This window comes from Python bivittatus, unplaced genomic scaffold (genome assembly GCF_059951505.1).
Source record: "Python bivittatus isolate LINGU-HERP-01145 unplaced genomic scaffold, Pbiv_v1 ctg000030_np1212, whole genome shotgun sequence".
Lineage (NCBI taxonomy): Eukaryota > Metazoa > Chordata > Lepidosauria > Squamata > Pythonidae > Python > Python bivittatus.
Window position 1 is genome coordinate 1,159,059 of NW_028277031.1, and position 428,931 is coordinate 1,587,989.

The 428,931-nt window shown below is 47.2% G+C and overlaps 5 protein-coding genes across 13 annotated transcripts; all 5 read right to left on the bottom strand.

Moving 5' to 3' along the window:
• Nucleotides 1–10,921: 10,921 nt before the first annotated feature.
• RBBP6 (RB binding protein 6, ubiquitin ligase) lies at nucleotides 10,922–46,316 on the bottom strand. Of its 8 annotated transcripts, XM_088152111.1 has the most exons (18): nucleotides 45,693–46,316; nucleotides 41,628–41,727; nucleotides 39,430–39,468; nucleotides 39,071–39,107; nucleotides 33,698–33,742; nucleotides 31,320–31,408; nucleotides 31,099–31,195; nucleotides 30,458–30,597; nucleotides 29,092–29,264; nucleotides 26,300–26,403; nucleotides 25,392–25,711; nucleotides 19,793–19,892; nucleotides 19,634–19,712; nucleotides 19,493–19,550; nucleotides 18,430–18,795; nucleotides 17,998–18,099; nucleotides 13,930–15,669; nucleotides 10,922–12,872 (listed from the first exon to the last, which is right to left on the bottom strand). In XM_088152111.1, the coding sequence occupies exons 1-18, from the start codon at nucleotides 45,856–45,858 to the stop codon at nucleotides 11,330–11,332; spliced, it is 5,298 nt and encodes a 1,765-aa protein (XP_088008237.1). In that variant the 5' UTR covers nucleotides 45,859–46,316; the 3' UTR covers nucleotides 10,922–11,329. The 8 variants fall into 8 exon arrangements, with proteins under 8 accessions (XP_088008237.1, XP_088008243.1, XP_088008257.1 ...); XM_088152117.1 differs by lacking the exon at nucleotides 39,430–39,468; XM_088152131.1 differs by lacking the exon at nucleotides 18,430–18,795.
• A 58,995-nt stretch (nucleotides 46,317–105,311) lies between these two features.
• Nucleotides 105,312–157,431, bottom strand: CACNG3 (calcium voltage-gated channel auxiliary subunit gamma 3). Its single transcript, XM_088153255.1, has 4 exons — nucleotides 156,384–157,431; nucleotides 109,161–109,244; nucleotides 108,391–108,531; nucleotides 105,312–106,796 (listed from the first exon to the last, which is right to left on the bottom strand). Exons 1-4 carry the CDS (start codon nucleotides 156,592–156,594, stop codon nucleotides 106,282–106,284), a joined length of 951 nt encoding a protein of 316 aa, XP_088009381.1. The 5' UTR covers nucleotides 156,595–157,431; the 3' UTR covers nucleotides 105,312–106,281.
• Nucleotides 157,432–172,752: 15,321 nt separating this feature from the next.
• Nucleotides 172,753–361,903, bottom strand: PRKCB (protein kinase C beta). Of its 2 annotated transcripts, none has more exons than XM_088152166.1 (17): nucleotides 361,578–361,903; nucleotides 359,282–359,313; nucleotides 310,102–310,184; nucleotides 291,487–291,598; nucleotides 289,703–289,831; nucleotides 264,894–265,050; nucleotides 263,691–263,825; nucleotides 246,490–246,586; nucleotides 237,600–237,746; nucleotides 224,199–224,372; nucleotides 220,066–220,157; nucleotides 219,856–219,918; nucleotides 216,579–216,717; nucleotides 208,028–208,108; nucleotides 207,804–207,911; nucleotides 199,470–199,610; nucleotides 172,753–175,380 (listed from the first exon to the last, which is right to left on the bottom strand). In XM_088152166.1, exons 1-17 carry the CDS (start codon nucleotides 361,769–361,771, stop codon nucleotides 175,228–175,230), a joined length of 2,037 nt encoding a protein of 678 aa, XP_088008292.1. In that variant the 5' UTR covers nucleotides 361,772–361,903; the 3' UTR covers nucleotides 172,753–175,227. The 2 variants fall into 2 exon arrangements, with proteins under 2 accessions (XP_088008292.1, XP_088008287.1); XM_088152161.1 differs by lacking the exon at nucleotides 172,753–175,380 and adding an exon at nucleotides 181,300–184,623 and having other exon boundaries at nucleotides 361,578–361,901.
• A 42,341-nt stretch (nucleotides 361,904–404,244) lies between these two features.
• On the bottom strand, nucleotides 404,245–406,569 carry LOC148216951 (uncharacterized; the record flags this gene model as incomplete). The annotated part of the gene is made up of 1 exon (XM_088151732.1): nucleotides 404,245–406,569. A coding segment is annotated over one exon (1,473 nt), but the record flags the coding sequence as incomplete, so codon positions are not given.
• On the bottom strand, nucleotides 406,535–418,101 carry AQP8 (aquaporin 8). Its single transcript, XM_007437845.4, has 6 exons — nucleotides 417,952–418,101; nucleotides 415,360–415,622; nucleotides 412,950–413,076; nucleotides 411,901–412,115; nucleotides 409,806–409,940; nucleotides 406,535–406,910 (listed from the first exon to the last, which is right to left on the bottom strand). The coding sequence occupies exons 2-6, from the start codon at nucleotides 415,608–415,610 to the stop codon at nucleotides 406,868–406,870; spliced, it is 771 nt and encodes a 256-aa protein (XP_007437907.2). The 5' UTR covers nucleotides 415,611–415,622; nucleotides 417,952–418,101; the 3' UTR covers nucleotides 406,535–406,867.
• Between the last annotated feature and the right edge of the window lie 10,830 nt (nucleotides 418,102–428,931).

The following is a 428,931-nucleotide window of genomic DNA, read 5'->3' on the forward strand; positions in this document are numbered from 1 at the left end:
CATGGTTCCCCAACCGGGACCCACGGGGAACCCTTGGTAAACATCACGGTGGGTCCCACCGGCGAGGAACGGCAGTTCCTCGTGGATACCGGAGCCTCTCGAACATCGCTGTGCCAACCGGGACCCACGGGATTGCGAAATCCCGGGGCGCGTCGGTATCGGTGATGGGGGTGGGAGGCTCTCCGGTCAAGGCAAACATACTGGAGGAAGTGAGACTGGAGTGGAATGGGAAGGAGGTAACTGCAGATGTGTTACTGATCCCACAGGCAGGAGTGAACTTGCTGGGAAGGGATCTAATGGGTAGTCTAGGAGTGGAGTTGTGGAATGTGGAACAGGCAGAAAGGATGTGTTTGTTGCAGGAGGCGGACGTGGAGGTTGTGAACCCTGAGGTATGGGCAGGAGAAGGGGGGGCGGGTCGGTTTCGCATAGCCCCAATTAGCATCCCCTTGAAACCAGGGGTGACGGGTTTGCGGCAAGCCCAATACCCGCTGTCCCGGGATGGGAGGCGCGGGCTGAAGCAACAACTGAGATGGACAGTGCTGCCCCAGGGGTACACCGAGAGCTCCCTCTTGTTTGGACAGGCATTGGAAGAGAAACTCCAGGGGTTCCGGGCCCTGGGGGGTTCTCAGGTGCTGCAGTATGTGGATGATTTGTTGGTGTCTGGAGAGAAGGAAGTAAAGGTGAGAGAAGACTCAGTGGCTTTATTGAACTGGTTGGCTGAAGAAGGATTGAAGGTGTCAAAAGGGAAGGTCCAATTTGTGGAAAGGGAGGTCAAGTATTTAGGACATGTACTCCGGAAGGGCGAGAAGTTGATTGATCCTTCTCGGATACAGGGGATAATGCAGTTGAAGCCCCCTCATACTAAAACGGAGGTGCAGCGGTTTCTGGGTCTAGTAGGATATTGCAGGCTATGGATAGATGAGTACATGAGCAAGGCTCAGTTTCTGTATGCGAAGTTGAAAGGATCATCTGACAGGGTAGAATGGACAGACAGGGACACAGAGAAGTGGGGGGAATTACGAAGGAGCCTGGTGACGGCCCCGGCTCTGGCTCTACCGAACTTGGCCCTCCCCTTTCACCTATACGTTACAGCCCATGGGGGAACCGCCATTGGAGTGCTGACTCAGAGACGGGCTGGGAAATATCAACCAGTGGCCTTCCTGAGCAAAGCCCTAGAACCAGTGGTGAGTGGCTGCCTCTGCTGTGCTAGTAACAGAAGGAAAAAAACTCACTTTTGGGAGCCCCGTGATTGTCCATTCACCCCATCAGATCTTAAGTGTGCTTAGTCAGCAGGCGGCTGCTTGGATGACAGAAGGGAGGATGTTGAAATATGAGACAGTTCTCCGGATAAGTCCTGATGTGGTGGTAGGAACAGACAGGAATTTGAACCCAGCGGAGTTTCTTGCGGGGGAGCGGAAAGAATGGGAGCCGGCGGAGCACGAGTGCTCCACCCTGTTGCAGCTGCAAACAAAGACCCGGGAGGACCTGCAGGAGGTCCCGCTGGAGGAGGGTGAGGTCTGGTTCGTGGATGGGTCTAGTCGAGTAGAGCAGGGACAAAGGAAGTCAGGGTACGCGATAGTGACTGCGGAGGGAGAGACAATAGAGAAGGGGGCACTACCAGCGGACTGGTCGGCTCAGCTGTGTGAAGTGCACGCTTTGAAACGGGCACTAGAGTTGGGAAAGGGAGTGTCCCTCACCGTCTACACAGACTCGCGATACGCCTGGGGAGTAGTGCACACTTTCAGGAAAATTTGGCTGGAACGGGGTTTACTCACAGCTGCTGGAAAGGGAAGGTTGCAGGGAGGAAGCAGGTCATTGGGTTACAATTGAGGGGACCCCAGTAGTGAGCCGTGCTGACATGAGGGGGATGGTGGAGAAACTGCATGAAGGGTCTCACTGGGGGGTGCAGGCTTTGGTAGACACTGTAAAGCCGTGGTACTGGAGCCTGGGGGTTCGATGGGAACTCCACACCCCTTGGCATCCTGACTCCAGTGGGAAAGTGGAAAGGGCCAACGGGGTGTTGAAGCAACATCTCACCAAACTGGGATTGGAAACAGGGCTATCTTGGACAAAGACACTTCCGGTTGCCCTGCTTCGAATGCGGACAGCCCCTCGCAAGGATGTGGGGGTCTCCCCGTTCGAGTTGATGATGGGAAGACCTTTCCTGGCTCCAATGGGAGAGCCTATCCCCGAGCTAAAGGATGCCTTCCTAAGAAAGTATCTCTTGGTACTGTCACAATCTCTCTTGTCTCTAAGAAAACAGGGACTCCTCGCTCAACGGCCCCCTTGCTGAAAGACCAACACCCCCACAAGCCAGAGGATTGGGTCCTGATAAAGACGTGGAAGGATGAGAAGCTGAAACCATCTTGGGAGGGACCATACCAAGTTCTCCTGACAACTGAATCAGCGGTTCGGACCTGACAGGGGGGTTGGACCCACTACCATCGGGTTAAGCAAGCTCCCGACCCCCGACCATGGACTGCCCAACCGGGAGACGGACTCAAAGTAAAACTTAAAAGGAACTGAACTAAGGCAGGGGAGGAGATGACCAACATAAAGGCGTAGAATTGGCACAGACAGCTTTGATCACTGGGGATGATCCCCGTGGGGGGATGTTCTATCATTTTGGGTCTTCTCCCATACCAAGACCCTGGACTAATCAAAGGCAAATGGCTCTAAATCTCTTGGGGATAACCAATGCAACTCAATGTGTATATTTCAACAATACCCAGAACTGTACCCCCCGTTGCCCTCAAAAGGTCCTGCTTTCACTTGTGGAGGGGTCTATAATATCCCTTACGCCTCAACCCCTCTATACCTACCTAAAGGTTTCTTTTTGTTATGTGGACATGAAGCTTACACCTATGTTCCAGCCTATAGTTCAGGGGGCCCTTGTGCCATAGGGCGCCTGACCTCTCTATATGCCCTGCCTCCAATGCAAGCGCACCCATCAAAAGAAAAAGAAAAAGGGAGCTGCCATCTGATTGTGAGAGTGATGTGACACTCTTGTCCGAAACAGAAGCCATGGCTCTGGCCCTCTCCTTAGTAGGGGTCCCTGCACTAAGCGGAAGAGCTTACCTGGACCTAAGGAAGGTGGCCTGCCTCCTGGCTAAAAGTGTCAACCTTACATCCTCTCTCATTGCAGCCCTCACTGAAGAAGTCACTGAGATCAGGAGGGCGGTCATTCAAAATCGGATAGCTATAGACTATCTCCTATTAAGGGCAGGACAAGGCTGTGAATCTTTTCAAGGTCTTTGTTGCTTTAACCTAACCAACAATGAGAATTATATTGAAGCAAAACTAGCCAAGTTGAAGACCTTAGCCTCTCGCATATCCGAGGATCCAGAGGGATGGAATTGGTCGTGGCTCACTAGTTGGTTACCTAACTTTGCTTGGTTAAAACAAACTTTCTGTACTAGCTATTGGCTTCATTGCCTTACTGATCCTAGTATGTTGCTTAATGCAATGCCTCCCTGCTTGTGGGAATTACCTGTCCCAGTGTGTGAAGCCCCGGGTCCGGGACGAGGGAGCAATCCTGTTAGCCAGGTTTGAGGCCCAACAGAGGCGTGAAAAGAAAAAGGGGGGATTGTGAGAAGGCAGGGAGAAGTGAGGGCCTCAAACGAACCATGTTTGCTAAGGGAGAGCGCTGTGCACCATGGGGCAGCCTTGGGGGGGTGGCAGGAGGGAGGATGGGCAGAAGGCACACTCGCACCAGAGTGGAGAGGGACGGCAGGAGGGAGGAAAGACTGCAGGCAAGAGGCACGTTCGCACCAGAGTGGAGAGAAACGGCAGGGGCGGCTGTCGGGTCAAGTGGGGATTGCAATGTGTATTGCGCTGATTGGATTCGGAAAGTGGAATGTCTGCGGTTTTGCGGTTAATTAGCGGCGCTCCGGGGCGGTAAAAAAGGTGAGATTGTGAGCCAAGCCCTCGTAGGAGGGGGAGGACAGATAGGGGGTATAAAAACCTGTCAGACCTTGCTTCGGGGTTCCTCCATTGCTGCGGGAGGGACCCACCTTTGCAAACGTGCCCAATAAAAACTTCTGTCTACTGGACAACCGAACCCGTGTCTGTCGTTTTCTGACAGTTGGCAGTGCTAATTACGCCAGCAGAGAAACCTACTTTGTCATCAGTTATAGTGGGCTACACCTATACATCTATGGGGGTGAAGTGCCTCCACTGGGCTATCACTGATTCCCATTCCCATGAGATGTCTCCGAACTGCTCCTACCCCCCACCTACTCCCCAGGGAGAAGTAGTTAAGTTCTGCTCTGATCAGCTCCTTCCCTCCAGAGAAACCCTCTTGGCCACTGGTTTCCCAGGAGGACCCTTTCCTTCGGCAGCCTGAGCAGAAGAAGCATCACTGGTTCACCAAACCCTTCTTGCATTGTTACACACGCTGCTCCCAGGTTCCGCTTATGGTCACTCACTCACTCACAGCCTGTTGAGACACGTGGATCTTGTCAGCCCCCCTTGTTTCTACCTGGGTTTTCCAGATAGGTGCGGCTGGAGCAGACAGACACACAGCCCTGGTCAACAGCCGGGAAAGAATTGGGGATACACACAAATCACTTCCAACCGAACACTGAGGCACAAGAGGTTCTTTGTAATACATGAAGACCCAGTGAATTTAAAGTAACAGCAAAACTTTACTGGTTGCAAGGTACATTTACTCTTTCTCATACACACACACACACACACGCTCATCCACACTTACCCACATCCTTCCCAACTAGGCTGCCAGGCACTAGCTAAAGGGACGGAAGCCGCCAAGTCTGGATCCAAAGGTGACTCAGATGACTCAGAGTGGGTGGGCTTTGGGACCCCTTTTATCCCCAAAAGTCCTTGCTTTGTTGATTTACAAGTTGATGGGATTGGGGTGAGGGTTTCCATGTGCTCCGGCCCAACTTCCTTTTTCTGGTTCAGGTCCTTTGTTTTTTCCTTACCGACTTGCTTCCTTCTTATCTACCTCCCTGAAGGGATCTCATAAATGAGTTTCCTGGCTTTTGTCCTCTCTGCTTACCTGCCTGCTTCATCTTTAGGTTATGGCAGCTTCAGCCTAGTCTCACAGCATCTCACAAGATTGGGGATCCCAATGAAAGGGGAAAGGAAAGGAAAAGAAAAGGAAGGGGTGACAGAAGGAACTGGCTCAGCCACTGGCTGCTTGTATCTCTCCCTCTCGCACACACAAGGTCACACAAGCAAGATTCGGTCCATCGAATAAAACTGAGTCCACCCCATGCCTCAGGCTTCATTGACCTGAGCTTCCCGCCCACCTTCCCTTGTGTCCAGCCCAGGGGTTTGCCCTCCCCCCACTTTCAGCCAGCCTTGGAGGAGAAAACCCAAACCCTGAAAGATGAGGGCCCTCCCCTTCCTAAAAGCCTCCCTGAGAGGGAGACCCCCTCACCCCTGTTGGACTCCTGGACACTGGAGTCTTCTGGGTTTCTGTCGTCTCCAGCTGTTGCCTGAGAGAACCAGTTGGCCCACCTTTTCAGCATCCACATCTCTTGAAGTAGAATTTCCTCTCGCTCCCTACGCATGCAAATAAAATCACGTGAACACATTTTGTTCTCTTCCTCCATCATATAGAGAAGGCCCTTCCCTTCCCTTCCCTTCCCTTCCCTTCCCTTCCCTTCCCTTCCCTTCCCTTCCCTTCCCTTCCCTTCCCTTCCCTTCCCGACTGGGAATTGGACTGTGTTTGGGAGGAGGGAAGCTCAGGACCGCCACCTCTGCGGGTTCAGCTGACCCAACCTCTCCACCAGCCCTGGTTCTTCCTGCAGAGGAAGAGAAAATGAGCCCAGAAACAGAAGGAAATCAATCCCCCAAAGAGTATTTTCTAAGAGGAAATTGGCCCACTTTATTAGCAACTTGGAGCATGCCAAGCAAATCACTGACAATTATGGAGGCTTTTCGAAAATAAGGCAAGGAGATAGAGATATTGCAGCCTTGCCCTCCACGAACTAACCTGAGTGTTGGAAAACTTCATAGGCATGTGCTTGGTTGGTAGCAGAGTAACAGCCCAGTAAACAAATAAACAGCACAGTCAGTGGGAGTTGGTCTGATCAGGCTCATCAGGAGGGCATTAAAATAGCCCTGAACCAAACGTGGAACCAAGGACTGGGCCCAAGGAAGCAGAGCCCAAAGGGAGAATCAAGTGGCCAGGGTGGGCACTCCGCAGTTCACCCAACACGACCACAGATAGGCCAGTAGGTGGTGCCCCTCAAACCTGAAATGTTTCTACACTGATGCACAGAACATGTAAGGAAATCAGCAGGGAGTGTTAGAGAGCCTAACTCAAGAAGTGAAGTAAGACAGAGTAGGTGTTGCTGAAACTGGGTGGTATGAATGGCAGACAGTGCTGGAAGGCTTCTATACTGTTCAGCCCTTCTAAAAATTACTTGGATGAGGGAATTAAGGGGACACTTACAAAGTTTGCAGATAATGCAAAACCACAAGGAATGGCTATTAGTTTAGATGAAAGAGAGGATTCAGAAGGATCTTGACTGGCCTGAGCAGTGGGCTGAAATGAATGGGTAGGATGGAATTTAACCGGGAGAAAAGTGAAGTTCCACATTTGCATCGGAAAAATGTAAGGCACACATAGGATGGGAGAGAACTGGCTTGGCCATAGTCCAAGAGAAAGGGGTCTGGGCCTCCCTGACCACACAAGCCAGGAGTGCAGTGCGGCTGCTAAAAAGGAAAATGCCACCTCAGGATGTATTGAGGGGGCATCTGTCAGAAATGCTTTAGTGGCTCCCACTGAGCAGGGCACTGGACTAGATGACCCCCGTGGTCTCTGTGTGATTCAGTGAACACACCTGGAGGATACTCTCTTTCCCACCCTGGCATTCACATCTGGGGTTTTCACAAGGAGAATTTACAACCTCCTGGACATCTACTTATCTACTGTATGCTTTATTCATGTTGAACCAGTTGATGTGGGTAGTTGCACAAAGGCATCATATCCTGTGAATAAATGGCCGTCTCACTTAAGCAACACTCAGCACATGTCCCATTCTGTCCTATGTTCTCCCCAGTTTATTTCGGACAGGTCGTTCAGGCATCCACAGCTTCCAGATGCAGACACCGAGGAAGAAGTACCTTCAGAGCAGGTTGGAGCACAATCAATTTTAGCTGCTTGGGAATTATCTGCTTCCCCTTCTCTAATAGGGAAATGAAGCCAGGAGATTCTCTTTGGCTTTGTAAATCTGACAGGCAAAGCACCCAGGAGCCTGGGGGAAAGTCAGTCAGCACCACTGGGGGTAAAAAGAGAATTCTTTACATCAGAAGTGTTACATCTACATCAAATACTTATGTAGAAGTGAAGCACTGAAAATTGGAACCTGCACATTTTTGTGGACAGAAAAGTCAACTAAAAACAAATTTTCATGGCAGCAATTTCTAGAGCCTGCAACTGCTGGGCTCTTGGTCCCCAAAGAAGATGGCCTTTCTAGCACCTCCTCCTTTTCCTCAGTGAAGTATGTCCTGCCACTGATCCACATTCCAAGTACGCCAGCTGGATTTGCCCTGTGGTCGCGTACCCACTTAGCAGCAGTTGTGCCCTGGACAATGGAAAGTACTTCACACAGGAGCTCCAATAAAGATCCTGCCAAGGGAAGTGGAGTCACTGCTCAGAGCCTTCCCTTGTTTCTATTGTCCTCCTTGGCTGCGAGTCAAAGCTTCAGGTCTATTTTCACTGTAATAGCTGCAGGACAGCTGCAGCATTTGAGCCCCCAAGTCCTTGTTTAGTTCTGAGATTCTTTCATTTAAGAAAAATAATTGGTAAAATTAAACCTGTTGGAGTTTGACTCTAAACATGCCCTAGAAAGCACTAAAATGAAAGAAGGCTCTCCTTTCCAAGGGGAAGATGAGGAAAACTCAAGCAGAGTTGGCCAATGAGACACTGCTATACAATCATTTTTCAGGCCACAGGTGGCATTTGGACCTCTTCTTGGTGATGTTTCTTGAGGCCCATTTCAGAGCAACTTGCTATGAAATGTCATTCAGCCTGTACCCACAGACAGGCATCTTGACTTGTCTACATAAAACACAATGGAAATGTATCTTCTGTAGAGGTTAATGTGTAGCACAGGTGCGTTCCCTCCTGTAGTGTCCCGTGTCTGATCCTTGTATCTTCAGCCAGAGATGCCCATTGGAGATGTTTCATGGGATGGTATGTTCAGACCTGACAGTCCAGTTCTGGACACCTGGACATTCACTTATGAGGTAAAAGAACAGCCTCCTTGCCAACTCACACAGAAGCTGGGCTTTAGAGGCTGAGGATGTAGGAGCCTGGAAGATAAAATGGCTTCTGAAAGTTCAAATGCAGTTGTTGAGATTTCTGCAGAAGAATCTCTTTTCTCCTTCAACAAGTTTGATAAAGAAGGCTCTGCAAGAAACTTGTTTGTGGGTGATTGGCTGTCAAGCGCTTGACACTTTGATATTACCTGGAAAGCTAGGATCCCAAGCTAGTGAGGCTGGAAGGCTGCTGCTCTGCGCCTCCCTAGAACCAGCTTCAAGCGCAACAGACCGTTTGCTGACATCCTCATGCTTTCCTTCAGACGTGGCCACTTTACAGTGGGGCAAAAAAGTATTTAGTCAGCCACCAATTGTGCAAGTTCTCCCACTTAAAAAGATGAGAGAGGCCTGTAATTTTCATCATAGGTATACCTCAACTATGAGAAACAAAATGGGGGAAAAAATCCAGAAAATCACATTGTCTGATTTTTAAAGAATTTATTTGCAAATCATGGTGGAAAATAAGTATTTGGCCACCTACAAACAAGCAAGATGTCTGGCTCTCACAGACCTGTAACTACTTCTTTAAGAGGCTCCTCTGTCCTCCACTCGTTACCTGTAGTAATGGCACCTGTTTGACCTTGTTATCAGTATAAAAGACCCCTGTCCACAACCTCAAACATTCACACTCCAGACTCCACTATGGCCAAGACCAAAGAGCTGTCGAAGGACACCAGAAACAAAATTGTAGACCTGCACCAGGCTGGGAAGACTGAACCTGCAATAGGCAAGCAGCTTGGGGTGAAGAAATCAACTCTGGGAGCAATAATTAGAAAATGGAAGACATACAAGACCACGGATAATCTCCCTTGATCTGGGGCTCCATGCAAGATCTCACCCCGTGGGGTCAAAATGATCACAAGAACGGTGAGCAAAAATCCCAGAACCACATGGGGGGACCTAGTGAATGACCTGCAGAGAGCTGGGACCAAAGTAAGAAAGGCTACCATCAGTAACACACTACGCCTCCAGGGACTCAAATCCTGCAGTGCCAGATGTGTCCCCCTGCTTAAGCCAGTACATGTCCGGGCCCGTCTGAAGTTTGCAAGAGAGCATTTGGATGATCCAGAAGAGGATTGGGAGAATGTCATATGGTCAGATGAAACCAAAGTAGAACGTTTTGGTCTAAACTCAACTCGTTGTGTTTGGAGGAGAGAGAATGCTGAGTTGCATCCAAAGAACACTATACCTACTGTGAAGCATGGGGGTGGAAACATCATGCTTTGGGGCTGTTTGTCTGCAAAGGGACCAGGACGACTGATCCGTGTAAAGGAAAGAATGTATGGGGCCGTGTATTGTGAGATTTTGAGTGAACACCTCCTTCCATCAGCAAGGGCATTGAAGATGAAACGTGGCTGGGTCTTTCAGCATGACAATGATCCCAAACACACCGCCCGGGCAACGAAGGAATGGCTTCGTAAGAAGCATTTCAAGGTCCTGGAGTGGCCTAGCCAGTCTCCAGATCTCAACCCCATGGAAAACCTTTGGAGGGAGTTGAAAGTCCGTGTTGCCCAGCGACAGCCCCAAAACATCACTGCTCTAGAGGAGATCTGCATGGAGGAATGGGCCAAAATACCAGCAAGAGTGTGTGAAAACCTTGTGAAGACTTACAGAAAACGTTTGACCTCTGTCATTGCCAACGAAGGATATATAACAAAGTATTGAGATGAACTTTTGATATTGACCAAATACTTATTTTCCACCATGATTTGCAAATAAATTCTTTAAAAATCAGACAATGTGATTTTCTGGATTTTTTTTCTCATTGTGTCTCTCGTAGTTGAGGTATACCTATGATGAAAATTACAGGCCTCTCTCATCTTTTTAAGTGGGAGAACTTGCACAATTGGTGGCTGACTAAATACTTTTTTGCCCCACTGTATGTCTATATGCTGTGGCAGGATGCAGGAAGTCCCAAGGTGATTGTAGTGAGCAGTATCAGTATTTATGGTTAAGACTACTTTGGTGGAGACAACCCAACTCTTCAGGAAAATTAGCTTAGTGTATCCCAAGCCTTACTCTGCGGTTTGCTACTGAACAGGAACGAGATGGAGCAATGTCATTTCCCTGTAACCATTCTAACTTCCAGTATTTGGCCAGTGGACTCCTCAAAGTGAGAAGAGTCTATCGCTAGATCTAGATGTCAGAGCTCAAAAACCTGCTACAACAGGATGCTTTGCGCTCCTCTGAAGGTATCTACAGCAGGGTGGCATCTATGACTTTGTTCAATCAATTGTTGCAATCTGAGGATTTTATGTCCTGCAGCCTGAGGATGTTTGCCTTTATTGAAACTCTGGAAGGCCACCTAGCTTTCCATCATCCCTTTTGGCATGTAACTGCACCATCCTGTTTAATGTGGAATACACTACACTAATGCTTCCCTGTAATTCTACTGGGAGAAAACCACCCTCTTGTATTGTGGAAAAAACCCAAACTCCCTGGTGGATGGTGACAAGGACACACACTGGAGCTGCTTCCCTTCTAGCTTTCCTGTGTTGAGCTACCAGCTTTCGGTATAACAAAGCTTGTTAATCTCCCATTGTGCAGAATTTATGCCATGTTCCTTATCCATTTCCTTTCTTGCCACTGGAGCTGTAAAACTACCACATTGATTAAGATTCAATGAATTTTTTTTATTTATCATCCAAAAGTAACAGAACAGGGCTGTAACGAATCCTGCAAGCTGATATTTTGAACCGATACCAGCCCTTTTATTTATCCTGACAGGCAATTAAAAAAAAGTGTGAAATTTTTCACAGTACAGTAAACTCCACCCAAACTAACGTAATGGTGGATAAAAATAAAATGCCCCCCAAATAAAAAGAAAACTTACCCACCCTCCTTCTCTCATATTACATGGTCACAACTCACAAGTCTGTACAAAATGTTCACTTTATAAAGCTCTGATGTAAAAATCAAATCAAGCAGCAATTCGGTAAGTGCAGCACGGGGCCCGTCGTAGCATTATGTACAAGGCTCTCGCATCTTTACATTAGGACAGAATGTCGTCCCGGTGACTCAGTCCGTCTGCCCCCTAGACCGGGACAGGTTTTGCTTTGGGGTTCTCCTTCTCCTTCTCCTTGCTCTTCTTCGACTTCTTTTTCTTGTGTTTATGTTTCTGGCTCTTCTCGGCTTCTGACTCGGTGCCGGGGTGTTTCTTGTGCTTCTTGTGCTTCTTGTGCTTCTTGTGCTTCTTCTTGTCCTTCTTCTTCCTCTTCTTCTTGCTGTCCTGGCTGTCTGCAGAGCTGGCGCTGCTGCTGCGGCTCCGGCCCTGGCTCTCCGAGGGGCTGGGGCTGGGGCTGCTGGGGCTCTGGCTCCGGCTGCGGCCCGGCTGGGGGGCCAGTGCGGCTACCACGGCCTCTTTCGGTTTGTCCTTCCCCTCTCTGGGTTTTTTCCCTGGGGAGCTGTCCTGTTTTGCTGAACCGTTGCTGTCACTGTCACTTTCGTTGTAGTCTGGGACAAAAGCTGCCTCGTCCGTTTCTCTTGCTGGGTCAGAAGAGAGCCGGGAGGTGTGGCTCAGCTGAGGCTTTGGCTTGATGGCATTCTTGTCGTTCTGCGGAGCCCCTTGTTCCTTTGCTTCTGGAGAGCACCGCCTGAATGCAGATTTGTTTCCACATGTCACCCTCTCTTTGCTGCTCCAGGCCTCAGATGATGGGCGCTTCTCTCTCTCTCTGCCTGAGCCCCTCTCTTGGGACTTTGGCTGTTCTGCTGAACGCCTGGAATCGTAGGCGTTTTTTTGGTCGTTCTGCCTTCGGTCCCTTGGAGGGCTGTAACTGCTCCGCTTGGAGTCCCAGCCTTCTTTCTTGGGCTGCTCTGCTCGCTCATCCCTGGTCTTACTCTTCGATGCAGAGGTGGCTGGTTCCCGGGTACGTGAAGGTGACACTTTCTTTCGTGCGAGCCCACTCCTTTCATCTCTTCGTTTGGAACTGGAATAGTCCCTGCTGTTGTCACAGTCTGACTTTTTGTCTCGGTTAGGAGTAAAGTCCTTTGCACAGGACCCATGGGCAGAATCATGTTTGTCTGAAGATCTGCTATCCCTGGAGGAGTGAGAAGATCCACTCTTTACGTTTCCTTGCTCTGCCACACGCTCAGAACGCTCCTTCTCTGGTTGAACCCCACTCTTCCTTTTCTCAGAAGACTCTCTGTCAGATGCAGCATGGTCCCTGTCTTTGGCCTTCCCTTTCTCATTTGATGTCACAGTTTTGGAGGTTTTGGGGTCAGGCTGGGAAGTTTCACGGGCAGGTTCTTTTGTGGCTCTCAGATTTCTCTCCAATGGCTCAGGATCCTTCTCACTGTGTTTGATGGGATTGGGTAGCTTTGTACTGACACTCTTTATGACGCTAGTTGGCTTCCCAATGGCAGAAGGAACTTGTGCAGATTTAACACTCTCTTCTTCTTCTTCAGAATCAAAATCATCCTTATCCCACTTTGACTGGGGAACCTGGATCATGATGATGACATCTTCAGCGGGGGCAGTAATGTCATTGTTGTACTCTTCCATAGTCTTGATGACGGTGCGCTTCGTGTCTAGCTTATCTTCTGGCTTTCTCACTGGACTGCCTCCAGCAGAGCTTGTACTGAGGATGCAAGAACCAAGAAATGTTTGTTATGGGGGATATCAAAGTGGCAGAATTTTAATTCCTAATTTTGCAGTGCCAATATGATTTTCACTGTCTCACCAGAAAGGCATTTGCCTAATGGCCCTGACATAAGGAAATGTCCTGGTAACTACCACAGATTCTTTAATTTGTTTCATAGAATAAGCTTTAGAAAGAATGGCCTGATTTCATCTTCAAGTGTTCCAACTCTAGATAAGCAGAATGCGACTTGCTAAATTAACCTTAAAAGCCTGCATCTTAAGATTCTCTCTGAGCAAAACAATGTCAGTTAGAATTCCAGGCTCCAGAGTAAGTCGGATCATCCAATACAATTCACATTCCTTTTTTTTGGTCAGGAATACAAGAGAAAGATACCTCCAGAACAAACATGCTGACAAGAAAAAAAAAAAAAAAAAGAAGGCAGAGAGTTGTTAAGGAAAAGGCCACGATCATCTTTGGAGTACAAGTAGTCCTCGACTTATGACCATTTGTTTAATGACCGTTCAAAGTTATGACAGCACTGAAAAAAAGGACTTATGACTGGTCCTTGCACTTATGACCATTGCAGCGTTCGTATAGTCACGTGATCAAAATTCAGGTGCTTGGCAACCGGCACGTATTTATGATGGTTGCAGTGTCCTGGGATCATGTCACTGCTATTTGCGACCTTCTCAGGGGGCTTTTGACAAGCAAAGTCAATGGGGGAAGCCAGATTCGCTTAATGACTGTGTGATTCACTTAATGACTGTGGCAAAAAAGGAAGTAAAATCAGGCATGACTCACATAACCACATCACTTAGCAACAGAGGTTCCACTCCCAATTGTGGCCGTAAGTCGAGGACTACCTAGATTGTGAGGAAAGGGCAACTAATTGGTATCAGAGTTAAATGGGTCTGCCAGAGAAGGGATTCAGCCCCATCAGAAGAATTCAGAACTAATAGCAAAATGATTTAAGAGAGCTTAACACAAAGGTTGGTGACGGGTTCAAAAGGTCATGGGCAGGAACTGCAATTGCCTTCTTCATAAATCACAGTACCTGGTATAATCAACCAGTGTTGAGCCAGATCCGTCAGCTGCTGCCACTTTTCTCCTCAGTTTCCCTTTGGCTTTCTCTTGCTTCACTTTGCTCCCCGCTGGCTCAGGCTTCTCAGCTGATGGTTCTTTCACCGGAGGGACATTGTCAGCACTTGCAATCTTTTTGCCAGTTTCTCGGTTCAGCTTAATCTTCTTTGCAGGAACAACTGGTAAATTGGTTTTGTCTTTCTCAGGGGTCTTCTCTGTTTTCTCTGTTTCTGGCTCATTTTTCCCCTTTGGCAATGGTTTCAATTCTGTGACTTCTTGCTTGGAAGCTTTTAGCAATGTAGTTTCGGGCTCCTTATCAACTTTGTCCTCCACTTTTCTCTTCCTTTTTTCAGGTTTGGCATCTGCTGGTTTGGTTTTGTCAATGGGCTTCTTGGATTTTTCCTCCTTGCTGGACGGCTTCTCCTGTTTGATTTCCTTGGGATGTTCCTTCTTGGCCTTCTCCTCTTTGGCGGACCTGGCCTCCAGATGCTCTTTTGCACCTCGGGGATGGACTTTACGGGGTACACTCGGAGGTTTTTCATCCTTCTGAGAGGATGGTTTGGGGCCATCAACCTTTGGCAATTCTTCCTTCACTTTTTTGGCAGGAGGGTCAGCCCGTGGGGATTTTTCACGATCAGCTTCTGCCTTCTCCTGAGGTGCTACTTTAGCTGGTTTGACTTGCATCTCTTTCTTGGTGATAGCAGCCCCTTCTGCTGTTTTTTGCTTTGTCTTTTCCACTCTTCCCTTCGGCTTCTCTTTCCTCTCCTTGTCAGAGACGGGTTTAAAGGCAACCGAATCAGCTTCCATCGGTTCGTCCCGGACAGGAGTGGCATCATCCCTGCTCGGGGGTACAAAGAGGGGGTCAGGTCTGCCCTCTTCGCCAGCAGCAGGCTTTCGTGAGCCTTCCAACAAGTCAGTGCTAGGAAAACCTTCACCTTCTTCTCCCTTCCTTCTCTTCCGGTGTTTTTTATGTCTATTCCCTTTTGCATCCCCTGGAGGATTGTCAATTTCTTTGTCCTTCAGTTTTGTCATGTCTTTTATACTGTGGCCTTCTCTACTTGGCAGCTTTTCAGAGTAGCCACCCCCTAGATTTCGGTTTCGATGCCCTAGCCCTCCAGGATAATCATCTCTGCGACCCCGAATGTATGGGGAATTCTCTCTTCTCGGTCCAGGAGGGCCAAATCGTTCTGGGGAGAAGTTTTCTCTGTTAAGCAAAGGTCTGGGTTGGGCTCCAACTGGAAAGCCCTTCACATATTTTTCATACCATTCTCTGTAAGTCTCTCCCCAATCACGGTATCTCTCTTTCTCAAAGGGGTCTCTCATATCCACAGATCTCCCATAATATGCTTTCATGTCATAAACTGGGATTTCTCGGTATCGACCAAAATACTCCCGTTCCCCTTCTCCCTGAGGAATAGGGCGCTTATTTGGGGACTGGCCTCTATATGCTGGAGATCTTGACCGAGAATGATACCTTCTGTAGGGGGGTGACCTAGACCTTGATCTATGATATCCATGCGATCTTGACCTGGAGCGGTAATTACGGCTCTTGCCTCTGCCCCTCCGGGCGTACGGGGGTGACCTTGAGTAGGAACGAGAATGGGAGCGGCTGAATGACCGAGAGTAAGATCGAGAGCGGGATGAGCCAGATCTTGACTTTGAATATGTGTAAGAACTTCTTGAATAGGAAGATGCACTATATGGTGATTTGGACCTGGAACACAATGAAAAGAAATGGTTTAATTGTAGTGTCTGGACTTCTGTAAAATTTACCTTGCATTGCAGAGTCAAGAGAATTCCTGTAATATTTTTAAAAAATACTCTGGCAGTCACTGTATACAATTAAAAAAATCAGGTTAATAATACCTTGAGGAGACCAGTAGGACTTTTCCGGCTTTTAGAAAGGATTTTAAAATTTTCAGAAAGAGTTCATCAAATGTCTACTCCAGCAGTTCCCCAGATTGTGGTTGGGTATCAGTTAGGTAATTAACAAATGTTTTGCTTGCAATCTTGAAGTGTGTCCAGGATTGTTCTTTGAGAGGTCACCTGTGCAATTGTACAAACTGGTTTCCTACTCTCTGTACTGAACCTTTATGGAACATTCTAGAGCTGTGTTGCCTGCAAGGCTGGAATTTCAAGCCGCCTCATTGCATGTCGGGAAGACAGACAACGGCTGCTTCAGTTCCTTAGGCCAATGCAAGCAGGCCAGAGAAATGGTCAAAAATGTTTGACAGGACCAAAGGCAGTTTGGTCATGTGACCACTCAAATGAGCGGTACTTCTTAAGAAATGATATTGGTACTTTGCTTTAAAGGAAAAAAATACATTGTCTTAAATTTAGCAAGGGTCATCCTCTGATAAGAGGTTATGATCCCTGCAAATTGAGCTCTATTTCAGATTACTTTTAATAGAAAGCAGGCTAAAATTTGATTACATATATACTTTCTGTCCCATGGAAAATAAGCCATCACCATTTGGTGTTTCCCTGCATTGGAATTTGGGGGTTAAGCCAAGCCTCACCTACCTCCAAGGGCTGTGCTAGAAAGGGGCCTGCTTGGGGGAGAAAGCAGGAACAGCCTTGGGGATTCCTGGTTGGTGGAGATGGCCAGAGCCAGGGAAGGGGGCAGGCCAGCGTTGTGCTAGATGCAACCCCCGGGCATGGCGAGGAGAACCCTGGAGGGAGAGTTGGCCAGAGAATGGAGCAGCGCTTTTGCCTGGCCACAAGCGGCAGCAAGCAGAGGCCCCGCCAGGAGCTCATCCTTGTTCTTGGGACAAGAACAGCACCCTGCTTCTTCGGCTTGCTTCCCCACCACTGCTTCCTGCCTCCTCTCCCAAGGCAGCTGCTCCCAAAGAAATGGCTGTGGAGCACACAGAGGCCTGAGTGACACTGGCCTTGCCTCGTCTGCCCAGTTGTCCGCTGGAGAAGGCGGAAGGGCTAGGAAGACGGGGAGGTGGGCATATGGTGATGCCTGTCCCCCCCCACCAGCAGAGTGACTGTTCCTCATTACCAGCAGAGATGCCCCAGCCCAAGCACCCAAGTCAATGCAGCCACTCCTTGGCCTGTCCACCTGGGTGTGGAGCCCGTTTCCCCAGCCTGAGGGAGGATCCGTAGCACCTGGCAGAGATCAGCAAGCTGTTGATGCTGTGCTGTGCAAAAATGATCTACAGGGTGGCACGTGGTCCATTTTGAGCCCCCTGATCCACATGGTGACTCTGAAAAGGCAAGAGCTAGAGATACCAATGACCAGGGATGGGCAACCCCAGCTCTATGGTCACATGTACCCCCCGAGCATCTCACTCTGGGCAGGGCAGAAATGTTCAGACCATTTTAGCAGGGCACTTAAGGAATTAAATGGATGCCTTACGCCCTGCAAAGATTGAAAGCATCCATTACACCCCTTAAAGAGCTGTTTTTAATGCAAATCTTTCATGTTCACAAGGGAATGGAGGTACAAGATACAAAACGGCTCCTTAAGCCTTTGAAGGTCTTGGTGCTTGCTTCATTCAGCCACTTCTGATCCCCCCACAGTAAAAACAGTCAGCCCTACCCAAAGCCTAACCCTCCACAGCTTCCAGTCAGGAGACCAGCTGGAAAAGGCTGCCCACCCCTCTTCTTAATGCAAAGCAGGTGCTCTGCTGCTCCTTTCAGCTGGTCTTTCAGTCCCCTTGCCCTCCTGTGGCATGCAAGGGGAGGGGGCTCGGAAGCAGCAGCAGCAGCAGCAGCAGCTGGAGTTCCTTTCTGAGGAATTGGCTCCTGCAAAGAATAAGATCTCTGCTCACCGGGTTAATGTTGTAGAAGAAAACGTGACATTTGGGGATTGAGATGGGATGGGGAGGATATTTGTATCTAGGATGTAGGGGAGTGCTGCTAATGATGTCACTGTAATTTATATTATGATGTTAATAATATTATGTGTATTATATGGTTTATTATAAGCTACTTCCATAACCTGCTTTGTTTTTGTTCGTTTTTTTAAGTTGAAGTGGCATAAAAGCAGTTGCACTAAATAAACAAATTTTGATAGACACGTTTAAAAAATTACCGGGAATAAGAACGCCTGCGTTCCTTCTGAATTTTTTTATATTCCATCAGTTCTTTAGCAAAATCATTTGTAAACTCATCAAGCTTTGACTTTTTCTTTTCCCTGTTAAAATAAGAAAAACATTGTGCTGCAATGCAATTCTGTACTGATAAAGCAGGCACTAAGAGTACTAACTCAAACAAGGACTGCATGCCACATATTACTAAAATGCGAATCATAGTCTTTTGAGAGAAGTTTCATAGTATTTTATTAGAATTACAAGTTTCTGGGTTTTAGATCTGAAGGCTGGTAGTGAAAACCAACATCTGAAATCTCACGTTATATGTCATGTTTGCTTACGGCATGCGCATTTTTAGCGCAGCTGCAGCCAAACAGTCTACTGAAACAGAAGAATGAAATATAACGGAACTTCATCCAGAGCCAAATACTTACTCCTCTTTAAGTCTCCGTTGTTCTCTGTAAAACTCCTCCCTAGATAAAGGAGGAGCTTGTGTCGTTGGGATGGCATTTGAATGAGCCGTTGGTACTGGTGTTGGTACCCATGGTGTTGATATGTTTGCTGGAGCCGGGGGGTATCCCGGAGGGGGGACAGTGTACCCAGCTGGTGGAGGCTGACCAGGTGGAAACTGAGGAGGAAACTGTGGTGGAGGTACCCCCGGTGGAAGAGGAAGTGCGTGGGGAGGAGGAGGATACAGGGGAGGTGGAGGCACGGGCACAAAGACTGGTGTTGAGGCTGGCAGTGTTGGGGCCTGAGTCCTTTGTGTACGGTCACTATGCGGGCGTCCTCGGTTTGAACTTCTAAAGAAACCCAAAAACATGTTGTCACTGAGTGTCATACTTGTCTCTTGTTCGCAAGAGAGGAGGAACGTGAAACGGAGAGAGCACTCTTCTGCAGTCACGGCCTACTCTGTCTTACAGCTCAAACACAGACTAGCCTGTTCTGCTCTCCCTCTGTCAGTGCTCTCTAGACTTAGACATAGAGCCCTCCCCATCATGCGCAAGCTGAACGCAGTTCTCTTCTTCCATGCTCATAAACATTAGCTAATGTTATGCTTCTTATTTCCCAGACCATTAGTATGCAGTTAGCACTCTCTGCGCCTCAACTGCCTTTCCAGAACTTCATTTGAGTTTTTAAAGACTAAAACACTAGAATTAACGTTTAGGAGTCTGAGTTTTCTAGCTTTGCCTATAGCTGATAAATTAGCATTTTGCCTCCAGAAATGTTAAATTCTAATGTTTATATCATTGAGATACTTTTCTAGCCTTAAACCCAGCTGCATTCTATGAATAAATGGATCAACTTCTTGCTCATTTTATGCCAGAGACAGATTTAAAGTGTTACTCACTACCACAACATTAGAGCCCTTTTAGTAGCAACTGATGCTTCCTATGCATATACAAACAGCTATTTAATATGATTATGCTCTACACTTACTGCCTAAGAATACACACACACACACACACACACACACACACATTCTAAAAGGATACTTACGGCTCCCAGCCTGACCTACTGGCTGCAGAGCGGACAGGATTTGTTCTCATTGGCTGACCTATGTGGAAAAGAAGTTGCTTTCAATGTGGATGGCAGATACTGTTGCATATGATAAGAATGATCAAAGTTGTTCAAACTTACCCATAGTGGGTATTGAATGCCCATGAGAACTCAGCTGCCCAGGCAAGGCTGGTTGTCCAAGCACAGGAACCTGATAGCCCTTTGGGAAGGAAATGGAAGAGGATTAATTGCTGCTTCTGTAAAATACACCAGCAAGTTCCATTCTGAAACAAAGCTTACCTTCTCTTCCAGCACAGTGTTAATTGATAAAGAGGAAGGTGGTTTTGTGTGATCTGAGGCTGATACAATGGCAGCAGCTGATCCAATACCATCACCCTCCCTGGAGAAAAACAGATAATTTCAAGGTTAAGAATTACAGGGTATTTAGAGACAAAACTGGGAAGCAGGAACATTATGTTCATTACTACAAGCACTTAGAGGAAAAATGGGAAATGTATTGAATGAGTACATAAATAAATGTATTTATTTATTTTCACCTTTATATACACCACCTAGAATCACTTGTATGAGATGGGTGGCATACATAAACTTGATAACTAACTAACTAACTAACTAACTAACTAGGAAAGCATCTGACAGCAGAAAAGGTACACTAACCGTATAATTACAAAGGTCACCAATAAAGACCAGGAAAAGTGACAGAAAAAGCAACTATCATCGTTAAGAGACTGAAATGTTTTCTATATGAAGGAAAAGGTTTGAAGTTAAACAGATCAGAAAATTGTACTGGAAGAGTTCTGCGCTATCATTAACTTGTCATTTTCTAGCAGCTGTTAATTTAATGAGTCATGGACAGGTCTTATAGTATCACAGAGCACTAAAACACATCCTGTCTTGCAATAGTGAGTTACAAGTCCCGTGAGGAAGAACAGAAAGTAGCTATATTAGTTGTATCGCAAGATATGCTTAACTATCATTTACTCAATCCAATTTTCTAGGTTCATATGACACAATGAACCAATGAATAACCACAAGAGAGGGCTCACACACATATCTGATTAAAATGTGGTTGGCTAATATGTCTTGAAAACCTAGCCACTGATCAAGTCAGTTTATAAATATACTTTATTTTTTTAAAATATAATTTTTATTAAAAAATTAAGAGAATAAAAACAATACAAATTTGAAAGAAAAAGTTACAAAGAAGCAGTTTCCAATCTTCTTAGCTGTGATGGAATGGAATTATGAAGGCCAGGCTCAGGGAGATAAGCATTTTCTTAGTTCACTGAAAGAGTGTGGGAACTACAAGAGGATGAGGCTGGCACCTCCCTGAGGAATTCACAGTGTTGTGGCTGGCTGGGTCGGGAGCTGGGGTTTCAGTCTGGGTAGATTCTTGCTAGAGGTTGTAGCTAATAAACATAGCTGAACTGATTTTGCATTGTCTCTTGGAGTTCCTTGGGCTAAACCTGACATCAATGATCTACCCAGACTGAAACTCCAGCCCGTGAATTCCTCAGGGAGGTGCCAGCCTCATCCTCTTGTAGTTCCCACGCTCTTTCGGTGAACTAAGAAAACGCTTATCTCCCTGAGCCTGGCCTTCATAATTCCATTCCATCACATCAGCAGCAGTTACAAGTAGATTTATATTTTACCCTCTCTCTCTAAGGTTACAACATAATTTCCTTCTTTCCATAGTCTACCTTTTCTAATCATCAAATCCATAAATCACAAGTTCATTTTTTTTCTTTTTTCAGCAAAAAGCCCACAAGGGGTTTCCAGTCACTAATAAATGTAGTTATTGTCCTTTCTCTAATCAGACAAGTCAATTGTTCCACTTCTGCTAGTTCTGTCATCTTCACCAACCATTCCTCCATTCTGGGTATTTCAACGTCTTTCCATTTTTGTGCATATAATAATTTCGCAGCAGTTATCATATATAAAAACAATCTTCCACAGCTCTATTCTAATTGTCTATCTGTTAGTCCCAGCAAGAAAAGTTCTGGTTTCAACTGAATATTAATCTTTAAAATTCTTTGTATCACTGCATGTATTTGAACCCAAAAATGATCATGTCTACCAGTCATGATAAAATGACCCTTCATGTTTTCCACATTTCCAGCACAGATTTGAAGTATCTTTATACATTCTAGATAATTTTTCTGGAGTCATGTACCAACGGTACATCATCCCATAAAATTTTTAATTTATTTATTTATTTGACTTGTCCCCGCCCATCTCCCCACAACAGGGGACTCTGGGCGGCTTACAACAAACTAAAATCAGAAATACATACTTAAAAGTTATAAAAACCAGACATTACAAAGATAAAAAGGCTAAAAAATCCAAGAGGCCGATAGGGGCCACACCAGGCCGCTAAGGGGCCAGCCAACCCCATTTCTGATATCCTCCCCCCCCGCCCCAGGCCAGATGGCAGAGCCAGGTCTTCAAATCCCTCTGAAAGGCCTGGAGTGAGGGGGCCTGTCTCACCTCCGGGGGCAAGATGTTCCAAAGGGCGGGGGCTACAGCAGAGAAGGCCCGCCTTCTGGACCCCGCTAATCGAAGTTCTTTTACCGCGGGGATCTGGAGCATGCCCTGTGAGATCGGGTGGGACGGGTTGAAATCGTGGGGGCGGGGCAGGCCATGTAGGGCTTTAAAGGTGATAACCAACACCTTGAATTGGACCCGGAAGCAAACCGGTACCCAATGCAGCTCACGGAGCAGAGGTGTTATATGGGCCCTTCTTCGGGCCCCAAAAATTGCTTGCGCGGCCGCATTCTGGACCAGCTGAAGCTTCCGGATACTCTTCAAGGGTAGCCCCATGTAGAGCGCATTGCAGTAGTCTATCTGGGAGATAACAAGGGCATGAGTGACTGTTCGCAGGGCATCCCGATCCAGGAAAGGGCATAACTGGTGCACAACCCGAAGCTGTGCAAAAGCCCTCCTGGTGTGATGGACTGGAATGGAGGAAGGGGGGTGAAAACGGTGCTCTCGTCTCCAGAGCAACGCTCTGGAGCTAAGCAGAGAAAGCTGGCGCATCCCTAAACATTCCAGAAGATAGTAGAGAGTTGTGCCTGGGAACTACTGGTCAGTCTGAAAAGATTCTGTAAATAAGCGCTAGCTAATAAACCTTGTTGATTGAACCTACACGGTCTCCAGGAGTTCCTTGGGCTAGGCCTGACACCTGGCCACGGCTGCCAGCTGCTCTTCGAGCAGGAGCCGTAAGTCCAGGAGGACCCCCAAATTACGCACTGGGTCTATCTGAGGCAGTGCTACCCCATCCAGGACCAACGATGACAACATCCCGGATACAGAGGAGCCATTAACCCACAGCCACTCCATCTTGCCAGGGTTCAGCTGGAGCCTGTTGTTCCCCATCCAGACCCTCACAGCCTCCAGGCACTGCGAGAGGGCGGTCACAGCATCACTTACCTCACCAGGGATGGAGATATATAGTTAAGTATCATCAGCATACTGATGATACCTCATCCCATGATGACGGATGATCTCACCCAGCGGTTTCATATAGATGTTGAAAAGGAGTGGGGAGAGAACCGAACCCTGCGGCACCCCACAGAGAAGGGGCCGAGGATGGGACCTCTCGCTCCCTATCACCACCGATTGGGATCGGCCCCGGAGAAAGGAGGCAAACCAGCACAAGACCGTGCCGCCCACCCCCATATCCCTGAGCCATCCCAATAGGATACCGCGGTCGATGGTATCGAACGCCACTGAGAGATCAAGGAGAGCAAGGATGGTCGCACTTCCACCATCCCGCTCCCGCCAGAGATCATCCATAAGTGCGACCAATGCCGTTTAATAATTTGCTTTAAGTTATAATATAATGTAAATGTCAGTCCTTTCAGCCACATATTTTCCTTTTTTAAAAACAGTAATTTTATTAAAGATTACAATTACAACCCTTCTCACAAAATTCTTGAAAACTTTAACAAGCCTCTTTTGTAAATCCAGTATAGGAAAATTATCCAAGTCTCTCTTGGTTTGTTATTTGTAAACCCCTTTTAATTATTAAGATTTCAGCAAGTTTCTTTTGTATGTCCAGTGAAACATCTTTTTCCACGTCATTCTTGTAGACTGTCATTTTTAAATCCACTTTCAAATCAGTCTCGATCTTGTCATGTAAAACTTGCTCCCATAAAATCTTTTAAATACAATCTATCTATAGAGACAGACACTCATAAAATTAACTTCTGAGTCCATTGTTCAAAAATATCCCTCAATATGTCCAATGTTAAAATATTTTGCTTCATTCTGTAATTGTAAGTTGCATTTGAGTGTTCTTCTCCTTTCATTACAATCTCTAATTCCCTCTAGTGTCCAATTTTTAAAGGCTTATCTTATATATTTTTTTTAAAGAATTCAAAACAAAAGCATTTTCCTATGGGAAGGATTCTTTATAATTCATTCCAAATCCTTTATTTCAAATTCATCTGGACCCCAGTCCATTTGTAACTTTCTAAAATTATGTTAACCATCTCTCTTTGCCTGCTGTTTCTTTTTTATAAAATGCTTCTTGTGCTGAGACCCATAAAGGCATTTTCAGGCAGAATCTGGGTTTATAACTATTCCATATTCTCAATATGGCACTTCTAATAATAGTGATTTTTAAAATCTACATTAACCTTAACTTTATCATGCCATAGAAAACTATTCCATTCAAACCTTAGGTCATGCCCTCCTAGTTCTAAAATTCTCTTATTTCTCAGCAGCACCCACTCTTTCACCCAAATCAAGTGCAGGCTGCAAAATACAATTTCAAATCAAGCAATCCCAATCCTCCTCATTCCTTTGCATCTTGGAGGATTTTATATTTATCCCTTGGCTTTTTCCCTTGCCATACAAACCTAGAAATATATTTTTTGCCATTGCTTAAATGGTACATCAGTTGTCAAAATAGGTATTGTTTGAAACAAAAACATCATTCTAGGCAATACATTCATTTTTATCACAGAAATTCTCCCCAGCAATGACAACTGTAATTTCTCCCATCTTAGCAGGTCTTTCTTAATTTCTTTCCATGTCTTAACATAATTGTTTTGAAATAATATACAAAGTTTATAAATATGGTTTAATCAATGTAGCTGGCAAAATATAGAGGGCCCTCAAAACCAACTTACTGCACATTTGTTTAACTGGTTCCTATGACTCAGTATTTTTCAACCTTTCACTTACAGATGTGTTGGCATTGTAATTTTTAAAATTCTAGCCAGCTTGCTGGCTTAAATTCTGGACTGATAGTCAAAATGTATTTGGAGGAGATTAGATTGGGGACTTCAAATCATAGTTTCAATTACCATCAATTTAATGGTAGCTAGTTTACCACAGATTTTAAGGGTCTACTGAATGTAGGCAACATCTGATAAAAGTATTTTACTTGCAGACAACATTGATTCAAGAACTAATTAAGCACAGTTTAAGTTCACATGATTTTGTGTGCTGAAGTCTTTGAAAGGTAGAGCAGGATCCAAATATAGCGACTGAATCAATTCCCAGAGATTGCATAATTCGGTTCCTTCCAGCATTCTTTGCAATTCAAAAACACAATAATTCATGGAAGCATTTGTGCAATATTATTATAAGAAAATTTAATGAAAACAGGTTAAAAGTTGAAGACAGGCTACTCTTGATCAGAGATGTAAGAATCCTACCCAATTTGAAATCTCATTTCTAGTGGTAGAAATGTTAAAATAGTTTGCATGTTCTGCAAGGATCATGAGACCAATGAAAGTTCTCACACTGGATGAGGGACCTCACAAGAAAGACCTTGAAGGATGCAGCTGTAACTTTAGCTACACGTGGTATCAGAGATTCTGGAGATAAACGCAGAAAGGAATGCTACCTCCCACTCTAGCTGACTTACCGGAAAGGTCCTTCAGGCTTGTCAGCATGAATTGCCATGGATATTGCTGCAGGCACATCACTGACTGAGGTGGTGGCAGACTGGCTCACGACCAACGTGCTTGTTGTAGGGGGTGCTTGGCCAGGCGTCAAAGACAAGGGGGGAGACGCAGTGCCATGAACAGGAGCAGAAGTGACTGGAAGGATGAGGGGATCCTGCTGCCTAGAGCCTGTTGGCCTCGGCACAGAAGGCACGTTCCGCTGAATTGCCGGTCTTGGTGGCGGGGCCTGCTTGCGGAGCCTTTTAGTGTAGCCTGTTTCATTTTTGAAGTTATTTACAGCCTAAAGAGAGAAAAATGAATGAACTGATGAGTCAAAACTTTCTGAAATAACAGCATGGCTTCACTTCCACAGGGGTCATTTGCTGCATTGTACAGGGTGGATGTTAGAAACAAGGGCTGTATCTGCATTACATATTTCACTTGGTGACTTAATGAATATGTTTTCTGGGTTCATAGAATACCTTAAATTTAAACTGTTCAACCAGACTGAATTTCTACAAAATGCTAAGCAAAAGACTAAAAGACAAAACACTGTCCACCAAGATTAACACTAATCAAGAGTAATGTGTGATGCAAATAGATAGACTATGTCTTCACCTATTTACTTACACATGATGTAAACAGAGTAAGCAGCAGAACAGATTTCCCATCTTTGTACAGAAACTTAACATTCATCTGGTCTTGATACAGGAGGAAGAGAGACACTTGGATAATTCTGTCAAATCACAGACCAATCAACCAGCTTAATCTGATCATCTTTCCCTCTAAATGTTCAGCAGAACCTCTCCCACTCAGAACAGTATAAAGTGATTAAAAAAACAGCAGGGGAAGTGCACTCAGAGATTAATATAGGTAGATTTGCAGTTACCTGGCGTAAAAATTTGTTGGCAATTAAAGCATCAGGAGAAACATCTGTCTGATGACAAGTTGGACAGGTATGTTCCTCTGATTCTAGCAAGGATGTTCGGATACCTGTAAATAATTTGAAAATTCCATTTTGAATGCACAGAACATTATAACCAGAGTATGTCAGGGTATGCATGGATGGACAAGTATAGCACAGTTAAGAACTTTTAACAGTCACCAATGTCTAAAGGACACTAAATTTTAAGTGCTGCAGCTAAGTGTGAACTAGGAACCCTACATTCAGTTCTGGGCACCACAATTTAACAGGGATATGGAGAATTTACAACCGATTTGGGGAAGATCTACCAGGATGATAAGGAATCTGGAAGGCAAGCATCATGAGGAATGGCTAAAGAAGCTGAGCAAGAGAAAACTAAGGGGGGATATAACAGCGGTATCTAAAAGCTTGTCACCTGGAAAAGAGGGCAGATCTGTTTTCCACTCAGACCAATGGGTTGAAATTAAAGAAAGGAGATTCAGGATGACTATTAGAGGGAATTTCTTGGTGATGGCCATCTGCTGGGGATGGTTTGGCAGACTCCTGCACTGAGCAAGTAGGTTGGAATAGCTCCTGTCTATCTGACACATATACCGCATGCCTTCACAACTCAGATATGTAGAACACACCAATTCTACGTGGAGCAGGCAGTCCTGAAGATAGCCAGGTCCTAAGCCATGAAAGGTTTTATATACCAGCACTTTGAATTGTTCCTGGAAATCTATAGGAAACCAGTGTGGAGGCTGAAGAAGCGCAACTCTGATCAATAGATTTTACCGGGCAGCACATAGGCTGCTGTATTTTCTACCAACTGAAGCTTCTGAACAGGTAGGCTGCCTTGTGGTAGTCCAGATACAAGGTGACAAAAGTATGAACATCTGGCCCTAAGAAAGGCCAAATCTAGTCTAAGCTGGGAGAAGATTTTCTAGGCCTTAACTTCCACATATTCCAGCAGGAGATGGGTGTCCAAAAGAACACTCCAGATCAGAAACCTGCTGTTTTGGAGGCGTGCAGGCTCATTATAAAGTTGGTGCTTTTATGGAGCCAGATGATTTCTGGCTACTCTGTCTTGCTGGGATTCAATCTGAGCCTGGTTTGACATGTCCAGTTGCTGATGGCTTCCAAGTGACCTATAAGATCCCTTCCAATTCACATATTGATAACTGAATGATGCAATGCAGAAAACAAAACAAAAAAAGCAAAATAACTGACCAGTAAGAAATCTAACACGAAGGAACATGTTCTAAGGCTTTTCCTCTAACCTCAGGAGGACTGGTTGGAGGAAAAGCCTGTTGCATCTTCCAGGGCAAGAAGGGGCCATTCTGCTACCTTGCATTTCATCCTAGAATACCTGCACTGAACAGCTTAGGGAAAAAAAACAGCCTTTTAGCCCAGAACACGTTTGGTATTCCAGTGGCCATCTGAGTACTGATGGATCTGTATCTAGCTGCATCTGCACATAGCAATGTCTTGGGACATTTCCTGGTTGAGCTGAGTTGGCAGGATTCCAGCCCTCAACTATCTCTACAGTGTCAGGCTGCCCAAATCTCTATCAGCGTGTCCCTTCTATTCTATACAGCAATGAATAAAAAACCTATGACAGAGAAGGATGGAAGATTGTTTAAATGCACAGGTGACCACAGAAATTACAGGTTATTTGCTTTGTTGTTCATGGTCTCCACATATCACGCTGATGGGAGAATAGTGAACTTATTTATAGATGTTGGCGAAGGTGGTCCTACGAGGGAAAAGGACAAAGTTCAACTTTATCAAAGGAAGCTGCTTCTATGGCTGTTACTTCTGTTATGCTGCAGCCTTATGAATATCATGAAGGGGAACACCCTGAGAAAAGGCGGGAGAGGAAGCAGTAGCACTGGCGGACCATTCTTTATCGCCACCAGGACAGGGATGTAAAAGAGAGGAATATCATCCATGACACACATGTGCAAATTGCAGGGAAGAAACAAGAATGCCATGAATAAAAATCTCACAGAACAAGAAAGGTCACAAAAGAGGGAAAGAGGTGGCACAGCACTGGGGTGGATATGAGGACCACAAAGAATCAGAATCACTATGGCCCTGAGAAAAGCAGAATAATTTTTAGTAAGAGTCATACCAATTGCCAGTGTGACACCGGTCAGAAATGGCTCTCCCCTTGTGCTGCGTCCCCTTATATTGTGTATGAATGTGCACAAGGAAGCACCAGATGAGAGGGGGCTTAGAATGGAACAGGTGTATTCTTTTTTTTGAATTTAATTAATAATAAAAAAATTAAGTAGAATGGAATATTCAGCAACATTCTGAGCCAGTGTCTCCCCTACACGAGTTATTCTTTCTTTTAATCTTTCTTTTCCTCAGCAGCCTCCAGTATGATTCAGCCATTTTTAAACTCCATCTTTCTTTTGCCAGCTTGTTCCTCCAAACCAAATTTGCTCCATTTCCATCCAATTTTTGGAGAGTTATCCTGCTGCCGGACAGAATCCCCACCATCTTTAAATAACTTATTTCCAACATTCTATTGGATTGGAAAGAATTAAAAAGCCCAGTAATGCATAACCCATAAGGAAAACAGTCTACTTGAAGTTATCAAGGTAACTGAGGGCATCCAACAGGTACATGGATGGGCCTCCTGCTAGCTCAGCTCAAGAACATGCCAGAACATTGGTCTGCACAAACACAGATCCCTCCATGTGACACAAAGAGAATCACTGCTCTTTTCCCTTGCCTTTGGCTACTGAGCAGGCTACAAAACTCACATTCATCACAGTAGCTATTTCCACAACAGGGAATCACCACAGCATCAGTCATGATATCCTTGCAGATCAGACACAACAATTCATCTGGAATAGGATCATCTTCCTCTGAGGAAGATGATGGCTCCTCTGGCAAGAAAGGGGGCTTCTCTTTCTTCCCAATAGCATAAGCCTCGCTGGAAAAAATAAACATCAGTGAAATCTTTTGTTACCTTTGTAGGAGAAAAGTAGCATTAAGCATGTTATAATTTTGAGGACACGTCTTAAAATTTTTCTTCCACATTCCTGAACACAGATCTGGCCAAATTAATAGAAGCATTAACTCTAAAGCTGCATTTTAATTAGATAAAGATCATTTTATATTCAGTGAACTTGGCAGAGCCAAGATGGTGGGGAGACAGCAGCTTTTTTATTTATTCAGTGGACTAAAAGCAACTTATCAAACATTAGAAAGTTCAAAATTACTGAAACAGCAAACCAACAGCAGTAGAAAGTAACAGTACTTAAAATAGAGATTAACCCCTAAAGAGGCCACAGAGTAGTAGGAAAGAGCTTTCTGGGCAGTGACATGATTATTACTGACCATCATTTATCAATCCCAAATAAGTGATTAACTTATTAACTGATTAGGTGCTGGTCACGTCACTGCCCAGAAAGTTCTTTCACTGATTAAGTTCCAACACTTTAAACAGGCAAATGGAAATGAATTGACCATCACTGCCACAGAGTAAACCAAAGCAGGGACCTTGGCAACATTTTTTAGTTACTCGCTGTACATACTACTTTCTGTAATAAGCAAAAATGCATGCCCCCAAAGCCTGGGCTAAGGATAGAATTGCAAATCAAAGATCTAAGGTGGAAACAATCCTTTTCCTTAGGACCAAGATTCCCGAGAAGCCTTGGCTTTGCTGTTTTTCCTAAGCTGAAACCCGTTCCTCCTCTAGCAACAAGGACACTTTGAGGGCCCAGATCATTTCCCACCCTGCATGCAAAGTGAGTGTGAGTTTTCATGCAAGAAAAAGTTACATTTATGACCTGTCTGGCATGGAGATACATTTCTAATTAATTATCTTTTAGCAGCCCTTAGCTATCACAGCTGTAGAGTTTGATAGGCTCCTTAAACAATTCAGGTAAGGGGAGAGAGATGAAACGTGAATTCTGATATGGAACTCTAGAATCTATAACCACGGATGTGCAATTCATAAGTATTATTAAATCAATAAACAGAAACAGCATATTATTAAGGTATCATAAGAAAGAATTCCGTAACAAATCAATTTATTGTTAACCATCTACCTATCTAGATTCCAGCTTTAGTTTTTCAGGCAGGTTTAAGAGATGATGTTTTGCAAAGATCTCTATTACTTACGCATCAATAGTTGGAATAGCGTATTTCCCCGTGTTGGTAAGCATGGCACCCTTTGTATTAGGGTCCTGCACTTCCATCATGAAACTTCGTGGAATTCCAGTACTCTTCTTAATCCTGGGAACAGACTCAAAGTTCTTGTCCTATTAAGGAAAAACAGAAACACTGTTTAAAATATACTTCCTGCAACTTGTCAACTTTATCTTCATATACTTGTTTTGATCAAAGGATAAATTTTGTAGCTTCAAAAAGAATTGTATTCAGTCAGTCAGTTCTCATTGGAAGACAACAAATAATCCTACTGCCCTTTTGAGTGCAGATAGAGACTGACAGGGAGCTCAACTACCTTTAAACTTCAATCAGTAGCACCCTCCATTAATACTCCAACACACAGTAGTTCTTCGTCACCTTCCTCTCCTTTGCTCCCAGGACTGGAGGCACACAGAAAGCAGATACTGCCTTGCTCACCCATCCCCCCATCCGCCATACCTCTAAACCAGACCAGAAATATCCACAGAAGATACCCTAGTTAGCTTAGCGTGAGGGAATCTTCCCTCCCCAATGAATTAAGAAAAGTATTACCAAGCTGTCGTAAGGAAACTAGAGACAAGCTACTTCAATAATCAAAGCAAGACCAGTCTTACCCCATTGGTTGGGCAGATCTTTATATAATGACCAGGTTTTCCACAACGAAAGCAAGTGTATGATGGCGGTGGTGGACCCAGGGGCTTCTTCATGTAACTAAAAAGGTGTAAGAAAAGAAGTGTGCATCTTTGCAGATTGTTTTTAAAAAATGTAACTATGTAAATTGTTCCAAAGTTAGCTTTTTTGCTTCGTTTTGGTGTGTGACATGGTGAAGACTTACTTGATTGGATCATATTCGTGGCCAGACTGTGACATCATAGCTTTAATTTTATCTTCTTCAGAAGCATTGGCTTCAGCCAGATTGGCGGTCTGTTCAATAGGTAATCATTTGACAACACACATTAGAAAACACATGTAAGGCCATCCAGTCAAAGAAAACACCACTCATCCAATCCTGTAAAGAGCAGCACAATGCTAACTGAAGTTGTCTCAAAAACAGCTCAGATTATCCTGAAGATGTTCCAGGGAGTCCTTACGCCATTACATGATGTTTATGTGCCTGACGCCCTGATTAAAACAAACACAAACAAACCAACCAACAAACAAAACTGCCTTCCTTGTTGGGACACTCTACGCATGAGGCTGCTTGTACCTGACACAAAGGCTTGTGTAAGTGCACCTGTTTCCTGGGATAAATTCAAGTGGCCTGAAGTTAAATCTTTTGAAAGGTGCCTTCTGCAATTCTTAGAGACAAAAAGCCATGAATTTTAAGATGGTTACTCTGGAAAGATAGGGTGCAATTCATGGCCTCCATTTTGCAGCACAGCATTATTGTTTTACACTTAGAAATATTAAAAAGGCAGTGTCATCCTGAAAACTGAAGTTTCGGACACTTATCTGGACTATTTTTTAAAAGTTAGGAAATTACTTGTAAGTTCCCTTCTGGTATCTATGAAAGCAAAATGAAGAAATTCATCTAACATATCCAGAAAGGTATAAACATAGATTAAACAACTAACTTTTTGTCAACTGGAATCTGATGCAACGCAAAATGCTTTGGGCACACAACTTTCAGGATGACAGCCCTTTTAGGGTGCAAGCCATAGTTGTGATGTAAAGCTAACAATTCTAGAAACTTGTTAAGATGGGTCACTTGCACACTAAATATAGATATCAGCAAGGTTGAAGGGATTGGTTATTAATTGCTCAGATATCCAATCACCTAACATTCAGATCCTCCATGCACACTTTTTAATACATTCATCCACAAAAGCAAACAGCTAGTTTCAACATTTTATTAAACAGTTGATTAAAATACATAACGTTTCTTAACAATGCAGATTAACAACTATGAAATTGTTCACATTTACAGAAAACTATTTTACAAATACGTAGCTAATTTGTTTGAACCCAAACAGGTTTACAGAACATATCCAATAGCACAGAACATTAGTAGGAATAGACCAAAATTCAAATATGGCATTTAATACACAGTAGGAATAAAACAAAACTGTTAAATGCATTTCCTCTATGCAAGAACTATGAGCACCAAAGAGGTTAAAAGTAAGTAACAGTTTTGAACTGCTTTATATTATATAAAAATATTCTGCATTTGACAGAAATACTCTCTGAAGTTCTACCTGAAACTTAAATTGTACAGCTCTTGGACATTTTTTCACATCTCAGAAAAATAAACTTGACATGAGGTTACAAAACCAAGGACAAATTTAAGGACAGCACTAATGGAAACCAGACTTGCTTGATTTAAATTAAATATTTGCAAACGCATGTCAAAATTTCCAAACTAGAAAACGTAGTTTATTTTTGAAAAAATACAACTCCAGCCTTTATTCACAAAAAGACATATGAAATATAAGGCAATACTGCTTCTAACTCAAAATTTTAAAGAGCAGTCATTTATTTGGATGTGTTATCACTAGTGCTTTCCCAGACAAAATTACACATTGCTGAGCAGAAATGCAAGCAGTTTCATTGCAAACAAAGTTGATACAACAGTTTAAGAAGGTCACATTTGCCAGTATGCCACACATACACATTGGTATATTCCTATAAATACATTTACACAGTCTGTGTTCAAACAAATTAGTTGCATAGCTATTGCCCGCTATATATACTACAAGTGTACAACTGATCAAATTGTTTGATGCAAATTATTGCTCTATCTCTGGCTTTGAGTGCAGATTCCCAAAATAATCATGTAAAGTGTCCATGTGATAGGGAAATACTTCTCTGTTGACTGTTGCACAGAGAAATCCTAGAAGTCCATAAATAGTATTAAAATTCTTCTTTAAAATTGTGCTATTTTTCCAATGCAAAATTAATGTAACATATCAAAGAAATGATAAAACAGCTTCAGAAGTGCTTCTTCTTTGTGTCTTGAAGATGAATAAAACTGCAACATTATGTTGAGGCTGATAAGGTACTCCCCTTCTATCTTCCCATACTGGGAACTACTCTTTACAGGATAGTGATTAATAAATACACACAATTCCAATGTTTAGACTCAGTAGTTTTTACTAAAAACGTTTTGCATCTATGACAGAAATTAACTGTAGAAATATCACAGCATAAAACATTCAAAATACCAAGCAAGCAACAATTTATTTTGTTATATTTGACAAATATATATGTATATACCTTTGTAAGCTGGGCCAGAGAAATAGATGCAGAAGAGTCATCAATCTGTTCATAAAAAATTAAACACACATTCAAGTTCCACAGTCAACATGTAGCCAACATATTTAGCCTCAGCTGTGGTATTAAGGTTTAGCCTGAAACTATGTTCTACAGAGAGGAATTTTCAAAGAAAACTTTGGTTGAGAGGTATCATTTGCTTCTATGGACTGTGCAGTCAAATACAAAATATTCAGTTCTGCAGAAAATAAGCTAGGATCCCCAATTCACCTAATAGCTTCAACTTTGGCTATGTTGTATAACCAATATAAACAAGCTTACATTTTCCAAAGTCAAAAAATGCTACATTTAAATATTAAAGTAGGTTAAGGTTAAAAACCTTCAATTTTTATGTAATGTATGCTGTGGGAGAAGTAGATGTAAAAAATGTTCAAACAAGTTGTGGGAAAGAGCATATTTATAGACTTTTTCATTTAGATGTGTTAAAAATTTGGGTGATTCTAAGCTTTAGAAGATGATAGATGCCGCGCTTAAAGAAAAACCATTAGGATGCTGATAACAATGAGGGATCCCTTAGATGTTCTGTGAGAAGTATTGAATATAAGATGCTGAAATTAAGTGTGCAAAATAAATATTTATGCATTTTAATGAATAATTTTAAAAATACATAGATATTTCATGATTTTTTTATTAACACACTCCTAAACTTGGTATTATATAAACTAGGAGTGACAAGGTTTTTTTTCCAGTTCTAGAAAACCAGGGATATAAGACATATTTTCCAGTCCTAACTTAAACCTAATGAAATCTCTATTTAGCATACAGAGGCAGTCCTAGAACTAAATCAGGCAAACTGCAATTATGTGATAAATTTCAGAATTCCAGTCATAAAATTAACCTACTCTTAAAGCAGTTATGTCCATGATGACTACCATGTTATGCCCCATAAACAGGCATGCATGATCCGATGCCAACCACCACGAAGGGATAAGCACCTCTCGTGTACAGACAGGGCATAAAGTACGAGAACTCTAGCTCTTTCTTCTAAGGGAAGAAATCTATGTTTCTTCTAACATAGATCAAGTATATCAAGACTGGGCTTTAGCAATCATCTTGTCAATAAAGCCACAGTCTGCAAAGACAATCTCACCAAAAAAAAAATTAAAATTACATTTTTAAGTTACAGTTCTAATTAATGCTTGGCAAAAGTAATCAAAATGGTATTTTGCACAGGCAAACATTCTTCAGGTGTCTTGCAACAAGGCCAATGAAGAAAAATGGATTATGTTTCGGTTATGAAACATTCAATTTCCTATACTGTTAATGCATAATTGAATTACATATTCTCCTTCTAGCTTCTGATTGCTATTTACAGTAGTGGAAGCTTCATATCTATCTCTCCTGGGACTCAGCATGTGTCCCCAGAATGAACCCCGAGGTCAGGGGGATCTTACAGGGGAAGAACCTGTTGTGTATACCAAAGTGACCAGCTCTGAAGTTGCCCGAAGGCATCCCTTTGGTTTTATGTATGCAAATTGACAGCTGCCGTTCAGATCCAGCACAAAAAGCCAATACTATAGTGGAACAGTGGTGCACTAGCAGCACATGCACGTACACCTGGCTCTAACATCTACTGAGAACCAGCCGGGGATATCAGAAGGTTCTGCAACCAACTCCTTCAGACATATCCCATCAATCCCAATTGTTTTTCTATTAAAATTACTGTCTCGTTTATACAATATTGAACACACATTCCTCATTATTTCATACATGGAAGAAATCCAGGAGGTGACTGCATGGATCAGGAAGAAATAATGCGATTATGGACTACATGTTCAATATATAAATTTGCCAGATGAATTCCAACTGCAGATATTTGTGCAGTTTTAGGTTTCCTGTTCATTTTGAAGCATTTTACTGGGCTACCAAGTAGCCACGCAGTAGCTTGATAAAAAGTATTGCTTTTTTAAACAGTACTTAAAATCTTTATTTTAAAATGGAGTTTGAAATAACATGTGGGATGCCAAAACACTTTTTACAAGGCAAGAACGTAAAATAGATAAACTGAACACAAACAGATGGTTGGACCACCAGAGGAAAAAAATGACTGAATATAGCAACAGCTACTATTATCTAGCTCTCTTTGAAACAGGTTAGTACAGACAAATTTGCATCTCTTATGAAATAAATCAGTACTGTATTGGCCATTAGAATAACAGAAATATGTGAATCTGTGTCTGCTAGCAGCTGGTAGCCCTGTACCACCTTCTTTAATGCTGGTTTCTTACCCTTCAAACATTTTAATTTTAACTGAGATGTCATTCATCCAAATCTGAGCCCATTTGAGTTTCATTACAGATGTGAGAATCTGTCACTGCAGTCACCAATTACTGATTCAAATTTTGCACCTAATGTCAGAGCATACTTTAAGTGAATACTAAAGAATCAGAGAAATAATTTGCTGCCAGTCTTATCAACTCTGAGAAATTCCTAGGCACAATCACCAGATTTCTAGCTGTCTGGATGGCCATGTATTTTTATTTTTCTCAGCATTAGTTCAACTATGTGAATGACACACATTTTTAGCAAAGTCATACAGGTATGTGTATAGTACCTAAAAACGGCTGTATGTACAGTAGCCCTATATATGACGTCTAAAAACCTCTTAGGATTCAGTGACCATTATGGAAACTGTTAAGTAAAGGGAACAGACTGAGGAAAGAAGGCAAGGAAAGAGAATCAAAACAGACTAGGAGTCAAACACTGGCCAAAACTACACAAACTAAATGACTCAAAATGTTTCTTCAAAATGGCTAAGACTCTCATTTTAGTCACTAAACTATCTTTAATTTCAAGTATGGTAAGGAAGGTTTTGAAATGTAATGCCATACAAAAAGATGATAATAGTTGTATTTAAGGATGTCAGACAAAAGATATCATACAGGAAGAAAATAGCAGCAGGCACCACAAAACAAGGGATTCCTAGATGAGCAGCCATCATGGTGCTCTTTCACTTCCCCACAGAAACAGGGCACATGAGACATGATCTTTGCACACTGTTACACTGAATTTGTGCCATTTGTGGAGAACCGAGGAAGATATATGTATACCAGATATTCTGTCTTCCTAAGAAACAAGGGGCATTTACTCATCACAAAAGGATCTGGGGGGTCCCGGCAAAGAACATGACTTGTATACATAAGGCCACAATAGATGGGAGCACCTAGCCAACCTAGCTGATAAAAAAAAAGATGAAAGGTCTCAGAGCTACTTAGTAGTTGGATGGTGAATTCTAGTGCAGCAGGCCACAGTGAGAAGTTAAAAACAAAGCAAAACAGCCTCAGAAAGTGGCAACAGCAAGCCACTCTATTGTTTCCAAGAACTACACGAGGTCCTTGTATATAGTGACCAGGATTCGAGGCTGACTGAAAGGAATCTTTACTTTTTAATGGACCATACATTACTCTGTTATCAAGCACAGTAGGGAACGACTAATCCTCCATTTATACCCTAACAACTCAAAATCTAACACTTGCACCCCCACTCTGAATTAAGCTAATTCTAAGCTCTGGCTATGGAATGGCTAATTACATGTAGGTACTGAAGTCTCCTCTCCAAACCCGAAAAAAAAACCCCACTAGGTGACAAGACTTCACGCAGACCTAAAAAAGAAACACACACCTGCCCCCAATATTTCCTTTTCTAGATTTCATCAATATAGCATTTTTGTGTGTTAGCATAGCAGCTAGAAAGTTTTTACTTGATTCAATGAACATCATCTTCGTGTACCCTAGTTTCAAATAGGCTTGAAACAGCTGAACTGCAAAACCTGACAACCTCCAAATGGAACCTTGCTCTTTCCTTTAGTGCAGTTAACAGAAATGTTTGTAGGCAGTCTCTGAATTAGTGGATTTTCTAGAGCTGTTTGCAAGCCTGCTTAAAACCATATACTTTTAAACAGAGCTATAAGATGTATAATAGACATGCCAGGGAACACACAATTCTAAATGAAAGTTGAACTTTATTTGTGAACATAACTTTTTATACATGCTAGCAAAAAGGACTAGTTATAAAATAAGAATGAGAGTAGCTTATACAAATCTGCTACATTATTTAGTTTTGGGCCACTTGTAAACAGAAATGGTTTCCAGACATGTATTGTATAACTAATAGTCAAGCAATAACTATGATTTTATTTACCACAGGAATGCTAAATATTTTTAAATAAGCACAATTTCATAAATATCCTAACCGATCACCCAGACTGCTCTTTTATTTTCTAGCATTAGAAAATGGAATGTTATTTTCTAACATTGCTCCATTCTCATTCTGATAAAGTTAACACTAACAGCACTTAATGATGACATGCCAAATTGTAACTTTAAACCCTAAGTAAAACAACTTCATAGTACTTTAAGCAAATTTTAAGCAGAACAGAGATAGATGTGTTTAATGAGTTGAAATGGGAAAAAATCCCACTGATCAATAATCGTATCTAAACAAGGGCTTACCAAAGGAAGCAACTGAATAGGCTATCAAATGGCAAAATAAAATTTAAGAATTTGTGGTGACCCAAGGGGCAAATAAGGGCAGCTCTTCTTAACTGAATAGGTCTTTGGGGAGGCCTGACAAGTGTGTCACTGTACTAAAATATCTCTTCTGTATGATGAATACTAAGTTTAACTAATTATGTCTTGCTCAGAGATAATTGCCAGGAAGTACAGGATCTCAGGATAGCAGTCACATTCTACGTTGTCTGCTCATGCAAATCATGTGAATGGGTGTGTTTTTCAGTATAAATTTAATTGCACAAATGGTCCTTCATCTTTCAATAAATGATTGAATCTGAGGAAAAAAGTAAGTTCAATATAATGCAGTTTTTGAAAATATCTTCAAAAACAATTAATGGAAATATTAAGAACAAAAGCTGATACAATGTGAGAGTGGCAAAAAAAGATACACTCCAAATATTTTTATTTCAAGGAAACAAAAAGCACACAACAACCTATACAAACAAACAGCTACCAACTAGAGACACACAAAATGTAGAACAAAATAATTACGTTCAGCAGTGCAAACCTTAACTTACATGATCCATAAGTGATCATACATTATCTGTACAACACAAAGTCATACAGGAAATAATCTAGCATTCCAATATGCAATACAGAGTGTCACTTTGCACAAGTGTTTATGATCACATTAAAATGATCTGCATTGCTCAGTTTACTATACTGAATCAAAATACAATGTAAATTACAGTATCAATGGTTCTCTGTGGGAAATAAATATTTAGAAAAATACTTTATTGCTACAATATTGTAAATTAAGCAGATTGTGTAGAAGAAAAAAGTGTGAGATTGTGTTTTTACATACTGCTTTTGAAGGTCCACTCACTGGATCAGTTCGACTTCTAAAAAAGGGAAAACATACTGTCAGAAACAGCAATGGGTATCTCACAAAACAGAAATTCACCACCAGAAACCAACAGTGCATATTAAAACTGTATGCAAAGAAAAAACAGTCCTCAAAAACTTACTTGATAAAGGCTCTGATCCTAAAGGAACGTTAACATTAAGCTTCTACAAGTACCTGCTTTCTAAGACTGACATGCAAAGTTTATGGAAAAAGGCCAAATCCCCACACCATGAACAAGGCAGTCGATTTGACTAGACAGACCGAAGCAGGATAGGATATGTTGACTAAAAGTGGTAGTAGTGGTCAAAAAACATCACCTGAGAGGAGTGTCTACGATTCTGTGTAACTTATGAGTTCTGTGATAAAGAAAAAAGGTCTTATTTAAAAAAGGCTTTAAATAAGTCTTGAATATTTTACATTTAGAAAATTATATTATCTACAATACTGACGGACTACTCAATCCCACAATATAACTTGGGACATGTGTGATATTTGCAAATAATAAAAAGAATACAATTGAAAGAAGGGATAAAATAAACAACTACTCTTTGTAGTTCAGAAGGTGTTCAGTATGTACTTTCAATGCATTTGCATTTCTATATACATTTCATATGCATACAATATTCTCAGCCTAATTACTCTGTTGGTTCCTATATCAAAATAAAAGGCTTATAAAAATATCTGCCTTGCGAAAGTGGAAGTTTTTGTTGCATCTATGGCTTGTCTCTTTAAAAAGATGTCTTACATGGTATACAACATAATACCCTAGTTCAAATGTAATGGGAAACCACTGTTGCTTGCCATATAAATGATTCATATGGACTCACAACTTCTCTTCTTTCATAGCCTCCCTCCTGATTTTATATGAAGCTTAGATCCTCATGACATCTAAATTCAGGAAACTGTATTTTAAGCCTAAATTAATGAAAACAAGGCAATATTCAAAATGATGATTTGGCAGAGTAAAGCAAATCAGTTTTAAATCTGGATGGCTATAAAAGATGAATCTAATTTAAAATTGGAAGCAAAAGCTGCCTCTCCCTTGTTGCCATAAAAGATAAGGAGACCTCCATAAAGAATCACAGTTCCTGTGATTTAAGTAGAAACTAGCTTTTCCGCTTTATGTTCTAGACTAGGTCAAATACATATGTCCCCAGGATTCAAAACCTCTTCAACAGATACTTCCCCTAATTATGTCATAATAAGCAGCAAGATAAAGTAACTTTTTTAAAATTTAAAAATCCCTCTGAATTTCTGATTCTTAATATTTTATTTTAAATTTCCCTGTAGGGCTTGACATCCAAGGCATATTATAGAACTTGCAGCCTGCCAAATTCAAACGGCTCTAGGGGTCCATATCTCACTGAAGAAGAGCCAGAAGCTGAACTCTAACGCTACAAAACAAAGCAAAGCCTACAGGTACGCACAACTGGAGGAGCACAAGCCTGGTTCTACTTTGGGCAGCAAAAAGTCACAAGCTAACAGTGTTCTGGGATATATTTAAAGCCCTACCCCACATATTTACACCTTCAAAGCTCAAGGTAGCACAAATATGAATAATTTGTATTCTGCCTTAGTTAAAGGAACAAGGCAATATTCACCATTAATCATTTGTTGAATATTAACATAGTATCTCTGCATCTCAGTAACTAAATGCTGAATTATCAAATCTTGCACCACTCTTTACTTAGATGTGCTATTCGTATATTAAACTACTGGTTAAGATGTTATTGGGTACAACTTACTATTATACTATGTACATAGGTTCCCAGAGCAGTACTCTTTTAAAATAAGGATAGAGGACAAAGAATAATCCTCCAAGACAATATCCACCTGAATCATGTCCTAGCTGAGCTCCACTGCTCTTGCCAATACACCTTCATTTCAATAGTAGAAGACAAAGGAGCTCAAAACCCAAGAATTCCTGGTCAGTTGAACAGCTTTTCCTATTCTAGACAATCAGGCCCAAGAAACTTTCCTGCATATTCTACCTTTTTATATTTAAACATAGCAATATCTGATGATAATGAACTAGTTCATGTTTCTAGAGTGACTAATTCCACAGAGCCTGAAATGGGCAACAATTTACAATTAGCAGATATATGTTAAATATTACACAAAATTATTTTTATAGTTTGAACTATGGCCACTAAAAACAGTCAAAATATAAAGTAATTCTATCCTATCTGGAAGATATTCAAGATAAGATGCAATGATCACATGACAACAGAAATCAATACTGCATCTTTCCTGACAGTCACCAAGTTTGCATAATAGTCCAAATCCTGTTTTATTTTAATGAGTATCTACAAGGTAGGGGTAAGCAAAATGTGTTATTTCAAAAGTTTTGAGAATGGAATTTCACAAAATGTTCACAATTAAAAAAAAACATTTTGAGACAAACATACCCATACTAGAAGGTATACATTTCTTTTTTAATTACCAAGAGAACTTGTAAAAGAAATATCAAATAAGAACCCAAGCTTATTTCTTAAAAATCAAGATAGACACTTACATGACATATGTTTTGCTTGTACATTTTACTCCTCCAATAGGAATTCTTCTGACAATAACAGACGAGTTCTTGGGAATCAGGGCATTATCATCAGTATACTCTAAGAGAAGAAGGAAAAACACAAACACACTTGGCAGGAGTTCCTGTTTGAAATGCAGAGTTTCTCCCAATGAGCCACCAAATTGCATGAATTCTTGGCATAATCAGGCAGGGTAATTAACACCCTCTATTCTTAAGCAGCATGTAGTGGACAACTTAGCTATTTTTCATAATATTAACTAAATTTATGCATGCCAATAAAAAATTCAGTACTTTGTGGTTATTCAAAATTTGAAATTTACATTAGGAGCAGAATGTATAGTAAATGTTAACATCTATGGACTGTCTACTAAATGTGTTACCAGATGTAAGATTTTATTTAAAGTATTCGTGCATCCAGTAATTCCAAATAAACATTGAATAAGATATTATTTTAAAATAGTATCTGTGCAATCATGGTGTGATGTTTATAAAAATTAGGTAGTCCTCTTTGAGTTGAATTAAACTACTGGCGACTTCATTGCTACAATATATTCTTGTAGCTAAGAGTGCATGAAAGTCTGCGTTGCATAGTTCATCAAGGCAATCCTAAACAAATCTACTAAATAGCAGATCTGGCATTGTTAGCATGATGCACTGCCAAGTAGCCTTAGCCTAAATGGGTCTATAGATACTTTGCCAATTTTGTCCCAGGAAAGTAACTGTATAGACAGTGCATCACAGTAATCTAGGGAGTGGTGAGCAACAAGCAAGAGAGATGCACACAGCTCCCAAATTACATAATGCCAAGAAATCAAAATAGAGAAATGTAACAATGATTTTAATGTTAGAATAGCATTAAAATCAGCCCCCCAATCATGGCCTCATCCATCACAGCCCTCAAAAGTAAGGAAAAAAATATGTATTTATCAACAAAAGGCTGCTCACACTAAAACTAAAATAACTTCATCAGCCTTCCATACGTAACTATTCCATCTTTTGATTTATACCTTTACACACACACCAGCTGTATTTCTATTATGATCTACTTGAACCAACACCAATGAATTAGAACTACTGAAACCTTTCACAAAGCATATCTAATTACAACATAGGATGAATTAAACCCAATTTTTAAAATTTAAGCTGGATGTTTAAAATACTTAAGTATTCTGAAAAAACAAATTAACTGAAGTCAAATTCATCACTGTGTTCTAATTATATTCCATATGTTTGCTGACCACTGCATATGACAATGAGAAGTAACAGGCCAGATCAGCCTTGCAAATGCATCCTATAGTCAGAGCTCACCTCTCTTCAAAGGGGCAAAGATAAGTTAACTGCATTTGGGGGATGGGGATGGAGTGGATCTGGGTGAAGAGGAGAAGCCTGGATTTAAAAGCAGAGGTGAGAAGAACAGAAACAGCGTGTAAGCAGAACATGTTTCTGCACCCACCCCATGCACTTCTGGTTCTGAGTTCTAATGATTTGATTACGAACTAGCACAACTAAAAAGCATTAATTAAAAAAAAAAAAACTAGCATAGCATGGCAAAGAACCCCTTACTATATAGTAAATTCATGACTTACTAAACAGAAACCAATTCACTTAATGATTCTGAAAAACAGAATATACAACTGAGGTAATATATAGTGTGTACCGACCTTTTGTTACTAAAACTTAAATCTATTTCCAAGTTCTGATCATATGCATTACAATTATTTTAAACAATACTTCTTCTAGAAAATAATTAAAAAAAATCTTTTCTGACAAGTGATTTAAATAATTCAATTTTCATGAGAAGCGATTCAAATTGCATTGATTTAAATTATGACAAATTAACCTTTGTCATAAAACGATATGCTCAGGATAGGTGCTTAATATTAATCTCTATACTCTAAATTATGAAATCAGGAAGCTGAAATAAATTTTTTAAACAGTGGTTTAACTCTCACCACTAATCCATGTTTACAGTTAATGATTTTATGTTTATGAAGATTCTCAGTCATCCAGGTGGAATTGTCTGGAGGTTGAGTCATGGCAACTGGACTTTTCTTTTGGTTTTTGGACCCTTCGCTACTTGTCCAAGCAGCTTCTTCAGTCTAAAAAAGTTGGTTAGGGGGACCGACCCCATAAAAGACTTCCAGGGTGGCTGTATTTCTTACTAGCATGATAGGCTCGTTGAAGGGATAACAGGAAATGTGATTAGTAGAGTCTTGGAGATGTAGATGTCTTACTCCTAGTCCCTCACTCATTTGTGTCTGAGACAACTTGTCTCCCATTTTCCAGGCTGCCCTTTCAACAGTCCCCAGTTAAGAACAGTTCAAAAGTTCACCAGGAAGGCAACACTTAACATCACCCTGGGGACGAGTGAGGGACTAAGAGTAAGACATCTACATCTCAAAGACTCTACTAATCACATCTCCTATTGTCCCTTCAAGGAGCCTATCATGCTAGTAAGAAACACAGCCACCCTGGAAGACTTTTATGGGGTCCCCCTAACCAACTTTTTTAGACTGAAGAAGCTGCTTGGGCAAGTAGTGAAAGGTCTCTAACCAAAAGAAAAGTCCAGTTGCCATGACTCAACCTCCAGTTAATGATTCCAGTTGTTCTATTCTTGCAAGCAGGCCTGCTTTACATCTCTTTGTGGCAATATTTGTGGCAACAATATCTCCCCATCTGGGGGAGATGGGCGGCATATAAATTTAATAAATAAATATTTGCAAATGCTAGTTTTTTTAATCAACACAGAGAACTCCTTTATTAGAATTCTAGTCTTATAATCAGAAGCCAGGATAATTGGTGAAGATACATAGGGGAGTATCAGAAACTGTTTAATGGACAGATTTTACTTTTTAAATATTATTCCTGTTTTCACTGCATGAACTAAATAGCTTGTTTAGATAATGGGAAACTGAAAGGCATACATTGCATAGGCAAAGTGTAAATAGTGAAATCTGAGAAATGATTTAATTGGTTCTTCTATACAGCAAATTCTTCAATTCACAAATCTGGTAGCTCTAGCTTACAAACTGACAGCTTGGCTAACATGTTTATACTCAGATTTAACATTAGTCAGTTTATTCTTCAAGAGAGAGAATATTAAAACTTATTATTAATGGAAATCCTTATTTAAAATCAAATCTGATTTTTTTCAATCCACTGTAAATACTGTTAATCTTTGTCTCACCAAAAAAAAAAAAAATGACAATATCTGATAGGAATATAAACAGGATATATCTGGCAATGTATTTGCCCCATGCAGCTGAGCAAAATGAGCCTGTCTAAAAATGATGACACCATTCTGAATCCTTATATATCTGAAAAATTCAACTCAAGAAAGCTATTGGAGTGAACTATTCCTGCCAAACTTCAAATGCTCTACAGAAAGTCTGGTGTGAGGTGCCTGGCTTTTATAATTCTTTTCCCAGCTGCTTTAGATTTCACGTGTTTTTTTTTTAATCACTTTCAATATCGTTAGCTGCCTGGAATCATGTACTGTATTTGAGATGGGTGGCCATACAACTAAATAATAAAGCGAGCATGTCAATTTCCATCCGTTGAAACAAAGGCTGGTCTCGCGGTGAAGGCTCCAGGCCCAGAAAGCAGGAGGCGGCGAGTTCTAGTCCCGCCTGAGGCAGCAAAGCCGGCTGGGTGACTCTGGGCCGGTCCCTCTCCCTCAGCCCAGCCCACCTCGCAGGGTTGTTGTGCGGAAGAGAGGAGGAGGGGAGGATTAGGGACGTTCGCCGCCTTGAGTTATTCACAAGCATATTAATAAAGGCGGGGCTGATAAAATCTAAAAAAAAGTCCTGGTGTGTCATCAGCGGGAACAACGGACACGGATCGCGGGGAAGAGCAGGCGAGGATCCCGAGCAGCGCCGAGCCAGATCCTCCCACCGTCCCCGACGGGGCCTCCGCCGAACTGGCGGGACAAAGGCTCCGGCCCGGCGCCTGCCCGCCCGCCTGCCGTTGGGGAGGCGCCCGCGGTCGCCGGGCCGGGCCAGGCCGCGCCACGTGCCCGCCGCCCCCGCCGGCCGGCCGGCCTACCTTCTTTGGTCTGGGCGTTGGTGATCTGGAGGTCGCAGTCGGCCGCCTTGAGCTTCTCGCGGCCCATGATCTGGCGCTTGAGGTCGCAGAGCGAGATGTGCAGCCCGTCGAAGGTGACCGTGTCATAGTTGAGCTTCGACGAGAACTTGTAGTGCACGCAGGACATGGCTGGCGGGCGGGCGGGCGGGCGGGCGGCGGGCTCGGCTTGGCTCCTCTCCTCTCCTCTCCTCAGAGGCCGCTTCGCCCGGCCATAGCCCTCGCGGCGGGTCCTGTCAGGCGCGGCGCTGGGCCGGCTAGGCCTCCAACATGGCGGCGGCGGCGGGTCCTTCCTCCTTCGCTCTCGACGGGCCTCGCTTTCCTCCCGGCGGCGGCGGCAGCGGCTCGCCTCGCCTCGCTGCCGCCCTCCCCTCCTCCTCCCCCTCCTCCCTCCCGGATCGCGGCCTCGGCGGCCTCCTCACGGCGGCGGCGGCGGCGCTCCTTCGCTGCTGCTCCGGCGGCGGTGGCGGCTCCTCCTCCGCTCCGGGGTCTCCCGGCCGGCAGCCGCAGGGCCGCAGAGGGAGGCAGGACGTGAGGGGAACAGCCGCCTCCCTGGCCGCACAACGCACGCCGAAGGGCGAGCCAGGCGCCGGACTGCGCAGGCGTCACAGCGCGCCTCCTGCGGTCTCACGTGACCCAGCGCATTATGACAAAGGAAGAAAAGCCGCTCTTCCGCTTTTTCCCCCTCACCCGCCCCGAGAGGGGGCCACGTGACCGGCCGCCGTTCGGCCCCCTTAAAGGGGCCGCAGCGGAGGCGCCTCTCCGGGCGCGCCCCTCTTCGCCCGGTCCTTCCGCGGAGGCGCTTCTGGGGGCGCCGGCCAAGCCTCTCGAGGCCTCGGGCGGGCTCTGGACGCGGCGCGCCGGGCCGGGGAGCCTCCGCGGGCGAGGCGAGGCGAGGCGAGGCGGGGGGCGCCCCTGCCGTGTCCGGGAAGCGGCCTCCCGCGGTGCGACGCGCAGCGCGGGGGAAGGCGAGCGCCGTCGGCGGGCCGGGGCCGCCCGCGGCCCCTTCGCTCCCGGCCTCTGCTCGGTTTCTTTCCGCGAACGCCGTCCCGGCCCCCCCGCCGCGCTCGGGGGACGTCCTCCTCCGACCGCCGGTGCCCCCGGGCCGGCGAGCGGGGCGGGAGGCGGCGCTGAGGCGTCTGTCCGGCTTGGCGTCTGTGAAATGGGCCGAATGAACGAACGAACGAATGAATGAATGGGGGGGGGCTTCCCTTCCTCTGCAGCCAGCACGAAGGGCCGGGAGGATCGTCCGGCTCCTGTTACTGGCTAAGACGCGCTGATGCCTTACGAAGCGGGCGAGCGAAAGCCGCCCCGGCGCATCCCGCTCTTCCCGCCAGAGCCCCGGGGCTCCCTCGCCCCGTTCTTCCCCATGGCCGCCGCCCGAGAAAGGGGCTGGGCCGAGATGCCCCCGCGCTTCCGCGGCCGAGCGTGGACCAGGACCCGGGTCCAAAGACGGAGTCGCGGCACCTGCCCCGCTCTCCCCGAGCGGCGCTCTGCCGGGAGGCCGAGTCCCTCGGCTGCGGCCCCCGGTAGTTGGGAAGGAGCGGGAGGGCTGAATGGGGTGAGGCCAGAACCGGCGGTCTGCCGCCGCCACGAGGCACCGATTTCAGCTGCGCCTCCAGCCGGAAAAGGGCTCTGGCCCACTACGATGCGAGTCACCTTTTAGCCCTTGCACCCTGGTCTCACGCGCACACGCGCGGCTAGCTTGCAGTTGCCGGTCCTGACGAAGGCTTCCTTGTAAACACCTGGCTCTGCCAGCTTGTAGGGGGCGATGGGCGCCCTAATCGTCCCTGGGGGTGGTTGGCCCTCTGGGCGCTCCCTGAGTTATTCGCCAGTTCTCGTAAATCATTCGTGGGATTTATCTATTATTAATATTGTTTTTATATTGTATTTTAATAGATTTTATCTCTGCTGTAAACTGCCCAGAGTCATTTCAACGATATGGGTGGTGACACATTTGATATATAAATAAAAAAATAAAGGAATATCATCAAGAGCGGTGTCCTGGCCTCTCTGCCTGTGAGCCTTTTAATTCCAGTTTCAGTCTGTACAGAGAGAGGACCAGCAACTCCAGCTCCCGCACAATGGGAGGAGACTGAGTTTTCCCAGACCCGGGCCAGGACTACCAGGCTTCTTGCAACTCTGTTGACCTTGGAACAAATTGTCAGTGCCCTGTTCCCGAGCTGAATCACGGGCCACTACCTTAGAACCAGGTAGAGGCCAGATGGAGCAGTTGAGCCCAGCTCTGCAGGTGGGCTGGCATTCACCACTGCCTGATGCTCCCAGGCTTTCCTCTGTGGGTCCTACAGCAAGGGCAAGGGGAATTATAGCAACAGCCGCTGTACTCCAGCAGCAGTGCGTTGTCTCTTTGCCTGACAGTTACAATGGAGATCCCAGAACATATATGACTTTTTATTCAGTGTGAATTATACTATTCTTTAAGGTGGGTAGAATTTTCCATTGATTGCTCCCATGTAGGATTTCTAAATGGCCTGTTAACTGGAGGAGCTGCAAAATGATTGATTCCTTTTCTGTAACAGAACATCCTGGATACTGACAATTATATGAAAGCATTTAATAATCCCACAAAATGGGTGACAGCCAACTCTGGCACGTATGACAAGGTAAATGTTGAGTGTGAGCATACATGGCTGATTTTCAGTTGTTAGCTCAGGAAGTGGGCGGGAGTGAATTAGTCTTAGTCAACCAGTTCAAAGAAGGTCTATCTGCTGAAATACAGGATAATCTCATTTGAATGACATGAATCTTAAATAAATAATGATTGAGCACCCGGAGTCATTGAAAGCATTAATCCAATTCTCCCTGGGCATAAGTGAAAGATTTGAAGAAGCAGAGCAGTGCACGGATGGAAGGGAGCAATGCCACTACTATCTTTCACTCCCCCCACCCCCATTGGAGGGTTCAAATCCTAAACCCATGCATTGGAAACTAATAGGGGTTTATTTTCAGGTAGAAAAAAGCACTGACTATGAATGCGCAGTCTATATCTTCCTTGTGCTAGATCTGGCCATTCTGCACAAGAATGCCTTGCTAAGGAGCAGTGACTAAATATCATACTTGTGCAGTGGGGGTGGAGGGCACTCTGCAAAGAGATGCTTAAAATGCTATAAAGCTGGCTTTTTGGAAAATGAGGGCTTCTTAAGAGGGCTCAGAGGTGGGGACATCCAGAAAGTAACTGGAACTCAGTCAATTCACAACTTATGCTTCAGACTTAGCGTGGCCCAACAATAGAACAACAGCCTTTGGCACTTAGAGCAACTTCATAGACCCTGTAATTACATCTGCTTTGTCCCCCCATCCATTCTGTCCTGGGAGGATAGAAACTTTAGATGGCAGATTCCTTTGATGGGGGCCAATTTACGAATACACGGATCTCTCTCAGTCACCATCTACAATGATCAAGAATTTGCAACATTACTTAATCTCACAACACATGGACAGACTCAACCATAGTTTTAACTCGGAAACTGTCACCATTTTAGACCAAGCTAAATCCAACTACACAAGAGAATTCTTGGAAGCCTGGTATTCAGACAAGGTAGCAATCAACAGACACATAGAGATTAACAGCATCTACATACTATGCAAAAGAGACAAAAGACCAGAAGATCGCCTTACCAGCAATCAATCTCCAGCAATCATCACCCAGATAAGCAAAGGTCACCACCAGGCACACAATCAAGCAGCAAACACATGCCAATTGAAGAACTACCAGAAGAGCAAAACAGAACCCCCACCCCCACCAGCACTGGCAAGGCAGGACACAGCACATAAACAGAGAGCAAACCCCACTCCATTCTAGCACTGAAGATGTCACCTAGCCGGGCAATGAAACGTTTGCAAGGAAAGAACCAAGGTCAGAGAACCCCAAGGACTCCACAGTTCAACCTGAGCTACACATATTCACTTCTATTGGTACTTAGAATGGAATTGGGCTCAAATTTCCAGTTCATATATTCACTGAGATCAGTAACCATTACATTTGACTCTTAGACACAAGAAACTCATCACGTGCAAGGCTTAAAATCCCCTCCCACTACCAGGACATTTCCCCATCTTACTAAATACTCTGCTTATGCTGATCTTTCTGGGTAGGAGAAAGCATGGACCTTCTGCTTCTCCATCTATTCTGTGGCTGTGCTATAAATCTTATTTCTGGGGCTCAAATTCCTATCTGTGTCTGAATTGGCCTTACAGAAAGCACACATCTTCACTAAATGAGATTTCAGAGGAGCCCACCAGAACTTAATTTGTGTAAAAGAGCAGTACGACCCTTATTATGGAACCTTTGAATACTCCGTAATTATTTATGCTCCATCAAACTTCATGAGATTTATGAATCATATTTTCTCATTGGACAAAGTTTGGACAGTTAATTTGGATGATTTACTGATTTATTGTGAAGATCCAACTACCCACACTAAACAGGTTTCAATTACATTACAATAGCATCATCAGCACAATTTATATGTTAAGCTGGATAAATGTTTCTTTGATGTGCCTTGGATTATGTGGGCTACCATATTTCTACAGAAGGCAATCAGATGAATTCTGATGAAATGGAATCCATTCCGTCATGGCACCCCAAGGACTCTCAAGAACTGTGATTGTTTGAGGGGTTTTTGCCAATTTCTACTGTCAATTTCTCTCTGGTTTTTAAGTATGTGCCAAGTCTCTTACCTTACTCAGAGCATCCTAAAGACTAAGTTCCATCTATATTAATTACTGGTGTCTCTTTTTGTATTTGTCTATTTGTTACTGTTTTTCTTTCACTGGCTTTTGGCTACAACATTTTGGATTTGATCTGATCTCATCTTACTCAGAGAGTCCCCTTCGAGTGGATTCTGGAGTTAACAGCTGTTTTTTGCTTCACAGCCCTTCCTGCTTCACACATGCCACAAGCCCTTGGTTGTTGAAATGGATCCATCTGACCTGTACCGTTTTACAGGTAGGAAACAGATCTGGGAGAAAACATGCCTCCCTATGCCTTTTACTCTGGACCAAAAGGAGCGGTGATGGTTTTAACAAGAATCTATCTGCAATCAGTAAAATACGGTAATGCATCTATACACCGGTCCCATTTTTAAGTCGTGTTGTGTTTCAAATGCAACCTTATGTTGCAGGGCTGGGGTTAAAAAGACTGAATCCAGTGCCCGTATAGGTATTTTCACATATTGGACCAAACTGCTCTTCTCTCTGGTAGGTCCGACTCCTTGGGTCCTTCCTGATAATTTTGTCTCCTCTTGGGCAAAGGCGATACATAAAAAACTGGAACTTTTGGGTTTCTCCTTTACTCAAGTGCACATACTAGGGCAAGAACATATGGTGGAGGCAATTAAGAGGCAATTAAACAATGCCTTATGGACATTGATATTCAAATAGATGGATTTACTGAATCAATACGTATATATATTTCTAAGTACATAATACATATTTCTAAGTAGCCCTCGTACCCCTTTTAGATCTACCAGGTATCTAAACCAAATTACTGTCCCCAAAGAATGGCCTTAACCTTGGCACAGTTTAATGTGCATCTGTCAGTGGTTTTAGAGGGGAGATACAAGCACATCCCATTCAGTTCCAGACTTTACCCATGTGGTGAAGGAGCCATTGAAACCATCAAACCTGTTTTATTATACTGTTCATTTTATACCAACACTCATTGTGAGCTGTTAATCCCACACCTAATTAAATATCCTGGTTACTTTGGTCAGTTTTATTTAAAACTTTTACTTTTGGATTCAAAAGATTTTATTTCCTTAATTATGGCCAAATTTTGTTGTGTAATATGTAAGATGTGCATCAGTCTGATTAATCTATTTACCTAACTGGCTAATTAATATTAGCTACATGCATGCATTGTGTTTTATGGACTGGTCACTGACCACAATAAAGATTTTTGTCTTGTCACTGGTCCCAAGCCAGTGGGAGGGGTGGAAAAAGACCTGGTGATCTACTCCAGTATTAACACCAAAGGCTATATGGACAGTTCATGAAGAAAAGTTCCAAGATGGTACTAGAAAGTGGGTTCCCCCAGGCTAGAAGGTATCAAATATGGGAAGAGCAATGATGTGCTACAAGGAATCTAGGGAATAATGATGAGAAGGAGAAACTCCCTTGGGGAGCCTGAACATTGATGAAGCCTGTGATGAAAAGGCTTGTGTTGGAGGAAGATGAACAAGAATGAGATGTGGAGACGTGGAGCATTAAAAGCATGAACCAGGGGAAGCTGCATTATCATTGGGGGGGGGGGGGGGGACAGGGCAAAGGCCAAAATTGGCATTCCTGGCATTTGTAAGATCAACTGGACTGGAAATGACTACTTTCAATCAGATGAGTTTACAAAGTACTATTCCAGAAATAACTACATCAGAAGGAATGTAGGAGTATCAAGAACAAACAAGGAAATCACCAAATGAGTTGAAAGCTTCTGAGCAGTAATTGACAGAATAATGGCTATTTGAATCTACATAAACCTCTGAATGTCCCAGTTTTCCAAATGTATGCACTACCAACAGAGGTATCTGAAGAAGAAATGTAGCTGTTCTATGCTGACATTCAAGAAATGCTACAACAGATGTACAAAAGAGACATAATATACATCATGGGAGATTTCAGTGCCAAAATTGGAGGCAAAGAAGAAGCAGAAAGAATTGGCGGTTTGGACAAGGAGACAGGAATGAAGCAGGTGACTGCTTGATGAAGGTCTTTCAAGAACATTGGCTGAGGATCACCAATGCATGGTTTATTCAGCCAAAACATCACTTGTACACCGTACTGCAGCCATTTGGATTACGTGTTATCCAACCAGCAATTAAACAGTTTATCAGTTATTTCTGATAAAAATTCACCGGGGGCAGATTGCAGCTCGGATCATCAACAACTTGTAGCCAAAGTCCATTTCAAATTCAAATTCTGCAACACCAAAAGGAAGACAGAACCCAGGAATTATATTGACAGAATTTCATCTCTATGTGCAGTCAAAGTAAAGAACAGATTTGACTTACTCCATGGAAAAACAACCAGATGAACCATGGAAAGAAATGAAAAAGAAAAAACAACAACCCGTGATCGATGAAACAACCAAGAAACATGTCCCATACAAAAAGCAATGAAGACAAGTAGATGATTGTCAGTGGAAACCATCCAAATTGCTGAACAGAGAAGGAAAGCTAAAAGCCACAGGTAACAGATGAAGCAAGGCAATAAATGTGGAATTTCAGTGTAAAGCTAAAAAAATGTGGAATGAACAAAGAAATGGAGGTAAGAAGCAAAAAGGATACAGCATAGATCTTTTTGCCGTAATAAGAGAAAACTTGGACCGCACGCAAAGGAATGGTAAGGGGGAGAAACTGGAACGAACTGAATGATCAGAAGCAGACCAAAAATAGATGGAAGGAATACACTGAGGAATTGTGTACAACTGGCAATATTCTTCAACCATGTCACAAACAGAAATCCGAAGCAGAAGAAGATATATTGCAAGATGAGGTAGCAGACACTGGAACAGCTGCCAAACAGAAAAGTCCCTGGAACCGAGGGCATACCATCAGAATTGCATAAATCCGCACCAACGGCAGCCATTAAAAAGTTATATTAAAAAATATGGGACACCAATGAGTGGCTGAAGGAAGGAAAGTAGACTCTTGAATTATGGCTCTGGAGATGGCTGCACGCACACCTTGGACAGCAAAAATAACAGACAAGGAGAGTTTAGACTGCATCAAGCAGAAATATCACCAGAAGCTAAAATTACCAAGCTAAGGCTGTCTAATCTGGTTGTGTCGTACAAATTCCTTAGAAAAATCAGTTATGCTAGGAAGGACTGGAGATACTAGAAAATAAGGCTGGCAAAGATACTGTCAAGCAAAATTCTAGCTTCAACCTAGAAATGTTAAATTAAGTGGTCAAACATTGGAAAGAATGGAGAAAAATAATTCAGAAAGTCTTTGAAAATTGGATGCAACTGAACAGATAAAGAGGGACAGATTAGCAGTCAGAGACACTGGTGCCCATTTCCTTGAAGGAACTTCATGCCCTGCAGGTCCAAAGTGCCCACCAGAATCTTCTTTATTAAAAATAGACTGGTGTCAGACTATTTATGTTAAATAATAAATATTTTAGATATAACTCAAGATAGACCGGATTCAGCCTTGTTGACACCTTTGGATGTTGAAAAAGCCTTTGACATGGTTCAGATTAATTTTCTAAAGGAAGTTATTTCTAAGAATGGCTTCCTATTTTTTTTATTAAATGGATTGTAATTTATTAGTTGCAACCAGTAGGTAATAACAAATCATTTGATTTCTAGATCAATTGAGTTACAGTGTGCCCTTATTGCAGCTGTCCACTTTCTCTGTTGCTGTTTGATTTAATTAATTTAAATCATTGTTAAGCAATCTCGCGATATAACTGGTATTACATTGGTGGATTCAGAGTATACATTATTTTTATATGCTGATGATATCCTGGCAATTCTGGATAACTATTCTACATCATCGCCTAACTTGATTTGAGTGGTTCAACAATTTGGAAAATATTCAGGCTTTAAGATTAATTGGGAAAAATCTAATTTACTTCCTTTGGGATCTATATATCAATAAATCAATGTTAAGATGTACCCTAAAATATCCTAAGTAAACCAAAATACCCAGTAGCCCAAGAAGAAAAAACAGGAGTCATCTACAACATACAGCGTAAGGACTGTAACAAACACCACATAGGACAGAGAGGCAGAAGACTAGCAGAGCGCATCCACGAGCACCAACTAGCAGTCAGAAGACATGATGAAATTTCCTTAATCTCACAACACATGGACAGACTCAACCATAGTTTTAACTGGGAAACTGTCACCATTTTAGACCAAGCCAAATCCAAATACGCAAGAGAATTTTTGGAAGCCTGGTATTCAGACAAGGTAGCAATCAACAGACACATAGAGATTAACAGCATCTACATACTATGCAAAAGAGACAAAAGACCAGAAGATCGCCTTACCAGCAATCAATCTCCAGCAATCATCACCCAGATAAGCAAAGGTCACCACCAGGCACACAATCAAGCAGCAAACACATGCCAATGTGGTAGCAGAACTACCAGAGGAGCAAAACAGAACCCCCACCCCCACCAGCACTGGCAAGGCAGGACACAGCACATAAACAGAGAGCAAACCCCACTCCATTCTAGCACTGAAGATGTCACCTAGCCGGGCAATGAAACGTTTGCAAGGAAAGAACCAAGCTCAGAGAACCCCAAGGACTCCACAGTTCAACCCTGAGCTACACATATTCACCTCTGTTGGTGTGTTCCTTCTCCCAATGCTAGTCTTGCTGTGCTAACCATCTCCCAGGCCTCTTCCATGCGGCTGGGGCTGGGGTCTGCTGGCTGCTCGAAGCTGCTGCGGGCATGTCACGTGGGAATGCCCTCTGTGGCCGGTTTGGTTTTTGTTGAGGAGAGAAGCCTCCTTGAAAGGGCTCCTCTATAAATGGATGAGGAAGTCCTGTTGGCTTGGTTTACTCCAGACAAGGCATGCATAGGATTACATGGTTCACATGGCAACATTGCAATCCTCTTTCTGCCACAGAGTTTGAAGGGGCTTACTCTCAAGTAGGCACTTCTCTGGATGGCAAAAAGTTAAGCACTCTGTGGCGCAGGTAGAACCAAATGGGTTGGTTATGATTGGCTATAACTACTTTTGTTGTCCCTCCCTTTCCCCCATAATTACGTCCATGCCCATTGGGAGTGAGCAAGGGGTCTGTTTCAGGGGCAAGGTGCTTTTTAGAAGACTTCTGTCCTTCTCAGCAGTCTGGATGATTGAAATCGTTAGGACTTAATTTAAAGTAATGTTCCAAGGAGGCAGAGAGTGGCCGTGATCCTCTGCTTGCCATCATTTTGGAAAGTGACTCACCTGCATGGAGCAAAGGGCACTACTCTTAATCCTGCTGTAGGTAGAAACCGAGCTTAAACAAAACGTTAGTGAAATGAAAAGGACAAGGTTAGGGTGCTTTGCATGGCTGCGTTCAGGGGAAGGTCAGGCTCCCCTGTGCAAAATCAGAGCCAGGATTGTGAGTTGGCGAAACATGTTTCTCCAGCCATCTCTCCACACTTACCTCCTCCCCACCAGCAGCCCACTCCATGTTTTTCCTGCTGGCTGGGGAGGGCCAACAAAGCTGGAGTCATCTTCCAATCATGTTCCTTGAGTTGTCCTGCGTTAAAATGGGAAGGACAGCCCACTCTCTGGCCCAGGGTTTCTCAACCAGGGTTCCGTGGAACCTTGGGTTTCCACAAGAGGTCATTAGGGGTTCCTGGGAGATCATGATTTATTTAAAAAATTATTTCAAATTTGGGCAATGCGCCCTTGCAGTGATGAACAGAGACCAAACAAAAATCTAGTTACAACTCTTTCTGAGCTCTCTGGTAGCGTGCTGTAGGACTGTGTTTATTTGGTTGAATCCATTCTTTATTTTTGACGTGAGATAGGGGAGACCGTTGATAACAGGTTAATGCTATATTGCAGGAAAGGAGGAATATATTGAAGTCTGTGACGTCAGTCTGCCCCTCCTGCATATTTTCCCTGTGGTTTTTCTGTAGTTATTTTTTCCCATTATTTTAAATACATTTCATTCATGTTTATCCAATCATGTCTGAGGGTCCATTGTGGTGATTTTTGAAGAGGAAATGTGAGAGAGAAGAGGAGGATTCTGGAATGAACAATACCGATAAGTTTAATGATGATACCGATAATGAAGAATTTAAATCTTCTCAGGCATTTCTCTGCACTGGTACATCAACGGACTCAAAAAAAAAAGTCAGTCTTTACAATGAAAGCTATTTATCAGTGAGTCTTACATGGACTAGTGATCCAAGTTGTCCTGTTCTGTTGTGTCTCATCTGTGGCAAACAACTTACAAATGCAGCAATGACTCCAGCCAAATTAAAAAGACACTTACAGACTAAGTTGGACAAGTCCATTTATTTCTTGAAAAATGCACTTCTCCGTCCCCTTCCTTCAATATATTCCTCCTTTCCTGTAATACATTCCTCCCTTCCTGCAATATAGCATTCACCTGTCATCAATGGTCTCCCCTTTCTCATGTCAAAAATAAAGAATGGATTCAGCCAAATCACAGTACAAATCACAGTATGACAAGTAGAAGTTCTGATTATTTTAAATGGTTATTGGAATCACAGAACAAACAGAGTAAAGCTTTTGTTAATAAAATGACAATCAATAAAAAAGCCCAAGAAGCAAGTTATTTAGTAGCAGAAACTTATTACACAGCAAAAGAAAAGTCATGCTTTGGGTGAGAAAGTAATCATGGCAGCATGTAAAATAATAGTGGGGAAAATTTTAAGACCAGATGCAGTACAAGAAATTGAAAAGTTTCCACTGTCAAATAGTACAATAAGTTGGCATATTAATGACATGTCACATAATGCTGAAGAGGCTTTGTGTGATAAACTGAAGAACAGCAGCTTTTCTTTCCAAGTTGATGAATCAACAGATTTTACCAATAAATGTCATGTTATGGCATTTGTAAGATTTGTAAATGATGGTGAAATTCAAGAAGATGTTTTCTGCTGCAAAGAACTACAAGAAATGTGCAAAGACCAAGATGTATTTAATGTTTTGTCTGTATATCTAAAAACAAAAAGTCTGTCTTGGAGGAACTGTGTTGGCATCTGTACTGATGGTGCTCCATCAATAGTTGGCTCCATGAAAGGTTTCATTTCTCATGTAAGAAAAGAAAATCCTGATGTCACGACACACTGCTTTGTTCACAGAGAGGTGTTGGTGTCAAAAACTCTTGGAGATGAAAAAAGTTCTGAATGATGCTACAAAAATGGTTAACTTTATTAAATAAAGACCAGTTCACTCAAGAATGTTTAAAAAGCTGTGTGAAAACAAAGAGCACATAAGTCTCCTGTTACACACAGAAATATGGTGGCTCAGCAGAGGAAGAGTTCTCAACACGGTGTTTGAGCTGAAGGCAGAATTGCAGGAGTATTTTTGAGAAAATAGTATTCCACATAGTGCTTTGGAGATGGAGAATGGTTGCAGAAACCAGGATACTTAGTGGACATCTTTCATCACATGAACCAGCTGAACGAGTCTCTGCAAGGCACTGGAGAAAATGTTTTGACTTCAAGTGACAAGATTCTTGTATTTAAAATAAAACTGAATGTTTGGAAACATCAGGTTGCAAAAGGAAATATTGAAATGTTTCCATTGCTGCTTGGGCTTGAGAGTGAGGAAGGATACCAGAAAGTCTCAAGTCTAATTGAAAACCACCTGGAAGTACTGCAGAACAAAATCGATCAGTACTTTCCCTCCCTTTCGACACAGAGGTATGACTGGGTGAGGGATCCTTTCTCTGCATCTTCTGCTCAGCCTGAGACCTTCACTTTGAAGGAAGAGGAAGAACGTTGTGAGCTGTAGTCTAATAGTACACTCAAGATGATCTGCCCATGGACAAATTCTGGATTTCTGTGGAAAAAGAGTATCCTGCCATTCATAGGAAGGCATTGAACATTTTGCTGCAGTTTTCAACTTCTTACACGTGTGAGCAAGCTTTTTCTTATTTAACAAGCATCAAAAGCAGACAGAAATTGTCTTATTTCAGTTGAAGATATGAAATATCTTTGTGCGCTTATCTCAAGTTTGGCCCTGAATTGAGTATTTGTGCAGCAAGCACAAGCACAGGCTTCACGTTAAAGAGGTAAGTTTCATTCTTTATTTTTAATTTAGGAACATTGTTAATGCACGTACACAAGCCTACCCATGAAACAAATATAAGAAATTTGTAACTTCCGGCCTATGTTTGTGCCTGAACGTGCAGGGGTTTCCCGAGACCTGAAAAATATTTCAACGGTTCCTCTGGGGACAAAACGTTGAGAAAGGCTGCCCTACCTGATAACTGAGGCAGGGGAAAGCTGAGCAATTAGGGCAGTGCCAAGTGTGCCAGGATATTTCTGCCACCTCAAGGACTGGAGGAAAACACTTAAGCAAAATTCTGAGGAAGAGACTGCAGACTCCAACATGCACTCCTGGGTCTGGGCTGCAAAGCTGCACATGACCACTGGAGGGCAGCAAAGTGGTACCAAAAACAGGACATAGATGAGACGAGCTGTAAGTCTTTGCTGCCACCTAGTGGCCCTGTGGAGGTTTGCAGGTCAGGTCTCTGAATATCCTTCCAACTTTCTTGGTTCTCTTCGCCCACTTCCATTTCCTATCCTAGCCGCAGTGCAAGCCTTTCTTACAATGAAAGATCAGCTATACTCCAAATGATAATATATATGAAATAAAATAAATAAAATAGATTCAAAGTTGTTGCCTCATTTTCACCACAGCCACACAATATTTGTGTACAGTGATTATATGGTTGGAATCTGGAAGGAGATTGATTGATTAATTATGTGCCATCTAGTTGTTTTTGACTGCTAGTGACCGCATCAATAGATTTTCTCCATGACAGTCTATCCCTAACCTGATCTTCCAACGGTGCACTCATCACTGCTTTAACTGAGTCCATCCACCTTGCTACTGGTCATCCTCTTCTCTTTCCTTCCACCTTTCCCAGCATTAGGACCTTCTCCAGAGAGCTGGATCTTCACACAAAGTGTCTGAAGTAGGATAGTTTGAGCCTCATCATTTGTGCCTTGAGTGACAACTCTGGGTTGATTTATTCAGTGATCTATCACTTTGTTTTCTTGGCTGCCCACGGTACTCTCAAGAGTCTTCTCCAACACCAAAGTTCAAAGGCCTCAATACTCTTCCTAACTTGCTTCTTCAAAGTCCAACTTACAGTTCCATAGAGTGTCACAGGGACTACCATGGTTTGCACAATTTTGATCTTTGTAGGTATAGAAACATCACGGCATTAGAATATCTTTTCCAAATACTTCATGGCTGCTCTACCAAGAGCTGGTCTGCAGCGTATTTCTTGACTGCTGGTTCCTTTACTGTTGATGGTTGATCCTAAAAGCAGAAGCTATAAACCACTTTGATATCTTCATTGCCAATTCTACCTGTTGTCATTAGTTTGGTCTTTATTTTTAGTTTTAGTCCCATTTTTTAACTTCACTAAGTTATGGCATGTTGATAACTGGAGGGTTCCCAGATGCTCTTTACTATCAAAGTTCTGCTACTCTGAGAAGAAAGGCTAACTGAATTTTGGCATTCAATGTCATGTAGCCTTTGGAGCCTGTCTTTTTAGCCTGAAGATAATCAGAGGGTAGAAGAGGCTTTGCAGGAAGCCCGGGTAACCTTCATTTCTGTTCCACTACTATATCCATCGTGAAAAATAACTATCTGCCAGAAATGAAGGTGTGAATTCTGTGGGGAAGAATTCCATCTTCAGCCAGGATGTTGTGAATTGCCTCCATGCCCTTACATCTAGTTGGGCATCCTTGTCTCCAGCCTGAATACTGAAGCACAGCAAGTACGAACTTGTACAAGAATCTAAGCTTGAACCTCAGGAATCTAATCTGTATCGGCTTGAGGGCATTTTCTTGGTGTGAAGCCTAACCTGGCTTCCAGATAGGATTTGAGCAAGGCTTTTAACCTCAAAGCCCCAGGCTGCTAAGTGCTGAAGCGCAGGAGTGGTCAGGCGAGGTGGCTGTGGTTGATGCTGAGGTGAGGATGAGAAGCGATTGTGTGTGTTCCAAGGTCTGGGAGAAGGGTGAGAGGGGTGGGGAGGAGCCACAGGCAGTTCCATTAAGATTGTGACACGCAGAGGAAGATATGGCAGGAAGCTAAGGGCAGGCCGCTCATGAGAATGACAGCACTGTGGCTGAGACCTGTCCTCCTTTCAACATTTACTCTCAAGGCCAGGTCACAGATTCTTGATGGCTCTGGATTCTGACTGCTGCTTCTAAACATCAAGTTCTGAGCTCCAGGTTCTGAACCCCCAGACCATCCTCATCCATGATCCAATGTAGATGAGGCAGCCAAAACTTGAGTGGGTCTAAAGGGGGAGAGTTCCCCTCTTGGACGTATGCCTGCCTAGATTTCTAGGCTGGCACTAGCTGTGAATTAAGGGCAGGAGGGGTGTGATGGCTGCTGTTATCCAGGAAGCCTGGATGGCTTTCAGGAGCTCTGCTCTCAGATAACTAGATGTGGGGCCTTTTGCAGTTGGGCTCCAGATACTGTACCAGCCTTGCTGCTGTGTAGGGACATTGCTGCCTGAGCTGTTAGATTCCATTGCCAGATTGCCGATGGAGTCCTCAAGAGTCATAATCCCTGGTGACTTCAATCTTGCCCCATGTAGTGTTGAGTCTGGAAAAGCTCAAGAGTTCGTGGCCACCATGGCAACCATAGACCTGGCCCAGGTGATTGAGAGCCCAACACACAATGGTCACACACTAGAGCTGACTTTTGTCATGGAGGAGTTGAGATATGATCTGAAAGTGGAGGACAGTTCCATAGACAGATCACACTCTGATTGTTTTTTGTCTTGCTGATGACCCCCCTCTGCAGGGAGATATGGCCTATTAAATGATTGTGCCTCAGATAACTAATGGACCCTGCAGGGCTCCACAGGGAATATGGAGATAACCTTGACAAGGGAATGCAGGAGCCATTAAGGGAAAATAAATGACAACTCAGTCCTGAGAAAGGGATAGGTGTGAAAAAGACTTGATTCTGTTTGGTATATGAGGTGGTAGAGGGAAGCTCTGACAGATTTTCAAGATTCTATTTTTATACCCTAAAGTAATAAAGTAGCATTCGTGTAATCCTTGTAATGTCTGTCTCCTGAACTGGCCCAGCTGAAAGGGCTGACAAAGGAAGATGAAGCGTGAAGCACAATAAAGGCCGATATTATGAATTACATTGTGGTGATAGGGGTGGCAACACATACAGTACCTGTTTTCCCTCTCTTACACAGATATAAATAACCATCCAGTGACCTTTTTTAAGAGTGACTTGTTCCTTCCTAGGGAGAGATGAGTCACAGGATGACCTGCAAGGCCACTGTGAGCAAATATTCTAGGCATCTGGCAGATAAAGTGGATTCACTTGGAGTTGGACTCTGGGAAATTCCTGCCAAGGTGTTGGAAGCAAGGTCTCGTGTGGTTAGCTGGGATGAGTCTGAGCCTGTAACTCCTGAGGAGGTGGACAGGATCCTCAGGTTTGCCAGTCCGGCCATCTGTCTGTGAGACCCATGCCCTTCCTAATTGGTGAAAGCTGCCAGGGAGATGAAGTGCAGTTGGGTTCATGCAGTAGAATCTGCTTCGTTGAGGGAGGGGTGGCTCTGTCTGCAGTGAAAGAGGCAGTGGTACCCTTCCTCAAGGTGGCATTACTGGACCCAACGGTTCTGAACAATTTTCATCCAGTTTCCAACCTTTCCTTTTTAGGCATTTGTCACACTTGTGGATGTTTAGATGCCCCCTCCTGTTTAACATCTACCTGAAGGGAGGACTTCCATCAGTTTGGGATCAAGGTACCATCATTATGCTGATAATACCTATTTGTATATTTTGCCCCCAGGCCAACAAAGTGATACTGTCAAGGTCTTGGCCCAGTGTCTGTAGACTGTGGGGGCCTGGATGGAGAGGAATAGACTCAAGCTTAACCCTGAGCCTCTACCAAATGGTGGTTGAGTTAAGCAAGATTAATCTTCTGCATCACACTCTTGTGTAGGTGTCTTGTAATTAGCCTGCCAATCAACATTTGAAAAACCTGATGTCCTGGAGTATGCAGAAGAAGGCCCCTTCAGGCCAACATGCTCTTTGGAGGACGGATCCAGAACTGACCTTCACTAATTGTGCGGTTTTGCCTCCTCTAGGTCTCCATTTTGCCTCCCCTTGGTGATTCTGTTGTCCCAGGAACTCTGGAGGGTTCTAGCCTGGCATGCAATTTTGCCCGATAAACACACCAGGGTGGAGATAATAAAGTATTTATTCTGCGCAAAGTAAGGTGCCCAGGAATAATTTCCAGAGCAGGCACACCTATCTGTCAACTGACACAACTTTTATACATTCTTGAAACAAAGAACTACATGACCATTGGCAGACAGTAATTATTCACACCCTTGGGTGGGCAAAACATTCCCAAAAGGTGGGCGCTCTGTTGTTGCTAAGGGAAGTACGAGCCAGGTGGTTTCCTATCTCTCTGCCTGTTGGCGCAGGTGAGTGCAGCTGGTTCTTCCTCTGGGGAGGTGTCACTGTACTGGCCCTTCTCAGCTCTAACTGATAAGCAGTGCTGTGTTCAAAGAGAAAAGCATCTGGATGGGTTTGCAACTTAATTAGCTGCTCTGTGTCCCATCAGCTAGTGAAGGTCTGGGAAGGTCAGTTCTGGGCCACCCACGTTTATGCTGCCTTCTTCAAATTAGCCCGTAAATCACCGTTCCATCAATTCCTCAGTGTCCTGTGCCCATAATGCCATTCATTCCGAGGAATTATCAGAGCTATTGTCCACTCTGAGGGTGCAGGGACGGCCACAGGAGAAGTTCTACAGTCTTGGGCCATTTTAGCATGCCAGAAACATAACAGCCTTTTAATGGTTTTCCAAGCTCCTTGGTTGAGGCGGGGGTTTAATAATGCCATTCAAGCTTTGTAGACTGGCTGCTGCGCCTCCCTTCCCCATCTGATCAGAAGTGCTATCCAATAAAATGATTTCTCAGCGTCTTACTTGGCTGTAGAGGCCCCTTCTCTATATCTTCAGTGACCATAGTCCTCCTGTTATCTCTCTTGGCTAATTAAGTTTATCTTCAGAATGAGACATGCTCTGCTCCATGTTTTTATACTCACTGCCAGCTCTTTCTTGTTACAGCAGTCAAGAATCCACAAAACCCATACTGAAGCTACTTGAAATTTATTTAGCAAGGATCTCATCCTAAGTAACATGCTAGATATACTGTACTGTACTGTAATTGGCTGACAGCCGAAAGTGGGGCTGGGAAGCTGTTCTGCTGTTCTCAAGTCTATAGGTAGAGCCGAACATAGTAAGAGTCTGCTTAACGACTTAATTATACCGTATTTATCTGACCATCTGCTTTTGTCAGTAAAATTCATTTGAATTTGCAAGAAAAGTTGCTTAGGCTGAAACACCCTGCTGGGTGCCGCTGAGGGATTTGTGGTTGAAACGTGGCTCTGAATCTCAGAGTCTGCGTGTGCAGCACGCGTAATGCACTGTTTAGTTTCAGCCGCTTGAAGCTGTTGGCAGCTCACTTCGGAGCAGGCGAATTTCGGCGGCGGTTCTATGGCCTCGCCCCACGGCTCCTCCCGGCTTCCTCTCTCTTATGGTCCAAAATTAGAAGCCGGCTATTTCAGAGACGGCTATTGCTCTTGGGGCTGTGAGCAGCCAGAGCGCACATCTTGGATCCCTTTTAGAGTGAGAGGGGGGCCGGGGACATTCAGCCCACCCCCTCCCCCTCCCCACCGTCTTCCAGAGTGGGAGGCTCACAATTGACGGAAGAGAGGACCCCGCCTTCCAGGAGCTCCGTTCTGCCTCTTGTCCTCGTAGCCCTTAATGCAACTCGCAAAGGGGTCAGTTCTGAGGCGTTTCTGCTCTCCCCGTTGACTGTTAGGGCTGGCGCTTCTTCCTCTGAGCCGTGCGGATGAAAGACAGCTGTTTCCCGCCTGTCCTCCCAAGCCCGTGGGGATTCGCCTGCAGCTGGGGATTTCTACAATCCCCAGCTGAGTTGCCAGGCCTTCGCACACCCTGCAGCCCCTGACCTCCCTTCAGGGCAATGGGCAAAAAAGGCTAGCAGAGTTGAACCCCTCCAGGTAGTCCTTGGAGGGGGTGGGAATCGGGGGAAAATGCTACCTGGAAACCCATAGAGCTGCAGCCTCTCTCGTGCCTGGGGGAGTGTTGCAGGGCCTGCCTGGGCCATGGTGAGGGGCAAACCGAACAAGCAGGGCAGACACCCTGCATTGCCCCCTCCCCTCCCCTCCCCTCCCCTCCCCAGTCTGTGGGTTTTTTGTTTTTGTTTTGTTTTTTTGCAGCCTTGGAGGCTTTGCTGACTGTGGCTGCTGGAAGAGGACAGCACTGCCCATTGCCATTTGGGAGTGGAAAATACAAGAACACAGAAGGGGGGTACTTCGTGAAAAATAAGACACCAATTCAGAATTCCACCCCCAAGCCAGAGTCCCCCAACTTGGTAGTCCTGGGATAAAGCCTACTAATTACTAATTAGAACTAATCAGGTAGTTAGCAGGATTTTGCCTGCAGCTGTTCTTGTCCAGAATAACTTTGTATCTTAAAAGGAAATCTGATACAGAACTGAATTCAAATTGGAAATCATTTCTGGACTATAACTTTGTTATGGATTCGTACTACATCCAAAATTTGGACTTATGCATCAAGTCTCCATTTCAATGTTATGGTGTTTCTGAATTAGAACATACTTTTAACAATATGGATAGATGCTTTGTTCAGAGTTTAATAGCGACTTTCAGGTTTTTAAAGTAATAAAATATATTCAGTTACCCACAAACAGTTTATGATATCCTGGAAAATTAGAGCCTCTACGACATTTGTAAATCCCTCGTTTATTCATTTGTATTTTACTTCTTTCCTTTCTTCCCTTCATTTGCCGTGTGAAATCACTCCGGTTGGTATGGAAATGCTACGTTGCAGTTCCACAGGCGGCCAGCAGAGGGCACTGGAAGGTAATACAAAAGGCCGTCGTCTTGTCGCAGGCGCAGAACAACCTTTGCTGGGTCCCATCTTCTCAGACGAGCAGGGAGAGCAGGAGCGGGTCCCATAAACTATGTCTCTAGCAACCATGCAGGGTCAGACCCCACACTGTCTTGCACTCAACAGTTTGACCTACACTAGGAGCTGCCTCCACCCTTGAGAAGGCCACCATTTGTGGCTTGAAAGTCAGAAGACACAGAGGTGGAGGGCTCACCGATCCAAGGAACAGCTGAACCAGGCAAGGCTACTCAGGAGTAAGCTGCCAAAGAAGGCCGGGTTTGACTAGGGCCCACTGTGCTTCCCAAGGTCAACTTCTGTTATTTAAGGAACAGTTTAGCCTGTTGGTCCACAAAGGCCTCTGTGATTCCCTGTTTGTTGGACTCATGGCCGCAAGAACTTCCTTGCTTTTGGACCAGCTTGTTTACTCCTTCAGCGTGCTTGATTTTGTGTCCTGAACTTTGACTGGATGATACGAATAGCTTGTTGGCTTTATTAGGACCATAACCCTGATACTGAGTTCCTCCCTCCCTCCCTCAGGGCAGCCTAGGCCTGGCTCAGTGGTCGGTAGCACCAAGCTCTTCTTTCCATCCTGCCTCTCTCGGAGATACTGAGGTGAATAAGGATGGGGTGGGCTTGGGAACTCATGCAGGCAGATTCTTCAAGCAGGGCAAGTGGTTGAGACACAGTCCTAAGTGCTGGGTCAAGATCAAGAACGCACAAGTAAAACCATGTGGACCCTACTTAGTGAGACCCCCCTCAGCCATGGAAGCCTCCTTTGGGCCAGTCATGCACTCTCAGCCCAATCTGCCCCATAGGCTTGTGGGAGGAGGGAGTACTACTGTAGGTCTGCCACCTTGAACTTCTGGCGGAAAAGCAAGGTAAAAATTAGCCGTCCAGCATTCCTGAAGCACAGTTCATCAACCAATGGACAGGAACTGGGAGTGGTTTTCTCCCAGGCCCAGCCTGTTGTGGCATAGAAGAATGCAGATATGTTCCACAAAGAGGTCTGAGCCTCTTGCTGGTACATCTCAAGCCAAGGGACATTTTGAAGGACCCTTGAAAATGGCTACAATAGGAGTGTGGTGCAATAATCTGGCCTAGGCTATGGCCACATCTTCCTTAGGAAAGGCTGGTATACCAGTTATATCAGCCCAGGGTGGCAAAGGCACTTATCTCCACATGGCCAGCCAAACTCAGGGGCAACCCAAAAATAGGATCCTGGTTTTCCAAGAGGGAAATGCCTCATGGCATCCTTATCCAAATCTGTTTCCTCCATGCCCACCAGAAGGTCTTTCTTCAATAACAAAAGCAGGTCCCCATCAGTGTATTGCAGGCCCCAGACAGTTCTTCGTAGGGGCTCCATGTAGAAGGCAAGCGAAGTGGGAAAGGGGCAGCAGTAGCTTGTCCTGTGATTTGGAAGCCTGGCCAGGGGGTGAACTCTGTATTGGCTACCCCTCAACACAAAGCCAGCAGCCTTTGTTCTGGGCCAGGCATCTCACTGCTGCATAAGTTTTGGAGCTTAAAACCACTAGATCCCAGGGACCCCAGACTGCTATAAATGCAAATCCCCCCTTCCCCAGCCTCCACTTCTTCTCCTTTCCCTCTTTGTCCATTACTTGTAGGGATCTTGGGCAAGGACCTAACCACTCAATCTTCTGATGGCACAACAGAATTAACAAAATCAATGTATCTGAGCCCAGTTAAAGATAAGTATGTATGTGCTTATGTTTGTTAGTCATCCATCAAAGAAGTCTGCCAGGCATCCACAAAGCCACTTAAAAACAAAATAAAACCCATTGTGGTCCAACTCCCACTATGTAATTTTACCTTTTCCTCTGCAGCCCTTGGCTGCCTCCAACCCAAAGCTTATGGATCCTTGGTCACCCCCAGAGCTGCTCTTGCAGCTAACACAGTGCGATGGGGAGAAGCACTCTTGCAGATTTAAAGAAAGAATCAGATTGGGCCTGGGAATGAATTGGTGGAGAAGGACAACTGTCATCTATGCAGGGCTTCTGGTCTCAGTCAAAAGCCTTCCTCCCATAATCAGCCTGAGTTTCTGGGTGATCTTCACGACAGCCCCATGTCTTCTGAGGTGTTATGATAATCTGGGTGGGGGGTTCTCAGAGTCGGGATTCCAGAAGCCAGGCAGGGGGCTGGGCTAGAAGACCTCCAAGGGTCTTGTAACTCATGGTTCTGTAACTCTGTGAATTCCAAAATGGAGATGGGAGCTGGAAACCACCTGCAACGTGGGAAAGCAAATGAAAAATAACCATTCTGAACATGCATTTTTCCTTTACTTCCACCTGCTACTTGAGCATTGAGATGGGATTGGTCATGGCTATTTTCTTCATAAGGGAAGATACTTCACTTCCCAACCCCCTACCCCCAAAGTAGAACAGCAAAGGTTTGCCTTTAGCTCTCATCAATTTGTGTTTCAAGTAGGATGTTTAAAAATTACTGACAGATTCATTTCTGCAAAGCAAAACGTCCCACAATCATCCCTGCTGGAACTTCACAGATGATGCAAGAATTTTCTGAAAAGAATGTTGATAGGATGGAAAGAAACCATTTTCATTATTTGTACATTTAATATAGGTGCTGCTGCATCAGCTGCAGGGACCAGAACTCATTAAAAATAATTGTCAAAGCAGAAAGAAGGCAACAGAGGTCGGCCTGCTTTCCTCACCCCCCCACTCCCCGCCACTAAGACCTTGGCTTCTGCTACAGGAGTAATTTCGTGGGTCTGTCCTGTCTTAGGACTTTCGTATTTCTCTGGCCTTTGATAAAAGTTTTATCAACAAACCATTTTCCTTGAACAGTCACAATAGATGGATTTAGTCAGGAGGAGGAATTCAGATCTACTACAACAAGGTGGTCTGCCGAGTATGGTAAAAAAATCAAGATGGTGGCCATGATGGTCAATTGAAGCTGCATCCATTTTTTATGTGTTGTACCTATCTGTGTGTGTGTGTGTCTGTGTGTGTGTGTGACTAGAATTCACCGTCTCTGGTTTCTAGCCTGGTGCCTTCACCACGACACCAAGCTGGCTCCCTATCATGTATAGCTCTCATGTAACCTATCATGTATAACTTGCAAAAAGCCATCACCCACCCCCATTCTATTGAACCCCAAAGGCTGTCTGAAAAGGCCAGGTCTTAGCAGAGTTTGCAAACGCCAACATGTTGGCGTTGACTGGAGCTCGGGTGGAGCCCTGTTCCAAAGGAGGGCAGCAGTGGAAGAGGCACGCTCTCCTGGTCTCTGACGGTTACGTTCCCTCAAGAATGGGCTCAAATGGTGCCCTCCCTCCTAGGTCCTACTGAAACCATGGGGAGAATATACCGTATTTTTCCATGTATAAGACAATACTTTTTTCTAAAATCGTTACACAAAAAATTGAAGGTCCTCTTATACAAGGAAGTAAGCCGAGGAGAGAACCGCGCAGTTGCAAAACTGCCCATACTTTGTCTCTGCAAACAGACTTCCTCCAATCACGAGCCTTATGTAACTGACGTCAGCTGATGCTGAACAAACCAATTGGAACACATCCCATTGGAGTGGAGAGCGTGTCAGCAGTGCGCAGATGCGACAGGGACCGGTAATGTCAGAGCATTCTGAGCCCATAAAGATGTCAAAAAATAAAAAAATAAATAAGCAAATGTCTTACTCTGCAAAATTCAAACTGAATGTAATCAGTTATGCAAAAGAGCATGGAAATAGAGTTGCAGAGAGACAGTTTGGACCTCCTCCCACTGAGTGTATCATGTAAATGTTACCTAATTACTAAATAAAAATGTGTTCTGCTTTATCCTTAAAATATTGATTTCTTAATTTTGGGTTGGAAAAGTGGGGGTTGTCTTATACTGTACATGGGGGCGTCTTATTAATGGAAAAATACGGTAATCAGAGATATCCAGGTCCTGAGCCTTGAAGGGCTTGAAAGGTGACCATCAGCACCTTGAATTTCTCCTGGGAAACATCTGGCAACCTAGGCAGCTCATGCAGTCATGCTGTTACTCAGGCATACTGAGAGGCACCCTTAACTAGTGAGGCTGTTGCGTTCTGGACCAGCTGTAGCTTTCACCATGTGCAGCAAGTTTATAAATCCAGCTGGGAGATGACTAAGGCATAGGTTGCTGTGAGCAAAGCCTCCTGATCCAGAAATGGTTGTAACTGATGGAACAGCACAAAGACTCTCCTAGTTAGAACAGGAACCGGGAGTCAGAAAGATACCCAGATGATGACCCAGTTCAGCCCAGGGGAGTGTGACCCTATTTGGAACCAAGGATGGAACATTACTAGTCTCCTCTTTCAAATCCACATCCACTCCATGTTGAGGGGACAGAACTTGAATCTCCTCTTCTCCACCCAGACCTTCAAAGATTCCAGGCACCGAGACAGCACCTTGGACACATCTCCAGTTAGGTTGGGAGACACGTAACAGTAGAGCACTGATACCTGACCCAGTGCCAGGAGGGGCATCATGTAGATGTTAAGTAGGGGGGGTGAGGCAGCACCCCACACCCTAGAGCTTTAGGATTCAACCTCTCCTTCCGCCTGGAACTGCCCCTTGGAGGACGGAGAAGCACTGCAACATAGTACCAACCCACCCCATACTCCCAGCTCAAGAAGTCAGTCCCAGAGGAAACCATTATTGAAGGCGGCTGAGAAACCAAGTATGACCAAAAGGGCCACACTCCCCTATCCGGGTCCTGTCACAGGTCACCCACAACAGCAGTCAGTATGGTCCTGGTACCATTTCCTGGCCTGATTCTGGACTGAAACAGGTCCAGATAACCCTTCTCCTCCAGGTCCCTCGAAAATGACATGCACTTTCTCAGCAACCTTCCTGAAAAAGGGAAGGTTGGAGACAGGCTGCTAATTCTCCAAAACACTTGTTTCAAGCATTGGCTTCTTGAGAAAGGGGCACCCCACTGTCTCAGGGCTGACATACTATCTCTCCCCCAAAAGATTCATTTACCACCATTCTGACCCAATCCCTTGCCAGCTCCCTTGAGGCTTTCACCAACTGGAGGGGCAGAGACCTGAGCCACAGGGGACAGAGCTGATGACACAAAGGATTATCTCGGCTTCCTCAGGACTAACAGGTTCAGACTCCTCCTAGACGACAGCACAAAAGGCCTCCATTAGCAATACTCAATCTGCCCAGCGGGTGACCAACTCTGAACAAATCCAACTGATTTTATCCCTGGACTGCACTGCACAGCGATCCCACCAAACGTTCTTGTAGCCCATCCTTCCCCAAAAGGCTCTGGGTCACTCTACAAAGGGATGTTGGGCAGCCATCTGAGGATGCAATAAAGCATTGCCATTTTGTTGCTCTTACCGCCATGGTCTAGGCTCAAACCCACACTTTTTCCCTTCATCTTTGTCTCTTGAACCATTCCCCCAGGTTGCTCCTTTGCTGCTTCCCCTGGACTGGCGAGCAAGCAGAGGCTACTCAGTCCTCAGTCAAGGCTACAGCTATCCTGTCCAAGGCTGCAGCTGCCTCCAAGGTCCGGCAATCAATCAGAGTCTTGATGGAGTTGTCCACCAAGGTTTAGGGAAAACCTCAAGTACCTTCTGGAAATCAGGTGGATCTGTTGGGCATCTGGGGTGGAGATAGGAGACCCTGGTCAGCTCCATATCAATCAGAGAGAGATCTGATGAAGAAGAGCACTCAGTCACATCAAATCTGCTCTGAGACAAAATCCAGGTCTCCAGGTGCTGGGCCCTGGATGATCTGGGACAAGCCTGTGGTTGTCATGCTGGCCATGAAATCCAACTTCCCATCAAACCCTCCACAGGGAGGGTATGTTGGCTACCCAGGCCCATAAGCACGGGAAACTCCAACACTACCCAGGGATGAGGTCCGAGAGCTCAGAGAGGGATACTGCTGTGCAGCAGAGGCAGTGATATAAAGGCAGCAATCCCAAATTGTCCCTCAGGGCCTCAAAGCCAGCAGGGTAGTTGTCTGGTCACCAGTAAAGCTTCCTGCATCAGAATTTCTGTTCCTCCACTCCGTCTTGGTTTTTGGCTGGTGCCAAACCTGAACCCTGTGTGGACACCTAACTGAGAGAGGAACAGCACTCTCCTTTCCAATCCAGGTCTTGGGCCTGCTCACTCATCCAGAATGAAATAATGGAAGAGGGGAGATGTATTGCAGCCAGACCAGCCATAAACACGAGTTAGAGAGGGCAGGGAGCCAGAAGAGGGAAATAGTCTCAAACGGTCAATCCCCACCCTGCCTCCTACCATGTTTCCTCTGCTTGTCACTATCCCAGTCTTCATCCTGTCCACAGAGTCCAGCTTCCCCAACCCCTGGCCATATCTGTAGGGGATATCATCCACTTTTCATTGTAATCTTATTCCCACAGCTCTTATAACTTATCACTTCTATACAGTTATTTCTGGGGTGTACTTGCCAAAGTCACTCCATGCTCCTTCTGGTAATTGATTTCAGTGGTCACCTCAATCACATTCCCCCAGTTCCCTCCTTTCCTTCCCAAAGAGCCACCCTATCATCCCGGACTGGTGGGCAGGATTGCTCCTGGCCTGTCACCCCAAGAGCCCAGTTCCAGCAGCCCTCTCTGGCTCTCATCAAGAGAGCTGTCCCTCCCCCCGCAAATGCCCCATGTCCAGCATTCCTTTTCTTCTCCTTTCCTTCCAACTCCTCCTTTCCTTCCTCAATCAGACCCTTCTTCTTATCGTGCTCCACCTTCCCAAAGTCTCCCAAACCCTCAACCAGTCATGAGGCCAGGTCTCCCTCCACACCTAGGTAGACTCATGCACTGATGCCGAAGGCAGCCATTTTGATGATTCTTCCTCAGGAGGGAAGCACAGGCAGACCTGGTGGCTGAGGCAGATACGCCTATGCGGCTCGGGGAGGTGGCAACAAGCCAACTCAAATACCTGACCTTTCTCTTCTGCTCCTCGTCTTCCACTGCACCGTGATGCCACCCAAATCTGCTCATCCCCTCTCCTCTGAAAACCAGTCTCCCGACTCCACCAGGCGTGCTCGCCATATGTGATCCACTGGCCACCCAGTTCCAAGCTTCACCACCATTTCTAGCCAGCTGTTCTTTTACTGAACAAGCTGATGTTTGGCTCTGTCTTTCCTGTGCTTCCACAGCTTCTGACCACACTCTGCCTTCATGCGCAGCCTCTCATTACTTTTTACTACACTCGCTTCTCCAGCTCAGCTGACTTTCACCCAGGCAAGCACATTCAATCACTTTCACTCACTGCCTGTTACACGAAGTTCCCTCCCCTCAAGGAATCAGGCTTGTCCTGGCTCTGGAAGGATTTGGCCCCGGGGGAAAGAGGCTGCTGGCACAGATGAAGGGCTACCACGTTTGGGCTGCCAAAATCCATGCTATTCCTAGGACTCTGGTTCTCATGAAGAACTTTCCATTGCTCTTGATTACATTTCATTCCTAAGTCATTTTCAGCCTACTTTTTACCAGGACGACTTTTCTTTGTTTCTATCTTCAAGAGCATCCAGTAATTCACACAATTCCGAATCATCTGCATTGATAAATGTACCCGCCATCTCTTCATACCGGCCATTAATAAATATATTGAAGAGTCTGAGGGCCAGGACTAAAGCATGTGGCATGTAATCAATATCTCATTCCAGTTTTGATAATGACCCATTGATAACCTCTCTGCACTGAGACAGCCTGTTTTCCGATTAAACCATATTCTGGGTTTGCACAATACACTGTTAGCTAGCTAGCCCCCAAGAAAGAATCCCACCGTTTAAATAACCAAGATTTGCACACTAATCATATGCAACTACAAGGTCTTTAACTGACCTGTTGTGTGAACGTGCGAATACAGCTTTTGAGGCAGCTGTTTATCCATCTCTAATTAACCTGCTGCAACGAAGAGGTGAAAAAAAGAAAACCTTAAAAATCAAGCAATTTCCACAGGAGGAATAAAATGTATTCTCAAACACTTTGTGTGAAAAACAACAGGCGTAACCTGATTACTAAATAGATCTATTTTCTGGATTAATTCCAAAAGTTTTTAAAGAATGCTTTAGAGTGACTTAAATGAAAGGAGACAAGTAGGTTTTCCAGTCCAAAAGTTGAAAAGGTTCCTGAGGAAAAAAAGTACTTCCTGTTTCCATTTCATTTATTACCCTCTAGTAGATCTGTCCGAGTACCCGTATACCCGTCTCTTGGTCTTTATAAATAGAAAAGTACAATTAACTCAGGAAACCGAAATTTGAGGTTAAATATTTCTGGTGATCCTCTTAAACCATGTAGTCCTGAAATTGGAGGTTATTTTTTTCATGTCATTTTAGCATCTCTGGAGAAAAAAAATCACACCCTACCAAGGTTCAGAACAAGGCAGAAGGGCGATGTTCTCCAACCGCCAGATATGGGACTTCCTCCACCCGCCGGGATTCAGCCAGTGAGGTCACGGCTGGGAAATCGGAAAGGCGGTGGGTCCGGCGGTTGCAGGTGTCTTCTCCTGGCTTCGTAGATGAGCTGTTCACTTGTAAGGCTGGCATGTCCTTTTCCAGTCAGGCGAGAGCCTTTGCTGACTTGCATGCTCTCTCAGCTAAGGAAACAGCGGGAAAGGCAGCTGAGAGAGGTCGGCTCCCGTACCTCAAGTCAGTGTTTCTCGACCTTGGCGACCTGAAGACGTGTGGACTTCAACTCCCAGAATGGCACGGCTGGCTGGGGAATTCTGGGAGTTGAAGTCCACACGTCTTCAAGTCGCCAAGGTCGAGAAACACGGCCCCAAGTCAAGGGAGGAGCAACTGGGCCATTTCCCCCTTCAAATGGCTTGAGACGATTAATCAGGCAGTTAAGCAAAGCGCTGCATCATTTTCCCGTGAAGTGAAGCATTCTCAGAATTGTATCTGAAGAAAATCAATCTATTTTTCCCTGACATTGCTTGCAGTTTTGGGCAACTTTCCTCAGGATACGTATACAGTATATTGATTTTGAACCATTTGGATTTATCTACTTCATTCCTTTTTTATTTATTGAAAAACATTTTAAGTGGATTTTCAGAGTATCTCAAAACTGCAACATAAAGAACAAAGAAACAGCAACAGGTAATTTAGTGCAGCATTAAAAATAAAGCATATTCACCTTTTGTCTTTCTTTAAAAGTGGGCTAAGCATGGACAACAGGCAGTTCAAAATGGGTGCGAGGCCTTGACCATCGCGGCTGCATGAGAGTTGGGTGGCATACAAGTTTAAATAATAATAATAATAATAATAATAATAATAATAATAATAATAATTTTTAAAAATGAGCCTTCCTGCGGTCACCCCTGTAGACAGCTTTATTCACTATGGGTCATATAGGAGTGAGTGTCCAATTTGAGGCTTTGTTATTTAAAAACATGTCTTAAAGGTAGACATAAAAATCTTGTGTACTGTAGAAACCATCAGATAACCAGTTTCAAAACTGCTGTGAGGGACCCCAGAAAGCCACGTCCATTGGCTCCCACAGAGGGTGATCCAGGCACCGGTTGAGCCTTTGCAAGAACAGGGGAGGCCCAGAGCCCCCCTCTGCTCCTCTCCCGGCCCCGGGAGACCCAATTCAGAGAAACTGGAAGTGTTCGGGGCCAGGCGGCGAGCGGGGCAGGGGGCCAGGAACAAAGGCCCAGGAAAGGTCGGAGTGCCTAGCCTTGAGGAAAGACGGCTGGGTGGGATCTGGAAGGACACCGTGCAGAAGAAGGGTCGGTCCTTGGTCAGTCCAGAGTGCTGGGCACAGAGTCTTGGTGTCCGTGTCAGCCCCGCAAGCTGTGGGGGGGGGCTGTATCAGGTGGGGGCATCTTCTAGAAATGGTCAGTGGGGCATCTTTGCACCAGGGCTAGGGGCTGTGTGGATGTGGCCCTGGGGCAGGGTAGGGCTGGGGGTTTATGCCACCCAAGGAGTCATAAAGCAAAGAAACAAATGCAGCACATACAGAGAAACACATAATAACCAAATGTAAGCCAAATGCAGCTGTTCTTTGTTTAACTGACCCAGGTAAGCTTGTTGTGTAAACACACCTTACAAATCACACTGGATCAACAACCTGGCCTTTTTTGCACCACAGGCTGCAGTCGTCATTCCCCCTGGAGCACAGAACATTCAGGGCCAAATGTTGATAAAGACAATTACTAAGCGCTGAGATAGCTTTGCAGGGAATTTCCTTTAAATCTAAACCAACAAAATCCTTAAACAACATTCCCAAGGATTATTTTCCAATATTTTCAGGCTAAGATTCTTCACTTAAGGAGAAACTTTTTTAGCGCCCAAGTCTCCACATCACATCTGTCTTTTTTTCCCATTCTCCAGCGTGATCTTTAGTGTTTTTTCCCCCATTAGCTCCTGAGTACATGAGTCTGAGGCCATGGATATCAATGCCTATAGCTGCAGGATTTGTTCTGCAATCAACCAAGTTCACTTATGGATCCAAAGAATATTCTCCATTCAAAAGTACTATATATAAAAAGAGCAACGCATCAAAAGAGTGTCCCATGGTATAGTTTGGCTTTAATATTACTCCCCCCCCCCCGCAAAAAAGAACATCAATCCCAAACCACCAGAGGCGGCAGGTTTATCAGGGGGACAAATAGCAGGAAATCAGAGATCTATACCCAACTGGACAGTTTGGGAGCAGACCTGTCAAAGACTGGTTTTCAAAGGAAATTCACCAAGAATAAGGTTTTTATTACAGTGGCCTTGTCTGCTGGCCTGGTGGCTGCCTGAGCCACCGGGTTTGTGAAAAGACTAGGGCCAAAAGGTGCCCAATTCTTTTGGCTCAGCGGCTGTTCAGAAGCAGCCATGACATCTAGAAGTGTAGCTGGGTTCCATTTTTTTCTAGCCAGCTTCCCCCTGTTCTAAGACCTTCCCTTTGATCAACATTTATTCCTTCTTAAGTCAGCCTCCCCCTGAGCCAGCTCCCTTCTCACACCTCAGGAAGCTTCGCAAATCCCGCTGGCTGGGTTTGTGCATCCTTCCACTGAGCCAAGGCCAAGCGACCCAATTATTGGCTCAGCCTAAAGCCTGAATCTGGCCAGGGAGCTTCATGGCTGAGCGTAGATTTTTATTTTTTCCTGCTCTCACAGGCAGCCTCCAAGTGTTCAAGAGAAGTCGGCAGTTTTCCTTTTTAAAAATATCCTTCTCTGAAAGCCTCTTCCCAAATACTTGAGAAGAAATGCTAAATACTTCTCAGACTGATCCCCAGGATCACTCACAGGACTCAGGGTGCAACTATGGGGGAATGGGGTTGGAGAAAGCTGAGTGGCTGTAGCAGATCACAGAGGACCAGGTGCTGTGGATGCTTCAGCCAGTCGGTGAAGGTGTGATGGTAGCTGTGGGATGGTGCAGTTATCACAGATGGTGAGTGATCTCTGGAGTGGTGCCAAGGATCATGTCGCAGGGGCAGTGGGGGTGATAAAGCAGGGGAACACTGGGAGCCAGGGGCCAGTCTGGGAGTGGTGGTCCTTGATGATGGGGAGCCAGGTCCTTGGGGGTGGATTGTTGGTGACATTGCTGAAGAGGTCTGATAGGCATCTTGTGATCCTGGTAGATGTGACCAGCCAGATGGATCAATCAGCTGAGCACAGGGGCAGACAAGGTTCATCTGGCCTCTGGATGACATTGACAGCAGCCTGGGGGTGAGGAATATCAGCAGAGGGAGTGGGGTTAGAACTGGAGGAAAGAGGAGTCCAAGGTCGTGGACATAAGAGGCTGTCGAGGGATTCCGATCTGGACCAAGGGGGAAGGCAGCTGGCCTCCCTCTGGGCGAGAGGCAGAAAGGTGGTGGCGGCAGTTCTCCCAGGTTGTCCTGGGTTGTGGTTTGGGATTGGATTGAATTTATTTCTGTGCTACTGGTACCAGTGAAAGTGGGCACCACATCGGTGATGGTGTCTGAGGTGGGATCGATGGTGGCTGCAGTGCAGAAGGTTGCCTTATTACTCAGTGGATCAGAGCAGCTGGCTCTGCTGGGGATGTGTGGGGCTTCAGGGCCTGGGGGGGGCAGGAGGGCAGGGGTTGGACTGTCAGCGGGGAAATGTCTTGATACTGATTGCCAGAGGGAGATATGGCAGTAGCTGGGGGTGAGCTGTTCTCAGGGAAGATGTTCTCCCGTTGGGTGCTGGTTCCATCTGCCAGTCCTAATGCCTGGTCGTCAGAGCCACAGTAGCCTTGGCCCCCTCTGCTGCTGCTGAATACCAGGTCAGCCTGCATCAGGGCTCCCTCATCCGTGACCTTATTTGGATGAGAGGGCCGGCTCAGCATGTGTAAGCGAGATTAGGATCGGCTCTGAGGGGGCGTTGCCCTCTCAGAGTTGTGCCATCTGGGTTTTGAGTTTGGCCCCAATCATGATCCTAAAGCAGGGGGTGTGGAGTGTCTGTTGTCATTTGGGAGGCTCTGGGAGCAGCACAGTGACCCGGATGGGAGACTCTGTTTGTGAAGCTGGGCTCTGGGGAACATTTGGAATTGCTGCTGCTGGGTGGGTCTCCTGCTGTGCAGAGCTCTTGATTCCACTGCTGGGTTGGTGTTGGTGTTTCCTAGACTTATGGGGCTGGGGGATGTCCACCTACCTTCCCTTGATGCAGAGTCTGAAGTGGCTTGGGATTTTGTGACCATCATGAACCTGACCTGATCATCAAGGGCTTAACGCACATATGTGGTCATGTGTTGGATGTGGGTTTTGTCTTGAGGGATCTTAACTCACGTCCCTTTTCATGGTCAAGCCACAGACTACAGCAGAGCACCACTGATTGCTTTTAGGATTTCTGGTGCTGTTCCCCACCACTGGGAAATCGGACCTACTGATCAGTTTCCTGACACCTGATGGACCCAACTGGGTTTCCAAGGGAGCTTGGGGAGTATTCTGAGGCTCCAATGGGCAGAATTGCTACAAGTCACTACTTGGCCCTAGTCACCACTTGGAACAAGAGTGTGACGATGGCTTTGGACTGGATTGTAATGCTACATGGGAATGACCTTGGAGACAGGAGAAAGAGCCACAGCCTAGACAATGGTCTGATAAATGAAATCTGAGCCTGAAGTGTGGGTGGAGAAAGAGTCTCAGAAGGGACCCTCCTGTGATGGACTGGAAGATTCTGTAAATAAGCGCTAGCTCATAAACCTTGCTGATTGAACCTGCACGGTCTCCAGGAGTTCCTTGGGCTAGGCCTGACACCTCCCTAGTTTTGGGGAGAGTAAAAGTAAGGGAAGGGAAAGGTACTTACGGACTTGCAAGATTCTGCTTTGTAATCTTACAGTAAAGGTAGTGTTAGTACTCATGGTTGGTCTTCTTGTCCTCAAAGGGCTGACAGAGAGCCCTTTCTCATATGTGGATCTTGGGGACCTGCCTGATTTTTGAAAGATTTCTGGGAAATAAAATAACAGAAGAGATGGTTAGAGCACCAATGGAGAAAGTTAAGGAGTGAGTTTGAGGAAACGTGTAGGAGCCTACGATAGGGTCTAAATTGTGGTGATAAGTGTGACAAAACATAATTATTTTCCATTTTTATTGCATCCTCAGATTGCTGGTTGGTGGCCCTGCTTAAGGTAACCTGGTTCCTGCTAGGAAGGGAAGGGTCAGAGGAACATCTGAAGAGCCGCTGAAAGCATTATTTGAGGTATCTGATGCATAAAATCACTCAAATCTTCTCTGAGTTGCTTGGAAGATCCTTCTGCGTTGGCTGAAATAGGCTCTTGTCCTGTTATCTGGGAGGAGTTTGAGCTTGCAGATATGGAGAAAGTGGACAGGGTTGGATCTATCAGGGTGGCCATCTGTGTTATATCCATGACCCTCATGGCAGGTCAGAGCTACCGAGGAGACAACATGTGGTGGGGGTCCAAGCAATGGTGGATTCATCCTTGGGTGAGGAGTTGGTCTGCCTTCCTTGAAGGAATTAGCGGTCTATTCCTTCCTAAGAAGCCACTGGTGGATCAAACAGTATCCAATGTCCAGCCAGTCTCCAACCTTCTGTTTTTGAGGAAAATTATGGAGAAGGTGGTTGGTCAGCAGCTTCAGAGGGCCCATGAGGAAGCTGAGTATCTAGACCCATTTCTGTTGGGTTTCAGTCTGGGCATAGTACTGAAATGGCATTGACTGCATTTCTGCTTGACCTCTGGCAGGATTGGGATGGGGATGGCACAACTATCCTGGCCCTTCTTAATCTCTTGGTAGCTTTTATTGCCATTGATTATGGCATCTTTCTGGACTGACTTTGGGGATTGGGAACGGGGAGGGGAGTGCAATGTTGCAATGGTTGTCCTTTTTTCTGGGGACAGTTCCAGTAGGTGTTGGTGATAGTGGGGAGAGATCTAGCCCAAGGCACTTACTTTGTGGTGTTCTGACCCTATGTGACACCTCTACTTTGTGAGTTGTACTGATTGCCATTTGGCTTCCAAATGAATTCAAGCTGCTGGTTGTCATCTATAAAGCCTTTGAGGGCCTGGATATCTGGAGTATCACCTATTTCCAATTATTTCTGCCTGTCCTATAAGACTTGACAGGGTTGGCATGCTCCAGGTCCCTTCAAGTCAATGTCATCTCACAGGACCCATCCCTGTGGCCCCAACCCTGCTGTCTTAAGGAAGACCTTTAAAAAGTGGCTGTTCTTGCAGGCACTCTGCTGGGTGATCTGTGAACCTGCTGTGATTTTTTATCTTCCCTTGGCATGGTTGTTATTTTACTATTTTAATATTGCTTTGTCACTTTATATTTTTCATTCTCTTTGTAAGTGTCTTTGAGTTCCCAAATAAATAAAGTGGAATGATTCCTTCCTGTGATTTGGAAAATACTGTAGAGGCAACCTAACGTTTCTTTGTTTTGAAGCCTCATCACATTTTGGCTCATATTCAGTTTGGAACCAACTCCTATTCCAAGATCTTTTATGTAAGTACCATTTCCAAGCCAGGAATCCCCCATCATTCGTCTCTGTTATATTTCATTGTCTTACCTTCACCCCAGTTCTCCAAACTGTCAAGATCCTTTTGAATTTTACTTCTGCTCTCCCACCAAATTATGAGTCATCTGCAAATTTCATAAGCATTCACCCTACCTCTTCATCCAGGTGGAAGCGTGGAAGATCTAAGACTGAACTTCATGTCACTGCAGTCGGTATGTGTCTTCAGCTGAATAAGGAGCCACTGTTGAGCTATTTTTTGCATACAGTTTTTGAGCCAGCTGTGTGTTCATTTAATTGTCATGTCATCCAGCCCACACAAATAGTTCGCTAATTAGAAATTGTGGTGGTCATGTGTTTCATTGTTAAATGCTTTGCTGGATCAAGCTATATCTCTACAGCATTCTCACAATATATTAAGGAAGTTAGCCCATAGAGCAATAACATAATAGAAGCCTGAGAAGATGTTCATTACAAATCCATGCTGGCCTGATAACTATCACATTGTTTTCAAAGTACTCACAGAACAAGCTCTGTATAATCTAATCTAGAATCTTCCCAGGTGTCCTTCTGCCTGACTACACTGTAACTTGCTAAATCCTTTTTTTCTGCCTTTTGAATATAGGAGGAATATCTATCCTCCTCCAGTTATTTGGCACCCCAGCTAGTTCTTTTAACAAATCAAACCTGATCTCTTTTTTCTAACAGTGACCTGATTAGTTGACTACGGGAATGCAGTGGACATAGTATACCTTGACTTCGGCAAATCATGAAGCAAAATCTTTCATAAAATCCTGGGATTTGTTTTTGTAAGGCATCATCCTCAGCCCTTGTGGTGGTTGATCATATCTCCCAACAATCTATAATTCCAATCTCTGAAAGCTGTTTGTAGTTGGCTGATAATTTCAAAGAGGAAAGTTCATGTCCACTTTACTGAAGCTCTTGATTCAAGAGTTCAGATCTTCTGTGATAATCTCGGTGACGACCAGGTCTATAATGAGAAAGGTGATCTGATAGACAATTTGGTTCAAAGTTGCTTAGGACCTAATCTTGTTAAGATTGTGTTAGTTTATTGATTCTTATCCACTCCATCTGTTCATCCAGACACTGGTTCATGATGCACAGGTCCTGAATCACCCTCTGATTCAGATGCTATAGAGAAAGAGAGCTGAGGGTCATCTGCATATTAGTGACTTTCAGCTCCTAAACCCTTTAGGATTACCAATTTAATTTAGATGTTAAGTGCCACTGGAGACAGAATAGTCCCCAGGGGCTCTTCTAAGCAGAGATACCAGGAAGTAAAGGTGCAGACATTTGAAACTGAGTCCCTGAATCTCTGTAGCCCCCAGGGGAGAATACCATTGTCAATAGTATCAACTGTCACAGAGGGCTCAAGCAAGATCAGCAGAGCCACACTCCCTGTGTCTTTCCCATAGGAGGTACTGAAAGCAGGCCTGAACCCAGCTGAAAAGGGTCAAGAGAATCTGTGTCCTCCAAGAATGTCAACTGCAGACAACCCCCTTTCAAGCACCTTGCAAATGAAGGTGCTAGGTGTGGCTAGCAAAATCCTTTGTATCCAGGGAGAATTTAATCTCTCTCTTGTTTTGAGAACTTGCTACTACAATCAGGGGAAATTCATAGGAATGTGTTTAGATCCCAAGCAAGGGTGTCCCCAGATTTGGTTAATTCATTATTGTTTCTATCCTTTTGTACTAGTACTGGTGATTTGCAGTGGGGCTGTGCAAAGTATTGAAGACAACGGTTTGATTGAGTCTCCCACCTTGGCTGGACTGCAAATCAAAGTCAGGGCCCATTTCATTACAGCAAAGAGACAGGGGCTGCAGAGGGCTTCTAGATTCCACCTTTGCTACTGGGGTGGCTTGCAAATAATATACCCTGTTAAAACTTCACTTCCATATAGGGAGGAGGAGGCGGGAGGGAGCTGAGTGGCCTGTGGGTTGCCTGACACTGACACAAGCAGTTTTAAAGTCTGTTCCTGCCAGAGCCCCTTCGCTGTCATTCATTTTCGGGGCTCCCTCCCTCACCTTCAGCTTCCATGCGACCGAGCGTCAGGCTCAGCTTGGCTACTCCACTTCTGGGCTGGTCCCACCAACCCACAACCGTGTCCAGCTCAGCTCTTGGCGCGCTCAGCAGAGGCTGGGAGACTACCCGGCCGATTCACGCCCCGGGGCAGGGCTTGCTTTTAGATTCTGTGTGGCTGGGGAAGACATTGAGCAAATGGGTGCTTACAACCACCCGCCTAAACGATTGCTGCTTTTGAAGAAAAGTGGGGTGGGGTGGCTAACAGTGCCACTTTCTCTGGGGCACGCCTTTCTCACTGTGCCAGCTTGCTTCTGCCGCCTTTACTAACATACAGTATTACCAATAATCCGTGCCTAGAAAAGCCCAAGTCACCCCTGTGAAATGACCAGTGAGGGGCACCAAGCTTGCCAAAAAGCTGCGTCAAACCTCCTGGCATGGCAGACCATCTTGGTGATCAGCGGAAGAGAAACTGCCCCCTTCATAAGGGCTCGCAGTGAACCGTCTCCTGCCAGGCCTGGTGCCCCAGCAATGTGAGTGGAAAAGCAAAAGCCCTTTCTTCGTTCTTGACAATGAAGTTGGGGCAGATTACTCTGTGCCCCGGGTCCCTGAGCGGTGGGGGTGGGTGGGGGCGGCTGGGCTGTCCTTTCCTTGCCTTTGCGATTTTGCGGGGCCCGACCTTGGGAGCCGCCTGGGGGGCCCCAACCCTGTCGGCCTTTGGCGGTTAAAGAGCTGTTTTTTCTCTCAGGCGCTGGGCCCAGGATGTGTGTTTTCTTTTGTGCCGTGAGATATTTTGTTCCTGAGGATATTTCCATTATTTATTTATTTATATTGTATTTATTTATTTTTTAGATTTGATTAACCCTGCCTTTATTAATATGCTTGTGAATAACTCAAGGCGGCGAACGTCCCTAATCCTCCCCCTCCTCCTCTTTTCCGCACAACAACAGCCCTGCGAGGTGGGCTGGGCTGAGGGAGAGGGACCGGCCCAAAGTCACCCAGCCGGCTTTGCTGCCTCAGGCGGGACTAGAACTCGCCGCCTCCCGCTTTCTGGGCTGGAGCCTTCACCACGAGGCCAGACTGACTCCCTTCATGATGTGTTGCCTGGTGTTGCCAGGTGTTGCCAGGCTTGACCAGGACCATTCTGTTTTCGTCTCGTTCTTCCGAACCTGGACGAGCTTGATCCGAACCTCTTCGGCCAGGCGCCCTCCTGCTGAAGGGCTTTCCCCAGGCCTGGAAGGCAGAAGTGCTGTGGAAGCACAAAGAGGGGGGCGTGAAGGGCCCCCCAGGCACCGTCTTCTTCTGAAGTGGGAGAGAAAGCCAAGGAGATGCAAACCTTCCTAAAAATACTGCTAAAATGACAAATTAATTTTCATCCTGATGGGAACATAACAGCGACTGCTAAAACTGGCGAGGACAAAGCTGGTGATTAAAAGATAATAAGGGCTTTCGTGTTTACGTGCTGGGCGCTGTGTCCTAAAGAGGAGTATTTCTAGGCTGAACAGGATGCAGCGGTGGTGGGACTTGGCAGGACTTGCGACCCGGCAAGTCGGACGCTTTGTTTAGTGGCAGCTCAGAAGGGTTTATGGAGCTCCGGGGGCTCCAGATCTTCCCACCCTTGGGCCAAAGAAAGGGAGCCCTCCCCAGGGGTGCAGCGAGGCTAAGAGGGGATCCCCAAGCCAGGAGGCAGCTGGGGGAAGCCCCTGAGATCAGAAATGGCCGGCATCCGAGGGCCCGACAGTGGCAGAAGAGGCATCGCCTGGACCTGCTTGTGCCAAGGGCGCACGCGGAGTTGCTCCCAAAGAAACGATTTTGAGAGTAAAGTTGTAGAGCCATTTTTGTAGCTCCTGTTGGATCCTCCACATGCCAGTAAGGTTCACATACATGTTCATTTAAAACCACTTCCATGACTGCCACCTACCCTGTTTTTATCTACTCATTCCTTCCCATCTGCTTGCCCTTCCAAGCCCCTTAAAATTACATTATACGATGACAACAATCGTATGCCACATTTCTTCCCCACAGAACAATTTGTATCAAATCCCACGTTTACATAACATGAACTTCAGTCCAAACTGGCAAAGTGATCCCATTTCAGCTTCAGCTCCTAACTGGTTCCACTCCTCACCAGTCAGCCCTTCAAGGCAGACCAGACTTGGACATCAAAGTCATGAATACTAGAGCTACTATTATAATCGGGTTACAGCAACAGAATCTTGCAGTCTGAATGGGCCTCCTCCCTCCCTCCCTGCCTTCACCCTAAAGAGAACGAGGGAGGGTCAAGCCTGAGAAGTTTTCTCACGTTCCGTTCCTGCTTTGGACTCCGGTTTCTCTTACCTGGTGGCTGCCTTGGCTGCGGCTCTTCCTCCTGTTCTTCAAGGTTATTCTCACATAAGCCCCTTGAACCTTGTAGTCCCAAGGCCAACCCGATGTCATCAAATACTGGCTGTGCAGTATCTTCCTCCACAAATATCGCAGCAAGGGGGGAGTATGCCACACCCATCCATGCAACCATTTATGATTATAATGTCCCTTCCAAGAAATTTGTGAGGAAATGTAACATCCCTCTTTTACTCCAGTCCTTTAGCGTCATCTGCAGGTCTGGACAATTTTGAAATTCCTCTTGTTTCTTTTCCATATTGTCTTCATGTCTGGTCTTCACCGTACTACTCCAGCCACATTTAATTTTTATTTATTTATTTGTTTATTTATGTATTTATTTGAATTTATTAGCCACCCAACTCCAATATATTTTACTTCCATGCCACACTTTTGCTGGTGATGTCTCTGTCATTGCACGATGTGTAGCTCTATAAACCTGCAGAGGCTCAGTAATAAATGTCTTCAACCATTTTCCTTCTCTGCTGTCTGCAAGTGATCTCTTAGAGTCCTACTGAACCTCTCAAACTCTTCACTTGCTTGTGGAGAATACCCTAATGTCTTCCCATGTATAACATTACCTTTCGCTAGAAAACATTTACATTCCAATCAAGTAAACCAAGCCCCATGATCAGAGGCTAACTTAAGGAATACCTTCCTATTAAAAACAAGAGAAAGAAATATAATAGCTGTGGTCAAAGAGTCTCGTGATGTGAAAAACACTTTTGACCACCAACTGCATGGTGTAATGACAGTCCACCCATTGTCAAAAGAACTTACAATATCAACAGCTACTGGAAGAGGCACACCGTGTAATGGTGTAACTCACTGACTGCTGGCTCATGATTTTACGGCCACATCTGCTTGGGCGTCTATCCCTGTTCAAAGACTGCACCATCTTTACTTTGTTCTCACATCCCTTGATGAGTATCATGCGCCGACTGTACAAAGGCTTGCTGTAATTCTTCTGGCATGAGCAACTGCAACACATATTCTCCTTGTAATGAAAGTTCCTCCTGAGTCCTCTAATAAGGCAGTTACACGGGCTCAACTCTCCTCTTACTCTTAAGCCATTTCCTGCACATCTTCCTGAAACTTCACTGGATTGGACCTGTCACACGTGCAGCACACGATCCCTCTTCAGACACAGCCGCAGGTGCTCTGGAAGGAAACGCTGCTACCTTCTGAATTTCCTCATCTGCTAACGCCTCCATGGACGGCAATTGGGATAAACAGTCAGCAGCTACATTTTATGTGCCTGGCCTAGGCTCCGTGTCACATGTAAAGGATGCAATTCTGCTCACCATCTAGCAGTATGAGTCGTCCTATTCCTTTGCTAGCCAATAATGCTGTCACTGTTTATGATGGGTACATAATTTAAACGTGAGAACTCGTAAATAAGTCTCCATTGTTTCAATAGCCCCAGTGCTTCTTTTTCAACAGCGGAGTATTTTCTATAGCATCCGTAAGTGGTCTAGATGTGGATGCTGCCATTTTCTCTACATTCCCCTCATGTAATTGTGTAAGCACATCTCCTAATCCGTAATCAGAAGTATCTGTGGTTACCAATGCAGGCAACCCAAACAATGTCTTTAACAAGCAGGGAGAACCCTCCCGTTCTCAAAATGTGTCTCTGCAACCACTGTCCATTCCAGATTCTAAGTCCCATAATAGCTCGTGGAGGGACCCCAACATGTGCATAATTTGGAATCCATTTTCCATACCAGAGGAAAGATACCCTACCCCACCCTGCAAAATGTTGTGTCTATACACCCTTGGAGGAGGTGCCTTTAAAATTGCTACCATGTGTTCAGGTTCGGTTTCAATCCCTGTTTTGAAATTGTTTGTCCCAAAAAGGAAAGTTCTGTTTGCTTCCACCTACATTTTTCCAAATTAAGCCTTGAGCCTGCTGTCTTAATACAATCCAATGCTGACCTCAAATTATGTTCATGTTCTTCTACTGTTTTCCCAAACATCTTGCAGAATCTAAATAGCAGTGCCCCTCCTTCTGATGTTCAGAATAATAGACATCATACCCTGAAAAGCACTCGCTTTCCAGGCTCAGCTGAAAGTGCTGCCTTTCCCACAAGGCTCTTTTTGGCATAGCTTGGGCTATATCAAACCGCATCTTGCCGAGACTGAATCCGCCTGCCTGGTCTGGACACCTCCAGAGGCCTTCTGAGAGTCCCCATCAGCTGAAAAGTATGTGGGGTGTGAACGAGACAGGCGGCTTTGTTTCTGATGGCCCCCGTGCCTTGAAATTTGCTTGCTCAGGAGATGCATTTTGCCACCTCCCTCCTAACGTTTTGTAGAGCATGTACATAAATACACACACTCATGCACACACACACTAGCTTATTCTACTGAACTTTTGGCCCTGATTAATGTTGCTGTTCATCTGGCGTGGGTTGATTTGTTTTATATTTTTATTCTTATGTATACTTTGTGGTATATGCCACCCTGCACTGGGGCAAGATAGATAGATAGATAGATAGATAGATAGATCTCCTATATATTTAAAAAAGATCCCCTCTCACCCCTATGGTTGGTACGTGTCTTCCTTAATCTCAGGCCCTCTACCAGTGCTGTACTTTTCTGGACAGAGAGCTGTTCCTGGGTTCTGTGGGAGCCCCTCGCCCAGCAGCCCCGAGGGCTCCTACCACCACTGGGACCCCTTTGGCCTTGACTTTCCACATCCTCTCGAGTTCCTCCTTCAGGTCCTGGTATGGGAGGCCCTCCACACCCTGGTCACCTCCCGGTAGGACTACTGCAATGCACTCTACATGGGGCTACCCTTGAAGAGTATCCGGAAGCTACAGCTGGCACAGAATGCAGCGGCACGGACAGTTCTGAATGCCCCCAGGGGGCCCATATAACACCGCTGTTACACGAGTTGCATTGGTTGCCAGTTTGCTTCCGGGTCCAATTCAAGGTGTTGGTCATCACCTTTAAAGCCCTTCATGGCACAGGACCAGGTTATCTGAGGAGCCGTCTCGCCCCAGTTATATCAGCCCGCCTCACCCGGTCTGGCAGAAGGGGCATGTTGCAGACCCCACCAGTCAAGGAATTTCGATGGGTGGCATCTAGGCAGAGGGCCTTTTCTGCCTTGGCCCCCGCTCTGTGGAACAATCTGCCTCCTGAGGTCCGGTGTGCCCCCACTCTCATGGCCTTCAGGAAAGGCGGGAAATGCTGGCTGTGCCAGATGGCCTGGGGGCCGGATGGGGTCTCACATCAGTGGAAGTGGTTGTGGGGTAATTGATTTTGCCCCCCCCCGTCATCTTGAATGTTTTTAGTTTTTATGTATAGGGTTTGCTTTATAGCTTGACTTTTTAATTGATTAATTAATTTTAATTAATTATGTAGTATTTATTTTTAATTGTTTCTGGGGGTTTTGCTTTAATTGTGAGCCACCCAGAGTCACCTGTTGGGGGAGATGGGCGGCATACAAATTGAATAAATAAATAAATAAATAAATAAATAAATAAATAAATACTTCTCCAGCTTCTCATACTCCTTCTTCCTGATGTTGCTGTCACTTGGCACTGCTACATCTATCACTACTGCTGTCTTCTGGTCCTTGTCTACTACCCCGATGTCTGGTTGATTGGCCAGTACCTGCCTGTCCGTCTGGATCTCGAAATCCCACAGGATCTTAGCCCTGTTATTCTCCACAACCTTCTGTGGAATCTCCTATCTGGACTTGGGAGGGCCTAGCCCATACACTATGCAGATGTTCCTGTACACAATGCCAGCTATCTGGTTGTGCTGTTCATTGTATGCTGTTCCTGCCTGCATCTTACACCCTGGCACTATGTGTTGGACTGTCTCTGAGGCCTCTCTGCCCCTTGGGTCCTGTCTAGTGTGGTAGACCCCTGCTTCTGTGGATCTGGTGCTTAGTGCCTGTTCTTGTGCTGCTGTGATCAGTGCTTCAGTGCTGTCTTTTAGTCCAGCCCTTTCCAGCCACTGGTAGGATTTCCCAATGTCAGCCACCTCAGCTATCTGTTGATGGTACATCCCATGCAGGGTCTTATCTTGCCATGGCACTTCCTCTGCTTGAACTTCCTCCCACGTCTGCTGCTGCTTCAGGCTTTCTTTCAGCAGCTCATCTTTGGGTGCCATCTTACTGATGTACTCCTGGATGCTCTGGGTTTTGTCCAGGATGGTGGCTTTGACACTCACCAGACCCTGCCCACCCTGTCTGCAGCTGGTGCACTGTCTCTGGGTGTTGGACTTGGGTGGAAACCTCCGTACATTGTGAGGAGCTTCTGGGTTTTCACATCGGGAGCCTCCATGTCCTCCTTTGGCCAGCTCACTCTACTGGCAGGGTATCTGATGGGCAGGGCATATGTGTTGATGACGTGGATCTTGTTCTTCCCATTGAGCTGGCTCTTCAGGACCTGTCTTATCCTTTGGTGGTATTTGGATGTTGCTGTCTTCCTTGCCTCCTCCTCATGGTTCCCATGTGACTGTGAGATACCAAGGTACTTGTAGCTGATTTGTATGCCTGCTATGTGGCCCCTGGTAGTTCCACCCCATCAAGTCTTAACTACCTTCCCTCTTTTTACTACCATCCGGCCACACTTCTTCAGTTCGAATAACATTCAAATGTCCTCACTGTGGATCTGTGCCAGGTGGATCAGTGAGTCAATGTCTTGTTCACTCTTAGCGTACAGCTTGATGTCATCCATATAGAGGAGGTGGCTGATGGTAGTTCCACTCTTGAACTTATCCGTATCCAGTCCTTGTGATTATCTGGCTGAGGGGGTTCAAGTCTATGCAGAATGGCAGTGGATCACCTTGGTATATGCCGCACTTGATGGCCACTTGCGTGAGCTGTCTTGAGTTGACTTCCAGTGTTGTCTTCCACAATCCCACTGAGTTCTTGAGGAAGGTCCTTAATGTCCTGTTGACTTTGTATAGTGCCAGGCATTCACAGATCCATGTGATGGATTGAGTTGTAGGCTTTCCTGTAGTCAATCCAGTCTGTGCTCAGATTGGTCTGTCTAGACCTTGAGTCTTGGGCGACTGCTCTATCTATGAGCAACTGGTGTTTGGAGCCTCTGGTGTTGTTCCATATATATATATATATATATATATATATATATATATATACATACACACACACACACATACATACATACATACACATACATACACATATATATATATATATATATATATATATATATATACACACATACATATACATACACACATACATACATACATACACATACACATACACATACACATACATACATACATACATACACACACACACACACACACACAGAATCAGTGCTGATACAAGCTCATAGGAGACAAATTTAAATCCATCATATGTAATGCATGTGGTAAGACTTCTGTTGTTTTCAGTCACAACCTGATCGTTTGCACTTAGCAAATCAAAGCTTCAAATGTCTATATGAGAAAGTGGATATTTATTTGGCTTCCTCAAGTCCGCACAAAGAAGAATCCCCACAATTCGCTCCCTCATCCTCGCTCTATGTGACACCCATTCTGACGACTCTCCCTCTTTAGTCACAGCCCCTTCAGTTTCTCTTTTCTCCTCTCCTCTCCTCTCCTCTCTTCCCTTCGACTTTCGTTGACACATTCTGCTCTGTTATAACTTTAGGGACGGCGTTCCTGGGTGATTCTCCCCTTCCTATTGCAACTGGGTTTTTAACTGAGGGGGAAATATCTATCCATCTACTTCCCTAAGTTGAATGCAGCAAATCTCTCTCTCCCAAGAACAGGGATAGCACGAAGGTATTTTTACAGGTAAGCCTCCCTTCAGTAGAAGGTGACTCTTCAAACAACACACTCACCGTCCCTGTATTCTGTAAGCGATGCCTTCCTCAGATTTTGCACACAAACTGACTCTGGCAATAGAGAAAGCGTTGGTCCAACAGCAACTCTGCCTCTTTTGATATCCACAGTGCTATAAAACAATGATACCGAACATAATTTTCTCTGCATGGGGAATAACACCAGTATTGCCCACTTCAAAATAATCACAACCGGAACTATAGCTACCTGTGCCTGGTGGTTAAACTCATCACTACGACATGCTTCGGCAAACTGTCTGACTTTTTTATATTGTTTGCATTGGGCCATCCCAGTAGGGCACCCTTTTAATATGCCGGGTTCTGAAAGGAGCCACTGCGAAAACAAGCCCTTCCCTTTTCTGGACTTCGTTGGACCAATAATTTCTTCTCCTCCTCCTTCCAGTTCCTCCTAAGATGCCCGTGAAGAAGCCTCAGCCTGTCTTTCCTGCCTCCTGCTCAGCTTGCAGCCGATCCCGCCTCTCGCAAAGGGAGGTCTGTCTCCAGCCCCCACTCCCCAAATATGAGGCAGACCCGTTTTCTCAGCCTGCTGCTCTTGAATCATTTTGTCTGCCCCGACTGCACAATGACACAGGGCTGTCACAGCCCTCAAAGCAATACAATATTAGAGAATAGATTCTCCACTGTTCTGTTCCTGCTGGCAAAATTTGCAATGATTAGCTACCACAATCACTTTTGGCACAAAAAATATTCTTGAAAGCTTCCAGCACAGTCTTCTATTTATTACCCACAAGAGGCAAAGTAGGAAATAGACATTATCTTTCTGTTCCCAGACAGGGAAGGAATAGTGTGACTTTTTCTTGCTTCTGAAATCTCCTGATCGTTAATTGCCAATAGACAGCTCTCAAAATCCAAATAGGAAATGCAGCTGGTGGCTTCTCTGGAGGGTTCCTTGAAAAATAACCCAGCCCACTGTCGTTGCTAATATGTGATGCTCCGCAAACCGTCACACCGTTGGTGGAATTGATGATTTCCGTGGCACGCCTTCCATCTGCTTTAGCACAAGGGACATTGAGAGTGAACCGGCCCCTTTCTTTTTCCTTGCTCCTCCCGGCTGGCTCACCCTCAGCCCCTGAAAGGTCCGGCACACAAGAGCAGAATGCACCGCGACGCTCCTCCCCCGACCCCCAATATCCCAACGGGCTTAACTTGGTGCCCGAACAAACCCCTTGTCTGCATTGGCACCACACATTGAGCCCAAAGCTTAGCACAGCAGTTAACTAGCAACCGGCTCTTCAGGTGCATCAGCCTATCTTCAAAATGTATCCAGTCATCTCTTTGTAAAAATAAAGCTCTTCTTAGGTACAGGGAGCCCCCAGGTCAAGAACGCCGGTTTAAGGACGACCCATAGTTAAGAACAGAGCCTATTGTAGCAAAATGCGAGTTAAATACACAATGATTTGAGTTCATTACACAATACCACTTAGACAGTATTATACAATAATTTATTTATTTTATTTATTTATTGGATTTCTCCACTGCCCGTCTCCCCCACAATAGGATACTGTTTCGGCTTACGTACAAATTCAATTTAAGGGCAGACCTTGGGAATGGACCTCGTTCTTCAACTTGGGACCACCTGTCTATGGAGAAGCACTGCAAGGAGACCGCTGTGTTCATGCCACACGCAATTTACTTCCTTGCATCTTAGAGTTGGGATTACCGTAGTTTGTTGTATGAACCCAGGCATTTTTATAAACTGTGATTTATGATTGAGCTGCAAACCTGGCAATCTGTCACTTAAGCTCAATGAAATGGGTTAAGGAAGCAATCGGGTTGTTTTGTGCCTTGTGTGAAACAGGCCAACCTGGGTCTGTAGCGTATCTATTAGATTTAATGGATGAAGTAACACTAAACATTGTAGATGAGAACAACATGCAGCAATTTGCTCTTGACGAGATCTTGAGTGCTCAAAGCAGGTTGTCTTTGAAAGAAAGACTAATTTTCCAAATGTCTGTTTTATTTTTGCTTCTCAGTCCTCACTTTGAAAGAGAAAACTTCCTGTTGTTGGAATGGACAATCATTCTTCCCGAGCAGCTGCAGCTTGAAGTGAGGTGTCTTTTGGCAGCCAGATCAAAATTAAGAAACTCTCTTTGAGGCAAAATTGTGCATTCATCTCTTTGCTTTTGAAAGTGAGTGACAGAAGGGGTGGGGGGTGGGGAATATGATTTGCAATTTAACTTTTCTGTAATGAGCTCCTGCTATTATACGGATTTCATAATGGCTGGTTTGCCTGGAACAGATTGTCGGTGCAACTGGTTTACAAAACAGTTTTCAGTGCAAGGCTTGCTTTTTTCTTGTTTTAAATAGCAACAGCTGCTAAGGCTGATAATTATTGTATTTCATCAAAATAAACTTACCAACTCACTCCTCTTAGAGTTTTCCTCTGCAGTTTTCCAATAGATCTAGCTGGGTTTTGTTTGCTTTTAAAAAAGCCACACACATATTTTGTGCTTTGGAAGAAAAGAAGCTTCAAACCGAGCTGTGAGCATCTTTGAAAGCTTCTTGGAAAGGTTGGATAGAAAGATGAGACAGAAGGAAGCTGTTATCGGCATCTGGGACTGTCTTCCTGTCGGGATAAAAAGGTTGAGCTCAAATGCTCCAAAATGGGGGAGGAGGGCTCTGTGGGTGCTGGCTGGGCAAGGCCGAGATGCCACACGGACGCTCAATCTCTTCGGGAATGTCTGCTTCAGCCTTGCATCCTTCCCCCACTGCACAAAGAGGCCACTCAACATTTTGGTAGGACGTGATGCAGCCTTCCAGAGGTGGCTGCAGAGGGGGTCAAAAAAGTCAAGATGGCAGACATGGCAGCATGATCATAGCCCTGCCCCCTTTTTTTACATGCATTGCATATGTGACCTGTGCAAAAAAGGGACAGGTCTTTGACTGCATAGTTGCAGCTCTCATCCTGACTCTTTTGACCTCCCCTGCAGATGCAACAGCAGCCTTTGTCCATTCCCAGCCCACCAGGGGGGCAGCTTACGTGTGTCTTTCACAGCTGTGGCTCTAAAGTGCCGTTTTGTCTTTTTGTCCTCTTTTCCCATCACTATTTGCAATACGAACGTTCTGCATGAGTAGCGGCTGATTCTGCTTGGCTCCCATTGGCCACCTCTGGCTGTTGCAGGCGTGCTGGAAACTCTCCTCCCGAGCCATTTCAGCCTGGTCTGCAGGAGAGGTCAGGCGCCCAGCTTCTGCAGATGCCTCCTCCTGGGTCAGGCTGGACTGATGCTTTTCAAAGGGCCGTTCAAGCGTTATGTGTTCAGTGGTCTTTTCAAGCAGGGATTGTTCGAAGAACTGTCTTCATGGACAGCTGATTCAACCAGGAAGCAAACTAGGTCTGGCCAGCTGTATCTCATTGGTTTCGACTCAAATGAGTGAATTACATGTTTTCTGCTGCTTAGGCCAATAGCGTTTTCTTGTTGCTGTGCTTTCTACTGTTTGTGTTCCTTTTTCTGTAGTGTGTGTGTCTGTGTGTGAGCGATTTTGCTTATTCAAATGTCATTTTCTTGGTCCATTGGATACTTCTGGATGCTACGGGCTGCAGCATCAGCCAGTGTCAGCCCCTGTGGCGTTCATTTCTGGAGGATATTTGGGAACTGGGGCGAATGACTGTGGTTTGGCCAGTTCAGGTGATAGGAAGATAGTAAACCTCTGTAGCCTGGCTGACAGTTGGTAGGGCAAGGACAGGACTGGGATAAGGCGCGAGGGAGCTCTCTCGGTATTGTGGTGGGTTCACAGACTGATAAGGATTCAGGAGACAGTTTTGTAAGCAGCCAACTACCAGCTCCTCCATTATTGGTAAAAGAATTTCCTTCTTGCCAGTTGCTGCTAAAACTTATAAAAAAAAGCTAAGAAAGTTTCCACCCAAGTGTGTCGGGGACAAATTAGCTCTAAATACAAAATAGTCCAGTTGCTGAAATTCTTGTAACCCTATCTCTTTCATTGCAATAAATCTTGTTAAAGAAGACTTTGTAAGGCTCTTGATGGGAAAGAGTTACTTTTAGTTTACTTTTATTAGAGTGAGCTGCCAAACCACCTGGCGCTCAGTGAGCTGGGTGAGCTCTCTCCTGCTTCCCTTGTCATCTTATTTCCACCTCAGGGACCTAACCAAGCTCTTTGGGGACATGGGTTCACCAGTGTTGCAGAACAGCAGCAGGCCCATGTTTCAGATTCACTGGAGTGACAGGTCACCTGAGTGGGGCACCTCTGCATGAGTTATCTCTCATTTGTCCCAGAAGACACCTGCTCACTTCACCTACGTCTGCTTTGCTACATGTTAAGGAGAGAGATGGGTGGTAGTTTTTCCCACTGGTAGGTGATGCTTGGTGGAGAGGAAGCAAAGTGAGGGGTGAGGTGAGTAAGCTTGTCAGGGCAGGACCACTTGAAAGCCTTCTTATTGGGGCAGATTAGAATTTGGCCATCAGGGCAATGCGAATTATGCCAGAATACTTTTCTACCAAATCAAGGAACAGAGGAATGCCTAGTAACATGACCACCAGGGAGAGTCCCCATAGGTTGTTGGCAACCAGACCTAGTATTTCCAGAATGCAGCAGTGGGCAAGGCGCTTGGATCCTTGTGTTGCCTCAGCCACAGTGGCCAATTTTTCTTTTTCCTTTTTTGACAGCTTAAAAAGCTTAAAGGTTTGTTTTGCTTCAAACAAACACCCTGGCTATCAAATATACCATTACAATTTATCTTGCTCAGACATATGAGACAATGCTTGACCAAAGTGGAAAGGTCACCACAGAAACACATTGGGAGTGTGCTACCACTGGCAGGTAGGACTTGCCTTTCCGTGAACCAATCTCCCATGGCCGAACTGCTGTGGGGTCAGGGCATGGGTTTCTAAATCCCTGGCTCTGCCCATTTGCTTGGGTTTCCCCTGTGCCACTTGCCTAGCGCTGCTCACATTGGCCTGAAACTTACTTTTCCTGTCAGGTGCGGTGCCCTCGGCTCCATAAGAAAGCTCTGGCCAACATAGGTAGTGATCCAGCAGAAGCAGCACCTCCTAATTTGCTACAGCGGAGGCCATGAATGTCCCCCACATCTTTCCTTGCCAACTTCTGAACCCCAGAGGCTGCATCTGGGAGACTGTGGCTCATCTCATTCCAAGGCAACTGCTTTCTTCTTTGTGGGATTGTTCTTAGGGCAAGAAGTCCTACAAAATAACCATATGTAGATATATCTGAGGAAACCAATTTAGGCAATTTCTTGCATCAGCAGGATTTCCTGGACCCAACACGTGGATTTTGCCAATGCTACACTTCATATTATGATAATAGCAATGGACCTATTTTACAGGGCTGTCACAGGTTATATTCAAAATAGCTGTGTTCATCCTTAGTAGCATTAGCATTATTACCCATGTTGGGTTATCTAGACCATTATCAAACATATGCACAGTTCATCTCGCACAGCTCCATTGTTCACTGTGATGGCCCCCTTCCCACCACCCTGAAATAGGTCATCTATTAATTCCACAATTTTTTGGAAGCATGATTTGCCCCAAAATCTGATTTCTAATAGAGGCCTGCAATTAATGATATCTTTTTGGAAAGCTCTTATTTCTTCTATTGGATATAAAGTTCCACTTATCCCTTGTCTACCATCCACAGTCTGATGTCTCTTGCAGCAATACCTTCTTGTTATGAAACCACCAGCTAGACAACTGGCCTGGCCTTTTACCTATAGTTCAGCTTGCTTATAATAAATCATGTCATGTCTCCATTGAATTGTCATCATTTCAGGGCATCTATGGCTACATCACTTTCATCCTAATACTTGAAGATAGGAAGGATTCAAGACATCTCACCTTCTCTGGACATCTGAAGATTAAAATTCATTCCTTTGGAGAGGACAAGAACTTCACCAAATATTTGGCCTGACCAGTTTAATTGTAGGATTTTTTGGTGTTTTTATGTATCTTTGTGTGATGAGATCAAACAATTGCATTTTGATAAAGAAAAATTGATTAGACTGGAGTTGAAATTTGATTTCAACTCCAGTCTAAAGTCTCTGACTTGGCAGTGGGCATTTTCAGCCTTGGCAAGGCCCAAACTCTGACAAAGTTGATGAATATGTATATAATAGCATATAATATATTTTATACAGTACATATGTGTATATTATGTGTTATATATATATATATATATATATATATATGTTATAATACAATATATGCTATATGTTTTAGTCATTTCAGTCATAATGTATAATTATGACTGAAATGGCTAAAACATATATCAGAAAGTATAAATTGGTGCCATCTCAGTTGTTGTGGATCTGTGTGAAATTTGTATGAGTTTCCATATACATTCATGATGATAATTACATGATATGCTCAGTGAAGGGTGATAATGGAAGAGATTACTCTTGGGGGGAAATGGTACAACTTTCTGAATTAATGTGATCCAGAGGAAAAAAGGCATTCTGTTAGGTGACATGAATGATTGGGTAGGACTGATACAGAAAAAAATGATTAGGCCATATGGAGTCCTGAGAATGAACAAGACCAGTGACTGGTGTTGATCTGTCTAGAAAAATGTCTGTTTTGACTATGTGGTTTAAGGATATTGGTCCACATGTGTACATGGAAAAAGAATGAATTGAAAAGCATGTGATTATTTGTGATGAAACGCTGGGAGGATTAGTGGAGGATACAATGAGAGATTCTTAATGTGGGAGATACAGTATATTTTTGTAGTGTTGAGTAGATTTTGGGAAAGAAAAACACGTAGGAAAGAAAAGAGGAGGTGGAACCTGCTTGGAACAGGGAAAAGAGACTCCTGGAGTTGGAAAGGACCTTAACAGACATCTCATCCAAGACCCCGCTCAGGGTAGGATCTCATACGGTACCTCTGACAAATGACCCTCTAGCCTTGGAACACCTATAGCAAACTGTGTGGGAAATATGAAAAAAGATGCTTAGTGGAATTATGAAGTGAAAGGGACTGCGATAAGAAAAACCTGCATATCAGACAATGATTGCAGTAAAAATGAGGAAAGAAAGATACTGTGAAATGTATAGAGACAAAGATAGTTGCAAAAGACATAGTCAAAGTGATCGTTGATTTAAAAAAGGCAGAGAAAATGCAAAGCAATGTTGATGATGATAAATGTTGTTTTGGAAAAAGGCAGGAAGGACTAAGCAACTACACTAAGAACACTGGCCTAGGAGACATCCCAGAGCGCTGAAGGAGAGCGAAGGTCTCAACTGGCAAGAAGGAAGAAAAGGAACCTCAGGCAAACCGCAGCTTGTTGGGTAATAATTCTGCGAGTGATGCCTGGGAAGAATCTGGTGCACATTTTGAAGCTTCCCACTTGGGCTCAGCAGAAAATCACTGGCTTGACTCTTCACCCTTTGCTCAGGTTCCCAACAGCTCAGCAGAAGACTTGCAGACGGTGCTTGGCTAGACTGAAATCTTTACTGCACACAGAAATGGCTAAGAACCCACTGCAGTGTGAAAATATTGGGGACTTTTCTGTTTTCTCAAGGATTTACAATCTAAGCTCCTTCCCTTCTGAATTAGTGTATTTGGCGTCCCTGAAGTCAGATGACTAAAATATGTTTACATGATGTTCAGTTGCCTCCACCCAGGAGCATGGCACGTCCCTTCCCTCCTTCCAGGGAACCTCATATTCTAGGCTGCCTCTCTTGTGCTGAGCCCCATATGAAAGAGGAAGTCCACATCACAGAATCTCAGGGTTGGAAGGGACTGAGTCCAGCTCCCTGCCCCTAAGGCAGACCACCTCAGACCACCCCAGGCAAATAGTGGTCTAATATTTGTTTGAAAAATCTCCAGTGAAGGAGCCCCAATAACTCCAGGAGGCAGGTTGTTCGGCTGCTTCATAGCCGTATGGGCAGGAAAACCCTTCCTATTTTGAGTTTGGATCTCTCTTGTAAATCTTTGATCCACCGATTCTTGTCCAACCTTGGGCAATATGGAGAATAAATCCACGCCCTTTCCTGTGACAGCCCTTTGAGTATTGGAAGACTGCTATCATAACAGTCTCTCTTTGTGGCTAAACATATCCAATTCCAGTTCCTTTAACTCTTCTTCATAGGAATTCGCCTCCAAGCCCCTCATCATCCTTGTTGTTCTTCTCTGCACTCTTTCAGCTCCTCAATGTCCTTCTGGTATGGTGACAACCAAAACTGGACCCAGTATTCCAGGTGCAGTCTGACCAGGGTGGCATAGAACAAAACTGTCACTTCCCACAATCTCAACACAAAGATTGCACTGCTCTTTTGGCAGCTACAGCACACTGCTGGCTTATATTTAATCTGTGGTTTGCTAGGACATTCAGATCCTTCTCACAAATACTACTACTAAGCCAGGTATCACTTATCTTGCACATCTGATTTTTCCTACCTTACTGCAGTACCTCTCTTTTTTGCCATTGAACTGGATTTTGCTAGAAAAGACCCAGTGTTTAAGTCGATCAAGATCCTTTTGAACCTTACACCTGACTTTTGAGGTGTTAGCAATTCCACACACACACACACACACACATTCATATATATTAACATTCCTTCCAGTGTATTACAAATGACATATGCTGCATTGCTGCTTTAATTTGAAGGACTGAGTATCCAGATGAACAGAGATACAAGGTATGGGGGTGGTTTTATCTTTATTCAGAATTTGCATATGAACTGCATTGGTCATATGAATTAGCAACTGAAAATAATCAATGAACTTCTGTATCATGAGATTTTCACAGTACACTACATGCATCTAAATTTGTTCTCCTGATAAAGTTCTGTCTTCTCTAGTTATTTTTATCAAACTACTTTTTTGACACTGAGACTGTACTCACACAACGCAGAACCCACTTTCTGAACTAACCCATTTTCTGGGTCTGCATAATACACTGAACCATAAGCTAAGCAAATGAGCTGGGTTCACCTGAAACAGCAACTCAAGCTTACCTAACCAGGCTTACCATCTTGCAGAAACACAGCACACAACCTTTACTTCAGGGAAAACAGAATGATCAGGGGCCTAGAAATAAATCCTGTGCAGAGAGATGAATGGAAATGGGAATGGGTATCTTGGAGAAAACGGGAGGGGGGAGGGGGATGTCACTTTCCAAATGGCTGAAGGGATGCCACTGTTCCAAAGAGCAGGACATGGAATAATGGCTTTAAGTTATGGGGTGGCAGACTCCTCTGACTGGTTAAGAAGATTTCCTCCCACCTCAAGAGAGGAACCAATGATCCAGAGCAGGAGCTCTCCCCTTTGGTGCAGGTGTCCAAGCCAAGGAGCCGCCTGTGCAGGGATTGGACTGGATGGCCCTTCCAACTGACCTAGTGGTGCTGCCAACACCGCCCTGAGCAAAAGGCTTCCCAAATGCTGCAGGGCTGCTAACTACACGTTGAAAGCAGGAGAGCTTCAAACTCGGATCGTTCCCCAACTGTGCCTTTGTCCAGCCCTGCCAGTCCCTTCCTTCCTTCCTTCCTTCCTTCCTTCCTTCCTTCCTTCCTTCCTTCCTTCCTTCCTTCCTTCCTTCCTTCCTTCCTTCCTTCCTTCCTTCCTTCCTTCCTTCCTTCCTTCCTTCCTTCCTTCCTTCCTTCCTTCCTTCCTTCCTGAGACTGTGGATGGTGAATCCGCTGCTTCTTTCCAAAGAGACTACAGTAGTCCCACCAAGATTCCCAACAAGAAAAGCACCAAGAGGGCCACAAAGCTATCTTCTTCTGGCCCTGTTGCTTTCTCAAGCTAAGGAAAATTTGCTCGTGCTGCCAGCCTGAAACTTCCTATTGAGGCTGGGGAACCCACCCAGCCCTCCTCCTATGGGGAGATCCTCCCACCTCATGTTCCTTTGGAGAAAGAACTGGATTCAGATCACTCCAGGCCATGACTCTGTCCCCATGTGGGTTCCCTTCTGTCAGAACCTCCAGCAATCAAGTCTATCAGCTCATTAGTTGCTTGCTTCGTTTCTGCCATTTTTCATTGGGGGAGGGGAGCAAGGAAAGTGAAACTTTCGTACCAACATGAGAACTGGCCAAGGAAAGCGGGGTGAGAAGTGTGGGTAAAAGTAGACTAGGAATGCACGGGCTTTTTAGTTTCAGCAATGCTTTGAAGCTGCATGTACATCTCAATAAATGAATTTCTTTTTGAACTTGATTCGAGTTTCAAGAGATTTTTCTTCATTGGGATTTGAACATCGTAGGTCTGATACCTTCCTTGTTCAGCTTCAAATGCTTATCCAAACAAGCAGGAAGGAAGCAAAGGCCATAGCTGGGAAGCGCTGCCCTCAGCTCCTCCAACACCACTGCTGCTTTGCACCAACATCACACATTTGCAGTCAGCTTTTTCTTCCTGGGGGATAGAGCAGAAATGCAGACACGGCCAGAAAGGCTGGGTGCAGGGTATGCCTCTGTCACCCACTTGAACCTAGATGCGTACCTGGAGCCGTAGCGGCTTAGAGCCATCTCTCAATGTCACCAGGAGACGTTCCCTTACCAGACCCTCTGGTTCAGTTTAGACAGGTATTAGGAAATGGTCTTTTTCTTAGTTAAAAGTAAAATATGGAGCTGAACATTGGCAAGCAAAGTGAAATTCTCTAGCCAACTTGTTTGCCTCCTCTGTGTGATCTGAGTGCCATCTTCCTGCTGCCTCCATGCTGTAGCTCCCGATCGAGCTGTCCGTCTCCTGCTCAGAGTTGCCAGCGCCGGGAAGCTCCCTGTATGACACCAGGAAAGAAGCAGCTCCAAAGTGTTCTGCTTCAGGCTGACACCCACCCCCTCTTGTGCCCCAGAGCCCCAGTTTTTCCACAAAGCGTCTGGTTCTCTCTTGGGAGGGAATGCCAGCATCCTCCTCGCTCGGGTGGCCAGCCAACACCCTCTCCCGTGTTCTTGCTTCTAATCGGGAGATTTCAGAACCAGGAACGGAGCCCCACAGAACCCACCATCCTTTTCTAGCAGCCCCATTTTCAGCTGCAGCTTCCAAAGGGGCCAAGGAAAGCCAGGGAGCCCCTTACTCTAAAGCAGAGCACCCTCGGGGGCGTAATGATAATGGCTCCATGGGTTCAGTAAGATGGCGCTGAGGACTTGCGTTTCACTCTCTGGTGGTCACTGGGGTCACTTAGGGGGCCCTCCTGTTTGGCCTCCGCAGCAGAGGCCACCTCTCCCCCACCCAAGGCCCTTCCCACAGGCCTGCACAGGAGGGCAGCTCTTCCTGACTGGATGCTTCACCGTCAGCGACCCGAACTTGTGGCTGGCAAAAATATGGCCTTTAATATTAATAGGCTTTGCATGTTAAGTATTTCTCAAGGACGTACAAGGCTCTACGATGGGTGCTGTCTGAAGGAAAAGGACCAACAATGTCTGGCAGCTTTGCCCATCCTATCCTGGGCAAGGCTCCCTGGAGAAAGCGGGCAGGGGGCTCTTCACCCCAAAGGGTTGATTTGGCCAAGTTAGTGGCTGACTGGGTAAGGGTGTGGGTGGGAAGTCTCTGGGGTGGTGCTCTCTCTGCCCCCTCCCCCGGTTGACTTGGCAGGAAATTGGGAGGCTGGCATGAAAGGGGCTGCCCCTGCCCTCTCCCTGCCTCCCATCTTCCAGGCGCCCGCAGTCCTGGCTCCTCTGCAGCCCCCGACTCCGAAAAGACGTGGCACCCCCAAGCTGCCCTTGGGCAGGGTCAGAAGAGGAGGGAAAGGGCTACCCGAAGAGCAGCCCAGCTATGGACAGCTTGCTCCTTGTCTGGCATCGGGAAGATGGCAATGCAGCAGAGACCCAGTGGGAAGAAGAGGTGGCCAGGGCAGTTTGTGCCGATGCAAAAGAGAAAAAGCCTGCGGTCGATTTCCCGGTCCCTTTTGGGCTGCTGATCTGAATGCAAGTGCAACCGCAGCGGCTCGACACCAGCTTGCTGCTCTTGCCCAAGGTGACCCGGGCGCATTTCCTAAAGCAGGCAGGGAGGGGTAGAGCCCAGCTCCAGCATCAATGGTTCTTGGGGGAGGGGATGATTGAGCAGGGCAGGATTCAGGCCGGGCTGCTCCTTGGTCAGAGGGAGGGGCAGGAGCATCTCTGCGAGGCCTCAAACCCAAAGGGACGTTTGCAACCGCCCTTGCTCCTCCAGCCGATTCCCACCCCTTTCCTCTGAGCTGCTGCTGAGTTTGGCAAGGCCTGGGGGGGGGCAGGGGGGGGCTCTGATTCGAGATTCTTTCCCAGCGTGGCCTGAGGAGGCCTTTCTGCTGAGCGGTGGCTTACGCCTTCCCGGTGACATGGGCCTTAGAAAGTGCTAAGGCTCTTGATCCAAAAAACTCTTGGTACGAAATGATGCAGCCTCTCAGAGGGCTCCCCTGAGTTCTTTCAGCTGCTAAAGGCAAACCCACGGCACCGGTATGCTGCTCCCGGGAGTGGGGAGGAGCCGTGTCAACCGCTGACAGTCCACGCGTGGCACCTGCCGTGTCCCTGCCACTCCAGCTGTTGAGATCTTATTTAGCAGCAACTGCCCCCAAGCCCAGAGAGGCGTGACATAGTGGGGGTCCCAGTTCAGATCCAAGGCCCGCTGGGTCCCTGAAGTTCATCCCTCCTTTGAACGCTTGTGGGGAAGAGAGAGAAGACATTTCCTGCTTTCTACTTCTGGGCGTGAAGGGTGGCGAGGACAGAGCATGGATTCCTGCCCCTCCCCTCCCCTCCCCTCCCCACCCCCCGCCTCGGCCCTCACACGCAGAAAAGCGATGCATCACTGTTGGATGAACCCCATTTCAGCCTGGGTTTGGACACAGAAGACCCTCGGTTGCCCCCAAGACATCTGATTCCACACGCTCTGAACAATCTGGATGAAGCTGGTGGTCGAGGACACTAGACAATCTGGAGGAGGTGGCAGCTGATGACACACAGCGCTGTTGTTCTGTCACGATTCATGTGAAGACGCCTGGGCTCAGCCGGGGCTGGACGAGCGCCAGCGAACAGAAGGTGCATCCTGGCAGGGAGAACTGGGGAGGGCAGGTAATTCCTAGGAAGATGGTGGGAGGCTTCCTCTGGGCTGGGTTGGGCACCTCTCGATGGTGCAGGTGTGCAGTTTGGGGGCTGCTTTTGCTTCCAGCATGTCTACTTCATCATTCTGATATCGTTTGCTGGAGGAAGGTGCATTTTACATTTTTTTAAAAATAAAATATTAACATATAGAATGAATATATGGCTATCAGGTAGACATTGTAGGAGGAGAGTCGTGTTACTGTCCGGTAGCCAAAACTCAGGAGGAGTCTGGTAGCTCCTTTGCAGACTAATATGCTTTATTAAAAGGCAGAAGCTTTCGTAGCTCACGAAAGCTTCTGCCTTGTCATTGACTTTCTTAGTCCTGATTCCTCCTGACTGATGCCTATCAAAGGAAAACTGAGCTTCTCGTAAAATGCTGGATAAAATTCCGTATGGGATTCAACTCAGGATACACACACTCCTTATTCATAATTTGCTTGTAGTGTGTAGTAGAAAGGAGTGTATTTCCTCAGAAAAGCCAAATGGGATTTACTCATTTGCTTCCAGCCTAAAACATCTGTTTGGGGCGAATCAACAAACCAACCACCCGAAACTCAGCTCCAGGCGTCTTTGGCTTCTTCACCCAGGCGCCCACTCCATTGTCTTCCTGGTCGGGGGCCGGGGGGGCAGATGAAGAGGACGCACCGAGCAGGGAAGCTCTCTGCCTTGTCTACAGAAAGGGTCGCTTAGGTTAGAAAAAGGAGACCATGATGCTGTGAGGCGTCCATGTCCTGTCAGATTTGAGCTGTCCTTTGTATTGGCTAAAAGAGGATTGCAAGAACGGTGTGATGGGCCTCCCCGCCACCGAAAATTAGCTCTTCAAAGACGCCATGTTGCCTCCATCACGGTTTCCCTCAGAGAAGATCAGTCATTGACGCCCAGGACTTCTGCGTTCACAGGAATCAGAGGGGAGCATTTAGAATGTCACCCATACTAAGGAAAGCGGTTCTAACTAGAGATGAGACTCCATGGCTGATCTCCTACAAGGCGGCGAGGAAACAAGGAGGGATAAGCCTCGCTTCACTTTGCTTCACTTGCAGCTTCCAAATCATTGCAGGCCACTAAACACACAGCAGATATGCAGAAAAATATGTGCCTTTTTTTTGGTCTCTTTCCCCAGTTCAGTGTGCCTTTGCGTACTTCAACAAATTTGCATTTTTGCGCACATCTTAGTACAAAGTGTACTTTTTGTCTTCTCACTTCAGGAAAGTATGGATTTCAGTGCACAGGTGCATTTGATTTCCCTTCTAAAAATTTAAAGGTGTGAACTGGGCAATTCTATTAAAATTCAGATTGAACTAATTTCCCTTCTATCCTTTCCTGCTTCTGAGAAGACTCAGAGAGTGAAATGGCAACCCACTTTTTAGTGCAAGTTAGGAGGTTTCAGGGGTTGTCTAGGATCAAAAGAAGGATGCAGATGGAAAAATGCAGAACTAATCCAAACACCCTTTTGGAACCCGCCATTCCTTCATCCTCACCCTCAGAAGGCTGTTACCCAGAATGCTGAGGAACATCGAGGACAAAAGGCGTCCCTCAGTTGCTCCTCGGCACGAAAGCCCCGCTGCTATTCTTGGCCACTCTCGCCATGGGGTTAGATACAGCCACGGCTGGAGAAAAAAACACCGCCTGCCAATTCCACATCCCCAACGGACTGCAATGGAACTCGCGTTTGTGATCTGGGACCTCTTGAAATGGTCTTCTTCCACTTCTCTTCCCTGACTTCACATGCACTCCCCCTGCCCCATCAAGGCCTTCTTTCCTCACAAAGAGCCACTCAAACACAATGGCTGATTCAATGGTGTTTTATTGGTATACTGGTTTCCCTTTAACATCTCAAGGGCTTCAGATCATCCCATGGCTTAGGCTGTACACTAATGCTAAATCTGAAAAAGCAGATGTGTGGTGAAACATCTACCTAGATACAGAATCATCTTTTCAGATTCTTGAACCAATGGTAACATTAAACGCTTACCCGCCAGTGGCGGTTAATACCAGAACTTTGGCAGGGACGGAGGAGAGGGCGTTCTGCCCCTGACACCTTGACAAAGAGTGTTGAATATGCAAGAAAATACAGAGCCCTTCCAAAGCCCATCAACGTGGCAAAGAGCCAGGTCTCTTCCAACGATGTGGGAGGAATTGGATTCCAGGCTGTTTAATGCATGCACACAATAACAGACAGCCCCACCCCCAGAGCCCTGCCTCTGTCAGGACATCCACAAAGGAAGGAGGGAGGATTGCCCAAGTCTTTCGGAAGCACTCGGCTTCACGTTTCCATGCTTGGATGTTTTCCCAGGTGCTATTTCTGGATTAAGACCACAGTCAAAGGGGGTTTTCATGGTGGCGGAGGGGAGGGAGGGAGGAAGAGCCGTGGGGGCCCAGCACCACTTTCCACCTTCTTGATGGGACCTCCAAGCAGTCACTGACACAATAGTCCCCTGGGTCCTCTTTTCACCAGGCACAAGGCCGAGCCCAACGTTCAGTCTTGGCGAGAGAATGAAAAATGCGGTTCTTCAGGGCCCAAATGCATTCAAACCCAGGCCGAACAACTGGCAGTTTAGGATTTGAAACCAAAACAAAATCCTATTCCAGATCTAGGCTGCCTGTGGACAGGGAGCACAGCTAGGGTTACTTTTTAAAAACAACGTTTCGCCGGTTACACCATCAAAGGGGAGGGTGGGTTGCATCATGCAGTCTCAATGAAATACCTCTGTACATGGCAGCCCCAACGGCCTGATCCAAGGCCAACCAGGGACGGGCTCGGCTCAGACGGGAGTGGTTCGTCTGTTGGCTGGATTGTTATGCAAAGATTCTTTGAACTCTTTGGGGAGGGAGTTGTGAATCTGTAAAAAACCGTGATCTCTCTCTGAGTTCAGCAAAGTCCCAATAGTCACCTTTGAAGGATCCCTGGAAAGGGTGAACATGGAGATATCGGTGGAAGGGATGGTATTAAAGCCTTTGCCAATGGGAGACAGATCCCTTGACCGGGGTTCTGTGGAGCGGGAACTGGATCGCCTTCGAAACCGGTACCGATAGGTAGGGAGGCGGGCAAAGGTGGACTTCTTCAGGAGGGCCACGGAGTGAGACTTGGCTCGGATTTGGCGGTGCTTCTCAATGTACATATGGACAGCAATGACCCCAACCATCTCGGCAATGATGAAGGATAGGGCTCCGAAGTAGAAAGACCACCCGTAGGAATAGCTCTTCTTGGAATCGCTCTGCCCAGGGTCCCCTGCGTTTGCCGAGATGTAAACTATGATCCCGATGATGTTGCTTAGCCCTAAAAAGAAGAAGCAGAGAGCAGGGACAAAATAACTATGCTTGAGTCAGGCATGAAATATGGGTCTCTGGAAGGTGAAAAATGATGCACCCGGGCTCATCATGTGTTGTACCTTTGGCCACAGTGTTTCTGACACTATAGATAAACCACAGACACATTTCTAGTCTCAGTAACTAGGTGTGCAGGGTTTCCTGTGAATTTACAAATTTACATTATGAAAGTAATCTGCTTCACCACTTGGACCTGAGTGGCTGTGTGCAATCATAACTAGCAATGTGTTCAAGCTTGAAACCAGCGTGCATGGTATTTCTGGACACTGGGTGTCCCAAGGCCATGCCTGGATCTATTTAGGATCATCTTCCTTTGTCCAGATTTTCTGAGCAATGGAGGAGAACACACACAGGGCCTCTGTTCTGATGCCAGAACCCATGAGAACTGTATTTCCTGGCCATTTTTGAGACTGGCAGATTGGGACAGGAATGACTGGGTAGCAAGGTGGGAGGGGAGTCAACATATGATAGGTGTGGGCTTGATCTGTCTTGTGCAAACCTCTTAAGGACGGCAATGTATCCCTCATGAAGGAAGTCCATCCATCATGAGCTATGATGAATTTCCATGGAACCAATGGAGCAAGTGAATATCTTTATCCTTTTGCTTTCAGTGTGGCGTTAGCAATGACCTGTGTCAGGATTCAGGTGACAGCAGTGCCTGACATCAAGAGGAACAAGAACAAGCAAAGGTTGAGAAACTCTGCTCCAGGCCAGGGTGGGCCAGCGTCTACTGGATCTGATTTTTAAAAGATTGTATCTGATCTTTCCTTTAAAAGGGCAGCAAAGACTCCTACCTGGAATGGGAGGAGCAATAGGAAGAAAGCAGCAAGATGGATTTTAGTTACGGAGACAAAGCGGTGTTCCATGGATGCGATCTTGAGTTCATGGGGGCGTGGGGTGTGGAAGGGCACAATTAAAAATGGGACATGCATAGAAGGGCTGCATGAAAATGATGTCATTCTCTGTCTGGCTCTTTCCATAGCATCTGCGCAGATCCATATTTGGCTCTGGGAAATTACCCTTTTATTAGTCTTGCAATTCAAGACTTGAGTTTATTCTTACTTTTGCAGTTCCTTAATCATAGAGCCCAGAAAACTGGCCTCCCCTACAGCTTGATAGGGCTTCCCTTCCACCTACAGATTGTCTAGCTTCGCACAGGGCAATGTCAAAATGTGATTTCTTTAGCTTATTAGATAAACCCCGTCATTTTGTCTGCAGGCTGTTTTTAGGGCTTAGTGCTAAGAACAGCTAACTATGGCTTAGACAATAAACCATGGCTGGAACAAACTATGACTTACTCTAAAGCATGAAACAGTCATTGTGACTTGTTAAAACAAACCATAGCTTATGTGTGATCCTTGTTTTCTCCCTCCTTCTGTATCTTATCTTTGTATTTTTTGTAACCTGCTACAATCCACTTCAATGACATTTATATGGAAAATGTTCCAACATTAATTCATAGTACTTTAATGCTGCCAGTTTATTTAATGGCCCAGCTTCAGGTTGATGTCAAACATGGCGAACTGCTGAGAAGGGGAACTCACCTGCGGAAACAAAGAAGATGCCTGCGCTCAGGATGACATTGAGTTTGTTCTTGTAGAACTCACTGGCAGCCACACAGAGTCCTCCAAAGAACAGGAGACCGACGCTCAGGAGGGGAAAGATGCTGGAGGCCCTCACAGCACCTGGAGGAGGAGCAGGAGACAAGGAGCTGAGTAGGGCTTGGGAGAGGGGGGCTGCTGCTGGCTGGGGGATCGGGACCTCTGCGGGCCAAAGACTGCCCCATGGTGACAGGAGCATCTGCGGAGGGGGCCAAAAAGTCAAGATGGCAGCCGTGACTGTGCAATCAAAGCCCTTACTCATTCTGCATGTGTCACGTGCACATGGAGGCTTCGATCGTGGCTACTGTCTTGACTGTTTTGGCCACTGCCCCTGCAGGTACCCCTGCAGGGCGAGGTCAGTCTGTTTGCTACTTCTTTCAGCAGGCCAAGCTAGCCACCTGAAAGGCTTGAGGCTCAGCACGTCCCATGCGCTAGATCCGAAAAAAAGGGTGTAGAAGACCCTCTATTTCGATCATCTGCTCTGTCAGAAATGTAGGAACTAAGGCAAACTTAAATAGTTATTTCATTGCCTTAAAATGAATATAGTGCCCAGAAAATATAGGGCCCCCATTTCAAAACAGGATTTGGGCACACCCCAAAGTGGCTATCTTTTCTCCCTAGATGGGGCCCTCTGTGTGGTTGCCCCACGTGTGGGTGAGACAGCCTTCCCTCAGTGGGGAGCCTCTGCAACTTCCCGGAAGCCCCGGACTTACGCAAGAGATATTCAGCGGCATCCTGTTCATAGTCAGCATCTTCTGGAAAATGGTTGATTTGCTTACAGATTCCTCGGAAGGTCCCTGGGGAAAAAGGGGAGGAAACGTGAGACTCTCAGAAGCACCAGGTTGCTGGCCCAGGCCATGCACGGCCATCCACCCCAGGCCTGTGAAGGGATGCGCATCTCAGGACCACACAGCCCCTCGGCATGGCTTCCACAGAAGGAGAATGCCGAGCCACCTTCCTTCCTTCTCGCCGTTCTACCACCTCTGCTTAGAGTTGAAGTCACGTTCTCGGTCATTCCTGCTTTTTAACCAAGACGGTGGAGCTCCCGGCCACGGCCAGCCCAGCACCTTCACGGTGAGCTCTCTGTACAAGGAGCACCACCTTGATGTTATCTTGCCTCATCGGCAGCCCCTGGGAGTTGTGGAGATTCACAATTCGCACCACCAGCAACTCCAGAAACAGAAAATGGGCCCACATCCACCCCTGACTGTGGGCAATCCTCAAGAACCCTTGTCCAGAATTCATTCAGATGTTGATTCCCCATTCTGATTTCTCAACTCTTCTCCTGAAGCATCAATAATAGTTATTTTAAAAGAGTTCGACAAAATTAAACAGAAAGCCCCACTATGTGCTGCTTTGGGATAGTCACCACCCCTTCAATGGTTTTGAGAGAAGGCGGCGGAGGGGAGCGAAAAGGTCCTTCGTTTATTTATGCTACTTATAAGCTGCCCTCCTAATGAGCTTGAACTGCTTTAGCAGGCCATCACCATCAGGGGTGTCTGCAGGGTTGGTCAAAAAAGTCAAGATGGCAGCCACGACGGGGCAACACACACAAACCACAGACGGAGCGCTGATTGCACCATTGTGGCTGCCATCTTCTGCAGACACGCCTGATTTCCATCATCCTTGGTGTCATCTTCTACAAGGACTGTCGTCCGCACTTCCATCACCAGAACAATCATAAAGGCGCGTCTCTGCTATAAAAAATAAATAATAATCACCCAATAACAAGCCGCGCTGCTCCAACGGCAGTGCCAAATCCAGCTGAAAAGGCACATTTTTGGCCGTTTCTACAGAGGGAAATGAAGCATGAAGTAGGCCAAGCCGATGATTCAGAGGCTGTCAGCCCCAGAGGATCCCTGGGGGTGGGGCGGGGCAGGGGGGGGCAGCCATGGTGGGCTCAGGCTTGTTTGCAGTCAGAGCACCTTGCAGCCCCCACCTGCTGACTGGGGGCAACCTTTGCTCCCCCCAATATGTTTCAAGACATGCAAAGCGGGTCCAGCATGGCACCTACACTTAGATCATAGGTCAAGCTTTGGTGAAAACAGCACCATAATTTCCGTTTCCTTTTTCATCTCAGTGAAGGCTGCCGAGTCGTCTGGACCCGGATGGCAGGGCTATTCTGTGGCCGCCTCTCCCTTCAGGCTCCAGGGTGCCAGGGCAGCTGGCACGGTCACGAACAGGCAGCCTGTTAGGTTTTTACTGTATATCCTGTAACTTATTCACTTATTTCAAATATTTATATGGCTGCCCATCTTAAAACCAAACGTACATGGACATAGAGGGTGGGGTGGGGAACAGTCTGTATGACTCTGATCTTGAACAGACCTTGTCTGTTGCTAGCCTTGGTCTGCGGCCTCATCTGCTTAACCAGACCTGGGCTTGGTGCCCGGGTCTAGAAGAAGGGGCCTTGGGGGAGATGTGTGGGGCCCTGTGCAAGTGCCCAAGTTATTTCCCCGGGAGCCTGATGGAGCTCTGCCCAGAATCACATTTCAGACTGGGCTGCTCCCTTGCAAGGTCCAGATTTATTGGCACAAGGGATGAGAGAAGTGTGCAAAGGAACAAATGAGGGCTCATTGTTTGTGCATGTGGGGGGGGGCTTGTGTGTCAAGCTTGTTCACTCTCTCTGCAGCTGGGGTTCCCGAGAGTGGGCTGAACAGGTCTCCTAATGTCTGGCGCCCGCTCGCTCCTTCCCGAGATGCTGGTCTGGCTTCTTGGCTGCTTCTTGACCACTTTCAGCCCAGTGGCTGGGAAGGCAGGGAGCCCCTGGACGGACTCGCACAGGTTCCCAAGGCCTGTAGTGGCCCTTGGTTGAAGACAGCAGGTTCCCCAAGATGGACCCGGAGCTGTAAATCACCCAGGAGTGCCAAAGTCCTGCGGATGTATTGGAGCACATTGGCCATAATTCCCAATCACCCGGCCACTGAACTCACGCAATTCCCAGCCGACGGCCGTGCGGGGTTGGCGTTCCAGGGCTGCCTGGGGAGGGCAGTTTAACATACCACTCCCACTGCCTTTAGAGCACCATCTCAGTCTTCCCGCTTCTGGCTGGCCATCCCCACCACATCTTCCTCTCTGCTCCTCTGTTTACTATTGATTTCTTTATTTAAATTGATATTGTTTTTGTAACAGGATTAATCCCTTGAGGAGACAGCAAAGTTTGGCAGTCGCTCTAAAATTCAATGGAAATTCAGTTAAGGTACCCGAAAGCCGAGCGAGGCTTGGCTCGCCCCCGCTTCCCCAGAGCTGGCCCAGTGCAGTTGGACTGGCCCCCCGCTTAGTAAAGACAGCCAGGTTTGGTTTCTGTGACATGGCCAGAGACTTTCCAGTAAGCAACTGACACTTACATTATTTTTACGAACCTAAATTCATAAGCTGCTTGCAAACCTCAGCTTGCCTCCCTCCCCAACTATCTTCTCCCCTTCTATAGTCCCCCTTGCTGTAGAAGGAATTGGCTTACATCTGTCTACTCGGAGTCATAATCCACAAAAACGAAGACAAGCACAGAGCAGACAAACATGAATGTTCTCAGTTTCCTAAGTCTGAAGTGACCTCTCTGTGGCCTTTAGGAGCACCTGGGGATGATCCTTGCTGTTGCGGCTCCCACCTGCACAGGGTCTCCTCAGTCACCTGCTTAAAGACAAGGAACGTGCGTCTGAGGCTGGTGGCTGAACGTCCTCTTTGGTGGGATTAACTTCCCCAAATACTGAACAGCTTTGGGCTGTTGAGGAGCTCGTCTTGCTTGATTCGGTTTCTGGAAGGGGGCGCAAAGGTCTTCTGCTCCTCCTAAGTGTGCCTCTTTGGTCTTGGCTGTGTAGGGCACAGTTCCTTAATGGTCTTGGCTCTGACCACCCTTTCTGGCCATCTAATCTAACTTGCACCTGGGATGCAGGAGACAATTTTGCTCAACAGGTGTTCCACAAGGGCTATAAAAATGGAGTGTACGGGCACATTTGCCTCCCATTCGCAAACGTCCCTGAAAGCAGGCCAGTGAACGTACAAGTTTGCTCCCAAGGTTGGAACTAGAGATTGTAGCAGTCAGCCTGCGACTGCATCAGTAGGACTTAGAGGCATGCACGGGAATTGCTCTATAATTTAATAAAGCAAAAAACAAATAAAAAGCTCTTCCTGTGCTTGAATTCACCTATCAGTTTGAATTTTTTTTCTGCTACCCAACTGGCTTTTGCATAATGAGGGCTGATTTGTAATATGAGTAATACTGACTTATAAGCATTTCAAACTTTTTTTTCCTGTAAATTGTGTGGTAATATCTGTTAGGACTTCCTAATGACATTACTATCTAGCCATAATGGTTTTTAAGCAATTACAAGGTTTAATGACCACTCATTCAGTGACCATTCAAAGTTGCGAAGACACTGAACGAGTGGTACTTACGACCAGTCCTTGAAGTTGTGGCCATTACAGCATCCCCACAGTCACGTGATCATGATTTGGGTGCTTGGCAACAAGCTTGCACTTATGATGGTTGCAGTGCTCTGTGGTCACAGGTTCACCATTTGCGACCTTCCCTGCCAGCTTCCCACAAGCAAAGCCAGCAGGGAAGGTTGTAAGTCACTCTGATAAGTTGCTTGCACTCTCCCCCTCCCAGCAGCAGCCACGTACGGCCCTGCTGCACCTGCGCTGTGCCTCAGGGACACCTGTGCACCCTTCCCTGCCCGACAGCAGCCACTTACCTGCCTGCCAGCCTACTTGCAACCCAGCTGAGACTTGCTTAATGACCCACAATCCTCATTTAGCAATGGCAACTGGGGTTGCCGGGATTGCCGTCACTAAGCAATGAGGTCACGACATCACGTTTTATGACCGCATCACTTAGTGACGGCAATCCTGGCAATCCCAGTTGCCGTTGTTAACTGAGGATTACCTGTAATGGCAGTGGATTGGCCATGGTTACAGTTCGGGCTACCTAGAAAAAAAGTCTGACCACAAAACGACCTCCAAATCCACTTCTAATGTTCAGGTCCACCAAGATTAGCTCCAGTTCTCTTCCAAACTCTATGCAGAATTGGTGTGGTTTTTGATTCTTAAGGCAAAACTCCCAGCCTGCTACATTCTTAAAAAAGTTTTGACTTGGTCATGGCCCCCAGAGAGATAGTCTTCAGTTCTCTGCATTTAGTGATGCTGGGCTATGCATCAAGTTTTCTCAGTGTGTCTTTTTTTATCTTAACAGAAATAACAGTTCTATCACCCTCCTTCTGCCTACACCACAGTCTTTGCATCCATTGACATTTTAGAATGCCAGCACTGAGGTTTTGGTTAAGTTTCACATACTTGACAACTTCATCTTTTGTGAGTCCCCGTTGTGGAACGGCACCTTCTTTAAGCAGTTAACATAAAGGGTGGGACCGTTATCAGTTGTGGCAGAACCCTTCCAAGGTATTGCATCACGCCCAAAGGATCCCGTGTAACAGCTTCTGGGCTGTGTCAGTGAGCGGGCGGTTATGGTATTTCCAAGGACAGAAGGGTCCCCGTGTCACCTCACCCGCTTTAGAGCAATGGAGCAGCTCATGCCAAGGACCCCCGAACCATGAACTAGGGGGGAGCTTCCCAGAGATATTGTGTTAGCCACACAGCTAGACGTGGCACTTTTACTGTATCCAGAAATGGTGGCCACTACAAAGAGTGGGCATGGAGCCAAATGCAGAGCTCCTGGTTCAATGCAGTGCCATCTCGTCCTGCATCTCCCCATGTAAGAGTGCTTCACTTTCCGTTTTTCACACTCACGCTCTGCATTTCTGCTTTGAGAATCTCATGCCGCTTATGGAATCCCGACAGCTCAGGGTTGAAGTCCAAGTGAGCTGAGCAGGCCAAAAGCCATGCCAGGGAGAGGAATGGGATGAAGGCAGCAGAAACGGGATCCACACAAATTCCCAGGTGGGACAGAAGAACAGGACATAAAGGGATGCTGGGAATAAGACATTAGAAAATAAGGATAAGGGCCCCAAAGAAGTGAGGCTTTGCATTTTACAGTCACAGACACTCAGCTTATTATTTCTTATTTAAAATATTTGCATTGTTTTCTAGTTTGTTCCATTTTAAAGTCTCCCATAAAAGAGCTAAGCTGTGCCACTCCTTTTCTAATGACCCACTTGATGGGCAGGGCATCCATGCCATGCTTGGTACAAATCAGTCGTAATTTTTAACCAACCTTAGGCAAGGTCTACAGTGACACTTTGGGGGAGGGGGAGCTATAGAAATGCTTGGAGACTTAGAGTACCCTTCTGCTCCTAAATGCCCAGAGCAAGTGGATGTCTCCTTCAAGTGCACCTCTTTTATGCTTGGCATAATCACCAGATTTGTAGAGATTCTTCCAGACTTTGACCTGTCACAGTAACACCATCAGTTCTGGGTTCTCAGGATACTTTGCTTTTCATGAGAGCATTGAAAGGTCATGTGAAGAAGACTGAGAGGCGAAGAGAAGAGTTAAGGCCTTCTCATTCAGCTCTGGCCCCAGTCGCAGAAGGGAAGATCAGCTTAAGCAAAGGCTCCATCTGGAACCAGGGCTCTCTTGAGAGCAGATGAAGAGCAGGACAGCCATTCTCAGCCATGACCCTGAACCCAGCTTGGATTGGTACCAATGATGTGGCACTCAGAGGCGTCTGTAGGGGAGATCAACAGCACCCAAACTGTGCACTTGGCTGGAGCAACTGAAGCCCCACCCTTTTTCAGTGCATGCTGAAAAGGAGTGGGGCTTTGCTCACCCAGTTGTGGCCACCGCTTCGATGCTCTTGATACACACGCACACCCCCCATGGACATCCCCGGTTGCTGCCAACCAAGCTTCTTTGGGATGGGATGCTCACATCGTGAGAGGAAACTGTCAGCCTCAGAATGCAACTGCTGGTGGTGGTTGAGTGAGCCAAGCAAGAAGCTACTCTACAGCAGTAGCCGAGGATCAGGACAAGCTGGGCTAGAGCGCAGGATTACGGGAGGCACTGGGCGTGGAGGGAAACCCCAAACCAAAGCATCTCTGTGCACGTGGCTATACATGTATGTATATGTTTTATACATTTAATTTTGGGCCAAAAAGGGAATGTCTAAGCTGCAGGTTTCTTGAGGGACTGGAAACTATAGAGCAAACATCTCAGGCAGCCTCCTTCCTTCCTTCCTTTGCTTGGAGCGATGGGCTCCCAATCTCCTTCTGCAGCTCATAGGTGTGACCCCCTTCAGCTCTTGCATTCGTCAACCTTGTAACTGGCTGTGCCAATGGGACGGCATGAAGGATCTGAGGAGTTTGGGAGCCTAACTGCATGCCCTCCCCAAACACACTGGCCTCCTACACTGAGGAGAGAAGCAAGTGGGATCCATCAAGTCATGCCCACCCACACAGGAGCTCCTGAAGAAGACTCCCCTCCACAATGTGAGTTGCTTAGGAACCCGGTGAGAAAGTGCCAGGGAAGGGACATGCTGCAGAACGAAACTCGTGTATAATTTTTAATGGCACCTTTTCAACTGCACATCGTCTGGCTTTCCAAAGACTACAAATTGCTGGCACAGCCCACGCAGTGCCTCGCCCAAGCCCTGCGCAGTTCAGGCTAACCAGGGAAGCTCTACAGTTCAACTCCTGAACTGGCTTCTCTCTTGCCAGACCATCTGAGCTCACAGCGGGCAATACTGTCAGTGCTGAGGACCGTGCTGTTTGCAAGGCAGGTTGTTCTGGGGTGGGGGTGGGGGGTGGATGGAGGCACCGTTATGCATACATCCTCCCTTCCCACACATTTCCTCTACTGTCTACCACCCTCTCAATGAACTTTGTCAGAGTAGTTGGGAGGGAGGAAAAAGCCGTGATGCACCTGCTCCTCTCTAACCTGCTACAGATCACTGATTTTCCAAGGGGGGTGGGTGGGAACCAGTGAATCACTGGGGGATGGGATGGGATGGGATGGGATGGGCAGGATGTGGGGAAACTGCTCCCTGAAGCTTGTCAGACAGCTCACCAGCACCCAGGCCCTCCTCAGGGACATCCTGCACTGCTCGGTTTTGCTCCCCAGGTCCTCAGAAATAGTCCCAAGCAAACTTCTGGCTACCATCACAGCCACCGGCCTCAAAGCACAATGAGTGTCACTTGAAACAGTCAGTTCGCTCTCCAGCTAACCAATAGGAGGGCACCAAAAATGGCACCCAGCCCGTCTGGCTTTGTAAAACACCCAACTATTTGCAGCTAGGGCGGCACCAAGTCCCCAGAGCATCATTCCTCTGGCCTGCTTTTAAAGCAACAGAGGCAGCATTGCTTGAGCCTGCAGCATCAGAATTTCTGCACCACGCAGGAGAATCAGGTGCTGGGACGCAGGACAAGGCAAGAGTGGGAACACAGTTCTTCTTCCGCCGCTCATCAGAGCTCCAGAGCATTTATTGGGAAACCAGATCAGTTTGGCTTCCTGTTGAATTGCAGGTGTGCTGGAAAGAAATGGCTTTAGTTTAGATCCCACAGCTCTTTACAGTCTGTCAGGATCTACGCAAACCAGAATCTTCAATTATTTTAATGTGCTATTATTACTAACCATTCTTTTGCATTTATTGCTAACCATAGATCAATAGTGAAATGTTGGGAATGTTATTCTAACCGTTTGCTTGACCTGCCATAAAAAGGGGGGGAAAGAGGAGGCCAGGTGCCGTTATCTCTATCTTGAACCAGACATCCAAGGCCAGGAGGTGTGAGAACCGGAGCAAGGCACGAAGAGCTGCAAGCGGGAATAGAAACCTAGAAGGGGGGGAAGTTGGGCTTAAAAAGACAAGGCTTTGCTATGTTGAATCAGACTCAACAAACTATGATGCTGTGTGGCGACCTAGTCTGGCTTTCTACAAAAAATTTAAAATCTTCCCAACCATCTAAAAAACTTGCTCCAAAATATGTGGGACCTTTCCCAATTGAGAAAGTTATAAACCCTGTGGCATTTAAATTATCATTGCCAAAACATTATAGAAACATTCATCCTGTTTTCCATGCAAATTTACTGAAAGCATTCAAGCCCTCTGAAACTTGGCATCCCGATCCATCTCCACCAACACCTATCATGATTGAAGGACAAAGTCACTTCGAAGTAAAAGACATTTTGGACTCTAGAAAACATAAAGGCAAACTCCAGTACTTGATTCAATGGAAACATTTTCCCAAAACCCATCACGAATGGGTGGACAGTGTTAATGTTAAATCCCCTAAACTACTTGCTCGTTTTCACTCACAATACCCTGACAAGCCTAAGTAACCATATTAATGATCATTGTAATATTTCTATCTTCTTTTTCAGATTTTCTTCCGAATGTAGGAACATTCGTTCTGTTGGAGGGCGGCATGTCAGGATCTACGCAAACCAGAATCTTCAATTATTTTAATGTGCTTTTATTACTAACCATAATTTTGCTTTTATTGCTAACCATAGATCAATAGTGAAATGCTGGGAATGTTATTCTAACCATTTGCTTGACCTGCCATAAAAAGGGGGGGAAAGAGGAGGCCAGGTGCCGTTATCTCTATCTTGAACCAGACATCCAAGGCCAGGAGGTGTGAGAACCGGAGCAAGGCACGAAGAGCTGCAAGCGGGAATAGAAACCTAGAAGGGGGGGAAGTTGGGCTTAAAAAGACAAGGCTTTGCTATGTTGAGTCAGACTCAACAAACTATGATGCTGTGTGCTTCTCCTAAATAAAGAAATCTCTGATGGAACCTTTTGTCTCCAGAGGATTTACTGAACTTTGGGATTGAGTGTGCAGACTCTGACACAGTCACAATCCTGACTCTGTCAACCCAGGGCTGACACACACTTTGCATGCCCCTCACACGTTGGCTTGGCTTGTTCCGCTCTTGGTGCAGCCCTGGGTCCGTCTCAGAGTCAAGCAACATCACACCGCCAGTGGTTTATCCTCCAGATGGGGAGGGAAACACTGTTCAGAAGGGCAGAGCATGCACTTTGCATGTGGAAGGCCTCAACCTCCAGTTCTGGCATCTCTTGCTTGTTTCCTAAGAATCTGGGCCATGGGTTGAGAGGGCCCTTGATGACCTTTCTGAAACTGCTGCCAGTCTCAGCAGATATGCTCTCAGGCAGTCTCTCCCAGTCTGCTGGCCTCCAGTTATGGTGTAGTAGACATGAAGGAAGGTAGCAAAGGGCTCCCAAAAACTCCCTTGGTCATCTAATGGTCATCTGGGGTATTGCAGTCCAGATGTGGGAGCTTTCTCCTCCAGGATCCATACAGAGGCACCATCCTTGCCCTTGGGCACTTGGCCAATTGCTCTGATGGTTAAAAACGATGATCGCTCTTCGGTCAGGAAATTCTTCCTCATTCCGAGGGGAAGCCAAACTGGAAATAAGGAGGAATTTCCTGACCCCGAAAGCCACAAAGCAGCAGAACAGCCACCTGCCTCCAGGAGTCATGGGGGCTCCATTCCTGCAGAGTCTTCAAGCAAAGATTAGGAGGCCACTGGTCTGGGATGGTCTGAGGACAGAAGACGGCATCCAGGGTGCCTGCCACCCTATGATTCTGTGACATTTTCATATCCCTGTGCTATAAATGGCCCTCCAAGACAATGCTCTCAGACCGGGCTGAACCGAGGAACCCTCCTCTGCACCACCGCCCGAGGGCACCAGGCTGGGATGGAGGGGCAGGACTGTGGCTGGTAGGGAGAGACCACAAGAGAATCCCCTGTGGGGGACTCCATGGCTGCCCATCACATGGTCTCCTGCTAGCACCAGTCCGTTTCATCCCTGACACTTATCTTGGACTGTTAAGGAAGTGCCACTCCCCACTATTCATTAAAACCATACAATGGTTCCCATAGCAACGGCTTAGTCATGTAGCATCCAGAAATATTCTCAGACTTTGTAGGAAACACTGTAGGATGACACTTAAGCAAAGAGAAGATTGTTTCCCGACTTGCGCCAGACTGCGGATCTGGGGCGCAAAGATCCACACAGCCGCAAGATTTAGGCCTGTCCTCTTGCTCACCAGGGATTTTTGCAGCCCACGTTGGAGGGGTCTTCCCCCTGCCTGGGCACCAGAGACCACAGCTCGTCACTGCTGGCTGGGTTCACGCCACATGCCAACCCTGAACCAGGTGAACAAAACATGATTGCTGCGTTTCTATAACATGGCATACCAGGAGCCACGTGATACACTGAATCACTGTAGCCAGCCTACTTTAGCCTGGTCTAGCATCAGGGGGTTCGCAGGGTCTGGTCAAAAAGTCAAAGCGGAGGCCATGATGGTGCGAAGGATGTAAAAATGGATGTGGCTAACTACTTGCCTATGGATATCCCATGTTGTGTGAACCCAGCCAGAATTATTCTTAGGCAGAATGGGACAAAATAACAGTAAATAAGCCAAGATTATCAGTTTTACATTCAGAAGTGCACAGCCCGCCATCTGAGGGGACCAGGCCAATCTGTGGCAATTCATCATACGTTTTTTCAGGTGCCACAAGAAAGCTAACCCTGTCCCTGACCCTGACCCTTTCCCCACAGTTTCAGAATCATTTTTTACAGCCTTAAAAAAAAAAAAAATCTCAAATTCAATGTGTGTGCATGTGTATTTGGGCAGAAAATGATTTTTGGTTTGGTGTAAGAACTGCTAGAAAATACCTTCAAGGAAAGGGAGAATGTATCTTAGGACAAGCAATCGGTGCAGTTTCCTGCTTTTTAAATGTTAGGGTTCGGGTTAAGGCTGTTTTTCTAACATCCAAGATGGTTCAAAGAATGAATGAATGTCCCAATAAATGAAGTGGAGCCCCGGTGGGAGGAGGCCACGGTTGAGCAGGGGCTCCTGCTTTCCCCTGGATCTCATGGGGGGGGGGAGGCCTGGAGGGAAGGAAGAACGTCCCGTTTTCCCTCCGCAGCTTCTGCCTCCCGCCAGACAATGAAAGAGCCCTTAAAGCCAGAGCTGAACAGAAGGGCTAATGGAGCCCTGGGATCAATATAGGAACTTACAGGATGGTTAGACGGTCTTAAAGGTTATTATTTTCATATAATGTCTATGTTCCTGATACCTTCAGTGTAGTTTTTTTGTACCCCACTATCTGTTTTGGAAATTCAGCAGAGAGAGAGAGAGAGAGAGAGAGAGAGAGAGAGAGAAAGCCAGCAAGGGAGACGTGGGGGTGCCTTTCTCCTGGTCCGACCTGTTCCGGGGCTTTCCGTTGCCCTGAGGGGAGGGAGCTGGAGGGCCATCCCTCCCGGGGTCCCTTGGAAGGCCATCCCAGCCAGGGGAGCCAACCTGGCTGCTGAGGCTCCCGGGGATGATGGGTGGCAAGAACTCCCTGCCCCAGCTGCCTGTCGCCAAGTGGGGAGGGGAAACGCTCCTCCCGGCCAGCAGATGGTCAAAGGGCCTGGTGGGCCCCATCCTTGTGTCGGCACAGAGCAGGGCCCACGCAGCAGCCTGGAATCTCCCCCCACCGGGCCATTTCAGCCACCGCTTTTCTGAAAGTACAAAATCACCGGTCCTGATCCATTACGGAAAGCAATCAAGGATGGGAATGGGGGAAATGGCCATCTGCTTCTGAGTTAAAGGAGTTAAAGCTGGAAGAGTGAGACGCTGAAGAAAGACAGAAGATGAGACTCCAGGGCAGGAATAGCTCCGGGGGGGTGGGGGAGGCTGACCCTGCCGGATGAGGCCGCTTCCTGGTTCCCCTCAAGCAGGAGAACCGAAATGTCCAGCCGCGGTACTTGGCAGCCACCTCTCTTGCTTCAGGGAGGGGGTGGGGAAGTGGTTGAAACTGACCAGTACCGGGAGCCGGGCAAAGAAGCTGCAAAGGCCTGGCGCTGCTTCCTCATTCTTTTCTGAATGTGGCAAGAAGGGAAAAAGGCACCACCGATGCAGCTAAAGGAAAAACACATTTAGAATCCCGTTAAAGGAGAGCAGTGCAAAAACGCCCACTCCTTTCCCCCAGAGTTGCAAGGGCGATCAATTCCAAGCACCCACGGCGAACACCCTGGCTCTCTTCGCCGGCTGGAACAGGGGAGCGGGGTTCGCCTTCCCCCCACCTCCTCGGAAGCCTGGAGGGAGGCTGCTGTTAAAAATAGGCGTAGGGTGGGGGCGAGGAGGCAACAAATATGAAAGAATTCCGGAAACAAAGCGCTAATGGAAGAGGCAAGCCCGGGGAGAGAGGGGCTGAGGCGCCGGCTTGCCGGTGACCGAGGGCGGGGGCCGCCAGCCCCGGCTCAGGCAGGCCGTCTGCAGGCCCGGCTCAGGCGAGCGTGAGAAACGGGCAGCGCGGCAAGCGCCCCTGCCACGAAGGGCAGGACGAGCTCGCCCGGGGGAGGGGCGGGGGCTTCTCAGCGGCTTGTCTCTGGCGGGGGTCGCTCAGTTACACGGAAACAGACCGGAGGGGGGCCGCGTCTCCCTTCCGGAGCCTGCTACGAGCCGAGGACGAGGCAGGAAGGCGGCGTTGCTCTGCCGAATCCCCCGCGGGAAATGGCCCCTGGAGGCAGCGCCTGGGGGGCGGGGGTGCCCCCCGGAGGCTGCAACCGTCCGCGCGGGGCAGAGGCACTGGGGAAGAGCAAGCGAAGCCCGGCGGGGCGCCGGGGGAGGACCCCGGCCGGCGGCGCGGAGCAAGGGGCCCTTCCCAGCAGCCCTCCTCCCTTCCCTCCTGCGCTGGGGCAAGCGGGCGGCGGAGCGCGCGGGGGTCCCCCGCCCCGCCTGCGCTGCTGGCGTCGGCGGCGAGGCGGGCTCCTCTCGGGCCGCCGCCTCCCCGCAGCTCCCCTCCCTCCGCGGTCCCGGAGGAGAACCGGCTGCCGCTCCCGCCCCAGAGGCCCCCCCCGCCACAAGGCAGCTGACCTCGCCCAGGAGCGGGGCGACGCCCTGCCTTTAGGGGCGCTCAGGGGGTCGGTGGTGATCCCGCAAGGCAGCAGACGTCGGACTAGAAGCAGAACGCTGCAGTGTGAAGCTGAAGCCAGTAACGGAAGGGCAGATGGAGAGTGAAGGGTCTGGGGGAAGAGAAGGCCTTTTGCCATTTCCCCCACTCCTGGGGCTGAACGTCTTCTCCCGCATCCCGGACAAAGAACGGTGGCTCGGGCCTCTTAGAAAGGCTGGCAGGGCAAGGGGGGAAATCGCATTTCAAGGGTTCAAACACAAAGAATTCAGGAAAAGCCGCTGACCTGCCCATCCAAGCGGTGGAAATCAAATTGAGGGGAGGGAAATCTCCATTTTCTGGCTTTTATCCTTTTTCTTCATGGGAGGAGGGGGAGCATCAATGAAGCTGGATGTGGGATTGAATGTTTTTTGCTGGATTTTGAGGACAGCGATAGTGTTCTAACATTTGTGTGTGTGTGTGTGTGTGTGTGTGTGTGAGAGAGAGAGAGAGAGAGAGATCCTGCAGCTGAAAAAAGAGTTCAGATCAGCCTCCTTTGACACAATTGTTTCCTTTCCCCTTTAGTGCCTTTTTGATTCACTTCTAGTTCTTTAATCTTGATTTACGTAATAAGGATTTACGTATCAGTGATGCTCATTCTGGGAAAAGCCTGTAGCCACATTTTCCCTCTCTGGTTAAGTTATTGATGGCAGGAGATTGTTGCTTGTCTCCTCCCGAGTAAACCAGGGGCTTCTCTGGAATAAAGTGGCTGGTGGCTGCTCTTCCCGGGAGTTGTAGGGAGGACTCAGTAGGACGTGGGTGGTGAAGGTCCTCATGTGGGAGCCCCTGTCCCTGCATTCATTACAGGGCCTCACCTGTTGATCTAATGACTGAGCAGGTTCACAGCAGGAGAAGCGCCTCAGATAGTCAGGCCCTTATCGGGAGTTGTTAGAAAGTGGGGCTGTTGTGGCACCATCTGGTCTTCACTAGTGACTGTAGAGCATTGTTTTTGTCGCCACCAGGCATCATAGTCTGTTTTCATAAATTACTCTTTCGATCAGTTAAATTAAATGATGTGAAACTGCTTTCCATTTACACAACGTCAACCTGCAATGGCATTGCTCCAAACTCTTGCAACCCCTCCCGGTGTCTTTCTTCCCACAACCACAGATCAAAAGTCTCTCTTATCACCTTCTCTCAGCGCACATTTGCATGAGGAGGAATTTGCATCTCCTGTGGTTTTGCCATTCAGCTCTTTGGGTTGATTACATCTTCTTTTACATATAGGTTAATGCTTTTCTCTTCCTGGTTTCTACTTTTGCTTTCCTGAAGCAGAGATTTCCCTCAGGCTGCGCCTCCCAAGGCCACGGGGCTAGAAAGACTGATAACTTGGAGGAATATTGAGCAAGATTTAGTGAAACGGGAGGTCAGGGCGGGAGCAGCTCCAGTCACTGGAGTACTTCAACAAAGCCGCACCCCTAATGATAGGTTGCAGTGACACAGTTTGATGATATTTATGGGATTGTAGGTAGCAGTTGAGATTCTCTCAGTTGATTTTTAATTTATTGCACACGGCCAGCCATGTGTCGCAATATTTATTTATTTATTTATTTATTTATTATAAATTTATTGCACACGGCCAGCTTTCCCTTCGCCTCTCTGCCAGGGAACATCCCTTCATTCCCAGTTCAGCACAAACCAGTTTGGAACTACCTGCAGCCGCCTTTCCTCCTGCTTGAACAGAGGGAGCCAGTCCCTGCTCCCCTCGGCTGACCAATATGTGTGCCAAGAACCTAATTCCACGGCCTCCTACCTGTAGTTCTGGAGCAACAAAACTCCCCTCATGCCCACTCCATGCATCGCTCCCCCCATCCCCCCCAATAGGGAAGTGAAATTAATCCTTCCTTCCTCCCATTGACTTGTTAAGTTTATTGGTCTTGTTTCAAAAAGAAAATCTGAGCGCTTGCCTGCTGCCAGTGCACTATTTAAAAGCTTTCTGCAGGGTGGGACAGACCGTGAAAAGACATCAGGATGGCGTTTTTGCCACCAGAGCCTTTCCCCGGTCACATAGCCGGGGCTGAATGTTGCTGCGGGGTGGCTGGAGTGAAGGAGTGGGGAAGGATAAACCGCAGCGAGCAAGAAGGAAAGGGTTTAGCTCCCCAAACCCGTTGACCTTGTTTCAGTCAGAATAGTCTTGCTGGCCCAGGACTGATGCAGGGCTCTTTCTTGGGTGGCCCACCCCTCTTTTTCTCCCTTCTTCCCCTTCCTGGTAGAGTGGGAATGACAAAGCAATTCGCATTATGTCATATTTGTGCATCCCATCGACCCCTGGGCTGCCTGACCTCAAAATTATGCCCCTTAACCACGCCAGTTCTAGGCTCTGGAATACTGGATTCTGTGGCTTATTGTACGTCAGTGTCAGGATCACTGCTTATTTCCTATTTATTGTTGCAGCCTGTCTGATTTGTGGATGTCGGAAAATCATGCTCTTCAGCTAGACCTGTATTATTCTCCTCCTCTCCCTACCGCAACTTCTGCTTTCCTCCTCTATTTGTAATTTTTCCCTGAGAGTTTAGAGCTAAATAGATCCAGTGGCAATTAGATCTCCTGAACTGGGGGTTTGTGCAGCTGGGCCGGAGGAGGACCATCTGGCGGGCTCCCCACTACTTTCTCGTCTGCCAGCTAATTGGCGAAGCAAAGTCACACCTCTCCAATTCACCCAAAGGAGAGGAAGTGCTGGTGTCTCATTTCTGGGAAGGCCCCTCTTGGCCTAAGTCCTTCTCTCTTTCTGCAGTACCAACATGGAAGCCCTCAGCTCCAACCTCTTCTCTGCTCTCCCAGCGGTCCTTCATTTCCAGATTTTCCAAAATGGGAAGATAATTGTGAGACTCGTGGTCCGCCTGTGCCTTGCTTGCACAGGAAAGCCCCCCTGATGTGAATTTGATGGCTCTGATTCTTTGGCACCTCGTGACCTATTAAGTATTGGGGGTAGAACAAAATAACCTTCACCGTTTTGCCATCACCTTTCTCCAAGAAATGGCCCTAAGATGTGATAACAATGGCCTGGCCTGGCTTGGACCAGGGGGAAGAGGCCATCATGGCCAGACTGGCTGGGTGGCTGGAGTATCTCAGTTTTAAGAGCAGCAAACTGACCATCCTCACAATGGGAAATGAAACAGAATCGTTTTATATGCATTTATATTTACTGAAAACCTTATCTAAGTGTTTTGTTTGGAAGCTGAATGACTTGCAAATGGCTTTACACATTTCTATATTTACTGACATCGATTCCAGGCGCTATGTAACAAGCTGGATGATGTTCTTGGGTCAAATCTGGTTCTGAGGGTTGGTGACATCCTTTGTGGGCTTCTAAATACCATTCTGTGCAATAAAACATACACATATGGTACATCTTGTAGTGCCTCTGCAAGGACAGTAGAGCAAGAAAGATCTCGGCTGGCAAATGCCCAAATGGGCATTCCAGCCCCTTTTGCAATGACCCTTTGAGCTCGGGCTGGTGCTGCTTCCCACTTGGCCTTGAGAGTAACAAATGGGGCCAAGGGGAGAGTGAGGAGAGCACATGGATTGGCCGGGAGGGGGGAGTGAAAAAGCAGAAGGGGATGAAACCCGGCAGGTTGGGTGTGTCCATTTGTGTGCATAAATGAAGGAAGAATATGGAATCGGGCAGATGAATGATGTGCGTGTGTATGGATGGGTGGAGTGATGGATGGAAATGCAGGGCTTGTGGAGAACGAGCGGATCAACAGATGAACACTAGAAATGGGGGGGGGGGAGAAAGAAGCCTCCCACTCAGTTGCTGGCCAATCCAGCTCCCTGACCACTTCACCAGGACCAGGTGGAGCCTTGACATTCAAAAGTTGCCAGTCCTACTAAGGGCTAGAGAGATGCTCCAACCAACTCCCCAGATTAGCCTGCCAGAAAATAGGCTATTGTGATAATTTAACTAGAGATGATTGGAATAAGAGGAAAGCAGGAATCCCAGCCCCTGGGGAAGCACAGAAGGTGGTCTGCTCCCTCTTTATGGAAGCAGGAAAGACCAGGGGTAGAAAATGAAGGCTGAGACCCAAAGCAGGAGGTGGCACATCGGCTGGGAATGCGCAGGTTCAGCTCAGTTGGATTAGTCTGTCTGGTGTCCGTCTGACAATATGATTCTCCTCAATGGTCATCGACTGCACGGTGTCCCGCCTCACGCTGGCTTCCTGCCCATTCCAGCCTTCCTCAGAGCCGCCTCCTCCTCACACACAGAGTCCTCCCTGGCCTCTCCTTGCTTGCATTTGTGCTCTTTCCCCCATATATCTGAGGCTTCCTTGCCTTCAGCTCCCTGCCTTCAACTATGCAAACACCTGCTTTTCCAGAATTTGACTTGTGGCCTCCCTCCCGAGCCCAGAGCCCCCTTCCAGAGGGCCTGTGGGGTCCAGCTTCTCTTCTTCCCCAGCCCTTTGGTGCAACTCCTCGCTTCCTCTGCCACTGTGCCAGGACTGCAGCCCCACAGCCGTTCCTGATTTGGTTCTGCCTCCCCTTCGTCGTCTTTTTCCTCCTGCGCTAAGCCTCAAGCCCCTTAGGGCAGGACCCCTTGCTTTGGATTCGATCGGGTGAATTACTGACATCTTTTTTGGAATAATATTTCAGTGTGCATAAGTAGACTCGGGAGGACATTTTTTAATGTTAAAGATGTTATACTAAGTTATGTTCCAAAACTTTGGAATCTGACGATTTTTGGGTGTTATGGTTATATCAGACCTGGGATGTTACTAAGAGAATTATTTTGAGAAATTGGAAAAGTTGTAGTATGCTGGATTTAAAAGATGTATAACTTATCTGTTTTTTGAAGAGGCAGTTTTATCTACTAAACAAAAAAATGGCTCAACATGTTTTTCTTTGGCATAGATTTTATGACACTTTGCAGTGTTAGAGAGACATCTTTTCAGATGCAGATTAGAAACTGCTTTAACATTTAACGACTATGTATATATTTAGTTTTCCCCTTTTTATTGGTTTTTATTTTTTATTTTTTTGTTAAGTTGGTTGCTTTTTTCCTTCTTTTTTCTCATATCTTCTCTTTTTGTTTTTGTTTTGTTTTTTGGTATTTCTTCCTCTAAAACTTGCTAAGACAAATAAATGCCCCCTCCCAATGCAGATGCCAAGCATTTAATGGTACTCTAATACTCTCTCTCTCTCTCTCTCTCTCTCTCTCTCAACTCGAGGCACAATTGGCCCCTCCTAACATGGTTGAGCTGCCAAGGTAGGGGGATGACTGCTGGGTTTCTGAAGTGGCTGTGGAGGACAGGAGACCTTTGGAGGTCTGCAATCAAAGGTTAGTTTTGCAGGCATAATGGGTGTTCCCTTCAGGACAATCAAAACGAGAGGGAACCACCACGTGTTCCGACACAGGTCCTGAACCGAGAGTCTTCATCTTCTGTCGTCCACAGGGAATAGCAGCCAACAGCTGAGGGAGAGGGTGGGACAGGATGAAGTATTATGCAATCTTCTTAGGAGGCTCCACGTGCACAAAGCCCTAAGAAGGAACATGAGTAACCCTAAAATGGAGAAACTAAGCAAAACCTATGATATTGTGGACAGGATACTCATGGAAGAAACTGGTGCCCAGTTAAAATACCCCACTGTTCATTAGAAACAGTGGTTTATCCCAACGTCAACTCTACAGGGATCAGAGTTGGTCACAAAAGTCAAGATGGCGGCTGTGACTGTGGCCGAAGCTCTGCCTGGTTTTAATTGTGTTGTGACAAGCAGAACTTTGATCCCACGGCTGCCACCTTGACTTTTTTGACCACACCCTGCAGATACCCCTTAGAGAGATCCTTATAAAAGAGATAAATTTAAAAAATTGATTGCTGCACTAAGCCACTATAAATGACAAACATAGCTCCTACTAAATAAACAACTGAAGGCAATTTCAGAGAAGGATCTGGGGTTCAAAACTGCTTCCAAGATTGGACTTAGCTCCTTCAGATTCTTTAAGGCTAAGATTACAAAGTCCTACAAAGTGAGCTTCTACCATAACAGTTAATAAGCGTCAAAGACAAACGCTAAATATCCAATTCAGTTATCTTTGTGGAATATCAAATCGTGTGAACATTTAAAAACACCCTTTTGTCAAATAGCCACAAGAGCCACATTTTCTGGGAAAAAAGGAATGTTCAGATTAATCCTTCCAGGAAGGTCTGATTACTTGATGTACAAATTAAAGCAATACGTTCAGAATAAGAGTAGCCTAAAATGTTTACCCTTTCTAGGAAACATCGCACAGCCGTCCACTGCACAAGCACTCCTACTTGTGGGGCTCAAAATCCTCACCACCGCACACTTCACTTGTGCAAAACCCACCAAAGGTCTCTCTTGGACGACTCAGGAGATTTCAGGGCTGGGGTCATCTACTTACTTGATGGTTTCCCCTATTTTATCTTGGTAACAACACTTGTTGAGCTCAGGGTGAGGGTCTGGCATCAAATCACTGCAGGAACCTGAGCGGTCAGTGGGTCTTCCCACTCCAAGTCAGACCCCCTTGTTTCTACACTACACTGGCTTATGACTTCCAGGAGTAGAGTGGGGAGATTTGGGGGAACAGGCCCCCTCCCCTGGCCTTCCTGTGCCCACGTTCAATCCTGGCACCTGAATCAATACATTTAACTTTGGTTGCCTGGTGCTTTCCGTCATGTTCAACCGCAGATCCGTCTAGTTTGATGTGGAGTGTGTGTGTAGTAGGCCATGTTCGAAATTTTGAAAATGGGTGATGGATGTTCTCACAAAATGGCTGCCCTCATAGTCACAAAACAACCATTTATAGGGCTCGGAGGCAACCTGGCAGCCTGTTCTCTGTCACCTGGATTATGCCTCTCCCCACCCCCTTTAATGCTCTCTGCTTCCTCCGGTTTTGGGGGCAAGTGGGAACATCTTCTGACCAAGCTGAGTTGAAGCCATCTACCATTTTTATTTTCTAAGAATGGTTATGAATCCCAGAGGAAACTTAGAATTAAAGATGATTGTAGAGGCTGGCACTCTGCTGTCTGCTTCCTGAGTGATTTAAAGTCTCTTTAAAAAATAAAATGTCAAGTGGGGCTGCGGTTATGGTGGGCACCAAGGGACGCATTTATAGCCCCACAGGTACTGCAGAGAATAAATTCAATGGCCGATTCCTTTAAGTCTTCGTGGATCCTCATATGTGATGGTTAAAGACATTTCTGCAAAGCCAGGCAGGCCAGGGAGCTCACGAGCACCACGTGAGATTTCTGTGGACATGTCGGTGGCGGGTTGCTCTACTGACTGGAGGTGTTGCCGAAGAGTTTCAGGCCTGGGATCTTTGCTCTGAAGCTGCCTGCCTGTGCGTGAGGGCCACGCTGCCTCAGCTGGCTTCTGAAGCTGCTGCTGCGGCCAGCGCAGGGGGATGTTGCCGAGGATCTGGATCTCTGGTTCTTCCCTTCTGAGCAAGCACTTGTCTGGTTTTCAGCAGCGTTGACACCCATGAATTCCAGGCAACGGCAGGAGAGTCGAAAGCAAGAATATCTGAGGAAAAACATCTTGAAGCATTCATGCGCCGTGTTGCTCCTGCAGCGGGTACGAGCCCTGGGACGCTTGTTGGAATGCCACATGCCTGGGCCCCTGGGGCAGAGACCCCGTTCCCCGAGAGGGAAGGGGAACAGGCTGCAGAGCGGGGAGGGGGTCCCTCCCTTTGAGGGAGGTTGCAGCCCTTTGCTTAAACCGTGTTGGGGTTTGTTCCTCCTGGGACAAAGAGAACGGGATGGCGCTCTCCCAGCTACAAAGACGGGAAGGCCATTTGCTCCCAGTCTGGTTCTCAGCACTTGTGAAGTTGACAGGCTTGGCAGAGGAGAAGGAAGATGTGCTGCATCTGTGTGTGTGTGTGTAAGAGAGAGAGGAGGGAGGTGTGGTTTTGTGGCCAGGATCTGCAACTGCAATAAATGAAGTCAAGAGCCCTTTGTTGGCGAGTTAACTGCAAAGGATTTGCTGTGGTGGGTTTCTGCCGACTGTGAAGGAATGGCAATGTGGCAACTGCGGGGCCCCGGAGAGCATGAGGAGAATGGGCATAACTGCCATTCCCCGACAGATGCAAGATGGGTCCTTCTGGCCACTGAAAGGAACCATCTGGAGAAGAGAAGGGCTGCGCCAAGCGGAGAATACCGGAGTGGTAACTTGGAGAACCTTTGAACTGTGAAGTTGTTCGGGCAGCTAAAGATGGCATGGCAAGAGAGATTAACACATTCTCTGAAATAATCCAGTAAGCTTCCTTGGATCGATCGATCGATCGATCGATTTTCTATGTTTTTATGCCCCCATGTTCCACAAGGACTTCCACAGCTTGGGCAATTCTGCCTTTATTGTCTTTCTAATTTTGCTGATCCAAAGCTCAGCTTGGTGTCAGTTTACAGATTCTACCCAAAACCCTTGCACTGAGATATACTCACCTTTTCGTAGGCGTTTTCCTAGATTATGCAAATGTGCGTTTTGAATATACACACGACTCTGCATTCTTTTCCAGTAATCAGTTTCCATGGCTATTTTTTTAGTTCCATTATGTATGATAAACCAGGTAATTCCTCAAGGCTTTTGTGGGACAGCAGCTCTTCTTCCGGTCTTGGTCGAGTGCCCACAGTGCGTTCTGCCAGCAAGCCACTGACAAGGGCAGTCTGTCTCTGCCACTAGTGACTTTGGGGGCCGAGCTAAGCAGGGCTGCTTGCTTCAATCGCGTTTGGCCGGTCTGGAGGAGGAGGACAGGGGCTCCAGGTGGCTGGTCTGGCCAAGGCTGGCTGAGAAGGCGCTCCCTCCTCTCTTTGTCAGGCAAGAGGTTTGCCGCTGCTAAGCGGGAAGGGAGCAGCCCAGAGAAGGGAGGTTCTCTTGCTCGGGAAGGGCGCGTGACCGGGGTGGGGGCAGGCCGGGCAGATGCCTCCCGGAGGGGCTTGGGGGAGCGGGGTTGCAAAGGGAAGAGGCTCTCTGAAGTTCGGGGTGAGTCCTATCAGGAGGCGCTCTTCCCACCCGGCATGTGGGAGTCTTTGCTGCAGCAATGAATCATGTTCCCATCCTGGAATCTGTGGGATAATTACAACCTACTCAGGGTCGTTTAGAAAGTTGAAAACAATCTGGAATAAGAAGGCACCAAACCAGAGGCAGAAAAGGATGCGTAATTTCCAGCATTTGCGAGAGCGGCACTTTCAGTTCAGAAGCAGCAACTCCGGCCTTGGGGCGGGGAGGCTGCTCCTTCCTGTCCTCCCCAGGAGGGGCTCTCATGGGATGTCCTGTAGCACCCCCCTGCCAGTACGGGTCTGCAGAACGGGCTCGCCACGGAAGAGTCTCACGGCTTTCAGCTCCCAGCCTTTTTAAACTTCTTAATCTCCTTTTTCATTCCCTATTCTTACACCTTTCTTTTGCCCGAAAGAAAGGTCTTGCACGTTTATGGCTCTCTTCATCTCAACCTTTACCCCAACTTCTGGACGTTTATCTGAGCCAAGGAAAGGAAAAGCTGTTTCTGGAAAAGGCAGTTGGGTCACAACCTATTAATAAACCTTTGGATAACATTGCCTGAGGATTTTTGACTCCCAACCGGTGTTCATTCGATCAAAACAAATTTTATAATTCTACAGGAGGCTTCATAAAATAAAAATAAATTAGATCCTGTAAAAAGGAGCAGCCTCCCCGCCCCAAGGCCGGAGTTGCTGCTTCTGAACTGAAAGTGCCGCTCTCGCAAATGCTGGAAATTACGCATCCTTTTCTGCCTCTGGTTTGGTGCCTTCTTATTCCAGATTGTTTTCAACTTTCTAAACGACCCTGCGTAGGTTGTAATTATCCCACAAAAGTCTGACCTCCACCAGGTCTGCACGAGCACTTCTTATGCCTGATAAGAATCCCCCACCAGCTCTCCTTGGGCTGAACCAAGGGCAGAGGTGAGATTTTATCTAAGCCCACCGAATTCCCTGGCTGCTTCTGGCCTCTTTTCTGCATATTTCTGGAGGGAAGATTTCAGCTGGAGGTGTTGCTACCTGAAAATGAGCCCCTGCCCTATGGAGCACCCTCACCCTGGAGATCCGACAGGCCCCTACCCATTTATCCTTCTGGAGAGCGCTTAAGACCTGCCATCTCCAGGATAGGCGGGATAGGCGAGGTCAGAGTGAGATGAGCCCGTGGGTTGCATCGGAGAAGTGCGGTTGTGGTGTGTGGTTTTGTTTGCTTTATGATTGTATATGTTGATTCATCATGGGTTGTAAGCTGCCTGCCCAGCAGTTCCCCTTTTCTTCCCCCAGGCACCAATAACAGTTCGCAAGGGTCCCAGGCCACTTGAAACCTCCTCCTGGTGAGGGATCATTAAGAATCACTTTGTCTGGGCTGATATAAAAGACTAAACCCTAAATATGCGTAACAAACAATTGCTGCATTCCTGTGACCTGCTATGCTCAGATAAAGAAACCAGTTAGAAACGAATGCAATGGCCTGATTAACATATCTAAGTCAATGATGGGTTCCAAGAAGACACTAAGCCACAATAGCCCAACCCCATTACAGCCTAGCCTAACATTTATGCAAATCCAGGCCTTACCTGGAATTTCAAAACAAGTACAAATCCAGCTCAAGAAAAACATCAAGTCCTTGCTGAAATCAAGATAAATTATGTACATTGCATTCCCATGTCCTATTAATAATACTAACACTACTACAACAACTACTACTACTACTAATAATGATAATTTGGGGGACCTCTTGGACTCACAGCTCCTCATCACTCATGCCTTGATCACCTTTTGACTGGATTTCTGTAATGTACTCTACATGGGGCTGCCCTTGAAGACCACTTGGAAGCTACAGGTGGTCCAGAATGCAGTGGCTTGAGCAATGATAGGCATGTCATGGTACATGTGCATGTCCTCAATGCTTCATGAGCTGTACTGGTTGTCAGTCGGCTTCCAGGTGGAACTCAAGGTACTGTTTTACACCTATAAAGCCCTGCATGGCATAAGGCCTGGTTACTTGAGGGACCACCTGTCTCCGTTTCTGCCTGTCTGGTGAGTTCAGCTAGAGTGGGCACACTCCAGGTCCCATCAGTTATGCAGGACCTAGGAGGCGTGCCTCCTTGGTGATAACGCCTGCCTTGTGGAACAATATCCCCCAGGAGATTCGTACCATTTGGTCTCCTTTTCCTTGATATATGTTGTTTGCTTTTAATTATTTTACCTGTAAGCTGCCCAGAATCATTGTAGATTTGGGCAGCTTCAAAATGGAATAAATAAATAAGCAGTAAAATGAACCTTGCAGAAATATCTCCTACTAGTTAATGTGCTGTGCTTTCTGTAATCATTCTACTGCCCTCCTGGGGTCAAGACCAAACTGGCCACTTTACACTTCCTGAATCACCTAATGATGGCTAGTTTTTAACCCTTTGTTGATGTTCTTATAATATGGAAATGTTGCAGATGTAATATAGCTTGATTTTAGTCAAACATTTGAAAAAGTAGCCTATGGCATTCTGCTTAGCAAGCAATTTATCAGGGCACAACAGTGAAGTGGATCCATAGATGGCTTGAACATCATAATCAGAGGGTGCTCATTTAAGATTTCTCACCCAATGGCAATCACTAATCAATAGGGCTGCCACAAGGATCACTCCTAGGCCTTCGACCCTCAGTGCTTCTATGAAAGGTTTGGAAGGAGGGGCACAAGGAATGGGTATCAGCATTGCAGATGACACAAAATTAGGTGGGATAGCTAATACCTTAAAAACACAAATTGAATTCAAAACAATATAATTGCGGTAGATGGGCTCAGAGTAATAGAGTGAAAGTTAATACAGATAAGTGCAAAGTTATTCACTTAGGAAGAAGAATCAAATGTAAGGTATAAAATGGGGTATTGGCATGGCAATAGTACTTGTGAAAAAATATTGAAATAGTTTATCATACAATGAGCATCAGTAATGTGATCTGGCTGCAAAATAGGATCTCAATTTTTAGATCAGCAGGAGTATCATTTCTAGATATATGCCGATATTGTACATTAACAATAATGATGCAGATGTGTTTGAAGGGGCATTTTGCAACTTGTATTGGTGCCACCAAAGAACCCTTCCTTGAAATATGAGGCAGCTGTGTCCTCTGGAAGTCCTGCTGCTGCTACTCTGCGAGCATTCTCAGATCTTCTCTGTGTGCAGATACATCTACTCCTCTTTATCAGAAGTCCCAGTGGTAGTGTTTGGGCATGTGCATACACGTGCATGTGCGCACATGCACACACACAGGAATAACCTGGAAAGACCCTTGAAGAAGCTGCACTGAGTCTTCAGGAGCAGTTGGCTACTTCAGGATTCAAGATGATTGTGAGGCTAGATGTATAAAGTTCTACAAGAGAGAAGATCTTTCTCTCTTGAGGGGAAGGGAGGGGAGGGGATCTTGAACAAAAGGACTGTGGGTGGGGGGTGGAGAAGAACTTTGAAGGGATCCCACCCAAGATATAACTTATAATCTCTTATTCCATGGTATATGATATGGAATAATGGATTTATGTTAGAGGCAGATTTTGACTGAATGTAGACCAAAAATGCTCATTACAGCAAGAGGAGTTCAAGAGCGGACCTCCTGAGCCCAGGAGACAATGGACTCCCCTTCCCTGGATAAGTTTATCCTGGGCTGTTGTCAATAGGATTCCTACACGCAGCATGGAGTTGGACTCAGTGGCCTCCAGGTCTCTCTGATTCTGAGAGTGGAAGTCCTGTGGGAGCCCACCTGTCTTCCAGGATCCCCAAGATTAAAGAAAAATTGCAGAAGATGTCAGAAGATTCCTTGAATACCCAAAAATACCATTCCTCTACAGACCTGCACTCCTATCTGTCAGCAAGGCATTTCCTGCTCTTATCATACTGAATGATTATAGAGATCCTTGGGGGAAAACCAAAGCAAATAGGAATTGAATAGTTTTGCCATTTCTTGGTAGTAGCCCTACAGTTTGTTTTGAAAACATACTAAAATACATAAGGTTATATATGCAAAAAAGAAATCTATTTTTCTTTGATGCAGTTCAAATCAATAACAAAGACTGGATAACATCCTGAATCTGAGCACTTCATGGAGTTCTTTCTCACATATTTACTTCTCGCCATTACATAAATAATTTTGATTAAACTAATAACACCCCAAATCTTGAAAACAATTGCAAGAGCCCTGCCAGGAAGAAAGGGGCAACATTCTTTTACATTAGGAAGTAACTGTAATTCAATAAACATTTTCTGATCAGCCACTTCAATTACTGAGAAGCACACTATGAAGTTCTATTGGTAAATTATGTCCATGATTTGTTTCCTATATAGAACTGAATTCTGTTGGTTCAGTCTTTCACACTGCAAGAGTGTATGCATACATACATTCTCTTTGAAGCTATCAAGACCACATCATACCTACTTTTAATTAAATTTGCTGTATACAATATTCTCCCCCCTCAAGTCCAGCTATGCTGCCTCACTGTGGCATGGAGGTGTTCCTGGAGTGATGAGCAAAGAATGCAAGGAGTAGCCAAGGTATATACCCCCAGCAGGATCACCCGAGCAGTGAAGGTCATCCCAGCCGCCCAGCTAAAGCTGGCACCTGCATTGGGCAGCAGTGATGTAGGAAGATGCTGGAGGCAGAGGATCACTTTAGTGGCAACAGCAAAGGCACCAATTCATACTGCGCGGGAGAAGGCAATGGTAGAACACTCCTGTGTTTTTACCAAGAAAACTACAGATAGAACAGACAAAGTGATTAACTATGTAGTGCTGGAGGATGGGCCCCTCAAGTCAGGTGGCATTCAACACGCTACTCAGGAAGATGAGGATCGTTTGGAGTACTGATGGTGTTTATGATGTGGCTGCAAAGGCAGAATTACACTGGGAACACGGAATGAATGTGAGAAGCATGAACACGGGAAAGCTCAAAACAGTGAAAGGTGAAATGGATCGACTACACAGTGACACGCATCAGCGAACTGAAACGGACCGGAATTCGACACTTTCAGTTAGAAGAGCATTCTGGTTACTACTCAGGACACAAACGCTAGGAAAGAATAGCCCTGCTTTCATAGGAAGGATAGAGCAGAGACGATGCAATCAGTGACCGAATAACATCAGTTAGACTTCATGGACAACCCGACAATATGACGACTATCCAAGTTTATGCTCCAACCACTGAGGCAGAAGAGGAGAGGTTGATGAGTTTTATGGTCAAGTCCAGTCTAAAATCAACGGAACCTACAAGTAAGATGTGCTGCTTTTGATTGGAGACCGAAATGGCACAGTTGGAAATAGAAAAGAGGAAAACGTGGTTGGACTGTGTGGCCCAAGAAACAGGAATGAAGCAGGGGAATGACTTATCAGTTTCTGCCAAGCCAGTAATGTCTTCATTGCTGATGCATTCTTTAAACAACCAGGACAATGCCTTCACACGTGGTTATCGCCAGGCTGAGCGCACAGAGATCGTGCTGACTACATTGGAGGTGGAGAAGTTGTAACGGCAAAGTCATGGCCGAGGGCTGACCGTGGAACAAGCTGCTCCGGTGCAAGTTCCAAGCCGAGCCAAAGCAGAAGAACGAAGCCACCAGTTTCCACGATAGGATCTTGAACCCACCATTTTTAGACCATCAGGGATTGCTTTAAAGCCCTGAACCTTGTGGCTAGAGAACCGGAGGAACTCTGGAATGCGGTGAAAGAGTTGTCGAGGATGAATGTGAAAAGCGACTGCCAAAGACCAGGAAACAGAAGAAAGCAAACGGGGTGTCAGAACAAAGGGGAGAAATTGCCAGGAAGCGAAGAGAAGCCAAAGCCAAGAAAGGCAAAGATCTCAGGAAATAACTTAAAAAAGAATTTCAGAGAGTTATAATGCAAGAGAATTTCAGAGAAGCAGTATTGCAACATCTGCAAAGGCATCAAAGATGGAAACAGATATGGAACAACAAATCTTCAAAAAGATCTCCAAACTCAGAAGGAGGTTCCAGTCTTGTATTGGCATGCTAAAGGATGGTAATGGATAGGTAATAACTGATTCAAAGAAGATCAAGCAAGACGGAAGGAGCGTACTGAAATTCTGTACAGCTGAGGGGTCAATAACCAAGATACCTTATAAGATATTCCTTACAGGTAGTCCTCGCCTAACAAGCACAATTGGAACTGGAATCTTGATTGTTGAGTGAAGTGGTCATTAAGTGAGACACCCATGCGACTGCTTCATTCCGTGTGGAGCTGAAATCCTGCCAGCAGGCAACTCTTTGAGAGCGGAAGGGCTGCCTGTCGGATGGTTTTAGCTCCGCATGGAGCTGAAATCCTCCTGGGAGGCAGCCCTTTGGCTCTCAAATGTTCCTAAAGCCTGCCAAAGGGTTTGTCCTCTCCTTCACGGACGGAGGGGAAATCCTTTGTGGGGCTGGAGAAACAAAGCTCAGATCTTCAGGATTTGAGCTCTGTCCCTGCTCACCGCTGAGAGAGGGGAGGGGAAACCTCTCAGCGGTGTGCAGGAATGGAGCTCATATTTTGAAGATTTGAACTCTGTTCCTGCACACCGCTAAAAGATCCCCTCCACTTGCTACCTTCCCTGCATTGACTTTCTGGGGAAGCCGGCAGAGAAGTTTGCAAATGGCAATCAGATGATCATGGGGTGCTTGGCAACCGGTTGTAAATGCGAGCAGGTTCCCAAGTACTTGAAATGTGGCCATGTGACCATGGGGTGTTTGGGCGGCACAACATTTTATGACAGCTAGAAGTGCTTTCTGGGCTGTAAAACACCCTTTCCAAAGCCATCGTAATTTCGAGCCATCGTTAAACAAATGGTCATTAAGTGAGGACTACCTGTATTTACAACAACCTCTAGTATTAGAAAATGAAATTATATCAGCACTCTGGTCATTACCAAGTTGGAAGGCTATAGGAATTGATGAAATATCTGTAGAAATATGGCACACAGCATAAGAATAAGTAAAGGCTCTAATCAAATTATGCCAGCAAATCTGGAGAATGACACAGTGGCCAACAGGTTGGAAAAGATAAGTCTACATACCAATATCAAAGAAAGGAGGCTTAACAGAGTATGCAAACTATTGTACAATATCCTTAATTTCACATGCTGGCAAAATAGACATAAGATCATCCAATGAAGATTAGAGTCCTACACAGAAAGGAAGATGCCAGATGTTCAAGCTGGGTTTAGAAAAGGCCAAGGAACAGGAAATATTATTGCTGATGCATGCTGAACCATTGAGAAAGCCAAAGAATACCCAGATGAAATCAGCATGTGCCTTACTGATTATAGAAATGCCTTGGATATGTTGACTTCCTATGCAATATGGAATATGGGAATCCAGAACATCTCTTATTTATTTTATTTTATTTTATTTTATTTTATTTTATTTTATTTATCAAATTTGTCACCACTCATCTCATTGAAACAACTCTGGGTAGTTTACAGCAGAAATAAAATTCATTAAAATGCAGTATAAAAACAGTCCTAATAATAAATAGCTTCCAAGGAGGATGGAGAGTTCACAAATAATTCAAGGGAGCGTCATCAGGGCGCTAACCACCCCCATATCTACCCCATGCAGACTCAGCTCTTTAATCCATTCCAGAAAGCCAGAGAGTAGGGGCCTGCCCCACCTCCAGGGGGAGAATATTCCAAAGGGTGGGGGCAACGGCGGAGAAGGCTCTCCTCCTGGGCCCCACCAGCCAACTATGCACATGGCAAAACAGGTTGACTCCAAGTTGGCAAAGGAATGAGACAAATCTGTGTACTCTGTCCTTATTTATTCAACCTATATGCAGTATATAGTATATAGTGTGTGTGTGTATATATATATATATATATATATATATATATATATATATTCAACCTATATGCAGTATATATTGAAGGAAGCTGAGATTATGAGCATGTTTTAAATCTGAAGGCAGAAACATCAATGACCTGGACAATGTTGATGACACTATTCTGACAGCTGAAAATGCCAATGATCTGCAAGCTCTTGTAATGAAAGTCAAGGAGTACTAGTATTAAATATAAAAAAGACCTAACTTAATGACAGTAGGAACAGCATCCAGTGTTGGGATTGGCAGTGAAGATCTTGAAAAGGTGGAGAGCTTCTGCCTTTCAGGATTGACTAACAACAGTCAAAGAACCAGCAGCCAAGAAATAAGTTGCAAAGCACCACTTAGTAGGATAGTAAATAAACCTTGGAAAAGATACAGGGAGCCCCTGAATTAAGGACAACCCGTAGTTAAGAATGGAGCCTATTGTAGCAAAATTCGAGTTAAATACATAATGATTCGAGTTCATTACCCAATACTGAATTAATACAGTATTATACAATCATACTGTGCTGGCTTACAACAAATTTGACTTAAGGACAGACCTTGGGAGCGGAACTCGTTCTTAAGCTGGGGACTATCTGTATTTGGATGCTATGATCTGTCTATAAAGATCAGAATTGCACAGGCAATTATTTTCCCTGTGACACTCTATGGAAAGAAAAAATTGGACTCTGAAGAACCAGGATAGAAAGAGTGTTGATACTTTTAAACTTCGCAGTTAGAGAAGACACCTGAGAAGGCCGTAGATAGTCAAAACAACCAAAGAAGTGGATGATTGAACAAATCAGCCTAGAGTTTTCACTCGAGGCACAAATGACCAGGCTCAAATTATCATATTTTGGACACCCAATGCTAAGACCTAGCTCTTTTAAGAAGTCTATAATGCTGGGAAAGTGGAAGGAAGTAGAAAAAGAGGACAACCAGAAGGAAGATGGATGGTCTCAGTTACTCCGTGGTGATGGGTGCACTGTTGGAAGGTCTAAAGGACCAGATTTGGGACAGATCATCCTGGAGAAAATCTATCTGTGTGGTTGCTAAGAGCTGACACCAGCTTGATGGCATGTAATATAAAATATTCTGATTAACTGCCTTACTGTATCCCATGATACAATGGGAGAGAAATTCAATAAAAATAATAAAAACATTAATAATTAGCACACTGAGAATGAGATACAACATATATAATATTCAAACTATAGATCTTCCTAATTGTATACTGCTATTAATTTCTTTCCAACATTTTTACTGAACTACTGCCTGCTCCCTAAAATATCTGTAAACATAAATTTTCATCAGGAAAAGTTGTCATTTGTTAATTCTTCAAATACTTTAGAAATAACATTTTTTCGATTTGTGAAAGAGCCCCAGGGCCACTTCATAGGATTCTTGGGATTGGATTTGGGATTTTCCAGCATCGCAGATGGTCCTGTAAGGAAGAGCGTCGAATCCATGGAGGAACACGAGGCTACCACAGGCTGTGCGCTATCCAGAGAGACCGAGGAACTTTTTTAGTCAGTTGTGTTTTGAAGGCAAACATATTTCACTGTTTCACTTCTTTGTAAAGCAATGATTACTACACTTTAACCAAAATTTATCAGAAATAAATGTCAGACTTTCCTTCATGGCTGCCATGCCTAGGTATGATCTTGAAAAATCAGCAAGGAAACCAAATATTGGTGTTCTGTTTCACAAAAACACTCTTACCTGTAGCTCTGTTTTGTGCTACGGTATTTTTCTTTGAATACATCTATGCTTCCTAGCAGCTTGTGATACTCTTATTCAGTGCCCTAGAGTAGAATTTGGTATCAAGGAGAGGGGGGAAGGCTTCTGGCCCTCCTGTGGGGAGGGGGGAAAGGGCCAACATGGGATGCGACTACCAGTTTTTAGCTATTCATACAGTTGTTCCCCAAATTCCTACACTGCCAGAGCTAGTTAGAAAGTGTCCCCGGTGAAAGCATCACAAGACTGACATTGTTTCCAGGGAAAAATGGAAGGTGGACCCTCAGGCAAAATAGCGGGAGGTTTTGAGGGAAGCAGAAGGGACTTTGATGAACGTTTCTGAAGGACGCTCAGAATCCCCAGGGACAGAGAGGCCTCCAGAGTCAAAGCTGAGCTGCCCATCCCCCTTGTCCTCTTTTCTCCATGGGACCCCAAGTTAAGATCTGAACGTGAAAGATCTGACAGCATCCTCCCGTTCTTCCAGCAGCACGGCAAGCCTCCTTCGCATTTTATAACGGAAGCTTTTGCACGTGAAGAGAAATCATGCTTCAAGATCGGGGGAGTCTCAGTGGAAAGCAGGCAGAGCTGCGCCCAGGATTGAGGGGGGTTCTGGGGAGCGGAGAACAAGTGGGCCTGAAGGCATGCACTGGACCGCACTTGTCTCTGTTGCTATTCAAAGCCTTTGCCCACCAGAAAGCAGAAGGAAACAAACAGGCGTGCTCTCCCTTGGAAGCAAATGGAGCTGATACAGATTTCCCAGAGGGCGTGCAAGCTATTTTTCCATATTTGCACTTCCCCCAATTTTCAGATGCAGTTTTTAAATCCCAAAATATAACAATACTTATAAGAGTGTGCTTTAAGGCAAAATGTGCACAAAAACATAATTTTGCCCCAAATATATTGAAAATAATCATTGTTTTGGTATGTCTTTCTTTTTTAAAAAATGCAGATTGATACAGAAATTGGGGAAAGAGAGATGTGTGAATATTGTGAAACCAACCTTGAAATGGACTGATCTTTGTAAAGATGGCTCACAGACTATTCATTTCAAAATAAAATAACTAATTAGAAATGCTAAAACCAAACAAAGAGATAAAGAGATAATGCAGTGAAATGCTGTTTGTCTTGAGCAAATTAAATGATACTGGGAGAGATCAACCTTGGCATCAGGTAAAGCTATACCTGAGGTCTAAATTCCATGCTATGTTTCATGTGCACATTTGAGGTATGTCTGTTTTAGGAAGAGTGTCAGAGAAGCAAAATCTGGATGAGCTCATATGTGTGCAGAGAGTGTGTGGTGGGCCCCATTAAAAACCCACAGATGCCTTAAAGTTGGTCTTGGGGCCAGCAATAGCTTTCCTTCCATCACCAAACACCAAGTCCAGGGAGGAGAGTCAATCTGGATCATGGTGGAGGAAATCGGAGTTAGTTCTCTGCCCCCCTCCCCGCCTTGGTTGAGATTCTCATCACTCTCTCCCCCCTGTAAATCCTCTGTCTTAATGGATAGCCATTGCCCTAGAAAACAGAAATCACTTTCAAAATGATCTTGGCAGATTAGGTAAAAAGTGAAAAAAATATGGAACGAAATTGAACAGAGACAAACGCCAAGTATATCCATAAACTGTATAGGTAAAATGGGAGATTCCTTTGTTAGCAAGAATACTTGAATAAAGAACTTGGAATAGTGGTTGATTGCAAACTGAATATGAGCCAACAATGTCTTATGGTTGCATAAAATTATTATAATTATAGTTCCACTTTATTTTGCATTGGTCAGACTGAACTGAATATTGTTGAATTCTGCTCACGCACTTAAGAAAGCTTCAAACAAATCGGACAGGGATGAGCAGTGAGGATGATCAGAGAAGAGAGAATCAGGGCATTGGGCATGTTTGGAGAAGAGAAGAGAAGAGAAGAGAAGAGAAGAGAAGAGAAGAGAAGAGAAGAGAAGAGAAGAGAAGAGAAGAGAAGAGAAGAGAAGAGAAGAGAAGAGAAGAGATCAAGATGAGTTATGAGAGCAAAAATGTCCCACAAAAGAAGATCAAGACCTGCCCTCTCATGGTTCCAGACTGCAGGACGTGAAATAATGGATTTAAGCTACAGGAAAGCTGAATGTTGGGAAAACTTTCTGATCAGTAAGAGCAGCTTGATGGTCACTGAACCCATTATCCACAGGAGTTGTGGTCTCAAGCACTTCTTCCAACTTTGGATCCTAAAAGGCAGAGCAGCTGCTGGGTCGACCAGCCTGCCAGTCTTTGGAAGGGTGACATATCAGCGCCATAAACACGGAAAATGTTAAATTGAAAAAGATACAGAGATGTTTAATTTTGTTCTGGAAATCCTAGAAGATAGAGATGAAGGATGTGGCTCTGTGCTGGTCAGCAAAGGATCGTGGGAGCTATTTTTTTTTCAGGTTACTTCCATAGCCCTCCGGTCTGCCTTCTGCTGCATTCGACGAGAGGCAATTGAAGGGCTTTGCTGCAAATCTGGACAGAACAGCCTTGAGGGGGAAGGGGCTAGCTTCCCACTCCATACAGCTTCTGAGCTGAATTGGGACCACGGTAATTATTCCAAAATGGCAGCCTCCTTGAAGGCCAGGGGTGAGGCTGGGTCACAGCACACAGGGTGGTGGGGCAAGTGCTGTGGCCCGTGGCAATCCCAAAGAGCGGACGGAAACCGTCCCATCCCTCTCCCTTCCTCTCAGCTGCGCTCTGTCAAGCCAAGAAGAGGCAATATCAGAGCTTCTACGCAGCTGGTGGATGGGAAGCGAAGCCCCACTGCTGTGCTCCCCCCCGCTGGCTTTGCTGAGCCTCTGCCCCTCGCTGCCTCACCGCTGCCGGCTTGGCCTGCTGGAGGTGCCAGGGTGGGTCAGCCGAGAGCCCGCAGGTGTTGCGGTCCTCCTTGTCCTGGTGCGGATGGGGGAGGCGTGCCGCCACTCTGGTCCTCACTCCTTTGGTCCTTCTGCTGTGGCCTGATGGCAGCAGCCAAACTCTCGCTGAAGAGCTTTGGGCAGCCCTGCCAAGATGGCTGGGGCTGGGAAAGAATGTGGAATTGTCTGATTTGGCATTTTCTGGTATCTTCCCCCCCGCCCCTCCTCCAGCCGGTCAGACGGACAAGTGAAGATCAGATTAAATTATCCATCCATCTTCAGAGTCAGTTCAAGGCCAGCTCTTGCCTCATTCCCTTCTAAAGAGCCTTGATGTATGTGAGGCACGTGGGGACCTGCTCGAGCACAGGCCTGCTCTTCTGCGGCTGCAGATATTGCTGCTGCCCACCTGGCACGCACCGCCGGCTCCCTCTGAGCCCTTGTGCCCCCCCAGCTTGCTTGGGAGCAGCGTCCTCACCGGCAGCTTCCCAGCCAGAAGAGGTGCCCCACCTTGGACTGGGGCCACGGGTGGCCTGGACTGCTAAGCGCAGCAGCAGAATGGAGGTGGAGGGTTGTGGTTGTGGTAGTAGGAGCAACGCAGCTATTCCTTGCCCTCCAATCCCTTGGCCTTCTCAGCAAAGGGGAGAAGGAGTAGGGCCAATCAGGCTACAGCAAAGCTGTGCCCGGCAGCAGGGAAAGCCACACTGGACCAGCAGTAACTGCCTGGCTGGTCCTTTCCAAACTACAAGGACAACCTGCCCAGGGATGCTTTTGCAATCTCAGGATCCCCACTTCTCTGCAAACAGGTGCGCTTAGGAGGGGCCAGGGGGGAGAAGCAGCACCCAGGCAGGAGGCAAGGGCCGCGGGCGGAGCTTCGATCCCCCTCTCAGGGCCGCCGCCTTGATCTCTTTAACCATGCCCTGCGGACATCCCTGGTAGCGGGATAAGAGCTTATCATCCCTGTCCCCAAACTGGCCCCGTTCACTCGGCGCGAGGCCAGTCTCTTTTACGGAATGGCTGGGGAGGGGCTCGCTCTATGGACCCCGACAGTCAGCGGCCACTGAAAAAACTTTCTCAGCTGTTAAACTTCACTAGGCGAGGAGCTCCTCCGCCGTCCATCTTGCTCGAAGAGCTCCAGGAAGCCCTCACCAGCACTCGGTCAAGCTAAACCAGCCGAAGCAGGTGCTTTGCCCAGCAGGTCGGGGTGGGAGCATGGCAAAGCTAGGTGGCCAGGTGCACATCAGATGGATGGGGGTCGCCTTTCCCTTTCCCCTTCCCCACTCCTAACCAATCCCAAATCCCAAATCACAAATCACAAAGCCCAAGCCTAATATCTAAGCGTTTGCCCCCGGACACCCTTTGCCAGCAGCAGGCCCCGGACGTAACTCTGCAGCGCACGTCCAACGGCACCGTCTCCCACCCTTTGGGAAGAGCCAGAGGACAGCTGGCCTCAGGCATCCCTCTCGCAGGGACCCTGGAATCACTTATAATATGAGAAAGGTTTTGGTCTTTGATCTTAATGCTTCATACTAAAGTCTCCACTGTGCTGTGCTGTTATTTATAAATGTTAAAAAAGAAAAAGAAAGGAAAAGGAGTTGCTTCAGAAAAGTAGATAATTATTTAACATGGGACAAAATTTATCCTTGCAGCTGCGAGCACGTACAGTACATTTTGGTGTCTCTTGTTAATGTATTCTGAGATTATACCTAGTTAAAAATGTGATTTAATTTCAAATTTAATTTCTAAAATTGTCTGGATGTACCATGTATGTCTTTCTAGTACTTTTGAGTTTTTTTACATATCCACCACATGTGCAAAAATGAAGGTTCCTAATATCCAAAAAGCAGTTGACAGGCAATTTCCAAAGGTGATTAAGAAGGGCAGCATGTGAGCCCAGTGTGCTTTTTAAAGGTGCCGAACCGCAGTCAGGACAAAGATGGCTATTCCCTCACCTCCCAGAGCTCCAACCCCACAGGAGGCTGCTATTTCGCTGTCTCCTTGCAAGCAGCAGCCGTCTGAAGCACTTGTGGGCAGTCCCAGCCCTTTCCTTGTCTGGAGAGGAATTACGCAGAGCGGCTCTACTCGCCGGTCCTTCATTCCACCGCGGTCGTCAGCACCACTCTTGGCAGCGCTGTCTTCAGTTTGCCAATTCTTCCCCGGAAGTCCAGGAACCAGCAACTCTTCAATATTTGTGGTCTTCATTCTCCAGCGTACAGTTGGTGTGGCTTCTCCTTACGGAATAAAGAGGAGGGAGATCTGCAGACACATGCAAGCACCTTTCGCTGCATCTGGATGGCAGTCAAGTGCCACAGCAGCACCCCAGCCCAATCTGGCAAGACGATGTCCCGTGCCAGAGACGCCTCTGCCCTAGAATCCCTCTTTGCAGGGTCCTCCGCATTCCACCCTGCTTCGCTCCACCATTTTCATGCTAATCAGTCATGGTGATCGTTACAACAATCACAGTAATCTTATGGTAGTGCCGGTTGATTGATCATATCAGCATCAGCAAATGAAATTCAGGTATTGGAATCTGCCTGTCAGGGTAAGATTCTGGCTGATACCGCGATATTCAGCTGTACTGTACCGGTAGAACCTCCATCCCCCCTTTTGTTTTCTGAGTAAGAAGTGTGGGTAGCTAAAGGTACTGGCTGTCAGTTACAAGAACAAAGGTAGAGACAAAAGAGCCCCTGCTTTTATTAGCATCCATTTTGTAGCATGATTTGACCGCATACGAGAGATTCAATGGCCTACTATGGACTTCCCTAACCTATATGGACCAACTCCCCAAATGTTCCCCCTTGGCCGGGTTGGCTGGGAACCCTGGCAGCTGAAGCACACGTCTGGGAGCTGCCCAGCCTGGCTCTGGTGGCACTGGTGCCATTTCTCAAGCTTTGGTCAGGAATCGGACTCATGAAGGAGTGAAAGAAGAGCTTCCCCTTAACGAACGTGCCTGTTGCAGCCTCTCCTCATGACCCATGACGCTGGAGAGGAAGAGTACCTCCTCTCTGCATGCGGAATGGTTGCCTGTTCCTCGAGGAGAGAAGCGTCATGACCGCGTAGCAGCAGCTGCAACAGACGGTTCCAGTGAGAGGTTCTGGTGAATGAGTGGCAGCGGAACGATGCTTTCCTTCGCTGGTGCCTTTGCATGTTGCACTGCTAAGTTTAGCTCCCTGCTCTCCTGCTGGTAGTCTGCCCAGTGATGGTAGGTGGGCATTTCTTTACCAAGAGCCGTTGTAGGCATTATAATGGCCCGCACTGGAACTTTGCTTCTACTCTAGTTGCTATTTACTACTTGTTTCGCTCCATTTTCTCCTTTCTGCTGCTGATAGAAAACAGGTCCTAAGCTCTGACAATATGAAAGGAAAAGGTCATCGCTTCTGCAGAAAGGGGCTGGTCTGCTTGATGGCCAACAGCCTCCCCTCTGCTTTAGCGCCTAGAGTATAAAATACCTATTGAGTAACAGGGAAATGATAAGCCAAAATAATTGTATGCTCATGGTGTAGGGAAGGGCACATTCTGGGATCACATGCAAGGTGCTGGGGCTTAAAGAGGATACGCAAAAGCTTTGTTTGAAACGTGGTCTTTCTTCCAGTTTACCAATGTCGGGCGTCTTGTCTCTGAACAAGGTGACAGCATGAGTTGAGATTCAGGACGGTCTTTACATCTGGAGTCCTGAAAGTATGCCTATGAAGGATTTGAGAACGTAAACGTGATTTCTCTGCTCTTTCATTCTTCCCTGGTCTGAAGGAGAGGGTTCCCTGGTGCAGGTCACTGGCTTCGTGGACAAAGAGCTGCTTCTCCATCTCCATGTCACTTCTGTGCTCCTGGTTCTGCAGATGTGAGGAAGATGGAGGTAGCTCTGCGCCATGCTCTTCACTTCTGCCAGCCGTTTCTTCTGGCACCAGCATGGTGTCAAGTCTTATCCTCCATTTCATCTGTAGATGTGGTAGGGTGGAGGACAGGCATTTGTACAGCGTTCTCCATTTACTTCAAGGTGAGCATCTGAACCCATGCTACCTTTATTCCTGATACAATGTTTTTCATGAAATGATGTGGAAAATCCTGAAAATTTTGAAGATTATAGGATCTCCTACAGGATTTTGAACAAAGTGTTGCAGGATATTCTTCCCAGCCCTTAAGGCCAGCCTGATTCTGAAGCCTTGCAATGTCACCTTGATTTTAAATGAGCCCGTCTCACACACAAAATGATTAACACTTAACTTTCTGAGTTTGCAATTAGTGGGAGCAACGATGATAGTGGTGACAGTTAATGAAATGTGCACATTTGTACATCTTATTTAAATATCAATCTTGGTGAGTTCCTTGTTCCCAAGAACGCAATTGGTTCAAGGAACTGAACTTGGGAGCCCTTCAAGTAAGGGCAATTCATTGCCCTGTTTGTGGTTCACCATTATGTCTGAATTTCAGATGTTGTAGTGAAAGCTTAGATGTTACGTTTTCTTGCAGACATCACACTGACAGCTGATTATTGACCCGTTGCTGAGTTCTGCCAATATATACGAACAAAGGAATAAGAAAGTCCCCAGTTACCAGGCGGGACTCTACACTTAGCCCAGCAAGATGGCTGCTTAATCAAAAGGCTGAGTCTGGCTTCCTGCTGGTCCCTTGCATCTCTCCCCCCCCCCCCCACCTCCTGAAAGCCAAGATTTGTATCAGGTTGTGGCTCATTATAGCCCAAGCAGTGCCAAATAGCAGGGCTTTGGCAGGGCTTTTCTAGGGTAGTCTGAGCCAGAGCGTAGATGAGGCCTTACTCTACTTTAAGATAGATACAGATATGGATATGAGGATTTCCTGTGTATTTTATAAATTTAAAATTCAAATTAATATTCAGGTCAAGAATGGTCGTTAAACCATCTGAATCTTTAGCCCCCAGGAGGGGCAACCCAGAATTACAATGAAGAAAGAGAAGGCTCAACTACAAGGACTTTGTACAATGTCCTTCTCCTTCTGCAACCACTCTATGCCCTTCCAGAGTCTTGATGTTCAGCAGTGGAGCCCCTTCATCAACAGGCTACCATCAAAAGTGCTGTAGAGGCCCAAGACAATGTAGTTATTCAGGAACTTTTGATGTATTTCCTGAAGCATAATGGCTACCAGTCAAGATACCAGACCTGCTTCTAAATGTTGACTTGAGGTTGCTACCAAGCGCCTTCTCTTTGTGGGCTGTTGCAGCCACAACAGTGTCTTCAATAACTGGGCATGGCTGCTGGTGCTCTTGCTGCAGCTTTGTGTCCATGCTCTGCACCACCAGTGTTGGATGAGGATTGCCCTGCTGGCACCACAGTCTTTTCTTGCCAACATTGCACCAAATCCGGGGTTGGACCTAGGGCAGTTCCTCCCCACTGCTGCCAAGGATGGGATGCCACTGATGTAGTTTCTTTCAGCTGGCTCTGATCCTGGCAGTGAAAAGCCCATGTTGACAACCCCCCCTCCCCACAACCTGCCTTCCCAGAGAAGAGGAAGGCACAATCCGAAAAGTTGGGCAAGGAAGATGATCTCAGAATCATAGAATCCTCGGGTTGGAAGGGACCTTGGAGGTCTTCTAGTCCAACCCCCTGCCCAAGGCAGGAGTCCTCAGACCATCTCGGATAAATGGTTGTGCAATCTTTCCTTGAAAACCTCCAGCGATGGAGCACCATCTTCTAAGACGTCGATATAATCTGTAACTGATGTGGAAGATCTGCTTGACCGGAGGGGAGGGTTATATATGACTGAATTGGGCCACAGTTAAGAAAAGTCTCCAGTATCCTTCACATTAAAACCAAGCCAACAGAAACAAAACAGGTTCCTGCACACAGTTATCAGTTCTAGCATACCCTTCTTCCTCATATGCTAGATTTCTGAATGCAAGGTAGTTACTTTCTCATTTGGTCTCTACAGCTTAAGCTAGCGGTGATTACAACATTCCTGTTGGAAATCATTCCACGTGTTTAGTAAACTGGGGGAGCTGACAGCCAAGTGCCTGCGCTTTGAAAGGACGCTCAGGATGATGAGCGAAGCTGGCCCACCGCTGCCAGCAAAAGCCCACCTTCCCAGTCCAACACAGCCTCCCGCGTCCCCATCCTCTCTTCCCAGGCTCTTCACTCAAGCAAGTCTGACTGGATCTCCAGTGTAGCGCAGCGAAAGCATTTTCACCAAGGACTCAAAATGGGCATCGCTTATGGAATTTTCCCAAACTCCTGGACGTCTTGCGCAATCCCACCCTTTCCATGGCACATTTCTTGACTTGCTTTGTACATATCTTGGTGCCTTAAAATCCATACCAGAAGGAAATTTAAAAAATGAAGCTATCAATATTACTTTGAACTATTGCATTTGATAGTCTGTATACTCGTATAGGTATGTTCACGTACATATATACAGCCACCCTTTCTTTTTACTTTTTGTATTTTTTCACAGCATTTGAAGGAACACATCCCAAACTTCACTTCAGTCTATGAGGCTTTGAATTTATATACAACTATTCCAAGACCAACAACAGTAACATAAAATACATAACTCAAAATAAACTGTGACCATATGTTGAGATTTAATTTGAAAAAAAATAAAAGTTTAAGCAGTAATTTTATTTCCCTATACAGAGAATATAGATGACCTGTTTTAGTCAAGCTTTAGAGCCTACTTTTCTGCACAAGCTAATTTATAAAACATAAATCTGCTATCTGCCCAGTAAACTTTATGAAAAAAGCCTACCTCTTTATGGTCAAGTTTTCTATCTTTTTTTTAATATTCTCTTGTGTTTCGGTTAAATTGCAAATAGATGCTGATACTCTTTCAGTTCAAAATGCTCTGAAACTGACTGGAAGAACAGTAGAACCAACTCATAGAAAAGTGCAAAACCAGTAAATATTATTGCGGTTAATTACAAAGTGCACCTATTTCGCAAGGACCCAAAAACAATGCCACGTGAGGGCACAGAACCAAGAAGCAGTCCCAATTCAGCCAAGCGGCGTTTTCTGAACTCTGATTTTGGCAGAATCCCGTGTCTGCCTACTCCAGAGTAGCCCCCACTGAGTCCCATGGTCTTTCTCCTCCAGAGCATCCTAACTCTTTTCTGAGCCAGTCGATCTGCAGTGAAGCTTCATTGCCCCACACTACTCATGCTAGCAACAGGACTGAGTTTACACAATATGCTTCACTGGTTGGCTGAATCAATTCATTTCCTGGGTCTGCATAATATTTTGAATCATAACCTAACCAAGCAGGCTGGATTTGCAATCTCCAAAGCAGAAGAAAAGAAAAGAATTGAAACCGGGTGTGAATGCAGCTGGCAAAGCACGTGGCCTGAACCGGCCTCTGATGCCTCCAATTCCACCTGTTCTCAGCCATGGGGCAGCTCTTCTGCTCCACAGCCTCCCCTGCTTCTCCCGAGAGGCCTCCTTTGGGGGCAGACTGTGCAAATGGGGTTCATTTGGCTAGGGGAGATACGAAGAAAGGAGGAGTTCTTTTGCGTTCTTATTTCCCAAAGTCATGGTCTCAAGAACAGACAGGTTACCTTTCCTCCCCCACCCCAAGGAGCCCCAGCCCTCAAACAGCTCCTGGAACTGCAGGAGTCAATCTCGTGAACACCAACCTTTATGCCACGGAAATCAGGCCCTGCCACTCTCAGGATATCATTTGCAGGGAGAAAATGTGTGCGTCTGGCATGTGGTTGACCCCAACATATAATATTCACAGGTATACTATTTCTGCTCGTGGAGGCTACGTCTAGCTCTGACGGCCAATAATCGTTCATAGACCTCTGCAGAACAGCAGTGGTATTTTATACTTGATGTAATCTTATGGGGAAAAACCTGTGGGGAAAGCCCCCTTCACCCGGCCCGTCTTAGGATTTAGCAGGAGCGAACACCAGCTGCAGGGAGCTGCCCCCTCGGCCCGTGGGGCTGCCGGGGCGGCTGTGGGTCCCAGCCCCAGCCCAGCTTGTTTATGGAAGTGCAGGTGAGCCATGCAAAATCCTGGCCAGCTCCCGGCTGCCTCTCTCTCCCCTCCTTTCACCAGCACTGCTGCCCTGTTTTGTTCGTTTTGCTGGAGGCAAACGTGACTTTCCAAGGATTGGTTCAGTGAGCAGACCACAAAACAAGCTGGTTTCTGAGGCAAAGAGCAAGTGGGAGGGGTGCCACGGCTGCTTGTGACAGCCCCTCGCTTCCACCCCCTGCACTGTTGGCAACTGGCCTTTGCACTCCACCGCCTGTCCTCATCTGCTCTTTACAGCTGTCTGGCTGGCAAAAATCCTTGCTCAAAACACAGCTGCGGAGGCTACTTCAAACGTTGGCAACCGTGTTACAGCCTATAGTAGAAAAACCACCACTTAGCTAGCCCAATGTTGGGCCAAAGCCCTTGTTTGCAGGACAAGCTTCTGACCCCTGGCCTGGACGCCAGCTCTCTGGAGGAGGCCGCTGTGCCCTTCCTTGGGGCGACCGCCTGGTCTCTGATGGAGACCCCCCGGGGGGCGGGCGCGGCAGTGGACTCCTGGGATAGGGCTGGTGGCGCCTGCCTGCCCCTTCCCCCTTACTTCAGACCTTCAGGCCGCGGAGGCTGAAGCGAAGGACTGGCCAGGGGTTCCTTTTGGGGAGAGCTGCCGAACCCGAGACAGAAGGGCTGTGCCAGCTCCCAAAAGCGTTAGGGGGTGCTCTTGGGCACATCCAAAACTGTAGGACTGAACAGATGAGGAAAACGCAGGAGCAGAAGGGGTGAGTCCCGCGTCATTATATTCAATTTTAATACAGAGAATGCACAAATCAGTGCTTTTCGGTTTTCACCCAACTGTTGGGTGGGTGGGGGGAGACAGCCAAAGGCCGGGGTGCCCCATGCTAAGGCGCCGCTGCGACCTGCGCTGGAGACCTCATCCTGCTGCAGCCTCCCCTGGGGACCTGACTGCGCAGATGCCTCTCGCGAGGACTGCAGAACTGCAGAAGGCCACCAGACAGCAGCAGAGCGTGGGTTTTCCTGTCTCTCCTTGTGGGCATCGGGTACTTGCTCAGATTTTTGTCCCCCAAGTCGGGTAGCCCTTATCCCACCATCACTCACGCTCCCCTGGGTAGCTGTGACCCTTGGAACTCCTCTCGGCACGCTGCCTTGTCAGGGCTGGGCTCTCAGGAAACAGCCTATAAATAATGCTACAAATCGCCATTCATAGTTTGGGAAGAGAATTCCCAGTGCGGAGGGCTCTTCTGGACCTTCTTCTTTCAGGAAGTAATAAGCGAGAGACGTCAGCAGCAGCTCCTCCATCACTGCTAAAGCCCCCCCCCCCCAGCATTGGGGGGCCTAAAATGTGGCTCCTGCTTTGGGTTTTGTTTAGTTCCTGGGTGGGGGTCTGGAGGAGCCTTATACAGTAGAAGTTTACAGCCCCCACTTTGCCACACAGAATCCCATCCCCCCAAGGTCCTGCTCCCACCCATTCCTCAAGGAAGGTCCTCGATTTGCTCCACAAAGTCACCCCTTCCAGTCTTCTAATAATCCATATTAAGCACCAGCCCTGTGCTCTAGCAGGCTGAACGCGAGAGGAGATTTGTTTTAGGCCGCAAGCAAGCACCTGGCTTTGCTGATCAACAAATGACACCGTCTGAGCGTATCTGCAGTGCTGTCCATAAGGTCATTCTAGCCACACGCACAAACAAGGCCACGTTCTCACAAGCATTCTCATCCCTGGCTCAGTTTTGGCGGCTGTTTCCAGCCCCCAGCCCCCAAATTCCAAGCAGACAAGCCTTTCCCTGGAATTGGATTATTCCCCCTCGCAAAGTGCATAACAAGGAGACTCGTGAAGCAGCCCGAAGCCACTCACAACCAAGGCAGAGGCAGACTGTGCTTGGGGGCCCCAGAAATAGCTACTGGAAGCAGACAAAAGTTCCCGTCCAACCGCCTAGCCTGTTTCACCCTGTCCTGGTGAGCATGGAGGCCTTTGCTCCCTCTCCCTTTCTGCCTCACGAAGAATGAGACCCAGGACTGTATTATGGCTGGCGCGGCAGGTGCAACGCAAAGCCGTTTAGGTAGAAGAAGACCTGTAGGTGGAAAGCTCTTACAAATGATTGCCGTGAGGTGGGGGGAGGGCTTGTCATAATAAAGCGCTACATGGTTTGTAAGTAGGTATGAAAAACACAGCAGTGCCCAAGAGATCAGAAAAGGTCCATTTATATTCCAAAGCAAAAAAGGGGCAGAAACAACCGAAAAATTGCACTTACCTCACATTCTAGTAAGGCAATGCTCAAGATTTTGCAATCCAAACTTCAACAATATACGAAATGAAAATTGCCAGATGTTCAAGCCTTGTTCAGAAGGGACAGGGGCACCTGAGATCCCTTTGCTGACAGCTGTTGGATAATGGAAACGGCACGGGAGTTGACCAGGAAGCCACAGTTAGAATGGCATACGGAGGAACTAGTTGGGGAAAGAGTGTGCCAAGGTTGTACACAGTCACCTTATTTATTTAACATATACTAAATAAAGCATGAGGAATGGTGGACTGGAAGTAATTGAAATTAAATTTTGTTGGGAGAAACAACAACAATCTCAGATATGTTGATGGCTAGTGGAGAGGAAAAGGAACTTCTTGTGGATGCCGAATGAAGAGAGTGCAAAAGCCAGTCTGCTGCTCAATATTTTAAGCGGGAAAAAAAAAAAAAGGATTATGTTGATGCAAAAAGGTGGAATGATAACAAACTTTATCTTTCCAGACATAAAAATTTACTGCGATGGTGACTGTAGCAATGATATAGAGACATCTGCTACCTGGGAGAAAAACTATGATAGATCTAGATAAAATGTGGAACTGCAGAGACATCACACTGTCAATATATTGCCAGGGCTGTAGTTTCCCCAGCTGTAACATATGGCTGTGTAGCTGGACCATCAGAAAAGCTGAACAAAGAAAGATTGATGCTTTGTATTGTAGTTCTGAAGAAAATAGTTGGGAATATGTTGGCTCACCAGAAGAACAAATAGTTCAATACCAGATGATGAAGTTAAATCCCACTGCTCACTGAAAGCATGAATAATGATGCTAATGCTGAAATATTTTGGACATATCATGTGAATCACAAAAGACTCTGATGCCTGGAAGAATGGAAGAGGCCAACTGAAGACAAGGTGGCTGGAAATTGTCACTGATGGCAGGAGCAGGAGCAGAGCAGGAGCTTACAAGAATGCTAAGAAGCAGTTATGGACGGACAGTCCTGGGGAAATGATGTTCATTGGGTCACAAAGACTTGGAAGCAATTGAATGACTGAACTGCCAAAAAGAGAAGAAAAAGGAGCAGGTGGGACGGGGGTGGGACAGGGGTGGGAGAAGCAGCTGAGCACAATGTGTGGCCCAAGTGAGGTAGAAAGGTTATATTAAGGTCTCTTTTAAGGAAGAAAGCGACAAGTGGAATTGCCTTCTAAATAACCTGTGAGCCGCTGTCATCTTCTCCATTCACTCTCGTCTTGTGCTGAAGGATCTGATACATCCCCAAAACATGTTTGATAATCAGCTGGTTCTGTAAAGCTGATCATATACTTTCATGCTCCAGCCAGGCGTGAGGGACTGTCAGCTTCCCCTCTGTGTCTCCCCCAACTAACCTTCCACCTTGCTTCCTTAGCTGCCTGGGGCCTGAGGGCCCCCTCCTCCACAAGCGTTCTTCTCTTGGAGCAAGAGCCACTTGTGCAAGGGGATCTGAAGCTTCCCTGGGGGGCAGCCTGGGAAATGCAGCACAGTGGCCTCTGAGCTGTGTGGTGGAGGTGCATGGGGAGGGGGCAGCCTCCGTAAGAGCTGTGAGCAGAGAGCCCCCTTCTCCCACCTTGATTCATGCTGCAGATCCCAGGGTGCGGGTTCCAGATGCCTCTCACCTACACACAGTCTGGAGGATTTGAAAGACCAGTGGTCAGAGGCAGGAGCGCTTCCCCAGGACTCTCTGGGTCTACAGAGGGAGATGTACACAAGCAGGCATGCACACACATACGCACACATGGAGGAACGTGCTTCACGGTTCAGCTTTTGGGAAGTTGAGGCTCTTCGGATCAGAGCAGCCTTCCTTTCTGGCAAACCCTGAGACAAAAGACTGCAACGCGCCTTGCCTGTGGCTTGAAAGAGAAGCACCAGACCTGCCAAGAGGGCTTGTTTCAGAACTGCAGACCTGCTGCTCCACCTCTTCACACACTCTGCCTGTTGTCTGTGGGTATGGGGGGGGAGGGGGATAGCTTTTTGGACCTTGAGATTTCAAGGAGATACCATGCAGATAAAGGAGCCCATGCCTTTCCTGCAGATAGGAGATGCTTATGGTGGGGATGAGGGGAAGGACGGACGGACGGACAGATGGACGGACTTCTGGCTCACTGCTGCTCCACCTCTGCAACTCCCTCCCTCAGCAGGACTGGCATGAGGTGGGGGATGCCCAGGAGCCAAGAGAGGGGCTAGATTGCCCCGTGGCATCCGCTGCTCGCTCTTCCCGCGGCCGCAGAGGCTCCAAGCCCCCACCCCAGCAAGGCTTGTCTGCAGCCCCGACAGGCGGGCTCCTTCGCGTGGCTTCGGGCTCCTTTCGGCCGGACGCGGCGCGCAGGGGCAACAGGTGAAGCCGGCCAAAGAGCCCCCGGCCGCTCCCCAGCCGCGCGGGGCCGGCGCGCGGGGCCGCCTCGCCCGGCGCCCGAAGGCAGGCCAGGAGGCGGCCTGTGCCGCCCGCCCGGCGCCCCCCGGGCCGGAGCCGCCCGCCTACCTTCCAGGCAGCAGGTCCGCCACAAGCCCGAGTGCGTCAGGACTTCCTCGTTCTTCCGGCTGGTGTCGTTGTCGCCGCTGGACTTGGTCCTGCAGACGCCGCGGGAGTAGAGCCAGTAGTCGGTGCCCACCGCGATGGTCATGAGGCTGAAGGCGGCGAAGGCTCCCAGGGTGGTGATCAGCATCTGGACGCCGCGCTCACACATCCTCATCGCCGCGCATGGCCCCGCGGGCGGGCGGGCGGGCAGCAGCCAGCCGGCCGGCCGAGCCAGGCTGCGCTCAGCCCCGAGGAGGCGCCGCGCCGGCGAGGAGCGGCCCCGCTGCGGACTCCCTGCCCGGCCGGCCCCGCTGGGACGGGGCGCGCGGCTGAGTGGCAGCCCGGCGCCGGAGCCCCATCCCCGAGCGCGCTCCGCGGCGGGAGGGAAGGCGAGGGCTCCGGCGAGCGCGGCGCGCTGCGTGCGTGTGCCGGAGCCAGCGCCAGCCCGCCAGAGCAGCAGGCGGCGAGGGGAGGCGGCGGCGGCGGCGGCGGCGGCGGCGCGGCTGGCGGGAGGAGGGAGGCAGGCAGGAAGCCCGTCACGGCAGCCCCTCCCGCGCCCGCAGCCCGGCGGCCCCCGGGAGCCCTGCGCAGGCGGCAGGCGCGGAGCGCTCCGAGCCGGCGGCGGTGCTGAAGCGGACAGCGCCGCTCCCGCCCGGGCCGCGACTGGAGGCGCCGCCCTCCCCGCCCCTCCGCCGGCCCGGGCTGCGAGCGGCGGGTCGCCCTTGCGGGGGGCGGGCGCCGGCCAGCCGGCCGGCCCGTCCTAGTCCGCCGCCCGCTTCCTCGCCTGCGCCGGAAGGGAGCCGGGGTGCCGCAGCCAGCCGCTGAGCGGGGAAGACGCGGCGGCGCGGCGGGGGTCGGAGGACGCTGCTGATCCCACGGGACGGGGGACGGTCACATTCTCGCCAAGGAGCCCGGCCCGCGCGTGCCCCTTCCCCAGGCCGAAGGGTGGATCCCCAGGAAGGCTGCCGGCCATCCAAACTGGTGCTGCCCGCGGCCATCTGCCCGAGCCCGAAGCCCCCGCGCGGCTTCCGTGGGTCGGGAGGGGCGAGTCCCGGGCTCCAGCAGGACTTAGCCAACAGGTGAAGGTCCGGTGGAGCCTCGGGCAGAGACGCCCCGGACCCGAAAAGCAGAGGGCGGGCTCAGCCAAAGGGGATTCAGCCCGGGCTGCTACGGCCAGCAGGAGAAGTCCCAAAACCGAGCCTGGGTGGATCGATCGGAGGAGCTGCTCCGGCGGTTCCTTGTCCCACCTGTGGCCATAGGAAAATCCATCAAGTGGCGGAAAACCCAGTCCAGGGCGTGGCTCCAGAGCCATTGTGTCCTCGGCCAGCCCCTCTTTTCCCTGGGTCAGGAGTTGCCTGGTGGTTGATACGCCACAGGGAAGCAAGGATCGGCACACGGTTGGCAGCAGCACCAGTCTGCTCGTGAGTGTGCAGCCAGCCCAGGCGCCTTCTGCCACGGCCATCCGCGGAGCAAGCCAGTCCCCAGCCGAGTGAGGGGCAGGGGCAGGGGCAGGGGCAGGGGCAGGGGCAGGGGCAGGGGCAGGGGCAGGGGCAGGGGCAGGGGCAGGTCTGCCTCTCGAGAGCCCAGGTTTCTGGAGCCGGGAGCAGCCAGGAGCCGGTGAGCTCCCGAGGCAGATGGCTTTCTGATGAGCAGGAATCAGTTTGATGTGAACCAAGCGCTCAAGCTGTGAGCCAAAAAGCCTTGTCTGTTTGTGGAAGGAAAAGGGAAGTTTCAGCTAATAAAGGTATCACTGAAAATACTGAAGCCTCCGAGGCTTTCAGGTTTTCAGTGACTGGCAAGCAAGAGGAGGACAAAGGGCTTTCCACCGCAATGGTAAACTCCTGTCCAAATGTCTTCCTGCTATGAAAGGTCAAAGTGTGCTTGGGACTGGTTCCATGGAAGCAACTTTGATATTTGGATTTTATTTTCTCCCGCTGTCATAGCACTAGAGGTATCCCAAGACTGTGGCAGTAAAATAGATCCCACAAATGGCACCCGGGCAGGTGAGAGCATGTAGCTGACCTGGCTGTTCTCAAAGAGCCAGTCAGGCCTGCACTTAGTGAGAACTTGGTGGACGGTCCCCAAGAAACCCCTGCATGGGGAGCTAAGTTTGGAAGCTGAGAAAACATCTGGAAAGGAACCAGGTCATATTGCTGCCAAGAAAAGTACACGGAATGTCTATGTTGTTACCGGGAACTGACCTTGCCTCAAAGCTGGATTCGCCTTTAGCAGATTCCTGGAAGGGAGGAAGCAGCATTTTCAATTTACCACTAGCCACAGAAGCTTATAAAGAATCACAAAAAATATGTATTTCAGAGCTTTCTGATCCCAGTAACAAACAGCAGCTTTCATGTGCCTCTTGTGAGTTCCTCAGAGGCACTTAAAAAGCCTGTTAGGCCCTGAGAAAAATACCCCAAAAGGTGTGCAGATTTATTACAATCAAACATAATGTCACAAAAGAGTGAGGGAGCTTTCAAGTTACCCTAAAATCCATTATCATGGTGTTTAGTAAGCAAAATGCCACTGAGAATGGGGGGGGGGGGGGACCTGGCTTGACGTTGAAGCCTAACTTTTGCATTAAATCACAGTTCTAAGATGATGTCTAGGGAAAATTGCAACCATTTTTGAAAATGGAAAACCGAAAGTTACCCAGAGTTCTTCTCAGCTTTAATTGGAATGTGCTGTGTCCTTCTGCTGTAGAAAACAATGTGAAGCAGGGTCTGGGGCTGTGGAAAGGCGACTGCTGGGCTGGGCTCCTGGCTCTCCTTTGCCCAAAGGGTTTTCCAGACAAGGTGCCATTTTGCAGACCAAGTAGATGTTTCAACTTTCATCTGGAGAGAAAATGGTAATATTCCTGATGGTTCTGGTAACAACCACCTTTCTTGCTGTGACAATGTGCAGGTTGAACCAATGCAGAAAGAGAGTTTGGAAATGAATGCCTCATCACACTTGTGGTTCCCTGGGTTGGAAAAATAAAAGGACTCTGCCCCAAAGCCCAACCACTCACCAGAATTCTCCAGAATGCCTGAAGAAACACTAGTTAGTCTAAGAGCCACACTTGGTTAGGAGAATGTTGGTTAACCAACCGGATTGATTGGTTTGGCTTGGTTTCCTCCTTCAGTGTTAACGGGGAGGGAATGATCTTCTGATATTTGGAGGTCTCTCTGAGCTTGCAGTGAAATTGTACTTTGATCTCCTTGAAGAAATGTGGACTATATAAATCCTACAAATTGATACCCATCACAGCTTGGGAAAGAGCAGACTTCTTCCTCCAAGAAGAGGGTCTGAATGTGCAAAGGAGTGGGAAGAAAGAAGCAGCAAGAGTCATGGGACACATGGTGGTAGTGGGGTGGTGGTGGTGGTTACAGCTGTTGTAAACAGCCTGCCCCAACCTGGCTCACTCAGATGTAATTAACTACAATGCCTATACTTTTGCTTTAGCCTTGATGATGTCAGCCTTACTACGTAGAGCAGACAGGAAACACCAGATGAGCCAATTCTACTTTATTGTAAGGTTACCTTAACAGAGTCTTGCAAGTGTGAAAGGGCTTCCCTCCCCTCCCCCGTCCCCTTTACAGTGCAAGAAACTAGGGAGGGCCCCTTCTGAGCCTCTTGCCCCGCCCACATTCCTGCTGCAGGCTAAGCTGCCTCTTATCTGACCGTTCCCTTGGCTGCTGCCCTTTGCCCTGTCTCCCAAGGTCATTCCCACGAACCATTACAGATGGCTCGAGATGATTGGAAGCTGAAGTTCAACGCAGATGGAGGACATTGGGGAAGTCTTGCCTCAAGCCACCCGGGGTGGGAGTGGGGGGAAGATTAGGTTTTTCTGGTATCTGATAGGGTGGACCTGTGGAAGTGCCACCATTTATACTTATATCTACACTTATGAACCGCGCATATCATTCTTCTAACAATAAAATAGCACTGCCAGAATCGTAGCCAAACAGGGCCAGTGAGAAATTGGCAGATTGGGGAAACATTAGTATTGATCAACACAAAAAAACCCTTACTCATCCACACCCTAGAGGGGCAAAAACATCCCGACTGGCCCTTTTCCACAGCCATGGAATGTTTTCCCCAAGGATTTCTTCAGCTTCCTTTTACTGCTGATTGGCTCGGATTATGACTCACCTAACCTTTTGAAATGCGTTTCTGACAGAATCATTTTAGAACTGAAGATTTATTTAAAGCCTCTCTCTGTGTATGCATTATGGAAACAAATTATTTGCTTGGATATGGTCTAAGCATTATGATAATTACATGCAGATATCAACATGCAATTATTGCTGCTAAGTGTCTGGTAGACTTTACCTTGCTTGGTCCTTTCGGTTAAGGCCTGCCTTTTCCTTTAGTGAGGATAGTGGGGTAGAAAGACTGACTTCACAGAAGAGGCTGTCAGAAAGGAGAGGTTGGAGTTGGGCGCAATCTGGGGAGTCTCTTCCCCAGCCCCAAGTTGCAGCTTTCTGATAGTTGGTTTTCAGGGCCAGGCCAGGGCTGGGTGGAGGCTCCACCAAGTCTGAATTTGGACACCATGTTTTCCAGCCTCTGAGCTCAGGAGCTGCAGGCAGTGTGCAAGAAGCATGAAATCCTGCTGCATAAATAAGCCTCCTGCTCACTGGCCCCGGACACCACAGACAGGCCAGGGCCAGGGCCTCCTTTCCTTTTAGTAAGCCCAGGCAGGTTGGATCCCTCATTAGGTATGGCCTAGATTCACATATCATCCTTGAGACTGGTCACTGAAATGTACGTTTTCTGGCACATGTTGACATTGGTTGAAATTTAAAAAAAAATTACCAGGAAAAGGTATTCTGGAGCAACTTTTCCTTCTTCACATTTTCTGAGTTTCTGTTTTCAATTCAGTTTCCCCCATTTCCTACCTTCAAGAGGGCTTTGGACTACATCTCTCAAAAGCCTAAGTCAGTGTAGTCAAAGGTCTCTCGGTAATCCTCCTTTGCTCATTGTGTTGAAGTAGAATCTTGGCAGTAGAAATGAAACGTCTAGGGGGCTGTGTGATGACACCGGCTTCTTCCACCTATAACACTATCCTTTTGCTCCTCAGAACTTCCCCAAGGAAGGAGAGCAGCGCTTTTCTTCTGCATTAAATGTCTGGTTTTCTTGCCCTTCCCCTGCTGCCCTACTTAAAGTCATCATCCTCAGCATTCTCACCTGATGTCCAACTTGCTTTGGCACAGGCTTATTCATGCTTCCTGTTGAACTTGTAATTTTCATAGTCTTACAAAATTTCCAATGAAAAAATGTGCAGCTAAAGTGAATGACAGGGAGGAGGTCTTCCCACTAGGAAATCTTCAATGAATCAGGCTAAGCTTATTCTGAGAAGAGACTGCTATGCCCATTTTCAAAACACTGAAAAAGTTGAAAAGGTATCATGAAACTACTATCTTAATTGTTTGCTTAATCATCACTCATATCTAGATTCAGTGTGTCCTACTGTAGAATTTACTGAAATAATCTTTCGGAGAGAGAGAGAGAGAGGAGAGGAGAGGAGAGGAGAGGAGAGGAGAGGAGAGGAGAGGAGAGGAGAGGAGAGGAGAGGAGAGGAGAGGAGAGGAAAGAGGAAAGAGGAAAGGGGAAAGGGGAAAGGGGAAAGGGGAAAGGGGAAAGGGGAAAGGAAAGGAAAGGAAAGGAAAGGGGAAAGGGGAAAGAGGAAAGAGGAAAGAGGAAAGAGGAAAGAGGAAAGAGGAAAGAGGAAAGGAAACGAGAGAGGAGAGGAGAGGAGAGGAGAGGAGAGGAGAGGAGAGGAGAGGAGAGGAGAGGAGAGGAGAGGAGAGGAGAGGAGAGGAGAGGAGAGGAGAGAGGAAAGGAAAGGAAAGGAAAGGAAAGGAAAGGAAAGGAAAGGAAAGGAAAGGAGAGGAGAGGAGAGGAGAGGAGAGGAGAGCAGAGCAGACGAGAGGAGAGGAGAGGAGAGGAGAGGAGAGGAGAGGAGAGGAGAGGAGAGGAGAGAGGAAAGGAAAGGAAAGGAAAGGAAAGGAAAGGAAAGGAAAGGAAAGGAAAGGAGAGGAGAGGAGAGGAGAGGAGAGGAGAGGAGAGGAGAGGAGAGGAGAGGAGAGAGGAGAGGAAAGGAAAGGAAAGGAAAGAAAAGGGAAGGAAAGGAAAGGAAAGGAGAGGAGAGGAGAGGAGAGGAGAGGAGAGGAGAGGAGAGGAGAGGAGAGGAGAGGAGAGGAGAGGAGAGGAGAGGAGAGAGGAAAGGAAAGGAAAGGAAAGGAAAGGAAAGGAAAGGAAAGGAAAGGAGAGGAGAGGAGAGGAGAGGAGAGGAGAGGAGAGGAGAGGAGAGGAGAGGAGAGGAGAGGAGAGGAGAGGAGAGGAGAGGAGAGGAGAGGAGAGGAGAGGAGAGGAGAGGGAAGGGAAGGGAAGGGAAGGGAAGGGAAGGGAAGGGAAGGGAAGGGAAGGAAAGGAAAGGAAAGGAAAGGAAAGGAAAGGAAAGGAAAGGAAAGGAAAAGAAAGGAAAGGAAAGGAAAGGAAAGGAAAGGAAAGGAAAGGAAAGGAAAGGAAAGGAAAGGAAAGGAAAGGAAAGGAAAGGAAAGGAAAGGAAAGGAAAGGAAAGGAAAGGAAAGGAAAGGAAAGGAAAGGAAAGGAAGCTTAGCAGAGCTTTAAATTGATAGCACTCTTTGTCTGCTTGATCTTCCAGTTCACTATCCCTTTCTTCTGATTTTCCAGGCCTTGAGCTTCTGATGGTGACATTTGATACTAGGTTCAACTTCAGAAGAGGATTTTTGTTTTTAAAATGAGAAGATTGGTAAAAAGAAAGTCAACAGCAAAAGTCAAGAGGGTGAAAGCTCTCCGCAATGCTTACTCAAGGACTCACGTACAGGAGCTGAGTTAGAATGTTTCCCGCACGTCTGGCAAAACTTCACATGCAGAGGGCCGTCAGTGTGGATAATGACAGCAAAGAAGCTTTTAGAACTGAAAAAGTTTATTGCTGAAAATGGAACCTTTAACCAAATGTGGAAAAAAACGGAAGTTGCATCAATACAGAATGTGAAAATGATTTTGAGTAATATAACTAATATCTTTTAATTGCCTAAAATCACAATAATAATTAAAAAACAGGTTAAATTCATGGTTATTTATGAGGAAAATATACCTTTGGTGAAAGAAGCAAGTTTTTAGAGGCCTCAGATGAATGGGATCGCCTTAATAAAACTGAAACATAAAGGAATGTGCAGCACAGCACCTTTGAAGCTGGTACCTTTGAAGCCGGTGTGAACTAAGCTGATTGTCAACTCCTTATCACAAATATCCGCACAGCAACTTAAGGAGGATGCCCTCTTCCTGGCAGTTGGCACCTTGAACTAATTAGTTTCTTCTTTTCTTCTCCCTAGTAGATAGCGGTTGTCCTTGTAGATAGCAGATAACAGAGGGGCAGAAAGTAACTTGAGAAGTACGGCTCATTTAGGTGGTCTGCCTGCATCGTCATATGAATATGTCTGCGTAAGTGTTCCTTTCCCCTTCCCCTTCCTGTAGAACGGTATAAATATCAGGGCATCCATTTTGCCTGCAGGGGAGGGTCTCCCACTAACCTTGGGTGGGGTCCCCCCTCAGTACGTGCTGTCTAATAAACACTGCAGTGAGGTCTTGATTATTCTGCATTTGTGTCCTGCGTTTTGATTCCACACATTGGTTAAGAAAAATAAAGAAGAATTCAAAGAAGATACAGAGATTACAAAGGCGGGAAATAGAGGTGACAAAACCTGAAGTTACTAACAAACTGAAAATAAGCAGCAATAATAATATAATAAATAATGTATTAAATTTATATGCTGCCCGACTCCCAGTGACTCCGGGCGGTGTTCAATTGTTAAAACATTTAAAAACAAAGAACAATAGGAAAAAACCCACAAAAACAGCATGTGTACTGACGGTGTCTACCAAAGAGTTCTTACCAAAATGTGAAATGTCTGACTTGACCAATCAAGAAAGGGGAGAAACCAGAAACATGTCTCTAGAGTTGGCCTTTCTACCAGAGGACTGGAGGGTGACTTATTCAGTGCATAAAAAAGAGATCCTGCTTCCCTTCAGAAGGAGCCTGCCAGCATCTTTTCTGACTTGTAAATGTTATGAAAAGGCATCAGCTTTGTGAGCAACCAGCCTCCTCCTGATTTTTGCCCCCCGAGACCCCCCCATCACTTCCCTGGAAGGAGCCTGGGCGTCCATGTGTCCAGACAGATGGCCCTCCAGCCCCTGCTTGGACCCATCCAGAGAAGGGCGGGCCACTAGTGGGGAAAGCGGCATTCAGAACGAGTAAAGTACAGTATGTCCTGCTGAGACGCTCTGATTACAGTTGATTTTTAAGCTTTTCTCTTAATGTGGAGGTTTTTATTGATTTTTACTGTGGAGGCTTGATCTGTACAACATTGTTAACCAGCTGTTGTGGGGAACCCCACAAGTTGAACTTTACCATTTGAATAAATAAGGTGACAGATACTGGGGCACTCTTAGGAAGTGCAGGCTGATGGAGGTGGACCAAGAACACCAACTTGGAGTTATAGTGGAAGTTCGACAGAAACACTGATCCTGTCTGCAGCAGTGTGGAAAAAGTTGGCCTACTGAAGATGATCAAGAAAGGAATAAAAAATAAAGCTGTCTACACTGATTACATTATTGCATCTTTATTCAAAAGTACCATTTGTCCCCACTTCTAACACAATACACAAGGGTTGTACAACCCTAGAGATATACACAGTGACCTTGGGGAGCCACTTGCCAAAAGGAAACAGGTAATTCCGGAGGGAGAAATGACTCCCCGAGGGAAGGGATTAGACCCCAGCGTCCTGGAAAAAGCACTTCTCTCCCCAAATGGCGGCTCCGGGTGGAGCTAACAGTGATTTAGTTTAATACAGAGGTGATGAGAGTCAGCACTACCGGCAAGAGCTAGAGGAAGCTCTCTGGGGAGGGAAAGGAAATCAAAGGAAGAGAGAGAAATGTCTTGACTGTACCGGCTCTCAGGCTTCCCCAGAGTGTGGGGAGTTTTCTGCTAGAGGTCTCAAACAGAGGCTGGGGGTCCTCTGTCGGAGATGGCCTATGCCAGTGTTGTCCAAACTTGGCCACTTTAAGATGAGTGGACTTCAACTCCCAGAATTCCCCAGTCAGCCCTGGTGGCTGGGGAATTCTGGGAGTTGAAGTCCACTCATCTTAAAGTGGCCAAGTTTGGACAACACTGGCCTCGGGGATTCTGCACTGAGCAGCAGCTCTGTGGCGCCCTCCAACCCCAAGATTCAGAGATTTGGTTTCATGGTTTTAGAAGCAAGTTTTTCTTTAAAACTTTCCCACGTGCAAGAGTGCACAGTTCTGCCGCCGCTCCTTGTATTTCAGGATGAGCACAAGGTTTATCAAGTTCTGCACTTCTGGACTTCTATTTTCCTGGAGGAGGAAAAGCATCTCCACTTTACAGCTGCCCAGGTTCCTTTCCTTCCCATTCCCCTCGTGCTCCTTCCATCCTCTACCTTCTCTTAGCCTGTAACTCTGAGGGCAGCACCTCTCTCGGTTAACTGAAGCGAGCCAGTTGGAGAGAAACTAATCATCTGAAAGGTGGGATAAAAATACTGTAACTAACTGAAATATATCAGCTTCTTCAGCAGCTGTACCACACTGCTGACTCACCCAGAGTTTGGGAATGGCAAAGGTCCCACCCAATTCAAGCTTTTCCCAAGCAATACTTCTGCTGCTTATTTTTGAAAGGTGTAACTCTAATTTCAGGGCTTTCCATTTATTACTACTGAATTTTACCAAAATGGCTCTGGTCCAACATTCCAGCTGTCAAGGTCCTTTCGGATTTTGATCTTGTCTTTTACGGAGTTGCCTGTTCATGACTTCCTTCTAGGAAGAGGCAAAGCTGGTGTTGAGAGTGTTTGGGAAGCTGCAGATGCTCTCTTTGCGTGGCTTTCTAGGAATAGAGGCAGCCCAACTTTGCTATTGATCTCCTGAAGCCCAGAGAACCCAGCTACTAAGTATGCATCATCCTCTTCAACAAGGCATGGGAGATACTCCATGGCTGGAATGAATGTATGCTCTGTCAACACATTTCCACAATGAAATGAGATTGGTAGGAAGAGGTGATTTTTTCCCTTTTTTAAGTCCCTTCTTTTTCACCACACAGACAACATGGTCGCAATTCAGATTCCCTGTCTTCTGATACCTCAACTGATCCTCAAAGGGTTTTCAACGTTTTTAGTCTGATGCAAGGCCAAGCGTGGAGGGAGAAAGAAATAACATTCATGAGGTCCTGAAGATCTGGGAGGGAGGATCAGTCCAGATCCTTTCACCATCAGGTGACATAAGACATGATGAGAGAATTGCTGGAGTGAAGGTTAAAAAAAAGTACACAATTTAAGGGAATTTGCAGATGATTTGGTTCTAATTTTGGAAAATCCTATGGAAGGAATAGAAATATTAATGGAAAAGTTAAAGGAATTTTGTGCGTTAGCTGGATTTAAAATTAACAATAAAAAAAAGATGTTACAAAAAATACGAAGATGGAAGATCAGAAAGAATTGATTGCAAAAACTGGTTTTCAGATTGAGAAAAAGTAAAACACCTGGGTATTACCATGGCCAATACAAAGTGTATGTTATTTCAAAATAATTGTGTCTTCCTGATGGACGCCATTATGCAGCCATGCTTATAGAAAATGTCTTTGTTCCCCCGGAGCATTCGAGCTCTTGACTACTCACTGTTCATCCATTTTGGAGCAAGAAATTCAAGGGGGTGGTAGCTACATATCATCAGACACTCTCAACTGGTTACAGTTATTTAAATTAATCTCACTCAAATCTGATGCCCTCCAGTTATGCTGATGACAATCCAGTTAAGTTGATTATAATGATAACATAACGGACTGTAACTTTGAATGCCCTACTTCTAGTGGTTGCGGGTTCTCCAGCTCTGGAGGCCACTTCTCCAGGATGATTTAATTGGTCGCCTTGCACACTGCAGAGGGTGGACTAGATGGTCCTGGTGGTCCCTTCCAACTCTACAGTTCTATGATCCTGTGACAATGTCCACCTTTCCAGCCTACAGAATGATCTGGCTAGGGATCATGAGAATTGCAGACCGTCACATTTCATTCTCCTTTCTGACTCAACTTTAGAACAAACATGTTTTGAGGGAAAGAAATGAGAACATGATCCTAACAATCCTTGTGAATCACTGAGAAACTTTGGACAGCATCAAGAATTGTGTATTCTGGATTTACTTTTAGACTGGACACCATATTTGGTTGTTTTTTCCCTGTCAGGTAACTGTTGCATAGATTTCTGCAGAACTGTTTGGTGTGAGATCTTCTTTCGTGGAAATGGGCTGCAGTGTCTGACCACCACCACCATCATGCTTCTCAGAACTGCTCTCCTAAGGAAAACTGCTTTGGGTGCCTGTTACGTCTCTGGAACTGGGGCCAGCAGATTGCTTGTTTGGTAGAACCTTCTTAGGGGGAGGGAGGTCCTGCTGTTGGAGGGGCTGTGCAGGAGCATAGTGCTCCATCACTCACTGAACGCCCTCTGGGGTTCTCCTACAGGCCGCTCATTTGATTCCCAAACAGAAACGCTGGTTGAAAAACAGTAAATTCCTGAAGGCACTCAGTGAGTGAGCTTTGTGGCTGAGTAGAATCTGAAGCCAGTCTTTCCTGGTTCCAGTCCAGCAGCACGCCACTTTTAAGGGGTGCTCCTTCCGTTGCCTCAAGCAGCCCTGTGGATGTTCTCCAAAGGACGCAGATTGCCATGCAGATGACCTGAAGGAATGGCAGCCACCTGTGCAGAAAGGTGAGCAGATCCCTCTCGCTCCATCTCATGGCAGCCCAGGCTGGTCTCAGATTGTCCTTCCTTGCTTGGTCCTGCCCAAGCAGGTGTCTTCTGCTCAGAGGGAGTCACTGGGGGAAGAGCTTCAGGCTTCATTAGCTGTTACCTTTGAAAAAGCTGACTCATTTGTTTTCAGTTGCAGTAATTAAAGAGTGTCACAAATGTATCATTTGTGACTAAAACGGTGGCAGCATTTCTTCTCTTAAGGGCTTTTGGAAGCAAGCCATCCACATTTCAGTAGCTGATGGACCTGCTCCACCCCACCCCTCTCCCACTGCTCTTGGGGTCCAGTTCTGGAGCATTTCAGTGCCAGGAGCTGACAGATGAAGGTGGAGGTGGAAGATAAAATGGAGGCTTGCGTTTCCATCTTTATGGTCCACTCCACAAAATGTGGTGTGCCAGAGCACCTGAAACGTTGCCACCATTTTCAAGGAGGCTCCCCTTCCAGGGAGAAATGTTGCAGATTGAACTGCCATGTTCTGCTCTACCTCTTCAGCAGCTGAACCCTCCTCTCTTCCACCTCCCACCCAGCTAAATTCAAAAGCGTTGGTGCAGACAAGGCAAAGAGAAGGCCGCGTTGTGAGACAGGGCGAACGGGTCACTTGGAATGCTTTGTTTGTTCGGTTCCTGGCTATCACTGCATTTCTTTGTTATGACTTTATTTACATCTTTACCCTACTTTTCCCTCTCCAAGTACAGTACAGGCAGCTAGCAATTACAACAATGACAAAATAATTGTCACATTTCAGTAAAACAATGCTCCCAGAGGCAGCTCCTAAAATGCCTCTGGGGAGACGATTTTCAGCTGCTTACTGAACGTGACCGTGCGCTGGAGGGGCAGGGAGTCCTCCTTCAGCCTGGCTCCCCTTGCCTCTGGTCGTCCACTGAATGTCCCGCAGCACGAGGGACACAGCCTGAGGCTTAGCAGAATTCAGGCAATGGAGCTCTGAATGCACCTATTTAGCCACTCTGCGTAGGGCCTCTTGAAGACATGGAGCAAGCCGGGGCGGAAAGGGCGTTTGGGTGTCTCCTTTTCTTCTTATTGTGTCATAGCAGCCAAAGTAATTCTTCCCATTGTTTTTTGTCTGTTTAAATGGCACAGTAAAAGCTGGGGGAGCCCCAGGTACCAAAATAACTCCGGGGAATGTAACTGATTAGCTTTACGGCTAATCCTTGCTACCCTCTAAAAAGTTCCTGTGCTTTGGGTTATGAAAAATGACACTTCATGTTCTTTTAACTAATTAAAATCAAACATTGTGAATATGGGTGCAAAGCTCTCTATTCCATGGACAGGAGTTCCCAGGGAACAACGGGGCATCCTAGTTTTGTGTACCACAAAATCCCAACCATTCTAGAATGGCTTGATTAGTGGGCCCGGGAGAAAAATTGAATAGTCTGGTGTTCCCCAAAATTTTGTCTACAGAAGAGTTGCACATTCCTAGCTCATGCTTTTAATCATTTTCTCCTTTAATGGTTCAATTACAAAATTACCATTTGGTAACCATTTCTGGAGGATTCCAGGGGTGACATCCTAGGTTTTGGGGGATTCTATTCCGGCTTGATAGGTCCCCAGCTATATAGGTCCAAGCTGACACCAAATTAGGTGTTTACAAAGTGCACTCAGTACTCAATACTGGAGATTTGATTCAGATATGACTGAACTGCTAGCTTCTTATGGGAAAATACAGCTTGCGGACACCCACTGGAGCCACTTAACATGGCTGCGGAAGGATCTCTGATGCTATCAGATCACAGCCTCCTTAAATCTCCAAGTTTTTAGCCCAGCAGGAGAAAATGGATTTAAATTTGACATGTCCACATAATACCTGAGGTTCTGGAAGGTTTGTTGCCATAAAGATGGAGAGGGTCAACTCCGTTAATAACCAACTTGGCAGGCTGAAAGTGGGCCCGGTCTTGTTTAGCGTATGTGCCCTTTGGTAAGTCCAATTAATCTTTCTCAAAATGCTGCTGCCTGGAGGGAGGGATGGGAGAAGAGAAGCAGTTGTGGAACTCTCCAACACGTCATACTTACAGGTCAGTATTAAAGTTGCCTCACACACAATATATCCTATGAGGAAGAGGCAGTTGGCAAGTGGGCTGACGCATTCACATTGCAATCAGGTCGTGTCAGAGAGCATTTCAAGATTTCCAGGAGGCCAGTCGTTGGACTGTGTTCACATTCCATGGAGGATGAGACAAGATCAAAGACAGCCTTTGGCCCCTAAAAAGTGCCCCACAAGGGGTAACTGGACCACCCCACACAACAAAGAGCTCCAGCCTCTCTCACACTTGCATGCCAAGACACCTGTAATCATAGTCTTTACTTGTCCAATTCCACCATCCTCACCTGGTCCAAAATGTCCTGCATCCTTTCTCTGTTGCTGCCCTGGAACTAATGGGATAAGAGCTAACAGGGGCTGATGAGGAAAGAGGTCTGGACTAATAGTAAACAGTTCAATGAAGTGCATTTGCCATAAAAAGCATGTTAGGGATAATAAGAAATAGTATTGAAAATAGAGATACCAATATCATAATGCCCTCATATGAAACACTGGTGTGACCACATCTGGAATATTGTGTGTGTTTCTGGCTGCTGCACCTCAAAGAGGAGACGGTGGTGCTAGAGAAGGTTCAGAGGAGCTCAGCGAAGAGGGCCAAGGGGCTGGAGCAGCTTCTGTGCGAGCAGAGGTGGTGTCACGTGGGGCTTTTGGGTCGAGAAAGGAGGCGAATGACTGAGGTGTACAAAAGTATGCGTGGTGTGGATAAAGTGGACAAGGGGAAGCTATTTTCCCCTTCCCAATAGGCTGGAACCAGAGGTCACCCAACAAAATTGAATCCTGGAAGAATCAGGACAAAGGATTCTTTTTTTTTTTTTTAACACAACGTGTAATTCAACTTTGGAATTTGCTACCACGAGATGGGGTGCTGGCTACCAGCTTGGCTGGCTTCAAAAGAGGGTTGGACCAATTCATGGATGTCCTGGGGATCCGTGGCTATCAGCCTTGATGGCGGTGGGGCTGCCTCTGACGGCCGTCTGCCGGGAGACTCGTGGGGTTCCTTGGGCAGTTGGTGGGCCCCTGTGAGGACAGGCGGCTGGACCAGATGGGCCAGGGGTCCCATCCAACAGGGCACGGCTTATGTTCCTATGTGTATGAGACCACCTCTCTTACTTCAACACTGTCTCTCTTCAGTACCCGTCCCCTCTAGAAAGCCTTCTGATAGCCCAAAGCTCAATTTACGTCCTTGTGAATGAGCATGCCTCCCTGGCCTACCTATGGCCCCCCTTCCACTGGCAAGGGAAAGTTCTGCTCGGCAGCCCCTTAGAGCAAAGGCCTGCCTGTGTAAAGGGCCATGGGGATCCAGCTATATTATTCAAAGCGGCATGAATGTGTCATTACAGAGTTGTTCATGGGCAGGAAAGCCACTTCTGTCTGCTGCCCATTCAACAGCTGTATAACCCCCGAAGGATGGGGGAAGGGTGCTTGTCTTGTGAAGTGAGGATGGGCACCACAATGTCACTGAGGATTTCATGCAGAAAGACCACCAAGACCCCGGTTCTTGGGAAGTTTGTCCCCCAGGCAAGAGTTTTCTTTCCATTGCCAGGTGGTTCCTGGCAGCCTGGGCTGGTCCTCAGGGCCCAAGTGCACCGTCTCACAGTCAAGAAGGGGGTTGAGTGCCCAGGGGACCCAGGAGGAGGAGCATGGCATCCCAACAGGAAGACGAGATAATCGATTCAGACAGTAACCCTGCAGGGCTAGATGAAGCCCCGAACAGATCCAGTGTTGTCTGAGGCTAAAGTAGAGGTAGTCTTTGCCCATCCATGATTAAGAGAATGTGAATGCTAGACCCTTCCTAGGCACTTCAGTTTCTACAGCTGTCCCAATTATTACCTCCCCACAGCCACATAGGGAAAATGTGTAGAAATGGTTGGGGTGAGTATAGCCCCCCAGCCATTTCTCCAAGGAGGTATTACCCTGCTTATTCTATCTTGGTTTCTAAATGTGGTAACCCTCTTGCATTTCTTTCTGAGCCTTTAAAGCAGGGTTTCTCAACCTTGGCCACTTGAAGGTGTGTGGACTTCAACTCCCAGAATTCCCCAGCCAGCCATGCTCAGTACTCTTTCCCTGATGAAATTGAAGCCTCTCCTTGAGATGTGGAGAGCCATGGAAAGGCAGCCCAGATCTGGTAAGATGGGGCCTGCATGGAATTTGGGGCCCTCATTCTGAGTAAAAGGAGCGAGGAGAAAAAGAAGATTCGTATCCTTGGGCTTTTAGCTTTCCACCCTTTTTGTCTGTGGTTTTGCATGCCAAGGTCGCAGTCCAGAGCCCTTCTCCTTGGAGGGAAAGCCCACCGAAAGCCCGGCGGCTAAGTCGGGATCCTGCTGTTTGTGGCTGCTATACAAACATCTGAATCTGAAACATTAGCATTTGAATGGCTTGACTGAGTTTCAAAATACAGTGTGCTGACATTTTAATATAAGGAAGAATGAAAACAGAAGCAACCCACGTCCACCATTTTTTTTTTAACTCCACAGCAATATATTTGAAAATAAGATACATGCTCCCCAAATCAAGAATATCTAGAGAAGAGTCCAAGGTGGCTTCAGGCAAAACGTGGAACTTGTGAAAAATAACATTGGCGCTGAAGTGGCAGCAGAGCCTGGCCCACCCCAAACTTCCGATTCCATCAGTTTTCTGGGTCAATGGGCTGTTTTTTTCCTTTCCCTCCCTGACAGCATCTCTCAAGAGACTGTGGAGGGAGGAGACTGAATCTCCTCCCCTCCTAACCTGGAAAAGTCACCTCTTTTGTTAAGAGCCAGGAGACTGGCCTGTGTGTGCAAAGGACTGGCATTTGCCTCCTGTGGGCTGTGTGTGTCACTCGTCCTCATTTTAAGATACTCTTACAGGTATTTATGTGTAATTAAGCCATACTCTCTTCAATGGATTATTGCCAAAGGTTGGTAGGGTTGGGGAGGTGGGCTCATGGGGTGGTCTTACAGGGCATCTAGTTGCAAAAAGAGAGTCCCAAGACCAAAGCTGCCATCCCAGTCCAATTTTCTGCAGACTCCAGTTCAGACCTTTGCTCATGCCAACGTGCCATCCTCCCGTGGCCCAAAAGTCTTCCTTGTTAACTTCAGCAGGACAAGGTGGTCTGACTTCAGAAGCTCTCTCTTCTCCTCCTCCTCAGTTTCTCCATAACTTTGCTGGAAGGAGGCAGAGCAGAACTATCTTCCCAGAATATTCACAAGGAATCTATTTCCAGCCATGGCATACATACAAGATTAAGTCTTTGCATCAGGAATGAAATCTATCAATATCAATCAGTCAGTCAATCAATCAATCAAACAAACAAACAAAACAAGAAGGGACTCTAGGAAAAACAGCCTGTGATTTGTCATGAATAAAGATTTTTTCAGAGAAGCACGTCTTCCTCTTTGGGCACATTGGCATTTTTCAGCCGTAAGAATGTTGGTACCAAGTAATACAAATACTGGCAAGATTTTAAAGACAGCACTTGGAGGGAACACATATGGTTTTGTGTGACCAATTGTGGAAATAGCAAACCTTGGAAAGAGTTAGTGTAGTTTCAGATACTTGAAGAAATTAGTCAGCACTGAGATCCAGGTAATATCAGATAAAATAATCCAAGGTACGTTGTCCTTCTCCTGTGAACACTCTCCACCGTATGCTCAAGTCACCAAAGAAGAAGTGGGAAAATTGAATTCTGCTAATTCTTCCAGAATGTCTAACAACCACCATTCCAGCCCTGTGGCATGATCCGTGCTGCTCCCACCCTTTCCAGCTGCTGAAATTGTTACAGAACTGGTGGCTCTTCTAGGCCTTGCACTAGGATGGTGGTTGAGCCCCTCGGGCTTTTGGTCTGTCTTCTGGTGGTCTTGATATATACATCATTTTTTGTTTTGTTTTTGTTTGATAATTAAATTGTAAGCTGTCCAGAGTCACTGTGGAGTTGGGCAGCCTCAAAATTGACATAATAAATGAATAATAAAATAAACAAAAGTTTGTTTTTAAAATCCTGGTTTTACCAAAGACTGCAAGTTACCCTAGTAATTTTAAAATGCCATCTTACTATCTATCCCTTTTGGCTTCCTTCTCCTGCTCCCAAAGCAGTAAAACCCTAAGCTACCCTACATTTAAACCCATTAACTGTATTAAGTAGAGGTGGGAAGGAAATTTGGCTTTTCAAATTTCCTTTCTTGACTGGCGGTTCTAAAGGTGTGTTCATAGCCACTAAAGAGGGAGACATTCATTTTCGAGTTCAGAAGAGAAACGACTCTAGGACACAAAGTTCTCCAAGCCAACAGAAGGATTTGGTTTGGTTCCAGCATGGACAACAGGTTGCCGGGAGGGGGGCAGTATCAAAAAAGTCAATATGGTGCATAATGTAAAAAAGAGTGGGGCTTTGATCCCATGGTTGTGGCCACCATACTGACTTTTTTGGCCCCTGGACACCTTTGAACAACAACCAAACAATTATATCGAGTCACAGTTCAAAAAGCTGCGGGCGTAAGTGTGGAGGCTGTGGAACATGCTTAGCATTCCAAGACACAAATGATCAACATTTCAGTTTCAGAGAAATTGCAAACTACAAAGACAGAAGTAAATCTGGTACTTTGAGACCACAGTCCTGAAATCGTACAGTAGCACATCGTCTAGAGATTCTGAAAATGCTAGCCACTGTTGACCACTCAGAGAACAAATGGAGGTCTCTCTATTGATCAGGGTATCTCTATCCATTTGTGCATACAAAGACGGAGGGACACTGAAGACAACCGGCCACCTCTGCTCATATCTGGGCAGGTGAATAGGGAGTCATATGCACCATTAACCCTGGAAGACTAAAGACTGTGAGAGTGTGGGTGGGTTCATGCGTGCATTCCCACACAGACACAGACACACACACAGACACACACACACACACACACAGCATCCTGGAGTTCAGCCCTGCAAACACAACAGCAGGAGTCTTTGCCAGATTGCCTAAACGTGAATGACAAACTCAGGGTTAGTGTAGGAGAAGCCTGCAAACTCATTCTGGTCCAAATTCATGATGAAGAGTTTGTCTGTGGGCGTCAGTTCCACGGGCTGCCTTGTGAACTCCTTATCGAAGTTGGAAGTGTCGTGTTTGTCTTTCTGTTGGATGAAAAAGCAAAACAATTAAAAGCAGTGTGGAGGAAGGGATGAGGAAGGAGCCCCAGCAAAAAGGGCCACATCGCCCAAGAGCTGAGGAAAGGGCAGGGGGCTCCCCGGTGCCATCGCCTGCCTAGGAGCGGGTCTCCACGTCAGCACTTACACAGCTGCTCTGCTGTCGCCGGAGGAAAGCAGAGGGGATGCCTCTGGGACCGCCTGGGGCCCCAGTGGAAGCAGTGGCATCAGGGCGGCAGAGGGGCTCCATTTGCTGAACCGCTCTCCCCGCGGGTCCCCTTGGCAAGTGGAGGCCTCGGGCCGGCTCCTGCAGCCGATCCGGGACCCGCCCAAGTTCGGTGGCGGCGTGAAAGAGCCGCAGGGGCCACGATGAAGACGGAGCTGCCTGCTCCCATCCCAAATCGGTCTCCTCAGCCTCCCTCTCGCAACGGGGGGCCAGCACGCGCTGAGCAGGACCGGGGAAAAGGCGACGCCTTCAAGGACATTCAGAGAGCAAGAACAACATTGTGTTGCTTACCTTATACTAATCACAGGAACCAAATGCAGTGTTTAAAAGTTTGGTACCCCAGGAATGGCTGCTTATATAACTGTCAGTGAAATGCCTGTCCTTTGGATATAAACATACGGATCCTGCCTACGTGATGCCTTAGAGTCCCATCACCTGAGTGTCCAAGCCGGACGTGCCTTGGAAAGACTGCTCAAAGTTGGTTAGTTTTGAATGCAATTGAAGAAAAAAAAAATTAAACCGTCATGTTAATTAAACTTAAATGTAAATAAAATGAAATCCAATTCATTATTTATCCTAGTCCCCAGCATTGCATCCAAATGCCAACAGCAGCCCTTTACCCAGGAGAAGTTTAATAAGTTGACTTTCCAACACTCTCTTGGATATTCAGCCCTCAAAGAGTGGCCTGTTTAATGCTACCACTGGCTCCCTTTCTGCTGTGTTCCCGAAGGTTGATTTGATTTCTGGAGTCAATAACTGTAATGCAGATATGAGAAGAGTAGAGCTGATGTAGGTGCCTCAAACATCTTATTTGGTTAGGTAATCTGGAGAAGCAGAAGATCATCTATTGGGTGGTTCACAGAAGGAAGAAGCTGCAGCTTCAGTGGGGACTTAACTTGGCAATTGAGGTAAAGAGGGATGAACTGTCTCACATCATCTCCCTTTTCTCATTTCCCTTTCAACTGAAATGATTGCTTACAAACTTGCTGTGATGCTATGGCCAAGGACCCTAATCCAGAATAAGAATTCAGCTATCTATGATTTGATGGAAGAAGATCAATAAGGTATCTAGAACTCAGGTCTGGGTGGAAGAATGGGAAAAGTGGATGTGCTGAGGACTTACAGGATGGCAGTCCTAGGCAATGTCAACATTCATGCAGAATTACTGCAATTTGGTGTGCCTTAGCTTTTAAGGACTCTGTGATAACCTCAACTCATGTCAGATCATGCCCTGATCCAGTAGTGATTAAGAACCACCTATGACCACTATGGTGGAATCCATTCCAATGGTTTGCCCAGGTGCCTGATGGATCCTGTTGGTTTCTGCAGTTGCCAGCTCACTGGCGGGTAGTTCAGGTCACTGCCATTAGTAGGTGGATTGGTGACTGGCCCCCTGAGCGGCTTCATTCTGGCACCTTGGTTTACTGAGACCCTCTGGGAAATGAAGCACCAGAAGCAATGCCTGGAGTACTGGTGGAGAAAGACAAAATGTGAACTTGACTGAGCATAAGGGTGAGCCCATGTTTGGGCCTGCACCTTGGGGATACGGGAGATGAGGCAGATTCATCTATTCCCTTATTGCACTGATGGACAGTTGCCAGCATCTCTGGACCCCCTTTTAGGGAGGAGTCATCAGGAAGATCTCCCACCCAACTCCTATAAATAATTTGCACATTTTGCCAACAGTCACTCAGATTCACTGTAGACTTGACTCTACATGGGCAGAGTTTATAGTAATAACTGGCACATCCTCTCGCCCTGTTATCTGGGATACCATATTTATCGGCGTATAACACGCACCTTAATTTTAAGAAGGACGTTTGAGTAAAAAAACTTAAATTTAAAATAAATGACCTGGAAAAAAAATAAAGGGAGCTCTGAACATTTTGTTTATTAATATTTATACCACTTATAAGGTAAATACGTAACATGAAAGGAAAAGCACCTCTTTGAATGAAAAAACTTAGATATTATAAACTTAGGCATATTCCACAACCTTTAACTTGAAACCAGCTGCATATGCTAAATGCTTTTGTCTTGACTCCATTAGGGATACCGGTAGTTTTAAGAAACTGAAACAAGTAGTGTTTCACATCAGCCGTGTGGTCCGGCACTCAGTGTGTGCCGGTGCTTTGCTCTGGCTCATTACTACACGCCGGAACGCTGCAAAGAGAGGAGGGAAGCTTGTGGTACTTTAGGGACATCATCCGTGCAGTCCGGCGTGTAGTAATGTAGCCGGCGCTTTGCTCTGACACACTGAGTGCCGGACTGCGCGGGCGATGTTACTAAAGACTGCAGACAGAGGAGGCATGGTTTAAGTGCCACCCATGGGAGGAGGAGGTGGGGAGCGTGCGGTTGCAGCCCTGGTTACAGCCCTGGCTCAAATGAAGGCTCCACTCTCCCAGCCCTGCCACTTGAGGTGAGAAGCCGCAGGGCTTATTCAGGGGCTTATACACGCATATTGGCCTATAACACACAGCTAGGATTTCAGCCCCAAATTTTAGGGAAAAAAGGGTGTGTTATACGCCGGTAAGTACAGTAATTTTTGGGCCCATGAGCTCCAACAAAATAGGTATGCGCTGACTAGATTATCCTCTGCCTCACAGAGGTTGGACCCCTGGCCATCCTAGCTGTTGGAAGTAAGTGCAGCAGTGCCCATATGGATCTGTGAGATTGTCAATTGCTCCTTATCGGAGGGACCGCTCATGGCTGCCTTGAAGGAGACCACAGTGTGCCATTTGCTGAGGAAGTTGTCTCTTGATCCTGTGGTCTTGGATAATTATCTTCTGATCTCCAACTTTCCCTTTTTGGAGAAAGTTGTGAGATGGTGGCAGTGGATCAAATACTCTAGGGGACTCTATAGGACACCCTAGAGGACATGAATTTTCTGGATCTTTTTTTGTCTGGATTCAAGCTTAAGTATGGGACTGAAGTGGCAGTTGCTCAGCTGAATGACCTATGTCAGGACATGGATGGGGTTGTGTACACTGCTTGTCCTTTTAGACTTTTCAGACGCTTTTGTTACTAACCACCCATGGAGGTTAGGGACTGGGGGCATTGTTGTGCAGTGGTTTTGCTTCTTCCTCTGCAAATGGGAGAGGAGAGATTTGTTGAGTGCCCCTTCACTTACAGGGTCAGTCCTTGCTCCCCTCTTTTTAACATCCATATGAAACTACAGGGGATATTGTTGGGTAATTAGTATGCTGATGATTCCAAACTATACACTGCTACCCTGGGCTGTGGAGGAGATGCTGTTGATATTCCATCCCAGTGCCCAGAGGTGGTGAGTATTTGGATCGAGGACACAGGCTCAGATTGAACCCAAGCAAGATGGAGTTGCTGTTTGTACATTAGGATTCATTTTTGATGCCTGTGTTATCCATGGACAGGCAGGCACTACCTTTCCAGGAATGAGTTTGTGATTTGGAGTTCCTTCTTGACTCCCAGCTCTTACTTGAACAGCAGTGAAGGATCTGGCTAGGTGGACCTTGCCCAGCTTCAGCTGGTGCAACTATTTCATCCTTAGTTGATGCAAGAGGACCTAGTGACTGTAATTTGTGCTTTCATCAGCAGCCGCATAGACTACTGCAATGAACTTCACATGGGGCTACCTTTAAAGGCTATCTGGAAATTAGAACTAGTCCAGAAAGTGGTGGTTTGTGTCTTAACTGGTTCTTGACACTGGGAACATATTACACCTCTCCTGTGGTTCCTGCATTGGTTACTGACTCAGTTCCAAGTAGAATTTAAAGTATAACCTATAAAGCCCTCCATGGCTTGGTCCCTGGTGCCTCCAATCAGATTCAGCCTGGCTTGTTAGGTCATGGAGGGAGAAGCTTCTCGCTGACCCACATTCCCAGGATGCCCAGGGAGTTGAAGCTAGAGGGCACTACTATGGAATGGGCTCCCCAGTGAGATCAAGCTGCCCCTCCCAGGGAGCTTTTAAGAAACGATTAAGAATGGAGAATTTTTGAACATCACCTGTGCCTCTTGTTCTTATTATTTTCCCTTCTTCTTTGGTTTTGCTTTCATGATTTGGATTGTGAGTTGCTTAAATTCTGTTGTTGTTTTTATTGTGACATGGTAGCTGCTGAGAGTCAAGGATTGCTATGGGGTAAAAAAAATCAAGCAAGCAAGCAAACAAACTCATGATTAGCCAATACCGGAGGCCAGTCAAACTCTGCATTTCTTTTCTTGTCTGGGCAGCAAGATCATGACCTAGAAGTGGGAGATTTTAATACCTATTTCGGATCAATGGGTTGCTGTTTAATGGCTGTGTTCAGCCAGCTTTCTTAATTGTTCAGTTATAGTGAGTGGTTGCTGTGTTTTGTGTGCAGCTGTGAACGCTTGCCTTTTAAGGTCATCATCAAGTGACAGAAAATATTGCAGTCCAATCAGTAACAAGTTTCAGAGAGTCCAAGTAAATGTTCTCCCAGGAAAACGTGCATAGGATACCAGCCTAGCTGGATTAATAGAGTAACCGCAAGATAATAGCTCTAAAGGAAAGAAAAAGGCTTTGTGTTTTAAAGAGGTATTAATGGAAAGGCCACCTTAGGAGCGAGGGTGCCATTCTTCAAATTCTGGGAGGAGTGCCACTTTTCAGATGGTCCGTCTCAAATGCATTTTAGAACAATGACTTACTTTATTTGGAATGAGCTGCAGAACTAATCAGGGTAGTTCTCCTTGTTTGCTTTTAATTTAGCCAGCTTAAATACTACAGTCCTGCTATTTTGATATGTGACATGGAGGCTACATGCTGAGCAGCACAAATCCCCATTTTGCTTTGAACATTTGTGGGGAAACAAGCACAGGCCTACTTGAAAGGGAAGACGTTTCCTTCTCTCCATTTCGGCACCCATCAGTTCCCCTTCAGTTCAACCATGGAAGCTGCTCAAGCTTTCTACCTCCACCCTTGGTCCACCTAGGATAACCCTCAACAATCTGGTACTAATCAGATGCATTGGACTAAGATTCCCATCATGACCAAGGGCTATGAGAGTTGTAATCCAAGGCCCAAGACTGGGCAAGGCTGTTCCAGGGAAAGGAACAGCATGACAGTGGCCGTAGTTATTGTAGGTTATTACTGAAAGGTAAAGATGATTATTTATGAAATCGCATGGACATGGAGGAAACTGGAAGGAGAGTGTTCTGTCCTGAAAACTTTACATTTCATCTGTTTCCTCTGAAGAACGTCTTTTCCTGGGTAACTTTCCTCATGTTTTTCTTGTATTCCTTCAATGGGAAATGTGGAGGAGCAGAGTTTGTTATTTGTATCTCTCTTGCTTTCTCTCCTTCACAAACCCTGCTAATTGCTAAAAAGGACAGCTGTCTCCAGAGCAAAGCTGTGGGCTGGTGATGAGTCATGGAATGACCGCATGCTGTCTGATGTGACAGAGAAGCTTTCGGGGAGGGGTGGGACCTTGGCCAAAGCCTCCCACAGAAAAGATTGCTGTGGGCTTTGAAAGAGCCAGTAAAAGAAAGCTGTGTTGTTTGCAAGCACCAGAGAAAAAAGAAGAAATCTTCATCATTTGGACTGAGAAAAGAGCAGCCCTACTACTTTCCTTAGCCACTTTCTGAATAATTGGGAAGAAGTTAAGGCCATACAATCTCCAGTGGCGGATGCTTCATTTCATATGTTTATAAGGCAGGAGCATGGAATTCAGGTCAGTAGAGAAAAACGCTGCTTGGACAACCAACAACCAAGCATAACCATCAGGTGTTGTCACTGTCTTTGATGATGCAAATTTCAGTTGCTTATGTTTCTGAGTATTCAACACTCTGTGTGGGGGCAGAGAAAGGAGGAGAGCATGATCATCTGGATCCCTTCAAAGGCTACCCACCTCTGAGTAGCTGGTATGTTATAGCAATGGGCTCATATCGCCAAGACCAAGCTTCTCCAGGTAAGTGCTACAAGGGGCTTGCACTGCTCCAGACAGTTGCTCTAAAGAGTTGCATTCTCTCTGAAGTTCTTGAGGAATCCAGAGGATCATCTCAATGGTGCTAGAGGGTTAAACGGCCTCTTAAACTTTGAGTTAGAGGGTATCATTTAGGTAATGGAGTCCAATCCCTGCTCGATGCAAGAATCGTAAAGCACCATAGAGAAGTTTTGGGATTGTCTATTCAGAATTTTTAGAACTCTGGTACAAATTACCTAATATGTTTCAAAACTTAAAGCTAAACAACACTCATATCTGAAATTTCAATTTCTTATAGAGGGCTTTCTTTCTTCTTTTTTAAAAATTGAGGTTAACACATATTTCTACAGAATTATTTTAAATCTTGCTGAAAGTTCATTTTGAAGTTCATGATGAGATTTCACATGTCAAGTTCAATAGTTTTAGCACTGATGGTTTCTAAAAAATAATAAATGTAATATAACTGTTAATGCTGTCAAACTTGGAATATCTGAGCTGAGATTTGGCTTTCAAATTATTCCCTCCCCACTGAAGATCTGTTTTAAATAAATTGAGGTTTCCTCAAAATAAGATTTACTTTTTATTTTATAACTGTTTCTGGGGAAAAAAAGTTGGCACACACAAACAACTCAAAAGCAAACTGGTAGTTGCACACTCCACGAGCATGAAGTGGGAAAGAACAAAAGAGAAAGGTGGGTATGCAACACCCAAACTTTAAAGGAAGCATCTTCTTTCTTTCTTTCTTTCTTTCTTTCTTTCTTTCTTTCTTTCTTTCTTTCTTTCTTTCTTTCTTTCTTTCTTTCTTTCTTTCCTTTCTTTTTCTTTCTTTCTTTCTTCTTTCTCTCTCTCTCTCTTTCTTTCTTTCTTTCTTTTTCTTTCTTTCTTCTTTCTCTCTCTCTCTTTCTTTCTTCCTTTCTCTTTCTTTTCTTTTTCTTCTTTCCTTTCTCTTTCTCTTTCTCTTTCTCTCTCTCTCTTTCTTCTTTCTTTCTTTTACCAAAAACACAGACAACTTCAAATTCCAGCAGAAAATATTTCTTATTCTCAGAAGAATATTAGTCAAGACAAAAATACTTTACAGCTTCAGTCAAGTTACACATGTACTTTTTGGATTTTAAATATCAGCTTAATTTTAGTAAAATACTAAATTTTTGACACAGGTAAAGCACAGTGGGACATATGGAATTTGTTGATTTGGCAGCTGGACAAACGGCACCCAACCCTTGCCCCCCAAAATACTTGCAAAGGAACCCACACAGGGTTGTTAGAATTAAATGTAAAAACTGTGACATGGAATGTTAGATACAAGGCTGACCACTGACTCCAAAATATTCGAAGGGAATTCTGATGGCCAGGCTGATGCCCCCTGAGACCATGTGGTAAAGCTATGCTGAAATGTGCCCGCTATCAGGGCAGGGTAACCTGGGATAAAAAACCAAAATTACACAATTGTCCAGGCTCAGTATTCCCAAGAGGCAATCCCCTCAAGTGGGAGGCGCTTCTCCTTCTCCTAACCCTGAAAGCCAAATCAGGGCCCTTGACACTGACTGGCTCCAGAGGACCTCCCTGGAGCCTTCCCTTACCCTCCCCAGAGATGCTGGGCTGGAACCTGCAACCATTTCCCCACAAAGCCTTTGTTTCACTTTTTCCCACTCTTCAGAACTTCTACTGTGTCAGGTCAGCGGTTCTCCATCCTTTCAGGTGCCCATTTTTCTCTGACCTGGATTGGACAGGTCAGGGAGTAAATTTGTTCCTCAGGAGGAGGCTGTTTTCTTCCATGCTAGACCCTTAGGACCCACTCCCCTTCATGCTGGGAGCCATCCAAGGTTTCACCCAGGAAACCTTCTCAGCCATCTACAAATATGTCATCGGCATTGCTGGGCGAGACCAGAAAGCGTTTGTCTCCATGTCCTGCTTATGGTTTTCTTTTGGCCTTGGGGAAGCCAAATGAACCCCTGGTTGGATCCAATTCCAGGACTTCTCTTATATGTGACTTTATTAATACAAATAAATGCAATAGTTAAGAAAAACACTAGAAATGGCAATGGCATAATTTAAGGTGGACCTATATGTGGGGCTGAGTAACTTCAAACATAGCCCACATGGGGCGAGGGGATTCCTCCTTCTGCCTCACTCACCCCATTTAACTGGCATGACTTCTTTCAAAGGATCTTGAGACTATCCTAGCCCCCCATCTCAATCCCCTAGGATTCCTGGGATAAGAATGTTAAACACCCTTGAGTATGAACATCTATTGATAGGCCTCATTGATTGACTGAGGTTTTAGGACCAAAAGCAGGTTGTACACAAAACCCTCTGGCAGCCAGTTCTAGGTCATGGTAACTTTTGCAGATGCCATGGAAATAACTGAGAGTTGTCTCTCTGTACAGATCGGTTTCACCTCAAAGTTGCAAGAAGATAAGGAGGCAGCCTCCTCTAAACATGTGAGAGAAGATTCCACAAGTGATAAAGAAGCTGAGAAAAGTTCCATCTTGGAAATCAAGTACACATCCACTCCTTTTGCAAACCGCTTCCTTGGGAAGAAACTGGGAGGGGAGGAGAGGAGTAGAGTACCATCAACAGGTGCTCAAAATCCAGAGGTGTTTCACTAGATTAACTTTAAAGGAAATTGGTCTTTCCAAATCTTGCCTCCTGCCCAGTGTGGCTGGACCTCCAAGAGGACCTCATCTTTAGACTCACAGCCATAACACTTCAGTTGTTCTTTCTCCCCTCTGTGCCACTGATGCAACGATACTCAGTTACAGCTCAGGTCTTTGAAGGATGGTCATTCCAGTATCACCACAAAAGAAAAAGAATATCCAAAGCATGACAGCTAATGGTTGCAACAGAGGATGCCACCACAACAGCAGCTGGGACCCAATGGAAATGGTCATGGGTGTGCAAGAGGTGGGGGGGAGGGGGAGGATGGTCTACTTAGCTCTTGACTTCAGGCTTAAAAAACTCAGAGTTAAGAAAGGAAAAGCCTTCAAATTCTGATTGATCAATGTTCCTGATGACTTCCTGGTCAGGTGGTGTTAAGACAGGTGGGTGGCGAGTGAAAAACCGGTCGAAGTTTTCAGCATTGCGTCCACACTATGAAAGGGGAAAAAAAGAACTCATGGTAGGTGGCAAAAGGAGCAAAGAAAAAAACCTAAAATGCAGAAGTTGGATGCAGCTTGCTATGTCCCCCTTGCAGCCTCACCAACCCCAACCCGGCTCTGCAATCAGGGCATCAGGCAAGTCATTCAACATGAGCAAAATGAGAGAAACAAAAAGAATCAATGCGAAATACTTATGGCTCCTACGGCAGCGGGGGCAACCCCAGGGTCCCTTTGCTGGGAAGCTGGAAGACTCTCAGCTGGCCTCCGCAAGTAATTGGAGGAGGAGAATGGGATGGCAACGCAATTACTTGCAGAGCTCTGCCAGACACATGCAATGCTGGACATGCACGGCATCTCTTGCTTTCCAGAACACAAAGAAAGGCTGCGTTACGCTTCTATCACACTCCGGTACCCAGTTCTCCTTTGCTTCCCATCCACGGGGCACCCAGAGAGTTTCGGCCTGTGCTGCAGCTTCTGCTGCTTGCGGATCACACAGGACTCCGGGCACTGAGCGCCAGGCTGTCTTTCCTCCTTTATCTGGTGGGGCAAGCTGGCCACTCCTTTGTGACCTGGAGCCGGACAGCAAGGGCCTTTCAAAATTGAAAAAGCATAAAGAAATTGGACAATTTTTCTGAACTTCTCCAGGGGAACAAAAAACTCTCCAACCATTTCTCAAGGGCAAGGAAGCCTCACTACTGCACTGAAACGGATGCCAGGGCTGGGGGTGGGGGAGCTCCATCCTGATGTCTTTCTTGGGGGCTTAGTGGAAGCTGTAGAGGCTACAGCCTGTTAGGAAATGACTGCACGAGAAGGAGAGCCCGCTTGTGCCCGTCTCTTCTCCCTCTTGTCATTAGTAAGAGCAAGATCACCACTTAACCCATAAGAATTTCTCTGACCTTCCTGTTCCTTTGAAAGACATTTCAAATCAAGTTTGCTTTCATGAAGTTGAACAGCAACCGGTAGAGAAATGCAGGGGATTCTTTTTGCCTGGCAAGTGAAGGCAGCAATGGGAATCCCGCTGGGCCAGACCCGCTTGAAACCACACGGCCATAATCACTTCCTGCAGCAGTGAAAACACCGGAGAAAGGTGCAGGTGCACCAAACGGGTGTGCCGGGTCTGCAGAGCAAGATGCAACAAGCCAGGAAATACCTCTTTAGCAAACAAGTGCAATGCTGTGCACACGTAAAGATTCCCCGATCCAGATAATCTGCCGTAATGTGAACTGTACTGCAGCTGAAACTTTTCCAGCTCAACAAAATGCTGAAAATGCTACCAGTTACTCTTGACACGGGCTTCAGATTTTTATGACCAGAAAAGGGCGGCATGCTAGTCCAAGATTCAAACCGGGCACTACACCGCAAGTGTGATTGTCTGAACGCGGTCCCCTTGCTGGAACTTTTCCAGCCTGGGCTCTGTATTACAGCCTCCTGGCAAAATGACAAGAGACAAACCAGCTGTGACAGCAGAGTCACCTGGCATCTTCTTAAAGGACAAGATGCAGTAAACCCCCACACACGATGATGTCTGATTTGGACCAAGGATCCTTCTAGAAGGATTCAAGTGCAATCCGCCAAACATGACGGGAAGGTCGGCTCAAGCGGTTTTGATGCCACCTGGCAGCACAGAAAGTGAGCCACCCCCGTCCTCTATTTGCTGGAGAAGAATTCCAGGCTTCTGACCTGGTGATCCACAGCTGGGATGCTGTAAATTGCCGTTCCAGCCGGAGGGCTTTTCAGCAACCGGACCAGGCTCTGGAGGCCAAGGAAAGGGGCCGCAAGCGGAGGAGAGCATCCCGAGGGCCGTGCCGACGAAGCCTTGCCGGCTCCCGTTGGCCTCGGATGAAGGGTTCTTCTTCGGGGTGTTCGCGGCTGTTCTGATCAAGGCAGCTCCAGAGCTGACCTTGCTTGGTGTGGGACTTCCAAGGTAAAAGTGGAGCTTCAAAGCTTCCCTGTTTCCCACTCACGTACAGAGCGGGAAGCTCATTCACCCCTGGCGGTGGCTCTCGCTGATATTTTTCAAGCCCCCTTTCTGGCATGCAGCTTTCATTTGCTAAGAAAAATGGACTGGCATCATTTACACTGCATCATAAACTTAACAGTAGGAATCGAACCCGTTCAAGACTAATACTTGCAAACTGTCCAGCCTCTTCAGCCCCTCACAACTCTTGACTGGAGGAAGTTGATATTGCCCTGAGCTTTTGGGCCACAACCACTACACAAAGTTCACTTCCCAGATTCCGAGAAGGGGCCAGTCACCCGACAGGATGGCCACTGCCTTCTCCCCAGTCAGCCTGCTTGCCGTCCCCAAACCCAACCCCAGTCCAGCTCCCTTCCGGAACTTCTTCTGAGGGGAGGCACCACCACAGTTCCAGCCAACAAGGAGAAGAACCGGGGTGGGGGGGTGGGATCAGGGCCAAGAAACACAGCATCCCTCCCCGTATTATGGTGATTCCTTATCACTTTATACTGATATTTTCTGGATAATCTTGCCCATTTCCTTACCTCCTTCCCCCTCCCCTCTCTCCAGAAATAGAATATATTCAGCAGAGAGCAGCAGATAATCTAAGATATCCTCTAGGAGTTACATATTCCCAAAATTCAAATGCAGCATTTTCAGTGCACAAAGTGAAGAGTGCAGTTGGATTCCAGAGATGCTCTAACCCTTCTCTTTCTTCAAGACAGAGGGTGGCAATGTAAGCCTCTTCCCCATCAAATTTCCCTTGCCTTCCTTCCGGCATTGGGTTTGGCTTTTCTCTAACCCTGCTTTTAGTAGAAAAGTCTGGAAGAAGAACACCTGTGTGCACACACACCTTGCGTGCAACAGGAAGGCCTGGCATATTTTGATACTCTGCCAGATGGCACAGAGGCAAAGCTGCAAACTAGGGCATTCTCCCAACCACTCTATTCCTCCTTCGGTGTGGGGTTGACAAGACAGCATGGTTGTCAGAATTACTAAAGTCATGCAAGGAAACACCTCTGCACATTCTTTGGTGCTTCATTGTGCTCAGGGCTGCTGTGACCCAAAGACCGCTGGGAAGGGGCTATGTTTGGAAAGGCAGAAAGAGGACTTGCTTTACTTCTCCAGGTGTGGGAGCCAAGCATCAAACCTGCCACACATTTTGCATCGAAAAGCACAGAGCCCGGCTGGAGGATTAGTTGAATTGGGTGCACGTGTATTCTGAAGAAAAATGCATTAACAAGTCTTTAATGATTGACTATGTAAAATACTTTATGGGGGACGCGGTGGTGCAGCGGCTTAATGACGCTGAAAGTTGCCGGCCAGAAATGGTCAATGCTTCAGCGGTTCAAGTCCAGCCTTCGCGTTAGCAGAGTGAGCTCCTGTTTCCTCCCCAGTTCCTGTCAACCCAACAGTTCGAAAACTCACGTGAGTAGATAAATGGGGACTCTCACTCCGGTGGGAGGAAAAATGCTGGCGGCGCCTTGCAAAAAGGAGTCGGGAGCAGTTGCCGGTAAGTGCAAAAAACCGCGCACGCCCGAAAAGGGCGCGAAGCAACGGAAGCCCCGCCTCCTGCGCTTGCCAGCTGGGCTCTGCCCTAGGAAGAAGGCTCTGGCAAACCACTTCCGAAAAACAATTGCCTTGAAAACTGCAAGGACTCGTCCAAGCAGTCACTGCAGAGTCGGTAATGACTGAGCGCAGATTAAAAAAAAAAAAAAGTAAAATACTTTACATTAAAATAAAGCTATCTATATCTACTTCTCTTGTTATTTTTAAACTGTACTTCTTTTAGCATAGCCTTTTGAAAAAACTGCTCCAAGCACCTTCCTTACTAAATAAAAGACACACACATTCAAAAATCGCTTTCCACAAGATTTGGGTCCCAGAAAACACTAACCTCTCCTGATCCAGCCAGAGGGAATGACATCTGGGAATCAGCACCTCTGCCTCTAACAGGCCTGTAGTCCATGTATGCCTGGCCCAGTTGTGATTTATAAGCCCATTATGACCAGCAAGACCAGTAAGGGACCCACTGCCTGCCTCCCTTTCTGTTGGAGATTTGGTTGACAAAAACCTGACACCCCCCATGGTTTACCCAGAAGTTCTTGACTCCTGGATGGTCCCACCAGTAACTAGAGCTATGAAGAAAGGAGGAGGTGTGTGTTGAAAGCCACCAACATCCCTTAAAAATCAACCATAGAAACCAACCAAGTCAGGGAACAAGCTAGAATGATTCTATTTTTAAATGCATAGGAAGCTGAATTAAACCTCTCCTCTCTCATGATGTACATTTTGAGAAACACAGTGATAATTATATCATGTTCGTTTGCATTAGAGATTGGAGGCAATCAGAAAACCTGAGACTAGATTTGCTTTTTTTGCAGGCCATGGAACGTCTGAGGGGTGATTAGACTTCAGTGGTCCAGTCCTGGAACAGATTCAACGGTCTGACCTGCTGCTTTGATTTCCAAGGCAACCAGGAAGCTGTGATGCTAGTTGAAGGCAATAGTGCACATGTCCTTTAAAGAATACCCCCAGCCCCAGAAGAGGGGGCAGAGAAAGCCTTCCCATTTGCCACTCCAAACCCCACCTCCATCAAACAGGCCAGGAGATGGAGGAAAAGGGCATGACGGAAAGATGGAATAGTGGAAGATCTGTCTCCTGCTGACTCTGTCTACTTTCGGTGGCTCTGCCTATTTTGATGGGGAAAAAAAACCTGGAACAGAGTTCCCACAACCAGCAAAAAAGGTCAAGCCTCCCTCAAGTTGAGCTTGACTCCTGGTGATTTCATGAACATGGATATGCCGTTGTTTTGGTGGCCACACAGATGTGGTTTGTTGCTGCTTCTCCCACTATGTTTTTTTCACTTTGTAGTATAGTCTACAACTCTGAGAATTCCTGGGGGTCCCTCATCCAAGGGCTAACCAAGTCCAATCCAGATTAGCTTTCAGAGATCAGCTAGTTACACCTCTGCTCCATGAGCTGCATTGCTGCCAGTTTGCTTCCAGGTCCAGTTTAAGGTGCTGTTTTTGACCTTTAAAGCCCTTCACGGCCTGGGGCCGGGTTACCTGAGGGATCGCCTCTTCCTGATTACACCCACCCATCCCATCAGCTCGGGCAAGGAGGGCATCTTGCGGGCCCGTCTGCGAGGGAGCTCCATCTGATGGGACCTAGGAGATGAGCCTTTTCTGCTGTGGCACCCGCCCTCTGGATCACCGTCCCTCCGGAGGCGAGGTTACCCCCAACCCTTGTGACCTTCTGGAGAGCTCTTTGGATCTGTTTTTTCCGGCAAGCCTGGAAAAAAGATCCCCTGGTGAGAGGGAGCCTGCATGCCGGCTATTTTACATAATATCTCCCCTGCTGTGATCTTGCTTTATTTATTTTGTTCTATCCATGTATGTTTTCATTGGTCTTATTGAAAGTTTTAATCTCTGGTTTTATTGTTCATTGCCCAGAGTAATTTTGCATGAGATGGGGGTCCATTTAAATTTGGTAAACAAACAAACAAACAAACAAATAAATAAATATCTCTGCATCTGCATCTCTGCAGCAAATTTCAGGAAAACAGTGTGGGAGGGGAGGGGTGTAAAGGGAAGGGGTATTGACAAGGAGTGATAATGTTTCATTCCAATGGACTGGAATGATTGTCAGTCAGAACATGGAGAAAAATAAAGTCTTGTTCCCCAGAAAAGAAAACAGAGGGATAGAGGCATTGGCCAGCCAAAACCATTTTGAAAGTGGGGAGCATCCAACATTGCTCTTCATGGCACACAGGACCTCCTTTTCCACCCAAGATGCTGAGCTCCTGAAGCTGATGAACCGCATGGGACCACTAAGTGTGAATCTGGCTTGAATGTCACGGAATGAGGGTGGGCTGCCTGTGCCTGATGATCCCCGGTATGGAGGACACTGGTCACGTGGCGCCTGCCCCTGGTGGTCAATGTCACATTCTCCACTGGTAGTTTGAAAAAGGCCCAATTGCCCCATTTTGCTCTGGGTTTGGGCTTGTGCAGCTCTTGCTTCAAAGTGTTTAATTTCAGTTTTAGGAAAAAGAGATAATACTTCACAAATAAGACAAAAATATCTCTACGTGCTGCCTTACCTCTGGACCTTGTTAAGCAGAAATGGAACACTTATTTTAGTTATTCATATAGTTGCTTATTTCATTTTAATTTATATCCTGGGCTGTCTGGTTATTTATTGCTCTGGAGCTAACTCCATCCTCCTTTGGCCTCATCCTCTTTGTCCTCCCCCCCGCCCCCCCACTCTGCCCAAGAGTTATCTCCAACTCTGTTAATGAACTGGCCATAATTTTACATCTTGTTCTAAATTCCACCCAAAGAATAATAGAAGATTTGGGGGGTGGGGGTGGGATGAAGAAGCATTTTCTGAAGGAATTAGCATAAAATGAGGCCATAAAACATAAGGGCTGCTGTGTCTTCAGTCATGTGAAAAATGTAGTTGTCAAAATCCACACAAAATGGGAAATCTGGGAAGTTCTGCTGGGTCACAGCAAATCTAGTCCAGGACTCTGGGCTCCCACGAGGGTCATGAGCTTCTTCCTTTGAATCTGAGCCCCAGTCCAAGCGATCCACCGGGGCTGAACTGATTCTGTCAGAGAATTACCCATGAAGACTGCTAGGGCTTTGAAATGCACAGTTGTGAGGGCTACCAGCTTTCCCTTTGCACCATTCCCTGAATGACCTCCACAGGAGGCCATAGCGCAGATTTGATAACAAAATGGCACTTCTGGCAGAAGGCACTTTGCAGAAGGTAACCCAGAGCTTGTCTGTTGTGTGAACGAGAAGTGACAACTGTGCTTTCTTCAATGAAAGGTTAGAAAGTTCCTACCAGTAAAATTCAACTTCAGTATATAAACAGCAATGGCAAAACAATGGCTTTTTTAACCAGAAAAAGCAGGGTATATTTAGAGAAGATGCAAACTGACTCTAGGCTGCTCCCTTTCCAAACTGACCTCTCGTTAAGGAGCAGAATTACCTCCTTTTCTAGCAGAAGAGAAGATTTCTGTCCCCTGTAAATATCACAATTAGCAGAAAGATCAGGAAACAAAACTGCCACTTTCAGTGCCACGTTAATGTCCACACCAAGCTCCACAATGGTTCCCTAGAAGGAGGGGATTTATTTTTTACAGCTCACTAAAGAATCATCTCCATATTTATAGCTAGGGGAAAATTGACTTGTTTTTATTTACAGCTGATATCAAGCTCAGAAAATAGCCTTTTCATTTCACCAGGTCAGAATTTGCTTTCAAAGAGATACGATACCAAAGATGCGCATAAAAGCCTGAAAACCAAAATGCTCCCCCCCACCAATATTTATTTTCACCGGATGTTGAGAAACATCACCAAGCCAAGAGCAACCTGTCTGGAATGTACCTCAGTGCTTCCCCTGGAGCTTTCTGTCCCTGCATCTACAGAACTGCGAGCCACAAGAAAAGCAGAGTCCTCTTTTTACCCTGTTCTCCTTACCCTCCAAACTGCAAAGCAGCCTGGTCTGGTTGGTGTAATAACTACTGGTGGCTAAGCATGTTGAGACGGTTGAGGGTTAGCTTCAGGGACAAGGAAGGGCAAAGCAAAAGAGGTGGGGGGTCCAAAGTAGAAACAGACATGGAAGACAGATGTGAAAGAGGAAAAGTTGAAGTGGGGAGTAGGCAATAGCGAAGGTTGCATAGCAACAGTACACAAGAACCTTAGAAGTAGAAAGCAGGCTTTCAACTTCCCTTTAGTGGAAAGTACCACAAGGAATGGACATGGCTAGAATTCTTCTCCCTCATGGGGTTACGTTTTGCTTGGAAGAATTTTTAATTCAGAGTATCCTTCTAGACCATCTTTCTGGAGTCATGATGTAGTTTCTCTCCTACCTGGAAGATCCATCTCAGAATGTGCCGATGGGAGATTCCTCTTCCTTCCCATAGTCATTGGCTTATGTTCTCTCTTGCCTACTCTATACTTTATGTGAACTACTGGGGAATTTACTGGTGGTTTAGGTGGACATTTCATCAGTGCATGGACAATACTCTGCTCAACTCTTAATTTCTACCTACAGTTTCCAGGGAAGCTGAAAGACTTTTAGGTTGATATATGAAGATGGTTTGGAATGAACAAACTAAAACTTAAATCCAAAATGATTTAATGATAAGCTTCAATCGATTCAAGCCTACAGCTGGATCTAGACAAGGTTGTTCTCCTTGGAGAGATGATACTATTTGGACCTTCTCTTCAAGTTAACCTTAAATTGAGAAGCTTGGAGTGTGTCCATCGACAGAGGACACAGCCATATCTAACTCCACAATCAGGCAACAGCCAGAGTATGTAACAGATAATAATGTTATCTGGCTCTGTTTTTAAAGGCAGGTTAGTAACCGGCAGCACATAATCATCTGGTACAAACTTTGATGATAAAAAATGACAAATTTGCACTGCAATGTTATGATATAAACCCTGGTCTTTCATATTTGTGTCCTGATGTTGGACACAAGAGGGACAGAGTTTGTGTTGCAACTTTACAACACAACATTTGCCTCCACTTGCCTCCCCCCGCCCCGCCCATGTGACAGTAGTTTTCAATAGGAGGAATAGAGAAGAAACAGAGGGGAGTGACCAGAGGACTTTCTATTCTGAGAGACCATGTGCTCAGCTACGTGCAACAAAAAAGTCATGTCCTGAACAGCGGCTGATTTCCCATTGTGTTTGACTGAATGACTGCTTCCTGCTGAGTAAGCAGAGGTTGCTGCAAAGACTATAGAAGGAATATAAAAACACCCGTATCTCTGGAAAAAGGAAAGGGGAGAACTAACAGGATTTTGGCAGGCAAGTTCAAAAAGTAAAATCTCAAGAGGGAGGTTTCAGGTTTTTCTCCATAACACTAGTACTGAAAGCAGGTATAAGCAGGCATTCAAAAACAAATCTCTGGTAAGTAAATTTATTGTAAAAAAAAAAAAAAAGCTAACAAAGCTGTTATAAACAAATTCCAGCGACTGTTCTATATCAGATGGAAGCCATACTTACAGTGAAACCAAAGTTTAAATTTTTGCACTTTTTCTCCCACCTGCATAGTATGACAGGCTTGAAGCCATTCTCTTGATGAGAGGGATGGCTCCTTCTACAGTATGTTTGCTTCTGACCTGTCAGACGTGGTTCTACCATCTTCCACTTCAAGTCATCCCTCCCTCCCCACTCCTTCACTTTTGGGAGAGCCTGGTGCTTTTCCATGCCTTTTCTGCTAGGCCGCTGGGTCAGGAGGGATCCCTGATTCCTTCCATTGATTCTCCCAAGTCTGAAGAATTCTCCTCCACTCCCTCTCCCCATCCAGGAACCCTGAAGGAAAAGGAATTTCCACTTCCTCCCTCCTTCCTTCCCATCCCAAGGAAACAGGAGGAGACTGCAGGCAGCGAGGGGTGGAGGGGCACGGTATGGGGTAGGGGAAAGGGCACCTGACACCACGGCAGTCCATGTAATCACAGAGGTATTGCTTGTAAAGGTAAGAGCCAGTTTGGTGTAGTGGTTAAGGCATCAGACTAGAAACTGGGAAACCATGAGTTCTAGTCCTACCTAGGCACAAAACCAGCTGGGTGACCTTGGACCAGTCACTTTCTCTCACCCCTAGGAAGGAGGCAGTTGCAAACCACTTCTGAACGGTTAAAAAAAAAATGCTTGAGGGTAGCATTTATCTTCTCTGGTTTACCATTGGATTATGGGTGATGTGTTGAGGAAAAATAACATTCAGAAGTTGAAAAAGAGTCCTCCAAAATCGGGTAATGAATTGAATATCTGTTGGAAATGGGATTATTTGGCATGCTTTCAGGTCAGGAAACATAAGAATGGGACAACTGGGCAGTCTCTGCTATGGAAGCGAGCCCCCCTACGGGAGATGAAATGAACCATCTTCAAGAAAAGGTCAACGAGAACTAGTATAGCATCCAGACCCTTGACACGTGTTAATATAATTCAAGGAAAGCAGGTGCCAAGGACCCTGTGGGGAGGTAAGGGGATGCAACAGACCGGTTGATTTGGTGGTTAAAAATTTGGCATGGCAGCAGATTTTCCAGGAAGACAGATAGGTCAGGAGAAGAAGTTGGGTAGTCTAAAATATACCATAATGTTCAGCTGGGCAGTTGTGATGACGCAACCATAAAAATTCCTTCCCCTGGGAAGGAGGAATGTATAACTGGCCCCTCTGATGCAATTCTTCCTGCCCTCAAGAAAAAGGGGAGGATGAATTGGCAGTATCTCTAAAGGTGATCTATCTGAGGCCCCAGGCAAGCATTCTGCTGCTGCATCATTTGGTGAAGTGTGCTTTCTGGTTCCCTGAGTATCACAGCACACTGTTGGTGATAAAAGTAGGTGGGAGGTCATAGGGAACAAAATATTCAGATTTGCATGACATCCCATCAGCTTGCTTGTTTTGTGAACTAGGGACAGAGATGAGGTGAACATTAGCCTCCCAGAGTTCTTGAGAGTTGGGCGGCATACAAGTTTAAATCATCATCATCATCATCATCATCATCATCATCATCATCATCATCATCATCATCAGGCAGCTTTACTTGGAACAGCTTATATCCTGCGACGATACCTTTAACACTATCAAACCATCAAACAACATCTGCCTATTCCAGGTCCTTGGGAAGGACTCGATAGATGGATAAAAATGCCAAATCCAGTCTAAACATCTGGCTGATTGTGTGAACAACAACAATAATAATACTGGAAATTGTGCTCAATCTATTTGGGTGCTGTTTGTATTTCTGAGATATAATATATATTCCAGGTTCTTGTGGTCTGTCTGAACTTTGATGAGAGCTGAAGCTTTGTCCAAAAGATGGCACCAGTTTTGAAAAGCATTATTGATTGTGAAAGTACCTTACTTAAAACTTCATAGTTCCTTCCTGCTAGCAGTATCTGTCTAGAATAAAGGTGCAAGGGAAAAGTTTGTGTCCAAAATCCTCAGCAGTCTGGGGAATGGTTGTACTTAAAGTAAAATCAGAAGCATTCATTTGAACAAAAGGGCCAGCAAGATCTGGATGGCCGAAGAGAAGCTGGGAGGCAAAAGCTTATTTGAATAATAGAAACACCTATCGTACATCAGAATCCTATTGAAAAGGGACCCTTTCTTAGTAAGCTATACTTACTAATGTACTCATGCACAAGGTGCAAAATGAGAGATAAAGTGATGATAAAAGTTTAAAAAATCTTCCCATACGCTGCTCCTTCACTTTCCACGGACCAACCAAGAGAAGCATAGAGACCACTTTACAGAGTCCTCAGAAAATATATGGAATTCTAAATAATTCAAGTCAGGACAAAGACACAGTTCTCTAGCTTAGCATACATGAAGTGTTGGCAGAGCCAGTCCAGCAAAGCTTAGATATGCTCAGTTTGGGTACCTGGATCTTCAGAAAATTAACAGGTCATCCAAATACTGTAGCAGATAAGAGTTCAATATGTGAAAAATGTGGTCCATAAGCCTTATAAAGATTGAGGAAACATTCACTAAACCATAGAGCATGACTGTGCATTCCAGTATTCCATAGCACATGTCAAAGGCAGTTAAGTATTCATGAAAATCAGACTGTAGGACCCCCCTGAGATCTAACCAGGTAAAAACACAGACCTTCTGTAGCCTTTCTAAAATTTTGGAAATCAGAGAAATGGGGGAGCGATTCCTAATGGTTGCAAAATTCCAAAGGTGAAAATTGTGAAACATCCTCAAGCAATTTGCAAAACACACACACACACACACACACACACGTGGCAATCCTGGCTAGGGATGCAGAGTGGTAAAAGGACCCCTTTTGCAAGTTATTGTCAAGAAACTCCTTTAGCTAGGCTAGTTCTTTTGAGGACATGGAATATTGGCCTTTTGCAGGGATTTATAACATTATCACAGGAATGGGAGGGAGGAGAATTTATCCTTCGTCTTTCTCCCAAAGATCAGCATAATCAAAGTATTTAGAAGGTAAAAGAGGGGAAATGTTCTGCTGATTTATGAGGAGAGGGGAAGGTTTCAGACTCCGCAAGCTGAGTTTGACATTTCTGAGAGTCAAATATAATATCTTCTTGGTTCTAGTGGATATGTGGGTTGTACATCTGAAGCCAATGAATCCATAATACTGTTGGAATATGTAGAAAAGTTAGGCTGTAAGGACGCCTGATGGTCAGAAATGGTGAGGTGAAGATGGACTATACATTCAGAAATCAGCCCAGAGTACAAATGTCTGCCATTATTAGTTTCCACCCTCATTGGTGGGTCTACTGCCTGAACGGGCAAAAAATATTTGCATGCAATTACTCTATCAAACTGCCCTTGACTCCAAAATCTATCAGAGCTAGAAGGTTAATTACAGAGTCAGTTTGGGTATCAATAGTAGTAGGCAAGATCATGGGTCCAGGATGAGTGCTGTATGTCTGAGCTTCACTTAATTGCCAGACTGCCTCCTTATCAAGCTCCTGGAGGAGAGGGCTGAGTCATTTCCCAACAAGCCAGGCTTGGAGTGTCTGGGCATTGGCTTGCAAAATACTCTTCCAATCCACATGCACAGCACTTCACAGAGTGGGAAAATTTAACAGGGCAAACTTTTGCAAAACGGCCAGAAATTCCACTCTATAAATAAGGACCCTGTGTATGCTGGCACTGCTGGCTGTCAGCTGCATGGGTTTGACATCCAAGGATTCTGACAAGTAGATGGAGGAGGAGGGTGGGACAATGAGAGACAGTAGCGCTACCTCTTTTCCCCATCCACAGTGTGTCACAATACTTTGAGCCTTCCCTTAGTGAGCTGGATTAACGATTCCAAATTGTTTGGGATGCCTCGTTCATCAGACATGCCCTCTTTACACTGGTCAGTCAGAGTTAGCCCATTCTGGCCCTTATCTTCAGCAAAAGGCTGAAAGTTTGCCTGTACTTGACATTTACATTGTTGCAAACATCAGATCTCATGGTTGGCTGCTGCCTGTTTGGTGAATCATCAAAGGCAGCTCTCAGTTTGGTCATGAAATTAATATAAATGTCTCCATTAGAGCTTTGGCCTCCAAGAGAGGGATTGCCCATTTTGCAGCTGTTCCAGTCAAAAGACCATAAATCCTGCTTGGGAGCAGTCTGTGGGAAATTCTCCCACTCTCAAGGAGATGAACGCTTCCCGCTGAGTGATGAAACTCTTGGAACCTCCATCATACTAGGCTGGAAGCAAGCGCAACCAGGCATTCAAGGGCTCTGATAATATATTTATTCTATATTAACCCCCTCTCCCCCAACTCTAATGAAGCTGTTAGGAAAGAATTCCAGCAAAGCTGTATATCAAATGCTAGCCCTATTTATAGTGAAGTTAAAGCTTAAATTCTTGTGCCTTTTTCTTCTGCCTGTTGGGATGGAATGGGCTGGAGGTCACTCTTTTTGAGGCAGGAAGGACAGTTTCCATCTATCTGTTTCTGGTCTTGGGAGAACTGGCATTCAACAAAGGTCTCTAATGGATTTTCCCTATAAGTTAACAGTGTGCGAAATCAGAATGTCATGGGGTATTTTGTAAACGCTTTGCTGAAATCAAGATAGTAAGAGACATTCTATGTTGTGACTGAAACCCACTGCCAGTTGCTTGTCTGAACTTTGCTTGTTCCATCACAGCACAGACATTTTTTTCCCAAGCCACTGGGTTCTATCTAAAGAAGTAATTTGTTTTTGTTTTAAAAAGCCACCCTTAATTATCTGAATGGAAGTTGGTGTGTAAATGTTTAAATACACTTTCAAAAAGACAGGCCACGTTTTGGGCCATATTCTTTGGAAGGAAACCCCTCTGAATTGCTGGAAAATCAAGTTCAAACACACAAACTCTATTCAAGAATCGCCTACCTCCTTTTACGTACTGAATAAATTGCCATTTCATTAAGGATTCAGATATATAGAGGACATTGCTAAGCTAGGGGGCAAGATTCAGTTTAGGCCTTTTGTTGGCCCTTGGAGTCCAACAAAGAATCCAGCCTAGGAAAGAACTGTGTCCTGAAGAAAGGTGTGTCCTTCAACTAGGCCTATCTCAATATGCAGTGTAGCAAGCCAGACCTCACCTGATCTGCCTTAAGGATGCCTTCATCCCAAAACTCAGGCCTGGCCTCACCAGGCTTTTGCTTTAAGAACTGTGCCTCACCAGACAGAAAGCAGTCAGTGTCCCCCACAGATTGTACTGGCCAATAGCAAATAGCATTATACTTGTTGTTCATACCTCTAACATAAAGACATAAGGTGCAAGCAAAACTACCGTAGAAAAAGAGATCCTAAGCACATATTTACCACAAAGTAGGCATATATCGGACTAATCTTTCAAGTAGGTGTAGAAGCTCACACACCTTGTCTTCAAAAGGGGGAAAAAAAGAGTTCTGCTCCATTGTGTAATCATTCCATTTTCTTGAGTTATAGATGCTCAAATACCTCCACAAATTGGTGCTGGTCAGCTCACTTCTGGCCAGAGGGGACAGCTCACTCCAACAATTCTTCCACAAAAGATCCTCCACCATACAGCAAATTTATTAGGGAGAAGACTAGCTAGAACGTTCACCGTAAGTGTTCTTCATATGTAGAATTATGTTTTTTACAGTGAAACTCTTAATGGATGCATTGTAGAAGATGGGTTAGAAAACACAGGAGTTACAATGGGAACAATAACTTCCGAACTGTCATGTAATTCTTTGAATGAAGCAAGGGAATTGCATAATAAAATTATCAGCAAACCCTGCATTCCTCAAATTAGTTCCTAATACCGAACAACATATCCCTTGTCTGCGAAAGAAAAAATCTTATTGCGGGCGTTCAGAAAGAGGCATATTGCTCCAGGGCTGAAAAAGAGAGGGGAGAAAGAAAAGAAAGGAACTTACAGCTTTGGGCTTGAAAGGAGGCTGAATTTCTTTCCGCTCAAGTTTGTCCCAGTCAATATATCGGAAAAAGGCGTGCTCTTTGATATCCCGTTCTCCTTCTGGGCCGCACCCCAACCGTTTAGCTGGATGCTTGGTCATGAGCTTGAAAAAAGGAAAAGAAAATGCTTCACCTTTCTCTTAGACACAAAGCTATCAGAACGAGGGCTCCATGTTAGAAACTATCATCCTCAAGCCCTAAATCATTTATTTTCCACAATGTAATCCTGCTATCTAACCATAACTTAAAACTGGCACAACCAAAGGTTCTAGGCTCCAAAGACTCAGCAAAATATTAGTGTTTTAATGGCCTCCTCGAAGCATTTCAAGGTGGGGCAGCCCAACTTCAAGGGAAGTGTGTTCCATAGATGGAGCAGTCACCAGTAAGACCTGACCCCAGGCTCCTACCTCTCTCATCTCTCAGAGGGAGCTCAAACAGCTTCTCTTGGACAGACTGCACAGGATGGCAAATTCAGCTCAAAAGAGATGGTTAATCAGACAGTCAAAGTCAGCACTTTCAACTGTACGCTGAAACCTACTAATACAGGTAGTCCTCGGGTTACAACAGTAATTGGGACTGGAATTTCTGTCGCTAAGCAATGTGGTTGCAAAGTGAGACATCACGTGACCGAATCACTTAGCAATGGAAATCCTGGCAGTCCCCATTGTTATTGTTAACTGAATCATTAGGCAAGGACCCAGCCTGAGCCAAGCCATTTCCGGCTTGGTCCCTCCCAGCCTTGAACCTCAGTAAGGTAAGGGGCTGCCTCCTCTTGAACTCTCCCCACCTGCCTATCTCTTCCCCTCATCTCTGCCCTTTTGGCTGCCCTGCACAGCGGCACTCCTCCTTCAGAAGGCCTCAGAAGCATTGTGAGAAGCCTTGTGAGAAGGCCACGTGCAATTTGAAGAAGTGTGCACGTGGCCTTGGGAAGAAGGCGTGGCACAGCCTGCAGCTGCCTTGCATAGGACCAGGTCAGGCGCATGTCATCAGCAGCAGGAGGAAGAAGACGGTGAAGGTCAGCTGGGGGCCATCACTGCTGAGGAGTGCCACTGTGCAGGGTGGCCAAAAAGGCAGAGATGGGTGGGAGATAGGCGGGTGGGGGAGTTGAAGCACCTTTGCAGTCATAAGTGCAGGTGGGCTGCCAAGCACCCGAATTGATCATGTGACCGTAGGGACACTGCAATGGGCATAACTTTGGGGACCAGGCATAAGTACCATTCTGTGATGGAATGTGAGGGTGGCCTTGGAAGGCGGGGGGTGGGGAGAAGAAATGCCACCTGGGGAGTGAACAGATAAAAGAGAAAGGAGTCTATAACAGGGTAATGGTCAAAGAAAGAAACTTAGGAAAGACCTGCCCTAACTACTCAGGCGTTAAATAGGGAAAGCGGGAGATTTGTGCTTTCAGAGTTGCAAGATTCTGTTAATGTAGCTTTACAGTAAAGTAGAATTCGCTCATCTGGTCTTGTTTCCTGTCTGGTTTACCTGGGAGGGCTGACATCAACCTTGCCCTGTCCTTGGTGCTAGGATGGCACCAACTACTGAGCGTGAGGTCATAGGGCTCAATCATGTTCACTCTTCACCCGGAAACCACCGGTGCTCTAGGTGTTGCTTTAGCTGCTTCATCTCAGTAAATCAGGAAACCCCCAAGACTGGTACACAGAGAACAATCTTATCCTCACCACCTTGGAGTTCCAGAGCTCAACCAGGCATGTGGGAGGAACTGCCAGACATCTAGCAAACAGCCCAGTGCTAGACCAGATGCTGCAAAGTTAAATGAGATGTCCAACGAAAACTGCCTTGACTGAAATTTCAAGAAGCTGCCCATAATCTTAAATTTAAAATCCCATAACTGCTATTTTACTGCTGTAAACTTGGCACTGGAAGGGCTGCTGCCCCATGGCCCCCTACTACTTATCCTTTGCATGCATGGAAAACACTTGCTTTCAGAAGATCCTACACAAACCCTGGTGGCATTCCAAGAGGGGGATTGTTGAAAGGGAGATTGCACGCACACTATATTGAAGGAGAAGATAAACACACAGAGGCTGTGTTTGTCCAACACTCTAGAGAAAGCTAAAGTGGGGCTGAGTAATTCACTGTGTAATACATTTTAGCATGTGATGTGAACCAAGGCACACTAATGGTTTACTTGTTTAGGCAAAGCTGGTCAAGTGAACACAGCAATTTTGTTTACCAAGGTTTGAGCTCTAGTACTTTTGATGGGCGGGTGGGGGTGGGGGGAAGGGTCTCTGCATCCTCAAAGGAACCCTGTCTGAGAAGATCCCCATCCTTAGTAGAGGGCCTGCCTTCCCATGTGACAGATAAGAAGCAGAGTGTTACTGCAGAGGAAATCTCTACAAGTCTACAACATCAAAGCAATTAAGTGCAAATGCTGCCACACCATTCAAAGAATAATAATCTGCTTTTGGAACCTCTTTTTCATTAGTACCAAAAACATGAAGGAATTGGCAGCATCCGGCCCTGAAGGCTTTGGCTTAATGAAGCAGCCGGTTCTCAGGGAAAGCAGAGAGTGCACGATGGCTGCTTATCTTCCCTGAGTCTCCTCCCGCCAAACCTTCTCTGGCAAGCAGGAGACAACGCAGCGAACCTCGGGCGGCAGCAGAAATGTTAATATCCTGGCAGCGGTATTTGGTTTCCTTCCTTTCTGAGATGGAAGACAGATGGTGGATTCAGAAGCTAGATAAGCCATGGAGGAACTATGAAAGAGGGTGCTAAGAAAGCATGGCCAGCCTTCTGTTTAGGTCTGTCACAAGGAGCAACGGTACACAGGAGGAGGGGAGGGCTAGTCGTTCGAATGCGGCTTCTGCCATGGCCAGAAAAGCTAGTGCTTTACAGAGGAAGGCATGCAAAACGAGGAGCCTGTTTGCCACTGCAAGCCGCTTAACACATAGTTCTCAGCAGAGAGACAGGTTTTCGCAAAGGCTGTACCCCAGCCATGGAGGGTTGAGGAAGAAGCCAACGGCCTCAGAGTGAAGGGGAAGCCTGCTGTGCATCCGAAGGGGTTGCAAAAGCATCTGTTGACACCCGATCCAGGACCCCTAGCATCCTTTCCTCCTCTGTCTCTTTAAAGGCAGCCTCGTGGCTGAGGGGAAGGAGCCTTGTGAAGGTAGAGGCAATAAAACTAATCGGTAAGTAGAGCTTTGCACAACTCCAGGTTCTGCCTGGCAGAAGCAGGGTATATGCTATGAGGCTCAGATGAAATTAGGATGTGCAAATTACAGCCCTTGGAAAGTCTACACACCCTACTCATTAAATTATTCCCATAAAGCAGAATGAAGCAGTCAAGCAGACTGTGGTATCTGACTGCAGGGAAGATAAGGAAAAAGGCAGGATTCCTAGCCTCATCCGGAGAGGGCTGGGCCAGAAATGCTGACTTTTTCATGCTGGGGAGGACTGAGAAATGGTTCCATCTCTGAAGAGGTGTTCTGTACTATTCCCCATCCCCACCCCACTTCTGCTATGTCCCTTGTCACAGAATTAGCCATTTCATACAGCGCCAGTGAGGCTCCCACTCTTGGTATCACTTTATACGACGCAGAAGAAGCCTGCTGGCAGAAGTTAGCATGGTAGAATTAAAGTTGTGCCATATGTGATGGAGGCGGAATGGCAAGTGGTTCCCACTCCTGTCTCTTTATTTCCAAGTGCAGGGCTGCCTCTGCCTCCTCCTCCTCCTCCTCCTCCTCCTCCTCCTCCTCCTCCTCCTCCTCCCCCGTCCAGGAGAGAGAGACATGGGTTCAGGAGGCAAGACTTCTGCCTGCCAGCCCTGCTTTGCTGAACTTCTCGGACTGCTCCAAGTGGAGCAGAATGAAGCTGTGTTTGTGTTTCCAGCAAAAGGAAATTCTCGCATTGAAATACTTGCGGGGGCAGGGTTTTTGCCAGGCTCAGCACACCCCAGATGGTTTAGGCTGGTCTTGCCACAGTTAAGCAGAACTATTTCCAGCCAGCTGAGACTCTGCCCATGGAGAAACAAGCCATGCTGTTGGCTTCATTTGGGAACATGGGCTGGCCAGCCAGATACATGGCCGCTCAATTGGCCACAGCAGAGCCTGCCAGAGAAAGGGACCTGTTTCGTTTTCCAGGGACCAGCAAACTGACAGCTGCACTGAGAACGTGAGCAATTTCTTGCCTCGAACTTGGTGCGGGGTGGAGGGGGGTGAAGGCTCTGGATGCTGCCAGCCGGTTCACCTGGAAACAGAGTTGTTCCGAGCTCCTTTGAAAATCCCCACACAGAGGTGAAAGCAAGTGCTCCTGTTTACGTGGTGACATGCCAGGGGCTCCAGAGCAGATGGAAAGAGACTCCAGAGATCATGGTGAAAGCTGTTGTTCTACAAAGCATCACTCTCTCAGTGAAAACACGGTGCACATCTCTTTCACAGCCAACTCCATGTACTACCAAAGGGGGAGGGTGGGAGCTGTTTGCACAAAGCTTGCTACTCAAACTAGTACAGTGACGTCTGTGAAAAGGAACCTCACAGTTGGGTGACAGGACTGCTTCCTTCATTGCCAGCTCTCAGGTGATTTCTCCTGGGTTCATGGGGTTTTGGAGTTGGGAGAGACCTTGGTGGTCACCTAATATTGGGTCACCTACCATTGTGTCCTGCTCAATCTGCAGTGCAGGAGGTGCTCAAGAACCACAGGAATGAGACCTGAAGTCCCAGATCAGGGTTGGCCCCATCTCAGTTCCCCAGTGCCTATCTTCTTAACTTCTGCCAGCACCCTGAGGAGATTCCTTTGGTCCTGGTAGCTCAACATGCCCTACAAGATCTCAGAAGCTGCAACGGCTGATCGGGGCCAGTTGTTTCCCTTGCTCAGAAGCAAGTGAGCAGTGGCCATGCATTCTAGCTTGAAAAGTCCTCCCTCTGGTGGGGGCTAGAACCAGCTGAGCCTCAGGGTGTGCACCCAAGTTTTCTTTCTCCTCTCCTGCTCTGGCTCCACGTTCAGCAGCTGGAAGCCATCTCCTTCTCCTGGGGAGCTGCCGCTGTCCAGGAGGATGCCTTGGCCTCTTGTAACCAAAGTTGTGACTCCTCTGCAAACTGACTTTGATACTTTTGGGCCAAACAGATCTCTCTCCAAGAAGCAGCTGCAGAATAAACCCAGCTGCTTTTCCAAGAGGCCAGCCTCCTTTTTGCCTGCTGGCTGGGGAGGCTCTCCAGGCCTGGCACCAAAAAGGTGTGTTAATAGGAAGAATTCCTCCCCCTTCTGTTGCTGGAGTACACCTGCAGCGGACACTGTTCCTAACATTGCAGCCAGAGCTGCCAGGAGCAAGGAGATGGCACGGCACCGCTAGTTTTGGGGGGCGGGCGTGGGTGGTATACTCAAGTTCACACTGCATGATTTTTGATGCGTACTCGAATGTAGCATTATGTAAGTGTGTGTCATATCTTCCTCCAGCCCAAAATAAAGGCAGCAGTGCGACAGGAAAGGGAGGGTGTCCACAGCTTGCCCCCCACCCCTTGCCTGCTTCGGTTGCTTTCCATTCAGCCTTGGCATTTGCCAGAAGTGTGAAAAGCCATTACTGAAAATCCAGCAGATGTTTTAATCAGTCTTATCTCTTGCCAATTTGCAGCCTTCCGCTTGGGAAAGGAAATAAAACTGGCAGGAAGTTCATCACGGTTATCTCTCAATCACTCCCCCAGGAGTCCCAGGGAATGGTTACAGCTGCAGCCCTGCAGAGGTCAGCCCTCAGTCCTGCCCCGCCAGCCGCCTCACGGCCTCCCCTCTTGGACTCGCTGACTTCAGAGTCTGTGTGGGCACCGCTGGTGCTGGGGGAGGGAGCAGCCCCCCACCCGAACGATGCCCTTAGCCCTGCCGGGCTCTTCAGCCCAAAGCAAGAGAAGCAGCGGGGAGCAGGGGGTGGGGAGGGGGTGTCCCACTCTTAGAAGCCCGGCACATTCTTTCCAAGGGAGCCGCCGCTAAACAGGCAAGTGCTGGGCAGGGAGACCTGGAGAGCAGGGCATTGTTCCATTCTACTCTGCCTTGGCCAGGCCCCAAGTTCCAGGGCCAGAGCCTAAAAAGCACCAGAGCAAACTGGGGTGAGTTCAGAGGAGGGCCGAGTGAGATAGCTAAAGGATGGGGGGAGATTCAGCCTACAGAGAGAAAGTGGGGAAGATAGGCTATCCATCTTCTGAGGTCTAAAGGGTTGTCCTGTGGAGGAGGGCAGGACCAGAACCAATGGGAAGCAGATGCAGATTAGGTATCAGGAGGAATTTCCTAATGGTAAGGGTCATCAGCCAGATGGCCTCATTCAATGCTATGTTCACCCTCGCCAGAGGTCTTCAAACAGAGCCGGATAGCCCTCTGTCTGAAATACTTTAGCAGATCCTTCCCTGAGAAGGGGGATGACCTCTGAGATCTCTTGCCACTCTATGATTCAATGACTTCTGAAAGTAGCTTTGGCACAGAATATTTGCTTCCCATCGTGAAAAGCAAAACACACATCTTCATCTATCTGTCACTGCTGGTTTTGCATGGCCTTGGAGCATCAGTGTCCGAGGTGATTTGGCAACAAAACTTCCCATGGGAAACCTCAAGGTGTAGAACTCAAGGAAAGCCCTGCCAGACTTCTGCTGGATGGTGAACTGGACAAAGTTCTCCCCCAAGGCCCTGGGAAAGGGAAGGATGGCTGCAGGGGCAGAACGCGTCATTCTAGTCCTTCCGCAGGCTTTGTCCGAGCAGAGCAGGAGCAAAGGGCCCTACGCAGAAGCAACAGCCATAAGCTGAAATCTCTGAGTGGCTCCCCAAGGCCCCCTGTGTGTGGGCCCCCAGAGGAGCCCCAGGGGGGTCCAGGGAGTTATGGGCTCTGCTTGGCAGGTGGGTTTCCCAGGGGCCAAGACTGGAGTGCTGATGAGTGATGGCAGTGAGGAAAAGGAGAAGGGTGGCCACCTGGAGCAAGGGCCAACCACGCAGGGATTCCCTGCCTTGCTTTTAGGAAAGAGGGCGAGAGCAAAGCAGACTCATGCTACTGCTGCAGCGGCCAGGGAAGCCAAAGTGGAAAGACACGAATGCACCTGAGGGGAGAAAAAGGTGGCATGAGGACTTTCTGAGAAGATCAACTGCCAGCAACCCACAAGTGGCCTCCCAGCCCTCTCAAAAAACCAGGCACTGCTGAATGGCTTTTTCCTGCCACACCAGCCCCCTGATCCAGCCTGGATGCCATTACACTTCGGAAGTGCCACAAATGAGCTGCACCTCTTCTGCAAACCTCAGCAACGATCAAGAGCTTTGCACAAGTCAAAGGACACGTTTGTTTTTAAAATGCACCCTCCCCAAAGTTTCCATTCCTGAGGCTGCACAGATTGACCTGTGGGGACGGGTGAGCGCTGGGCAGGATTCCTAACCGTCAGGGAGCTGAGTCTTAGGACTTCCTCTCATCCCTCCAACTCTGAGCAGAAAGAGAAAGACGCATGTGCAGGTGGAGGGCAGAAGGGAGATGCGCGGCTGTATTAAAAATAAATCCCAAGCCTGTCACAATGTTTGGATTTCAGTTACTGAGGTTATTTCAGGATTAGTTAGCCTTTACATTGTCATTGCTCAATGGGTCAAAGGACTTTGGAGCCACTAACCTAGCAAGATCCCCCATTTCTTTTGCTGAGAGCAAGAGGAAAAAAAAGTTTGGTTTCAGCTTTAGCAGTTCCCTTCCAGCGTCTATTCTGCCCTTCTCCTTATCATTCTGGTAACTACTGAGTGAGACATTTTATGGAAAATCCTAATTGATCTGCTCTATCAAATCTAAGGGGGGAGAAGAATACTTTTCATTCTGTACTGGAATTTCCACTATAACAGCCCACCGCTGGGAAGACATTTGTTTTCTATACTGTACTACAAGCTCAACCAAAGAAATGCTATGAGGCCTCCGACCCAGCCATAAATCCAACCTGAAGCAACATAAATTACTTCTGAGGCCCATCAACCTTGCATGGGAGACCTTCTTGCCATGCAAGGGTTTCGTTTGCAACAGGATGCAAAAGAATAGAGCAGACAAACTGCAGTCAAAGTATCAGAACACTTGGCCTACGGAGCAGCTCCAGGCGACCCATGGCTGTCGCAACAAGCCAGAATCCTCCTGATCTGGGAGGGAGATGAGAGAGCCAGAGAGCCAATCTAATGCCACCCACAGAGGTGCTCAGTGGGAAATACAGTGCCGGGAACCTCCCGTGTCACACCTGCTTGCTGCCTGTCCACAACTCAGCACCTCTCATACTGTGAGTGTGGAGAGAGACGTGCACCCTCCCCCACAACCCCTCCCACAGCCAGGGTAGCTCCAAGGCACCACTCACCCCTTTGCAGATTGCCACCGCTTCTTTGCTCATGGATTTGGGATAGGCCACATTGTGCTCCATGATTGACTGGAAGAGCTCGTCTTCATCTTCTCCTTCAAAAGGGGCCTGCATAATTGGGGAGCAGAAGAGGAAAGGGTTTCAGAGGCACCCAATCTTTTCTCTAGGGAACTCTGGGGATGCTTCACCACAAAGGCACATCCCACCACACAATGCTGATTTACCTGCCCTGCCAACATCTCATACAGCAAGACGCCAAAGGCCCACCAGTCCACAGATTTCCCATAGGGTTGATAGGCAATTATCTGCAAGACAACAGAAACCACATCACCATTGCAGGATTAAGTCCATATCCCCCTTGGTCCCAGAGCCATGTGGCAGTAGTATTCTGATGGGAAATGTGGTAGGAGGGGAACTGTGTTTGTTTGTGATGGCAAAATATCAGCAGGACCTTTTCTGATTAACACATTTTATTAAAAGGCAGAAAGTTTCATGAGCTGCACTCCCTTCATCAGATGCAGACAGCAGTTACAAGAAAGGCAAAGGAAGGTTGGCTGCTTAGCTCTCAGGAGTCTTGTGCCACAGGAGCAGATCCTCAACAAAGAAGGGAACACAAGCTTCTGAAATGGCAAGTTGTCTTTCCACTGAGCATGACCCACCAGCACCTGCTCCCTTATCCCACTGTTTGCAGTTCTTATGCTACATATTTGTAGAATATTTATTATCTGACTTTTACAGCAAATACCCACAGAAGGGAGTTTCCATGGAAATATAATGACACATCCAGATAAAAGAATTCCACAAAAACAACAGGAGATAGCTATATAAATTTAACCAAATCTATGCCTAACTTCCTTAGAGCTCAATATCATTTAAGATGATGAAAACATAATTAGGCCAGCCTCCATGCCTGCCTTAAGAGAGGCCAAGTGTCCCCATCCAGGAGGAGTCAGAGGTCACCACTGAAAAGGTCTCCTTGGAAAAAGACAGGCCGATCTCACTATATGGACAGGCTGCAATGGATGAAGACAACCTATCATATCAGTTGATCCTACAACTACAATAGGGCTTTATTGAAACTTAACTGGACCAAAACATAACAGCAACAAATACAAATCATAAAAGTTGGTGGTATCTCTCTGTGGGGTGTGAAGCAGTGAATTCTCTTCATGAATGCTTGAATTTTGCACACCTTTACAGTGATTTAAGTGTGAAGTTACCAATGTACATATAAATAGGAGCTAGGTTGTCCCTGCCCAGGAAATAGCACAGCTGGTATAGTAGCTGAAGCTAGTAATAAGTGTTCCTGGTACAAGGTCACTTGGTCCTCCAATGACAGCAATAACTTTAGGACCACCATCAATCTACTTCTTTATTCTTTCTAAGGAAGAATACCCATGGAGAATAGGCAAACTTCCCACTTCCTGTACCCAGGAACCTCCCAGCCATCATGTCAAGATCTAGTTTCAGTTTCCTAGCCCTCAACTACATCCCGATACTAGTTTAGAACACACACATAGAGCTTCTTCTGATTCAGATAGTACACAGAAGTACAATTGTTATATTTTCAGCCTAGTCGCAAAACTCCAGCAGCTCTGTGCAGATGTTAAACAACACTGAAGGCTAAATAGCGCTCTGTGGCATTCACAGCATTGCTGCCCCCAATCCCCAATTCTTAAAGATTATCCAGCATGACACCATGGCTGTGGGGTCAAAAGACACCCAAAAAAATCAAGCAGAATTAATAAAGAAACATTCCATCTCTGTTCCGCAAGAGGTAATCTATGATGGCAACCATGGCAGATTTTGTCCCCAAACCACGCCTGAATCCAGAATGAAAAGAGTCAAAATAACTGATGTCCTCCCAAAGTGTCTACAGCTGCACATGCACCCCCTTCTCAACCATCCTGCCCCCCAAAGTAATTGCGACTGGGTAGTAATTGGCAAAATTCTCTGGATCCAGGGAGGGCTTCTACAGGCGGGAAGTTACCATTGTCTCCTTTAGGGCTAGTATGTTAAGGAATGTAGACCTGGCCTTGGGAAGAGTAAGGAATGAGTGGACCATTCGTGGAGTGACTGCAGAAAAGGTTATTCTCTCCTGAGAAACTGGAATTCTCAGGAGTCTTCTCCAATATTAACATTTTAAAAGCATCAACCCTCTTTCTGTCTTGCTTCAAAGCCCAACTTTATATGTTAGGGACAAGTAGCGTCACTGGGAAACTATTGCCTGAAAAATTCTGTTCTTTGTAGGTGTAGAACATCATGGCACCTGAATATGTCTTCTAAGGCCTCCATTGCTATCCTACCAAGGGCTACTTTGCAGGGTATTTCTTGGTTCCTTTACCACTGACGGTCAGTACTAAAAAGCAGAAGTTATCCGCCATTTCAAAGTCTTATTTGTCAATTCTAAGGCTGGTTGCTCTTCCTACTGTTATTTGTTCAGTCTTCCAAGTCCTTTTTTCACTGTGTTCCTTGACTTTCATTACTGGGGCTTGTGGATCATTTGCATCTTCAGCTTTTCAGAGTAGTGTCATCAGCATAGCACAAGCTACTGATGTTTCTTCCCCCAATTTTAAAACCATGCTTCTCTTCTTCCAAATCAGCTTCCCTCAATATATATTCTGCTTAATATATATTCTGTTGTTCCTTCCTGAGATCTTTGCCTTTCCTGGTAGCAAGTGGAGGGGATCTTTTAGCGGTGTGCAGGAACAGAGTTCAAATCTTCAAAATATGAGCTCCATTCCTGCACACCGCTGAGAGGTTTCCCCTCCCCTCTCTCAGCGGTGAGCAGGGACAGAGCTCAAATCCTGAAGATCTGAGCTTTGTTTCTCCAGCCCCACAAAGGATTTCCCCTCCGTCCGTGAAGGAGAGGACAAACCCTTTGGCAGGCTTTAGGAACATTTGAGAGCCAAAGGGCTGCCTCCCAGGAGGATTTCAGCTCCATGCGGAGCTAAAACCATCCGACAGGCAGCCCTTCCGCTCTCAAAGAGTTGCCTGCTGGCAGGATTTCAGCTCCACACGGAATGAAGCAGTCGCATGGGTGTCTCACTTAATGACCACTTCACTCAACAATCAAGATTCCAGTTCCAATTGTGCTTGTTAGGCGAGGACTACCTGTAAGGAATATCTTATAAGGTATCTTGGTTATTGACCCCTCAGCTGTACAGAATTTCAGTACGCTCCTTCCGTCTTGCTTGATCTTCTTTGAATCAGTTATTACCTATCCATTACCATCCTTTAGCATGCCAATACAAGACTGGAACCTCCTTCTGAGTTTGGAGATCTTTTTGAAGATTTGTTGTTCCATATCTGTTTCCATCTTTGATGCCTTTGCAGATGTTGCAATACTGCTTCTCTGAAATTCTCTTGCATTATAACTCTCTGAAATTCTTTTTTAAGTTATTTCCTGAGATCTTTGCCTTTCTTGGCTTTGGCTTCTCTTCGCTTCCTGGCAATTTCTCCCCTTTGTTCTGACACCCCGTTTGCTTTCTTCTGTTTCCTGGTCTTTGGCAGTCACTTTTCACATTCATCCTCGACAACTCTTTCACCGCATTCCAGAGTTCCTCCGGTTCTCTAGCCACAAGGTTCAGGGCTTTAAAGCAATCCCTGATGGTCTAAAAATGGTGGGTTCAAGATCCTATCGTGGAAACTGGTGGCTTCGTTCTTCTGCTTTGGCTCGGCTTGGAACTTGCACCGGAGCAGCTTGTTCCACGGTCAGCCCTCGGCCATGACTTTGCCGTTACAACTTCTCCACCTCCAATGTAGTCAGCACGATCTCTGTGCGCTCAGCCTGGCGATAACCACGTGTGAAGGCATTGTCCTGGTTGTTTAAAGAATGCATCAGCAATGAAGACATTACTGGCTTGGCAGAAACTGATAAGTCATTCCCCTGCTTCATTCCTGTTTCTTGGGCCACACAGTCCAACCACGTTTTCCTCTTTTCTATTTCCAACTGTGCCATTTCGGTCTCCAATCAAAAGCAGCACATCTTACTTGTAGGTTCCGTTGATTTTAGACTGGACTTGACCATAAAACTCATCAACCTCTCCTCTTCTGCCTCAGTGGTTGGAGCATAAACTTGGATAGTCGTCATATTGTCGGGTTGTCCATGAAGTCTAACTGATGTTATTCGGTCACTGATTGCATCGTCTCTGCTCTATCCTTCCTATGAAAGCAGGGCTATTCTTTCCTAGCGTTTGTGTCCTGAGTAGTAACCAGAATGCTCTTCTAACTGAAAGTGTCGAATTCCGGTCCGTTTCAGTTCGCTGATGCGTGTCACTGTGTAGTCGATCCATTTCACCTTTCACTGTTTTGAGCTTTCCCGTGTTCATGCTTCTCACATTCATTCCGTGTTCCCAGTGTAATTCTGCCTTTGCAGCTTCGGATTTTCTTTTCCTGCCTTGCAACATCTGTAACTAGACGTCCCGAAGGCTTTAATCTAGCCACGTCATAAACACCATTAATATCCAAAAGATCTCTGCTCTTCTGTTGAATGTCATCTGACCTGAGGGGCCCATCATCTAGCACCACAGCTTCAATTGTTTTATGAGGCAAGATAGCATGACTTGGGGGGTTGCAGTCTGTTACTTAATGCAAAATCATTACACAGTTTATTCATCTTAATTACAGATTTATATTCTGAAAAGATTCATATATTCAAACATGGATCACATGGTAATTGCAGTAAGATATACACAGACTCGATCAAGTTTATTGCCAGGAGAGGCATGTTCAGAAGTCTTCCTAATGTTCTCCATTTCCAGTGTTCTGAAGTGGGGACAAATGTTTCATGGGGCAGCATGGGGCAATCTAGTCCTTCCCTCAAATGGCAGTTATCTGGCTCCAAGGAAGGCCAGGGCTACTTACAACCACATTAAGTCACTTGCCCAACCACCCGCTCTAGCCACTATTTTAAACCTTCCTCATCACCATCCTTATCTGCTTCCCAGCCTTTCTAAATCATTTTGCACTAATTGTATCATACGAGCACTCTAAAGTGCAGAGTCATATCTAAAAGGCAGCTTAATATGCAAAGTGGTTAAATTCAGCCAAGCATTTAAAAAGACTGAAGAAGCCCCCCACCCCTTTTTCATCTCCCCAGTCCTATGGGGTGCCTTCCTCCAGAGAGACGAGGCACTGGAGGCAGGTCAGGTCAGGTCAGGTCAGAGGGATGATAAGTGGGCAAAAGCAGGCTAGCTTCCTCTGACCGTCATTCAGTTGCTAGGCTCACACAACACACTGAACCGGCTCAGTTGAAACCATTGGTTGCATTCATGAAACATGCTACACCTGTTTTGTTTTAACTGGGAGAGTTTTCTGCAGCTTTTTGAGCAGTCCTGCTGGCTTCTCTTTGGGGCTCCCTCTGACACATGTGGAAGTCCAGCCATGAAGAAGAGTGCGGAGGCCAAGGATGGGGGTGGGGGGCAGGTAGGCAACTGCAAAAGGAACTGGAGGTAAAAGGGAAACATGGCCAGAAGGGCTACTGACTGTCACCACAAACCAAGTCTTGGAGTCCTCTTTGGACTGGGATTAGAGCCTCCCACAGTGTCACCTTTGTAGAAGGGGTGTGTGTGTGAGAGGTGTGTGTGTGTGTGATGGAATGTATCTACAAGGGGGGAGGTGGTATGATGGAATGCAGTAGAGAACCAGGTTCTCAGGAAGGAGGGAGTGCATTCCAGGCGGAAAGTGGGGGGGCCAAGAGGCAACACAGTCCAGAGCAGGAGCGTGGGAAGCATAAGAGGTTCAGGACAGCCCCTCCCTAGAATCTCCCAGGGTATATCCACTAGCCGCAGTAGTACAGATTTAGTCTGCCAAGATTCGGTCTATATGGTGTAAGCAATAAAGAACTGAACTTGGTTGTATTGTTTCCCTCTTGTTCTTGTTCCTGACAGGTGGTTTATGAAAGTGTCAGCTGCCCACAGTCTGCTAGTCCTTAAGAAACCACCCACCTTGTCTGTGACCCTTGAGGGCCAAAATATTGCTTTTAGAAGTACCTCCCCTGATCAGAAGATGTTGCCCCCCATCCTAGGGAGCCATTGTGGGCTGGATACAGTGGTGTGCTGGAGACGGCTTATATCAGCTTGCGGCAGCCAATTGTTAAATTTTCAGGAATTTTGCAAGCTGGTTGAGAACCTAGCCTGCCAATTAGCTTGCGGCATGGCACGGGCAATGGAGTCGGCAAGGCCACTGTTAGACATTTATCAGCCCACGGCTGGCTGGCTGGCTGCCTGCTGAAGAGCTGAAAGGGGGCCTGCGGTGGGAGGCCTCCACCCAGTCCCATGTCCTGGCTTCCTCAGCAGAGGGGCAATTTCTGCCTGCTGCTCTCCTGTCCAGCCTGGGCATCAAGGACCCAACTTAGAAAAGTTTGTTTGCCTGATCCTGTGTCAGGAGGAGATCTGCAACCAAGGGAATGAAGGAGGATGGCCAACTCCACAGCTGGCTCCCCATTCCGCCTTTTCTTTTGGCCTCCCTCCAGTATGGGTGCACTCTTTGTATTCTGTCTTTCTGGTTCTTTAGCAGGGCCGTAGTGGGGCCAGTCCTGTACTGGAGAGGCTATGGGGTACACGGAGTACCTGGCACCCCTCAGCTTGAAGAGGTCTTCTGGTTGGTCTTCCACAGAGCTCCCTGGCCAGGTGGTCAGGGTGGGGCAAGAGCTGCATATCTGCCTGGCCGGAAGTGCGTGTAAAGGAAGGTAAACCTGACCTTGGTTATGTGGAAGGAACAAACAAGCTGTGAAGATGCAGAGTTAGTCCCGAGAAATTGGAAAACCTGAGAAAGAAACTCAAAATCGCCCCATCTGGATTTTGTTTGGTATTAGATGCGGCAGAGGGCATCTCTGAAAGGCTTTCAAGGTTCTGTTACAATACCCTACATCAATGAAGTAGCGAGCCCGGGATCTCTGTTGTGCCTGTTTCCTGACCTGTCCTAGCTTGAAGGGCTGACAGTCCATTAAAAGTCCTGCACATGCATACAAGCCCACACAAGAACCCCGGGTGAAAAGCTTTACTCTAGCAGCCCAGATCAGAGCCTTGATGCCCAGGCTGGACAGGAGGGCAGCAGACAGAAATTGTCCCTCTTCTTTCACCTGATCCAGCAATCACTTTGGCCCTCTGGAGAAATGCCACCCTCAAGGCAGTACCTCAGACCCTCAGAGAGATTCTGCCGGGGAAATACAAACTAATCTGCTTATCCCAAGGCCTTTCTTCACCAGGAAATGCCTGCAGCCAGAGCCCACCTTTTAATGCCAATCGACATCTTTTTCCCAATGCAACTAAGTGAGAGTGTGTGGCTCAGAAAATTTCTTCGGGGGAAAACAGAAAAAAGTTTCTCCCTCCCACGCAATCCCAGGCATTCCCAGATTGCCAGCATTATTTGCACAGGGAAGAAAAACGAATTGCAAACAGCCCCAAGCAATTCCCAGGGGTTATTTAAGTACCCATTTCTTGCCCTCTCTGCACTGGCATGACTGGCAGTATTATTTTGCAGCAATAATACCTGGGTGCCATTTAGGTGGCAGGTCCAGGCCTTCTGGGATGGTAACCCTGATGCAGCAAGAGGGCATGAAGTAGGGGAAGGCTTCTCGACCACTTCATTAAACCCGAGATTTGGCAGAAAAGGTCTTGGAGCTCGGGCAGCTGTGCGTGTGTCTCTGCCTTTAGCCACACCTGAAACAATGTGGAGTTTATTTATCACAGTCACCAACTTATCCACATTCTCCAAGTGATGTATCCATGTCTTACCTTTATTTTGCTAAATGTGTGGTGTTCAGTTTCATGTCTTCCTCTTTAATATATTTTAAATAAAACAATTAATTAAAAGCAAAATGTAAGAAAATGAGCATTTCAGAGATGACGCTGTGTTGCCCAGCAAAGCACATGGCCGTTTGTTCTATTCCAAAAGAGCATTAATCACCCTGGCAGGGCTCCCGTATTAATCTTGGCAGAACAAGGGAAAATAATACACATTAGGGATAGTAATTAAATGTCTCCCTGGGAAGGAAGAACACACAAAATGGTTTAGCATCACTCAGAGAAGGAGTGGAGCTATTTTCCTTTACTCAGATGTTAATACAGCTTTCATAAAGATCACAAAACTGATTTTCTTATAGCCCATTTCTCTTCCTTGGAGGACAGGCAGTGGTGACAATGGATTTTTAATTAAGGTTGCAACAAATATTTACTTACTCATGTAAGCATCTTTACCCTGGCTAAAAAATTAATCCCAATTAATCATGGTATGGTCCACGCATGCAGGGTCTGTGTGTCTGCAGCATGGAAACAGGCTGAGAGACCGAGGATTTAGGGCACCCGTATCCACCTCCAGTATTGCTAAGTAAATAAGCAGCAAATACATCATGGTCTGAGGCACCCACAGAATCCTGCCTTTCTTCCTCTGGGCTTCAGCAAGAGGCTCTTGCAAGGACCTGAACTGAATTCACCAATTCTCATTAACTTCTTTCAGCTTCTCTGCTGGGCGATTGCTTGAGCAAATCTTGGCACAACTGTTTGCTATCTTCCATCACCCATTCCTTGCCTCTTGCTCACCACACATTTGACACAGACAGTTGCACTCAAGCTAGTTTTTACCCCCCTGGGCAGTGTCCTAGACTTTCAGTGGCAAGTGTGAAATCTTGAACTTCCTACCAAAACTAATCTACATTTTGCATTGTGCAGCTGGGTTCAGATTTGGGATCTGGGAGGACTTCTTGCGAGTCGGGGCCTTTGCTGAGAAGTGGAAACAAAAGTTTAAGAAGGAGACAGGATGCCTCTTGCTTACCTCAGGAGCAATGTAGTCGGGCGTGCCACAGAAAGTCTTGGTGGTGACTCCATCCCAGATATTCTCTTTGCACATGCCAAAATCAGCAATTTTGATGTGGCCCTCAGAGTCCAGCATCACATTGTCAAGTTTCAGGTCCCTGTAGCATTTGAGAGACTGGCGTTAGGCAAGGGAAGAGCAAAGACATCCCTGAGGTCAGTCCTTAGAGCTGAAACGGGAAGCCGAAGGGCATTCAGAAATGTATTCCGTTGAGTGATATTTTGCTGGAAGCTGAATAAACAGCGACATCTGGAAAGGGGTCTCTGACACTTTTGCTTGGTGAACAGATTTAGTGTTAACAGGTTTAGTTGGGTTTCAATCAGGGGCATCCACAAAAGGGGGTGAAAAAGTCAAGATGGCAGTTGCGACTATATGGCCAAAGCCATCTCCTAAGACAGTGTTTCTCAACCTCAGCAACTTTAAGATGTGTGGACTTCAACTCCCAGAATTCCCTAGCCAGGCTGGGAGTTGAAGTCCACACGTCTCAAAGTTGCTGAGGTTGAGAAACACTGTCCAAAGAGAAGGGCTTTGAGGGTGCGGTTGCAACCATCATCTTGACCTTTTTGACCTCCTTCTGGGACCAGTTGCTTTCCTTAAAGTGTGGTGGAAGGGGGTTGGGTGAATGGGAGGAGGTGCCCAGGATGGAGGCTTTAGCTAACTTTCAAAGTTGCAGGACCACCTTTCTCTGACTGATTCTGCCTGTCCTACCAGATCTGTCATGCTTCAGGTCCCATTTATTAAGCATGCATTCTCTGCCACAGCACCAGCCCTTTGGAACACATGCGCCCTGAAATTCCCTTGCCCTGACCCTGCTGGCATTTCATAAGTCCCCGAAGATCTGGATGTTCCCCTGGACGTGGAGTCTGGAGGCTGAGTGATTTTTCTTAGTAAACTGTCTTTATATGGGCTGGGCCAGATTGATCTTGGGCATCATGTTGTTGCTGCTGTTATTATTATCACTAGCTTTTATTGTTTTGTTGACTTTTAATCCTACGTTGGCCCCCCTGGGTCACAGCTGGGAGATGAGCAACTATATAAACTGATACAAAAAGTAAGAGGACAGTACTCAGTCAGTCAACCAGACCACGAGTCTTCCTGGGTTTAAAAATAGCCCAGCTGACAGGTAGAGGAGGAGTGCAGGGTGAAGCAGGAGTAAGTTCATAGGATGTACTGAGAAATATCTGCTTTATCCTGGCCCATCCTCCATTGCCCCAACCTGTCCAGCAGGGCTAATTTTGGACCCAGGAAGACTCTTGGTCTGGTTGACTGACTGAGTACTGTAGTCTTCATGTCATTTAGGGTAGAGAACGCCAAATGGCATTAGAGTAATAGTAATAGAAAGAGGAGACGGCATGGTCACGCAAAACTCCTGATCAGCAGAAGCAGAAAGCTTTTAATGCACTAATTTGGGACAGAACTAGCAATACATCTTTGTCCTACTTTAAATCAACCAGCAGCCCTTCCTTCCTTCCTTCCTTCCTTCCTTCCTTCCTTCCTTCCTTCCTTCCTTCCTTCCTTCCTTCCTTCCTTCCTTCCTTCCTTCCTTCCTTCCTTCCTTCCTTTTCCATGCTGAGACTTCTGTCAGGACAAGACAGAAAACACTACACTAAAACCAGAACAGCTACAGATGAATTTAGGCGGCCTCTGTAATGGGCTTGTGATGAGGAAATATCCTCCAAAAGGCCATGGGGGTGTGGGGCACTTCTAAGCCACCACTAGCAAACTGTGTGACACAGGCCCATCTATCAAACCTAGCTAGTTGTAGTAGTGGTGGCTGCTCTTGCCTCTGGGGGTTATAATCTTGTTTTTGGCTGTAAGGTCACCATATGACTTTATCATTCTTTTGCTGATTTTACTATGAGGTTCTACTGAGACGGTATTGCTTGAGCCAGCCAGAGTCTGGTGAAGTGGGTGGCAGACAAATGGTGGAAAATAGGTGAGTAAATAGGGAACTAGGCGTCCAGTGATACATTTCTGTATTTTTTTTCTTCTGTTGAAGCACGGCAGTACACAGGTCCCAACCAAAGTTCTTTCAGAGCAGCAGGGCAGCACGTCCTTCCCTGCCCCAGATGAAGATCTTGTCTAACAGGCCTTGAAAGCCTCTTTAGACAGGTCCTCATCAAGGTTTAGGGAAGGACTAGAAATGGAAATAAAACCATGTCACTGAGGGATCCAGCCTGAGTTCTCCATCTCAGTGGGATCCGTAGCAAGTGGCTCTCTTCCACTGGAAAAGGAGAAGCCCTCTGCGGTATGTGGAAGGTCAGAGCAGCCAGTGCAAAACGAATGCCGCCGGGTCTGGCTCTCCGGCATAATCTCTTTCCCGGAGATTAGGGCTTTTGCCCGGGGAAACCTTCTTCATGCTGTTCCAGCCCATCCTTCAGGGCGCAGCTTCTTCCCTGGGGCTCCAGAACTGAATCCTGGGGAGGGGCAGGCATTGCTTGTCTCTGAAGGGGGGCTTGTGTGTCTGCCCGGCTGTCGCACGCTTCAAAGGGATCTGCAAGACAGGGCTTCGGTGTGTGCTAGAGGGGCTGTACTCGCACGAGGTCTGTGGCACATCGTCACAGGGTGCACGGCCCTTGCGCAAGGACACTTTGTGGTACAACAGCCACCATCTCTCGCCCTGCAGCTACTGCCATGCCATTCTGGCGCTCTCCCCGAAGATCACGCAAAAGTATGCTGTGTGGAGGGTGGGCAGCAGAGGAGGAGATGCAGGATGCGGAATGAACGGAGCAGGGAGCAAAAGCAGCCCTCTTCTCGCCCGGAGGACACTGGGGTTGCTTCCGAGGCCAGGTCCCTGCTGCCTCTCCTTACTGTTTCCTGGGGCCTTGGGCTGGGCTGCCAACCTTGCGGCTCTTGCTGGGAGCAAATGGTGCTTGCTAACCCTGCTGAGAATTGCTGCTGCTGCTGCTGCTGCTGCTGCTGCTGCTGCTTTCCCACAAAGTCCAATTGGGGGGGCCTCCAGATGCTTCCGGGAGGAAGCAGAGCAGATGAACCACAAGAAGAGCTCCAGGTGCTGACCTGCCAATCTCCCCTCTGCCGCTTGTGACTCGTCAAGCCTACAGAAGCGTAAGATGCCAAGGAAAGGGGTGCCTCAAAGCCCTTCCTCCAGCCAAGGCACCTGCAGAGGGGCTGTCGAGACGAGGAAGGCTTGGGCTGGCGGCGGGCCGGGGCCTGGGCAGAGCCCAGGGGCTACAAGAGCAAGGGTTTGGAATCTGAGGCGAGGAACGCAGCCACCTACCGATAAATGATCCCTTTGCAGTGCAGGAAGAAAAGGCCCACGGCGATCTCAGCTGCATAAAACCTGCCATGCGAGAAGGGAAAGCAGTGGAGATGCCAGGAGCCGCAACCTCGGCCCGCAGCACAGAAGGCCCTTGGCATCGGCCCTCGCAGGGAAACGGGAACGACGAAAAGCCTCACCGCCCGCCTGAGCACCGCGTTGGTGACTTACACAGCGTGGGGCTCCTTGAACCTCCCAACCTGTTGGATCTGGTACATGAGATCGCCCCCGTTCACGTACTCCATCACAAAATACAAGCGATCCTGAGAGAAAGAGGGAGAAAAGAGGTGGAGGATGTGCAACCAGCGTCAAAAGAAGCCGTCTGAGCACGCACGTGGCCTCTTGGGAGCTCTGCCAGCAATGCTTCCTTTTCAGCTGGGGAAGGGTCTGTCTTCAGCTTGGCTCGCTGGGGGCGGCTCTTCTTCCTCGGCCTGCCAGGGCGTCCACAGGGCCTGGGCCACAAAGGGAAGACGGCGCCCTGGCCTGCAGTCGAAGCACGCGCCACTTATGCCAAAAGCGGGCCCAGTTGGAGCACAGCGCTGTGGCCGCCGCCTCGACCTTTGCAAGCAACTCCTGCCCCTGCAGCATGCAGGGAGCAGCTCCCGCGTCCCCAGGACCCCATTCCGCGAAGCTGGGCTGGGAAGTGGGGAGGAGCAGGCTCCCCACAGGATGCCGCCATTCCGTTGCAGCCACCGGAATATAAAATTTAAATCCTGATGAAAGGAAGGATTTTGCTGCCTTTCTGATATTAAAAAGAAAAAAATCCCCTTGCCTGCCTTTTGTGGGATTAGACATATTGCAGGAAAGAGGAGAGAGGATGGGAGCCAGCGAAGAGTAATGCGTGTGCTTAAAGAGGACGTTTGATTCCTGGCATTTCCAGATCAGAGAAACTCACAGAGGGACGAGACCAAGCGGGAGGTGTGGACTTGCGCCTGGATTTCTGGTTCTGTTGTCTTTTAATCGGCTACGCCGAGCTACTTTGTTCGGGATCGCCCTGGAGGTTGCCCAGGGCAATCCTTTAAAACCTTGTCCCCAACAGCAAGAGAGGCAGCCTGCTTAGGCCTGGTTGTCTGCAGCAGGTTTAGGCAGCGGCATCTACCACGGGGCGGGGGGCATGGAAGGGCTCAAAAAAGTCAAGACGTTGTGGTTCTGCTCCCTTTTTTACATGGTTGCACATAAAATGCATGTGTAAAAGGAGCGGGGCTTCAACCACGCAGTTGCAGGTGCCATCTTGACTTTCTTAACCTCCCCCTACGGGTGCCCTGGGCTTAGGAGAGCTACCGGAGCCTTGTCTGAAAAATCTGATGGGCACACTCCTGGGATCTGAGATGGGCGGTGGCAAATTTGATACGTAAATAAATAAATGAATATAAATATAAAATGAATAAATCTGGGGATGAACTGGGAGCCTCTCAGGTCCCTGAAATACTTAAGCAACTGGTTAATTCCCCCCCCCCACACACACACACAGACACACAACACACACACTTTTGAGATGGAGAGAGGAGGTTTCCAGCCACGAAATGAGCAGCTCCAGCAGCAACTACTCTCTTCAAACCTCTGCCTTTGGCCTGGGCGCTCGCTAATACCTTCTGCTACAAATTTTGATTATGCCACTGGTACGATTAGTGCTAAGCCCCAGCCAGGTCCGCGCCCTCTAATCCTCTGCCAACGCACTTCAGATGTCAAAAAGAGGCCAGGCGAAAGAGCATCTCAGCACGACGGCCTTTCATCGGCCGATGTCAGGAAAGAGCCACCAAAGAGTTTTTCAAGGCAGCCAGTGGGCTTTGGCAACTCAGACTGCTGGGCTGACATTTCAGGATAATCCTCGAAGCCTCCGTTGTCGCCCGTCCAAAAGCCCTCTGCCGTGAAGGGCTGCCCTTTTCCTCTTATCAGCCGCCAGCTGGAAACAGCCGGTAAGAAATCACTTTGCGGGAGCTGCTCCTGGAGTCATTTGCTGCACAGCGAACGGTTCATCACGCTAAGCCAGAGGTGGGAAGTCTCCTTTTCCTGCCCCTTGCAGGCCCCCAGTCCATGCTGCCAAAATTCAGTGTCAAATCACTGCATTGCAGTAGCACAGTTTGCCACTCTGGGTTTGAAAGACTCCCCCAAATAAATGCATTCAGCGCTCGAGAGGCTTAAGTTCTTAACCACTCCCAGATTGGAAAAGCTGCCCCCCCCCCCGCACAATCCAGCCTCACTGCTTCCAACCAGGTCACTACGTCTCTACCACTCCTGTGGATACCAACTGTTTTTAAAAGTGTGGTTACAAAAAACATTGTCCACCTGCTGCAGTGGAGATTTTCTGATTTCTGTTGCTCCATGTTAGACTATCGCAGTGATTTTACCTGTTGGTCATCGCCCCTTGAAAAAGGTGACGTGAGGTAGGTTGGCAGATGAGATACTTACTAACACTCAAGCAAGCGGGGTATATATAGAGAATTAAAAAGAAGACAGAAAACAGTTGATGCTGATTGAGATGAGAGTGGAATTCGTATCTGCAAGTCACTCCAGGGTGCAGCAGGCTTCTGGCCCCAACCCCAACGCCCCTCCCTGCTGGCTCTGCCAGTGAGATTAGGCCAGAAGGATCAAATGGGACTGCAGCTACTAGTCTGGCCTCCTTGAGCTGTCTGGGCTGGTGCTGGACTTCCCCAAACAAGTGGAATGGGCAACTTTAATTGACTTCTCTGGAAATGGATTCCAAGACGGCTCAGGAGTTCATGGCCACCATGTCCTAACCCAGAAGGTTATGGGGCCAACTCACAATAGTGGCCACTCATTAGACCTTGTTTTGATCTTGGGACAGTAGTGATGTGATCTGGAATTGGGTGATATCACAAAGAATCTCTTGATATGGTCAGATCCCTCTGTTAACTCTAGAGTTTGAAAGGAGCTTAGGGTTTTCCCTGGGGCTCTGATGCAGGCCCTTCTTGAATCAAACTACACCTGTGTGATTCTTTCTTTGCAGATCTGGGTGAGTCTCCTGGGGAGGGCTGAAGAAAAGATGGTTGGCTTGCAGCTACAGGGGGTGCTGGATGAAATGGACTATCTGGACCTTTCTTCAGACCACTGAGATAGCATTGATCACACTTTTAGATGACCTCTGCTGAGACTGGGATGGAGGTAGTGCATCCAGAGTCACTTGGATTGAGATGGGTGGCTATAGAAATTGAATAAATAAATAAATAAATAAATAAATAAATAAATAAAATTCATCCTAGCCTTTCTTTATCTCTTAGTGCTTTCAATACCATTGATGATGGTATCCTTCTGGGCTGACTTTGAGCTTTAGGAATGGGAGTTGCAGTTTATGTTGCTTCTCCTCCTTCCTCCATGGGTGTTGCCAGTCAGTTTTGGTAGGGGGGGAGAGATCTAGCCCAAAGTCCTAGAGCTCTACTCTCTCTCTACTCTGATTTAACACCTATGTGAACGTGCTGGGCAATGCCATCTGTTGGCATGGGATCAGGCATCATCAATATGCTGATAATACCCAGTTATACATCTTTACCCTAGGCTGACTAAGTGATGCCATCAAGATTCTCTCAGTGTCTGGAAACTATGGGAGTCTGGATGGGGAAAAGCAGGCTTCAGCTCAACCCTAACAAGACGGAGTTGCTGTGGGCTTTAGGGTCCCCTGACTGGGGCTCTCCACCTTTAGTCCTGGATGGGGTCATCCTCCCCTCCACAGAACTGGTATGTAATTTGGGGGCTTTCTTGGACATTTGGCTCCTGCTGGAGGAGCTGGTGGTAACTGTGACCAGGAGGGTCTTTACACAAATCCATCTGGCGTACAACTGGTTCCGTTTTCTGGATTGGGAGGCCCTATTCATTTTAGACTGGTCTAGTATGGTGAACAAAGCTTATGTGTGCTGATGGGCCTCCTGCCTTCTGTGCGCCCAGTTATGCTGTCCACCATGCCCAGTTATCCCCTTCCTTTTGGCCAGGAAACATGCCGCTTCTTCTACCAAGGTTTCTCTGTGAATGGTTCTCCAGGACCTCCTACTCTTTCTTTTCTCTCTTTCCTGTTAGTCCTTCTGTCCCTGCTTAAGATTGCTGCTTCTTCTGTGTCCATCCTAAAACTGCTGAACACCCTTAGCTGTCCAATCTCCAGAGCTTGGCATCTTGGCTCATATGACTCTCTTTTCTGCCAATGACTTCTTTTGTCTTTATGCCCTACGCAAGGCAACTGTGCGCATCCAGGTCAAATTTCTTGTGCAAGAAATGCACTCAAGGGACAAGATTCTCCTCAACTCGGTTGAGGAACTATTGCAGGATTCAGGATGGAAGGTTGTGGGGGAGCTTACCATGGTTTGGAAGCAAGAATGAAGCTGTGTGAGGAAGGGGGGCTTTCCAGCCAGTGCCAGCACTCGCTTCTCCACCATGGTGCATTCCACATCATCATCTTGGATAACCACATCCTTCTTCAGAATCTTTATGGCATAAAGTTCATCCGTTCCTTTCCTTTCTGAAAGCATCACCTGGAGCAAGACAAAAGAGGTGTAAAAGAGGCGTATGGTTCTGGGATTCTGTCTGATCCATACGCATAAGCTCAAGGCCCCAGGCTTCCACTACCTACCCATTCCCCAAGGAGGAAGCTGAGCAGGTTTGAAAGCAGTCATAATCGGAGTGTACATTACTCATGATCAAGCAAGAACAAGTGGAAAGAGATACAGATTTCATTTTGGAGAATAACCCAATCCCTTCCCCAGGCCCCATACTTCTGAACTGAATGAACAGATAGGAACACCCACCACTTGACCTGTGTCTTGCCCAAGAGCATCTCCTGAGTGTGGACAACACTGGCCTGATGCTGAGAAGTCCCCACCAATGGAATTCAGGCTTTCCCATATAATCCTTTTTATACAGTGGCACAACTGATGAAAATTAATCTGAGTAGAAGAAGCAGGGAGAGCCTGGATCCTGCCTAATGACATCCAAGCAGGAGACTCAGATGATCTCTCTCCAACCATCCTCTGTGATGGACTCTGAACATGTGCTGAGATCCAAGATGATGATGATGATTTATTAAATTTATTATTAGCCATCCACTCCAGAAGACTGTAGATCTTTTTCAAAGAGGTAATGAGCAATTTGTTTAGGTAGGCTGCTGTATTGATTTGCTTTGACATTTTGTATGAGAGTTGCCTTTTCTCGATGTGTGTGTGTTTTCCCCTTTTCTTCACTATTCTGTAACTTGAGTAATAGTTTGCAATACCACGACCCCCAAAATGATAAACGAATTTGTATGACACCTTTTCCCCACAAATAAAACAAATGATTTCACTGGTGTCAAGGTTGTGTAATAAATAACTATTGCAGTTACTTTTAATAACTGAATGTTTATTTCACAAGGACTGTCAAACTTTGTAATGGGACTGCCCACGCTGGGCTTATGCAGGCAAAGCCCTGAGCAAGTTTTGATTATACTTCTACCTTGCCTGAGCTAATCAGTTTTTTTTTAAAGTTGTGAGCCCCCCACCCACTCACACGCATACACACACACACACCTGTGACCTGACCCACAGCTCAAGAACCCCTGATCTGGAGAACTGGAACTATTAGTTTAACAAAGCAATTTCTCATTAAGTCTTCAACTTTCATTGCTATCCTTTGTGTTCCAGGACTAGCGTGAGATTTATCAAGGTCTATATTTCCTAGTTCTAGGCTTTCTTCCTATTTTCCTGGTGCTGGGCCAGAGGGAGAGAGCTAAGGACTCTCTACCTGGTCAGACTGTAGAAATGGTTCAGCTTAATTATCTTTCACTGGGCAAACTGGGAAGGAGTCTGCCATGAATCAGGGTGTTGCAGCAACACCAGGAGGCACCTATTTTTCTCCTTTGCACAGATGCAGTGGCTGTCCCTTCACTGACCCTTGCTGTGGAATCGGTGCCCTGCTTTCTAGGCATTTAGTTCATGTAGGCACAGGCTTTCTGAGACATATGAATGTTGCTCCTGCTTAGCTGGCCTGATTTAGTTCCTTTGGCCTGGAGGAGGTGATGCATGGAGAGCCCTTCCCCACACTGGCCAACCACGTGGAACTCATGCTGTGGCAGACAGGTGCAGTAATAATCTGTGTGGTCTTGCAAGCCCCTTAGAGATTATCTAAAGGTCCCTGTTTATCTTCTGCCCTTCAGAGGCCTTTGTCTCACAACCACCCTCTGAGAGTGCCTTCTCAGAAGGGTGGCTAAACTGAGATTTCCCAAGGAGGCCTGCAGCTGAGAAAGGCCAGGGATCAGATCCTTCACCTACCAATAAATCAAGACATGCTCACAGATGAGGTATGAGCAACCACAGCTCAGGCGAGGCCCCCGTGTACCCCTTCAGCAGCCCCTGAAGTACCCCTGAAATCAGGTGGCAATATGGCCAATTTTGGCAGGACACTTTTCACTTGCTTTTGAAATTTAGCAAAAGTTGGGAATGCAAACACAAGGCCTCCATGAGCAAAACCTCCATTTTCACTCTTAATTCCTCCCAAACAAGTGAAAAAAGGATGAACATTTTCAGCCCTTCCAGCAATGGCATTGGGAAGGCTCTATGGTCCAGCACTCTGTCCCACAACCAGGAAGCAGTTGCCTATTCCTCCTACAGCAGATATACCGACTGTCAGTCCCTGCCCTTTTGTGCTGTTAAATGAAGCACATGCAAGACCTGTTATACATTAAAGTAGCTATGTCTTTTCTGCAGCTTTTGTTGCAAAAAGCATGTGGCTACTTTAATCGTCTCTGCCCATCCTACAAGATCCAATAGGATTGCCAGGCTTTGGGTCCCGTCAACTAAACAGGGTCACCTGATGGGACCCAGAAGGCACAACTTCTCTGTCCCAGTGCCTGCCTGTGGAAAAGCTTCCCCCCAAGATTCAGCTGTCCCTACCCCTGTTGGGTCTAAGAAGGCCTTAAAGAGTTGATTCTTCCCTCAGGTACTGGGCACGATGACATATAAGTCCACTGCAACCATATGGTGTTTTGTTCCTGACATGCTGTACATTTTATCCTTTTATTATTGCTTTTAAGCTGTGACATTTCTAACCTTGTTAGATGCTCAGAGTCATTCATGAGCTGGCAGCCATATAAATTGAATAAGTAAATAATGAACAGCAGAGAGGTTCCGTGCTTGAATGCTTAATACTTCAAAACTACTGTTGAAGTGTGCATAGCCTTGTAAATTAATATTTTGTTTTTCTCTTTGCCCTAATTCCTTGACTTCAACCCTCCCTGCCTGGAAGATACCAACAGCTTCAAATACAGAGAGACAGATAGATGTGGTTGTTGTGAGTACAGACTGTCATGGATTTGGGGCTGGTCTGGATGACCTCTTGGGTTAATCTTGTGCCTAATATTTGACCTTGGTCAGTTGCTTGAGCCTACTGGGCCAGAACTCCGGACTGCCTTCACAAACTGGCCAAAGACCAGCCAGCCACTTCTAACAGCATAGAGAAGTATGACCAGGAACTGGAGAAGCAGGCAGGCTTTCTTCCCCTGCCTTCCTCCTTCTCTTGGGCTGGAAACAATGTCTTCAAGACTCAGGGGTGAAGACAATCATAGAAAAGGACAAGAGTTGGCTATGAAGGCATGTTGGACTCCTGGCCAAACCCTAGAAATGAGTGGGACTTTGGGACATGGCCTCGACTAAGCTCATCCCGCACACTGGTGAATAATCCCAAAGGCTGCAAAGCCTTCAGTGACCCAACCCAGGCTAGAACTATGTCCCCCAAACTGGTGCTCAGGAAACTGGAGTGACTGCAACGACTTTTTCTCTCCATGTCTAATAACAGCATTTTGAACTGGGGCTGGAGGGGAGGGGAAAGGGCTCAGGCAATGTTCCCTTCATCCACGTCTGCTCCTTTGCACCTGCCTGGGACAACGAGGAAGAAAATGCCACTGGCCATCCCAATAAATGAACCTGTCCTTTGGCTGGCAGGCCAGCTGGGATCAAGATGAATGAAGGTGCAATCCAGCTGCTGGGTGCAGAACAGAGGCTAGGCGACGTGTTGGGCAAGCAGAGGGTGGCACTCAGCTGCAGGGCAAGCCAGCCGATGGCTCTCCTCCCAGGTCTTCTCTGGCATTTTAAACCAGTTGCCATGGCCTACAGATTTATTATAATAAACCAGAATGGTAGAACTTCCTGCCAGGATCATTTTCCACTGTGAATCAAATCAAGGCAAAGGAAGCCTCTTGAAAAAGTGCCATCATCACCCTGCCAATTATTAAGACACATTGCTTCAATTTGCTAGGACAATTGCTTTGGAAGTAAACACTGCCAAGCCACCCCAGCTCATTCCATTAAAAATCGACAGGTTCTCTGAAAATGAATTATTCTGGCATGCAGAGAATCACCACCATGGAAGCCCTGGGGGTGCTCAGGATATAATCAGGTCCCCTCTCAGCTCTCCCCTTTGACCCTCCCGCCATGTGCAAGGCAGACAATCCAATCGGAGACCAGACCAAACCAGATCATTCTCAAAACCCCGTTCAGCTGCCTTCCACATCCAGGGCTGAGAAATGGGTAGCAAGAAATTTGTGCCACGTAAAGGTGGGAGAAAGAGATGCAGAGCCTAAAGCTTGGAGCTGACATACAACTACAGTATGGCTAAGACTCTTAGCATCCAATGGTAGCTGAGCGTCACCATTTAAGAGCTCCTTTTGTAGCTGCAATGAAAAGCCTTGTGCCTGAGCCTCATCCTTGACTTTTCCTCTCGTAGGCAGAGGCATGCATGGCCCTGTTCCCGAAGAGGACTGTGGCCTTGCGTGGCCTTTGGGGAGCTCTGATGCCAGGGGGGCTGAGCCAGCCTACTGGTGCTGGCTGTACCTGGGCAAGAACCAGCTTCCTCTGGGGCTGTCAATTCTCACATTGGCTCTGAGTGGGAAAGGGCTGCGCCAGTCACAGTAGCTGGCTGCATTTCCCTTGGATCCCGGTCCAAACAAACAAAGCTTGTGCTCAAGAATAAGAAAACTGTTGGGATTTTATCAATGTTAACTGTAACTGCGCCAAGCATGATCAGTTACTATGACTAAGTGAGGCATCCTGCATCCTATACCTGTGCATTTAATTCTTGTTTCCTAAATGAAGAACTTCACGTTTGTCAAATTTCATTCTTTTCTGTCACTTGTTTCAAGCTGTATTTCTGTCTCTGAGGGTTAGGGTTAGGGTCTGACACCCAATTTTGTATCGTCCTATGATGATTTTATATCATCCTGTTCTCAACCAGAGATGAAGAATGCTTTTAAAAACCATTGTCACGGATCTGCTCCTACATCAAGATTACAAACCAAAGAAAAACAATTCCATATATCAATGATGTGTTATCAGTTGGAAATGAGGCAAATAATATAAATCCTTATCCAACTGTGACCTAGCAAATCCTGAAAAATAAACTTACAGACTAGCCTCACACAACATGTGGAAAAACAACAAATTGGATACACCAGAAAACAATCTCTGGAGTGTAAAACACAAACATTAAAATTGATTATGCTTTAAAAACAAAAACCCGCTCCTAGAGATCAGGCACCAGTAACTAAACCATTCTCTGCTGCTCCCCCAGTGCTGCTTATTTCGCCCCAAGGGGGGCACACACCTCCTGAGACATGAGAAGCCAGGGACAGGCTCTAGGGCTTGCCTGACTGCCACTCACATCGGCAGGGCAGGGACGTCCATTGCCACCTGCAACCGAACACAAGGCTGTAATTTCCCAGCATGCAAAATTAAATGGGGAGAGACATGGGAGGGCTTGCTACAACTGTAAATGTTTGAATAGGCAAGCCTCGCGCAGAAAATTGTGTGGGGTCACACAGGCTGCAAGCCAAACCAAGAGCAGCTTGTCCCACCCAAAGACGTGGCTTGGCACCGGTAGGGAAATGACTCATCCTGAGAAGGCAGGATTGGGGCTGAGAGACGGTTGCTTCAAGCCTGGGCCAAGCCTCTGATCGCTACCCTCCTTCGGAGCAGAGCCTGCACGGCCCCTTCCTCAGCCCTGAGGCTGGAGCACAATGCGCCATTAGCAGCATTCGGGAAACAGCCGGCCAGCAGTCTGTTCCCCATACCTGGCTCTCTTCCCCTTCCTCTTCCCTCTTCTGCCCTCCCTTCCTCCCGTCGCTGCCTAACCCTAAAACAACTGGCCGGGATGCAGGCTGTCCTGGGTCTGAGCCGGAATAAGAAGAACCTGGAATGCCCCCGAGTCCCCTGGAGCAAAGCAAGACTGACACTCCAGGGTAAACATTTGGATGCAGCAGGGGAGGACAGTCCAGTCCAAACAGGCCCATTAGTTTCTTCCTTTTTTTAATATAATTTTTATTAAAGATTTTTTTAAAAAGGAAGACAAAAGCTGATGTAAGTTAATATAGAATAAGAAAAAGAAAAGAAAAAGAAAGAAATCAGAGAGAAAGCTAAAAGTGCAAGAAAGGAAAAAGAAGTAAAAGAAAAATAGAAAAGAAAGAAAAAAGATACAAAGAAGTAGCTTCCAATCTTCCTTACAGCAGTTAAAAGTACAATTATAAATTTGCCTCTTACTCTATGGTTACATCATGACACTCTTCTTTCTATAATCTATCCTGTCTAATCGTCAAAACCATAACTCCTAAGTTCACCTTTTTCTGTCCCACGCAAAAAATCTACAAGGGGTTTCCAGTCTGCAATAAATGTACTGTAGATATTGTTTTTTCTCTGATCAAAGAAGTCAATTGGCCATCTCAGCAAGTTCCATCATCTTCACCGACCATTCCTCCGTTGTGGGTAACGCTGAACCTTTCCATCTTTATACATACAATAATCTCACTGCAGTTATGGTGTACAAAAACGAAGTTCCATAACCTTTTTCCAGCTGTTTGTCCATCAATCCCAAAAGAAAAACCTCTAGTCTCAATTGTATATTAGTCTTTAAAACCCTCTGAATCAGTGTCTGTATTTGAATCCAGAATTTTCTAGCTTTTTTACATGTCCACCAAATAAGATAAAATGTCCCCTCTTGCTGTTCACATTTCCAGCATAAATTTGAAGTGCCTTTATACATTCTAGACAATTTCTCTGGTGACATATACCAACGGTACATCATTTTATAAAAATTCTCTAAGATTATGTAAACTTCAGTCCTTTCAGCCACATACAGTATGTTCCCATTGTTCCGTCTGTATATTATAACCACATTTTAGCCCACTTTATTATACATTCTTTCACTTGTTCTTCTGCTGTTTCAAAGTTCAGTAAAAGTTTATACATTTTATCAATTACATGTTCATCATTTGTACACAATTTTGTTTCAAACTCAGTCTTACAATGTTCAGAACCATAAATTCTTTTGTCTACTTTAAATCTTTCTAATAATTGTAAATAAGAGAACCATTGGCAACTATATCCTTCTGCCACCAGTTCTCCTCTTGATTTTATTTTGCATTCCCCTTGACAAAATTCTAGTATCTCGCGATAAATTAGCCATTTGTGTTTGCCTATTATTATTTTATGGTCTATAAAATGCTTCTTGCGCTGAGATCCACAAAGGTGTTTCCGGGCACAACCTGAGTTTATGTCTATTCCATATTCTCAGTATGGCACGTCTAACATAATAATTTTTAAAATCCACATTAACCTTGACTTTATTGTACCACAAATACCCACGCCACCCAAATCTTAGGTAATGATCTTCTAACTCCAAAGGCTTCTATTTCTCAGCAACACCCACTCTTTCATCCAAACCAGACAGCAAGCTGCAAAATACAATTTCAAATCAAGTGAACCCAATCCTCCTCTTTCCTTTGCATCTTGTAACACCTTATATTTAACTCTTGTTTTTTTCCCCCAGTACACGAATTTAGAGATATCCTTTTTTTGTTGTTTAGTCGTTTAGTCGTGTCCGACTCTTCGTGACCCCATGAACCATATTGTGCCAGGCCTTCCTATCCTTCACTGCTTCCCTGAGTTTGCTCAGTTTCATGCTCATTGCTTCAGTGATGCTATCTAACCATCTCATCCTCTGCCGTCCCCTTCTCCTTTTGCCTTCAATCTTTCCCAGCATCAGGGTCTTTTCCAAACAGTCCTCTCTTCGCATTAGGTGACCAAAGTATCTGAGCTTGAGCTTCATTATCAGTCCTTCCAATGAGCAATCAGGGTTGATTTCCTTTAAGATTGACTGGTTTGACCTCCTAGCAGTCCAGGGAACTCTTAAGAGTCTTCTCCAGCACCACAGTTCAAAGGCATCAATTCTTTGGCGCTCAGCCTTCTTTATGGTCCAGCTCTCACAGCCATACCTTACTACTGGAAAAACCATAGCTTTGACTATGCGGATCTTTGTCGGCAAGGTGACGTCTCTGCTTTTTAATATGCTATCTAGGCTTGCCATAGCTTTCCTCCCAAGGAGCAAGTGTCTTTTAATTTCATGGCTGCAGTCTCCGTCTGCGGTGATCTTGGAGCCCAAATAAATGAAGTCTGTTACTGCTTCCATTTCTACCCCTTCTATTTGCCAGGAATTGATGGGTCCAGATGCCATGATCTTAGTTTTTTTAATGTTGAGTTTCAAGCCAGCTTTTGCACTCTCCTCTTTCACCCTCATCAAGAGGCTCTTTAGTTCTTCTTCACTTTCTGCCATTAGGGTGGTATCGTTCGCATATCTGAGGTTGTTGATGATTCTCCCTGCAATCTTAATTCCGGCTTGTGATTCTTCCAGCCTGGCATTTCTCATGATGTACTCTGCATATAGGTTAAATAAGCAGGGTGACAGTATACAGCCTTGTCGTACACCTTTCCCTATTTTGAACCAATCGGTTGTTCCATGACCGGTTCTGACTGTTGCTTCTTGGCCCGCATACAGATTTCTCAGGAGACAGGTAAGGTGGTCTGGTATTCCCATCTCTTTAAGAATTTGCCACAGTTTGTTGTGATCCACACAATCAAAGGCTTTTGCATAGTCAATGAAGCAGAAGTAGATATTTTTCTGGAACTCTCGTGCTTTCTCCATGATCCAGCGAATGTTGGCAATTTGATCTCTAGTTCCTCTGCCTCTTCGAAACCCAGCTTGTACATCCGGTAGTTCTCGGTTCATGTATTGCTGAAGCCTAGCTTGTAGGATTTTGAGCATAACCTTGCTAGCATGTGAAATGAGTGCAATTGTGCGATAGTTTGAGCATTCTTTGGTGTTGCCCTTCTTTGGAATTGGAACGTAAACTGACCTTTTCCAATCCCGTGGCCACTGTTGCGTTTTCCAAACTTGCTGGCATATTGAGTGCAGCACTTTAACACCATCATCTTTTAGTATTTTAAATAACTCAGCTGGAATACTGTCATCTCCACTAGCTTTGTTGTTAGCAATGCTTCCTAAGGCCCACTTGACTTCACTCTCTAGGATGTCTGGCTCAAGGTCAGTGATCACACCAGCGTGGACATCAGGGACATTAAGATCTTTCTTGTATAGTTCTTCTGTGTATTCTTGCCACCTCTTCTTAATCTCTTCTGCTTCTGTTAGGTCCCTGCCTTTTTTGTCCTTTATCATGCCCATCTTTGCACTAAACGTTCCTTTCATATCTCCAATTTTCTTGTAGAGATCTCTAGTCTTCCCCATTCTATTGTTTTCCTCGATTTCTTTGCATTGTTCATTTAAGAAGGCCTTCTTATCTCTCCTGGCTATTCTCTGGAAATCTGCATTCAGTTGCTTATATCTTTCCCTTTCACCCTTGCTTTTCGCATTCCGTCTTTCCACAGCTATTTGTAAAGCCTCATCAGACAGCCATTTTGCTTTCTTGCATTTCTTTTTCTTTGGGATGGTTTTAGTTGCTGCCTCCTGTACAATGTTACGGACCTCCGTCCATAGTTCTTCAGGCACTCTGTCTACCAAATCTAATCCTCTAAATCTATTCATCACCTTCACTGTGTACTCACAAGGAATATGATCTAAGTCATACCTGAGTGGTCTAGTGGTTTTCCCTACATTCTTCAATTTAAGCCTAAATTTTGCAGTAAGAAGCTCATGATCTGAGCCACAGTCAGCTCCTGGTCTTGTTTTTGCTGTCTGTATAGAGCTTCTCCATCTTTGGCTGCAAAGTATATAATCAATCTGGTTTCGGTATTGACCATCTGGTGATGTTCATGTGTAGAGTCGTCTCTTGTGTTGTTGGAAAAGAGTGTTTGCTATGACTAGCTTGTTCTCTTGACAGAACTCTATTAGCCTTTGCCCTGCTTCATTTTGTACTCCAAGGCCAAACTTGCCTGTTATTCCGATTACTCCTTGACTTCCTACTTTAGCATTCCAATCCCCTATGGTGAAAAGGACATCTTTTTTTGGTGCTAGTTCTAGAAGGTGTTGTAGGTCTTCATAGAAGCGGTCAACTTCAGCTTCTTCAGCATCAGTGGTTGGGGCATAGACTTGGATGACTGTGATATTGAATGGTTTGCCTTGGATACGCACTGAGATCATTCTGTCGTTTTTGAGGTTGTACCCCATTACTGCCTTTCCCACTCTCTTATTCACTATGAGTGCAACTCCATTTCTTCTAAGGGTTTCTTGCCCACAGTAGTAGATATAATGGTCACCTGAATTAAATTCACCCATTCCCGTCCATTTCAGTTCGCTGATTCCCAAGATATCGACGTTCAATCTTGTCATCTCATGTTTGACCACATCCAGCTTGCCTTGGTTCATAGATCTTACATTCCAGGTACCTATACAATATTGTTCTTTACAGCATCGGACCTTCTTTTCGCTTCCAGATACATCCACAGCTGAACGTCCTTTCGGCTTTGGCCCAGCCGCTTCACTCTTTCTGGAGCTACTTGGAATTGCCCTCCGCTCTTCCCCAGTAGCATATTGGACACCTTCCGACCTGAGGGGCTCATCTTCCGGCGTCACATCTTTTAGCCTTTTGACATTGTCCATGGGGTTTTCTTGGCAAGGATCCTGGAGTGGGTTGCCATTTCCTTCTCCAGTGGACCACATTTTGTCAGAACTCTCTGTCATGACCTGTCCGTCTTGGGTGGCCCTGCACGGTATAGCTCATGGCTTCACTGAGTTACACAAGCCCCTTCGCCACGACAAGGCAGTGATCCATGAAGGGGAGATATCCTTTTGCCACTGTTTAAATGGTGCATCAGTTGTCAAAACAGGTATTGCCTGAAACAAAAACATTATTCTAGGCAAGACATTCATTTTTATCACAGAAATTCTCCCCATCAGTTAAAGCTGTAATTTCTCCCATCTTAATATATCTTTTTTAACTTTATTCCATATCTTCACATAGTTATTTTGAAATAACATACAATTCATACTTGTAATAGTGATACACAGATATTTTACCTTCTTCTCAATCTTAAAACCTGTTTTATTAATCAATTCTGTGTGATCTTCTATTTTTACATTTTTTGTCAACATCTTCGTCTTCTGTTCGTTAATCCTGAAACCTGCTAATGCACCAAGCAGGCGCATTGTTTTCTAATGCTCAGTGCCCAGAAAAGGGCTCCTCCTCCTCATCAGCTGGGAAAAGGCGGTACTGCAAACCCCTGCCTTTTAACCTTGCAAAAACCTCTGGCAAAATTTGGCATTAGGTGTGCATTGCATGGCAGAGCCTGGTGCTGACACCATCTCCTTGCAGACAGCCACGGGACTTCTGCTGCCAGTTGGGAAGAACAAGTTGCTCTCAGTACAAGAAGCACTTTACAGAAAAGAAACAGCGGACAAAGAGAAATGGTTAATATACCAAGGTTTGTTGGTACAGGAGTATGGAGAACTTAAGGTGAAGTCAAGAGAACAATTGACTGCAGAGAGATTTAATTTTCTATGGTTTTCATCTGCACAATTAAGAGAAAGATTTAATATAGATGAAAAGGTAATAGGAACTGGACAACATGAGACTGAATTCGAGATTGGACTATGTACAAATTATGAGCACATGATTGATAAAACGTATAAACTTTTGCTGAGATTTTTAACGAAAAAAGAACAAGTTAAAGAGTATATTATAAAATAGGCCAAGAATTTTGGTTATAATATAGAGATGGATCAATGGGAGAGAATGTGGTTAAAAGAATTGAAATTCACACTGTGTTATAATTTAAGAGAGAATTTTTATAAAATGATGTACCATTGGTATATGATTCCAGACAAATTATTTAGAATGTATAAAGGTACCTCTAGTCAATGCTGGAAATGTGAAAAACATGAAAGGATGTTTTCCCGTGCATGCTAGATTTGTGAAAAAGCAAAAAAATATTGGATGCAAATACATATGATGATACAAAGAATTTTAAAGATTAATATTCAGATGAACCAGAATTGTTTTTTTATTGGGACTTATGGATAACCAATTAGGAAAAAAACCTCATGGAACATCGGTTTTGTATATAGTAAATGCAGCAAGACTATTATCTGCACAACACTAGAGAAATACTGAAATACCCACAGTGGAGGAATGGATTGTGAAGGTGGCAGAATTTGCAGAAATGGCCAAATTGAATTGTTTGATCAGGGATAAAACAATAAGTACTTTTATAAAATACTGGAAACCTTTTACTGACTTTTTGGTGAAAATGGAAAAAAATGAAATAGTGATTTCTGGATTTGCTGATTAAAAAGGGTTGAATATAGGATAGAAGGGAACTATAGGTAGTCCTCGCTTAACAACCGCCCAATTAACAACCAATTTTCTGGTCCCTATTGTGGTCGTTAAGCGAGTAATCTTAAAGTGGGAGGAGGGATAATAAGTTTGAAACTGCTGTAAAGAAGACCGGAAGTCACTTCTTTAATTATCTTTTTTCTTTTTCTATCTTCCTAAGTATTTTTCGCACTTTATCTTTTATCTTTCAACTTTTTCTTAACTTTTCTTTATATATTTTCATGTTTATCTTTTACTTCTGTACAAATTTCTAATAAAATAAATGTATGTATGTATGTAAAAAAGAAAAACCAAGTTGCCAGCAGGAAGCTCTATGCAACATGAACTGTCCGTTGTGTAGGGCTGCACAGGACTTTGCCTCCCTCCTGCCCTGCCCAGTCTCCCCAGACCATCAGCTACTATTGGGACAGGGCACTGCCTTCCAAAGGACCTTTGCTCTGCTCAGTAAAGACCATGATTACATTCTTCTGACCACCTCTCCCTCTCTGAGGAAGCAAGGCAGGCTGAATACCTAACCATGAGCAAGGGGTACTTGCCTTTGCTGCCCTTCACTTGCTTTTCAATAAGCAGAGGAACCTTCACAGGCACAGACCAAATGTTTCCATCTTCAGCATTTCTACTGGATGGACTGCAGATATTTGGCCACTGAGATGGAAGAGCCACTGCTGTTGCATACTTTTTGGCCTTCTGCTGAGGCCTATTCAGCTTTTGTTCATATATCTCACTGGAAGCTCCCAAATACTGAGCCAAGCCAGTTTCCACCCAAGCTGCCCTTTATGGGCAATCTCAAAACTTAGGCCTGCTGATGCCCAGCTGGCCAACAGAGCCCAAACTGTGAAGTGCCAGCTAGAACATTCTTCCTATATTGAGAGCCAAGCTGGTGCACACAATCTTACAATCTTTTCCAACTAGCCCAGTTGGAAAAATACCTTTCCAAAAACAACTGAGTTCATTCACTACACCACAATATGGTTTCCTTTGTTTTGGCTTAGTGCGTTGATCTCCCCCATGTTGTGCGTATTCAGTAAACCATATTCAAGCAAACTATGGCTTAGCAGAATGCTTGAACCCAGCCAACAATGAAGGAGAATGTGAATGGCCCCCTTCTGACAGCACACACCTTTCCGAAGCTGCCTTTGCCCAACACCATCAGGAAGTTGAAGTCAGACAGTTTCATGCGATCACGGTTCCCGTTGTTGTCAAATTTGGAGATGGTGTTTGGTGTCTTCTCTTCTACAACCTTTGAACCCGGACCGATCCTGGCTCTCTAGAAAAGGAAAAGGCCTTTTTTTAAAAAAGGGGGGAGGTAATGAAAGCAGAAGAGAATAAGCAAAGCAAGACATACAGTATATTCCAATGTGCAACAGTGATGGTAGGAACACCTTGAGATTCTGGGTTGGTTATTATTTCTTTTAAATCTCTAAATCTTCATGAACACACAATAAATAACTATTTCTCTAATTCTACTATTTGGTTCACTGTAAAAAAAAAAACAGCATGGTGGAAACCCTTCTTATCATCTGAGTTTCCTTGGGAAAAGAGAAAAGCAGGCGAACAGGAGAAACTCTGCCAGTGCTAGTGCTTTTCTTGCTGTTACATCAGGTCTCCCTCTCTCTTGCTTTCTTTCCCACTCACCTGTACCCCATACTTCTCCGAAAGAGTTGCTTACAGGCTCCTAACATCTTTTTTAAATTCCAGGAAGGGATGCAAGGGAATTGCAGGGTGCAGGGAGAAGGAGCCATGCCAGCCCAGGGTCTTCCTGGGCAAGACTGTGGCCCTGAGGAACTGCAGCCCCTCTGGTTCCCTGATGGATCTGGAGGCTGACGTGTCCTTGGAGCCAGGAGACAAAGCACCTACCCAAATTCCTGCTCTCCCTAAGAGGGATTCCTCCATCCCCACAGCTGCATCCGATGATCTCTCACTCACTGGACAGAAAGAGAACCACATACTGGAAGTGACAGGACACACTTCTTAAGCCCTGATGTCGAGTCCTGGGGGCGGGGGCAGAATAGTGATCCTTGGGACCCCGGGGGGAGGGGCTTTGCCTCTTGCTGCTGCTTCAACTCTCAACTCCCAATGGGGGACTTAATCCTAGAATCACAGGGCTGGAAGGGACCCTGCAGGTCTTCTAGTCCAACCCCTGCCTGCGGCAGGAGTCCTCATACCATCTTGTGCCACTTGGGAGTCTCCTCGCCACTCTTGCAAGTGTTCTTCCTACAGGAACTGATGAGTGTAGAGAAGCCAAAAAGCCCAGGGAAAAGCGAGCAGGCCATGGCTAATATGAATCAGGCCAAATTGGTCACAACTTAAAAAATAGAGATGCCAGGAGGACAGATCAATATAGAGGTGCCTGGAGCCAGAGAGCCTGCGAAGAAGTGTCCCTCACCCATCTTGGACCCTTGTGAAGGCTCTCTGGGTGCTATTTTTTCCCCTGGAAATGGATTGCTTCTTTTCAATGCACCTGCATCTTGATGATAGTTAAGGCTAACTTTCTGTATTTTCCTGAATCAATCCTTAGCACTTGAAAACCTTTTACAGGTAGTCCTCGCTTAATGTTTAGCGACGTTTGAAGTTACGATGGTGCTAAAAAGTGACTTACGAGTGGTGCCCCAAGTTATGACTGTTGCAGCACCCCCGCAGTCACATGATCGCGATCCAGGTGCTTGGCAACCAGCTTGCAGTTATGACTGTTGCAGCATCCCGGGGTCACATGATCGCCATTTGCAACCTTCCCAGCCAGCTTCCAGCAAGCAAAATCAATGGGGAACTGCCTGACTCACTTAACAACCATGTGGTTCACTTAACAACCACATGATTCACTTAATGGCCACGGTGATTCACTTAATGACCGCCGCAAAAAGGTTGTAAAATTGGGTCTGGTCACGTGATGGTTCGCTTAATGACCACATCACTTAGCAACCTAAATTCTGGTCCCAATTGTGGTCGTTAAGCAAGGACTACCAGTATACTTGATTCGCTTCTATCCTAGCAAAAAGTGCTGTTTCTGCATCTCTCACTGAAAATAGTTTGGAAGAAAATACAATAAGCACTGCCTATTCCAACTGGAATCCAATTCTGATCTGAATAACGGCAATAACTCAGTGAATGTGTTTGCAAAAGGGACAGACGGGGCTTCCTCACTCTTTCCACCGCTCCCAATAGCTGCTGAGCATTCAAGAGCTTTCTAAAGGGATGGCAGCACTGCTCTTCTCCCACTGAGCTGGGGGCGGGGTGCATAACTTATTGGGACACAATTTGTTAAACACACAGACGCAGACGGATAGCAATCTCATAATTTATTCATTTTAATTTCTGAAAAACACGTGGCATTGGAGGCGCCTACCCGGGGCTCAGCCTAGCATGAAATTCCATTAAGCTGAGTCAGTTGGGAAGCTCCTCCAGGCTCAAACTAGGAGCGTCGGAGACAACTGCAGACGCTCAGAAGCTCTGCTGTGCTACCCTTGGCGAGGGGCTTGCATTCCTCCTCTAGAAATCCCCTCTCTCCTCCAGGACAGCAAGGCCCTTTGATTAATCCTGGTCATTGTGGAACACCTCTGCTGACAGCATCCCTCTCGGGCCATTCCTCTTTTGCTGATGGCCAGTCTTGTGCTACAACATTTTCCAGGTTGAATACGGCTCTGGCCACATGTCCAGATTCGCCAGGCACCTCACAGCCCCATCCCCACTGCCTTTGCTAAGCAAGCCACCCATGTTGGGAAGGCTAGGCCAGCTTCAGCCTAAACCTCTCGGCTTGCGAGCCATTGGGAGGCTTGGCAGAGCCCTGGAGAAGGGACCAAGAAGCCAAGGGAAACGCTGGCAAAGTGAACTCCATCCACAGGCTGGATGACGGAAAGAGCACGAGGCACACCCCCGCCCTCCCTGCCAGCAGCGTCTGCACTGAGCAAGCCAGTTCGCCTCTTTGCCTGTGGATTTTCTCTTGCTCAAGCCATTTTCTTCCAAATGTGCAGCCATTATTAAGAGTGTTAATTTCTCTTTAATGGAGCTCCTGGGTTCTTGTTTTTCCTATGGTGGTGAAAAACTATACTTTCACTCTCAGTGTCAAAGAAGCTTAAACAAAGCCGTTCTTGCATAATGCTTAAATTGGATTTGTAATAAAAGGAGCAGGGCTGACAAACAAGCCAAGCTGAAAGAGTAGATGTCATGAATAAGGGATTGAGGGAAACCCGCCCTTCGGACCTGAGATGTCTCCAGGGCTCTCTCTCAGCCTTTTGATTTCTCGCCCTCTCCCTCAATCTCTTCCTCCGTTTCCTCTTCATTCTGGGCCACCGGAAGGGTTCCCTAACGGCCTCAGTCCTGACAAGCCTTCGGGGATTATTGACTTTGGCCCTTTGCCCAACTGGTGGGAGAAAGTTGAAAGCCCCAGAGCAAGGTCATCCGAGTGTGTGTGTCCATAAAGTCAAGGTGGTGGCTGTGGCCGCCCACTTGAAGCCCCACTCCTGTTTTACACGCATTACAGCCGCAGCCACCATCCTGACATTTCTTACCCCACCCCCAAGAGAACCTGTCTGAGGGAACTTCTCAAAAATTGCAGCTGCTGCTTCTAGAAGCCAGGAGGGGGATGCCAAAGGCAGCCATGTCCCCCAAGGCCTCAGGGCCAAACAAAGCTGCCAAACGGGGTCCTGCCCGGAGCCCCTTACGGTGCCCGTGGGGCTTTTGATGTGACAGGAAGGAAAGCTAATTGAATGTGGAGGGAATTATCATATTATTTGCATTTAAATAGCTTAATTAAGTTTAATTATATTTAAATGAAAACAAATTTAGTTTTTTGTCCTGTCTCACCTAATCTTTTGGCATGTGGTTCCCGTTGTTAATCCCTGTCACCAATTTCCTGGTACTGCCACACTTTTAAGTGCAATCCTGTAGCAAAATCCTGCCCGCCCTCCGCCCCCACCCCCAGATCCTAATCCCTAAACTGCTGAATCCAGCACAGCTTCTGCTGTTCCTCCCAGACTCCATTTGTTTTCATCTTTCTTTGTTTCCCTGAAATAAAGCTTTGCTTCTGGACATTTGCCTGCTGCCGAAATCACGCTAATTTTGCCGCCAGTTAAGAGCATGGTTTAAATGGTAAAATGACATCCTTGGCCAACGTCCCCACTGGCAGCTTAGGCTTGGCCGTCTCCTTTGCCTTGAGGAATTCAGGAGCGCCTTCTTTGCCCGGAGTGGAGCAGAGCAGAAGAGCTTTGAGCAACTCAGGCAAAGTTCTGGTGAGACAGGAAGAGTTTTTGTGGCTTGTTCCTGGTGACGATGTGCTCATGTGTTATAAGTCAGTGACCAAAAGAGCGGGGTAGGGGAGATGGAGGAGGAAGAACTTTTTTTTGTCAGAAGCCGGGTTGCAGATGCCAACAGGAGGGCTGCCCAATTCTGCCTGTTCTAGCTCTGATCAAGGAGGCTGCCCTCTTCCTACCCCTTTAGCTGGGCACAAGCCTCCCTGGACTGCACGGAGTCCCACCTGAGCACACCTTACAGTGTTTCCTGGACTGCCCTCTTCAAGCAGTAGGTTATTGCCACGTGTGGCAAATGTCACTTCATTCTCTGCAAGGAGGCTGGGAATCTGCTCCCCTGAATCCGGTGACACTCGTATCTGGCCAGGCAGCCAGAGAAGCAGCTGCGTCAGCGGGTGCTCCTGCTGACTTCTGAGCAGGTGTAAAGGGAAGATTATCCCTTTATTAGGCGTTCTGCTTTCCTTCGTGAGTTCAAGGAGCATTTCTAGCACTCCTTCCTTCATTTCCCCCCAACCTGGTTATGGGTTAGTTGGGCTGGCAGCAAGTGACTGACCTAAAATCCCAGAGCGCTTCTGTGGCCGAGGGGGGATTAAAAATGGTTCCAGTCCAACACTTCAACTACTCCTCCACATTTCCCCTTGAAGGGCTTACGAGACAGAATACATTCCAAGGCTGTTTTCAATTTACCTCCTTCCTTATCAACTTAGCAAATCATTTGCTGTCACTTCTAGTGGCCTTCTTGATATAGGAGCCGCAAAAGTGCCAAACGTATACCCATGGCCTTGGTGAAAATGTTTGGATGGCTTCATTGGCCCCAACCCTCCGGTCTTTTGGGGACTGGAATAAAGAAGACAATATCTGTAGCTCAGGGTTGAACTGCTCTCTGAGCTTGGTTGTTTGCTTGTAGACCCAACTAGGCACATCGCCAACTAGGTAACATCTGCACTGATGATGGGTGCGTGAAATGTCTGCAAGCAAAAAGCAAGCCGAGACAGCGCCATAACTGGAATATGTTTGATGCAGCTCAAGCTGCTATCCTGCTTGTTCCACAAGCCTAGTGGATGGCACGTTTTCTTATTTCATTTATTTAAACCCGTCCCCTGCCACACAGCCCAGTGACTTTCAGCAGCTTGCAGGGCAGACAATACAATACCAGTTAAAACATCCACAGAGCAACCTAAAATCGGTCCATCATAAAACCCAGCAAAAACAGAGGACAAAGAAGGCCCAACCACAAAAGAGGCCTTTTCCTTCATATCTGTTATCCTTTTAGTGAGCTGCCGGTATACTGAATCGCTCCTCTTCCTTTATTTTGAAAACGTCCTTTGTGCTATTCTTAGTTTCCCTTAATATGAAGAATTCCAGCGTTACACAGTTCCGTCTCCCAGCTGCCAGTACTTTGCCTCCTGACTCTAGTGATAGGACGAGCAGCCAGGGCTCACTGAGGCCAGCTGATCTGCTTGTGCATTCCTCTACCCCCTAAAGGAGAAAGCGGAAGAGCCTTGCTTGACAGAATTTGTCCCTCTGCAGATGTGGAGAGAAAGCTTTGAAAGAGGTGCTTCACAATGTGCAGGAGCACAACAGAGCTCTTCTCTTCAGGTAGTTCAAACAGCTGCATCTTGCACAAGGCAGAAGCAACAGAATTCCTATCTGTTTCTGCGTGGACAGACATTTTCAAATACGTTGCGCTGCCCCAGTAATTAAAGTCCCCTTTATCATCTGCTACTGTGACATCTCCTTGGTTTCATCTAATACAATGTCATCTTCTCTTACAAGCAGTACAGGTGGCCCTCGCTTACTGACCACTCATTCAGCAACCGGTTACGACGGTGCTGAAAAAGAAGACTTATGACCAGTCCTCAAAGTTGTGGCCCTCACAGTACCCCTGGGGTCATGTGATCACGATTCGGGTGCTTTGCAACTGGCATGCATTTATGACAGTTGCAGTGTCCTGTGGTCATGCGGTCGCCATTTGTGACCTCCACAGCCAGCTTCCAACAAAGTCAATGGGGAAGCCAGCAGGAAGTCACGGGTCTTGGTCACATGATGTCATGCTTAACGATCCATGATGATTCACTTAATGACCACAGCTGGAACTCATGAACTGACATAAGTTGGGCACAGTCACATGACTTTTCTCTTTATGACAGTGACGGAGCTGCCGGTCCCAATTGCAGTTGGTAAGTGAGGACCACCTGTAGTGTTGCCACTTGCTGCTCCACCCTTGTACTTATTGTTCAAGCAGTGCTACAAGCATATGCCAAGTTGTTTCCTGGTAGGAACATAAATATGCAATAAGTACTGCAGGTCACAATTGTAGAGTCATGTCTGCTCATCTATTTCTGAAGACACCACCGACGGAAAAGCAGTTGAGACCACCCAGAGTCGCTCGGCAGTGAGATGGGCGGTGACAAATTTGAAATATAAATAAATACATACATACATTTGTTTCTTCTTCATCATCCCTTCTCAGACTCTCAGGTTAGTCACATACACATCCATGACTCCAGTTTTCCTTTTACTCTACCCCTTTCACTTTCTATTTGATCTTCCTTTTGCCTTGTACCCCTGTCCTTCCATGAACCCTCTTTTACATGTACCAGCCATTACTGCTTCACAGTGATAGGTCCCCTTTCCTGCTACCTTGGCTATTTTGTCTTTGAGGTTGTGAGGTCTTGATTTTACTCATACAGAGATGTGGCCTCCCTCTTGCTTAAATACCTGAATGTGGGAAGTGGCAGAGAATGGATCTTGCCTTTGCAAGTCCCTTTGCAGCTATGAAAGAATTGGCCCTAGACTGCAAGATGGAGAAAAGGCAGGATATAAATCTAAAAATAATTTGAATAAATGTTTGGCATTCCACTATGTAACCAGAAGGACCTCAACCTTCTTGGAGCTACTCACTCTTGGATGCTCAGAGCTGAGGAGAAGCAGAGAGCGCTAAACAGGGAAGCTGGGATGGAACTTGGCCATAAAAAGGAGAGGTGGAGTTAAGTGTGACATTTTGGGAGAGATTTATCTCTGTGTTATTGAGCTTTCTGAGTATTTTTCTGAGAGTTTTTCTGGCTTGGACTGGCTACTGGACTTTCTGTTTCCTAGGAACCAGGGGGTGGAGTCAGAGAGCCCTTGAGAGGGAGGAGGGGCTCAAATTTAAAGGGAGAAGAAGGAGGAGAAGGAGACAAAATTATGCATGGCATGGATAAAGTGGACAAGGAGAAGCTATTTTTCCCTTCCTGGAAGAATCAGGTTAGGATCAATAGCACCATTTAGTTTGGACTGAACTGATCCAGAGCCTAGTAGCTGAAAGATGGATTCCCTCTTCTTCCTCCTTCCCTCCCAGACTGTCTGGTTAAATAAAGAGTACCAAAAGTAATTTATGTTCAACATAAAAGGTGTAAGAAAATACATTGCACTGCAAAGTGAGATTGGGAGGAGAAGAGGGACAGTGCCTGGCAGAGCAGACCTCAGGGGGAGGCAGAATACTTCCACGAGTGGAAGAGAGCAAAACACACTTGCCTGGGACTGCCTCGATCCTGGCAGGGCAGGGGGCAGTGGCAAGTAGAAGAGGCCAGTTTTCTGTGACTCCAGGGCTTCCAGCTATGCCAGCGACTAGAGTGACAGTCCAAACAATTTATAGGGCATCAACTTGAGGAGGGCTGGAATAGACTTCCAAGAACACGTCCTAAAGGGTCTGATCCCAGGCAGTGGCACAGATGGACTGGCCTCCCAGATCTTTGGGGTCAGTAGGTATACTGGAATATTGAAAGCATGTTATGGGCACTCTCACAAAATGGCTGCCACACTGAATGTGGGCAACTTCAAAATGCCCACTTCTCAAAAGGCAAATAAAGCCTTTGGCTGCAGTTCCCCTTTTATTTTTTAAGAATGCTGCTGTAGAATTAAGTGGGGGCCAGAGTGTTCTTATGATGGTGCAGCATGCAAGTTTCCCATTTAAAAAAAAATAAGAATCTAAAAAAAGGGAACGTTAGGTAGAGCAGGGAGCACCAACTTGTGGTCCAGCAGGCTCCTTGCTTGTCTGCTCCCTTGACCCACATTCTCTTCCTCCCCATATCACTGAATATAACCCATCTGGCCTTTAGGTTTGCAACAAGGCATCCTCTGTCTTTTGACACTGTTGTGACATTCATCTGAACAATTTGGAAATCTTAGCCAGAATCAAGGGTTTGATATCTATGGTGCTGAACGGAACAGGGTGAATGGATTAGCCCCTTCATTTGTTTGTATGTGGGATCCTGCATCGTTTGAATGAGGCCACTTCTACACACTGTGTTTCCCATAAAGGGACGGAACCTCAAATGACCAAGGAACGCCAACCATGAGGAAGAAATACAGAGGCTAGAAGTGCTGGATGAACCCTGGCATGACTAGGAATGGGGAAAAAATCCACCCTGTTTTTCTACCACAATGGGATATGCAAAGTGTGCCAAAATAGACTCTCTAGACTCTTAGTATTTCTGCTGCAATACTAAGCACATTTGCTTGTGTCTGACTTTCTCTAGTTGGAAAGTTATATACAAAATCTCTCTGGGTAGAAGTGGGTTTCGAACAGACATATTTGCTCTATTAATGGCAATGATTCAGCTGATTCAGATTTACACTGATCTGCTCCTCCTGGAGTGCTGGGGCATCTCCCAGAAGGCAGGGCTAACTCACAGTTAACCTCATGTGGCCACATGCTTGGGCAGGGCTACAGGCGGAAGCTTCAAGGGCTGAACAGCTGAATGGCCTTTTGGAAATGCAGCTCACCTCAAACTTCTGCCTGAACTCTTCATTGCCTTCTTCACCTTCAGGGGGGACAGGAACATTGAAGTACTCTCCCTCTTCCTGGCTTAGGAGTTTAAACCTAGAGAGAGGAAAACGGGGTGATCAAAACAGTCCGAAGCTGGGGCTGCAGCCAACAGCCTGAGAATCCTGCACCAAGTATGTTATATTCTTTGTTTTAATTAGCTTTGCCCACTTTTAAAGAATGATCCAAGCAGAGCATCAAAAGGTAACAGGGATCAACACTCAACTCCCCCAAGAACAGAAGTGGATGAGAACAGAATCCTGAGCGAAGGCAATGGGGTGTTGGTGATATTTCTGAACCCTTTCCCATGTCAAAAAATTCTTGAAAGAAGCAAACAAAACCCAGAGAGACAGAAAGTGTCAAATGCTTTGTGCAAGTTTTGATTTGCAGGATATTTTTAAAACTCAGGCAATTATTTCAGAATAGTACCTCCTGCCTACTGCACATTCAGCCTGGTCAGGATTGGGCAGCCATGCCTGCAGAGAAGGCTTGCATGGCTCCAGACAAAGAGATTAAAAGGAGGAAGAAACATATCCTGCCTGAGGATGGAGAATGAGCAGACAAGATGGGATTTGCATCATGCTGAGGTCTCTTCATCTTTTCCGCCCCTTTTCTCCACGTACTGTACGTACCACAGCTCTTTAAGAGATGAAAAATGAACAGGCACTTTCCTCCTCGCAGAGTTTATTTAAGCCAAGTACTGTGACAAGGAAAATTACTTAGATCTTCACGTACTGGTTTTTAAAAATGCAGCATGTGGTTGTTTACCATATATTTTACATGCTTTCTAATGTGCTCAGCTGGTGAAGCCAACTGGAGGCAAGTCCAGAGGTGGCTAGGAAAGCCAAAATGAAGCTTGCAATGCTGGAGGAGGACCTGGCTGGCAGCCAATTCACAGAAGGGGCACATTTGTCTCCAGTGGTCTCGAACCTCTGAAGGCCACTCCTGATGCCCCTGGGCTGCCTGAGCCCTTGCTGAGTGACGGCGCCTTGAAAGAGACTGGGCTGCACCCGAGATAACAAGAGGCTTCCCGTCCAAGTATCTCACGCCGAGTGATGGCCACTGCCTTCTCCTCCAGTGCTTTGGCTGGGTCCACACATCATGCTTAATCAGCTAGTGGCTGGTTATGCCCAACAACATGCCCAAATCTGGCTAGTTTTCACCCAGATTTGCTTCAGGGCCGGATTCAGACATGGTGAAGCCTGAAGTTACGGGGAGCCATAAAATCTCTTTCTGGCAAAGTCTTGCAGAGAATAAGGCCGTGTCACAACTGAACTTGGCAAGAATGCCACCCAAATCTGTAACAAACCCTTGCTGGGGTGGGGAGAAGGTGTGACTGCATGCAGAAACAAGGCGTATCTTAATCAGTTAACAAGGGTCATGTGAGCTATACAGGAGGGCTTAATTTATGGAGACTTTCATAAATGAAATTAGAACTGTAACAAATGAAAATAATTCTGAAATGTTGAGAGGTGCCTTCAGTCTGTGGCTTGCTTAGCTTATGCCTAAACTCTCTCTGGTTTACTTTTTTTGTGGCTTATCACGTGGTATGTGAACACAGACCTTTATTTGGATTTTGGTGCCATGATGTAACCTCAGAAAGTAGCTTCATTCAGGTTGTTGTTGTTTTTTTACAGTCTCTCCCACTAACTGCCGACATTGGAGGGCTTTGGCAAATACGTGGAAAGAAGACAGCCAAAAACACAACTCTGCCCCTGGATACCAGCTACCGTTTCCCATTAGCTTCATTAAACCTTCATTCACTAGTACTTCAGCAAGGAAAAGAAATGCTAGAATATTCTGCTTCTTCAAAATGACCAAGTCAGTCATTTACAACACCAAAGGAATATACTGTATGCGGTTTATTTGGGGAGGAGGTCGCAGGCGACACCCTCCCCAGTCAGGGAAGTGCCCGCTCTCGCCCAGGCAGCCAGGAAGACAAGGAGGGCGCAAAACCACCGTCCTGGAGGCAGCTTCGGCGTCTGCCACCCCTTGCAGCTGTGCAAGTCCTCGAGTGGGCAGCCCTACCTCAGCGGCAAAAATCTGGGCGGGAGCAGAAAGACACAGAAATACACGCTCCAGCATGAATTGTCTTTAATATATACATTCTTGCAAGCAACCGATCCCAATGTCTTTTTGTGTGCATTTTTGCAATATACACATTTCTGTACATTTTTCATTAATATATGTCATTTTGTCTATATGTGTATACACACACACACACCACATAGTATATGCTGTATATATATTATGCAACATATATACTGCAAACCACATCACATCTGGAAAACTGAGGTTTACATTAAAAATATGCAAAATGAATAACTTCACATAAAAAATATAAACAGAACAAAATTTTCCCCCACTTGCATGGGAATCAACATGAAAACTGCATTGCTTAATGAAAAGAAATAAGCAAGTCTACATTATTTATCCGCCATTGGAAACCCTCAGATGCATGAATCCATTTTCTGTTAAATGGTCCTTCACTAATGACAGCCAAGCCACATAACGTGTTTTTCAAGAACTGACCTGGTCAGGTAGCATTACTTTGCTCCCCCAGTTTAAAAAATCAATTCTCAACTTCAGTTGAATGGGTAGTAAAACACTCCTGCCCACAAAGAAAGGAAAAGGAGAGCCGGCCACTTCTTAGATCTGTTGCTGTACTTATGCGCCTATCATTGTTACGGTTCGCACAGCTCTCTAGAAGCAAGAACTAAAGAAAGAAAAACGAAATGCCTTTTCTGGAGGACAGAGATGAAGAAAAAGCAAGGAGACCCTATTCAGCTCAGAGCTGGCTGACTCGTGGTACTTCCCGGCTGACCACCGGGCTCACTCCAGAGAGCATCTCCCTGGAGGAAAGTCGCCTCACCAAGGAAACGCTTTCCTCGCACTCAGACTGCCCAGGGGCTGAGGGAGCTGGTTTATCGGGAACGGCTGCTGGCGGTCCCAAGGCTCCCTGGCATGCCGAGGCCGGACTGAGCATCTGGTTTCTCTTTGGCACAATCCATCCGGGATGAGAGAATCCGTGGAGGGCAGCTATGAAACCGCAGAAGCGGGGTTATGGGCTTCCCACCACATGTTCTGGTTTTGCCCAACCCACCCAAAGACTGGAGGCCTTACAGGCAATGATTCCAGGACATAACTCTTTTAAAATTATCTTTTAAAACTGTATTTAATTTTATTTTCAGTACAGTGAAGATAATATAAAACCAGAATACATATGTCCTTATTTAATTAAATCATTTAAGAACCAGGAAGAGGATCATAAACAATTATTTTCTGTTGTCCACGATTCATTAATTTAAGCCAGACAGGATAAAAACAATCCCGCGTATTATCATTTTTTGTTCAACTTTTGCTGCACAGTGGTTTTCCAATATATCTGCCACCCTATGAAAACAGTCAAATCCTTTCTTGTTCCTCAGATTTATCTGTAATTGTTCTTATGCTTTAGGAATATTCCCAACATGTAAATCTTTTAAATAATAAGGTATTTCATTTCCCAACCCTCAGACTGTTAGATTTTATTTTCATCATTAAAAGAATGATGAAAGGGGTGATGGATGTAGTTATTTTAGGGGCCCCCTTTTCCAGACTTTGAACATGTTCAGAAGGCAGCGCCATCTGCAGGCGGGAGCAGAAACAAGCAAGAGAGCAGTCGCAGCGGCGCAGCCGAAGCCCCGCCCCTCTGCCCGTTGCAGGATGCTGACGATGCGCCAAAGGGGCAAGACTTGGGTGGCACCGATGCGAAAGGCACCTTATAATTTGTTCACATTTTTAGCAAGATCCTCTAGATAATAAAAAAATGTTCACAAATCTTAATCCTGGATGATTTGCTTAATATGTTTCGTATTGTCACAGGGATGTTTATACACACAATCCCTAAGGTAGAGAAATGAATGCATAAACCTGCTAATCTACCAAAATCTGTCCAAATATTCATAATTATGCCTAAGGGCATAATGGAGAATGCCTTAAGGGGATCCACTGATCCTTAAGATCAGTGCCATATCTTCAGCAAAGCGATTTATTTCATAAAGGGTATGTATAATAGTTTCCAACCCTCATACAGTATATCCAAGCATTCTAGGGTAAAAAACAGAAATGGCCAATAGAGGTGATCAAATGTCTTTGTTGCAACTAGTGAAAACATTGACAACTGCTTACCCTGGTTGTTAGCTAGATATACCGAGTTAAACATTTTCCATATTGGATGGGCAATTAATCTACTTTTAATAAATCCTGCTTGATCTTCATGAACATCTTTTTTATTCTTTATTTTCTCCGTATTGTGGTATTGCTGTTATATTTTTTATTTTGTGTATCAGATCAGTTTTAAATTGTTTTTTCTATGTAAGCTGCCAAACTTGTTTTGAGAGTTGTTTCCAGCACAGAAATATGTTTTATAAATAAATAAACAATATTTAAGTAAAAGGTTAGCTATCCTATTCTCTAATATATTTGTGAAAATTTTTGCATCTTGGTTAATTAATGCTCTGTATGAGCTCATGAAATCTAAAATTTTATTAGGTTTGGGAAAAAACAATTAGGACTTTTTCCATGAATCTGGAATTTCTTTACCATTTATAATACTATTAAACAGGGTAGTGAAATTAATCAAAACAACATCTTCTAAATAATCCTGTAAATCAATCTACTTCAGGTACTTTCCCTGTTTCCAGCAAATATTTTTAAATTATTATTAAAAAATCAAGAAAAAAGGAAAACAAATAATACTGATACAAATACACATTTAAAAGAACATACAGAATATAGTAAGGAAGGAAAACATTAATATAATTAATATATGAATACGAGTGTTTAGCCAACAAATCACAAATAGCCAGCAGATCAAATGTATCATATGACTAATATGTTCTAATACACCATTAACAACTTAGTGTACAGTAAGAGATTTCATATCCAATTTCTAGTCAAGAAATGTCTCTGCTGAGTGGTAAAATATTTGATTAACACTACTGAAATCAATAAGAGGAAAAAGAAAAGCTATGAACAATAAACAATACATCAAAAGAATATTGTAAATACTATAATGTGTAGACTTTATGTCAGATTAAAATATAAACCCTAGAACCCAAATTTGGGATGTGGCACAATTCCATGTATAGAATGGTAGTCCAGAAATGGTTTCCTAATGAAATAGGCTTAATCAGAATTTCTGAAATTCAGTATACTTTATGGTATAGTGCAGAAATACCACCTGGTCCTGGAGTTTTATTCATTTTTAACTTTTAAATTGCTTCTTTGGTTTTGCCTTCTGTTGTAGGTCAAGTAAAATCCTCTTTTTGTTGGTCAGCAATTGTTTTAGGTAATGTTCCATCCAAATATTCTTCAATTTTTGCTGGATCAGATTGCTGTCTGCTGTTTAATTTTGAAAAATAGTTGATGAATTGCTGGGTAATGTCTTTTGTTGTAGAGACATGTTTAGTTCCAAGCCAGAGAGACGTTATCATTCTTTTATTCTGTTCGTTCTGTAATTGATAAACTAACAGATTGTCTGGTTTATTACCTTTTCAAGGTACTTCTCTCCGGTAAGCGTCAGGGCCAGCTCAGACTCTGACCAGGAGGCCGACCATGAGCAGCCAGTTCCAGAGTTGCCGAACCGCTGCCTGAGCAGTTACAGGTCGAGGAGGCCGCCAGGAGACCCAGTGGCCGCTGGTCTCTGAAGACGGGGAGCTGCCACCCCCTCCCAGGGCTGTTCATTGACCCAGACTCCGTGTGCCTTGACCCCCGACATGAAGCCTTGTGACTTTGTCTCTGCACCTGGGCCAGCTGACGAGCTTTCTACCACCTTTGGGCCCTTGGACTCGCTTGACCACTCTTGTGCCTGCTGTTCTGGATTTGAGACTCTCTCAAGGCAAGCTTGCTGGTCTTCGGGGGACTTGTTTTCTCTAGTGCGTGTGTGGGTGTGTTTGCACTCATATTTCCTTTGCCGCTTGTGTATTTGCTTCACAAACTGCTCAGTAAAGCTTGCAATCACCCCTCTGTGTGTTTGTGGGCGTGTGGCCTGAAACAGGACATAAGATTCAACTTTTTATAAGTTTCACTTCCTTCCAGTGAATCAAATTGATTCTGGTTTCAGCTTCTTAACAGCCATTTTAATTTCCTTTTCTGTAATTAGTTTATTAAGAATATTGTTACATTCTAGGACTTCCGGGTGAGGAAAAATGGTGAACTAGATGGCTCTGAAAGAGGGGAGACACCATTGTGGCGATGACCATAGACCAGCAATAAGCTTGGTCCAGCGGAACCTCTCCGGATAAGGAGAGGATGAGAGATTGCCCACTTGCGCTCCGGACAGTGGCTGCTTGTGAGGAGACCGCAGGATGGTGATCATCCTGTGGGTCTGAGCACCAGGAGATAAGGGAAGCCATCAAGGTCTCAACCATGGCGGAGCCTTTAAGGACACTGGGTTTGACCACTCACTTTCGAATCACCTTTGGATTTACAATCATTTTACATTTAAAAGAGGTCTTCCAAACAACAAGTTTGAAAAACTACCTAGTGAGTAAAACTTCATGCCAAAAGAGAAGAAAAGCTAACTAGCAGTTTAAAGAATTTAAAGAATATAAAACAAATGCCAAAAAGCTAAATAAGAATTTAATCTAAGAAAGTTATAGATGGATTAAGGAACAAGACAAATTTGGAATATTAGGACTTTTGCTAAGATTTTTGAAAAACTGAGTAAACAAAACAACATTTCAGTGGGAACACCAATTGTTTAGTCTATCAGGAGAAAGTTCATTGGCTGAAAGTTGAAAACAAGCAACAAAGAAACCTGAGACTTCGTGAATATAGAAATGAGCCATTTCCGGGGGATTATAAGACAGATGACAGAGTGGAAATACAAATGATAAATCAAGAGATGAAAAAGGACTGGGCAAGGACTTATTTTTGGATTTATAAAAAGAGGGTTTATAAAACCTTGAAGAAATCTTTGAGATGGGAGAAAGGAAGTCTGAACAGAGATTCAATCCTATGACAGCAACTTGATGAATTAAAGATTGTCAGAAGCAAAAGAAAAGAATATAAAGTTGACTTGTTTGCTCAGGGCCAGAATAAGAAATATTTTTATAAATTATGTACTTTTGGCCGACATTTGGACAGAAATGACAATTTTTGAATTTGTGAATGGATGGCGGAGGCCTATGGGAAGAAGTGAACCATATGTGTAATTTTATAGGGTGTTAGGAACTATTAATTTGCCTGTACTTGTTGCAAGGAAGATTGGGAGTTGCTTCTTTAAATATTCTTTTTTCTCTATCTCTTTTCATGTTTTTTCTTTTCTATTTTGCACTTCGTATTTCTTTTTTTCTGATTTCAGTTTGTATTATCTTTTAGTATTATAAAACTAGCATTTTAAATAGTATTTAAAAATACTGTTACATTCTTCTGAAAGCTTTTTTATATTTTACCTAAATAATTCTTAAATAAATTATTTAAATTTTTAAATAATTATTCTTTTGGACTAGTCTTCCCATTAGAAGATCTGATAGTTATTACTTTTAGTAATTCTTTTTCTTTTTACTTGTTCACGGGAAAATGATTCCTCCTTTCCCTTTCAGAACATCGGAACATTATTTGCTTAAACTCTCTCTCTATAATGGCATTTCCAGACCCTAATGAGTTTATCTTTTGCAATATAGATTGTGTAAATTCCATTTGATTAGAGTTTGGGCAATATAATGACGCTATAATTGCATTTCCTTGTAATTTCCCTTTTATGAACACAAATCTACTCTTGTTGTCTCTAATTAAACTGACAACCTACAGCCCAGGGAGTTTGCAATCCAAACTGCTACTCCTCTGGCCTTAGAAGTACCATTACTCACAAAAGCATTCTCCATGGGTACTTTTACCTCTTCTGCTGAATTTCCTGTAGCAATAAAATATCTGGCTTGCTTTCCTTTAAGGCTTTATTAATTATTTTGTGCTCAGTTTGGGTGCAATACCATCAAAGTTCCATGAAACAATATTAACAATTTTTCAAAAAAGGGAGTATGTATATCCCAAAGAGTACACTTGAAAAAACACAGTACAGTAATTTGCATAATATTCATCTGTATCTCTCTTTTTTATAACTTTTTCTTGCTTCCGACCCCACTACATCATGCCCACTACCTCCAAAAATGACAAAACAATCCCCTGTTCTGGGATTCCAAGTAGGATGAAGATAGGCTTCCATTGCTCCCCTCTAATCTCATAAATATATCTGAGAGATAAAGTATTGAAAAATAAAAAGGAGACAAGGAGAAACTTTTCTTTCTCTTATTCCTCCTCTTGTTTACTAAATCATGTGTTAAATATTATGTATAAACCAACACTTGCATATGTTATTCTTCAACAGGAGTATCTCCTAAGTATTTATTCCTTTTTGTTGGAATTCTTTTCTTCTTCCACTCCTGAGCTGATCCTCCTCCTCCTCTCTAGTATTCATCTCTTAACCATTCTCTCTTGTCATGCTTGGTTTGTTAGTTCAAGATATGCTTGCTTCATATTTTTCAATGTAGATGTAATTTTCTTCCCATTTAAACTGAAAATCAATCCAGAGAGGAATGTCCAGCAATAGGTTATCCCAGGTTTTCTAAGGTATTCATTCAAGGTTTTAAATTAACTTCTTTTCTGAAGAAGATATTTCTTGATGTATTTGGACTTTGTCTTCATTGCAGTCTATCCTTCCATTTTCCTAGCCTTCTGCATAATAGCTTTTTAAAAAACATAATGTGAGAACTTAATATCACTCTGTTTTTTATTACCCAGGAATTTCTAGTACCTGGCTATCCTATTTGGAACACATTTTCTGTATCCTGAGGATTCTGGAAATAAATTATTGAGGCAATTTACTCCAACAGATTATTTATCCCATTCTTTATGCAATTCTTTCATATGTTAACCCTAATGTTGCAACAAGCAAATGTCACCTCCCAAACATAACACTCTTTCATATAAGCCTTGAAACCCTCTTTTTTGTTGCCTTAATTGTATTTGAATTCCTTTCAGTAAATTCAAATGCTTTATTTGCAGTATCAGAAACAAAAGATAGCTTAGAAATTTCTTCTTGTAATTATTTAATTACTTCTGTCCATTAATTATATTATTTTCAACTCAGCAAGAATTTTAGTGAAGAGGAACAATTTAATTACCTTCCTTATGATGTGAAACTTTCATTGCCATTACTGATTGTTCCTCCTCCTCAGAGCTCTGTCAAGAAAGATCTTTACCTTCTGCTTTCTTCTTAGAAAAATAGTACTGTAGATTTTTTTTCCTTTATTGACTTTTATTCTTTGGGACATCCTTGAACATTGAGCTTTATCAGGAGAGGAGTAATATGTTTCTTATTCCTCCATAATTAAAACTGAGGAGAAGCAAGGCAGATCACAGACACATTTATCCAGCTTAGCATAAAGGGTGAGTTGGTGGAGCTGATCAAGCATAGATCAATTCTGTTCAATATGTGTAGTTGGATCTTCAGACTAAATGAACAAATCATCCACATAAACTATCACATATCCTGACCTAAAAGATTTATAAGTCTTACACAGATGTACAGATTAAAAGATAAACCAATAGTATTGCCATGTATTCAAATTTCCAGAAGTGTCAAAGAGATATTTATAGCTCTTCTTCATCCAAGTTAGATTATAGTCTTCCCTGAAATTGATAAAAGCATATGCCTTCTGTAGCTGTCCTAAGAATTTAAAGGAGCGAGAACAGTGATTCCTAACGGTTACAGAGTTGTAGAGGAGCATGGAGATGGACTTGAAGAAGGTATTCAGCAGCGTTCACAAAAACCAGCTCAGGCATGGAAGGGAAGAGTGAGTGAGAAAGAAACTTAAGACTGCTTTGCCTTGATACTCTTTGGCATGAGAGGAGGGGGAGAGAATCTCTGTCAGGCTTTCAAGATTCTGTCTTTATACACTGCAGCAACAGGGTTTCAGTACTCCTCGTTTAGTCCGTTTCCTTGAAGAGCTGACAGGAGCCTAAAATTGTGAATAACTTGAAAAGTTTTTTATTTTTTGTTTACAAAAAAGGTTGCGACAGAAGCTGATGAAGAATAATTCACTTTTGCAATTAAAAAAAAATCATTTCAGAAATACTGATTTCACCAAAATGGGGTATTGGCGTTTATAGGGATGAGCTGTTACTGTGACTTCAGCATCCTTGGCCAAACTTTGGCAATTTGCAGTCTCTTGAGAAGTAAAATAATCAGTAATTTTTAATTGTCTCAGTTGTAAGTTACTTAGCCCAACTTCCTGTGTTAGAGGTTGCAAACCAAACTGTGCATAGCCTCAACAAGTGAGAACCACTATATATAGTAACTTGTAACTCTATCTCTTCATTTATTTTAACATGTACCTGCAAAACAACCATTAATAAAAGGTTTTATAGACTTTAATCAGTATTTCCTGCTGGTAACTTAATATTTGTTGTAGTAATAACATTATCTTCTAAGGTCAAGGTTAGGACGACTCCCTTTGCTTTCTTTTTACTAAAATAACCGTTAATCGCTTCTTTTGATGTAAAATTGGCCAGAAGTATAAAAAGTAAAGTATTTTCCAGAGGAGCTTTTAGGAGGCTCAGCTTCACACATTGCCACCTTAACTGGAAGTCTCCAAAATTAATGGAAGACAAGGATTAATGAAGGTTCATGACCCACATCCAGGGGAAAGTTTGACCAAGGATTCTGAAGCCACAGCAACATCTCATGGTCCTTAGGTCCTCGTCTCTTACTCCAGCAAAAAATTAGTGAAACTACTGTGAATCTTGCTGAAGAGCTTGCTATTGGTGACAATCGAGACTAAGTGAACTCAGCCACAGACTCACCCTAAGAAATGATGACATCTACAGTTTGGACAAAGGATGATACAATGAGAACTAATAAAAGGAACTTATCTGTTGATGATGCATGGTCGCCAACTAGACTTAGAATGATGGCTTTACAGCAGACAACCTTCTACCTAATGTTGGATACTTTGAAGCAATTGCAGGAATCAATTGATAAATTAAGTATGAAATGGGATGCAGAACTTCCTATAATTAAAAACTTTTTAACTGAGTGTAAGGACCTTCTATTTACTCTCTCTAAATTAGTCCAACAAATAGTGAAAGTGGAGAAATGTGGCACAGTTAAAGGGCCAGAGCAAAGAAATAACTTTTTACAATGTCCAAAGCTAACAAGTAAACCACGGAGTTCTAGGAAAGAAAATTCAAACTCAAATAATTATGATACAAAGAAATTATCTAAAAAGTTTAAATCAAAACAAGGACACCTGAAGAAGAAAAAGTAAAAATATAAAGAATTATAAAGCACGTAAACTGGCTGGGAAGCTAAAATTTAACAGACTGTTTAATATTATGGATGCATAACAACAAAAAGGAAAAGAAAGAAAGATACTATAAGAAGTTAAGTAAGAAATCAAAGAGAGCTTCAAACATACATCATAAAAATAATAACAGTATAAGCTCTGACTTAATGACTATTGGACTTGGTGAGAAGAAGAGAAAATCAACTGCTTGTCAAACTCAAATAATGTTGATGCAAAACAATCTTTATGCCCTTAGTGACAGAAGATCCAACTATGGTTAACCCCAAATCCAGTAAATGTAAGAACGTCATGACTATGTTGTTTAATATACCCTGGAATCCTAAACCTGTGCCTAATGTATTGGTCTTCATAAATTATTCAAAACCTAAAGGAATGTTTTCTCAAAAGGAATGGAAATTGCATTTTGTTCAATTGATCCAACATTTAATTCCACCAGTCACTATAAATTTGATTAGTAAAACTGAGTAGCTATTTTTTAATTATTTAAAGCATGAGCAATTGTTACATTCAAAACAACAGAAACAGCAGGTAGTGTATTCAATTTCAAGGATTCTACTTATAAAAATCTATCATAGTATCTTGTTTTTACAAAATACAGCCAGTTGTACACCAGAAATTAAAGACCAGCTAGTCAAACCACCAGGGAAAATAATTAACCAAGCAAAAAAACGTAATAATGTAATGTTTGCCCCTGACATGGAAGCAAATGGCACAAAAGAGAAACATTGCAGAATAAACCTATTATTGAGTCTGGTTCAAACTGGCAACAAATGAGGAATTTGGAGGCCAATGAATTAGGTAGTAACCCAAACGATCCAGTGGTCTTTACAAGGGACCCCAAGCCCACCCAAAACTCACCGATGAGTAATTCTAGAAGCAGGAATCGCTGTGCTATTTTTGACAAGGAAGGATTACTAAGTCGCTTTGATGTTGGAGGTTGACTACTTTCATAATGCAACCCTAAGCACTCCATTCTGAAAAGAATTTCCTAGAATATTGCTTTTTGGTTTCATAAGTGTAATGATATTTCTTTTACTCAGTATGTAAGTAATTTTGATATTATACTATTACAGGAAACCTGGGTGCATAATCATTTTTATCTTCAGGGCTTTACTCCATTTATTTTAAAGCCTTCTAGAACCTCCAAGAAAGGGCAAGACAGCGCGGGCTTAGCAGTCCTTGTCTCAGGTGCTTTAAAGGTGGAGACAACCTTAGTAGGACAATACGAACAATATGCTATTACAATCCAATTAAAATTAAAGCATTTTGATTTGATAATTATAACTATTTATCTTCCATCAGTTGAAAGTTGAAACACAATTCCAAATTAAACATATTTGGACAGAATTGGAAATATATATATATATATTTATATATATATATTTATATATATATTCTGCCTTTAAAATTCCCCCGTATACATTTTGTGATTCTGGGTGATTTAAATGTCAGAATTGCCCCTAATAATGGAGCATTGGTAGTCAAGTTCCCTTATTTATCTACCAAACCTTTGGCAAGTCGATTGTATGACAGACAATCTAAAGATCAGAACATCAACTATGAGGGTTCTTGTTTAGCCAGTCTTTGTAGTAAGTTAAATTTAATAATATTAAATGGTACAATGGCACATGATCATCCTGGTGAATTCATGTTTACTTGTGGGTGAGTAGCAAGCCGGGTAGATTATTGTTTAACATTGACCAATTTATTTCCCTTGGTCAGATTATTTAATGACGGCTTCAGATCAGATAGTGATCATCAACCTATAGTTTTAAGTTTGTTAAATGATAAAGATGTTCATCTGACTCAATATTATTCCACAGATGTTCTTCAGGAAGGCACATTAAATTGCAGTATTTCTTGGGCAGAACATTTAAATAATTATTTAGCTATAGTTTTAAACTCTACTCAAGCTTTAGATTTTAGATCATGTATAATAAAAGATGGGAGTTCTACAGAAAAAGTAATGTCTTTTAATATTCTAACAAAATCTAATCAGTAAAACTCTAGTATCTGGAGCATCCACTGAATCAAATCAAAGAGATACTCAACTGAGTATTACTTCCAGTTGGTTTGATGTGGACTGTGTCACAGCTAAGAAAAAATTAAGAGCTCTATATTTAGCATACAGAAAGTCTAATTTACAACAGCCTTCTTTAAGATATTATGAGTTGAAGAAAAATTGTAAGATACTAATACATCAGAAGAAACAGAAAGCAAAAAGAGATTCCTGTTCATTATTAATAAATGCTTCTCTGTGTAAAGAATCCAAAACATTTTGGAAATTAATTCCCAGGGCTTTCACTGCTCCCTCAATCCTAGATTGCTCTATACCATCCCATGGGAAAAATATTTTGAATCAATGTTTATGGAGCAGGGGCAGCCTGTTGCAAATATAGCAATATAGATAGATTAAAGTTACTTACCCTTCCACAGTGGGAACCAGTGCTAGAGGAAGGATTGTTGACCTCATATCAAAAGTAAAATGTAGATTTCAAAAAATTCCCATCTCTCAAAGATTTTGTCCCTGTAATGGTACTGACCCTGAACAGTGGATCATATTTTATTGTATTGTGAAGTTTATAAGAGTCTTCGGAAAGTTATCTGGCCTATTTTAAAATCCAAACCAGGAAGAGATACTTCTGAGTATGTGAAATTTTTTTCTTGCAGATGAAAATGTGGCAACAGACAGATTTTTAACTATGACAATAAAAACAAGGTTTTTAGTAACAATTCAATGAGTTGGAGTTTTAAGTGTACTAAGTAATATTCATTAAATATTTTATTTATGAAACTATTTTATCTAATGCCAAGGTTAGATTATATTTGTAACTTGCTTTTGGGCCTTTTGGCCATAAATAAAGCTGAAACTGATTTATAGGGATGAGCACTCCCAGAACCAGCTTGAGTATAATCACAGAATCTGTTGGGGGCAGGCAAATTCATACCTTTTCTTTCCCTCAGACATCAGCATAATCAGAATATTTAGCTGGTAAAACAGGGAAAATATCCTGCTGAAAGTGGGTTTCAGGCTTTCCAAGTGGTGAATCTTGAAGTCCACTGTATAATATACTGTACTTTCTTGGTCCCAGTAAATATGTAGACTGTGAATCTGAAGCCAAGCTAGTTCCAGTACTATTAATACTAACAATACTAACAACCTGGCCTCGTTTAAGTGAGCTTTGAAGACCTGGCTCTTCTTTTTTTGTTGGTTATGATTTTTTAAAACTGTTTTTAATATTGTATGCCATCCAGAGTCATTATGGAATCAGGCAGCTTTAGACATTTTATAAATAAGTAAATTGTAATTTTTTTAAAAAAATTAAAATTTTAAATAAAAAGTAAATTAAAATAAGTAAATTAATAAATAAATTGAGGGGAAGCTAAATAAAGCTACAAAAATTGTCATTGGTCACAAAAGGCAAGGCAAAGAAGGCTGAGTGTTAGTGCAAGAATCTGCCATCAGTCGTTTCACCCTTGCTGGGGGTTCTACAGGGTGAGTCAGCAAGGTGCATTTGTGTACAATTGCAAAGTTTACGAAACTGCCTGGGATACCAGAATATGTTAGGACTTGAAGATTTATTGCACAGACAGTTTGAGCTCAAGAGACTCAAAAGTTGGTACTGAACAGCCTGGCATGCTTCGGTTATCAGCTTGCAAATTGTTATCTTCTTTTTCCAAGGTATGGCACTTAGCCACTGCCTCATATCAGGGGAACTTAGCATGGCGATCTTGTGCAAAATGGCCTGAATATCCACAATATACATACAGTCTATGTGAGAATTGGCATTGCTGCTCTGCAGCTGACAATAAAGACCTGCTGATGGGTCTGACATCTGAAGAGTCAGATGTGCACAGGAAAGACAGAGGAAGGAGGAAATGACAAGAGTAGTTGCAACTCTCTTTTCTGTCAACAGTTTCTCACAGTTCCTCAAGTCTTCCATCTACAGCCACACAGAGATGGATTCATGCTTTCAAGATTTCTGGGGTATTTTGTTGAATTTGCTTGTTCAATATTTTGTCAGGTAGACCCTCTTTAAATTGGTTGATTAATGCTAGGTCATTCCAGTCTATATCCTGTGCAAAAAGTTGAAAGTCAGCTCAGAATATATTTGTACTCAATGTTTACCTCGTTGTCAAACACTGGATTTCAGAATTACTCATCTGGTGGGATCATCAAAGGCAATCCTCAATCCATCCATAAAATTAGTATAATTGTTTATATTTGGGCTGCTCACTTGTAGAAGAGGTATTGCCCATTTTGCTGCTCCTCCAGTCCAAAACTAAATTATAAATATAATTTGGGAGTGATCTGTGGAAAATTCTTCCTGTCTCAAGAAGATATATAATTTGATTTGACTGATGACAATCATAAACCTTTCCAGAGTTCTACTATAATCAGGAAAGGAACCAGGCAACCATACGGAATGGTGGTTAAAGCTGCCAACTCTACAACTGTCATTATAGCTCTGGGAAGAGATGTTGTAGCAGTCATTCTTGGGCTAAGTGATATGAAGTCAGAGAATCATAACATTGGATGGGACCTTTGAGTTCATTCATTCCAACCTCTTGCCTAATGCAGGAATCCACAACTATGGCAACTACCCAAAGTTGTTCTGCAGACGTGCAGACTTTAAATTTAAATAATAATAATAATAATACAGCTTTGATAGATGGCATCCAGTCTCTCTTTAAGCACTTCCAGCAAAGGAGATTCCTTCACCTCCTGAAGCAGTCTATTCCACTGGTGAACAGCTTTTACTGTTAGAATTTTTTTCCTGAATTGGTCACTACAATATAATCAGTACACTGCACCAGTTACTACATTCTCTGGTATAGTAATAATGAAAGATTCTCAGGATTTACTTTCAACTACATGCCTAGCTAGAGGCAGTAGTAAGCGCTAGGCAACTAGTTGGAAATCCACTGTAGAAGAAGATGGAGTATAAACATTGATTGGAGTAAAAACAAGACTTTTTCCTTTTTCTTTTCCTTCCCACCTTTCCTCCACCCACATACTTTCCTCTCTTTTCTTTTCATTCTTTTTCATCTCACCAGCTGCAGCTCCAGCTACTGGTAAGGCCATAGTACACACTAAGAATGGTTCAAGAGTGGTTCCAGAGCCAGCAGCAGTAGCAAAATTGGTGGTAAAATAAATCAGCCATGGTTTGTGTTAAACTAGTGCCTGGGAGGGGGAAGGAAGCAGGGCAGGAAGGTCTTGAACATCTGTTGCTATCACTGACCCACCTTTCATTTGAGGGTTTGGGGAAGCTGCTGCTGAAACTACATCTGCTGGCATCTCTTGCCCATGGCCAGGGCTGCTCTAAGATGTATTCACTAGCACTGATGGACCACAGGTTTCCCACTCTGCTTTTGAGGGATAGAAATGAATTCTTCTGGAAAACCTGGGACTGTGGTATATTGGAGGAGTGCAGAGATCTTTGGCACCTAAAGCTTCTGTCAAGAGTTGATCACATTTAGTGTTTAGGCTGGCTATCCTAACCCTATCTCTTGGTTGTGCGTGTCAGGACAGTAGCAGAATATTCCACAATCTCATCCTCAAGTTGGAAAGGCTCCTTCAAAATGTGCAGTGTAAAAAGTCTAGATTGTTTCTGTTCTAATGGCGGCAATTTCTAAAATACTTCCAAATGTATTTTATTTATTTATTTACATTTATTGGCCACCCAACTCCAGTGGTATTCCTCAAAGAGCTCCAATCACTTCCATGCACCTTTCCCCATTCCTTTTCTCACCCCCATTTTTATTTAATTGGAGAGCCAGTGAGGGCCCAAGAGACAAATGCACCATACCAGCCATCCACTCCGGCTTTCTGCAGCTCTGAAATTCCAAAGGACAGGGATCCCATAAAATCATTTCTGCTGGTCAGATCCCAGTCCCAGATCTCCACAGATAGTCGCCTGCCCTTGTCAGACTCTTTCAACTGGCTGGGAAAAACAAAGGGGGGAGAGAGAGAACAGATTTTAAGAGATATATTGGGGGGGGGGCTGCCTTCTGCAAGTTTCCATGCATTTCCCCATAATTGGGAAGTGGTGGTCTTCAAGAGCAGTGTGTACCCATAATGCTGAATTTCCAGACACTGGCCCTTTCAAATAAAAATATTTTAAAATGTCAGCTTCCAGTCCCACAACATTATAGTATTTTTTTTTTTTTTATCTACACCAACTGGAGGAGGAGAGGGGGAAAATTTCTTCATCCCCACTTCCCAGTTCTCAATTATTAAAATGCAGCAAATTTTCTTCTGTATTAATTCTAGGGAAGTTGCAGGTAGCTACAGTCATGGCTTGAGAGCATCTGATGCTGTGAAGTATAAGAAATTAAGGAGGGTTGGATGTGAGATGGAGACCCCCTGAAAATCCCAGAAAGTTAGGCAACAAGAAACAGAGAGAAGATGGAGGTGAAATGATGCAGGAAAATGCCATATCTTGCTTTACTTTCATGCATGGCAGTAGATTTGTCCCAATGGTCACCCTGACAGCTTGAAGCTCAGCGGGAGGAGCTCGCACCATGACTCCCTTCCTTGCCAGCACTACGCCTCTTTGCAGAATGGCAGTGTTGGCACAGAGGAATTTGAGAATGGACGTCTCCCATGCTATGCTGCAGCAGGCCCCCACTGAGGAAGAAATCTGAAAAGATTGCCCAAAAAATATAGGCAGGGAGCAAAACTTATTTGAAGCTACCTCCCTATGAGGAAAATCATAGTTCCATCTAGATCACAACTGTCTGTGCTATGGAATCAAAGCTGTCAAAAATCTGCAATTGGGGGAAGTCTTTTCCTTCACCTGGTACCTGAAAGTGAGATTTTCTGCATGGGTTCTGTCTGAGCTATAGCCTCTTTCTGGCTTCCTACAGAGTCAAGGATCTGGAGCTACTGATGAGATGAGATGTTCACCCACCAGTATCTCCCCTCTCTTGGCCTTCTGTTTTAAGATGTAGATGCCCCAGAAATCACTCCCCCCCCCCAACATTCAAATATTGCATCTAGCAATACTCACAATTTGAAGGTCTCATTCCATTCAGGATTCAAAGAACATTTGATGGTTTTCGTCTTCTGTTTGCTCTCATTTTTTGGGTCAGGTATAAGTTTGAGTTTCACATATGGGTCTGACAAGCCGTTGGGATCCATAGGAACAAGATTTTTAGCATCCCGTACTATAATGGGAAGGAAAAAAGACCCTAAATGGTGAAAAATGCCACAATATCCATCCTTTCTTGTATTTACATGTAGGAAAACCCAATGAGCTCAATTCATGGTGACATGTCCTGCCTCAGTTGAAGCACATTTAAATCCTCCAGGACTATCCAGATGAATACAATCTGGCTTGTGGAGTCCTTGGGGTTCTCTGAGCTTGGTTGTTTTCTTGCAGATGTTTTGTTACTCAGCTAGGTAACATCTTCAGGTAGCACTGAAGATGTTACCTAGCCAGGTAATGAAACGTCTGCAAGAAAACAACCAAGCTCAGAGAATCCCACAGACTCCACAGTTCAACCGTGAGCTACAGATATTCTCTTCTATTGGTACAATGTGGCTTATTGGCAGAAGAAATAAATACCCCCAGGCTGGAGACTCACTATTTTCTGTGCTGTGCTTATGTGCATTCAGTACCATGATATTCCATTCTCCAATTGTCCTTCACTCCATGTGCCTACCTACCTTTATATAGCCCTTTCTTTTCAGTGTTTATTTTTAACTCAGAATCTTTTAAAATGGAATTGTCTTTTGCTGCTGTTCTGAGCCACTGAGGGCACTCTGGTCCAATAAAAAATCAATACATAAGGACAGAATAAAGGAATTTTCCTACTGGTGTTTCTGACTTAAGGCCACATGATACGTGCCATATCCATTCCATTTAGGATGCCTTGAAATAGTGACAGAGAAGGAAAATCTAACTTTGCTTCCCATCTTGGTTAGACTGTGTTCTCAAAAGACTCAACACTCTCATTGAGAAACAGCTGAATTGAAGCTGCTCAGCCATCCCTTAAGTATTACTTACATAACAAAATGCAAATTAATAACACCCCACAATTAATAAACATATCACATTTGGGCCACTGAGGCAGGACTGAGTCCAGTCACTTCTTGGGTGAACAATCAAGGGCACTGAGTACGTCTGTAGTAAGGAACACCCAGTATCCATAGATGTCGGGAAGAGGAAAAAAGGCTGCCATTTGACCCAAAGCCATGAAGTTGCCCATTATTAGGCCATCCAAAGGTCAATACAAATGAGGAACTTGCAGTGCTGAAGCAAGTTTGCTGTAATCAAAATATGATGGACTTCAAACACCTTGGAATAAAAGAGTTTGGCCATCAAAAATTCTTCTTATCCAAGAAATCTCTTGCAAAGAGTTTCTGGTCTATTTCAGTTAACAAATGGACAATTATCTATTTCATGTACATTAAGACATTTTGATCTATTTATGCCCACCATAACAAAATTAAAGATTTTAGAAGGAGCCCAGAGGAAATGGGAAAAATGAATACTGCACCCTAGAACAATATTGCCTGAACCTGAAAGAACAGCCCACAGATGGATGGACACCACTTTATTTTTCAATATCAACAGCTGGCAGCCAAATATGTATATTTAAAACATACTACATTGCAGTGTATACCCAAATAGGCTAACTGAAAGATTAGACCTTTAGTGACTTTTAACACGTACAGGCAATCACTGGAGATTAGAAAAAACAAAGGGAAAGGGAAAGTCCAGATCAAATCTGTCCAAAATATTTGGGTGTTACTGAAGCCACAACACCCAAACAGGCAATGGGATCTTGTTTACTGGGGGTCTGTAAGCTAGACAGCCGTCTGTTAGCTATGCTTTCATCTGGATCCCTACCTTGATCAGGAGGTTGGATGGCCTCAAAAATCCCCTCCAATGTCATGGTTAATAAAAGCCCAACCAGAATGTACACCACAGATTGGGAAAGACAAGCAAATTCAAGAGGTCACTAGCATAGTTAATGAGAAATGGCAGGGGAACTATTACAGGAGAAAAAGCCTTCCTTCAGAAAATGAAAATGCTGCCTGAATGAGAGCAAAGAAGACAAATTTGCATAATAGAAGGCAATAACAGTTGCAAAAAGGATTACAGACATATACAACTTATGTAAATAAATTTTAAAAGGCACAGGAAAATGCAAATAACTTAGCCAATCCCTGGATAACAAAAGACACGAAGAAAATCTGAAAGAGGATAATGAGATAGCACGCCAGCTGAACACAGTCTGTGCAGCAGTCTTTGCTGAAGACGAAGGGCAACCAGCTATTCATTTCTCAACTGACATTCGCAAGAATGTGTTTTAGGAACTCAGAAAACCCTTGTAACAACAATGGAGTTTGCATTCTTACTGACAAATGGAAACCAAACACCTCACAGCAATGCTAAGTAGGTTCCACGGGAGGAGAAATTGATAGGAAAACAAGCTCAAAATGGGTGGAATGTACCAAAATCACAACTGCAAACAATTCCAAAGGGGTGGGGAGGAAGACAGCAGAAGAAATCAACTGAACACATATAGAAAATGGAAAGAGGGACAGGTCACAAAGAAAGATTACACAGTTCGGCAGAGCTGGGTCCAGAAAGAAAAAGCTGAGAAGGAGCTCTGATTGGCCAAAGATCCCAAGAATGCTACAAAGGGCTTCTTTAGACATGTTCAAAATAAAAAGAGTGGCGAAGACTGCAAAATGATGACAGGTAACAAAGAAAAGGCAGAGTCATCCAAATTGTATTTTGATTTAGTCTTTTTGTTGTTGTTTATTTATTAAAACATTTAAAGGAATAGAATAAACAGCTACATAAAAGAAAAAGAAGAATAAAAGAAGAGGCAAAGTGGATAAGAATAAAATATCAGTAAATAATTTTTTTCATAAAATTTAAAATTCATCATTTCATGAATCGATTAATTAATTAAACCTATAGAACTAAGTTAATTATGTCATCTTAAAAATAACTAGAAATCTCTATAAAACTCTAAACATGATATTGATACCACCACTAGGTAGTCCTGGAATTACGACCACAATTGGGACTGGAATTTCTGTCGCTAAGCGATGTGGTCGTAAAGCGCGACATCATGTGACCGCATAGCTTAGCGATGGCAATCTGGGCAATCCCAGTTGCTGTCATAACCCCAAGACGTGGAGGTCATTAAGCAGGAAGAGGTGGGAGTCCCAGGTAAGGAGCATGGCGGTGCTGCTTGGGGGTGATGGAGGCCTGGGAGGGCTGACTCAGGCCATGCCCGAGTTGGGGAAGGGGGGTGCTGTGGTGCAGCATGAGCTCAGGAAGGCTGGGGGAAGAATATGCTGCAGCTCAGGGGCTTGGCATGCCGTGGCTCTGGGGCTGCAAGCTTTTTGCAGCCCCAGAGCCACAGCACACCAGGAAGCCCCTTTGTGCTGCACAAAGGCCATCCCCAGCCTGGCCCAGCAGCATGGCGCAAAGCCACCACAAATCACAGCCAGCAGTGTGGCACAAAGCTGCCACAAAGCCAGGAAGCCCCAGGTGCCCCAGCCCAGTCCCAGCCACAGTCGCCCTCGCCACCCTGCACTCTGAGTCCCCTGCTGCCCTGTGCTCTGCCGCCCCAGCTGACCTTTGCCATCTTCTTGCTCCCACTGCTGATGAGGCATGCCTGCCTTGGCTCTTCGTGAGGCAGCTGCTGGCCATGTGAGGCCATCTTCCTCAGGTCTCGCAAGGAAACTTGCGACCTTGGGAAGAAAGCCTCATATGGCCAGCAGCTGCCTTGCGAAGAGCCAGGCCGGGCATACTTGGTCAGCAGCAGGAGCAAGAAGATGGGGAAGGTCAGCTAGGGTGGCAGGGGCCAAGGAGTGCAGGGGGACAAAAGGGTATAGATGGGGGAAGATAGGTGGGGGGGGGAGTTGAAGTGCCTCTGCAGTCGTAAGTGTGGGAGGGCTACCAAGTGCCCAAATTTTGATCACGACTGCGGGGGCACTACAACAGCCCTAACTTTGGGCACTGGTTCTAAGTCCCTTTGTTCAGCACTGTTGTAACTTCGAATGGTCACTGAATGAATGGTCATAAGTTGAGGGCTACCTGTATTTGTCCTTGTTCCAGAGATAGATGCACTTAACCATGTAATGGGAAAAGCAAAAGAAAAAAAGAAAAGAAAAATCAATAAACATATTTTTAAATTCCTTCCCATTGTATCCAACTGATTGCATCAACATATTTATAAACATTAAAATTGTTTCTAATTACTGTCTTAATATCAATTATTTCCTCTTAAAAACTGTAGCCTAAGTGTCTGCCCTGTTGTATGACATATGATATATAGGGGAACTATTCTTGCTTAAATTTCGTCAAACTTCTGTTCGGGATGCACGCATATTCCTCAAGTTTGGTTTCTTATATTGTTGGCAAAGTGTCTCTTTTCCAGTGCTGAGCCAAATTGTCCTTGCGATCATTAACACATATCTTATTAAATTATAATATTTTTTATTTATTTGTTCTGAAACAATTCCTAGTAGAAGAAAACCGAAGTTTCCATTCAAACTTTAAATTTTTTTTAAAAAATAATGTTGTTATTTCTTTCCAGTACTTCTGAGGTTTTTGTACATGTCCACCACATATGATCAAATGTTCCTTCTGTATCACTACATTTCCAGCATTTTTTATTATATGATATATCTATATTTGCAGTTATTGATGGAGTTACGTATAATCCATAAAACATTTTGCACAAATTTTCTGTTAAATTATAGCATGGGCTAAAATTTATTGAGTTTTTCCATAAGTCCTCCCACTGTTGAATTGCAGTTGTGTTGTGGGTCCTTTTTTTGAACCACTCATAACCAGATTGACCCAGACTCAATAGAAACAAAGCACTGGAAACTTAGACAACTCATTGGGTACTTTTATCTCCACTCAGTGGCTGGGAGGAGACTTTTATTTTACAAAAGGAAAGCTTAGAAATAAAGGAAAGTGGAAGACAACATGTAGTCCTCAGTTAACAACAGTAATTGGGACCCGAATTTCCGTCACTAAGTGATGTAAAGCCCAACATCACGATCGCATCGCTTAGCCAGCAGTCCCATTGTTAACTGAATCCCACCAGTCGCTAGGAGAGGATCCACCCTGATCCAAGCCATTCCCGGCTTGGTCCCTCCCAGCCCCAAGCCTCGGCAAGGTAAGGGGCTGCCTCCTCTTGAACTCCCCCCACCTGCCTATCTCCCCCCCATCTCTGCACAGTGGCACTCCTCGGCGGTGGTGGCAGTGCTGGCATTCAAGTAGAGACCCAGGGCCTTCAGCAGTCTCAGCTGGCCGTTGCTGCCCCTGGGCCTTGAACTGGACCTGTTCAGTCTTCCAAAGCATCGTAAGAAGGGTGCACGTGATTTGGAAAACAGCACACCTGGGGGTGGCAGTGGCCGGCTGAGACTGCTGAAGACCCCAGGCCTCTACTTCAGCCCCATTGCCGCCAGTGCTGCCACCTTTACCAAGGAGTGCCACTGAGAAGAGGGGCCAAAAGGGCAGAGAAGGGGGGGAGATAGGCAGGTTGGGGGAGTTGAAGTAACCCTGTGGTTGTAAGCATGGGTGGGCTGCCAGACACCTGAATTTTGATCATGTGACCACTGCAATGGCTGTAACTTCAGGGACTGGGAGTAAGTACCATTCGTTCAGTGTCGCTGTAAGTTTGAATGGTCGCTGAAGAAATGGTTGTTAAGCAAGGACTACCTGTAGTGTAGAAATGAATCTTAACACTAGAATTATTTTCTATTTTAACCATCTATTTTCTGTAAGCTCTTTATCTACATTACATTTAAAGTCTACATACTTTAAAGTCCAATGTCACTATATTTTCATATCTTTCTATTCTATATCTCCAATAGATTTGTGTGTTACTGACTTCTGTACTTCTGTTGTCTCAATCCCTGTAGTGTCCCTCTCTTTAGAGCTATACTTGCAGTGACCGTACGTCCTTTATTATTTCAGAAAGCCGTCCTTTAGATTTATTTAATTTAATTATGTATTTTCTTGGTTCTGCTCTTGAATTTTCCTTTGCAAAGTTACAAACATAAACTGTTCAATTGTTTTTATCCTAATGAACCTCTTTCAGATTTGCCCCCTTTTCAGATTAGCCCTTTATTCTTTCCACGAAAATATGGTCACTGTAGCTGTCTAGGGAGTTGGATCTGTCTTTTATCTTTTTTATTTCCTGCTTTCTACTCCTGCTCCATCAAAGGCTCAGCCTTTTCTCCATCTTTTCTCCTGGCTTGTTCCTGGCCGGTCTTCTTGATTCTCTTCCTCTCCTTCTGAATCTGAGGGAAACAGCTCCGAGGGAAGGGAAAAACGCCTCCCCGTCCCTGGTTTTCTCAGCTGCCGCCTCCTTTCCGGCTGCCTCTCCTCCTCAGGGCCGTCCATCCTGAGTTCTGCTCTGGACTCTGCTCCCGGGCGTCGTGCTCTCGCTCGGCCTCTTCCTCCCCAGGCCTGCGGTGGCAGCAGAGCTCCAGGCAGCCATCTTGCCTCCCCTCCTTCGCGCCTCCTGCCCAGCGGGGCTGCCGGATTGGCCGCTGCTGCTGGATTGGCAGCTGGGCCGTCCTGACAACGGGGGCGGGCCAAGAAGGCGGGGAAGGAGGAGCCCAGGGCTTTCAACCTGCTCAGGCAGGTGGTCCTTCCACCGGCGGTTTCCTTAAGAGTTTGCATCTGCCTTGGCTCCCGGAAGCCTTTCAGATTCTGTCATTTGCCTTAAAATCCTTCCGTCTTCCTTAAGATCGCTTTTTATTCCTCCCGTCATCTGTAAATACAGCAACCATGGAAGATTTCGGCCTTCGCTAGATAACGCTCGCTGTGCCTTTAATCTGTTTCTGGAGTCTGGACGCCACATAAGTAACTGCACTTTTCTTGCAATAATATCTCCCGAATAAAAAGCATTTGAGGGTGAGGCTAACGGTGAGAAACGAGATTTTTGCAGGATCCCGTGTTTTTATCCAGCTCGGCCTTATAATATGTCCTTGCAAGTTTTTGTCTTCTGCTCTACCCTAATACCAGAAAGGTCTGTGAAGTCCATTAGCTAGATCGACACCTTCTAATATTGGCTGTTCATTTGATTTTATCCATGACAAACAACTTGCAGGGCAATGTAATTTAAAATTCGGAAGAGGACATGCACCTTTCTCTTTTGAATCTTGTAACACTGTTTTATTTATCTCCAAATACATCTATTTTAACAGTCACAAGTGATCCTAACCTAGTTTTAAATTTTTCCACCTTTCAAAATCTTTTAAAATTTTTCTCTATAATTTGGTGTAATTATTTTGAAATATATCTTTGTTACTGCCTGACAAATACAGTCCCAAATATTTCATTGAATCCTTTGTTGTCTGGCAACCTGACTTCTGCACAAAGCTTTCTTCTTCTTGGGATAAGTGTCTCATTATTATCTTTGGTTTTTGCACGTAATTTTATATCCTGAGAATTCACCAAAACCTTTAATCAGCTGTCTTATTGCACTTTGCAGCTGCATAACGGTTAGTACTATATCATCTGCATAGCATTTTAATTTATATTCCTCTCCTTGAATCTTAATGCCTGATATTTGCTTATCTTTTTGAACCTTATTGGCTAATACTTCTAAAGTGATTGCAAATAATAAAGGAGAAAGTAGACACCCTTGTCTGATACCTCTACTTACTGAAAAATCTGTAGAAAGTGTTCCATTAGCCATGACCTTTGCTGTTTGCTGTTTATAAATGCTTTTAACTCAAGCTTTAAATTCTTCTTCTGGATTTATTTTATCCAATTCTGAAAATAGAAATGGCCATTCCAAATTGTCAAAGGCTTTTTCTGCATCTAAAAAAATTACTGCTCCTTTTTTCTATTCTTGTTGATACGTTCTACTACATTTATTATAAATCTGCTGTTGTCCTTGATATAACCTGTTTGATCTATATGTATTACCTGGAACACACTTCTGTAAACATTCAGCTAATACTGTAGTAAAAGTTTTGTAATCAACATTTGACAAGGAGATTAATTTATATGACTGCGGTTTCTCCAGATGATTCCCTTCTTATAAATCAAAGTTATATATGCTTCTTCCCATGTTTGTGGTATTGCCTTTGTCTCTATGGTTTCATTTTGGTTTAGTCTTCACCAACACAATTCCACCAGGGAATTGTGAAGAGCAGGAAGAAAAAAGAGGATTGAAGCCTGAGAGTGACAGAAACAAGGTTAGGGAAAATCTGCTTACTCTGAATGAGTTTAAAACTCCAGGGACTGATGAATAGTATTCCAGGGCATGGAGAAAGCTTGCTGATGTATAGTTGGAACTATTGCACATTACGTTTAAGAAATTCAGGGGAACAGATGGATTTAAGTTACCAGAAGGCAGATTTTGTATGAATTTTAAGAACAAAATTCTGACAACGACAGGAGTTCAGCAATGGAACCAATTATCCCGAGAGGTGGTGGGCTTCCTGTCACTAGATGCATTCAAACAGAGGGTGGGCAACAATCTGTTCTGGATGTTTTAATTAGGATTCCCAGAGGGAGCAGTGGGATGGGTTTGTCAGTCTGAAGAGTCCATTCCCATTCTACATGTAACAGAGCTACCTCTTGAGATACCATAATAGAACTGATTCTTAATAGAAGGGATAATTTGGATCTCTTTATTCATGCCTTCTCTATATGAATATTGTGTTACAGCAGAGAGTTGTAGACTAGACCGGGAAGTAAAAACAAGCAGTCTGAAGAAGGCGGCAATGGCGAGCCACTTCCGTACAATACACAAGAAGACATGACTGTGCAGCCACTAGAAGCTGAATGTGACTTGGGATAGAATTGTAATTTTACTCTTGCACTGTAGTCATTTTTATTCTGTTATTTGTCAAGAGGGCTGCACTGGAAGTTGTGAAATATGTATTGCATAAATAAGGCAATTTTACTTAATGCAACACATTAGAATTGACTGCAGTGACAAAAATTGACTTGTGGGCCTACAACCTGAACACTGTTCGACAGCTTGCCTAATTGTTGGAATTATGCAAATTGATTTCTCAAATTGCATGTTAGCAAAGTTACTCATCTTGGTTAAGGGACATGCATAATAATTTTAAAGAAATGGGACAAGAAATAGGCTGAAAAATCAGAGTGAATTTCAAAGCAACTCAGTTAAATTGGTTCTAACTGGGTACTTCTTCATTACCATCCCTCTGCAAGGGGTCAGGCATTCATATTTGTTGTTCAAATAGAACATATTTCTGAAGCTAACATGAACATCCACAAACACTGAAATGCTCCATTTGGGGAGATAAAACTTGCTATGAGTACAGAAGGAAGAGGAGGGGGTGGTTTCATCCTTGGGTGTTGGTGTAGAATAGAGGGGGTGGCTTGGTCAACACCTGTCATCTTGGCTGCAGGGCATCATCTGGCTGAAGATTCTGAGCAATGGGACATCAAGGCCCTTCCTGTTCTTTTGCCACCTGGCCCAATGCTGACCCTTCAGGATTAGCTGGTCACTGTTTAACCTTTAGCTCCACCTGGCATGGGGTTCTGTCTGAAGATGTGCATTTGGGACTGCACTGGGATCAAGGGAGTTCAACACCATTTTGAGAATTGTGCAACCTACTTACCCACAACTCAGATGTAATGGCTTTGAGATTATGGCAAAGCAGACAAGACCCTTTTCAGAAAAGCTGAGGATCAGAGTTGTGCTTTTGTTTGGCCCTGGATCAGAGCAAAGTGACCTCAAACTTTAGTCTGCTTCTTCTACAACCTTTCATCAAGTTTTCCTAAAGTCATGCCCCTGACTTAATCCCAGTAATAAATATGTCTTCGTCCTTCTTTCTGGGTTCCAGGAACAATATCGCTACTTAAATGTCAAGTGTTTAGACTTGGTAACCTTGATTGATGGTTTTGGTTTGGTTTAGCTGCTCACTGTGGATACTGGGAGTTGCAGTTCAACCCAGTGGGTGGGCACCAGGTTGAGGAAGGTAGAAATGGCTGAGGAAAAAGGGCAGGATGAGAGAAGTAATCTACAAAATGACTCAGAATGGAGATGAAGCCTTGCTTTCTTCATGAATACCTGTAGGCCACCAGCATTCAATTGCCCTTTGCTTCAAAGATTTTTTCCCCCCAAATCTGCTTAATGGAAGTCATATTTTTCCACCTGAGCATTCCCTCTTCTATTTCTCTTTCAAATCAAATCAAATCAAATCTTTATTACGGTCATAGACAAGCATAGTATTTCTCTTTCAACTCACTACCAGCTCAGTTTGTTGTCACCAGTGCATTATGGCATTATTATTATTATTATTAAAAATTATATGCTGCTCAACTCCCAGTGATTCTCCTGTTTGCAATAGCAACTGCCTAGACAAGTTCATGCAGTTTTCTTTACAACATTTTTGGAAGTGGTTTGCCATTGCCTTCTTCCCAGGACTGAGAGAAACTGGTTGGCCCAAAGTCACCAGCTAGCTTCATTTTTAAAGTAGGATTAGAATTTATGTCTCCCAGTTTCTATCTTAATGTCTTTAATGACTATATCAAACTAGCTCTAGCTTTCACTTGCAGAAATAAGCTTTCTGCATGTGTTAAATATGTTCCAGCAACAGACAAGGACAAGCATACACTTCTGTGGTATGCCATTACAACTCTCAAACCATGCAGATCCTCCCCTATTCTGTCAGATATATGGATTATATGGAGGTGGTGGAACAGATTTCCAGGGAGACAGATATGTTCTTGAAGCCAGCTCATGAGCATTACCAATGCAGTCAAAGGGAGGATTTGGGGTCAGTCTATTCCAGAAATATGTGGAGGAAAGATTAGCCCCACTGCTCCTCAAGCAAATACTTCAAAATAAATTTGCATAAATATATATCATGGAAAACACATTTTCTTATGGCAGCATCTTCCCAGAGTAGTGCACTTTAATTAATGCATTTCTGACTTGTTTATCTAATTGCTGCATAATTTGTTCAGCTTGGCCCAATGTCTCAGTCCATCAACTCATTCAATTAGCAAGTATCCAGTCTGTGCAATAAAAACCAATCCCATGTGGGAAAGAGACAAATTCACCCGAAGCAGTCAGAAGAATTTGCCCTTCAGTATGGGACAGAGTGATAAAATGACCAGCAGTATCCCAGTTATACTGGGTAGATCTACACATTCCACAAAGGTCTTCATCTGAGCTAAGACTCTATGGGAGACGACAGTCAAGGTCCATCTTTGGTAGATGCAGAGGGACTGACTTCTGGCATGGTAGGAAAACAGGATGGGGCTGAGTGTCTCAAACAGGGATTCCTGCAAGGACCTTCAGAGCTTATGCTTTTAAGAAGGGAAGCTCAGCAGCCAAAGAGCTGTCTCCACCAACATTGCCTCTAAACAACACCAGTATTTTTCTCCCACACCGGAAGAACCTTCTGTCAGAGACTGTGGCTGCTCTCCAAGGTCCTGAAAACCTCTTGCCTAAAGAGGGGGCAATCTGTGCTCTGCAGTCAACCACCAGTCCTCCACCTCTGGCTCCCTGAGAATAAAGCTACAAAATCCAGTTGCTAAATGGCATATTAATGATTTTGTGGCTTCTATTTTTGTTTTTCCCAAAATAAGGGTGGGGAGTCCCACATGCCATCACTGAAGGCTTGGGAAGGTTAAAAGTAGAAATGGGATCGGTTTTCATCCAAAGGTTTTCATCCATCTCCCACCCACATTCTCACTCTTAAGCTCCATCTGCAGATCCCCAAAAGGTTCCCCAATTATAGCCATACTCCTTCTAGTGATGCCACCAGGTGCCTTCTGATCAGAGGGTCAGTAGGCAGAGTTGTGGCTCCAGCCACCCAAAAGATGCCCAGCCCTAGTTTAGTTCTAAGTAGGCAATAATGGATCGATGCAAAAAAGAGCAATGTGCAGTTTCAAAAACTTCTCAGGAAGTACCCACACCCGATCTTTACAAAACCATAACAGATGGTTTCTTCAGTACTCCAGCTGATATAAGATAGCTTCCCCCCCCCCCCCCCAAATTGTTGCTAGATCAACAGGATACACGGGAAGAAAACTCCGTGTCTTGCACTGGCCTGGAAGAAAAACACTTTTTGTTCCATTTCTCTGTCAACAGAAGAGTTAAAGAATATTCTCACCTGCACCCAGATACAACTTTTTCTAGCACTACGTGGTAACTAAACAATAACATCGCATTACCTCTTCCCCCTCCAACTGACAGATTTAAGTTGAAATTTGCTGACATTTGCAGAGGTAAGCAAATCAGTTGGTATGAGCAATCTTGAAAGATCTGCTCTTGGCAGCTGCTGGGCCACAGAAGGAAGGATCCCCATCCCAAAGGCCACGGTGCCTTATTTCTGCAGCCTTAAGACTGCTGCCAAGCTGTGCACGATGTTTCCAGCTGCCCGGGATGGAGCCTGAAGAGATCAGCCTCAGACATAAACTCTGCCATCACATGCTGCCATCTGCGGGCCAAATTAGTCACTGCTCCATAAAGTGAAATATTCTTAATCTCCAATTCAAGGTCACCTCTAATTAAGTGGCACTTGGGACTAATTAAGTGAATAATCAAGGATGATATACTCTTTAACACAATTAACTACTATTTTTACTCCCTCCCAGATTGCTTAAAAGTAGCAAAAGGGGGAATCTTCCTGCCCTCTCTAAGGACAGATTGAGAAATGTACTCGATGGATGGAAATGCTGTGTGGAATCAGGGGAGGAGGCAGCTGGTAATTCTTCAGCAAGATGGGCAGGGCTGTCTCTGCTTGCTCACAGCTCCTAACCACGAGGGCTGGAGTTCAGCATTCAGATGGGCAGCTATATAAATTAGATAGATAGATAGATAGATAGATAGATAGATAGATAGATAGATAGATAGATAGATAGATAGATAGCTCTCTTTCTCATCTGTGGAGTCCTTGGGGTTCTCTGAGCTTGGTTCTTTCCTTGCAAACGTTTCATTACCCGGCTAGGTGACATCTTCAGTGCTAGAAGGGAGTGGGGTTTCCTCCCTATTTATGTGCTGTGGCCTGCCTTGCCAGTGCTGGTAAGGGTGGGTTTATTTTTATTTTTTTCTTCTCCTGGTAGTTCCTTGGTTAGGGTATTGTTTACTGCTTGATTGTCCAGCAACCATCACCCAGGTAAGCAGAGATTAACACCAAGATTATCACCAGACTTACAATCAAGCAGTAAACAATACCCTAACCAAGGAACTACCAGGAGAAGAAAAAAATAAAAATAACCCCCCACCCCCACCAACATGGGCAGGGAAAGCCACAGCACATAAACAGAGAGCAAACCCCTCTCCCTTCTAGCACTGAAGATGTCACCTAGCCGAGTAACGAAACGTCTGCAAGGAAAGAACCAAGCTCAGAGAACCCCAAGGACTCCACAGTTCAACCCTGAGCTACACATATTCACCTCTGTTGGTATCTATCATCTATTTCTCTAATTTATATCTATCATCTACCTATCTCTATAAATTATAGAGATAGAGTTGATAGATAGATAGGCAGGCAGGCAGGCAGGCAGGCAGGCAGACAGAAAGACATTGGTTTGACTGTCTCTGTATGTCAACTTGGTTGTTTTCAGTTTGAGAAGAAACATTTTCTTGCAATGCATTACAGAAAACAATTTGCTAATTCCTTTCCTGATCAGCTTGGTGGTGTAAAATAATTGACACCTGACCTTTAAAAAAATCACAACAAACAGAATTTGCTTTGGAAAATCCTCTGACTCAAAGACGACTGTGTGCCTTCAGGAACAAGATGCGTCATTTTCCTCCCATTCCTCTTCCCAGAAGGGCGGGGGGCAGGGGGTCCCCAAGACCCCCTCCAATAGATCCTTCAATAGACCAGCCTTCAGACATGGCGGCATCCAGGGTCTTTCCTCCCAGGCCTTCAGGAGGGGCAGGAGGAACCGTCCTTCGGTGAGTGAGGGCTGCACCTGAATGGTGGTGGTGGGGTCCAACAACTGTGGGAGGGCAGAAGCAACAAATAGGCAGGATGAGGGGACGGGAGTTTGTGTTTCTCCCGGATTTTCGGAAACCCTCTTCCTTTCCATCAAGCCTGCTCCAAATGACCCCTGTCCCAAAATGCAGCCCCACTTTGGCGTGGAAGATTGGAGCTGCCTTGGGACTTGAAATGTAGCATGGGGAGGGGCTGCAGCTGGGGAGGAGGCCGGTGGGTTTAGACATCTGTCAGAACTTGCCCGGCTTGCGCTGTGCTGTGCTGCAACGTTGCCCAGGTGCCACATCCAAGGGGAGGCCGAGCCCAGGCTGAGAGCAAGGCTCCTCTGAGCCTCGGTTCTGGGGGAAGAAAAGTAACCCTGTCTTTAAACCTGACTGACAACCGGGGGGGGGGGGGGGCGGGCAGCAGTTATGGGTGAAGTGGAAAGGATCATCAGGTGGGGTGGGGGAAGGCTGCCCAGCAGATTTCAGTGCTGAAAAGCTGCAGGGACAGAAAATGAGAGCGACGGAGCCCAACATTGACAAAGCACATGAAGAGGGCGGGTTGTGTGCACGTGCGCGTGTGTGCGCTTCCTCGGCATTTGACATATCATGGTTCTTCCCTCTCCCTTCTGGAGAGCTTGGAAGGCAGGGGAGCTCACTGATGGGTTTTAATTGGGGAGGGGAAGCTGAGCAGGCGATCAAGGGAGTTTGGTGGGTGGGGACCACATTCTCTCGCCCACCAGCCCAGACTCCGCAGCCTGCTGCTGCAGAAGCGTTTGACACCTGGGAGAGCACCCACCCTCCTTTCGAAGGAGAGGCCGATTGCTCTTTCAAAGGGCTGTGGGGCTGGAGACTCTGGGGAAGCCAGGGATCCCGTCCCTGCTGCAGCTCAGTCTGAGGTGGCCATGGAGGGCAATGCAGAGGGACTCGGGGGGGGAGGTGCCCCCAGCAGGCCGACGTGGGCAAGAGGAGCCGGGTGGATTGCCAGCATCCCTGACCGTGTCCAAGCCAAGACTGGTGTCAGGAGAAGCGGGAAAGCACTGTTTCAAAATGGAAATCCGGTGGCTTTCAGCTGCTTCTGAGGTGGGCTAGGAATGAGATGGTGGCAGTCACGAGGACACGTCCTTCAAGTTAGTGTGGCACCTTGGTGCTTTTGATAGAGAGCCTTGAAAGAGGCTTGAGGACGGGGAAGAGGCCGTCTGCCCTCTGAGGAAAGTGGTAGAGGAGTACCCAGTTAGAAAGTAGGGCCTGGTTTGGGCCCTGGAAAAGTAAAATGCAAAGGTGCAAAGCACCGTGCCTGGCCTTGCATCTCTCCCTCCCATTCTTCTTTTGCCTTCCGTGAAAGTTTCATTCTCTGGATTCCTCCTCCTCTTCCTCTTTAGCAGGAACCAGAGTTGCATCAAGGAACTGATACCACAGCACTTCTGAATGCAGGGAACTGTGCAAGAACCCCGGGTGCATGTTGGCATTGGGGGAAAGTTTATCTGTGTGCCCCTAACACAGCCCTACATACAGTAGCTCTTTCCAACATCTTTTAAAATTCCTTTTCTCTCTCCCTTTCATGCACACATGCACACATCGTTCCCACAGACTCACTGGATGAGGAAGCAAAGCCTCCTCCCCACAGAATTCCCTGTGCTGTCTGCTCTTCCTTACTGGCCACTTGGGGAGGTGGGGGAAAGGGGTTCTGTGTCCCGGGTGCTCCCCCCACCTCCTTCCTTTGCTGATCAGTGGAAGGAATTAGTGCCGGAGAGGAGAGGGCTGTGGAACTGAGGGCTTTCTCCCCACACTCTCCTCTGGCCTAGGGTTCCTTACCAATCAGCTAAGCAGTCCCAGCGGTGGGATGGATTGTGAGAGGGGAGACTCGGAACTGATCCAGCAGAAAACAGGGGTCTGGGGGAAGGCCTCCAAGCCAGCCCAAGAGCCCCCATGCCCCACCCCTGCCCTCAAATCCCAGGAGTCTGTTTGGGATGCTCTGACCATGAAGGGGACCCACCTGGCTTGTGGCAACCGTGGCCTCAGTGGGCAAAGAGGGCCTTTCTACAGTTATATTATGGGTGGGCAACCTGAGGGCCCCTGCCCCCTTCTGCAGTCCACCAAGCCATAAAAACAGACAACAGTTGCAGAATTCTGTGGGCAGTTTCTTGCCCCTTGGATGTCAGGAACTCTCAGAACTGTACTTAACATTTCTTTTAAAAAGAAAATCCCCAGTTCCCCCTCTAAAATACAAGGAACCCCTACCCCACCCCAGAAGTCCTGATTTTGCCATTTCACCTTACCTCACACACTCTGGGGCCCAGATACCCCCAAATGGAAACTGCTAAGATCCAAAGGTCCCCCCTGCCCGCAAGTTATACCCACTGTCTGGAAATCTCTGGATTGGATTGGATTGGATTGGACCAGATTGCAGCCATGTGTTCTGCAAGCGGCAGCTGCTGAAAAGGGTCTAGAACTTGGGGGAAGCCCGTTAATTGACTAGACCCTAGCCCTCCCCTTCCTAGTTAGGTGCAGGCACAGGCAACTGCTGCGGTTTCCTTCCACTCCTGGGTCCAGGTTCGAGGGCCCGGCTTGAGGTGAGGCTGCCTGAAGGACTGCCTCCCTCCCCGCTTCTACCGGAGCCTCAGCCTGGGGGCAGCCTGGTTATGACATGCCCTCTCCCAGGATTCCTTCTCTGGCTCTCGCATTATTGTCCAGCCATTTTGGGCTCAGACACTAAGCAGGGTCAGGAAACCCCCTGGAAATCCCGCCACAGAGGCTCAGCTGGGAAGTTGTAGAACTTCCTGGGAGAAGGCAAGAGCAGACCCCTTCCATCCTGCCACCAAGAAAGCAAACAGGGCTGAGCTGAGCTGAGCTGAGCTGAGCTGAGCTGAGCTGAGCTGAGCTGAGCTGAGCTGAGCTGAGCTGAGCTCAGCCTGAAGGAGATGTTCCCTCTGGACTCTCATATTTAAGCTCTGCGAAGGCAGGAGACCACAGCATCCTGCCCCCACATCACCAGTGCGCAGATCCCACCAAAATGCAATTCAGCTTAAAGCTGGGCATGTGTGCAAATGATGCAAAGGCCCAGCTACCCCCTTGAGCTCCTCCCCAACAAAAGATGCTCAATCAGTGCATGCTTTCTGGCCTTTCTGCACTCCCATGGGTGTCTGCTTAAATTGGCATGGGCAAAAGCACCATTCAGACGATTTACAAATTCAGTCCCGAGTGCCAAGAAGAGGAATCTGCAGGTTTTTGTTTGCCAGAAAGAGAAAAAGGGTTGGGAAGAGGAAAAAAGAGGTGATGTGAGTTGCCCAATATTTTTGGTTGTGCCCTGATTACCCACCCGATTGACAGGGCTCTGCCCACTCCAGCCAAAGGTGAGTTCTCTGCCCCCAGTGGCCCAACAGACACAAAGGATTGAGGATTCGTGCTACAGGGTTGCCAGACTCCCACGCTGGGAACACCTGCTCTTTGGAGCCATTCTGGCGAGATGTGTGCTCCGTGTGGCTAATGCCAGCAGAGAGAACTCCAGCACCATTTTGCTTCTTCAGGAGCTGCTCAGGACTCCTCGTAGAATGCCGATCTTGGGAGATCAACTTTTGCTTCCAAACTGCAGCCAGATGGTGGATTTTTTCAAACATCAGGAAAATTTTACAGTGAAATTGCATGCTGATATTTCAGAGACAACGAAAAAGGAAGAGCAACTCTTGCTGGATAATTCAGCAGCTTGAATTAGGAGTTGCCAACCCAGAGCAGTTGTTCCTTGGAGCTGACTCAGAGAAAGCAGTGGGCTGGCCGGCCCGGTCTTGGCAGCTGGGAATGCCTGTCTTGCCTCTTAGGCTTGGCAAAAGGTGCTGCAACCCTTGTTTATGGTGCCTACCCTGGAGCTAAGCCAAAAAAGGGTCCTTTTAAAAAAACCATCCAACATTTCTCCAATGAGAAATTGGAGAATTCACTTGGCATCTTCTCACTTGCCCTCCACCAACTCATTATTCAGCAACGTCTCCATTAGCGAGAGGCTTCCATGAGAGTGGCATTGCCCTATTACCTGCATGACACTTCACTGAGTGGCATCACCCCTTCAATTAATCTGGGAAGGAGGGCCAGGAAGCAGGTGCCAAAACTGGCAGAGAATCAGCAGCACTAAATAAGGTGGGGGAAAGTAAATGTTCCAGTAACTGGAATATTTTCTGTAGTAGATGGGATTGCTGCATTAGGTGAGTGTGTGTCAGTGAACTGCACGTATCTCCTAATGGATGCAGTGAGGGCAACAAGATATTGACTTGCAAGATAGACCCTGATTTAAAGAACCTGGCTCACACAGAACCACATCAGCTTGCTTACATTAAACATGGACTTGGTTGTGTTATAGGACAAGTTAATGGTATAGGATAAGTTGATGGCCAGGCACTAAAACATTGAAAAGTTGCAAAATCTGAAAAGTATGTTCCAAGATGTTCCAAGCCAAGGTATGAAGGGATAGAAAATTCTTGAACATACCATTCTTGACCCCTGTGCTATCATGGTATGGTCACAACAAAGAAGATCATGATGACTAACAAGATTACTAGATGAACAGCCACTAAAAAATGATGGATGGTGCTGAGGAAGCCCAGCCATCCAGCTGAGTTTGGTATCCTGGCCAAAATGTGCCATGACTGACTGGTACAGTTCTTGCCCTAAGCAGTGGCATGGGTAAGACTAAGGCTTGTAACCTAGTCTACACCCTCTCTAAAAAGGTATTAAAGGTGTTATTGAAAGCCATGATTGAACAAAGCCATGATGGGTGGCGGGGGTCAATCTCTATGGGCCCATTTGATGATGACCATGATGTATGCATGAGAGCCAGTTTGGGGTAGTGCTTAAAGGCACCAGGCTAGAAACTGGGAGACTGTGAGTTCCAATCTGGCCTTAGACAAGAATACAGATGGGTGACTTGGGGCAAGTCACTCTCTCTCAGCTCTAGGAAGAAGAAGGCAAGGGCAAGCCACTTCCAAAACAGTCCCCAAGAAAACTGCAGGGACATGTCCAGGTAGTCATCAGGAGTCACGGTTGACTCAAAAGATCAGTCAATCAATCAATCAATCAATCAATCAATCAATCAATCAATCATTGATGTATACAAGATTACAACCTGAAATGCAAGGGAAGTAAAGATCACATTTTTTAAAAAATGAAAAAGATATATTGTGTGAAACTAAGAGAAAAGGGAAGGATATAATAGATCTGAAGGAAAGTGGCCAGATCTTGTGGAGGGGAGCTGATAAATACATGCAGGGAAGTGAAAGTATAAGCTTAATTATGAATGAATTGGTGCCATCTAGGGTGTTGTGAGGGTGTAGGAATGTAGGAACCCATAGACTGGTGATAACTGCATGTTATGCTCCAGTGAATTAGGATTACAGAAGAGCCAAATACGACTTTTGAGGAAAATTGTGCCATATTCTGAATGAAAATTATCCATATAATTATGTTAGGTTATATGTATATGCGGCTTGATGGGAAGAAAATGAGAAAGTACAGAAAAGATGATTGGGCTATTTGGAGAAGCAGGAATGGTAGACGCCTAGAAAAATATCTCTGCCTTTCAAATACACAGTTTAAGCATAAGTCTACTCATATGTACACAGGGCATCCCCAGGACGGAGACAGAGGTGAACCTGGCTGCCAATGATCTGTAACCTGAGGTTCAGGAGGCTGCTTTGCTTGTGCAAATCCAGGGAAACAGGATCTTCAGAGATGGGTGGTGTAAACAGGAGGCAAGGGAGGAAGAGATTGCTCTCTCTTGCTGTAGGGAGAGAGGGGCAGGAAGGAGCAGGTTCAGGAACTGGAAAGCAGAGCACAAGGGGGGTGGCGATTTAGAACAAGAAAGGGAAAAGATAAGGAGTCTTCCAGAAGGGGTGGCTTTTTCCCAAGAAGTAAAATGCAGAAATGAAGTCAGTTGAAAAAGCAACGTAAAGGAGGCGAGTAACCAGAGGGCAAGCCGTGGGCGCGCCCAGGAGAGAGGGGTTTCAGGAAGGGCGTGGGAGCATCCAGAAGCTCGCCAGGCAAAAGCCGCCCGGGCAGAGAAGTGGAGGGAACTCCAGGAGCCTAGGAGAAGGTAGGGAGGAGAGGAAAAGCAGGAGGGATGAGGAGAGAAGGGGGAGGCTCCTCCCCTCCCCACAGCAAGAGCAAGCAAACTGAGGATGACCCTCTCAACCCCAATGTGGAGGAGGGGCACCTGAGGACACATAGAAACAGGGGCATCTGCAAGGTATGGTCAAAAAAGTCAGAGGATGGCGGCCATGATGGTGCACTAGAAGCTCCGCCTGTTTTTTATGTGTGATTGCACCGCTGCAGCCACCATTGTGACTTTTTTGACCATGCCCTGCAGTTGCCCCTGCAAAGCAGCGAGCGGTTTGACTGGCAGCAAACTGGCCAATGGAGGAAGCTGCTGGCAGAGTCAGCAGAGGGATGAAAGCAGCCGGGACGCAGCACGACTCCAGAGAGACAGAGGGGGACGTCACGCAAGCTGGCAATGCCGGGCATCCAGCAGTTGATGTCGGAGAAGCTGGAGGACCCGTTTGGCCTGCCGTCTGCCTTTAAGGCTGCCAGCCAAGAGTGACAAGCAACAAAAGCTGCCGGACGAGGATGTCCCGTGGGAAGGGGAGGAGGCCGGATGCTGGTTGCAGAGCTGACGCAGAGCTCAGAGGTTGGCTCCTGGCAGGCTCTTCTGCCCTCTCCCCCTTCACCCTCTCTCAGTGTCGACCAGGGTTAACCATTCATCCCTATTAGAAGTAAATGTGGTAAATCTGTTCACTGTTCATGACTAAGAGATGTTACAGGGAAGGGGAGGGGAACCGATCCATGGAGATCCCTCCACTGCCCTGGATGGGACCGCTGAATGGGTGCCCAACGTTACTTAGAGAGAAGTGCATGGGAACTTGGGAGAGCCTGGTGAGGTTCTTGGGGGAAACCCGTTTTCAAGCTCAGGAATGAATGAATGAATGAATGAATGAATGAATGAATGAATGAACGAACACATGCGTGCGTGGGAAAAGAATAAGGTAAAAAGCACAACTGATCTATTATTGATGACGAAAGATTGAGACAGTTTACGGATACAAGACCTGATAAGAGTGTTTTGGTAATGTCAAGAGTGGAAAACGGATGTGGAAGAAAATATTATCTATCTATCTATCTATCTATCTATCTATCTATCTATCTATCTATCTATCTATCTATCTATCTATCTATCAAATTATATGGCCGCCCATCTCACATGAAGTGACTCTGGGTGGTGTACAGCAATTAAAATAAAACAATAAATATATTAAAAACAATTATTAAAAATCAATCATTATTAAAAATACAACCATCAGGTACAGGAGAGAGTAAATTGAACACAATGAGAGAGCCATCCTAAAATATCCCGGGGCCCCTGGGGCCCCCAGGCCTGATGAGAAAGCCAGGTCCTGAGGGACTTACGGGACACTAACAAGGATGGAGCTGACCTCACTTTGGGGGGGGGATGTTCCATAAGGCGGGTGCCACGGCAGAGGAGGCCCACCTCCCGGGACCCACCCAGTGTGAGTCCCTAGCAGGCGGGACCCGGGGCATGCCCTCTCTGCCAGACCTGATGGGACGGGCAGATGCAGCTGTGGAGAGGTGGTCCCTCAGGTAATCCGGCCCCAGGCCGTGAAGGGCTTGAAAGGTTGAAACCAGCACCTTGACCTGGACCCAGAAGCAAACTGGCAGCCAGCGCAGCTCGCGGAGCAGAGGTGTGACGTGTGCTGTTCCGGAAGCACACATAACTGCCTGCATCACTGCATGCTGTACCAGCTGGAGCTTCTGGGTATTCTTCAAGGACAGCCCCACGTAGAGCGCATTACAGTCATCCGATCTAGAGGAGAGTAGGGGTGAGTCACCGTGGGCAGAGCCTCCTGGTCTAGGAACTGGCACACAAGTGAAGCCATGAAAGGCCCTTGTAGCCACGACTGCCGCCTGCTCCTTGAGCCCAGGAGGACCCCCAGATTGCACACTGGGTTTGTCTGGGCCAGCACCACCCCATCCAGCACCAAAGACGGCATAGCCCTAGAACCGCCAGGTCCCCAAACCCAAAGCCACTCAGTCTTGCCAGGGTTCAGCTGAAGCCTGTTGTTCCCCATCCAGACCCCCACAGCCCCCAGGCACCGGGTTAAGACGTTCACGGCATCACTTAATTCGCCAGGGGCAGAGATGTATAGTTGGGTATCATCAGCATACTGATGATACCTCACCCCATGGTGGTGGATGAGCTCACCCAGCAGCCTCATGCAGATGTCAAATAGGAGTGGAGAGAGCACTGAACCCTGCAGAACCCCACACAGTAGGAGCCAAGGGTGGGCTCTCCCCCCCAAATCACCAACTGGAATCGATCCCAGAGAAAGGAGGCAAACCAGCACAATACAGTGCCACTCACCTCCAATCCTCTGAACTGATTCAGAAGGACACCATGGTTGATGGTACTGAAGGCCACAGAGAGGTCAAGTAGGGCAAGGATGGATGCACAACTCCCATCCTCCCCTCGCCAGAGGTCATCGAAAAATGCGACCAACGCCATTTCCATCCAAACCCAGGCCTGAATCCCGACTGAATAGGAACCAGATAATCCCCTTCTTCCAAGGTCCTCTGAAGCTGCTGCCCAACCCCCTACTCAGTCACCTTCCCCAAAAAGGGAAGGTTAGATACTGGACAAAAAGAGGTAAAGGAACACCCCCCTTCACTCAAAGAAGAATTCACCACTGCTAGAACCCACTCACACGAACACCCCCCACCCCCCGGCCGCTTTAACAACCCAGGAGATGCATGGATCTAAAGAGCAGTGGCTGAGCTCACAGCTCCAAGGAACCTGCCCACTTCCTCAGGTCCAACAGGTTCAAACCGTTCCCAGAAAACTGGGCAAGACTCCTCCCCAGGCACTTGATAGACATAGTCTGCCACATACGAACCTTTATGCCCCCTACACCCATCTAATGCTCCTACCCCTCCTTTTAGATTCCTTTTAGATACAGATTGAAAATAAAGTTTATTATGCATCTGTTGGTTTAGAGCAGTGTTTCTCAAACTTGGCAGTGTTAACCTGCATGGACTTTGACTCCCGGAACTCGCCAGGCAGCCTGAAGTCCACACTTTCTATGAGGTAATGATAAGTAGATGATAAGGTCAGAGAATGAATTAATCGAAGACGAAGGTAGCTGACAGAGAAAGTGCAGTGAATGACTGCAAGTTCTATGCAGATGGCCAACTTGTTGGAGCAATGAAGAAATTTTATGCTTTCTTTGCAAATGCTTATGGAAAAAGAGTGGAGTGCGGGTTGTGTATGTCCAGAGAAACACAAACATAAGTTATATGCAGTGGAAATGGGTTGCTTAGGAAGTATATGGGGTAAAACAAGAAGAGAAAGGATCAAGAATAAATGGGCAGTGAATGAATGTGGACTGAATACACAGATGAGTGGCCCTGTGGGAGAGAAGCACACCGAAGTGGTTTGGTCACATGGAGAGGATAAATGAGGATGGAATGAAACACACATCTATGAAGGAAGAGTGAAAGGACTGAGAGGAAAGAGAAAACCAAGAAAGACACGGCTGGATCAAACGGACGAAGTCTTCCAAAAGAACAAAAAATGCAACACATGAAGGGTGGAGGGATGTGGTGGAAGCAAAGACGTTTTACGAGGACAGAGAGGCGCGGAGCGCTGTTGTAAACTAGAAATCTATCATCTTTCTCATATCTCATATCTTTAATTTCCTTTGCTTTCTAGTTCTTATTTTTTTCCGGTAACATTGCTTACTACAAAAGGCATAGAGTGATGTCTGTATAATGAGATGGCTAGTTTGCACCCAAAAAAGAAAATAAAGGATGTCTGCTGTAGCTTGAGCATCACTTTTAATTCCCAGCAGATGGAGACACAAGGAAGGATATGGAAGAAGCCACGGGCTGAGATGTGGCTCCCCGGCTTGAATCCTTGGCCTGGGGTTGTCTTCAGTTGCTCATTGTAACTAGAGCTAATGATCTTTGTGACTCAAAAATCAGCATTATCAGTTTGTGGTCATTTGAAAGAATGAAATAAAATGGCCAAACTGCCAATGCAGGGATGTCTGCTCTAGACACCTTCAGTCCGAGGGAGACACACGATGAAGAGAGAAGCCCTCCCAACTCTGCAGTGTTGTGGGCAAACTGAATGAAGGTGGCATTCAAGATAGAGGTGCCCCTAGATAAGCTCCCAGCACATTTCAGGGAAGGCAGGTACCAGAGTTAAGAAGTGATCGATTCTTGAAAAAAACAGCACTTGAGGGTTTTAACAGTTCTACAGGCCTTTCCCTGAGAAAATATCCACAACAGATTAAAAGGATCCCAGCACAAAACATCTCCGAGGCCCAAGCAGCAGGCAAGACTAGTCACCAGGCAGGTGTCTGGAAAAGCTGGCACTCCCCCCTATAGTGTCTCTATCCCTCTCTGGAACAGGCAGGAGTTTAAATTGGGTGATTTAAGAGTGTCTTCGGTGGGGGAAAAAAAGAGAGTCCGAGAGAGCCTGCATGACCGCCCCCCCCCCCGCCCACCAATTTTCAGCCAGGAGGGAGAAGTCCTTGGCAAGGCACTGGGGACCATCGGTCACCTGGGCCAGCTTCGATTCAGTGATAAACTCTCCGTGTCTTTCGTACTGCACGTCGCCTGTCTCTCTGGAAAGGCAGGGAGCTGACCCTGCAGGTTTTTGTGAAGGAGCCAAGAAAAGCCGTTTTCCCTGCATGCTTTGGTCAGCCGCCTCGAGGCTGAGCAAGTTCTCCCTTTCTAGCCACGCATCACGGATGCAGACAGCTGTAAAGCAAACCATGAGGTCCCCGTCGACAGGAAGAGAAGGATTCCGTCCTCCTTCCCTGAACCGCCGAGAAGCCAGACTTACCAATAACCATCAAGACTTCGTTCTCAATGTCCGCCTTGATGTGTATCCGGCCTCTGCGTTCGGTGTGGTCTGTCCCGCAGAGGCTTGGCACGTTCATGACACAGCGCTTGTGCACGTTCATCATGCAGGCTGAGGCAGAGAGAAAAAAGCGTTCAGCCAAAAGTAGCAGGCAACAGGTGCATCTCACTGGGCCTCCTTGCACGGGGCTGTACTGAGGTACCCTCTGCTTGTTCCTGAACACAAGGCTGAGGGGAGACCCGATGGCGGTCCTCTGATATCTGAAGGGCCGCCACAGGGAAGCAGGTGCGGCAGGACAAAAACCAGCGCGTAGAAGATTGACAAGAGACGTTCAAATCCAAAATAAGAGACATGAAATCAAAATAATTTCATGACTCTGAGGGCTGTTTAAGCCTCCTGGAGTCACTGGGGCTCCATCACTGGAGATTCTTAACCGAAGATTGGACAGCCAATCTCTGGAATGGTCTGGGGGTTCCTGCCCTGGGCAGGGGGCTGAACTAGACCTTCCATAAGACTTCCAAGGTCCCTTCCAACCTATGATTCTACCATGATAATCTGGCACTCTGGGAAAATGCTCTTTAAATCTGGAGCCCCTCAAAGGGCTGTAGGTACTTCTGTCTCACTGCATTTCCTTCTGACCGTTTTCCCAAAATCTCTCTTTCCCAGGGACATGGGAGAACAAATCCTGTCAGTGGGGGGGAGAGGAGGCCACACACTGTCACACACAGACTGCACCCCTAACAGAGTGCTCTTTAAGAGCATCACCACAGAGCAGCTGCTTCTTCAAACATTAACCAGGGTTCTTCTCCTTACAGGACTGCTAGGACTTCATAAAAGCCTGGGGGAATTCCAGGGGTGCAGCCGTTTTCTCCCCCACCCTGTCCTCGGGTTCCTGAATGTCTCTCCTCCCGACGCCCAGTTCCAATGGGAACAGGAAGATTACCGGAAAACAAGCTTTAAGGAGGCGGTGACAGGGCATCCTTAACTCAAACATGTATTTTCCTGGATTCATGCAGCTACCAGGAAAAGATGTGCCTTCTCTCGGAGGCCGCTGGCAAATGTGCCCACACCCCTTCTGAAGGGTCCTCCCGGCTTTGGATCCAGATGCCTGGAGGGAGCCCATTTGCTCGGTCGCTGCGCTTCACAGGGTGGCCACTAGGGGCCTCCCCAAGATCACCGCCTGCCACTGCTGGCCTCTCCTTCGCCTCCCACCCGGGGAGCTTTCAGCCTCCCCCCCTCCAGCCCCAGCTCGCCTTTAATTCAGAGAGACCACGAGCCCTTTTAAGGCCCAGAGAGATGAGCTGGGACAGGGGGGCGCTGGCAGTTATCCCTGACGGCGGCCGATGCGCCGGGCGGCCTTGCCCCACACAGCCAGCGCAGGCGAGAAGAAGGCTGACGCGCAGTCCCCCATCTGCATAAAGGGACCGCACAGGGTTGTGAAAGGGTCCCCTCACGCAGATAGCCCTGCACCCCCAGAACGCCTCCTCGTCCCCGCAACCGGGGGGGGTGCTTCCTTGCACGCCCCCCTCCCCGCCTTGCAGAAGGGGCCGCCTGCATCCCCAAAGGAAGCAGGGCTCTCCGTTCATTGACCTCTGTCTTGGGATGCCAGAACTGCAGCCTCTCAGGCAGGCAGGTCCCCCCCACAAGCAGCCCCTCCGCCCCAAAGCCCCCATGCGCTAAAACACGTCCACAAGGACCTGTGTGAGAAAGGGCGCGTTGGGACAGAGCCGCCTCCCTGGGACTGGGCCTCGACGGCTGGGACTTACTGTCGCATTTCATCCCCTGGTGGATAAGTCCGTACAACAAGGAACCGCAGTGGTCGCAGAAGGTGGGGCTGGAGTACGTGTGGATCTTAAACTTGTGCTTGCTCCGAGGGTCCTGGAGGGGAAGAGGACAACTGGGTAAATACAGGCCACCCTCGCCAGGCTTCACCCAGATGTATGAGTAACTGCTTGGTGGCATGCAACATTACTGTTGCAATTCCTATTCATGCTGGAAAGCACTTTTTCAATCACTCTCATTCAATTTGATGCAACATAAATTATTTTTGACTTATTTTCCCGAAGAAGGAGAAATGTTCAGTGACACTTGCATGGATGCAATTGCTGGACTTCAGTTCCAAGATGGCTGGAAGGGGGAAACACCTTCTCTCTCCAGGGGCTACAGCCTCCCTGACTGCCCCGACTTCCCTTCCAAAAGGAGCATTTCTTGGGTTGGGAACTGTGGCCAGCAAAGGAGGTTTTGGGGGGATGGAAACATGTACAGCAGAAAAGCAATTCCAGTGTTATTCACGACTGAGCTCCAAATCACACTTTTTGACATAAATTGGAACGCATCTTTAAAATGAAGGGGGAAAACCTTTGCAATGGAAAAAAAAAATGCTGGGAAATATGAGACATCTGGATCTTCATGACTATCTACCCTGCCTTTCACCATCCAGGGCGCTTCCTCTGCACGTTGCCGCTCATCCCAGGAGGTCGATCCCATCTGACAATAAAGCTGCTCTCTGAAAACTTCAAGGGGGTGAGCCCGGGCCTTCGCACACTCAGGGTTGCCCTCAGGGCGCTTTCCGGCCAGAAGCAACACCATCATTCCGTGGCCACCTTGTGAGACTCAGTCCGTCCCCGTCAGCTGCCTCGGCTCAGCTCAAGGGTCCACCCCAGAGAGAGACGCTTCTCTAAATCGGAACGAAGACGAGAAGCTGCCACACGCCGAGGCCTGCAGGGGAGGTCTAACATTTTCTTTCATTTCAACACTTCATTACTTTAAAAAGCAAACAACTGGCGGGGAATCATTTAGTGCCTATTACAACACTTAATATTACAATCAAGTTTCTCTATTTCAGTCATTGACCAGCAACTAACCCTAAAGAATCTAACATTTTACCAGGCAGAATGTTTATAAGGAAGATGAATGACAAAAGTCTCACAACTGTCGCATCATGAACCACTTCCTTAAAAAGGATGGCAGTTTGGGTTGAGGCCACCTAATCCTACGCGCGTCTGACTATTACTTGATCCATCTTTTCCCAAACTGCTGCCTTCCAGCTGCAACGGACAACACTTCCCACCTCCCATGTTTTAGTCCCAATATTTGGCACACAGGAGGTCGGAAGAAGCCATCCTGCTTTTTCCTTCTTAAAGAGTCACTTTTTATATGGTCTGATAAAAAGTACAGGAGTGAAGCAACAGAGGAAAGTCATTCAGTCAAGATGGGACCACCTCAACGCCTTACGAGAAGTGAATGGCCAACGTGGGGGATTGCTAGCAAAGATGTCTTCTGGCAAGGTCTGGCAAGGTTTCTCTCTAGTTCCCATCAAATGGATTGTGTCAGCACCCTGCTTGAACCCACAGCAGAAATCCCACTGGCTTGCTAGGATGCTACAAACACTGATGAAACACGGCATTTCACAGGGATACAGCCTATCTAACGAAACGGAAGTGTCCCTGCAAGGTGGCCCGGTTTATGGGAAGGGATGTGCTGGTTGAGGAAACTGGCCCAACAGCAGGCAGTGGACAGGGCCAGAGGCTTTGGACTCGGACATCTGCCTGTCCCAACCAGCATGTCAATGGCTCATTTGCCCTGGGGACCAAAGCAAGCCAGCGTGAGGAGAGCAGAGTGGAATCCTGGATCGGCTCAGATGCTCCTGTAGGGCCAACTCCTTGGACTGCTTACAGTGAGAGCAAGTGAGCATCCTGGATTCTAACAGAAGGTCCAGAAAGAAGGCTGTAAGTGCAGTTCAATGCATGTCTGCAGCACTCTCCCCCCCCCGAGGGGGGTACACAGTTCCCCCCCCAGTTCAAGGCTTCCCTTGTGGGAAGGGGGCTGTTGCCTATCCTGCCTTACCTGGTTCTTGCAACATAAAGCAGAAGGGTTTTTTTCTTGCTATCATGGCAAAAAACAGGCTACAGCTCTAAAGTTTTATGAGAAAATGGGTTTTTGAAGTGGGATTGGCCTGAAGGCTAAGAGGCAGCTAAAGTGATCAGATTCAGTCCCACGGCTTTCTTGCCAATGAATCTTAGCCCACATAATTAGGGTAACAGGCCCTCCAACCTTTCGGAGATGGAGCCCTAATGGAATTTCACTTTGCTCAAACTGCTGAACAGCAATTCATTGGCACCGGCTTTGGCAAAGTTAATTACTTCAAACCGTACAGAGGCTTCAGCAACCTTCCTTCAAATTCATAAATGTTCCAGATGCTCCTTTTAACGGCTGGGCTGACAACTGAGTAATGAAAGCCAGAAGAAATGGGGGTTAACAACAATTAACCTGTTTTCAGCAACCATCAGACAGTCTAGATCACTAATTACGCAATACTGTTCAGAGAAAAATCGCTGCTTCCAAGAAAGATTACAATCTGAGAAGCCGGCAACTCCAGTGGAAGGTCATGGGCCAAGTTTATGGTGGGCTCCCTCACCCTCCTGGCTTCTGGGCTTCTTGTAAAGAAGGTGAACCAGGTGGACTTAGTCTTGATCTAAGAGGGCATCTCAAACCTAGTCAAGCTAGCAGGTAGCAATCAGCAACACCACCACTGTCAAGAGGCCGAGGCATTTGCTGACCAAGAACTTCCAGCTCTCAGCAGCAAAATGCAAGGTGATGCCCTAGCCTGGACTGTGTGAAAAAGCCAACTATACTGGTATCCAATTTTACTTCAGCAGGGACAATGAGAAACTACCTCCACCGAAGGAAGGACTTGTAGGAAAGTTTGGGGCATACATTTCTGTCTTTAGCACTGTGTGCCCCTGAGTCCTTGCTGAGAACAGAGTGCAAGACTGTGGTTTGGCAAAATAAAACCAGGGAGATTTTAAAGCATGCTGCAATAAAGATATTTGCTTTATTTTATTTCTGAATCTGGTACACTGCCCTTCAAAGCAAAGTTTCCCCAGGGCAGCTTACAACACATGAAAACCATGTTTGGGAATGACAACAATAGTAATAAAAGTGCGATATGTAAGCCAGAAAGGCACTAAATACTGAGGGACTCTTGAATGTACAGTCCTCAGTGCTGGGAAAAGTGCAGAAAGTGGCTTGTTTGGCAGCCCAGCCATAGGTGGGCTCCAAGGACTGCAGGAATACAGCCTTTCCCGGCTTCCAAGAGGCAGTTTTGTTATGGGGTGGTGGGAGAGGTGTCAGGGATCTCACTGCAGACAGACAAGCCCTCGAAGAAGCCCCTGTGCTCTCAGCAGCAGAAACAGCCCCCTGGTTTCCTCATCCATTTGGCAAAGACGGAGCCACAAGCTGCTGAATCCCAACAGAAACGAAAGAGCAGCAGCTGGGGTTGGCTTGTGTCTTACAACATGGGGAGATCAATAGGTGTCAATGTGCATTGCCCCAACAGGCTGCCCCAGCCACCCCATGGAAGCCATGCGCTTATTAAGAGAACATATTAATTCTGTACACTTTGGCTGGCGTGGGTCTTCCGGGCTGTGTGGCCGTGGTCTTGAAGTTTTGTTTCCTAACGTTTCGCCAGCACCTGTGACCGGCATCTTCAGAGGGCAGGAGCACAGACAGGAGCAGTTCTCTCTGTGCCCAGGGTGAAGTGACCCTTCTGTGGGTATTTATAGAGATCTGGGGAGGGGGGTGTGGGTGTGAGGGGGGTTACTGAGTGGCTGCTTGTTTTGGTGTCAGCATCTGTGTGTATCTTCCTGGGGATTAGGCAGGGCTTTTTCTTCTACTGAATTGTTAACGAGGGGCTGCTGGGGGTGATTAGCAAGTTCATTGTGTGAACTGTTCACATGTCCTGGTGGTTGAGCTGAGTTCGTTGACCTTTTGCAGGCTGTATTTTTCAGGATTGGTAGCCAGGTTTTGTTGATTTTTAGACTCTCCTCTTTTTTTTTGTTGAAACTGTGCTGGTGTTTGTGAATCTCAATGGCTTCCCGGTATAGCCTGGTATAGTGGCTGTTGGTGTTGTCCAGTATCTCTGTGTTTCCAAATAGGATTTTGTGTCCAGTGTGCTTGAGAGCATGTTCAGCTACTGCAGATTTTTCTGGTTGCTGTAGTCTGCAGTGTCTTTCGTGTTCTTTTATCCTGGTATGGATGCTGCGTTTTGTGGTCCCGATGTATACCCCATCCCCCCCCCCCAGATCTCTATAAATACCCACAGAAGGGTCACTTCACCCTGGGCACAGAGACAACTGCTCCTGTCTGTGCTCCTGCCCTCTGAAGATGCCGGTCACAGATGCTGGCGAAACGTTAGGAAACAAAACTTCAAGACCACGGCCACACAGCCCGGAAGACCCACACCAGCCATCGTATGCCGGCCGTGAAAGCCTTCGACAATATATCTGTACACTTTGTCCACTCCCACATCCATATCCTTTTCATCCCATCCTAAAGTGGAGAGGGCAAGCTCAGGGTCCTTAATCCTCCTCCACCTGAGGCTCTCGGCTTGCTCTTTCTTCCTTGGCTCCCGGCGCTCTTCTCGTGAGTTGCCCCCAGGGTCCCTCCGGATCCTGTGGGTTTCCTCATGAGGAGCTATCTTCCGGAGCACCGGTGAGTGACCTCTTGGCTTCTCCTTTATCCAGAGAGGCTCTGCAGGTCTGAGCTTGCTGCCTAGACACCAGTCTCTGCCTTAGTGTTGTCCCCTCAATGTGAAGGTGTGTTAGTCTGTCATTTCTCCACTCAGAAGTCCTTCAAGTATAAGTTTCTGACATGATGTGGGCCTCCCCTTAAGACCTAGCAAGTCTCTTCTCTTCTCTTCTCTTCTCTTCTCTTCTCTTCTCTTCTCTTCTCTTCTCTTCTCTTCTCCCCTCCCCTCCCCTCCCCTCCTCTCTCTTGGCAAGAGATGATAACAGGCAGGGAGGTGAGGATGCTCTGGTCTGAGAGCTTTCTACATCCTACAGTGGGAAGGGACCACCAAACCCAGCCACTGCAGGAATCCAAATTCAAGCATCCCAGACAGTACCGGCACCCTTCTTGGCAACGTGTTTCACTGTCAAAGGGCTCTTATTATTGGAAGTTTTTTCTACATTCCAACATTTGATCAGCATCTCCCTTCCTGTAATTTAAATGTATCGTTCTGTGTCTTGCCATCTGGAACAAGACAGAACAGATCTTGCATGTGACAGCTTTTCAGGTATTTGAAGAGTGTTGTCCCCTCAGTTATCTTTTCTTGAAGCTAGACAAATCTCTTTCTAGTCTCCCATCATCCGCATTGCCCTCTTCCAGGTCCTCGGATTCCTCCTTAACATGCTGTGGGGCCCAGAACTGGACACAGGATTCAAGGCAGAACACCATACATTCATTTATACCTCTCACACCATTTGCTTTCAAGTAGAAATGTTTTGCAAAGCACAGAAGAGGGGTAAGAAATAGTAAGAGAAAGGAATTAGGGCACGAGGTAAGGGAAAGGAAAGGAAAGGAAATGTAACTAAATCTAGTTTAATCAAACCAAAGCACTCCACCCTCTGTCTCCATAAATCTATTTATCCTTGTAAACCATCCTTCCTTCCACCATATCCATGTGCAAACCCACATATTGCTTCTTGTTCTTTAAAATCCCCCCCTCTCTTTTTGCAGACGCCATCAGACAGCATCCTCTTTCGCAGTCTTAGTTCCCCTCAGCCCCCTTCCTCCTGCAGTAAGATTCTCATTCGTTCCCTCTGTATGACCAGACTACCTCTATGTTCTTATCTGGTATTCATCATTCATGTTAATGAGCAATACCAAATTAAAAATCCAGTTTATTCAGCATCCATTCATTCGTGAACCTGTCTCTTCTCACGTTATCACACACTCCTTTAAAGTAGCCAATGTAGTTTAATGTTTCCCAATATAACCAAGTTTTACAGCCATAACCAGTTAGGCAGAAGCACACTATTACTGCATGCCCAACCATTTTAGCTTCTTCTGACAGATTCATTCCTTACAACAAGCCACATATTGTCCACCACCTTTCTACCAGCATTTGCCCATCTTAATATTTCTCCGTCCAGTTTCCCATCCTCGCTTAATGTCTGCCCCACCAGGTAGACCAGGCCAGGAAATCAACTCCACATGAAGGCTAAAATTAGGTAACGGTTCCTGCATATCTCTGTCAAGGTCCGTTTCCTTGCTCGCTACAGTTAACGTTCTACTGAGGCACACAAATTCATCTCCTTGCTCTAGTTTTATGTCATTTACCTACATAACTCCCAATCATTCACCCCACTTTTCCTGTCAACAGAACTTCCCCGGCCTTTGCTACTTCTTGTGCATCATATAATCTGTGCCACATTTGCCACAGATCATTTGGGGACTCAGCCAACGGCATAGCACTGTCTGCATATAAAGCACACACACACTCACGTCCCTAGCTAACACACCTGTAACATCCCCGCAAGCGTTCATCCATCTCTGAATACATTAAACAACCAAGGGGACATCACACATTTTGTCTTACTCCCTTCTCAGTGCTGGATCTTTTGACAAGCACTCCATTTACCCTCAGGAAAGCTTTGCTTCCATCATAAAGAGTTCTTATCGCATTTAGCAACCAGCATCTCTCTCCACATTGCACGCAAAACATTCCATAATTCAAGCCTGTGATTACTTCCCGTGAATTAGAAATACTTCCGTGGACCCAGCCTCACTGCAGTCAGGCATCCTGTTTCTGTGGCCAGGATCCCCCATCCCATGCCTCAGCTTTGACCTCATTTTTCTAAGCGAAGAGCTATCTGATCGCAATGCAAACCGATCACACATCTCTGCTTTCTGAATAGCCTCAAACCAATTTTAATTTCGTTTCTGTAAGGGCAACCCGTGCTCTCCCTCTGCAAATGTCTGGAAATTGGCCCAGCTCCAAGCTTGAAACACAGGTGGCCTGGTTTTCACCGTGGGTTTCCTTGGCACCCCCGTCCCCCCACAGTGCTGCAAGGCATAACTGGGAGTGGGGGGCGTGGTGGAAGCCCCTCTTCTCCCGGTAGAGAGCAGAAGAGAATCCCCAGCCGCCCCTCCCCCAGCCTGGCCCGGCCTGGCTATCCATCAGATTGGTCTGCTCCCCTCGCTCTTCATCTGCCCGCAGGTCCCCCTCCTCGCCTGGATCGGGATGGCCTTCGCTTGCACATGGCCTGGCGCGCCCCTACTGCTCCCGTCCCGGACCTCCATGTCTGCTGCAGCCCTGAGTTATTTCTCCCTCCAGCAGCGCAGGGCTGGCAGAGGGTGGGGAGGGGGCTCCACAACAGTACCCTGGGCTCTCAGGAGCTGATCAGGAGCCAAGGAGTCCCGTCTTGGGCAACTGATAAGGCCAGAGCCAGCGAAGCCCAGAATGTAGTCAAAGGACTGGTGAGGAAGCAGACAATTTCAGCGTGGGCGTGAGTGCCGTGGCCGCGGCTGGCTGGCCTACTCTGCAGCCGGAAGGCAAGCAGGGCCAGGCTGGTCAGGCTCGGGCGGAATCTCGGGGCTGTGGCCTGGCAAAGCGTCCGGGAGAAGACAATGGCAAGCCGTGCCCATATCCTTCCCAAGAACACCATGCAGACCTGCCCACGAGGGTGTCCTCATGATTCAGGCTCAGCTGGAAGGAGGCCTAGAGGTGAACGTCATACGTGGGGAGGAGGGAACACGCTTCTAAACACGCCTAGGTCTCGCCATCACTTCTGCAGGAAAACGTGGCTAACAGAAAAGAACCCAAGTCCTGCCGGCCAGGCTGAGGGGGAAATGATTCTGAAAGGCTTCCGCAGCAATTGTCCTTGAATTTTGCAAGCGAGACCCCCTTTTGGCCCCCGGCCACAGCCGGCCTGGAAGTTGGAAGCAGCAGCAGCGGGGGGGCTGCTCCAAGGCCTGGTGGGCATCCTTCTGCTCCCCGGCCTGCAACAGGGCATAACCCCGCAGGAAGGAGAGATTTCGCTCTCTCCGAATGCTTTCTCTAGGCCTGGCTACCTTCCCGGTTCCCAAAGGCACACTGTCAGTCAAAGGAATAAAGAATAGGCTTGCAGTCTGCCACAGTTCTAAGCGATGGGCTCTTCCCGTCTTAGAGCTTGGATAATGCAGCGGCTATTCATGCCCCTAATTCTGATACGAAAAGATCACAGTACTGCTTAGAATCTACTACTGGAAAGCCGGTGATAGATTCCTATCTAGCCTCTCACGAAGGCCACGATATGATCCCGTTTGCATTGCAGTCTTCACCCAGAGGAAAGCTCCTCTGAGCCCAGTGCAGACCAGAAATCTGGCAACGGAAATGCTCTGGAAACGAAATGGAGCAGATTCAGCCCGTCCAGTGCCTCCCTGCGGCACAGCTCGCTTCTGTCATTAGGCCAGGCTGCAAACCCTCTGTTTGTCCGCTCGCTCTGCATGCGATCGGAAGAGAGTGTCACGGTGCAACGTCTCCCCCCATGTTCACCGCACTGGCTCCTCCCAGGCGGGGGCAGGTGGATGCCACCGGCTTGGCAGGGGCCCTCCCCATTCGATCGTTTCTCAAATGACATTTGGGATTTCGAACTGGTAAAAGACACAGCGGTGCAATTAATGTGCATTATCTGCCTGGAACGAGAAAGCAAATAAGAATGGAATCAGCGGTATTCTTTATACTGTATGCAGAGAGAGAGAGAAAAGGAAAACTGAAGGGCTTTTAATACGATCATATGCTTTTTGAGAGAGTGGAAGGCAGGCAGGCAGGCAGGCAGGCAGGCAGGAAGGCAGGCAGGCAGGCAGGCAGGCAGGCAGGCAGGAAGGAAGGAAGGAAGGAAGGAAGGAAGGAAGGAAGGAAGGAAGGCAGGCAGGCAGGCAGGCAGGCAGGAAGGCAGGAAGGCAGGAAGGCAGGAAGGCAGGCAGGCAGGCAGGCAGGCAGGCAGGCAGGCAGGAAGGAAGGAAGGAAGGAAGGAAGGAAGGAAGGAAGGAAGGAAGGAAGGAAGGCAGGCAGGCAGGCAGGCAGGCAGGAAGGAAGGAAGGAAGGCAGGAAGGCAGGAAGGCAGGAAGGCAGGCAGGCAGGCAGGAAGGAAGGAAGGAAGGAAGGAAGGAAGGAAGGAAGGAAGGAAGGAAGGAAGGAAGGAAGGAAGGAAGGCAGGAAGGCAGGCAGGCAGGCAGGCAGGCAGGAAGGAAGGAAGGAAGGAAGGAAGGAAGGAAGGAAGGAAGGAAGGAAGGAAGGAAGGAAGGCAGGAAGGCAGGTTCTTCCACAGAAACTGGTTGGATGTTGGATATACTGTATGTTTATAGGCATAGGCAAGAACAGAAAAGGGCAGTGGGGCCTAATGGTCTGCAGTTCCATTATGGAAGCCAATCTACATCTTTGCATACACCGCAATAACCCTGGCAGCATTTGGGGTCTTTCCTGGATAAGATTTCAGTGTGGAACGTGTCCCATCCCAGGCTAGAATATAATTGCAAGTAATGCCACACTTATTTGTTTTATACGTGGAGGGGAAAATCATGTTGTTTTTCTTACAAAATTTGGGCAAAACTAACACGGGATGTCTCAAAGCCCTGCAGAGGGGGCTTTGCTCATTCAATAATATATGCAAATACAAAGTGATTTATGGCCTCGAGACTCAGCAGATTTTATTAACTTCAAGAAATCTCACTATATAAAATTACTTTACCCTAAAAAAGGGCGCTGCCTTGTTATTGATTTAATAGATTAATAAATACGTATACATTACTGAATTTGTTATCTTTTAATGTTTGATAACTGTATTTGAGCATCATTGGTTTCCTTTGTAGCATAATCCATATCTATGTACTTTATTTTATGCATTTAAATACATTTTTCTGAGAGGGGGACCATCGTTTCCCCAGACTATCCAAGGAGTCCATGGCACAAAAATGTGAAGAGCCTCTGATCTGGGGGGTTCTTGGAGGTGGGCCTTTGTGACTGTTGCCCCCCCATCTCTGCAACAGCCTCTCTTGGGGATTCAACTTGTCCCTATATTTGGAGGATCTAGGAAAGCAATCGAAACTGGGTGATTTCAGGGGAGGGAGAAGAACTGAGAGATTTTCCTCTCGGGATTGAGTGTGTGATTATATGGATTTTTATGGTTCCTCAGGCTTACTGTGGTAGCCTTCCATTTCTTCCTTAAGTATTTATTTATCACGTTTATATACTTTATATTTATTTATCCATCACATTTATATATTTCTGAGTCATTTCCATCCAGTTTGCCCACAGTAAGATTGTAAACCGCTCAGAGGTGGTTAGCAGCTGAAGTGGTGTGTAAGCCCGACAAAATAAGAGACGTCTGCTCATAAAAATGTGCTCTGCACCTGGCAGTCACGTTAGTTTCCGTCCCGGTGGTTATACTGATGCAGTTTGCTGTACGGCTTTGCATCTGACTTTGTTTTCATGCCTATTGCAAACCACTCAGAGAATGTCATTGTTAGGTGGCAGCAAACTAATGACATTAATAAGTAAATAGTAACTATTAAATCTAATAATTCTCCGCGGGAAGCTGAGGACCAACTGGAAGCCTTTGACTGCCTCGGTCTTGCCTGCATTTGCCTGAGTGCCAAGCTAACAGCTGATGATGACGACGCCAGTTCGGGCCAAACCCCAGAATGAAATCAAGGTTGTTTTCTTCTTCCTCCGCACCTCGGGTTACTCGACTGCACTGGCGGAGGAAGCCCCGTGCAGCTCCTGACGGACTTATGTCTTTCTTCATCGTGAGGAAAGCAGAGTTACTGTGAAGGAATGGTTGGATGAAGGCCGCGCTCGGGGAGATAAGCATTTCCTTAGCCCCCAACAGGAGCGGGGGAAGGTGAAGAGGATGAGGCTGGCACCACCCTAAGGAATTCACGGTGTTTGCTTGCTGGCTTGAGAAGTTAGATTCAGTCTGGCGAGATTCTGTCTTTGAGGTGGAAGCTAATAAACACAACCGAACTGTATCTGCCGAACTGTCTCGTGGAGTTCTTTGGGCTGAACCTGACAGTTACGCACTGCTGACTTGAATGGCTGCTTTTCTCTGGACTGAGGGATCTCTCGGAAGGCATCACGTTATCGGTCTTATACCCTGAGATCAAGTGAAGTAGAAGGAAGTGACTTCTCATGATTCTCTCCCGATGCTCTCTGTGGAGAGTTTATTAAAGCGCACATTATTTGGACTCCGGCGCTTTGAGACTGAAAGCCTAAGCTGCGTTTCGAGCCAGCTCCTTCTGCCGCCCTCGGCAGCGGGTGGCCCCGGGGCCGGAGCAAGCCAGCTGGCTTCAGAAGGAGCGCCAGTCCCGCCAGCTCGTCTGTCTTCTGGGCTGTCCCCAACTCGTGCAAGAGACCAGCAGGAGCGGCCCTCCCATCTTGGCTGGCATGATAGCAAAAAAACAAAAAAAGTGTGGGGGGGTCCCCACAGAAGGAGCAGAGACAGCAAAGGCTGAGAGGAATGCCCCCTCGCACATTTCGGCAGCCATGGCCGCCGCAGAGCCCCTCCGCTGCCTCCGTGGACGACCGCTGAGCCCCGGAGGAGGACCGGCCTCTGGTGCTTCAGCAGGGCTGCTCTACAGTGCGTCCCAGGCGGCCGAAGGGAGCCTCCTCGAAGCAGAGATGAAGAAGACGAACGCTTGCCCCGGCCCACCAGTCTTTGGTCTCCCCTCAGCATAGAGAGCGAGCCACGGAACGCCTCCCGTGGCTTTGCCCTCTTCCGTACGGAGCCAGGCCCGGGCAGGGGACGACTGCCGAGGCTTCTTCCCAGGACCCGGGCTGCCTGGCGGCCTTCTTGCTCATCAGGAGGAGCCTCTGTCAGGCAGCGAGAGGGGCTATCAGGCTCCCTGGAGTGTTAGGCGGAACATCTGGCCAGCTGTGGGGCAGCGCTGGGGCTGCTGTCCTGGGGCCGGCAGGGTCCAGAAGGGATGCCAAACGGGCAGATCTGCTTTGAATCACAGCTACCTTCGTGCACCAGCAATCCAGCACCTCTCAGGGGAAGGAGCTGTTGCCCATCAAACTGCTTTCTAGCCCTCTGGGAAGTGGTATAAATGGCAATACGTTTGCTGCAATCAAAAGAGTCAGATGCTGACTTTGACTTGAGAGCTAGAACGGAGTGGTAAAAGCAAAAGAAATAAATATGATTCGTTCCTAGCTCAGCTGTTTCCAACCAACGAAAGGGGCTTTGTAGCATGGCGGGGAAGAAATATAAGGGGGGGGGCTGGCCTCCCTGAAACAAAAGTCCTTCCTTTCCACAGACAAAGCCCTCATGCGCTTAAGCGCAAACCTCATAGCCCTGTGTGTGGGTTCATTGTCTAATGCGTGTTGTGCAAGAGCATACAATCTTCCTCTGGGTCACCAAAACAGATGCAAAGTAGCAGGACTTCCACAACCTTGGCTGCAATACTGCACAATACCAGAATATGCATTTATAGGGGAGAGCTGGATATCAATTATTCCACTGTAGTGTTATCTGCTTGCTCATTTTCTTCCCCCTCCTTCACACACTTCCTTATTGGTAAACAAGGTGACACTTGCCAGACCTACCGCAATCCTGCTTAGCAAAGAACACTAAAGCAAACATCAAATCGAAAGTGGAATCACATTTTGTTCTGGGCTCAGTCCTCCTTTGCCCTATTTATGCCAGCTTCCTTTTGAAAATCTTCTTTCTACGGATTTGGTGCAAGTCTTCATCCAATTCATTCATTCATTCATTCATTCATTCATTCATTCATTCATTCATTCATTCAAGCAGAACATAAGGAAACACTGCAGAGCAACCCACCTGGATCAAACTGCCCTGCACAGAGAATCACAGAAGATATAGGTTGAAAGGATCTTATAGGTCATGCAGCCAAACCCAAGTGCAGGAATCCACTAAACCAGCATTTCCCAAAATGTGGCTGACAGCCCACTACTGGTCCAATTCTTAGAACATGCATAATCATCATTCTCTTTCCTTCTGATAAGAGCACTGCAGCAGTTTTTCGAAAAGTATTTGAAGTTGGATTTCCTAAGTGTAGATAAGGCAAGAACTACGCAAAGCTGAAACGCCATTTGGAATGTAAACATCCAGAATACGCAAATAAATCCGTAGATTTTTTCCCTTAATTAAAACAAAGTATTATCTTCCACCTAAGCCCTGCCTATGCAGCATGTTTATAAAGTACTTGAATGATGGGTTAGAATGTTTTTTTTAAATGTACAGTAGATGGCATTTTAAGGTTTTAACTGTTTTCATGGCTTGCTTTTGTTGTTATTGTTTGGTTATTTATTTGTATCTGCTTTGGGGGATTTTTAACTTTAACTTTCACACCCAGAGTCACGTATGTGAGATGGGCAACTATACAAACTGAACAAATAAATAAATAGTGGGGACAGAAACAGTTTGGAGTATCAAAGTTAAAGAGTATCTTGACAAACTGGAGCAATGCAGAAACTAGCAATATGAATTTCAGCAGGGACAATGAAAATCCCTCCATTTGGACAGAAAAAACCAAAGCGATGAGTATAAGATGTGGGAGACCGTACTGAGAGTGCTGAGTGTGAAAAGGGTGTCTCGGTGAAGCATGAGCTGAACATGAGCCAATAGTTTGATGCAGCTACCAAAAGAAAAAGAAGAAAAAAGGGCAAATGAATCCCAGAGGGGCATCAGGTCAAGATCAAGAGAAATCATTGGTCAAATCACACCTAGAATATTGCAGCCAGTTTTGGGTTGCATATTTTAGGAAGGTCATTGACAGACTGAAGCACGTTCAGCAGAAAACAATCAAAATGATGAGAGGAACCTGAAAGAAAAAGCTTATGAGGACAGTTGGAAGCACTAGGCCTGCTTCGCCCTGAGAAAGAAAAGGGAGATCTTCAAGTAACTGAAGGGCTGCCATGTAGAGGACAAGGCCTAATGGCAAAAGCTGTTCAGTAATGGAACCAGCTCCCTGTGCTGGGCGGTGGTGGGCTCTCTTTCACCGGAGGTGCTGAAGCTGAGGCTGGATGGCTGTCTTCTGGGGAAGGGGGCTGGGGGATTCCTGCAGGGGGTTGGGGAAGAGGGCCTCTAAGATGACTTCGCATCCCTATGGTCTATGATCCATGATCATTCTACTAAATAAAATGAAAAATGCACTTTCTTCGTGTTGACTCCACATGAAGTTTCCATATTGATAGTTGAGTCAGGTTATCTGCACGCTATTGACAAAAATGCTTCCTACATTATCACATTCCAGGTTTATGGGAAAAGTTGAGCAAATCAGTTGAGTTCCCTGTCTTTATCCAACAGTTCAGTGAAACCTAAAGCTGAAGATACGGCAAAAATATTGAGAAAACATTCCTCTATTAAACACGTAATAGTCCGTTTTTTACAAACAGTTGAAAGCACTGTCAGAACAGACAGCCACTTTGATCCGTTTTGTTAGACATGATTATGAAGGCTGCCCTCAAGAAGTACTTTGGTCAGTAAACCACTTCCAGCAAGAACAAGTGCTGATGAAACAATTAAGCTAATCAGTGAATTTATGATTCAAAGGCATATTGACCAGGAAAAAACAACAACAACTGGAAGGGTGCTGGGCTAGGAGGAGACCCCTTCTCCTGGGGCCAAACTGTTCCACCAGTCCGGGCGTGGTGGCACTAGAGGAAGATACAGTGGTGAAAAATATGCCCTCGCATTTGAATGCCATTCCTCAAGAATGTGTGATGTTTTTTGATTTGCACAAAACCTCATCCTTTACACTGCAGAAGTTGTATGCTTTGTACAAATAATTAGGAAGTAAACATGAGCTCTGAGGTTTAATGACTATCAAAAGGAAACATTTTTAAATAACTCTTTAGAATGAAAGATGAAGTTTTATTGTTCTTGGAGTGACATCCTCTATCAGCAGAAGATGTTCTATTTAAATGTAAAGACAGATTTCATGAATTTGACTGGCTAACAATGGTGGCTTACTTGACATATTTTGACTTTTAAATGAGTTAAAACTGGATTTACAAGGCACTAAAATTAGTATTCTCAAAGTTCCCAAAAAAGTTGAAGTAACAATTTAAAAACTTTGTTTATGGACAAAGCAAGTTGACAAGAGAAGATTTAAATATTTTTTCTACTTTAACTGAATTGCAGGAGAAATGTGGTGAAACTAATACCTTAAATATGATTTTGGTATGAGCTTACATCAGACTGAAATGAATATTTTCCTCCAACTGACACTGGAAAAATGTGGATTAACAACCCATTAATTACTTCCCCCCAAGATGAGAAAAATGCAACTGACTACATCAGAAGTAAATTCATTAAAAGAACTTTCCTGTGATACTGCCTTAAAAGAAACGTTGAAAAACTGCCCTTTATTATAATTGCTTGAACTGTAGACATGAATAGTCACATCTTTATGACACTGCAATTTCTTGATGTCTTTTGTCACAACATAAAAATATGACATGGTTTTTCTTCCTTGATTTTCCCCAAAAATAAGTATGGAAATAAACTGAACATTGACCCAAATTTGAGAATGAAACTGTTTTCTTTTGCTCCTAACATAAAGTAACTACTTAATGCAAAACTTCCCCTATCCTATTTCTTTCTTATTTAAAAGCTACAAAGTGCACACGTGATCAGTGCCTTGAAACTTGCAAGTTTAAATAACAAGTGAAAATGTACAGTATTTGTTTTCAATGGGTCTTGTATGGATTTATATTTTTAAGTAGCAAAAAAGATGCAGAAAAACTGGACCCCAGAAGCTATATAAAGCTGGAGAAACTCTGTGCTAAACCCTCCCCAACAGGCGGCCCTCCAGCCCCATCTGAAAAATCCCGCAAAGCAGAATCCATTTTTGCTGTAGGCCAGTGTTTCTCAACCTTGGCAACTTTAAGATGGGTGAACTTCAACTCCCAGAATTCCCTAGCCAGCATGGCTGGCTGAGGAATTCTGGGAGTTGAAGTCCACATGTCTTAAAGTTGCCAAGGTTGAGAAACTCTGCTCTAGGCAAATAGTCCCACTCCTTAGGAGCTTCTACCATCCGGAAATGGCTCCTAATCTGTTTGAGTGTTAACCCTTGTCCTTGTCCTGACCTTGGGTTCCACAGAGAACAGGTCTACCTTCTCTTGCACTTTCTTTGATTTGATTTCTTAATTCCCCCTCTTGCACTTGAGGCCTCCTAGATATTGTATCGCCCCTCAATCTCTCCTGAAGGCTAGACATGCCCAGCACTTTAGGGCTTTCTCCTAGGACAGGGGTTCCAGGCCCCCTTTTTGTGTGGGTGGCTCTTTCCTGAAGCTGGGCAGCTTCTCCCTGACCCTTATGAGGTGCAGCACCTAAGCGTGGAAGCAACACTGCAATCCTGCAGGACGCCGCACGCGTACATCTATCCAGCATTAAAAGAGCATGTAATTTCTCCGTAGTGAGGCGGGCAGCAATTTCCTGAGTAGCCAAGAAGTGGGACCTTGTTCTCCCCACCAACGCCAGCAATACCTCTGCTGCTCTTGCAGGCCACCGCCCCACCACATCCTTTGCCCAAAGCCAGCGCATAGCTGCTCTGCCACTGCCGTCGTAGGGAGAGACATGCTCTGAGATACACTCACGGACCTTTGGAGGTCCTCAATCGTCTGCCTGCATTCAGGCTCAACAAAGAGGTGAGCAGCTGTATCGGGCCTCTGGTAGGCCCACCGCAAATGGAGCTCCTCAGGTCAACGGAAGAGTTTCTCCAGAGGAACTGCTGAGCAGAGCAGCCTCACGGAATACTGGAGATGCCGAGCCCTGGTGGAAGGTGGAGGGGCTGCCGTCTGATGACCCAGAAATATCTTCACGTTGGAGGGCGGCACCGTCTGCCTCCCGGCCACGTGGTGTGGAGAGAGAGTATGTCTGGGGTGGGGCGAGATCTCTCAAGGCCAGATTCAGACGGGGGATGCAGCTAGAGTCAAAAATGCCATGACCTTCATTCACAAGACTATATCATTCAAACACCATCCCTATATTCAACACAGAGCCCCTCGAAGCCCTTGCAGATCCCCTAATCTGCCCAGGATCAGGGACCAAGTAAGCAGGAGGGGAAGGGAGAGGAAAATCTCTCCTCCCCCCGCCCCGCAACTCCCCACTGCCTGGTGGGAGAGCAACAGAGCCGTGGAGGCCTGAGGCTCTGTTCAGTTGACTAGACAACCCACCCCAGCCCACCTCGGTCAACGTTTTAAACAACTGCTCCACATCTGCCTGACAGCTGGCCTGCGAGGACAATCATCTGGGTGTATTTTGGTCTGCCCATCACCAAAAGACTAAAAATAGAACCTGCTGGAGCAAAGAGGTTCATCAGCATCTCCAGATCAATCACAGTGGCAGCCCCTGAAATTAGCTCTTCCCTACTGTCAGCACATCACCTAAAGGGGGGGGGGGGGCTCGTGCCTTGGTTGGTGCCCAGAATGTGGATTCTCTCCTGATTTTCTAAAGACCGCTGAAAGCAGATTCTGAGTTTTTATTGTTTAATTAATTACCGGGTTCCTAGCTAAAAGGGGCCTTAGGCACCATTTATAGATATGTATAAAAGTTTGGAATTTGGCAAGAGAAAAATGCAAGCATTTTGCTCCAGACTTATTTTGCATTTCCCCCTAAAGTTTCAAGACTCTGAATTTTTAGTTTGCCATCTTGACAAGTTTCACAACTGCGCACCTTCCAGTTCAGCTTGAAGCGGCTTCTTTTGTTGCTCTCACAGGAATGAGTCTATCAAGGGTGTTCCTGGAGCAAACCTTCAATCACACCATCATGGCTCCATCTTGACTTTTTTGACCACACTCTGCAGACGGCCCTGCATGGCAGCTGGATTCCACAGGAAATGGAGGAGGAGGGCCAGGAAAACTGCCCCTGAGCAGAGAGGCTCTCTTTCAGCATACTCTGCCCTCCAGCCTGGTGTGTACTCAAAGCAGCATTTGAAAAACCAAACCCAGAATAGGAAAGGTGTGTCTGGGGAGGCCGAGCTCAGGATGGGCTAAAGGAGCAGGGGCAAGGAGGCCACAGCGGTGCCCGCGGCCATGGGATCAAAGCCCCTCCCCTTTTACGTGCGTCGTGACTCCCCCTCCCCACAGACACCCCTGTAAATAAGGAATACTTTTCTGTGGGGAGTCCCAGATTCACCAGGGGTCCTAACCCAGACTGGCCTGGATTCAGTTCTCCATGCTTAGCCTCCCCTTCCTCTTCCAGATGGACATGCGCACGCACATGCACACGCACACAACCCAAGGCACGTGAATGGGATGAACTAAACCAGCCGCCAAAGCTGTTCAAGGAGCGAACATTCAAGTCCATGAACAGAATTTCCTCCTGTTCAAATCAAACCACACAGAATGTGCAATTTTGACTTTTTAGAACTGTCTGAGCAGTGCAGCAACCTCCAAATGGACCCGATTTACTTGTTCGCTTATATTCTGCCTTCAGGCTGTGTAAATCACATTCCCACCTCCCCGCAAAAGGTTCGGTCGACAGAGTGGGCCCAGAGCCCCCCCCCGAGCATCCCCAGCTGAGAGTGGGCTCTGTGGCCTCAGCCACCAGCCCAGGCGGGCCCTGTGGGGTCCCTCCGTTGCGTTTACTCACGTCAGAGGCAGGGCCCTTGTCGGCACCCGGGCAGGAGAAGGTGACGAACTCATGGCACCTCTTGTGGACAACGAAGCAACAAACTGCAATGAGAAAACAGAGAGGCGGCCAGTGAACGGGGGGCTCGTGGAAGAGGGTGAGGTGATCTTCGGTCCAGCCCAGGGGTGATCGTTCGGGCGCCCCGTGTTATTCCTGCCACTTGGCTTGCTGCGTTTCCTGCAGCCCACATCATGATTCTGTAGTTAATGTAAGGCAGGACTAATTTGTTTCCTATTGTTTAAAAAAAAGGATGAATTTGTTTAATTTACAATTGTAACAAGATTATCCCTCAACTCTATGTGCGTAGTGCGTGTGTGTGTGTGTAAGAACACACCTTGCAAGGAAGATAATTCACAAACAGGTTTGGAAGAAAAAACATTCATCTGTGCGAATTAGTGGCAAGCAGGGTTGGACTCTGGAGGGGCCTTTCCTAACCCCAGTGGCCATGGCCAGTAGCCAGGGTGGATGGGACTTGTAATCCAAAACAGCTGGAGACTGGGATAAGACTCTTTGTTTGCTTATCTGTACTCTAATCCAAACAACGTCTTAGCAGGTTCATTTGAACCCAGACTCGGCTGTTTGTGCCCAGGACCAATCACGGAACAAGAGATAGAGATCGATCTTTAGCCCGGTGTCCCCAAACTCCTGAGTGAGCGAGTCTCCGTAAGTATGCTGACAAATGGCGCAAAACATCTGTCTACCCTTCTGCACTTGACTAGGAATTTATAAATGGCAAATCGCTGATTTGCCCAGAGAGACCCACAGTTCCTGGGCGGTCGAGAAGCTAATCCTTAAATGCCAAAAGCAATCTCTTCTGACAAGCTGGTGTGGTGGTGCAAGCAATCCTGCTCACCAAGCATCCAGATGCACCCCCCACATCTGCAACAAGGGGGCCTTTGGCTTTTTACCCATTCCCCGGAGCAGAGAGACAGCAGTACTTACTTACTTATTTATTTGGCTGCCCATCTCGCACAAGGTGACTCTGGGCAGTGTACAATAAAACAAACAATTAAAATATATTGTAAAACCACTTAAAACACTTAAATAATTAAATATAAATAAAAACAAGCTCACAAGAGGGTTAAAATCAGGATGTTATGTGCAGCCAACCGGTAGGTACAGATGAAAATGTATATCCTGAAAAGGCTAGACGCATAAAAATGAATGTGGCTCTCACAATTCACACCCACAAAGATCTCCCACTGCAAATGCTGGAGCAGGCCCAGCCAGAGCTGTTCTGTGCCAAGGGCTGCCCTCCAGACATCTGCCAACGACCAGCAAAACCACCCAGGGCAGATGGGAGCGCCTGGCCTTCTCGGCCATCGATTGATTTATCAGGCCGCCGGCTGTCCTTGCCACGAGGCGGACTATCAGGAAAGGAAGACGTTTCATTTACAAACGAGCGCCAGCTGGGCCCTGTGACTCTGAGCCCCGGCTGCAGCCTGAACTACCCCCGGCGATCCCATGGACTTTGCTGGGCAGGGGCAAAGATGCAACTGTGTGCCACGCCGAGGCCCCCTGGCACTGGACTTGCTGGCAGCCAAGAAGAAGAGGCCCGCGGGAAGAGAGGGGACAGCGTGTCGGACGGTAGTGGATCACGATTTCTCCATGCCTCGGTGTGAAGTTCCAGCTCTTCCGGCCTATAGCAGATCGGCATCGCACACCGTTCACACCAGGAGCCGGTCAATTATGCACAGCGACCTTTTACATTTGATACCAGAGAAGAGAACACGTGGAAGCACGGAGGCCCTGCAATATTTCACATGGAGAAGGAGAGACAGAGGAAGAATACCGACGTGCTCAATTCACCCATCTCTGCTTGGATTGTAACTGACACTCCGCCAGTAATCACCCAAGTTTTTAAAACGGGGGCGCCCTTCGCCAACGCAAAGCCTGCCTGCCTCGCATCCACCCCGGGAGCCTTCTTGATGTCAAGAGTCTTTGCAACAAGCCTTTGTCTGGAAACTCCCCCTCCAGCCCAGACACGGACCACAGCAGCCGGTGACCCTTTCTGACGACCCTCTCGCCGTTGTGGGTCCAGGAGGATAAGAATAAGAGGCGCGTTCTTGCAGCGCTCCTTGTACCAAAGGATCTTCCCCAGTTTTCTGGATAGAGATTATCTGCAGACATCAGTAAGAGAGGTCTGGAAAACAGGCTGCCTCACACCCAAGAAGTCCATATGGCTTTCCTGTAGCCAGCGAACGAATCAACCCCCCGGCATTTGCTGCTCCTTGGAGAAGCCAGAAGGGTGTGAAAAAGTACACAGGCAGGTACAACCTCTGCAGCTACAACTCATCTCAAGTTACCTACAGGATTTCCAGCTTTCCTCTTGGGTAAATTATTCCTTGTCTTCTCCATTTCTTAAAGAGAAAGGCAACACCCATCTGCTTTATTGATCTCCCTTCCTCTTCCTAACCTGAGCCTGCCCTACTCCCCGCTGTCTTGGGGTCCCATCTTGGGATGATTTCATTGTTTGCTAACATAAATTACCTTCCCTAAAGTATCACCTGTTTTTGAAATCTGGGTGCCTTTCAGTAATGAAAAAGATGTTTAAAAATCTTCTTCCACTAGTGGCTCATCAAGTGAAGATCCACGAGAAAGCAAGGTTTTATTTTTATCAGTTTTATTTATTGATAGGTTTTTATCCATGGGGCAAACAAGCAGCTTTCCAAGCAGAATTTGTGCCAAACAGAGAACAGTCTGGTTGAAAAAGGGAAGGGGTTCCTGTATTTTCTCATAATCATGCAAAGGCAAGAATGTCAGCCACTAAAGTTTAGCGAACAAATTTCCCCTGTCCTCCTTCTACCAAAGTGTTAAAAAATGCAGGAGCCTGATCACCTCCCTCCTTTGCACTACTATTTTTAAGAAATAAAAGCAAGGAAGAAAGAAGGGAAGCTCTTCAGCAGCATTTCCAAGTTTTCTCCCTTATACAGTCATGTGCAGCTTCTCCCCAAACGCTGGGGCACGCAGTGGCAGAAGGAAGGAAGGAAGGAAGGAAGGAGGGAGGGAGGGAGGGAAGGTGCCTCATGTTCCCCAAGAGATGATCTGGTAAACATGGCACCTATTCATTCCAAGCTGAGAGCTGACAGATCTTTCAAACCCTAAGAGACTCCTGGCTGAGAGACTTTGTTCTCTTCAGAAGAAATAAAGGGAGAAGACTGAGGGAGAATAAAGGGAGAATGCACTGAGATTGCTTCTGACAAGGGAGGTTGCCCTATGTTGCCCCATTAAAAGAGCCAAGTGCGAGAGGTGGGCTGATGCAAGGGGAGACCCTGGTGGGAAGGAGGTTGCTTGGAGGGCCCCCAGCTGCTGGGATACTTCTGCCTGGGTCAAACCTGCAGGCCCAGGGGTGGACCTCAGATGAAAAGTCCATGAAGGAGTTCTTTCACTGCCAAGGAATGAGTGGGGTGTTGGAGAAGCAGTGAGAACGCTGCTTCATTAGACCATACATTTCTGCAATATCCTGAAATCACTCTATTCTGGGAACAAGTCAATGCATATATTTCTCTACCACTGAGACAGGTTGTGATATTTTCAGAGGCTCATATTTTTCTGAACGACATATCTACTAGGTGGAACGGAGGGAAATGGAATCTCTGTGCTTTTCTCTTTGCTAAAAGACTAGTCTGTCAACCCTGTGTGGCTCCAGTTACTCCAGGGACCAAAGAACGGACAGTCTTGCAACTTATGGCCGCAGACTAAGTACCGACGGTTAGAACGAAATGTAGTTCATTCATGTGCATTTTGATCTGCATGAGACATGCAGTAGTGACCTCCACAGGATCTTGCAGCTTTTATCAAAATGACAAGAACGTCTGCCCCTCGTGAGTGTGTCTGCAGCGTCACAAGAATAGATAAAAGGGGCGGAGCTTGTGATGTGACACTGCTGCTTTCATCAGCCTGACTCCCTGGCCCACTGCTGGAGATGCCGGTGATGAGATGCCTTTACCATTTCTTTTCCTTCCCTTGTTTTCCTTTTTCCCCTCATTGGTTCTGTTTAGTTAAATACAAGGATTGCTTTACTACAATGTTTCCTGGAAGCCCAACTTTTCAGTGGGAAAATAGCAGGCAAAATTGGGAAGGGTTTCTGCTGCAGGAATCAGATCCATCCATCCCCCATTCTGGACCCCAAACTGGCCGCTGAGCCTCCCACAGATCTTGGCTTCTGTTTGGAGTTAAAGGCACAATCATCACCTCTGCTGAAGACATTCTTGAGGTCTAGCTACATAACCAAGTGGTTTAACTCTCATGGCGACTTCAGGAAGAACCCAACAAATATTAAAAACTGCTTGGAGGTCAGGGGTGTCCACAGGGTATGGTCACAAAAGTCAAGATGGCAGTTTTATCTGTTGCACACAAAACTCAGGCAGAGCTTACATCGCAGTGTCCTGGCCACCATCTTGACTTTTTTGACCACACCCTGCAGACGTCCCTGTTGGAGGTCCAGGACAGCTGTGGTTGTTCCACCCAATGACAAATGCCTTTATCACTGGTGGTGAACTCCCCGTCCGTAGAAGCTATTTCAGAGAACCCGCGTTATTTGGAAATATATTTCAGAAAGCAGTGTTTCAGCCTTGCTTTTTTCTTTTCGCAGAACCACTTCCTGTTTTCAACAGACCATCTCAGGTTTGCCTTTGGGAAAAAGAAGCCACCCACGAGACCAGCAGGTGCTTCCTTTGGCCCACCCATCCCCAACCAGCACCAAGGTGTGCCCAGAGGCTGCCAGGCAGCACAGCATCACAGGCAGGGCAGAAAAGGAAGGCGGGTGAGCCTGGCCCAGCCGCGGTCCCAACCGCGGTCAGCTGGACTCAGCCAGGCAGCCCAGAGCAAGGCCTCGCCAGGCGGTGCCGCCTGCTCCGGGGGCAAAAGCCAGGCGCTGCCCACAAACTCTGCCACCAAGCCAAGGGAGAAATTCAGCGTAAACAGCGATGGATCCGTTGTTGACCCCCAGCAGAAGGCAACGTTGTTCAGACTTGATGCTCCTTAACCCCCCCGGGGCACTTTCGCCTGCCAAACACGGCCCTGTTTACTGCAGGGCTGCAGGAGATGCCATGGCGGGGGGGGGGGGGGCGGGCAAGAAAGCGGCAGGTGGGCGGGGGGGCTGTGAAGCAGCACAATAGATGGGCGAAAGGTTGGAACTGGAAAGAACTGGACGCCTTTCAAAACGTGGTGCGTGCCCAAGGAGACCCTGCCTCAGGCCCAGCCTCTCGCCAAGCCCTTTCCCTGGGTTAGCTCAGTGCAGGGAACCACCAACTCATTTAATGGGTTGGGTTCATATCACACAGATAGCTTCGCAAACTAACCAAGGCTATTATTAACCATGGTTAATGTGCACTCACCTAGCCAGTGAGTCCAAGTGTGTTTAAGACTGTTGCTTAAAAGTTATACAGAAGTGATTAACACCTACCCCCATTGGATACATTATCCCCATCCCCAAAAGGTTTCTTGAATGGGTAGAAAATGAAGGAGGGATCACCTGGTGGTCTACTTCTCATCTCTGTTCTGCTGCTATTCTGTACATAAAAGGGTCAGGGATGGAAGAGCCAAAGACCCCTCCCTTGGGGATTGTCTGTGCTAGTTACCCACAGGCTGGGGTCCAGCAGCTCTGGAAAGTTCTGTCGCTTTTTGGTTGGTTGGTTGGTTGATTGGTTGATTGACAGGCAGCGCACATCTTGCCTGCTGTTCTCGCTCTCCCTGCTTTTAATTCCATTTTGGCATTTAACTGGTCGTGATATTTGCAGATGTTTCATAAATAAACATCAAGCTTTATTTTTTAGCTGAACTGAGTGGCATGTATGCTTGTTCTGACCTGGAAAGAGTGTGCCGGGTATAAATTAAGCTGGAAAGTACCCACAGTAATTTTCCAGCCCCCCACCCCCTGCTTAGAAGTTTCCACATTAGAACAGAGCAGCTCTTTTCCTCCCCATGCGCGCCCATGTGCTCACAGCCACAGCACTGCAAAATTTATTGTGGTCCCCATGCTAAGGTCTGCTTTTGCAGGTAAAGTTTAGATCTCACACCTAAAGGGGGAGGGGGAGGTACATACAGGCTGCCACACATTAGCACTCCCTCATAACAGGCAGAGAGACTTTCAGAATGTCACAGTTCAGCAAGGTGGAGAGCAAATGTTCACAGCAAAGGTAACCACTGCACAAAATGCTCCGGGGGGGGGGCGTCAGGGGCTGGATGGGTCAAGAGGAGTCAAAGGCCAAGTCTTAGCTACTTTCAAGGTTGAACTGCAACACACACACGAACAACTAGGTTGTGTTTTCCAGGGCCCTCGCAGACTTCTTTTGTTCAGGAGGAGCTGTGAGACCCCACGGACAAGGAGTCCTGAAAGTGAGCCTCAGCAGCACCCCACTGGTGCCCCCCCAGCCACCCCAGAGCCTCCCCCAGAGCCGGGCACACGACACGTCTTGGCGGCGCTGCCCCGAGAGTGGATCCGGCCCCTCCTGGCCCCCCAGGCTCGCTCAGCAAGCAAAGCTCTTCTGCAGCGGAGGGGGGAGAAAAGGCATCCCGTCTGCTGCCCGATCACGTCCTCGGCCTCCCTTCGATTTTCAGCTGCCCCGAAAAGAGCCCCTTGGGCGATGCTCCCTTTCGGCCCTTCTGGCTGTAGGAGTGAAGCTGCACTCCACCCGAGGCCTTTTCGGCAGTGTTGGGGCAGAGCTGCCTGGCCTGTTGGTGGGGGAGGATGGCATTTGCAGCCTAACCTCTGGAGGGTGCCACACAGGCAGCGAGCCCTTTGCCCGGGCCTCCAGGGAGTCACTTGCACCCAAGCTTCCAGAAGTACTCATCTTCCATTTTAATGTTGCCTCTCCTGGGTGAGCGGCCTCCTTCCTCCTGGCTGGGGTGGGGCAATGGGAGCAAAGAGGTGGCCGTGACAGACCATGTGTCTCTAGCCGCACGGAGGGCAGCCGTGCCCCGTCCTGTAATTCAAGTACCTTAAACTGGAAATCCTGCTAAGGGCTGAGCGGGGAGGGGTCCTGGGACTGGGCCTCAAGAGCAGGAAAAGACCCCCCCACACACACACACACACAGAGCATTGCCTGCAGCCCTCAAAGAAGCCATCTGAGGTCTTCAGTTCCAGGCCCTGCCTTTGCAAGGCTCCTGATGCAAAACATGGCCTCTGCAACGTAGCTACGGGACCTTTTTTGCATCTCTACAGCCCCTAAGATGAGGCAGGATTCGCATTCAAATCAAAACAATACAGCAAATCTGTACTTCTAAGTAATTTAGTCCGTTTTGTCCTGGCCCCCATGGAAGACCTGTCCCTCGGCGGCTGTGGAGGAGCCAAAGGGAGCCTCTGGCACTGAGTCAAAGGGCACAAAGGCGCCAGGCGCCAGGGAGGAGCCCAGCAGTCTGGACGGACCCTGGGCACTTCAGCTGGTCTAGCGCGTAGACCGGGAGAGAGATGCAGAGCTGTCCACCTGGAGAAGACCCAGGGCTGGATGCCACCCTTCGCCCTGCCGCACAGGCCAGAGCCTCTGTCCTGGATCCCGCCCTGGAGCAGCTCTGACTGGCACCTGGCCCTGCACATCTCGCGCTGCCTTGGCTGAGCTGGGGCGGCTGGTGCTCCTCCACCCCTTGGCCAGCTGTGCTTCACTAGAGGAGACCTCAGCGAGTCCCTTCCGCCTGCCCAGACGAGGACCAGAGACCTCTCTGGCGAAGCGGAGCCCAGCACTGCATTTTGCAAACACTTCTCTCCTGTTGTAAAAAGGTCAAGGCAGGTTTAAAGGCTTGGCAAGTGGAGAGGAGGGACTGGGATGCTTCCAGGCAAAGCTTTTATTGTGTAATCGTCCAGCCTGATTCATCAAATGTCGCCACCGTCCATCTGGACCCCTCCTGTGTTTTCCCAGGGCTTCATCTGTCTTTTTTGTTTCTTGTTTCCACAAAAAAGAAAACCATTAAGGAGAAAAAGATGGAGTGCTGCACAGCCTCTTTTGATGGGTGAGGCTAGTTATCCTCCTCTTGGAAATTCCTGAAAATGATATTTTCTGTGTGCAGAACACAGACCCAAACAGCTGATGCTGCCCACCCACAGGACTTGCCAACATGCCAGTTCAGGGGTCATCTCTTTCCTTCACACCTGCCTTGTTGCTGTCGGTGGGAAGGACCAGTGCCCAATTTCACAACCTTGAAAAAAAGCTGTTTCAACCCAGTAAGTGACATGCAATCCAAGGGAATTATTCTTATTCTTTGTATTGATCTGACTTCCTATTTTTAAAAAATCTTGAAATTATAGCATAGGTTTCTCTGCCTTGCTGGACTGTGGAACAAGGTTTTTTTCCTTTTACTGCACTCATGCCAGATCCTGAAAACAGCTCCCAGACTCTGGACTGGTTGTCAGTCTAAAGCCGGCGGGGAGGGCAGAGCGAGGCTCCCATCCTTTGCCCCGCCAAGGACAGCTGTAAGCTGGGGGCTCCTGCAGTGTCCCAGAGGCGGGTCTGGTGGAGACCAATGCTCCCAGAGACCTTAAGACAGTGTTGTCCAAACTTGGCCACTTTAAGATGAGTGGACTTCAACTCCCAGAATTCCCCAGCCAGCCATGGGAGTTGAAGTCCACTCATCTTAAAGTGGCCAAGTTTGGACAACACTGCCTTAGGAGGACCATTCATGGAGAGGAACCGTCCCACCTCTCCTCCGGCTCTCTGTAACGTAGCCTTGCAAAGGATCCCACCACCCTGTTCTTTCTGCAGGCCCTGCTTGCATCCCTTTTGGGTGGGAAAGGGGGCAGGAGCATTCTTCCTTGCTGGTCATCTGGAGGAGCAGCCAGAGATGACTGGCCAGTGTCTGCTCTCCTGGAGGCTGCAGAGCTCATGGGGAGCCTCCCCCTCCCCGCAAAAGATCCGCCGTGCAGGGGGCTGCCTGCCAAGAGGGAAGCGTTGGCCTTGCTGGGGTCTGAAGGCTGCTGTTTGGGGGGCCCAGGGTGGCTGGCTGCAGCCTGAAGAGGGGCGGATGGGGGGTGACCGTTGCCGTCTGAGCAAGCGTGGACAGTCCTTGCCAGGGCTGCTGCTTTCAGGCTTCGACACGGTTCTCTTCTCTGGGTATTTCTGATGAAACAAGGAGTCCCAATGAAAAGATGAACTCGCTTCATGATTTGGGGCCGTAGGAAGTCGTTTTTCATTCATTTGGCCTCTGCTGACAGGGCAAACACGTTGATTATTCTTCTGATCTTCGGGACAGAACAGTTTGCATTTCAAAAATCTGAAATCTGTTCTGATTTCAGAATGAAAAGAAAGAAGCCCCCTCCCCTTCCCCCCCCTCGCAGCCTGCAGACCGGCTGGACGGTAAATCTCACCATCCCGCCAGCCGGGCTGGCTTGGAGTCGTGCCCAGCGCCCCTGCCTCTCCCCGCCCCCCCCCGTGGCCCGGCTCTGCTGTCCAGGGAAGGAGCTGCAGATCTCCAGCAGCAAGCCCACCGCCCAGGGCCCCCAGCCCTCTCGCCCCCGCCCAGCAGTTGCCCGGACTCTGCCGGGAAAGGCCGGCAGCTCTGCAGGCCCCCCGGCCCCTCCCAGGCGCCCGAGCAGGAAGAGTGGACCCCGGAGCCTGGAGGGGCAGACCCAGAAGCTGCAAGCGAGAGGACAGCCAGGCAGAAGAGGCAGCGGAGAAGAAGCCAGGTGCGTGCCCTGCAGAGAGGCCGGCCGGCTGGCCGGCCAGCCTCCAGGAGATGTGCCTCTCTCGGCTGGGAACTCCTCAGCCTTCTCCTGCCCCCGCCCGGGAGACCATCCTGCAAGAGGACTGCCTCTTCTGGTTTCCTCTTCTGGGATCCCTGCCCATCAGGAGGGTCTTCAGGGCACGGGCAAAAACATCAGGCTGATGGCCACAATGAGGTGATCAAACTCTGCCTGTTTCTTAGGTACATCACACCACTGTGGCTGCCATCTTGACTTTTTTGACCACACCCTGCTATGCACTCCTCTAACTAGGCAACGGACCACGTGGATGATGCTGGAGAGTCCTCAGACCTCCCCTCAATTCTCTGGCCAAGACCAAACCGGCGCTTAACTCCTAACCATGGGGAGAATGGAGCCCCCTTTCTGTGGGCCCCAGAATCTCTGAAACGTCCACCCTAACCGTGTGCCCTCCCCGACACCCAGAGGCCAAACGACCCCTTCAAGAGAGGCCCTGTCATGCCAGGCAAGCCTGAGACGGAGGAGGGCACCGCTCCCCAGACTGCAGCTCTGCCACCACCGGTGCAGAGGGGGCAGTCTCTGGCTGCCTGCGCGCCCACGGGCCCAGGGCCAGGCCTAGGCCCAGGAACGGGGTCTCCGCGTCCCATGCAGCCGGGCCACTGGGCTCAGGCACCGATCAAGAGGTAGTTTAGGGTTCCTCCTGGGGGGTGGTCAAAAAAGGCAAGAAAGCCATGAGGGTGGGGCTGAAGCTTCTCCCGTTGTGTGATGCACACTAAAACCTTTTAGTAAAAAGGCTTTGAATGGCTGTTGTGCCCGCCATCTTGCCTTTTTTGACCATATCCTGTAGACACCCCTGCCAGATTCAAGGCCGTGAAATGAAAAGAGGGCCTCCAGATGTGTCCAGTTGTCAGTACTCGTGGAATGCACACACATACACACACACACAGACATGCCCCACTGGCTTATATTTTTGGTTCCTGCTGCTGTTTCTTGCAACAGGAAGACCAAGCGCTGAGCTGATGGAACTGGCCCCATGCCTGATATTCTTCAGTGCTTAGGACATGCTCCCAGCCTGGGGCCCTCTCGGTCTCTCGGACTGAAGCTCCCCAGGCCTTGAGCCCTTGGCACGAGAAGCTGGACCCGCCCCTCCCTTGCCCCAGGGCCTGCCCCTCCTGAATAGCTAGGACAGTCTGGCACTGATGGGTGGGGTCCAGCGGGCACGGCTCACGCGCCCTGGGCTGGGCCTCCGCTGGTTCTCCCACCCTGGTGAGGCGGTGGCTGCCTGTCTCTGTGGCTGCGCATGGACTGGCCCTCATCGCCAGATCTTGCAGCCGTCTGGGCACTCTGTCTCTGGAGTCGGACAGCGACCCCTCTCTCCTCTTTTCCAACCCTGGTCCTTCCCTTCCTCACCCTCCGTGTGAACTGCCTTTAATTGGCATCAACTTCTTAAGCCCGGTTTCGGAATTCATCAGGATCCCAAAGATTTCAGGAGAACAACCTTGAATCGCTCTGCTACCCAGCTGTGCCTATCCTGTGCCAGATGGCTACTGTTGCCTGCACCCAAGACCAGCCCCGTTTTCTTACGTTTTGGAGCTGCCAGGCTTGATATGAGTGATTGAATTTGGGACGGAGGCTGCTAGAATGCTAGAATCAGCTAGCGTCGAGATCTGAGCTCATGACAAAACGCCGTTCAGTCTGGGAGAAGAATTGCCCCGTCAGACAGTTCCCGCTTTCCTTCCCTTCCTTGACTGCAGCCCCCTTTGCCCCTTTTCCCAGGGGAAGCATCAATTCCCAGCACAAGGACTAGGCAGAAAGGTGGTCCAAGGTGGTGGCGGCATCAGAGAAACATAACACCGCCTGGGGAGGCCGGGCGGGGTGGGAGGAGGTGTCATAAAATGTGACTGTTTTGTCTAGCAGCCATTTCCACGCCTGGCAGGACGAGCAGAGATTTTTACGTGGAAGAATCCGAAGAGAATTGTCCCAAGTGAGACTGTCCAGGAGACTCGGTGACAGGAAGAGCAAGCAGTCCGAGCCCAGGCTGTTGCTGCCAGGCAAGAAGGGGGCAGAGGGGCAGGTCATGACGATGCTGGCTCGAGGAACGGTGACCCTCCTGAAGTGCAGAAATCTACTGCAATGAACCAGATCCAGCTACAGGGAAGGCAATTTCTCTCTGTGTGCGTGTTTTTTAAAAAAACTGTAATGTCAGGGGTGCATTACGGTATCAGAAGAGAATTGAACCCCATTCCCAAAGACCCACACAGAAATGAGTATTAGACAGCCGTACCGTAGAGGCTGCAGATAATCTGGAGCCTCTTTTGTGGCAGGGTCATAAAAGAGCATCTGCTTTTGGGCCAGGAAAATCAAGAGGCCACCAATGCAGGGTTCTTTCCATACTAATTTTGGAGTGCTCTGAACAAGCCTGGTTGGACCAATTAAAACTCGGGTTCCAACTTCTCAGCCAGCAGAAGCTTTTCAGGTCGTCCCCGCCGGCACCGCTGTGATCCGGCCTGGCCGGTGCCCGAGCCAGATTCCTCCCAACTGACCCGACAGACATCTGGCTGGCTGCCCTAAGAATTTCTCCGCCTCCACCAAGGGGATTCCTAAGCTCTCCCACAGGAAGGCGGAGAATCGGCCCACCCGTTCCCCCAGGCAGCCAGGAACAAAACCTCCGTACCCAGAGCTGTCATGCTCTGCCTGACCTTCAGCGCACAGCAAAGCGCCAGATCAGAGCAAGCAACTCCCGTCTCTCGAACGTAACAGGACTGCTACTCAACAGAAGAACGGGAGCTTCTGGAAAAGTTCTTATTTTGAAGCGGTCCACAAATTGGTCCCTCCCTCATTCATAACTCTTCAAAAATAATACTTCGGCTGCCCTCTGCTCTTCTGACCTGGAGGGCTGCCTCTCTCCCACACCATCCTGTTTCCTCTGCGTTCATTGTCCAGTTCTGCACACTTTATCCTCAAGCCGCCCTCACCTTTCTCGCAAAACAGAATGAAGTGGGAACAAGGAGATGGATGTTCTTTATTTACACCATTGTAGCAACCAGCAAATCAATGCAGAGGGTAGCAGGGCGGGGGAAGTGGTTTTCCTCAGTGCTCCTGCCCTTTTCACCAGTCCAGCATGTCGCCTTTGAAACAGACAATGTGGCTGTAATGTAGGGGGACCTGGGCAAGGAACACTTCCTCGGCCTCTCCTGCCATCGTCGTGTTCATTAGCCACCGAGCGGGTGCCCTGAGCCAAGGAGAGTGGGAGGGCAACCTGTTCTTTAAACAATCAACCTTGGCATTAACTCCCCCCATGGGTCCTGCATTTTCTGCACTTCCAAGAAGTTGGCATCCATACAATTTCTCCACCCTTCTAGAAAAGGTGGCATGCCTGGTTTTCTTTATGCCGCACATCTCACCCGCAAACAGCCTTTTGCAGAGCAGTGCCCCTGCACAATACACCTTCAGCTGGACCCATTTGCCACTGCAGGCGGCTTTAAATTACATCTGTGCTGGGCAAAGAACTGCCACTTTTAAGCCCTTGCAAAGGAAGGTGGGTGGAGCCCTGGAAGGCCTTTCAAAGGGGGACAATGGGCCTGACGCCCAGGACTCCTCCACCCCAAGAACCAACCGGCCCGGCCCCAGCGTGAGTGGGATCAGGAGATCAGCCACCAGCCCCAAATCCCTGAAGAGGAAGCCACATCGGCAAGTGAGTGGATGGCCCTTCAGGTCCAGGAACCCTTTCAGGGATCTGACAGGAGGAGAGCAAGAGGGGAGCTGGCACAGAGGGAGAGAGGGGGAGGTCAGATTCTGCAAGGATGTTTGCATTTGCGGGGGGGGGGGCAACCTCAGTAGCCTTTTGGTCCTCCAGAGACCCCAACCCATTTCTCCCTCCCCCTCCTCCAGCCTTTACTAATGCTGCTGCTACAAAGATGGGATGAGAGGAATGATTAGAAAACTGCCGTCGATACAGATTGCTGGAGTGTGGGCGAGAACCAGGACAGCCACGGGACAGCCACATTGCAGCACTGCATTGGTGGCAGGACCACCTTCTCCAAGGAGAATCGATTCATCCGCCATGCTTGTCCTAACTAGGGATGCTGAGGGTTCCCCAGATGCAAGCAGTGTATGTGGGACCCAGCCTGTGGGGAGCCAGAAATGCTGTTTGTCTGAGATGGCCACCACCCTATGGAACAGGCTTGCACCAAAGGTCTGGCTGGCACCAGTTCTGATGTCTTCTCCTGCAGTGGCCAAGTCAGAGATTTTCTGCAGGGCGACTTGACTCCTGGTTGGCACCAGCGTATTTGTAACTATATTTCAGTGTCTCTATGCTGTATTTCTGAGTTTATGGTTCACCCGTATTCTGTTATTTTAATGGCTTATTGCACCCCATTGCAAATCGTAAGATGCAGCCCCCTTTGGAAGATAAACCAAGGAGTCTTGGACTCACTGAGGTCGGCTGCTCTGCTGTTCCTGGGCAGGAATCATTTGGTGTTTTGCTTTCAGGCAACTGAGATGGGGCAGAGGAGGAAATGCCACTGTTGTCCTTTTGTCAGAAAATGACGCCTGGAGCCCACAGCTGACCCTTTAACGTTACCAGGTGCTCAGCAACTCTTGGCCTCCCACTCCTCCATGACTTCCCTGCGCTGGCATCCTTTGGGAAGATTGCAGTGGGTGCTTTAGCACGACCGTCCTTCTGCCTGCCAGTCCTGCCTGCCTCCTGCGTGCAGGAGAAGCTCCCCCCCCAATTAATCAGCAGGAGGGGTGGACCCCTTCCCACACCTTTAACTGGTAGGAGAGCCGCCCTGCTGCTCTTCAGAGGCCCCCTCAGCAGCCCAGCCCAGCCCAGCCCAGCCCACCCTGCTCCGCTGGATTTTTCGAACCAAGTCAGCAAGGGGAAACTAGAAGTCCTTTGTCACTATCGCCACCAGCAAAAGAGTCTGAGGCCCTTAGGAGGAAGTTCCTCTAATGTGTTATCAAAGACTATTTTAGCCAACAGGATTTCCGATGCTTCTGCTGCACTGCCAATTACTTCTTCCTCCAAGGGGGGTGCAAAGCGAACTTGCACCCCGGCCAGGGTGCCCTAAAAGCAGCCATCTGGGAAGGGGGCTGGGCATGCCGGCCCTGGTGGACCCCTGACAGAGGCCCTCTGGCCTCCCGCACCAACAGAAGGGGAACCCCAGAACCTTTCTCCACCCTCTGCCCCACCCAGCCCCAGAGGCCAAAACACCATCCTCCCCTAGCTAGTTCTTGCAAGCCACCTGTGCCCACGGGGCCCAGAGGCAGCCCCAGACAGGACAGTCAGACCCAGGAGGAGAGGCCTTTCATCCATCAGCACCATCAGAAAAGCACTTCCTTCTCTCCGTTCCTCAGCATGCCTTATTCTCCCGCTGGCTGCCCTGGTCGTGCTGTTGCGGCCACAGCGCCTTGCATCCAAAGAGGCCCAGGGGAGGGTGGTAGGCCCTGTTCTGCCCTGAAGTAAGGTCCAACGGAGTAGTAGACTGGGTGATCTTGTTCAGGAAACAGGCCGGGTGCAACCTGGGCCAGGCCTCCTCAGGAGGTCTGTGAGCAGTGAGAACGCGAAGGCCAGGCTTGATTTCTAAGTAGATGCCTCTGCGTGGAGGGGACCATCCAGTCTGCCCACCCAGCTGCATCCCTTCCTTTTAAATCCCACATCTGTCTGCCTGGGCAGGAGTCCACCAAGGCCTGCTGAAGGGAATGCATCACCGTGGGAGCTGGGCAGCCTCAACCCCCCCAGCCTGCCTGGTCCCCAGATGCAGCTGCCAGCCCCTTCCAAGCTTTCTCCACTCTAGTTCTCTTCCAGGAGCTCCCACTCACCTCCCGCTGCTTAATCTCCCCTATTCAAATCCAATGCACAGAACTTCACCTCCTTTGAAACTGCACTCAGCCCTTCCATTACATCAGAGAGAGGAGGGAGGGGGAAAGGAACCGGATCCACTTTATTCACTTTGCAAAATTATCTCCTTAAATATTACTCCCCCTCCCAAGCAGCAGATCCACCTGACAGTCTCTGACACTTGGCAAGACTTGCAAATTATCATCCTGTGATAGAAGAAAGGACTCTTCTCCTTCCTCCCCGCCATGAATCCTGCTATTAGGCTTTCTGTTAGTCACTCTCACTCTGGCTCTGACAATGGGGAGCACCTGATTTAGAAGCACCCAACCCAAGTCAAGCCATGGAGAGAAAAAGCGGCCGTTGTCAGAGCAACCCCTTGCCATCCGTTGCCCCTCTGGGCAGGTCCAGAAGTTGCCCCCATCACAAGTCTACCAGGGAGGTGTCCTCCTCAGCAGCCAGAAAGGGCAAGGTGGGAGATCTGGCCCAGGGGACTCAACCCACCAGCAGCCTCACCTGCACGGGGGTGGACTCAGCTATGTCCTGCCAGACTTAATGGGGAAACGGGGGCGGGGGGCGTCCAACCAGGATAACTGCTAGTGGGTTACTTTGATTTGTCTACATTATCTTAGTCATTGTAGGAGGAGGAGAGCCATGTTAGTCTACGATAGCCAAAAGTCCAAAGGAGTCTGGAAGCATCTTTCTGACCAGCAATGCTTCTGCTGTTTAATAAAATGTGTTGGTTGGAAAAGGTGTTACCAGATTCCTTTGGACTTTGGGCTACTTTGTCCTACCATTTGTTCATTTCTTCTTTACCAGGGATTCATGGGGTTCAAGACAAGAAACCAGGAAGAGAAAGGAGTTACTATGCTGTAGTAGTAAACAGACCAGGAGATCAGAGTTAGAGCTCCTACTAAGCTGGAATGGTCCCAGGACCAGATTACTCCTTCAGCTGAATCCACCTGGTCATCACAGTTGTAAGGACAAAAACTAGTGGGGAGAGAGAGAAACATCAGGACCCTAAACTGCTTCTGGCGAGAGCTATTTAAAGATGACTTGAATAATTAACAAGTCCTATCTAAAAGCCATTAGAAGCATCTTCTGAATGGACGCAAGATCCCAGAAAGAGCAAGTATAAATCTTCACCCCATTTAAATGCAGCAGGTCTGTCTTCATCCAGAGGCCTGGCAGGTCCTGTCCTTCAGAAGGGCAATGGGATGCTGCCCATGACCTTCACACAGAGCGCAACCCTCTCTGCAGGGCCCACTCCATCTCCAACCCATGATGCAAAGGTTCCCCCTCCCGGGGCAGGAGACACTCCCACACCTACTGGATCTTGGTTCCCATCCCTCCCTTTTCTGAAGCCCAGCCTGCCCTCCGTGTATCACATGGTGGCTCCTTGGGCTTGGCTTTGCTGCAAGAGAACAAGCAGCTGCCTTCCGGGGTTGCAGCAGATACCTTCCTGCTTCCTATCCAGAGACTGAGCCAGCAGCCCTCCATGTGCAAAGCCGGGCCCCTCCTCAGGCCCAGCGAGGAGCCCGCTGGCCAAGGTAGAGGAAAATCGGTGAAAAATGCAGTTTGGTGATCCTGTGTGCCTCCCCCAAATTGTTCTGGCTGCAAGCTGGCATGGGCCATTGATCTGACCCAAGGTTTCTGTGATGGAAAGGAGCTGAGGGGGGATTTGAAGGGAGAAGAGAGGGAGCAAAGGAGCACCCTGCTGATGGACGCAGCAGAGCCAGTGAATCTGAGGGCCAACGCTCACCCTGGCAGGAGCTTTTTCTACAAAAGAGTTGACCAAAGAAGCTAATCTTAAGCAAAGGTACCATTTAATCCAGGAAAAGTCTATGGTGGGTCCTCCCTCCTTCTGCTCGTTGACACCTGGGCCTCTCACTTGATATGAGTGTGAATGTTGTCCTGAAGTAAGGCCAGTTTTGACCAACCTCTTGCCTTGCCCTTCACTATCTCTGCCCCAAAGACAGTCAGATCACCTTGGTACAACAGCCTTGTCAGCATCTCTGGTTACATTGCTCTTGACCCCAAGACATGACTCAATACTGAGTTCTGGGCATCTACCTCTAACTTCTTGATCCAGCCCATGGGGATCTGGGCAAAGGTCCATCCCAGGCATTTAGTGTCTCTAATCTCCTGCCAAGTGCTTCATTTTGGTAGCCTGGTCTGTGATCCAAACACAATCCCCCTGGGCTATAGGACCTGCAGAGCTGGCTGTTCAACCCACATATCCTAGTTTTGCTTCCTATGTTGTAACCTTCCACAAGAAGGACCATTAAAGGACTGTTTGTCCCCTGACTTCCCTACTGAGAGCCACGTAACAGAGACAATTATTTAAAGCATCTATAATTCATTCCCGTGTGGATCAACAAACGTGAAACCCAATCAGTAGCTCTGAGGAGCCTCAACAACCTCTCTCTTGTATCATGGACTTCTTCTGAACTTTATTAATAATGCTATAAATTTAGGTAATATGAATAACTTCTCATTCACCTGCATCATTCATATTGTCAAAGTATTAAAAGGTGAAGATCACAATGACTAAATATATAATAAATATTGGAAACATTTCTGTATAAGCCAGTCTGGTATAATGATTAAGGTGCTGGACTAGAAACTAGGAGATCCAGGTTCTGGTCCATCCTCTACCACAGAAGCTCTCTGGACGATGTTGGGCCAGCCACTCTCTCTCAGCCCAACCCACCTCACAGGGTTGTTGTTATGGGGAAAATAGGAGGCAAGAGTGTTGTGTACACTGCCTTGAGTCATTCTATTCCGCTTTCCACAGATTCAAAGAAATAATGTGCCAAAGAATGAAGAAACAATTTAAAACCTGTAGATAGTGAATATGGAGGAGAAGGAGAATCTACCACCTCTTGGACACCAGCTCAGTCTTTCTCATCTAACCTTTTGGCTGAATGAGGTCAGTTAAAGACCTAGTGGATGCATTCTCCCAATACACAAAGCTTGATTAATATTAATCTTAGTTAGGTTTTTGCAGCTTAGCCTGTTCTACCAACCCAACCCATTTGGTTCACTGCATTGTCCGAGTCCAGAGAATTGTTAAGTCATCAACTTAACTATATTGGATGACCCCAGTGAATCTGGGTTGCAGATGGAAACCAAGAAGTAAGAATTTCAGTGAAAACATGTGCACTTCTCCAGTAAGTAAGAGAATGACTAAATTAAGGTGTATTAACTACTCAGTGAAAAGTCAAGCAAGAACATCACCTCCTAAAATTAATGAACTTCCTTGTGCCAAGGTTATACTCAGGCCAATGCAATAAATCTGCCTCTAGAGGTCCCAATCCATACTCAATAATTTTCATGGAAAAATCAAGGATTGATAAATAACTTCTTGGAAATATGAAATAGTAATGACATAGGTCAGCTTCTATACAATATCTCTCTGGGTAAGAAACCAACAGACAGAGACAGACAGACAAACTGGGGTTTCAACCATGGGTTTCTTTCTCCTGCCTGTTCATTATAACAAACTTCTAGTAGCCCATTTCTCAGGCACCTGCACTGTGTTCACATACAATGGTCTTCTATAATCACAGGGTCCTTGTTTCCTACCGTGCCAACTTCAGCCCCCATATATTGTCTTGATATACATGCTCAGAATACAGGAAGAAAACACAATAAGCCTGAAGTCTTATTACAGGAAGACAATATGATTTAATAGAAATCATGGAAACCTGAGGGGTTGATCATCTTCCCTGATAGCTATTGAAGGAAGCAAGTTGTTCGACAATAATAGAAACAACAAACCATGAAGAATTATGCTGTATGTTAAAAATATCCACCCCTGCTCAAAAACACAATTGAATGAACTTGGCAGTGCTATGGAGAGCATCGAGGTCAAATAAATGGAGGAAGAAATAAAAGCTAGACCAATATCGGTGCCAACTACTGATCACCCAACTGAGAAGATGTAATAATGCCTTCCAGAAGGCAAATTGTGGATCTTTCAGAGAGGCATGAAATAGTAGCGATAGGGGACTTTAATTACCCCAACATCGGTCAGGAGACAAGCTCTGCCAAGCGTGGTCCTCCAGGAAATTCCTATACTAACTTGCTGACAATATTCTCCTTTGCCGGGGGAAGGGAAAAGGCAGAATTTCAACTCTTCAGAGCCCTATGAATTGCATCCCAGGAGACTGATGGAACAAGATGGTGGTCTGGCTGAATGCCCTGCCCACTATCTTTGAACGATCCTGCAGAATGGATGAAGTATCCAATAACTGGAGGAGGGCAAACGTTGTTCCTGTCGGGAGGGAAAAAGAAGATCCAGCTAACTAAAGTTGCAACAGGATGACATCGGTTCTTCAGCAAACAACTAATTGATAATCACCTTAAAAACCAATGCAGCACTTTTTAGAAATCTGCATGGATTTGTCAAGCAAACGTCTTGGAAAATTAATCTTTTTTCATTTTTTAAAATCTAATAGCTACCTCAGTCTAAAGACTAAAACAATAAAAATTAAAATGTAATTAAAATACAATTAAGAGCCAGTTAAAAAGCCTGGGAAAATAGAAAAGTCTTTAACTGGCACCAAAATGGAGCTAATGTGGGCGCCGATTGAGCCTCTCTGGGGCAGGAATTGCATAAGAGGAATTGCGTAACAGAAAGTGCTTTCCCGCAGCTCACCTCCTTTGGCAGGGGGAACTTGGAGGGCAGCCTCACTAGACCGTCTTAAGGTACACGGGGAAGACTCTCCTTCAGGTAACCTGTTCCTAAGACTGTTGAGGGCTTTAAAGGTCAAAACCAACCCTTTGAATTGGGTCTGGAAACGGACCAGCAGCCAACACAGAGGGTGAAGAATTGGGATAACAGCAGCCAGTCCCTCTCATGCTAACCTACATCACAGGTTTGTTGTGGGGAGAAATAGGAAGGGGGCACTATGGAAGTTGCTTTGGGCTCCTGAAAGAAAGAGGGGATATAAATCTAATGAGCAAATAAATAAATAAATAAATAAATAAATAAAGGGAAGATCCACAGATAACCACAAGGAAAGAATGTTCATCAAGAGCTCCTCATCAAACGCTATTTAGTTAATACCACAAGGTTCAGTGCTGGCATTGTACTTCAACCTGATCATTAATTATTTGAATGATGGTGGGGAGGGAATACTTATCGAATTCACAGATGATAATCAGTCCAAACTTATCACATCTTGCCTCACTGTTGAGTATTTATTGTCATGAAAGGACAAAGAAATGTGTTCATTGGAGAGACAACAAACTGCCTAGGGTGCAAGATTTGTTCATTAGGAAGACAAAGATAAAATCTTTTGAGACTCTCTCTTTGGAATGGTCAGAACTACCCAACTGGTTGCAATATTTTCAAATAACCAGGGTAAATTTAAAGGAAGAGCAAAACCAGGCAGGAATACTTAGATATTTGATAGAATTTGAAAACCTCATAACACAAAATCTGAAGCATTTGTTGGACCTTATTTATAAATTGTTGATGAAGTATGACTCAGCAGCTAAACAAGACTGTATGATCAAATGGATGAAGAATGGATATAATAATTGTTATGCAATAATTGGAATACCAATGGAGAAAGAATATTAAATTCGCACCAAATATTACACCGATTACTAAGTTGGACTGTTCATTTTCTAAAAGTTGTTGGAAATGTAACAATTAGGTTAGATCATTTTTCCATATTTGGTGGCAATGTTGTAAAACGTAACAATTTTTGAAAATTATTTACTGTATAATAGAATGAAATAAAATTTAAAAACTCAATTTCCTTTCTAACTTCCTATTTTTCCATTATATATTATTAAACCTCACATTCCCACAAAGTATATTGAATTTGCTGTGTATATGGTAACTGCCACAGAACACTCCACATTTCCCATTGGAAAGTATGCACTGTTCCTTCTGCAGCAGAAATGCTAACTAAGTTTTGGAGTATGTTTCAAAAGTAAATCTGACATGGAAATTAATTCAGTTTGGAAACGTTTTTGGATTTTAATTCTATATACAGGCTTGTACAACATTGGAAATTTGAGTTTTTCTTAATATAAAGTCTTCAATTGCTCAGATAGAAATCACTGTTTTATGATTTATAATACTGCTGTTGATACTGGTGTGGTACTATTAAATATTAACCTGATGCTTGTATTTTGTAAGGGGGTTTTGCTTCTCTTTTTCCTTTTGTTTGTTTGTTTTTCCTTTTCTTAATGTGTGTGTGTGTGTGTATTTGCAGAAGATACAAAACTGGATGCGAAAGAAAACAAAAACAAGGTTGAAAATGATCTTAGTAGGTTAGAGAAGTGAGCTGAAAAATAACAAAATTAAATTTAATAGAAATAATGCAAAGATCTTAACAAATCAAATGCAGAGGTTTAGGGTGGGAGATTTGGTAAAAGTATGCACAATCTTGGACGTAGTTGATTACAAACTGGGTGTGAATCAGCAGTACGAAATGGCCGCTAAACAAGCAAGTGCAATTTTAGGCCGTATCAACAAATGGATGGTTTCCAAATCAAATCACGAGAAGTAACAGTTCACATTATTTGGTGGTCAAAATCCCCTTCTCCAGTATTATGTCCAACTCTGGGCACCTCATTTAGCAAAGATACCGCAAGACTTGAGGTGGGCCAGGCAGGGATCAGTGGTCCCCAAGCCAGAGATACCCATTATGTAAACACTCAGCAACCACTCAGCTTCAAGACCCCAACCCAGTGTTGTTCCAAGGAATGATCCAATATTTGGAAGGGTGAGAGAAAGAAGGCTTGAGCTAAACCCTTTGAGGATATCTAAGCTATTTCCTTCTTGGTACTAGCAGTGGGCAGTCAACTTTTACATTCAGCTACATTTTTGTCTGCAATAAAGATTCTGTTCTAGCCATGGTCTGTCTGTGAATCTTCTCCCAATAGCTGAGCAAAGCTGTGACATTTCATGATATTATTGCCAAGTCAAGGTCAAGAGAACATTACAGATCTGGAGAAACCATAAAAGATTCAGAGAAGGAGAAGAATGCTGGAAATGAACCCTTACAAGGAGAAATAGAGAAATATGTGTAGATTTAGTGTTAGATGACTGAGTGGGGATTTTTCAGATACCTGAAATGGTGTCACACAGGAGGTCAAGACCTGTCTCATTCCTGAGCGCAGGAGATGGAATAATGTTGTCAGGATCTACGCAAACCAGATTCTTCAATTGTTTTAATATGCTTTAATTACTAATTATACTTTTGCTTTAATTGCTAATCATAGATCAATAGTGTAATGCTGGGAATGTTATTCTAACCGTTTGCTTGACCTGCCATAAAGGGGGGGAAGGAGGAAGCCAGGTGCCGTTATCTCTATCTTGAGCCAGACATCCAAGGCCAGGAGGTGTGAGAACTGGAGCAAGGATTGAGTGTGCAGACTCTGACAAATGTTACGGTGATTTCAGCTGAAGGCATCCAAACAGTAAGAGCAGCTCAGGAATGGAACCGATGGCCCAGAAAGTGTGGGGCATTAGACACATCCAGGTAGAGGCTAGACAGCCATCTGCCAGAGGCGCTTTAATTTGGATTTATCCCTAAATACCCCCTTCCAACTCTGGTTCTATGAAGACTGGGAATATTTAATGGCATACGGGGAAAGGGCTGACAGATCTGTGCCTGTGATGGATGTATCTTTTTGTTGAAAAGGGTGATTCCATTGGCTTCCTCACAGTGACTACATGATCTGCAACCCAAGTTTATGAGTGGAGGTATTCAACAGTCACTCTGTAATTTCTCATAAACGAATTATTGACTCATTTAATAGTAAATAAGCTTTAGTCCCAGAATCACTGAGAGTTGGAAGAAGGAAGATTCGGCAACCTGCTTGCAGGCTGGATGAAACCTGAGAGGCAGCAACCAGCAACCTTCCTTTCCTGTATCTGAATTCAAAAGGAGCCACCACTGCAAACCACACAGGGGTGCTGACTTTCACATCCACACAGCCACAACGATGTGTGTCCCTCCCCTCCTGGAGATGGGTAGTAAACACATTGGTACAAAAGGCCCTGATCTCTTGGCCAGTGAGGCTGGGAGTGTTGTTGCTCTCACACAATGGTGGGGTTCGTTTCAGGGCACAACTGGTGGCTTTCCAGCCAAGCCTAAAATTAGGCAGCTCCACTTACTGAGAATCCCCCCACTGCCCGGTGGCCAAGCCTCCACCAGGAGAGTCTGCTGCTGGGAAAGCCACTTCTCTTCCTCCAGATGCTGACATTTCCTAATGGTTTTTTAAGGACAGAGTTTTAAAAAAACCACTGTGTGATTTCTAGCACCTGGAAGATGAGAAGGTCTGCCATGGAAGTAAGCACGGGTACAAGAAGGACCCCCCCCAACCCTCCATTTTGAGCCTAATTTGTGCTCAGGTTCACAGACACTAGCTAGGCGTATTGTTGCTCGTTGGGCTCTGGCATTCGGTCTCATACAGTACGAGGCCGATATGCCTTGTTTTGCATTTTTGGAGGCTCAACAGTTATGGTGAAAAGTATCTTCCACCTTGGGGGAGGCTAAAAAGTGGGAAATTGTGTTTTTGCCACCAAATCTTAACAACGCAATCTGGTGGTGTCCTCTCTCACACACAGGATGAGGTAAAAAACCATTTATCTAGAAAGCCCTACATGGCATAGGGCCTGGTTACTTGAGGGACCGCCTGGCTCCCATAACATCTGCCCAGACAATTCCATCCTTCCTTCGATTAAACATTTGGACCACTCCTTGCCTTTCCATGTTGGTGGGAGGTGATTCCAACACCCGCCTCTAAGACCTTACGACTTAAAATCCAAGGGCAAAGCACCGAATGACGGGCAGATGGAAGTCGGAGTAGCCGGGAGATGGAGGAGGATGGCCTTCCCCAGGCTGGGGGCCGTCCAAGGGCATGGGCTTCTGCAGCCAGGAAACTAAAGGGTGCCCTTTAAGGACAGCCTGAAAATCCACAAGGAGCCACGCAGGGAGAGGTGTTTCCAAGAGGCAAGAGCTACGCAAAGGGGGTCTGACCTGCAGCACTCTGACCGAGGGAACTGCCCATAACCCTTCATGAGACTCAGGCAGGTATTCCCAGTGAGTCAAGGCACCCCTTCAGTAGCCCTGCAACCTATTTTTGAACTTTAAAGGGTTACGTCTGCACATGAAATTGGACCAAACAATGTAAGGTTATATTTTCCTGAAGGCAAAGTCTTCCTCAGTTGAGGAAGTTAAGTTGAACCCCCGGGGGCTTTGTGGCAGCAATATGGGTTTGTATCCGGCTTCTTCCAGGATGTTTTTCAGTTTCCCACATTTTCTGATGGTCTCCCACCCAAGAAGTAACCACGTTTGACCTTGTTTAGTTTTACAAGAGCAGGTTGGCTAGATGCTGCCACCTGTTATGATCGCTAGCTAAACTTAAACTTGGAAAGGCACTCCTGGATGGGTCCACAGATATGTCTGAATCCAGGAGCTTATCCTGCAGACTTGCAATCTTACTTGCATCCTTAGTTCTCTCTGCTTTCTGCTCTGTTTTGATTTTATATTTATCTGAGCCAGAGAACATCTATTTATGGGGCAGCTACACAAATAATCCTAAAGGTTCAAAATCTACCACTTTGGTGACCCTGGCAAGCTGCTGCTCGCAGACCTGATCCCTCCCCAATCAGTCGTGCTTTTGAAAAGTAGGCTGGAAGGGATCACAGCATCTAGTGACAAGCCAACCCAACCTAGCCATGAAACATCAGAACTGCAGCACAAATAAGGGACCTTGAAAAGCCCACGCACTGGGGCCAGGACAGAGCAGCCCTAGATCCTACTGGTAATCAAAGAAACTCCTGCGTCACAGCAATATTGTCAGAAATGCCAGGAGTGGGGACTTAGTGGGAAGCAACAGGGAAAAGTTGGGGGCTTTGCTTATATCCCCAATGAATTAGAACGCCGTAGCCCAGCTTCGTTTTAGCCTTATGTCAAAAGACCAGACAGACAAGCCAACCCACAGTAGAAAACAGCTTGCTGGCTTATTTATTTATAGACAGCCCACTTCCACAAAGGACCTGGGGTGGTTTACAGTCAGAAAACAGCAAGCCAGTAAAAGAGCCATCTGTTATCTTAGAGTAACTAACCCAAATCAGCCCTTGTACTAGTGCCCTGAAGAGTACAGCTTTCAAGACCTTTGGGAAGGCCAGGACACTGGGGGCTCCTTATCTCAGGAGGCAAAGCGTTCCTAAGAGAAAGGGCTGCCTGAGAAGGCACATTGCCAAGCCCACCTCCACCTGCAGTCTTTGAGGGTAAAGACCCCCCCAAAGACTGCACGGGCTGGGCCCTCTCTGGGTGGAGAGCAGCTCTGCAGGGACTCAGGCACCAAGCCATATAAGGCTCTAAAGGTGATAGGAGGCCACTTTGAGTTGGACCAGGAAGCAAACCATTAACCAATGAAGTGGTTGCAGCAAAGCTGTAAGCATTGCTGAATCTGCTAACCTCAGGTGGACTGATGTACTGTGGACCAGTAGAAGATTCTGATTTGTCTTCAAAGGTCTAGCAGGAACTGCAAGTTTGGGAGGCTCCTCCAACTGTGGACCTGCTCTTTTAGGGGGAGTGCCACCACATCCGAGAAATGTTGGAATCAACCTCAGACCAGGTCCATCAGCAACAACTCTGCCCTTGAGGTTTGAGCTTGTTTTGACCCTCCAGGCATCAAGCAAAACTTTGTAGCATCCTGGTCCAGCCTGGGGTAATTGTCAGCCTTACCAGGTAGACCAGACAGGAAACACAACCAGATAAACTAAATTCTACTTTATTGTAAAACTACCTTAACAGAATCTTGCAAGTCTGAAAGTACAGTTCTCCCACCATCTCCTTTACAACCCAAGAACTTAGGGAGGGTCCCTTCTGAGCCTCTTGCTCCGCCCACTATGCAGCTGCAGGCTATGCCATCTCTTATCTGAGCATTTCCTAGGCAGCGTCTCTTTGCCCCATCTCCCAAGGTCTTTCCCACATACCGTTACAGTAATGGTGCACCATTGGGTATCATCAGCATACTGATGATACCCCACCCCAGCAGCTTCATGTCCGATAGGTTCAGACCCTATAGAACTCTAACTGGAGTGACCTGAGGGCGACCACTCTCCCTCCGTGCACACTGACTGGAATCACCCACTTAGTGGAACCACTGCAACAGCCCCACCCATCCAGGTAGTCCAGAAGGATACCACAGGGCTGCTGAGAGGCCTAATAATATCAGAAGTGCCCTCCCTTCATCCAGTCCTGATAAAGATCATCCACCAGGTCAACCAACGTCAACTCCATCCCATACCTAGGCCTGAACTCTGTCTGCAAGGATCCAGAAAATCCATTTTATCTACAGAACGATCCTCAGCAGCTGGAACATCAACCACTTTCTCCAAACTTTTCCTGAGGAAGAGAAGGTTGGATTGGCCAACACTGTCATTATCCAAACTGGCTGGATCAAGAGATGGATCTTCACAAGGAGCTGCACCACCCCCTCCCTCAAAGAAACATTAACCACCATCCCAAATCCAGCCACGTATCCCTCCAAGCTGCACAAATCGGAGGGAGAGATGGACTAAGCTACAGGGAGCAGAGCTCGTGCCACAAACATCCATATCCGCCTCCTCAGGCTTCAGGAGTTCAAAGCAATCGTGCAAGAAGTCCATTGGTCATCTCGCTATATTTTGCTCAAGTGCAGTCAAACCCAAAATGAATGCAAGCAATTTCCTCTCTCTAAAAGCTCGCAAATGGGCCCTGCAAGAGGATCTTCACTGCCATCCCTCTCCAAAAGGCAACAGGCAGCCTTGAGCAAAGCCACCGGACACTAGTCCACACATGCAGTATGAAGGGAGAAATGGGAACATTGGCTGCTCTTAATGCCACAGCATATCCCCAGATACGGCCACGCAACTGTGATCAGGCAGGTTCACTTCTTTTCCGCCACCTCTCTATGCCTCTTCCTCTTCCGCAGCTCCTGTTAAACAAGGTGCTTACTGGGATTTGCCACGGAGGAGAGGGGGCCCCGCGAGAACAATCTTGTGCCCTGCTTCTGCCATCGCCATGATCCAGAGACCATTAAGACCCACGGCAGAGCTGCCTCCCAGATTCCTGGGAAATCCCCCAAAGGGCCTCTGAAAGCCCAACGAGTCCATTTGGTACCAGGGCTGGGCCATCTTAACTGGTCTGACACCCTGCAGAGGTCAGGCATGCTGACAAAGCCCATGTGGGTCAGAAAGTGACTTGACCATAGCAGGCAACATCCTCTGTCTTCAGACTGGGTTCCAGGTCCAGCTTCACACTTCACTCCAGTAGGAGCACTTCCCTTACCCCCATTTCTCACTTGCAGAGAAGAACCTGCCTGCCAGTGCCCTCTCCCTGGCAGACCCATTTGAGCTATTTTCCCCAAAGCAATTTTCCTGCTCTTAGGGCTAAACGCAGCGAGATAAACTAATGCGAACTGCACAAGTCCCACTGAGGTTGCACACTCCCCTGCTTGAAAAAACTATTTTGTGTACTTACTGCAGCCTAACGTCAACCAATTTTACAGATGCTGAACCAATGTCCAGTTGTGCCCTCAAAGACATTTCATGCAGCTTTTGGACCTCGCTACAGTCATTTCTATGCCGCAAATGCTGGCCGTCCACCAGGAGGGCTGCCACCTGGCCTAACCAGCACAGCAATGCTTTAACATGGCAGCGCAGATGCTCTCTCGTGTCCCAGTCTCAGGCAATGAATCCTCTGAAAGGGCACCAGCCACTTATCACAACGGTTAGGCCTGGCAGTGATTGCATAGCTGCAGTGACTGAGCCCAAAGAGATGTAAGCAAATGGGCTCTGTCTTCTGCTGAGGCACTTGATCAGGGCGGCATCTGGAATGCATCAGGGAGCCTTTGCAGTGAGACATAAAAGAAAAGCCCCTGGAACCAATGATAACAGCCACAGCTCCCACTTGCAAGCATGTTTCTGGCTGCCCTCAGGCAGGAGCTTAGCTGTCTCTGAGTAGCCCCAAAGCTTGGAGAATCTGCTGGAGGTCGGACAGAGTCTAGATCAGTGTTCTCAACCTCTCCAACTTTAAGATGAGTGGACTTCAACTCCCAGAATTCCCCAGCCAGCATCAATGAGCGGACCTCCATTCTGGGAGTGAAGTCCACTCATCTTAAAGTTGGAGAGGTTGAGAAACCCTAGCCTAGATAACCAAGCCAGGGAAGAGGGGAAACAAGGGGAGGACCAAACTGACTATGACTGAAGCTTAATTAAATCAGTGGTTACGGATGAACTCCACTGAGAGCGCCGGATGGGGATGATGGGAGTTATAGAGGCTCCTGGATCGGGAAGGCTGCTGAAGGTGAACCGATAGTGGAATGCAACATAAAACAAATTTCTTTGTTGAAAACAAGTAGAAAGGCATAAATGGAATAGAGGAGAGCTGTGGAAAATGGCTTTTAGGCAAGGGGGAATTGATGGCCCATGAAGTAAAACACAACCGATCCAGAAACTTCAGGTCCAAATTCAATTAGAACATGGTTGCGAAAGAGTTCCACACAGGAGGAGAAATGCATCAGGAAAATCTGGAGAGCGGCTTGGCCATCGATCCTCCTTGCATCTCTCAGCTTTGCCGTTTCATTATTTATTGTTATTTGACAAAGCACCAAATGTCGCTTTAACGTACCTTTTCGTGATTCTGCTGCAAATCTTGGGCAGCAGACTGCTGGCATATAAGAGAGCTGTTCCTTTTCCTCTCGAGTTCTTGAGCGTGAAAATGAAACAGCGCTGCAGAGTTCCCGACGGGAACATTCCTGGTTTGTCCAAACGGTTTAACCTTTCGGAGGGAAGGGGCAAGGATCTACCCCAGCTTTCATCGGTTTCCCACCTCAGCCTGGTAGGACATTGTGCCATCAGTTCTCAGAAGTCGTAGTCTGAGGGGGCTGCAAGCCTCCCCCCACCGCAGAGCTTCGTGTTACCCATTCCACTCTAAAGGGCGTTTTACGTACATTAAATGCAGGATGAGCAATAGCTGGCTCCATTTAAACATCTCCAGGGCAAGGACCAGTCCCTCTGTGGGGCTTTGTCTCTGACGGCTGATTGGGATACGTGCATGTTACTGTTTACATGACAAGCATATATGAACCTGCCCTGAAAACTAAACATGTTCATACAACATAGCCACCCAACCTCCCACAGATCTACCGTATTTGCTCAATGAGCTAAACTTGGTTGGTTTCAGTTTTACTTATAAATTTGGTTGTTTCTTATATGACTTAGTGTGCTATCCAAACCTAGCTCTTTGGGCTACTAATATATTGTACAAACCCAGAATATGAGTTAATTCAGCAACCAAGTTCGGTGTGCTGTGTAAATGCAGCCTTTGAATCATTTTCACAAGGTGTAAGTGCTGGGCACTTGCTTAACAGTAAAGAGAACGAAAACACATTGGCTCAAGGACCTTTTTTCTGGGCTACACAGCTCACTGGAGCTTTATCTTGGCATGTCTGTGAAGTACCTTCACATCAAACCATTGTATCATTTGCTTGTCTTGGTATAGCATGCTGTATGACCACAGGAACTATGTCTTGCTGACCCAGCTTTAGGTGTGTCATGTGAATGACACCCCCCCGCCCTGCTTGTTACAAATGGCAGAATCAGAGCAAGCAAACCCAGCATTTATTATCCCCAGTAAATCAGTTCTCTTTTGGCTATTCCTTCAATTGCTGCAGGTTCTGACATAACCACTCTGTGCCACCTTGGGGGGCGGGGGGGGGGTCCTCGCAGCACTGCTCAGACAGACCAGATTCTTTCTCTGGGCAGGCCCGAGGCCAAGCACAGCAGGTCCAGTTCATTACTGGAGATCCGCAGAAAGCCATCTGAAAGAATTGGCCGAGTCCACGCTGAAGGCTAAGCCAAGATTACAGGCACTCCTGGATTGTGTTGAAGGACCCTGGGTGCAGTCAAGTCAGTCCCACGTCGCCCTTCTCTGCTAGCAAATCTGCTGAACAACCCAGCCAGGAGGAGGGAGCCCGGAGCGTCTGCATGTTGCGGGGTGGCCTGTGGGCTGGGGCGGTGCGCTCCCCACCCCTGGCTTGGCAAAGTGCCCGCAGGGGGATGCCGCTCGGCAGAAAGCGAAGCCTTCGTGTTCGTGTTTTGGGGAGGGAGAGCGCGGCGCCTGTGTGCCCCAGCCCAGCACTGGTTCGCGATAACATCCTGTCTGACCACCCCAAGTCACCGTGGCTGGAGCCCCGCTGAAATAAATAGGAGCCCTGAATCCCTCATGTGGGGGGGGGGGCGCGCTGTCCTCCCCGTGATCTGGCAGCCAGCCAAAAGAATCCCCCTCCGTGCAATCAAGATGCCTCTTCCTCACTCCCTCGCAGGGGGTCACGGCGCCTTAACGTTTCTTCTCTTTGCGTAATGCTAGCTATTTTTTTCCCTTCCTTTCTAAGGCCCCTCAGCGATTAGTCGGTGCAAACAACACAGGCCCCCAACTCGGTTCCAGCAGCCCGGGGGAAAGCGGGGTGGACGCCTCCTCCAAGGCCCGGCTGAGGGCACAGGCGGCCTTGCCTTTTCCCTCTCGTAAACAAATGCGTACGCACACCCACACATTGCGCACACATTCACAAGAGGACGCCGCAGACATCATAGCCAGAGACTTCTTCAGCCAAACTCTGAGCCGCGCTCAGTCACCAATAAATTTCCATGTCGTGTTTTTTTAAATAAAACGCAGGCGCAAAAATGTTGATGGATTGCAGAGGGGCTTTCACGCTCCCACACTATATACTGAAAACTGCTGAGATGCCTAAGTCAGTGGAAATATCCACCACAGCCTGTTGCAAAACCTTCACACAGACTGGAAAGAAATTATTTAAAGGCGCTTGGAACCCGGCCTGTCCCTCCGTCGGCCTGCCGATCAACAGGATAGCTCTCTAAAGGAGACTGGAAGAATTCCTGAAGTTCGGCTCTCCCCGCTTTCCCTAATTTGCCACGGAGGGCTGAAAAGACGTTCTGCCAAGCCCCTCGGCACATGACTGGACAAGCGGGGCCAAATGCAATGTGGGAGGAAAGCCAAGTCAAGTAGGGGACCGGGGTGCATCAGGCACCTCAAGATTTTCCCGGGGCTTCCCGGCAGGAGGGGCCGTTGGGCAGCAGTTGGGCACGGCGGTGACTGTTCCACCCGAAGCCCCTCCCTCCCACCCAGTCACGTGACCCAAAAACCCACAGATGTCACATAAGGGGGGGCAGAAAAATCCCCCCCCCACTGCCTGATTCCTCATTGCAGGGAAGACAGCGCAGGCAGCTTCCACAGCGACTCTCCGCCGAAACCCGCTTCAAATCCCAGAGGGACGAGGGTCCCGGGGAAGGGCCAACCCACCCCGGGGGCCCCTGGAGCCTCCCGCAGTGGAATGAATACTTCACTCCTCGCACCAGCAGGGTTCACGTGGCCGCAGGTGCTCTGGAATGCACCACGCCGCTCACCGCAGGATCAGCCGGCTGGAGGGCTCCGGGGGTCTGGCGAGTCCGACCCCCGCCCAGCGCAGGAATCCTCTACTGCGGCACCCCCGACCCCCTCTGCGCATCCGGCAGGATCGCCTGTTTTCCTGGGGCAGCTACGAATTGATGAGGGAGGAGGGAGGAGGGAGACAGGGGAGGGAGCAGACGGGAAGGAGGGGGCCCGAAGACCGGGTTTTGGCTCAGCAGACAGCCCACCCAGACTGCCCTCTCCCTCTCCGTCACCCCCAGCAACCTCAAACAGCAGCCCACAGCCAGATGTTTTATTTACAACAGAGGCGCCCAGTCAGAGGTACCTCCAAATACGTGAAGTGCTGTTTGGACACCCCTAAGGTTTGAGGGTACCTCTGACTGGGCTTGGACTGGACTGGACTGGATAATTAAAGGCTCACGGGGTAAAGGTGAGGCACCATGAAAAACTTATGGAATAGCCTTTCATCCATATTGAATTGATTCACTGTAACTTAAGTAAGTTGATTCCAGTTCAAGTCTGGTCCTAGTCCTACCCACACACCCTGATTTCTTCTGTCCAGGTCCTGGTCTGCTCTCAGAGGCCAAGGGCAGCTCCTGGTCCAAAACTGGGCAAGGTGAGTGCAGGGAGCAAAGCCGCTGCATCCGTGTTCTGGGGACGATGGAAAGGCTGAAGAACCTGCCTCGGAATGAGCCTCTTCTCCGGCAACACAACCAGGACTCCTGTCCGCCTCTTCCTCCTCAAGCAGGAAATGATCCCAGGATCAAGGTCTATTTTTTAAAAGCCATTTCTCCGATTGCTAAGGATGGGAATAAAGTCTTTTCTGCCTGGGATCCAAGGCTCAGACTAAACCTTAGACTCAGACTCACATGAAGCACTTCTTCTCCTATTAAAGAAGATCAGCCTGGGAAGATGAAATTCAGGGTACGTGACTTGGGGGGGGGGCTTCACATTTTCCCCATTCTTTTCCAATCAAGATCACCTTCCAGATTTAAAGACAAGAGAGAAAAGGGACTGCGGGCAACTTTGAGCTGAAAGGGAAAAGGTGAAGATGAGCCTGTTCTCTCTCCTCTTCCTTTCTTCGACTACCAAATGCAGCCTCTCGAATCTGCTTTTCATTTTTTAAAAAATGCAAGGAGAACATTACATTTAGTGAGGCTTTAAAAAGACAGAACTTCCCAACCTTCCTATTTACAGGAGACAGTCACCACCTCCCCTCCTCTCCCCTCCCCTCCCCTCCCCTTCCTTGAAAGAAATTTCTGAAAAAGAAAGAAGGAGGGAGAGACCCAAGAGCCAGACGGAGCTCAGAGTCAGTTTACCTCTGGCGCTACACTCAGCATCTCCAAGGGAGGAAAAAGAGCACCAAGTCTGTTTCCACTCTTGCATTATTGAAAGCACCCTGCCCCATTCACATATCAAGGATATCTGACGTAAGATTGAGCCATCTGGCTTGGAAAGCAGTGAGCTCCCTTGCATAAAAAGGCAGACAAAAGGAGCCAGTTTTCACACAAAGTGTGGCTGGCTCTGTTTGGCACCATACTTCTGGTGGAACCAAACCCTCTTCTCCACAATCAAAAGCAATACCGCCCTGGTTGGCTTAACAGTGACTAAACCACAGCTGATTGGATTCACCCAACATGCTAAAACAAACGAAACCATATTATTGTGATGTGTGACCCCCGACACTGTCTCAGATGAGATCCTGATGGCAGAGGGCAAGCGTGAGCCATAGGTTCCATCCCTGGCATACCCTGAAGAAAGCTTGTTCTTGGCAGGGTCACGCCAAGTTTCCCTCAAGTCAAGCTTGAACCGTGGTGGCTTCACAAACAATCCATGCTGTTTTCTTGACAAAAGGCAAGAAGCTGTTGGCCATCGGCCCCGGGAGGGCAGCAGTCAAAGTCAATATGACGATCACCTTGCTTGTAACAATTTCCCAATCTATGTTTAAGTTAAGAAAAACTGCCAACTTTTGGTACTGCTGGGGCTTCTTGGAATTTGCTTCTCTGGCTCTTTGAAGAAAAAGGACCTTCCTGAAATTTCGCTTCCCCCTGTGCAGAAAAGCCAGAGCCAGTTGCATCTCTGGCTCCCTTGCCTCCACACCCACATGCACAAGGAAAAGCAACTTTGAGCTTTAGAAAACCTGGAGAAGGAAGGACGCTGCATCCCTGCTCTGTGTTCATCCTTTGCTCCTCCCAGCCCACTTCCCACAAAGGCTTTTTAGGGGAAATCAAGGCACACAGCTACATGGACTATTGAAGTTTGGGATGTGGTCTCCAAAAACTGCCAATGAATTACTGCACCCTCAGGCTTAGCACAAGAGCAGTAGGAGCCTAGAGTTACAGCTCCACAGTTAACAACAACTCTGCCCCCCAGATCATGAAAAGTCACCAGCAACCGTAGATTTGGTGAGGTGATTCCAGGTTAGACTACCTAATATTCACATGCAGGGATTCAAACGGAGCAAAGTCTTGCCACCCGGGTGTCACAAAAAGCTTGGAGAAAACAAAATTGCAGAGAAATTCCTATACGCTCAGATCTTTTGAAGTGGACATGTCTGGAACATCCAAGAGTAGCCAAGTGGACCTGCGCTTGGAGAATGTTTGCATGGAGTTTCTGTTTCTGTTACTGCCCCTTTCTCTTCTCAAAGTCCAAAGCTTGAGTTCCTTTGCCTCTTGGTCATTCTGTTCAGCCATTCCATCAGCACAGTGTTAAAGCAATACACACAAGGGAGAACGGCGCCTGAACCCCACTTCCAAACTGCACAGCCATAAAAACTTCCAACTTCCCTTTGCTCAGCAAGGGGGTCTGCAGTGGATCAGTGAAGCTCTTTGTGTAATACAGACAAGACCAAAGTAAAACAGACCATTCTTCTGGCATTCCCACAAATGCAAGGAGAAGCCCCTCCAGACCATGCCCTACAACTGAGGAAGACTGGGGCCAGGTCTGACCTCAACAGTCACCCACTTTTCAGGTTTCTTTGTCCTGCTCAGACATAAGGCTTCGCCCTCATGGTGGTGGCCTCTCCCAGTTCTTCAGCATGAGCTTGCTAGCTTAAAGTCCCAGCTAATTCCCTCCTTCTACTGTCACTTTTCTGACATGCCATCAGCTGGATTTCTGTGGTTTTCATGAGTTGTGTTCATACAGCAGGCTTAGCATTTGCATTCACAGAGCACAACTTTGCTTAGCTTTCCTTTGTTTGGTTGCTTAACAAGTTGTCCCAACCAGGGGGCTTGATTAGTTTACAATTCAATAGATTGTACAAAATGAAAAAATAGCTCAGTCAGTAACCAATTTCAATGTGCCATGTGGAATGCAGTTGCTAGGTCTTAGGTTCAACCGCCCTTCGTAACAGGCTCCCTTGAGGAGGATAAGGCCTTGGGATAGGGGTGCCAGTGGGAGGGGGCTCCCTCCATGGGCCTCTTCTCCTGCCATCTCATTCCCACCTGCGAGCTGAGCACATCCTGGGCTTGTGAAACAGCTCCAACCAACCTCTTTGTGCAACCTTGTAATCCTGAGGTCCATCAGCACAGCCCCCATGAGCTGCCAAGGGGAGTCTGCCCAAGACCCACGTCCCATCCTTGCCTGAGGAAGGACTCTTCCTCCCCAACACAAAGCAGCCACAGGAGGAGTGAGGAGAGGCCTGACAGTCTATCCCTCACCCACCCATCGCAGAGCATCTGCCATGCCGCTTCTTCTTTTGGCCAAGGAGGACTATTCTGGGGCATCGTAAGTGGTCCAGCTCGTTCAAGGCCCTGGCAGCTCTGCTGGACCAGACTTCTTTAGAAAAAGAAGCTGCTGGAAGTACACTAGGGAGAAAGTGTTTCTTAGGACCCCGTTTGGGAACGGGCAGTCAGTACCCTCTGCTCTGATAATAGCTCCAAATCCAGACCGGAATGAAGTTCGCACTTCCCACTGACCTCCTATAAAGCAGAAGCTTCACAACCACCGCTCACATTTTCCCCTCTTTTCACTTTTTTCCAGTGGGTAACCCCAGGACAGGGACACTCCTCCCGTACATCATTTTTAGGGCAGCAAATTGATCATGGTGGGTTGTTTTCGTTTCACAGAAATTGCCTGAAGATAAACTCTGATTCTCTCCAGGCACAGATTAGGACATCAGAGAGGAGAGAGAAAAGGGGAAAGTATCAAGGTGCTATTTTTAAAATGTCTCCTCCAGGAGGACATAATGCTAGGACAGGCCAGATGCCTGTGGTCAAAAATATCACCTTTCTGAAGACTCTAGACAAATTTAGTCCCAGTATAAAATATGAGTAAGATATAAAGGAGTTCTATAAAACATAAGCCCCCCTCCATGCTCTTCTGTTGCAACAGACTTTCAGAGACTTTCTAGATTAGCTCTCTCCATTCTTTCCAGTGTTTTATTGTTTTATTTGGTAAATTTACATAGCCGCCCATCTCACATATGTGACTCTGAACAGTGTAAAAAACACAAAAAACAATGCAAAAAAATAACCAAAAACATTTTAAAAACATTTAAAAAACATTAAAAACAATAAAAACCATTAAAAAAACCATAATCTGTGGGAGAGCACATTCAGTTTCCCTAGTAATACAGCCACTTGGTTTAATGTTCTTAGGTTTAAATCAGAATCTTGCTTTGATGGTATCTACCCAGTGTGTTCTTTGCCAGCCTCTTGAAGAAAAGCTCAAAACATAAATGCCAGGATTTTATAGCTCTTATGCCCAAATGGGAGTTCTTTTACAAAAAGGCCTTCTTTCTAACACAGCAGTGCCTGACATGGCCACAGCTGGTTCTAAGAGTGAGACTGCAAAGGAGTCCTCTTCAGCCCCACTTGGGCGTTTCCTGAATCCAAAGCCAGCGCGCTCATCAGCCCGGGTCTCAAGGCAGAAGAGACCGTTGCTGGAGCTGGTGCTGAGCCCGGGGGAGGCGGGGGCGTGAGACGGAAGCGCCCCCTCCTGCGACACCCTCTGCGCCATCCGAGCAGCCACAGAAGGATCAAAATGTAATTCTCCCTTGCAAACGCCACTGTCAAATATGTGCCAGCTATTCTAATACATCAATATTTGACATCCAGTGATACATTTTACACTCAGTAGGGATTTTGGTCTTGAAGGAATAGCAATAAAGAATAAAAGCAAGATGGGCTTGGGAGTTTCACACATAATGCCCTGTCAAGCCTCAAATGACTTAGTCGCTAAAGTTCAAAGAACCCACATTTCAGAGTTGGTTGCAAAATTTCACATTTGGAATTTGAAAAGAAGCATCTAAGTTTGCGTTCGTGTGGCAGACTGAGGGCCTCGGTGCCTCTAAAGCCCATCTTCCACGCGCCCACATGGCAGGGCCTTCAGCTGTAGCAAAAGCTCCCATTCAACTCCCAGTATTTCAAAGGCCTGGTAAAGCATTTTGAAAAAGGGACCTTTTTTGCTGTCTTTAAGGGGGTGGGAGGGTGAAGCCTGTCCCTGTTTCTTTATTGTGGTGGGAGGGCAAAGTGTGCGCCGGGTGGGGCAGATGGCCAAAGCCAGCGATGCCGCGGGGCAGCAGAGCAGCTCTCGAGCAGGACCCTCCCAAGCCTGCCAGGCACCGCTTGCAGATCTCCAGCAACAGAAGCCCTCTGCTCTTGCTACTGGCACCATGGGTTGGGGGGAGGGGGGAGGTGCCTGAGCAACAATGGGTAGAAAAAGCAAAAATCCCATTTTTAAGGTGAACATTTATGTAACTGTACAGAGTTGGATTAAAATATTTGTTCTCCTCCCCTGCGAGTGTTGCTTTTGACCCAAGAAAGAAAATTGGATATCATTCAGCACAGCCGAGTTATTTGAAATGAGTCAATGTGTCTAGAATGGAAGAGAGAGAGCAATGCACAAAAGTGGATGCCTCCCACTCAAAGCATGGGTGACAGAAGGGCAGAAGAGCTGCCAGTTCATGGGCTTGTGCCCAAATTAGTCACATCAAATTACAGGAAGCTCTGCAGTCAATCAGATGCGGTTACTACTTTATTATCTGATGTAACTGAAAGTCAAAGTCAATTCAGAGTGAAGGCTGTGCAGAATACATCTCAAGAAGTCACCATCATTTCCTTAAAGGAATCAAGGGGGGTATTTCAATTCATCCAAAACTGCGTATGTGCCCACTTTCTCAACTGACATTATTTACTAATATTTATCTGAAAGTCAATTCAGAGTGAAGGCTGTGCAAAATACACTTCAGTCAGTCACCAACATTTCCTTAAAGGGCAAGAATTGAGGGGAGAATTTCAATTCATCCAAAGCTGCATATTGCTTTGGCACAGACACACCCTTTCTCTCTAATGTTGTGGGTAATTCTGTAGTCCTCCTTGATGGAATTCAAAGCACCTTGTGCTCAGATCATCTTCTGGGTCAAGGAGGAAGCCTGCACACCACAGCACAGCTAAGCTCCTGAGTCTAGGCCAGGGTTCCTCAACCTTGGTGACCTGAAGATGTGTGGACTTCAACTTTCATGGCTGGTTGGGGAATTCTGGGAGTTGAAGTCCACACATCTTCAAGTCGCCACGGTTGAGGAACCTGGTCTAGGCTGCAGTGCCCTACTTGCAATTGCCCAGGGCCCAGGGAAAAAGGTGGAGAAAAGGGGGCAGCCCAAAGAGAGCCCGGGGACACATTGGACCATCCCTACTGCTGAGTTCAGTGGTGCCTTCATGATAACAAAATGGCTTTCCAGCCTGAGTCTACACTTATAAAATCTTCATGGGGAAATTCTGCTCAGTGCTTGCTAATGTTCTGGGAAACTGAGTATTAATACCAACCAGAAACATACAAGGGGCAGTTCCCCAAGCAAATTATTGTAACTCTGAACATTTTAAAAGCTTTAAAAAGGCTTTAAACATTTAAAGTAAGACATCTGGGAGCACCATGAAAACTAATAGATCTATTGTGGATAGCATATAGTAGCATCTGCCACACGGTGTATTTTAACTGCACTCCTTTAAGGGGCAATGCTGCTCTTCCTCTGAGGATACAGTTTTTTTTCAAAAGTGCAGCAGGTCCAAGTGATCAACAGCGATTCAATGCAGGGAAGGAAAGAAGCAACAGGCTGACCCATTTGCAACGAGGGCCAAGTTTGGAAGGTTTCTAAGTTTCTAAAAACAGCTCAAATGAAGGAGCTACAGGAGAATTTGTCTCCTAAATGATAAGCTTGTTGCAGTCTGCTTGATGCAACCAGAAGGGCCAAGTCATCTCATCCCATCCCATCCCATCCCATCCCATCCCATCCCATCCCATGGAAAACGATGCTAATACGCTAGAACTTGGATCTGACCTACTCTCTCAAAAGAATAAACCTTCCTTCTTTGAAGGAGACATGTCTCCATACACACATACAGTAACTTCTTCAGTTGCTGTGGTAGAATATCTAACAGACCCTGGGAAGGTGGAGGAAGGAACAGGGCTGTTCCAAAAGAGACACATCAGCCCAGGGGAGGGAGGAAGAGACTCAGAGGAATTCTGCCTTAATGTCGCTAGGTCTAAGTTGATCTGGATAACTGTCTGAGCAGGCTTTCGAGATCCTATTGCATGACCCTCCTAGCAATAAAGATCTTTCCAGAAATCCAGCTGGTTCTTATTTCCTGAGCCTGCCCATCTTGCAGGAGTTGACACCATCCACTGATGCCCATTTGCTCCAACTTTGCTTTTGCCATTCCCAGTCCTAAGCCAGAATTTGTGATGGGCTTACAAAACTTGGCTTGTTTGGACACAACACAAAGTAACTGTGGTTGGGCATATCCAGTCTGTGTTACTTGTTTCTCCATTGATGTGAGGAGAAACCAAAACAGAGAAATGAACCCACCACATGTAGATGAAATGGAGCTTGTTAAATGCACAATGAGATTTAATAAGCCAAGATTTCGGTGCCACTGGCTACAATACCAAGCATTTTCATGTGTGATACTAAATCAAACTTTTTAACTACACTTTGTTCAATAAGTCATCGGGCAGGTTTCCACATCATGCTAAGCCAAAGCCATAAAACCATGGTACAGCTTGTGATGTGCAAATCAAATCAATGTCTTTGATATCAGGAAAAAAAAATCTGATTTTCCCCCTTTCTTTCAATTCATTCAAGGAATCTGACTTAAACTCCAGCTGCAAAGATTTCCACTGGTGGACTAGAAACCAGTTATGCTAAACATAAATGTACATTCTATAATGTTCAATCTCATTTGAAAAGCATAGCTGTATTACTGGTAGTCAATCTATAAACTTAACCAACCATGCCCTCCACCTTTTGTTAGTGTGCCCCACTTGTGGACTGCAGAAGAAAAGGGGTTTCATTTCAGATGGAAAAATGCCACAAACAGAATTATATCCCCGCAGCCCACTGGAAACTATGGGCCGCAGGGCAAGGAGCAGATCCGCCTTGCAAGCCAGCAGGGGCTTCCACAGGGGGCATCAAAAAGTCAAGATGGCGGCCCAACCGCATAATTGAAGTACTACCCCTTTTAACATTTGTGTGGCACGTGCACCCATGGTTGGAGGGGCTTTTAGGCCAGAAAAAAGCATTCAGAGGCTGCAGCCTGGAGTCCTCAGGCAGTCTACATCTGAATAAGCTGAACCATCCCTGACCCAGTCTAAACCAGCTTGCAACAGGTCTCCTAAAGCTACCAACAGGAGATCCTTCAGTCCAAATAGGAAAGAAGACAGTACCTGGGGGAGATGACCATGCTGTCCTTGAATTGGTGATGTCCGGGGAGAAGGAACTGAGAAGGGTCAGACCTGTATAAGGGGCTTCGGAAGAGTGGATTCTAATGAACTCTCAGGGAGGGCAAGTCGGGTCCAGTAAGGACAGGAAGTTCTATGAAACGAGACAGTGAAGGCAAAATGAAGAATGGGAAACGTCTAAAGAAGCCATGGCAGATACACAGAGAGACACATTCGGGAAATGAAGGAAAAAGCATAATCAAGGCGGTCTCCAGAAACTGTGGGAAAAGTGTTAGATTAAAGTTCAGAATGAGCTGAGGTTTGGGAGAGGCGCCGAAAGCAATAACAAGGGGGTCTCGAGTACGTCACAAACAAACCAAAAAGCCGAAAAGGTGTGGGAGCCCTGCAAGGAGAAAGTGTGGAATCGCAGCAGCATCGGCTGGTGGGTAGAGAGGGCAAGGTGGCCATTGCGGCTGGGTAATCAAAGCCCCGCATCTTTGTTAGGCGCATCACACGGCACTAAAGAGGGGCACGGCTCCAGTCATGCAGTTCTGACCACAATCTTGACTTTCTCAACACACACACACACACACACACACACACACAGGGATGCCCCTGGTGAATCCTGAATGGATAACAATGAGGAGGAAGAACTCCGTAACTCCTATTTTGCACCCACCTTCTCCCAGAAAAGAAACAGGTCCCTAGCTGGCCATTCTTAGGCCACTGAGGGAAGGAGAGAAGCGCAGCTCGGGAAAGACCAGGAAAGAGAGCGCTTAAACACATTCAGCTCTGCAAGGCCGGATGGATCCCATCCTCGGCTACCAAGAGAAGAGGCACTGCCGGACCACACTCAAGAATCTCTGAGAAACAGGGAGGGGAGGCTAATACTTGCGATGGAAGAGGAAAGGTTCAGGAAAAGCTAGGCAGACGTGAGCAGCGGCTGAAACGAATGGGATGGAACTGAGCAGCGAGAAATGTGACGGTGAAATCTGGATAGGAAAAATATAAGGCAAGTCTGGGATGGGAGCGAGCTGGTTTGGCAGTAGTCCACGTGAAAGGGGTCTGGGTGTCCTTGCCCAGCACAAGTTAAACGTGAGCCAACAACGTGATGCAGCTGCTAAAGAGGCATATGCTATGCTGGGGGCCTCTGGGGCCTTCCCATCAAAAGGGAAGTCTGGCCTTGGGAAGAAAGGCTTGAAGGTTGGACACCATCCCACCCCTATTTTGGCCCATGCTTGAAGGAAGATCAGCACTGTGTAACTGCAGTGACCCCAAACTCACTGGAGAGAGCCACGGGCTTACTGCGGGACGCACACGGCAAGCAATGAGCGATGCTCGGATATTGCAGAACGTGGGTGGGGCCAGGTGGCTCAGGAGCAGAGCCCACGGAGAGCGATAACTCAAACGCCGAGAGAGGTGAAATTAGGGCAGCTGCGGCTTTTCGTGTCAATTAATTAGGACACGCAAAGTGAGGTAGTTTCCAAGAGGCAATTGAGCTAACAGGTACAAGGGCCAACTACTGGCCCAGGTGCTTTAGGGAATCCTTGGCCATGGATTCCCTCTGGAATGAGGTTCCCCCAAGGTTCAAACGGCCCCACCCTACCGGTGTTTCGAAGGGTCTTGAAGCCATGGCTCTTTGCCTAGGTCTTTGGCGAGGGTGACGGAAGCCCACTTTTCTTCTTTGCTCTGATCTGTTTCAGTCATTTCTGCCATCTTTATTCTTTGTTGTTGTTTTTAAATGTTTTTAACGATTTGTAAATAGCCCAGAGTTGCTGGGAGTCAGGTGGCATATACATTTTGATGATGATGATGGTGGTGATATGACAGCACCAACCTCAGATAAAGCCAAAGCCTGAATTTATTGGCTGGGTTCCCACAACAAACTGCAGCCAAAGTGCTAGGGGACCCCAGCCAAGGTCTTGGCAAGTTGGGTGAAGTAAGCCATCGCTTTAACCCTGATTCATTTGTTTGGGCAGAACCTGTTGAATGAACCCAGGCACTGCTGGCACTCAGCTGAGCACCCTGGACCTAACTGTGATGTCCCCTCAGTCCCAAGAAACAGCAGAGCAGCTGTCCTCTTCCTGCCCATGGAGCTGTGCTACATGAAAAATCCTGCCTCATTCATGGTGGGCGGGAGAGGATCTTGCCAAAGAGAACTGTTTGGGTGGATTTCCTCCCCCCCTGGAAACCAACTGTGTCAAAAACTGAACACGTTGCATATTAGCAAAGATATGGCTGTCAAACTGCCAAGACCCAACAAAATGAGCATTCGGAGAACTAACTAGCTAGTAGACTAGGTTCATTGAGGATTTCTTTTAGCCTCACATCAGGATCTGGTGCTTTTCAGGACAATTAATTAAGATGTTAGAAAAGGAATGACACATCGCTTAAGTCTAAATAGCTACTCAACCTCTATCCCAGGGGTCTCCCTGTAGTCTACGCCTGGCGCTCTGCACAAGAATTCACTTGAGCTACAGAACAGAGGAAGAAAGAGTTGTAATGGCAAGATCCTCAGATCATGTGTCTCCTCCTCTTAGGCAGCCTATGGGGTCCTCATGACTTGTAGCGACCAGGACAAGCCTTGGGTCTCGCAAAGGCTGCCGCAAAGACAGACTTTGGGCTTTGGATGAATGGCTTTCCTACTCTCCACAGAATCTCACTGCCCAAATCCAGTTCAAGAACCCACATGCTGTCTTCCATACACCTCAGTACTCTGTGGCCTGTGGCTGACCCTGATCCTGGAATGCTAGTCATTTTCCATGGTGATCTGCCATCGTTCCATCCAAGATTGGCCTCAGTCTGGCTGGGACTTTCAGTTTGGCTCCTCAGTGACTCAGTTATCTCCACAAGAACAGAAACTCCCTGGACCCGAGACATAGCTCAGATCATCACTTATTTTGGCTGTAACTTTAGACTCTGGTTATGACACCACTGTGCTACATACTTGTAGAGGGTTATGCCAGTTTGGCTCTTGTGTGTTTCTCCAAGGACCTCTCAGAATTAAGTGCTGTGAGTTCTCCACCAGAGAGCCTTAGTTCCCCTTGCAGTTCCAAGAAAGAAGAAATAGCCCAAAGGCTGCACGGTCCCACTCACTTCCTCCTCCTCTGTAAAAAACTGATCACCTTCCTCTATTAAGGAAAATTACCACGAATGCTTAGATCCCAGTCTTGGAGAGAGATCAGAGTGGATCTCTGCAGTAGAGGAGGAAAGCACTGTTCAATTGCAGTTCTTTCTTGGAACGGCAAAAGCTCCCTTCTTGCCTACTATCCCAACGCTGCTCGTTTCAGGGGAGAGGTTGATCTCCCATCCTGCTGAGGAACATACCAGAGGACCTTCCTTCAGGACGAGAAGTCAGAGCTCTCTTCTTGGGTTCACAGCCCACAACTGACACTGAGGCAAGCACAGGACGCCCATGATCTTCACAATGGCTAGTTTTATGAATCATAATAAACCAAACGGAGGCATATTTGCTTTTGGTTTAGTATTTTGTGTGAACCCAGCCACTGTAGCTTCTAAACTATGACTAATGGTTTCTTATTATATGTGAATGGTGGCATCAGCAAACTACAGCTGAATGTGATGTATAAACCCAGCCAACACATCTGGCCTGGAAGATGGAAGGCACATGAAAACATGTCCCCTCTTCCAAGAATATGCCTGTCTTTCCTGTGCAAGAGGTCTGCCTCCCTCCCATCTCTGCAGCCAGCAGGCAGGAATAATAATTTGGCAACCTAGAGGGCCCGTATCTCCTCTGTTAACCACAGCTTTCAGCACAAACTTCCACATCCTGGCTAGGTTCACAAAACATATTAAGCCAGGTCAGGAGAAGATCTAGCAGATGCATTCACGCAGCATACCAAGCTTGGCTATTTTTAACTTTAGTTAGTCTTGTTACTGTTTAGCACGTTGTGTTAACCCAGCTTATCTGGTTACTGCATAGCTCAGTGTATGGTATGAACCTTAAAAATGGATATGACAGTACCCAGGTTAAGCATCTGTGAAGAGAGCCGTTGTTTCTCCGCAAACCCATTAGAGTACACCTTCCCTTGCTAAACTTTGACCTACAAGCCCACTTATTGCTGCCGAAAAATGCCCTGATCGACCCTCACCCTCAAATCAAGCACGCCTTGGTGCACACCCACCCTGCAGCCTTAACACAGTAGCTCTAAAATGTGGATTTAAGTGCCTTGACTTATCCTGAAAAGAGACCAAGGAACTGACAGTTGGAAAGACATGTATGATTTGCTCACCCAAACAAGGGAAAAACAGTTTTAAAGTAAGAAATAGTCCAGAGGCAGAGAATGTGTTCAGGATCAGGAGGCAATGATTGGTTGAATCACTGCTGTGACGTCATGGGATGCATACGAGATTCTGAACAGGCAATGAAAAGCCGCCACCAGCCCAACCTTCTGCCTCGGTCAGTTTAATGGCCAAGGAATGGGCAGGAAGTTCTCAGGCGCACAGAAGCTTCTACTACAGGGCACAGCAGAGCAGCTGAAAAAAAGGGAACTGAGGAAGACCCGCAACAGAGAAGCACCGTGATGTGCCCATACATGTGAAGAGTCTGGCGCTTTGTCTGGGTTTCGCTGTTCTAAGCATCTACAGAAAAAGAAAAGACGCCTCAGCGAAGAAGCCGGCAGCAACATGCTTTAGTTTCAGATCAATGCCTAATTGAATGCCTATCAATTTTAGTTTATGGCAGATCATGAATGCTCCACAACCTCTGGCCAAAGGAATGTTAAGAAAGAAAGACATCTGGAACCCCGTGAGCCCCGATTTCCCATCACTGGTAACCTCTGGGATTGTGCTAGCACTGAAATGGCCCCCAAGAAGTTCAGGGCTTGGGAATTCCCTGTCCTGTGAGCGTTGAGGTCAAACAGCAGAGGAACGCCCCAGTGAGAGACACCTGGAGTGTAGAGTCAACATGGCTTCTAAGTCCTGCTGTCCCCAAAGTACCTTCTACCTCTTCCAGAGAAAACCACTGGAAAGAAAGAAAACTGGGGGAGGGAGGCCCAGAGCCACATGGCCTCCCCCCACCACCATCCCAACAGCAAAAATGTTCCCTGCCCCCCACCCCAATCGAGACATCTGGGAGGCAGATCCTGAGAGATGCCAAGGAGGAGGTCTGCCCCAGGAAGGTTTCCCACCCCAGAACCCCTCCCAGTCTCCCTCCTAAGAGCGTGCTGGAGAGCCCTGCTTAAAGCTGCAGAGGTGGGGGGAAGCAGGTTTCTAAGCCGGGGTACAGGGCCCAAAGGAGCGTCAAGAGTTGTCACGGGCCTGGAACTAAACCTCCATGTTCTGAGGTGGCAGCACAAAGACTATGGAGATACAAAAACTGGAGAGGGTTGTTTTATTTTGCGGCCTTGGGATAAGCATCCCAAACGCTGGAAACCAGGTCTGATCTCTATTTTTAACATTCCGAGTTCCAGGGCCATCAGATCCTTAGGGAGCACCTCAAGCATTATCTTTTTACATTGCAAATCCCAAAGGTGCGACCAAGAGCTTCATCTGTGATTATTTTTTTCTACCCTCCTAATAAGTACTGCCATGTCCTCCAAGCCTGCAGCCCTGCTCTTTATGAAGCAAAGGCGCTCTTGAGGTGCACGTTCGATGCACAGCGCCAGCCCACCCACTGCTGTCCATCAGAAACTGCTCCTACCAAGACAGGCCATGACCCCCCGGGGTCTCTTCCCACCGACTCTCTCTCTGAGGCTGGTTCAGGGTGGACCTGCTGGCCAAACACGGTCTGAATGGGAGATGCTGTGGACCCTCTTCTGCGCTGCAAACGGGCCCAGGCCTTCACGTGCCGCATTTTTCATAAGAGGGCCTGACTCAATGGGTTGGCAGAATAAGGAGAGGAGCGGCCTTGTCAAAAGAGGGACTCCCCCTGGCCTGCTGGAGACAGTCAACTGCTAGAGGCAAAGGCAAGATCCCATCTGACTGTGTGCGCGTGCGCACATACACACACCTGCACGCTCACACACACACAGAGAGCTACCAGCCAGAGGTGAATAGAACCTTACTTTGACACCACGGCAGAAAATGCAGCATTTGGGACCACTCTCACTTGTACCCTGAGACAAATGATTATTTGGGGAGGGGGGAGGGAGAGCAGACCAGGCAGCACAAAAAATCTCCACCGCTATAGGCTGTTACATCTGCCTGCTGCCCCCCCCCCCGCATCAGGCTTCTGAACAGCTGCTCATTCCGCCTCAAGGCAGGACTGGAGAGAGAAGGTGGCTTAGCTGGAGAAAAACAGGAGAGGCAGGAGAGAACTGCCAGGTAGGAAGGATATGCCTGACCCCTCAGCACCCTCCTGACCTTCCCATCCGCCCCCCCCCCCCCCCGTTTCCCCAGGATCTTACACAGGACTAGGCGCAGTGCCTATTTACTCCCACCACATGTTTAACTTTTGGATCTGTCTGCCCAAATGGGAATTTTGACAGCAAGAAAGTAGAAAATGGTTCCCCTTTGTTCTTTCTTTCTACTCCAAAGCCACCCACAACCCGTCTTCCACTCTCGCTGATGGGGCTAGATAATCAAATTCATTCAAAACAGGAATGCGCTAAATTAGGGTTGGAAGAGGCAGTGCTAACTTTCCTGTTAATAAAATGGGCACGTAACTAATGTGAGAATACATGTCAGACTTGCAGAATCCGTTCCGTTCTTAAGATGACTCGATCCCTTTTCCTCTCAAGCATCCTCAGAATTCAGCTCCATCCATGTAATGACCCTTTCAAGTCCTTGAGGACTGCATGAAATCTAGCTACTTAGCACTTTGAAGAAACTCAGTTTTGTGCACACATCTGTTAAATGCTTTGGCCGCATTAATGTAGCTTGGGCAATACAATCTGAACCCCATTAGCATGAAAAGCACCTGAGGAGGAGCTCCTGACAGGAAAGGCACCATGATGTTTACTATCCAACTGCAACAGCATTCCAGTTTCCTTCATCCTGCAAGTAAAGGGATCCTAGAAATGAAAGTCTTCTGTAAAGTACCAATCCTGCATTTATGGTCTCCTTCAAGGAACTCCGTGAAATGGCTACAGCACCAACTCACGTGCTACGACACTAACCACTGTGCTTTCTTTGACCTGTTGCATTTCATTCAGTCCATCATGGATAGTATTTCCTTGGGTAAATACAGGGAGAGAAGGCTTACAAGTCAAAAAGATGATGTCTGAACCCGCCACAATGTTCCTGGGAATTTCACAGATCACAAAGAACCCACGTCATACGAAATCTCGCTCCTTTCACCACTTGCACAAGAAAAACTGGGGGAAACCCTTCCACCATTTTTCCCTCGACGGTATATTTTACCTCTGAGCCAAACAGCTTTCAGAACTGGCTAACCGGATAAAATATTCAAATTACAAACAAACAAATCAGAGCAGCTAAATAAATAAATAAATAAATAGCCTCAAAAGAAGTGAATAAGATTGCAAGTCTGTCCAGCATTTTATTAAAATGGGAGGAATCCTGTCATTTCATATCTGAAATGTGAACAAGATCTAAGATGGGTCCGTACTGCGTGATCCCAAGAGCGGACGCCTCAGGCAGGTGGCATCCTGTCCTGCACAGGAAAGCGCTGAGTTCTCCAGCAGAGCATCCACGTGGTGGCCAAACTAGCTAAAAGCCCAAAACGCCTTTCCGGCAAGGCAAACAATCCATTTCTTTTTCGACCCTCCATCTGGGCTCTCTCTCTCAAACTAGGGGAAACCATCCGTTGCTTCTTGAAAAAGCAATCCCGTCTGACAACAACTCCGTGGAGCAGTCTGCCTGCGCCCGCCCGCTGCCTCCCAGATGACTGACAGAAGAGAAAGGAAGCGGCAGGGGGGAGCATCTCAGTCGAGTCTCACATTAAGACAGCTTCCACTTCCCCTTCAGCTTCACCAGCCACCCCCACATCCTGGATGCTGACAGAGGGGCCGTCCATTGCTGCTCAGAGGCTAGGCAGCTGGGGGGAGGGGGCTGCCTTTCTGAGCTTCCTCCCTGCTCGTCGAGGCCCATCTGGGTGAAGGTGCTCCCTCTCTTCTCCCTCCTGAAAGGTCCCTCCCCGAGTGTGAGGGAGCAACTCAACAGGGCCTCTGCACTCATCCTGCAACAGGCCAAATCAAGAACGGGCAACAGGTTTGCCCCCGACCCCGAGACAAGACGAGTGCCAGTGCTACTTGCTGGGCTGCTGAGAGGGTAACTCACTTGGAGTCTCTTTGCGGTGCCATTCAGACTTTCCAAACGTGCCATCGGCCCAGAGGACCTCAATGTCTCGCCAGAGGATCCCGGCTGAACAAGCGAACCGGTTAACCCTGGAGAAGACCAAGGCGGCGGAGACACAGAAAGGCTTTCTCCGTGAGAGCTACAGCGGCTCTCGGCACATGGAGGGATGCAGGCTTCACTTCTGGAATCCCCCCTTTATTTTTAAAATGAGGGGAGCCTTTATGCCTAAGCAGAGGGCTGGGTTACTTCTGGGCCTGAGGCCTGCACGCAAACAGGCTCCTGGGCGAAGCCTTAGAGAGGCCCTGCAGATAAGACAACATGCATCTCGAGCTTGTAACTCACCTTGACACTGGAATCCTTGTTTTCCAAATCCCCTGCAAAGGAAGAAGGCACATAGCATTAGAACCCATCCATGTGCAAAGACGCCCCTCTTCACTGCACTTTCTGCGTCTCTGGTGAGTCCTTCCACCCCCAGCTCTCTAACGGGCTCAGCACAAGTCAGGAGCCAAAGAACACATTTCACTGAATGAGGAGAAAAGGGAAAGCAGGCGCAGAGGAAGAGAGAGAGCTTATAGGACTGGAGGAGAGGAAATGGCACTGAGTAGAATGGCCCAAGCGCAACTGCCGTGCTGGATGATGGGACCGTTCCCCAACCTGGTGCCCTGCAGCTGTGCTGGACTACAGCTGCATGGGTTCCACCCAGCACGGCTGCTGACCCAGCTGGCTGAGACTCATGGCAGTTGTAGTCCAGCAGTTTGGAAGGTACCCAGCTGGGGGAAGCTGGAAATGGACCCCAAGCAGGGTGGCCATTGCAGGGAAGAGGAACAGGGTGACATCCTTTGTTTCCTCCAGAGCAGGAACTGATGGGAGACAGATCTTAGGCAACTCTGGGACTGCAAAGACACCTGTTGTAGGCCCCATCCCGTTATCTTGCGGACAAGGAGGAACTTAGAGGACTTCAGCTTGGTCCAGCATGGCACTGCTTATCTTTTAAACCAACATTTGGGTGCTGGATCACTGATCATGGCTTACATATCCTGTACTGGCCAAGAAATCCTGTGCTGAATTTCTGCTCTGCTTATTTATTACATGCTGTGGAGACCCCCCGCTAAAAGGAAAAAAGGAGTCGTTTTCACATTTCCTTATTTCCCAAATTGCAGGAGAAGCTAAGGGAATTCTGCGCAGGGTTAAAGAACAGATGTTCTTACTATGTTTATCTCTTGCATCTAATGACACAAAAATTTATCTCCCTCCCCGCTCCTGCCCCCCACATGGAGCTTTCTCCAATGGGTAGGATCCCTGTTCTGTCTGGGGGCTGCTGTCTCTGCAGGTCCCAAAGATCAGCACGGCACTCATCTCCCCATACATGATCTGGGGGCAATCCTCACCACCTCCAGGAAGGCAGGTGAAAATAATCCCTTGCATCCTGCAGGGCAAGGGACAGAGTGAGGTAAGACCATGTCTGGCTAATTCCTGGGGATGAATGGAGAGGGGCAACATTCACAACATTGGTTAGTTTCTGGCAGGTACAGCAATATGTGAGAAGGTCCCTGTTGTAGGGTTGGTGGCAAATCCTGAACCAAGCGAAATACAGTGGGAGAAAGACCCCCTTTGCACACCAGGAAGGGGCACTGCAGTGGGGAGGCAAGAAAGGGAGGCGATCAGTTCTCAGCTTCTGGGCACACAGTAAAGGGAAGGGAGGCCACAGGGAGTGGAGAGACACTTGGTGTGGATGCTTGTGGTGTCCATACTGATGGGGAAGCTGACCCCGTGGGTGGGAGTGTCCAGTCCTGAATTAGGCAGGCAATTCCCTCCCTGGCCTTCACCCAAGAGGCCTCTCTCCGAAGGGAGCAAAGCCCTCTGTGGGGGGAATCATGCATGGAGAGGGCCTTAGGGCCATTTCCCCACATGGAAGCAGTTAGGCTGGCGCAAGAGACTACAGGAGAATCAAATGGATCTGAGTTATGGGAATCCAACCATTGCTGTAACACATTGGGTGAACTTGGCCAACATGCTCAGCCACAAGGTGGTATGTTAGCTTGGCCATTGTATGTTATGGGAATGCAGCCATTCTGATTTACTCACCCAGGCCATGCGAAGCCTGGGACCCCTCCCTGATGCCTCGGAAAAAGTTGTAGGGGCACAGAAGTGGGGCATGCTGTAAACAGGAGGGTGCCCCCGTCCAGATCGAGCCCTCCCTTCAACCCAGCCAGCCCGCACAAGACAATGGAACATGCAGCCCGTCATGCTCGGAGGGCTCCAGATTGGGGAAAGCCTTGCCGGGCTAAGGCGGCAAATGGGGAAGGCAGGAAAGAGCTCGGGGAGGGGGCGATGGTGCGGAGGGGCCCAGACAGCTGGTTTCAGCAGCGGGCGGCGAGAGTCGCCCGCTCTCCCGTGCGGGGGGAGGGGGACCGCCGTGCCCCCCGGCGGGCAAGTGCCAAGCGCGCGTCGCACAGGCAGTGGACCAGGATGGGCACGGGGGGGGGCGCTGAGCCACGAGCCAAAGGCGACGGCAGGGAGGCTGGCGCTGAAGCCCGCCGGCCGCGGGGGCGCCGGAGGCGGGCGAGCCGAGAGCAGGGAGGGCGCTGGAGGCGGGGGCGAGCGGGCGAGGGTCCCCCCCCGAAGGCGGGCACCTCACCAGATGAAGTCGGTGCAGTGGCTGCAGAAGGTGGGCTGCTTGAAGAAGCGGGCGGTGAACTTGTGGTTCTTGACCTCGTGCACGTTCTTCTGGCGAAGGGCGCCTTTGCGGGCGAAGCGGACGTGGCCCTGCTCGCCCTCCGGTCCGGGGGGAGACAGGGGCGCCGCCGCCGCCACCGCCACTGGCTCGGCCATGCTGCTGCCGCCGCCGCCGCCGCCGCCGCCGCCGCCGCACGGATGCCGCCGAGCTGCCTCGCGCGGCCGCTGCTCCGCCTGCCGGTGCTGAAGCTGCGGCGCGCGACACCTCTGGCCGCCACTGGGCAGAGGCAGCGCCGAGCCTCTCGCGCCCGCTGCGCCGCGCCCCGCCCCGCCCCGCCCCGCCTACCCGCGCGGCGGCCCGCCCCCGAGCCGCCGCGCCGCGCCACGCCCCCCGCAGCATCTTCCGGCGCCCCTGCGCCTTCTGCCTGGGGCCGAGGGGCCCGGGGCCACGAGGGCCCCTGGAGACGGGCGCCTTTCCGCTCCTGGCACCCGCCGTGCGCGGGGAAGCGGGCTGCGCAGGAAGACGGAGCTTAGGCAGCAGCCCCGAAGCGAACGGGTGGGGGCCTGAGGAGAACGTCGGAGTTCAAGTGACCCCGGTGGGCTCTGCAGGAATGGAGCCGCCGGGGGCAGGAGAGCTCTGCACTGGGGGGCCCTCCCCTCCCCTCCCCTCCCCTCCCCCGCGGACGCCCTCGGGTTGCAGAAGCCGCGCGGGCGCAGGAGCCCCGTGTTGCTGCGGCAGAGGCGGCCGCTTTCGGTCTGGGTCTGGTTCCCACGCGGAGATTGCTTGTGCCCGTTCCTCCCGCTCGGCCCTTCAACCAAGCATTCATGGATGTTCGTGGAACGTCTGCTTAGAAAGACCACAGCTATAACACCCCTCTCTTTCTTTCCACGTACAGACGCAGGTTCAGTAAACATCTAGGACAAAGATGAGGAAGCGACACCCGCCCCCCGGAGCATTTCCCACTCCCATTTCCCAGTGGTGCACCCGTGTCCAGGCTCCCCTGACAATCTTTCTTCCCTTCCTGGCATTCAGCTGCGCTGGAGCAGAGACGGAACCGGGCTAAAGGATTTGCCACGTTTTCTGTGGGAAAGGCCTTCAGTGTTCCATCCGGCTCTCAGAACTCCTTGCTGGGCCCCCATTTTCCAGGGCTTTGCTCTGGAGTCTGAAACGTCCTCCCCCCAGCTGAAATCCCACAGGGGCTGGCTGCCTGGGGGGAGCCTCAGAGTCTCCAAGCTTCCCCTGTCCTGGCTCCTGTCTCTCTCGGGAGATGGATGGCCCGTAGCCCCCTCCCCACCACACCTTGACGGTGTTTCCTCTTCCTTCCTCCCCTCCAGACTGAGACGGCGGTGACTACCCCAGGTGTAGGACCGCCAGGCCAGCAACTCGTGTTAAGGACTGTACGACAAAAACGAACCAAACAAATTGCATTGTTCTATAGAATGTGTGTGTGTGTTCTTAGCTTCCAAATAATACATTGCTGAAAAATGCATTTTTACAGTGCAACAGTACAAAATACTTTCCAGATCTACGTTTGGGTGCTTTTTATTGTTTAATAGCAAGGGCAGTGGCAAAACAAAAGCTCTTCCAGTTGGGAATACGTGAAATCCAGCCCAGGCCACTTGGGGAAAAGTAGGCTGGGAAACTCATCCTGGTTCTGTTCCAAATGGAGATGTGACTTCCTTCCTCCCCCTCTTCCTTCTCTGGCAGAGATGGTGGCCTTGGCAAAGAGCTCCCCTTCTGTCTCTTCACCTGTTAAATGGGAACCATGATGGCTTCCTTACAAATATAGAACTTGATAAACTTTGTAGATTAAAAATAAATAGAGTGGAAACTAATATAAATTATAATTGGCGGTAGTCATTAGTGCTTTCACAACTGGCGTGCCAGTTCAATTTGTCTAACTTGGAGGAGGCATCTGGAACTGAGTGTTATAATGAGTGAATCATTTCACCAGCAAATCTCTTCTGTTACCACTTGATGATGTGTGAATGAACCATCACAGTCGGCAATGAATCTCTACTTGCTTTTTCAATGGATGGCTACACATGTGGCCAAGGAGCAAACATCTGGACTTCATGGAAGGCAGATTTATTGCTGAGGCTTTGCTGTGGAGTAAACTGAGCCTCCATCTTCAGAGGCAATAAACCTGAACTTTTGAGGGGCTGTATCAAGGGAGGGCCAGTAGTGTCCCAGATGTTTAGGGAAACCCACGTTCCATGGGTTTTCATGGTAACACTGAAGCAAAAAATAGTCTCAGCACAGTTCTTCTTAACTTAATGGGAATGACAGATTGCAAACAGGTGAAGGAGCTCCTGTTTTGTTCCTCTGTACCAATGAAGAATTGGGGGGGGGGGCTGGAGAGAGAGAGAACTGCCCTTTGAAGAATCCCAAGTTCTGCAAAAAAACAAGAGGTGCTTCCTGAGAGCATCCAGGGCTGATGTTTTACAAACCAGCGATCCTATCCCTGTTAACAGCTATCTTGTCCCAGATTTTAACAGGTTTTAACAGGCTTATGATCAAGAAAACCTTGCACAGGTAGAGCAGGCCAGTGCAGGGGGGGAGGCACCCCTTTTTACATGTGACACATGGTTGTGACCACCATCTTGACCTTTTTTGGCCCCCTCCTTGCAGACACCGCTGAGGCCAGCCAAGGTGGAATGAGGGGTGGGTGGGGAGAGTCACCTCGCAGCCTCTTGTCAGGATCCCAAAACTGGGCTGCAAAATCCAGGGGGCACTCGGAGCAGCAAAGAGATCCGGGGAAATCTCTGCTCCCATCCCACGTCCACCCAGAGTTTTGCAGCTCAGATTGGACCATCTCCTTCTTCGTCTGATGTTTAAAAAGTTCTGCTTAGAACTTCCCTAACTGGGAGGTGAAGCCCTGTGGAAGTCAAGGGTTTTTATCAAGGTTATTGAACCCTCCTGCCAGAAGATAGAAGGCTGGGAATTGCAGTCATCGTGCAATATTATCCCAGAAAAGCATACTCACAGACGCAAGAACTTGACAGCTCAACTTTGCTGAGTGGGTGTGAGGTACAGTCTGAGCCTGCAAGATATTCTTTTTTTTTTCCCTTATGGATCCATGAAACAAAGCAGAGCTGTGCAGGAGGGGGAAGCAGACCCAGAATGCTCCTTAAAGGAGCAAACGCTGTTGCCTTTGTTTAAATTGCACCCATTTTAGTAAATGTAAACATTTTAAATGCGTTTTAAAGCAGTCCTTCTGGCAAATTCACTCTGTAAACCAAGAACAAAAGCATTTTGATCAGGAAATTCTGGATTCCAGGAAAAAGAGCGAAGGCCAGTCTAAATGTTTGATTCCCATGCCGTGAGCATGCAGGTCCTGTAGCTTTTTTCTCTCTCATAGTCTGTTCCCCTACCCCCAACTGTTTTTTCAGGGCATTTGTGGAGTGATTACAGCTTCAGGAATTCCCAGATAAAATGTGCTTCCATTTTGTCTTCTTGGATGCTTTCTGGGGAGAGGAGTTTCAAAGTCTCTCTGCACAGAAGGGCAGAGGAAGAAGTCATCCATCAGGGATGAGGCCTCACCAATACCAGGAGGGGCTGAAGCTACTGTGGAAGCCTTGGCCAGTATTTGGAGTCTGCAAGGTCAAAACAAACTCAGATTAAATCTCCGCTGTTTGCAGGTGATCTTTCTGGCACAATCTCATCCCAGAGATGGTTTGGAATGGATGATGCTTCTCCCGAAAGAGCAGGTCCTTGAAGTGGAGCTTGGGGCCTCCTTGATTCACGGCCGCTGCTTGAGTGGCAGGTAGACACCCTGTCCAGGCAGCCCTTTGCCCTGCTCCGGCTGGGGTGCCTTTTTGAGCTGGGAGGCACCTGCAAAAGTGACCCTGCCCTCATCTGCCGGCAGAGAAACCACTGCCTGCGGCTTCCCACCGGGCCGTCCTGAGAGACAATCTGGAAACTGCTGTTGCTGCAGAACGCAGCAGCCTGACTGCCAACAGCCGGGGAGGCCTATCGGTGTCGTGCTGTTGGGGTGCTGCGCTGGTTGTCCATGAGACTCCAGGCCCAATTGGAGATGCTGGTTTTCATCTTGAAAGCCCTACCAGGCTTGCAAGCCGTGTCCTTGCAGAGCCCTCTCCTGGCCAGGGTTGGCCTGTGCCGGGGGTCAGAGGCCCACTTTCTCAGCAGCAGCCCCCACATTATGGAGCCTCCTGCCCCTTGAGGTAAGGGGAGCCCCTGCCTCCCTTGAGGTTACTTGATGCTATGCTACGATGATGAAACAGCCTTGAGTTGTATGAAGTTAGGGTGGTATAGAAATGTGGCAATAAGTGAAACCAAGAAATTAAAGGCCTGAGCTAAGAAAAAGAAAAGGACAGATAGCTCAAGCCAATATGCACCCCTCCCACCTTTCCCTCCTTGCAAGCAGTCCTTGCTTCCCACGTGCCCGCAGGCAGCCTCTGCTCCTTATACCTCTCGCCGCTCCTTCCGAGGGTCTCATCCGCTCCATCCAAGCATAACTTTCTCAGGCTTCCTCTCGCTCACCATCCACTCGTTCTTCCTTCAGATAGTTGTTTTGCCATCACATCCATGTATCTTCAAGATGACTAAACCCTCTCAAAATACTCCCTGTTTTATGCTCGACTCTCTCTCTCTCCTCTTTCTACCACTTGCGCTTCTGAAGCATTCAGCCTTGTTGCTTCTCCTGCATGCCCACCTCTCACTAGCGATGGGACAAAAGTTCGCACACACGGCCTTTTCTGCTTCATTCCTAGCAACAGACCACATGTCACCCATGACTTTCTACCAGCACTTGCAAATCTTAAAGCCTCTCCATCCATCTCCCATCCTTAGGAAACGTCTACCAAGTGCAGAAATCCAAACAAAGGCCAATGCAGAGGACAGATGGCCAATGGCAACACCCCACTCAATGTTTCTGGGGTCAGAAGGTGACAGCTCCAGTTGGGTAAGTACCTAGAAAGGGGTCGTCTAGAAAAACCCAGAGCTGTGGGCTAGACCAGGAAGTCGAGAAGGAGTAGAAGGAGGCCGCTTTCGTACCATTGGCTGGACAAGTAAATGGATGCGTGCACAACAGCACCAAGAGTCAAGCTTGATTCAAGGGAGCCCTTATTGTTATATAAAACAAAGAGAAGGATTATGGTTCAAAACTAGGCCCGTTTGCGATCAGAAAACCGTATTCCCAAACAAACATGGGGGCTGCTGGGCCCACAATTGCCCTGCTCTGGGTTGTTCCAAAAGGTCGGGTTTTCTAGATCTTCCCCCCTTCTGCAGTTGCAAAATGTGGGGATGCCTCACAAACAGGTCCTAAAAACAGAGCATATTACTCCGCACCACTTGGCAAACGCCTGCAACAGGCCGAGTTCTGGAAAACTGCCACCGTTACCGTCCTTCACCCAGGAGCCAGAACTATGGCAGCACAACATAACAATCGCACGAACACACACCTGCTCTGTGTTCTACCAGACACTGGGATTTTCAATGGAACGTTTAAGTTTTATGCACATCTTACGTATTAAGAAAAGTTTTCAAGGAGTGGAAAGAGCTGGACCGGGCGGATAGACCCATTTCGAAGCAGGTGAGATGAACCACCCATCCCAAACAGACGCGCTGCAGAAAATATCTGAGGAGATTCAGCTTCGTTTACGTTGATCCATCAGCCAGAGTGAAACAGGCAACTTCTTTTCCAACCACTTTCCATTTTTCTCCAACTCTAGTTTCTCTCTCTTGCTCTGTGACTCATCTGGTTTTTCTTTTCTTTTCATTCTTGCTCAAACTAGAAAACGGCTCTTTTTGATGAATGCCAGAGATTTGCAGGCTGATGAACCTGGTTTCTGAATTAACCTAGTTTCTGGATTCTCACAAAACACTGGACCATAAACCAACCAAATGGGCTCAGTTTGGATGATAAGCTAAGCCCAAAGCCCCAAATCAGCTATCTTTCTGACAGGGCTGAACAATAGCTGGGAATTGTAGTGCGACAACGCAAGAGGGCCAGAGGCTCCGCCTCTTTGGCGAAGACGGTCCTTGTCCTACTGATGGAACATTACGATATCACGGTGATCCGGGTCGTCCCGGCCAGGGCAGCTAATGATACGTGAAGCGGGGACAGGCTCTTCCCCAGTGGCAGGTTGTGCTACTTGCTGTGAGGGAGACCAGCCCAGCTTGGCCCAGAGGGGCCTTCTGGGTTGCAGCCTCCTGCCTTCAGCAGCTGTAACCACTGGTTCCACTCTGAACGTGCAGACGCTCAGCTCTAGGGAGCCGCAGAAAGGGGAGGGCAGGACGGGGCGGGGCAGGGGAGATCAGACCCCTGCAGCCTTTCTGTCAAGGGGAAGGCAGAAGCATGCAAGGTGTGTCTAACAGCAAGATAATGAGAAGGTTAGGGTTTGCCGTGTCCAGTGAAAGCATCAAACCATCTAGCTAGGCTTCCTGCCTCAGAAAATAGCTGCACTCAGAGAAGAAGGAAGAGAAGGGGAAGGGGAAGGGGAAGGGGAAGGGGAAGGGAAGGGGAAGGGGAAGGAGGAAGGAAGGAAGGAAGGAAGGAAGGAAGGAAGGAAGGAAGGAAGGGAGGGAGGGAGGGAGGGAGGGAGGGAGGGAGGGAGGGAGGGAGGGAGGGAGGACGGGCACATTCTCTCACCCCACATCCATTTATCAGAATTTTCGAGGGCATGTTTTTCAGAGAAATTCATCAGAGGAAAAAAGTTGGTTTTTCCGCTGCTGCTGCTGCTGCTGCTGCTGCTGCGTAAAAATGGACTTGCAGCTTCTGCAGTCTGCTGTTAAAACAGACAGAGCAAGAGAACGGTTGGTGGAGGCATCAGAAGCCAGCAACCTGCATTCGGACCCTGGGGCAGCAAAGTTCTCAGATATGGCGCTGTGCACAAGCAGCCGAGCGAGGGAGTGAGGAGGCAGGATGTCACCACCCGAGCAGTGGGCCAGTTCCTGGGCTGAGTCTGCAGCCGAAGGTGAGCGCAGGCTGCAGAGTCTCAGGCCAGCCTCAAGGCTGCCAAAGGAGTCCACGGCACGGGGCTGCGAACGGAGGCTCGGTTTCCCCACCAGAGCCTCGGTGGCGCCTGTCAGTCTGCCAGAGAAAAGGCAAAGGGGCTGTGGGCTTGTACGTTTGCATGGGCCAAATTCAATTCAATTCAAAATAATCTGAAAGGAAAAGCAAGTCACCGTCAAGACATGCGTGGCCATGTTTTAAGTGTTCATGGGAAGCTTCGGGGCACTCTGCAAAGGATTTTTTGACTTGGGTTGGGCTCAATCTACAGATATACAGCATGAAGCTCCAGGCCAACATGCAGCTTCTCCAGAAACTGCCCCTGAACTGTCATTTTTAATATGACAGGTATTTCATGGATAGAGAATAAGCACATTAACGTATCCACTGTCTTTAAATAATTCCATTTTGATTAAGTGCAAAATTAAACCAGTTTTAATTTTGTCCAGCCCAACCCTGTGTACTTATCCAGCTCCTGCCGTGGTCCTCAAAGGCCAAGCGTGGTCCTCAACTCCATTGAAATGGTGCTCCTGACCTGAAGCTACCTTGCTGAGTTGTCTGCTCCTTGGCAGAATCAGGAGAAGAAAGGGTGATCAGGTGGTCTTAGCTTGGCCCCACACTACCAGCACCTTATTGCCACAACTTTGTATAAGGGCCACTCTGCACGTTGCCCAGCAGCTAACTGGATTTGTCCCTGAATGTCCACTGAACAGGGAGCTGCTTCGAGTTTTTGCCTGTCTGCTTGGCAGAACAGTGTTGTATTTCATTGCTTTCTGAGAGCTCTTTGTCACGTTTACACCTTCTTTTTCCAGGGTACACTTAGAGTTGTTTTTAGTGTCAGAAGACATATAAATAGGGGAAAATTAAGTGCTGGAAAGCGCTGCACAAACTTTCAAACACCTATAGAAGCAGATATTTGCTTGTACCAGCAGAAATTCTGAAGGAACATGCTTTGGAACTCAGCTACTGCAGAGATAAACAGAATATAACACTGTTTCCTAACTTGTCCAACTTCCAGCTTGCTGGGAAGGGAGGCCTTTTATTTCCATTCCACAAATGGAGAAAGCTCGGATATTAGCAGAGCTCTGTTGATTAAAGCTACTCTACAACCCCCCGGGCTGAGCTGGAATTCAAACCTGCATTTCCCATTGTCAACCCTGCATTTATACCCACTGGCAGGAATGTGATGTAGGTGTACTTGGAGATAAGAAATTAAAACAGATAAAAATATAACTCGATTCAAAACGGCCCCCACTCCAAACATTAATTCCAGTCTTAACAATGCAGATTTTAACATTTAAACCCACAGTTCAGTAAAAGGCCATTCATTTTTAAGAACTTGCAATACATATCACTTTAACTTATATTTTAAAAAATGCAGGGTTTTGTCCTGCCATGTGTACATATTTTTCTCCTCCCCCCCCCGCCTTTCCTTTTTTCCCTACAAACTAGACAATTAAGAAGACGACTCTACAGAATGGCTACTCTGCAGTCATAGTCACCTACTGAGGCTGCAGAACGTGGCTTCTGTCCAAGACGTGCTCGTTCTTGGGTGGTGGGGGAGGAAGCTACAGGGGGGTAAGGAGACCCCCAGCAGTTGGGGGCCATGGCAGCATTTTACCAGGTGGAATTCTTTCTTCCAGAAGGTCACCGGGCCCTTCCTGGTGGGGGCCCAGAGACCTTCGGGGAAAAGGAAGACTCAGCCGCTGCTTGGTTTCAGCAAAAATAACAAGCACCCGTGGTACTGCTGCCTGGCAAGCTTAGTAAAGGGGGAGCCCCACCCTGGCACAGGAAGGAGGGGGCGGGGGACACCTGAAACTTAGCACTGGTCCTCTCCCCCTCTGCGAAAGAGACTGAATACCCAGAGTGTTTCCTTAATACCCCATAAAGGCTGGAAGATGTTTGCTCTGCTCAAGAGCCACGCTGCTAGGTCTCTGCCCCCTCCCTCTACTTGGGTGGGATGGAGGAAATTCGTGGAGCAGAAACGCAGCCGACTCTCTGCAGATGGCAGGGCAGCCGATTCCTCCGCTCTGGATCAGCCCGACGAGAGGCCGCCTCTCGTTCGCGCGCTGGGGCTGCTTCGGACCGCGGCTTCTGCCTGGGGGGTGCCTGCTGCCAGCTGGGGCTTGCAGGACCCTCAGGCCCCTGGTTCTCCCTCCTTCCCGGGAAAGCGTCCTGTAAACTCCTTGGGCAAACGGGGGGGGGAGGGGGGCCGAACAGGATGCGTTCGCTGCACGTCTTCCTTAGAAGGGAAACGCCTGACGGCCAGTCGGCGGAAGAAAGCCTTTCAGACGAGATCAAAGGGGACGCGGCCCAGCGCGGGGAGGGCAATCCTGCCCTTTAACCAAATTTGTCAGTCGCAAAAGGTGCTCCCAGACGCCTGATGAACTGGCCCTCTTCAGTCAACGAATGTTTTAGGTCCCGAATGGGTTTTAGGAAATCCCAGGGCTGTTGGCTGCAGCCAGGGCCTTGAAGGGGTGACAGAGGAGAGGGGTCGGAGGAGCCTCCTGTGGGATGTCCCCAGAGGAAGCGCTTGGGGCCGAGGGCGCCCCGACCCTGAGCTTCCAAGGTGCCCCCAGCTGACAACCGCTCTTCTCTTCTCTTCTCTTCTCTTCTCTTCTCTTCTCTTCTCTTCTCTTCTCTTCTCTTCTCTTCTCTTCTCTTCTCTTCTCTTCTTTCTGGCCCTCGTGCAAATGCCGGTGAGTCCCTCCCCACAGGAGTTTGTTTATAATTCAATCAGCCTGTTGCTCTTTTTTGTGAAAAATGCTGGGAAATCTTATGTGTGACCCAGTTCTGAAGTGGACACCGCAGCGACACAGGCTGGAAGAGAAGCAGTCGGCTACGGGAGCCCAGCAGAGAGAAATCAACCTCATTTGTTTTCCAGAAAAGATCCTTTATGAAGATCACGGCTGATGGTCTGGGTCAGTAATTAAATAAGGGAGTTAATTACCTAATTGCCTCTTTTTTCTGGGAAATGGAGAGGTCAGGATTTAAAAATCTAAAGTGGAAAAATCCTGCTTAGAGGGAGGCAGCCTCTTCACAAAGCAATGACATCGCTTAATTTGCATGGAGTCAACAGGCATGGAAAAAAGTGCATGAGATTATTCACGTGGCCTGAAAAACCAGCCATATATAAAGGCTAAAGTGGGGCCAATTCGCATATCTGATGTGAGAATTATGGCTTGATATGTTTGCTTTCCCTGACAAGTGATACAGTCACAATATCTAGGGACCGATTTCTGACAACCTTTTGTGTCACCCCATCGCGCTCCCTGGTACCAACCAGGCAGATGCCAAGACAGAACCCTGGCATCCCCCTCAAAAGAGCCAGGAGGGGCTCCAACTGCAGCTTTGCCAGCTTGGAGGTGGTGATTCTGCTCTTTGCCGTGCAGAGACCCCCTCCACTGGAGGTCACTTACTCCAGAGTCCATGGTGGAGTCGTTACGCTCTTGGCCGCCAAGTGCAGAGCAGCCCCACTCACCAAACGCAACCCCGGTAGCAGCAAATCTTACACAAGACCTACACAAGGTTGCCTAGGTTTACTAAATCATAGCAATTCTGTTTTGGGGGGAAGAGGGGGCAGTGGCAGTGCCCTGGCTGGAAAAAACAACAGCCTCCCTTCCGTGTTTTTCTGGGGCCCACTTCCATGGCTGTTGTGATGAATGCTGGATGACTTAGCTCTTAATGGCACCCCAAAACTAGAACTGCCTTTAAGAAATGGGAGATATATGATTGGATTATAGAGTTGGAAGGAAGCCAGAAGATAATGTACCCCGGCCCCTTGCCCTGTGCAGGAATCTACTACGACATCGTTCTTGACAGGTGGCCCTCCAGCCTCTGTTGAAACACCTCCAGTGAGAGAGGCCAAGATAGCCTGTGGCTGTGCCATTGTTGAACTGTTCTGACTCCTAGTAAAATTTTCACAGAATCATAGATTTGGAAGTGACCTCAGAAGCCATTTAGTTCATTTCCCTTCTTGGTGCAGGATCTTCTAAAGCATTTTGGACAGATGACCATCCCACTTCCATCCGAAAACCTCCAGTGAAGGGGAACATACCATTTCATGAGACAGCCTGTTCCACTCATTGACAGTCTTTACTGTTAGGAAATTCCTCCTAATAACTAGTCTGAATCTATAGCCTTTGGGCTCTGGTCCTGCCCTCTGAGATGACAGACAACGAGTCCACAGCCTTTTTTATATGTCAGTCTTTTAGATATCTGGAGAACAAACATACAACTTTGCATTTGTCCCCACTGAAATTTATCTTGCTGTTTTTCCTTGTCAATCTTCCTGAATTCTTGATAGTCGTCTAAGATGTTTGCTGTACCCCACCTTTGTGTTGCCTACAAATCTGATAATCATGTTTTCTAACCCCCTCAGCCAAGTTGTATATGTACTGTATAATGTGTATATGTACAATGTATACAAGTTTTATATGTACAATGTGGAGCCATTGACGTACATTTGCTAGGTATGATTGTTCAGCCAGCGCTATAGCCAGCTAAAGGAGGCAGAGTGAGGCCCGCCCTTTGCCATCCTCTGTACTAGGAGACTTTGTCCAATGCTTTGGTAAATTCAAGGGACACCCTGTCCATGGCGTTCTCCTGGTCAACTAAACTGGTCCTTCGATCAAGGAAGGAGATCAGGTTGCTTGGCCAAGACTTGTTCTCAAGAACCCCATTGCTGGCTCCGGCCAAGAAATGCTTCTTTTCTAAGTGCTCATGAACTGACTGCTTGGTCATCCGTTCCAGAGTTTTGCCAGTATCCACATACTGTATGCTACAAGGCTACACTGATGCGGGACAGCATCATTGCCCAGAATAGGATTCCATCTATATTTTCTAGCGAGATGGAGCTGCACCATTCCTTAAATGGGCTTATTGAGAAGATATTGTAACCTGGATCAGAGGAATCTGCCTAGAAATGCCACTACTCCTGAATTCAACCACCACAGTAGCTAAGAGGGAATTCTCCCTATAGTGTTGGGGGCAGTTGAGAGGCAAAGCAGCCTGTGGGAGGAGTTCCAGTGGAGACAGCAAAGGGTTACTGGGGCATTACCATCCACAGTCCAAACCAGGCACCAGCTTCAAAAGTCTCTGCCACTTTGCCTGGTGGGCAGAGTTGGGCCACCAACAGGAAGCCCCACAAAGAGCTTCTTGATTCCTCCAGGCACTCTTCAGAAGGCGCCCACCTTTGCATAATGGTGATGGCCACCTACCTGACCTGGCTTTTCACCTTCGTTTCTCCCCATTACTATTTTTGCCCCAAACTCTCCTCTCCGGGGCAGCGTTTCTGAACATTACAAAGCCTGACTTTTTCATATTCATGACTCTGGCATCTCCATAGCAACAGAAGCCCTTCATAAAAAGGGAGGGGCAGGAAAAGACTAATAATAGGCCAGGGACCCAAACGGAGAGTTGGCGGAGAGGAAGTGTTCCAGGTTGGAGCTGCTTGGCAGGATTCTGGGCTTCCCTTCTGGCGGATCAGCCTTGTGCCAGTCCCTGAGGGAGCCCTTAAAACAAAGATCCACAGGGAAGCCACAGGGATTTCCCTGAGAGTGGAAGGAGAACCAAGAAGGACGGTGCCCACTGGGTCCAGCAGCCTTCCAAATGCTCCTTGGAAAGCCATCAGCAGGACGAAGCACAGTAGCATTCTCCAGCGTGCTCGTCCACAATTAGTGCTGGGAGGCAGGCAAGTTCCAGCGTGAAATCGAGCTGCCCGGAAGACTCACACCTTCTCCTTTAATCCTTTTCCCCAGAGCAAACAGGTCAAGTGGCGTGACCCCTTCTCATAAGAAGTTGCTCCAGCTTCTCGATCATTTGGATTTTCGGGCTCTACGGTCTCCTTTTCAAAGGGTGGCCACCAGAAGTACACACAATATCACAGAATCAGAAAGTTGGAGGGATCTGAGGGGCTATCAAGTCCAACCCCCTCCCTGGTACAAGAACCGCTAGAACATTTCAGGGGGGTGGCTATCCAACCTCTTTTGAAAATCTTCAGTGAATGGGAACAGACCACGTCATGAGGTAGCCTACAGTCGGTCCCCCTTTCAAGGGAAGACTTAAATCCAAAGCTGGAGCACACTCTGCCACAGAGGCCAAACTATACATCTCTGCCCCTGGTGAATTGATGCTGTGAACGTCTTAACCCAGTGCCTGGGGGCTGTGGGGGTCTGGATGGGGAACAACAGGCTTCAGATGAACCCTGGAAAGACTGAGTGGCTTTGGGTTTGGGGACCTGGCGGTTCTAGGACTATGCCGTCTTTGGTGCTGGATGGGGTGGTGCTGGCCCAGACAAACCCAGTGTGCAATCTGGGGGTCCTCCTGGGCTCAAGGAGCAGGCGGCAGTCGTGGCTACAAGGGCCTTTCATGGCTTCACTTGTGTGCCAGTTCCTAGACCAGGAGGCTCTGCCCACGGTGACTCACCCCTACTCTCCTCTAGATCGGATGACTGTAATGCGCTCTACGTGGGGCTGTCCTTGAAGAATACCCAGAAGCTCCAGCTGGTACAGCATGCAGTGATGCAGGCAGTTATGTGTGCTTCCGGAACAGCACACGTCACACCTCTGCTCCGCGAGCTGCGCTGGCTGCCAGTTTGCTTCTGGGTCCAGGTCAAGGTGCTGGTTTCAACCTTTCAAGCCCTTCACGGCCTGGGGCCGGATTACCTGAGGGACCACCTCTCCACAGCTGCATCTGCCCGTCCCATCAGGTCTGGCAGAGAGGGCATGCCCCGGGTCCCGCCTGCTAGGGACTCACACTGGGTGGGTCCCGGGAGGTGGGCCTCCTCTGCCGTGGCACCCGCCTTATGGAACATCCCCCCCCAAAAGTGAGGTCAGCTCCATCCTTGTTAGTGTCCCGTAAGTCCCTCAGGACCTGGCTTGGGGCCCCGGGATATTTTAGGATGGCTCTCTCATTGTGTTCAATTTACTCTCTCCTGTACCTGATGGTTGTATTTTTAATAATGATTGATTTTTAATAATTGTTTTTAATATATTTATTGTTTTATTTTAATTGCTGTACACCGCCCAGAGTCACTTCGTGTGAGATGGGCAGCTATATAAATTTGATAAATAAATAAATAGCACTCCAAACAGGGTCTGACCAGGCAGAGTAGGGTGGAACAGTTCCTTCTTGTTATCTGGACGCTCTGTTCCTATTAATGCATCCCAAAATAGCAGTTGCCTTTTTAGCAACTGCCTCACACTGCTAGCTCGTGTTCAATTTTTTGATATACTAGAATACTGAAATCCTTTCCTGTGTCCCAGTGCCAAGCCAGGTCTCCCCCGGCCAACGCTTGTGCCTCATTTTCCCCTCCTGATGCAGGACTTCACATTTCTCCCTGTTAAATTTCATTCTGCTTGCTGTGGACCACCACCGAAGCTTGCCTGGGTCTTTTTGAACCTTCTCGTTCTTCTCTAAAGGGTCAGCCATTCCTCCTAGTTTTGCGTCATCTTGAAATCCGGTAATCTTCCCCTCCACCCTTTCACCCAGGCCCTCAGTAAAAACGTTGAACCGCGCTGGGTGCAGGGTGGAGTCCTGCAGTGCTCCACTAGGCCCTTCCTTCCTAGCTGACGTGGAGCCACTTATGAGGACTGCACGGGTGCAGCCATTCAGCCAGCTGTGAATCCATCTGACAGCTGTACCATCTAGCCCATATTTTACCACGTTATGAATGAGGACATCACGAGAGGTTTGCTCAGTGCTTTGCTGAGGTCAAGGTACACTACTGTCCAAAGCATTTCCCCAATCTATTAAGCAAGTAACAGAATCAAAAAAGTAGATGATACGACATGTTGGCAACAACCCACGTTAGCTCTTGTTAATTGTTGCATTCCTTTCCAAATGCTCACAAATGTGCTGTTTAATTATCTGCTTGAGAACCTTCATCAGAGTAGACATCAAGCCTCCCTTATCCTTTTATGGAAGAAAGGGATACTTGGGCTCCTCAGGTCTTCTGAGATGATTCTTAAAGATCACAGCAGTGCTATGATCACCTCCACTAGCTCAAAACCCTACGGTATAGTCTGACTTGAATTCACCTGCATTCCCTTAAATCAGCTGAGGCTTTTTTTCTGCTCTCTCCTGGGCCATCCTGAGCTGGGGCTTCCTGCTCCCACCAGTGGCACAGCCGTGGCCAGCTAGGGCTTCTCTTCCCTTCTGGGCAAACGCGGGCATAACATGCAAGACGGGCGACCCTTTTGGTATTACCCGTTCACTTTCTACTTGCAACAGAGCAGCAGTCTCTTGCTGTTTCGTTTCTTTCTGATGTTTCCAAAAAGCTTTTCGTTATTTTTTTTCCTGGGCATTTCTCACAAGCCTTAGTACATTCTGCGCCTCCTACATTTCTGGTCACGGCCTTGTTTCTTCTTGGGTTCCATTTTCTTTATATGCCCCTTTTCCTTTTCAGCCTTTTAGAATCCTCTCTGGGTCTCCACACTGGTCCACCCTCTTATATGGAAGTTGCCCCAGGGAGGTCAAGATGGCCCCCACCACCACACAATCAAAGCCCCACACTTTTTAAGGTGCATTGCATGTGTAAGTCAGAAAGAGCCTTTTTTGTGACAGCGTAGAAGTAAGTCAAATAAATTTAAAAATGCGATACACATTATAAAGGGTGAGGCTTTGATGGCAGAGTCACGGCTGCCATCTTGACTTTTGGGACATCCTCCCTCACCACAGATGCTGCTATGGAAATAAGAGTTGGCTATGTCAGGGTTGGGGTTACCTGAAAGTAAGTTGTATGTGGTGGGAATGAGGTAATGAAGGTGTGTGTGTGGTAAACAAGAAAATCAAAGGGGTCAAGAATAAATGGCTGTTGAATCAATGTGGGTTGCATGCAAAAGAGAATGACCAGGAGGAAAGAACACGATGAGACAACTTTGCCCTATAGACAGAAAGCATGAGAATCCCACTGCAGGGCCAATACAAGAGGAAGAGGGAAGAGGCTCAAGAGGAAGAGAGCAGCCCAAGTGCTGCACCGATAGGACAGGGGCTTGTCCCACCCTTGTCCCATTTTAGTTTAATATTTGTATATTTGTTAACGTGGCTTTGGAATGAAGAATGATGGATAAAAATATTAATGTGATGTTGAATTATGTACTGACAATTTGTCAAGATACAAAGGACTTGGATTTGTTGAGTGTAAGGTGTAGCACAGGTTATTGTTATGACTGAAAGAGAGCACCACCCCAGACTTAAAATCAGGGGTGTCCGCAGGGTGTGGTCAAAAAAGTCAAGATGTCACCAACACACCTGAAAAACAGGTAGAGCTGTGGTGGTGCAATCAAACCTCCACCTGTTTTTTAGGCGTGTTGGTGCCATCTTGACTTTTTTGACCACAGCCTGTGGACACCCCTGCTTAAAATCGTGACATGGGTTCTTTCTCTGCTTATGAACTGGCTATTTATTGACATAATGGAAAAACTGGCCAGATTTCTCTGTATAGAAAAGGTTTAATGCTCCTTATAGTCAAGGTTTTAAAAACTAACTGTTTTCTACCTATCTGATCATAACACTTTGGACTTTTTCTCTTTGTTCTTCCTTGGTTTTTTTTCTTGCTATTTTTTATTTGTATTTATATATTTCCATATATTAAAGCAGATTTTAAAAAATGCTTATGGTGGAAGTAAGAATGGTTTGCAAGGATGGAAAAGTATAGCTGTAATTTGTTTTCCATGCTTCGTGCCTATTTCTTTGGTTTATTATTTGTTACTATTTTTTAACTTTGCATAATGTTGCTTAAGCTACATTAAGCGTGATGCGTAGGTATGAATGCAGCATTTTTCCTCAGCTTTCAGAGTCCATCACTGAAAATATCACTTGAGGCAAGGGGTAGCTCTGCTCTGTATTTTCGGATCCGCTGATTCCCCTTGTCATCACCCAACTGTGCAGCTACTCCTTAGCCAGCTTCCTACTTTTTATTGCAATTGTTGCTTAATGTTATTAGTGGAGTAACTTTTTTTCCTACAACCTTTGTTGTCAATTTGCATTTTCTTTCTGCAAATGTATGTTCTTTTTTCTTCTCCACATTTGGGCAAAACTTCTGAAGGGAACTTTATTATTAGTATTACTTTAGAGAGAGACAGCGGGGTATAATGTGTAGCAGAGCCAGTGGAGTGTAATGTAGCGGGGTATAGCCTAACGTGTTAGATCAGAATCGGGGGGAACCAAATTTACACCACCCTGAGCTATGGAAATTCAGGGCATATGAGAGTTGAAAGCCAGAATTTCTCAGGACAGGACAGAGATGCCAGTTATGCCCACACCCTAGAGTCATCCAGCTTCAGTCCCGAAAAAGCACAAGGCAAAAAGTTGGTTAAATCATGGAAAGGGTGAAAAAAAGAAACATCAGAATAAATTGGAATAAGGGGGCTTCGTCATAGTATGCCATAACGATTCTCACCTAGCCATCCTGCATTCTGTGTCTGAGAGTCTTCACAGACTAAGCTTAATCAAGCCTATCAAATCACTATTAGGGAAATACTGCTGAGTTCTCTTCCATAAGCCTCACTGTGAGTGACTCTGAGCACTCCCTCTCACTCAGCCTGGCATGAGAAAAAAAAAAAGAGAAGCAGTTCAATGTATGCCACGTTGAGAGGGTGAAAATTATGGAAAAATTGATTGATTGATTGATTGATTGATTATGTGCCATCAGGTTGTTTTTGACTCTTAGCAACCACATAGATGGTTTCTCCATGATGATCTGTCCTCAGCCTGGTCTTTCAGCTCTTTCAACTGTGCACTCATTGCTACTGTAACTGAGTCTATTCACCTCGCTGCTGGTTGTCCTCTTCTCTTTCCTTCCACCTTTCCCAGCATTAGAGTCTTCTCCAGAGAGCCAGTTCTTTGCATAATGTGTCTGAAGTAGGATAATTTGAGCCTGGTCATTTGTGCCTTAAGTGACAACTCTGGGTTGTAATGGTAAGTGGGAATAATCTTGGGAGACAGGGCATCGAGACGCAGCCAAGGGAATAGTCAGATAAAAGGCAGCTCAGCCTGCAGCAGGAATGTGGATCGGGCAAGAAGAGATCCTCCCTAGTTTCTTGGCTGTAAAGGGGACAAGGGGAGAGAAATCATTTCCGACTTGCAAGATTCTGTTAATGTAATCTTACAATAAAGTAGAATTAGCTCATCTGGTCATGTTTCCTGTTTGGTCTACCTGGTAAAGCTGACAGGGTTGATTTGTTTGATGATCCATTGGTTTGTTTTCTTGGCTGTCCATGGTATTCTCAGGAGTCTTCTCTAACACCAAAGTTCAAAAGTATCAATACTCTTCCTATCCTGCTTCTTCAAAGTCCAACTTTCATAGAGTATTACAGGGTATATCATGGTTTGCACAATTCTGATCCTTGTAGTTATAGACATATCACAGCATTTGAGTACAGTATCTTTTCCAAGGCCTTCATGGCTGCTCTAACAAATGCTAGTCTGTGACTTACAGAGAAAGGGCAGGATATAACTCAGGTAGATAGACGTATGTGTGTGTGTGTGTGTGTGTGTGTGAGAGAGAGAGAGAGAGAGAGAGAGAGAGAATACCTTTCTCAGCACTTCTGATATTATGATTCTAGGTCCCTCTTAAGGATTCAGAAAAGATTTTACCCTCTCCTTTCAAATTCCTTTTTCCCAATCCCCTTCATTTTATATAAATGTCTTCTATATTTCCAGTTAATTAAATAACTCTAATATCTTGTTCTAGCCCCTGGGAGCTATCGACAAACTGTTCCAACATATCATCTTCTAGGATATTTAGGCATATTTCCTCTGTGTGATGACATAACATGTTTCCAGAATTAATTATCTCTGGAGCCTAGATTTGTTCCCCAGATATTTCTATATTCTATCTCTTTATCTAGCTCAGTTGGTGTTATACCTTTCTTGGCCTATACAGAATACCTGTGGTCCCTCCTCCATTCTAGCTGCAGTCCTTCTGACCAAACTGATTGATGATTGCATACCATCAAATTGGTGTTGACTCATAACAACTACATAGATTTTCTGCAGGACTTCTGTCTAGAAATAACCATATTTCATGATAATTTGAAGAAAAGCGGTATTCTACAGGGGAAGCAGTGTGGCCCTCCAGATGTTGCTGGACTACAATTGTTAGCATCCTTTGCTGTTGATTATACTTGCCTAGAGCTGCTGGGAATTATAATTCAACAACTTTTGGAGGACAAAACAATGTTCAGCCCTGCAACAATCTCTCAAATCTGCCAGGTTTTTGTAATGTCTATGTTCTCTTTTCAAATCATTACTCCTGGTGCTCATAGTAAGCATAGCTCAAGCTATAGAAACAAGCTTCAATTTCCTCAGAAGGAGCAGAAAAATCAAAAGGGAGAAGAAGCTGCACTGTATAAATATCCATTCCGGATGAGACAATCCAAGTGAATGGAATTAGCAATGCTATAGAGAGCAACCAGCGAGGAACAAATGAAAGCAATTCTACTGTTGGTGTCTATTATCACCTGCCCAGCCAAGGAGAAGATGTGGACGAGGCCTTCCAAAAGCAAACTGCAGATCTTTCAAAGAGGCATGAAGTCCTGGTGAGGAGGGCGTTGATTACTTGGCATGTGTTGAGATTAAATTCTACCAAGGGTAGTCCTTCCAGGAAATTCTTGACTTGTCTTGCTTGCAGCTTTCTTCTTCGGAGAGTGGAGAAATGTATGTGTCTGACTCCGGTGGTTAAACATATACCTTAGACAAAAAATGACTGTGTTTAAAGAAAACTCAAAGCAATAATAAAGATGATTCCATGGCACAAAAAGTTAATGGGAAAACGATCTCAAGACGGGTGGGAATGCCTAGAGTTGTTCCACTATATCTGCTTGGTCAGACCTCACCTCAGCGCTGGATATTACAGTTTGAGAAGGATTCAGAGAACCTGACGGGGGTTCAATGATCTGTTTCATGATTTGTTTGTTTGTTTACCACAATACTTTTCTTCTGCTCAATGCCGCATGAATCTTAACTGCTGACATGGGATATTTTAAAAAGATCCGTAAAACAGTATGCTTTAAATGCAGGTGGTTGCTCAGTCATGTCACAGTGAACCACTTAGCTCCATGTGCCATTCAAACAGCACAGCCCTGACTTCCTTGCAGAAAGCTGACATGGAGGGTCCCAGCTGCACCTCTGGACAGGCCCAGAACATGGGAGCCACAGCAGAGGCAGAGGCTTTCAGGCCCACGTCCCCCTGAGTTCTTGGAGGGCTGGACCTACAGCATCTCTTCCCTGCAGGTACACAAGGACAGGCAGATTCACCTGGGAAGAGACAGTCTGTAAGTACCTGAAGCCAAGCCACCTATGGCTTTATGGCCAAAACCGTAACGCTGAATTGGGCTTAGAAGCAACCAGTGCAGTACCCTACCCAGAGGATAGCCGTGATACGTGTATAGCTGGCAACCTGGCTGCTGCATCTTGTGCTGATTGCGACTTTTCAGTCGACTCCACAGACAGTTCCATGTAGAGCTCATTGCAGTAATCTAACCTTGTGGTGACAGATAAGAGTCCCTGTTGCTAAGGCACTCTGGTCCAGTTAGGGCTGCAACTGGCACACTAGCCCCAGCCAGGGGAAGGACCCCAGCCACGGCTTCTCTCTGCTGTTCCAGCAGGAGCTCTGAGCCCAAGGAGACCCCCACTCCAAGCTGTGAACCTGCTCCTTCAGGGAAGAGAGCGATCTTATCCAAAACCATCACTAGGACCAGCTCAGAGCCAGGATGTTTCTGGAATAACAGTTACTGCCGTCTTGCTGAGATTCAGTCCGAGCTTGCTTCTGCCCATCCAGACCCCCGTGGCTTCTGACCCATTGTGAGTTGGGCCTGTGATATACCATGAAGTATCATCCCCAAACCACCACAAAACAGTGTGTCTGCAACCTCACCTCCCATAGGTGGTCCAGCAGGATGCCATCGTTGCTGGTATCAAAAGCCACTGAAAATTTGAATGGGAGCGTGGAGGGGGGAGGGTGTCCCACTCTCTGGGTCCCAACATGTCAACCACTGGAATGGTTAGTGCTGTTTCCATCTCATGACTGGGCAGGGCAATGAGGAAGAGGGGCAAGAACCCAAGTACTGTAAGTAGAGTTTTGAAGGACCAGTAATGCTTCACCTTGAGACTGAGGGGGAATGGACTAGCACTTGTCAAACAATGCTTTCATTTACCTATTTATTTAATCCACGTTCATAGGTCATCTATTCCTTCTAGCTTAACACCGCCAGAAGAAAGTCAAGACCCGTATTGCTTATCAATAAGGGACAAGCTCTTTCTAAGTCCAAAGTGCAGGAACAGCACCATGGTCTTCAGTTACAGGAAATCAGATGCCAGCTGAATGTTAGGAAGAAGCTTCCCGAGAAGTAAGAGCAGTTTGGCAACGGAAGCAAATCACCCAAAGGCAGTGCCCTCCTGCCCTTCGTTGGATGCGCTCAAGGGGGGAGGGGGCTAGTGCGCCATCAGGTGCCAGGCTTTAGCCTGGGTATCTGGCTTGAGCAGAGAGCTGGACTTGATGGTCTCAGTGTCCTCTTCCAACTCTAAGATTCTGGGATTCTAGGATGTGGCCTCGCCTCCCCTCTTCTAATGAATAAAATTATCACTGCTGGGTTCACACAGCATGTTTGAAATATCCAGGTAAGAGGTAGGTCTAGTGAATGTATTTGCTCAGCATGCTACGCTTGGTTTATGTTAGCCATGGTTAGATATTTTGTATCCTGCTTTGTAAGTTTATGTATTATACAGATTTCCAGAAAATACTAGGTAACCAGATTAAGCATGTTAGGTGAACGCATCCTGCGTGTTTTTGAGTGCACCCTGCCCCACTTCTTCCTGATGGTCCCAGCCCCGTTCTACCTCTCCCCACGCTGATTCGCCAGTGTCCTCCGGGTTCCTCTCAGCCCAGCATCCCCCTTCTACCCCACCCTCTGCCTCCCTGGCCTTGGGGTGCCCTCGCCCTTTGTCTGCTCACACCCGCTTGGAAGCGCCTCCCCCCTCCGTTCCTCTAAAGAGAAACAAAAGCAAGAGAAGACGGGGGGCGGCGCAGCGGGGGGGAAGCAGCAGAGAGTGACAGTGCTGATGACGTCCTATATTACCCTCTGCAAAAAATGAGTGACTAACCAGTGGCAGTTCCGGAGAAGAAGGACAACAGCTCCAGAGAAAGATTAGTCAGGAAGCGCTCCTGAAGGCCGGCTGGCTGAACCCACACCGCTAGTTCTTCTCACCCACACAGTTCGGTAGCGTCAGATCAGCATGGCTGGAAGCACGATGGAAGCAAGGTAGCTATGCTGTGGTCTGGCTGGACAGAGTGCTGGACAGAGTGCTCCAGGAGCAGAAATAGGAGCTCCCTGTGGACCTTTCTGATCGAGAGTCATTGATAAAGGCAGCCCTTGCTCACAACTGTCTTTTGCAACTGAAGCAAGTCAGAAGACTCTAAGCAATGCCGCCATCTTGGCATCTTATCATAAGAATGTAGAACAGCCCTGAGGCTGGATCAGGCCAAGTCCTGACTTTTGTGCCATGCAGTGGTCCATCAGATGCCACTAGGAAGCTCACAAGTATGGGCAGAAGGATGATCACCCTCTTCCATGGTGGTCCTCATAGCTCTTATTCAAGAAGCGTCCCCTGTGATCCTGAAGAGAATATTGAAGCCAGTGTGATGGAGTAGCTCAGATGTTGAACTAGGACTGGGGACCCTCAGCCATGGAAGTTCACTGGGAGACTTGGTGTCAGGCACTCTCTCTCAGTCCAATCTGCCTCACAGGGTTGTTGTTGAGGGGATAAAATGTAAGCTTTATGTCAGCTTCCTGGGGAACAAAACAACTAATTGACAATTACAAGAAGTAAACAACCATCAAAACTAGTGGTCATTGATCTCCAGATCCTCCATGAATTTGTCAGTCATCTTTCAGAGCCATCTACATTGGTGACCATCACCGTGTTTGCTGGGTGCAAAATCCGTAATTTAAATTTCAGGTTGGTTGTTTGACTCGCAAAGCCCATGCAGTCCAACAGTTTGCACAAGCACTCCGTGGTTCCGCGGCTAAAAGAAAGAATGCCGTACATTTGCCAGCAAATGCTTTGTTTCATTGTGCATCTATGCTAATTGGGGAGCTGGCTCTTAAGTAATTACAGGAGCAAACTTTTGCATAATTTGAGCATCTCTAATGAGGCAGCATGCTGTATCTTTCACCACACGCTGCTCCTTGAGCTAAACACCTCTTGCACATCTGTCGGTTGCCCAGCTAGGGCTGACCTCTGCAGAACAGGACGCTTGGCAACTGCCCCTCTCTTGCCTTTTCAGAAAGCTCCTGTTTGCTGAAAAGAATGGAGGTGCAGATTTCCACTTTTGCTGGGAGGATCCCACAACAGTCACTCCTGCTCCCAGCACTTATCAGTTCATCCTACACGGGGCTGGCTTTGAAGACCGAGAGAAACTGCAGTTGGTGCAAAACGCAGCAGCCCTCTATGGTTACTCACAGGCATTACCAGAAGCACAGCAGCCCTGCTCTTTGGGCTCTACATATACATTTCTAGGTGCAATTTAAAGTGCTGGTTTTGAGCTATAAACCTGGGTACGTCTTAGTACGTAGGTATTTTTAGACCAACTCCTTTTATTTTGAATTACTTCTGTTGATTTAATTGTTGACGTTATGTATATTGTTTTGCTATGATTTGTTTTATTATTTTTATTATACCTCTTTATGCTTTTATTACTGTATCTCCAATTAGTTACGGTTGTTTTACTATTTACCATAATGTCCTACTATTATGGATGTTTTTGTTGTTTGTTTTATAAACCACCATGAGTCTGCCTTCGTCTGAACATGTATAAAAGTAGAATAAATAAATAATTTGCAAAGCACCAATATGTATGAGTCCCAAACCCTTCCTGCTATTCTTTTTTACCTCTCAACCAAGACAAAGAGACAAAAAGCCTGCTCCTTGGTCATCAGTGGGGTCCACATAAAAAATGGGCAGAGCTTCCATTGCACCATCACAGTCTTAGAGGCTTCTTTGACCACACCTGTGGACATTAAAGTGTGTTCCTCCACACATTTGGCAGAAAAGTGCGTTGGCATAATTTCTGCTGCCCCAATGGCCAAGTTTTGTTCTGCCCCAGTGACAAGGCTGTGACCGATGCTGTCCTCAAAGTTTTATATGGGACAATTTACTGGGAATAAAGGGCAGATTCTCCAGCTACATTGCCCTTCCCACTCAGCATTGCCAGCTGGGAGAGAAATCAGTCATAAATCACTGTCCTTAACGAGTGTGGGGCAAGTTTGGGCAAATGAGAGTGGCTGCCAGGGACAGGGACCTCAGCCACCTTTCAGGTTGCTTTGCTGATAGGCACCAGCGCAGAGTTCTCCATGCTCCCAGTGTGTCAGTTGGGCTGTTTCTACACACACGTCTGGGGCTTTTCTGAAGGAGTGCTGGGTCTGCTTGTTTAAACCGATAGAGTCTGCCGAGCTAAACCCATGTCTACAACTAGCCCGGCACAGCAGAGGGACACAGGTAGAAGTGTGAGGGAGTTCTCCAGGATCTCTTTCCCATCATCCTGTACTCCCGTGCTGCATATGTGGTCTTACTTTCTCAGATTTGAGCGCAGCATTCTTTCAGCTAGACACATGCTCAGAAATCAGGCCACAGGTATGGCAGAGGCTTGCAGAGATCATCAGGAGACTCGCTCTCACTTCAGCCCACATGCACGCAGCCTATGAATCAGGCATGGGAGCGTGTGGGAGGGGTAGCGACATGCGCTGCGAAAGAGCGGCAGCACTAGCTGAGAATGACCACGTTCATCAGTGTGCAAGCAACCCACAGACAAGGCATTATGTAAAATGGCGTTGGGGTGTATAAAGTAGTATCATCAGTCCCAAAAGTAATAAATCCAAGAGAAAGCACGGCCCCACAAAACCCCTTGTCAGCCAAAGAAGCGAAAAACCTGTAGCGCACTCATTTGGGGCAGAAACAGCCCCAAACAGCCAGCAGAACACAGCTCTCTTCCGGGTTTTCTTTCTTTCTTTAAAAGACAGGTCTAGTGCGAACTAATGACTGGTAAACACATATTTGAAAACTGATCTAGTGCTTGTTCAGAAAAGTGCTAAACTGATGTATCTAAGGACTTTATGCAATGTTTGATCAGGTGGTATATGAGTAAATGCATGTCCTGGACCAAGTTTCTGGTATCTCCAGTAGCCTGTGCCAAAATGGCTACAGAAGGCAGTGCCAGTGCCTGGAGGGAGAGGGTGCACCTGCAGCAGCCTGAAGTAGCCAAAGAAATCTGGGCGCCATGCCAATGTGGGCACCATGCCCTCATCAGCATCACCAAGGCATCACAGACCATTTGCACAGCAAGACTTGCACCGGAAGGCTGCTGCATGGTGCACTGCTGCACTTTAAGATTGAAACGGCCAGCGATGACTTTAGGGTGCCTCCACAGTGGACTGGGGATGAGCGGCTAAGGAAACGTCCTCTGAAACTGTTAGTGAAGCATCTCTGTGCCGTGAATGGTGGGCTGTGAGGATGAGCCCCAAGCCCTGAGCACTGCAGCCTCCCTTGGGGAAAGGGAGCATCCATAATGCCATTATCGGTCCTGACTCCCGAGAGGGCAACCTCTGTGGGCAAACATTTTTGCTCTCCTCTTTCACAGCATCACTTGCTTCACGTTGGATAAATGGTCTTTTTAATTATACCATAAAAATCATCCAGCCCAGGAGCTGCCACAGAATCTATTCCCAGTAGCCAGGAGGTGCCCTCTGCTTCAGGAAGAGCCTGCCTGGCAACTCTCTCTTGCCAGCATCGGGGTGTAAAGAAGCATCGCCAGCTTTGGTTCAGGCAGGTCTCTCGCGTTTCAACAGAAAAATGACATGACGCGGAATTCAGCAACGGAAATGTTCTTCACCATCATTTTCCCATCTCACCAGTTCTCTTCTTATTTTCTGCTTTGTTTGCAGCTTTTCAGGGCAAAGAAAATCATGTAAAAGGAAACTAGCCATTTTCTTAGCAAAGTGGGGTGTTTTTCACTCTTTATTAAAGGGCTGCTGCTCCTCAGGGGACCTTCACTGCGTAAGGCTTGGAGGGTGGAGAAGGTCCTGAAGGAAAGTCCAGTTATTAACAATGGCCTGGGTGTATCTCTGGTAGTGAAGAGGCTTTTGGAAACAAGTATGGGTTTATTCTCCATAGTACCTGAGGGGAGGACAAGAATCAGCAGGTAGAAGCATTCCAGACAGAGGTCCAAACTCGACATCAGAAGGAATTTCCTGACCCTGAAAGTTATGATGCGCTGGAACAGCCGCCTGCCTCCTGAGTCACGGGGTCTCCATCTCTGGAGGTTCCAAGCAGCTGCTGGGTCTGGGATGGTCTGAGGATTCCCACCTGAGGGAAGGGGCTGGACCAGAGGACTTCCCGACTGATCCATGATTCTATGTGTTCCACCCAGACAGTTGCTGCCACAGCCCCTGACTGACTGATGGGCTCTTCTGCTTCTTGACATCTCCATACAGGCCAGGAACCAGCTGCTTTCCTTTGAGGACATGTAAACCTTTTGGCCCCTGCACCGGTTCCCTCTCATCTTGCCACCTTTGAACTTACTGTCCTTTTCATCATAGCCATTGGTGGACTAGTAGTGGTAGCGGATGGGGAAAATAGGACAATTTCACTGTTCTTCCTGTCACTTGGGTTAGAGGGGGCAACTGACAAAATGCTTGTCATGTTCACCCAAAAGGAGGGGAGGGGAGGGGAGGGGAGGGGACCGCTGTTTCACTGGCCTCAGATGAGCTTTTGCTTGCCCCATCCATTAATACTGTCAGGATCTTGTACCTTGGCTGCACATGTGGATGAGAACAGCTGGCACGGTGCTCCAAGAGCACTGTGTAGCAGAGAGGTAGAAGGAACCCATGAAATGCCTCCACAGCACACTGGGGAGGCACCCTGAAAAAAATGGCCATGGAGGGCAGCGATCCGTGACAGGAAGGGCAGGACGCACCAGCAGGATTGTTCAGTGAGACCTTGCCTAGATCGAAGGAAAGCTCAGCAGAGAATCTGCCCTGCGGGCTCGCGCTGGCAGAAGTAGGGAAAGGCCACTCGGGAAACCCAACTGCAGAGTCTGGGATGGGGCGCATGAGGGTGGCATCGCCCACTCAGCAATGAATGTGGTTGCTTCAATGTGCCGCATGGCATTTGGCAGGCACAAATTTGTTTATTTACTGCACCTCCCACAAACAATGAGTAAGGGCTAACGGGCCATGTGTGACACACCAAACTCCTTATTTATTTATTTACACACACACACACACTCCCAGCATGCATTCTGCTTCTCAAGCCCCAAAGGGAGAAATCTAACCAAGGTAGCCTTTGGTGGCTGGGACTGAAGCGGTGTTGACACCGTGGGGGAAGAGGCCTGTGGAAGGCCACATGGATTTGCCTTGCGGAAGAGATTTAGGCTGCAGCACTATCAAGGTCCTCTTTCCCAAAACAAAGAAGCATTTTGGGTGGCCTCAGAGTTTCTCCCTGCCTCCCAGCTGTCACTTGTGAAAGCTGAACAAAGTGACCCTGACCAGAGTTCCGCCAGTTTCCAGCCCTTCCAGCATGAGCAACGGGCCCATCGCACAGGAGACATGCGGAAGGTCTACGAATGGAAACCAGGCGTCCTCAGAGCCAGCCCCCAGCTCCCCACCACCAGTGCAGGAAAATGACTGGCATTTGCGTTCCCAACAGCTAGGAGGGCAAACAGGGACAGTGGTGGGCATGACAGAGAGAGAAAGAGCACGCCATCACTGGGGCCAAAGTACAAAAATGGTGCAATTGAGGCTCCACCTGGGCAGAGCTTTTCTTTTTAGCCTTTCTTTCAACAGACACGCTTTGATCGCACCGTCACAACCACCGTCTCAACTCTTTTGACCACGCTCTGTGGCACCCCGGCTGGAAAGAGGTTTCTGAAGCCGGCGTCACTTCCAGCCGGCTCGCGCACGCACTGCAGCACGGGAAGCCCTTTGTACTGCTGCTCCAAGCATCAGTCTGAACTGAGAGAGAGATGGTTCTGCCAGCTGGGCGGCTGGCTTTGCCCTCACTGGGGGCATGACAGAACGCCTCTGCTTCTGCCCACCGGGGGGTTCCCGGCCTGCACTTTTTCCCATTTTATGACCTTGATGGGGGCATGGATGCCCACCTTGCCTGTTGCAACACCTTTTTGCCTACTCCGAGGTCTCTTTTGTGGAGCTGCTGCCCAAGGCCGCCCAGCACCTGCCCACCCTTTCCTTGCAACCCCAGCTGGGGATGGAGCCAATTCCCCCCCACCCGCCTCTTAGCCCAAGGGCCAGGTTGTGGTCAAGAGAGGGATGGGCGATGCAGTGGGAGGGAGCAGCCCAGCGCTCCACACCTTGGATCTGTTGGTTGGACAACTTGGCAGGGGGCTGAACCCACTGCCCAGACCACCATGCCATATGCTAAGCAGAGAGATTGGTCTTGTTTCTTGCGCCATCAGGTGATGCTCCCTGGGAGGGAAGGAGTGCCACAACATGTCCTTCCACGTGTCCTGAATTAGAACTGCAGGGCAGCACCACTTATTGGCCCCCTTGCTGAGGCAGGACAGATTTGGAGAAGCCAAATGTATGCAAACGTACTTTTATGCCAACTCAAGGACTGGTGAATTGTATCATCTAGTTGTGTGGAGAGACACTCACACAAAGGAAAGGATGCCAAGGCCCTCCTTCCGGGCACCCAGCAGGCCAAAGACAACAGGGCAGGATTCAGCCATGGAAGGGCTCTCCTCCGGGGTGGCAGCAGGCAGAAAGTCTGCCAGTGTGAAGCTGGGCTGCCTGCCCCTCTTCTGCTTTGGCAGCAGGGCAGGATAGGGGTTGAGTCCTCATCGCAAGCAGGAGGTGGGCTGAGCAAAGCCTCCTCTGGGACAGTTCCTGGCAGGGGGAAGTCCATGTTCTCATCTTAGGCACTCTGCTCTCTGACCCCGCAGAGTGATGGCTGGGACTGGGAACCAACACCAGAATAGCCATTTCCCCCACTTACGTCTCTCCTGCTCCTTCTGCCCCCCATGGGAAGAAAAGTGGGGGGGGGAGGAGCCCTGATTCTCCTCTCCTCTCCTCTTCTCTCCTCCTGCTTCTCTTCCCATGGGAGCAGGCAAAGTGGACCATGATTTCTCTCCCATTATTGGGGGGGGGGCTTTCCTCCTGCTTCTTCTCCCCAGGAAAACTGCCTCCTCCGCCAGCAAACAGGCCACGGCAGGCCCTCCGCCAGCAAACAGGCCCTAATCCACACATGGGGTGCATTTTTGATATCAGCCTGCCAGCAGGGAGGGAAACTGGACCTGGGGCGTAGGGTGGAGGGTGGCTACTTCCCATTCCCTGGCAGTTTTCCATCCCTCCCCTGAAATAGCTCTTCCGTCTCACAGAGCGAGACATGACTCTTGCCATCCCCTGGCAGCCCAGGGATCTTCTGCCAGCCTTGCAGCATTGGCACTGGCAGAGGGAGAGATGCCCCCTTTTCCACTCCTTTGTGGTACCCAAGAGCCGATCACCCGGAAGCTCTGCTGAAAAGCCTCCAGGTCAATTTTTCCAGAGCCTGATCTGTGGAAAGCCTCCAGTTCTGCTCCGAGGACTGGCCCTCCAAAGGGCCTCTTCCGGCATCGCTCAGGGCGGGCATCTCAGTGACGGCAATCCAGGCAGAGGTTGCGCAGCCCACACCCCTTTGGGTCACTGCGGTCGTTGTCACAGTGCTCTTAGCATTAGGGAGTTTTTTCCAAGTTCACCGGGAATCTGCCTCCCTGGGACTTCACTCCCTGATTCCCTCTCCTGCCGCCCAGAACAAGAGTTGCACAGGACATCCTTTTGGGTGTTTGAGGGTCCCCTCTCTGACTCGGCTTCCCAAGGATCAAGGTCCCAAACTCCATCACTTTGGCTTCCAAGGACTCCGTTCCTGCCCCGGACGCCCTCCCTGCTCATCCCTGAACCTGCTGCACTTTGACCGAGCCCTCCTCAAAGCCCCCACCCCAAACCAACTCGGAGCAAAGTGGACTTCTTTACTTACTTACGCTTCTAGGCTGCTTCAGTGGTAAAAGACTCAAACAGGCAGACGCTCCAGTATGGCAAACAAGAAAGCTTCAACAATAAATGACTAAACTTGTAATCCAAAACAAGTAGTAATATTAACTCCACATCTAGGCTGTTGAGGAATGGCACTCGGAATAAAAGCCATCACCCACCCCCATTCTACTGAACCCCACAGGCCATCTGAGAAGGCCAGGTCTCAGCAGTGTCTGCAAACGCCAGCATGTTGACGTTGACTGGAGCTCGGGTGGAGCCCTGTTCCAAAGGAGGGCAGCAGTGGAAGAGGCACGCTCTCCTGGTCTCTGACGGTTACGTTCCCTCAAGAATGGGCTCAAAGGGTGCCCTCCCTCCTAGGTCCTACTGAAACCATGGGGAGAATATAATCAGAGATATCCAGAGAAGAGGACAGCAGAGGATGAGATGGTTAGATAGCATCACTGAAGCCATGAGCATGAAACTGAACAAACTCAGGGAGGCAGTGAAGGACAGGAAGGCCTGGCGCGTTATGGTTCATGGGGTCACGAAGAGTCGGACACGACTTAACGACTGAGCAACAACAGCAATCCAGGTCCTGAGCCTTGAAGGACTTGAAAGGTGACCATCAGCACCTTGAACTGCACCCAGAAGCAAACTGGCAAACAGCCAAGGGCAACCAGTGCCACTCTTGAAGTAGTGGTGTTATTTGGGTAAAGCGAGAGGTGCCCTGAAGTATTCAAGCCACTGCGTTCTGGACCAGCTGAAGGGTCCACTCATGAGGTGACAAAGGCATGACGATGGCGAGCAGGGCAGGGCGTCCAGATCCAGTAATGGTGCACCAGAGGGAGCTGTGCAAAGGCCCTCCCAGCCACAGGAGCTCCAGGAGGCTCCAGGTTGTGAACCACTTCAGCCTGGTGGAGGCCAGAACCAAAGATGGAACATCCCTGGTTTCCGAGGGCTTCTGAACCCATCGCCATTTTGTCTTGCTCCAGTTAAGACTGAATCTGCCTTCCCCCGCCTAGACCCTCACTGCCTGCAGGCCCCAGGAGAGCGCCTCCACCCGGGACAGCCTCTGGTTAGAGAGGCCTGGTGGGAAGCTGGACCTCTCGTGCAGCCTCGCTGCGTCTGTCTTTTCTGCAGCCGCTGACTCGTCCAGTTTGCTATCAGCTATTCTTTCCAGTCAAATTCCCTAGAAGAAACAACTTGGTGAGGGATGCCGGTTACTGAATTATTTAAGCCACCTCATCCAATTAACTGACTTAACCTGCCTTCTGGGTTTGCACAACACGTTAACCTCCACACACAACCCGTCCCCCAAGATTAAAGCAATTATGCAAAGGCGGCTGCTGGTTCTTTAGCAGAGAGCGGAAACGTCTCCATCGCTGTGTTTGTTTTATTCTCCTCCCCCCCCAAGAATAAAGGCGTGTCCCAAATGCCCTTTCTTTCCTTTTCCCCTCTTTTCTTCTTCCCTATTTCTTTCATTCGTCATTCTCACTCTCTTCTTCCCTCGGAGGGGCAGCGCACGGCTTCATGCCACGCCTATGAGAAAAACCTTCTTAAACCCTGTTATCTACTTGCCACGCTTCTTCGGCAAGGGAGCCAGGAATGGAGCAGGACTCAGAAGCTGGCGGGCATTTCTGGTGGGTGGGATGAGGGCTTGCCTTACCTCGGACCCTCTTCTGTCTTTCCCACTCAGGGGCATCTCGTTGCCGCGCAAGCGAACTCTGTGGCTTCCCCTCAAACTCGGGCCACGCAGTTCAACTTCTCTGCGACAGTTTTTATGGCAGGCCCTTGAGCCACCACCGGCTCTGTCCCGCCACGTCCTCCATGTGTCAGAGGTGCGCCAGTACGTCAGCTAACTTGTAAGAGGCTGCCGGAGAAAGACTGTGCTACTTCTGTAACTGAGACGACCAAGCCAGAGAATGTTTTTTAATCTGCATTGGGACCCTGACAAAAACAGGTTATGGAATTAAGCCAAGGCCCAGTTGTGAAACAGATTAGAAAATGGGCATAATCAGGAAAAAGGAATGGAATTTGTATCTGCAATGTCGAGGTCTCCCAGGGGCGACCCCCTTAAGATGGTGGGATGGACCCAGAGAGGGAGGGATGCTGGCAGGAGCTTTTCCTAGAGGCCCCTTGTCCAAAAGGCCAGAGGGGATGAGCAAAGCTAAGAGTGACCCACAACAGTCAGGAGGGAAGGCAGGCTTAAGGAAGCTGGAAGGAACTCCAGAATCAAACCCAGACGACGGGAACAGCAAGCCGCTTCTGCCGTGTGGCCAAAAAAACTGTGGAGAATGGCAAAAATGTGCAGAGAACTTTGTAGGCCAGATGATGAGATCCCCAATTTAGAAGGAACTAGGAAAAAGCCTTAATTATTGGTGGACTGGAATGGGCCACTTCACATCAGCATTACATGATATTTTTACATGATATGATTCAGGACATGAGACCATACAAAGGAATGAAGTGGCAATGATATTTGAAAAAGAATACGCTAAACAGGTGTTTGATTATAACCCACTAAATTACAGGATCATCTCTACTCACATTAGTGGAAATCCAGTAGACGTCAGTGTTATACAAGGGTCTGCACGGGCATAATGGAGGAAGACATTAAGGAATTCTGTGGTCAATTGCAATATGCTAAATGCGATATCAAAAAAGGGCATTGTGATGAGCGATACGAATGCAGAAGCAGAGGAATGGGGGAAGTGGGAATTACGGCATGATTTGGACTGGGCAAATGCATCAGACACGCTAAGAGAACATCATGACAAGAATTCCTCATTTATTGCTGACGCCTGCTTCAGGCAGCGTAAATGGAAATCCTATATTGGACGTAACTGGAGGCGCAGCACTGGAGCCACTTCAGTTGCAAAGTAGAAAGTAAAGTTCAGAAAGTGTGCTCTTTCTGGCAGGGCCAGGTGCAGATTGTGGAAGAGACCTTACATAGTTGCAGTCAGATAGGCAGGTTAAATTTAGAAGAATTAAAAGAGTAGGTGCGTCAGCCAGATTCGACCTGGAGGACATGCAGTCGCATACGGTCACAACATGGATAGAAGATCAGTGTAAAGCACAGATTCAGTATGCTTCACGTATGGCAGATGAGGAATCCTGAGGAGCTCCCAAAAGGGATAGCAAAGTGGGGGGCACGGGGTGACAGCCTTCCAAAGGGGAAATGATTCCAGTGGTTTTCCAACAAACTGCCATGGTAGCCAAAGAAAGATGGAGGATGAAAGCCTTCTGCAACCAGAAAGACATGTGACCATTGATTGCAAACTTCCAGAGTCAAGCAAGAAAGGGCAATAAAAGATCTGGGTCAGGCCATCAGAACAGAGGAAATAACAAGCAAGGGGACTTCTAATCAGAATGGTATATTCAGCCCACCTTCCCTTGAGCTGACAGCTTTCCTGCCCCACTGCTGAGTGTTGGAACCAGGATAGGTCCCGGAGCGAACGTGCCAGAAAGAATCACCAACGGGACGTGGGAAGGTCTGTGAAGCCCACTCCCGGCAGAGGGTTGGAACCCCACGCATAAGGCCTGGCCCCCTACGTCCGATGATTCCCAGAAGCATGAAACTGGCCATGCTTGCCTGCTGCCCGGTGGTCAGTGCACAATCCCTGTTTTTTAAAAAAGTGGCCAGCTTGATTTTCCTTGCTTTTATCCGCACTGGACCCGAGAGCCCCCCCAGACTGGGTTTCTGGAAAGAGCTCAGACTCAGCCTTGGGAGGCCAGCAGCAGGGAAGGCCATCTGATCAAATCCAGCCGCGTGGCCAGCTTCAGAGCACCCCAGAGGGGTTGAGGGGAGTGGAAATGGTGCCGTGGAAAAGGGCCATTATTTCGCCTATCAGGGCAGATGATGCCACGCAGCTTAAAACTCTAATCCTCCTAGTCCATTTCATCCTGTGCCTCAAAAGGTTATTTTTGTGACCCAAAGCTGGTTTGAATCCTAAGGGAATCTGACTGATGCTTTAAGTTAGGATCACCTTATTGATCATGTTTCAACCAGTTTCTGGTCTGAATGTTTTTAAATGGCCATACCCCACTTTTTCCAAGTCTGAGCCAATCCGTATCTCTACAACCTCTCTGCACCTGCGTCCATCTCTGTCCAAAGGGGCTCTGCAGCCACACTTCCCTCCCCTGCTCCCCCAGGTCCTGTTCACAGAAATTGTTCTTGGCAACCCAGTTTGTAGGATGTGCCACAAGAAAGACATAAACAAATGGCTGAAACAAGTTGACCAAGAAAAGAAAGGTTTTATCCTTCTTTTTCTTTGTAAGAAACAAAAGGAAATGCTATTTCCCCAGCTCCTTGAAGTCTGCAACTTTAGGCTGCCTCCAGCCAGCTGTCTAGGGCCTGGAGAAGACCCAAGTCAACCTCAGAATTGCCCAGAGAGGCTCCTCCTTACAAGATGATGTGGCTCTTCCTTCAACTGGTACTGTCTACCACCCAAGATCTTGGTATCTCAGGTTTCCCTCAGTTCCCTCTGACAGTAGAGCTAATCTGATCTCAGGCCCCAGAACTTCTGGAGATCAAGAACCAGATTAGATGTGACACAGAATTGGCTCAGACATAATTTGTTGAGCCACATTCGATGAACTGAACATACATAATGGGCTGAGGCCACACAACATTCCAAGCCATAAACTCAAGGAACTCAAGGAGGCATCCGAGGGCTCAGTGTGATCATGGAGATATTTATAATTAAAACAACAACAGGAAACCAGCATCTCCTTTATTGCTAAGGACACCTCTGGGTCCCAAACGATGGGTTGCTGAAGCCCAGGGCTTGCTGGGCAGGTGTGTGCACCTGCTTATAAAAAGGACCAAGGCTCGGTAGAAGACGGGTCAACCAGGGCTTTGTAACTGGGTGCATCCTCCATGCCGCCCTTGCCCACAAGGAGGAAAAAGACTGTTTTGGGTTCCCTTTTTACTCAGTGATTGTGGGCATATGACATCTTTATCTATGATTAATTAGGGTACAGCTTACTTAAGTGTCCCAATTCTGACAGTTTACCCAACTCACTGAGCCATAAACTAACCACCCAGAGGGTAAAATGTCATTTGGCTGGTTTGTGGTTCAGAGGGTGGCGCGAGTGCAGGCTTTCCCACTGCACCCTGGGACTGTGGCAGAACTACCATAAGGTCAAACAAGCAATTGGTCTGGTTCATAAAACTGCTTCTGCTGGTCCATCAATGAAAATGTTGATAGTCCTCCTTGGCAACTGAAAGACGCTCTCTCCCCCTCTGGCTGGTTCTCTGATGGGAGGACTCCTTTGTCAGGCCACCCGCAGCTGGGCTGCTGGGAAATGGCTGGCCGCTGCTCCTCCCCATTCAAGTGGAGATTCAGGGCACTTCAGGTAAACCCAGAGCAGAAAAAAACAAAAAGAGGGCAGTTACCTGAAAGTAGTCGCATGGCAGCTCAGCTCCTGCAGATGTCCCAGGCCATCTGCTCTCTGCTGCCAGAGAAAAATGTGGGGTTCCAACCTGAGATTCGGAAGGAGAAGGTCACAGGCAAGGCAGGGCTAGTTGCTCCCAAGAGATACCGGGCCAGCCTCCGAACGCTGCTCTTCCGCCTGCTCCTCTGCAGTTCAGCAAAGGAACCAAGACTCATCTTGGGGGAGGCAGGGGGGGGAGCCACCGTTGCCCAGGCCTTTCAGAATGTGGGTGACGCGGCTTACTTGCCATGCAAAGGCAGAGCAGGGAAGCCGTAACTGCCCTCCCCTTTTCCAAAAAGGTCTAGGAGCCCAACTGATGGCTAATGGAATGAGGCGGACGGCCTTTCCAGGTTCTTCAGAGGAGGAGGAATTCTCCAGCAGCACTGCTATCGGAGAAGGTTTTGCAGGAGGAATCTTTCCCTCCCCCCAACCTTCCAATATCTTCCCTTGAGAAATTTGAGAAGTCAGATTACAGGACACGGAACAGGCTACCATGTGTGCATATACGCATCTTGCTCACCTCGTTGTTAAATAGCGCAAGAATGCCCCATTTGACTCTTACTCCTTTCGTTCACCAGTGAGTTTCATGCACCAGTCAATCACATCCACTTATTTTGCCTGTTTCACCCCTTTTTCCCCACCAAATGGGTCAAGAACGATTGACAGTTACCTCTGTGGATTTACGTACCCAATCACAATACAAATATCGCGCCCAATATCAGTTGCATCCACGGTGGGCAAAAACTTTTTGGACATGAGATTTTAACCCTAAAAAGGAAGAAGAGACCCACAATTTTATCTGTGGGAATTTCTGAAGTAAATCCTTTCACTAAACTGAATTGAATGAAAATGCTGAGAAAAACATGGAAGAAAATGTTTCGGCCTGGCATTAATTTAGAGCGGGTGAAAGCCATCAAAATTCCCAGGCTCGGGTAAATTTCTGCTCCCTGCCCAGGTTAGGGGCCTTGAAGCTCCAAGGCAACTTAAGCAGCACACGTGAACGTGGTCCGTTTTCCTCCTTCGGAATCAGTAATCTAAGCGTCCCACGACTGGGTTTGCACGGTGCGCTAAGGCTGCCACATGATTTCTTTGGCTCTGCTTTATCGTGTGTGATGTGAACTCGATCATGGTGGCTTGCAAACCATGACGTGTGACTTCTTGTGTTGAAAAAGTCAGCCAATTGTGGTTTATCGCATAAGCTCAAGTTTGCTCAGGACAGTGTGCAAACCCTGCCAGGGTGCCCAGCACATGTCTCTGCTAGCTTACCTTCCAGAGCAGCTTGTGCACCCTGCCTGGGAGCCCCTGGTTATCTCCCCTCCCTTTCAGCGGCTTTGAGGTCTGCCTGTTACCCATCGAGGTGCGAAAGAGACCTCCAGTGGTAAATGGGGGGTGGGTGGGCATTTGAAGTAGAGAAGTGGGCAGCGAAAGAAGGGTCAGAGCCCCCCTGCCCCGGGTGGTCAGCGCGTCCAGATTCTTCCTCCCCAAAGACAGATTCCGGCCCTTCCCCGGGCTTTTCTCGGCCACACGCAGCAGCAGGCGTTGCTGTAGTCCTGGCCAAGTGAATACATGGGAGGCACGTCCACAGCCTCCGAGGGAGCCAGGCCCTCAGCCGCTCTCGAGGCTTCTCTCCGGCCAAAGAGTCTGCACTCTCCACCCAGGCAGCCTCCCAGGCTCTGAAGGCGCGTCTGCTCCTAGCAACGGAACTGGGCTGCAGAGCTCGGGGCAGGTGCAAAGCGTGCGCTTCATTTTTTGCATTATTTTTGTACTGCTTTTAAGCTAATAACAGGAAAAGAAAAGAAAAGGAACAAAACACAGCGATAATTATAATGCAAATACATACATTCTCAAAGAAAAAGAACAACGGATAAAAAGGGCTTTAAAAAAGTGAAAAAACATGACAGAAAAAAGGAAAAAAGTTAAAAAGTAAAACTGTATGTAAACAGTTACACTTCTATACATACTTATCTAGTAAATGATATTCAAGTGTGTATATATTAACTTCTAATGCAGTTATATAGCTATCATTCTTTTTAACCTACTGGATTTTGCATAAATGAGCCCCATATTTCATTATACTTGTCCATACAAAGTCTGTGTCTATAGGCAATCCGCTCACAGGTGGAAAATGTAATCAGGTTTTCAATCCGCTCAGTGAACGGGGCCAGACATTTATCTCTCCAATGCTGCAATATCGGTCTTTTGGCCATAGGAAGGGCACGGAGAATCCATTTACGTTGTCCAGATGTCAAATTCCACGTACTAGGTATATAGTTCAAAAGAATATTATCCTCTGAAAATTTTAGCTTTTGTTGCACAGTCATATTTATATAGTCCACTACTTTCTCCCAAAACTTAGTAAGTATAGGGCATTGTAAAAACATGTTTTTTAAAGAATCATTATCCTTATTACATCTCCAACAAAATGCTGTCTTAGTCCTTTTCTATACAAATGCAATGGAGTCCAATACATTCTAAATATTATTTTTTGTTGTATAAGTTGTAGTTTAAGGTCCACTGACATTCTTGCTACAGAAGTTAAGACTCTCTCCCAATTTCTAGGCAATATAGGAACCTCTAATTCTTTATTCCACTCATTTCCTAACATCTGCATTTATTATTTATTATATATTATTTTTATATATTATTTATGATTTATTGATACCAAATATCTAGTAGTAGATATCTAATAGTAGGTTTTTTTAGTTTTAAAGGATTTAACAAGTTGTTCTAGTATTTCAGGTATCTCAGAAGCTGAAAATGCTGCTGGTCCAAACAATGATATTAACAAATGTTGCAACTGTACATATTGCCATTGGGTTACATCTGATAGTTAATATTTATCTCTTAACACAGAGTATGTTAAAAATCCATCTTTATTGTCTATCAGTTGGTCCAAAGTCAATATCCCTGCTTGCATCCAATTTTTCTATATCACCATCTTTTTCCCAATTTTTGAAGTTGGATTTCCCCATAAAGTCAGTTTGGCATGAGAAAAGAGGTCGAATCTTTTTTTATTTGACATTCCCTTCCATAGCTTTCTGATGTTATAGGTTCCAGAGATACTGGAGTTCTGGTGTATTTAGATCCTAATACTGTCCATCCAACCAAGGGTGCTATATATGTATATTCCAAAGTTGCCCAAATTGGGGAATTAACACCAGTTGTTGGTTTCCAGTATTTAATACTTGACAATAGGTAAGTGTGATGATATAGCTCCAGATTCAGAAAACCGAATCCTCCCTCATTCATTGGTAATTGCATTTTCTGCAGGGTTTATTCTCAGAATCGAAGAACCCCAAATTTTTTCCTAAACAAAGAATTTATTTTCTGAAAATATTTTCCAGATATATGAACTGGAATTCCTCTCAGAATATAAATTAATTTGGGAATAATATTCATTTTGAGAGCATTCACCTTCCCCCAAAGGGTGAGGTTTAATGACCCCCATCTATCAATATCTGAAGAAACCTCTCTCTATATTATATTTATATTACACGTTACTAATTGAGTTATATCTTTTGGTACACACATACCTAAATATTTAATGGATTCGGTACAAATACGGAATTGATATTCCTGAAATGGATGGGTAGCCAAATTTTCACCTACTGGCATCAATTCCAATTTGGACCAGTTAACAGAGCATCCTGCTATTCTATGAAAGGCATCTGTCATTTGCATCAACACTGGAATAGTGGAGTGAGGTTTAGAAATAAACAAAAGAATATCATCTGCAAATAAAGCCAGTTTGTGTTTAACTGAATTATGTGCTACTCGGTAGATCTTCCTACGTAGTCTAATATTTACTGATTGATTGATTGATTGATTGATTGATTGATTGATTGATTGATTGAACAAATTGCTGTGGCTGCCCAACTCACACACAGCGACTCTGGGCGGCTTACAGAATAAAACCCCCATTAACTCCCACCTCCCGCGGTGGCCAGAAACTCCGTCAAAACAACCGCTAATAGTGCAAGCCGAGGGTTCCACGCAGACCTTAAAAAGCAAGGGTGAGAGTGGACATCCTTGTCTGGTCCCTCTAAATAGTGGGAAAGCAGCAGAAAGCACGCCATTACCCTTTACTTCAGATGTGCACCCTTCAATGGCATGTGCTTCATTATGTGCACCCTTAGCCTTTCCTAATTGGCTGCAACCACCAGCATAAATGAATTCCAGGGAGACCTTTTTTCCCCAGGGACTTTTCCCAAAGGAGGCCCTGCTCATCTAATGTCTTCTTTCTCTTTTCTGACAACAACAATGGAAATGGGAAGGTCTTTCCTGCTGCTCTCCCCACAGCCCTGCCAGGGGAGTTCTTGCCATCCTGCTGCACAGGAGACTTCCAGCATACTAAGTCATGGCTGATTACATCGGCCAGGAAGGCCTGGCGCTTTCAGTCAACTCACCAAGCGAAAGGCCTTCTCTCCCTCGGGAGAGACCCCAGAACCTCCCCTAGGGAAGGCAGAAATCTGCTGCGAGAACTGTGCCCTGGTGCGCAGGAAGCAGGCTTTCACGTGCAGTCCTTGTAACTTCCTTGAGCATTGTTGCAAGTAAAGGCAGCGCTGGAGAGTCGTGCGCAACGTGGCAGCCAGCTCCCATAGAGCCGCCCAAAAGATGAGGATCCACAGCTGGGTACCACTCTCTAATGATTAAGCCACCACTCCCAGCCTCTGCCTTATCACGGTGACCCTTGTCATTCCGGGCCTCCTACAGGGCTCAGCTTAACTCATCGCCTGACAATCCAAGGTCTAGGGCCAGGCAGGTATCTCTCTATTCAGCAAGATTTCAGCCATAAAGGGATTTCAGATCTAGTTCTTCTGAAGTTTGGGGATGGCAGAGGATTCCTCTTGAAAGGCATGTTCCGCTCTCTTTTGTAGCAGAAACCAGTGTCGCCAATGGCCACATCCAAGGGGCCCTTAAGACATCCAGGCGGCCTTCACCCAAGGCTCTCAAGATACCCAAGTGAGAAGACCCAGCGCACGACTTGGGGTAAGCAGGTTAGCACAGCCATTTTGCTGTTCCCGTCGCTCAAAGAGGGGCCTTCCTGTCTTTTTATCCACCCCTTTGGAGCGTCTTTCTGCCTGAGGTAGAGCTGCCCTTCCCCGAAGCTGATGGAGCCAAGGTCACCTGTTGAAAACCTCTAGAGCAGTGTTTCTCAACCCTGGCAACTTGAAGACGTGTGGACTTCAACTCCCATGCTGGCTGGGGAACTCTGGGAGTTGAAGTCCACACGTCTTCAAGTTGCCAGGGTTGAGAAACACTGCTCTAGATCCAGCAGCCCCAGCAATACCAATTCCTATTAGAAAGAGACTGCCTGCTAAAGAATCTGACGTGTGTCTGGTTCTCTTTCTTTTCTTTTTTGGGTTAGAGGTGTCTTTTCTTCCTGATTTGTTCAGGTACCTGTGGAAATTTCCTTTTTAACTGCAGTATTTTGCAGTTTCAGCTCTTTGCCTCTCCAGGTTGATGGATAAACCCATGGCTTGGGCAGCATGACAAGAGCATTTAAGAGCATTGGCAAGTGCTTTAGCCTCCCAGGGGGACCAGGCTGCAGATACACATTTGTTGTTTTTGTGAACTGTGGAACCCGTTACGCAACCCGCCCCTTCCTTGTTTCTGTGCCATGGCAGGGCAGTTCTAATTTGGAGCTCCTTCTAAGAAAGCAAAAATCATCTGAGACACACAGACGGAAAATGGGACAACCCTTCCTAATAATGAGGACATGCTGTAGGAATATGCTGGCAAGATGGGTTGCCATGGCAATCCTTTGAAGATGCAGACCCAAAAAACCTCAAGTGAAGCTCCTCCCTCTGGGATCTCCCTCAGCTGCCGTGAGCAAACGGTGAGCGAAGGAAGGAGAAGACTCAAGAAATGTGGGGACCGGTTATGCGTCCAGCGCTACAGCACTGGTTTAGAGTTAGGGCCCCAACTGAGGAGATGGGTTACGATGTGGGAGCACCGACAGCTTCATACCTTCTGGTCTAGGGAGGACCAGAATTGGTGGCCTCCGACCCCAATTCAAAGAGCAGCTTTAAACCACCTGGGAGCAGATCTGCCGAAGGACCATCTTCACCTGTGCAACAGACTCATGCATACAGCGCATTCAGCTGAACACCTCTCTGCGCCATCCTTTTGCCCCTGCCTCTTGCAGACGGTCTGATCTCGAAAAAGCTGCACTTCTTTCCGTTTCCCAAAGCAAGGATTTGAAATTTTAGCAAGCCTTTGGGGCAAGTCTGAGTTTCAGGAGTCACCAAGCGACAATGGCTTCCAGTTTGGACAAAGTGGCAACGTTCTGTATGAGGGGGAAGAGGGTTTGTTAACTTTTTAGCCCAGCATATTATGCACAGTCAGTGATTCCAAAGCTGTGTGTGTCTCCCTCCGGGCTTGAAAAGCATTCCTCCTCTTTAACAGAGAACGTAACTGGGACTGTGTATTGCCTCGAGGCCCTTGAGATGGGGGGGGGGGGTGTATGTCAATAAATCTTACCAATAAGTCAATTGCACTAAGCCACCGTTTGTTTTATTATGGTTTAGTGAACCACAGTTGGCTAGGTGTGGCTTCTGCACAATGCCATCCACCTTATTTCACAAGCCACTGTGATTTAGTTCACGCAACCCAGTGCTACGACCCATTCCCATTACAGCTCAGCAAAATGTGTGAACGTGTCAATGAACTCCATGAGCTTGCTAAGGACGCTCTCTTCTTTCTTTCTGCCTTTGCCCTCCCTTGCACTCCCTTGCACACCTCTCGGTCATGGCACACCCTTAGAAAGCAATTCAAATACTCTGTGCAGATAAGTTCTTCTGTTATTCTTCATGCTTTTCAGCAGCGAAGAATTCTTGATGAGCACTTCCAGAACATACAAAAGGGAGCATTTATTTACACAAATTACAAGCTGAGTGGGTCAGCCTCTTTTCCCACTCATCATCCTTAGAGGCTGCTTAAAAGTAGCGCTGTCCCCCCAGCTTATTCAAAATAACAAGCGCCCCCCCCCCGCTCCCTCCCTCCTTCCCACCATTTCTGCTTCCTTCCTTGACTCCTTCCAGCTCCAAGAGGCTGCTGCCCCACTGACTCCACCCCATCCAGGCAGGCTTTCTTCTGTGGCTGTTCACCAGCAGCCATCAACACCCCCAACTGACATTCTAGCATGGCTTATTATTAAATAATAATAATTTATTATTAAAGAAACGTCTCTATCAGCCAGCAGAGATAAGAGTTTATTGCCTCACACTCCACTCAACAACACTTCCGTTAAGTTGTTATATGCCTTGTTACAGATAAGGGCAAGTTTTAGATATGGGTCACCTTATTCTTTATTGCATTAAAAAGATTTTTTTCCCTTTTTGTTGACCCCAAGGGTCTGGAGAGGGGGAGCATGCTTTTTGATTGATCGCAAAAGCTTGGAGAGCAAACAGTTAGCTACAGCTCAGTAAGATCTTCCAGCTGCGGGGGGCCAAACGCAACATTAGCTCAGGGAGTCATTTGCAAGCAGGAGCTCTTCTGCGCTGGCAACTGACAGGCAGCTGCCAGATACATCACCAACGCGGTGATCCACTGCCTGGGAGTGCTGAAATGCTTCAGCACATCTGCAGCCTCCCTACAATGGGCTCCCATTGCAACCCTTGGCTTCCAACTTTGGGATGGTTTGCAGATCTTGACAGGGGGGCCCAACATCCCAAAGGGCAGCAATTTCCACAGCCCCGATGGCTTGCAGCTGCTCGGAGAAGCTCTTTTGACACATGCTAAACCACAAACTGTGCTTAACCAACCACCCACAGCTGTGTTCCTACTGTAGGATGCACCAAAATAAGCAGATCGCGTTTGGGTTCACTACGTCAGCGTAGTTTTCTTGGTTTTCACTTTACCACTGTGGTTTGTGAACCCAGGCTCATGGTTTACATGCTGTGCTAACACAGCCCAAAGAAGGGGGGCACAGCTTCAGATCTGCTTGGGAGGAGAAAAGTTTGGAGTGGGAAGAAAGGGCAGCAGGTCTGAACAACAGCTGGGGCACTACTCTGACCCCAAACCAAGCAAACAACACTGGAGGGGCAATTCACCAAACGATGGTTAAGCAATCTGTGCTTGCATAACAGACAAGCACTAGGAATGGCAAATGAGGACACGCGTCCGCTGCACACAGGAGCTCATTTGAGGCTCCACCGATCACCCCAACGCGACTGGTCCCCTCCGCCGGCGTGCAAGGACGGGACGCGTCCCCACGATCTACCCCCAGTTTCACGTGCAGGTGTTTCAGAGCAGCAACTAGCTCCGTGTCGGCGGGAGGGGCAAGGACGGACAGCAGCACGAGCAGCCCCGTTAAGGGCGGGGCGAGGCGAGGCGAGGCGCCCTCTGCATCGAGCGGGCGGCGAGGCCGAGAAATCCCCCGGCGGCCGCGGCCACCGTGGGCACGGCGCTCACCGAAGCTGCGGCCGGCCCTGCACGGCAGAAGGCGCGCGCCGAGAGCTCCTTCGTGCAGGGCGGGGAGGCGAAGCAGCGGAGCGCTACGCGGGCGGCGCCGCCTCCCCCCGCTCGGCCACCGCGAGACGAGGGCAGCGCCGCCGCCCGACCTCCGCCGCCGGCCAGGAGGACCTCCGCGGGGCGCTCCGCACGGGCTCGCGCAGGCAAAGCGGCTCGGGCGCGGCGGGGGCCAGCCGCAGCCGCAGCCGCAGCCCAGCTCGGGGCGGGATCTCGGCCCCGCGAAGCCCCCGCCGCGCAGCGCGGCTCCAAGGGCGCGCGGAGGTCGGCCTTGGGGCGGGCGCGCCAGACCGAGGGAAGCCGGAGCGCGAGAGGCCGCGCCCGGCTCCGGGTGGTTGGGCAGCCGCGGCGCCCGGGAAGCGCCCGGGAGGGACTGCCCCCGCAAGGCGCGCGTCCGGCCAGCTGTTGGGGCACCTCCTGCCAACCGCCGGGCTGCGGCGTCGCCTGGGGACCGCCGGGGCGGCCTCTCGAGCCCGGGGAGGGCTGGGAGCAGCGCGGGGGCAGCTCCGCTCCACGGGCGGCGGGTCGATGCGCGGCGGCGAGCTCGGCTTCCTCCCGGGGAGGCGCATTGGCTGCTCTCTGGGAGCGGGGGCCGGGCTGGGCGCCTCGGGGCCCGGGCCAAGGTGTCCGGGGAGCCGAGGCCGGCGTCGCCGGGCCACAGCGTTCCCCCGAGGGCCAGGGACGGCACCGCACGGCACAAAGGGCCCTTTTCCAGAAGGCCGCCCCGAGCAGGACCGGCCGGAGGCAGCCCTCGGCCGTGCCCCACCCCCGATGGCTGCGGCGCTGCGCGGGGGCAGGGGAGGCGGCGTGGCCGGCAGGTCGCCCCGCGGGCGCCGCCGGCGGAGACGCAGAGCTGAGGCGCGGCTTGGGGCTGCCTGGGCTCCGCGGCGGGGGCAGCGGAGGGGCCGGCCTGCGCCGGAGGCGCCCCAGCCGCCTGAGGCCGGCCTTGTCGGAGCCTCCGGGTGCGCGGCCCTTGCAGCGCACGGTGGCGTCCGAGGGCGCTTTGCCCGAAGCGTCCTCCGAGACCGGCTCCCCTCGGTTCGCGTCCGAGTCACGCGGGGGTCTGCGGGGCGCGCGCCTCCGTTCCTGTGCCCTTCCTTGGTTGGTGCACCATGAAGAGAAAGAAAGAAAGAAAGAAAGAAAGAAACCAGAGGCCGTCCCAGCTGGGCCTGAAGGGTCGTCTCTCAGCAATTTCGGGCGGGCCCGGGATTCCCATGTCCGCAAGCAGGACAGAGCCGCGTCGCCCTCTCAGCGCTCGGCGGAGCCCGGTTCTGCCAGTCTCTTCCCGGGGAGGACGGGAAGCAGCCCGGGGCGGGGGCGACGGGGGCGGGCGGGAGCCTCTCGGGCCCTCACTTGAGGAAGAAGCGTCTCCTCGTGTCGCCGATCAGGAACCTGGAGAGGGAGAGAGAGCGCGCGGCTGAGCCCGCGGCGCCGTTCGCGCTTTTCCCTTCCTGCGTTTTCTCCGGGGGGGGCTTCTCCGTACGGCTTCGTTTCGGCTTAAAGCTCCCAACGTGCACCTATCGAAGGGTAGATACTGTCCGGGGGGGTCTTTTGCCGAGGCCCAAGAGTACCACCTCCCCCCGTTGCCAGGGTTGCAGCTGACCCCGGAACTGCCTAGCCGGCAGCCTGGGCGTAGAGGGGGCCCGGCCCGTCTCTGGAGGGCCCGCTTTGGGAGGGGCGGAAAGCCGCCGCAGCGCGGCCTCCGGGCGTCTCGCAGCCTAGACCCGCGTTCGTCCTACACTGAGCAGCCTTCCGAAAGGGTTGAGGGGGTCTGAAGCCTGTGGCAGAAAAGTCAAGATGGCGTCCACAACGGTGCAATCGAAGCCCCACCTGTTCTGAGGTGCGCTGCCATCTCGGCTTTTTTACCATACCCCTGTACACGCCCCTGCAAACGGCGTTTGCTGGAAGTGGGGTGACACGGGGCGGGGGTGTAGCAGCAGCTGCCCCACCCCCTTTTCCCTCCCCCCCCATCTCAGTCACGGATCAAGGCAGAGCCCAGGAATGAACCTCGCGGGGTCCCTCCGGAGATCTACTTCTGATGAACCTCCTTGAGATGCTCATGCAGCCGACGGCCCACCCTGCCATCCAGCCCAGATTTAACCAGCTTGCTGACCAGAATCTCGCGGGGGCCTTCATCAAATGCTTTGCTTGAAATCAAGATCTGTTTCTAATATCCTCACAACCTATTAAGGAGATCACCCATTTTTAAAAAGCCCTTGTTTCACAAGACCGAGCCAAAATTGAAGTGAAGGAGTTTTCCCTTTCCTTTTCTACCCATTAACCTCTTATTCTTAACATTTTTGCCAAGCTGGTCTCCTTCTTTAGCTTTCCTGCCACCCCCAGTACAAGCCTGGCCTCTTCTTCAGGAACTGCTCTTTTCCCACTTCCTATTTGCATCCTTTTTGATTCCCAGATCTTCACATTGGTTTTTCCCCCTATTGTTTCTCTCACTGGAGTTGCTTACAATTGTGCCTCCTTTTTTAGGAATTTCTTTTCCCATTAGCTTCTACTCCATTTCCCTAAAAATCAAGAAGTTCCACTTCTCCAGCTAAGTCCTCCCCGGCGATTAGCAGCTGATCCTCCTGGGCCTTCCCCCATCCAGCAAGACCAGTCAGGAATTTCCTGAACACCACCTGGCAGGTGGTCTCCCTACAGATGGCAGGATCAGTAAAGCCCCCTCAGTTCGACTATGGAAGATCTGCAGCTTGCTTCAAGAAACCAGTCCACGTCGTCTCAGTCATCTGGCAATATTGGGCCCCCGGAACAGTGCTGGCCTTGACGTGTTCCTCCACGTTTGGACTCAGATGCTTGCCAGGTTCTTTCAGTAGGAGAGGACATTTCTAACATCCTGCACAACTCCTCCCTCAGTTGTGAGCAAATTATATCCTTTCTTCGCTCTGTTCCAGTCCTGGAATTGTCCAGTCTCTCCCATGCCTATATTTGTCTTGTTCCAAAAGATCTATGCTCATCTGGTTCATTTTTCACCCTCCGACCATTGGTGGATAGGCAGGGAAGGGTGTGGCTTTATGAGCCAGTGTTCTTCCTAATTTTTCGCTGAGTGGTTGGGAAGGCCCCGTTTCAGCCAGACTCTCAAGCTCCTCCAGGATTTTGCCTCCAGTCTGACACCTTCCTAATCGAGCTCGCTCTGCTTTGGCCAGACGTGCTTTTAGCAGCCCTTACGAGATGCAAAAGATGTGCCACAATCTGTCGCCCAGATAACTCAGACCATAATGCCTGAAACCAAATCTCTTCCCCTGATGCAATGTCTAAAGTCAGTCTTTTTCCATGCTGAACCTAGTTCACGTTAACTCTGGTTAGAGATCGTTTATGACTAAGCCTCCTGCACAAACCTAGCCTGTCTGGTCAGTTTATGATTCCATGTATTGTATGAAGCCAGAAAAAGTTAAGCATGCTGTACACGTCTCCCCCGTCCTCTATCTCACACGCACAAGGGAGGAAATGATGAAATGGTGATGAAATGATCGATAAACAGTCTGGCCTCTGGATTTATACCAGCATGGAGGACTGCTAAAACATCTTGCCTTCTACAGTTTTTCTCCGGACTCCAAGCCCAAGAATACAATCCATTACCATGTGGGGATGCAAGGACAAAGTCCCCATGGCCAACGTGGGCACCTGGCTTTTGAATGGCACACAAAGGGCCAGATTCTAAAAAGTTGGCACAGCCAAGACAAAAGCACACGTTACTTGTAAAAATAATTACAATTAGACTAATAGAAAGCTAATGTGATTACTTCCCATGTCCTTCGCTATTTCTGCCTTCTGTCACATTAAAAACTTTGGGAGGGGCTGCAGAGACCACACGGAAGCAGTCCCGGGGATTCAAGGTGTCCATTCCTGATATGGCCCAAGACGTCATGGGCTTGCTTCTCTGGGGTCTTTCCTGGCCTGGCCTGGACCCACCAGGTCCAGGACTGCAAATGCAGGACTCCCTGCATGCAGGACTCCCTGCAGGACTCCCTGCATGCCACGCAGGACTCCCTGCATGCCACACACACCCTCGTTCTCCACAAGCTAGGGATCCTCCAGCGACTGAGACAGCCTGCCTCTGGACAGGGCAGTCCTACTGACCGTTGTTGATGAAGAGTTGCCGGCAGACCCAGTTCAGCCAGAGTCCTGCTCCTGAATCAAGCCACAGATCCAACTAGCCCAGCCAGGCAGCCCCATGAAACACGCCTGCCCTCTGGAATGAGGTCCCCCCGTCCGAGATCTGTACGGCTCCCACCCTCATGCCCTTCTGGAAGGCCTTGGAAACCTGCCACATACCTTATCAATGCACCAACCAGAAGTCCAGCCCCCATGGGGCCCACCCAGTACACCCAGTGATAGTCCCAGTAGTTGGCAACCACTGCAGGGCCAAATGCTCTGGCCGGATTCATGCAGGCTCCAGAAACAGCTCCCCTGAACAGTGAAAAAAGATGGACAGTGAAAAGTCAGAATTCAACTGCCACTCCGAGTAATGTCTTCAAAGCCTTGGGATTCTCAGCCCTGGGCAAAGAAAGTACCCTAGAGGTGCCTTCTTTGCCCACCCCCCTTTCTCCTCACAGAGTGTAGAGTCCATTCATAATACCCACCGTGCCCCCGCCCCAGGATGTTGACCGAGACAAGCCCAATTCATGTTGGACCGCTGGCCTGACACATTCAAGTCTCACTGGTACACATCAAGCTGACAGGGAAATAACTAGTAGGGAGAGCAGGTCTTCTGAAGGGTGCGCATTGCTGCACCCAGGGTTCCAATTTGCCTTTAGACAAGCAGCAGCAAGCATTACAGTGTGAGACCTATTTGCTAGATGGCTAGAAATAGAAACCCTCCAGGCCAGTGGGTGGGCAGTCGTCATCTGGAGACGAAAGAAGGAGCACAGACATTCTTCTGGGCCTCTCGGGGGCTTTGCTGGGGGGAGCCAGCAATTTGGGGGATGCCCTGAGGGGGACATGTAGGGGAAGGTGCTGCTTGGCAATGGGGCCGTGTCTGTCAGCTGAGTCAGCCTCAGGAGGAGGGCCACCCAGTGATGGGAACCCCTCCTTGGAGGTTGCACTCCTCCCTCCCACTTTCTAATATCAGTAGGCAACAGCTGTGAAAAATTAATTAGCAGCTTAACAGCAACTTAAGCATATACTGACAATACATGGCTCTTTTTCTCAATTTTATCAAACTGATGAGGTGTGGGAGTTCTTCTCCCTGAGTTGCTGGTGGAACGTGCTTGAAACTCCATCCAGACAAGACCTCAGTGGCGATGGAGAGATGCCGATTTTAAATGTCTCGGGGTAGGAAAGGCCCGAGTGCCCAGACGGGCGCCCTGGATCCTAGCAGCAAAGAGCGCCAGGCCGGAAGAGCTGCTCCTGGGCTCCCTCTGTCCACCAGCCAGGCAGCGGAGCTGTCCAGCAGGTCAGGAGGCCCTCGGCCGAGGCTGCTGCCGAACAAGAGAGCTGACCAGAGGATTTACAGGGGATAATGAAGGCAAAGCTGCTTCCCGCCCCTTGCCAAATCCAGGCCGCATTCCTTGACTTCATACGATGCCCAGGCAACCTCACCAGGGCATGCTTTATCTCTTTGTGTTCTTCACAGGCTTAATCCTGTCAGGCAAAGACACGCGAAGAGGGGCTAATCCCTCAAGGAGCAGAGGCGCTACAGCGGCTCGACTCCTGCAGGAGAGGGTTGAGGATCAGCCATCGGTCTCCCTCGCCCAAACACTCTGAGCATGTGCAAAGCTGTCACTTGCATCTGCCTGTATTTTTACACCAGCATTCGGAGATGTGAAAATATTACAGGTTCACCTACCTTGAAAACAGCCCTGCACCTGCCTGTGTTTTCAGTGACTGCTTTCAGAGCAGAAGGAGCGTCTTTTTGTTTATGTAGGGAAGTGAGCAAACATTGGAATCTGCACACGTGCTCACAACTGGGACTATTTTATATGGCAAACATTTCTGTTTTGTGGAGGGGGGGCTGTTAAGTGTTAATTAATGGGAACCAATTTTGTGGGCAACAGATTGCCTTTTTTTCAAACCATGTGGCCAAAACCTCATGGCTGAAAACCATATAAGTCTGGCATCAAGGCAGTAATCCACAGTGGGCGTTGCACCAGGCAGAAGTAAGCATTTTGATAGATCTTGCCTTTCATGGAGCATTCCTGGATCTTTCCAATGCTGGCTTTCTGCTCCACCTTTTAAGAACAATTTCAGAGGATGTCTACACTAAGAGGCAGGGCTTGCTGTTACTGGCATTCATGTAGAAAGAACATGGGAACCACAAGAAAAGGCCAGTGTGCCCCCCCGTCCCGTCCCGTCCCGTCCCCCCCCCCCCCCACATACACAACTTCTTCTTAGGACTGGGCAGAACTTGCCAGCTTTCTGGTCAACTCACCCCGCCAGGATGTCCACCGTTACTGTGAAGCCAATGCAGAAGGGTGCCAGTGGACTCTTGGTTTTCTCGTTAATGGCACCCATGCAGACAGCCAGCACCAGGAACATGGTCATCACAATCTCCCCCACCACAGCAGCAGGGAGCTGATGGTCTGCGGAAATAGCAGTGAAGGCTGCTCCCGTGGCATTTTCATACCTCTCCCACGTCGTCGTCACCTGAGACAGACGTCAAAGAGGGCGGATCACAAACTGATGAACCTAGATTAACCAAGCACAACAGCTGGGCCCACATCATCTCTTCTGCCCAAACAAAGAAACTGTGGACGTTTAAGCCTAGTCTGGCTCACACACAGGTGCCCAGGAGGATTTGAGGTTCTTAAGACCGAGTGGCTGCTCTACCACTGGACAAAGATGTGGGATATCTTCTTGGCTTCACATTGAAGGCTGGTAGTTTCAGGCACCCTAAATCCATCCTGGAACCAGCGGAAAAGATGCGCCTCCTCCTATGAAGGTTTGGAGCAGAGACGAAGGCCTGGATCCAGAACTGCTGCCTCAAGGGGCTTCCGGCTGAAGGACTAGACACCAGAGCAGGACAGGAAGGCAGACATCCCACCTCCCAGCCTTCATAGTGCATTTGGTTGGGTAAGTAAAGAGGGTCAGCATGAAGGGCACTTTAAAAACCCAAGCGTCAACCAAGAGGTGCGCTTTCGTGCCCACGTGGGCCATATTAGCTCACTCTGGTTCTTTTCAGGGGGTTTTGCATGGATAAGATAAGAGGTGGCTTAGCCAGCAGCAGGAATATGGGCAGGGCAAGAGGCTCAGGAAGGACCCTCCCTGGTTTTGGGGCTGTAAAGGGGACAGGGGGAGAGAAGTACTTTCAGACTTGCAAGATTCCGTTAATGCAGCCTTACAATAAAGTAGATTAGCTCATCTGGCCGTGTTTCCTGTCTGGTCTACCTGGGAAGGCTGACGCCATCCTTGGTGGGAAGCTGCCCATCTCCACCCAAAGTGCTCTCCCCCTCCCCCCACCATCCCAGTCCTCGGCCATACCTTAGCCAGGGCAGCCCCAATCATTCCTCCACACAGCTGGGAGATCCAGTATGGAATGACCATCATCATGTTCAGCCCCCCAACAAGCCATGCCCCCAGGGAAACGGCAGGATTGTAGTGACCTCCACTGCAGGCAGAAAGAGGGAAAGAGAAACCTTTGGTCAGAGGACTGCCTGGGAGAAACAGGATGTCAAATCACATCATTGCCGGCTGGCAGGGAGCAAAAGTCAAGAAATTTGGAGGAGAAAACTTCAGCTGCCTTGTCATGGAATTATTCCCTTTGTTCAGGCCACTTCTGGCTTCATTTAGTGAAAGAAAAATCAGTGGAAACTCCAAGTCCACATTTCTGACTGGTGTGAGACTCCACCATAGGATGCACTGGGCTCTGCTTCTGCCATTAATGGCCTTTCCCCACCTGGCACTTCTACGTGCACCTTCCCAGGGCGTAAACAGGCCTCCGGTTCAGGAGCGGGACAGGCGCAGGTCGTCCTGTTCCGACACCTGCGAGGGCAGCCTCGCCATGTCTAAGATCTGTCGGCTTGGTGGCCCATTCAACCCCTTAGAGACCAGCAATGACTGGGCATTGGGGCAGCAGAAAGAGGATCAACAAATGACAGCCGATCTCAAGTTGGTCTCGTTTTCTGCCAACTCAAGAATGAGTGGAGAAGAATGGGGAAGGGGTTGAAGAAGGAATTCCCTCTTGACAGTGCAGCTTGGCTCTTTTCAGAGGGGTTTGCGTGGGAAATCCTCCACGGGTCACACGCTGCCATCCGAGTTGGCCAGGGTGGCGAGGCCAGGCGACAGGCCATAGGCACACGCCCTTCCTTCTTACAGGAGGGCTCCCTCAGCCTGTTGAAATAAAACTGGGAACATTCTAACCTGACCATCTCCTGCCCATATCACTCCCCACAGGTCACCTTTTCTGTCCCAGCAGAGCAGGACTTCCCGAGCAGGGGTCCTGGACTGGGGGTCCTGGGGGGTTCCGAGATTGGAATGGCTCTCGCCAGCAAGTCTGCCTGGCACCAGCGTTGAAACAGAGCCTCGTGAAAAAGGTAGCCAAGCATTTAAAACCTTTTCACTGGCTAAACTATTTTACACTCTGTGATGTCCACTGTACATTTATTTGCTGGCTATTGTGCATGTCTCTGTTGTTCTTTCTTATTTAAATTGCCTTAAAATCATGGACGAAAGATGGCCACAGGTTGAACTAGCTAAACCCCTGGCTTTTAAGAATATGCTTGAAAGCAAGAAATATCCAGGGTAGGGGCTCTGTTAAAAACTGGGCCCAAAGGAGTGATGCAGAGTGTAAAAATGCAGAAGAAGAAGACTGAGGCTGCGGACCGGTCAATTCAGACAGCTGCAGTGCAGACTTAGACATGGACAGAGCAGAAGTCAGGAAGAACAAGTGGAGAGATGAGCCTCTGCTGCTCTGGCACTCTGAGGGTTAGTTTCCACTTGTCCCCATCCAAGTGCCCGTTCCTAGGAGCAAGGGAGCCAAAGAGTTGGTTTTGCATGAAACCCATTCCCATTTAGCTAATCCGTGAGCCATCAGGTTGAGGACTTTTGGCGCCCAAGAAGATTCAGATAGATAGCCTTAGGCAGGTGACCCTCCCAAGGCTGCCCCTTCTCTCAGCCCCAGGCAACTCATCTGCAATATGGGATGATTTACTTAATAGCTTGTTGTGAGGGTTACATCTAGAATAATCTATATGAAGCCCTTTGAGCCCTTGAAAGCTTTATACCTATCATTAGGTATTGTTGTTAAAATTACCAGCAATTTCTGTTGACAGAAAATGCACACTAGTCATGCGCAAGTAGGAAATGCCCTTATTAAGCACCTCTCCCACTGGATGGAAAGGATGGATCACCTGCTGGGAGCCAACTCTTTATAAAAAGGATGCTTAAATCAAAGTAGTGTTAAAAGTTAATTTTCCTTTGCTGGGGGAGCAGTTGGATTTTCAAGTTTTACTTGAAGATAGTAAGATAGATTCAGTAACCAGCCAGAAGTCTGCTTACTCCAGTCTAGGACAACTAGAGTTTAATTGAGTGTAGCTTCTGAGCAAAGGTCTCCTCTTCATCCTTCTAACAGGTGGAGCCAGCAGGAGCAATGCCAGAAGAGGTTCAAGGAACTCTCGTCCCTGGAACTCCCGTCCCTCCAGCTTATGTGCCTCACCTGCAGACCCCCCCCCCCTTAGATTTTGCTTCCTGATGATCTCATTGCCTCCCTTCCCTGGAGGCATTATCTGGAGGATGGATCTGTCTGAGTTGACCCCTCCTCCCGCTGTGTGCCCTAGCCTCCTCCATCTCTCCCTCATGGATAACTTGCTAGCTTCAAGCTTTGCCAAGACCTTCTTGACCCTGACCAGGACCACGCCCCCTCCCCAAAGCCCACTGCTGCCCCTTCCTTCACCTGATGTTCCCCAAGACGGCAATGGTGAGCCCCAGTGCCAATCCATGCGCCAAGGCTGGCTGTAGCCTCCCCGTGCCCTCCGAGTTCTCAATGACCGAAGCGCAGCCGATGAAGATGAAGAACGCTGAGCCCACCAGCTCCCCGATGCAAGGCTGCAGGTAGCGCTCATACCAGTGGGGCTGGGCCGGGCTGCGTTTGCCATCCAGCTCGGGCTCCTTCATAGACATCCGTCCAAATTCCACATCTGACATGGCTGGGTGATTCTGGAAGACAAAGATTATGCCTGGCGTGCCAACGCTTCCCTGCCAGCCCGGTCAGGTGGACGGAGGTTGACCCTGGTATGTGACAATGGAGCCTTAAATCTGGTTTGTTTGTCATTCCCACAAGGCCAGGCTGTTCTGAGCAGGGTGAGGCTTTGGCAGAGCTGCAACCCCATTGTCCGTCTCTTACCCACCTCTGGCAACAGGAAGGAAAATCAACCCCCCAGGCACCCCACACTTGCAAACCCTGCAGCCACCCTGGCTGGCCAGGCTAAGGGCCAACCGATCCCTCCCTCGCTCTCTCTGAGTGCAGCCGGCCAAGGCGGAACCAACCAGCCATCCGAGAAATTCTGAAATTGGGCCTGGCAGCTGAGTTCACCCTGGTGCTGCCCCAGGTTTGTTTCCTGTTGTCACCCAAAGGCACATTTTCAGAAGGCCTTTTTAGGCCTCCGCAGATGTAGACTTTTCCCGGGAGAAAGCCTCACGGTTGCTCTACAGCTCACTGGCTCTGTGTGAGGGCTGGGTTCGCATGGCACACCGAACCAGAAAGTGACCTGTCTCGTTGTAGTCTAGGGTGCTGCATGAACCCAGCCCGTGGGTTCAGTTCACGGCTGCGTGAACCCAGAAGGCTGGGTTAATCTGAGAATCCAGGGAAGCTGGTGAGTGAGCACAGCTGTCGAATGACGGCTGTGGGAGGGCTGGTTCGATGCGCTGGTGCTTAGAATGGGCTTGCCAGCGGGGGTGGGAGAGAATAACTGATCCCTGGTTGAGAGCATTGCTGTTGCCTTTACGGGCCTAAGGGAAACGCAGGAAATCACCTTGCTGTTTTATTTAACCCTCACCCTCTTGGATATAACCTGAAATGAGTCTGGGGCTACAGTATTGCTGAGAGGATTACCCCAGTCCGCCTCCCATCATCCACTCCTATTCACCTGGATGAAATCCAGCACTTTTGGAAGCTCCACAGCAGTGCTGGGCAGAGGCACAGAGCTGACTGCAGGACAAAGCCGGAGGGGGGCCCACCCCCCACCCCACCCCCCACCCCCACACACCCCTCCCCTGCCGACCAGGGCAGAAAAGCCACCTCCATGTTGCACCACTTGCACCCCTTCCTGGAATCCTTTCCCCTCCCTACTCAAATATGCACTACTAGACACCCCCCCCCACTAGTGTCGAAGTACAAAGGCCACTTTCTGCATGCAATTATTTCATTGTTCTCTGTTTTCTGGTCCAATAATGTCTCCACACTAGAGCTGTAAATGGAGCCCCAAAGGCTCCGCTCCACGGGGCAGCCTATCACCTCGCCTGAGTTGGGGGGAGCTGCTGGGCTGAAAGGGCCCGAGCAGCGTTGGGCCCAGATCTTTCTGGGTTTGCTTCCCAGGAGCAAGCAAAGCAGCGTTTCCCTGGGGTCCCAATCCCACCCTACTCTCTGTTCTCCTCACTTGAGGAAAGGTGAGAAGGCCCAAGGGATCGCTGGGATGGGAGACTCAGTAGGTTCCCTGAATCAGTGAGGACTAGTGTCTTAAGAGGCACCCTTGCTGAGTGTATGAGTGATTGCTTTCAAATCTTGGTTTCTTGACCCACAGGCTAGAATCTGATCCCCTTTGCCCGGGGGAGCCTCGCAGGAAACCCGGCTGCCAGCGAGAGACACAACTGGACTTGTGCTTGTTTAAAACATGCCCAGTTTGCCCTAAAAAGGCAGGATATAAATCTGCACACGTATCAAAATAAAATATTGGCTTTGGCACATCCTAGGATTTCCCCAAAAAAGTATCTATATGTGACATTTAAAATTTGAAAAGTATTCTTCAGCAATTATGAGAAATGAACTTTGGAACGAAGATCTGACTTAGAATTTCGTCAGGTGTGGGTTTTTAAAACAAAAACGAAAAATCTCTTTTCTATCCAAGGAAGAGCTCGGGGCCAGCCCATCCTCAAAGCTATTCCTAAGGGTCACCCTCTGGCCTCCGTCTCCGCTCATCATCGGGCCCGGGGAATAAATCCATTTCCACAAAGCTCCTGATGAGAAATTATTCCAAGAAAGGAATGAAGGAGCAACTTGCTTTTCAAACATTCTTTCCTGCAGTTCTCTGTTTTAAAGCGTTTTAACACTTTCAAGGCATCCCAGAGACCAAAATATTTTTCACTGGTCGCAAGGCTGATTCCGTCCTAGCTACCTCAGGTCTTTGGGAACCAAACAGGAGACGCAGGAGGGATTTGTGGTCCATCAAGGGAGCGCGAGTGGGGCTTTCCTGTCCCTCTCCGGACCGGATCCTCATCCTTCTCCTGGACCCCCCCCGGCCTCCCCCGGCCCAGCTGTTGTGGGACTCACCCGAGCGTCTTGCCTGCTGGCTGCGCTGCAGCTGCCCGACCGCTTCGCCCTGGAAGAGCGCGGCTCCTCTGGCTGACCGGCCCCTTTGCCCGGAGCAGCGGTTCCTTATCTCCCGGGAATACTGGCACCCTCCCCACTTGATCTGGGCCGTGTGAGAAGTGTGACAAAAGTGCAGTCAGACCCAACGGGGCGGGGAGGGGCGGGAGGGGAAGGGAGGGGCGGGGGCCGTTCCAGCCGGCCGAGGAGGGAAAGCTACTTGTTCTTGGGGGGTGCTGAGGGTCAAGGTTTCCTTTCGGAGGCCTCTGCCAAATTTGGTGGCCAGCCTGGCCGAAGCGCAGGGCGCAGATTCCCCAGAGCGGACTGAGAAAGCAGTGGTGCCATTTTATGAGAGGCAGTCGGTGCACCGCCAGTCGGAAAGCTTCGCCTGAGCCTTTCTTGAACACGAGGGAGGCAGCCGCCTCTATCCGACGGGGGGACTTTGACTCCCAGAATTCCTTGGCAGACCAGCCACACGAGCATTCTGGGAGCTGACGTCCATACCTTGGGAGGCGTCAAGATGGGCAAATCGTCTCCCAATGCGCCAGCATATGAAGAGGTCTAAAAACAAGAGGGTGGCCTTGAGCATGTACAGAGTGCTTCTGCATTAAGTCTGTCTGGGAATAAAGTAGGAATATAAATTGGCTGCCGTGCCTCTGCAGCGCCAGGTCTGGGCAGAGGGTTTCAGCGAAGGGCCCGGAACGGTGAGCTCAGAGGCCTCGTCCCCTCAAGCGCTCGGGGCAGAGAGGTGGGCGATGCTCACGCGCAAGCGTCTGCTGCCGGAGCAAGCAGCAGCGGGTCCTCCTTCGGACAGCTGGGGGCTTTGACCACTCAGGCGCCAAGAGGGAAGAGCGCCTCTTTCAGGAGGGCCACAGAGACGGCATAAAACAGCTGGAGAGGGCAGAAAGTGGGATCCAGGAAAGGGAGACGTTGCCAAGGTGACCAGTGAGACGCTTGTTGGAGGGAGCTCCCCCCAGTGCACCAGTCTCCCCCCATTGCCATTGCCTCTGGCCAGCCTTCCCCAGCTTGGCATCGTACAGAGCTGCTGGGGTCCAACTCCCAGAAGGCTGCTTGGAAACAAGGGGGGGCAGCACAGCTGGAGGGTGCCAGTTGGGGGAATCTGATTTCAGCCAACTAGACAGATGTGGGGAATCAGGTTGGATGACTCTTTATTTACTACAACTCAGACTCCACACCGGATTGCTCCTCATGACCAACTAATGCCAAGGAGAGACAGATTTTGAGCAATCAGTAAATGTTTAGTTAATCAGCAGACAGGCACATGAGCTCTGAATGAGGGGGCTCCTCTGATCAGCAGTGGCCCAGTCACGGAAGTCCAAGAGCCACGGAGCTGGATGAAACCCAGATCTTCTCTTTCTTTTAAAGCAACATGGAGCTTCCTTTTTGTTTAGTGAATGAATGTATGTCCCTCAGCTTAAATCTCTTCGGGGGCACCTGTGGCATCACCAGTGTCCACAGCAGTTGACGAGGGTCTTGGTGAACAGCATTGCTGGGTTTGCTTTTCTCATGGCTGAGGACAGGCCAGATGTGCCACCCTTGAGGCTGGCTGAAGACCAGAAAATCTGGGTTCCCATCTACCCTCAGTCATCAAGGCTCACGGGGTGCCTTTGGGCCATCCGTGGCCTCCGAGTGCAGCCAACCTCACAGGGTTACATGTGGGGAGAAACCAGGGGAGGGCGGGCTACATTCTACCCCGGAAGCTCCCGGAAGAACGGCAGAATATAAATCTATTAAATGAATAACTAAGTAAAATAAAAATAAATGACTGGAAACTGTAAATGCAGTAAATTCCTTTTACTGGACTTGCAGGAAGAATTTAAAAAATGCTTAAGAGTCAGAATTTCTGATCCTTGTGCCTGCAATAAAACCAGCAAGATTTACACAGGATTTCTAGTTAAAAGGACATTCTGAAAGAACTGGATTATCACTAGCTTGCACGCTCTCTCTCTCTCTCTGTCACATACGCACACACTCAAGAAAGCATGGGGAGGCGGTAGGGCTGCAACTTGCCTGTGGTGAGATCTTGATGGGCAGAGATGCATGCAGGGAGGGGGTCAAAAAGGTCAAGGTGGTGGCCAACCCAGCGATTAAAGCCCTACCCTTGGCTTTAATGGTGCTTTGGTCGTAGTTGGTGGCCACCATCTTGACCCCTTCCCTGCAGACGTCTTGTTGATTGGCAAGAAATGCTTTTGAGGGTGGAGGAGGACACCCCCCCCCCCACCGCCATTGTTCATGGCTGGTAGCAAAGGGGACGCTCAGCCTGTTTCTCTGTCCAGGACCTGAACTTTTGCTATCCTCTTGCATTCTCACAGAGACCCGCTCAGCAACCTGTCCTGCTGGGGATGATGGGAACTGCCTTTCAGCCCATCTGGATGATTCCTGACTGCAGAGGGAAAGGCCCTCTGCTCGTCTAAGCTAATCCCTGTTGTGGGGGTACAGCGATCCTGCATCAGCCACGGGAAATGAAAGGAGGCATCTTTGTAATGCGGATGGTCGGAGACCGGCTGCCCAGAGCTTGTCACCGGGGGGGGGGGGGAGCACAACCCACACTGGAGTCCCTGAAACAGATGCTGCTAGCAAGCAGAGAAAAACACCAGCGTTCATCAACATTTTCACACTGTAGTTCTTGGAGGTAACAGTGGGATAAACTCAAGGTTTCCCAAAAGAGATTAGCAACAGTAGTAAGGACGAAATGTCCATTTCGCCCCCCTCCCCCGAGTGAAATGGCGAGAGCTTCCATGGGAACACCCCCCCAGCCCCCAACTCCCCAGAGCCCAGGCAGAACCCCAGAAGCCGGGCAGCCTTTTATGATGCAATTTGAACATAGGAACATCCCCTCTGTGCAGAGCTTAACATCCCCAGCTCCTATTAATGTCACGGTTTTTCCAATTTCCTTTCTATAAAGGCACAAGACAGGACTTGCCTCTTTCGGAACTACTATTCATAAGACCCACTGACCCTTTATCATCACCAGTGAGACCTGGAAAGATAAAAGTGAGAAAGCTGATAAACTCTTGCCAGGATGAACCCTGAAGTCTCAGTTTGAACAAGAAGGGTGGGGTGCAATTATCCTATTTGAACCCTCATAAAACAAAACACTTCCACTTTTAGATAATGTGAAGGGCAAAAAAAGCAAATCTACTTGGCGGGGTTGGGCACTTATTTATTGTGAAATATGTCTTACCTTTGTCAATTAAATTGTCAACCATTAATTGCCTATAAGGAATTACTCTAGTATTTCATAGATTGGGACAGGAATTCCTCAGGGATGGTCGAGATGGTGGCCACAGTGATGTGATGGAAGCTCCATCTGTGTGATCGGAACCCCACCTCCATGACACATTAAAACCAGACAGAGCTATGATAAACCATTGTGACCATCCTCTTGACTTTTTTTAATCATACCTTGAGATATCCCTGGACTGGGATCTCAGTTTACTTTTGAAAACCTATCTAAGGAAAGGCAAGATAGATAGATGATAGATAAATATAGATAGATGGATAGAGGACAGATGGTAGATAGATGGTAGAAGAAAGAAGGAAGGAATAGGGAGGGAGGGAGGGAGGGAGGGAGAATTTGCAGATCCCTAATCCTGCATTCTATTTTTATACCAGTGTTGACATTTCTAGTGACCATGAAGGAGAAAGGAAGCCCGTGGGTGAATTTAGGATGAAAAAGTGACAGGACTGGAGGCTGCTAATGGGTGGTTCGCAGGCCAAGATTGTGTTGGGAATGCAAGATAAATGGAAAAGAGAAAGAAGAGCGAACTTAAACAGGAAGAGTTAAAAAGATGGAAAGAGTAGTTGGACATATCAGAAATGTAGATGTCTGGCATAGTCACCATATGTCAAACCAGTGGAGAAATTCAGCCAATAACACTGGTTTCTAGTATCTTGTCAGAAGAACAAAATTTATTTATTGCAGGAGGTTGGAAATTTACCTCACCAAGATCACTTCCATACAGTCCAGAAAGACTGAATGTTGGGTGTCTGTTAGGGCCAGAGATTCTCAGAGCAAGAAAGCAGAGAATGTAAATAAGTGGCTGTCAAACACAACTGTTCAGTCTGAGAAGCAGAAGGAGGACATCGTTTCCACAGGGGAAGATGTGAGAAGAGAAACCTCTCTAGTTGAATCAGGAGGAGACAGAAGGTCTGGATCACATCAGTGCCACCCATTGGGTTACAATAAAGAGTTGTTTCTGGCTATGTTGCTCAAGAATCTCAGAAGCTTCTCTCTACTTCCTGCCTCCCTTGGGGAGCCTGACATTTGGAGGAAGAATGCGTATCCTGAAAGTACAACAGTTATTTCACTTCTAGTTATTTCACTTGGAGACAGAGATTTGAAAGTGGATTAAATAATACAGAAGTGGGATGGAATTTACCAGCAGCGGCTATCCCAACGGTAGAATGATGGAGGTAATGCCACCCACAAGCCACAGGTAGCCCATTCTGGTCTAAAAATGACGGGCTTGTTATGGTTCCTCCCTGCTCTGGATCTGCCCTAAAGGTAATGCCATTTGATTCCCTGAAATATGGTGATAGAGGAGCAGGACCCAAGGAGATGGTATGTGCTGGTGCCGTTGCAACATACCCTAGGCTAGGCCATTCTGCCCTGGTAAGTTCTCCCCCTTGGGACGGGACAAGAACATGACAAGCTGCGCTGAGCATGGTGCCTTTGCGTTTCAGGTGTTGAGTAATCACTCCTTTGGCTTTATTCGTGTGTTGGGTAATTAAGAGGCCTTGTTTATAGCAGTTGCTTTTCTCTGTTGGCGGAAGGTATAGAATCCCACAGATGTTTTTACGACATTTCACAAGGCTCAAGGGACAGGGAGGAAATTTCCACTTGCTTGCTTCAGCACAAGCTGTCTGGCTGGCTCCTGGAGGCAGCAGAGGGGGCCCAAGTCTGCTCAAGGAGTAGATGAATGTGGAGAATAGGAGCAGACGTCTTTGGAGGTTCTCCTTCCTCAGCCCAGCTAGCTGATGGGAAGCTCTGCAATGTCAAGCCATGGCAAGCCAGTCCTTCCATGGGGCAGGCAAACCAGCAACTCAAAGGGCAGTCGCTTTGGGGGCGGGGGGCAGAACGGATAGCCCATTGCCAACCTCCCTGCGCAGACTTGGATCAGCTAACCATAGCAGCTGCCCTCTATAAGAATATTGCTTTTTGGGGAAAAGAGGGTCCTCTCCAGTTCTGGGGCGCGGGATATTTCTCCAACCATCCAGAGAGGAAACAGGGAGGTGTTTGTGGCTCCCAAATGGCCTGGCCTGCTGGGACCTGCTTCCCCACCTCCCCTCCTGGGTCCACCATCTTTGCATGCTTGCAGCCATTTCCTCCGCAGCTGCCTTCCCCTCTTGACCCTTCCTGTTGCTCAAAACATCAGGAGGGTCTCCAGCAGCCTGTTGCCCGGAATTCGCTGGAAGCTCACCAGACACTCCTTGTCCACCACCTTCCACAGATGCATGAAGAACTTCGGGAGGGATAGAAAATCTATTTTGGGGTCTCCAAAAACTTCAGGCCTGCCCTACAGTGATGCCCTGACAGCGGCAGTGTGCCTTGTGGCCCTTGGGCATAGACAAGGAATGAACAAGTGTGGTCTCTGATTACAAAAGGGCACCCACCCTTACCCCATCTGGTGCCCTCTGAATGCACTGGACTATGGCTCACTTGTTCCCCACCAGTATGATCAATTCTGGAAAGTTGACAGGACCGGCAGTCCACTAAGTAGAGCTGTATTGCTCAGTCTTGGCAACTTGTAGACTTCAACTCCCAGAATTCCCTAACCAGCATGCTGGCTGGGTTTCTTGACCAGGCACCCCATTTTTCTCCTCCTTTTTTGAACACTCCCAACTGCTCAGAGAGGTCTTAACACTGGGGACAGGACTCTGTTGATATCCAGACTTCTGCGCTCCCCTGGTCAATGGTTTCCCTGCTATCTTTCCAAAGCAGGAGGAGTCATTTCCTGCTAAGAATAATTCCAACCTTCTAAGGCCAACAGAGCAGGCTCTAAACTAGCCTTTGCTTTGCATGCTCCAAGGAGGCTGTCAAATGGAGCCAGGGGTGATGTTTGTGGGACAATTACTCTGGGAGGCTTTCAAGATTAATATTAAGCCCTGCAAAGCTGGCAAGCTCAGGAAACAAGAACCACTGAGATTTGTGGAAAATGTTTTATTGCTAGGAGGATAATGTAACAGAATCTTGAAAGCCTACCAAAGTAATTCTCCAGCTCAACTTATACCTAGTGTAATCGAGGCAGGGTTATTCTGAGCCCCTTTCTCATGCTTTTCCCCTTCCCTGGGCTCCAGAATCTCTTCTGTTACAGCCCAGTTTCCTCCCTTAACTGTCCTGCTGCCCCCTCTGTGTTCCCAAGGGCTGTTAAGTACTCCATCACAACATGTGACCAAGATTTTGCCAAGATGCTGGTCCCAGCCAAAATGGCAATGAGATTCTGGAAACAGAGACGGCAGGTTCTTGCCTCTTGACCTCAGCATGAGAATTCAACATCTGGGTAAACCAACCCTTCCACTGAACACAACCGTGAGAAGTCAGCCTTGCGCTCTGGGGCAGTTATGGAGGGGGAAGGCAGCTCTCCTGCACTTCAATAGCACCGGCTGTGCTGAAATTGACAGGTGCCCCTTCTCCCAGGCAGGCTGAAGCTGGTGCTCCTGTTCAGTGTCCTGCTAGCGAGGAACATCTTCAGCCTTACCTGTCACAGCGCCTGGGGCTTGCTGGCAACAGACCACACTCTAGCCCAGCTTCTAAGCCCTGTAACAAAGAGTCCTCCTGGCCAGGTATGACAGAAGGAAAGAGAGACCCTCTTGTCCGTGCCCAGGACCAACCCCCAGCTGTGTCCCTGGCTCCTCCTAAGACCTGGGGCTTTGCTGGCCCTCTCCCATTTCCTCCTCCCTCTCTTGCTTGTGGCAGCCATCGTTCCCTTTAGCTTTTTCCTCCAGCCAGCCTGTGGATCACCAACATTCCTGCCCGTCCCCAGGATCCTGTGGATTCACAGCCAATCCCTTGATTTTGGAGACCCATAAAGCAGTTGACAGACACTATCCCCCTTTCCTAAGAGTCTGAAGAAATTATGGTTTCATGGAAATGCTACTCACAAACAGCTACCAAGTGAAGCAAAGACTTGAGCCTTCTCTCCAGCCTTGAAGCAACTAATAGGAAGTCACTGAGGCATCAGCTAATGGGAACCGTCTAATTAGGACTTGGCTTTGTCCCTCCAGCATCACAACAGCCTCCAACCTTCTTGGAAGTTGGTCTCCAGCTGTCCTTTTGTATCATTGTGGTTTCAGAGGGGAAGGGAGGTTTTATCATCATTCTTCGGAATCAGAGTTTATTGATGATTCAAGAGCTCACCAGGGACTCCAAAACCCAGTGGCTTGTGATCATTTTCTGTCTTGTGTCCTACTCTGGGGCATCCTGGAGGTTCATTACGAAGCTCAGCAGAGGTCAGTGGCTCGTGGGAGTTTTCACACCTGATGCCAAGAGCATCTTGGAAGAGCACTTTGTCACTTTGGGATACAAAAGTAACAGGAAAGAAAAGGCAACAAGGCAGGTTTGAAAAACAAGCGTACAATCTTCTGATCAGTGAGATAATATTAATTCAGCTGTGAACAGATGCATTGAGGATACTGTTCAAAATACTGCATATAAAAACCACCCTAGATTTTACCAAGAACACCCTCACTTCTAAGGCCTTTCCCCACCCTTTGCACATCCTTCTCCTGCTTCTGCTACTGCTGTTCCTGGTCTTTGCCACTCTCCTGACTTTTCCGCACAGTATAACAGGTTTTACACACCTCGTGGCAGCTCCTGAGCGGTGCCCAATTCAGGGGAGAAATATTACTTTAACACTGACAAATGTAAAGAAGTCATAAGGCTGCCTCACTCCTTGGCTGAAGAGGAGATCACTGCTATATCAGGGGGGGAAATAAAGGCAGGGGGAGATACTGCCCGGTCATGTGTCCTGCAAGTGGACACACCATTTGTTATCTGCCAAATTATGCGGAGATTTTTCTTGCAGCTCAACTGAGGCTTTACTTGGAGACCTGGGAGCTAGAAAGAGATGCTAAGAAAACTGAAAAGGTGTGGAGAGAAATGCAAAGAATAATGTAAGGTTTTTGAACAGATTTCCTTGACGTGGCACCATCTACTTTATAAGAGCTGCAAATGTTGGGATCTGACATCCAGCCCTTCTGCAAGGCAGTAGATCGGAAAATGCTGGTGTAGCATGTCCAGGTTCCATGGAGAATAAAGTTTTCAGTGGCCACAGATCCTGGTGTCTGTGTGCCATCCCCACTATCAGTGGCCATAAGCTCCTAATGTGGGTTTGTTATCACTACTGGTTTATTTGTTAGCTTTATACCCCATGCTCTCTCCAGGAGCTCATGGTGGTGTATATGAGGATTTCCATTTTAGCCCCACAACAGCAATCGCGTGAGGCCAGCTTGGCCGAGAGAGAGTGACTTTCCCCAGTCAGCATCCATGGCTGAAGGTGGGCTGGGACCTTGGGATCCCCGTCCTATTCCAGGGCCTGAGCCACTCCACCCCACGGACTCCTTAGTGCCAGCGATTCAGTTGATGCCCTGAGTCCCCTGAGTCCCCAGGGGCACCAAGGCGGAATACAAGCAAGCTTGCCTGCCACTCGAGTCTTCAGAATGGCCACCCTCATTGGCCACTTGGCTGACAAAGATCAGGAACAAACTCTGGTGTGTTTATATCGCCATGATTCCTGCGAGGTTTTGCCTCCAGAAAAGGGGGGGGGGCAGGAAGAACTGGGAAACATGTTGATTCTGGAAAGGGAGAATACAAAGCCCTGACCTGAGGTTAAGGCAAGGGACAGCCATTTCCATTTGCAAGAGAATCTTCTCCTGGAAGCTCTGAGTCACGTTAGGGACTCAAGAGGAGCTTCTTCAGGAGGTGCTGAGAAAGGCAGGACAAGCTGCCCTGGAAGACCACAGGCCCATCAAGGCCAGTTTTCTTCTGCAGTGGGGGGCTCCACACAGAATGCTTTGTGACTCACTCCTTTTTCAGGGTGGGGGGCAACAATGGGACCGAAAGAGTTCTGGTGGTGGGCATTAGATCCACAACTTCAGAGCAAGGGCGGATGTTTTTCTAAGATTCGTCATTGCAGAACCTTTCAGGAGGTCATATTTGGGCAGAACTACTGACTGGCTAATGGCACCAGATTGACCATCCAGGCCAGCTTCACAGTTCATGCTGAGCCAAGGTCTTTTTAAACTATATTTGGCTTAATGAGCCATATTGGTCTCATTCATACACCACACGAAGCCAAACATAAATGAACCACACATCTTTCTGGGGGGGTCTATACAGGAAGATAAAATGTGTAGCTGGACTTAGCATAGTGCCTGGACTCAGCCACTTCTAACTGAATCGATAAACTATATGTAAGCAAACCAGGGGTCAGTGCAGTGTGCTGACCCCCTCAGTGTGAAGCATGAATCCATTCACAAGCTGCTCTTCCATCAGTATAATGATTGCTGAGGGGAGGGCGAGCTTAGGCCATCTCTTCCCCCCCACACACACACACACAAAACCCCCTGACCAAGACGGCTGGGTCTGTGCTGCCAAACTTTACCCCATGGCTGGCTGATTGGCAGAGACAATTGGAGTGGGATCCCAGGAGGGCACCCACTGGTCTTAGGGCTCCAGAGTGTGCACCCCTAAAACATTCGCTGGAAACTGCTACAAAATCTAGATGGTCCTTAGAAGGAAAACGAATATGGAAGTGAGGAAAGCTGGACAGCGCTGATCTGAAGAGAAGACCCTCTCCTTCCGTGTCCCTTTCGTCCCCTGAGTGACATCTTTACTTCTTCAAGCATGCTAATTAAATTCCAGATTTGAAAACTAGCCTAGCGGTTGACATGTTCTGCTTTTCACAAGGGTGCTTGAGAAGCAGTAAAGAGCACACAACTCACATGACTGTGCCCTTATCTTTTTGCACTGTGATCTCCAGCAGTTATTGGCTGTGCAGCACCAACAGTCTGGGAGTTACACAATCTCTACAAAGTGAGTACACTCAGAAACATCCCTAGTAGCTAGCGTGTACATTTTATGCAGTCTCTATGAAAATTTATATATGTTATTATGAAACCAGAGAGACCGGTGGAATTTTCCAAGCACATGCTGTTTGTCTGCCATTTTTTTAGGAAGCAGAAAAGCAGGGAAGCTCTCTCAAGGACAGGCACTAAGAAGTTTGGGTGGTCTCAAATCGGACGGGAAACGCAGCAGCTTTTGACGAGGCATCGGGGGGATTGGTGCTTAAGCACGGCTTTGACCAAAGCCATCCATTTCTGGGAAACAATTCTGGGAAACAGGGACTGAACCTGCCACCGAGCCCCACACCTTTGGCAGGATAGCTCATCAGGTGGGTACGCCCGGGGGGGTTTCCTTGCAGCGTAAGCCTGGCCCTGTTCACTTAACCCCCCAAGGCAGAAGTGCTCTGCTTCCAAAGCGCAACTGCGCTCACAGCAGCAAGAGAAAAGAAGGAAAATTCTTATGGCAAGTCCAAGACAGGTGAACTCCCCATTCACGTGGGGGAATGGGCGGGCTTTGGCTCTAAGTCACCCTGGTTCCTCCCCAAACACACAGATCGGGTCTCTGCCTCTCTTCCATCCTGGAGCACCAACGGTGGAGAGACCGTTCTGATCCTGAGAGCCCCCGGGAGGGGATCTCCCTCTGCACTGGGCGGCTTAGAGCCCTTGTGAGCCCCACACAGCAGCAGGAATGGATTGTCCCCGATGCTTGTGGGGGACAAGTTGTGCCAGTCATGCCCTGAACCCCCTCAGGTTTTCTGTCTCCAAAAAGATGCTGGACAGCTGGAGAGCCTCAGGGTTTGCTTCCCTCCAGGAAAAGATGGCTCCTCGGGGTGGCAGTGGGACTCGGGCTTCAGCCCT

Excerpts from the sequence above, each read along its gene's own strand:
- PRKCB (XM_088152161.1), bottom strand. The coding sequence starts at position 361,771 with ATGGCCGAGCCAGTGGCGGTGGCGGCGGCGGCGCCCCTGTCTCCCCCC. Across the intron at positions 289,832-291,486 it reads CCAGGGGATGAAATGCGACA|CCTGCATGATGAACGTGCAC; the intron begins GTAAGTCCCAGC and ends TCTCTGCCTCAG. Across the intron at positions 263,826-264,893 it reads TGGAATGAGACCTTCAAATT|CCAGTTGAAAGAGTCTGACA; the intron begins GTGAGTATTGCT and ends TGTTTTTCCCAG.
- AQP8 (XM_007437845.4), bottom strand. The coding sequence starts at position 415,610 with ATGTCAGATGTGGAATTTGGACGGATGTCTATGAAGGAGCCCGAGCTG. Across the intron at positions 413,077-415,359 it reads GCCGTCTTGGGGAACATCAG|TGGAGGTCACTACAATCCTG; the intron begins GTGAAGGAAGGG and ends TTCTGCCTGCAG. Across the intron at positions 409,941-411,900 it reads ACGGTGGACATCCTGGCGGG|GGGAGCTGTTTCTGGAGCCT; the intron begins GTGAGTTGACCA and ends TTCACTGTTCAG.
- CACNG3 (XM_088153255.1), bottom strand. The coding sequence starts at position 156,594 with ATGAGGATGTGTGAGCGCGGCGTCCAGATGCTGATCACCACCCTGGGA. Across the intron at positions 109,245-156,383 it reads GCGGACCTGCTGCCTGGAAG|GGACCTTCCGAGGAATCTGT; the intron begins GTAGGCGGGCGG and ends CTTTTTCCCCAG. Across the intron at positions 106,797-108,390 it reads CATCTTCTTTGTTTCCGCAG|GGCTAAGCAACATCATCGGG; the intron begins GTGAGTTCCCCT and ends TCTTCTTTTTAG.
- RBBP6 (XM_088152111.1), bottom strand. The coding sequence starts at position 45,858 with ATGTCCTGCGTGCACTACAAGTTCTCGTCGAAGCTCAACTATGACACG. Across the intron at positions 31,409-33,697 it reads CTCTGGCCCAGCTTACAAAG|ACCGCCAATCTGGCTGAAGC; the intron begins GTATATACATAT and ends CCTATTGAACAG. Across the intron at positions 18,100-18,429 it reads CAACGGAGACTTAAAGAGGA|GGAAAAGAAAAAGTCAAAGC; the intron begins GTAAGTATTTGG and ends TTATTTTAACAG.